Source organism: Bos indicus x Bos taurus, chromosome 8 (genome assembly GCF_003369695.1).
Source record: "Bos indicus x Bos taurus breed Angus x Brahman F1 hybrid chromosome 8, Bos_hybrid_MaternalHap_v2.0, whole genome shotgun sequence".
Lineage (NCBI taxonomy): Eukaryota > Metazoa > Chordata > Mammalia > Artiodactyla > Bovidae > Bos > Bos indicus x Bos taurus.
Genome location: NC_040083.1, coordinates 62,121,588 through 62,698,303, shown reverse-complemented (window position 1 = coordinate 62,698,303; position 576,716 = coordinate 62,121,588). Strand labels below are relative to the sequence as shown.

The following is a 576,716-nucleotide window of genomic DNA, read 5'->3' as shown; positions in this document are numbered from 1 at the left end:
AAATATAAGTCAAGTAATGTCACCTCTCTGCTCAAAATCCCCCTATGGCTCTCATTCACCTGGAGTAAAAGCCAAGTCCTTGCACCAGCCCTCCATGCTCTGACTCCCATCTCTGAATCCCTGACTCCTACTTTCCCACCCCAGATTCCTCACAGAGCCTCCAACATGCCTGGCATTTTCCTGCCTTAGGAACTTTGCACTAGCTCTTCCCTCTGCCTGAAACGCTCCTCCCTGTGAATGCTCTCGACCCTTTCTTCAGTTCCTTCATGTATTTGCCCAGATTTCACTTTCAGGGTAAAGCCTTCTCTGATCAGCCTATTTAAACTTATAAACTCTCCCCTTCTTGACTTCCCTTCTGATTCCCTTTGCTTGCTTTATTCTTCCCATACACATGTCACCTTCTAATACAGTGCATGATTGTCTTATTTGTTATGTCTCCTCCTACTAGAAAGTAATCTTAAGGAGGACAGAGAGTTTTGTCTGTTGAGTTTTCTGATGTATCCTCCAGTGCCCAGAACAGTGCCCTCATAGTATGGCACTCAATAAATATTTGTAGAAGGAATGAGCAAATGAGACAGTGACTGATCTCTGATGGCCTTTGAGCCCCATGAACCACTGAGAGCTGTCCCTGGTGCTGCCCTGGCCCAGCCTCTTTCTGCCCTTCCTGCAGTTCTGTGCTGACCTTAATTTGGTCATTCTCAGCTCTTCTGGCCCCATCTGTATTTACTTCCTCAGCTGCTGATCCAGACAGTCAGAGGGCAGAAGAGGAAAATGCAAGACATAAAATGAAGGGTTTGAGACCCTATGAATTCAGTTCCCAAGGACCCTCAGGATCAAGTCCAGACTCCTTGGCATTTGCTCCAAGCCTCCTCCCTCCTTCTTCAGCCCATCGTGTACTGCTTTCTTCTGGTGCCTGCACTCCCAGTTTCTTTTTGTTCCTTGAACTGTGTTCTGTTATGTTCCTTGACCACCTGTGGCTCCGGGTTTCATGTTGTTCCCACTCCTCCTGATCTTGTCTGCCTAACTCTCAGTCAGCCTTCAGATTTTATTGCAAAGACTACTTTCTCCTGAAGGCCTTGTTTGATTCCCAGATAAGGTTCACATTCCCATGAGGCTCTGATCCCCTACTTTGGCAATAGTTGCTATGCTTGTTATTATTCTTCACTGTTTTCCTTCCCAATAGACTGTGAAGCTGTGAGGGAAGGCTCCAGGTCAGTTTTACTCCCAATGTATCTTTGGAGCTTAGCACAATGCCTGGTACATAGAAAGGGTTCAGTAAGCCATTGCTGAATGAAAGACTGAAGAGGAAGAAGGAAGCCATAGAGGGCAATCAAGAAAGAACACAGGCTCTGGAATCCAGATGGCCTGGGTTCCAATCCCAGCCCTGTCACCCTCTGTCCGTGTGACCGTGGATAACTCACCACCCCTCTCTGACCCTCCATTTCCCATCTCTAAAAATATAGCTAATAAGAACATTGTCATTATGGTTGTAGGAAGAATTACATATGATACTGGATAGATACGTGGTACTTTGAAGATGCTGAATAAGTAGCCTTTACGTTAATGATGAAATTATGGACTTTGCCAACAAAGGTCCGTCTAGTCAAGGCTACGGTTTTTCCAGTGGTCATGTATGGATGTGAGAGCTGGACTGTGAAGAAAGCTGAACGCCGAAGAATTGATGCTTTTGAACTGTGGTGTTGGAGAAGACTCTTGAGAGTCCCTTGGACTGCAAGGAGATCCAACCAGTCCATTCTGAAGGAGATCAGCCCTGGGATTTCTTTGGAAGGAATGATGCTAAAGCTGAAACTCCAGTACTATGGCCACCTCATGCGAAGAGTTGACTCATTGGAAAAGACTCTGATGCTGGGAGGGATTGGGGGCAGGAGGAGAAGGGGACGACAGAAGATGAGATGGCTGGATGGCATCACTGACTCAATGGACATGAGTTTGAGTGAACTTCGGGAGATGGTGATGGACAGGGAGGCCTGGTGTGCTGCGATTCATGGGGTCGCAAAGAGTTGGACACGACTGAGCGACTGAACTGAACTGAACTGAAATTATGAAACAGTAGTAATCATCTTCAGTTTCTGTCTGCAAAGTACTTACAAGCTGATTGTTTTGTTTCACTTTTAGATAGCTCTTGGAGGAAGGAAACTGAGATTAAGAGGTTAAGCAACTTGTTCAAGGTCACCCAGCATTGTGGGATTAGGTGGAGACTGAACTAGGCAGCGTGATTCTGGAGTCCCTCTTCTAGGACCCTGCCAGTTTCTGCTGTTTTTTTGTCTACTTGGGCCCAAATCTTGCTAGATTATAAAGAGCAAACATCATGCCCAGTTTACTACAGACTCCCTAGCCCCCTTGTGTAGAGTCTGACAGAAAGCAGGAAGTTGGTGAATATTTGTTGAGTAAGAAAATGCGTGAGTTTATCCATGACTCTCTGCTCACCCAGACCCTTCTGGCTGCTTAGTTCAGGCAGGACCCCTCTCACTACCTCCCTCTGGATTCTTTTGGCAGGGACAAAGGCAGTGTGCCCTCAGAGGAAGCATCCATGGGTGTCACTGGAGCATGTACCTGGCTCCACTGAGAGACAAGTCAAGTGTCCCCTGGAGCCCTGGCCACCTCTTTCCTAGCACCTGCTTGAGTACCCACTCACCTGTGACAACTGGTCAGGGGCAGTGCTAGAGAAGGCATTGTGTGCAGCCAAGTGCCCTGGGGTCCCCACGCTTGGCTCTACCCAGGGACTCCGGGGTTGAATGCCATTCCTGAGCCTCATGGGCAGAAGTGAGGTAGCCAGGCCAGCCCCCTGGGAGACATCTCAGCCTTGGGTCCTTTGGGGTGAGGAAAACCCTGGGCATTAGTGTGGCAGAGTCCTTGCATGCGAAGGGGCAGAGTTTATAGCAGAAAGTGCATTAGACTTGGAGCCTGAGCAGCTGGATGTAGTCTCAGTCCACAGATGACTGTGTGAGCTTGGACAAGTCATTTAGTCACTCACAAACCCCATTTTTCTCATCCGTGGAGGCACTGATGTGCAGTGGTTACATAGTCCCACATATGAAGACTTGGATTATTTGTACAGAGAAAGGACTCCATAAATGTTAGCCATTATCTGTAAGTGGGATGAAAGTTCCCACATGGCCACTGTCATGTGAGGAAAGATTGGATATCAAAGTCCCTGGAAAGGGCCCAGTCCTCTTGCTTATAAATGGCAAAAGATAATTACAATTTACACTGTCCAAGCCTCAACTCTGCTTTAGGAGCAGAAGATTAAGGTGATCTCTGGAGATTTATTGGCAGCAGCTTTTGTGTAGTGAATCATCCATTTATTTCTATCCATGCTGTAAAGGACTATAGGAAATGATGTAGCCCTAGGGCCATACATTGTAATGATAATGGTGATAATAATAATAATAATGAACATTCACTGAGCACTTATCTATGTCAGGGATTGTGCTGGGTATCATACTTGCTCATTTAATTGTCGTATCATCCCTGTGAGGTGGGCACTAACTCGATCCCTATTTCCAGGTAAGGAAGCGGAGGCACAAAAACAGAAACAACTTGCTGTATCAGTCTCAGTAGGAAACAGAATCAGCCGGATGGTTCACAGAGAGACTTCAATAAAAGGGCTGCTTGCAAGGGACCGGTGATAAGGGAATAAATAAGAGATGTTGAGGTACAGAGGCTGGCCACCATGGGGAGGGGCAAAGGGAGGACCTGGAGTTCATCATGCCCAGAGAGGGTTGGGGCTGTAGGGGAAGCTCCTCAGCAAGAGCAGTCAGTGGTCTTGGAGGGCTGCAGCCACTGCTGGACAGAAGGGGCCCAAGCTGTGGGGGGAGCATGACGGGAGTGTGCGTGGGCCCTCTCTCGTCTCATCTTCTGGTCTCCCGCCAGTTCTCCTGTAGCCAGACCCACTTGGAAGACAACCAGTAAGAGAACCTGGGAGACGCAGTCTATGCAGACCCCAGAGCAGGACAAAAAAACTGTAGAAATAGGATTAAGGGATAGGAAATGGTGCAAATAGAAAACAGTCAGTACATTTGCTTGAAGTCACTCTGCTAATAATATGAAAAAAATTCAGTCTAAATGCTCACCTGTTTTCCTGGTGGTCTAGTGGTTAGGATTTGGCATTTTCACTGCTGTGACCCAGGTCCATTCCCATGGTTTGGGAAATGAGGTCCCACAAGCTGCGTGCTGCAGCCAAAATTTTTGTAAAAATCGGATTGTTTAAAAATAGATAAATGCTTACCAGGAACTGGCAGGTCACATAAGGAAGGCAGGAGGTGACAGTAATGGGCAGGTCACCCATGCTTTATCCAAGAAGGCCTGATGCTATTCAGTTCAAGCCATTTTTTTGCCATCTGGAGAGATAGGCCCAGTGTTAAGGATCTTCCTGTTTTTAAGAGAAGCCGAAAATAGGGATTTCAGTTTAATGCCTTCCATTGTTAACTATTGGCAAATAATCCCAGCTGAAAATTATTCTGGTGAATGAATAAAGAAGCCGTGATACATGCATACAATGGAATATTATTCAGCAGTAAAAAGACATGATGGATGAAGCCATGAAAAGATATGGGGGGGGGGGAAGCAATGTATATTGCTAAATGAAAAAAGCCAGTTTTAAAAGGCTACATACTATATGGTTCCAAGCATATGACGTTCTAGAAGAGAGAAAACCACAGAGACAATGAAAAGATCAGCGGTTGCCAGGAGTTTGTGAGGAAAAAGTATGAATAGGTAAAATGTAAGGGATTTTAGGGCAGTGAAACTATTCTTATGCTGCTATAATAGGGAATACATGACATTATATCTGTCACAACCCACAGAACCGTCCAACACAAAGAGTGAACCCTAATATAAATGATGGGCTTTGACAATAATATGTTGACTTATCAGTGGTAACAAATGTACCACATTGATGAAGATGTTGACAATAAAGGAAACTGGTGAACAGAAGATGGGGGTCGAAGAGGGGGCACATGGGAGCTCTCAACTTTCCACTCAATTTTCTGTAAACCTAAAGCTGCTGTAAAAGCAAGGGCTATTAATTAAAAAAAAATACTGAAAGAGCCCCATGGGCCAAGTATAACATGTGCCTGCTGGACCCAGCTACCAGCTTGGATGGCTGACCTAATCCAACACCCTCATTTGACAAATGGGAAAACTGAAGACCAGAGGCGGGAAGGGGGCCTGCCAGTCTGCAAAACACAATGTGAACAAAGATTCCCATCTCAGGATGCTGGGGATCTTCCCAACAAAGAGGGAGAGAGTCCCCCCCGACCCCCTTGGAAAGGTCTGCTGCTTGTGTAAGAAAAGGCAGCTGAGGAGAGAGAGGCCAGTGAAGCGCTCTGGCCAGGTGGTTGGGCTGAAATGCCCCAGCAGGTAGTGAGAGCCTCCAAGAGCCTCATTGCTCTCAGTGTTTGTTTAGCCAGAGACCAGTCTCCCTCCCAGCTTGGCCTGGATCAGACTCACTGAGTTGGATGCAGAAAAGAGTGGACACTTGTGACCCTTGTATGTGCCTTAGAGCAGGATAAGACTCAGGACAGGAGCTGCTATCTACAGGACCCAACCCTGGAGCGCAGTGACTGTGATGTTAAGATTACATCAAACATTTGAGGAGTGCGGGGCGATTTTCCTGAGCCCCTTTGTATGTTTTATCTCCTCTCGTTCTTCCCTCCCTATCAGGGCGATGAAGCAGATAGGCTATTATTTTGGTTTTATAGATGAGTACATAGAGATGAAAGTGATGTTAAGTATGTTCCTCACACTGACACAGTCAATGAGTGGCTGAGATGGGATTTGAATCCACACATTCTTTTTTTTTTTTTTAATTTATTTGGCTGCGCCATGTAGGATCTTTGATCTTTGTTCAACACGTGGGATCTTTTTTAGTTGCAATCTGCAGGATCTTTAGTTGCAGCACATGGGATTTAGTTCCCTGACCAGGGATCGAACCCTGCCCCCACATTAGGAGCTCAGAGTCCTAGCCACCAGGAAGTGCCCTGGGCATGCTTTTAAATATTAAAAATTATGTTTGGGTAAAGACAAAAAGAATAGAAACACTGTACTCTAGTTGTTAAATGTATTTGTCATAGGAATAGAGGTTAGCATTCTGAAGCTACATGTATATGAGAGTTAAATAAGTGAATGAATTGTGGATAATGGGAGCTGGGTTTCTCACGTCAGAGGAAGAAGTCCCCCATGAGCATAGGGGAAAGACTAGAATGAACTCTGTGGGGATAGAGTTAGAAATCTCAGTATGAATTCATGTCTATTTTAATATATGTACAGATAGACACAGGAACAAATGTAGATACGTGTGTATGCATGGGTTAGCATACTTCAGCATTGCCTTGCTCTGGCTGCTGAGAAATAGATAGTGACACCCCAGAAGCGATGAACTCAGACCTTGGTTCCTAAGGGTCATTCTCCAGTGAAAGGAACCAACCGCCCCAAGGAGAAATGGCCAGTTACAGGACTAAGTCAGGGAAAGTACAAGGTAATTCTAATGCCTAAAGTAGTGTCATAAAGTAAGGAAGTGTGTGTGTGTGTATGTATATGTATGTGTGTGTGTGTGTGTGTGTGTGTGTGTATATATATATATATATATATATATATATATATATAAAAGATGGAGTATGAAAAGAGGACATAGAAGTCAGCCTGAAAGAACTTCCAGTGGATTAAGTAAATAAATATAATACTAAGTTATAACCCAGATTATATTAAAGATCCATGAGTCTGTATTGATATAGACAAATAGTTAATAAATAAGGAAGAGGTGCCAAATCTTCACCATAGAAGAATTCCAGGTAATTAATATAGAAGGAATGAGGAAAGTAGAAAATCACTAGTAGACACCACAGTAGTAACTGCAAGAAACACTGAGTATGGTAAAATTGGTAGGCAAAACTTTAAGGAGAAACAGGACATTTGTATTGCCTCAAGGGGCCTTCCCCAAATGTGGTAGCTTTAACATATGTCCACAAATTCTTTGATATTCTTCTCCCAGAAGGTAGAACTTAATTTCTCACCCCTTGAACTGGGTGTGGAGTGTAGGTTGAACTCAGTCTTTCTCATCTCTGAGTAGGATATGGAAAGGGAAAAATTGTAATGTGGAGAAACCTGGCAGATTCCACCTTAACCAAGTGCTCAAGTTTAACATCACCATTTATAACATGTATATCATACCCTGATATGGGGCTTCCCTAACAGCTCAGTGGTAAGAGGACCCGCCTGCAATGCAGGAGACACAGGAGACTCAGGTTTGACTGCGGCTCAGGGAGATTCCTCGGAGGAGGAAACGGCAACCCATGCTAGCATCCTTGCCTGAGACATCCCATGGGCAGAGGAGCCGGGCGGGCTACAGTCCATGGGGTTGCAAAGAGTCGGACACAAAGTGATGCAATGAGAAGAAAGCTTCATCTTTGTGATATTCTTCCTAAAAACTCATTAGCTCTGTTGTATCCTGAGAAAACATCAAATGCTCCCAAATTCATGGCATTCTACAAAACACATGAGTGGTACTCTTCAAAAAATGTCAAGGTCATGAAAGAAAAAAAGAATCTGTCACGGATTGAGGAGACATTATGACTAAATGTGATGTGTCGCCGTGTATTGGATTTTGGAACAAAAAAGGGACACAAGTAGAAAAATTGGTAAAATCTCAATGAAGTCTGTAGTTATCAGTTTGATACTTTTACAGTAGTTACGTAAGATATTAATATCAGGGAAAGATGCAGTTAATGATGAATGGTAACCCTCTGTTCTGTCTTTGGCAACTCTTACATGAAAGCTTTTCCAAAATAAAAACTTACAAAATATATTTGTTGCACAAAGAAGTTCATAGCCACCACCAAGGATATCTCGAAGCCAGTGAGAATGTGGAACAGCTTTATAGTTCTAACACATCCGGTTCTAACACAACAGTGTTCTAACACAATGCTGACAAACGTAAGCCTTCATTTCTTAGATCTAGTTTATATTATTCCATGTTGATCTTTCTAACAGCCGAGAGAGTGAAGTCAGATGGCATAGATGAGGAAACCGAGACACACAAAATAGTTCCCACTTTCTCATTGAACAGATGCGGGGACTCTATCCCAGAAAAAGGGAAGGATTTGTCCCGGTCACAGAGCAGGTTAGAAGGCCAGTCCAGGAGTAAGATTTCTGGCTCCGCTTTCTTAAAACCATCTTGGCTGCTGTTTCAGGGCAGCTGTAGACAAAGCTTAAATGTGGACTCTTTGGGAAGGCAAAGCAGAGTAATTCTCATCTTGCCCCCACCCCCTTCTCACCTTTGAGTTAAGCAATAAAGCTGAAAAGATCCTTCAACAAACAAATCCCTCCTCATTATAGAATCCACAGGCACATCAGCTCTTAGGAAACCTGCAAGGCAAGCTCTTTAGGAGGGAGGGCTGTTCAAACATGCCTGTCTAGGTGCCCTCTTTCCTGTTCACTCTCAAGAAGACAGAATGTCTGTTTCAGGAGCAGCAGTTCAGTGGACATCTGGGCTCCCAAGCCCCTGTGGTGGACCTGGCTGGGGGCGGGGGCGGGGTAGGTGGAAGCAGTAGGCCTGCAAGGCCAGGATGCACCCTGGCCATGGCACAATCTACACTTTTCTATTCCAAAGTTGAATTCTTTCTCAATGTTGGAAAATGCTCCCAACTGTTGTTGATGGAGAAGGGCATTTGTGTAGAGTCAAGACTCACTGGGTGATCAGATAAAGATCATCCCCAGTTCAGAGGATGAGTCTAGAGAAGATGAGCCTCATTTCTTCAAAGCAAAAGTCAAGCCTCACTGTCCCTTTTAAACTCTGAGAAAACTGGATTAATAAGAAACCGTGTTCCTGAAATCGGGGTCAGGAACTCTGGGCAAGGCCTGGCTGCACCAAGAGGTGGAGTTGCTTTAGAGGAGAACAATGTTTGCTTAAGTCACAGAAAGACAGAGAAAAGACCTCAGTTGGGCATCTTATTTGAGAGATGGAGAATGGTTCCTCTATTTGCATAAACAAAATATTAAAGAAACCTATATCTCAGGGGAAAGGAATGCAATCATTCCAGTAATTAACAGTTCTCCCAAGAAGTGTGGTTTGCATCATACATGATCTTCTCATTTCGATCCTCTTGGTTCCTGGAAAACACAGTGTTTCTTCTCCAGGGCCCCATGGAGGAGAGATGGAGTTGACAAGAAGGCTCTGCATACCTATGATGTCAGAGTCCAAAGTTTCAACTCTTGGCTGATCAGCTTTTAAGATTAGAACATACATCGTGGCTCAGTGAAAGATTCTGGGTGTTGCTGTCTCACCAACCTGGGTTTGAATCCCAGTCCTACTTGGTAGCTGTGTGGCTGACCTTCAGAGAATTGGCTAGCCTCCCTGCGTCTTCAGTTTCTCCTCTTTCAATGGGGATAAAAGCTTCTGTTTAATAGTAATGTTGGGAAAGCCCCCTAGAGAGTTGCATCGTGTAGTAGGTGTTCAGGACACACTATCCTTGAGTATGTCTTGACTGTCTTCTCTCTAATTTACTCTTAAGTAGTCTTGTTATCTAGGAATATGGGTTAGTCAATGATTACTTTGTATTTCCCTCAGGTAAATAAGAACTTCTTTCTTCTTCCTTTTTTTAAAAAAATAACTGCCATATGGAACTATGGAAAATTTGATTTTAATGATGGCTTTCAAAACGTTCAGCAGATTAACTGATACTTTCTACTCTGAGCAAGCTAATCACACTCTCTACCTCTCCTTTGTAGCCATTACCATCATTTTAATTGGCTAATTAATTGTGAAATGAATTGTTGAATGATGATCTGTCTTATTAGAATGTCAGTTTTTAAAAAATATTTATTTTAAAATGTATCTGTTTATTTGCTGTGCCAGGTCTTGGTTGCAATATGTGAGATCTTTAGTTTTGGCATATGGAGTCTTAGTTATGGCATGTGGGATCTAGTTCCCTGACCAGGGATTGAACCCGGGCCCCCTGCATTGGGAGCACAGAGTCTTAGCCACTGGACCACCAGGGAAGCCCCAGAATGTAAGGTTTTTGAAGGCAAGGTTAGTAGGGACAATATCTGTCATGTTTATTATATCCCTCATAGCACATGCTGGCTGGTGTGCACGTGCGTGCATATGTGTGTATGTGTATATAATCCAATAAGCATTTGCATGAACAAACGAATGAATAACTTTGGAACAAAAGTAACAAACAAGAGGAAGATATTTCACAGGATATTATGGAAGATGATAATGCATTCGTTTTTACTTAAGTTTTGACTGAATTGTATATTGCATTTTAGCCGTAAGTCATGAGATGACTCTGGGCATACCACTAGAACTGACTGCTTCAAATCCCAATTTTGTCACTTCCTAGCTGTGTGGCTTTAGGCAAATAAGTCCTTTTATACCTCTGAGCCTCCAGTGTTCTAGATGCAAAATGGAAAATAACATTTAGCTCTGGGCTTCGCTGTGAGCATTAATGCAAGTGATGCTTTAACATAGTACCTGGAGCATCTTATATGTATGATAAAGATAGGACCTTCGAGAGGTAGTGGTTTGTGTGTTAGAGTGCTCGGCTGGGTTCAAATCCTGATTCTATTATTTATTGGCTGTGTTACTCTACACAAGTTACTTAACCTCTTCTGTCACATTTTTTCTTGCATACAAAATGGGGATGATAATTATATTGATAAAATACCTACCTTTTATGGTCACTGTGAGATTTAAATATAATTATTATAGGTAAAATTCTTAGGGTGGTGTTTCATGTGTATGTGTAGATGTGTGTGTATATACAAACATATATATTAGGCATACTACAGGTGTTGTTATTCTTTGGTAGAGTGTGTTTACCCTTTGAGGGTACAGTCATTTTCAGAAGCAACCATTTAAGTGATAAAGCTGAGAAACAGAGTTTTGGGTAAAAATTTCTTTAGCCCTAAGTGTCAGGAGCCAGGAAGTCAGGCATGACTTGGACACTGTTTTGACTCTCGATGAGCCTCTGGCCAGGCTGAAGAGACAGACACACACATATCAGCATTTCAAGAAAGGCCAGCCAGGTGCTTGGAGCGGGAGGCAGGAAGCTTAAATTCTAGTTCCAGCTGTGCTTTGAACTTGCTGTGTGGCCCTGGACAAGTGCCTTTCCCTCTCTGGGCCTTTATGTTGGAAAAGTTAAGTTTGGTGTGATCTGCGGAGCTGTCCTGCTTTGTTGGTCCTTGGAACTTATGATTTTTATTCGTAAAGTTGGTGCTGCTTCCAACAGTTTCCATCTCCCGAAGCCTGTGCGGCCTCTGCAGGAAGGTGTGTGAATTCCACCTGCTGAGAGAATTCCAAACTGCAAGCCTCACCTGCCTGCCTTGAGTAAAGGCCTTTCTCGGGAGTCATAGACCTGTTCCCTCCCTCACTGGCTGTGACAAGGGAGAGCCCGGGCCAGTGTATGGTCTTAGAACCCTATGTGTACAGTACAGAGCTGTGCCCAGAGGTCTACGGGGCTCCTTCCTCCACCTGGTGCTCTCAGATTGTTAGGACAGAGCTGCAGTCTTCCAGTGCAGCATTTCCCAAGCTGAGTTTGCATTCTGTGGGATGTGAGTAGGATTCAGTAACATAAAAGGTGATGGTGAGGTTCCAGCCTCAAAGAGGGCGGCAGAATATTTCATTAAATTTAAATAAGGATCCTCAGGTCTTAGTTACATCTGGAATTTCCTCAAGGAGCAGTACAGCAGGTAAGACAAAGGTAGTCTCTCATAATAAGAGCACAGGCTGGGTTTTGGATCCTGGTTCTTCTCTTTCTAGCTTTTGTGACCACGGGAAAGCTCACTAGCCCTTCTGAGCTGCAGTTTCCTCATTTGTGGTTCAGAGGAAATAAAGTGGAGCCTACATTTCAGGATTGTTGTGAGGATAGAATGCAGCATTGTGTGCAAAAGACTCTGCACAGGGCCTGAGACACGAACACTCAGTACATCATTCCTGTTGTCTCGTTCAGGGGGCTCTTTGGTGGAAAAATAGTTCTGAGCGTCTCTCAGGATGTTGGTGTTCCGTGAACACAGTGTGGCAAATGCTGATTGATCTGCTTGTTTTGTGCTGCGCGGCTCTGTCACCCTGATGTGGGAGGACTCCTGTCAACATCTGCCCTACCTCTTCATCCAGTTGCACTGATCACATGATCAGTGGTAGGGACAGAGTCTGGGCACCCTGTACTGGGTTCTGAAAAGTCAGGTGAGCCCAGAGAAGGATGAGTAGGCAGGTGTGGTGGGAGCCAGGGGCATGTGAGAGGGAATCGTAGAGGAAGAAGGTGGAGAGATGGGCTTGAGTGAAGACCTGATGCCGGGATGAGGAATGTGGATGTTGCCCTGGGCAGTGGGAAATTGTGCTGGGGTATTTGAGCACAGCTGCTTGCTCCAGTGTGCCCGGAGCACTGGCATCTGTCATGGCTCCTCTGCCCTGGGGCATCCAGGGTCTGTCTTGGAGGGCAGCAGCAGGAGCAGTGCACTGCATCAGGAGACAGGAGATATGGGGAGAGAGTTAGCCACCACTCAGTGCTGGGGGCTTGGAACCTGTTGCTTTACCTCTCCGTGTCTCAACCTCCATGTCTGTAAAATGGGAGGAACTATCATTCCTGAGCAGCCTAACCCACGGGGCTGCATACTTTCCTTGAGATAAAGTATTTCAACCATCCCACTAAGTGGCGATGCTACTGTATGCCAGGCCCTATGTTCAGGCCTGCAGAGGGTTAGATGAACAGCATTGATCCCTGCCCTTGGGTGCAGGGTGGGGGCTTACAGTGTGCTGGTTACCATGCAGTGAGATGTGACTATGGCCAAGTTAAACCCTCGAAAGGGCCCTTTGCCCAGTGTGGGGATTGGAAGGCTGTGGGAGGAGGAGGCGTTCACCAAGATTCCTCAGAGGAGGTAGCACCCCTAGTAGTCAGCGGGTAAAGAAGGAAGAAATGAACTTCTAGGCAGAGGAAACTGAATGAGCAAAGGTGAGGAGATACGATACGCCACAGTTTGTATGGGCAGACAAGTAGCAAGTGAAAATATCAGCACATTACGTTTAAAGTGTGGAAGGAGATTAATGGACACTGCTGACAGGAACAGTGCTTGCATTTAAACAGATGCATCACCTAAAGCTAAAGAAGTGAAGCTCAAATAGGATAATTTCAGGAATTAACTAGTATAACGCTTTTTTTTTTTTTTTTTTTTTTGGTCTCCCTTGAAATTGTAGCATGGTGCCTTTGGTCTCTATGATAGGTTACATCAGTGGTGGTGGGCAGACTGCAGGTCTTGAATGCCAGGCTGAGGGGTTTGCTCTGCAGTCTGTAGACTAATGGAAGAATTAGCCACAAAAGCCAGGGGATTTAGAATGGAATCCATGGCATTCTCTGCATGTGTAGGGCTGGCTAGGCAAGGAGGTTCCCAGAAGAAAAACAGAGAGACCTTTGCCCTCCTCTTGCACTTAGGCAAAAAAGTAGAATTAGGATAAGGTTGGCTGAGTGATCTGGCTATTGTGCCTGCCCTCTGGGTGTCAGCAGCCAATCTGCCATAGTGCTGGGGGCTTAAGGCTTGCTGCTCAGGAGGCGGGGTGGTGAGCCCCAGCCACTGCCTGGGCTTTGAGGAGCTCCTGCATGCAAATAAGCCTGAGCCAAGGAATTAGTCCTGTTGTTCCCTGGAGGAAAGGGGTTGAAGGTACCTCCCTAGCTGGGGATGCACACTTTCCAGCCTGCTGCCACTGGTGGAGAATCTCTCAGCCCGTTTGTCCAGACTCTTCTGGAGCCTCTGAGCCTGACAGTTGACACCTTCCATTGTGAGGTCCCTGGGGTGGAGAGAAGCAAGGGCTGGGGCCACGGGGCCTGGGCCAGGGCCTGGCTCTGCCTCTAGCCCGTTGTGACACCTTGGGCAAGTCTCTCCACCTCTGTGAGCCTCATTTCTAGGAGGACGAACATCCTCCAAGAGCACATATGAGCATTAAATAATGTGTTTGGAGAGCTTTACCGTGAAAGAGGTGTCATAATTTTATTATAAGAGGCAGAAGGGGAGAGCAGAGAAACATGACAATAGTTAGAAACGTGAACGCTCCCTTATTAATTTTTTTTTTGAACTTATTTATTTATGGCATACTGGGTCTTCGTTGCTTCACAGGCTTTTCTCTAGTTGCAGCCAGTGGGGGCTACTCTCTAGTTACAGTGAGTGGGCTTCTCACTGCAGTGGCTTCTTTTGTTGTGGAGCGTGGGTTCTAGGCTCTTGGGCTTCAGTAGTCTTGGCTCCTGCACTCTAGAGTACAGGCCCAATAGTTATGGCACGTGGGCTTAGTTGCTTTGTGGCATGTGGGATCCTCCCGGATCGGGGATCTAACCTGTGTCTCTTGCATTGGCAGGCAGATGCTTTTACCACTGAGCCACCAGGGAAGCCCACTGAGTGCTCCCTTACCATTTGATAATCTTAAATGGTAAAGTTTTTAGGAATAGTAAGCCTGTTTTCAGCAGGCTTCAACAGTATGTGAACCGTGAACTTCCAGATGTTCAAGCTGGATTTAGAAAAGGCAGAAGAACCAGAGATCAAATTGCCAACATCTGCTGGATCATTGAAAAAGCAAGAGAGTTCCAGAAAAACATCTACTTCTGCTTTATTAACTATTCCAAAGCCTTTGACTGTGTGGATCACCACAAACTTTGGAAAATTCTTGAAGAGATGGAAATACCAGACCATCTTACCTGCCTCCTGAGAAATCTATATGCAGGTCAAGAAGCAACAGTTAGAACTGGACACAGAACAACAGACTGGTTCCAAATCAGGAAAAGAGTAAGTCAAGGCTGTATATTGTCACCTTATTTAACTTATATGCAGAGTACATCATGAGAAATGCCAGGCTAGAAGAAGCACAAGCTGAAATCAATATTGCCGGGAGAAATATCAGTAACCTCAGATACACAGATGACACCACCCTTATAACAGAAAGCGAAGAAGAAAAAGAGCCTTTTGAGGAAAGTGAAAGAGGAGAGTGAAAAAGCTGGCTTAAAACTCCACATTCAGAAAACTGAGATCATGGCATCTGTGCCCGTCACTTCATGGCAAACAGATGGAGAAACAATGGAAACTGAGAGACTTTATTTTTGGGGGTTCCAAAATCACTTCAGATGTTAACTGCAGCCATGAAATTAAAAGACGCTTGCTCCCTGGAAGAAAAGTTATGACCAACCTAGACAGCATATTAAAAAGCAGAGACATTACTTTGCCAACTAAGGTCCATCTAGTCAAAGCTATGGTTTTTCCAGTAGTCATGTATGCTGCTGCTGCTACTGCTAAGTCGCTTCAGTCATGTCCAACTCTGTGCGACCCCACAGACAGCAGCCCACCAGGCTCCGCCATCCCTGGGATTCTCCAGGCAAGAACACTGGAGTGGGTTGCCATTTCCTTCTCCAATGCATCAAAGTGAAAGTGAAGTTGCTCAGTTGTGTCCGACTCTTAGCGACCCCATGGGCTGCAGCCCACCAGGCCCCTCCGTCCATGGGATTTTCCAGGCAAGAGTACTGGAGTGGGTTGCCATTGCCTTCTCCAAGTCATGTATAGATGGACGATAAAGAAAGCTGAGCACTGAAGAATTGATGCTTTTGAACTGTGGTGTTGGAGAAGACTCTTGAGAGTCCCTTGGACTGCAAGGAGATCCAACCAGTCCATCCTAAAGGAAATCAGTCCTGAATATTCATTGGAAGGACTGATGCTGAAACTGAAACTCCAATACTTTGGCTACCTGACTCGAATAACTGACTCATTTGAAAAGACCCTGATGCTGAGAAAGATTGAGGGCAGGAGGAAAAGGGGAACGACAGAGGATGAGATGGTTGGATGGCATCTCCGATTTGATGGACATGAGTTTGAGCAAGCTCCAGGAGTTGGTGATGGACAGGGAAGCCTGGCGTACTGCAGTCCATAGGGTCGCAAAGAGTCAGACAGGACTGAGTGACTGAACTGAACTGAAGTATGTTTTGGTTATGTTTTTTAAATTAACTGTATCACTTAAAGGCCTACACTGAAATGTTTATGGACAAAAATATATGATATTTGAGATATGCTTCAAAATAAGGAAAGGAGAAGACTGAATTGCCAGAGCAATCTTAAGAAAAAAGAATGAAGTTGGAGGAACCATGGTCCCTGACTTTAGACTGTGATCCCACGAAGCTGCAGTAATCCAAACAACATGATACTGGCACAAAACATACACACAGATCACGGAGCAGGATAGAGAGCCTGGAAACAAACTCAAGCACCTACGGTCAAGTGAGCTATGACAGAGGAGGCAACAGTATGTAATGGGGAAAAGACAGTCTCTCAAAATAAGTGGTGCTGGGAAAATTGAACAGCTTCACATAAGAGAAAGAAATCAGAACATTTCTTCACACTGTATGTGAGTGAAAGCCAGACTCTTTGCGACCCCATGAACTATGCAGTCCATGGAATTCTCCAGGCCAGAATACTGGAGTGGGTTGGGTAGCCTTTCCCTTCTCCAGGGGATATTCTCAAGCCAGGGATTGAACCCAGGTCTCTCACATTAAAGGTGGATTCTTTACCAGCTGAGCACAAGGGAAGCCCTGGGGGCTCAGAGGGTAAAGCGTCTGCCTACAATGTGGGAAACCTGGGTTCTATTCCTGGGTTGGGAGGATCCCCTGGAGAAGGAAATGGCAATCCACTCTGGTACTCCTCCCTGGAAAATCCCATGGACGGAGGAGCCTGGTAGGCTATAGTCCACGGGGTCGCAAAGAGTTGGATACGACTGAGCGACTTCACACTGTATACAAAAATAAACTCAATATGGTTTAAAAACCTAAATATAAGAGCTGAAACCACAAAACTAGAAGGGAACATAGGCAGAATACTCTTTGATGTAAATCATAGCAAAATATATTGATCTGTCTCCTAAGGGAAAATAAAAGCAAAAATAAACAGATGGGACCTAATTAGACTTTAAAACTTTTTATTATGGTTTATTGCAGGATATTGGATATAGCTTCCTGTGCTATGTAATTGGACCTTATTCTTTATCCAGCCTATATATAATAGTTTACATCTGGTAGTCCCAAATTCCCGTCTGTCCCTCCCCTGCCCCCTGTCATGGCCATCACTGATCTCTTCTCTCTGTCTGTGAGTCTGTTTCTGTGTCATAAATAAGTTTATTTGTGTCATAGTTGAGATTTTACATATGAATGATATTGTATGGTATTGGTCTTTCTGACTTACGCCACTTAGTATGATAATCTTGAGGTCCATCCATGTAGCTGCAAGTGGCCTTATTTCATTCTTTTTTATGGCTGAGTAATATTCCACTTGGAGAAGGCAATGGCACCCCACTCCAGTACTCTTGCCTGGAAAATCCCATGGACGGAGGAGCCTGGTAGGCTGCAGACCATGGGGTCATGAAGAGTCGGACACGACTGAGCGACTTTACTTTCACTTTTCCCTTTCATGCATTGGAGAAGAAAATGGCAACCCACTCCAGTGTTCTTGCCTGGAGAATCCCAGGACGGGGGAGCCTGGTGGGCTGCAGTCTATGGGGTCCCACAGAGTCGGACACGACTGAAATGACTTAGCAGCAGCAGCAGCAATATTCCACTGTGTGGGTGTGTATACACACACACACATATAGATACATACACCACATCTTTATCCATTCCTCTATCAATGGGCATTTAGGTTGTTTCAACGTCTTACCTATTGTAAATAGACCTGTATGAACATAGGGGTACATATAGCTTTTGAAATTATATTTTTGTCTAGATTTATGCCCAGTAGTAGAATTGCTGGGTCATATGGCAACTCTGGTGGACTTCCTTGGTGGTTCAGACGGTAAAGCGTCTGCCCAATGCGGGAAACCTGGGTTCTATTCCTGGGTCAGGAGGATCCCCTGGAGAAGGAAATGGGGACCCACTCCAGTACTCTTGCCTGGAGAATCCCATGCACAGAGGATCCTGGTAGGCTACAGTCCATGGGGTTGCAAAGAGTCAGACATGACTGAGTGACTTCGCTTTCACTTTTCACTTTCATGGCAACTCTATTTTTAGTTTTATAAGGAATCTCCATACTTTTCTCCATAGTGGCTGCAATAATTCGCATTCCAACAACAGTGTATCAGGGTTCCCTTTTCTCTACACCCTCTCCAGCATTTGTTATTTGCAGACTTTTAAACCATGGCCATTCTGTCCAATGTGAAGTGGTACCTTATTGTAGGGGACCTAGTAAAACTTTTGCAAAGCAAAGGAAACCACTGACAAAATGAAAAGACAGCCTACTGAAAGGGAGAAAATATTTGCAAAGTTATGATTGATAAGGGGTTAATATCCAAAATCTATAAACAGCTCATACAACTTGATATATAATGTCCCAATTAAAAATGAGCAGGAGACCCTGAACAGACATTTTTCCCAAGAGGTTATACAGGTGGCCAACAGGCACATGAAAAACTGCTTAACACTGCTAATCATCAGAGAAGTGCGAATCAAAACACAATGAGATATCATCTTCAGTTCAGTTCAGTCGCTCAGTCGTGTCTGACTCTTTGCGACCCCATGAATTGCAGCACACCAGGCCTACCTGTCCATCACCAACTCCCCAAGTTCACTGAAACTCACGTCCATCGAGTCAGTGATGCCATCCAGGCATCTTATCCTCTGTCGTCCCCTTCTCCTCCTGCCCCCAATCCCTCCCAGCATCAGAGTCTTTCCCAATGAGTCAACTCTTTGCATCAGGTGGCCAAAGTATTGGAATTTCAGCTTTAGCATCAGTCCTTCCAAAGAATACCCAGGACTGATCTCCTTTAGGATGGACTAGTTGGATCTCCTTGCAGTCCAAGGGACTCTCAAGAGTCTTCTCCAACACCACAGTTCAAAAGCATCAATTCTTCAGTGCTCAGCTTTCTTCACAGTCCAACTCTCACATCCATACATGACCACTGGAAAAACCATAGCCTTGAATAGACGGACCTTTGTTGACAAAGTAATGTCTCTGCTTTTGAATATGCTATCTAGATTGGTCATAACTTTCCTTCCAAGGAGTAAGCGTATTTTAATTTCATGGCTGTAATCACCATCTACAGTGATTTTGGAGTCCACAAAAATAAAGTCTGACACTGTTTCCCCATCTATTTCCCATGAAGTGATGGGACCAGATGCCATGATCTTCATTTTCTGAATGTTGAGCTTTAAGCCAACTTTTCCACTCTCCTCTTTCACTTTCGTCAAGAGGCTTTTTAGTTCCTCTTCACTTTCTGCCATAAGCGTGGTGTCATCTGCATATCTGAGGTTATTGATATTTCTCCTGGCAGTCTTGATTCCAGCTTGTGCTTCTTCCAGCCCAGCGTTTCTCATGGTGTACTCTGCATATAAGTTAAATAAGCAGGGTGACAATATACAGCCTTGACGTACTCCTTTACCTATTTGGACAAAGGCTAATAGATTTTTGCCAAGAGAATGCACTGGTCATAGCAAACACCATCTTCCAACAACACAAGAGAAGACTCTACACATGGACATCACCAGATGGTCAACACCGAAATCAGACTGATTATATTCTTTGCAGCCAAAGATGGAGAAGCTCTATGCAGTCAGCAAAAACAAGACTAGGAGCTGACTGTGGCTCAGATCATGAACTCCTTATTGCCAAATTCAGACTTAAATTGAAGAAAGTAGGGAAAACCACTAGGCAATTCAGGTATGACCTAAGTCAAATCTCTTATGATTATACAGTGGAAGTGAGAAATAGATTTAAGGGACTAGATCTGATTGATAGAGTGCCTGATGAACTATGGATGGATGTTTGTGACATTGTACAGGAGACAGGGATCAAGACCATCCCCATGGAAAAGAAATGCAAAAAAGCAAAATGGCTGTCTGGGGAGGCCTTACAAGTAGCTGTGAAAAGAAGAGAAGCAAAAGCAAAGGAGAAAAGGAAAGATATAAGCATCTGAATGCAGAGTTCCAAAGAATAGCAAGGAGAGATAAGAAAGCCTTCCTCAGTGATCAATGCAAAGAAATAGAGGCAAACAACATAATGGGAAAGACTAGAGATCTCTTCAAGAAAATTAGAGATACCAAGGGAACATTTCATGCAAAGATGAGCTCGATGAAGGACAGAAATGGTATGGACCTAACAGAAGCAGAAGATATTAAGAAGAGGTGGCAAGAATACACAGAACTGTACAAAAAAGATCTTCACAACCCAGATAATCATGATGGTGTGATCACTCACCTAGAGCCAGACATCCTGGAATGTGAAGTCAAGTGGGCCTTAGGAAGCATCACTATGAACAAAGCTAGTGGAGGTGATGGAATTCTGGTTGAGCTATTTCAAATCCTGGAAGATGATGCTGTAAAGTGCTGCACTCAATATGCCAGCAAATTTGGAAAACTCAGCAGTGACCACAAGACTGGAAAAGGTCAGTTTTCATTCCAATCCCAAAGAAAGGCAATGCCAAAGAATGCTCAAACTACCGCACAATTGCACGCATCTCACATGCTACTAAAGTAATGCTCAAAATTCTCCAAGCCAGGCTTCAGCAATAGGTGAACTATGAACTACCATATGTTCAAGCTGGTTTTAGAAAAGGCAGAGGAACCAGAGATCAAATTGCTAACATCAGCTGGATCATTGAAAAAGCAACAGAGTTCCAGAAAAAACATCTATTTCTGCTTTATTGACTATGCCAAAGCCTTTGACTGTGTGGATCACAATAAACTGTGGAAAATTCTGAAAGAGATGGGAATACCAGACCACCTGACCTGCCTCTTGAGAGAAACCTATATGCAGGTCAGGAAGCAACAGTTAGAACTGGACACAGAACAACAGACTGGTTCCAAATAGGAAAAGGAGTACGTCAAGGCTGTGTATTGTCACCCTGCTTATTTAACTTATATGCAGAGTACATCATGAGAGATATCATCTTACACCTCTTAAAGTGTCTATCATTAAAAAGTCTAAAAATAACAAACATTGGCAAGGATGTAGAGAGAAGGGAACCATAGTACACTGTTGGTGAGATTGTAAATTGGTGCAGCCATTGTTTAAAACCGTATAGAACAACCGTATTTAGCAATTCCACTGCTGAGTATATATCCAAAGAAAATGAAAACACTAACTTGGAAAGGTATGTGCACCCCAGTGTTTATAGCAGCACTGTTTACAATGATGAGATATGGAAACAACCAAAGTGCCATCCAATGGATAAAGAATGTGTAGTATATATACATAAGAGGGGCCTTCCCAGGCAGCTCAGTGGCAAAGAATTGGCCTGCCAATGCAGAAGATGCAGGAGATGTGGGTTCCACCTCTGGATTGGGAAGATGCTCTGGAGAAGGAAATGACAACCCGCTCCAGTTCTTGCCTGGAAAATCCCATGGACAGTGGAGCCTTGAGGGTTACAGTCCATGAAATTACAGAGAGTCAGGAACAACTGAGCATCTGAGCTTTAGTATACATAATAGAATATTACTCAGCCATTAAAAAGAATGAAATTATGCCACTTGCAACAATGTGGATGGACCAAGAAAGTAGTATACTTAGTGAAATAAGTAAAACAGAGAAATACAAATACTCTGTTGTCACTTATATGTGGAATCTAAAAAAATAAGAGAAGTGAATGTGTATAATAAAACAGAGACAAGCCCACAAATACAGAGAACAAACAAGTGGTTACCAGTAAGGAGAGGGAAGTGGGAGGGGCGAGATAGTAGTTTGTGTCTCTTAAACCCATACCCCTATGTATAATATAAATAAGCAACAAGGGTACATTGTACAGCACAGGGAAATATAGCCATTATTTGGTAGTAACTTTAAAAGGTATATAGTCTATAAAAATTTTCAATCACTATGTCATAAACCTGAAACAAATATTATGAATCAATAAAAAAATAAAAAGGGAGGTAGGAAGAAACAGAGAAGAGGATAGGGATGAGGGAGGTGGAAAGAAAGTGGCTCCAGAGGAATGGGAAGGAGGCTGGAATGTGGTGAAGTACAGGAAGAAGATGAATCGAGGGAAAAAAGAGGCCGCAGAGGGCATGGGGTGGGGAGAAAGTGAGGACGAAGAGCAGAAGCAGTCAGCCCCACTTCTCTTTCTCTTCCTGGTCCCTAAGGGTCAAAATGTCTCCAGACACCTCAGCCGCTGGTTGTGGAAGGTTGGGAGATGGGGAGGCCAAACCCACCTCCCTGGGGTTCCCATCTTTTCCCAGCAACCAGAAGCAGGTCAGCACTGTGGGGTGGACAGCGCCTGACTGGGCGGGGCACTCACTCCTAGATCCCTCTGTGAGGTGCTGGGTTTGAGCCCCCCCAGTCCAATCTTTAACTCCTCCCTTTTTGGCAGCTTTCTCAGCTGGCTTGGGACCTGATCTAAAGGACCAGGCCAGGGTAGGGCTGGGGCATGGTTTCTCATGGGGCAGGGCCTGACACATGGAGGGACATCTTTCAGGACCACCCCAGGTACCAGGGGTTTCCTAAGAACTATGAGAGGAAGACCCTTCTTGCAAAGGCTCAGGGTGCTTGGAAAGATACAACAGATGGACATGAAACCCTTGGAGAACAGTAGGAGGGATGTAGACTAAGCTCCAGCATGCCTGGGGGTCTGTTCTTGGAATCTCACTGAAACGCAGCCCTGCCAGTCACAGCTATGTGACCCTCGGCACTTTCTTCACTTCTCTGGGCCTCAGTTTATACATCTGTAAAATGCACATTATACTCTCTGCCCTTCCTGGGCTCAGGAGCTTTTGAACACAGCTAGGATGGTGGATGTGGAAGCACTCTGTGAACTCTGGCACCCTCTATCCATGTGCACTCACACCCCTGGATTCCAGCCTGCGTGGCCAGGGTGTTGAACTGTGTTTTTCTGTTGGGCTGTAGTTTTTATCCAAGGATTACATGAGAAACCTCCACATGAGGGCAGTCTCTTGACCTTCTTAAGTTACTGTTGACATTTTATCTCTTGTTTTGTTCAGTGTATGAAGACATACTTGCTCTGTTATTTTTAGAATATAATATGAGGGAAACATGTGTTTTTCTTGAAGAACAGATTCCTTTATCAGAAAGTGAAAATTATGTAATCCATCCTTATTTTCTTTTAGTCTCAGCTACTAGGAAGATGAGAGTAAAATTTAAGCTCAGTAACAACAATATGGGGCTTCCTAGGTGGCTCAGTGGTAAAGAATCCACCTACCAATGCAGGAGACACAGGAGACATAAGTTCTATCCCTGGGCGAGGAAGATCCCCTGGAGAAGGAAATAGCAACCCATTCCAGTATTCTTGTCTGGAAAATCCCTTGGGCAGAGGAGCCTAGCAGGCTATAGTCCTTGGGGTTGCCAGTGAGTCAGACATAACTTAGCAACTAAACAGATAACAATATAGGTCATTTTTATACATTTTCTTCCATTTCTTTAAACCTGATTTTAATTTGCTGCTGCTGTTTCAGATTGAGTTGATGCCAAGCTGATCCAAAGATGAGAAGCATGCTAACAAACCAGAAACACTCCATTGCAGTCCTCAAGAGCAACACTGTTGAATAGGGAGATAGAACACATTTCACCATCTTGTATTAGTTTCCTGTGGCTGCTGTAACAAAGTACCACAAACTTGGTGGCTTAAAGCTGTAGAAATTTATTCTTTTATGGTTCTAGAGGCCAGAAGTTTCAAATCAAAGTGTCAGCATGGCTGTGCTTCCTCTGGAGGCCCTAGGAGAGAATTCATTCCTTGCCTCTTCCAGCTTCTGGTTGTTGCCAGCACTCCTTTGCTTGTGACTGCATCACTGCAACCTCTGCCTCTGTCTTCACATCACCTTTCTCTGTGTCTTCTCCTCTTCTGTCTGTATCAAAACTCCCTCTGCCTCTCAGGAGGATACATGTGTTTATGTGTAGGGTCTACATAGATAATCCAGGATTAAGCTCCTCCTCTCAACATCCTTAACTTAATCACATCTTTTGCCATGAAAGGTAGTAGTCATGGGAAATTAGGAAATGGACATATCTTTGGTGCACTCTTGAGCCCACCATTCCATCTGAGAACCCTAGATTCATGGGCTCATCCACTGCCTCTCATTCATTGTGTAACGCATTGGTTAGGAGAAAAAGCTCTGGGTTTTTGGGTTCCCATCATAGCTCTGTCATTGGCTGTGGGACTTTGGGAAAATTCCTTGATCTCTCAGCACCTCAGTTTTCTTGCCTGAAAAATTGTGGATAGTAGCTCTCTTGTAGGGTTTTTATAAGGATTAAACAAAATGCTCTGTAAAAACACACAGCAATAGCACCTGGCCCATGGTAATCACTCAATAAATGTTAACTACTATTACAGTTGATGGTTTTAGGATATGCCAGGGACGGGGGAGCCTGGTGGGCTGCCTTCTGTGGGGTCGCACAGAGTCAGATACGACTGAAGCGACTTAGCAGCAGCAGCAACAACTTCTTTAATATTCCTGCTTTCAAGAGGTGAGGCTTAATTCTCCTCTGGAGTATTGACTGGACCTAGTGCCTCACTGACAATGAAGAGAATAAAGCAGAAATAACAATGTGACTTCAAGATCTAGGTCATAAAAGATGCTGTGGCTTGGCCCTTTCTCCTTCAAATCACTCACTCTGGGGAAGCCAGCTTTTATGTCATAAGAACCTTGTGGGAAGGAACTGAGGTCTCCTGACATCAGCCCACAGTAAGTGATTTCAGAAGAGGATCCTCCAGTCCCAGCCCAGCTTTCAGATGACTGCAGCCCTGGTCCATACCTTGATTGCAATCTCACGAGGGACTCTGAGGCGGACTACCCAGCTCTTGGCTCTCTGACCCACAGAAACTCTGAGATAGCAAATGTTGTTTTAAGCCACTGAGCTTTAGGGTAATTTGTCATACAGCAGCAGCTAACTGATAAATTAGTTATTTATTATTTAATCTTTAAACATTACTTACCTATTGCATGCCAGGCAAGGGAGATTATACGGTTGGCAGAATATCTGCTTTTAAAGAACACTCAGTCTAGTGGGGATTGGAGGGAGGCATGGAATATAAAACAATGTTTGCAATGGAGTGTGAGACAATGCCTGTGTGGTCTGTAGCACAGACAAGGTAGAAAGATGCTTTCTTAAGACAGCATTCTATAGAGGGGGCTGCTGATCTGGTTAGGCCTGGCTGGAATATCAGAATATAGGCTGAAGTTCAGGCAGAATCCAGTCAGTGTAGGGATCTGTATCTAACTACCCGGAGGGACTTTGCGAAGGAAAAAAACCTCAGTAACTTATTAAAATCCCATACTAGAGCTAAATATACACCTATCCCATGATCCATAAATTCTACTCTTGAATATAAATCAAATAGAAATGTAGCTCACCCAAAGATGAGATGACTCATAGCAATGTTATTCATAATATCTGTAAACTGGAGGTGTCCTAGTGTCTATAAACAAATTTCAGTATGTTCACACCATGGAATGTTTCTCAGCAGTGGCAGAGAGCAAACAACTGGTATATACAATAATGTGAATGAATCTCAAAAATATGCTGAACAGAGAAGCCAGGAATATATCGTATTTAGAGGAATGTTGTTCAGTTACTCAGTCATGTCTGACTCTGTGCAACCCCATGGACCGCAGCCCTCCAGGCTTCCCTGTCCATCACCAACTCCCAGAGCTTGCTCAAACTTATGTCCATCGAGTCAGTGACGCCATCCAACCATCTCATTCCTTGTCATCCCCTTTTCCTCCTGCCTTCAATCTTTCCCAGCATCGGTCTTTTCTAATGAGTCTGCTCTTTGCATCAGGTGGCCAAAGTATTGGAGCTTCAGCATCAGTCCTTCCAATGAATTTTCAGGATTGATTTCCTTTAGGATGGACTGGTTTGATCTCCTTGCAGTCCACGGGACTCAAGAGTCTTCTCCAGCATCACAGTTCAAAAGCATCAATTCTTTAGCACTCAGCCTTCTTTATAGTCCAACTCTCACATCCATACATGACTACTGGAAAAACCATAGCTATGACTAGACGGACCTTTGTCGGCAAAGTAATCCCTGCTTTTTAATATGCTGTCTAGGTTGGTCATAGCTTTTCTTCCAAGGAGCAAGCAAGTGTCTTTTAATTTCATGGCTGCAGTCACCATCTACAGTGATTTTGGAGCCCAGGAAAATAAAGTCTCTCACTGTTTCCATTTTTTCCCCATCTATTTGCCATGAAGTGATGGGACCAGATGCCATGATCTTAGTTTTCTGAATGTGGAGTTTTAAGCCAACTTTTTCACTCTCCTCTTTCACTTTCATCAAGAGGCTCTTTAGTTCCTCTTCATTTTCTGCCATAAGGGTGGTGTCATCTGCATATCTGAGGTTATTGATATTTCTCCCGGCAATCTTGATTCCAGCTTGTGCTTCCTCCAGCCCAGCATTTCTCATGATGTACTCTGCATATAAGTTAAATAAGCAGGGTGACAATGTATAGCCTTGACGTACTTCTTTCCCAATTTGGAACCAGTCCATTGTTCCACGTCTGGTTCTAACTGTTGCTTCTTGACCTGCATGCAGGTTTCTCAGGAGGCAGGTAAGGTGGTCTGGTATTCCCATCTCTATAAGAATTTTCCAAAGTTTGTTGTGATTCACACAGTCAAAGGTTTTAGCATAGTCAATGAAGCAGAAGATGTTTCTCTGGAATTCTCTTGCTTTTTCTATGAACAGTTCTATGAAGACTTACATGACCTTCTAGGAAAAAAAGATGTTCTTTTCATCATAGGGGACTGGAATGTAAAAGTAGTTAGTCAAGAGATACCTGGAGTAACAGGCAAGTTTGGCCTTGGAGTACAATGTGGAGCAGGGCAAAGGCTAATAGAGTTTTGCTGAGACCACACTGGTCATAGCAAACACTCTCTTCCAACATTTATAGGAATATATAAGCATATACCAAAATCAAGATAAAAGACATTTGCAGTACTTTATGCATTTAATACCTTAAATAAATGGACTACTGAAAAAGAATGAAGCATATTATTAGGCAAGAATTACATGTATTTTAACATATTTATCATACATAAGAGTATATGCAGTATACTACAAATCGGTGATCTCTGACATAAATTTTCAGCTCCTTGTCAGAGGGTCTCATTGGCTTAACTGTATGGCTAAGACAGCAATTCCTAACTGGTGTACACTGGAGTACCACAAAGGTGTGAACTCAATTTCAGCTACAGTAATTCCAGATGTGGTTGGAATACTGAGCTGGAGAAATTATAGGATCAAGGGTAGCCGGAGTACAGCTCACTGGGAGTAAGAAGTAGGGTCACACACAAGAGCTCTTCTTTGTGGGTATGTAAGGGCTTACGGGGCTTCCTGGGTGGCGCAGTGGTAAAGAATCTGCTTGCCAATGTAGGAGGCACAAGAGATGCAGGTTTGATCCCTGGAGTAGGAAATGGCAACCCACTGCAGTATTTTTGCCTGGAAAATTCCATGGACAGAGGAGCCTGGTGGGCTATAGTCCATGGGGTTGTAAAAGTCAGACATGACTTAGTGACTGAGTGCACGCGCACACAAGGGCATACAGCCTGGTAGCCATCAGTCCTGTTAAACAATGTCATGATGCTGAGAGACCAAAAAGTAAATGCTGCACCCCTGGGATACAGTATAATCCCTCAGCTATGCCTCTAGAAACCCTGTAGTTGAGAGTATGTCCCAGTCTCCAAAGATCAAGAACCACTTAACTATGGGAGGGCCTCCTTTTGAATCCGTTATGGGTCTGCCTTGTTCCACCTATCTTTCTCTGGACTCCTGTGCCACCTGCAAGTGGGGGATGTTTTCTTGTCTCGTGGCCTTATTAATATTTGAAGACCATCTTTAGGCTTATCTTATAAGAGCTTGTGACAAGTGCAAGCCTAGGGCAGTGTTCCTAGGGAAGTGTGTTTCCTCTGTTCATTCTTCAAATCCCGGCACCCTGCTCCATGCCCATATACTGGGTTATGGAATTCCCATTTATCCTGAGGTTTCTGGAGAGCCATGGAAAGAAAGCTTTTGAGCAGTAAAGAGACATGATTAGATTTGTATTCTTAGAAACTATCATGGCTGTCATTAATGGAGTGTTTCCTGTGTTCCAGGTGCTTTAGGTATGCATGGCCACAAGAGTGCTCTGGCTGCGGGGCGGACAGTGGATTGGAGGCAGTCAGGAGGTGCAGGCAGACCAGCCAGAGCTGCTGCTGGGTGAAAGTGGGTGAAAGCCTGAACCAAGGCAGTGGCCCCCCAGTTGGGAGAGGTGTTCAGGAGGCAGGATTGCCTGGGGACTACCTCAGAGGAGTGAGGAAGGAGAGAGAGTCTGGGAAGGACTCTTGAGGGTCTGGCTTAGGTGACTATGGAGAATTTTGGAATGAGTGGCATTGAGGATTCTCAGTATCCTATAAACCCAGTTCCCAAAAGTTGAAGGGGCCCTAGAGACTACCTAGTCTCATTCTATATCACTTATCTCTGATAATTCCCAAGCTGACTGTAGGTAGGCTATGGACATACCATTTCTTATGGTTTGGGAGACTATTTTTATTGTATTAGTAAACACTAGCCTGTGAGACCCATGATTTTATAGGTTTTATTGCTTAGCAAAAGGCTAAAGAAGCTATTTCAATTTAAAAAGTAAGTTTATAAAAGGAAGAATATTGTCAGTAACACCACACTTACAAGGTGGCACCAGTAGTAAAGAACCTGCCTGTCAATGCAGGAGACGTAAGAGACATGAGTTCAATCCCTGGGTTGGGAAGATCCTCTGGAGGAGGCCACAACAATCCACTTCAGTATTCTTGCCTGGAGAATCCCATGGACAGAGGAACCTGGCAGGCTACAGTCCATAGGGTCACACAGAGTTGGACATGCCTGAAGCAACTTAGCACGCACGCACAGAGATATGGCTGAAATTAGGCATGAGTGAAGTTCAGGGTACCTGCCACCACCTGGAGCACTAATCTCCATAGGATGCTATGTAGTGAATGCCCGTATTTCCCTGTGGGACCCACCTGAACGGAGCCTAGCTGTCCAATCAGCTCTGGCCGATCAGCCTAGGGGAACCCACAGAGACATCTCTGAAGTCGCCCTCAAAGGCAGATCCGGCTTCTCCTGGTTAAGGATTTGATGGCTGCTGTAAGAAGGCAGTGACGATGAACATGCTGTTCCCCAGAGGCCTTCAGGAGCCTCTGGCTCAGGGAGGTGAACTTGTCCTTACCCGCCTGCCCTTTGTGCCGGTCTCTGCCTCGTGCTCAGAAAAGACTGCTACACGCAGGCTGGAGCTTCACGTGAGGATGCAGGGACTTTGTCTCAGGAGGCGCTGTAAGGGATGGCACGCGTGGTGCTCCTGGGACCCCCGAACCACTCACTTGCAGGTGGAGGGCGGCCCTGGGCACCCTGGCCATTGGACAGTGCATTCTTGCCTAGATGAGGCCTTCCCTGATGGGCTGGGCCTCCCTTTGTGCCATTCCCCAGCACAATGCATGTAATCCTGCCGACCTGCCCAGCAGAGGCGGGCAGGCAGGAGCAGCTTGGTTTCCTGTCTTGTTGAATGGCTTGAATGGGTGCTGGGCCGACTCTTAATCCCCCAGTGGCTGACTGTGCTGGCAGCGGGGTAGAGGAGGAAGTAGAGGAGGACAGCCGCTCTCTTGTCTTCTTTCCAGGCAGGAGGCTGGCGTAGCCCTGCCCGGCACAGTTCCACCTACGTTTAAAGGCAAGATGTGAGACCAGCCGTCGGGCTGCTTGCCAGAGCCCGTTTAGAGCGCTCTGCCCTTCTCCAGCACTGTCCTTGGCCAGAGCTGGGTGAGCTAGGATTACAAGCAGGGAGCTCAGGGTGGAGGAAAGGAGCTTCAGGACCCTAGCATGTCAGAGCTGGAAGCAGCCTTAGGGATTCCACTCCACCCTCTCTTTTAGAGATGGGGAAACTGAGGCCCATACAGGTCAGGGACATGTTTAAGGTCACACAAGAAAGGGACAGTAGCTGACTTCAGCCGGGTGGCCTTTCCAGTGGACACCAGTTGTTTCCTAGGCTGCTTCTTGGAGCATCTGCAACTACTGGGAGACATTTAGTGCTCCTGACAAAGACTTATATGGTCAGATGTGCTGGGAGATGCTGCCTGGGGACCAAGTACATGGAGGAGTGGAGGGCATGACAGGTCCTGCAGGTCAATGTTAATGCCGCCCTTTCCAAATATACTTGGCAGTGCAGTTCTTTTTTTCAGGTGGCACCTTTTCTCACATAGAAGTAGTACCTATTCTAAAGCACACCATCTGGAAATTCTGCACTAGTCCATGCTACAGACTTTCCAGAAGTGATGATGAAGATGGTGAGGACACTTCTATTTAAACTCTGGAGTTTAACCCATGTGGGAGCCTGTACAATGGGAGGGATCGCCTCTTAGACTGAGACTCACCTGGTGTTGAGCATCTCTTATTAACCAGGTGCCTTCCACCTCCCTTATCTCTGCTGAGCCTCCCAATAACGCCTTTAGAAAGGTAATAGAATCTCGACTTTACGGTTGTGAAAACTGTGACACGTGAAACCAAGTTAGTTGCTTAAGGTCACACAGCCAGCAGTCAGTGAAAGCAGGTTTTAAGCCGAGGTCCGCCTGCCTTCAATTTAGTGCTCCCACTCTTTTGCTGTGCTCCCATCTCCTTTTCCCCTACAGTCTGATAGTGAGAAGCAAATACATCAGACTAAAAAAGAAAGGAAAAATGCCTAGGTTCATACCCTATTCCACTCTTGATGCATTGTGTGACCTTGGACAGACCTTGTCCCCCCACTGCTCCCCCCCCTCAGCCCCTCCCCTTACCAGTCCCTGGGACTCTCTCCTGCTTCGGCATTCCATGACCCATTCCATGACCCATTCCACGACTCTGGTCTCAGGCCCGCAAAGGTCATCCTGTGGGGGACAGTCAGTCCAGGAATGGGTGACATGAGGCTGAATTCATGTGAGTTCAGGCCAGGCCAGCCGCCTGCCTGAGAAGGCGGAGTGTGCCGACTCACTTCTGACAGCTTGTGAGAGCCATGGGAAACTGTCACCCAGGGCTCAGGGATGGAGTCAGCCCTGCATGATGCTGGTTCTCAGGAGCATGACCTGTGGCACTCTCACATGTAATGACCTCCTTAATGGGTGGTGGAGAAACTTGCAGGACTGGTGAGGGTGGGGCCGGGAAAGGGGCAGGCAGGCATTGTGGCATTCTAGACCTGACCTCAGCTCACTTCTTATAGTCTATATTTGTCACCACTTAACCAATTGGTCCACCTTCTTTTATTTTAAACTAAGGCGATTGTCTTAGTTTAGGTTATCTGAGAAGGAGACTCTAAAACAAAGATTTGACTTAGACTTTGTCAAGGCTTTGTCTAAGACTCTAAGGCAAGTGGTTTCTTTGGGATGGGATCCCAGGAAATGCTGCCAGGGAGCCTGAAAGTAACGCAGGGATGGAAATGACATAGTGAATGACATGCTCTCCAGCAAGTGGCCCCTGTGAGCAGCTGGAGCTTGACTGTCCTGCAGGCTCTGGGAATGAGTGTGTATGGCCTCGCGGTTGACCTGTCTGAGGGGCGAGACAGTACCCCCCAACTCGTGTCAGCCACCGATGGAGAACTGCTGCCAGGGAGGGACTGTCAATTCCCCAGCATATCTGGCCTGTGCTGGGAATGGCCAGTAGAGAAGAGCCCCCCGGCAGAGTGGCAGGAGCTGTGGGCACGTGGGCGGGGAACACAAAGGACTGGTAGGCCGAAGCTGTGACTCCTACACCAGAGAAGGGGTCTAAGTGCCTCCAGAGTTTGCTGGGGGGCAGGGGATGGGAGGATGCTGAGTAAGTCAGTTGTCCTCTTGGAGTTTCAGTCTTTTTGTCTAGCAGGTGAGAAGGGAGCCCCTGCCCTGCCTATCACACACAGGGCCAAATCATAAATTGTAAAAAGATGATGCATATTTATTGGCCTTAGCTTCACTTGGCTCAGCAGTAAAGAATCTACCTGCCAGTGCAGGAGACTTGGGTTCCATCCCTGGGTCAGGAACATCCCCTGGAGAAGGGAATGGCAACCCACTCTAGTATTCGTGCCTGAAGAATCCCATGGACAAAGGAGCCGGGTGAGGTATAGTCCATGGGGTCACAAAGAGTCAGACACAACTGAGTGACCAAATACCACCACCATCGTGTATTCACTTTGCTCCCTGTGTTTCTCATCATCTGCCTGTCCCCATTACCGCACACCAGTTCTCAGTCACTTCAACTGGGATTGTGAGCATTTTGGTCATTCCTACCCTTCCTCTCCCTTGGAAAGCATCTATCCTCTTTAGAAAGGGAAAGGACTTTAGATTTAGAAATTAAGATTTTAAGCTCAAGAGGAAGCAGAATAATATGGAATTAGGAGGCCAGAAATATTCCTTTATTGAAGACCTACCATATCCATAGGCTGAGGGTGCTCAATGATGACACAGTTCCCAAAGGAGCTCTGTGTCCATGGTAGAGGGGGCAAGCCCCTTGTCCTCCTGTGGCTTCAGTCTCCCCACCTGTAAAATGGGTCAGGCAGTTCCTGCAGTCCCTTCTAGTGCTATCATTTTTTACTTTAAGTAAAAAACCCCCAGTCTTCTCAAGATCTACAGCTTGGGGTCAGTGGAGGAACCAGAGGCCAGGGCCCCTCTGTGTCTGGAGGTGATGGGTGGAGGCAGGGAAAGATTCACTCTGAGCCCTCCAGGGAGACCGCCATCACGCCTGGGCTCCATCTGCCATGAGCACTGTGTAAGCTCTGCAAACAGCGGCTGAAGATGGTGGATTTGGGCAGCATTAAGCTGTATTAAGTTGAGCTGTTTCTACAAAGAGTACATTTTAGGATAAACATGGCACCAAAGATACGCTAAGAGGATGTAGCACTTGTATTAATAAGCAGTGGCTTCATGCCATGCGCAGCACCTGGTGCAGAGAACTGTTCCCTGACTCCACCCACCCACATGTTGGACTCTCGAAGGAAAAAATTGCACAGCATCTCCTTCCCCTGTTTCTTCTAGGATGAAACACCTCTTGAGGCCCTAGGCACATGATCCAGGCTGAGCCAATCAGAGGACTCCAACCTCCTGGCTACCATGATTGGGTCAGTGATGACCATGTGACCCAAACCAGGCAAATTAGAGTCCTTTTCTTGGAGTTTCTTTTAGCTAGTTGGAAAGAATTCTCTCCTGGTATGATGGAGATGTGAAATTAGAGCTTGTGGAAGCCATATCCTCACTCATGGTGAAGCCTGTCTGTGGCAGGATGGAATGAAGCCAACAGTTAGAGATGAGAAGCTGAGAAGACAGTGTCTTGGTGTCTGAGTCCCTGGTCCCAGACCTCCGAGGCCAGCTCTACCCTTGCCCTTATTGGTTACTTAAAACAATAAAATGCCTTCTCTACCTAAGCCTTCTTTGTTAAGAAACAAAACTTTACTTGAGCTTTATTTCTCTCACCCCTAGGCAAGAGAATCTGAAATGAGACCAGAACCTTCCGTTTATTGAGTTTATTGTGTGCCAGGAGCTTTTCACTGCATCCCCTTAGGTAATCCTGCACACAGCCACGTGGGCCATGATTATAATGCTCATTTCACAGATGAGGAAGCGGCGATGCAGAGGGTTGAGGGACTTACTGAAGGTCAATCAACTGTTAGTAAGTGGCCAAGCATGGATTCAGACCTAGGTCTGGCTAACACCAAAGGCTGTGTGCTTAGCCCTTTTGCCACAAAACTCTTTCACAACCTTAAGCCTCTCTGGTTTTCATCCTCTGGGCAGCCGCCTTCAGAACAGTTTCCTTGACTTGACATTTTGTGTCTTGGTTTGCTGGGTATGACTGAATTGCAAATAAAATTAGCACCGTAAGTAAACTTTTGGTATTGAGGTCTTATGATTGCCCTCGGCAGCTTAGAGTCAGCCTCCATGTTTGATTTCTGCTCACACTTTCACCAAGCTGAGCAAACGCTTTTTAATCAACATCCTTGGGAGTGTGACATTTCTGATCCTAGGAAATCCTAGTCTTAAGAACTGCAACCAGTGTTGTTCTCTCCAGAGGCTTAAAGACATAACTTGCCAAGGTTGCCCAGCTTGTCAGGGCAAAGCAGAAATTGGAGCCCAGTTCTGCATTTAGTTTATTCCTTTTCCAATAAATTTCTGAGTCCTTACAGCCCTCAGGCTTCCCCCTCTGCCACAAGACGCTTGTGTCCAGACCCAGGTGGCAGTGATACTGATGCTATCAGTGGTAGAGGGGGCTGCAGAAAGCCCCACCTCCTTGCTTTTAACCAGCGAGAGCTTGAGTTTCCCGCATTAAAACCTCCCATGGGACCTTAGACAAGCCTGTGGACAGGGAGTTGGGGCAGAGTAGCTGCCTTTCCTTCCAAAAACAGAGGGTTCCCTTGAAGCCAGTGTAGACTGGAGGCGATACAGGAGAGCTCAGGGCTAGCCTTGGCACTGGCAGTGACCTTGAATCTCTAAGTCCATCAAAAATAGCCACTCTTATCAAGCAGCTTTGAATGTGCAGATGTTCACAGCTGTTGAATGAAGTAGGTACTGTAGTCACCCCACCTGACAGTGAATCTGAGGCACAAGGCAATCAATAGCACATCCGAGTCAGTGCGACCCAACTAGCAAGTGACAGACTGCGAGTAGAAGCCAGGAAGTCTTATTCCAGAGTTCATTCTGTTAGCCACCCCACTGTTTCATCTCCCTTTTGAATTGTGAATCAGAGTGTTTGTTTAGTCTCTATGTCACATCTGATTCTTTGTGACCCCATGGGCTGCAGCATGCCAGGCCCCTCTGTCATACTCACCAAACAGTATGATTCTGAGGTTGAAATCACAAATTTTGTATTAAGATAAAACCAGAGTAAATTTATGTAGTCTCCTTCAAAGGAAGCTCGTGTGGCTTCTTTTGTAAGAAAAAGGAAAAAAGTCCCATTCTCTGCTATTCAATGGATGAGCATTATCTCAGCAGGGTCTTTCCCAGCTCATTACAGGTTGCAAAGTTAACTGCAGTATCTCTGAACTCAGAAGGTCCTCTGGCAAGGCAAAGAGAGTTCTCTCCCATTTTACTGATGAGAAAACTGAGACCAGAGTGGGGAAAAATAGTTGTGACATGCATGTGTGTATATATGTGTGTTTGTTCCTGCGTACATGTGTAAGAAGGGCCCTGGGTGCTCCCGCAGCCCTGGACCCCAGCTGTGAGAGGAACTCATAGCTGTGATGCTTGGAGGGAAACGTTCCAGCTCACTGCCCATGTATGGAGTCACTCAGACTTAGCTAAGTACACAGCAGTTAGGAGCCTGCGCTGCAGCAGTTGAAATCAGCGGGCAGGAGAAAAATGTGGGTGTAGCTCCCTTTCCGCTCCTCCCTTCCCCTCTTCTCCCCTACTTCTTTCTCACAGGGTGGAACTGCCTGGAACAGGCCTGGCCCAGCCCATGAGCCTGCACACGCAGCATCCAGGAATGACTGCAGGGAGCTCAGGGGCACATGTGGGAACATGCTTATTTACTTATGTATGTATGTATATATGTATGTATATACATGTGTGTACATACCCACATATGTGTGTACATGCACATGTGTACATACGTGACTTTCTAGAACGAGTACTCAGGAAAGGTCTGGGACTCTGGGTTCTGACTCAGCCTCTGAATCTCTGGTGACCTGTGAGCCTCGTCTCTCCATCTGTATAATGGGCACAATGATGTTTGCCTCCCAGGGCTGTTACAAGGATCTAAAAAAAGAAGGCACGTCTAAGAACTCAACCAGAAGGAGCCTGGGAGGCAATTAGCCTAATGCTCACATTTCAAGACAGAGCTGCTGAAGCCCAGAGAGGGACCTGGAGCAAATTAGACACAGATGGCTAGAACACAGGCCTCCTGACTCACCAAGCACAGCCCTGAAAAGAGCAAAGTGCTGTTTAAGGCGAGTTCTTGCTCTTGCATTTGAGCATCCACGTGGATGTGATTTTGAGACCAGAATGCTTTGTAAACAGCATTTATTAACACAAATTCGCATGTACTGTGCCAAGGTGGGGAGGGTCCTCTTTCTTTGTGAAATATTAGCTCAGATAGACATACAAAAGACTGTGAATCTGTGCTTAACATATTTGATCTGCTTTCTGCCTACAAGTTCGTACTAAGCCCTTGCATATCTGTCAGGCTTTTTATTGACAGTGTATCAATTCAGCTTTCCCTAAAAGATAAACTCCGAAATAGAGGCAAGGCAGCTGGGTTTTAGGGCCACTAGGAGTGTTTGCCTAAGACCCTGACCCTGGGCTTCCCCATTTGTAAACTGCCAGGCTTATGCTCATTGCTCTTCTTGGCTCCCACCTTCCCTGGCCCCTCAGGTCCGCCCCAGCCTCCACTTCCTCCCTCCAACTCTCAGTTTGCCCTCTTCCTGCAGCTTTCCATACACACGCCCAAATGTCTGTCAGCTTGGGTGCCCCTCCCAGCAGGAACCAAAACTCCAGTGCCCCTCACAGGACCCAGCCCGCAGTCACTGCTCAGGAAGTGGGAGGGATCCCAGGTAAACTTGGAGTTGAGGCATGCAGGTCACAGGAGGAAGGAAGATAGTATGTAAAGCCCTGGGAAAGCCAGCATTCCTTTGCCTCTCAGCTCCTGCCACCCAGCCTATGTAGCAGGTGGCAGAGTCTCCTACTAATGATCACACCTGTCTATTTCACATACCATGTGCCAGGCACTTCATATATGTTAATTCTAATAAAGATTGAAGGCAGGAGGAGAAGGGGATAACAGAGGATGAGCTGGTTGGGTTGCACCACCAACTCAATGGACATGACTTTGAGCAAGGTCCGGGAGATGATAAAGGACAGGGAAGCCTGGTGTGCTGCCGTCCATGGGGTCGCAAAGAGTCAGACACGACTGAGTGACTGAACAACAACAATCTTAATCAGCTCTAATCCCATTTTCAAGATGGAGACCTGAAGCTCAGAAACCTCCATTTATTTGCTTCAGGGAGAGGAAGTGGGATTGGACCTCAGGTCTATCTGATTCCCAAGGCCATGCTTATTCTGTGATAAGACAGACGTCTTCCTGATGCTCCCGGGAGACTTGGGACTAGGAGATCACCCTCTGCAGGGATTTTTTCTTATTATAGAGGTAGGGAGGAGAGGCTCTTCCCGGACCCTGCCTCTTCATGGGCTCTCCTTCATCCTCTGACCTCGGTTTTCCTATGAGTACAGTGAGGAAAGGGACCAGATCCACCAAAATTTATCAACAGTTCTGACAGATCATCCACTTTCACCACTCAAACTTTTAGGAGCACAGACAAGGAGGCAGTGGGGCAAAGGGAGGACCCAGTGGTAACAGCTGTCCTCAGAAGGGGACAGGGAAGGACTCAGGCTGCCTGGGATGGTGACAATTCACCTTTTTGGTCCATAGCCCATGGAAACTTGGAACCCAGGAAGGCTTGCACATCTGATGAGCTGCAGAATCACCAGGGATACTTGCTAAAATGCGGATTCCTGGGTTCTGCTCCTGGAGGATTGGGGTGATAGGTTTGGGGCAGGAGGAACAGGATTGTGCATTTTTTTCCTGATCATTTCTGTTTCTTTTTTAAAAAAATTTTATTGAAGTATAGTTATTTACAATATTTGTTAATTTCTGCTATATATGTGTACTCAGTTGTACACATATATATTCTTTTACATATTCTTTTCCATTATAGTTTATCACAGGATATTGAATATAGTTCCCTGTGCTATATATGGTAGGACCTTGTTTGCTGCTGCTGCTGCTAAGTCGCTTCAGTCATGTCCGACTCTGTGCGACCCCATAGACGGCAGCCCACCAGGCTCCCCCGTCCCTGGGATTCTCCAGGCAAGAACACTGGAGTGGGTTGCCATTTCCTTCTCCAATGCAAGAAAGTGAAAAGGGAAAGTGAAGTCACTCAGTCGTGTCCGACCTTCAGCGACCCCATGGACTGCAGCCTACCAGGCTCCTCCATCCAGGGGATTTTCCAGGCAAGAGTACTGGAGTGGGGTGCCATTGCCTTCTCCTAGGACCTTGTTTATCCATCCTATATATGCTAGTTTACATCTGCTAATCCCAAACGCCCAATCCTCCCCTCCCCTACCTCCTTCCCCCTGATAACCATAAGTCTTTTTTCTGTGTCAGTGAGTCTGTTTCTGTTTCATAGATATATTCATTTGTACCATATTTTATTTTTTAAAGTTTTGAAATATTTTTTAACATGGCAGTAAGTTTTTACCACAGAAAGGATACTTGTTTATTTGTTTATTTTTGGCCACACCATGCAGCATGTGGGATCTTAGTTCCCCAACTAGGGATCGAACCCACAGTCCCTGCACTGAAAGCACAGAGTCTTAACCACTAGACCATTAGGGAAGACTCCCATTTATGTCATAGTTTAGATTCCACATATAAGTGATGTCATATGGTGTTTGTCTTTCTCTTTCTGACTTACTTTGCTTTGTATGATAATCTCTAGGCTCATCCAAGTAATTGCAAATGACATTATTTCAGTCTTTTTATGGCTGAGTAGTATTCCATTGTGTGTGTGTGAGGGTGTGCCTCTTCTTTATCCTCTCGTCTGTCAATGGACATTTAGGTTGTTTGCATGTCATGGCTATTGTAAATAGTGCTGCTGTGGACATAGAGGTATATGTGTCTTTTCACATTGTAGTTTTGCCTGGGTATATGCCCAGGAATGAAATTGCTGGATCATATGGCAGCTCTGTTTTTAGTTTTCTGAGGAACCGCCATACGGTTCCATGATGGCTCTAATGTACATTCCTACCAACAGTGTGAAAGTGTTCCCTTTCCTCCACACTCTTTTCATCATTTATTATTTGTAGACTTTACTGATGGCCATTCTGACCAGTGTGAGATGGCACCTCACTGTAGTTTTAATTTGCATTTATCTAATAATTTGTGATAGTGAGCATCTTTTCATGTGTCTAGTGGCCATCTGTATGTCTTCTTTGGAGAAATGTCTGTTTAGGTCTTCTGCCCATGTTTTGATTAGATTGTTTGTTTTTGTTATTGAGTTGTATGAGCCCTTTGCATATTTTGGAAGTTAAGACCTTATTGGTTGCATCATTTGCAAATATTTTCTCCCAGTTTATAGGCTGTCTTTTTATTTTGTTTATGGTTGCTTTTGCTATACAAAAGCTTGTAAGTTTGATTAGGTCCCATTTGTTAATTTTTGCTTTTATTTCTATTGTCTTGTGGGACTTACCTAAGAAAACACTGGTATAAAAAAAACAACATTGGTATGATTTGTCAGAGACGGTTTTGCCTGTGTTCTCTTCTAGGAGTTTTGTGGTGTTATGTCTTATATTTATGTCTTTAAGTCATTTTTAGTTAATTTTTGTGTATGGTGTGATGGGGTAGTCTAGCTTAATTGATTTACATACTGATCCTAAAGCAGCCAGGTAAACCAGGAATTTTACAACAACTCTTTTAGAGAGAATAAAGGCAAATAAAAGAAAACAAGTCAACCCTAGATATATAAATACAAAAGAAAAGATATCAAGAAGCAAAAAGAATCATACATATATATTATATACATATATCATATCTTCTTTATCAATTCATCCGTTAATGGGCCTTTATGCTGCTTCCCTATCTTGGCTGTTGCAAATAATGTTGCTGTGAAATTGAGGTGCATGTATTTTTTCAAGTTAGTGTTTTCGGTTTTTTTGGATATATACCCAGGAGTAGAATTGCCAGATCATATAGTAGTTTTATTTTTAGTATTTGGAACTCTGAGGGGTATTAACTGGAAGGGGGCAAGTAGTCTTCTGTCGTCTAGGTAATAAGGCATAGACACAAGTATATATATTTGTGAAAACTCATCAAGCTGTACGCAAGTAATGCACTTTACTGAGAATGTATTATACATCAATTTTTTTGACATTAAAAAATAGTAAATAGTGGAAATCTCAATGAACTACAGAATGCTGCCATCAAGCAAACTGTATTCACTTACAGAATGCAAAACTAGAATTTTAGTTATTGACAGATAGCTCCTTCTTGCAATTCCATACTGCTGCTGCTGCTGCTAAGTTGCTTCAGTCATGTCCAACTCTGTGTGACCCCATAGACAGCAGCCCACCAGGCTCCCCTGTGCCTGGGATTCTCCAGGCAAGAACACTGGAGTGGGTTGCCATTTCCTTCTCCAATGCATGGAAGTGAAAAGTGAAAGTGAAGTCGCTCAGTCGTTTCCGACCCTCAGCGACCCCATGGACTGCAGCCTACCAGGCTCCTCCATCCATGGGATTTTCCGGGCAAGAGTACTGGAGTGGGTTTACACCTGGAAACAAAAAACCCTTATAAATAACTCTTAAGTTAAAGAGAAATCCAAGTGGAAATTATATTATTTAGAACTGTATGATAGGAGCACCATTTCTTAGTTCCTAGTACATAGAAGGAACTTAAATATTTGTTGAATGATCGGATATCAGATCTGTGAGATGTTGCCAAGGTAATACTCAGAAGGAAATTTATACCATTTACTGTCCTCACTATTAAAAGAGAAAACTTTAAGGAGTGGAATCACCAAACTTTCAATCCAAGAGGCTAGAAAAACAGTAAAATAAACCCAGAGAAGTGTAAGGACGAAACTGATAAAGTTAAAAGGAGAAATTATTGAAAAAGAAACAACTAAATCAAGCCAAAAAACCCAGTACAAATGATCAACAAAACAAAAGCCAGTTCTTTGAAAAGCTGATAAAATAGTTTGGTCTTAGGGATAACTAAGGGGGAAAAAAAACACAAACAACACCAAGAACAAAAATAAGGGCAGGGGTTAAAAGAAGATCTGACTATAGACATAGAAATTGAAAACTGTAGAAAACAAGCAGTGCGGTAACTACGGTTACCGCATAGGTAACTAAGGAACTTAAGGATGGGCATGTCCAGTGAGCTTCCTGGAGTTTCCTGTCTCACTGAGATTCAAAGTAATAATTGCAGGAGAGGGATGGGGGGCCGGGTGAAATAGGTGAAGGGGGTTAAGAGGAAAATTTCCAGTTATAAAATAAACAAGTCTTGGGAATGTAGTATACATAGGGAATTTAGTCAGTAACATTGTATGGTGCCAGAGGATTACTAGACTTACTGTGGCAATCAATTTGTTTTAGATATAAATGCCTAACCACTGTGTTGTACATTTGAAACTGATGTAATTTTGTATGTCAACTATACTTCAGGTATACAAAAACAAAAAGCAAAATACAAACTGGTTTGCATCAGATGAAGTTCCCTTTATCCACCCCCAATATTAAAAAAATCACAACAAAATGGTGGCAGAATCAGGCAAGAAAAGCAGTGCAGTCAGGGGTTACAGTGTGTGTCCTTGAAGGGCAGAAGCACAGGTCCCAGACAGGGTGTGCAGGGCCTCCTGGAGACAGCTCAGCCAGCCAGACCTCCCATCCCTGCACTTGTTTCCTCTTTGACCTAAGAGAGCTGGCACTCTGTGCAGAGATCTCTGGGCTGTCCTCGATCTGGCTGTTTCACCTCTAGGATGCTTTGGATGTGTAAGGTCCCTCTCTCCAGCTGCCCCAGGGCACTTACTCCCGGGGTGGTCGGGCTCACTCAGTGGGAGGTCGGGAGCCGCCACACCCAGGACCTCCTCCTTCCTCCTGGAAACTGTTTGGGCCAGGGACCCAGGCCAGAGGAATCTAGGGTGGTGAGGATTCTGGCCCTCAACTGTTGAGAGAGAGCAGCCACATCATCTCCCACAGTTTCGCTCTACTACAGAACCCATTGAACAATCCCTACTGTATGCCCTTCTCTACCCATGCCCGCCCTGTCTCTTCCTGACTGAGCCTTGCCAGTGGTATGTTAATAAATGTTTAACAAAAACTCTCTTAAAAAAAGATACTGCATAGATATCTGTGCATAAGTTTATATTTTCCCGATATAAAGGATGTATGGCATACAATTTACAAATAATAATATGAAATACTCTTTTTTTGTAAATTCCATGCACCTTAACTTTAGTGCTGCTCTTCCTTGGTGGCTCAGTTGGTAAAGAATCTGCCTGTAGTGTGGGAGACCTGAGTTTGATCCCTGGGTCAGGAAGATCCCCTGGAGAAGGGAATGGCAACCCACTCCAGTGTTCTTACCTGGAGAAGTCCATGACAGAGGAGCCTGACAGGCTGCAGTCTATGGGGTTGCAAAGAGTCAGACACGACTGAATAACTAACACTTTCACTTTCATTCCTTGTGAAATCCACTATTAGTGTGTACAACTCTATGAACAATAATAGTATCACAAAATCACACTATAAACAAATACTTGATTACCATAGGATTCAGCCAAGAAGTCACTCATGTCACAGAGTCAAGTTCTTTCATAAATGTTGGCTGGTATTTTCATTTATATTAATGAGTAAGACAAAAATGAAATAATGAAGAATAATTCATAGAACTCCACTTATTCATCAATGACAAATATTTTGCTGAATCAGATAATAGTTTGAGTATTAGAAGTATTTCCTCATATTTTGGTGCTATTCATAATGTTTAAAAAACCATAGACATGACTGTCTTTAAAGTTAATCTGCATTATTAATTTTTTCTCCATCACTTTTTAAAGTCCAGAGTCTAAACTCTAGAAAGCAACAGAGCGTTACACCAAGTCCTGATTTGGATTACTTGCCCATTTCCGTGGTGTAGACACTCCCACCACTGCCAGTTTCAGGCCGCAGACATGGTGTCGCTACAGCATGGAGTTGGGGGCAAATGTGTGGATGCAGACCATATGGTTAACAACAGATGAGAACAACCTCAGGGACATAGGTCACAGTGAAATAAAGTAAAATAATGTGGAAGTGATTAGTATCGAGTATTACCTTTGTTTCAAATCTTATTTATGAAATTACAGGTTCATATAATTTATTTTTAATAATGGCTATGTTTAGGCACCAACACTCGATATCCCTGAAAATCTAGCAGTCCGCTCTCACGAGCTGGCATGCACTGGCTCTGGCATGCCAGGTGTCCTCACTCTGATTCTGGGTCCAAACGCCACCTCCTCCTTGATGTCTTCCCTGATTAATTCAGGCAGAAGCCTTCTCTTTCTCCCAGTTGCTCTGAGGATGGGCACCAGGTCTGATTTACCTCTGTCCTTCAGGGCTTGGTATTGAGGAAGCATGTGCCAAGGCCACATGTTGAACCAGTCCTCTCCACCCCAGCTCCAGAGGCCTTCTATGACCTGACTCTCCTGGGCATGGTCAGCACTCCTTCACTCTGCCCCTTCAGCTGTCCCTGTAGGCCACATGGAAACTGTAGGGACAGGTTCTCAATGACAGGGCAGCCACTTGGCCTCAGTCTCCCTATATGTAAAGAGGGGATGGAAAGAAGGAAGCGCAGTGATATTCCTTCCAGTCTCTTTTTCTTAGGCATATAGTTATGGGCTGTTATTAATACATTCGGTCTGGGCATGCTATTTTTTTGTGTGTGTCTTATGGTTTCTCAAGTAGTATCATAAGCAATTTTCACATTCCTGTATAGTTTTCAAATTTTTCGCTATTCGTGAATGCATAATATCATATTTAATTAAAATTCACCTTACCTTTCCTTTGAGAAATTTATACAGTTTTTGTTTTCCGTGTAGAACCAGTTTTACCTGATCATCACCAGCATTGAGTGTTTTCATTTCATAAAATACATGCAAATTTAAACATCACAGACTTTATTATTGTTTAATGTGCTTTTGTTTTGGTTTCCAGTGTTGTTGGACATTTTTCTGTCAACTATCCCAGCACCCCTTTTTTGTCTTTTAAATTTTTATACAATTTTTAAGATTACAATCCATTAACAGTTATTGTAAAATCCTGCACTCTTAAATAGCACTGATCACAAAGCAACTTGATTCTTAGTGTCTTGTGTCATTACCAACACCAGGAGCTCTGGAATGTGTAGACTTCAATCCAGAGTGTGATTCTGAGTGAATACAGCTGTCATTTGTACTCTTTTGGACATTTCTCCTGTCAGGCTGTTAAATATTGCTTTTTCCTAGGGTCAGTAGGCCAGCTTCTTGAGTCTTTGTTTGCTTCTACTCTAAAAAGCCAGACACAATAAGGACGCTTGTTAGAACTGCCTAGAAGAGAATACCCTGGGCATTGGAGCCCAGTTGCTTCATTGTGAAGAAGGTGCCTGTCATGTGGTATAGCCGCCCAGAGGCCTTACAGGTTTATATCCTAACTCCTGGCTGGCGTCTGCGAGTCTGACGATGTTGGATCAATGATCCCAAGAAAGAGGAGTGACCGTGTTTGGTTTTGTAAAAAATCACACCGGGAGGACAAATGTGGATAGCAATATGTTTACATGTGCATTCAGCTTGACACTTTATGAAGCCCTTGAAACATGTCATAGATCCTCACAGCACCTGTATGGGGTAGTCATTGCTTTAACCCCTTTATGAACTAGGATGCTCAGGCCTGACGAGATTCTCTGACTTACCCGAGATCCCTCAGCTAGTTTGTGGGGGTTGGCCATGGACCTGGGGCTCCAGACCCTTTCTCCCTACCTAGATGCAAGGTCTGCGTGACTTGAGCTCCTGTGTGTCTGCTCCTTCACATGTTCGCTCATGTTCAGAGTGCAGGATGTGGGGAAATTGCTCTTAAGTATTAATACAACAAGGGAGAACCAAGCAGGTGAGCTCACTAGGTCTTTTGTTTGGGATGGTACCTGTTTATCTAACTGACTCTCCCCAAATCACTAACAATGTCTCTGCAGCCAGGAGACAGGCCACCCTGTACTTGAGACATGGGCGTCTCTTTTTGGAATTCATAAAGTCATGATTCAGTCCATCCTGGTGCCTTGTGTTGGACAAATTCTAGAAGAGAAGGGTTACTATGGGGAAAGAGTCACTAATGGCATCCTGGGACACACATAGTGACTGGGATTTCTGACGGCAGGGTGGTCTGTGAGCTTCTGTGGCACGTGAAGGATTCCCTGTTAAGTAGCCCTCTATAGGAAAGGCATTAGTCCCAGTGTAGTGAGGACACAGCATACAGTAGGGCATGTGGGCTGTGGTCACATCAGAGGGACTTCTCCCAGACAGCCCAAGACTGGAATCTTGCGTGATCACCTGTGTGACCCTGGGCAAGTCTCTCAACCTGTTTTGCCTGCACCCAGGAGACCCGGAAGTGACCAGGAGATTGCCCACCACCCACCTCTCCCCCATAACCAGGGGAAACCAGGGATACAGAGGTGTAAACACTCCAGCTCCTTACCCTTTACTAGGATGGCTCTGGGGTGTGACTTTCACCAGAATTCCCTTGAAGGGTGAGCCAATGATGTTTGATAATTACCTTTGCTGGGCCCCCTTTCCTCTCTGATCCTTCTTCCGCATGTCCTTATCAGTTTGCTCCAGATCTCTTCCTAGTAAATCACTTGCACATGACTTCTCCCACCAAGGTTGCTTTTACAGAACCTGATTTAAGGGGCAGCCGTGGAGATGCTGCTGTCTTGGCTGTAAGATAGAACTCAAGCAGGCTCACAGAGACTCCACTGTTTTTCTGTCACTCACTTTAAAAAGAAATCTGCTAGGGTTTTGAAGGGAGAAGGAATTGGAAAAGGTGTAAGCTTTCAGTTATAAGTAAGTACTAGGAATGTAATATATAGCATGATTAATTAATATTGCTGTGAAAAGAGTAAATCTTGAGTTCTCATCACAAGGAAAATTTTTTTCTTTTATTTTGTTTCTCCATGAGATGTTGAATAGTCACTAAACTGATTGTGGTAATCATTTCATTATATATGTATGTCAAATCATTACGCTGTATACCTTAAATTCATATAGTGCTGTAGATCAATTATATCGCAATAAAGCTGGAAGACAAATACCAAAAAAGGAAACTGCTAAAAGTTTAGCCTTTCAATAAAGCATTAAGCAAACTTTTTTTTTAAAGCTCTTAAAAAATTTACTTTTGTAGTGTTTTAAAGGATTTTTCACACACATGGTTTCATTTGAGCCTCATTACATTGCTGATAGAGGAAGAAATTAGTATATCTCCTTGCTCAGATGAGGAAATTGAGGCCCAAACTGATTAAGTGAATTGCCTGAAGTTACCCAGACATACAGGGCAGAATCAGGTGTAGCAGCCCAAGTTTTCTATGCCCTGGTGTGTGTGCCACAGGGCCTTGTTTTCAAAGAATTGTGGATGAATTGTTTTCACTGATTTTTAATAGAGTTTGTTTGCATACTTATAAATCCTTATGTAATGTTCCCAGAGGTTGGCTCAACCCATTATTTTTAAGAAAAAAACCCTTTTAACAAATTTTCCCATTAAAAACATAGTGTGTTCTCACTACATAAGATCTGGGATATGCAAAAAAAAAAGCAATATGAAAAAACTTTTCATAATCACTATAGAGTGTCTTTTAGTTTTCTAGCATTTTCTTCTATTCCTTTCTTTTTCTATGCATAGTTATTTCTTTATGTGTTAAAAACTTAGAATAATTATTCTTGGTTACTACCATACTTTGCCAATGCACAATCATCTTTATTGATCTGTAAATGCCCCTTTCTCTTTTCCTAATCTCCATGCTTTTTTTCTACAAGATGAGCTTGGTATATCCGGTGCTAGAAAGTAAAGCAGTGCTCAAAAAAAAAAAAAAAAAAAAAAATGATGGGGGGAAGTCAAAAGGACACGGGAATCAGCTTGAAGAGGAGCCCGCCAGCCAATCTGGGATAATTTGAGCATCAAAATAATTAAGAAAATAAGGAACAATAAACCATTGAAAAATAGGATTCTGTGAATCTGTACTGATAATAAATAGATCAATAATAAATGGATGAACAAACAGAGAAGAGGAAAGGGCTCTCGCTTACAGTAAAATGCCAGCCAGTAAATGTGAAGAGAATGTTAGGGTTGGAAGATTTTTGTTTTGCAACCGTCATGGTCAAGCTTGATTGAAATAAGAATCATCATGCTGACACAAGTTCTTCAAGCTTAAATGAAAGGATGCTGCTTAGTAACGTGAAAACAAACGAAAGTATAAAACACACTGGTAGTTCCCAGGAGACCTCCCTATAGTTATCTTCATTCCGGACTTATCTAATCTGTTGTGAGTGAAAACTGATGGACTCTTTTAAATTCTACTGAGTTTAATTATCCATTTATTTCTGGCATCTCTAGCTATAAAATAAGGGAAACAGTGTTGGATCTCTCTAGTTGCTATAGGGTTGGGTGGCCAATCTCCTCTCTGCCCATTCCTGCTAATTCAAATACCACTCCCCTCACCCCCATCAATGTAAACAGCCTTGTTTTCCCAGATAGTATATTCTATTGTTTTATTTTGAATAATAGGTAAAAAGAGAGAACATATTTCATTTTGGATGGTGGTAAACATTTATTAGAAACTTCCCAAGTTATTTTTAAGTTTCATACAATTTGGAAAGAATCAAGTCCAAGTCAGGGAGACAGAGCTTTGAGAGCTGTGTGTGGGTTTAAAGAATGTTTACCCAGCCCAAGTAAGAATTATTTGACACTAAAAGATTCCCAGGAGTGGCCACAGGGTTGGAAAAGGTCAGTTTTCATTCCAATCCCAAAGAAAGGCAATGCCAAAGAATGCTCAAACTACTGCACAATTGCACTCATCTCACACGCTAGTAAAGTAATGCTCAAAATTCTCTAAGCCAGGCTTCAGCAATACGTGAACCATGAACTTCCAGATGTTCAAACTGGATTTAGAAGAGGCAGAGGAACCAGAGATCAAATTGCCAACATCCACTGGATCATTTAAAAAGCAAGAGAGTTCCAGAAAAACATCTATTTCTGCTTTATTGACTATGCCAAAGCCTTTTTCCACAATAAACTGTGGAAAATTCTTTAAGAGATGGGACTACCAGATCACCTGACCTGCCTCTTGAGAAACCTATATGCAGGTCAGGAAGCAACAGTTGGAACTGGACATGGAACAACACACTGGTTCCAAATAGGAAAAGGAGTACATCAAGGCTGTATACTGTCACTCTGCTTATTTAACTTATACGCAGAGTACATCATGAGAAATGCTGGGCTGGAAGAAGCACAAGCTGGAATCAGGATTGCTGGGAGTAATATCAATAACCTCAGATATGCAGATGACACCACCCTTATGGCAGAAAGTGAAGAGGAACTAAAAAGCCTCGTGATGAAAGTGAAAGAGGAGAGTGAAAAAGTTGGCTTAAAGCTCAACATTCAGAAAACTAAGATCATGGCATCCAGTCCCATCACTTCATGTGAAATAGATGGGGAAACAGTGGAAACAGTGACTGACTTTATTTTCTTGGGCTCCAAAATCACTGCAGATGGGGATTGCAGCCATGAAATTAAAAGACGCTTGCTCCTTGGAAGGAAAGTTATGACCAACCTAGACAGCATATTAAAAAGCAGAGATATTACTTTGTCAACAAAGGTCCGTCTAGTCAAGGCTATGGTTTTTCCTGTGGTCATGTATGGATGTGACAGTTAGACTATAAAGAAACTGAGTGCCGAAGAATTGATGCTTTTAAACTATGGTGTTGGAGAAGACTCTTGAGAGTCCCTTGGACAGCAAGGAGATCCAACCAGTCCATCCTAAAGGAGATCAGTCCTGAGTATTCATTGGAAGGACTGATGTTGAAGCTGAAACTCCAGTACTTTGGCTACCTGATGTGAAGAACTGACTCATTTGAAAAGACCCTGATGCTGGGAAAGATTGAGGATAGGAGGAGAAGGGGACGACAGAGGATGAGATGGCTGGATGGCATCACTGACTCAATGAACATGGGTTTGGGTCAACTCCAGGAGTTGATGATGGACAGGGAGGCCTGGCGTGCTGCAGTTTATGGGGTCGCAAAGAGTCGGACACGATTGAGTGACTGAACTGAACTGAAAAGATTCCCTGTGCCCTGTCTGCATCACCATGTCCTGCTGCAGAAGGTCAAGTGGCCTTGCACATAGGCGCATTCCCTGCATTCCTGATCCAGGGGCACACAGGTTGGGGAGTAGCCATTGGGAATTAGGACCAGAGGCTCATGGTTCTTGTCAGGGTAATTCATACTCCTCCTTAAAAGGCTGAAAAGCAGAAGATTGGGGCTTGCATCCATTTTGAATAGAGCTTTAGAAAAAGAAACAGGGAGGCCAAGGTCTAGCCATCCTTAACACCAGTGACCTCAAATGACATTTACATAGTATATGATGGTTTATCACCTATGTCTCATCAGTCTGCTAAAGAGAAAAGGGCTGTCTCTCGAAGGCCGAGTTTCAGCCTCATCTACGGACTCCTTGGGTAAACTTGGGCAAGTAATTTGTCTTTTTTTGGTCCCAATTTCCTCATCTGTAAAAGTAAATGGCGGCCTAGGTAATATCTAAGCTGGTCCCTGGCTCTTCCTTTGTAACCCACCTGACAACTCTAAGTAGATAGGGAAAAGAGCATTATTCCCATTTTATAGATTAAAATGACTGAGGCGCACCGAGTGGAAGCGTCCTGGCCAAAGCTGCAGTGTAAGCGGGTTTGAATTCTCTAACTCTTCTGTTGTTTCTATTATGCCGAAGACCCCAATGCAGAGTTGTGATTGGAATTTTTTGTACTCCTTCACCTGTACTCCTGCAAGTGAAGGAACAGTGTGGGTGAAGGCCCAGAATCCTGTCTGTGTAGCCCAGGCACATCTGCTTACCCCTCATGTTCCTCACTTTCTCTTTATGGTTTTAAGAGTTGGCTTATTGATGTTACATAACCCTGGTTTTCCAGCAACACTGAAAGAAGGGCCCACAGACAGACAGATCGTCAGAAATAACCCTGGAATGACAAGAATGCAGCCATCTCTCAGGCTTGTTGGCAAAAGATGTGCTGACTGATTCTAAGTGCTGAACTCAGAAGCCCCCCAACAGGCCAGGTAAACAGCAGCGACAGTACTTCACAAGATGGGAACTGTGCAGCCACACACCACTCTCTGCTGTGAGCTTCACCCACGTCATCTCATTTGATCCTCATCGCAGTCCTAGTCTCTACTTTACAGAGGAGAAGACAAGGTCTCTTCAAGTTGGGGAGCTTGTCCAGAGAGTCTCTGTATATGGGTTGGAATTGGGGTGGAATCTGAACCAGGTCCATCTGTCTGTCTGCAAGGATAAGGTCTATTTTTGTTACCCCATGACCACATGCTACCTTCCACAGAATATTTGCAAATCTGTAGGTGCACACACACAAGATTTAATGTTCATCTGATGAGGAAAATGGTAACTGGTGGGCATGGAAAAGAGGGAGATTTCCCTTCCAGTATTTATCCTTTACCCTTACAGTGTTGACCCTGTATGCATGCATTACCAATTCAAATGAATTCATTAAATTTAACAAAAAGTGATCTGTGTGTTAGTTTCTTGTGGCTGCTGTAACAAATTACCATTGCCTTGGTGGCTTAAAACAGCAGGAAGTCTGTAGTCAGGTGTTGCAAGGCCACACTCTTTTCTGAAGTTCTCGGGAGAATCCATGGCTTGCCTCTTCCAGCTTCTGGTGGCCCCAGGCCTTCCTTAACTCGTGGTCACATCGCACCAATCTCTGTGGTCACATTGCTTCTTCCTCCTTTTCTCTGTGTGTCTGTCTTATAAGGATGCATGTGATTGCATGTAGGGCTGTCTGAATAATCCAGGATAAATTCCACCTCTCAAGATCCTTAATTTATTCTTGTCTCTTGCTACACAAGAGGCACCAGGGATTAGCATGTGGACATATATTTGGGGGGTCAGCTTTCAATACTTAGGAATTAGGAAGTAAATCTTTAGCCCTTCCTGGCAGAGGTTATTTTCCCCTAGTGTATCCTTTTGGATAGGATGCTGGTGTCTAAACAGTCTAAGCAGTTGTTGATTTGAAGCTTATCTAGCGTGTTTCTGTGGCTTTCCTGGAGAGTTATATGCCCAAGCTTGGGAGTCAGCCTGGGTGGGTTCTGCTACCAGTGCCTCCATTTGCCACCTGGGGGGACCTTTAGGAAAACCACAGGCCCATTTTGCCAGATTCATATTCCTAAAGTACGATTCTGATGACAGTACATCTCTTCCTTCAGGCCTTCAGTGGCTCCTCAATACCTGCCAAATGAACTGCACACCCCTTGCCTTAGCATTCAAGGCCAGATCCCTCCTTCTACCACTCTTTGGCCCTCTGCATCCCTTGACTGTGTATATACCAGGCTTGGCTTTGAATCACAAGCCTCTCCACTGGTCTCATCCACCCCCAGTGAACAGTGGCTCCTTGTGGGTAGGAAACAAGCATCTTCTGCATGATCAAAGCCAGGAACAAGAAATGACCTAGGATAAGGGTTCAATGGTGTGTGTGAAGTTGAATTTATGTAAAAATAATAGAAACTATACTAGAAGGACCCTGAGTGGTTGTGTGTTCAAAGTCCTTCCATGTTATAGACAGGGGAACTAAGACCCAAACTAGGAAATTACATGTTCTAGCCCAGTCTTTCAGGAAAACTTGAAGGATTAGAATAAAAAATGGAAAGGTTCCATTTGGGAAACTATTTATTTGTAATGATGTCAGATGGCAAAGAGCATGCATTTCATGGTCAGGTTTGTCTGTTTTAAAGAAAAATACAAACAATTTGGTTTCTTTCTTACTATTCTCTGGCCATCACCAGCAAATTTCAACCCTAGTCTTATACGTGTCCTGGTTAGACTTTTCTTTATACTTCACTCTAATTTTTTCCTAATGTTTTCTTACTAAATTTAGAGCCTGAACTGGCCCCCTCCCCCTGACTCAAAGTTTTGAAGCTATTTTTTTAAGAGTCCCACTTTCCCAGGGCAAACACAGGCAGGCAAATGAAAGCTGCCCCACAGAGCACATCCTCCTAGCTGGTAACACCTCAGAGTGGTAGACCAGTCTTCACCATCATCCGTGTCATTTGGCAAAGCGTATAAAGGGAGATGCAGCGAGGCAGAGCAGAACACCTGTGGCCATTGTGAAAGCCAAAGCCCCCTTCCAGTTCTGCATGCTTTTTATTCTGAATGTGCAGCATCTGTCAGCCACAGGTGGACACCCAACAACAGAGAGCCCAGCACTGGGGCTCAGACAAGCTGACTGAGGAATTACAAGGATTTTGTAATAAGAACCCATTCATTTTGTCAAGTTGAAAGAAAGAAAGAAAAGAAAGAAAGTGAAGTCGCTCAGTCGTGTCCAACTCTTTGTGACCCCATGGACTGTAGACTACCAGGCTCCTCCGTCCATGGAATTTTCCAGGCAAGGATACTGGAGTGGGTTGCCATTGCCTTCTCCAGGGGATCTTCCTGATCCAGGGATTGAACCCCAGTCTCCCGCGTTACAGGCAGATGCTTTACCACCTGAGCCACCAGTGATTTTTTGTCAGGTTGAAATATCTTCTAATGGCACACAGGCAAAGACAGCTGTACTTTGGTTTAACAATTTTTTTTAATGTGGGCCATTTTCTTAAGGTCTTTATTGCCTTTGTTACAACATTGTTTCTGTTTTATGTTTTGGTTCTTTTGGCCATGAGGCATGTGGGATCTTAGTTCCCAGACCAGGGGTTGAACCTGCACCCCCTGCACTGGATTGCCAGCGAAATCCCTGGTGTAGCATTTTATATGGCATTTATGCCTGCCTGAAAGCAGGGTGCAGGTCTGCACGGCGAGGGGCAGGGCCAGAGATTAGGATGCCAGAGTCCAGGGCTGGGATTCTGAGCTCTCACTTACCAACTTTAACTTTGGGGCCCACAAAGCAGAGTTCATCCCTCTCTGTTGTCATAGAGCTTCTATCTGAAGCTCAGGTGCATGTCACAATAGACCCCTGAATGTGTCATGTCCCCCAGGTCCCACATCGGGTTGAGTCTCATTCTGTCATTCCCTTGTGGAAGCTGGGCGCTGAGAAGACACCAGAAGACCAGAAGGGACTTGTGAGCTTCATCACATGTTACGTGCTTTGACGTCCTTTGTAAAACGGCTCAGGAATGACATGCACTTCTGAAACTCACCCCTCCCATCCCCCAACACACATACGCACACCCTTTGCTGGCATGCGAAGCGTGCTTAGAAAGGGGAAGAAAAACCCAAACCACAAAACTCCACATTCCTTTTGAGGGCTGTATGTGTACACACCCTAGACCTCTGACCCTCTTTGCCTGCTGAACGGGGGTTTTTGAGGCTTTAAGTCAGGAGTCCTGGACTGTTAAGATCCCACTTTACCAGGTCCCAGGCTTATGGTTTCAGCATTTCCCCTCTTGGGGGTTCTGTTTCTTCATCTGTGAAATGGGGCTAATAAACCCTGGTCCTGTCTAACCTCCCAGGATTGTAATAAGGATAAAACAGAATAAAAATGGGGTGAAAATTTGGAAGTATGAGGCTTCATTACACTGTTTCAAGTGGAAATAGTCTACTTTCTGTTTCTGAGGTGGTGGGTAGAATTAGGAAAAAACAGAGGACAGGCTGGAAAACCAACTGAATGTTCCCCAGAGACTCCCACCCTCCTCTTAGCCCTTGCTAATCCCTTCAGCACTCATCCAAACAACCTTTGTCTTCCTACCGAGCACAGGGTTTCCCTTCACTCTAAAGATGACGAAAGCAGGAAAAGACAGGACACACAAAATCAAGTGTGTCTAGAACACCATCCACATCCTTTTCTCCTCAGTTCTGATAAAATGTTTATACCGCTGAGAAATGCATTCAGATGAGCACTTTAAAAATCCTATGTCAGAAAGAAAAAAGACATATGGCTAGAATTATCTGAAACAACCATAAAAAAAAAAAAGAAAAGAGTCTAGTAACAATTCACCATACCTCCAAATCTGAGGGAAATTGCTGTTAATTATAAGGCAGACAGAACTGGATGAAGAAATCTATTAAAAAAAACAAAGAGTCTATTAAAAATGGCAGAGAGAGTAGGAAGGCCTGGCATTGTATAATGTAGATTCCAAGTGGTTGTTTAAAGTTTCTATTTACAAAAAGGAGAAACACAGAAGTACTAAAAGAATGAGTGTGTGTGAGTGTATAGGAGGCTATTTCTATAATTTTGGAATGGTGAAAGTCTTTCTAAGAATAACTCAAAGGCAAAAGCATAAAAGAAAACATAGATTTGACTTATTTTTCTATGTAAAATTAAAAATTTTAATTTATTAAAAAACCATAACATCTCATACATGGCTGGTGGAATTTTTAAATGATGTGGCCATTTTGGAAAATAGTCTAGCAGTTTTTAAATGTAGAATTATCATATGACCCAGAAATTACATTCCTAGGTATATACCCAAGATAAATGAAAATACACATCCCCACAAAAACTTGCTACTTGAATGTTCATAGCAGCATTATTCATAATAGCTAAAAAATGGAAACAACCCACTTGACTATCAACTGATATAAATCTGATCTGCCATACCATAGAAGGGGGTATTATTCTTCCATAAAAGGAATAAAATAGTGATACCTGGTACGACATGGATAAGCCCTGAAAACATGCTGATGTATACTAAACGCCACCAAAGTCTCTACTTTAAAAAGGGTGAATTTTATGGTATATGAATTTTCCTCAATAAAGCTATTATTTAAAAACAAACATAATGGCAAAGCTAATGACAAATAAAAAATTGTAACGTTTCACAGAGATGGGTAATATCTATAACACATGAGTGCTTACATACAAATTTGAAAATAAAAAGGCCATTAAAATTGGCAAGAACTAAGATATGCATTTCATAGGAGAAGCAACACTAAAGGCCAATAAGCATTTTAATATTTATGCTCATTTTGGAATTTTGATGTTACTGTGATTATTAGACCTGCTGCTAGATGTTATCATTTAGCATGTTAATAGTAAAGTCATATTTTACTATGTCATATTCGGAGAAGGGCTCCTCAAGCTTTGTCAGAACATCAGTGTGTCTATGGCCCAAAAAGAGTTAGGAATCCCTGTACTACAGGAAACAGGTAAAAGAAAGTATGGCATATTTGTATAAAATAGAAATGCTATATGGCCATTAAAACTGAGTTTGTAGGTGGAATGTAGAGGAGTTGGAACTCTCAGAAGTCAGGAGAGAGTTTAAATTGGGGTGACCATTTTGGAGACTTTTTTTCTTCAAATGCTGAATATGTGCATATCTATGACCTAGCAGTTACACTCCTAGCCATGTATGCATCAGAAATGCACACATATATTCACCAAAAGACATCTACAGAATGTTCATGAACAGCTACAACAGCCAAAACCTGAAAACATCCCCTGTGTCCATCAACAGCTGAATGGATAGATAAATTGTGATGTATTTATACAAAGGAATATTCTATGACAGTAAGTGTGAATGAAATGTTGCTGTATGCACTGACATGAATTAATCTCATTCATATACTGTGGAGTGAAAGAATACAGACCTAAGAATAAACACTGTGTAATTCTATTATTAGTATATAAATAACGTGTAAAGATTAAAAAAAAAAACAGGCAAAACTCACTAGAAATTAGAAGTCAGGATCACAGCTTCTTTTGCAGGAGAGGAGAGAGCGTTTAGGAGACACTGGGAGACAGTGAAAGGTTTTTGGAGTGCTGGTAGTGACCTGTTGCTTTATATTCAGTTCAGTTCAGTGGCTCAGTCATGTCCGATTTGTTGTGACCCCATGGACTGCAGTATGCCAGGCTTCCCTATCCGTCACCAACTCCTGGAGCTTGCTCAAACTCATGTCCATCAAGTCAGTGATGCCATCCAACCATCTCATCCAACCATCTCATCCTGTTGTCCCCTTCGCCTCCTGCTCTCAATCATTCCCACTATCAGGGTCTTTTCTAAGGAGTCAGTTCTTCACATCAGGTGGCCAAAGTATTGGAGCTCCAGCTTCAGCATCAGTCCTGCCAATGAATATTCAGGACTTATTTCCTTTAGGATGGATTGGTTTGATCTCCATGCAGTCCAAGGGACTCTGAAGAGTCTTCTCCAACACCACAGTTCCAAAGTATCAGTTCTTCAGTGCATAGCTTTCTTTATGGTCTAACTCTCACATCCATACATGACTACTGGAAAAATCATAGCTTTGACTAGATGGACCTTTGTCGGCAAAGTAATGTCTCTGCTTTTTAATATGCTATCTAGGTTGGTCATAGCTTTCCTCCAAGAAGCAAGTGTCTTTTAATTTCATGGCTGCAGTCACCATCTACAGTGATTTTGGAGCCCAGGAAAATAAAGTCTCTCACTGTGTCTATTGTTTCCCCATCTATTTGCCATGATGTGATGGGACCAGGTGCCATGATCTTAGCTTTCTGAATGTTGAGTTTTAAGCCAGCTTTTTCACTCTCTTCTTTCACTTTCATCAAGAGGCTCTTTAGTTCCTCTTCGCTTTCTGTCATAGGGTGGTGTCATCTGTATATCTGAGGTTATTGATATTAATCCCTGCAATCTTGATTCCAGCCTGTGCTTCATCCAGCCTGGCATTTTGCATGATGTACTCTGCATATAAGTTAAATAAGCAAGATGACAATATACAGACTTGACGTACTCCTTTCCCAATTTGGAACCAGTCTGTTGTTCCATGTCCAGTTCTAACTGTCGCTTCTTGACCTGCATACAGATTTCTCAGGAGGCAGGTATGGTGGTCTGGTATTCCCATCTCTTGAAGAATGTACAGTTTGTTGTGATCCACACAGTCAAAGGCTTTGGTGTAGTCAATAAAGCAGAAGTAGATGTTTTTCTGGAATTCTCTTGCTTTTTCTATGATCCAGTGGATGTTGGCAATTTGATCTCTGGTTCCTCTGCCTTTTCTAAATCCAGCTTGAACATCTGAAAATTCTTGGTTCATTGGTACTGGATATAAAAGTAGATTCAATATATGGAAACACTTTGAACTTTACACTTATAATTTTTGCATATTTTAGATTTTTATGTTCTACTTGAATCAAAAGTTGCTTAAAAATGACACTGTAGAAAATTTCAATAACATGGAAAGATATTCATGGGATATTATATTAAAATATAGATTAATACAGGTGAAAATTATATGTAGAGTATGCTACCATCTTTCCCTTCATGATCATCTCACATATATTTTTGTAAAAGCATAACATATCTCCAGGAGGATATACAAGTGAATGATGGGAGTAATTGCTTCTAGAGAGGAGACTGGGAAAGATTTATTTTTTACTTTATGCCCTTTTGTAATTATGTGCCTATGTTGGCTATTTAATGCAGAAATAAATTAATGATAATGCAGATTATTATTTCATTTCTGTGATAATAAAGGTCTGGCACTAGCCTTATCGAAATGATAACCATGTTTACCTCTGCGTGATGGGATTATGGATGGTTTATCTTTATTTTTTTTTTAAACATATCTGTATTTTCTCAGTCTTCTAATGTGAACATAGTTTTTTGGTTTTTTTTTTGGCTGTGCTGTGCATCTTGTATCTCAGTTCCCCTACAATGAAAGCCTGGAATCCTAACCACTAGGTCACCAGAGAACTCTCAACATGTATTTATTTTGATAATAAGAAAGTCATTAAACTTGTTTTTGTTTGTATTTTAACTGGACCATGTGGCTTGTGGGATCTTAGTTCCCCGATCAGGAATTGAACCCAGGCCCATAGCAGTAAAAAATGCTGAGTTGTAATCACTGGACTGCCAGGGAAGTCCCTAAACTTGTTTTTGCAGTTCAGTTTTTTAATCAGTGTTATTGAAATATAATTTGCAGACAATCAAACACAGTGATTTTATGTAAACAGTTCAGTTTTACAAAGGTGCACCTCCTCATCATCACTCAATTAAGACATAGAGTTTCCACCTCCTTGAAAGTGTCTCTCTGTCCCTTTGCAGTCAGCTTCTCCCCCTCTTAAGGAATCAGTCATTAATCTAATTTCTTGTACCATATAGCCAAGTTTTATCTTCTCTAGAAGGTCACAGAAATGGAATTATACAGTATGTAATCTTTTGTGTCTGGCTTCTTTCACTCTGTTTGAGGTTTGAGATTAATCCATGTTTTGTGTGTATCAATAATTCATTATAATTTTTTTAAATGAACAGTAATGTGCTAAGCACTTACTGCTTTCTGACCTGTAGAGTACAACCCCATCTACACAGGAAATAATCCTCCACAGCCTCTCCAGGCAGGGCTACTGCATGCCAGCTGCTGGCTTACACCCTCCACGTCCTGGAGCAGAGACAGCAGTAACCCCCCTTCCCCAGCCCCTCGGCAGCGCCAGTCTCAGGTGAGAGCCACCCTGCTCCTTGCTATTGTTTTGCAAGTGACAGCCTCCGGGGCAAATGGAAAACCATCAACCTGAAGGCTGTCAAGTGCAGACAAGAATTCCTTTCTTTGTCAGGCTGGGTGGTCTCTGTGGCTTCATCATCAGCCTGCACAAAAGATGATAAGCATCATGTGTGCTTGTAGAAAAACTTCGCCACCACCCAGCGACTCTAACCGCACTCCTTTGTGAGGCTAGGATTAGCCCGTGTGAGGCTTCCCGTGACTGTGTACAAATGTCAAATTGCAGCCGCAGGAGGGCATTCAGAGGTCGTTCAGTCCATTTCTCCCCATCGCAATCCCGACCACCTGCATGCTTCGTGAAATATATGTCCCAAAATCTTAGTCATAGACATCTAGAAGGTCCCTTAGAGATCAACTGGTTCAACCCTCTTGGGCTTCAAAAAAGGGTCCAGACTTTCCCAGGGCCACAGAGCACAGGACAAGAACCCCTGTCCTAGGATGGGTTTCCCTTCCTTCTGGGGTGCTCTTTCCATTACCCCAAGCTGCTTTTGTTAATAAATGAACCCCCTGCCCACCCTGCCCAATAGTACCATGTAAAGTGTAATTTCTAACTTTTCAACGAAGATGTGCATGAGTGTGTGTGTGTGTGTGTGTGCGCGTGTGTGTGTGTCTGTGTGTGTCCCACTGGCTTTGCATAGGTAAAGGCTTGCACCTGTGGTGAGTATGGCAGGCCAACCGCCAACCTCATTTACGGAGTAGTTTGGTGCCCTCTACTGGTTACCAGTTACACCACCACCAACAGCTTACCCTTTCCGGGGCGCTTACTGTGCAGGACATTCAGTGTGTGGCATTACTGCTAATTTCAAATTCAAAAAACAGGCCTCCACTAGGCAGTTCTATGCTTATTTTATAGATGAGGAAATAGAGGCTCTTAGAAGTCAGATATTCTGCCCAAAGTGTCTGAACCTGGATTCAAACCTAGCCTTGTGGGATCCCAAGTTCCTTCCATGCCTCTGTGTCAATACCATTTGTCGCAATCCTGACACTGTGTGTAGCACATTCCCATTAAAACAACCTGTATATCCCTCAAAATCTGCCAGGATGTGGATGTTAATGCCTGTTTACACAGTGGGGAGGCCTGGGCTGCAACATCAATGACATGTCCAGGGTTCATGTCCAGTAGACCCCGTAAACTCACTGCCAGGCTGCTGCCCAGGAGAAGCACACACAGGGTCCACAAGGGAACTTCTTCCCGGGGCAATCTTCATACAGGAGAGGGGTTGGGAGACCGTGTTTCCACCCAGGGAACCTATCTGTATTCCAGGCCCCAAGGGACTCAAAGGTAGAGAAAGCACATATTCAACTTGTGGGGAACCCTATCCACTGGATTCCAGAGCCCCTGGTGTGGTGTGTGTGTGTGTGTGTGTGTCTGTCTGTCTGTCTAGTGAGTGAATGGATAGACGGAGTGGCTGAGTGGCAGAGGCTATGCAGGTCAGGGGTGGTCAGGCCGGTGTATTGAACACTATAAAGAGATTGATTTCAGTTTAGTTTGAAGAATCTGTTCCTATCAGTTGCAGCAGTCTGCATACAGAGATGGCTAAATTCGTAGGCTTGGGGTCCAGTTCCCAGATATGCAAGCAGAAGAGTTAAGATGACCCCAGCAGAGATGTTGTAGGGATTTCCAGCCCCTGTATGATATTTTCTTTTTTAAATTAAAAACTATATATTTTAAAATTTACTTTTTAATTGAAGGATAATTGCTTTACAGAATTTTGTTGTTTTCTGTTAAACATCAACATGAATCAGCCATAGGTGTACATATGTCCCCTCCATCAGCATCAAGATTTAGAAATTGGATGATTTCACATAAAAATCCCAATTTTTAGCTCCTCTTTAACAGAGTGGGAGGCCTGGCTTCACTGGCCCTGCTGCACTCCTTTCACGGCTGTCCCCTCATTTCCCTGTTGTCACCCCAGAAATGAGGATGACTGGGATGCCATTTCTCATTGTACATTGCTGTTTTTTTAATTATAAAAATAAAACATTTTTTTTTAGTTCTTTCTGAAAAAAAGGAAAAATAAAAGACCAAGTCAGCCAGTCCAGGTTCGATGCAGGATACTGGATGCTTGGGGCTGGTGCACTGGGACAACCCAGAGGGATGGTATGAGGAGGGAGGAGGGAGGAGGGTTCAGGATGGGGAACACATGTATACCTGTGGTGGATCCATTTCGATATTTGGCAAAACTAATACAATATTGTAAAGTTTAAAAATAAAATAAAAAATTTTAAAAATGGAGCCCAATATATTTATCTGTGAAAGTGAAGAAACTTGTATACATTTAAAAGGCAGGTGTTCATTTTAAAGGTTTACATTTAAAAGGTTGGTTTTCCTTGCCAGCCTGGACCCCAGGACAATTTGTATTTGCTGCCCTAGAGTGTCTTTGGCGTCTCCTTGTTCCTGCTCTGTGGACCTCAGGTCAGATTCTCACCTGATTGCCATTTGGGTCTTCAGCTTCCAAGATGAGGGGCCATTGGAATTGCCATGAGTGTATTCCTGGGTCTCATGGTATATGGTAAGAAGAAATCCTGCCCAGTGAGCTGCTGTGAATTTCCAGTTAAGTGAGATGATAAAGGCCTGGCAGACCACATTGATGCCTCTGCCCAGGGAAACCCTCCAGAGATGTAGTGGCTTCATCACGACTTTTCTGAAGTGGCCATCCTCCCAGCACTTTCCTCCTAGCCCTTCCCTCCCCAACCCAGCCACATAGATGGTGCTCTGGTTCCTGGAGTGTTGTTCAGAAGTGGGAACATGCTTCGGGTCTGGTCTGAGCAGCTCAATCAGCAGGACAAACCTCTCCCTCAGTTCAGACACGCTGCTTTGATTCTTGTCATCTCAGATCACATCCACTCTTTTCATCAGTCACATCACATGCTGATCCCCACTGAGTCTGTGAGACACCAAGACTTTCAGATTGCTTTTTCATGAACCTTTGTCAAGAGAATTCTACCCCTACCTTAACTGAAAATCAAAGACAGTGAAGGTTGAGCCTGCAGGATATCATCTAATTTCAGCTCCCACTTATGCAGAAAAAGATCACTTCATCAAACATCCTGAGAAAATTGTTGAAATGAGGAAGTTCACACTAACACACTGAGTATTTTACCCATAGTTCTGCTCCTCCAAGAATGGATCTTGATTTTGTAAAACAAAAAACCCCAAGTACATTAACATTCTTCCTAATTTAATATCATTCATAAGTTTGATTAGTATGATTTCTACATTTTCATGCAGGTTAGTATCACATTTTAGATATTCTGCTTATTAGAGTCACTCATCATTGTAGAAAACTTAGAAAATACAAAAGCATAAGGGAAACAATTAGAAAACTGGGATATCTATGATATAAAAACTTACAATTCAATAATAAAAAGACAAATAATTCAACTTTAAAATGGGCAAAGATCTTGAATAGACATTTCTCCCAATAAGATATGCAAATAGCCAATATGCACATGAAAAGATACTCCACATAATTAATCTTTAAGGAAATGGAAATCAGTTTCTTGAGAGGAGCATCATTAATTTGTTGCTGTATTCCTGGTCCTCAGCATAAGACCTCGCTTGGAGCATGGGGTCTTAAATTTGCTGATTGAATGTATGAACAAATGCAAGAATGAGTGAGTGTATGAACAAAAGAATTGCAGGGAGGGAAATAGTCCAGAGGCAAGAGGAATGCAGGACCAGCCTAGAAGATAGGAAGACAGAGCATAAAGTTCAGTGAAAATTCATGGAGGGTGAGTACCCCCAAAGGCAGCTGGAACAGGTGATGGGGATTAACTGCAGGCTTGGTGTCAGATGCTGCAGTCCATGGAGTTGCAAAGAGTCAGACATGACTGAGCAGCTGAACTGAACTGGGGTCAAATGATTTTTGAGCAAACGGTTAAAGATGTACTCTTTTCTTGGGGAAGTGCCACACTGTGCAGCTTGTGGGGTCTTAGTTGCCTGACCAGGGATTGAACCCAGGCCCTTAGCAGTGAAAGCATATGGAGTCCTAAGCACTGGACCACCAGGAAATTCCCTAAAGCTGTACTTTAGAAAAATGAAACTGTAAGACCAAGTATAAGATGGGTCAGAAGGAGAGACTGGGAGACCAGCCTGGACGCTGTTCAGGCAAAAGGCAATGGGAGCTGAACTAGGCCTGCAGTCGGACCAGAGAAAGGATGGAAGCCAGAGACACTCATCCAATTTCCAAACATTATAAAAACTGTAAAAACAAGTGTGTCTCGTGACAAATAGTTCACTGTTCAGTGGGACTCCAACTATTAGAGGAAGTACTTGCCAATAAAATTTAAGTGGTTTGTGGTCTGAAGTTGCAACCACACTTTTTATAAAGGTAATTGAAAGGAAAACAAAAACTCCAATTGAGGGTAGTAAGAAAACAGGGAACCACAAGACTATCACCCTATTATGTGGATTGGAGTTCATCCACACAATGAAGGAGCCCTGGGTCACATTCATCCTCCTTTGGCCCTATTTAAGACTGGCAACAATAACTCTCAAACCAGGCTTCAAACAGAGACAGCCCTGTCTGTTTCAAGCCATGAAGGGCATTGCAGGGACTATGTATTAGGGTATTAGCCATGTAGAGTATTGCAAGGACCTGGTTTCTGATCCCAGCTGTGAATGAGTACTAGTGGAGAAGAGGAAGACATTGTGTTAATAATGTTGAGACTTAGAGTTTAGTGGTTGAGATTATTGATATCAGGGCTGGGCTGTGCCTGGTTGAACTCAGCTCTGTCACTAGATTATGACCTTGAATAAATTATTTAACATCTCTGTACCTTATAATCTCATCTATAAACTGGGATTAGTGAACACAATCATTGAGTAGCTACAAAAATTAATAAATTTTATTTTTTATTTTTTATTTTTTTTATTTTTTCTTTTTTTATTATTTTTTAATTTTTTTTTTACATACAAAAAGTAAGCCTTGAAGCTTAAAATTGTAATTATGTTTTTTGCTTTTTATCTATAAAGAATTTCTTTTTTTTTTTCTTTTTTTTTTTTTGTCTTTATTTTTATTTATTTATTTATTTATTTTTAAAGATTTTATTCAGATATACACATGCTCCCCATCCTGAACCCTCCTCCCTCCCCCCTCCCCATACCATCCACCTGGGCCTTCCCAGCGCACCAGCCCCAAGCATCCAGCATCGTGCACTGAACCTGGACTGGCATCTCGTTTCATACATGACATTTCACATGTTTCAATGCCATTCTCCCAAATCTTCCCACCCTCTCCCACAGAGTCCATAAGACTGTTCTATACATCAGTGTCTCTTTTGCTGTCTCATATACAGGGTTATCGTTACCATCTTTCTAAATTCCATATATATGCGTTAGTATACTGTATTTATGTTTTTCCTTCTGGCTTACTTCACTCTGTATGATAGGCTCCAGTTTCATCCACCTCATTAGAACTGATTCAAATGTATTCTTTTTAATGGCTGAGTAATACTCCATTGTGTATATGTACCACAGCTTTCTTATCCATTCATCTGCTGATGGACATCTAGGTTGCTTCCATGTCCTGGCTATTATAAACAGTGCTGCGATGAACATTGGGGTACATGTGTCTCTTTCCCTTCTGGTTTCCTCAGTGTGTATGCCCAGCAGTGGGATTGCTGGATCATAAGGCAGTTCTATTTCCAGTTTTTTAAGGAATCTCCACACTGTTCTCCATAGTGGCTGTACTAGTTTGCATTCCCACCAACAGTGTAAGAGAGTTCCCTTTTCTCCACACCCTCTCCAGCATTTATTATTTGTAGACTTTTGGATCGCAGCCATTCTGACTGGTGTGAAATGGTACCTCATAGTGGTTTTGATTTGCATTTCTCTGATAAAGAGTGATGTTGAGCATCTTTTCAAGTGTTTGTTAGCCATCTGTATGTCTTCTTTGGAGAAATGTCTATTTAGATCTTTGGCCCATTTTTTGATTGGGTCATTTATTTTTCTGGAATTGAGCTGTAGGAGTTGCTTGTATATTTTTGAGATTAGTTGTTTGTCGGTTGCTTCATTTGCTATTATTTTCTCCCATTCTGAAGGCTGTCTTTTCACCTTGCTAATAGTTTCCTTTGATGTGCAGAAGCTTTTAAGTTTAATTAGGTCCCATTTGTTTATTTTTTCTTTTATTTCCAATATTCTGGGAGGTGGGTCATAGAGGATCCTGCTGTGATGTATGTCGGAGAGTGTTTTGCCTATGTTCTCCTCTAGGAGTTTTATAGTTTCTGGTCTTATGTTGAGATCTTTAATCCATTTTGAGTTTATTTTTGTATATGGTGTTAGAAAGTGTTCTAATTTCATTCTTTTACAAGTGGTTGACCAGATTTCCCAGCACCACTTGTTAAAGAGATTGTCTTTAATCCACTGTATATTCTTGCCTCCTTTGTCAAAGATAAGGTGTCCATATGTGCGTGGATTTATCTCTGGGCTTTCTATTTTGTTCCATTGATCTATATTTCTGTCTTTGTGCCAGTACCATACTGTCTTGATAACTGTGGCTTTGTAGTAGAGCCTGAAGTCAGGTAGGTTGATTCCTCCAGTTCCATTTTTCTTTCTCAAGATCGCTTTGGCTATTCGAGGTTTTTTGTATTTCCATACAAATTGTGAAATTATTTGTTCTAGCTCTGTGAAGAATACTGTTGGTAGCTTGATAGGGATTGCATTGAATCTATAAATTGCTTTGGGTAGTATACTCATTTTCACTATATTGATTCTGCCAATCCATGAACATGGTATATTTCTCCATCTATTAGTGTCCTCTTTGATTTCTTTCACCAGTGTTTTATAGTTTTCTATATATAGGTCTTTAGTTTCTTTAGGTAGATATATTCCTAAGTATTTTATTCTTTTCGTTGCAATGGTGAATGGAATTGTTTCCTTAATTTCTCTTTCTGTTTTCTCATTATTAGTGTATAGGAATGCAAGGGATTTCTGTGTGTTGATTTTATATCCTGCAACTTTACTATAATCATTGATTAGTTCTAGTAATTTTCTGGTGGAGTCTTTAGGGTTTTCTATGTAGAGGATCATGTCATCTGCAAATAGTGAGAGTTTTACTTCTTCTTTTCCAATTTGGATTCCTTTTATTTCTTTTTCTGCTCTGATTGCTGTAGCCAAAACTTCCAAAACTATGTTGAATAGTAATGGTGAAAGTGGGCACCCTTGTCTTGTTCCTGACTTTAGAGGAAATGCTTTCAATTTTTCACCATTGAGGATAATGTTTGCTGTGGGTTTGTCATATATAGCTTTTATTATGTTGAGGTATGTTCCTTCTATTCCTGCTTTCTGGAGAGTTTTTATCATAAATGGGTGTTGAATTTTGTCAAAGGCTTTCTCTGCATCTATTGAGATAATCATATGGTTTTTGTTTTTCAATTTGTTGATGTGGTGTATTACATTGATTGATTTGCGGATATTGAAGAATCCTTGCATCCCTGGGATAAAGCCCACTTGGTCATGGTGTATGATCTTTTTAATGTGTTGTTGGATTCTGATTGCTAGAATTTTGTTTAGGATTTTTGCATCTATGTTCATCAGTGATATTGGCCTATAGTTTTCTTTTTTTGTGGCATCTTTGTCAGGTTTTGGTATTAGGGTGATGGTGGCCTCATAGAATGAGTTTGGAAGTTTACCTTCCTCTGCAATTTTCTGGAAGAGTTTGAGCAGGATAGGTGTTAGCTCTTCTCTAAATTTTTGGTAGAATTCAGCTGTGAAGCCGTCTGGACCTGGGCTTTTGTTTGCTGGAAGATTTTTGATTACAGTTTCAATTTCCGTGCTTGTGATGGGTCTGTTAAGGTTTTCTATTTCTTCCTGGTCGAGTTTTGGAAAGTTGTACTTTTCTAAGAATTTGTCCATTTCTTCCTCGTTGTCCATTTTATTGGCATATAATTGTTGATAATAGTCTCTTATGATCCTTTGTATTTCTATGTTGTCTGTTGTGATCTCTCCACTGTCATTTCTAATTTTATTGATTTGATTTTTCTCCCTTTGTTTCTTGATGAGTCTGGCTAATGGTTTGTCAATTTTATTTATCCTTTCAAAGAACCAGCTTTTGGCTTTGTTGATTTTTGCTATGGTCTCTTTTGTTTCTTTTGCATTTATTTCTGCTCTAATTTTTAAGATTTCTTTCCTTCTACTAACCCTGGGGTTCTTCATTTCTTCCTTTTCTAGTTGCTTTAGGTGTAGAGTTAGGTTATTTATTTGACTTTTTTCTTGTTTCTTGAGGTGTGCCTGTATTGCTATGAACTTTCCCCTTAGGACTGCTTTTACTGTGTCCCACAGGTTTTGGGTTGTTGTGTTTTCATTTTCATTCGTTTCTATGCAAATTTTGATTTCTTTTTTGATTTATTCTGTGATTTGTTGGTTATTCAGCAGCGTGTTGTTTAGCCTCCATATGTTGGAATTTTTAATAGTTTTTCTCCTGTAATTGAGATCTAATCTTACTGCATTGTGGTCAGAAAAGATGCTTGGAATGATTTCTATTTTTTTGAATTTACCAAGGCTAGCTTTATGGCCCAGGATGTGATCTATCCTGGAGAAGGTTCCATGTGCGCTTGAGAAAAAGGTGAAATTCATTGTTTTGGGATGAAATGTCCTATAGATATCAATTAGGTCTAACTGGTCTATTGTATCGTTTAAAGTTTGTGTTTCCTTGTTAATTTTCTGTTTAGTTGATCTATCCATAGGTGTGAGTGGGGTATTAAAGTCTCCCACTATTATTGTGTTATTGTTAATTTCTCCTTTCATACTTGTTAGCATTTGTCTTACATACTGCGGTGCTCCCGTGTTGGGTGCATATATATTTATAATTGTTATATCTTCTTCTTGGATTGATCCTTTGATCATTATGTAGTGACCTTCTTTGTCTCTTTTCACAGCCTTTGTTTTAAAGTCTATTGTATCTGATATGAGTATTGCTACTCCTGCTTTCTTTTGGTCCCTATTTGCATGGAAAATCTTTTTCCAGCCCTTCACTTTCAGTCTGTATGTGTCCCCTGTTTTGAGGTGGGTCTCCTGTAGACAACATATGTAGGGGTCTTGTTTTTGTATCCATTCAGCCAGTCTTTGTCTTTTGGTTGGGGCATTCAACCCATTTACGTTTAAGGTAATTACTAATAAGTATGATCCCGTTGCCATTTACTTTATTGTTTGGGGTTCGAATTTATACACCATTTTTGTGTTTCCTGTCTAGAGAATATCCTTTAGTATTTGTTGTAGAGCTGGTTTGGTGGTGCAGAATTCTCTCAGCTTTTGCTTGTCTGAGAAGCTTTTGATTTCTCCTTCATACTTGAATGAAATCCTTGCTGGGTACAATAATCTGGGCTGTAGGTTATTTTCTTTCATCATTTTAAGTATGTCTTGCCATTCCCTCCTGGCTTGAAGAGTTTCTATTGAAAGATCAGCTGTTATCCTTATGGGAATTCCCTTGTGTGTTATTTGTTGTTTTTCCCTTGCTGCTTTGAATATTTGTTCTTTGTGTTTGATCTTTGTTAATTTGATTAATATGTGTCTTGGGGTGTTTCGCCTTGGGTTTATCCTGTTTGGGATTCTCTGGGTTTCTTGGACTTGGGTGATTATTTCCTTCCCCAGTTTAGGGAAGTTTTCAACTATTATCTCCTCAAGTATTTTCTCATGGTCTTTCTTTTTGTCTTCTTCTTCTGGAACCCCTATGATTCGAATGTTGTAGTGTTTAATATTGTCCTGGAGGTCTCTGAGATTGTCCTCATTTCTTTTAATTCGTTTTTCTTTTATTCTCTCTGATTCATTTATTTCTACCATTCTATCTTCTAATTCACTAATCCTATCTTCTGCCTCTGTTATTCTATTATTTGTTGCCTCCAGAGTGTTTTTAATTTCATTTATTGCATTATTCATTGTATATTGACTCTTTTTTATTTCTTCTAGGTCCTTGTTAAACCTTTCTTGCATCTTCTCAATCCTTGTCTCCAAGCTATTTATCTGTGATTCCATTTTAATTTCAAGATTTTGGATCAATTTCACTATCATTATTCGGAATTCTTTATCAGGTAGATTCCCTATCTCTTCCTCTTTTGTTTGGTTTGGTGGGCATTTATCCTGTTCCTTTATCTGCTGGCTATTCCTCTGTCTCTTCATCTTGTTTAAATTGCTGAGTTTGGGGTGTCCTTTCTGTATTCTGGCAGTTTGTGGAGTTCTCTTTATTGTGGCTATTCCTCGCTGTGTGTGGGTTTGTACAGGTGGCTTGTCAAGGTTTCCTGGTTAGGGAAGCTTGTGTCAGTGTTCTGATGGGTGGAACTGTATTTCTTCTCTTTGTTCAGTCGCGCTGTGGGGAGGGAGGGAGGGATGCTGCAAGCAACTAACACTGGCGTGCGCTCGCAGTACCTCAGCCACACTGGGTCTGCCCCCGCTCACTGCGCGTGTAGCCTCTCTGCCCACACTGCTCGGGCTCTAGGTTGTTCCGCCGGGAACAATCCGAAGCTGGCCCTGGGTTGCATGTACCTCCCAGGTCCAAGCCGCTCAGGTTCAGGCACTCGGGTAGTCCTCAGAGGCGCAGACTCAGTTGGGCCTGAGTATTGTGCTCTTCCCAGGTCCGAGCAGCTCAAGTGATGAGGTGTTTGGCGAGCGCCAATGCTGCGACTTATCGCCTCCCCGCCACTCGGTTATCTGGGCACAAAACCGGCGCACCTTCTTAGGCAGATGTTAACCGTCCAGACCCCCAAGAAGTTTTAGTTAGCAAAGAAGCCTGCCTACAGTTTTATAGATAATGTCTCTCTGGGGCTGCGATTGCCCCCTTCCGGCTCTGGCTGCCTGTCACCGGAGGGGGAAGGTCTGCAGCAGGCTATCTCTGTTCAATTCTTTGTTCTGTGCGCGGGCCTGGCGGTGTCTTAGGTTGGGGCTGGCTTTTCGCGTGGTAGATATCCCACAGTCTGGTTTGTTAGCCCAAATTATTTCGCTCAGATAGTACTCAGGGTATTCAGGCCAGATTCTTACTCTAAGCGATGCAGCCCGCGCTGCGCCTCCCTGCCCAGCCCCCGCTTGTTAATCAATTAATAAATTTTAAATGCTTAGAAACACCTACTATATACTAAGCACCATAGAAGTGTTTACTGTTATTATTATTATTGCAAAAAATAATGGCCAAAACCAGGCAACAGTGGAGTGGGCTGTTCTGAAGTGGAGTGTTTCCTGTTTCCACAGGTGTATAAACACCAGGGCTGAGTTGGTTGTTGGGTTCTGCTTTGGACATTGAGTTTTCAGTGCTGGTGAGGTGAATAAACCTCTGAGTAGGTTTATTCAGCATTATTCATTCTGTTTATTTAATTCCACAAACATTTAATGAGCAGCTACTCTGCAGATGCTGTGCTGGCGATACTGGGATGAACCAGAGGGTCCCAATTCTCAAGGACCTGATAATTTAGTTAAGGAGGCAGGTAGGTATCACTTCTTATGTGGAGAAGCCACAATACCAGCACACATGAGGTTGACAGGAGCCCAAGGAAGGAGACAGGGCAAGTTTCCTGGAAAAGGCAGTAAGAAGCAAGGTCCCTTGGCCCACATTCAGGACCTGGGGAATGCAGAGTGGGAAAAGATCTGCCCTTGCTGGTCAGTGGGTGACTAGATTTTGGCTTTCAGCACTGATAATCATCTTTCCTAGTTCCTGTCTTTAGTTGAATTGTTTGGACCCTTCTACTTCTTATTGCTTCTGGAAAGAATATTGTTGTTAGTCTTTAAGATGTTTTCTAAATCCCTTTGCATATACATTTTATTGATCAAGGTTTCAATATGATGGTTTTGCCTCAATCGCTTTATCTTTTGGTTCAGGGAGGTTGAAATCTTAAGTTTTTCCAGAAGGGTGTCAGTTACAGACAAAGGAGACCGCGTTTCCTGGGTTACTAAAGCAATACAGCTTAGGTCTGTAGGATCAGGCTAATTTCTGTGTTCCTGTGTGCTCATCCCAGACAGTTACCCAACTTGGTGTGCTCCTTACCACGGATGTTCTACGATTATAAATTTATGCCAGTGATGTTCAAAGTGACCACATTAAGAGGTAAAGCCCAGCAATCAGGGGTAAAAATGCAAGTAAGAAAGAAAGCCACACACATGTACTATTTACTAGATGATACTGACAAATATGTTCACATCCTGTCCTCTCAGGCATGAATAACCCCAGTACTGCTCTCAGAGAGGAGGTCTACCAGGAAGTGCTGCCAAGGTTTTCATCCCCCTTGCTGGCTTCCATTCTTACCTGCCTGCTCCTTATCAAGCTCTGTTAGGGCTTTCAGTTCTTCCTGTGCTTTGTTCATAACTCCTCTTTCAGCCAGGATCACAGTTGGTCTGGGAGGTGAGAGGCACAAGCAGGAATACAGATGTAGTCATAGATTTCTCCTGACACTGAATGGGGTGAGGCAAGAACATATTTACTCTATTCTCCTGCTTGCTTTCCTTTTGTGCCCCCACCAAGATGACTCACGCTGTTGTGCTCTGGGCAGGCCCTGCAGCCTTTGTCACTGTGTGGGATGTGCAGATTGGGGCATGTACTCCTCTTTTCTCTTAAGGAGGAGCCTTGGTTTAGCTTGGTTGAGGCTTCAGCTAACAATTCAGACCCAGTTACACTAAACTTGCTAACAAAGGTCAGGAAGCCCAAGGAGAGGGAGCTACCAGTAAAAGGAAACCCAAAAGGTTGTCAAGAGTTAACGAAATACCAGGACTGGTACGGCATCTGAGCTATGGTCCATGTCTTTCAGCATTCAAGCTTGGAGTGCTTTCTTGGGGAGGAGGCTCTAGGGGCTAATTCTTCTCAAAAGGTTACCTTGGGAGAGAACAGTTATCTTGTCCCACACAGAAATATCGCAGTCTCAAAAGCTCTTTGTCTTTTTTGTTCAGTCGCTCAGTTGTGTCTGACTCTTTGCGACCCCATGGACTGCACCTCGCCAGGCTTCCCTGTCCTTTACCGTCTCCCGGAGTTTGCTCAAACTCATGTCTACTGAGGCTCTTACAGCTGCATAGTCTGCTGCTGCTGCTGCTAAGTCATTTTAGTCGTGTCTGACTCTGTGTAACCCCATAGACGGCAGCCCACCAGGCTCCCCCGTCCCTGGGATTCTCCAGGCAAGAACACTGGAGTGGGTTGCCATTTCCTTCTCCAGTGCATGAAAGTGAAAAGTGAAAGGGAAGTCGCTCAGTCATGTCCGACTCTTCGCGACCCCATGGACTGCAGCCCACTAGGCTCCTCCATCCATGGGATTTTCCAGGCAAGAGTACTGGAGTGGGGTGCCATTGCCTTCTCTGGCATAGAGTCTAGGGGGGGTCATTAGGGTGCTGACTCTCAAAATGTGCTGCCCATTAGAATCATAGGGGTGGGGGAGAGGGTGCTTTATAAAATCCTAATACCCAGATCCCACTCTTGACCAATGACATCAGACTGTGTTTTTCAAATTCCCCAGGTGCTTCCAGGGTGCAGCCAAGTTTGAAAACCTGTGGACCTGACCCTTACTATTAGACCTATGGTTGGTGGAGCTGCAACTCAATTAGGGAGCTCATTAGAAATGCATAGCTCGAGTCCCACCATGGATCTACTGAATCAGAATCCGCATTTTAAGTGGATCACCAGGTGACTTGTATGTGCTTTACAATTTGAGAAGCAGTTACCTCTCTTCAAACATTGGGCAGTTGGCAATAAGGGGCCCAAATTCTGTCTACTCACTGGAGCTACGCAGTAGCTTTTCCCTTAGGGGGCCCTCACATTCCACTTTACAGAGTGTGACACCTGGATGGATTCATTAACTTCATGACCTGCCTGGGCCCAGTCAGAATTTGAATTTTTAAAAAACTTGTTATGAAATTTACCATTAGTAACATGTAGTACATTCACAATGTTGTGAAACTGTCACAACAGAACATTTTCATTACCTCCAAAGGAAACCCCACACTACTTAAGCAGTCACTTCTCATCTCCTCCCCTCAGTCCCTGCCAACCACTAATGCTTTTTATGTTACTATGGGTTTGCTTATTCCAAATGTTTCATATAAAAGAAATGCATAATATTTTCAAGGTTCATTCGTGTTGTAGCATGTGTCAGTACTTCCTTTCTATGGCCGAATTATTTTCCTTGTATAGATATGCCACGTTTTGTTTATCTGTTTATCATTTTACGGACATTTGGGTAGTTTCAGTCTTTTGGTATTGTGAATAGTGCTGCTATGAGCACTTGTTTGCAAGATTTTGTGTAACACCTGTTTTCAGTCTTTGAGGACTTCAGTTCTTTCTATCCAGGAGTGAAATTGCTGACTTACGTGGTAATTCTCTGTGTTTAACTTTTTGAAGGATAGCCAAACCCTTTGCCACCAGCAACATTGTTTTACATTCCCACTAGGACAATGCCAATTTTTCTACATCCTTGCTAACACTTGTTATTTTGTTTTCTTTTTTCTCTTAATTCTAGTCATGTAATTGATGTGAAATGGTCTCTCACTTCACTTTTGACCTGATGCTTTTCCGTTTCCATTTCACTAATAATATCTTTTCATTGTGCTTGTTTGGCCATTTGTAGAAAAATATCTACTTAAGTCCTTTGCTCATTTACAAACCATTGTCTTTTTGTTACTTAGTTGTAAGAATTCCCTTTTTAGATACAGGTATATCACTTGCTTTTCAAGTTTGCTTTATGTCATTTTGCACTTATGAAAGACCTTCACTAGTACCCATTTTTGCATTAAAAAAATTAACTTGTATTTGAGTATAATTGCTTTACAATGTTAGTTTCTGCAAAATGAATCAGCTATCCATATACATATATCCCATCTTTTTTGGGTTTCCTTCCCATTTAGGTCACAGCAGGCATAGAGTGGAGTTCCCTGTACTGTACAGTAGCTCGTTAGTTATCGTAAGTTATCTATTTTACACACAGTAGTCTATATTTGTCAATAGCAATCTCCCGGTTCATCCCTCCCTCTCCCCCCTTGGTATCCATTCCTTTGTTCTCTACATGTGTCATGTTTGGTTTGCAACGAGCCATTATAGAGGCAGCACACTTTGAGAGAGTGACACCAAGCAGCTCCTTCCCCTGGATCTACCCTGAGCACCTTGGCATCCAGTCACCGTAGCTGTGAACTGTCTCTGCGCATATGTGCTTTATCTTCACTTATTTTGTGCATACGCATTCATTAGCAAGATATGTTCTAAGCTAATTGCTTCTTTGCTTTGTGGCATTTTGGTTTACAACAGATTTCTTAGGAATGCTCTACTTTTGGATAGGGGACATGGAAACCTGTATATGATTTTCCAAGTATCTTCTCCCATTCTGTGAGTTGTCTTTTCACTTTCTTGACAGTGTCCTCTGATGAACAAAGATTTTTAATTTTGATGAAGTTAAATTTAACTGATTTTTCTTTTGCTGTTCATGCTTTTGGTGTCAAATAGAATTTGAGATTTTATCACCTGGACAAAATCAATGGCTAGGGAACAATCTGAGGGAAAGGCAGTAGTGATGGCTTGAGGTTTCTGTCTCCAGTTCAACCAGAAAATCTCAGCATTTATATGCTTTATATAAGGTCTTTCAGCTTGAATATACATATAATTGATAGAACCACTAACTTAACATTTCTCAAACTTTAATCATTGAATATTAAGGGAAACTGCAGTGTGCCAGCTTGCTCTAAAACCTAGTCCCAAATGGTATAGATAGTATTTAGAACTTAATGTTTGCTGGCTTTAGTTAAGTTTTATTTGTAATAAAGAAAGAGCATACATTTTAAGAAAATCATGCAATGTTTCTTTTGCTAAATTTTCCACACATTTGGGAAGTTAGGATTTGGCTCAAATTCCAAACCCTCTGTCTGCTTGGTGGCGGCTCATCCACACTGAAGAAATATTCTAGGAAAAGATAGCCGAGCTCATGCTTACCAGCGTTGGGTACCTGGTGATCTGCATGACGTCATACAGCAAGTGAAAACCCAGGTGTTCTTGGCTGTTTAAACCAAAATCTAAAAAGACCCCGTTCCCCTAGGCCAGGCATTTAATGTATTCAGACCAATCATCTATTGATCTCTCTTGAATTGGCACTACTGTTACTACTAGCTGCCATCATTTTGGAAACTTTCTGTGTGCCAGGGATTGTGCTAAAAGGCTACATCTAATCCTCCCAACAACCGTGGAAGTGGTTCTGTAATTATCCTCATTTTACTACTGGAGAAACTGAATTCAGGTTAAATAACTTGCTGAAGTTACGCTGACGGCAAGTGTCAGGGATAGGGTTTAACCCAAGTCTGACTCCAGTTCCAAAGAAAGGCAATGCCAAAGAATGTTCAAACTACAGCGAAATTGCACTCATCTCACACGCTAGCAAAGTAATGCCCAAAATTCTCCAAGCCAGACTCCAACAGTACGTGAACTGAGAACTTACAGATGTTCAAGCTGGATTTAGAAAAGGCAGAGGAACCAGAGATCAAATTGCCAACATCCACTGTATCATAGAAAAAGCAAGAGAGTTCCAGAAAAACATCTACTTCTATTTTATCGATTATGCTAAAGCCTTTGTGTGGATCACAACAAACTGTGGAACATTCATAAAAAGATGGGAACACCAGACCACCTGACCTGCCTCCTGAGAAATCTGTATGCAGGTCAAGGAGCAATAGTTAGAACCGGGCATGGAACAGTGGGCTGGTTCCAAATCGGGAAAGGATTATGTCAAGGCTGTATATTGTCACCTTGCTTATTTAACTTATATGCAGAGTGCATCATGCAAAATGCTGGGCTTGATGAAGCACAGACTGGAATCAAGATTGCAGGGATTAATATCAATAACCTCAGATACACAGATGACACCACCCTTATGGCAGAAAGCAAAGAGGAACTAAAGAGTTTCTTGATGAAAGTGAAAGAGGAGAGTGAAAAAGCTGGCTTAAAACTCAACATTCAGAAGACTAAGATCATGGCATCTGGTCCCATCACATCATGGCAAATAGATGGGGGAAACAATGGAAACAGTGACAGACTCTATTTTCTTGGGCTCCAAAATCACTGCAAATGGTGACTGCAGCCATGAAATCAAAAGACTCTTGTCTTGCTGCTTGGAAGAAAAGCTATGACCAACCTAGATAGCATATTAAAAAGCAGAGACATTATTTTGCCAACAAAGTCCGTCTAGTCAAAGCTATGGTTTTTCCAGTAGTCATGTATGGATATGAGAGTTGGACTATAAACAAAGCTGAGTGCCGAAGAATTGATGCTTTTGAACTGTGGTGTTGGAGAAGACTCTTGAGAGTCCCTTGGACTGCAAGGAGATCAAACAAGTCGATGCTGAAGGAAATCAGTCCCGAATATCATTGGAAGGACTGATGCTGAAATTGAAACTCCAATACTTTGGTGATCTAATGCGAAGAACCGACTCATCGGAAAAGACCCTGATGCTGGGAAATATTGAAAGCAGGAGGAGAAGGGAACGACAGAGGATGAGATGGTTGGATGGCATCACCGACTCGATGGACATGAGTTTGAGCAAGCTCTGGGAGTTGGTGATGGACAGGGAGGCCTGGAGTGCTGCAGTCCATGGGGTCACAAAGAGCCGGACACGACTGAGCGACTGAACTGAACTGACTGAACTACCAAGGGAAACTATTATTTTAGAGATGACCAGGTTCTGATCATTGATGTCTCACTGGCTCTTGCGCTGTATTATAAACCAGCAGGTAGCTTCCGCGCCAACGCGTGCGCAGACTTCACCCTCCGCCCTTTCCTTCCCCACTTCCTTCTCTAATTGCGCAGGTGCGCTCCCGATAGGAGGCGGTGCTGGCGACTCCGCGAAGGGGAGCCTTGGGCACGCTTTGGGCCAGCAGTGCGCGTGCGCGGGGCTAGAGCCACCGACCGTCACCGGCGGAGATGGCCGCCGCCGGGGAAGCTTCGTCGGAGCCGGCGGCTTCAGAACAACCAACGGAGCTGTCTGCCTCAGTGCGGGCGAGCATCGAGCGGAAGCGGCAGCGGGCGCTGATGCTGCGCCAGGCCCGGCTGGCGGCCCGGCCTTACCCGGCAACGGCAGCTGCAACTACTGGAGGTTTGGGCCCTTGGCGGCGCCTGCCTCTTCTCTTTTCTGGGGGACCGGGGGCCGCATCCTGGATGGGGCGTCCCTCTCGCGTCTGAGTGCGGACGCTTGTGCAGTCCCGGGTAGGGGCGGGTGGAGGGGGTAGCGGAGGGGGTAGGGAATCCGCTTGTCGGAGATTGTCACTGCGGACTGCCCAAGACCACAAGGCGACCCTGACTCCCAGCCCTGGCCTTTCCTCCCTGCCTTGGGTGGTCCAGCTACCGTCCTTAGTTTGGGGATACAGCCTCCCTCGCCGTCTGGAGGTGCCAGCCAGTGTCTTAGCTCTCCCTCTCTGCTCTCTTCCTGCAATTGCCACGGGTCCCAGGGGGTGGTCTTTGTGTAGAGCTTTTAGACCTTATAGCACATTTGAGTAGTAGTCCTGCACCAGCTCCTTCGTGCCTCCGTATAACACGGGCTGATACTCAGTGCTTGCTACGTGCTGGGGGCAGACAGACACTAGCTCCTGCCTTCCTGGGGGGAACAGAGTGGCACCTGTTGTGCTTCACGTTTTTCAGCTTGGCTAATTTGATTCAAACAGCTAACCTGGAATTATTTAGGGCAGGGCTTGTTATCCGTATTGTACTGAGATGATAATTGAGGATCAGTAAAGGAAAGGGGGTTTGCTCAGGTTCATCCCAGTAAGTGCAAAGGCTAATCAGGACTAGAACTCGGGTCTAATCTGACCCTGGATTCAGGGCCTTTCCTTGCTCACTAGTTGCCTCTGCTATACTAGGCATTTCTCTCACTCTTAGGATGAAGGGCTGTTATTCTTGCTTGGATTTCATCTTTTTTCTTAGAGCAGCACTTGGCTGCCTATTTCTTTGCCTATCATGTAATTCTCCAGTGGGGGTCAACTAATCATTTTCCCCAGAGAAATACAGTTTGGTTGACATGTGGTTCTTCAGCACTGCCTCTGTAATGTGAAGCACCTGTGTTCGTAAACCTGTGTCTAAACCTACTTGAGCAGTTGAGCTCGGTCAGAAGTGTGTCATCTACTCCCCCTTCTCATCAGCCAGAAGAAAGGCAGAGTGAAAACAGCTAGCTGCATGTCTATATTCATTCATACTGACACTGAATCTGCACATTTTGACCACTTTTAAGCATTCTAGGGTCAGGACAAAATGTTCTTCATCTGCATGGATTAATTCATGTTCATGATTCCATATAGATTTCTAAAATGTGTAAAATGGCTATGGAACAGGGGTGCAAAGTAGAGCATAAAGTGGTATTAAATGTCTGATAATGGAAAGCAAGGCAGCATGAATATCTTGTAAGATGTCTTGGGCATTTACCAAAGAACTGAATTGTGTTGTTGCATTGTAGACAACCTGTGCTTCGAGTTAGTTAGGTGCTGAGATTTTTGTTCTTTGTAATACTTTTATTTCCATATGTATAGTTTTCATACTCTGTGTGTGCTATGACATATGCCTTGAAAAAGACCGAGAACTTGCTTAGAATGTGTTGCTAAGAGTAGTGCTAAGGTCCTGGGGAAATACAGGGCATAGCAGTAGAGATAAATGGGGCTTTGTTTTTGGCATGATTTAGTATCGCTCAGGATCCTGCTCTAATTATAGTCTTAATAACTACAGCTTCCCTTCTTCTTATAACATTCATGAAATCAAAATCATATTCTGGTACATTTTCTATCCAGTCAGTAAATATTCATGGAATGCTAAACTATTTTTCAGAATGACAGAGATAAAAGTGCTCAGGCTGATGCAGGGATATAAGGAGATAAATGGGCAATATAGTAAAGTATGAAAATTGCTGTTAACTGTAGAAACAGGCTTATTATACTCTAATCCCTTTATATAATAGAAAAAGAAATTGAGGCCAGGGAAGGTGCGTGATTTAAGCAAAATAATACCTCTTTGTCGTAAAGAATTAGTTACACCATACATTAATGTAAAATGCACTTATCTGAATTTTACCTATGTGAGTGCTCATGTCTAATACCACGGCATCAGTGTAGTGTACTGACACTTCCAGAACCTTAGGCGTTTCCCCACTGTCACTTCCTAGTCAGTTACTCACCCTCAGAAGTGACTACTCTTCTGACGATTTGATTAGTACCATCTGTTTTTGAACATTATATAAATGGAACCATACAGTATCTGGCTTCTTTTGCTCAAAGTAACACCTGAGAGCTTCATCCCTGCTGTTGCATGTGTTGGTAGTTTGTTCATTTGTATGTTCTATAGTACTCTTTTATGTTGTTACATTGTAGTTTTCCACTTCCTTTTGATGGAAATTTGGGTTCTTTCCAGTTTGGAGCTATTAAAAGGAAAACATTTGTGAGCATTTTGGTATATGTTTTATGGTGGACATATGCACACATTTCTATTGCGTATATACCTAGAAATGTAATCCTGGCTTCTAGGGGAAATGTATATTTAGCTTTAGTATATGCAGAATATATCATGAGAAACGCTGAGCTGGAAGAAGTACAAGCTGGAATCAAGATTGCCGGGAGAAATATCAATAACCTCAGATATGCAGATGACACCACCCTTATGGCAGAAGGTGAAGAAGAACTAAAGAGCCTCTTGATGAAAGTGAAAGAGGAAAGTAAAAAAGTTGGCTTAAAGCTCAACATTCAGAAAATTAAGATCATGGCATCCGGTCCCATGACTTTGTGGCAAATAGATGGGGAAACAGTGGAAACAGTGGCTGACTTTATTTTTTGGGGCTCCAAAATCACTGCAGATGGTGATTGCAGCCATGAAATTAAAAGACGCTTACTCCTTGGAAGGAAAGTTATGGCCAACCTAGGCAGTATATTAAAAAGCAGAGACATTACTTTGTCAACAAAGGTCTGTCTAGTCAAGGCTGTGGTTTTTCCAGTAGTCATGTATGGATGTGAGAGTTGGACTGTAAAGAAAGCTGAGCATTGAAGAATTGATGCTTTTGAACTGTAGTGTTGGAGAAGACTCTTGAGAGTCCCTTGGACTGCAAGGAGATCCAACCAGTCCATCCTAAAGGAGATCAGTCCTGGGTGTTCATTGGAAGGACTGATGTTGAAGCTGAAACTCCAACACTTTGGTCACCTGATGCGAAGAGCTGACTCATTTGAAAAGACCCTGATGCTGGGAAAGATTGAGGGCAGGAGGAGAAGGGGATGACAGAGGATGAGATGGTTGGATGGCATCACCGACTCAATGGACATGAGTTTGGGTAAACTCTGGGAGTTGGTGACGGACAGGGAGTACTGGCGTGCTGCAATCATGGGGTCGCAAAGAGTTGGACACGACTGAGGAACTGAACTGAACTGAGGCATTGTCAAACACTCATTATATCAATTTAGAATCTTACCAGCAATGTATGACAGTCTCAATACCACATCTTCATTTGGTATTGTCAGTCTTTTTCATTTTGAGTATTCTGGTGGGAGTGGTGGTATTTCATTATGGTTTTAATTTGTATTTTCCTAATTTCTAATGATAGACATTTTTCTTGTGGTTACTGGATATTTGCATGTTTTCATTTGTGAAGTTTCTCTTCAGGTCTTTTGCCTCTTTTTAAGGCTCTGTTTTTCTTTTACTGAAGTGAAAGTGTTAGTTGCTCAGTTGTGTCCAGCTCTTTGCGATCCCTTAACAGTCTGTCAGGCTTCTCTGTCCATGGGATTCTCTAGGCAAGAATACTGGAGTGGGTTGCCATTCCTCTTCTCCAGGGCATCTTCCTGACCCAGGGATCAAACCTGGGTCTCCTGCATTGCAGGAGGATTCTTTACCATCTGAGCCACCAGGAAAGCCTGTTTATAGGATTTCACTGTATATTCTGGATATGAGTCTTTTGTCAGATATACATATTGCAAATAGCTTCTGCCAATTTTCATCTTGTCTTTTTACTCTCATAATGGTGTCTTTTGATGAATAGAGGTTCTAATAGTTTTTTTTTCTTTATATATTTTATTGAAGTATAGTTGACTTACAATGAATGTTTCAGGTGTACAGTGAGGTGGTTCAGTTATACATATACCCGTGTGTTATTTTTCAAGTTATTTCCATCATAGGTTATTACAAGGTATTGAGTATAGTTCTCTGTGCTGTACGGTAAACCTTTGTTGCTTGTTGAATATCTATTTTTTTTAAAATTAGAAATCTAGCATTCTGTTCATACTAAGACAAGCAAGTGGATTCAAACTGTCATAAACTTTTTAGTTAGGCAAAATTCATGTTTTCTAAAATTATTATACATACTGTTTATATATTTGTATATAAAAGCTTTTCTACTACACTTGATAAAGGCTTGAAAAAGAACATAAAAAAAAGATGGAGAAATTGGAAAATTAAATGAAATGGGAGCACCGAATATGAAATAGAAGTGTGAAACAAACTTGATAAAAGTAAAAGATCATCATTAGTCCAGTTGTTTTTAAACATGGCTGCTCATTAGAAACATATCTGGAGCTCTGGCAAAGAATAGCAATACCTGGGCATTTGTATTTTTCAAGAAATTCCAAGATAATTCTGATATATATCTGGATTTCAAAAAGTGATTACAGGTTTTTCTATTAAATGGTAGTTAGGGTGATATATGGAGAAGGCAATGGCAACCCGCTCCATTACTCTTGCCTGGAAAGTCCCATGGACAGAGGAGTCTGGTAGGCTGCAGTCCATGGGGTCACGAAGAGTCGGCCACGACTAAGTGACTTCACTTTCACTTTTCACTTTCATGCATTGGAGAAGGAAATGGCAACCCACTCCAGTGTTCTTGCCTGGAGAATCCCAGGGATGGGGTCTATGGGGTCACACAGAGTTGGACATGACTGAAGTGACTTAGCAGCAGCAGCAGGGTGATATAGAATTCTATTATTTTTCTGTTGCCCAATCATGATACAACAGTATTGAGTAATAGTTACATAATCACAGTAGTAAGAGATGTTTGTCAGTTTTCACAGTCAATAGCCAGACAAAAAATAAAAAATAGTTACAGTTGCAAGCCATAATGGGAACAAGATTAACTTAACAATATAATTACATACAACTTGGGAGGTCAAGCAGAGTGATGTGGTAAGTGGAAGTGTGTACATGAACATTTTCATCTGCCTAACCAGTCTGTCTTTTGCTTGATGCATTTAATCCATTTACATTTAAGGGAATTATCAATATACATGATCCTATTACCATTTTCTTAATTGTTTTGGGTTTATCTTCTGTAGGTGTTTTCCTTCTCTTGTGTTTCCTGCCTAGAAAAGTTTTTTTAGCATTTGTTGTAAAGCTGGTTTGGTGGTGCTGATTTCTCTTAACTTTTGCTTGTTTGGAAAGCTTTTGATTTCTCCATCAAATTTGAATGAGAATCTTGGTGGGTAGAGTATTCTTGGTTGTAGGTTCTCCCCTTTCAACACTTGAAGTATATCGTGCGGTTCCCTCTAGTTTGTAGAGTTTCTGTTGAGAAATCAGCTGATAACCAGATGGGAGTTCCCTTGTATGTTACTGGTCACTTTTCCCTTGTTCCTTTTAATATTTTATCTTTGTCTTTCATTTTTGACATTTTGATTACTATGTGTCTTGGTGTGTTCCTCCTTGGGTTTATCCCGCCGAGGACTCTGTTTCCTGGACTTGGTTGACTATTTCGTTTCCTATGTTAGGGAAGTTTTCAACTATTATCTCTTCAGATAGTTTCTCTGGTCCTTTCTCTCTCTCTCTCTTCTCCTTCTGGGACCCCTATAATGCGGATGTTGGTGTGTTTAATGTCCCAGAGGTCTCTTAGGCTGTCTTCATTTTTTTTTTTTTTTTTTTTCCGTTCTGTTTTCTATATTCTGTTCTGCACCAGTGATTTCCACTATTCTGTCTTCCAGGTCACTTACCCATTCGTCTGTCTCAGTTATTCTGCTGTTGATTCCTTCTAGTGTATCGTTCATCTGTGTTCATTTATTTTTAGTACTTCTGACTCTTTGGTAAACCTTCCTTGCGTCTTCTCCATTCTTTTTCTGAGATCCTGGATCATCTTCACTATCATTCTGAATGCTTTTTCAGAAAGCTTGCCTGTCTCCACTTCATTTAGTTGTTTTTCAGGGGTTTTATATTGTCCCTTCACCTGGGACATAACTCTTTTTCATCCTGATTAACTTTTTGTCATGTGATTTTTGTTCTAGCCGCTGTGGGATTGTGGTTCTTCTTCTTCTGATGGTCTTATACATGTGTTCCCTGGAGAAGGAAATAGCAACCCACTCCAGAATTCTTGCCTAGAGAATTCAATGAACAGAGGAGCCTGGCAGGCTACAGTCCACGGGATTGCAAAGAGTCAGACATGACTGATTGATACTTTCACTTTCTGGTGAATGAGGCTAAGAGGCTTCTGTAAACGTCCGTCTCCTTGTGGCTTCTTTGTCTTTGGACATGTATTTTTTTTTGGTGGGTTCTAGTGTTCTCCTGTCCTAGTTGTTCAACAGCTAGTTGAGATTTCGGTGCTTTTGCAGGAGGAGATGAGTACACATCCTTCTACTCCACCATCTTGTTAAAATTTGAAGTTATAATAATTTTCAGTCAAGTTCAATTAAACAGTTTTTCTCTTATGGTTGATACGTGTATGTCATGTGTAAGAAGTTTTTGGCTACCTCAAGTTCATAAAGTTATTTTATGTTTTCTTCTAGAAGCTTTATTTTACCTTTTATGTTCAAGATTGTGATCCATTTCAAAATTGTTCTGTGTCTATTGTATGTGATAGAATCAAAGTTCATTTATTGGAATGACCATCTTTTCCTCACTGTTTTGTAGAAGTGCCTTAGTCATAAATTCTAGCATCATTTATTGAAAATACTATCTTTTTCTCACTGAATTGCCTTGGAGCCTTTGCTGTAAATACGTGTAGACCTATTACAGGACTCTATTATACTGGTCTCTTTGTCTTTGTTTCAGTACTACGCTGTCATAATTACTGAAGCTTTGTAGTAAATCTTTAAATCTGGGTAGTGTAAATGCTCTAGTTTTGTTCAGGATTATCTTGGCTATTCTGTGTTCTTTGTATTTACATATAAGCATTAGATCAGCTTGTCAGCTCCCATTATTCCTCCCCACCCACAACACACACATGCAAGCACCTACTAGGGTTTTGAGTGGGATCACATTGAATCTTTAGGTGAATCTGGGGAGAAGTGACTTTGATTTCTGTTAGTGGTGTTTTTGACGTTTTACACGTCTATTCCTAGGTATTATTTCTTGACTAATTGCAGATTCCTGTGGATGTCCTCTATTACACAATCACATCATCTGTGAGTAAATGCGGATTTACCCTTTCAGCCTTTACGCTTGTCTTGTTCTCTTGCCATATTACGGTGACTGGGGCCTCAGTATAACGTTGAATAGAAGTGATAATAGTGGACATCCTCGTCTTGTTTGATATATATTACATTTTTGAAAGTTCCTGTTTATACACAAGGGAGCATATGGGCTTACCTGGTTCATTTCTTGACCACTTCTTAACTTTTATAGGCATGGCTAATGTAAAAGCAGCCCCAAAGATAATTGACACAGGAGGAGGCTTCATCCTGGAAGAGGAGGAGGAGGAAGAACATACAGTTGGAAAAGTTGTTCATCAACCAGGTAAAGTGGGTTTTCAAAAAACAGATATCTAGATTGGTCATTTTGAATAACATGCGTGATTTTTTGCAAACTGATGTTAAAAAATGACACATTTAGTCAGTGAGCAAGTTGACTTTATAAGAATGATGAAATTTGGCAGTTTTGCTAGTAGATTAAAAATTAAACAAATTTGGCAGATTCATTTAAAAATGTGGTTTATATGCTTAGAGTTGATGCTCTCGGTCTTATAATAGACAAGTTGATAGAATAAATACTTAAAATTATCTTGATAGGTTGAAATGGGGGTCTTGAATGCAAGAGATAAAATTTAGCACATTCTTTCTTATGTTTAGAGGAAAAGTGGTTTCCCCATTTCTCAAATATTCTTTCAGGGCTTTCTTTTTAACGGCTACATAGTATTCCATTTGATGGCTGTACCATGGTTCATTGAAATGCAGCTCTTTTGTTTCTTTTCTCTATTCTAATAATTATTACTGCAGTGAATATATTTGGAGATAAACTTTTGTCCAACTCTCTGATTCACAGCAGTAGGGTAACTGACCCAAAAGTATGTATACTTCCAGTAAAGTTTACATATTTAAAAAAAAGTTAACATGTATAGAAGCAGTAAACAACCTAAAAGCAAATAAACAAATGGATGTATTTTTCCAAATGAATTAACACATATTGAAGAGGGGGAGGACAGAAGGAGCTAGTCCAAATGATTTATGAGCATAGCATTTGACAGTGTATCCTCAGTTTGAGATAGGTGGGGTAAGGGGAAAAACTACAACATTCCTGAACTCCTAGAGTGATATGAGGGAAGCAATTTTGAAATTATTTTAGACGTATTATTGGCTCAAATAGACGAATGTATTTCTTGATGTTGGGAGCCAGGGTTCTCATTGTGGAAGAAAGGACATACAAACGTAGAATGGGAGAAGGCAAGAAAGAACCCTATGGAAATGGATCAAAATTAGATAGATTAAAATCATGGGTATGAACTCACGATTTCTGAAACATGTATATCTGTATGTATAAACTAATAAATGTACTCAGTAAAGTTTCAGGAAACAAAATCAATACACTGAAATCTGTTGCATTTCTGTACATTACTAGTGAACTATCAGAAAGAGAAATTAGGAAAACAGTCCTATTTACAACTGCCTATTTATCAGAAATAATAAAATACCTAGGAATAAATTTAACCAAGGAGGTGAAATACTTGTACACTGAAAACTGTAAGACAAAAATGAAAGAAATGGAAGAAGACACAACTAAATTGAAAGACATTCTATACTCTTGGGTTGGAAGAGTTACTAATCTTAAAATGTCCATAGTACCTAAAGCAATGTACAGAATCAGTGCAGGCCCAGCCAAAATTCCAATAGCATTTTCCCACAGAAATAGAAAAAATTTTAAATTCATATGAATAATGAAAGACCCTGAATGGCCATTGAATCTTGAAAAAGAAGGACAGAACTGGAGACCTCATGCTCCCTGATTTCAAATTATATTTCAAAGCCATCATAATGACAATAAGTATGATATTGGCATAAAAACAGACACATAGATCAGTGGAACAGAAGAGAGAGCCCAGAAAAAACCTACACGGATGGTCAGTTAATTTATGATAAAGGAGCCAAGAATATACAATAGAGAAAGGACATTAATAAATGGAGTTGGGAAAACTGGACATTCACATGGAAAAGAATGAAACTAGGCCACTGTCTTACATCATACAGTATAACTCAAAATGGATTAAAGATTTAGATGTAAGACAGACCGTAAAACTCCTAGAAGAAAACATGAAAAGCCCCTTGACATTGCTCTTGCTAATGATATTTTTGGATATGACACCAAAAGCAGAGGTGATAAAGGCAGAACCTTCATAATTGAAAATCTTTAAATAAATTATAGCTGATATATTTTTAAAAAATTAAGGAAAAAACCCAGAACTGTTAAACAAGTGGGACTGCATCAAATTAAAAAGCTTCTACATAGCAAAGGAAACCTTCGAAAAGACCACCTACTGAAGGAGGGAAAATATTTGCAAATCATACATCTGATAACTTGGATTTTGTTAGGGTTTGGAGATTAGTGAGATTAAGAAGTGCTAGAATATTAATTGACCTTCTTGTATTGGAAGTAGGTAAGGAGAGGCAGTGATAGGAATATGTTGAATGAATTATGAACAAATGACAACTCCATTTTTCTTCCCACTGGGGTTAGTGGTAGTTCTCAGAGTTGGGGCTTGGCAGTGGCAGTCATCCTAAAGACTTATTAGTAAAACTTTCATATTTGCTGATAAAAAGAAAACAGTTCTATAGGATAAAGATCCTTAGCTAGGTATTTGAAATCTTTTAAAAAAATTCTGCTTTACTTTACCTGGAGTAGTTTCTGTAGTGGGTGTTGAGGTTGTATAGCTAAGTACAATCTCTACCCTTTAGAGATTTTCAATCTAGTAGTGGAGACAGATGAAGAGGAAGCCATTTACCCTGTTGGTAGGAGGTGGAATGGAGTTTCCCACTTGAAAGTGAATTCTGTATTGTCTCTCTTTTACTCTTGTTTTGCTCTTTACTGTTCTTTTCTGTGTTGTATGTTATGTCCCTTATGTGTAAGCAGCTCCCCCATCTTGCTTCCGCCTTGGGACTAATCTCTGTACTCTCAGCAGTACTGTGGTGGGCTGCATAATGGCCCCCAGCAATGTCCACATTCTAATCACCCTGGAATCTGTGAATTTACTACCTTACAGAGTGAAAGGCACTTTGCAGATAAAATTAAGGTTAAAGACCTTGAGGTGAGGAGCTTATTCTGGGTTATCCAGCTGTAATCACAAGCATCCTTAAAAGTAGGAGAGAGGCAGGAGAGAGTCTGGGGTGGTGTGATTATGGAAGAAGTCATAGTGATATAAGAAGCTACAGTTGCTGGCTTTGAAGATGGAGGAAGGGAGCCGTGAGTCAAGGAATGCAGGTGGCCTCTAACTGGAAATGGCAGGGTGGTAGATTGTCCCTCCAAAACCTCCAGAAAGGAGTGCAACTCTGCCAACAACTTGCCTCTAGCCCACTGAGACCTGTGTCAAATGTATAAACTACAGACTGGGATAAAATAAGTTTGTGTTATTTTAGCCACTAAATTTGTAGTAATTTGTTATAGCAGCAATACAGAAGTATTAATAATACAAGTACTTTACATGTGGTTTGTGTTCAACAATACTGAATGAGTTGATAATTTTTTCCTTTATATTATTTCCTTTCTCATTTCTTTTTTCCTTCAAAATTTTTTTTAATAAATGGGAGATTACTTAAAGTTTTATGTTGTCTTATGTAAATATTTGTATCAGTCATAAAATACATTTGTAAGCTAATACAAATAAAGGGAAATGTATTCTAATTACACAAAAAAAGGAAACTTAAGAATGAATTTTCCATTCTTTAGGACCTGTTATGGAATTTGATTATGTTATATGTGAAGAATGTGGTAAAGAGTTCATGGATTCTTACCTTATGAACCACTTTGATTTGGCAACTTGTGATAATTGCAGGTACTTATTTTTATTTCAGAGCATGTTCTAAATTACTAAAGTTTAACATTTGCATGTAGGTTTAGGGCAAAATAATGATTTGCTCCATTTGGATTCAGCATTTTCATAATAATTTTGTTTTTCGTTTTGGAAGTTTCCTAAAATTTCTGTGTTTTTCATTTTGCCAAAAAAATACAGGAAGCCTATGCTTAGCAGTCATGCCATATCAATAGGAAGGATGGCCCTGGGTCTGCCGTGGATACGTCCTTTTGCTTTTTTCTTTAACCATCTCCTAGTAGCAGGTTCCTAATCCTTCTCTTACCCCACCCCTAAGGATCCATTTGTTTTTTTCTTTCTTTGACCACCGTGTAACCACCTTGGTCAGAGGACTGGCACCTTCATTGAGAGGAGGAAAGTATAACCACTCTCCTGGTACGTAGAACACCTCTTTCCGTTCATTTTCTGTTCTTCTGAATTGGCAGGGAAGAGAATAGATGAGGAAAAATCAGATTCCTCTGTCATTCCCTTTTTTCTCCTAGCCTTTATTTCTTTTTTTATATCACCACAGATTATCCCTCACTACTCTACATGGTTCTGTCCCTACTGCTTACCTCCACAAGTCCTGCGTTGGTGTCTTTCACACCTGAAGATCCCACCTTGGATTCTCACTCAGCCTCTTATCTGCTCCCTGTGCCCACTTATATGTTCTGCCCCAGATCAGCTGCTCACATGCCTGGTGGACCTGCCCTTTCAGAGTCCCTGCTGCAGACATTGAGAGCTGGCACCATTGACTTGTTGCCAAGTAGAATCCTTAGAAGATAGAATGAGAGCTATTTCTGATCTCATGATCAGTGATGGGAAATGTTCTGGTATCCCTTGGAATTATGAATCATAAACTCTGTTCCCAGTGTTTATGCATAACAATGTCATCGATGCATACAGTGGTTAAGGTCCACAGTATTATCTCTTTAAAGTAGATAGCATTCAGGAACTAGGAAGAAAGTGAAATGAAGTCACTCAGTCCTGTCCAACTCTTTGTGACCCCATGGACTGCAGCCCACCAGGCTCCTCCGTCCATGGGATTCTCCAGGCAAGAGTACTGGAGTGGGTTGCCGTTTCCTTCTCCAGGGGATCTTCCCAACCCAGGGATCGAACTCGGGTCTCCTGCATTCCAGGCAGACGCTTTAACCTCTGAGCCACCAGGGAGTTACCACATATAACCTTTTTCCATGAGAAAGTGGAAGCCAGTGATTATCAACTGAAAGTTATGTAGTAGTCTGCTGGAGCAGGAAACGGCAACCCACTCCAGTATTCTTGCCTGGAAAATTCCACGGACAGAGGAGCTTGGTGTGTTCCATGGGGTTGCAAAGGGTTGGATATGACTGAGTGACTGAGCACAGCACATGTAGTAGTCTGGAAAAATATTTGAAAAGGTTAAACATAATTAGGGATATAGCCATCCATTCTGTTTTTTTCCAACATCTTTGACAATTATAGAATTCATACAATGATAGTTTTCCTTCCTTTGGTTTATACTTCCAAACTGTTTGGTCATCTTAAAGTTATTCTTGATTATTAACTGTCCTCCCCCTCCCCTCTCCTGTCCTATACCTGCCTCTTCAGGATTCACTGTTGCAGTAAAGGGCAGCTTCACTCATTGGTTGTTTCTGTATTCCATGTTTAATTCCAGATCTATTTGTTTCTGTATTTAAGGTCTTAAACCATATCCTGAATCTGTTCATTTCTCATTCTCTGTACAGTTATGCCTTAGACTGGTCCCCTACCAGCTCTTACCTGGATCACCGCAGTGGTAGTCTTCTAACTGGCCTCTTCTCCCACTTTTGCACCATTAGTCTCTTCTCCTATAGCCTTTTACTCAAGGCTTTTTAACAGTTTCTAATTCATTCAGATTCAACAGTACATGAATCGTGAACTTGCAGATGTTCAAGCTGGATTTAGAAAAAGCAGAGGAATCTGTATGCAGGTCAAGAAGCAAGTTAGAACTAGACATGGAACAACAGACTGGTTCCAAATCGGGAAAGGAGTATGGCAAGGCTGTATATTGTGATCTTGCTTATTTAACTTATATGCAGAGTACATCATGCGAAATGCTGGGCTGGATGAAGCACAAGCTGGAATCAGGATTGCTGGGAGAAATATCAATAACCTCAGATATGCAGATGACACCACCCTTATGGCAGAAAGTGAAGAACTAAAGAGCCTCTTGATGAAAGTGAAAGAGGAGAGTGAGAAAGTTGGCTTAAAACTCAACATTCAGAAAGCTAAGAGCATGGCATCTGGTCCCATCATTTCATGGCAAACAGATGGGGAATCAATGGAAACAGTGACAGACTTTATTTTGGGGGGCTCCAAAATCACTGCAGATGGTGACTGCAGCCATGAAATCAAAAGACGCTTGCTCCTTGGAAGAAAAGCTATGACCAACCTAGACAGCATATTAAAAAGCAGAGAGATTACTTTGCCAGCAAAGGTCCATCTAGTCAAAGCTATGGTTTTTCCAGTGGTCATGTATGGCTATGAGAGTTGGACTATAAAGAAAGCTGAGCATTGAAGAATTGATGCTTTTGAACTGTGGTGTTGGAGAAGACTCTTGAGAGTCCCTTGGACTCAAGGAGATCCAACCAGTCCATCCTAAAGGAGATCAGTCCTGGATATTCATTGGAAGGCCTGATGCTGAAGCTGAAATTCCAATACTTTGGTCCCCTGATGCGAAGAGCTGACTCATTTGAAAAGACCCTGATGCTGGGAAATATTGAAGGCAGAAGGAGAAGGGGATGATAGGGGATGAGATGGTTGGATGGCGTCACTGACTCGATGGACATGAGTTTGAGCAAGCTCTGGGAGTTGGTGATGGACAGGGAAGCCTGGCGTGCTGCAGTCCATGGGTCACAAAGAGTCAGACATGACTGAGTGACTGAACTGAACTGCACTGAATCCATTCAGAATAAAATTGTCTTCACCATCGCTCACGAGACCCTTGCCTATCTCTGACTTTATCTCCCATCACTCCTCACCATCACTGAACTTCAAGCATTCTGATCACACTAGCCCTCTTGCTGTGAACTCTATTTGCAAAACATACTCCTATCCTAGAGCTTTTGCATTTACTCTTCTCTCTGCTAGAAATATTTTTTCTCTAGCTATTCGGAATGTTCTCTGACTTCTTAAAGGCCCTGCTCAAATGTTCCCTCACCAATGGCCTTCTCTGATTACCCAGTCTCTGGAAATTTCTATTCCTTTACCGTGCTTTGTGTTATAGTACTTTTATCTGTCGTCATGTTTGCTTATTGATTGTCTTTTCCTAAATAGAATGTAAGTTTCATGAAAACAAGGTTTTTTATTTCCTTTATTCTGAGTGCCTTAAACAGTACCCAGCATATAGATGGAGAACAAATGAATGTGAAGAGCTGTGTAATTGTCTGTGTCCCCATTTTCCCTGGGCTTTCAGAAAGAGCCAACTGGAAACTCATCTGTGCTTGGTGCAGTTGGACCTTGTGTCCTTGTGGAAAAGAGAAACTTAAGTAAAAAGAAATTCTTAAAAGGTTAAATAACATGGATCTGTTGCTGACACAGCTTCTCAGAATTAATATTTTCCTGTTGGAATTCTTATGCTGCTAATTTGACCATGAGAGTTTTAGGAAAAAGCATTTATATGTTTCTTTTGGCATGTATGCCCCTAGGTTTTGGGGCTACTTGAAAATTTATTTACTTTATGTAATGGATTTAATCTGTTTTCAGAGATGCTGATGATAAACACAAGCTTATAACTAAAACAGAAGCAAAACAAGAATACCTTCTGAAAGATTGTGATTTAGAAAAAAGAGAACCAGCGCTTAAATTTATTGTGAAGAAGAATCCTCATCATTCACAGTGGGGTGATATGAAACTCTACTTAAGATTGCAGGTCTCTAATAAGTTATATTCAGTCATTTAAAATCTTGGTTTAGGTGATGTTTTAACAACGAACTAGCTATTATTAGTTTAGTTTTTACTTACCGACTTAAAAAGATCCTGTTGTTTTATTGTTTTGCGTGAGTCATAGTCATACATAATGACATTAAATAACATGTTTACTTATTATGTTTTTTGATGTAGCACTTTGGAGCAAATATATTACTTTTGGGTCATGTTAGAAGTACAGTTTGGAAACTACAGAAAGCTTGAAGTAGAGATGTCAGCCCGTGTTTCCCTTGCCCACCCACCCCTCAAATAAAATCATAAAAAAAAAATTCAGGAATTTCCCAAATGCCTAGAATCTAACTCCAGTTTTCTTCATCTATCTCAGAATGGCACAGATACCATAATCCTCTTTTTCATGCCGTTATGTGAAAAATACCGGGAGGCATTGCTTTAGAGCATGGTTTGATTGGAATATACTAGAACATCCTGTGTGTTCTAATAACGAAGCCACGTGTAAAACCAAATGTATACTGAATTTTCACTAAGTATTAGACACTGTTGATTAAAAGATTCACTGTTATGTACCACTGAAAATGAAAAAAAAATACTGGTATTTAGACAAACCCAGTGGAGAAGGAAATGGCAACCCACCCCAGTGTTCTTGCCTGGAGAATCCCAGGGACGGGGGAGCCTGGTGGGCTGTCATCTCTGGGGTCGCACAGAGTCGGACACGACTGAAGTGACTTAGCAGCAGTCCCTCTCTTATCACTTGGTGCTTTTATTTTACTGAACTAATGTCATTAGACTTACTGTAGTTTTTTTTTTTCCCCTTTTGCTATAAGTCATGCTTGTGTGTACTTAAAAAGGAAAATGCAGCTACCACAGATTTATTAAGGTATTCCTAAACTTCCTTACATTCAGAGTCCAATTCTTCTGAACCACTTTTTGACTCAGTTGTTAAAATACCATTAAGTACATTAGTGATGCAGCATTTTCAGGGATGTTAAATTGTGGAAAATGTGATATTAGAATTTATGAAATAACAGTATATATCACTTTGTGTTAAGAAATTTCAGTTTGGCTTTATTGATGGACATTTTGGTCCCCTTAACATATTGAGAGAGATACCTTGAGCAAGTTCTCAGTGTGTATATTATTTCCCTAAATGTAAATAAATGTTTGCAAGGAGTATTTCTATGTATATACTCTTTATAATATTTAATATATTATGTATTATAGATATATAAAATTCAAAGGTTTTAAACTAGAATAAAGACTTTTTAGATCATTCAGCTACAAAAGTTTAAAAAAATTCATATTTTGAAGATCAAAAATTAGTTGAATGGATGTAAACTGTTATTGATTCAGAAGTAGAGTAGCATTGATTGATTTCCTATGATGGGAGATTTTTAGAGATGACCTCATATTTAGATCTGCTATGGCTAATTGGTTAGCAATTGTTTTTTTTGGTGATCCTGCCAAAATTCATCAAATTTTTGATTCATGTGAATACAAAAAAGCAATTGCACTCAGAGGGCAGCTTTATTTATATATACACAGGCATCCCTGGTTCTATTGTGCTTCACAAATACGTAATCTGATTCATCATTTATTTACTGAGGGTTTGATAAGTTTAGATATAGATATTATTAGAGTTTTTTTCTTATCAGTATTTAAGATCTTTTAAATTTCAAATAAATATTTATAAAGTTTCACTTGATTATTCTTTGAGACCTATGGATTTAATAATTATAACTATTTTACAGCAATGAATCACAACTAATTTAAATATGGATTCTGTATTTCAGATTGTGAAGAGGTCTCTTGAAGTTTGGGGTAGTCAGGAAGCATTAGAAGAAGCGAAAGAAGTTCGACAGAAAAATCGAGAAAAAATGAAACAGAAGAAGTTTGATAAAAAAGTAAAAGGTAAGTGGCTGCATTTACATCATGAAGGACTGTGCTCTACTGCTTTGCAAAAAGCCTTTAGCTAAGTTCTTCCAGTTTAAAGATATAATTGAATTTTATTTTTTTCCCCATAAATTTAAGAACAAAAGGCTTAAAGTTTGGGTAGGTTGGTGTTTGAGAGTCTTAAGTCCAAATTTCACAATACTGCGATTCTAAAAAAGCATGTAAGCCCTCATCTTAAAGTGAATCATAGTTTTGTATAGGAATGGTAGTAGGGTCAGGGATGTGCCTCTGGTTAAAGATTTGGCATTAGTTCAGTCTTGAATATGACCCGCAGGGTTATCCAAAGTGAGATTTCTACCAGGAAACCTCTCTAATTGCTTAACGTGAAGGAGCAATGTCTTTAAGTCTTAGTCATCTAACTTCACAACTAGAAGGTGCCTTCTAATGTCAGATAGTCTGTCTAATCATTTTTATTTTTATATGAAAAAAAGTTCTGGAAAGGTAGAGTGACTTGTTACATAGTTTCTGGAAAGTTGGGACTGGAGCCAAGATGTCATGACTGAGAGTCTGCATTCATTCCTCTGACCATACATCTGTCTATCTGTGTTACTCTCCATTCCTTTGTCCATCTGCCTCTGTATTTATTTGTCCATCCATCCATGCATATGTGCAGAAGTCTGTCTATCCATCTGTCCGCCAGTGTATCCAACAGTTACTATGTCCCAAGCACTGTGCTGATACAAATGCTGAAATCACAGGTTATCAGAGGAGAAAAACTGGTAAAGTCGTCATCATGTGGTAAATACTGTGACAGTGATGAGCATAAGCTGTTAGAGGAGCGCAAAGAGCACTTGTTGCTGTGGCACAGAAGCCCCAAAGAGAGTCTTAAGTAAGTAGGCATAAATGTTCTTCAGTAACCAGAGTCCCACTCTGGTGTCTAGTTTATATAGATAGCATGTATTCTGTGTATATACAGGGTTATACATATACTAAATCGATCCATTTAAAATGAGTATTTTAGCCATCATAAGTAATTTTGCTTATTTTTTAGGATTTAGAAGAGGTTTTGGAGGGTGAATGAAGATAGCTGAGATGTCTTAAAAACAAAAGAGCCAAAAAAAAATTGAATGTCAGCCTACTTTGTTTCTTCTTATTGTGAGGGACTGCTTTCCACCTTTTCAGTATAAGAGTAATTCATGTGCAGTACAGAGAAGTTAGAAAACTACAAAGAACTTATAGCCCATAATTATACTACCCAGAGACAGTCATCAGTAACAGTTTAATGTCTGTTTTTCCAGTTCTTTTTTATGCATAGGCCCTTACATTTTTTTTTTATAAAAATGGAAGCACCATTGGACATTTATGAAATTCATAAAGTTTATCGATCCTTTATCTCTGTATCTCAGTTTCTTCAACTATAAAAATGACGATAATACCACCCACCATATAAAAGTTTTTGTAAGGAATCAATGAGACATTATATGTAAGTTGCTTAGACAAGAACTAGGGCAGAGTGATATCCCGTAGGTAATATTACTGTGCGATATTATACCTGTTATAAGAACGTGGCAGCTCTGCATGTGCTGCTTTAGAAGAGCACTCTTTAGAGAAAAGTTTCATTTTTTCCCCCATAGATACGATATAATGGAGGCAGGTAAAAAATTCACTTATATATCCTTGGACTTGTTCATATATTTATCAGTTATTACTTTATTCTTTGATTATGGGATGGGAAGAAGAGTTAGGTGTGTTTCAGGTTTCCAATTTGACATTCTTAATTTTGATTACAAATGAAAATTTTGATATATAAATTGATTGACTTAACAGTGAAGAATAAAAATCAAAGTTGAATTTAAAAGAAGTTAAGACATAATCTCATGATAAATACATCTTTATATAAATTATAGTTACTTAACATACTTCCTAAATCAGAGAGTAAGCACATTTTTCTTTCTTTGTAGAGAGCTTTCCTATAGCATACTGTGCCATGTAAGAGGATTTCATTGAAGGATCATCCCCACATTGGCCACTGCTGTACCACCATCTTCCAAAATACCTGTGGGGCCAATTGAGAGGATTTGGAAAGGCTTCTTTTGAATTTGGTCCTTTTCTTTAATCTCTTCCATGTTTTACCCCAAGCCTTCCTCTCTTCCAGCATCAGGGAATCCCTTGATGGGAGGGGTAAGGTAACAGAAGGTACCTTAAGGGGTGTGAAAGAGGAGGGCATATTTATAGACTAATGATATATCAGCCTAAGGCTTTTGTTAACTCCAGCTCCTTGAATCTTTTCAGCTCTTCCCTTTCAGCTGCCTCTTTAAACCACTTCCCCATGGTCTTTTGGCATAGACAATAATATACAGATAAAGGAATTAGGAACTTGTACCTTCAGAGTAAAATACTTTTTGAAAAGGGTCTGTCTGTAATTTTACTTAGATACTGTTTCTGTAGTTTGGTCAAGATGTCCACTAAAGGCGGCTGAATTCTGATAATTTGACAACAAAAGGCATCTGTTTAATTTCTTTATTTTTTTAATAAAACAGTTCTATTAAGATATTCACACCTACTAAATACCATGATTAGAACATTTCTTTCAAGATTTACACAATTAGCCTAGATAATTTTTTTTAAAAGTATAAACTCAAATATAATTGGCTATATTTCTCACTATGTTAAATTTCTGCTATTAACCACCAGATGAAGTACTATGCATTTTCCTCATCCTTGAAGAGTTTGGATTTTCCCTGAAGTTTTTCCTGGAGCTCTTAAGACTGGTTTCTTTAGTTTATTCCTTGTTTGGATGAAGCATGTTTTTTGAGGAAATTTTTCCAAGTGGTTACTAGAGGGGTATATTTTCCAAGACCCTGTTAACAAATCTAAGAATGTTTTTCTGTTTCTCTTGCATTTGAAAACCTGAGTTCCCTCTGAGTTGTATAAGCATTGTTCCATTGTCTTCTGGTGTTTAATGTGCAGAGGTCAATGCCGTGCCTTCTTTAATTATGGCTTCTTCTTGTTGATTTGCTTTAGAAGTTGGTGGATATGTTCCTGTCCTCCTGACTAGGCCACAGAGGGCTGAGAGTGGAGTAGACACTGTAGAGATTAGACACAAGGAGCTTACTATGCAGTTTGCTCAGAAGGCTCAGGACAGAGAGGAATAAAAGCAAGTCTAAAAGTTTTCTTAGTTGAAAGAATTGGAACCTGGTTCCTCTTGATCTTCTGATTTTGATCCACAAAGAAGCTGACACAAAGTTTACTTCTTTATAGAAAGGTAAGAGATTACATTTACCTGCTTTAGAATATGGTCTTCTACTTTAGCAATTTGAGAAAGAATTGATCTTAACTAGAGAAGAAAATTATAGATGGTATATAAGGGGGGTGTGTGTGTGTGTGTGTGTCTGTATAAATTTAGATAAAGTGAAAGAGAATTTTCTCGTTGGCAAATTCAAATTGTTCAAATTCGCATTGACTCTCTTAGATCTGAGAAGGCAGAAGTAGAAATGATGGCATTACTGGTGCTTAGTTTAACTAGATTTTTATAAAGGCAATGTGTGTTGGCCTTGATATTGGATGGAAACTTTGGTGCAAATACACAGAACATTCTGGGTTTGGATGGCTCCTTTCCACAGATAAGGTGGCTGTAAAGTTTTTCTTTAAAGTTATACTCAGCTTTCTCTTAATACTGGTAGAGGTTCAGTTCAGTTCAGTTCAGTCGCTCAGTCGTGTCCGACTCTTTGCAATCCCATGAATTGCAGCACGCCAGGCTTCCCTGTCTATCACCAACTCCCGGAGTTCACTCAGACTCAGGTCCATTGAGTCTTCTTAAAAAAAAAAAAAAAAAAAAAGGATTAATTTTCATTGTTTGTTAGTGTGCACTTTTTTTCCCCAAAAGAAGTGGGTAAGAAAATCCCATGTGGGGCTCCTTCTCAGTTTGTGAAAAATACCTGGTGGCTCAGACGGTAAAGCGTCTGCCTGCAATGCGGGAGACCAGGGTTCGATCCCTGGGTCGGGAAGATCCCCCGGAGGAGGAAATGGCATCCCACTCCAGTACTTTTGCCTGGAAAATCTCATGGACAGAGGAGCCTGGTGGGCTCCAGTCCATGGGGTCGCAAAGAGTCGGACACGACTGAGCGACTTCACTTCCACTTTTTTCACTTTCTCACTTTCTCAGTTTGTGAACATTTTACGTTCTGGGCCTGTGGTTATATTTATGGATATTTTGGGGCTTCTCGGAAGAGTTTGAAAGACAGAGTTTCCTATCCTTGGTTTCTGGAGGACAAAGATCAAAGCTTCTTAAGTTTTGTTATTTCTTGGCGATTTTTCCCCCTCTAGTTACTGGTGGGCACCCTGTGTCAAAACTTCCTGCCCTCCCATCAGGTATTTAGCTGTACGTGGTCTCCCTCCACTAATTATTTTATTGTAAGTCTACCTCCTAAGCAGCTCTGGGCTTCTTTGAATACAGGCTGCCTCTTTTGCAAAATTAAGATATTAAGCTGGATGAAATACAAATTTTAGAGTGGTATAAAATATATTTTTCACTGAAACAAGCATTTAGGGGAAAATGCCTTTGGGTAAAAAATAGAAGCGGTCTCTGAAGCTAATCAGTAGTAGCAAGACTGATGGTTACCATGAACATTTTTGTAACCTTCCAAGAGAAGTAGTCCACAGTTTGCTGTGTTGTGAAATTCTAGGCCAGCAGGACCAGGAGGTGGCAACATGGCAAACTGCTGTTCTGTTCGCCAGTCTCAGGCTTTCAGGCCTGCTTGGCACATCCCTTTCCACCCCCAGGGTTTCCCTAGCTCTCCTGAGGCCTAGCAGACCTTTTCTCACTCTTCTGAAGTCTCTGACCTTACTACCCTCTTTTCAATCTCAGCAGTAGTAGTTGACCTCTACTTTCCAAAGTTTTAAGTTGCTTAAATGAAGTAATGTGAAAAGCTATTACTAATCTGTAATCAAACAAATGTTTTATTTCACCAGATGTTGACATTTTTCCACTTGCTTTTTTCTCTTTCGTTCACACACATATTTTGCTGAACCATTTAAGAGTTATTTGGAGACATTGTGATTCTTAATACTTCAGCATTTATCTACTATAAATGAGGACATTTTTCTACTGACTAGAAAATACCACACTCAAACTGTACATTAATACAACACTGTTACCCAGTATATAATCTACATTGTCTTTCCCCAAGTGTTCCAATGTCCTTTATAGCTTTTCAGTTGTTGGATCCAGGGGCCTGTCAAGGATGATGCATATCCAGAGTCTCTTTTTTTCCTCAGCCTTTTTCTTTTACAATTTTTGAAGAGTCCAGGCTACCCATTTTCCGAAATGTCCCTCCATTTTATTAGCAGCTTGTTTCCTCGTGATTATATTTGGATCAGTCACCTCAGGAGATGCGTGGTATCACTGCAGTATCTGCCAGATTTCCCCATTATAAAGGTACCCTTTCCCCTTTATAATTAATAGGAAATCTGTGGGGTGACTCTTAACACTATGTGAATTTCTCATTCCTTAAGTTTCATTCAGTGGTTTTAGCACACAGGTTGAATCTTGTCTGAGTCAGTTATTATTAGGGTAAATATAAATGGTGACTTTCTATTTCTGTTATTTCTACAGTTCTTATTTGGTTTCTTTTGGAAAGAAGAGCTTTTTTTAGTAGCAGTTGGAACCAGGATTCTTATTCTCAAGTCAGTGGTACAGTGTATCCACTCCTTGTTGTTTAGTCACTTAAGTTGTGTCTGACTGCAACATCAGGGACCGCAGCACGCCAGGCTCCTCTGTCCTCCACGATCTCCAGGAGTTTGCTCAAGTTCGTGTCCATTCAGCCAGTGATGCTATCTAACCATCTTATCCTCTGCCAGCCCCTTCTCCTTTTGCCTTCAGTCTTTCCCAGTATTAGGGTCTTTTGCAATGAGCTGGCTCTTCATGTCGGGTGGCCAAAGTATTGCAGCTTCAGCAGTAATCCTTCCAGTGAATATTCAGGGTTGATATCCTTTAGGATTGATTGATTTGATCTCTTTACCATCCAAGGGACTCTCAAGAGTCTTCTCCAGCACCACAATTTGAAAGCATCAGTTCTTTGGTGCTCAGCCTTCTTTATGGTTCACTCTCACACCTGTACACAATTACTGAAAAAACCATGGCTTTGACTATACGAACCTTTGTTGGCAAAATGATGTCGCTGCTTTTTAATATGCTGTATAGGTTTGTCTCCACCCACAGTGATTTTGGAACCCAAGAAACAAAATCTGTCATTTCTTCCACTGTTCTCCCTTCTGTTTGCCAAGAACTGATGGGACTGGATGCCATGATCTTTGTTTAACGTGTTTCAAGCCAGCTTTTTCACTCTTTCACCCTCAAGAGGCTGTTTAGTTCCTCTTCACATTCTGCAATTAGAGTGGTATCATCTGCCTATCTGAGGTTGTTATTTCTCCTGGCAATCTTGATTCCAGCTTGTGATTCATCCAGCCTGGCATTTCACATGATGTACTCTGCGTATAAATTAAACAAGCAGGGTGACAGTATATGGCCTTGTTGTACTCCTTTCCATTATTCATCTTAATGCCCAAATTTGGCCAGTGGACGTCCCTTCAATGTAGCTCCTGTCTTTTAAAAAATGTTTTTATTTGGAAATGATTTCAAACTTACATAAAATTGCAAGGATAAGAATGGTACAAGGGACACCCATATATTCTTCACCTAGATTTACCTATTATTGACACTTCATGCCATTTGCATTCTCTCTGCACATTTCTTTTTCTGAACCGTTTAAGAGTAGGTTGTGTACATTGCCAGCCTTTTTTATCCCTAAATACTACAAATGCGAATTTCCTAAGAATAGAAAGATTGTCTTATGAAAGTATAGTATCTATATTTTTACTTAGTCATCCAATTATGTCCTGTGTAGTTTAATCAGTTTAGTATAAAATCTAGGCTAGGACCAGGTATTGGCTTTAGGTACCAAGTCTTTCTAAATTTCTTTATTCTGGAGTATTTTCATAGCCTTATCGTTTATGACACTGGCATTTTTGAAGAAGTCTTTCCCCTTCCTCTATCTTTTTTACAGTAGTATTTTCCATGTGGGGTTTTTCTGATGTTTCCTGATGGTCAGATTCAGGTTATTCATTTCAGGTTGGATAGTACACAACTGATGTGACTTTTCCAGGGTATCATGTCTGGAGGCATGTGATATCCATCTGCCCTTAGTGGTGATGTATTTATTTTTTATTAGATAGGCAAAAGTCCTGTAAGACCATGTAAGTGCCTGCTTCTGTTCAACACTCCCCTTAAGTTTAGCATCCATCCATGGGTGGTTCTTGCCTGAACCTAGGATGATGGTTGCAAAAACTGTTTTCTAACTTCAGCACTCATTCCACATTTAACAAGTTGGAAGTCAGCCCTGATAGCATCCTCTCCCCTACTTATTTTTTACTGGTATGGATTCATTAATTCCTGTTCTTCTCAGTGGCTTTTGGTTAATTTCTGTCCTCAATTATTTTGGTGGTCAAATTGCCTCAGATTTGGGCCAACAGAAATATCTCCAGACTAGCTTTTGTGTCCTTTTGGCATGTCTTCATCATTCTTTGAGCACATCTTTCTAGCTCAAAATACACATATATGTATCAGTTCAGTTGAGTCACTCCGTTGTGTCTGAGTCTTTGCAGTGTCCATCGAGTCAGTTATGCCATCCAACCATCTCATCCTCTGTCATCCCCTTTTCCTCCTGCCTTCAATCTTTCCCTCCTGCCTTCAATCTTTCCCAGCATCAGGGTCTTCTCCAATGAATCAGCTCTTCACATCAGGTGGCCAATATATATACATTATATATCTATAATGTATGAGTTCACACCCAGTTCTAATCCAAAATTTAGGGTTTATTCTGGTTTTCTCCCTTTCCTTATTTGTAACTCCTTTCTCTGACAGTCAGAATCCTGATTTCCCTTATCCTTTATAATATGTGTAGTTCTTTGATTGGTGCTCCTGAATGTAACTAATTCCCCTTCATGTCTGCCTCCTCTCTAGGAGACCCTCCTTATTTGGCTTGGGCTCTGCCCACCCTACCACAGATGCTCACTTTACCTGTTACTCCTCATGGCTTTAGGTCTAGATTTTTCAGGTGGAGAAAGAAGTGGCAAAAAAGGAGACAGCAGGTTTTTATTAAATTTTTTTATTACTTCCTTTCTAGCACAAGTCTTTTCAGGACTGTCTAGTGAGTATTAAAGACAGGCTTTGTTCCTGTCGTTATAGACCTTGAGAGGTTAGTTGAAGAATGGGAAGAAAAGCCATAAAGTCAGAGTAAAACATTATGTTCAGTTGTGACAATTATGGACAGTAAGGTAGATTTTTGTTAAGTATTCTTTTAGTGTTAAGAAAACAATTTTCTTCTCTCTCAATTTCACAGAATGCTCAAATGGGGCAGAGGTTAGCTTAGTGATTGGCATGCAGTCACATTTTGAGGGATTTTCTTCATTGGGTAGTAAAGGAAAAGTGGCTGGAATACATCAGAACGAAGTTGAAAAGTAGGTATTGGAACTTGAACAGAAACATCTTCTTGTCATTATTTGAAACCATGAGGCATCTGTGCAGTTCTGGTTAGCATACTATTTTAAAAATATCCCACTTTTAAAATAAAATAAGGTTCTTCAGAATATGGGAGGATACAGGAATAAAGATTAGAGTTTAGACCATGATAAACTATCATGAAGTGTACGCACTGAAGCTTGAAAGCAGCCTGAAGTAGAGCGCTTTTCATACCGGAAGTGTATGAAAAGGCAGCGCATCTTAGTGGTGAAGAACATGGACTGAGCTGGACTGTGCCTCTGCCTGTTTGACCTTAGGCACAACTTATGTAACCTCTCTGTGCGCTAGTTTTCTCATCTGTAAAATTGGGAAGATAGTTGTACTTATTACAAAGTGTTGTGAGGATTGAATGTGTTTAAATAAAGTACTTAGAACAGTGCCTGATACACAGCCTTATTTGTTTGCTTATCCGTATGATCTAGTAAAGGCTAAACATAAAAAGATTCAAGTGGTATTTTGATACTACTTGCAGTAAAATGGATTAAAGAAAATGTGTGATTACTTGGTGTACTTTGATTTTTAAGGTTGAGATTATAGAAGGTAATGATCATACTCTCCCTTAGGTAGGGCAGCCATCAAAGACAATGCTGGATCATTGGTCAGAGTAGAAAAAATTTGCTTTTTTTATTCATTAAACCAGAAACTGAGATGTTATTAGCTTATTTTCTAATTAACACAAAGCATTTGGTAACATGCAGTGTGAACTTTAGAATGTCCTGGTTGCTTTTCAGAGCATCCAACACAATTCAATTCTTTGTGAAAATGCTGTTTTGTATGATGTAGTAGGAAAAGTTCTCAACAATTGAAATACATGACCTGGGTTCCCCTGCTATTCATTGTTCAGTTTTCCTACTTGCAAAATAAAATGAAGTAAAACAACTCTATAGTTCTTTCCAGCTCTTAGTAGCCAGTGATTCTTTTCTTTGTTGTACTTTGTAACAATTACTGTAACAATTACAATTTGTCTCCTAAAATACTGCTGTCATTCCATAAAATAAAGAATTCAGTAGATATAAGGTCAGTTGCAGAAGCAGCTTTTCTAAGATGAAACATCAGCAGAGTGGCTGGGTTCTTGGCTTTCTAGTTTTCTTGCAGTTTGACTTGCCTCTTAGAGAAGTGGCTCCTGACTATGAGGAACTTAAATCCTTATCCTCAGTTGTCCCAGCTGATTCCCCTCTCATTCTTTGGCATCCTGTTTTCCATAGTCAGCTGCTTAAACTATTCTTTGCCTGTCTTCTGAATCTAGTTTCTTGCTGTTCTTCTAATCCACATAACTCCATTTCTGAACCTCCTGTTTCAAACTAAAACCAACAGTGACTTGAAAGATTCCACAGACCAAACTAGTGAGCTAGGAAAGTAGGCTTGCCAAAACTGTATCATTAGTTTTGACTTGTTATAAAATTAAGGCATAAACCATATTCGGTTAAACACAGCTGAAAAGCAATGGATTTTTAATTCAGCTGAATAGCACCACTGAACAATTGGCTTTTATTTTTTCCTTAGAATTACGGCGAGCAGTAAGAAGCAGTGTATGGAAAAAGGAAACAGCTGCTCATCAACATGAGTATGGGGCTGAAGAAAAGCTAGAGGATGACATGTACCGGAAGACTTGTACTGTGTGTGGCCATGAACTGACATATGAGAAAATGTGATGTTAAGTGATCTGTTCTACAGTGTGGAAATTTAGATTGGTCCTGTTCAAAATTCACCAAAATGTAAAGTCTTCACAAATGAATGAAACACTTGTATAAATAATGCTCCAATAATTATGTATGTTATGGCTTAACAGCAAGTTTCAGTTAAGGTCCAGCAGGTCTGGTGGGCAATACACTGAGTGTGTGACCATTTTTTCTATAATAAGGCTGGGAGCTGAGCAATAGAATGGGTTTAAAAGTGTTAGCTTAGAGCTAAAACTGAGAAATAACGACCAAGGCAAACCCTCGATTGAGGTTAAGAGGAAGAGCTTTTAGCAGTAAAGGCAAAAGCTGGCCGAGCTGGATTCATATCCCAGGAACCAGCAGGGATGGTGGTAGACCACTGCACCCCAGACCCTGGGCCAGGTCTTCTAGACCATGTCTGTCTCTAAGTCAGGGTGCGAGGGAGCTTTGCTGGGACAAGTTTTCTGTATCCTTAGGGTTTATGATAGATCTTAATATCAGTGTCTGGATATCCCTTTTCAAATCTGGGTAAAATAGAAAAACATCTAAACTGTTTGTTGATCAAAGGTAATGATAACTTGTTAACATTTACTGAGCATGTTCCATGTGTCATGCAAACAAACACTATGCAAAGTGCCTTACAGGTATTCTCATGTAACCCTGGGAGGGAAGACCGCTTGCTTCTATGTTTATGTAGCACTTCTAAAGGAATGGTAACCTACAACCTGACATCACCCCAGACATTTGGATCAAGTTTCAATAGTCGAATATTACCCTATCTTGTCAAATGGGTTACAGGGTAGTTACCTGGTAAGAGCAATTGATCCCAAGTGCTTGATTAACGGGTGTATGCATTTTTTTTTTTTTTATAAAAACAAATTCAAGATAGATAATTTCAAGTTGTTCTTTGACAGGACTTTTTATCTTACTGCTACAAATAGGAAGTTTTTATACATTTTCATGTTTTTCTTCAGATCAGCTCTTGGAGATTATGCTTGAAGAAGGGCAAAAGTCAAAACAAGTCAAAGCCAAAGACTTGAAACTGTAATTACTAATTGTTCCTCTATAAGTATTCAATACAGAAATGTCTAATATGTTTTTCGAATGTTGATTTTTTTCATGTGCTATGCTGAATATTACAGCTCAGTAAAAACCAATTCTGAATGGGCAGCAAGACCTTCTTTGGACTAAACAAAAAGCTTCCAGCAAGTAATTAGGGGTTCAGGCTGCTGACCACTGCACTGGGAGATAAGGAACCCTTGAACCACCACATGGACATAGTTTCAGATTCCATTTACTAGCTGTGGACCTTGGGTAAGTTATTCAGTGGGCCTGTTTTTATCTGTCATATAGGCATAATAATCTAATGACTGTCATGATGATTAAATATGGCAAATCTATAGCAAATGACACGTAAGTTATTAATGAGCATGTATTATCGAGACCAGTATAGCTAAGACTTGTCTCCTTGAGGTGGGCTTCCAGTCAGTCGCTCTTTACCTTCATCAATTTAAGACAGTCCTGGTGTCCAGATATCATTGACAGCCAGATATGCTCTACTCAGGTCGCCAAGTTCTGTCCTCATCATTCATTTTCGGATATAACTGTAGATTATTAGTAAGTTATAGAAATCACTGCTAAGTACTTTTCAGGAAAAGCAAGCAAACTTTATCTTCATTTGAAGTGCTGAGTAATTCCTGTGAGATTTAGAGTCAAGGAAAACAAAAATTATGTTTACTTGGACAAAAGCATGTTAAATGGCATCAGTGTAGTTTAATATTGATTTATTGCAAGGTGCGATGTACAGTGTGACGTGCCATTCTTTTGTCTCTGGGAGCTTCATTTTTGGGGAGAGCAATTGTTGAATGTTTGTTTCTTCAGAATTCAATCTCTGGTTTGGTTTTTCCATACACCTAGTTTGCCAGACTGGATCAGAGCAGGGTCACATCAGTGAGCAGTTGTTAGAAGCAACCATTACATGTGAAGAGAGGGTCTAAGAGAAAGGAGGTGGATCAAGTAAAAGTGTAAATAGCCACACTTTGCAATACATTATGAAAGGATCACAAAGCAGCTTCAGGGTCAAAGTTACCAAAGCCTTAAATGGTTATCCTTTAGCTTCTTGAGGACAGGAGCTGTTTCTAACTCATTACATAGTTTGTGGGAAGGAGGAACAGGATAAACAAAAGAACATTAGCTAAGCGCTTGGCTTTTAGTTCCTGCCAGTAACTTGCCGTGCACCTGTAATCTTGTGATTATTTGTCTTAAATGGTATGGTGTTTTAAAATCCTAGGAATTTCCATCTACTGAGTAGACTATATTCTGTAGCCATTAAGTATATGGTAAACCAAAGAGACCCCATATATTATGCACCATAAACTTATGATGTACAAAGTTTAAAAAAAACACCTATATTGTATAAATGAACAAAGCTACTTCAGTTGTGGGATTATTGCTAAATTTTTTCAAAGGTTCAATTAAATAAAAACTAAAAATGCTAGAAATGTGGAATGTCAGATAACCCCTTGTTATTTTACAATGTACTTTTCTTATCTTAGTTAAGCCTCAACACCATATAGGAAACAGGTTTAGGAATTAGTAGTTACTTGGACCAGATTCCACAGAAATAAAATCCAAACCTACATCTAACACTAGGCATTAGTCAGTCTAGCTACTTCTAAGTCACAATTTAACACGAAATTCACTATATGAGCTGGGATAGATCTGTCTCAGATTTGAGATCACCAGATATTCTAAGATGATAATTCCAAACTTGTCTGCATATTGCAATTACCTGGGAGCCTTAAGAACTACCAGATATGTCTGTGTTTGAAAGACTGTGGTTTAATTATTAATTTAAAAATAACTTTAGAGAGCCCCAGGTGATATATGTTCAGATTTAGGAATTGCTACTCTGGTAACTTTTTAAATAGTATCTTAAAAATACTACAGTAATTAAAAGTATTTTGAAAAGAAAATTTCAGATGGAGGTATTTTACAAAGAAACCACTAAAGTAGACTGAGATGATAAATCATGAAATACCAAAGTTTAAAAAACATTTTTAGTTTTATTTCAGCCATGTTAGGTTATTACCCATGAGCTGTGAAAAGCTATGCTACTTGATAATAAATTCATCAGTTCTATATACTACTTGGTAAATAAGCTTGACCCTCTAGTGTTTCACATACCTCATATTAGTTATCTTTTGTGCCTTAAGGAGAAAAAAAAATCAGAGAAAAGTTGTATTTGTCACATATATGATACATCCTATGTATTATCACATTATTGTCATTAGGGAATATCTGCTTTTTAGGGGAAACTAAGGGTAATCAATACCATATTTCTTCACTGTCCTCCTCTCTCTGTTTCTTTCAGAAAGTGACAGGATGCTACAAGAAAGCAAGCATTCAAACAATCAAAAATAAGACAGATTATTTTGAGATCTTTTAAAAAAATCTTGAAAGGGAAAAAAAAAATGACCCTTAGGCCTGCAGGGCACAGAACTGCTGGAACACAGCCAGGATGTGAGGGTCTAATTCAGCAGTGAAGAGCAGGTTCTCCAGGGTCACCATGTACTGCTGGATTATTTGGTGATGCTGTAGACACAGAAAAGGGCGTAAATGTTTAGGTTAGGAAAATAGCACATAAGCAATCTCAGAGAAGATTCCCCTAAAGCCCACCCACATTGTGGAGTGATGCAAAAGAGCAGAGAAAAAAGTGGTTTAACTGGTAGGAATAACAACCCTGGAAAACCCGAATATTGAGAAAATGTAGGGGGAAACGAAAAAGAAAAAAATGATGGTCAATAATTTAAAAATTCAGTTCTGGTCTGTTTCTATGCAACTCATAATTCAAAGCAGTGGCAGCAGCACCTGCTACTATTCTAGATGACTTCAGCTGGTTCTTTGCCCTAATTGAAAGTGAAGTCGCTCAGTCGTGTCTGACTCTTTGTGACCCCATGGACTGTAGTCTACCAGGCTCCTCAGTCCATGGAATTTTCCAGGCAAGAGTACTGGAGTGGGTTGCCATTTCCTTCTCCAGGGGATCTTCCCAACCCAGGGATCAAACCTGGGTCTCCTGCACTGCAGGCAGATACTTTACCATCTGAGCTACTAGGGAAGCCCTTCCCCTAATTAGGACAGACTATATAGTATGACTTTTTTAAAGTTGCCCAGACAAGGAATGAACTATGAAAAAGAAATTTTGGAAATCATTTCCTTTTTTGGTTAGGGCATTAAGCAAAGAGATGTGTTAAGAAAAAAATATTTAACCTATTTATATTTCAGAATTACCCAGTGATCTGTTAAGTATTCCACAAAACAGGAAACCCAAAACTCACTGTTTTTTTTATCTTTTAAAATAGAGGTCATCTGTTTTACTGAAAATCAGTGACTTATTGAGCCTAACTGGAAAAAATTGTCAGAAAAATCAAAGTTTCTTCTACATGTACATATATAAACTTTAATATACTCAGATTCCTATAGGATCAGGCTTTACTCTAGATTTTTCAAGGAACTTTTTTCCCCCTTTAAGCCTTCTGCTTTAATCACTCTTGTCTGGGACAGATAAGGACTTGCTTGGGGTGTTGGTGTCTGAGGATACCACTCTACTTCAAATCTTTAACTTAAATCTAACAGAGGATGTGTTGCAGTCTGCTTTCTGTAAGAACCTCAGGGAACTATTAATAGCGCCTCCAGAAGCACTGTTACCATTTGAACTTTGGATTTATAGAGGTTCTTAAAATCTTATTACTCTTCCCTTAGCATTTTTCTATTTTATGTTACAGCCAGGCTCTCCAACAAAGAGAATGGCAATTAGGAGTCTGAGTGATATAGAGCCGATTTTAAGCCTAAATATTCTGATGAGCAATGGTAGGAACAAATGGACACTAACTAAAGGGCTTTACAGGTACTATATAACCTAACAAACTTTATGCTTTTTTTTAAAACGGAGGATCCCTGTGGCTGAGAATGTGCTGTGTTTAGTGGCTCAGTCATGTCCAACTCTTTGCAACCCCACCAGGCCCCTCTGTCCATGGGATTTCTCAGGCAAGAATACTGGAGTGGGTTGCTATTTCCTTCTCCAGGGATCAAACCTGGGTCTCCTGCAATGCAGGCAGATTCTTTACCGACTGAGCAACCACTGCTTAAGTCATGTCATTTTGAAGCTCTATTATTTACAGATTGCATTCTAACTGAGCTAGGAGAGAATTCCCATGGCTGAGATTAGTGATGTTTATTATTCCTAATCAAAGTTTTCCACAAACCTGTAGGAAGATCTGTTGGAGCCTCTCTATACAGTTCTTATACCATGGTGTTAACACACTGGTCCCGTCAGTTTCACAGCGTACTAAGTGCTCAGTCAGGATCATGATAAAACGCTGGAAATAGGGTACAAAGTTCCAGAGGTGTTAGTAAAAAGTCTTATACTTCAGAAACAATCACACTTTTGACCAAGAGACCTCAAAGGTATTGCTTGTTTCACCCTGTCTTTGTGGTGTGTATCCCTCTCATGATTCAGTAAATACTGAAGTGTAGAAAGGCAGACCAGTGGTAACATGAGTTGTTTAGTCTTTAGTCCCTAAGTTGTTTTTGACTTTTTGCAACCTCATGGACTGTAGCCCACCAGACTCCTTTGTCAACGGGATTCCTGGGTAAGAATACTGCAGTGGGTTGCCCTTTTCTTCTCCAGGGGATCTTCCCTTTCCAAGGGGTCAAACCCACATCTCCTGCATTGGCAGGAAGACTTCTTTACCACCGAGACACCTGGGAAGCCTGATGAGGTGAGCAGCACATCATTTTGGCAATACAAAAGTAATCTAACCGTTAATATTTAGATTACTAATGCTAGTAATTCTTCTTAGAATCTGTTTTAAGGACATAATCAGAAATGTTAACAGGAATGTATACACAAAAATCTTCAGGACGGAAAGCAATCATCTAAACGGATCTACAAGTACTTAATAATAGCATCCCCCATTTTTTTTTAAGCAAGAAGAAATATACATGCTAATAACAGAATTACCTCCAATTAGTGAACTTTTATTTCCTGTATAAATTTTTATACATTTAAGACCTTACAGATAAGCATGTATTACTTCTAATGATTAAAAACATTTTTTAAAATTAAAGAAATATACTGGTTTTTTTGAACCTATCAATGTCCCAAGTCACGATACCTGAAATATGACAAGGAAGAGATTCTTTTGTTCACTCTGAGCAGATTCCACTTTTTCCTGCAGTCTTTCTATTTGTTCTTCAAGAGCCCCATCTTTCCTGTCACTGCTTCTGTCATCATCATCACTTCGCTACAGAATGCAAAGGAACAAAAAGAAACGACCATTTAGAATTCCAGTGTATTAAAACCCCAACAAGCAGACCTGAGGATTTTACTGTGCATGATCAAATACTATCTGAAGACTTGCATTCCACAAGAAAAGAACCAAACATACAGGCAAACATCCAACATCTTGTAAGTGCTTATCTAGGCCAGGGAAATTCAATGGCACTTGTCCTGGGTAATGGCATTGGGTTTCCTATATAGCAGAATGAATTATGCCTTTTACAGGATAGTCCACTCAAGGAGGAAATGTATGTCACAGTCTTCATTCAAAATGAAAACAGCTTTGGAAAATGTACAGTTGATTCTTGTTATTCACGATGGTTGTTTTATGAAATTGCTGTGAACTCTGAACAGTGAACTGTTGCTCCTAGGAGAAATATAGGGCTAGGGTCTTGGGAACCTCTCATCACAAAACTTTTTTGTTAACATAAATCTGCACTGCCCTCACAATAGCCACACGTGACTACTGAGCACTTAAAATGTGGTTAGTGTGACTAAGGAACTGAATTTTACATTGTATTCAAATTTTATTAAAGTTACATGTGGCTAGTGGTTATTACATGGACACCACATATCTAGAGAACAGGGTGGCGTGAAGTCAAGTCTCTGGAGTAGGTACACGTATAAAATGGGGATGATGCCATTTACCTTAACAGTGTCTTAGGTTTGTGTAAGTCATTAAACTTGCTTTTACCTTTTTCTGGTAAATGTGCGTACCACTGGAAAACTGTCATGAAGAACACCAGTACTATCTGCTAAATCTCAGGATACCTCCAGCTCACTGCTTCTGCCCCACATGACTACAACACTAAACATACTAATAATACGAGGAGTATTTTATGGGTCCGGGAAAGACTGTCTCCTCTTGCCCTGCTCCCTCCCCACCCCTGTACCAGGGAAGGGGTGAACACCATCAGTCTTCTCTCTCTTTCCCTCTTGCATCACAAACTTTTATAGAAACACAAGTGTCCTCCTTCCTTCTCCTTCGGGAAGGCAATAGGATGGTAAAGTATGGAAAAAGCAAGCTTTGTGGCTTGCTAAACAGGTTCACCATGCAGGAAAACGAGAGCAGCAGACACCAGTCCTTCCCTTTCCTCCATTTCTACAAACAGCTCTGCATGATTTGGTCTCAAAAAAAAAGCTCCCATCAAGGCAGTAATATTCTCAATGATTTCTTATTTTCTTTGACCATTTACAGTCGACACAAGACTTACCCGTTTGTGTTGTCTTGCGAGTTTTTCTTTAGCCTCTTCTAGCTCTTTCTGGATCTTCAGAACGTGTTTGTTCATCTTGCGAATTGTGGAGTGCAAGATTTCCCAAACAAACAATCTTAAAGTAATAAGGCATTTGGTTACTGTATGTTAAACCATAAAGAAAATAAGACCTCTCAACTTTTGTAATCTACACATACTTAAGGTCTGATATAGCCTTCTATTCTTTAGGCAGAATAAGGTATATTTCTCCAGCAAGATAATTTTTCCTGTACTATCAATCATGCACACAATCTAGCTCTACCCATTAGATTCAGATGAGCTTCCTGAAGGCAATACTGGGTCCTTGTCATTTTTCTTACGTTCTATACTTCCATCCCCTACTAGACACACATAGAACATATGTGTACACAGTCAATGAAATGGCAAACCAGAAAAAACACCGTAGAAACAAAAATACATTTTTCTCTCTTTTGAGTGTAAACACTATGTATTGTGGTTTTTTTGAAATGGAAACCTAATCTGAGGCTCATTCACATGCTTTATACTAGCACAAACTCAGCCAATTCTCTTGGAACGTGTAAGAACCTCATTAGTTGATAATAGCTATCAACTGCTGGGCCTTTAGGAATGAGATACTTAGGTCAATTTTTCAAACTACTCAAGTACCAGGATCACCTGTAGGTGCTTTAAATGTTTATTGCATAAATATGAGTGTGTTTTAAGTAGCTTCTTAACTCCTTTTTATGTCTACAACATTATGTCTCCTAACTCCAGGATATACAGCACAGAAGAGTACTTCCTTCTACAAGTTTTAATCTGGATGATGACAGTTTAAGTGGAATATAATAAAACAAGGTCTAGAATGTTAGCAAACAGGGTAAAGGAGCAGAGTACTTTAACTCTGCATCAGTCAGCTGGTCAGGAAAGGCTTTGCAGAATTAGAGTTGCAGACTAACTGTTTACAACTAACTAGTTGTAAACCACTAAAGATGATGGCTAACACATACTTGAGTGGTCAGTTTTCTGGGATGCCACACATCTGAGAATATCCTTCTGTTGCTCTCATTTCTGAGTGCCAACTTGGCTGGTATGATAATCTTAGACCACACTCCTTCACCCTAAAGATTCAGCTGAGTCCTAAGCCAATAACAAATACAGTGAAGAGGATAAAGGTTGTGATGGATATTTATGTCTTTGCAAGTAATGGGTTTCCTATTTTGTGTCATCTCCTGTTGTCCTAGTCCTGATCAGGTATAAACCCTGTGGACCCTGCTTCATGTATAAGAACCAAACTTAATGAAAGTCTCTTTCCTTTAGGAGGAATGAGTCAAGAGAGAATTTTCTGTGTATTACATCTAGGATTTTTATGACTGAGACCTCCTTCCCCCAGTGGCATTCAGGTGCCCACAGGCTTTCCTCAATCCCTCATAATGTGCACTTAACCTACAATGGACTGATTCCTGCCAGTTCCTAATGTGAGCTCCTGCCATACAGCCTGATCTCCCCACCCACAGTCTGGATCCTCTGTAAGCATTTCCACTTCTAAGTCCTACTTCACCTTGTGTGCGTCCCTGAGAGACGCTGCAGCCAGACTGGTGTGTGTGTTTCCACTGTGCAGGACTCTCTGCCACGTCCAGACTGCACCACTGTGATACGAGTATTAACCTGGTCTGAACCAGAACTTGGAGCTCATGTATAAGAATTCTTAGAGAATAGGAACTTTGTAAAATTACCCATTTTACCTAGTAAAGTCACGAGATAATTCTGAAGAGAAGATCCAATTTGCTACTGCAGCACAGTCAACAATCTGTGTACGAATCATCTTATCTACTAGTACAGCAATCATCTACAGTCAGAGGAAAGAAGTTATTCAGGTAAGTCACAGTTATATGTAGGCCACAATAATCCCACTGCTACAAAAGTTAAAATAGGATCGCTGTGAACATTCAGTAGCTATGGAACTGAACAATTTGACCATTAGGTCTCAAGATTTGTTTTCCCTTCTGCTTGGCTCTGGTACTTTTTGTAAGAATACAATAACACAAAGACTGAGCAAAAAGAAACTGTGAATGTTAACACTTAAGACATACTGACCAGATATTTAGTAATACATCTTTTGTTACCTGGATGTTATTGACTGTAGATGTTTCAGTATTCATTTATATAATAAACTGCTGGCCACAAGCATTAGTTAGTGCAAAAATATCCTGGTTAATAATGTGTCAAAGTTAACCCTAAAGTTTTATCGTGAAAAATGTCTTAAATATACTCCAAAGTTTATTTTAATGCCTCTTTATAACACATGGTATTAAAATAGTACACTGAGATTTGAGAAATCTGGGGCCTGTTTAAAAATAAAACTGGATATAAAGAACTATTTCCTACCCAATTGGAGAACCTTCCAAGAAATAAGCATTCTTACTTAAAATGTGTTGAGATATTATAATATCAAACCAAATCGTAACACTTGCTCTTTAAAGAATGACTCAAACATCATTACTTTCACAGCACTAAAATTATAGATTTAAAAACTGTTTGAAGGGCACAGTCAAATTTCGTGTTCTACAACTAAAACAATGATATCAAGTGCCTTCTTTTTATAGCTAAACAATCAGCATCTCAACATGTCTAATTAGTTTTTACCTGTGGATGGTTCCGCCAGACCTCAAACATGACTCTTAGAACATGTAATTTTCCTTCATCACTTTCAGCTAGGGTTTTGAAGACTTCATGAAACCTGTTCATGGTTGGCGGGGGTGGGGGCAGAAACAGCACATATAAACTTATTGAGCATCTTAATATTTTCAAAGCTTTACAACGTTACTCAACTTCCAGTGCAGTATATAGATACAAAATAACCAAACATCGTTAACCGTTAAAGAATATAAAAGGTATGATTAGGAATTCAATTTGAATGGCATTTGTCTCAAAATCTTAGGAGAATTACAAAATACTATCATTAGCCAAGGACTCTAGTTTACTGTGTATTTAAGGATAGATGAGGGCTAAGGAATAATCTCCTAACACAAGTATAGTATTTTGCCTGCATCTGTGGTAGCCCTGCAAGTCTCATAGACTTGGAAGTTGAGACGGGGTGAGGAGTCTAGTTTCTCTGCCTGATTGGGAAGAATATATGTTCCTTCTTCATTTAGACTGTATGATGAGTTAAAAAGTTCTGTCTTTAGATGCCAACCTTTGGGTGGCTCCCAAAAATGCAGCTGGCTTTCAATTCTGCTCACCCTCTTTTTAAGAAGATCCTTGGACAAGCTGCGTTTGACTGTCCTATGGACCCAGGTTTTTGTTTCTCTAAAGGTTTATGTGAAAAAATGTACACTTTATATATACATGCAAACCACAGACAGGAGCCATAGGATGGGAATTTTAGCTACCACAAACCAAAACCCATTGTATCAAATGATATGATACTATTAAGATCTTTATATTCAATAATCTTAAGGTAAAAACTACTACACCGCTGGTATTCATCCAGCAAAGTTTTAAACCCTCAAGAGAGCATGTGTGTTCTGGTTGTACTTACTTCGCAAGAGCACTGAAGGAGTGGCTGAATGACTTGGCTGCTAAGTGTAGCAGAGTCTGTACAAAGACTTCTATTTTCAGTGGGTTAAAGCTGAATCCTTCATCTGAACAACAGTCCACAGTAAAGAGAGTTAAGAAGATTAAGTATAGCAATTCTTTGGCCCCTAACCTGTATTGCTAAACAGATGGCACACTCATATCCAAATACTAAGTCCCACGTTCAAGCAATGTCTCAGAGAACTAACAGACAATAAAAGACCATCACTGATTAATCGCATATCCTCAAAATATAAAACTAAGCATGACCTTAATTCTGAAGTTTTGGGGGATTGTTTCCCAAATTCTTCTATATGATCCATTTCTTTTTACAAATACCACATAGATTTCTTTGTTCTTATCTCTCTACATGGTGGCAAGATAATATAGTAAAAGAAAAAAATACAGTAAGCCCTTTACACTGTAGGTCCATGTCCTAAGATGTCTGACAATGTCTAGATTTTAACACTCTGAATTATACTTTCTAAATATATTCTAACAATACAAATTTCTTAGAAAAATATAAACAAAATCTGAGTAATACTCTAAACACCATTAATATTTTAAGTCATTTTTCTCTGCACCTCATTATGTACAGATCTAACAAAATTTCCCTCCTAAATGGTTACACCATTGTCCCAGTAGACTTTATCGGTTTCACTAATTTGTCTTTTTTTGTTTGAGTTATTGTAGTTTCCAAGATGTTTTAATAGATGACAAAGCAAGTCCCTCTCATGGCTTTTTGTCTTATATTTTGTTGATGATAAACTTATAGTTCAATTTGGAGATAACATCCAACTTTATAATACACCAAGTCTTCCTGTGCAGGAACCTCTCTAAAGTGAAAGCAGGCAATGTTTAAGGGAACAGATACCTGTGTTCTGGGGAATAACTGACAGGCTGTCAGGCTAAACAAATATCCTGTATGAGAATTATGTTTCTACTTAAACCTAGCCCATACATAGTTCCATTCAACAAATATTTAACTCCCTTACCATCATCATCATCCTGATTAGGATTAGGGACGTCTTTCAGAATGCTGAAGATTTCATCATTGGTTGCTTTACTTTTAAAGGCAACAGCTAAACAGAGGGCAACTGAATGTCCAGGAAGAGAGTCTAAGCACAGAATGCAAAGAGTTAAATAACTGAAAAAAAAAAATCACTTTCTTTTAAAACAGAGTACTCTCTATCCTAAGGTCAATATTTACTCTGTGTAAAGATAACCACATATGAAAGTTTCATTCAATATGTCAATGGCTTTTCACCTAAAATAAGGCGTAATAGGTTTCTTGCCTCAATATTTCCTTAAGAACATGGAGCTAAGTGAAATTCAGAGTGTGAGGCAGGTATGGATCTTCCTCAGGAAACACAGCTGCAACTCTCCTTTGATGGTCTCAAATCCCTAGGCCTCTGTAAGCTGAAAGGCTGAGAATCAATGTATTTCTCTTTCATTTTGGTCAATGCGCCTCCTTTTCCCTAATACAGTGGAAACTAAGTTTAGGTTTGAACAAGGTGAAGGCTGCCAACTTAAGACAGACTCTTTGCTTTTCTCTTTTGCTGAATCCACATACATGAATCTACAAAAGCCAGATGCTCGTGTGCTGTGACTCCATGTTTACTGTTGGTTAGTATCTGTCAGGTCCTTACTGTCTACTATCTGTGCTAATACATATTGTATGGCATCACCAGAGCAACTGGAAATCTACTTTTAATGTAAGATAGACAAAGAGATAGCAAAAAAGGCAGTTCTGACACAGAATATGAGTTACTAAGCACTTGGAATGAATAAAGTCAGTTCCAACAATTCATATGTACTCTACTTTTCTTGAAAGTGGGAGAGAAAGGGAAGAAAATTCCTCCACCATCGACAAGTCTACATTCTAGGTAAGGAACCAAGATACTCACATAAAAAGTAGCCAGAGAGTAACATGAAACTGGCTTGCTAAAGGTTAAGAAAATATTTACAAGAGTGGAGCTTGGGCTAGATCCTGGAGAGAGAACAGGAATCTGAGAACAGAAAGGGATAATGGTACAAACAAAGGTAAAACCAAGAATGAGAAGCATGGAAAAAACAAAGGAAGTGGGCTTGGCTGGAGTGGAGATTCATTTGAGAAGAAGTGACAAATCATAAAGTAGAAACAACAGTTAGGTGGGCCTTAAATGCTAGGCTGAAGGCTGAGTTATTTCTGTGGGGAAAAAAGAAAGCTCAGTGTTCAACAGAAGTCTGAACTCTTTGATATCAAAGATGTATCTTATGGTTCTCTGAGCCAGCACAAAGCAGAAATCAAAACGTGGCACTTGTAACTACATCAAGCTTTGCTCTTTGCAGAAAACACAGTGATCAAGAACAAGGCTGCTCAGTATTTAAGTCTGGGCTTTACCTCTTTGAAGCCATCCCCTCATTGTAAACTGGTGTTAAAAACATACCTATTTCTCAAGACTTGTTTTAAGGAATAAGTGACACAGTAACACAGGAAATGGAATACTCAGCACTGGAACCGAGTTTTGTTTCAAGGAAAACAGGTGTAGTCTGAAGTGCAGGTGGAGAAGCAGGGATGCAACATGACAAAGCAAGGGAGAGGAGTGAGTTTTAAGATACAAAGAACTGCTACACAACATGAAGTGGAAGGCTCACAGAGGAGCTGAGTTCAGTGCCATGTAAAAAGACTAACTTGGTAACTCCACACCTACCTCTCTACCACTGCTCACCGGCACACAACCTTCCCTCCAGGAAGTGTAAAGCACAATATGGCGTATCAAATTAAACAGTCCCTTTGATTTACAGTCCAAATCTCAGAAGTGACGTGACCAAAAAGAAAAGTATGTTTAAGAATTTACTTCTAGACTAGGGGCACACTGCAGGTAAAACACAGTCTCTATGTGCGCCTATGTTCCACACCTGTACTGTTAGCAGACGATAAATCAATGCATGTAATCAAAATTGCCATGACAAACACATACGTTCATTTTCGTAAGTTCTGGCTATAAATTCATCTTGCTATACTTAAAAACACTTAAAATGTCATGAATAAAACATTATGAACAATATTAAAAACAGTTACAAGACAGTAATAACTAAGTAAATCACAGTAAATGTTTAACATTATGACAGGGCAAATAAAACAAGAGGCTGGTGAGAGATCACCTTGCAAACAGAGAAAATATAAACCCAAGAAGAGAAATAATTCACTTTCTCCACCTTAGATAACTGACTTAATACTTGCATTAGTACCTTTGAAAAACAGGATTCATTACTTACTGCTACTTTCATCTCCATATTTGTAAATGCAGGTTGGGTTTGCAGGACATAGAGCTGAGAAGGTAGGAGGGACAAAATCTAATATACGCTGATGGTAAGACAACCTACAACACAAATAAAAGCCTCAGAAAATACCATTCACCAGTTTCATTCTTTGGTAATAACCAACTTTACTCAGAAGATAACACCCTGCACTCAGTTGACAACCAAGAAGTAAAGGGGCAACAAGTCGTTTTAACTCCTGTCTGGCCAGCACACCAGAACTCACGTCTTCTTCAGAACTTTCTGGTTTGTACCGAGATGTGGGCCAGTGGGTCCACAAGCCGGGTGGCCAAGGATGTGAGGTGGTAATGGTAGGGTGGGATGAGGTGAAGGAAACAGTTTTGTATGGTTGGGAGATTGGTTATATTGTAATAGATAAATACTTACCAAGACTGTGGGAGACAAGTTTCTTAATGTCTGCCAAGGTATTTAGAAATCATGGCAAAGGGGAAGGCAAGGAAGAAAAATGATATGGTGGGTTGGAACTGGAAAGATACACACATCTAGGTGGATATAAAAACAGATGTATGTATGTATGAGTATATGTGTGCATAAATATATTCACTATGCTTGTCCATCTAGAGGGCAGAAACCCAGTAACACCCAATAGCAATAAACACATCAAGTGTCCAGACCTTGCTACTTAAATACCACGCTCCACTAAAAGAAACTCCGCCTCTTTGAATGAGTAGATGATTCCAGGAAAGGGGCAAGGAAACGTAAGAAGAGCCTGGAACGTCTGTGCCAGAAATAAGGAAATGCTCAATGAATGGAGGGGGAACATTAAAGAAAGGAAAAAAAGACACAGAAGGCACAAAGGACTCCCAGTGGACAGATCAGGGGCAATCTGAGCATCAAATTAGTAATGACAGCAATGAACTATAATCCACTGAATGAAATAGTCTCTACTGACATAAACACAGGAATTAATAAACAGGTGAAAAAGGAAAGCTCGCTCTTACAGTAGAAAGCAAACTAATGAATGTAGAAAGAATAGTGGAAAAAGGGAATCATCTGAGGATCATCATAGTGGTGGCAAATAAAAGTACGAGTTGCAGTGGAGATCTGATGTAAGACGGGAGTGTTACCTCAGGATATTTCCCACAAAATATTAATCAACTACAAAGGGAAAAATGGGGAGCTTGAGGTTGAGAAGCCTGACATGGCCATATAATCAAGATTAACATCTTTAGTGCTGGACAATGCGAGACTTGAGTCCTGAGGATGCACCAAGGCAACACAACGAAGTAAGGGCTGCATTCTTTAAAACTGACAATGACGTGAACGAGAAAGAATAATAGCAGTTCAAGGTGAAGGAATCAGAAGAAAATGACAATTAAATGCTATACATGCTCCTGGATAGAATTCTGGACCAGAAAGGAAAAAAATATTGTTGGGGTGGTTGGCAACATTTCAGCAGCATCTGTGGACTGCACACTGGTGTGACTGTGTCAGCTCACATCCTCATCTGGAGAGCTGTGTGCTGGTCATGGAGAGGTGTTTTTTTGTTTGGGGGAAATATACAACCAACTATTAAAGGGTGATCAGACATCATATCTACAACTTGTTTTCAAGAAGTTCAGAAAAAGACCAATATAAACGGTAGATATTATACAGAGGGAAAAAGGACTAGGCATTAGAACAAATGTAGTAAAATGTTAACTAGGGGATCTAGACGAAAATGATACAGAGTTCTATTTTGGCAACTTTCCTAAAATTTTAAATTATTTCAAAGTATATTTGACAAAAATAAACTTTTTGACTTAATTCACATAGAATCCAGATGGCACGGCTGCCCTAATTTTTCAGCCTAAATCTGAAAGGGAAGAAAGACAGGTACTTGGATTTTAATCTGGACATACATTCAGATAAGGGAAACCTCCCCCACAGAAATGAGACAACCTAAGCTAAGGAGAAAACACAAAGAACTTACCTCATACATTTTTCTAGAACTTCTCTTACAAACTTTGGTTTGGGACTTTCTGGATCTTGAGTAAGACAATCTGACCTAATGACAAAATACAGTTTTACAAGTTCTTACAAATAATCCGCATCTATATCTACCTTGTATTTAGCTGCAAATAGTTCCCTTCTACCTAGATTATTTCATTTATATATATATAAAACTAAATCTTTCAGATCACAAAAAAGATTGCTTTTATATTATAGTTTTAAATATTACTTTTTAAAATGGTAAACTGTAGAGAAAAGACAGATATAACACTACTTACCAATCTTCCCAGCTCCAACGGAATTGGAAGTTACTTAGATGATGGGAAAACCAATTAATAAACCTACACAAAGAAGGGGGGGAGGTGGAAAAGGATGAATGGTTGCAGTTTATAATAGGAATTCACATAATTCTTCAGACAAATAAGACCCTATTTTCACCCTACCTATAGCTGTTACTTTCTCCTGCCACCTACCCTTCTCTGTGCAAATCCTGCAACTCATCATCTACTTCAAAAAAGTAACAGTCCCCATCTCACTCCTCCTAACAGTGCTATCCTTTTCAAGAGAATAACAGATACGACTCAAGTGCCTGTTTTATATCAAGAACCTTATATATGTTTATATTATATAATTTAATTCTCACAGTAACTGCTGAGGGATATATTATTCCATTTAATTGACAATGAAACCGAGCTGTGAGGTGCAAAAAAAGATTAAAAACATTTTATAAATGCAAGAGCCAAAGCACAGTCTTTCATTATCATACCATGCCCTTTTTACCACAAACAACAAAACATACCATCAAAGGCCCTTTTTCTCTTAAAGACACCCCTGATCTAACTAGATAAGGATCACTTTAGTATACTATATAATGCTGTGAAATTTGTAAGAGCCCAGTAAATACTTGCTGAATGAATGGCATAGTTGGAATGCCCAGAGCAACTGGTAGTTTATTAATTAGACTGGATAAAACCTCAGCAGACACCTTAAAGCATATCCCTATGTCCCTATAATTTCAATCATTAAAACTACTCAAGATAATAGGTCAACACTCAGGGTAGCCTTTTCTGATAGTTTTCAAATACTGCATTTGAACAATGGACATGACAGATTATGGAAAATATGCACTATCTGTTCTGAGCTAATTTGGGAAAGTGACAGAGTAAGAGAGCATATTAGCTAACAGAGGCAGTAAGATCTCACCCAAAAGACAACAGTGGGCATGCCAATTAACACGGCTGTAAAAATCCAATATGGTCTTTTGTATAAACCAAGTCTTGAAGTTGTAGTCATAGAGAAGTTAATTATTTTAGAAACAGACACTATCTATAAACAAATACATAATATATAAACATAATAAATATACAGGATTAGACTCTGCTTCTACATATGAATTAGCATAAAGTCTATTTTAAAAGCTTACCTACCTAATACAAAGGGAAAGTGTAACCATACCAAAGCACCAAACAAATAAGCAATGAAATTAAAGAAAACTTCAGCAAGGGTATCATTTCATATTGAAAATTAAGACTAGAAAGTGAAATGCTATATTACAACAAGTATGAGCTTTATTATATATAGGATTATTTGGAGGAGGCAAGAAAGAAAAACCAACTTGGAAATTCTTAAAAGGGCAAATATTTTTCTGATCAAATACTTTTATAAAGTATAGGGAGTAGAAGCTGCTAACACTCTATAGAAATAAGGCAGGGACTTCCCTGGTAATACAGTGGCTGAGACTCCACGCTCCCAATTTAGGGGACGTGGGTTCGATTCTTGGTCAGGGAACTGGATCTCACATGCAGCAGCTAAAACCCTCCGCAGCCAAATACTAAAAAAAAAAGGCGGGGGGGGGGGGGGCAATACTATACCTGTCTACACATGTAGTATTCATTGTGTCCAAACGCATATATAACATTTCAGTTGCCTGTGCAAGCTGTGAATTTCAGGATAAGGAAACCATACCCTCTTTGAAAATAAATCTGTGATAGAAAAAACGAGTAACATTTCCTAGAAGTCTATGAAATGACTAGTAATTCTTTTCAAGTAACTGATCTTTGAGGTATCAATGATATACAGTAACACCTGACCTTATACACCTACGAAATCAAGATAATAAACATTTACATCACCTCCAAAATTGCCACATTCTTCTTATAATCCATCCTCCCTTCTTCCCATTTATGCCCCCAAGCAAATATTGGTCTGTTGTCATTACATTATTTGCATTTTCTAGGATTCTGTGTAAATGGTATCATATACTATAAATTCATATTTGTTTAGCATCTTTTATTCAACATATATTTTGCAATTCACTCATGTTGATGCCTGCATTGAAAATCTGTTTTTTTTTTAACCTGAGTAGTATTCCATTGTATAATTGTAACAAAATTTGCTTATCCATTCATGTATTGATGGATATTTGGACGGTTTCCAGTTTGGGGTTGTTACACATAAAGTTATAAACATTAATATTCTTAGGCCAACAGTCAAAGAGTAGAGTGGCTGACTATATGGTATATGTGATCTTTAACTTTTAAAGAAATGCCAAACTGTTTTCATGAAGTGATTTAAACCTACCAGCAGAAATATTTAATAATCTTGTAAAGCCAGGCCAAATAGAGTATGTTTAAAAACAAAGGAAAGGATACAACTTGGGGTAGAGAGCCAGGCTGAAGTTTGCACAGTTCAATGAGAAGTGTCGTGTACATCACATCGATATGAGGCGGTGCCGGAAGTTGAAACAGCTCTGCAAAGATCACCTAAAAGGGAATCACAAGTCAGCACTCAATTCGACAGCTATCCATGCATTTCTACTATTTAGAAAGACCTCAGTGTTCTAAATTTTGTGATATTCATAATTTTAAAAAGTAACTTTCTAACCTTAAAAACTATGCTCTCTAAAACACAAAGACCTATGATTGAATACCATAATGAAGATTCCTTATCTCTGTAACTCAATCAATAAGAATATGCAAAAATTAATGCTTAGCTGATATTTCCAGAGAATTAAATTTCAACTGTGAAAGTATCAGAGTTAGTTCAGGGAGGTAGTTTACTAAGGACTCATAGAACCATCAGAATTTCAGCTCTATAAGAAATAAAAGCCTTCTGTAGACTCTGAGGATGGGATCAGGAGATAGTTAAGTCATTCTGCACAGTTAGTACCTTTTTGGTAGTCCCAGACATTTTGGCCATGCTCTTGTTCAGAAACTTGTTTTCATCCTCCATATATAATTTGTGGGCCACATACCTAGACTTCTAAAGCCTAGTTCGCATTCCTCCTCCTCACTCCCATCTCCCACACTTTTGTATGAATTTCTATACATTTTGCAGATTTTAAAATGTGACTTACGTTTTGCACTTCAATTGACATGTCAGTGAGTGAAACCCATTAGCCTAAGCATGCTCTCAAGTTTTGTAAAGACAGAGCAGATGCACTGTCTGTCTACAGTGCCCAGATGCACTACACCACTGTTCACATGGGTGGAGTATGAATAAAAAGTGAAGTAAAGAATACACTGTAATTATGTTCACGCTGAGCATTTTAACATAAAGGAATAATATAATTGACAGTTTGACTCATGTATCAAGTGAAAATACTGTTTTTTGGGAAATAAATTTCTATAAGGTGTTCAACTGTACTAATATCCTCCTCTATATGAGTTAATATGAAATCAAAAGCATTATCTATTCTTTTCACTTCCAAAACAATTGGCTCTTTTGATTTCTAAGAATAAATAAGGATTCGTATTTCCCTACCCTTGTGATACAGGAAATAATATACTAGTCCAGACTACGATAGTAGTAAGAAACCAGGTAAATACAGTTAAAAAATGGGTTATCTGCCTAAAGAATATTATAAAGTATTTAAGCCGCTTATACATATGTTCCCTGGAAAAGGAAATAGTAACCCACTCTAGTATTCTTGCTTGGAAAATTTCACGCACAGAGGCGGCCTGGAAGGCTACAGTCCATGGGGTCACTAAGAGTTGGACAAAGCTGAGAACAGACATGTGCACACACACACACACATCTGTTAAGTGGACAATGTACTGCTAGAGTTACAGGTAACTTACATTATCCATGATAACTATCCTTGAATGAAGACATACTATATAAATAAATTATATGCAACTCAAAATTTTGTTTGGTTACTGGGCTTAACCTCCTCTTTTCTCTTGACTAACATGGTTAACAGAGCTCCAAAACTGAAAGCAATTTCCTCTTTTCTCTGTTAATTTTCATTGTCTGACAAGCAGCAAGAACAATAACAAAAGGCTAAAAGTAGATTACACTTTACAGTCAACAGAAAGATTCTGAGACTTTGAAACAAGCTCCATCTTGGAATGCATACCTCAACTATGTGGTAATTCAAGGGGATCTTGTTCTTCCCAGGATAACTCACTAGCTGTGCAGCACTGTAAAAAGTGTAATTTAAGTTTAGTGAGTATACACAGATATATGAAAAACTAAATAAGCAGTTTCAAAAACAGAGTGTGTAGATATAAAGGAAATATTTTCTGAAATGTTCTAGATTTCAGTTACTTCACCTAACTACAGCACAAATTATTTTTTCTACCCTAAGGGAAACTCTTTAATGTATATCCAAAACTCCTTGAAAGATCAGAAAGAATGTAAATAATAGTAAGAAGTACATTCAGGTCTACGAACTTAAAAAGTTTTATATGGTAGACTATCCCCAAAATGCTATATTCCTTTCCGTCTTAAAATCCAAACTGAAACTTTCCAAGGTTTTAGAAAACATTAAAAATAAACTTTTCCAAAGCTTGATGTCTAACTGCTATGAAACAGAGCAAAACCATTAGTATTCATTTATTCCTGCAACATTCATCCCCAAAATAGCTTGTCACTCAAATTAATTTATCCAGAACATATGGCAAATATCCACATAAAAAGAGCAGGCATCATATGCATAACACTGTAAAGCACTACAGTACTACTCAGCATCCAGAAAGTACTATTTGAAGGTGAAGTGCCGCCAGAAAGCAAGTCAAGTGTTTTCGAAATTGGTCTTAGTGAGACGGAAACCAAGAAGAGGAAGACTTTCTTACTCTTAACATACATTTTGCTCCTTGAAAATCATCAAGATTGCTACTTTTTCGCCACACTAGTAAAAGTACCACGAAAAGCATCTTACCAAGTCTTCCTTTCCTTCCAATGGGACTTAATGATGCAGTGAAGATTCTCTTCTATTACAAATCTTTCCACTGAATGACTCCCTGGCATTACAGGACCCTGGAACCAAAACAACAGCTATATACTACAGACCCAGACAAATATTTTTCATTTAACAAAATATATAAGAGCTTATTATGTTCCAGATACTTTTTATATTGGATGCTGAGGATAAAAGTTCACAAACATGAAAGCTCTGTATTTCAACAAATTTTATTTGTGTTCACCTACCTACAAGAGAACTAGAATATCAGTTATAGTTTTTCTTCTACCTGACACTACTATCTCTGCCCACCTCAAGTCTTAAATGATTAACTAAATCATTAACTTAAATGCAAACTAAATAATTTTTTGTATATTATTGGCCATTGATTTATTTTTTTACACAATGTGACTGGATTACTTCCATAAAAAACATGGAGAGGGTGCTTCCATGGTGGTTTGGTGGTAAAGAATCCACCTGCTAACGCATGGGACATGCATTTGAGCCCTGATTCGGGAAGATCCCACGTGCTGCAGAGCAACTACGACCGCAACTACTGTTGTGCACCACCACTACTGAGCCCAAGCTCTAGAGCCCAGGAGCGGCAACTACTGAGTCTATGTGCTGACTACTGAACCCTGCATGCCCTAGAATCTGTGTTCCGCAACCAGAGAAGCCACTGCAATGAGAAGCCCGAGCACTGCAACACAGAGGAGCCCCCACTTACAGCAACTAGAGAAAAGCTTGCACAGCAACAAGATCAAGCACAGCCAAAATAAAATAAATTAAAAAATAAAACTGGAAAAAAAAACCAAACACATGGAGAGGGGGAGATTTTATTTAAAACACTGTGTAGACATAAAAAATCACATATATGTTGAAAGATATCCACACTGTGTTGTTTTTGAAAAGGTTAAAGAACATTATCTATGTATTGTTTAATTTTTAAAAATATGCATAGCAAACAGGTTCAATGCATTTATTTTTATTTACTTTTTTAGTCACCACTGTAGACTCTTAATGGTGACTTTTACTTTATAATTTCTAATTAAAAAAGAAAAACAAACTTTTTTTGAAAGACCAGAACTAAACAACCAAATCCTCTTAAGATATCTTGTATATTTATGCTCTTCTGGCAAAGCATGATGGGCACATCACAGAGGCAATACCAATTCCAAACAGTACAGGAGAGGCAGATTTTGAGGTCCTATTCTAATGTTCCCTTTGCACAAATAAATGCCTAATCACAAAGATTCTAATAGTCTTATTGTAAAGTAGACTTCCAATTACATATACCTAATTAGACCATTACATAAAGTTGACTAAAAGCATTTTATTATATATGGAATACTGCAAGTGGGTAGCAAGTTGATAATTCTGTATTTATAACCAATTACCCTGGGTCGGGAAGATCCCCTGGAAATGGCAACCCACTCCAGTATTCTTGCCTGAAGAATTCCATGGACAGGTGAGCCTGGCAGGGCTACAGTCCATGAGTCAGACATGACTTGAGCAACTAACACTAACTAACCCATTACCCAACAACTATTTAATCTAAGATAGGGTACACATATACTAAAATTTCACTGATCAAAAGCAACTTTCCATAGAATAGAAGAGAGAAGGCGGGGGAAGAAAACTCAAACTTGACCTTAGGTGGTAATACGGGTTCTTATGCCAGTGGTTCTCAACCAGGGGCAATTTTGCCCCTAAGGGAACATCTGGCAACCTCGGGAGACATTTTTGGTTGTCACAACTGACATGCTACTGGCACCTAGAAGGTAGAGGCCAGGGAGAATTTTAGGCATCCTACAATTCATAAGACAGCCTCATAACTAAGGATTCCCCAGCCCAAAACATCAATTGTGCTGAGGTTGAGGAACTCTGCTCCATGCTGACTGGAACGTACAAGCAACAGGTGTGACAGAGAGCCTTGTGGGCTACAGTCCACGAGGTTATGAAGAGTCAGGCACGACTACACCACCACTATAACATGGCACTTTAGTTAGGCGAGTTTCTATTCAGCACCAATCCAGTGACCACTATGCTTGCTGCTTGGGTATTAAGGTTAATACAATTATTTGCATAAATGGGATCGCTAAGAGTCAGACACGACTGAGCGACTTCACTTTTACTTTTCACTTTAATGCATTGGAGAAGGAAATGGCAGCTCACTCCGGTGTTCTTGCCTGGAGAATCCCAGGGATGGGGGAGCCTGGTGGGCTGCCGTCTATGGGGTCACACAGAGTCGGACACAACTGAAGTGACTTAGCATAGCCTAGCATAGCAAAATATAAAGGCTATCAACAACTTGATCTCATAATAAAAAATATATATATTTAAGAACTATAAAGTCAGCTTATACACATCTTTGGGATTTTTAAACACTACTGAGCACTTACCATGTGTCATATATCATTCTGTATACCTTATGTGTGTATATTAATAATTTAATCCTCATTACAACTTTGTGACCTATATACTAATTATTATTCTATTTAGGAAACTAAGGTAAATAACTCACTCAAGAACGCACAGCTGGGATATGCCTAAATCGGGATTAAAACCCAAACCAACCTGGCTCTTGAACCTATACTTTTCAATTGTACACCATGCTGTCTCTTCATTTATACAAGCTAAATACGATTTCTCACATAATGAGGTGATTCCATTCACTGAATTAGACGTTAACCTCACTGCCACTGACCCTCTGAGACAATGAACGACTCAAAATTGAAATGTCCTGCAGGCATAATTCCAACAAGATGAAACCGTAAGTACAACATAACCCAGGCCCTTTGAAAGAAACCTTTGCTGACCATGCACGTACCTCAGGATCATCTGTGTAATCAAACATTCTGAAGATGACCCTCGGCATCGGGTACACCGAGTCTTCAGTGTGAGGCGGCGGTGTGAATGGAGGCAGGTTGTGCTGCAGGGCTTCACACAGGATGCTGTCAAAGGCAAGATAAGGTCTTAGGATGTGCCGCTCCTGCCAGCGATCCTTTTTCAATTTCTGAATCTGGGCCCAGAGGCAATCTAAATACTAAAGACAGATTAATGTTTAACAATTAATAGATATTTGGAGGCTAGGTGAAATAACATTTTGACCAGACAAAACCAAAAATCTACTACCTTCTAAAATACAGGATACAAAAGTAAGCTAACTTATTAAACACAATACAAAAGAATAGTGCTATGTTTCTGCACACGTTTTAATTACTTTACAGAGTCTGTCTGGGGCTGTTCTATCTTATTTTTTCAAGTTGGGCATTTAAGTAAAAAATACATCAATTCTATGATATCTGGAATCCCACAGAATAGGTAACGTTCTAAGGACATTCTAATATTTATTAAAAATACACTATATGCCTAGGGCTATAAGGAGCTGAACCCCTGATATGAAGTGTGAAAACACAGCTATAGTATACAAATGTGATGACTGAGTATGTCAGAGATTAAGAACCTACTCTGACTGTGCTTGTATCTATCACAAGAGACTGAAGTCAATTTACCTCTTCTTGCGGATGTGGTTTCTCTGCAGTCCATACTTGTAACATGGGCACATGAGTCTTTTGGCGTCTTCTAGAAGTTAGAATGAAAATCTACATTTAGGTTTTTAAAAACATGAAAAGATGTTCAGTTGCTTTCATAATTAAGAAAATGCAAATTATGGGAGTAAAACATTTTAACCTGTCAAATTATCAGATATCAGAATTGTTGATAATGTATTGCCAAAATGTAGGCAAATACACAGTTTTGAAAACACTGCTGGGAGAAGGCTAACTGATAAATAATCACTTTAGAAGAGATGTGCAAGAGTAAAATCTCTTTCAAAGGCAATCTGACTAAACAATCTATCAAAATTAAAACTGTTAAAAGACACTTCAACCTAGTAATGCCATTTCTAAAAATTCACATAACCCACAAACACATTTGCACATGTACACAAAGACATACGTACAAAGATATTCACTGAAACGCAATTTAAAATAGCCAAAGACTTGCAATAGGCTCAATGTCTACCAACAGGAAACGAATTAAAGAAATTATGGTACATTCAAAGAGTTGAATACCATACAGCTGTTAAAAGAATGACGTAGAGCTAAATATTTTACACAACAAATCCAAACTATATTAAGGGGGGAAAAGAAGTGTGTATAGAAGAACAATCCGTATACTGGACCATCACTTGTATAAAGGAGAGAAGGATATATTCAAATGTTAGAACATTCACACTCTTATTTTCATTTTTCTTTTGCAAACATGTATATATTATTAAATATAAAACTACAACTTTTGAAAAATATAAAACATTTAAAAATATTGAAGGTAGCTTAGTATAATGAGAAAGCAAATTTTTATCTTTAGACTTCTTCAGCTTTATTTGTAACTATGTAGATATTAACAATATCCAAAGAGGTACCTACTAATAGAAAACCAAACTTAAAACAGAATTCCCTGGCAAAACCTTAAGGGGACACAAAACCATTACCATGCTGCTGTGCCCTTACTTAAGATAGTTTTCAGTGCTGGCAAAGATTCGGTCCATCTCTGCATCTTTCTTTTCATACAATTCCTTTCCAACCCAGGGCAAGGACGACAGAAACGCATACACGTACCAATCCCGCCGCACCTGAGGAAGTTTTTAAAAGGTGCCTTTAAGATAGGTGCTAGTGAAGTTTCATTCACGTCATATTTATTCCTGAATGAAATCCTATGGACACTATTTAATAGGGCTAATGAAGACGGCTCATTCAGAGCATTTTCAGATATATTAGTTTTAATCTTATTAGGCAGAATCATTTAACTAATATACATATGTCATGAGGATCGACCATTATGCCAGTTGGCTTAACTTTCAGGTATTAAAAATTCATAATGTAATATCTATTAATCTGTTTTTGTTTTTTGCTAAAGGGCTATTAGTGAAAAATCCCTCATAGCATATGAATGAAATTCAGCACAAGGGGTTTTCTTACCTGAGGCACATCTTCTTCCTGAGTTACACTTACAAAATTTTCAAACATAGCAACCATTGATGGGGCAGCAATGACATGACAATTCACAAGATCAGATAGAAAACGGACCTATTGGGGAAAGCAATTTCTATTAAATCTAAATGTCCTTTATAATATTTATAACACAAGCATTTTGCCCAAGGACCAAATCTAGACCACTACCTGTTTTTTAAGGAACCTGTAAATTAAGAATGGTGTTTTAGATATTTAAAGGCTTGGAATAAACCAAAGTAATATTTTGATTCCTACAAATTATATGAAATTAAATTTCAGTGTCCACAAATCAATTGTTACAGAGCCACACTCATTTGTTTACATGTAGTCTTCGGCTGCTTTTGCGCTCTAACAGCAGAGCTGAGAAGTTGTTAAAAGAGACTATATGAAGGACAGGAATCCACATGTACAGCTTTACATTTATACTAGCCTAGGAAGTCAAAGTGAAAGTCGCTCAGTTGTGTCTGACTCTTTGCAACCCCATGGACTATACACAGTCCGTGGAATTCTTTAGGCCAGAATACTGGAGTGGGTAGCCTTTCCCTTCTCCAGGGGATCTTCCCAACCCAGGGATTGAACTCAGGTCTCCCGCATCGCAGGCAGAGTCTTTACCAGCTGAGCTACAAGGGAAGTCCACTAGACTAGGAACCTAAACTGTAATATTCTAGCTACTACAACCAATAATTTTTTTTGTTTGGTTGTGAAAATTCTTCACTGGACCACAGAAATGGAAACGAACAAAAATTTATTGGGTGTACTCTGTGTGCCACTGCTAAGTACTATTAAAGTCTCTGTCAAATGGGAGCTCACAGACTAGTGGGACGTGCAAATCTTGACCCAAAAGGATGACTCGTATACTAGAAGATAAAGAAAAGAGTGCTCTAGAAACAGGGATAAAGGGAGTAGGGGAAAACATCATAAAGCAAGTAACAATCAAACTAGGTCATGAAAAATCAGTAAAGTATCCTCAACTGGAGAGGCTTCTAAACAGAGAGGTTCAAACACAAGGTGTGTTCAGGGACCCACAAGCAATTCTGATAGAGCTGGGAATATATGGAAGGCAAAGAGAAACAGACAGGGGCAACCATGACAGGTCAAGCTTAATGAAGTTTGAACTTAATCTTATAGTCTAATCAGTGTCCAACTCTTTTGATTGTATATTCAGTAGAAAAGAATTTGATCACGTACCTTCAACATGCACATATATTTATTACTAATATACTGAGGCCCACTGTCTATACATATTAATAAGGCTGTCAGTCTATATGTTACATATTAATAAAGCTTAATTCCATATCCATTTAGGAAGGCATGAACTACACTAGAGGCCCTGGAGACAGAGGAGAAGGGACAGACTGGAGAGAAATTTATGAGGTAGAACCGACAGGGCTTGGGGACTGCTTAGAGTATGACAGGGCAAAGGGAAGACAAAAATCAATGCTCAGGTTTTTGGGCAGCTATCCAGTAAATACCAGCCACTTGTGTGGGTTGGGGTGAGGACTGAGAAAAGGAGGTATGAATAATGTATTAATTTAGGGATTAACTTTCAGGCAAGATACCTTAGGGCTATCTAGGAAGTATCTGGAACATAGGTCTGGAGCTCAGGGGAAATGTTGAAGCAGGAGTTAAAACTATAGTGGGGAGGGGGCGGTCATCAAAATAAATAGTTTACAAACCTATGAGAGAGAATGGGAATGCTTTAAAAGAGAATATTTGAAAGAAAGTGAAGTGAGGACAGAATTCTGAGAAACACAGAAATTTAAAAGGGGCAGAGGAAGCTGACCCAGAAAAAGGAGCCTGAGAAATAAAACACAGGTGGCAGCAGGAGGTCCTGAAAAAAGTGGTGCAGCAGCAACCAAGAGCTAAGAAGTGTAAAGCATCGTTTATTATAAGGAGGTCAACCTGGATTTAGAGTTAAAAGAAGCTGTATCACTGGATTGGTAATGAGCTCTGTATCTTTAAGAAGACTGGTTTCAAAAGGGCAGCTGTTATGGGTGAGTGGAGAACTGTATTTCAAGAGAAAAGATAAATTATTTGGTTGTAGCTTACCTCTCTACTCCATTCCAACACTAAGTTCATAACATACCAAAAACTTCTCAAAAGTCAAAAAGCCAAAAACTTACCAAATATACAGCTTCATTATAATTGTTTGATTTCAATGATTCTTTCAGTTGGCGAATCATGGCTTCTACAAATTCTCCACCAAAGTTGTAATTCCTGGCATTCAGTAGTCCAACTAATGTTGTATAAATGGTCAACTTCTCAGGTAACAGACGTGCACTGATTTCAGAAGCCAGTACGACAATAAGATCCAAACACAACATTAAGTTGCTGAATTTTATACAATTTTTTTAATCATTTTATTAACTTTAGAAAAGCAATACATTTAACTATTATTTTAAAACTACTTCGAAAAAGGCATAAATATTGAAAAGAGTTGTAGACAGAGCTACCTCAATTTTTTCACTTTGATTCTATCAGTTAATCCTAGAGTTAACAAAATAAAACACTCTAACTGTGAAGTCATCAAACTAAAATAGACAAAACTCTAGACTAGCTTTTCTTCCAATATGCTTAGTAGAATCAAATGGCAGATTTACAGAAAATGGTTTCTGTGGTAAAATACCTGAGAATTGTTGAATGAAACAAGTTTTTTTAATACAGAATCATTAAAGGGGAGACAGAGCAATCAACATTTCTAAACTCAGCTGACCAAATGTCATGGGATCAGAATTCCACTTTGAGAAACACTATTCTAGTTTCTTATAAAAAGTTCAGAACTAATGCCAGGTCCTATTAAACTGCTGAATTTTTAACACAGTACTCTAATATAGTAAAATTTCTTTACATCTCAATTTGCTTACTCAAGTGTGTTAGTTTTCATTAAAATTATTTGAAAAGTAGAGGATCACAGTAATAAATTTTGAAAAAAAGCAAATGTTGATCCCTAATTTAGGCAGCCTTTAACAATTAGCTAAAAAAGAAAAGCAAATGGGAACTCATGATCATTCAGATTCTCTTAACATTTTTTGCATTTTCCCAAGGTTCCTAGCAGTGTTAGGGACAATTCAGTCTTAAAAAAATACTTGCACTGATAGTAACCATTCTCCTCAACCCATCCTCACCTCAAAGTCATGGCTTCCAGAGTTTAAACATGAATCTACTCCATTCCAATAAATGCTTTCAGAACTGAAAGAATCTATGGATAACTATAGCCAAGTTAGTTTTCTTAGTAGTTTCCTAGTGTGAGGACATGTCTTCCTGAATATTAATTGGATTCCTTCAAAAAACTGTATCTGAATTTATTTATACTTTATGAGAAGTTAAAAATCGACCTATAGTTTCAATCTGTGTGTATATTTGTAAATTTAAAAACTGAGTTGTAGGCAATTTAAGACAAAAACAATGTTTTAAAATAACTGAAATAACAATGAAGTCACTTTCATAATGAAGACTCTTTTATCCAGAAACCATAGCTACTTCTCTGCAAAGCAGACAGTTTAGAGTAACCACTGTCTACTTGAGTGATAAGAAGTCTGGATTGCTAATTCCACTGTTGCGAGAGACTGTTTCATGATCTCACATGAGACTTTCCCACACTAATGGCCTTACAAATTAAGTACTGAAACTCATTCTAGCTAACCTAACTCAGAGAAAGATTATGCCTATTATGTCACAGCTCCAAAAGCATCTTCAGCCTTCTAGAAGGGCTATTACTTGAGTGACTGACTAGTTCTCAAATTTGTTTGATATTACTGATTAAAAATATAAATTAAACTCTATCATATACATTTAATTGTATGTGCTTAAAAGAAGATTGCTAAACGTGAAGTTGTCTGCTTTCTCACTTAAAAGCAGTCAACTCAAATGAGTCTAAGGATCCAAGAAACAAAAAAAAATGCTCAATTTTCATGCTATTTATCTCTCAGAGTTCACCAAAGGGCCAAAGTTCATTTAATTTGACAAATTCCCCATGGAATGAAACTAGATGACATATGGAACATAAACACATCTTCTGAACATTCCCAAGCATTTAAGAGTAGATAATACATTATCACCTGGATTCATAAATCTTTTGTATACATACACTGTACAAAGAAGCCTTAAGATCTTGCTCTTGTAGTTAGGAAGATCAGCTTCCAAAACACCAGCCAAGCCTTCTAGGTTGCTCTCCAAAGAGCAGGCACTCTGTAGAGGATAGGATAGCATATTAAATACCTGTCAGGTAACCAGCAATTAGTGCATTAAAATTTTCCAGGTGATGATAAAAAAGTTACACACAAGGCACTCTGACAGTTTAGTATAAATAAATTCTGGTTGTTATTATTCTTTAGAAAACCCCATAAAGAAAACAAATGAAATTTAAAAAGCAGCGTAGCAAGTGTTAGATGTGGGAGAACATCCCAGGCTCTGTCTACTGATACTTTTCTAATGAATTCACTCATTATATGACTGGGCAAACTACCTCAAGTATCCAGAACTTACTTGGTCTTCATTTGCAAATTGAGCAGACTGGTTTCTAAGGTCTCCTCTAAGACTTAAATTCTATGAAAATTACTAAAAACATGTAACTCTCAACTATCTGCATTCCAAAGCTTTTAATATGCCTCTACTTTGGGATGTAGATGCATGGCCATACAAACTTTGACCATAAGTTAGAACATCAAGTTTTCAGATGCAGAAATTAATCAAGCACAGTCAATTAACACTCTAAGCCCATCACAATCTGTACCTATTTTGATCATACCTTTTCTCCTACTTTGCATATTAAAGATTCCAAGTGATCTTCAGTTTCATTTGCATCAGAGGTCTTTCTCCTTTTGTGAGGTTGTCCCCCTGTTTCAAGAATGTAAAAAAGTGAACATTACAGGATGACTCTGTTACCAAAAACTTTAACTTTTTAATGCTATAATCTCTTTTCTACCTGAAGCCCTACTGTTTATGCACAGCAGAAGCGCTTAGTAACTCAGACAAGGCTAGATACAACCAATAAACAAGGCTAGACACAACCAACAGTCTCCATACCCTGGGGCATCATAACTCCGAGAGGCATTAAGTTTTGTGAGAAAAGTGTCCCCACAGAACTATGCAATGCAGCAGCCCTGTCCATTTCTTGGATAGGTAGCAAAGGTGCCCGTATCATGCTAGTCACTAGCAGTGAGAAAACTCCCTATAACACGCATCAATGGCTATTCCCATTCATTAAGGGCTTAACTTGAGTTGTTTAATCACCCTCAGTTGCTCGTTCCTAAAACCTGTCAGTGTTAGTAGTACTCATTATTCTAATAATGAAAATTATGTAAACTGATGAAATATGGGTATAAAAACCAAGTTGAACATTTTGCAAAGATCTGATGAGGGGGTAAGCTTTTGTTTAAAAACAAAAGACGAGGAAACTTCAAATGATGGGAAAGGAAGCATAAAACACTAGGACTAGTTTTACAAAAGTTTCAGAGCTCTTAAGTCGTCAATTAATAGTTTTGGTTCTATAGACCATAGAGGCACTAGGGTCTGGTTTATCCCAAACAATGAGAATTACAATCAGCAGACATACTCAAAGAAATGTCCTGAGCATGATATCAAACAATTGGTGGGGAAGAAAGTACACGATTATCATCCTTAAGTACCGGACGATCTATCATTTAGTCTTGGTGTTAGCAATCTCTTACCATTTTGTCTAAAACCTCAATACTCCTACCTCACATTCTTTTACAGAATATCATAAGGCTGAAAAAATTTCAAATACTAGTGTTAAATACGGAGAAGGCAATGGCACCCCACTCCAGTACTCTTGCCTGGAAAATCCCATGGACTGGTAGGCTGCAGTCCATGGGGTCACTAAGAGTCAGATGCAACTGAGCGATTTCACTTTCACTTTTCACTTTCATGCATTGGAGAAGGCAATGGCAACCCACTCCAGCGTTCTTGCCTGGAGAATCCCAGGGACAGGGGGAGCCCGGTGGGCTGCCGTCTATGGGGTCGCACAGAGTCAGACACGACTGAAGCGACTGAGCAGCAGCAGCAGCAGCAGTGGTAAATACGAAAGATGATGCTGTTGCTACACACAGTGTGGGCCACTCTCCCAATATAATTCAATTTTTCACTTCCACCAATTAAATTATTAGGACAGCAAGCAGACAAGCAAGCAATAATCTGTAACTCTACCAGGGATCAGTATTAATAATGAAAATCTGCAGATACAGGGTCACCCAGAGCGACTTCACTTTCACTTTTCACTTTCATGCGTTGGAGAAGGAAACGGCAACCCACTCCAGTGTTCTTGCCTGGAGAATCCCAGGGACGGCGGGGCCTGGTGGGCTGCCGTCTATGGGATCACACAGAGTCGGACACGACTGAAGCGACTTAGCAGCAGCAGGACCAAGTTATATTTTTAATCTCCAGACTTGTACAGCCAGAGGAACTGAACCATTTTTAGAGTTCCCAACTACTTACTTACCACTGGAACATCTAACAGTGAAAAAAAACCCAATGATTTCCATAAAACACAGCACCTGGCTATTATAACATGGGATGTTAAAAGCTTTTCCAATGTCCGACATGATCTTCAGGTACCTACCACCCGAACACAAGCTGAATAAAAGAACCAAAACGCAAAGGAGAAAAAGAAAGATATATCTGTCCGAATGCAGTGTTCCAAAGAATATCAAGTAGAGAGAAGAAAGCCTTCCAAAGTGATCAATGCAAAGAAACAGAGGAAAACAATAGAATGGGAAAGACTAGAGATCTCTTCAAGAAAATTAGAGATGCCAAGGGAACATTTCATGCAAAGATGGGCACAATAAAGGACAGAAACGGTATGAACGTAACAGAAGCAGAAGATATTAAGAAGAGGTGGCAAGAATACATAGAAGAACTATACAAAAAAGATCTTAATGGCTCAGATAACCACCATAGTGGAAGTGATGAAATTCCAGCTGAGCTATTTCAAATCCTAAAAGATGATGCTGTGAAAGTGCTGCACTCAATATGCCAGCAAATTCTGAAAACTCAGCAGTGGCCACAGGACCGGAAAAGGTCAGTTTTCATTCCAATCCCAAAGAAAGGCAATGCCAAAGAATGCTCAAACTATTGCACAATTGCACTCATCTCATACGCTAGCAAAATAATGCTCAAAATTCTTCAAGCTAGTCTTCAACAGTATGTGAACCAAGAATTTCCAGAAGCTCAAGCTAGATTTAGAAAAGGCAGAGGAACCAGAGATCAAATTGCCAACATTCGTTGGATCATAGAAAAAGCAAGGGAATTCTAGAAAAACATCTACTTCTGCTTTATTGACTTTGTGTGGATCACAACAAACTGTGGAAAATTCTTAAAGAGATGGGAATACCAGACCACCTTACCTGTCTCCTGAGAAATCTGTATGCAGGTCAAGAAGCAACAGTTAGAACTGGACTGGAACAACAAAATGGTTCCAAATCGGGAAAAGAGTATGTCAAGGCTGTATATTGTCACCCTGCTTACTTAACTTATATGCAGAGTACATCATGCAAAATGCCAGGCTGAATGAAGCACAAGCTGGAATCAATATTGCCAGGATTAATATCAATAATTTCCGATACACAGATGATACCACCCTTATGCCAGAAAGCAAAGAAGAACTAAAGAGCCTCCTGATGAAAGTCAAAGAGGAGACTGAAAAAGCTGGCTTAAAACTCAACATTCAGAAAACTAAGATCATGGCATCCGGTCTCATCACTTCATGGCAAATACATGGGGAAACAATGGAAACAGTGAGAGACTTTATTTTCTTGGGCTCCAAAATCACTGCAGATGATGACTACAGCCATGAAATCAAAAGACACTTGCTCCTTGGAAGAAAAGCTATGACAAACCTAGACAGAATATTAAAAAGCAGAGACATTACTTTGCCAACGAAGGTCCATCTAGTCAAAGATATGGTTTTTCCAGTAGTCATGTCTGGATGTGAGAGCTGGACTATAAAGCTGAGCACCGAAGAATTGATGCTTTTGAACTGTGGTGTTGGAGAAGACTCTTGAGAGTCCCTTGGACTGCAAGGAGATCCAACCAGTCCATCCTAATGGAAATCAGTCCTGAATATTCGTTGGAAGATTGATGTTGAAGCTGAAACCTCAGTATTTTGGCCACCTGATGTAAAGAACTGACTCACTGGAAAAGACCCTGATGCTGGGAAAGATTGAAGGCAGGAGGAAAAGGGCACGACAGAGGATGAGATGGTTGGATGGCATCACTGACTCAATGGATATGAGTCTGAGCAAGCTCTGAGAGTTGGTAATGGACAGGGAAGCCTGGCATGCTGTGTTCCATGGGGTCACAAAGAGTCAGACAGGACTGAGTGACTGAACTGATTACCACCTAGATAGAATCAGTGTTATAAAAGGCCACAGGGCAAAACACTGTGTGCTTTGACTGCCCAACCCCTCAGTGATCATTGCTGCTGCTAAGTCGCTTCAGTCGTGTCCGTCTCTGTGCGACCCCATAGGCGGCAGCCCTCCAGGCTCCCCCGTCCCTGGGATTCTCCAGGCAAGAACACTGGAATGGGTTGTCATTTCCTTCTCCAATGCATGAAAGTGAAAAGTGAAAGTGAGGTCGTTCAGTCGTGTCTGACTCTTAGCGACCCCATGGACTGCAGCCTACCTGGCTCCTCCATCCATGGGAGTTTCCAGGCAAGAGTACTGGAGTGGGTGCCAAGTAATCACTGAATATAGTTTAGAAGAGATAATGTCAAAAAAAAAAAAATACAACAAGCATGCAACACAACTGTTGCAACATATTCCTGAAGACACCTGTCCATATAAAGATGTGGACATGTGCAGTATCATGGTATCAGTGACCCTGAGTCTCTAGTATACATCAAGCTGAAGGCACAGAATCTGCATAAAGGTTCCACCACCCAAAGAGCCAAACCCGACATAAAAGGACTTCTATTTTCAGAATTCATTCACTGAAAAAAATTGCATATCTGAAGGAACATTTACATAAGCTATCAGCCAGGACATTAAAATAGCCGTATCCAAGAGCAATGGTTCTCAACTAGGTTGGATTTTGTCCCCCAGGAGCCACTTGGCAATCTCTGGAGACATTTTTAGCTGTCACACGGGGGAAGTGCTACTGGCCTCCAGTGGGCAGAGGCCAGGGATTCTACTAAACATACCACAGTGCAGAGAACAACTCCCACCAACAAAGAATAATCCAGCGCAAAATGGCAGCAGTGCTCATGATGAGTAACTGTTCTAGGAAGCAGAATATACTCAATGTTCTTCAGAATCAGACTCCAGTAAGGTTAGGAGAATGCAGATGCTACAAAACGACTGAATCAGAACAGTGTTTTTTTTCCTTTTAAACCTTAACCATTGTCCATTTCTTTCTGGCCCATCTACTTTGCTAACTCACATCCCACCTCCAAGCCATCTCTAAATTAACCATCCAGCTGGCCTGTTTTCAAGTCAGTTTAGAATCATACCCCAGACTTTAAAGCAGCCTCCTAGGCACTCTTGTAAGACTGGACAGAAGAAAATACTGACGTGGGGAGAGAAGGCAGGATTTTTGAAGAAAAACTAGAAAATACAAGTATTCAGTCCTATCTCTGAACTGCAACCCTTCTTTCCTCTCTTCTTCCTACTTTTAGTATGTTTGAAGGATAAGAGGCACAAAGTGTTAAGAAGTAGAAGATGCCCGACTCTCAGCTGACACTGGAGAGACTGTAAGGGGGAGGGGGACTTAACAGACACCAGGTGAACTCACACGGTAACAGGATACTGAGCTCAAGAGAGCGTGGGCAAGATCACAGGCAGGGAGAATAAAAACTTTAAGAATAAAATCTGTGCAATCAGCTGAATATTTTCACCTATCCTCAAGAAAATATACCTAAGGTAGTTCACAAAAGAAGAACAGATTTTATATTAACAAGTACCTAAGTAGAAGTTTTACAGTGGAAATTAAAGTTACACATTAGCACTTCATTCTGACACCCTTGGTTAGTATAGAAGAGAGAAGGAAGTCTCTATTAAAACCCATCAGAAAAAATCTTAACAAGCTGAGTAATTTCCGCCCCCCCCCCCCCCCCGTAAGGTGATCCTAATTCTATATGGATACATTATACTACGTATTTTATATCCTTATTTAGAATTTACACGCATTACAAAAAATTTTAGACCCACAAAGTGGAAACAAAAACCAACTAATGTGAAAGAGAAAGTAAAAAAAACCAACAAGAGAAAAGGGAAAAGTAAAGTACCTTGATCCTGCAGATTTAAAACAGAGGTATAATAGTCACTTCTGAAACAAACTATACTCTTCCTCAGAGTAACAAATCCCTGCACTTCTATTTATTTTTTTCTATAGTTAAGTATCAATTTTAAGGAAGAGTCACATTCTAAAAGGTAAGGATCTAATACTAAGTAGCTTAAAAGGGACTAACATGGGGTTTGGGGCCAAGGTTATGGACAATATAAATACTTTCTTACAAGAATAAAACAATACACTGAACAGCTACTGTATGCATATCCAAAATAATTGAAAAGCTTCAGATATTCTTAAAAAGAGTCTAAGAAAGGAGTTAGTTTTAGCACTGAACCAGTATCCACACACATTTATTTCCATTTTCATTGTCTATAAATCCACCTCCAGGTGAACTTCATTGGTATAGCCTTGGATCCTGGACTCTGAAGTCTCAACAGATACAGTTTTAAGTTGTATCTGTGAGCTGATCCTCCCTTACCTCTCTGACCTCATCTCCTACAACTCTCCCCCTTTCTCACTCTACTACAGCAACACTGACCTTCTGGCTGTTTAAAGATGACAGGACTATTCTAGCCTTAAGGCCTTGGAACTCAAAGTTCCCTTTGCTTAGACTACTGCCTTCCCCCACTTTTAAATTAATCAAATGTAAATATACCCTCATCTTCTGCAGGTTTTTGATCAGATGCCATTCTCAGTGAGGCCTTCACTGACAAACCAATACAAAACAGCAACTCCTCCCCAACAAGAGCCTTACCCTCTTTAACTGGTTTTATTTTTCTCCACAGTACTTAACACCATATGATACACTATATTTACTTGATTGTTCTCTGCCTGTAAAAGGGAGACTGCACCTTTTATCATCCACTGCTGTACTGCCAGGAGTTAGAACTGTGCCTGGCACTGTTAAATATTTGTTGAATGAATTACTGTGTCTAGTCAAACACGTGGAGAGTCATGGCAGTTAGGGACTGGTAAGAGCTGACAATAATCCAGAAATGCTTAGGTGCATCTATTTAACACAACAATAATTTGGCCTATTTTAAAATAGCCTTCTATAATACTTAAGTTTTCAAAATTTCTGGTTTAAAAAAAATTTAGTAGGCATTTAACCAAAAGAAAGTTTTCTAAAATATTTGACTCAGATCACCGTTTAGAATAAACCCTAGCTGATGATTACCCAAATTGTGGCAATTTACGAAAGCTCCAGACTTGGTGTAGTATCTAAGAGGGGTTATAAACTGCCCTTCAACTACTAAGTTATTTATAGTAAACGCTGCTTAATTAACTCCTTATTTTATTTTGTTTTGTCTTTATTTATTCTGAGATTCCTGCAGCAAGACCCAAATGGACAGTGATTTAGCTGCCAGAAACTAACTCCTAAGAACGTTATACCAGCATCCCAATAACCAAAGCAAAAGTTGTTTTTCTACAAATTTACATCCAATTCTCCAGGATGCCCCTTGGAAAGATTTTCTCTCCCTTTAGGGACACCCTAGAAAGGAGAAGATGAAAGAATAGAGAAAGCATGAGAAGAACAAAGACAATGGGAAGAAGTTTAAAAGACCTAAGTTCTCCAAATCCCAAGTGATGACTTCTAGGAGATTAAGTTAACTAATCAGATACAAGGCACATGAAAACTATTTTCTGTGCCCTGTATGTACATTATGTTGTGTTTAATAAAAATCAAAAATACAGCATAGTAAGACCTGTGTAATGTAACTCTCGACTTGCTTTCACTGGTATCTGGGCACTGCTAATGCTGTCTCCATGCTAATTACACTAAAACTGTAGACCTCAGGTGTGAGGTGATAAGGCTGGGGTAGAATATCCTCCCAAGCCAAGCTCCAGGAGAAATCTGATACACTATTAAAACTAAGTGGGGGACATCCTTGGTGGACCAGTGATTAAGACTGCAGGCTTCCACTGCAGGGGGCACAGGTTCAATCCCTAACCCTAACTAAGATCCTTATACCACGGCCAAAAGAAAAAAAAGAAACAAAACCCAAACCAACAAACCAAACAAAAAACCTTAAATTAGTGGGATTCTGCTCCTACCCCTAAGTTACCCCAACATTCAAGGAGAGAAAAATGTCAGTGGAAAAAATTAATTCAATTTTTTTTGTTCTGTACGTTTTCTTCGAGTCACCATCTGCCAATGTTTATCAGCTCTTAAGCATTATCAGGTGATAAAATACACATCTTCATGAGCAATTAGTTACACGTGTTATCTCTCACAAAGCCGAAATGTCTGTATCATTATTTCTAAGTTACAGACTAAGGTTTAAAGAGGTAATATAACCCAGGCAAGATCACAAAGTAAACAGCAGGGTCTGGCTTTGAAAAGTCCTCTGATTCCAAAGTCTGGCCTCTTAACCACCAAACTACACTCTACTCGAAGAACAATACCCTAAACTATTAATAACAATAACTGTTAGGTTTTCAGTTTGTTGGATGTGTGTTCTTGACTGATTTTTGCAAGATAAACATCTTTTCTATTTTTAACTAGCAAAATTATTCTTGGTTTTTATTACGATGGCAACTCCATGATCCCCATGAGCGCAACCATCCAAACGGTTGATCAAAATCTCTAGGAGCTCTCCAGTTAGTCTTCCGACACTCTTTATTACACAAGGGAAATATGCTTACGGTCAGCTCAAAATGTAACACAACAATCTACGTACATCTCTTTCTTAAGAGACCTCTTGGGTGTGGATAAGACACCGATTTCTTTCCCTATCGCTTGGAAGAAGGCAAGATGACGAATGACGGGTACAGGAGAAAGCTCAGATCGGGATTCAGCAGATCTCTCATCTTCTGAGTCCTTTTTAAGTGCAATTTGAGGGTCAAAACGAGACACTGGGTAGAGTGGGTCCCTAAGAAGCGGAGGCACAGACACAGACACTCTTAGCATTCCCTGCTCGGAGATGCTAAGAGCCAAATTTTGAAGAGTTCCTAGGGACCGGGGTCCACCAGGCCTCCCCGTGGCCAACGACTGAGGAACTGGGACCGGGGGAAGCAGGGGACTTTCCCAAAGTTGCCCGGCCGCACTCCCACCGTGCCACCCCTTCTCTACGCGGCTCCCCGAACGCCCCTGGAGGAAGAAGGGCTTCCCGTCCCTTCTCTCGAGACCCGAAAACCAGGGAAGCCAAACCTCGGCCCACCTGAGGGCGGCCTCGGCGGCCGGGCTCAGGGCACTCACCATCGTTCTCGTCGCTGTGCCGCCGCCGCGACATGCCGCACGCAGGTGCTCCGCGGAGCTGAGACACCGGTCACGAAGCGCGGCAGGAACCGTCAGGCCGCCGGCCGGTGGGCGGACAGCGGCGAGGCGCGCGGAGTGGCCGGCGCGCAGGCGCTTTCGGTCGCGGCGGCTCCCGGAAGCACAAGGCAGGATGGCTGGATGGCTCCGCGAGCTCGGATCCAGGAGAGCCGGTTTTGGAAGCTCACCAGGCCGGTAGCTTCTGCCCCGCACGCAGCGACCCTCTCAGGTTACCTCCGCCTCTTGGCTGCTTCCTTCGCCCGCCTTCGCTGAAAGCCCTTCCGGGGCCACGCGGAGAGCACCGCCTCTTCCGCCAGGCCGAACCCCGCAGGTCGCGAGCCACGCCCGGAGGCGGGTTGTCTAAGAGGGACCCTCTAGTCCCCACCTCCACTTCAGTCCCTCTCTCGGGGCCTCCCGGGGGTTTTCCCGGCGGCCCTTTCACCAACTGCCTAACTTCCGGAGCGAGGTGCGGTACGGCGTTCCTTCCTAAATACAGGAGGGGGCTGGGAGTGCGAGGGCTGCGAGCGGTGGCAATTTCTAGGCGGAGACTGCTCGGTGAAGAGAGATCTGAGAAAGGATCAGGACGGGCGGGTACGTGCTCATCTTTCTCCCACTTCCCGGCCTTTGACGGCTGGGGAAATCTGGGCGGAGAGATTAGGCCAAGACCGGTGCGCGGGTAGAGGCCGGGGTGCGAGGTGGCTCCAGCGACCCGGGGACAGAAGGACCCTCCGAAGCGTGAGCCAGCTACTCCAGGGTTACTCTCTGGCCGTCATCTGATCTCTCGCTCCTCTGACCTGTGGTTTAGGAAAGAACGCGTGATTGCTTTAGTAACGTTTTCAATAGTTATCGGGTACCTTCATACGTGTATTTGAATATCCCTCGCTCTGACATCTCTGGTGAGCGCTGATACTGCTGCTGCTGCTAAGTCACTTCAGTCGTGTCCGACTCTGTGTGACCCCATAGACGGCAGCCCACCAGGCTCCCCCGTCCCTGGGATTCTCCAGGCAAGAACACCGGAGTGAGCTGCCATTTCCTTCTCCAATGCATGAAAGTGAAGTCGCTCAGTCATGTCCGACCCTCAGCGACCCCATGGACTGCAGCCTACCAGGCTCCTCCGTCCATGGGATTTTCCAGACAAGAGTACTGGAGTGGGGTGCCATTGCCTTCTCCGCTGGTGAGTGCTACAGCTGCGTATCTAACTGCCTGGTCTTTCAGATCAGATCAGTCGCTCAGTCGTGTCCGACTCTTTGCGACCCCATGAATCGGAGCACGCCAGGCCTCCCTGTCCATCACCAACTCCCGGAGTTCACCCAGACTCACGTCCATCGAGTCAGTGATACCATCCAGCCATCTCATCCTCTGTCGTCCCCTTCTCCTCTTGCCCCCAATCCCTCCCAGCATCAGTCTTTTCCAGTGAGTCAACTCCGCATGAGGTGGCCAAAGTACTGGAGTTTCAGCTTCAGCATCATTCCTTCCAAAGAAATCCCAGGGCTGATCTCCTTCAGAATGGGCTGGTTGAATCTCCTTGCAGTCCAAGGGACTCTCAAGAGTCTTCTCCAACACCACAGTTCAAAAGCATCAATTCTTCGGCGATCAGCCTTCTTCACAGTCCAACTCTCACATCCATACATGACCACAGGAAAAACCATAGCCTTGACTAGATGAACCTTTGTTGGCAAAGTAATGTCTCTGCTTTTGAATATGCTTTCTAGGTTAGTCATAACTTTCCTTCCAAGGAGTAAGCGTCTTTTAATTTCATGGCTGCAGTCACCATCTGTAGTGATTTTGGAGCCCAGAAAAATAAAGTCTGACACTGTTTCCACTGTTTCCCCATCTATTTCCCATGAAGTGATGGGACCAGATGCCATGAACTTCATCTTCTGAATGTTGAGCTTTAAGCCAACTTTTTCACTCTCCACTTTCACTTTCATCAAAAGGCTTTTTAGTTCCTCTTCACTTTCTGCCATAAGGGTGGTGTCATCTGCATATCTGATGTTATTGATATTTCTCCTGGCAATCTTGATTCCAGCTTGTGTTTCTTCCAGTCCAGTGTTTCTCATGATGTACTCTGCATATAAGTTAAATAAACAGGGTGACAATATACAGCCTTGACGAACTCCTTTTCCTATTTGGAACCAGTCTGTTGTTCCGTGTCCAGTTCTAACTGTTGCTTCCTGACCTGCATACAAATTTCTCAAGAGGCAGGTCAGGTGGTCTGGTATTCCCATCTCTTTCAGAAGTTTCCACAGTTTATTGTGATCCACACACAGTCAAAGGCTTTGGCATAGTCAATAAAGCAGAAGTAGATGTTTTTTCTGTAACTCTTTTGCTTTTTTGATGATCCAGCGGATGTTTGCAATTTGATCTCTAGTTCCTCTGCCTTTTCTAAAACCAGCTTGAACATCTGGAAGTTCACGGTTCACATACTGCTGAAGCCTGGCTTGGAGAATTTTGAGCATTACTTTACTAGCGTGTGAGATGAGTGCAATTGTGCGGTAGTTTGAGCATTCTTTGGCATTGCCTTTCTTTGGGATTGGAATGAAAACTGATCTTTTCCAGTCCTGTGGCCACTGCTGAGTTTTCCAAATTTGCTGGCATATTGAGTGCAGCACTTTCACATCATCATCTTCCAGGATTTGAAATAGCTCAACTGGAATTCCATCACCTCCACTAGCTTTGTTCGTAATGATCCTTTATAAGGCCCACTTGACTTCACATTCCAGATGTCTGGCTCTAGGTGAGTGATCACACCATCATGATTGGGTTGTGAAGCTCTTTTTTGTACAATTCTTCTGTGTATTCTTGCCACCTCTTCTTAATATCTCCTGCTTCTGTTACCATATCATTTCTATCCTTTATCGAGCCCATCTTTGCATGAAATGTTCCCTTGGTATCTCTAATTTTCTTGAAGAGATCTCTAGTCTTTCCCATTCTGTTGTTTTCCTCTATTTCTTTGCATTGATCACTGAGGAAGGCTTTCTTATCTCTCCTCACTATTCTTTGGAACTCTGCATTCAGATGTTTGTATCTTTCCTTCTCTCCTTTGCTTTTCGCTTCTCTTCTTTTCACAGCTATTTGTAAGGCCTCCTCAGACAGCCATTTTGCTTTTTTGCATTTCTTTTCCATGGGGATGGTCTTCATCTCTGTCTCCTGTACAATGTCACAAACCTCCATCCATAGTTCATCAGGCACTCTATCAGATCTAGTCCATTAAATCTGTTTCTCACTTCCACTGTATAATCATAAAGGATTTAAGTCACCTGAATGTTCTTCCTTCAGTCTTACCCATTTCACTAAATGGCACCATCCAGTCTACTGCTTAATCCAAAAAGTGGATAGGAGTCATTCTTAGGTCCTTTTCCTTCACTTCCTAAAGAACAATCTACCTGGAAACCCTGCCAGCTCTACCTTCAGAACAGATCTGAATCAGATCACGTTACTCCTTTGTTTACAGCTCTCCAAAGACTTTCTATTGTAAACTCCATAACCTCTTCTACAGGGTTTTACTCTCATCACTGTATTCCAACCACTCTGACTTCCTGCACCTGCAGTAAGTCAAGCTGTTTACCACCTGAGGAATTCATACTATTTCCTTTGCCTGAAGATCTCTGCTCCTAAGTCTGCATGGATGGCTCCTTGTCTCAGTTCAAACATCAGGCCCTTAGTGAAGTCTTTCCTGGCCACCCAATCACTCTTACTTCATTCGACAAATATCTTGTATATGTCATGTGCCAGGCAGTTTTCTGGATGCAGAGGTGAACAAAAGAAAACTCCTGCTTTCTTAGTGATGATGACTCATTCAGGAACCAGCAAACAATGCAATCAGGTAGTGAGTAAAAGTGGGAGAAGATGAGATTAGGGAGGTGGTAGATGGGGCTTTGTAAGGACTTTATCCTGGTACATTTAGAAGCTTTTGGAGGGCGATTGGACTGTTTTTAATCGTTACCTCTGAGACTTCCCTGGTGATCCAGTGGTTAAGAATCCACCTGCCACTGAGGGGACACGGGTTCCATCCCTGGTCCGGGAAGATCTCAATGCCGCGTGGGGCAACTTAATCCTGCTTAAGTTTACTGAGCTCTTGAGATCTAGATCCAGCAAGCCACAACTACTGCAGCCTGGGGGCTTAGAGCCTGCGCTCCACAACAAGAGAAGGCACCACGAGGAGAAGCCCCTGCACCACAACCAGAGGGGGTCTGCGTGCAGCAGCAGAGGCCTAGCACAGCTAAAAGGAAGATAAATAAAAGTTTTAAAAGTTACCTCTGTGGCTTCTACAGGAACAGGGCAGTTGGGCAACTGTAGTCATTCAGTCAAATGATGGCTTGAAGGAGGCTGGTAGTGAAGGTGGTGCATTGTGGTTGATGTGATTGTATTTCAGAAGCAGAGTTGATAAGCTTTTCAATCATCTGAAAAAATAAGGAAATGAGAATCCCAAAGTTTTTGTCTGAGTAACAGGAAGAATAGAATTGTTGTTTACTGAGGTAAGGAAGACTGAGGAGCAAGAATTTGGTTTTAACAGTTGCATTTGAACAGCTTCCTAGCTCTCACCACAGTCCTGCAGGGTAGATACTGTCATCCCCATTTTATGCTTTTGGGAACTAGAATTCAGAGAAGGTAAATATCCTGCCCAGGTTCACTTACTTGCACCCAGCTGCACCATAATCCAAAGCCCATACTTTCCCTAGTCTTTCTTGTTATTCTTCACATTTATCACTTGTAACATTTGCTTTACAAAAGAATGCATCATGTTGGTGTACTGTGTTCCTTTTGACAAGATTTGGCCATGGTAGCAGTTTGTGTATTTCTTTTGGCTCATTTCTTGAGCTTCCCTGGTAGCCCAGCTGGTAAAGAATCCGCCTGCAATGTGGGAGACCTGGGTTGGGAAGATCCCCTGAAGAAGGGAACGGCTACCCACTCCAGTATTCTGGCCTGGAGAATTCCATGGACTGTATGGTCCATGGGGTCGCAGAGTCAGACATGACTGAGCGATACAAAGTGTCAGTTTGACTCATTAAAATGAGGCTCTCTAGATAGTTATTTTTTCTAAGGAAGGGAATTTGACCAGCTCAAAAATTAGAGGACAAAAGAGAAAAGTATTTATAATTAAAGGTATTGCTGCTGCTAAGTTGCTTCAGTCGTGTCTGACTCTGTGCGACCCTTCAGACGGCAGCCCACCAGGCTCTGCCGTCCCTGGGATTCTCCAGGCAAGAACACTGGAGTGGGTTGCCATTTCCTTCTCCAGTGCATGAAAGTGAAAAGTGAAAGTGAAGTCGCTCAGTCGTGTCCAACTCTTAGCGACTCCATGGACTGCAGCCTACCAGGCTCCTCCGTCCACGGGATTTTCCAGGCAAGAGTACTGGAGTGGGGTGCCATTGCCTTCTCTGAATTAAAGGTACTAACACACAGCTGATGTTGAGGGAATGGGGGCAGGAGGAGAAGGGGACAACAGAGGATGAGATGGTTGGATGGCATCACTGACTCGATGGACGCGAGTCTGATTGAACTCTGGGAGTTAGTGATGGACAGGGAGGCCTGGCGCGCTGCGATTCATGGGGTCGCAAAGAGTCTGACACAACTGAGCGACTGAACTGAACTGAACACGCAGCTTGGTTGATTTTGGTTGTACCTCGTACTTTTTTTTGGTGTGTTTTCCCCTAAATGTTGGCACGGCTTACCCTCTGATTCAGGTTTCTGCTGAAATGCTTCTGCCTCAAAAAGACCTGAACTACCCTCTGAGTTCTAAAGAGTCCTTCCATCACTCTTGTCTCCTTACCTTGTTTATTTGTCTTCATAGCCCTTTCTACCATCTGACTTTAAAAAAAAAAAAAAAGCAGTTTAATTCATTTGTTTACCTCCTCTCTCTCCCCACTGGAAAGTAAGCTCTAAGAAAGAAGAAACTTTCTCTGTTTCTTTCACTACTACATCTTCAGGGCTTAGAACAGTGCAGGGCATAGAGCTGGTGCTAAATAAATATTTCTTAGATGAACAAGTGAATGAATGGATAGTTTGGGCTACTGGGCCATGCTCATTTGCATGACTGATTTACTTCAAGTAGTAATCAAAGACTTGGACGTTGTTGTTTTTCCCTTGCTTACTTCCTAGGTGATAGTTAGCAGAAAGGAACCTACCCCACGGCTGGAGCCAAACCAGATGCCTTCTTCCACTTCACCAGACCAAGGAGATGATGACCTGGAGGCCTGTGTTTTAAGGTTTTCAGACCTGGATTTGAAAGACACGAGTCTTATGAATCCCAGTAGCAGTCTCAAAGCAGAGTTAGATGTCAGTGCAAAGAAGAAATACTCATTTGCAAAGAAAAAGGTAAAATTGCCGTTGATGTTTCAGGATCATGTAGGTACAGTTAATGCAGATATGTCCAGAAGTAACTCATCAAGGTTGTCCTCCAGGGAGTGGAGCACTGGTGAGACACCAGGCTGCTGCCACGCTCACGGTAAGTTCTAGTCAGGTCTGGTCACATTTGTCACTTGTAACATTTGCTTTACAAAAGAAAGACTGCATCATGTTGGGTACTGTGTCCAGTGATTAACCAGTTCTTAGTTAATCTTAGTTCAGTGCCAAGCAAAGGAGGATCATAGGAAACACCTAATTTACAGTGGAGTACTTGACAGATTCTTGATAGATGGGCTCGATTCTTTTTCCCACCTGGGGTTATGGGAAGAGTCCCAGGAGCCTCAGTTATAGGAGAACAGACAGGTGTCAGGGCAGCTGCTGCCTAAGACCCCAGGTCCGGCCTAGCTTGCAGGGCTCGGTTGGCTGGGAGAAGGAACAGAGTGGCTTGGAATGCTGCAGGCCACTGAGAACTGGCTCACAGTGTGGTAGATGGATGCTGCCCTTCTGGGCCTTTGATGCTTTTCTCAGGGATCACTGACTAAACCCTTCTGCTGAAGCTCAAAGGAAAATGACTTGACTGAAGAAATACAGTTGAGACTTAGTTTTCTTACCTCCGGGCTTTTGTTCCTCTTGCAAAATCATCTTATATTGGCTCCACGTCAATGAAGAATAGATGTCTCTTCTTATAGCTTCTATACTCCACCCTTCTGCCTGTATCCCACACAGATTTCCTTGAAAATGAAACCCAAAGGATACAGACATTTTGTTGTTGTTGTTATTTTGCAATAATTTCACACCTACAGAAAAGCTGCCAGAATTCTACGGAGGATCCCCTTTGCCCAGCAGCTCCATTCATGTTTCTTCAGTTGTCTCAAATGGCTTTTATAGATCCACTCTAAGGTCACATGTTTAGTTGTTATATCTCAAAGGTCTTCAGTCTGGACCACTTTTTCATTTTTTTCCCCTGAAATCATGACCGTGACTTTTTAGAAGGAGATAGTTATGTGTAGGACGTCTCTCATGATTTTTCACTCATGTTTCCTTGTGATTAGATTCAAGTTGTGGATTTTGTTAACAAGACTGCCCCACAGGAGACACTGTGTTCATCCAGCTGCATTCAGTCAGGCAGTCACAGTGCCAATTTGTCCTGCTACTGGTGATGTTAACTTCGGGTACCCAATTAAGGAAGTGCCTTGTCAGATTTCTTTGCTTTAAAATTATTCTTTTTTCCCTTTAGTTATTCAATATTTGAGGGAAAATAGTTTGAGACTATGTAAATAGCCAAAGAATTAATACTTTTGAACTGTGGTGTTGGAGAAGACTCTTGAGGGTCCCCTGGACTGCAAGCAGATCCAACCAGTCCATTCTAAAGGAGATCAATCCTGGGTGTTCATTGCAAGGACTGATGCTAAAGCTGAAACCCCAATACTATGGCCACTTCATGTGAAGAGTTGACTCTTTGGGAAAGACCCTGATGCTGGGAAGGATTGGGGGCAGGAGGAGAAGGGGATGATAGAGGATGAGATGGCTGGATGGCATCACCGACTCAATGGGACATGAGTTTGAGTAAGCTCCGGGAGTTGGTGATGGACAGGGAGGCCTGGCATGCTGCAATTCATGGGGTCGTGAAGGGTCAGACGCAACTGAGCGACTGAACTGAACTGAAATAGCCTATTTCACAATGAACTTTCATCTACTAGTTTTAGATCCATTGGTGTTTCTTTGCTTCAGTTGACTATTACTGTGATGATTTCTAAATGGTGACTTTCTAATTGCTTCATTCCTTCTATATTTCTTACTTGGCAGTCTTCTGTAAGGAAGAGCTTTCTTTGTTCCTAGTTTATTTGTATCAGTGTGTATTCAAGAATGCCATTTTATTCAGTGGGCGATAATCCATTATCATAATTTTTTAATTTTGATTCTCAGATCATCTCAGGTTTGGCTGGGATTCCAGCTAGTATCTATGTCTTTTTGACTTACCCCATCATTCTTTGAGCATTTCCTTACTTTCTGATTTAACAAGATGTTTCAGGGTCATGTTCTTTCTCTCTCTCATTCTTGGAGTCAAACATTTCTTCAAGGAACACTGGTTCTTATGGAGGTGGAAAACCAAAACCAAGGGGCTAGATAAACTCATTTCTACTAAGGTGCTGCTTCTTTCAGGACATCTGGTGGACAGAGCTGAGAATAGATGGTGGATAGAGCTAATATCTCGGAGAAGGCAATGGTAACCCACTCCAGTACTCTTGCCTGGAAAATCCCATGGACGGAGGAGCCTGGTAGGCTGTAGTCCATGGGGTCACAAAGAGTCCGACACTTAATGAGCGACTTCACTTTCACTTTCATGCATTGGAGAAGGAAGTGGCAACCCACTCCAGTGTTCTTGCCTGGAGAATCCCAGGGACGGCGGAGCCTGGTGGGCTGCCGTCTGTGGGGTCGCACAGAGTCGGACACGACTGAAGCGACTTAGCAGCAGCAGCAGCAGCAGAGCTAATATCTATATAGATGAAAAACACATACATTTCTATATATCATACTTTTATATTTACTTTCATATCAGTATAAACCAGATGAGTTCATACTCATGGAACCTTTAGTTCTGTTGCCATATCACAGGTTTATTCTCTCCCCTTATATTTATAACTTCCCTGTATGATGATGTTTGATAGCAAACCCAGCTCTCTTCAGTCCCAGTGTGTATACTTAATTGCTTATTCCCCTGTATGCAGTCAGTCTCCCCACTCTTTCAAGCTGCCTCTTCCATCAGGGCCTGCCTTCCCCACACAGGCCTCACCTGCTCTTAGCTACCTTCCTAGCTCTGGCCTGCCTATCTCTCCGGAGCGGACCCCACATGGGCCCTGACTGCTGCTGGATCCTCAATGCCTTGTTCAGAAGGCCCTAAGAGACCAGTGGCAGGCCACATTCACACTGGGCTTCCCACCTCACTCAGGCCTGCCTGAGGACTTTTGATGAAGGAAAAAGGGAGGAAAGAAGGAAAAAAAATTCAGATTATATACTGCATTTTTTTAATGATCATGACTTCTTGAGGCCTCGATGCTAATGAGGCCTTGGATGCAATGCCTTACATTTATATATAAACTAATAGTCATAGTAATTATTGATGTACAATAATTGTCAACTGAAATAATTGTGTAATGCTTTTTACAAGCCTGTTCCTTGTAAAAAGTGTTCTTCTTTCCTTCTAAGTGTTTCCTTCTTAGTAGCCTCAATTAGAGAACAAGATTTGAAGTTCTAAGTATAATACAAAGAAGCACTCAAGTTGACATACTGCTCTTTTTATTGGCCTATACAGAATGATCAACTGCATGAGAGGCTAAAAAGTGCCCTCCAGTGTAATTTCAGACTACCCTATCCTGCTTCAGTCTGGGACAATCCAGATATGGTTGTGTACAGATTGAGGAAGATCTAAAAATGATGCTCCATATTTATAATTATTATTCTTCAGAGTGCCCTATTTTGGATGCTTTACAGTAGTCTTCAGATGTATTAAGAAAATTGTTTAAATGTTACATTAATATAAATTGTTATTTATATATTTTGAACAATTTTAAACTATATATAAGTATTGTGTGTATGTGTGTATATATATATATATATAATGTAAAAATATTAATACCGTTCTTTCTAGAAACCAAGAGGGAAAATATCTTGAAAGACTGATAATCATAGATGCCATAAACTGTACCATAATGTATAAACTTCAATTTTGACATCAAAAAAACACCATAAACAAAGTTGAAAAACAAATGACAAGTAGAGAAACAAATTTGAATAACTATGATCAATGAAAGGTCACTAAAACTACTTACAAATCAATAAGATAAATGCCACAGTAGAAAAATAGGCAACAGGTATGAAGAGGCAAACTAGAACATAGAATCAATATGAAAAAATATTCAACCTTACTGCTAATCAAAGATTGGAAAATAAAAACAGAGTATTTGCTTTTTATTTGGGTCAAAATTGAAAATACTGACTACAAAAATTTTAATACTGATAAAATGCTGTGAATAAAATGGAATCCTCATGCATTGCTGCTGAATGCATAAATTGGTAATGATTTTTCAGGTAGTCACTACTTAATCACAGTTTAATATTTATGCTTCTTCACCTCCAAAATTTTCTTCTAAATATTTATTCTAAAAAAAAATAAAAAAAAATATTTATTCTATGTAGATGGTTAAAGAAGTATACAAAGATATGCTGACATGCTCCTTCACCACTGCTTATAATTGCAAATATTGGAAACCAAAAAAGCTCATTCATTTAGAATTGGTTAAAAGAATTATGGTACATCTATAATTTTCTATTGTGTTTAATTTTTTTAACAATTTGCCTAAATCCTCTTTATAATAACAATAAAGTTATCTTCCAAAAACCAAATCAAAACATTTGGTACATTTCTTCCCATGCTTTTCAATATACTTTAAAAAATTTATTTATTTGGCTGCATTGGGTCTTAGTTGGGACACGCGGGATTTTCACTGTGGCTTGTGGCTCTAGAGCACACAGGCTCAGTGGGCTCAGTTATCCCATCACCCATGGGACCTTAGTACCTGGACCAAGGATCAGACCAGGGTTCCCTACACTGGAAGGTGGATTCTCAATCACTGGATCACCAGGAAGTCCCTCAATGTACTTTTTTATGTAATTGAGATTACATGATATAAGGACATTTTATTCAATTTTTTCCATTTAACATTATACCATAAATATTTTCCCATGTAGTTTGAAACTAGCTACTTAATATTCCGTAGTAAGTATATTCCATAATTTCTTTGACCATTTCCTTTTTGGAGGAAGTTCAGTCTCAAGAAGTTCTGCAGAATTGTAGGACCTAAAACTAGAAACCCCTATGGAAAAAATTTCACTGAGACTTTCATTCTAACCTAAAACCTAAGGTTATTTACTAGTGACATATTTGAAATGTAATTGCAGGCATTTTCCCTTTTCGTTAAAACTAAAGAAGTTCCAGCACCTCCTTGTGAATGTAAAGAAAAATGGTGGAAATGCTGTCAGCAACTATTTACAGACCCAACCAGCATACACAGACACGTGGCAACACAACATGCTAATGAGATTTGCCATGAGACCGCTTCTGTTTTAAAGCAGCTGGCTGTGACATCGAGCACCTCCAAGAGTCTTGAGTCTACAGACAAAAGGAACCCTTTCAAAGAGGACTTTACCCGTAACCAAGAAGTGTCTACTTGGCTCCCTGATATAAGCTGCTTTAACCCTGATGAGCTGATAAGGTAAGGATTTCATTCTGTACCTTTTGTTTCATTGAAAAATGTTTTTCCAGTTGGAATGAAATACCACCTATCCACTAAAATGGCAGATCCTTAAGGCACAGAATTTCTCTACTGCCTAAGCTAGGCCGATAAACGTGTGTGTAATAGAAGACCACAGCCTATGCAGTAGTGTATACCCATGCAGCTGGCAGTGCACTCTAGGTATCTTGGAAGGCATCCCATGTCTTTACTTCTCTCGGGAGAGGTAAAGAACAGAAAATGTTATTTCCAAAGAGAAGCCTGAAGGCCCAGAGATGTTCATGATTCCTCAACCCTGAAGTGTCAGCTTAGAAAGGGGTTTTTATTACCAGATGTGTTTTTCGGAGCTGAATATGCTTTAGAAAGTAAGTTAACTTTTAGAACTAATGCATAGGGTTAGAAGTTTAGATCTGCCTTTGAAAACCTCACCGCATCATAATATTATGTTAATTGTAGAGGACAGATTTAAGGAATCTTTAAGGAATTCCTAAACTACTCAGTGAACAGAAGATGCCCACATTTGATACACTTTTGTCACTGGTCTTAATACCAGTTCCTTTTGCTTATCAGAAAGAAGAGAAAGAGAACTACACTTAGAGTTAGACTTGAGCCAGTCACTAAATTCTTCATACCTTTACATCCTTACCTCTAAAACTGGTAATAATGCCTGCTCTGACTACCTCACAGAATTGCTCTAAGAATTACATAAAATGATGATGGTAAGAGCTCACGTGAACTGTAAAGTGATACAAATGTGATCTCTTCATTTCTGTATGGACCTGCTTTTTAGTTAGAAAAACAAAGAAAAAGGATACACAAAACATTTAGCAGATGGTGTAAGACAAACTATGCAATTATCACTTAAAATTGTGTGGCTCAGACGATAATTTGTTATAGGAATTTAGAGAGAGGAAAACAGATACACTAATAGACAAGCAGGTGTTAGAAGAGACTAGGCCCTGCAATAAGAGGGCATTGATGAGAGAGTCAGAGAGTTCAGAGCTGGATGGGACCTGAATTACCATCTATGACAGCATTCTCTAAAATATCTCTATAGCACTAGCTCTGGAGGGTGCTCTCAGGTATTGAAAAGAGGTGCTAAAGACAATTAAATTGGGGAGACATTAGGTTAAAATGTTCTTTTTTTGCAGAGCTTCCCAGAGCCTTCAATATATGATGGGCTTTCACTGTGACTTTCAAAGAGGGAGATACTGTCTGCAGGATTTCTCAGGTGATTTCATGGAACAGCTTCAGAGCACACTTTGAGAAAGGCAGTTTATGTCAGTCCTCTAGTTTTACAGTTGAGGAAATCAAGGCTCAGGGATAAGACACCCACCCAGGGCCCATGACTAGTTAAAGTCAGCATAGTGCAGTGGGAAGAGTATGGATTCTAGTGTCAGAAGACTGGTGTTCCAGTCCTGACTGTCACTTTGCGTCTATTTCATGCCGGATGAACTGGGCTCAGTTCACTGAGCTATAAAATGGTGATGATAATAACCTGTCTCATGGGTAAGAGGATTATATGAAAAAATGAAAGTGAAACCTTTTTGTACAGAGAGAGATTCAAAACAGATACTGCCTTTTCGTAGAGGATAAGCCAGAATGGACTCAAATTTAAAAAGGGGTTATTAATATCTGTTTCATGGATATGATGATTAAACAAGGAAATCAAAGTAAGCTCACTTCTTAGAAAGGAAGGAGTTTGGTGCAGGTATTGTCTTCTTTAGAGCAAATACAGACCAGAGTTGCTTCTCAATACAGGAGGAGAATGATAGTTAGGAACCAGGGCAGGCATGAGTAGCTCCATTAGGCCTTCCCTCTTGACTCTGCCTGAATCTACTTTCTGAATTGTAGCCTCTTCATGCCAGTGACTCATTTGCTCTTTTCCCATGGTTTTCTTTTTATAGTGGCCAGGGCAACGATGAAGGGGAGGTGCTACTTTATTACTGCTACTGTGACCTGAAGGATCCCGACTGGGTCTGTGCCTGGCAAACAGCTCTGTGTCAGCACCTGCACCTCACGGGCAAGGTAACACTTTCTCCCTTATCACTTATCCTTCACAGGGCTTATCTTGCCTCCACCTTGGTTTGCTTGTTACAAAAAGGATTCACCAGTTGGGTTCTCAGAAATTAGCGAAATCCTGCTAAGCATTTAAATAGAATACTAAATAGCTATTAACATGATGTTTTCTGTTGGTGGGAATGTAAGTTGGTACAGCCACTGTGGAAAACAGTGTGGAAAGTCTTCATAAAACTAAAAATAGAATTACCATATGATCTAGCAGTCCCATTCCTTACAATAATATATATCCAGACAAAACTAATCCAAAAAGATACATGCACCCTTGCAATCACAGCAGCACTATTCACAATAGCCATGAACAGATGAATGGATAAAGACGTGGTACATATACATATACTGAGATATTACTCAGACATTAAAAAAGGAATGAAATAATGCTATTTGCAGCAACATGGATACAACTAGAAATTATTACAGTCAGTGAAGTCAGACAAATACTGTGTGATATCACTTACATGTGGAATATAAAATATGATATAAATGAACCTATCTATGAAACAGACTCATGGACATAGAGAACCTCTTCCCAAGGGGGAAGAGATTGGGGGGGGGGATGGAGTGAGAGGTTGGGGTTAGCAGATGTAAGCTATTACACATGGAATGGATAAATAACCGAGTCCTACAGTATAGCACAGAGAACTACAACCAGTATCCTATGATAAACCATAATGGAAAAGAATATTAAATATATATATAACTGAATCACTCTGCTGTACAGTAGAAATAAGTGCAACATTGTAAATCAACTACACTTCAGTTAAAAAGAAAAGTGTTTTATAAGACTATATAAAGGCATAGACCAAGGATTAGCAAACTTCAGAGCCACATAGCAAATATTTCAGACTTTGCACAAAACAACTCAACCTTGGCATTTTAATATGAAAACAACCATAGACAATATGTAAAAGAATGGGTATGGTCAGGGGTTTCCCTGGTGACTCAGTAAAGAATCTGCCTACAATGTGGGAGACCTGGGTTCAATCTCTGGATTGGGAAGATAACTGGAGAAGGAAATGGCAACCCACTCCAGCATTCTTGCCTAGAGAATCCCAGGGACAGAAGAGCCTGGTGGCCTATAGTCCATGGGGTAACAGAGTCAGACACGACTGAGTGACTGAGCACAGCACATGTTCCAGTAAAACTGTAAAAGTAGGCATTATATTCTGATTCTTTGCCTGATAGCTCAATTCGTAAAGAATCTGCCTGCAATGCAGGAGACCCTGGTTCGATTCCTGGGTTGGGAAGATCCCCTGGAAAAGGGAAAGGCTACCCACTCCAGTATTCTGGCCTGAAGAATTCCATGGACTGTATAGTCCATGGGGTCCCAAGGAGTCGGACACGACTGAGCGACTTTCACTTCACTTCAACTGGAAAAATGTTTTATAGAACTGTACATACAGGTGTGATACCAAGATACTTCTTAATTTTACTAGAACATGTCAGTCCTTTGGAGAAGGCAATGGCACGCCACTCCAGTACTCTTGCTTGGAAAATCCCATGGACAGAGGAGCCTGATGGGCTGAAGTCCATGGGGTCACGAAGAGTCAGACACGACTGAGCGACTTCGATTTCACTTTTCACTTTCATGCAATGGAGAAGGAAATGGCAACCCACTCCAGTGTTCTTGCCTGGAGAATCCCGGGGACGGGGGAGCCCGGTGGGCTGCCATCTCTGGGGTCGCACAGAGTCAGACACGGCTGAAGTGACTTAGCGGCGGTCAGTCCTTTACCGTTTTATGGTTTTGTTTCCTTTCTCTCTTGAATTCAAGAGGACAGGAACTTCGTCTTAACTGATTGATGTACTGTCAGTGCTAGAATGGGGCCTCGAATATAGCAGACAGTAAATATTTGGAGAGAGTTGAATAAGAAATAAATGTTTGTAACAAAACCACAAGCATGTGTGTAAAAAGATAACAAGTAGTAAATATCAAAATGTTAGTCATGATTATCTCTACATGATAGGATAATTGATAATTGCATAATTTGCATAATTACATATATATATATATATATATATATATATATTCCTTCTGGTTATGACACTAACCTTTCCTACACTTGTCCCAGGTTTTTATTCCCTGAGGCAATCACTTGATCAGTGATATTTTTCACACCCATGTTTTCTTGCAGATAGTGACTGAAAGTTGCATTTACCTCATCAGTTCATCACCAAGTCCTGACATTTCTGCCTCTAACATATCCTTTGATCCTCCATTTCCACCTCCTTAGACCTAGCCCCACCCTCTCTTACCTCATTCATTTCAGTAGCTTCCAGACTACTCTCCATTCTTCCATCTTTGCCCCCATTAAATCATTTTCTACACAGCAGCCAGAATGATTTTAAAAAGTAAATGAAATCCTCTCCCTCCCTCTTCACAATCTTTCAGCGTCTATGCAATGTATTTAGAGTAAAACCCAGATCCTTAATGTGGCCTTAAGTTTCCTGCATACTTTGGCTACTTCCACCTTTTCTACTTATCTGATGCCATTCTTTAGTCATTGCTGCTGCTGCTGCTAAGTTGCTTCAGTCGTATCTGACTCTGTGCGACCCCATAGACAGCAGCCGACCAGGCTCCTCCGTCGCTGGGATTCTCCAGGCAAGAACACTGGAATGGATTGCCATTTCCTTCTCCAACGCATGCATGCATGCTAAGTCGCTTCAGTCGTGTCCGACTCTGCGACCCTATGGACAGCAGCCCACCAGGCTCCTCTGTCCACAGGATTCTCCAGGCAAGAATACTGGAGTGGGTTGCCATTTCCTTCTCCCTTTACTCATTATACTCCAGCAAAAGAGCCTTTCAGTTTCTTGGAGCCCACAAATTTTATTTGGTGCCTTTGGGCCTTTTTACAAGAATACTTTCTTCAAGGAACTTTCCCACACCCACTCATTTCTCCTAATTTTTACTCAGTCTCCACTTCTCAGTTTTAATGATACTTCATCAAAGACATCTTTCCAGACCTTTAATCTAAATTCAGTTTTCCAGATATACTATTTCACTGCATCTTGTAGTTATTTTTCATAGCACTTGTCAGTTAGTGACTTTTATCTTAATATCTGTGACCTTCCTTAGTTTGTAAGTTCCCAAAGGGCAAAACTATGTATTTTTTAATCACTATGTCTGCAATTCCTGGCAAAATTGCTGATGCATTGTGGAAAAAAAAGAACATTTGTGGCTTATATACATATATCATCATCTGTATTTAGAGAACACCTTGAAAGATGGAACGGAAACCTGAGTGCACAAACAGGCAATCAATCTCGCTGTAGTTTGGGGCAAGGTGAACTGGCAGTGAGGGTCTCTGCCCACAAGGTGGCAGCACCTGCCTGGTTCTTAGGTTTAAATTCTAAGGCTTCAGGGATACATGCTAAGTTCTCAAGTTTCGTGTTGGTAGGAGATTTGGAAGAATGTTGGCATTTGTAGGGAAAGGGGAGAACTTGAAAATTCTAGAATTATGGAAAGAAGCTTCTGACCCCTTGCTATATACTTCTTACTGCCTCAAGAAATTTGAGCAGATGCATTAGAGGCTTTAGAAAGGAAAATTATAAAAGGTGGACCCCAAAAGATCTGGTATTGAATCCCAGATCTACCACCCCCAACTCTGTGCCCTTGGGTAAATTACTTGATTTCTCTTAAATTACTTGATTTCTCTAAGCTTCTGTTTCCTTTTCTGTCAAGTGGGAATTATGATATCTACCTTTCAGGATTATAATATAAAGACAGGAACTTTATAATATAAAGGTGCTCATTAAATGTTAACTGTTGCTCTTCATCTGTGAGGTATAAGGCTTTCCTCACCTAGCAGCTACTTTGAAGGGTTCAGTTGAGGAATCCTTCAACAGGAGTTGAAAGTCTAATGCATGGGTTTTAGAGGTTGCCCACCTCAGTATTCAGGGAGTGCACATACTTATATTTTATTTGGGTTCTGGGATTAAAATAACATAGGAAAGAGTCTTCTGGCTTACCCAAAAGACAGTTACACAGAAGCCTGTACCTCTTCCTCATACTTGCCCCTGTCAGAGACAGTGTTAGGGTAGATTTTTGGTTAATGCTGGCTCAGCTCTATTTTTCTATGTTGTCCCTTAAAAAAATGAGTTGGTAACAGGTGCAGTAGCCTGTACAGCAGAGATGGCATATGCTTCCTGCTTCCCTCTGTCAGCCCAGATCAGGCGGAGCCTGGATGTGACTCAGAATCATGGAACTCTGGAGAGCTACTGCTAATGAGTAGGCCCTGGCTTGTGAAATGAATCCCATTTCTATCCATGCTCTAAAGAATTGAGCCAAGTGAGGCAACAAACAAGTACCTCCTCTAGGCCCTAATAAAAGGGGAGCCTTTAAAAGTTTTCAAATTCTAATGCACTGGTAGGTATCATTGTTGTAATTGTTATATAAGTAACAATGTAATAACACAGAACTTTGCTCTAAGCTACTTCTCTTTCCAGAGAATACCATGATACACAGTGTTGCACTTTCGAAGTTTAGAAAGCTAGCTCTTCTAAAGATGATCCATCTTAAACTTACTGTAAGGGTTTTGTGGTACCAGAACAAGTAACTTTGCAGGCCCCCCAGAGCATTGCCTCTTAGGGTAGGGGCCTTAATCCAGGCTTTAATGTCCCCCAACCAGTGAAGCATTTCAAAGAGAACAGAGGGTTTGAGAAGCCAGAAAGCCTCAGGTTTGGATTCTCACTCATTTGCTCAGCAAATACATATCAGATGTCTACTGTGGGCAGGTACTACTCTAGACACCGAGTATGCAACCAAGAACAAAACAGACACAAGCTCCTCCCAGTGGGTGGGTTTGCCGTGGTGGGCTTACCTGCCCCCGCCCCCCACCCCACCAACCATGCAGAGGGTGCTCGTGTGCATTCCCGGCCCTCAGATGAGCTCTGTGCTTTAGGACTTGAGGAATATCTCCTCTGCAGCTTTTCATTATTGCTTCTTTTTCATCTCTCTTATCAAGATGAAGAAATTGAGGTTCAGAAAAGAGAATTTTCTCAGGGCCACTTGGCAAGTTAAGTGGCAAAGGTGCATCCTGATTCTGGATCTGCTGCCCTGAATTTAGGTTAAGCTTTGGCCACCGGACAGCTGGAACATCATAGCAAATGGGGCTTTCCAGTTGTTTTATCCATTTTATTCTCTGGTTCAGCATATGTTAACTGAGCACCTCAGCTGAGCTATGGGCAGTGCCATTTCAGAAAACTACAGGCATCTTTGTGTGGCAACACTCTGGTGTTCATAGCAGAGTTTCTGCTTTTCCTGTTAAGTTCACCAATACACATGAACCTGTTCTGCCCTGCAAAAATCCAAACTGAGCTACAAATATGGGCTTCCCCGTGGCTCAGTGGTAAATAGTCTGCCTACCAACGCAGGAGACTCAGGTTCGGTCCCAGGGTTGGGACGATCCCTTGGAGGAGGGCTTGGCAGCCCACTCCAGTATTCTTGCCTGGGAAATCCATGGACGGAGGAGCCTGGCAGGTCACGGGGTCACAAAGAGTCAGACACAACTTGCCAACCAAAACAAAGAGAAACTTGGACGGCTGCATTCCCTTTTTCACTGTTTTATGTCTCAGGTTCGAATTGCTACGGAAGGAATCAATGGGACTGTTGGTGGAAGCAGACTGGCCACCAGACTCTATGTCAGTGTCATGCTTTCCTGCCCACTGCTTAAGGATTACCTGTGTAAGGATGATTTTAAGGTAAGAGAGATTGAAAATAAAATGGATTGAGAGCCATTTGCTTCTGCTTCAGTGCCTCTTCTCACTCCAGGCTATGGAGATCACCATAAAGAAGTAAGCCGTGCTGGACAGAATACCACTTCCCCTCTAGGTCTTGAGGCAGCTCAGTAGAAAGAGTATGCTCCTTCCAATCCATCTTCCAAGCTGCCACCATGTGATCATGGGCCTTTTTATATAGACTAAGGACATTGCAGCTTACACACACTAAACTCAAACTTAGCCATAATTGCTCACCTGAGAGACCACCTGTTTCAGGGGATCTCTGCGTGTTTAGTAAACCTGGTGGGATCAGATCAGCACTCATACCACAGCGGGACTGAAGCTCTTGCTCTCTGAAGGAGACTTTATGTCAGAGTGACTTTATGCTTTCGTGTCATGGGTTACAGAGGTGGTGGGAAATACCTTGCTAGTAAGTGTTAGTGTTGGTGATGATGATATGAAAAGAAAAGGTTGTGACTCCTGAACAAAAGCTTGGATGCAATCTTACATATAGAAATTGCTTGGTGGTGTTTCAGTTTTATAGTTAAATGCTTATTGCTATAGAAACACCTTTTCAATTTGACATTTCTACACATGGTAGATACGCAATAAAGAAGTGCCAAATATAAGATTACATCTGTTGTGTAATAATAGGGTAGCTGAAGTATTAAGAAACCTCAAATTAGGAACAGCTCTTTCAGTGGGAGAAGGAACTTAGAGCATAGAATGTTCCAGATAATTCAACTTAATAAATATCTTATACCTGGAGATGGGCAAGAAAGACTATATTCTGTTTTGTTTCTCATTGGCTAGACCAGCAAAGGAGGAGCTTGCTGTTTTCCAGAATTGCGTGTTGGTGTGTTTGAAGAAATTGTGCCCATGGGGATCAGTCCCAATAAGATCTCCTATAAGAAGCCTGGTATGCTTGCTTTAAGAAGAAACATTTTCCTTTTCTTCATAGGGACAAATTTTAATATAGAGACAAATGTGAAAGCTAGACATTCTGATCAGCGAGGGCTGTGATGAATTCTCTCTTCAGAATAGCCGTGGGGTGGCGGACACTCGTGTTACCTGGAGCTCACATTGGCTCTTCTCTTTGGTGCTCTGGTGATGGGAGACTCGCTGCTTAGAATGACCCGGCTTAGTTATTCTTCTTGGTGATGGTTTGGAAAGAAGTTGTTTTCTCTTTCCAAAGATAGCAATTTGGGAAGAGTATAATTATTACTTGTAAATAGTTCATCAAATGGATAAGACATACAGACTTTTCGCTACAGAAAGCAAGCAGCTTTCAATACGAAAGCAGTCTGTTTGCAAGTGCTCTAGAATGTTCTTTTCCCCCTCACTCATGGGTATCATAGGTGGTTGAAAGACATTTGTTTGGCTGGGGTTTTTGGTTTTGTTTTACTTTTTACTATGAAAAATTTCACACATTTTAAAAAGTAGAAAAAATATTATAGTGAACGCCCGTGTTCCTATCCTGCAGCTTCAACAATTACAGATTCAAGGCCAACTTTGATTAATCCCCACTCCCTTCCCCCAACCTAAATTACTTAGAAAACAATCCTGCTGTCATGTCATTTCATTCCTATTTTAGTAGATATTGCTAAAAAATAAAGGATTTTTAAAAAATAAATAATTATAAAACCGTCATATCCAAAACATTTTAATAGTAATTACTTAATATTATTGAATATTCAGCCAGGGCTTAAAATTCCCAGTTATCTCATAATTTTTAAAGTTTGTTTATATCTGGATTCAAGTAAGGTCTACTCGTTGTGACTGAGCCTTTTAAGTGCTTTTTAACCTAGAGCCTCCATCTTTTATTTTCCCATGCAGTTTATTTTTTGAAGGAATTAGAAAATTTTGCTTGTACTATTTCCCACAGTCAGGATAATGCTGACTGCATCTCCGTGTAATGTTCCTCTGTCTTTCCTGTGAATTCTAGTCACATTTATGGTAGTGCTGTCTAGCAGGAATATTATGTGTGCCACGATGGAATTTTACATTTCCAGTAGCCACATTTTAAAAAGTAAAAGGAAACAAGTGAAATTAATTTCACTAATACCATTTATTTAATGCAGTGTAGCCAAAATATTATTTCAGCTTGTATTCAATGTAAAAAATTATTAATAAGATATTTTAGGGGCTTCCCTGGTAGCTTAGTGGTAACGAATCCGCCTTGCCAACGCAGGAGATACGAGCGTCCCACCTGGCTGCAGAGCAGCTAAGCACAACTACTGAGCCTGTGCTCTACAGCCAGGGAACTGCAACTACTGAGCCCACGTGCCGCAACTGCTGAGGCCGGCGTGCCCTAGAGCCTGCGCTCTGCAGCAACAGAAACCACCACGCGAAGCCTGACACCGCAGCTAGAGAGCAGCCACTGCTCACCACAACTAGAGCAAAGCCCACGCGGCAACACAGACCAGTACTGCCAAAAATAAATACTAATTATAACAACAACAACAAAGAGAGATGTTACTTTTTTTTTTTTGTATACTAAATCCTTGAAATTCCACGTGTCACCCTTATTACAGCACATCTCAAACCACATTTCCAGTGCCCGTTAGCCACGCTGGCTAGTGGCTGCCATATTAGACAGCTCACATCTCGAGACCTGATCAGATTCAGGTTTGATTACCATTTTTCTTTTCTTTCCTTTTTTCCCCCAAGTCTACTTCATAGGTAGTACTGTCTCCTTTCATCAGGAAACAGAAAGGTCTGGCTGGCTCTATGTTCATTTTTTAATATGTAAATATTTAAAAGGGATAAGAGTTAAACCAGAGGGAAATGGGAGTAAGATACAAGCATCTGGGGAAGGAGACTCATGTATGAGAACAGAAGGCCCCAAAGGGCCGTGTCTGCTTAGTGTCCTTACCTTGGCAGGAGACCTCGTCGGCATTACAGGACCTCGCCGTGGAGGTGAGGGGAGAATGGGCTCCATGTAGTGCTGTGCTGCCTTCATTTGAGCTGCATTGTTTGAAGGCACTTCTTCTAAGCAGGTCTATGTGAGTCACTGTCTGATCAGGCCTCCACAGGGCCAGGAGAGCAGCCACAGTAATAGCAGCAGCCGGAACAGGTTGGGTTCCCTGCAGCTCCCTGTAAGGGGAAGGCTCAGCAGATTTCCATGCTTGTCATCACAGTTTTGAACCTCCCTTTCCACCCCACTGTTTTGGTGACTGTGTAATTATGTGACATCACATATAAAATCCAGCCCTGTTACATTCTCCATGCAGTCCTCAGATGGGCAGGCAGGAATCTAGATTCTTTGGTCATGCTCTGGGTCTCTAACCCCATCTGGTACCCAGCAGCTTCAGGGGGCTGTTGGGATCCATCACTGCGTGGTGCTGTCAGGATCGATCATGAGTGGTAACTGACGCACCAGAGCCCCCACCTATGAGGTGTGGTTGCTCCCCTGTCAGATTCACCAAAAGTTCTTCACAAGCTACTGAGATGTCTGGACCCCTAAAGATATAGGAATATTTCTCCCCTGGAGAGTAGAGAAGGCAAAAGGCCCCAGCAGACAGGTTCTTTCCTTTTAGTCTCCTTGTATTTTACTTCATGTCCTTTCTCTCCTTCTTCTGGCCTTTCATCTTTTCTCTCTTGCTTCTTTCTCGTATTTCATTCCTGCTGTCAACCCCTTTTCTCTTTTACTCACACACACAAACTTAGACACATTCTTCTCTGCTATATTTTTTAAAGACTTATTCAAACTTTGTTCCATAACCATATGCTCACACTTGGACTTGATGTTGGTATAGAACAGTTTCTAAAGCCTATAGTCAAGCATATACATGTCCAGGCCCCTCCACATACAGAACAATTGAACACCGGCCATAACATGGACCAGCAAACCCACGTGGCAGTTTACATCTCTACAGTCTGGCTTTTATCACTGGGTTAGGCCAAGTATGAGGATGCAGAATTCTTTGATTAATTATTTCTAAACTGCCAGGTCTCTACAGCACTCATCTTAGGAGGGAGAGTGACGACATAGATTTACTAAATTCTGTCATTATGCTGATCAGATAGCATTATTTTCAGACATAATTGTAACTATGAAGAGGAAACGTTTAGGTGGGGAAGAACAAATGGAAATCATTGGGCTGGGCCCTGTGTGATTTGGTTTTGTTTTTAACCAATTTTTTGTTTGGTTTTAGGAATCCATTTATCCCCAGGTGAATTTCATAAAGAAGTAGAAAAGTTTCTGTCTCAGGCAAATCAGGAAGAAAGTGATACTATCCTATTGGACTGCAGAAACTTCTATGAAAGCAAAATAGTAAGTAAGAAAACCACAACCGAGTTCCCACAGCACAGCGTGTTTATGAAGGGGACACTGTGCCCACTGTGGCCCAGTCAGTGGCTCTCCTCCCGCTGCTAGCAGAGAAAACCCAAGCCTTTGAACACAGAATCTGGTGAGAAAGGCTAAGAAAATAGGGATTAAAGACATCTTGCACAAAATGAACTGTCTCCCATATGCCTACCCCTAGACACATGCCAGGATCTTGTCAAGTTTGCCTTGGGCAACCTCTCCAGTTCCCCAAGGTCTCTGAGAGGGTAACCGACAGCCCACCTAGCCTTGTTTCTAAGTTTTAGCTCTTGAAGTTTGAAAGGTCAGAGTATGGGATGAAAATGGCAGTGAGCCATTTTCTTGGCATTTCCTTGCCAAGGCAGGGCTGGGGAGTGGTGGTTGACGCAGAAAGAATCTTTGTTCTTACCAGGTATGTTTTTCTGATTAATTTTATTTCTGCTGCTTCTATATTGTAGGGACGATTCCAGGGCTGCTTAGCCCCAGACATCAGGAAATTCAGTTATTTCCCTAGCTACGTTGATGAAAATCTAGAACTTTTCAAAGAGAAGAGGGTGCTGATGTATTGCACTGGGGGCATCCGTTGTGAGCGGGGTTCAGCCTACCTGAAAACCAAGGTGAGTTCCCAACCTCAGGGCACTGCAGGCTTGGAGGCGAAGGAAGCTCCCACCCCCAGCCAGCAGGATTTATTGTCCCCTTGTATGGTTCCAGCATAGAGTTTCTAAGTATAAAGTCTGAAGTTCTTAAATCTCAAGATGTGAAAAGCACTCATCAGTCTTAGAGACTCATCAAGTACAAAAGGGAAAGATTAGTTGACATCTCCCTTTTCCTAATCCTTTTGCTTGATCCTGAGAAGAGCAAATTCAGTAACATTACATGTCCCAACAGGTGTCTACCTATATTTAGGGAGCCACAAAAATAGTTGGGCTTCCCAGGATCTCGAGAGTGAAGGCCCTGACTGCTGTCCTCAGCCATCCCCCTAGCGGGCAAGGTCTGGCCAGTTGGTTCCTCGCCCCCCTTGGTCAGCAGTTCTTCAGTGTCCCACAAGGGAACCAGGGGCCCCATTTTGGCATTCCTACCACATGTCGCTTCTCTGTGGAGCTTCCTACTGGCCTCTGCTAGTCTCCTCAAATTTCCTGTTGTGTTTCCATACACAGGGAGTGTGCAAGGAAGTGTTCCAGCTCAAGGGTGGCATCCACAAGTACCTGGAGGAGTTTCCTGATGGTTTTTACAAAGGGAAGTTGTTTGTTTTCGATGAGCGTTATGCCTTATCCTTCAACAATGACATAGTGTCGGGTAGGTCAGCACTGGCTCAGAACCGCAACTCCTGAGCAGGCACATCCTCTGTATTAACCTTCTGGAAGGCAGGCCAGTACTGATTGCTTGACGAATAAAGGGGAAAGGACTGCACAGGACCACCATTTCCCACCAGAGCTGGGGATGCAGTGCTGGGGCAGACAGAACCCTGACCATTAGGAGCCCTGGGTTGGGATCTGACTCTATTGTTTACTAGTTAGACAAGTCCTTTAAAATGGGAATAACCGCACTCACTCTGTCCACCTGCTAAGAGTTGAACTAATAGGCTAAATCTAGGGTCTTAACCTGGAGTCGGTAATATTGTACTAAAGGGGCCTGTGAATTTGGACTGGAAAATAATTTCATCTTTGGTTTCATAACCCTTCACTAAATATAGCACTTCAATTATGAATGTAAGAAGCAAATCAGGTGTATTGGATGTACTTGTGACTTTGTCATCAATAGAATCACAGTATTTTCATTATTACAGCTGCTATGAATATTTCAAAATAGCTTTTATGTGCATCATTGCTTCAAAATGGAAAGTTATTAGGCTCATCACTAAATCTTTTTGTGTGTTAAATACCATACTGTATCCCAGACTTTGAAGAATACTGTTATTTTGTATTTCTGTATAGTTGGTTTCCTTTGTGATCCTATGTATTTTATTTTCTGCATTTTAAAAACATTTTTCCAAGAATAGTCTTCACTAGGCTGTAGATTCATGGCACAAATAAAAGAGCCCCTAGTTAGATGGTGTGTGGACACATGTGTTATGCATGTTTAGAGTGGTGGGTGGGGCATTCCAGGGTGGGAGCTGACCCCAGGGCCAGAGGCAGAGTGGCTACAGGAAGCCTGTGGTGAGACTGTAGTCCCGAGTCCACAATAACACGTGGTACCAGACGAAAACAGTCAGGAGGAGGAAGATTAAATTAATCTTTAAGAAAATGGATCTTCCTCCTGGAGGCCACTGTTCCTGAATGGGAAAGGTCATAAGCAGACAACCCTAGTGACTGTCAGAATTTTTTAGAACTTCTTTGAGCAGGGACCGAGATTGAATTAACACCTGGATAATAAATAAGATGGGAGTCTGATTTCTTCTCCCCTTTCTTCTTGATCTTTTTATTCATTTTAATGGTCTTATTTTGTCTCTTATTGGAAGCAACTTCAGATCTCTAATGGCGCTAGAGGGAGAAAAAAGTGGGGAGAGAGGGCCCAAAGGTAGCTTAGATAAGCTGGGTAAGGGGACTTGAAGAATGATGTTATCAGTGGTAATAGGAAGTCAGCAGGCAAAAGGGGCTGAGAAAGTAGATACATGAGCTTTAGGACTTGTGTGGCTGAGTGTACCCTGGCAACAGCAGATCCATAGGCCTGGGGAGACAGGTGTGGACTGCAGAGTTTCGATGTGCAGTCACCTGTATTCAGGCGTGTTGTGTCTCAGTGCAAAAGGGAATGGTGTTAAGGAAAAAAGCCAACAAAGGGTGTTGGCCAGCTTGGGACTAGTTAATGAAACAGAAAAACGTTACTACCTGTTTTCTAAATGGGGAAAAGAAAAATGGGTCCATGAATGCTAGAATCAAAAGACAAATCCCAGAAGCAACCTAACCCGAAAAAGTGGGGATGGGTGGGGGAGCCTTGTTGGTTAGAAACCTTCCCCAGGCCCGAAAGGATACATTAGATGCTGATGAGCAAAGGGCTAGGTTTAGGAACTGGAGAAGTGCCTGTCTACGTGGTGTGTGCACACACATGTGTGCTTGTGTTTTTATAACAAGGCTTTTCTTTCTTCCCAGAATGTTCCTACTGTGGCGTCCCCTGGGACCACTATAACCTCTGCTCCACTCCCCAGTGCCGCCAGCTCGTCCTGACCTGCCCTGCCTGCCAAGAACGAGGATTCACAGCCTGTTGTGTCACGTGTCAAGACAAAGGGAACAGACAGGCTGCAAGCCCCGCTCAGAGCAGCTTTAAAGAAGAATGCGAGTGTACAGCCCGACGGCCACGTGTACCGAGGGAGCTCTCACGGCGGGGGCCTCTCACAGCAGGCGCCTCTCCCCTCAAGCCTGGGGCCCAGGCTGGATGTTGATGGGAGCAGCCCCCTCTGTTCCCCCAGGCCTTCACACAGCTAGGTCTGGGGCCGCCATGTATTGGGGAACGTTAGGGCTGCACTAACAGAGAAATGGGGAACTTCAGAGCTGCCAGAGCCACCATGGTCAGCTGGTCACGTTAGCACCTGTCCTCCACAAGAGAAGGGAAGAGGAACTTGGGCGCTCACCTCTTACCACAGACATTCTGGCTCAGAAGGTGCTAGAGCACAGAAAAAGGCGGGCTTTGTGTGATCCCAGAGTTCCTAAGAGAGAGCCTTGAACCTGGTGACCTGCCCTGCCCCTTCTGCACCATGCAGCAGGGCTGGCAGTACTCATTTTTCTTATCAGCAAACCTGTCTGTCCTGATGGCAAAAATGAAAGCTGTGTGGCCCTAGAAGTGGGCTTCTCAGAACTGGGCCTCTTAGGTCAATCTACCATCCACCCCTACCTTCCTCTTTTCCCTGCTAGCCTCAGAGCACTGGACCAGGATCTGCCAACTACAGCGTATGGCCCACCTCTTTCTGTAAATAAAGTTTCACTGGACTAGCCACAGCCATTCACTTACAATGATCTTTGACAGAATTAAGCATTTACAAGAAAGACATTATGGCCTGCAAAGCCTACAGTATTTACATGTGTACCTCGGAGATGCAGATTCAGTTCCAAACCACATCAAAATGAGTTACACGAACTTTTTAGTTTCTTAGTATATGTAAAAGGTATGCTTACATTATGCTGTAGGCTATTAATTGTACAATAGCATTGTGTCTAAAGAAACAATGTATATCACCTAATTAAAATTTTGTATTGCTAAAAAATGCTATCATCTGACAACGTGGGGTTGTCAAAAACCTTTAATTTGTAAAAACCGAAATATCTGTGAAGCACAGTAAAGCAAGGTATGCCTGAACTATCTGGCCCTTTACAGACAAAAAAAAAAAAAAACCTTGCCACCTCTAGTCTAGATGAACAGCTCATCTGGTGGAGGAGATAGTCTTAAAGATGTGGCTGTCTTCACTTTTTATGGATTTCTTTTCTGAGAGATTTCCCTGTAATAGTTTCTGCTTCCCTCAACACCCACCCTACTAGCTCTGAAGCGTCTTTGAGAGAACCACATTATGAGCTTGAAGACCCTGACATCTGGGTAGTAGTTTTTAGGTAAACACCTCAGAACACAAGACAGCCTGCGTCAGGTTACTGAGCACTGCTGTGGTGGTTTCCCAGCCTCTGGCCAACACATCAGGCGCAAGTCCCAAGAAACACATGAACAGCCATCCATAGACCAACAGATTTAATATTACATTGCAGTTTCCAGTGATGCAGAATACAGCTGCAATTGTGTTTCAAGGAGAAGCCGAATGGGGCTGGCTGTCCCTGCAGCACAGAGCCACTCCTGCAGCCTCAGTAGACACTCCTCCATGGCGGTGAGGCCCTGGCTCCATCTCTGGTTACCCTGTACTGTCCACATCGTTACAGTTCAGTATGCAAGACTTTTTTCATCAAAAGCCTCTCTGCTCAGTGCTCCGCAGCTTAGTCTATGTTCGTCTGGTCTTTGGCCTGTCCTTTGTTCTAAGATTTGCTGAATCGCTCATGAAAATAACTCCCCAAGCAACAGAAATACTAGTTTAACTGGCACTGTGGTATATTAAAAGGCACAAGGGCAGTGTGGCTTAACATTTTTGCTGGATCCCAGGAGATGCACGTGATGTTAAAAAGGGATCTGGCAGAGATGCCAAAATTACATTTTCAGAATTCACCATCTTGGGTGGTTTGGCCAGGTTTCCTAATTCTTAAATATCTAGATTTTCTTCACCATTGCCCTTGAGAGGCTTCATTTACAGGCGAGATCAGTGGTGACTTTTCTAATAAGTGATGTGACAGGGTGACTGAAGTCTGTAAGCATAAGCCATGATGGACTGGAAATTCATCTCAACAGTGATTTACCTCACATAAGGCATTGGCCCACTACTGACTGTGCAATTATGAGTGTTTTCAAGTATTTGGCCATAGGTTTTCACATCCATTGTAAGGTTGGCATCCGGTAAGGAAACAATTCTGACTCCAGTACTGTAAATAAATCCCAGATGTTGATAAAGAACACCCAGGAAAATGCTTGTTGCCTGGAACTGGTTTTTGTTTTTTTTTAAAAAGGATGGTTTTTAAAATTTGAATTTTCATTATTGGCTTTTTCTATCATTCCCTGGTAACCAGCAAAAGGACTGTTCTTTGATTGCTGGCAAAGCTCTGTGGGCTTGTCTTTAAGTAAAAAAAAAAAAAAACTGTTCTTGATCCAGAAATCAATTTAGCAACTTTAATCTTGAGGTTCTTAAAATTTAAAGGAGGATTAAGAATGATGATTTGTTTGTTAAAGAGCTAAGATCAAATTTGTAATAAAATATTTTATAATGTTTTTCAACCATGTGGAAGAGGGTGCTGTTTGTTCCTGTTACACATTTTAAATATACCTGAAACACCACATACCAAGGTCACTGAAACTGGACTTCTGGGGTTAAGTCACTGCTGCACTAACATCGTCTTCACTAAGATCTGCCGGTTCAGGGGCTTCTTAGTTTTTAAATAATAAACAGACTGAATTTCTGTGACTAAAGAAAAACTTCACATTAACCATAGTTTATAAAATTCTCAGCTACAACCACTAGCTAACCTAAAACCTTAGTGCATGAAGAACTGAACCACAACGGGGTTTGTGCTGGCATTCTGCCTTCTGGTTCCCACCGCAGAGCACAGCTTATCAGTAGAACACGTCCAGTTCAAAGGCGTGGTCGGCACCCGCACACACTAGACGCCGCTCCGGCACTTGGGGATGATGGGCCCGGTCAAGTCTGCCAGCCTCCTCTTCCTCACTGGAAAGGAATGGAGATGAGACGTGAGCAGCTGTCCCTGGGCCCCAGAACTACCACCGTGGCTTGGAAAGCACCAGGAAGCTTCTTGACAACTTTGCTGAGCACACTCTGAAGTCTGTTGTTTTTAAAGGACAGCTTGTGAGCCTTCACTGAGAGGAGGGCCTGTAGTGGTGTAGATTCGTTCAAAAAGTACTTGTGAAGCACTGGCCACACAGGTGTAAAGCCCGCTTTATCCAACTCTACTGTCATCCTTCATGTACAGAGGCCCCATGGTTGAAGATCCTTACTCCAGGTCAGATCGAGGTTAAGTTCAGTCCATCTTAATGAAATTTTAACCTGCTGGTAAGGTTTCCCTCGGCCCTTCCTCAGAGTTCTCGGCCTGCCTGTGTCAACAACAGCATCTGCCCTGATGATTACTCTGCATTATCTGTATCCCCTTATGGTTAACCTTGACATTTTCCCAGAGGCAAGACAATATCAAGTCCAAACACTGTTCACATAGCAAGGGAGTTAAATGTCGCCAAGAGGAAAGCATTAGCCAGGGGGTTGCAGGCGCAGTCATTAGCTTATGAGATGGCGGCGATGGTGGGGGGCAGGGGGAAGGGTCCCCTTTGTTGTAATAAGGGAGAGTGTTTGAAACAAAACAGTGTCTGCAGATGAAAACCAAGCAGCAAGTCACATCAGCTATGAGAGAAAGGCAGGTCAAAGGCTGTAGAGCCAGTGGGCGGCAGTCAAGGGGGCTGCAGGTGTGGCAGACAGGATGCTATTGTGAGAGGGAAAAAGTCTGTCTACACTTAGACACCTTCCGGTTCCTGAGCTAAACAAATTTAGATCTCAGATGGATGCTTACAAGCTGTACCAAGAACCGAATCGGCCTGTGTATGACACTGAGCGTATAAAGCAGAACCACCCAGGAAGGTGTGTTACTCTGGTTATGGCTAGGAGCTGGTGGGGAGACACAAAGTTTGCCCCATCTGGGGCCTAGAGTTTAGCCTTTGCCTGGGCTGCTCCTCTCCCCTGCACCTCCCTGGAAAGAGCAATGAACGCAAATCAGCGGGCTGTCTCCTGGAGAGAAGACAGTGTGTCTGGCCAGACTCCTGGAGACCATCAGAATGTGTAACAGCTTGGGGGGAGATGTGGGGGGAACCACCACCAAAGCCCAAAAAGCAGAAGAGGTTTGCCCAGAGTGATGAGAGGGTTTACACAAACCAGGCTTGGCAGCATCTCCATGTTAGCTGAGTAAGCATTACACCCCATTTACACTCAACCCCTCACTGGAGCCCCTCCAACAATTCCAGAGTGTCAGCGTAGTCACCACTGCCATGTCATGGATGAGGGAAGTACGGCAGGGAACAAAGCAACAGAGCTGGTACCAGACGGAACCGAGGCTGTGACTCATCTTGAGCCTCAGTCCAGCGCCTCCCTCGGTACAATCAGGCCCTGTCTATGCAGGCTGTACACATACACGTCTCATCTGGGTCTCACAAGGGGACAGCTCCTTTCCCCTGGAGAAGACAAGGGAGCCAGGGTTCCTGAGGGCGAGGCAGCAGAGCCAGGACTGGTTCCTGAGGCCCCAGTCCGTGGCTTGAGGTAAGAAAGGGACCCCGTGGGGTCTCCCGCAACTTGCCCTCAGTAAGTATGCTGGGCTGCATCTGCACACGGTTCCCCAGGCACTGGCTTCTACAGGAACTGGATGGAAGAAAAGAAAGGCACCACTTTGGTATTATTTCCCCCATTTTAATAATGAAGAAAATTGAGGTCAAGAGAGGAAAAGTATCTTGCCTCAAGTCACAGTGAATAAGAGACACAACTGGGAGCAGATGCCAGGTCTTCCAGGTTCCTTCAAATCAACCTGCTTTTTACTTCCATTAAAGCAGACTCCTCTACATGGCTCATCATTACAACTGCCAGAGACTCTTTCACTGTCAGAGCCTTCCAGCATCTCAAGCCATCTGGACCAACCCCCATCAGCATCTTACGCTCCCTCCACCACTTGCCAGGCTTTATACCTCCATCATGCCTTTGAGGCATGTCTTATATACATTTATATGCAGCAGCATTGACTGAGTGCTGTGATGTGTCAAGCACAAGGGTAAGAAATAAAGATTAACAGGGGACTAAGATAAACCTATAAGAAATTAGATAAAACATCACAAGTATGCTGGTAGATCTCATCAAGTATGAGAGGCCCAGTGAACAAAGTAGTCAGATCTTCCAAGGATGGTGGGTAAGTTGTCCACTGAATCTCAAACGATAAAGGGGTAGATGGTGGGAACGTGCAGGGAGCATTAGGAGTAATAGTTTCTGAAAGGGCAGCTTTTGCCTAGGTCACTGGGAGACACTCAGCCTTCCTGGACTGGTTGATACCAATATGGCAAGGCAATGGCTTGTTGGGGTGTCGAGAGATGAATCTGGCAGGGCCTCAACTGGAGGCGGACAGCACAGGTGCTGGGGCCAGAATGACTACCAGATCCAGTCCCACTTCCGCCCACTGACAGCAGGTAACTTGACTACTTCTCTAGGTCCCATCTCCTTACCGTAGGATGGGGATGACAACAGTATCTGCCTCACCTGGTTTTGGGAATGTTACATGAGTTAGTAAGATTGAAGTGTTTAGGGCAGTGCCTGGCACACAGTAATGGCCATGTAAGTATCAGCTGTGATTGCGAAGGGACTTGTAAGCCATGTCAAGGAGTTTAACCTGAGAGCAGTGGGAACACGAAAAGGGTTCTAAGCAGAGTGGTGGGATATGCTGTGGGATGAGCACTGTGAGATGCCGGCCCTAGAGGAGCTGCAGGGGCACGAGGACACTGCAGAATGCTGGGTAAGGGTGATGAGGGCTGGACCAGGGCCCAGGGGACATGGATAGTGAGGAGGTGGCTGGCCAGGTTGGGGAAGCACAGACAGAGGTGGCGATTTCTGGCTTGAAATGGTGAGGAAAGTAGTATTCTTTCTGAAGATGATGAAAGTGATTTGGGGGGTACATGTGTGTGCTGTGTCTTGGGTGCCTGTTAGGTCTACCTTGAGAAAACAGTAAAGGAGTGACTTTCCCAGAAACGAATGTTTTCTGCTTTTAAACATGTTACTCTCTCCCCACCCCACCCCCCCAAAAAACATATAACTGTCTTAACCTGGAGGCTGCAATTCAGATTTCATTAAGGGACGAGAGCATCAGTGGCAGCGTTACAGGACCCTGAGCAGCAGCCTGGCTGTCAGCTATAAACAGTGTGGAGACAAGAGTCACCTGAGGTACCACCTTGGGAAAGTAGGGATCCCCTACTTTCTCCATCTCATCCCCTTTGAGATGGGGATCCTCGGCTCCTTCCTGATGCCTTGCTCTCTCCCATGGAACACTGCTAAGAGCCCAGGGCGGGAAGGACCAAAGACACGCCAGTCAGGATGGGTCCTGGGCAGGCTGCCTGTCTGCAGAGCCACTGGCTGACCCATGGCCTTGGAGACTACATGTCTCCCGAGGAGCCCACCTGCCTTGCAGGCAAGCAAAGCCTAGGCCCTGCAGACCTGGCCCATGGCCAGGAGCCAGCTCAGAGGTTGGTCGGAGAGAGAAGGAAGCTGGAGAGGCCTGTTCCCTTCCATCTAGAGCTTGCCCCCTGCCGCTGGACTGCAGCATCAGATGAGTCACAACTGCCGTGGCTGGGCTCTAATGACAAATGGGTTCAGCTGGGAAATGCGGAAGCCTGTCGGCTTCATCAGAGCATCAGGAGCAGGATGAAAAAACCATGTTGGAAAGAAAGTCAGAATTTCTTTTAAAGGAGGACACTGATGCACCATCAAAATTGGAAGTGTTTCTTTCACAAAAAGTTAGAAAACAGGCACAATTTGCTTTTAAAGCTAAAAATCCTACTTCACCAACTGGTACTCTGTTGTGTGCAGTCACTTAGATCACTCTGCTCTAATTCCTTCTGTGGGAAAACCCAAGGGAACCGCTGAACAGGTCTCGGGGGGAACCCCGTTTTAATACCCTGTCATTCCCGCCTAGAAAACTGCCACTGTCCCACTACCCACCTGTTTTCCTCACCAAAGTCCTGAGCTCAGCATTAAAGGCCTTTGGCTCATAGCGTCCCATACCTACCCCCTCACCCCCATTCCCATGAACACCCCATGTGCCTGGTCATCATCCCTGCCTTTGCCCATGCTGTTCCCTCTGCTTGCAATGCCCTTCCCTCCCTTCTCTGTGGGCTCCTGCTTCTCCTACCATGTGTAACTTCCTATAACAGTTCCTCCTTCCTTTCAGAACTTCCTGTCTCTCCTATCTGGCATACTGGGTCCTATCACCCTGCCTTTGCCAGCAACCCCACCAGGAACTCCTGCCGACCTCCTGCACAACCTCTCTCTTCTTCACAAGGCTGACCCAGGCCCACCCCCACCAGGAGGCATGGCTTAACTGGCCTCTGTCCTCACAAATTATTTGCTTGTTTCGTCTGCATACAGTTTGTAGGCCTTCCTGAATCTAGGGGTCTGACTTTGAGTCTTTTTCTCCCCTAAGGGGTTGTAAAGGTTTCTGAGTCACGGACTTGGCTTTCTGCTACTGCTTATGTCACCTCGCATAGCCCTGGGCACACAAAAGATGCTCGCAAAGTACTCACAGTAACTAAGGTGTGACACTGTAACTAACAAAGGTGTGACTTGACCAAACCACTGCCCAGAAGTGCAGTCCCTCCCAGGCCTCAGTTCCTCCAGAAGAGAACGGAAGGAGGAGCCTGAAGTCCCGTCCAGCAATGGCATGCGAGGCTCCTGCCATGACCTCACCAAGTCCCTGGTGATAGGAACTGGACCTGCATTTTAGAACACAGACTCTCAGGACAGTGTCCTCAAGGGCCATTTCCTCTAGCCTCCAGCACTCCTGACTCATCTGGAAACTTCTAACCCTAGGAAGAAGCCCTCCAAGCCATCTTGCCACTGGAAGACCAAAGCTCAATTAGCCCTGAGACAGGCACTGAGGGACACATAAGATGTTTAATCTGAGATTTAAAAAAAAAAAAGTGAGGTTACTGCATATCAGAATACAACTCAAGGCTTTTTAGTGCTGGGTCTGCAGCCAGATCACAACTGAGCCAACAGAGTCCAGGTTATGGGCCATCCTCAACAATTCAGTGTAGCTATCACTGAGAAGGGGGTGACAGAGGATGAGATAGTTGAATCAACTCAGTGGACATGAGTTTGAGCAAACTCCAGGAGATAGTGAAGGACATGGAAGCCTGGCACGCTGCAGTCCATGGGGTCGCAAAGGGTCAGACACAACTAAGTGATTTAACAACAATAACCTCTGTTACACCGTGATAATTATAATTCTTAGTGGTTTGTGTTTGCTCATGTTTTATTTCAAATAAGGACACTTCACAAACCAGGACACCTGGTGTGCGTTTTTGTTTGATGGACTTTTCTAGATCTGCAGCTCTAGAAAAAAGTAACAGCTGGGGTAAGGCTATGGTTTTTCCTGTGGTCATGTATGGATGTGAGAGTTGGACTGTGAAGAAGGCTGAGCGCCGAAGAATTGATGCTTTTGAACTGTGGTGTTGGAGACGACTCTTGAGAGTCCCTTGGACTGCAAGGAGATCCAACCAGTCCATTCTGAAGGAGACTAGCCCTGGGATTTCTTTGGAAGGAATGATGCTAAAGCTGAAACTCCAGTACTTTGGCCACCTCATGCGAAGAAGACTCTGGACACCTCATGGAAAAGACTCTGATGCTGGGAGGGTTGGGGGCAGGAGGAGAAGGGGACGACGAGAGATGAGATGGCTGGATGGCATCACTGACTCGATGGACGTGAGTCTGAGTGAACTCCGGGAGTTGGTGATGGACAGGGAGGCCTGGCGTGCTGCGATTCATGGGGTCACAAAGAGTCGGACACGACTGAGCAACTGAACTGAAGAAATGAATAAATAGCTTCTTAAGAACATGAACCTATACCTTCAACATCCAGTGCACTATAGGTCTTTGACAAATGTTTGTTGAATTGAGTAGCTCTGTGGCTCTCTAGGGAGAAGGCAATGGCACCCCACTCCAGTACTCTTGCCTGGAAAATTCCATGGACGCAGGAGCCTGGTAGGCTGCAGTTCATGGAGTCGCTAAAAGTCGGACACGACTGAGCGACTTCACTTTCACTTTCCACTTTCATGCATTGGAGAAGGAAATGGCAACCCACTCCAGTGTTCTTGTCTGGAGAATCCCATGGACGGAGAAGCCTGGTAGGCTGCAGTCCATGGGGTCGCACAGAGTCGGACACGACTGAAGTGACTTGGCAGCAGCAGTGGCTCTGTGAGTACCTGCCTCGTGCATACACACCTACACACTCACCCCCATTCTTCTAGGCCTTCCGTGTATTAACCTAGCTTCGGATTCATCACCAGGAAGTGACACACCTGAACTCTGAGATGTGCTTTAGCGTTAAGCTCCTTGCATTTTACTGAGTGTCAGAAACAAAAACTAAGCAAAAAGAAACACATTTAGAGCAGGTTCAAATTTTATGAAAAACTCACTGAACACATCATCCTTTAAAAACACAGTTAGCTCATAATTCAATCTCAGAAAGAAGCTTTCTTCTTTTTAAAAAATGCATTGTTTTCTTCTAAGAATAGTATAACTTGCTTTGTCTTCCTTCTGCCTTTGAGTCTAGGTAACTCACAGTTGAATATAATGATCAATTAAGTTAACAGGCCCACTCCTTTTCTTGTTTTGTCCCCCCCCCCCCCTTCTTATTTTCCTATAGCCTCATCAAACATACTCCTCTTTGGACACTATCAAGTTCTTCAAGCAGGCAGCAGGAAAACACAGGAGAAACAACTACCCACACAGCTTGAGAACAATTAGCATCTGGAACTAAGTCGGTGATTGGTCTCTCTTTTTGTTCAACTGACTTGTATTTCTATTCAGTATTTTCTAAGAAAGATTGTGACCTTTTCTTTTTTATTTTTTTAGGAAAAAATACAAACTATGCCTGTAACTGAGATTAAATGAATGTAACCTGTTATACTTTACTATGAAGTCAACATTTTCAACCTTTACTTTAAAAGCAGTATCAAATCCCCCAGGCTTCAGGTGTGGGTAGTAAGGCTGATTGATGGCTTTGGGATCTGGGGCTTGGGCCAGACTGTATGATTTGGAGAGGATTCTGGGCTCGGACACGACTGAGCAACTGAACTGAACTGAACTGGGCTCCAAAAAAGGTATTCAGAAGAGGAAGAGACTCAGTGTTGGCTTTGTGCCTCCTACGTTTCACTCACTAGGCTAACAGGCTGAGGGTGCGCTCTGGGCCCACTCCTGTGCTGAGTTGAGCTACCTTTGGGGAGGAGGGCCTGGCCTCGGCGGCGTCTGCAGGCAGGGCTCTGGCAGTCTGGGGAAGGTTCCGGGGGGAAGCAAGACGCAAACAGGGAAAACAAGAGTATGGGATTAGGATGAAAACCGACAGTCAGGCCCAGGAAGAGGCCTGCCTTGGGCAAAGCAGCAGTGGAGTTTTCCCTGCCATATCTCCTCCGACAGGTACGAAGAATGACAGGCGGCGGCTAGGGGGCTTAGGTCCACTCACCAAGGTCGTTGTTGTTCATCATGGCGTTGGACGCTCGCAGCCGGGGTCCCTGCTGGGTGAAGTGGTAGCCGAATTTGAGGAGCGTAGCGTTTTTTTCCAACATGCTCACAATCTCCATTTCCACTTTGTTGCCCAGAGGCTGGCTCTTTGATTTAAAAAAGAAAGAAAAAACAAACAGTCACTTCTTGCTCACTCGTGCGGCACCTAGATCTTCTCTACTCGACGAAACCCCGAGAGCTGGGCTGGGATTTTAGTACTTCCCTGCCCCCGCCCACTCCAAGAGCAGGGCAACCGGAAGCCGGAAGTGTGGAGAAGTTGAAAGGTCAGGCAGCCAGGAGTCAATGAGCTGGGATTCAAACCTAGGGTTGCTGAACGCCAAGAAGAAATTTTTCCGCTGCCCGACAGCAGCCTTCTTGGACTATCTAAGCAGGAAGGACCTTCATATCGTTTAGTCTCAGGGAGATTTAAAAATCCCACAACCCAGGCTATCCCTCATACTAATTAAATCATTGGCTGCGGTACTCGGGTGTGCACGGTTTTTAAAACTCCCCAGGTGATTTCAGTACTTTGGCCACCTCATGCGAAGAGTTGACTCATTGGAAAAGACTGATGCTGGGAGGGATTGGGGGCAGGAGGAGAAGGGGACGACAGAGGATGAGATGGCTGGATGGCATCTTTTAGACTAGAGATTTGTAAATCTCTTCAATTTACAAATGAAGAAACAGGCCCAGGGAGGGAAGAGGATTTGTCTAAGGTCACACAGAAAGTTGGGACAGCCAGAGTTAGCTTCCTAAAGCCTCACTCTGATTATGCTAGTTCTCTACCCCCAGATCCATAGTGATGATCTGACAAAGATGAAAAGGAAAGGAAAACATGACAATACATAGTGTTGGGAAGGATATGATGTGGATATTCATCCTTCTAGTTTATAATAGTGGGAATAAAAGGGAAACAAACATTCATCAAGAGGCAGTTTCTCAAATGAAAGATGGTTAAGCTTTACAGTAGAACATGGGCAGCTGTACAATAACAGTGTGACTCTTTGGGCCCAAGCCTGGAAAGATTCTGTGACACAATATTGAATAGATGAAGCCTAGTGACATGGCAACCCACGCCAGTATTCTTGCCTGGAGAATCCCAGGGACGGGGGAGCCTGGTGGGCTGCCGTCTATGAGGTTGCACAGAGTCGGACACGACTGAAGGGACTTAGCAGCAGCAGCAGCGACAAGATGGGTTGTACTTGTTACGTAAAGTCAACTGTATTTCCCACACACATACATATGCAAATGTATGGTGATGAGCTTGGGAAGTTTTTGTTTTCTTTTTGTATTGGGTTTTCTGTTACCATGTATAATAAGATATTAAAGAGTAAACATAATCTTAAAAAGGTTTAAAAAGACACAGAAGGAAAGCTAACATGGTATTTAATGATTAAAGACATTCCCCCTCATAACAAGAACAAACCAAAAAATGTCCACTTTCACCAACATTGTCTGAAGGACAATTAAGTAAGAAAAAGAAAGAAAAGTCACCATATAGAGAAGGAAAAAGCAAAACTATTTCTATTTGCAGGTGACACAGTATTGTATCTAGAAAACCCTAAGGAATCCACAAAAAGCAATTATTAGAGCTGATCACCACATCAGCAAGCTTGCAGGGTGTTTAAGATCAGTATTCAAAACCCATCTGTGTTTCTACATACCAGCAATGAACCACCACCTCAAAGTGAAATTAAGGCAATCATTTCATTTACAATAACATTAAAACACTTAGGAATAAATTCAATAAAGAAACAAAGACTTGCATGCTGAAAACTATAAAACAGCATTGTACATTAAAGAGGACCTGAATAAATGTAAAAACATCCTATATTCATGGATCAGAAGACTTAATACTGCTAAGAGGGCAATACTCCCAAATTGATCTAGAGAAGCAGCAAACAAACACAGAAGCACCACTAATGACTCCCCACGGCTGATAACTGCTGCCATTTATTGAGAGATTACTATGTTCCCCATGCCCTGTGCCCAACATATAGGGTCTCAGTTCATTCAATAACCATACAGGATAAGCCCTGCCTTCTCTGCAGGCTGGCACTTAGGCCCTGCACAGTTCTGTCCTCGCCTTCCTTTCCTCTCTCAATCTTTCCTCAGGCTGGTTACCCCAGGGGTGGAGAGTCTGGTACCCGATGCCTGATGCAGGCAGAGGTCCATTCTAAAGGTTCACGTGTCCTCTTGCCTCCATGTGGAATGCTCCTACCCTCCCTCACCCTCCTGTTGACGTGTCCGTAATGCTTTAATTTGTTGTTGTTCAGTCGCTCATTTGTGTCCGACTCTGCAACCCCATAGACTGCAGCACACCAGGCTTCCCTGTCCTTCACCATCTCCCAGAGTTTGCTCAAACTCATTTCTATTGAGTCGGTGATGCCATCCAACTATCTCATCTTCTGTCATCCCCTTCTCCTCCTGCCTTCTTCTTTCCCAGCATCAATGTTTTAATAGCTACCGGAGATGCCCCCTCCCTGACGAGGCCTTCCTGATCTTTACCTCTGGAAACCATCTTTCCCTACTTGACACTCAAGCATTGTTATGTCCCTCTCTACTCCCAGCCCAGTCAATCTGCATTATTGGGTCACCTGTCTCTGTAACTGTCTCTCCCACTAGACCTGTGTTGTTCAGTAGAGCAGTCACCAGCTGCACTGGGCTCTTTAAATCTTTTTTAATGATATAACATTAGTTTCAGACATACAGTATAATGATCTGATATTTATATACACTGTGAAGTGATGACTACACTAAGTCTAGTTAACATCCATCCCCATACACAGTTACCTACATAGTTTCTTATTATGAGAACTTTTAAGATTTAGTCTTGGGAGTTCCCTGGTGGCCCAGTGTTTAGGATTCCGGATTTTCACTGCTGTGGTCCAGGTTCAGTCCCTGATCAGGGAACTGAGATCCCACAAGCCACACAACCAAAAAAAAAAAAAAAAGTACTCGCCTAGAAACTTTAAAATATGCAATATAGTATTATTAACTATAATCATCATGCTGTACATTACACCTCCATGTGTTACTTTTTTTCTTTTTTTTAAATTAATTAATTTATTTTACTTTACAATATTGTATTGGTTTTGCCATACATTGACTTGAATCTGTCATGGGTGTACATGTGTTCCCCATCCTGAACCCCCCTCCCACCTTATTAATAGAAGTTTGTACCTTTTGACATCTTTCACCCATTTCACCCACCCCTTACCCGCTGCCTCTAGCAACCACCAATCTGTTCTCTCTTTTTTTTCTTAGATTCCACAGATGAGAGGATATCGTATCTATATTTCTCTGAATTCACTTCACACAATATCCTCTAGATCCATCCACACTGTCACTAATGGCAAAAATTAATTCTTTTTATGACTGAATAATATCCCATTGGACATACCACATTTACTTTATCTATTCACCCAGCAACAAACACTTTGGTTGTTTCCATGTTTTGGCTATTGTAAATACTGGTGTAATGAATAGGGACACATATCTTTTCAAATTAGTGTTTTCATTTTCTTTGGATAAACACCCAGAAGTGAAATTGCTGGATCGTATGATAGTCCTACTTTTAATTTTTTGAAGAACAGCCATACTATTTTCCATAGTGGCTGCACCAATTGTAATTCCCATCAATGGTGCCCAATGGTTCCCTTTCTCCATATGCTTGCCAACACTTGTTAATTCTTATCTTTTTGATAACAGCCATTCTAACAGGTGTGAGGTGATAGCTCATTGTGGTTTGGTTTGTATTTCCCTGATGATTAGTGATTTTGTGCAACTTTTTATGTACCTCTTGGTCATCTGCATGTCTTCTATGGGAAACTATTCAGATTCTCTGCCCATATTTGATTGATTTTTTAAAAAATTTAACTAAATAAAATGTATATGGAATCTAAAAAAATACAAATGAATATATATAGTAAAAATAGAAACAGGTTCACAGATATAGAAAACAAACTATTGGTTACCAGCAGGGATAGAGAAGTGGGGAGTGGCAGTATACAGATAGGGGATTAAGAGCTACAAACCACCACATATAAAATAGATAAGCAACAAGGACATCTTGTAGAGCATAAGGAATTATAGACATTATCTTGTAATAACTTATAATGGAGTATAATCTATAAAAATACTGAATCACAGTACATCTGAAACTATAATATTGTAAAGCAACTATACTTCAATTAAAAGTTAAGTAAAATTTAAAATTCAGTTCCTCAGTTGCATTCAAGTGTGCAAGAGCCAGTGGCTAGAGGTTTCCATATTGGTGCAGATACAGAACACTTCCATCAACACAAAATTCTGTTGGATGGTTGCTAACCTAGACCGTGAGCCCTTAGGGAGCACATAATACCCTATCTCTAGGGCAAGGTCAAGGCATTGAACTGAATGGAAAAAATAGGAATATGATCAGTGCACAGCAACTTGGGGAGGCTGAGAAGATACATCAGCCCAATATCCAAAAGGACAAGTGTGGAACTGCAGTTGAGACTCTCGATAAAGAACTCCTTCCAGGTATCCTGAGTTCACCGGAGCTTGTGTGGGTTCAGACAGAGCCGGAACTGCTGACTAGGGCAGGCAGAGGGAGGATGGTAAGATTCCACCAGCCCATCTGGCAAGGCTTCTGATAGTGCTGGGAAGAGCTCAGGCCTGTCCTCGAAGGACCCAGCACAGTCCTGGGCTCTGGCCAGCTTGGTCTGGCAGATGATACAGACTGCGACCCCAGTAAGGAACTGGCATGTCCCCCGCCCACCCCACTAAGCAGGAAGCCTGGTCCCTCCTTGCTGTCACTTGTCAGGCAAGCTCTGCTAGAAAGCAAGATGGACTAGTCTTAAAAGCACCAGTGTCCCGAGTGGAGGGACTGCCAATGACTGCAGGGGCCGCTTCGCAAAGCTGACACATCGTGCCGCCTGGTCTAGAGCACAAAGCACTCAGATGCAAGCTGCCCCATTCGACTGCCCTCCTTCCCTGGGAGGTCGGCAGCCCTGGACTTGGGGATGAGTAAACTGAGCCCGTGTGTATATGGAAGCCAGGCTGTGCTTCCTCTGCTTAAATGAGAGCCAAGGCTAGAGCTGAAGCTGGAGCTGGAAGGACTTCAGAGGATGCTCCAGCACCACCTTCTCCGACAGCCCTGGAATACATGCAGACATGTCAGGTGTGTGCCAGACGGAACATTAGATAATCACAGCCTGTCTGCCTGGAGTGTTAATCTCTGACCCAAACTACATTTTTACATTAAAATAGAAAATGTGCATACATCGTAAGAAGCTTCCTACTTACTACCTTCTCAAGCCCTTCCTTTCTCCAGGGACTCTGAGACTAGAAGAACGGCAATCACTTCATAGATGAGAGAGGGGGCCTTGCAGACAGAGTCAGGACTAAAACTCTGGTCTCTTATTATCTAGTGATCATTGTGTCCTAGGCATGGCATAAGCACTTTACATAAGCTAAGTCAATTTCTCTTCCCTATAAACCAATGGAATATGTAGTATTCTTAAAACTTTCATCTTATAAACAAGAGACATGATAAGCAGATATTAAGAAATTTCCCTCCGATCACAGAGCTAGTCAGTTGCAGAAAGGACTTGCACAGTGTACTCCAGAGCCTGAGCTAGTTCCCACTTCAGTCGAGTGCCTCTGAAAGAGCTCAGAAGGGAGACTTGGCTCGGCGTGCAGATTGCCATCAACAGTGGCTGGCGAGGTAGTGGACTGCTCATCCCTGGAGGTGTGTGAAGAGATGGCAGACTGCATCCTGTAAGGGTCTCCTAGATGTTGCTGGGGGAGGCTTAGGCTCCGTGACCTTTAAGGCCTCCAGAGCCTGCATTGAGTCTATCACTAGCTTGCTTGGGATGGCATAACAAATTAAGACGTGACCTTGACAGTGTGTATAAGACACTTAGGAGCCTCTTGTGGGGAGACTGAAGTGGAGCAGCAGACTCTGGCAGTAGGGCCAGGGAGAGGAGGTCGGGAAGAACTTTTGCCCCACTTCAGACATGCTTGAAAACTAAATCACTTGTGAGTAAATATTATCTCATTATTAACAATTCTAATAATGATACTAAAGCAGATGGAGTAAATTAAAAGTCTCCCTTCACATCATTTATCGTCCTACCCGCTTTCCACAGAAGAAACCACCATGGCCAACAGGATGTGTTCCTATGGATTTTTTTTTTTCTATGCAATATGTAACAAAAATAGACAGATTTTTCTTATTTTTCATTTTTTCCCTTAATGGATTCATACTGTACTTATTGTTCTGTAACTTATCTTTTTCATTTAATGTTTTCTGGAATCTTTCCAGGTCAGCACATGGAGAACTACCTCATTCCTTCTAACTGCTTCATGGGATGCCCTAGTCGAGACAGATAATTTCATTTGCTTCCAGTTTTCCGTGTCATACACAATGCAGGAGTGGGCTTTGCTGGAGAGGTAGGAGTATTCTTCAGGCTGGATGTGGAGATATAGTATTGGTGGGTTAAAATGACAGGCATATTTTGAATTAAATGTGTGACTGCCCTCCCCAAAGGACACGAACACTGATGTGCCCTTCAGGAGTGTATGACACCTCTTGCTCCCTCAGCCTTTACTCTGACCATGTATTATCAATCTGAGGAGAAGATGATCAGATTCACTACTTAATGAAACCATCCAACAACTCAGGTGCAACTGAGCTGTGACCTGGAGCTGGACAGAGGTGCCATGGACACCGAGAAGCTCACTTGATACATGTCATGGGGCCAGTTTTGGCCTTTTCTTTAATCCAGAAAATATGGACAACTGAGAACACTTGAAAAAACAACAGAAAGGAGCCTTGGGAATTATCTAATCCAACTTCAGAGTCCCAAATCCTGGCTGATATTAACATTTCCTCCTTTATTACAGCTGCCAGATTGTTCTGTTCCACTTACACACTCCCCTGGGGATGGGAATACACCATTCTGAGTTGCCTGCTCTATCCTTGGCTTGCTCTGCTGGTTAGAAAGGCCTTTCTGGTCAAACAGCAGCAATGAAAAAGGATAGAAATGATTCTCACTCTGCTGATTAAAACATGCCTGCAGGACTGGCCCAGTGGTCCAGTGGTTAAGAATTAGCCCGCCAATGCAGGGGACATGGGTTTGATCCCTGGTCTGTGAAGATCCCACATGCTGCAGAGCAACAAAGCCCATGCACTGCAACTACTGAGCCAGGGCTCTCTACAGCCCGTGCTCCACAATAAGACAAGACACTGCTATGAGAAGCCCACACAGCACAGTAAAGAGAAGCCCGAGTGCAGCAACAAAGACCCAATGCAGCCAAAAAAAAAAAAAGCCTGCAATTCTTTGACACTCCTCCCTTCAAAAGGTAGAGCCTAATTCCTCTCCCCTTGAGGGTGGCTTTGCTTAGTGACTCATTTCTAACAGACAGAACATGGCAGAAGTGACTGTGTAACTTCCAAGGTTGGCTCATAAAAGGCATTTTTGGCTTGGCTTCCTTCTTTCTCTGCCTTGGATCACTAGCTCAGGGAGAAGTTAGCTGCCATACCATGAGGACACTCAAGCAGCCCTATGGAGAGGTCCACATGGCAAGTAGCTGAGGCTTCCTGCCAACAGCCATGGAAGAAGCCACTTGGAAGCAGTTCCTCTAGCATTGGTCAACCCTTCAGACTTGGTCAAGCCTTGACTGTAATCTCATTAGAGATTGGGCTAGATCTATGCAGTCAAATTGCTTCTGGATTCCTGACTCAGAAACTGTGAACTAAATGCATGTTCATGTTGTTTTAAGTGGCTGAGTTTTTTGGGGGAAGGGAGCATACTTTGTTACACAGCTGGAGATAACTGATAGACTCACAGACAGTGTTGACCAAAAAAAGCCAGACACAGAAAGATTCCATTTATATAAAGTTTAAGAACAGGCAAAACTCGTCTCTGATGGCAGGAATTAAAATATTCATGCATTTGCGGGGTGCTGATTGGCAAAGGGGCCTGAGGGAGCCTGCTGGGGTGCTGAAGTGTTCCACATCTTGAACTTGGTGGTGATCACACAGCTACACATAAATTCGTAAATCCACTGAGTCGTCTACTCAAGATGCATTTGCTTCACTATGTATAAGTTAACTTCAATAAAAAATAAACTCAAGTAGGAAAGGAAGAGAGGGAATAAGAGAGGAAAAGAAAGTGGTTAAAAGTTGTTCCTTGCATAAGCTAGAATCTCTTGGATGTCGGTCCTCCCCATCCCACCCTTCCACCACTGACTGGGCCTAATTAACAATAGAAACATCTCCCCCCTTGATTGAGAAAAGACTATATGTCAGATATATGAGGCATACCCCTATTAGGCGAGTATGAGTATTATTCCCGTTTTACACATAAAGAAACAGAGGCACGGATACAAGAAGTGACTTCCCCCCATTACACAGAAAGAACATGACACAGCTGGGGCATAGCCAGGACTCCATCCCTTGTTTGACTTCAAATGTCAGAGATTTGAAGCCAGGGAGCCCCTGGGTCAGTCTGTCTCCTGCCTAGCTTCTCCAAACACAGCCTGCAGTGGGGACCTGACATGGTGTGAGATCGTCACTGTCACAAATCTTTATTCTTGTTTATTCTGATCTGCATAGGAAAAGGATTTTCTCTATTATTTCCACTGACTTCATTTCATCTTTCCCTTAGAGTGAGGTAAGTAAAAGAACATAATTGACATTTAGAGGAAGGGACAGTGACACATGCCTGTCCTCTCAAGGAGGCTGAATACTTCCAGACTGAATTACTTCAATGCAAAATGAGACTACAGACTCGAAAACTATGCACAGACGGAGAGCTGCTGCTTAGAAGCTAAAACTATAAGGAACAAAACAAAACACAGTTGGTCTTGCTCTCGTGGTTTTCAAGAGTGTGTTTTCCTTATATCTTGCAAAACCAAAAGTTATATTCAGCCTCATTTAAAAAGCTGCCCTGAGTGTGGAATCTAAAATTAATGGGTATCACCATGTGTGAAAACCTTCAGGATCCTATTCTAGCATAGCTTTTGTTTTCTAAATTTATTTCCACTAGGAAAACAATCCAATCTGGAAAAACAAGAAAACATGATCCACTTCCTTTAGCTTCTTTTCAAAATATTAAGCACATTCTCGCTGTCAAATATTGGAATGAAATGCGAGACACCCAGTGAAATCCCCCTAGACTTTGCACATGTCTTCATGTGGAGAGGGAGCCTATTTTCAGGCCTCGTCTCTGCTGAGGGGCAGGGAGAGTGTCCCATGCCCCAAGTGTCCTGGGAAGGGCCTGCTGGAGGGAGCTCTGTGGGAGAGGAGAGTGGCTCAAGAGCGGCGAAGAGCCGCTGCTTGGGACACGGTTGGCTTGGGATGGATGGGCCTGCAGGCACCCCATGTGTCCTGCCTGCCTCCTGGGTGCTGGGAGGGTCTCTCCTGTCTGTTCATTAACACAGCCTGTTTGGAAGCTGGGTGCTTCAGTTCCAGCCCAGTTCTGAGCCTAACTTGATTCGTGACATTGGGCATGTCCCATCCCTTCTCAAATCCTTGGTTTCCCCATCTGCAAAAGGGGGGCTGGACTAGGCATGTCCCAGCGCTCTCAGCGGCAGTCAGCCCCCTGCCCCTCCCCCCATGCTCAGGCTCACTACTGTCCCAGGGTGACTCCAGGCAGCAAGAGCATGGAAGTAAAAGAGAGCCTGGCTGAGTCAACAAGCAGCCTCAGAGTCCTATCCTGAGTCCGTGTCCTGAACCAGCCTGTGAGGCTCTGTGTCACCCTGGGCAGAACTCCCCGAGTCCGTCTCCTTGGCCGAATAAGGAGAAGGGAGGACTCTGACACAGGTTACGGGCGCAGGGCTGAGGAGAAAGCTGTGGCCTCTGGGGACCTCGGTGACTAACAAGAACGAGGAATAAATCCAGCGCCACTCATCACCTCCTCTTGGCCACATGCCCCCAGAGCCCATGCCTCCCGGGGCACTGAGAGAGGTATGGATGGCCTTCCCCTAGCCTGAGCCAGCAGAGCCCCCTCCTCGAGTCCTGTTTCAGCCCCCCACCTCCCCCACCAGGTCTCAGTCCAGTCTCTAGACTCAGGCTCCCAGGAGTACCTCCTCACAGGCACCCTGAATGTAGGTAGTCAAAGCCCCCTCTGGTCTCCAAGCCCTGATGCCCTCTTCCTGCCCCCAACCCTCTCCCATCCAGCCGGGAACCATCTTATGACAGCCCACAGGCCACTTCCCTTCGAACTACTCACTCCCAGCCCTTTGGGCTCCCCTCAGCTCCCTTTCTGGCTTTCCTCAGGCGGTCCCATTAGTTGATTCTGAATTGACTCTACAGCTGTCCTCTCTCCTTCTCTTTGTTCATGTGGTTCCCTACACCGGGGATGCCATGGCCTCCACTTAACCCTCTGACATACTTCCACCCTAGAGTTTATCTCAAATTCCGCCTCCTCCAAGAAGCCCTCCTTGATGCCTGCTCCTGACTGAAAATTTTCCCCACAGTACCCCACTGTGTGTGGCTTGCTAGAGCACCTGGCTGAATGATCAACTATACACATGTCAGTCATCTCATCCAGTGTGGAATCTCAAGAGGACAGAGCCAGTATTCACACACAGAGCCCCGTACAGCTCTGGGTACAGCAGGCACTTACTAAACCCTGAGATAAAACAAAGGGAGACACTCCTAGGATGAGGTGGGAGCAGGTGGTGACCAGTGCTCTGGCCTGGCACCAAGGGAAAGGGACAGCTGAGAAGAACTAAGACCTGCACAAAACTACAGTAGATTCAAGAACCCAGACAGGCACAGTTCATGGACTTTAGCGTCACATAGACCTGGATTCTAACCTTGCCTCTCTTACTTCCTGTATGACCTCAGGCAGGTTACATAGCCTGCCTGGGCCTCAGTTTCCTCATCCACAATACTAGGATAGGCTGTGACATCCATCCAGCGAGTCTTTGCCAGCCTTAAATGAGATAATGGATACATGGTACCTGCTCAGTACATTAACTCTTAGAATAATGTGTGAACTCCCTAGGTCACCTTCAGAGTAAATATAAAAGTGAACAACTTCATAGTATTCATCTCTTAGCTCCTTAGAAGTAGAGATTCTCATTATCCCCATTTTACAAATGAGGAAACTGAGGCTCAGGGAAGTGGATAGCCTTGCATGGATGTTTAGCCGGGCTGAGGGTGATGGTCAGCATGGGCTCTGTCTTTGGGGGGAAGCACTGGGAGGGGAAGTGGGCAGCTTGCTCCCTGTAAGCTGCCACCAGAATGACCTGAAGCCAGTGCTCTGGGTCATCTTTGGCCGACATTCTGTCCCAGGAATCAGGTTTCAGCTGAGACTCCCTGCCCGGGTAGGCCTGGTATCACATGAGTAGCCAATCCCAGGGCTTGGCCTAAGGCAACTGCCAGGCATGTTACATGCCTTTGTTCCATCTCATCTGCCCCCTCTGCCTGCAACAAAGCAGGGTCAGCAATGGAAGAAAGGATGGAAGCAATGGGGGCTGGGAATGGGTGCTACAGCAGCAGGCTACTGGCATGTGAGAGATGGAAAGAATTTAATGCAGCAAGTTCACATGACACGGCTGCTGCAGGCTCATATGGCCTCTCTTTATGAATTAGAGAAAAGTGCCTTCTCTGGATGAATCAAGTCCTGTATGAAGTTTTAAAGAGTAGATTATGAGTTGGGTTTTGTCCCCTGTCTCCTCATTGTACAGTGGACAACATATACAACCATCCAGCGCAGCCCTGTTTATCAAGTGCCACTGCGGGACCAAGTTCTGAACTGCGTATTGGGATATGGAGATGACTTAGACACAGCCCCCACTTCTGAGAAGTTCAGAGGGAAGCCAAGGTGCTAGGAGAACCAGGGAAGGAGCTCTTAAACTCTCTCTGCGGGGAGGCTCAGAGGCCCTGTGGCAGGCTGAAGGGAGAAAGCAGTTATATGCTGGCTCTTGTGGGGGGGAAATAAAGGTTGGATTTGTAGTGTTTGCCAACATCCACAGTGTTAATACTCTCACTAGGAGTAACTACCAGTGTGCCATCACTCAAGTGGAGTTGGGAAGGGATATATGTACAGTTAGCTCCAGCAAGGTGGTTCAGGCTGGCTCTAGAACCACTGGGAGGAGAGACTACAACCAAATCCAGAAGGAAGAGGAGGATTTCTCTAGGCAGAGAAGGGGTCAGGGCAGGGGAGGACGTTCCTGGGGAGAGAAAAGAATAGCTCTAAGTCATGGAGCCGTAAGAGTAAGTAGGGAGCAAACTGTGAAGAGTTGTGAAGGTTTAAGATTGGGAGAAGTGTTAGTCTCTCAGTCATGTCCGATTCTTTTTGACGCCATGAACTATATAGTTCACCAGGCTCCTCTGTCCATGGAATTCTCCAGGCTAGAATACTGGAATGGGTAGCCATTCTCTTCACCAGGGGATCTGCCCAACCCAGGGATCGAACCTGGGTATCCCACATTGCAGGCAGATTCTTTATCATCTGAGCCACCAGGGAAGGGACCGCCAAAGTCTTCTGGAAGCTGGTGATGCTTAACCTCTTGACACAGGTTACCTGCCTATATGAGTCATTAAGCTGTGGATTTAACTTCTATGCACTTTTCTATATATTTGTATAATTTTTTTAATGAGGATAAAAAGTAGAGATAATCTCATTCAGGGACAACCACTGTACACAATTTTGTTCTATTTCATCCAATCTTTTTCCTATACACACATTTATATGACCATTCAGCAAACATTTTCATGTAGGGAAAAAAAGCAAGTTCTCTATCAAACCATAAAGAATAAAGCATTTTAGCACTAGAAGCGACATGGTATACTGGAAAAGAGTGGGTTTCAGAGTCAGAGACCTGCATTCAAATCCTGCTTCTGAAAGTTCTCAGGGCTGCTTGGCAGCCCTGAGAAAGCTGCTAGCCTTCAGCTTCTCTGAGCCGTTTTGTTTTCTGAAAACTGAGACCGATAACACTCACATCCTGCAGGGCAGTTGGGAAGATCAGAGATGATGTGTATAAGGTACACAGCACATAGCCTGGCCCACAGGGAACCCTCAACATGTGCAACAGACATGATACTGTTATTAGTATCATCTTAGAAAGTTAGAACTGAAATGGTTGCCCTGAAGATAAATGACTGAACTACGGAAGTTATAGAGAAATGATAACCCTGTAAGGAAAAAGGCAAACTAGAATTTGCCCAGGGAATAACCTTGATGGTATTCAAAAGCCCACTGAGTGGTGTAGGGGGGTGATGGATAAAAATGGTGTTGTTTTGCCTAATGAGGAAGGCTCCAGTGGTTTATAAGATCTGTGCATCAGATATACCCTGTATGCAGCAGAGAACAGAATTAAACTCAACAAACAGGACTTATAGGGAGCTGACTTCTACTGGATATAAGGAAGGATATTCTCACTAAAAATGAAAGGGGTGATCTCAATAAAAAGTGAGCCTCCCATCATTAGGGGTCCCCAAGCAGAAGCTGGTGGAGCACTTGGTGGGAATGATGAAGAAGGAACTGTGAGCATGTAGAGGGTATGGACTGGATGACCTTGGAGGTCTCTTTAAAGCTGGGCTCTGGAGCTTTCATAAGCAGCAGCATCTGCTCTGTCCAGTCCATACAGCAGCAAATGAACAAGTGCAGAAGTGCAAGCATCAGGTGAAGGACACAAGGAGGCCCTTGCCCATCTCACCTGGTTATCGATCTTCAGTTCCACCAGAGAAGTGTTGTACGGAAGTGCTTCCACTAAGCGCAGGATCCCGGCTCCGGATATGAAGTTCGATTCCACGTTCAGTGTCTTCAACACCTTGTTCACCTTGAGCATCTCGGCAAGGGCCTTGGACCATAGGAGAAAAGGTAGGGTACCGTGAATTACCTGATCAAGGCTGGAACCCCTGTGGGTAGAACCTAAAATACTGAGGGAGCCTTGCTGGGAGTGAGAGTCCCTCAGACACAGTCAGGGACCAGGAAGAAGATCTCCTCAACTTCCTTCACCAAGCACCATTCTGTGTCTCTCCTCCCCTCTGGCTTGCTGTGGCTCCAAACCCCAGCTGGAGAGTTTCAGCTCCTTAACCTGCATCCAAATCTTCTATTACCTGGTTCCCTTGCCCTGATCAGCCTCAACTCCAGCTACCCTCTTGTTGGTGCTACTCTCAGTTCCCCCCGGCACCCAGCGCTCTCCCTCTGCTCTGCCTTTCCTCATCCTTCCCTACCACCTGGAATGCCCTTCCTTTCTGCTTCACTCATTGAAACCCTGTCCATCCTTCCAGGCCATTCTAATGCCCCTTTCTCTAAGAGTCTTTCCCCCTAGCTTGCTGTGCCTGCCTTCTTGAACCTCACAGACTTTATCCATAACCTCCCTCATGGAACTTGTGTTCCTGTGTTTAGAGTTGTTTTTATAGAGGTTTTGTCTCCTCCATTAGCCTATATACTCTTGGTGGGCTGTTGGTGCACCTCGTTCACCCCAAGGGAACCTCCCACCCATACAGTGCTCAGCACATAGTAGGTCCTCAGTCACTGGTCACTGGACTACTGGAGTTCCAAGTTCCCTATATACTTTCAACTTGTCTTTTCTGTGTCCCTGTTGGAATTCCATGGAGTTGTCATTCTCTTTGAACAGCAGAGAGGGGAGCCTGGGAAGCCATCCCACTGGGCAAGTGACCAGGGCAAATCGGAAGACAGGAGCTCGGATGGCCCCAGCATGTTGGAGGACTTCAGCCAGGGGGTGTAGATGACAATCAGAGCCTCTGGAGGAAATGAAGTAATTAGCAGGTGGTGGAAACGATGTGTCATGGTGGAAAGGAGACACCAGCAGCTGATGAGCCAGGATGTAAGATCAGTGGGTCCTGGTTGTCTGAAATGACGATCTGGTCCAGGAATGCCCGTCCCACTGGCCCTGCCTGCTGAAGCCTTCGCAAGGCTCAGCTCCTCGGATGCCTTCAGAGCCCAAATCCTCAGCTCCCCTGCTTTCGTGTGCCCCGGGATGACATGTCAGCTTCCTCTCCAACCCTGCGTAGGCTGGACCCTCCTGAGGGGATGGACCCAATCTGTGCCCACCCACAGCATCCCTCTTGCTCCCCAGGAAAGGTGTGGCCTGATAATCAAAATACTTGACAGCCAGTATGTAAGTATAGCAGGCTGATCCAAGTCGACATACTAGTGACTGAGCTGGTCCTATAGGCAGTGTCATACCAGGTGTCAACTCTGTCTGCTGGACCAGAGTAAAGAAATGGGCAGGAGAAGAGCTGTGGCAGGCAGTGCGGACGCTAATGGAGCTCCGGTAGCTTGTTACCAATTGTCCCAGAAGTATTTTCATCTTCAACAATGGGTATCCTGGTGTGAAGGGTATGACATCAGCTGTTGACCTGGCACAGAGTCAATTCCCCGTAAATATTTGTGGAGCTGAGCTGACTGCCAGCACAGATGGGCTTGGTTTCTGATCCAGTGACAGCAGTGGACACAGCATGTGACTGCCAGCTGTGCTGGAGACATCCTGAGGTCAGAGAACATCTAACCAGAGGTTCTCCACTGGCAGCAGTGAGAGACTATGAGCTATTTCTATCGTTTCGAAAACAACCAAGGAAATGTCCTATGTATTTTAAAAATGAGAAAATAATTGATTGCTATGAATGGACCTCAAAGTAAGGAAATTTATCAGGATAAAGAAGGATAGTATGGGGTCAATTATCCAAGAAGACATACCATTCTTAATGAGAATGTGCCTAATAACAGAGCATCAAACTATATGAGGCAAAAACTAATAGAATTGCAAAGAGAGAGAGAGATGAATCCACTATCATAGCTGCAGACTTCCATACACCTCTATGGATATGGACAGCTCTAGCAGGTCAAAGACCAGGAAAGACATAACTGAACACAACACCACCATCAGTCAGCTAGATATAATTGACATCTATAGACTATTTCATCCAGCAAAAGCAGAATACACATTCTTCTCACGCACATTGGAACATTCACCAAAATAGACCGCATTCTGGGCCACAAAACACACTATAACAAATTTAAAGGAACAGAAATCATACAATGTCTGTTCTCAGACCATAATGGAATCAAACTAGAAATTCAATAACAAAAAGATAAGTAGAAAACTCCCCTAATACATGGAGATTAAGCAACACACTTCTAAATAACACATGGATCAAATAAGAAATCTCAACATAAAGTATTTTGAATTATGACTAAGTGGGATATTCCATCACATCAACAAGCTAAAAGAGAAAAACCAGTCATTTCAATAGATGCAAAACAAGCATTTGACAAAATCCAACATCCATGCATGATAAAAAGTCTCAGTAAACTAGGAACAGAGAGCAATTTCCTCAAATTTATAAAGATTATCTACCAAAAAACAAAAAACCCTACAGTTAACTTCATATTTAGTGGTAAGAAATTTGAAACTATTTCTAAGATTAGGTACAAGGCAAAGATGCCCCCTTTCAACCCTCTTTTCAATACTGTAACAGAAGTTCTGTCCAATGCACTAAGGCAAGAAAAGGAAATAAAAAGCATATAAATTGGGAAGGTGAAATAAAACTGTCTTTGTTTGCAAAGATGAGATGGTTGGATGGCATCACCAATTCGATGGACCTGAGTTTGAGCAGGCTCCAGGAGTTGGTGATGGATGGGGAAGCCTGGCATGCTGTAGTCCATGGGGTTGCAAAGAGTCCGACACAATTCAGTGACTGAACTGCACTTGTTTGCAAATGACATTATTGGTTACACAGAAAATACAAAATAACTAACAAAGAAAACTCCTGGACCTAATAAGCAATTATAGCAAGGTTGTAGGATATGGTTAATAAAGAAAAGTCAGCTGCTTTCCCATAGATAGCAATGAACAAGTGGAATGTAAAATTTAAAGTACAATACCATTTACATTAGCAAACAATTTCATTTCAAACAATGAAATACTTAGGTATAAAGCTAACAAAATATGTATACGATCTATAGGAGCTAAACTATAAAACCCTGTTGTATTAAATCAAAGAAGAACTAAATAAATGGAGATATATTCCCTATTCATGTACAAGAAAACTCAATATTATCAAGATACCAGTTCTTCCCATTTTGATATAGATTCAATGCAATCCCAGTTGAAATCCCAGCAAGTTATTTTGTGGCTATCAACAAAACTTATTGCTACTAAATGGTTAATTGCCATGGCTGGTAGGCTAATTCATGTACCTTTTAACCTGCTATTAGTATTGTAGTAATCATACTGTACTGTTATTCTTTATCTGTCTACATGAACCATTACATTCATGAAAGTGGGAGCTGTGACTATCTTGGTCACAGTTGTATTCTCAGAGCCTAATTCAGTGCTGGACATAAACACTCCATAAATATGCATTGAATATTTTAAGAAAAGGAGTTGATGGCTACTTTATAATAAATACAATTTAATCTAATCAGAGATCAAATTTCCAATATCCGTTGGATCTTAGAAAAAGCAACATAATTCCAGAAAAACATCTACTTCTGCATTACTGATTACGCTAAAGGCCTTTGACTGTATGGATCACAACAAACTGTGGAAAATTCTGAAAGAGATGGGAATACCAGACCACCTGACCTGCCTCTTGAGAAACCTATATGCAGGTCAGGAAGCAACAGTTAGAACTCGACATGGAACAACAGACTGGATCCAAATAGGAAAAGGAGTACGTCAAGGCTGTATATTGTCACCCTGCTTATTTGACTTATATGCAGAGTACATCATGAGAAATGCTGGGCTGAATGAAGCACAAACTGGAACCAAGATTACAGGGAGAAATATCAATAACCTCAGATACGCAAATGACACCACTCTTATGGCAGAAAGTGAAGAGAAACTAAAGAGCTCTTGATGAAAGTGAAAGAGGAGAGTGAAAAAGCTGGCTTAAAAACTCAACATTCAGAAAACGAAGATCATGGCATCCAGTCCCATCAGTTCAGTTCAGTTCAGTCGCTCAGTCATGTCCGACTCTTTGCAACCGCATGAACTTCAGCACACCGGGCCTCCCTGTCCATCATCAACTCCCAGAGTTCACCCAAACCCATGTCCATTGAGTCGGTGATGCCATCCAACCATCTCATCCTTTGTCGTCCCCTTCTCCTCCTGCCCTCAATCTTTCCCAGCATCAGGGTCTTTTCCAGTGAGTCAGCTCTTCACATCAGGTGGCCAAAGTACTGGAGTTTCAGCTTCAGCATCAGTCCTTCCAATGAACACCCAGGACTGATCTCCTTTAGGATGGACTGGTTGGCCTTCCTGGAGTCCAAGGGACTCTCAAGAGTCTTCTCCAACACCACAGTTCAAAAGCATCAATTCTTTGGCACTCAGCTTTCTTTATAGTCCAACTCCTACATCCATACATGACTGCTAGAAAAACCATAGCCTTGACTAGATGGACCTTTGTCAGCAAAGTAATGTCTCTGCTTTTTAATATGCTGTCTAGGTTGGTCATAACTTTCCTTCCAAGGAGGAAGCGTCTTTTAATTTTATGGCTGCAGTCACCATCTGTAGTGATTTTGGAGCCCCAAAAAATAAAGTCAGCCACTGTTTCCACTGTTTCCAGTCCCATCACGTCATGGCAAATAGACAGGGAAACAGTGGAAACAGTGACAGGCTTTATTTTTAGGGGCTCCAAAATCACTTCAGATAGTGACTGCAACCATGAAATTAAAAGACGCTTGCTCCTTGGAAGAAAAGCTATGACCAACCTAGACAGCATATTAAAAAGCAGAGATATTACTTTGCTGACAAAGGCCCATCTAGTCAAAGCTATGGTTTCTCCAGTGGACATGTATGGATGTGAGAGTTGGACTATAAAGAAAGCTGAGCGCCAAAGAATTGCTGCTTTTGAACTGTGGTGTTGGAGAAGACTCTTGAGAGTCCCTTGGACAGCAAGGAGATCAAACCAGTCAATCCTAAAGGGAATCAGTCCTGAATATTTTTTGGAAAGACTGATGCTGAAGTTGAAACTCCAATACGTTGGCCATCTGATACGAAGAACTGACTGATCGGAAAAGACCCTGATGCTGGGGAAGATTGAAGGCAGGAAGAGAAGGGGACGACAGAGGATGAGATGGTTGGATGGCATCACTGACTCAATGGATATGAGTTTGAGCAGGCTCTGGGAGTTGGTGATGAACAGGGAAGCCTGGCGTGCTGCAGTCCAAGGGGTCACAAAGAGTCAGGCATGACTGAGTGACTGAACTGAATGAACTGAATCTAATCAGAATTATTTTTAAGACACAGGAAAGATCAAATAAAATTGATCACTGGGAACCACCAATGAAGACAATAATTTTAGATATGGAGAAACTGAGGACCAGGGAGGGGCAGGCCCTTGTCTACACAAGAGTGGAGACAGAGATCCAACTTTAAGGTCCACGTGACTTGCATTTAAATCTCAACTCCACTTCTCACTTGCTGTGAAACTTTGGACAAAGCAAGTTGTCTGAGCTCCCTCTACCCCACGTTCTTCATCTGTAAAGTGGGGAGCCCTGCACCTCTGGGATCTGGGATGATTGTGGAGATTAACTAGGATAATGTACAGATGGTGCCTGGCTAATGGCTGTTCTGTCCACATTCCCTCCTGGCTCCTAGCCCTGTGTCTTTCACCACATCACACCTCACCACACAGGGTTCTTCATCGGTGGCACATGGCCAGTCCTGAGGCCACAAATGTCAACTTTCCTGTTTCTATGCCTCCCACTCTCAAGGCAACAGAACAGAAAGGTACATACAAATGCCACAGGGTCATTGCTCCGTGTTCCCACGATGCTGAACTTCTTCACATACGAGTTCTCTTTGAGGGCTTCTGCATACGCCTTCAGAGTGGGTATGGGGATATTCTGCAGAGAGAAAGTCAAGCAGTGATCAGTAGCCCTGCTAGGGGCAGGCAGGGCAGAGAGATGGGACAGTACTTCTCTCACCACCTGATGCAACCTGATGTCCAGCATGTCTCTGACCAAAGAGCTGAATGGGCAGAGGGTTCCTGCTTTGCCCCAGATGGCTGAGATTTGGGGAGAACTTTCTGGTAAACAGATTGAGAAAGTCCTCCCTGAACATTGCAGGTAGCACCTGTAGTTTTCTCTTTGTACATGCAGAGACCGAAGGAGCAGGAAAACATCAAGGCAAAGGTGCAGGAGAGTGTTGTGCCGAGAGCTCAGGCCTGTGGGTGTGTGCAGCAGGCAATGTTTCTGACTTGCTGTGTGACTCTGGGGGAGTCTGCCCCTCTCTGAGTTTGTTTCCGTAAACTAAGGTGGGGCATTGCCCTAGACAATCTTTAAGAGACATCTGTCCCAGAAAGTCTCAGCCCTACCACACATCGGAGGTGCTAGGGAACTTTCATAAAATGCTGATGCTCAGGCCTGCCCTGCACCAATAAAATCAGAATCTCTGTGGGGAGAGGGACTGGGCATTGGCATTTATTATTTTTTTAATCTCAAGTGAATACCACTGACCTAGTCCAACTGCCTCACATGCAGAGGGGAAATGGGCCTGAAAAGGGCGAGCCCTTGCCTGAGGCCCCACAGTGGGCCCTGAGGCCCACTTCTGAGGCCCCTGAGGCTCCAGAAGGCACAGGGCCGTGGCCAGGTCCCCCCATCCCACGCTTCTCTGAGCCCATAGACGTTGCCAGGGTGCACAGTTCTGAATTGTGCCAGTGTCTCCCACGGCGCACACGGCAGATAGCGGAGGCACCCGAATGGATCTCGCATTTCAGAGCGTCACTTTATCCCCCATGGGAGCAAAGCTCAGGGAGGCCAGGTGGAGGAGACACTGCAGGCGCAGGTTTCCAATCTGATTATGCCACGAGGCTGGCAGCCACTTAAAAGAAAGCGGAGAAGAAAGGAAAAGCGAGCTGGGAAGTGAGGGGCCCACTTCTTAGCTTACATCCACACCCCCTGAGAACTAATCTCTCTGGCTCCCGGGCTGAGCAGGTGAGCAGGCAGCTGGGCCTGCTCCTGCATTCCTCCCACAGCCTGTCCACCCGTCTCCGCTCTGCCTGGTGGTCACACAGGAAGGGTCCAAAGAGATGTAGGCCAACAGCCTAGAGTATGGCTTTGGACACTGGGCCAATGGTTCCCATCTAGGGTTGCAGAATGAGGCTGAATACGTGCAGGAGACACAGGTTCAGGGTTAGGCCCCTCCCCAGGCTTGGGTTACCCCACGAACGTGGTGGGCACCAGGCTTTTCCAGCCTTCAGATCCCGTGTAGCCATATGTGTCTGACTCATGATTTATCTCTGAGAAGCTCTCAGTGTTGTGGATAAGGTGGTGGGTTTCCAGAGTCGAACCTGGGTTGGCTGTGGTGAACATCTGGGTCTGATGTCAGGCCCCGAAGGAAACCAAGATGATGGGCTGTCCTGGTTTATACTGTCCTCCTACCCCAAAATTTTGCCTCTATTCCTGATCCAGAAGGACCCAGAGTCCAAGCAGGACACTGGTGTCTGTGTGCAGTCTGGTCTGGGCTGTCTGGGTCTGAGTGGACTCGGCTTCCCCCACACTCCCACAACAGGGGAAGTGGAGTGAAGGGGGCCTCACCCGGATGTTGTTGAGGTTGACCTCTTCAAGTTTTGGGTCATTGTTCTTTATCCTCTCCAGTGTTTCTTCCACGTCTGTGGCATTTGGTTCTTCGTCAGGCACAGGCTTGTACTGTGTAGGTTTGATCACACCTAGAGTGACCGACAACAGGGAGATGGCTCACAGAGATGGGGCGTCATTTCCCCTCGACACAAGGACATCAGAAGGAAGTGGCGGTGGAGCTCAGGGACATGGAAGGCTGGGCCTCTTGGGGGTTACTGAGGGGACGGGTTGGAGGAGGATGGCGATGGATGGGGCCTGGAGTCTGGGCCCTGCTTGGACAATGCATCTGCCAACCTGCAAGAACCAGGTGAATTCACTAAACTGCCTGAAGCTCGGTGTCCTCACAGTAGGGTGTGAACAGTCGTTCTACCCAGTGGGTTCCTGTGAGGATAAAACGAAGACTGGGTGGGAAAGAAACGTGTAGGCCTTCCAGAGGAAAGGGTAATTGTGCTGTGGGTGCCTTCATTTCTCTTTGGGGCCAAATTACCAGCTTGAAACAACACAGTGGAGAAATTCAGACAATGTAATGTTGGCACAGGAAAGGACAAGGAGACTTGTGGAGCAGGAGGGGCGCCCAGAGACAGACCCGTGTGGACACATGGACATTTATGATCCGGGTGGAGCCCCAAACCAGAGGTGAGAGGATGGACTTTGCGAGGAGTGGTGCTGGGACAATGGAATATTGATATAAGAAAATGAAAGCTTGATCTCATTTCACACCACACACAAACATGAACCCCAGGAGGATTAAGAAGTGGAGAATAAGAAGTAAATCTCTAAAACTTACAGAAGAAAATAAAGGAGGATGTTCTGATAATATTGGGATGGGGAAGGCCTTTGTAATCAAGTCACAAGGATCCCAGGAGAGTAAAAAGAAGAGGTGAGCAGTTTTAGCTAGTAGAATTTGAAATCTTCTGCAATGAGATTGCAGAGAGTGGGCGGAGGTAGCGAGACTCTGGAGGATTCCTCACTTCCGAGATGCCCTCGCAGTGGGCAGGGAGCGGGGCCGGTACTCACTGTTGAGTCCCTCCTTGTTCACGATGGAGCTGCTGCCCAAGGCCTGGTAGTACTGCTGGTTGCTCATGAGCGTGTGCATGCCGAGGATAGCTGCAGGGACACAAGGGCCCGTGACGCGCCTCTCAGACAGACAGCTTCCCAGGCACAGACATTCCACGCCCCAGGAAGTTTTGCTCACAGAAATGGCAAGAAACACTTTGGTTTTTACCCTTGCCTCTATTGATGTGGCTGTCCAATCTCTGTCCCCAGCCTAGGTGTCTCTAGTCCCTGGCCTCAGATTCCTAGGTGTCCCCCTGACATGTCCAACCCAACTTGACCAAAACAGAACTCCTGTTTCTCATCTCATCCTGCCTGTCCCCTGGGGTAGAACCTCAGTCACATGGCACCCTTCCCCCCAAATCCTCACCCTCCTGTACCGGGTCTCTCACTTGTCCCATCTCCCACTCCATCAGCTCTGTCCTGGTCAGGGCCCTATCAGTTCTCGCCAGTGATTCCAGCTGCGGAATCACTGGTATGCTGGCTTCGGTCTCTTTCGACCCTCCCCCAGCAGCATACAGCACAGAGCAGTCAGAAAGACCTCTCTGGAAATGCAAACCTGACTGTATCCCTCTCCTGATCAGTCATTCTTTCATCCATTCATTTGTTTGGCATCTACTGAGTGCCAGCATCACGTGTCCAGCTCTGGGTTGGGGTGGGGGTGGGGTGGGGATAGCGAGGAATAAGAGATACAGGGCCTCTGCCATGCAGCCTACAATCTGCAGGGAACTAGAGACTAAGCAAGTCACAACTGAAAATGTAAGTGCAGAGTATGCTGAGTGTTGTAAAGAGAAAGTTCAATGTGTTCTGGGAGAAGAGGACAGAGGGATGGGAGCGATGAGATGTTGGCCAAGTGAAAAGAAAGAAGGTAGAATATTCTGGACAGAGGGATGGTGGGTAGGAAGCCACCGGCCAGGGAGAGAGGGGGAAACTGAAGACAGACGGAGCTGAAGCTGGACACGTGGCAGAGGGCACCACACCCTCACCGGCTGCTTCTGTGGGGCTAGAGAGCACACGGTCCAGCAGTGACCCTCAATCACTGTGCACCCGAATCACTGGGAATCTTTTGAAACTCCTGATGCCCAGACTACCCCAGACCAAGGAAACCACAATCCCCAGGGCTGGGGCCAAGCATCTGCCTTTTTAAAAGCTCTGCATAATAACACAGCATTGTAAATCAATCAAAACTATACTCCAATAAAAATGTAAAAAGCTCTCCAGGTGGTTTCAGTGGGCAGCCAAGGTTGAGAACACTGCCTGACATCATCCCCCTGAATCTTTACAACAATGCTTTGGAGTAGATTTGATTCAAATAGGCCAGGTCACACCGTACAGGGCCTTCTAGGTCGAGATAAGAGGTTCAGATATCTTTTTCTAGGTGTGGCCTGAGCAGGGAGTGAGATGGTCTGACTCAGGTTCCTGCTACTCAGGCTGAATGCGGAGCGTTGACCACAGAGGGGAGGGACAGGCTTGTGGGACTGTGAGGCTGGTGCAATGTTCACTTGGGAGGACGATGCCTTGTGACCCCAAAGCCTGGCTTCAGCCACCATCCCTGGGCCGGCCCTGCTTCAGTAGCCTTGTTCCTCGCACAGGCCCTTTCTGCTCTGGCAACACCAATGGTCACTGCTCAGTGGCTGCTCCTGCTTCTGCCAATGCCACCCATTTGCTGGTGAGCCTCTTTCCATCTACACTACCCACTGCTGAAATGCAGCCCACCCCACCACCAGAGAGTTTTGAGATTTAGCAAATAAAATTATAGGATACCCAGTTAAGCTGTAATTTCAGATAAACAATTAATAATGTTCTGATATGAGTGTGCCCCATTCAGAATTTGAGAACTTTTTCCATGAGAAACTTATTGTTTATCTGAAATTCAAATCCAACTGAACATCCAGTATCTGATCCAACAACTCTACATCCCCATCCTTTAAGTCTAGAATAATGCTTCCTTCCCAGAAGTCCTCCTGGATTCCACCTTCCCTCTAGCTCTCTCACAGCATCTGGTGTCCCTTTCACAGTCATAGTCAACTGTGTTACAGCTATCTGGGTATATGTGTGTCTCCCCTACTGGATTGTGGGCTTCCAGAGATCAGGGAAGAGTATTCTCTGTCTTGGACCTCTTTCAGAAGATGATTTGGTAAACATTTGTTAATTAAAAAGAAAAAAAAAATTCCCCTGGCCATTTCATTAGATGCAATTTCTAGTTAGAGAGATAACATGGGAAGCTTTAGTGAAGAGTCAAGAGACCCAAGTTCCAGTCCTGACTCTGCCTTTGATGCTGCTGTGTCCTTGGATAAGTCCACTCCCCTTTCTGGGTTTCAGCTTCTTCTGTACAACGAGGGGTAAGACTAGACCACTGGTTCTCAATCATGGCTACACATACAAATGACCCAGGAACTTTACAATACCAGTGGTCCTCCTGGACAAACTGATCTAATCTCTGGAGATGTATTTTTAATCTCTTTGGATGATTTCTGATGCTCAGTGGGAGCTAAGAACCACAAGACAAGATGATCTGAAAGTCCCTTCTGTTTCTCACATTCTATGAGTCTTCTCTGCTAAAATTAGACCTGCCTGCTCATCGTTAAGAACTGGTAAGGAGAGAGGCTTCTGCACTGTTTTGAGCTCTTTGGGCCTTAATTTAGGCTGCATCTCCGTGGGCAGAGGGAGCTGAGGCTTGAGTCAGCAGCAGGTGCATCAGATCACCTGGAGTCACCTTCTGGGGTGGGCTCTTCCAGCCCCACCCAGACAGCGGCTCTGATGGTGGTTCTGGGCTGCTGCTGGGTTTTAGGGTTGGAAAAACAGTTTGTAAAGGTTGCTGGGAATCATAGGAAAGATGTAACCTCAGATGGCTTCTCTGGCTTAGAGTGTATAGAGTGGTGGGAAAATGGAAAATGCATTTTGTGCTTGAATGATAGCTTTCCATAATGGTCCAGAAAGAGGGGGCCGAGGCAGGAAGGTTACAAGGAAGTGCTGGGGGATGGAGGAAGGAGACCTGGACTCTGGGTGAGCCTCGGTACTAATTTACTGAGTAACCCTGTCCAGATGACTTCCACTTTTTGCGCCTCAGTCTATTCACCTCTAAAATGGATCATGTTTGAGGGATGATCTCTTACCTTCTCATGGGCCTTAATAGCCACATGACAATTTCTCACCGTCTTATAGTGTTTGATTTTTACGAGTAGCATCCAGGACAGGTACTGTCAACCCCCATTTTTCTGGCAGGCTCAAGAGGGTCAGATCAGATCAGTCGCTCAGTCATGTCCGACTCTTTGTGACCCCATGAATCGCAGCACGCCAGGCCTCCCTGTCCATCACCAACTCCCAGAGTTCACTCAGACTCACGTCCATCGAGTCAGTGATGCCATCCAGCCATCTCATCCTCTGTTGTCCCCTTCTCCTCCTGCCCCCAATCCCTCCCAGCATCAGAGTCTTTTCCAATGAGTCAACTCAAGAGGGTAATGGTTGGTCAAAGACGATTTGGTGAAGACCCTCCTGGCTTCTAAGTTAATGTTCTCACCCACACCTCCACATACTAGGTCACCAACTGGTCTAAAGTTCTAACATTTCCCCTCGACCTCAGAATTCTAAAGACAGACGACATATATTCTAGGAGGTAATGTATATCAATAGCAGTCATAAGAAGAAATAAAACAACTTTGCAATTCAGAGGAGATTAAAGTTCAAAGAGAAGGAAATGGCAACCCACTCCAGTATTCTTCAAATCCCATGGATGGAGGAGCCTGGTAGGCTACAGTCCACGGGGTCGCAAAGAGTTGGACACGACTGAGCAACTTTACTTTCACTTTTCAAAGTTCTAAGAAGGTGAGAGGGAGGACGATTGGACGGGGAGGGGCCAAGTAAAATCTCCACCACTGAGCAGACTGCCCGGTGGCTCCGAAGCCAGTATTCCCTTCTCCTGACCCAAGGACCAAACCATGACTTTCTCCTTGCTTGGTTTTGCACACTCCGTGTCACCAGGAATGAGTGACAGAAACACAGCACATCAACATTGCCTGCTGCTCCATTCTTTGTAGATACTGGCAGGGCTGAATTTAGCACAGGGGAATGTGATTTCTTACAAAAAAAAAAGTCTAGATCTTCCTCAAAACTTAAAAAGGCCTATTTTTGAACTCTGAAAAAGAACATCGAGTTCTCTTTCCTCACTCTGCCTTGGCAGGGTTCACTCAGTTGGTGATTTGACTTAGGACACAGAGAGACAGCAGCACACATCCTTGGCTCCCCCAGCTGCCAAGTGCTCGGGCTGACTCAGGCAGATGGCCAGAAGGTATTTCCTGCATCCTAGGAGCAGGTGAGAGAAGCTGGCTCTAGCCCAGGACCTCAGAGCAGTTGAACCAGCTACTCCTGAATAAGCCATACCCTGTCCCTTGTAGTGTCGGGGGAGAAGAGGTGTCTAAGGACATCAAGTACAGCAGAAGCTGGGTGGTCTGATTAAGACTGCTTCTGATCATCACAGGAGCTGGGGGTACCAACTACCCTGGGGTGGCCTTGGGGTTCTGAAGGGTAAGTATCCCTACCCTCAATTCCTTCTTGGGTACTGCCCTGCCTGAAAGTTCCCCAAAGGTGAGTCAAGGTCATACCCCTGACTGGGGAGGGGAGGCAGTGATCACGCACTTGCTTGCAGCTGACTCCCAGTGGCCTCAGAGCTACAACTCAAGGCCACGTGCCAAGGAGTTAGCACAGTCGGGGGCCAGCACATTGCTCATCACCTATGGTGACACTGCATGTTGATATTTGTATGTCTCTGTTCTGTCCTCTTCATCACATCCTGGGGCCCCCAGGTCAGGGACTGGATCTGATTCATCCCAGCAGTATACGCTGACTCGTGAGTGAATGCACAGATGAGAAAACAGTGAGTGAGTGAGAGTTCACAGGTCTGGCTCATTTGACACACCTACTGGGTGTCCCCCTACACAACCGCATCACAGCCAGGTATCAAGCCTGCCGCACGTGCACCTGTAAAGCAGCGGCTCAGAGGGGCTGCCTCATCCCCAGCTCAGAGCCTCCTTCCCACTGGGACCCATCTCCGGGCCTAGCTCACCTCTACTCTTTCTCCTTTCGGTTCAGCTTTGGTCCCCACCTCATCTTACGGCCCCACCACTTGACGAGTCCTCTTCTGCACTCGGCCCTTTCTCCCTAGGACACTTGCTTCCACCTGTCCCTGCATGTTGGCCTCGGGGATTGTTTAACCTCAGTTCTGCACGGGCAGGAACCAGGCTGCTTTCTTATGGTTAGTCCAGCGCAATTGGAAGCTTAATTAACAGAAATGCTCTGCCCGAGAATCGAGTTGCAGGACGCAGAGAGGACCTGCAGAGCCTTGTGCCCAGCACGCCCTCCTCTTTGTTCCCTAATGCATCACCCACTCGGGGCTCCAGCTACCACCAGCAACAGCCCTAGCACTCCAGCAAGATGTCCCACCTCCAGCGACTTCATCTCTTAAATTGACTCCTGGCTGGGCAGCTCTCCTCAGTCCTTGAAGGCACCCAGCTCTGTTTTCGGGAGCCTCAGGCCAAAAGCCCACACTCATCATCTCAGCCATCTTGTCCTCTGATCCAGCTCTAGGAGGAGCTGGTCTTTCAGAAACACATCTTAGACACAGGCCACCTTGGCCCTTGGCCTCACCTGGGGCCTGTCCCCTCCATCCCCTCATCCTCCCAACACCACCACCACTCTACCCAAACCCCTGCTTTCATCTGGCCTCTCCCAACACTCCCCAGCCCAGGCCTCAATGCTTTAGTGTGACATCTAGAGCCTTTCCTAATTCCTATCCTCACCCTGGCTGACTCTGAGATTCAGCCATGCACCCATCTCCCTACTCTGTGTTCACTTCCCAGGGTGTACTGGGTGGTGATGTTGTGAGCAGACCCTAGAACCAAGCTGCCGGAGTGCAAACCCATGGGCAAGGATAACCTCACTATGCCGACTTTCTCTGTCTGTAAAATGGGGACTTCAATAAAACTCACTTCATAGGATCGCTGTGGTCAATAAATGCAGCAAGGTGTGGAAAGCAATGCCCACAGCAGCGAGGACATAGTTGGTGGTCAACAAATGTTCCACACCTTCTTCCATGGCCACCTTTCAAAAATAGCTGACACACAACAGTAGGCATCCAAGGCTAGCCAGTTAACGCTGGTGTCCTCCCACAGCTCCCGCTCTCCTTTCTGGGCGTTGGAAGTGTATGGTATCATGAATAGATACTAGTAATTAGCCATGCCAACGAAAATAAAGAGGAATAGTTTCAAGAAATCTAGACAGAAACTTAGCATGATATTGCAGTTCTATTTTGGCATAGGAACTGGCGGTTCTGACAGTGGAGTCATTTGATGATCCCTCTGAACTGCCTAACGAGGAGCGTGACGTCACGAGGGTGATCAGAGGAGAAGGACCAGGACAAAAACAGTCGCTGGGGTGAGCCAGTGTGGAGATGCTGGACGACTGTGCCCCCCACCCACTGCCCAGGTCCACAGATGAACCGGAACGCAAGCAAACTCTGAGTCGGGAAGACAGTCCCAGGAGCCTAACGTGGGATCTAATGTGACAGGTGTGGGTTTTGATGAGCAAAGCAGTTGAGTATCCTGACCTAAGTGCTGCATTTCCAGGGTCACACCCTCACTGCTGTGTACTTCATAGTGAAAGAGAACACCTTTCTCTCTCAGCCCTGACACCCTTCAAGCCACCGCCCTTTGTCTTTTCCCAAATGTTCCGCCTCCCCAGGAAAGGCTATCTGGGTTAAGGGTCTACACATTGGCTCCCCTTGTTCACTCCTCAGGTTGCTGCAACCTGGCTCTGGTTCCCGGTCCCCCTCTCCCCTAAGAATGTCATCATACTGGTACATGACACGCACAAAACAGCTGGAGAATGCGAAAAGCATGACACTGCAGCCACCTGAGTCCCCTGGCAACAGCAGCCTCACTGGCCTCTGGCCTCGCCTCTGAGTCTCCCGGCAGGCCCTCAGTGCCAGAGACAGAACCCTCATACTGTCTCTCTAGCTCTTGCATTAGGCTCTGCCCATCTTGATTCGGCCTTGGGTTCCCAACCCATTCGTGGTATCCACGGTGGTTACCTTCATCCTATTTCCACTCTTCTCCCAAAGACTTCTACCCCAGCCAGGGCCCTAGGCTCCAGAGCCCCAGACCCCACTCCCACCAGACCCTAGAGCTTGACAATACTGATGACACCTACCTCCCTATCTCCAGTGGGGACCCTGGAAGAACTCAAGGGCTTTCATATACACCTGCCCGCTGTGGGTGGCCATTGGCCTTATTTTCCCTACACTTGTCCCTCCCTCACTGTTATGGCTGAATTTTGTCCCTCCAAAATTGTTGATTGTGTCCTGCTTTGTCCCTCTACTATATTGAATACGGTGATTTCTAGCCCCTTAGAATTTGTAACTGTTTTCAGAGATAAGGTCTCTAAAGAAGTGATTAAATGCCAATGAGGCTGTTAAGGTGGGTCCTAATGCAATCTGCCTGGTGTACTTACAAGGAGATTAGGACACGCAAAGGGACCCCGGGGGACACACGCACAGGGTGACAGAGAGATATGGTCATGTGCAAGCACGGGAGAGAGGGCTCAGAGGGAACCAACCCTGCGGACACCTTGATCTTGGACAGCTAACCTCCAGAACTATTGAGAAAACACGGTTTTGTTGTTTAAGTCACCAGCCTGTGGTATCTCGTTAGGGCAGGCTGGGCAGACTAGTGCACCCACCTTCACTAATGACACCAACTTAGACTCCGGAGAACTGGACTCCTCCCCTGACCTCACAGTTGACCCCGTCTTTCCTCTCCCCTTCCCACTTGCCTTGAGTCTCTCCCTATCCCATCCACCCGCCTGTCATCATCTGGGTGAGGGTTAGCAGCCCCCCAAGATTGCTGAATAAAAAGACCAGCTACTGCACTGGGCCAGGGAGCACAGCATGATGGTGGGCACGCTGCAGCCAGAGCCTGACCCCCGGCAACAAAGGGATACCAACAAGTGGGGCAGGGACCAGACAGTAATGAGGCGACAAGAGCAGGTGGTGAAGGGCTCTGGATGCCAGGCCACCTTCTGGAGTTTTCGGGGCTGTTTGTGGAGATCACATGGAAACACACAGGAAGATGGAGGGTGCTGTATGAACATGAGATGTGGGGTGATCAGCTCCAAGCCCAGCTCTCTTAACTGCGCAAAGTGCTAAAATCAGATGACCTGTTCCAGGCCTCTGTGAGCCCCCTTGACTGAGATGCCGGCAGCCCTCTGTCTCCTCCCCTCTCCTCTTTCTTCCCAGGAGGCCTGGGCAGGGTTTGATGCAACGGCTGGTGAAGGGCTTAGGCTGCCTCCCACATTCCTCTAGGATGGGCTCCGAGGTGGAAAGGGTTTGGGTGTTTTTATCTCTATTTCACTCATTTCAGTTCTTGGTAATAGGTTTCCATCTCCTCTAGTCCTTTTCAGAAACAGAGAGGGTATTTATGTTGAAATAAATCACTCAAGGCTCCCCTGCTGATGCAGGTCAAATGCTTTAGAGGACGTGGGGAAGCGTCAGGAGTGCCTCCTACCTGCGATGTCACAGAGTTCCGCATCCGAGGCATTCGCCAGGGCCTCCTCCAGCTCTGGCTCCAGTGTCACACTTTCCAGCACGGGGTCCATCGGCTTCTGCTTGGGGACCCAGACCTTTCCTGAAAACACATGAGATGCTTGTTACACAGAGCACCACTGCACTGGGGCAGCCTCTGGCGATGACCCCAGGTGGACCGTCCAGAGTCCTGTGGATCCCTCCATGCCAAGATGCCCTTAAAGCTTCTCTCTCTGGGGACCCAGTGCCAAACTGGCTCAGAGAAAGGGAATCAGAGATCTCCAACAAAGCACCCCTTATGTTTAAAAAGAAGAACTTTAGAACTTGGTCAGAGGAGACTGCTCACTATTGAAAACGCTGGTCATTAATTTTAACAATCAGTAAGTAGAAAAAAATGCAAAAGAAAAATATAATCGAATGCCAGGGTCTGGAATGCTCTAAACAAGGGTTTTGGTATGAGAGAAAAACTTAGAAACATTTCTAAAACAAATACATACACTCAGATTAGTAAAAGACGCATAGGGAGAAACTTGGGACACTATATTTTTAAAGTGTCAGACTCATAACTGAATGAGAGAGCAAAGAGGCACACACGGGGATGGTTGGCGGCTACAGAGTGCACCAAGATGGCCTTTTGAAGAAATTATGGGGCATCCACACAATGGCGATCCTGCAAAAGGATGATGGAGAGCTCTACTCACTAAGGAAGGAAAATGCCCAAGACAACATGTGTGAAAAAGTGAGAGGTTAACAGGCAGGAAGGCCAGGGGTCTCCAAATGGAGGAAATAGGCTGCAAGTGTCTCTTAAAATTCTGTGTTGCTATGATGACACCTGGTTCCACCTGAACTTAACTTTTTTCAAACCTTGAGCTAACCAATGCGTTTTTCTTCTGGAAATGTTTTCCTTAAGCTATGTTAATGAAAACTATGTATTTGCCTTTCTTCAAAATGGTTCCACCTAAGACTAACTTTTGGCCGACAATAGCTCAAAAAACCTGTACTCATATCAATTGTTTTATGGCTGGGGGATGACACACCACGTGCCATCCTATCTCAAATCTGCACATTGTGGGACAGGGGCCTGGTGAAACTCCGTCAGCCTTGAGGTGTCTTTCTTATCTGATTAATAACTTTCTAACAGACATAAAACAGCTTGCTAACACTAGCAAGGGGGGCACTCTCCGTCCCCCTTCTGATGTCTATGTCAGAAGCTTTCTCTGTCCCTTTTCATACTTTAATAAAACTCTGCTACACAAAAGTTCTTGAGTGATCAAGCCTGGTCCCTGGTCCCGAAGCTAAATCTTCTTCTTCAGAGATCAATAATCCAACACCGTTCACTGTAAGCTATCAAAAGCAAGCTTACAGAATAGCATAAATTATTTCATTCCGGTTATGAAAAATTCCATGCATGCATGCCAAATTGCTCAGTTGTGTCTGACTCTGTGTGACCCTATGTACCCAGCAGGCTCCTCTGTCCATGGGATTCTGCACGCAAGAATACTGGAGTGGGTTGCCATGCAAGCCTCAAGAAGATCTTCCCGACCCAGGGATTGAACCTGCAGCTCTTATGTCTCCTGCATTGGCAGGCAGGTTCTTTACCACTAGTGCGACCTGGGAAGCCTGAAAAATTGCATACACACACACACACACACACACACATCTTTATTCATGCAACATGTTTATTGAGTTGCAATCAACCCTGAATATTTATTGGAAGGACTGATGCTGAAGCTGAAGCTCCAATACTTTGGCCACCAGATGTGAAGAGCTGACTCAGTGGAAAAACTCTGATGCTGGGAAAGACTGAGGGCAAGAGGAGAAGGGGGAGACAGAGGATGAGATGGTTGGATGGCATCACTGACTCAATGGACATGAGTTTGAGCAAACTCCGGGAGATAGTGAAAGACAGGGAAGCCTTGCATGCTGCAGTTCATGGGGTTGCAAAAAGTCGGACACAACTTAGCGACTGAACAACAATTAACAATTTATTGAGTCCTTCCTATGTTCTAGGTACTTTTCTTGGCACTAGGTGGACAGCAGGGAATAGTTTACAGTTTAGTGAAAGAAGACAGGTAACAAGCAAACGTGTAAAGATATCAGACAGTACTAAGCATCACAAAGGAAAATAAAGCCAAGCAAAAGATTAGGAAGTTCCAGGCTGGGGTGTGGGTGAGGTGGACTCTGCTCTTCGGGGTAGGGTGGTCAGGGAAGATGATCTGTGAGCTGGAATCTAACAGAGTGGGGAAATGAGACCCTCAGATCAGTGGCAAGGCGAGGATGCCCACTCTCACTGCTCCTACCCGACTGTGTACATAGAGTTCTAGTCAGAGTGAATGGACAAGAAATAAATGGTATCCAGACTGGAAAGGAAAAAGTAAAATTATCTCTGTTCTCAGATGATATGATCTTATATGTAGAAAACCCTAAAGATTCCACACACACAAAAAAAACAGGGTACAAGATTAACATAGAAATCTAAGTGGTATTTCTATACACCGGCAATGAAAAATCTTAAAGGAAAATTAGAAAAATAATTTCATCTACAATAGCATCCTAAAGAACAAAATACTTAGGAATAAATTTAACCAAGGAGGTGAAGGATTTGTACAATCTCCTGCATTGGCAGGCAGATTCTTTTACTGAGCTACTCAGAAAGCCCAGAAAACACTGCTGAAAAAAATTAAAGAAGACCTAAACAAGCAAAAAGGAATCCCAATTTCAAAGATTGGAAGGCAATATTAAAATGGTAATACTGCCCCAAACAACCCACAGATTCAAAGTCATCCTTACATCTTTTTTTTTTTTTCAGAAATAGAAAAGCCAAACCTCAAATTCATGTGATTGTAAGGGACTCTAGTCAAAAATCTTGATAAAAACAAAGTTGGAGGTTTCAGACTTCCTGATTTGAAAACTTACTATAAGATTAAGCAATGTGGCACTAACATAAGTATAGACATACAACACAATGAGGTAGAATTGAGACTCCAGAAATAAACCCATACATCTTAAGCAAACTGACTTTTGATGAACTTGTCAAATCCATTGAATGGGGAAAAATAGTGTCTTCAAGAAATGGTGCTGGGACAACATCAATAGGCAAAAAGATAAAGCTGGATCTCTCTCTCACACCATATACAAAAAACCAACTGGAAACAGACCAATGACTTAAGTATAATAGTTAAAACTATAAAATTCTTAGAAGAACACATAAACATAAATCTTCATGACCTTAGATCTGGCAAAGTATTCCTAGATATGACAAAAAAGAATAAGCAACTAGAGAAAAATTGATCAATTGAATTTAAAATTTAAAACCTTTGTGCATCAAAGGACATCATCAAGAAAGTAGAAAGACAACATATGGAAGAAGAAAAAATATTCAAAAATCATATATTTTTATAGGGTCTAGTATTCGGAATATATAAAGAACTTTAACAACTCAACTACCAAAAGAAAAACAACCTATTTAAAAATAAGCAAAGGGCTTATAGACATTTCTCCAAAGAGGATATACAATTGCCTCTTGGTATCTAAGGGGGATTGGGTGCTCAAGTCACTTATATAAAATGGCATAATATTTGCATATAACCTACACACATCCTCCTGTATACTTTAAATTGTCTCTAGATTATGTATACCTACTACAATGTAAATACTATGTAAATAGTTGCCAGTGTGAGACAAATTCAAGTTTTGCTTTTTTAAAATTTGTGGAATTTAAAAACATATTTCTGATTCATGGTTGGTTGAATCCATGAATACAGAACCTACAGATACGGAGGGTCAGTTGTACAGATGGGCAACAAGCACATGATAAGATGCTCAACAACACTGGTCATTAGGGAAATGCAAATCAGAATCAGAACGAGAGACCTCTTCACAATCGTGATAATGACTATAACAAAAACCAAAAGTTAAAATGGAAACTAACAAGCGTTGGCAAGGATGTGGAGAAACTGACCCTCATATATTGCTGGTGGGAATGTGAAACGGTGCAGTTGCTTTGGAAAATAGTTTGGTAGTTCTTCAAAAAATTAAATGTAGAATTACATATGATCTAGCAATTTCACTCCTATATACCCCAAAGAACGGAAAACAGTTACCCAAGCAAATACTTATACAGGAATGCTCATAGCAGCACTAATCACAATAGCCAAAAACTACCAAAATGTTTATCAATGGATAAATGGACAGACTGTGGAATATCATTCAGGAATAAAAGGGAATGAATGAGTCTTGAAAACAATATTCTAAGTGAAAGAAGCCAGACACACAAAGTCACATATTATATGATATAATTTAGAGGAGATATCCAGAATAGGTAAATCTATAGAAACAGATTGGTGATAGCCAGGGGTGGGGGACAGGGGGGCATGGAGAGTAACTGCTTATTGGGTACAGGGTTTTATTTTGGATGAAAATGTTTTAGATCTAGATAGAGATGGTAGTCACACAACATTGTGTATATACTAAATGCTACTGAATTGTTCACTTTAAAATAGTTAATGTTATGTGAATTTAATTTAAAAAAACAAAACAAAACTGCTCACTTTGGCTATTGATTGAGAATAACCTGAAATGGGGCCAGGATGGAAGCCAAGAGATGGTTGATGGTTAAGAGTCTCCTGCAAAAGTCTGGATGACAGATGATAGTGACTTGGACCACAGATGAAGAGGGATGGGAAGTGCAAAGAGAAATGTCCACAAGGATATTCACTAACATAGGACCAGGGGGCCATCTCTCAGTGGAAAGAATTACTTTATTACTTAAAATGTTTACAGCAAAGATCAGTTACCTATATAAGCAGAACAGGCAAGAAATCATCTGGGAGAAAATGTATAATAACTTTCACCAGAGGTGGATCTGGAAAAGGGCAAAAATGGCGGAAAAGAAAACAAACTGTGAAAGTGGCTAATGCAGTAACTAGGATGAACATTCAGTAAATATTTAAGACATAGTTTACTATACTACTGTAGCAGGTGTCTCCATAGAGGTGGTGACTCAGATATTACAAGACTCAGACTTCTTCCCTTCCTTCATCTTACTAGTTGGGATATGGCTATGATGACTGGAGCTTCAGCAGCAAAAAGAACCATGAGGACAAAGATGTATTGCAAGGATGGAAAAATGAAAAACTGGAAAAGCTCTTGATTCCTAACCCCAAGAAAGATGTCTTACCAACCTTGGAATGCCTAACCCTGCAGCTCTACTAAGTAAAAGAAAACTAAATTCTCATCTTAAGTCTCTTTCATTTTACTTGTTTCTTTAGCACATGCAGCCAAACCTGCGCAATGAAAATACCCTGCTTGGAACTTTGTTCTGATTCCCCCACTTGAATGAGAGTGAAGGAAAATCCAAATTCCTCAAGATTTTGCACCAGTTTATGGCCCCTACTACATCCTGCCAGATCTTGTAGTGACTGATATGCTTTTTCCCCTCAGCCCAGGCTCCCTCTAGGCCCAGTGTGGGGCAGGTGCTCAGCAGGGCTGGGCTGAATGGCCCTGAGTCTGCCTTTTACAGCTGGAATGTCTCCTTCCACACTCTCTCTGTTGAGACCTGTGCTTATTCATTATACATGGACTCCAACAATCATCATGTAAATATTTTATGATGATGCTGATGCTGGTGGTGATGATGTTAGTGATGATAAACCTTTTAGGCTTGTCATCGTTGTGAAAATAGAATAAATTATAGCTACCCTCCTTGGGTCAGCCTGGCCTTTGATGAAGGCACTCAGGCTCTGGGAGTCTGGAGAGCTGTTCCTGGCTCAAGGCCAGGTCAGCATTCTGCGAAGGGGCAGCAAGATTGGTTGGTGTGCCGCCCAGATTCCCTCCCCATCCCCCATCTCATCTCCAGCTCCTCCCCTGGGAGGGGGAGGGCTACACAAGGGAGCAGATGGCAGTAATGACTCACCAACTGTCCACCCAGACCTGCTCTTGACTCTCACAGCCTTGCTTTCCCCAGTTTTTAGATGTGTAGATGGGCTAGGGGGAGTTTTAAGACCTCTCGAAATCCAGAGATTTTTTAAAATCTTTACCTGCTGCACCTGAAATCACTCCTCAAGGCACAAGCACCTTGCTTAAAATCAGCTTGCACCTATACTCTCAGCCGGGCACACCTAGGCTTTATGGTACAGGCTCCCTTCCCCTGCCTCCCACTCCAGGATGCCTCAGATCACACAATTTTTCCAAAGCTTTGTGTTCCAGATATCTCCTGGGCTTCCCTGACCTTCCAGGTTTTTGGTAAAATCTGGACAGCTCCAACTGCAAGCGCTGGATGGCTTGACATCCTCCCTGCAATGTCCACCCCTCCCTGCCCTTTCATTTTATTATTTATCAGGCAGTTACTCTGTGTACTGGATTTGCTAACACAACAGGGCATGCCTGCTCAGTTGACATAGGGACAAAGCCACAAACAGGGACCCTTGGCGCACCATGCTGACATCCTTGGGGGGATGAGAACGGAAGAGGCAGAAAATAAAGAATTACCCAATTAATTAATTAGAATGAATGCTTTCATTCAACAACTATTTACTGGGTGCCTACAATGTGCTAGGGCTGATGAGGTACAGGAATATAATAATGAACTAGACAGATGTGGTACTAGTACCCATCAAGCTTATATTCTAAGGAAAAAGTCTACAAGATCCATTATGCATGTAATCAATTTGAACGTATTACTTTTCACTTTCATGCATTGGAGAAGGAAATGGCAACCCACTCCAGTGTTCTTGCCTGGAGAATCCCAGGACGGGGGAGCCTGGTGGGCTGCCGTCTATGGGGTTGCACAGAGTCGGACACGACTGAAGTGACTTAGCAGCAGCAGCAGCATTCATTCAACACGTCTCTCTTGAGCCCTGCTGGGTGCTGCGGGAACTGTGTGAGCAAAAGTGTCTGAGTGCCTACCTCATGGAGCTTACAGGCCAGTGTGAATAAATTGTTCTGAAGAACACACAAAGGCTTCTGAGATGGAGACTAACCGAGGGGGAGTTGAATGGATGGAATGTGCTAACCAGTGGGGACAGGAAAGGCTTTCCTGAAAAAGGAGACAGTACAGTTGAGACCAAGAGGGTAATAATAGCTGATACTGATATTGCATTCATGATGGGCCAGGTGCTGTGCTAAGTGCTATATATATATATATATATAAACTCGATCTTCAGAACACCCTCAGGAGGCTGGTAATAATATTCTTTTCATCACCCCCATTTCACAAATGAGGAAATGGAGGCACAGCAGGTTTAAAAATGTACTTGAGGGAATTCCCTGGCAGTCCAGTGGTTAAGACTCTGAGCTTCCACCACAGGGGGTGCGGGTTCCATCCCTGGTCAGGGACTAATAAGATACCACAAGGCTTGCAGTGCGGCCAACAAACAAATGTACTCAAGTTCACACAGCTAGTAAGGGGTAGTGCCAAGATTGCAGCCAGAGTAGATGCAGCTCCAATCTGTGCTTCTAACCATCACATCTCTTACAGAAGAGGGGAGCCAGCCCTGAAGACAGCATGGAGCCAGACAGAGGACCTGCATTCCAGGCGGAAGGCATCTGGCAAGGGTCCTAAGGTGGAAAAGAGCTGGGAGTGTCTGGGGAACAGAAAGAGGCCTGAGGGGGCGGCAGGGCAGTGAGCAAGGATGAGCACAATCCCAGAGGACAGGAGGAGGGTTTGGAGTGTAAGGGAAGTTCTGGAAGGGTTGGGTAGTCGGGGTGCCTCTCTGTTCCCCGATTCTAGATGGTGTGCCTTAGGCTGGGGCAGAGAGTCATGAGGGGACAGATGAAGGAAGGGAAGCTGCAGCTGCCAGAGAGAGGGGCTGTGGGAAAAGAGCAGGGACAGTTAGGGTAGGGAGAGGGTATCTCTTGTTTCTGGTTGGAGGGCACAGGCTTTGCCTGGGCCTCATGTCCTGATATCATTTTAATAGTTCCTTCTTTCCCTTTCAACTGTATTAGGTTTGGATGAAGAGTAATCAGGACACCCTAGTTAGAGGGGACTTAAGGGGAAGTGTTGCAGGCCTGGTTGAGCCCCAAACTTCACTAAATCTACCTCACACATTGATGCTTTTGGAGCTGGGCTGTAACTCTGGGCCAGGCAGGGATGAAGGCAAGGCTGCCCGGTCACATCTGGCCCGACACGGGGCCTGGCTGACAGCTGGCACTCAGTGATGCATGGAGGGGTGACGTACTCAAAAGCACAACATCGTCCAGTACCTCGCTTCTCCCCTGTGTAGGGGACCAGATCTTCTCGGTCCTTAAACTCCTTTGCTTGCTTTTCCAAGTGATCCAAGAGCTCCTCCCTTCTAAAGGGGCCTGTGGGCGCCTTGGTGGTCTGATCCTTCTGCCTCAGGCCCGCGGGCAGCAGTGCATTCTACAGTGGTGGTTGCGGGGCAGGTGCACAGAGAGAGAGAGAGAGGGAGAGAAAGAGAGAGAGCAGTCAGCTGCCGAAGACTCGCATTTCTCCAGAAACTCCTCACTGAACCACGGGAGCTCCATCTAAGTTGTTCATTCACAGGTAAAGAAACTAACACCCTGGGAGGGGCAGGGACTCGCCGAGGTCACGGAGAGACACATGAGGTCACAGCAGACAGGGGCGAGCTCGGCTTGGACTCAGGTCTCTTAACCAAACCCGTTCCCAGTCTGGAACATTCTATAAAGGCATGAGGGTGAGGGTCAGCTGACCAGGAGCCAGGCACAGCAGGGGGCTGCCAGAGCATCTGCTGGGGGGGAAATAGGATATTAGGGTTTGGATGCATGAGGGTATTTCCAGTCGCTGTGTGGAAAGTAGCTGGGGAGAGAAGCAGCCTGGAGGGACAGACTGAGTTAGGGCCTTGGATGCAGAATCAGGCAGGAAGAGGCAGGCCCTCAAAAACAAGCAGAGAAAGCTGGGCAGGATGGCGGAAGGGCCAGGCAGGCTGTCGGCTGCAGGCCCCAGCTGGCCCTACCCGCTGCTTCCTACCCCCCTGACCGTTGTGCTCATACACGCTGGCTGTTAAATATTTTGAACGTTGCCCTTGGAGATGGGTCTCTCAAGAAAGATATCGTCAACCAATCCCCGTGATTTCTTCTTCAAACATGGGCAGGCTTCTAGGTGTGGACTCACTACAAAAGCAGGCTCCTAATCAGGGTGGATTTGAATCACACGGGTTTCACTTTAACTCAGTAACGCAGAGATTCAGACACTCATGGTTGGAAAGGATGCTCAGAGATCAGCCAGTGCACACGCACTCCCTTCAGGAGGAAACTGAGGCCAAGGGCAGAGAAAGACTTGCGCAAATCTAGAACTCAAATCAGGCTCCTTCTTCAGACTTGAGGGAAGAGGGAAATCTTCTGGTCAGATCAGTGCTCTCCCCCACCCCCTTTCATTCAGGGCGGTTGGGAGGATCCCAGGAAGGGTGATGTGAGCAGTCTCACCTCACTTCCTGCTGCACTCCCACACTGGACAAATCAGAGAGCCATTCAATCTCCCATCTATGTACCATTCAATAAGAACATGCATCTCTTCAGTCACCCACTCACACTCCAGATCCTTTCCTAAATGCCCTCTCTGAGAGGAGAATGCTGTCAGGTACATGAAGAGAGCTCTGGGCCTGGCACGTGGAGGGATAAAGCTTGGGAGGGAAATACTACTGTTTGGCTGCAGTTTGATATTTTTTTTTACAGGATAGTTTACCACTGTGCCGTTTCCATAAGAGCACAGTGGGTGCGAGATCAGGACACTGAGTGTGAGCCCAACTCTGGGAGAATCGAGGTGAGCAGGGCCTGGCGCAGACATCAGTATCAGTATATACCAGGGCTCAGAGAGTGGGGCTGGTGTCCACACAAATGGACTTAGGCCACAAGTCAGGAGGGACATCTGGGAATTGGAGAGGACATTATGAAAGAGTGGCCAGTAGGTAGAAAACTGAGCCTTGATTGGTTTGTGGGTGACCGCCAAGAACGTAAGTGGTGGCACAGATACCCCAGCTTTCCCTAAGCAGCAGTCCTCAGACACTTTCCATGTGATGATGGTCCATGGATGAGCCATGTCCCAGGTGAGACGAGACTTCCTGTGGCTACCTGTGTGTGTCCACTCAGAGTAACGACATCTACTATAGCTCAGCTGAGTGAGGGGACAGGCTACCTGTCCTGCAAATGTCCATCTGCGATTACCCGTGATGAGCAATCAAATTCTTTGTGACATGCTGGCACCTCACAGTTGACCCCATCCCAGGCTTAATTCCTTACTCACTTGGAGTAACCATATCTCCAGCACTGTGATCTTGGGCAAGTCAGCTAACCTCATTGTTCCTCCATTTCCACAGTTGTAAAACATGAATAATAACAGTCACTCTCTCAAAACTGTTGAGAACACTCAATCAGATAAAGCAGAAGTGCTTAGCACACAGTGCCTGACACAGTGAGCGCACAAATTATTGCTCATTATTGTTGCTGCTCTATGATCAGATAAAACACATTTTGCCAGGAGGTAGGCTACCCAAATATGTAGGTTGGACAGGGGATGTGTTATCCAAATATGTCTTAGAATATATTAGAATATATTCAAAAAATGAATGTATACAAATATAAAATGAATTAAGCATGTAAAGCAAGTGGTTCCCAATGATCCCCACAAGGGAAGACCTGACAGATTCTCATTACCATAAAGGATTTTGATGGTGGTAAGGTGCTGGGGTGCATTCTAGCCTCCGAAAGGATCAGTATTGTGGTGCTAAAAACCCACGAGGTTGTAACTGAGGGGAAAGGGGTTTGCAAACTTACATCTCTTTTTGAATATATCTGATAGAGGCCAGTGATTTGAAGTAGAGTTTTTTCAAAATTTTGTTTTTTGGTATCTACATGAGATAATGGATGTTCACTAAACTTGTGGTCTGGAGAAGGCGATGGCACCCCACTCCAGTACTCTTGCCTGGAAAATCCCATGGATGGGGGAGCCTGGTTGGCTGTGGTCCATGGGGTCGAGAAGAGTTGGACACGACTGAGTGACTTCACTTTGACTTTTCACTTTCATGCACTGGAGAAGGAAATGGCAACCCACTCCAGTGTTCTTGCCTGGAGAATCCCAGGGACGGAGGAGCCTAGTGGGCTGCCATCTATGGGGTCACACAGAGTTGGACACGACTAAAGTGACTTAGCAGCAGCAAACTTGTGGTCATCATTTCATGATGTATGTAAGTCAAGTCATTATGCTGTACACCTTAAACTTCTATACTGCTGTATGTCAATTATATCTCAATAAAACTGGGATGGGGAAAGTAGGGTTTTCAACCTCGGCACAAGAGAGATTTGGGGCTGGATGGTTCCTTGTCATGGGAGCTGTTATATGCATTCTTGGCTGCTTAGCAGCATCTCTGTCCTCTGCCTAACAGATGCCACCAGCACTTCTCCGGGTTGTGACAACCAAAATATCTCCAAACATCCCCAGATGTCTCCTGGGGGGGCAAAATCACCCCTGAGTAAGAACCACTGTGTTAAAACTGAAACCCATATCATTATAATACGGGAGTAAAGATGTTTTTCATGTGTTTTAAAAATATTACGTATGTGGCATGTTAAAATGTAGTTTTATTTATCTTCATTGAAAGCAGCTGATTTTTAAAAAACAAAAACATGACAGTCTTTTTCTAATGATTCTCTGCTTACTGAATCTTTAAAGTAAGTACTGAGAGTATTAGCCTTGTTAGGAGTTTATTTTCATTCCATTAAATGGTATGTTTAGTGAAATATAACATGATTTTCAACTAAAACCATAGCCAGTTGCATATTTTAAACTCTTGATTATTTATCATTTTAACTTGTTTTCAAAAACAGCATATGATAGAAAAAACAGCATATGAACTCACCTGATATACAAAAATTAACTCAAAATAAATCAAAGACCTAAATGTAAGAGCTAAAACTATAAAACTTTTGAAAGAAAACAGGCATAAATCTCTGTGACCTGGATTAAGCAGTGGTTTCTTAGATATGATTCTGAAACAATAAGCAACAAAAGAAAAAATAAATTTGACTTCACCAAAATTGAACATGTTTGTGCTTCTAAGGAAACTAAGAAGTAAAAAGACAATCCACAGTTTGGTAGAAAGTTATTACAAGTCATATATCTGAGAATGATCTAGTATGCAGAATACATAAAGACCTCTTAACTTAAAATATAAGACAAATAACAGAATTTAAAAGTGGGCCACAGATCTGAATAGACATTTCTTCAAAGAAGATATAAAAAATTAACACATGAAAACCTTCTCAACATCATTAACTAACAAGAAAACACAAATCAAACCCAGAATGAGCTATTACACTTCACACCCTTTTACCCATAAAAAAGACGGGTAAAAACAAATGTTGGTGAGACTGTGAAGACATTGAAACATCCATACACTGTGGTTCAGTTCAGTTCAGTCGCTCAGTCGTGTCCGACTCTTTGCGACCCCATGAATCGCAGCACGCCAGGCCTCCTTGTCCATCACCAACTCCCAGAGTTCATTCAAACTCATGTCCATCGAGTCAGTGATGCCATCCAGCCATCTCATCCTCTGTCGTCCCCTTCTCCTCCTGCCCCCAATCCCTCCCAGCATCAGTCTTTTCCAATGAGTCAACTCTTCGCATGAGGTGGCCAAAGTACTGGAGTTTCAGCTTTAGCATCATTCCTTCCAACGAAGGGAAATGTAAAAAGTGCATCCCCTTTGGAAAACAGTCTGGCAGTTTCTCAACAGATTAAAAACAGAGTTATCGTATGAGATAGCAGTTCCACTTCTAGGTAAACCCAAGAGAAATAAAAGAATATGTTCATACAAAAACTTATACATGAATGTTCATAGTAACCTCAGTTATAGTAGCCCCAAAGTAGAAACAAGTCAAATCTCTATCAATGATGAGTGGATAAAGAAATGTGGTATATCCCTACAACAGAATACTGTTTTGCAATAAAGAGAAACGAAGTGCTGGTGCATGCTACATCATAGGTGAAACCTTGAAAACGTCATACTTAGTGAAAGAAGCCAGTAGTAACAAAGGACTACATAGTGTCTGATTCCACTTATATGCAGTGTCCAGAGCATCAAATCTATAGAGACAGAAAGTAGATTAATGGTTGCCTAGAGATGAGGAAGTGAAGTGAATGTTGTTCAGTCATGTCCAACTCTTTGCAACCCTATGAACTATACAGTCCATAGTATTCTCCAGGCTAGAATACTAGAGTGGGTAGCCTTTCCCTTCTCCAGGGATGGAACCCAGGTCTCCCACATTGCAGGCGGATTCTTTACCAGCTGAGCCACAAGAGAAGCTCAAGAATACCGGAGTGGGTAGCATATCCCTTCTCTAGCAGATCTCCCCGATCCAGGAACCGAACCTGCATTGCAAGCGGATTCTTTACCACCTGAGCTATCAAGGAAGCCCCAGAGCTGAGGAGGATGGTGAGAAATGCAAAATGACAGCTATCAGGAACAGGATTCTTTTTGAAATGAAAATGTTCTAAAATTGACTATGGTGATTGTTGTATATTTCTGTGAATATACTAAGAAACACTGAATTGTATACTTTAAATGAGTGAATTTTATGGCATGAGAATTATTATCTCAAAAAAAGGTGTTTTTTTTAATGTTATTGAGGGAAAAATTACAAAAATGGCCAATGAAATACATTAAGTGCCCATAGAATGCTAAGAACACAGGCTCTTTGTGTGTCAGTGGCCAAAAATGATGCTGAGACTGGGCAGGCTAGAGCTGGCCAGATTTAATGTGGCGTTTTGTTTTAAAGAGTGAGGAGCCATATTATGTAAACTGGTCATGGAGGCATTACATGGGTTAGAAAATATTGCCTTAGATCTCTTATAACTATCAGAACCTAAAACTGAGTCTCAGACCTAGCTATCCGATTGGTAAAGAAAGAGTTTCCACAACATTTTGTCATCACCTTTGACCAGGAGAATATTTGCTGAACATGTTCGTGTGGAAATGTATCTTTTCTTAAATTCCTTACTCATTTTACAAACACTTACAGGGTGAGTATTATAAAGCCAGGTAGTATGCTAAAACCCAGGGCCAGGACCCGACCAAGGACTCCGTAATCTGGAGTAACTGAGGAGACAGAAGGTAAACGGGGAAAGCAGGGTAAAAGGAGAGAAAAGTCTCAATTACAGCATGTATGCAAAACAATCAATTATTTTAGCTTTTAAGGTTAATCAGGATGCTAAAGTGGGGTCCACTTTACTGAATAGCAAAGAATAGTTGATAACTAGCCTCTACATTGCTGTAAAAGTCATAGCGTCCATGGTGCCTGCGGGTTAGTGGAAGCATCTCACCTTTAAGGCCCTTAAGTCTCGTTTCCCTATCTCACCGTCTGCACAGTGTAAATTTGCTGTGCATGTGCTTTCTTTACAGTTAGTTCAAAGGGAGGCAGCAGCCTGCTTCTCCAGGACGGATGTCACTTCTGCATGAGGGACTCCGTATCTGCATGCACACATCACATGTACACACATCTTCACTCCAAGACCAGTGGGTTAGGGTGAGATTTGCTTTGGGAGATAGCTTAGGGGTATACGACTCTGAGCATGCCTTCAAGGTCCTTACTTACAATTAGAAGTTTACTCATGTGAGGAGGGCAGTGGCTAATGTATGGGTGATCTCTTTGTTATCTCCAAACAGGAAAGTTGGTGGTGTTGTTTTGTTTTTGTTTTTTTTTTTTAAATTTGGCCAAGCCATGTGGCATGTGGGATCTTAGCTCCCGGACCAAGGGTCAAACCTGCATCCCTTGAATTGAAAGCAGAGCATCTTAACCACTGGACTGCCAGGGCAGTCCCTAGTGTTGGTTTTAAGGAGGAAGAATTTCTAGGTACTCTTTGATCTTAGCCAAAATAGAAAATTATAGCTGTTATACACTTGGGAGCGAGGAGGACTGTGGCACACTGGAGATTTCAATGCCTCCACACTACCCAGCTCTAGCTAAGAACTGCCGTGGGTGGTGTTATTAGATCTGCTGATCTTTATGTGAGAGCTCTTGATTTTTAAATATTGACACATGATCCAAATATTTTAAAAACAATGTTCAGACCAAATAAAACACAGCTGCAGGCCAGTCTCAGCCCAGAGGCTGCCATTTTGCCACCTCTGATCTGAGTTCCTATCAGACTAAAATTCCAGATAGAGAAAGCCAAGACATTCATTTATCCCTCAAATGTTTACTGAATATCTTGCTTGTTTCAGGCTCTGGGCTAGAGGAAGAAAGAGGTAGATACATGTTTTTATTTTTTTAATGCAGAGGTTTAAAAAATTGTTTTTAATAATCATAAGAGGTAAAACTAAGCAATCGCTTCCTATAGTTTCCTAGTTGTAGTTTTTTAAATGGCGATTTTCTTTTAAATGTTGTAAAATTTAAAAGTTGGATGTACGGCGTGATAGGTTAGCATCTTTGTTTAGTTTTCTCACCCACGCTCTGGAATCCAGCTGCCCAAAGGATGATGGAAACTTTGACAAATCCTCAACTGTGCTGTTAGGAGCTCTAACACCCTGTGAACAGGTGCAGTAAAGGCCAAATATTAAGTATCTGCACAATTATCACTGCTATAGATAGTTGGGGCTACATGAGGAGCTATCTCGGCTAGAACCACTGCAGATTGGTTAGCAGAGTGCATGTGGACAATGCACACACACACAGGCAACACATATGCGTGTGCATGCACACACATGCGCACACACAGGCACAATGTATTAAAAGGATCTCAGGTTGGCAGCTCAGAGCTGCAACGCCTGGAAGAGAGCCCCTGAGCCAACTCTCTCATCTTCAGTTGGGGAAACTGAGGCATGGGAAACTGAAGTCACTTGCCCAAAGTCACACACCTCGTTAGTCACACAGCCAGGAAGGCTGAGCTGATATATAGGTGACAGTGTACATAACTAGCATCTCAAGGATCCGTATGGCTGTCTTCAGACTGGTGGTTCAGCATATATACAATGTCTTTTAACCTGATTCTTCACAGCATGTCTCATGACACAAGGCAGGGCAAACCTGTCTCTCCTGGGCTTCTCCTTATCCTCCTTTTCTGCCTCACATTCAAGGAAGATGTTCCATTTCCCTGCTGTTGGGGGACACTGGGCATCCTGAGACAATGAATGAGTGATCACATCCCACAAGGGCTCTCAGATGGGGAGACACACACAAGTGTGAGCAGCTTCCTTCACCTGGGGCTTCTGCAGGAGGTGGTTCCTGAGCTGAATGAGTCCCAGGGCACAGGCAGGAAACAGCCAGGTGAAGAGGAGAGAGAAGAGGGTTACAGGGGGACAGAAAGCACAGCACAGAGGCTTGGCAGAATGAGAGTGCCTGATTTGTCAGGGGAAGGAGCCTGAGGCTACAGGGTTTAGAATCATCTCTGTCCCACAGGCACCAGCCTAGTTCAAGCCATGGTGTTTACTGCTGAGAGCATCAGGGGAGCCTCAGGCTGGCTCGTGTACCTGACCAGGCTGGCTCGTGTACCTGACCAGGCTGGCTCGTGTACCTGACCAGGCTGGCTTGTGTACCGCACCCACTTGTGTACCTGACCAGGTCACTCCCCAACACAGTCACAGATACTCAGCACCTCCACTAACCCACAGAATCATTATCAAATTCATCAGCCTGGCATGGAGAGCTTTTTCCTGATTTGACCTCAACGAACTCCAGCCTCCCCATCTTCTCGGTTTAAGTATTCCATGTTCCAGCCACTCCAGGCTGCTCCACATTCCGCAGCCTCGCCCCACACCATCACCCTGCCGGGGCATCACTCAAGCTATGCCCTCTGCCTGGAATTCTACCCCTCCTCCCCCACTGCATTCATCCTTCAAAGCCCTTCTCTCGGACACCCTGTCCAGCCTTTGCAGTGCTCCCCACACCGATCTGGTAATTTTCTTTCCAAACACCCGGAGGCATCTTGCCAGGTCTTATATAATGCTCCTTCTAATTTGTCTTGGAGCACATTTATGCCATATCCCTCTCCCCAGAGAGACTGAGTGTCCCTCAAAGGCCAGCTGAGATGTATCCTAGTCTTCTCTGAATCCCCAGTCCCAAGTAATAGGTGCTAACATCTTTTGAATTGTCCAGAATCACACAGCACTGATGCTCCAGCAGGGAAAAGATGGTATTTCTTAGACGCCCTTCAGGTCAGCATCACACCTGCTACCCTGAGATGTTTGCTGGTCTACCCAGCTGCTGCCCCATGCAGGTCTGGGGAAGGGGAAACATTATGAAAGGTGCTAGAGTGGGGCTGCAGAATTTACTGATGGAGATTTTAGGAAATGCCAAACTAGAGAGTAAGACCTTTGTAATGTTTCCTTCAGGGATCTGGATTTGGTTAAATTCCTATAAACTGCTCTCACTTCCCCTCAGAACTTTCGGCAGAGCAGAACATCAGGCCATAAAACTGGCAAACTCACAGTGACAGACTTCAGATAGTCCCCAATATCATCTCTCCCCCTCTCCAGTAATAAAAGCACTCTACACGTAGCTGCGCAATGGCCACTATGGTAAAAGACTACATTTCCCAGGCTCCCCTGTGGCTAGGTTGGGTCACAGTATGAGAAATGTCCAGTGGCAATTTCCAGTAACTTTCCTTAAAAGATACTTGAAAAATGGCTTTTTTTCCTTTTCTCCCCACTTCCCACCCTTTCCCTCTATTCTAATGTCTGGACTGCAGTGATTATGGCCACCACTTTGGACCATGAGAATGGGGGCTACACCTTAGCGATGGAAGGAAGATGAGCTGAATGCTCCCTGGGACTCTAGGAAGTTTGGGGAGCTAAGCTCCGTACCTGCCCTAGACTTCCCACCTCTGGACTTACTTGAGAGATGAACAGAACACTGCTTGGTGGTGGTTTAGTCTCTTAAGTCGTGTCCAACTCTTGCGAGCCCATGGGTTGTAGCCTACCAGGCTCCTCTGTCCATAGGATTTTCCAGGCAAGAATACTGGAGTGGGTTGCCATTTCCTTCTCCAGGGGATATTCCAGACCCAGGGATCAAATCCAGGTCTCCTGCAATGCAAGCAAATTCTTTACTGACTGAGCTACCACTGCTTCAGTTATGTTATTTTGAATCTCTATTACTTATAGACAAACTGCATTCTAACTGACAACCTGGGTTCTCATCCCAGGGCTCTGAGGCCACACACAGGGCACTGGCGCTCTTGGACCTTGAATCCCCTTTCTGTAAAATGGTCAAATCATCTTTGGAAACTTCAGAATAAAGGTTTGAACTCTATATTAGAAGCAGATTATAGCAGTCAGTTTTGTCCCCACAGGGCATAACTGTTCACTTCCATTCAACTGAAAAGACAGCGCATTATGGGGGAGCCCTGTGAGCGCAGCAGCATCTGACTGTGCAGACTGGGTGCTGCACAGCTCCAGGGGCACGTGTGTTCTCTGGCTTATACGAGCAGTGGTTCCTGGAGCTACGCAGTGCACAACTTGCACAAGTGTACGTGGCTGCCCTGTATCTGTGGTGGTACAATGTGGCTCTAAATTGCAACAACCCTAGATTCCAGTGGGCAAGTCATATATGCATGTTCAATAAACATGTATGAAGCACCCATTATGTTCCAGACACTGGGCTAGGTACTTGTCCATCTGTCTGTTTATCTAAAAATCTGTCCTGTGAACAGTCAAAATCGGAAACTGGGAGGTCTAAAGTCCAATCAAATGCCAAAACTTGGTTGCTTTTGTCTGTATATTTGAATGAGCTGGCCAACACTTTCAGACAGGAAACTTGCGCATAAAAATTCAGATTTCCAGCCTTTCTTGCAAACTCAGATGATGGGACAGTGCTGGAGAGCACCTGGTGGAGTGGAATAGCAGGTGCCCTCTGGTCAAACACAAACTCTCCCGTCCGCCTCAGTCCCCACCACTTCCCACTGTCTCTGACACAGAGGTCAACGAATGGTTAACAATCATTGGCTCTGTTGTTGCTTCTATTCCCTGAGGGTGAAGTGGTAAATGAAAACTTCCTTACGTCCATATCTCTTTTTAAGAGCAGAAAAGTAAGAAACGACCCAAGATGGCCATGTGCCTCAAGAAAACTGGCCCAGCTTCCTTCCTTCATTATATTACCTACTTGATGTTGTGGGGGCTTGTCTGCTGCCTTTTGAGTAGAAAGTGAGGGAGTGAGAGAGATGGGGAAGGAACTGGGGGAGGTGGGAAGGCAGGGTTGAAACTTTACCATGACTTTTCTTTAAAGGTGATCTGAATCAAATAAAGCAACATTTTTACATTTGTTAAATTTGGATAATGGGAACATAGGTGTATTCTGTACCCTACTATATGTTTAACGTATTTCCTATGAAAAACATAAAAATCAAAAGGGAAACGGCTCACTGGGGCCCTCTTTGGTGGGGCAGGTGCTTCACTGGGAGCTTAGAGGGGAAGGGTCAGGAAGGGTTCCCAAGGGAAGGGTGGAGAGGTTGGGCCTCTTGAGAAATGGGAGGATTCTATCTTGAGAATAAAGGGCTCCAGATCCAAGAGGTCACCCAGAAGCAGAAGTGGGGAGGGGGGGGGTTTGGGGAGGCTGGAGGCCTGCCTGGGGGAAGGTAGTGGGGTGCAGAGCCGGGTGGGGAGGTGGTCAGGGTGCCAGAAGACGGAGGGTGGGCTGGGGACATGCCGACACCTGGCCTCACTCGCCCTCACCCCACCAGGCCCACCCTTGGCTCCGTGCACGGCTGGCCATGTTTCTAAGGATGTGTGCCTATTTTTAGAGCAGAGATTTATTTCTTTCCATTTCAACTGTTTACTTCTGTCCTGGGCTTGTGAATCTGCCGGCTTGTGTTACAAGGGAGAACCACAGCCCTGTGAACAGACATGGCTGCTTCCTGCATGGCCAAGAGTGTCTTCTGGTCTATAGGATAGGATGTGGGCCACGAATAGGGAGGGTTTATGATTTTGTGGACTGTGGTTGGAAGTCATGTAGTGTGATCAGAAGTCCCAGGATTCTGGTGTGTCCTGGTGCAGTGGCTGATTTGCAGTGTGACCCTGAACAAGTCCCTTCCTTTCCCTGGATTTCAGGCTGCTGTTGTTATATTGATTTCTCATCACCAAAGTGGCGATAATACTCCTAACCTCAGGAGTAATGATTCGATGAGATACAGAAAGCACCAGGTGAATGACATGTGTGCAGGAAAAACTCTGTAAACCAGGGTTTCTTTTACCTGCGCTGTGTTCATACAGGCAGGGATTGGGGTGGGGCTTAGATCATCTCTAAGGGTCCCTCTAATTCGGAGATCCTACAGTTCCAGAGGTTTTCTCCTCCATCATTTCTCCCTGCAATTCATGGTCCCAGAATTCTTAACACATTATGGGCTGGGGGAGGCAGGTCTGTCACCTACCGGCTGTGTGATTTCGGGCATCCATTTCCTTTTCTTAGAGTGGTTTTAACCCCAACCTGCAAGGATCAATTTCACAGAATCCTCGTGGAGATTTTATGAGACAAGGCCCATAAAACACAGGACAGCACCTGGCACGTAAGATGACCTCAACAGAGAATAGTTGTAGTTTTAAAATGATTGTTGCTGGCAGGGGCCTGTTGTTTTCTACTGTTGTTTTTATAATGTGTCACAGATTCCCAACTGCAGACTTCAGAATCAACTTGAAGGATCCAATTTCTTTATAAGTCTGGGATTATCTCTGCCTTCTTTCATGCAAATATTTTGATCCTTTTACTGAGACACTAAAAAATATTACTCCTTTTCCTCAAAGCCTCATTAACAAGTAAGATGTATAGTTAAATTCTTTAGGCTGGTAGTTTTTTTGTTTTGTTTTGTTTTGTTTTAAGATTTGTATTTATGTGAAAATAATGTAACAACTTCAAAAGACACTGAATTAGAAAAAAAAATTTGCTGGTAATTCCGAACTTTGTTCTCCAAGTTCCCTTCCAGGCTCATCCCACATACCCTCACTGGAGGTGGTAGTTAACAGCACAGGCTACTGGGTCTGACTGTCTGGGCTGGAGTCCCAACTCCTGGGCAAGCTACTTCATCTCTCTAAGCCTCAGTTTCCCCATCTTTAAAATGGGTGTGTGTGTGTGTTAGTCATTCAGTTGTGTCCAACTCTTTGCGACCCCATGGACGGTAGCCCGTCAGGCTCCTCTGTCCATGGAATTTCCCAGCAAGAATACTGGAGTGAGTTGCCATTTCCTCCTCCAGGGGATCTTCCTGACCCCGGGATTGAACCTGGGTCTCCTACATTGCAGGCAGTTTCTTTACTGTGTGAGTCACCAGGAAAATGGGGCTGATAACCAAAACTTGTGGAGGACTAAAGAAGAGAATCCATGCAGGGCTCTGTCGCAGCAAATGCCGACTATCTATCGTTGCTCTAAGAACTCATACACTGTACCCTGCTTGAGTCACGGTGTGACCTGTCATCCTCAAACATGGCTATACATTACCCATTTTCCCCGCCGTCTGGTTCAGCCGAGCAGCTGGCTCAGCTTCAGAGCGGCATCCACTTAACTCCACAGAGACAAGAAAGGGCAGGTCCTCTTGGGGAATCAGTCAACAGCGGATACTTTTAGCACATGGAGCATTCCTCTCCCGTGGGAGTCCAAGTGCAACAATCTCATGATAAGCTCGAGTTTTTCCAGGCCGCAGACTAAGAAAGTTTTGAGGACTTCTTTTTTTTTTTTTTTTTACTGTGCACAAGTTTGGAATCTTCTGCTGCAAACAAAGCAGCTTTCCAATTCTGCGTACTCTACTGTGTCACATGACACTGAGGCTTAACAGTTGCATCACTGCAAACATAACCCCCTGCAACACTACCTGTTAACTGAATTCAGGTCATAAGACTGTGAAGAACTGCGCATAAAATCGAGATGCTTAGAGCTGGAGGGGGTGTCAGAGGGCATCTAGGCCAACTGTGTCCATTTTGCAGACTGGGAAACTGAGATCCAGAGAGGGAAAAGCACTTGCCTAAACTGGGAGCAGAGCCAGGATTGAGTAAGGATCTCTGCATCTCAGGTTGTTTCTAGGAGGAAAAGGGGACAATCTTTCATACAGTACCCTCCCCAACTATAAAGCCAGAGCACAGGCATGGCTCACACTATCTTCCTGAGGACTCCAGTGAAGCCTTTTAGTGTCAGGGCTAAGAGTGAACTCAGAGCTGCATCATGGTTCTGCCACCGCCTCAGTTCAGTTTCTTGGACAAGTTACTTCACCTCTCGGTTTTCTCATCTGCAAAATGGGATGACAACAATGTCTGTACCACAGGATTAGGATGACAGTTGAATAAATGAATATTTTCAAAATGCAAGAACAGTGTCTGCACATAAAAAGTGCCATCTAAGCGCTTGTTAAACTAGACTTAAAACAGGTGGGGTAGAGCATGTAAGAGAGAGGACAGTGGGCCCAGGACCTGGGCTGGTTCTCCTCAGACGTGTGACCAATGCAAGTCCCCTCCTCTCTCTGGGCTCGGGTTCTGCTCTGTGAGTTGGAGGGCTGGACACCCCCTGGTCTCTGTGTCCCCTCCAGGCCAGTGGCCCGGAGGCCTCTTGTGGTCTGCATACCTTTGGCCTCTCCCTGCGCTGTGATTTCAGAACATGGGTGGAGGTCAGGTGAAACTCAAGCTGGAATGTTTGTGCTCTCAGCAAGAATGGAGCCCCACTAGATCTTTTCAAAGCTCCCATCCTGACTTGCAAATCAGGTAATAGAGGCACCTCAGTGAAGGGCCAATTGTGAGGTGGAGACAAAAACCCCACTGGTCTCGGTTATCTCCTATCCTTGCTCTGATTTCTCTCCTCTTTTTCTTGAACTTAGAGAGAAAGCGGTCTTTGAAAATGTCCACTTGAAACCACAATGGTATGAGGATCACAGGTCTCAGGTTGCCAACTCTACTCCAAAATTCAAGTGTACTTGTACCTTCCTCCTGCCAGAGGGGGAGGTGGCACACTTTGGAGCCTGCTTGAAACCTGAGTCTCCGCACCCTGGTCCTGTGATGCATGGCAAGACAGTCAGCTCTCTGTGCCCCAGGCTCTCCATCCCGCCTGTGTTCAGGCATACCTTCTTGTTAACCACCTGCGAGGAGGGCTCAGGTGTGTAAGGGCACAGAGGCCCTGGGAATTTGCTTCTGGGGCCAGATATCAGGAGTGGGGCCATTTGCCAGTTTGGAAAATGGAGCTCCCAGCTGAGGCTCAAACAGGTCTCAGGGGCTCTACTCTTAGAGGGTTCCTCTATCTGCCTACTCCAACATCTGATGTCTGGCTCTGAACCTTGTCATTATGCATCCAATTTGCAGCCACAGCCTAATCCTAACTCATCTCTGTCCAGGGACTCAGGACAACTCCAACAGCCTGGAAAGCCAGAGGCAGAAGGCTTTGGGGGCTTCTTGGGGAGTCTGTGCTTCACCCTGGGAGCAGTAAAGATTCTGCAAGATGATGGAAGGGTTGCAGAGAAGGGCAGGGCCCTTGCTTATCTTCAGGGAAGATCTCTGTCAGCAAACCCACCCACTCTCTGTCCTCAGAACTCCCTGAGTTGCTGAGAGAAGTCCACAGCTTTTAGTCTGCCTTACACCCCCCTCTCCCCCCATGTCTAGCCCCCTTCCAGGCTCAGCTAGCCCTCCACCGGAACCCCACCTACACTCCCCGCTACGACTGCTCTCTGTGCCTGAGCCTCTACTTGTAGCCTTCACTCAACATAGAATTCTTTGTTTTTATTCATGGCTTAGAAAAATCCAGGGCCCAGTTTCAGTATCACCTGCTCTGTAAAGCCTCCTACCGAAAGAATTCATCCTCTCCCTGAGCTCCCTGTGTGCTCCCACTTGGGGTGTGGTTTATTGTGCCCGCTCCCCTCTGGACTGAGCACCTGAAGGTCAACTCCAGTGGCCTCGCCTCGGGGACCATCTCCTCCTGATTGGGTGTAGGTGTGGGCAAGGGGTTGTGAATAGCAGGCAGAGGATACATTCCTGGAGGGGTTTGTCACTCTGTGGGGCCTAAAACCTAGGACCCCTAGACAAGGATTCTGGGTTATCTAAAAGAAGACATTTAATCAAATCTGGAGGTAGGACCAGTTTATAAGCTCATGGAAACTTAGCCCTGAATGGAGCCAATGAGGCTCCATCATTCCATGGACTGGGACAATAAGGTCTGAAGGACAGCAACTGGCTCAAGGTGATGTGAATGAAAGAGAGACAGCCAGGGTTGCCCCTAGAACATCTAACCTCTTGTCTTGCATCTTCTCTGCTAACCTACACTCCCTGTACACGAGCTGTGGTTACTAGAGGGTTAGTGAAATGGTACAGTAGTATTTACTGTATGGATCACTATTAAACTAGGTTTGAAGAGTGACAGCTTTTTTAAAAAAGACATGAAATACCCCATTTTTAATAAAAATATATCAAATGGAAAATTTCCTTAATTCAGTAATATTCATTCTGTACCTTCTCTGGACTGGTCCTAGGCCAGGGTACCAAGGATATACAGATACAATGATAGTATAGCAGGCCACCTTGGAGTCCCTCCCTTGGTTCTGTCACAGCTCTGTGGTGACTGGCCAAACCACATATGTGACCAGTGAGCTTCCTGTCTTGTGATGCCATAACCTGGCTGCAGAGGCAAATTCTGAGCTTAAACACATTTATATGTACTACTTATGAAATGCAAAGATAAAGACATCAAACCAGTGGAAGTAGATCTTTGTACATTAGTTGTTTAGTTATGTCTGACTCTTTGCGACCCCATGGACTACAACCCACCAGGCTCCTCTATCCATGGAATACTCCAGGCAAGAATATCAGAGTGGGTTGCCATTCCCTCTCCAGGTTATCTTCCCAAACCAGGGACTGAAGCCATGTCTCCCACACTGCATGCAGATTCTTAACCATCTGAGCCACCAGGGAAGCCCTTTACTTCTCAGTTAAGTCATTCCATGGCAGACATTCCCTACCGTCCTGAAGCAGCTGGCTTGATGGAATGGTGGACAGGGCTTCTGAAAACTCAGTTACAGTGCGACCAGGTGGTAAAACCCTGCAGGGCTAAGGGTCGCTATGAGTCTGTACATGCTCTGATTCAGTGTCCAGTATGTGGTGCTGCTTCTCCCATGACCAGGACTCACGGGTCTAGGAGTCAAGGGTCGGCACAGGGATCCAGAAATTGCCAACATCCTCTGGATCATAGAAAAAGCAAGAGAATTCCAGAAAAACACCTACTTCTGCTTCACTGACTACACCAAAGACTTTGACTTTGTGGATCACAACAAATTGTGAAAAATTCTTAGAGATAGGAATACCAGACCACTTTACCTGCCTCCTAAGAAACCTGTATGCAGGTCAAGAAGCAACAGTTACAACCAGACATGGAACAATGGACTGGTTCCAAACTGGGAAAGGAGTACATCAAGGCTGTATATTGTCACCCTGTTTATTTAACTTCTATGCAGAGTACATCATGCGAAATGCCAAGCTGGATGAAACACAAGCTGGGAGAAATATCAATAACCTCAGATATGCAGATGACACCACCCTTATGGCAGAAAGTGAAGAAGAACTAAAGAGCCTCTTGATGAAAGTGAAAGAGAAGAGTGAAAAAGCTGGCTTAAAACTCAACATTCAAAAAATGAAGATCATGGCATCTGGTCCCATCACTTCATGGCAAATAGATGAGGAAACAATGGAAACAGTGACAGACTTTATTTTCTTGGGCTCCAAAATCACTGCAGATGGTGACTGCAGCCATAAAATTAAAAGATGCTTGTTCCTTGGAAGAAAAACTATGACAAACCTAGACAGCGTATTAAAAAGCAGAGACATTTTGCCAACAAAGGTCCGTCTAGTTAAAGCTATGATTTTTCCAGTAGTCATGTATGGATGTGAGAGTTGGACCATAAAGAAGGCTGAGCGCTGAAGAATTGGTGCTTTTTAACCGTGGTGTTGGAGAAGACTCTTGAGAGTCCCTTGGACTGCAAGAAGATCATCCTGATGATTCACTAGAAGGACTGATGCTGAAGCTGAAGCTCCAATACTTTGGCCACCTCATGCGGAGAGTTGACTCATTTGAAAAGACACTGATGCTGGGAAAGATTGAAGGCAGAAGGAGAAGGGGATGACAGAGGATGAGATGGTTGGATGGCATCATTGACTCAATGGATGTACGTTTGAGCAAGCTCCAGGAGATGGTGAAGCACAGGGAAGCCTGGCATGCTGTAGTTCACGGGGTCGCACAGATTCATACATGACTGAGACTAAAAACAACAACCCACTATCAACACTGGTACCCCTAGTGACCCACTGGCAAAAGTTTTGCTTCCTGTTCCTATGACCTTGTGCTCTGCTGGCCTCAGTCTTAGTTCCAAAGGGAGGAATACTTCTACCAGGAGACATAGCAATGATTCCATTGGACTGGAAGTTAAAACTGCCACTTTGGGGGCTCCTTATGCCTCTGAATGAATAGGCAGAAAGGGAATTTCTGTACTGGCTGAGGTGATGTGTGTTGATTACTGAGGGGAAAATTAGGCTGCTGCTCCAGAAGGGTGGTAAAGAAGGGCATCCCCCTGAAATACAAAGGATTCCTTGTATTTCTATAGGGCTTTCTCAGTATTACAAGGCCCAGGGATTAAAGTCGATGGAAAACTATAATAACTCAATCCAGGCAGGACTACTAATGGTCTAGGCCCTTCAGGAGTAGATCACTCCATCAGGCAAAGACTCACAGCCAGCTGAGGTGCTTGCTGAAGGCAAAGGGAGCAGAGAATGGGTAGTAGAAGAATGCAGTTATAAATGCCAGCTATGACCATGTGACCAGTTAGACAAATGAGGACAATATTGTTATGAGTATTTCCTCTGTATTTTTTATGAACATGTTTGTGTATGTGTGAGTCTATGTATGTGTGTATGCATTAAGTAAATATTTTTGTTTTCTTCCCTCTATTATTCTCTTAATATGTAACAAAGAATGTACTGATTTTATCTGGTGGCATTTAAGTATTGTTAATTTTATATCATAGTATTAAGTTTCAGGCTGTCAAGGAGAAAATAAACATTACTCAAGGACTTTACTTCTTCTTCTGGCAGGTACCCAGGATAGTTGTATCACATGAGGCAGAATTATGGCCTTATTATTGTCCTATATGGAGGTAAGTATGGTTTAAAAAGATGTGTATGGGTGCCAAGTTGACGGCAAGTGGACATGTGATGATTAATTTTATGCATCAACTTGACAGGGTCACAGGCTGCCCAAACATTTAGCTAAGCATTATTCTGAATGTGTCTGTGAGGGTCTTTCTAGATGACATTAACATTTGAATTGGTAGACTGAGTAAAGCAGATGGCGCTCCCTAAGGTGGGTGGGCCCCATCCAATCAGTTGAAGGTCTGAATACATGTATAACAAAAAGGCTGAAACTCCTACCAGTAAGAGGGAATTTCTTTCTGCCTGACCTTTTTGAGCTGGGTAATTGCTTTCGTTTTGTTTTCTTCCTTTGGACTTGATCTGAAACACTGGCTCTTCCTGGTTCTTGAGCCTGCTAGCTATTGGACTGAAACTATACCATCAGCTCTCCTGGTTCTCAGGCCTTTGGACTCAGGCTAGAACAACACTTTCAGATGTCCTGGGTCTCCAGGTTGCGAACTGCAGATCCTGGAACTTGTCAGCCTCAATCATCATGGAAGCCAATTACTCATGACAATAAATTTCTTTATATCTAAATCTATATATCTATATATATATCCTATTTGCTCTATTACTTTAGAGAATCATGACTAGCACACATCCCCCCACAAAGGCAAGATTACTCTAAGGCTATTGCCATGGAAGGAAAGGCGAAATGGTACCCCAGGCAGTCAGCCCGCCCCTCCCCCAGCCGCTAAGAGTCACCGTCCTGCGTGTGTGACAATGTGTCCCCTTTAGTGCCTACTCACATCAGGGTCCAGCTCATCCAGCTCATTTTCCAGGGTCCTTAGCTCCTCTTCTGTTAGGCCTCCAAGGATTTCATCTTCATCCAGGTCACGGTATTTCTCTAGTTCTCGTCTGTACGACATTGTGAAAGAACTTTCTGAGCTGACCTACTGGAAAGAGAAAAATCTTAGAAAGATCCTTCTTGGATTCATTCTCAGAGCAAGCAGATGCTTGTCACTCACAAGGAGGCCTGGGCATGTTTTATGAATTGTCAGGATAATAATTACTATAATGGAATCCTGAATTAAGTTGGATTAATTCTCTAATAAACTGTGCAAGGTGAAAGTCCTGAGGGCATGCGGCTTAACAAAATGTAGTTGTTGTAATTGGCAAGGCCATTCTCCAAGGCATGAAAGTGAAAAGTGAAAGTGAAGTCGCTCAGTCGTGTTGGACTCCCAACGACCCCAGGGACTGCAGCCCACCAGGCTCCTCCGTCCATGGGATTCTCCAGGCAAGAGTACTGGAGTGGGGTGCCATTGTCTTCTCCGTTACGAGTAATAGATGATTATAAATGGCCTATGAGTCCCTGAAAACTGTTTCATTCTTCAAGTAGTTCAAATATTTTCTGTACAACTCTCCACACTATATACCCTTACGGAAAACATGAATGCTGGACATTCTGCCAAGGCCTATCTTAAAAGCAGGGTGAACATCAGTGGTTCATCGAGCACCTGCTGTATGCAGGCTCTTCCTCTATAACATCTCATTCAATCCTCAAGAAGAACAGCTGACGCTAATAGCTACCTTATACTACCATACACCAAGCTGTGATTAAGTAATTCCCAAGGACATCCTATTAATAATTTAACCTCTGCGGCAGGCATTCATTCCCATCTTGCAGATGAGGATGTTGAGTTTAGAGAGGTTGAGGGACTCACAAATCACACTACCGAGAGGCAGAAGAATCACCATTTGAACCAGATCTGCTGTGTTCCAAGCCCGCACTGTTCTAGCCACTGCATCCGCACCTTTTCACAGAATCCCCTAACTTCATGGCCAGAAGGAGACCTCCTCGTCCAGACCTTTCATTTCACCTCTGAGGGAGCTGGCTCAGAGAGGAAGTGACGAATGGGAGGGAGGGAGTCTGGGAAAAGGGGTCCAGGTCTGCCACTTCCCAGCTGTTCTCCTTGCTAGAGACGCCTACTGCTCATTCCCTATGGCACAGAGGTACCTGACACCCGTGTCTGGAGCCCATCTCTGCTACTTCCATAACTAGGACACTTTCACGCTTGAGAATTCATTCAATCCTGGGGCCACACCCTGTAAATTGAGTCTTTTAACTAAAACCATTTTGTCAACAAAGAAACTGAGGGATGGCTCAGTTAGGCCTGACTCAGAATCCCTGTCACCGGACCCCAGTGCTTCCATGGCACCACACAGCCTCTCGCCTAACGTTGAACTGTGTCCCCTCCAAATTCTTATGCTGAAATACTAACCTCCCCACCCCACCTCAGTAACCCAATACCATGATCCAAGTAAGAATGTGACAGTACTTGGAAAGAGGGGTGTTGCAGATGTAATTAAAGTTCAGTGAGGTCATGCCAGAGAAGGGTGGGCCCCTAACTCAATAGGACTGGTGTCCTTATGAAAAAGGGAAATGTAAACAGGCACACAGGAAGATCATCACGTGAAGATGAAGGCAGAAACGGAGGTGATGCTTCTACAAGCCGAGGAATACCAAAGATTCCAGCAAGCCACCAGAACCTGGGGAGAAGCCTGGAACAGACCCTCAGCCCTTGGAAGGAGCCAATCCTGCCAACACCTTGATCTTGGACGTCTGGCCTCTGGAACTTTAAGACAATAAATCTCTGCTTTTTAAATCAGTGTGTGGTACTTTATTATGGCAACCATAGCAACTAATACAATCAGCATCACCTTTCTTACAGCAGCTTGTGGTTTCAGACCCCAGCGCAAACAAATACAAACAAAACCGTGGCTCATCTGTGAAATGACTGATGGAATTTTCCAGAGTAGAGAAAAACAAAAACCTAGGAAAAGAACCAACTTATCAATCAAAAAGCTGGGAGTAATTGTTAATCTAAAACAAAGTAATTAAAAATAAACAAAAACCAAAGTTGACTCAGCTACCAGAAGAAGCCTCCATTTCAGGAAGAAGCAGAGATCCATGCTATTAGTGCAAGCCCGTGCCTGTGTGGGCCTATTTGTAGGAGAAGCCCGTGTGTGTGACAGCTGGCTTGATAAGAAAGGATTTGCTTCCCAAATACAGAAAAGGCCAGTGCTATCCCTTTTTCTAAGCATGGCTCAGCTTGAGCTGATGTCTCCCTCTGATCAGACCCCAAGATTGCAGCGTTCAGGCCATAAATGCCGCCCCCCCCCACCGCCACCCCTTGACTCATTTCTTGACTTGACTATTTGTTTCCAAAGAAAGCACAAGCAACTGACAATGCTCTGGTATAGATGAAAAAGAAAAACAACCCTTCCTGAAGGCTCTCAGAGAATAACCTAATTTGGATTTTCCTGAGTAGGGAGCCAGGAAAGGCCCTGTGATTTCCATCTCGGGGCCAAGAGGACCCTAGTGAAGGGCTCAGATGCTTCCTGACCATCACAGAGACATCTCCAAACTGGCATCTCTCAGGTGGGCTGCAAAACACATTTCTGGTGCTCAGACAGATCCTGGGTTGTACACAGTTGCACAGGACTCTGGACTCCCCCTGACTTCTCAAAACTGTCGGTGTGCTTGCTACGACAGAGGTCCATCACCACGATGGTGAGGGTGAGCAGAGCAACCCTGACCTCTGGGCCAGGAAACTACATCTCTGAGAAACCTCTCCTGGAATCGGAACTTCATGGAACAAAGTTTGGGAAACACAGCCTTGGCTTCACCTCTGGGTCACATGAGGGACAAGAAGGGACTGGGGGAGAGGACCAGCTGAGACAGGTTTGGGACCCTGGGAGCTGCCCATGCTTGACTCCTTAGCCAGTTGACTCATTTTCCTAGATGGTTGGCACTAACATCCTTAGAAAAAGTCATGGACGGACCCTGGAGAAGGGACAAACTGGGAAAGGGAACAGACAAGGGAGAGAGGAATCCACGTCAAAACAGTCGGGGGAGAAAGGAGCTGGGAAGAGGCGAGAAGACATGTAGGTGGCAACGAGGGGCCTGCTAAAGGAGGCGTGGGGCTGGCTGGCAGGCACCTTCCGAGATGCCCTCCTGAGGGCTGCAATCATTAAAGTTCCTGGAGAAGGCTCCATCTTAGTGCACACAGGAAAGTTACTGTTCCACTTACACACTCCGAGGTGCCAATGAATTTAAAAATCATATTTCAAAGGATTTAAAAGGCCCTTTCTAATGTCAAATGTCCTGTGAACAGAGTGACAAGGCATTTCATTAAATAAGCTGAGAGGAACAGAGAACTCCTAAGGTAAACTATGAAGCTGTCGGCTTCAAGCCACACTCATCCACTTGGCTCCCAGGGGTGGTTTCTCTAAAGTGAGATTCTTCTCCTGTGTTCAGTGACGTGTGGCTGGAGGTCAGAGAGAGACAGGGCTGGAGGGAGGTGAAAACACCGTGTTAACAAGAGCCCACTGAAAGCTCGGCTTTAAATGATGGCTTGGAAGAGAAGGTATTTTATAGCTGTTAGTAAAAGCCTCTGTTTCCTAGTAAAAGAGGTGTCACAGATGGACAGCCTGAGATTCACAGGACTTTGGCCAGAGTGCTAGCTGAGGTGGTAACTCGCTGGGGTGACCCTCGATAAACCCCTCCCCTCCCCTGGGCCTCTGTTCGCTCATCTGTAAAATGAGTATAAATGGACCAGGAAGTTCTGCTTGTAACCTAGCCCCCAGGGGTGGTGTTTGCCCTGTGCTCAGGAGAGACCTCAGGTTCCAAGAAGTTTCTCCAGACCCCTGCAAGGGGGTTAAGTGGGAGAAGCTAAGCAAGGGTGCTTCCCCAGTACTGCCTGATTTATTGGGGGTTCCATAGAAGATTGCTCTTGACAAAAAGATTCACCTACTAAAATAAAAGGTTGATATCCACTGGACTGAGTTTCTTCATCTGCACAGTGAGGGGATCACAGTACTCAGGCTCTGAGTCAGGGCAGCCCCTGGAGTACCCACAGGTGCTATGATGATGAGCCTGCAGCAAGCAGGTAAGGGGCAAAAGCCTGGGGCTGGGGCGTGGTTAGCATGGGCACCGCACCTATCAGACACATTATTATGAGGCTCCCATGGCTACTGCCACTGCTGGGGCTGCTCCCTTCCCCCCTGCATCCCCTACACGCTCATCAGACTGCCATGCCCCCAGGTAAGGAGCTGTGTCTTATCCTTATGGTCCTGGTGCCTAGCCCTGCACCTGGGGATGGTGTTGGTTGGGCACGAGTACATCTGGGCTTTGATCTAGTGTCTTGGGAACTTGGGGCAAGTCCCTCTCTTCTCGGGTCCTCTACTTCCCCATCTTTAAAGTGGAAAGATCTCGGAGGGCTGGGAACCCAAGAGGGGAGGGATGGGCAGGAAGGGGTGATGCTGCTGCCTGCCTTACAGATGGGCTCCTGAGCGAGAGCTGGTGAGAAAAAGAAAAGGACAGTTCGACCAATTTAAAACACATTTAAAAACGTTAGTCTTCCAAGCCCTGTGTATTTTTACATGAGTGGCATGTCTGGCCTCCCAGCTTCTCAATGGCAGGAACCTTAAGTGCTGCTAAATATGCAAAAAAGAGAATTTACCACCTGTGCCAGGGAGTAAAAGTAGGCAGGGTGGACAGTAAAAATGAGTGGGTCAAGCACTGAGGCCATCCCTCAGGAAGCTTCAGGAATGGAAGCTCTGGAAGCGGTCCCTGGAGTACCAACAGATCTTTCCCAGGAGGTGGGCAGTCACATCTGCTGATGGCTCCTCCAGCATCTGCCCCAGGGGACACTTGGGCAGCAGGTGCTGGAGCCACATCTTGATTTATAGACCACACTTCCCCGAGGTCGGGAAGAGCTGAGTCACAAATTCAAATGAATGTTTTCCAGTTATACCATCTTGTTATCTCAGCCACAGAAAAGGGAGGTGGATTTACAAAACAAAGCTGACTTCTCACAGCCTCTCTCCTCTGTCTCTTCTTCTCTTTGGGAAGACATTTTGGCCACACGGGATTTAAGCCCGTGATCCCTGCGCCTCTCCCTTCCACTGGGTCCCCTGCCCCTCCTTCGAGAGCAGTCTCCCCACTGCCCTCCTCCCCAGGGCACCTCTGGGGGCAGCAATGCTTTATACCACATGACCCCTGACCTCCCCTGATGACTGGACAGAGTAGATGCTGGGTTCAAGGACAGCCGATCCATTGGCTAGTCAATGACCTATGTGGTGGCTTGGATTAAAAAAAAAAGAGTTGGATGAATGAGCTCCTTCATTTCCTGGCATTTTGTACTGGTTCCTGAGACTGCCCCCAACAAATGGAGGGGCCTCAACAGAAGAAATTCACTGTTTCTCAGCTTAGGAGCTGGAAGTCCAGAATCTAGGTGTGGTGGGGTTGGTTCCTTCTGGAGGCTCTGAGGGAGAATCTAGATAGCGAGTTGAGAGATGGGCAACATGGTGTCCCCAGAAGAGCCCCATCCCTGCTCCTTGGGCCTGGATGGCTGCCGCTCATGCTGGATTCCCATCAGACCCTTGTCCCGCCACCATCCATACAAGGCCCAGCCCCTCCTCACGCTCCCTCGATGCACTCAGGCTGAGTCCCTGTTCCTTGCAGCCTAACAAGTATGTGACTGTCTCCATCTGCCTCCTTCCTTTCTCCCCACTCCTTCTCAGGCTCCCTGATGACAGGTTCTTCTTGGCCTGCCTGTTCTCCTGGCTACTGTCCTCTGCTTACATCTCACACCCTCCCTGGGGGCTATCTCCGAGGTGGGGGGTCAGTGTCCAGTGATAAGCTGATGACCTTCCCATGGTCTCTCCAGCCAGGGCTCTGCTGGGCACATCTCCTGGAGCCCCTCTGGCTCCATGAGCCCAGCCCTGAGTGTGGCCAGCTTGCCACCACCACCACCTCACCCTGCTGCCATCAGCCACCCAGGCCAGACACCCTCCCCTTGCCTCCCCCAACTCTGGTAGGTCCCCACACCTGTCAATCCTCTCGCTCATTTATTCTTTTGAATGTTACAGTTTTTGTTGTTGCTGTCATTTGATTGTGGTAAAATGCACAATACAAAATTAATTTAACAATTTTAAGCGTACAGTTAGTTCTATAGGATTAAGTACATTCACGCTGTTGTACAACCGTCACCACCACCCATCTCCAGAACGTTTTCATCTTCCCCAGTGGAAACTCTGTCCCCCTTGAAGCCCTAAGCCCCGCTCCCCTCCCCCAGCCTCTGAAGCCGTTTTGCTTTCAGCCTCTACCAATCCGACTACTCTAAGAGACTCTCCGTGCGGAATCACGTGCTACTGTCCTTTAGTGGCCGGACTCCCGTCTCTCCATCCTTCTGCGTGTCTGTCCCTCCTCTCCCTCGTCATGGCGATTGCCTATTTTGGATCTGTGTTATCACAGCCGGCTCCCTGCCTCAGTTCTCCTACCTTCTGTCCACATGTCCCTCAGCCTCCAAACGATGCTTGTGAAAGTCAGTTCTGATGCTGCTCCTGGGTTGAAGCTGTCTTGAACAGTCCCCGTTATGACAGATGGAAGGCCAACTCCCCAGCCTGGGGCCTGAGGCATTCGGAGACCCGGTGGGCTCTGTGCCGCCCCAGCTTCCAATCCCCACAAGGCCCTCCCCTTCCAGCTGTACCCACCTCCCCTCCCTGAGCACCCTGACATCCTGGGTCCCCTCAGCATGGATGCCCTCTCTCCACCTCCGTACTGGAGAGCCGAGGCCTCTCTGCTGTGCTTCCATGCCCAGTGGAGGAGACCTTGGCCCCCACACCCTCCAGCCTGCAGGCTGGACTGGGCGGGCGTGGCGCCCCACCTGACCAGCATCTTGTGCACAGCTCAGACTGCAGACGCCGTTATTGCAGGTCAGTCGGGGATACAGACACCTGGAGCTGGGGGGACACCTGAATTCTAGCCCAGGCCAGTGACTGCAAAGGGAAGAAAGTCAACTGTCCCTTGACTGGACAGGGCGGGGTAGGCTGTGGAAGATGTAGACAAGTGGGTATTGGAAGGCTGCGGCAGGGCTTGCCTTCCTCAATGTCTACATTTTGGAACAGCATCATAAAACATGAGGCAACAATTACAGCAAAACAATTCCAAAGTGCAGATTAACTTTGCAGATCAACACAACCAAACCAAAACACCACTCCCATGCCTGCAGTTTCATGTCCCCTTGCAAGGCAAGACACGAGTACCTCGGTGTGGTGTCACCTGTGATTGGGTCCAGAGAGACAGGAGAAGGAGAGCGCTAGACCGAGAGAGCCAAGTCTCCTGTGTGACAGCCTGAGTGCTCACCTCGCCCTGAGGAGGGACTCTCCCAGCCAGGCCTGGCTACAGAATCCACTGAGTCCAGCGCAAAACAGGACTGCGGCATCCTGAGTTCAAACAGGAAAAAACTGCCATTAAAAGTACCAAGACATAAAGTTTTCCCTTTCTCTCATGGTCTCTGTCCTGATCCGTCACACTGTCCTTAACATTTATGATTGAGTATCGTGATGTACACAGGCGCCTGGGTGCGGTGACTCTGTGCATGCAGGCCAAGCCCTCTGGCTGCCAACTTCCCTCCCCTGGCCCAGGTGGGACACACACACACTGCCCTGGTAGGGCACCTGCCAGTTGGGCCAGGTATCTCCCCTTCCAGTGGGGCCATTGTCCAATACCCAGAGATGGGTGATCCCCATGGTACCCCAACTTCTGCACCAGGACACCAAATGCCTGGATCCAGGGATGACGAGAGGCTGTCTTACAGAGCTGCCAGCTGAATGCACTGGGGGCAAGAGCCCCGGTAGCAGCTGGGTAGGGGTGGGAAGGAGGAGGCTGTTTGGATCTGGGGGTGTCAGGAGGCCAGGCAGCTGGAGTCTAAGAACCCGTCCCCAGGAAGCAGATAGGCAGCAGGAGACGGGACCTCATGTGAGCTCAGACTCAAAGCCCCAGTGTGTGCTCCATTGTCCACAGGACTTCACTTAAAAATATACATCCAAAAGTAAAATAAAGAATTTCAAGAAAATGACTGCTGAGCACAGGGTACTTCTGAGAGCAGGGGTCCATACAGCTGTACAAACTGCAACCCATTCCCGTTCCCAGCCCTCTTCCCAGGACACCTCCCTCCCCCAAGGCCCCAGGGCTAGACTCAGTCTTGGCTCACCTAGGAGGGTCCTTTCCTTCCCTAGTATCTTCCAACCCATTGGAATCTCCAGTCCCTGGAGTCTACAGGAAGTTAGAGACATTGCACAGTGGCAGAGGGCCACTGGAATAGGAGTCAGGGGCCTTGACTACCAGTCCTGACTGTGGCTGCGGGCTTGCTGTGTGGCCTCAAGCACGTTGCTCTACCTCTCTGGATCTGTTTCCACAACCTAATTTGCTGAGTGTTTACTGAGCACCCACTTTGTGCAGGGCACAGAGGGCCTGCTTGGGAGAGACAGAAGTTAACAGGAGAGTCCCGATCCTCAGGAAGCTTACAGTTAAGTCGGGAGGATAAGACCCACATAGAAATTCCTGAAGTGGTGTCACACACATCCTCTCTTCACCCACCACCCTCAGGGGGAGGCTGAGCTGATGACAGGTGAAAGCATGGACTAGGGGTCACGCAGTCCTGGGCTGCCCTGCCTCTAACTGGCTGGGCAGACTCGGGCATGGTGCTCAGTACCTCTGAGCTTCATGGATTCGTTTGTATGGTGAGGGCACAAACTGATTTCTTTCTTCTTTCTCAGTCCCACAGAGCTCCAGCCCAGTAAGCCTACCCAACAAGTGTTAGAAGGATGGTCATGGCTGGGCAACCATGAGGAAGGTTTGGGGGTTCTCCAGAGACTGTCCATTCAACATAAATCAATGTGGGCCAGAGCCACGGTGTGACCTCAGTTGCATTAATAAAGTTACGGTGGACAAAGTAAGCACCTAATGGTTTTGCTCAGCCTCAGGTTGGAGCTCAGCTCTGGGCCCCAACTCTTGCACTGGGAGTGTGTGACTTTTTTCTTCTTTTTTAATAAGGCATTGGCTATATACAGTCAAGTGGGTAAGTCTTAGGAGCACAGCTCACTGAATCTTCCCATATGCATACAACTATGCCAACACCACTCAGATGAAGATACAGACCATTTCTAGCCCAACAGAAGGCTTTCTCATCCCCATCCCAGTTCATCACCCTCAACGGTAACTAGCATTTGAACTTTTAACACCATCTAATAAACTGGCTTTGACTATTTTTGAACATCATATAAATGGACACATACATTGGTTATGTTCTTGTGTCTGGCTCCTTTCACTCAACATTATATCCGTGAGCTTCATTCATGCTGTGTGTTAGAGTGGCAGGTCATTCTTTTTCATTGATGCATAGTATTCCATTACCTGACTCATATAATTTATTTACTGTCAACGGACATTTAAGTTATTTCCAGTATTTGGTAATTATAAGTAGTGCTATGAATGTCTTTTGGTAGAAATAGTCACTTATTTCTAAATATGTACCTGGAGTAGAATTTCTGGATCATAGAATAGGCATATGCTTAGTTTCAGAAGATACTGTCAAACAGTTTCCCAAAGTAATTGTATAATTTTACATCCCCACCAGCAGTGTTTGAGCAACCCCATTGTTCCGCATCCTTGGCAACTCTTGGTATTGTCAGTAAGTTTCCATTTTAGCCATTACAGCAGTGGGTGTATTTCCCACTGCTGTAATGTGTCTCATTGTGCATTTCCCCGATGATGAAGCATGTCAGCTGAGCACATTTCATATGATTATTAGCCACATGGGTGACCACTCCTGTGAAGTGGGCCTTTTCTCTTGAGTATTTCTAGCTAAGTCCAGAGAAGGGGGCAGGGTGTCATATGAAGAACAGCTGAAGGACAGAGGGAACATGGTCACACTCAGCAAACTTCTAATGGACTGACCTGGGGAGGAAGGAACAAAAATGGTCTATGGATCGCAGCACTCAGAAGACACAGATTTAAAACTGAGGTGACCAGGGCGTGGATTTCTGATCAGCACAAGAAATTGTCTAAAAATAAAAAATGCCCGAGGAGGAGCTGGGCTGATTCAAGAGGTGGTGGGCCCTTGTTATGCCAGGCATGTGAGCAGAAAGCCGAGAGCCCTAAATGAGGTTTTCCAGGGAGGGCTGACGTCTTGACTGATGGCAGGTTTGGGGAATTGACAAGATGAGATTATAAGTCCCCTCAAGACCTGGTTCTATTATGAAAGATATGTTTGGGGCCATTGAGTAGAGAACATGGAGACTCAGAGATGATCAGTTCTCTTTGAAAGACTTGTTTTCTGGTTTGTTTGCTTTATTCTTCCTGCTGATCTCATTCTTTTACTCACAAGGGGCCTTCTGAAAAAAGCAGGGCAACAAAACACAGCGTTTGACTCCATCACTCTCTGCAGTGGCTATGAGCCAGATCCCAGTTCACATGTAGCCTCAAAGGTCCAAACGTCTAAATGGTCAACAGGTTTAAATTAGAAAAGTGCGCGTATGTGTGTGTGCACCAGTGTGTGTTTTAATTCTGCACCTCCTAAGGCCATCACTGTGTCTGAGTCACTACATGAGTCATTGTAAGCAACAGTGTTTCAGGAAAAGATGCTGAACCCACTGCCCTGTCCCAGCTGGCCGGTCCAGCTGCCCTGCAAGTCCTGCCATACTCCACACTATAGTTCCTTCTTCCTACCTCTCTGAAACTGCCCTGACTCAGGCCACCACAATCTCTCACCAGCCTCTTGCCCTAACTCTAGCCCATGACATCTTTCTCCACACCAGCTGAAAAGGGTACTAGCAAGCTAAATAGCTAACACTAAGGGAAGGGGCCATCCGAGTTCTGCCATCAGAAGCATCATGTTATTGTACCCCATCTACCTCAAGCCTGAAAGCTTCTTGAAGAAACATCCTTGTCTCCCACGGTCCATCATAGAGTCCTGCCTCTCTCAGGGGCTGAAATCAGGTTTGTTGAATAAGTGAATGAATGAATGCCTGGCATTATTACTGGCATTGACAGCCACAGAACAAAAGCCTTGGTGGAATTAAAAGGTGGCTTGTAGAAAAGCTTGCGAACTCACTCCTATTCTCACTCTCCATTTCACACCTGTGAACTTTGTCACCTTGCCTTACAGCAGCAGTTAACATACGTACAGCTTTATGAAGCACATTTTTGTATTTTCTAAAAAGTCAAGATGAAAAAGTAGCATGGGCAATGCCAAAAGGCAAGCTGTGGGGGGAAATATGTGTTGTACATTGAATAAGGGCTAACTTTTTTTAATAGACAAGAGTTCCTAAAATGAAAAAAAAAGAAGAGCCCAGCAAAAATATGGGAAGAGGGAAAAAACAGGCAGTTCACATAAAAAGAAACAGAAATGGCTAATAAACCTATGAGCACAGAATTAAATCCACCCATAAGAGAAAAAAGTAAATCAAGAAATGAGACATCAGTTCTCTTCTATCAGATCAACAAAGATAAGAAGTGCCATCAATGTTGGGTGTTGGGTGGATGGATGAAGGAAAGAATGGAGAGAGGGGAGGAAAGAGAAAGGGGAGATTGGAGAAAGGGAGGGATGGACACACAGATGCATTCCCTTAGATGACTCCAAGGGAAACAGGGAAGGAAGACATAAATTCTGGTTGAAAGTAAGACAAATAAGGAAGACTTCATAATTTGGGACCATCTGAGTTATAGCTAAAGGACGAGTTAGATTTAGTGAGAATGTGGAGATCAACATTCTCACACAGAATAGAAGGATGCTTTGGTACACTGTCTCTCAGGACAGATTAAGCCACATCTACCCAAATGCACACATGCTTTAACACAGCAATTCCACTTCTAGGAATTTATTCTTCTAGTTTAATCACTGAATTGTACAAAGATATACATACAAATTATCTGGTTATTGTCTGAAAGTGAAAGTGTCAGTCACTCAGTTGTGTCTGACTCTGCAACCTCATGGACTGTAGCCTGCCAACCTTCTCTGTCCATGGGGATTCTCCAGGCAAGAATACTGGAGTGGGTTGCCTTTCACTTCTCCAGAGGATCTTCCTGACCCAGAGACTGAACCCGGGTCTCCTGTATTGCAGGCCAGTTCTTCACCATGTGAGCCAGAGAAGAATCAGAATAACCAGAGAATCTGGTTATTATCTATATTATCCCAAAATTGTAAACCACACAAAAATTCATCAATAGGGCAAATGAATTATAGTGCAGATGTACAATAGGATGCTACTAACACCATCCTTGAGGCTACCATTGCCTGTTATGCCAACGTACCTTCTAATTACAAGCATTATTCTATATGTACCGCAAGCTTGGCACAGTGCCAAACCCTTTATGTGGATTATCTCATGCAATCCTAATACGTCTGTGAAGTAGGTACTTTTTAACTCCCATTTTAGTTGAAGAAATGGAAAAGCAGTAATCTGACTGCAGCAGTTTCCTGGGGCTGCCGTAACAAATAACCACAAACTGGATGAATTTGAACTCCAGAAATTCACCCTGCTGCAGTGCAGAAGGCCAGAAACTGGAAATTGAGACATGGGCAGGGTTGGCTGTCTCCATGCTCCTCTAGCGTCCAGTGACGACCAGCAACCTTAGGCATTTCCTGGCTTGTACCTGCATCCCTCCAGTTTCTGCCTCCGTGGTCACAGAGCCTTCTTCCCTGGGTCAGTCCACTCTATGTCTCATAAAGACCCCAGTCATTGCATTTAGGGCCCTCCCCAACCCAGCATGACCTCATCTTAATTCATTACATATGCAAAGGCTCTATTTCCGAAGAAGGTCACCTTCTGAGGTTCTGGGTGGACATGACTTTTCAGGGGACACTATTTAACCTACTACAGTGGCCTAGGTAACAAGGCTCATAAATAGCAGAGCCGGGACTTGAATCCAGACAGGCAACCTGTACTCATCACCGCTGCTCCACGCTGCCTTCTCATAATAGCACACACTTTTCTAATATGAATAATGTTCCAGATGCTGGCTTAAGCATTTTACCTATAATAACTGAGTCCTCACAACAACCCCACTTCATATATGTGTGAACTGAGATCCCCACAGTAACCCTACATTATAGATAGGGAAACTGAGGCACACGGGGTTAACAGTTACCCAAGTTTACACAGCCAGTAACTGACAGAACTTAGATTTGAATCCAGGAAGGTATGTTTATAACCACTATGCAAAACTATCTCCCAAGACTCTGAGAACCAGGACTAAGAAAACATTTCTTTCTCCTGAAGGACTGGTGTTTTTCAATCAGACATGACGTGGCCTCTAATTCATCTCTTCTCCCTTTCCCCTTTGGCCATCATGATTTATCTCAGAGCTGACTGGAATGTCCATCTTCAGCTAGGACATGAAATAACTCCTCTCCTTATTCTGTGTTGTGCATTTTGAAAGGCCTTCAGAGTGACCCATGCAGCCACAGAAATGACATGCAAACTGTTGTGTGCATGGGTGTATTCATTTTCCTGGAGCAAGGGTCCACGACTCCCACCAGATTCTCAGAGTTTCATGATCCTCATTTTCAAGTTTTCTGCCATCTCTCCCTCCTCTCTTCCTTTCTTCTGTTTTTACCAATTATGTGGCTGGTGTGGGTTTATTTTAAGCAATCTCATAGCCTTTTAATGGTGTAAGTGAAATGCAATCAGTTCAGTTCAGTTCAGTTGCTCAGTCGTGTCCAACTCTTTGTGACCCCATGAATCACAGCACACCAGGCCTCCCTGTCCATCACCAACTCCCGGAGTTCACTCAGACTCACGTCCATCGAGTCAGTGATGCCATCCAGCCATCTCATCCTCTGTCGTCCCCTTCTCCTCCTGCCCCCAATCCCTCCCAGCATCAGAGTCTTTTCCAATGAGTCAACTCTTCGCGTGAGGTGGCCAAAGTACTGGAGTTTCAGCTTTAGCATCAGTCCTTCCAAAGAAATCCCAGGGCTGATCTCCTTCAGAATGGACTGGTTGGATCTCCTTGCAGTCCAAGGACTCTCAAGAGTCTTCTTCAACACCACAGTTCAAAAGCATCAATTCTTTGGCACTCAGTTTTCTTCACAGTCCAACTCTCACATCCACACATGACCACTGGAAAAACCATAGCCTTGACTAGATGGACTAGTCTAATTTCTGCTTTACTGACTATGCCGAAGCCTTTGACTGTGTGGATCACAGTAAACTGTGGAAAATTCTGAAAGAGATGGGAATACCAGACCACCTGACCTGCCTCTTGAGAAATCTGTATGCAGGTCAGGAAGCAACAGTTAGAACTGGACATGGAACAATAGACTGGTTCCAAATAGGAAAAGGAGTACGTCAAGGCTGTATATTGTCACCCTGCTTATTTAACTTATATGCAGAGTACATCACGAGAAACGCTAGGCTGGATGAAGCACAAGCTGGAATCAAGATTGCTGGGAGAAATATCAATAACCTCAGATATGCAGATGACACCACCCTTATGGCAGAAAGTGAAGAGGAACTAAAAAGCCTTTTGATGAAAGTGAAAGTGGAGAGTGAAAAAGTTGGCTTAAAGCTCAACATTCAGAAGACAAAGATCATGGCATCTGGTCCCATCACTTCATGGGAAATAGATGGGGAAACAGTGGAAACAGTGTCAGACTTTATTTTTTTGGGCTCCAAAATCACTGCAGATGGTGACTGAAGCCATGAAATTAAAAGACGCTTACTCCTTGGAAGAAAAGTTATGACCAACCTAGATAGCATATTGAAAAGCAGAGATATTACTTTGCCAACAAAGGTCTGTCTAATGAAATGCAATAGAAAAATAATAAACAAATGCGCCCAATGCTGCCATTCAGTCTGACTTTTTAAGTCTTCCTGGATTTGTGAGGAGGAAGTCCGCCTTCCTGGTTCCCCTCTTTCTTATCTTTTAAGGGTTCTGAGGCAGGAGTCGGGTTCCCACCCCTGCACGGGCCAGGTGCTCACTCTGGGTTCAGAGAGCCAACGTGTAAGCGATGTGCACTGAAAAAACTCAATCAGACACAGGAACCTGGAGTTCTGGCACTCAGTGGGGATTCTAGGCTGACCAGGAACTAGGCAGCTTGACATAAAAGCCATTTCTGGATCTAAATTTCTCTGAAGAGGAAAGGAGAAGGCAGGAAGGTAGAAGGTGGAAATAACCCACAGCTGCAAGCCTGAGCCTTCCAGCAGCCTGCCATTCCTGGGCTTTCTCCCTGCCAGTGTGCTCAGGACACATGACCCCAGCCACCTGGCCGCAAGGCCCTTCCCCAGTCCCCTGCCCCTTGCTAGTCTCCGCCCCCTGCACATCGAATTAGCCGGGCTTCCCACATGCTCCGCTGCACACCACACGCCCTGGCCTTGTCATGCCGCTCACGCCCCCTTTGTGACAAAAACAAAACCAACCAACCAAACAAAACAGAAAGAACCCTGGATTTGTGATTTGGAGTCAAGGCTTAAATTAATTCATTTGTAGATTTTAATAAAACACTATCTTAATGCAATGGCCCATCAAGTTGGACCATACAGAAAGCTGATGCCTTTGACCCAAGAATGGATGCCTTTGAATTGTGGTGTTGGAGAAGATGCTTGAGAGTCCCTTGGACAGCAAGGAGGTCAAACCAGTCAATCCTAAAGGAAATCAGTCCTGAATATTCATTGGAAGGACTGATGCTGAAGCGCCAGTACTTTAGCCACAGGATGCAAAGGGCTGACTCATTGGAAAAGACCCTGATGCTGAGAAAGATTGAGGGCAGGAGGAGAAGAGGGCATCAGAGAATGAGATGGTTGAATAGTATCACCGAATCAATGGACAAGAGTTTGAACGAACTCTGGAAGATTGTGATAGACAGGGAGGTCTGGCATGTTGCAGTCCATGAGGTTGCAAAGAGTCAGACACAACTTAGCAACCGAACAACAAAAAAATGCAATCACCAAGGGAAAACTGAGAGAAGTCATGGGCAGCTTGGTGCCCAAGGTTTGGTGGTCAGAGTATGCAGGATGACCCTCACATTATGAGATGTGCATTAGCCCTTATTAGGAATCATTAAGCTTATTATTTAAGAAGCTTATTAGAAATTCGGAGTCTCAGGCCCCCTCCTGGGCCTACTGAGGCAGAATCTGCATTAACAACATCTTAAGAGATTCTATTGCTAGAGACTCACTAGTGCAGAACACAAGGACTCTGATTTCTCAAGTTTACTAAACCCTAGAGAGCACTTGGGTTTTTCTCCAGGGAGAGCACACGTGCACTGGATGGCCTGGAATGATTCCTGTTGGGGTTCACTGGGCTGTCTACAAAAAGGGGTCATTATACCAGCCCTTCCTCCCTTTACAGGATTACTGTGAGCTTCCAGTGAGATCAGGGGTTCATTCCGTTTATTGTGAGAAGGCTGAAAGAGGCTGCAGTGTTGGTGGGGAGCAGAACAGGTGTGGTTTCTGCCCTCAGGGAGCCGACATGGTGGTGGGATGGGAAAACACGTAGCTGTTGTTGTGTAATTGTCACGGTTAAGGGCTTTCATTTGCTTATTCTTTTACATATTCATTCATTCAGTGATCTGTTATCGATTAAAACATGAAACAGTTGCACTCTGCCCAGGGTTGAGCTCTGAGTTCAACAGTGGGGAAGCAGAAATAAATGAGCCATGAACTCTTGCCTTCAGGGACCTATCAATCTAGTCAGAGATAAGGATGACAATAGCTGATTACACTTAGAACTCACCATAGCTGGGGCTGTGGGAGCACAGGTGAAGCAACGAGGAGCTCTACTTTAATGGAGGATTACAAGTTTGCTGGGAAAGATTGTGGGCAAGAGGAGAAGGGGGCGACAGAGGGTGAAATGGCTGAATGGCATCACCGACTCAATGGACATGAGTTTGAGCAAACTCTGGGAGATGGTGAAGAACAGGGAAACCTAGCATGCTGGAGTTCATGGGATGGCAAAGAGTCAGAAGCGACTTAGCGAATGAACAGCCCAAGTTTGCCATGTAGATAAGGAAGAGGACAGCATTCCATGCAGAAGGGACAGCATGGGCAAAGGCAGCAAGGCATCAAGTCACATATGTTTGCACCATGACCAGAAGGTACAGAGAACTGGGAGGAGTGTCCAGAGATGGCTTTGGAGTAGCAGCTTGGGGTCAGATCTTTGATGGTCCTGGTGATCAATGCCAAGGAATCTGGCAGGAAGTGGGGAGTCCCTAAATGGAGAGGAATAACACTGTCTAAGCTACGTTTTATTAATACAAAGATCTTTTCACAACAGCATGAGAAGAAAACACTGCGGCAGAAAGATTCTTAAGAGGCTCTGACGTTAGCTCAGGGGAGAGATGGCAAAGTATTCAACAGGGGTAGTGACTATGGGGACAGACATGAAAAGAAGAGATACTAAGTAAGGTAGACTGACAGGACTGTTGACCAAATGAATGGGGTGGTGAAAGGTAGGGAGGCTTCTGGCTCGGAGCCTGGGTGATATTACTATTAACCAAGAGGTGGGGACACAGGAAGAAGACGGTACTGAGCCTGAGTCAGCCCTGTTGGGTGTGCAGTGCGTTTGGGACACCCTCTGGCTTTGTTCAATAGGCTGGAGTCATAGGTGCCTAGAGCCGTGAAGAATGGTCCAGGCTGGGCACATGAATTTGGGAGTTTGAGTGTCGAGTGGGTGGTAGGAGCCCTGGGAGTGAATAGGACAGGAGGAGGGTGTGGGGTGAAAAGGAACAGGGTTGAGAGTGGCACTGAGATTCAAGAGATGGCAGAGATGAGTCCAGGAAGGCTGAGTGAGGCTCAAGGCCCTTCTGCTCATCACCCACTAGAAGCATCTCCCAGAAATGGACCTCTCTAGAAGCCCCAGAGTGAGTGGGGGCCAGGGCTGGGGCCCTCAGAAGAACCGAAACAGAGACAGATCTGTTTTTCTCCAAGAGGAAAACAAAAGGATGTAAGAAAAGGAGAAACAAAAGAAATGCTTGAGCTTGTTTAGTATCTCAGATGAGAAGTGATCTGGATCCAGCACATCCTAACATTGAAGAAAAACTCCCAGGCTGTCCTAGGTTGACTTCAGTGAGCTCACTCTTTCCTATTGTTAAAAGCAGAGAGTCTGGTCTTATCGTGATTAATCAAAGGAGGATTTTACACAACAAAACAAGAAATAGGAAATGGTCCCCCAATCCTGCCATGTGATTCATGTTATTCCATACAGACCATTTGTGGCTTTAAACTGGTAATAGCTCCTAGTGGCCAAATAATTGATCACTTGCTGTTCTGGCTTTAAGTGAAAAGTGAAATGGCCTCTTTAGAAATGTTGGCAGCCTGGCTGGCCCATTAGTACGACCGAAAAATCAAAACATTGCCTGGAAAAGGCCATTATGACTGGGCTCAGCAGGAGTCATCAATAGATGATGTCATCTCAGAAATAAGCCAGCCAAGGTCACAAGGCCTCTGGCAGCATCAAACGACCCTGCATGGCCCATCACTACCCCCCTTCACAGATACTAAAGTCTCCCAAGGGGACACCAGGTTCTGCGTCAGGACTGGCTTCATTTTACCCTTTCTTCGCTCAGCCTGAATCTAGAGGACTGTGATGTTTGAGAGCCTGTGACATTCAGCAGGTGGTGAAGGAAGGCCCTCAGCCTCCCATGCACAGTCCCTCAGACCCACGCCTCTCCCTCTTCCCCTCTCCGGGGTCTGTGGTCTGGCTCAGCCTCTTCTCACACTCCTCAGCCTGGAAACCCCTCCTGTCAGCTCCTACTCCCTTCTCCTCCAAGCTTTTAGAAGATCTGTGGGCTCTGTCTCCACATCCTCAGCTCCCATTAGCTTCTGCCTCCTCTTGCCAGCATTAACAGCATCGCAGGTACCAAGCACAGGACCAGGGGCTTTCCCTGCATCATCCCCCCCCCACCCCCCCCCGACACCAATCCCCACAGAAACCCATGTGAAATGGGTGCTCTTATTATCCCATTGTATGGAGGAGGAAATGGGCTCAGACAGGTTGGGCCACTGGCTTCAGTAAAGCAGTGGCAGATCCCGTTTTTGAACCCTCTGCAATGCCCTGGCCAAAGTCACCCACGATGCCTGCCAATCATGGTGGCCCTTTCCCAGCCCTCATCCTCTGTCTCTCTGCACCAACTGGCACTGCCAATCTCTCTCCTCCCTTGGCTCTTGGGAGCCAGCTTCCCCTTGCTCTTTCCTTCCTCTTCACAGGGTGGGTTCCCCTGAATTTTATCCCTGGCACTTCACTTTTCTCATGATAGAAAATCTTCCAAGGGAAACTTTGAATGCAGTGGAGACATCATGCCCACTTGCTCAAGGTCACTCTAAGTCAGTGGCAGGCAGGGTGTCCTAACATCCAGGTCGGCCTGTTACTCATAGCTGCCACTACCTACTCCTAGTTATGCTTTTTGCTGAGGAGCAGGAAGCAGCCCAACCCCAGAGGAGGGAGAAAGTGTGGGACCCTGATAAGGTGGGGCCAAGGCTATTTTTAGACAACACAGGCTTTCCACTTAAACTCAGGAGTCAACATCTTCTAAATCGTGGATCTGCAAGGCTGGTTCATTAAATAGAACTAACACATCAGAGTGACAGCACTCTTTGCTCTCACTCTCTGCCTACTTGATGTGTCGCTGCAAGTGAGGAGAACCTCACTATTTGTCTCCATTTCTTCTTCATTCTATCTGTGAGGCTTTAAAATGGCTTTAGGAAAAAAAAAAAAGATCCAAAGTAAAGGAGAAACAAAAACGAAACTTCCAGATGAGGGTGCTGTTATCTGAGTAAGAGAAAGTCCTAGACAATAGCAGACCAAAGAAGGGGGGCGCATTGGTGGGGTGCTCGTGGATCCCCAAGACCTGCCTGAGCAGCAAGTGTAACAAAAAAGTGAGAAAGGCTGGTGGAGACTGTCTGGCACGCCCGGTAGTGTGTGACCTTGAGCAGGGGGCTCTGAGTCCCTTCCCCAGAAACAAAATTGTTGTCACCACTGGGGGGAAAACGGGAAGTTTCCGGGTGCCCCTGCGGAGTGCCTAGAACCTGTGTTAGGGTCTGTTTTTGTGATTCAGACAGGGAAAAGCTTAGGCCAGGTCATCTTCAAGGGTCTGAGAGGGCCAAGGTCAAGGCCAGAAGAGATGGGGAGGAGGAGGAGGTGTGTCTAGGGCTCTGAGGCAGCATCATAGGCATCATACAGATGTGAAAACAGAGGGCAGAGAGCAGAGGGACTGGAGCCTCTAGCCCTGCCCAGTTCACTGGGTCTATAGCTGTTTGACTCACAAGCTTCTTTGCGAAGGTGATGGCTGCCACCCAGCAGAGATGCCCATAATTACCGTGGAGCGTGCTTCCTGGGTGTATATGGCCCAGGCTTTCCGAGGGTCCTACTAGGTCTAGTGTAAGATCCGAGTCAGAGGGAGCGGCAAAGTCGCCAGTCTCCGCAGCCCCTCCGGATTTGCGCGTCTATGCCCCCCAGGGTCCCAGGCCTGGAACTGGTGAACAGGTAGGGGAGAACCGGCGGTCAAGAGCGCGCCCTACTGCTTTCGGCCCAGCCACCAGCTCCAGCGCGGAACCAAACCCTGCCCCCACAAATGGGGAAATCGAGGCCCAGAGAGGGAGGAGGCTTATCAAGTCCACCCAGTGGGTTGACGATACCCGGGGCGGGGTGTGGGGGGACTTCTGCCTTCAGGCTCTCCCCCTCTTCTTTCCGCCTCCGAGCGAAAGGCGAGTTACCGTGGGGCTTTAAACCTTGTCTCTTCCCGCAGTTTGGGAAACTTTTCCTGCCGCAACCAGGAGCAGCGCGAGCCCCAAGTATCAAGTCCACCTGAGCGCGTAGGCGCCCCACTCCCCCCTGCACAGCCTCGGTAGCCGGACCCAGGCTGCGCCTGAGTGCCGGCTCGGCTGCACCTGTACCGCTGAGCGCCCGGGGCGCCTGGCCCTGCCGCGCGCTGGCCCCGCCATGACCCCAGTCCTCCGGAGCTCCCAGGTCCTTCTCCCATTTACAGATGCGGCGCCAGGGTCCAGAGAGAAGGGCGCCCTGGCCGGGGCCACGCGCGCCGAGTGGTGGGGACGCGAGCGCCCAGCTCCGGACCCAGACACCCGGCTCCCCAGCCCCAGAGGCAACCCCAGGCGGCGGCTATTTATAGAGGGAGCCACGCTCAGTCCCTCTTGGCGGCTGCGGCAGCGACAGCTGAATATTTTGCCCAGATATGGCTGGGGCCCCGGCGCGGGGGCAGGGAACCCCGCGAGCACGAGGGGGACCCCTGGCCAGTAGGACGCTTACCGAGCCGTGGAGCCGCGGGGGCCGGCGGACGGGCGCGGGCGGCGGTTGGGCGAGCGCAGGCGGCCGGCGGACGGGCGCGGGCGAGCGGAGCGCGGGGCTGGACGAGCTCCCGGGCGGCCGCGAGCGGGCGGGCGCTGTGGGCTCCGGGGGTAGGAGCCAGGGGCGGGCCCGGCTCTGCGTTGTCACCGCGCCCCGCCCCACCCGCCCGGCTCTCCCTCCTTACCTCTCCCTCCACTCGGGGGCGCCGGGGCGCAGCGCACAGTCCCCCGCCGGGTAGGGACGTCCGCTGGTGAAGCGCGGGGCAAGGGCTCCAGCCGCCCGGAAGATGGGCTTCTTGACCAAGTGGGTGCACGTCACCTCCTGTCTTCGTCTCGGTTTCCCCACCAGGTAGTTGTCTAGAAAAAGGTGGGCGGATTTCATTCCTGCTGGGTCTAAGACCTAAGAATCGGTAGGTCCTCGGATGGAGCAAAGCCAGCCAAGCGGTTGCCACAACTTTACCTGCTTTAATTGAAGCAACGACCCATCCCGTCTCATCAGCAACCCAGCTGAGTCTTGTTTGAGCCCAAGCTTTAGTCACGAACAATTTGTGAACACGTAGTTCCAACAGAGGTACATGGTTAAAATAACAACCACCCAAAAAAAGCCCCACCTGTTCTTTCTTCCAGTTTTTTTGAGATATAATTGACATACAGCACTGTATGTTTAAGGTGTACAGCATAATGGTTTGATTTATAAACATAATAAATTTATTATTACAAGTTTAGTGAACATCCATCATCTCACATAGATACAAAAGAAAAACATTTTTCTTGTAATGAGAAATCAGGATTTACTCTTAAAAACTTTCATGTGTTAAGTATATTTATCCTGTACATTTTATCCTTAGTACTTACTTATCTTACAACTGGAAGTTTGTACCTTTTGACTGCTCATCCAACCCCCACTCCCAAAACAAAAAATGTTATCTTTTTTTCCTAGAGTTTATTTTTGATGTATAATTGACCTACATGTTAATTCCTTTTGCACAGCATAGTGGTTAGATATTTCTATATATTTCAAACTGATCACAAGTCCAGTGATAATGTCACCATACAAAGACATTACAGAGTTACTGACTAAATGCCCCACGTTGTACATTTCATACTTTGCTCACTTATTTTGCAGCTGGAAGCTTGTGCTTCTTAATCTTCCTCATCTATTTCTCTCCTCCCTCTATCCTGCTCCTCTCTGGCAACCACCTGTTTGTTCTCTGTCTATAACTCTGTTCCTGTTTTATATTTGTTCATTTGTTTTGCTTTTTTAGATTTCACATATAAGTGATATCAATAAAGTATTTGTCTCAGTTATTTTGCTTAGCACAATACCCTCTAAATCCATTCATGTTGTTGCAAATGGTAAGATTTCATTCTTTTTAATGGCTGAGTAATGTTCTATTGTGTATATGTGTGTGTGTGTGTGTGTATATATATATATATATATATGTATACCACATCTTCTTTATCCATTCATCTATTGATGGACACTTAGGTTGCTTCTGTATCTTGGCTAGGGGTGCATGTATCTTTTCAAATTAGTGTTTTTGTTTTCTTTGTATAAATCCTGAGGGAATTTGCTGGATTGTATGGTAGTTCTTTTAATTCTTTTGAGGAACCTCTCAAAACTTCCATAGTAGTTGCACCAATTTACATTGCTACTCACAGTTTACTAGGCTTCCCTTTTCTCCACATCCTCAACAACACTTATTTCTTGTCTTTTTGATAGTAACCATTCTGACACGTGTAAGAGCTCATTGAGGTTTTGATTTGTATTTTGCTGATTAGTAATGTTGAACATCTTTTCATATGCTTATTGGTCATCTCTGTGTCTTCCTTGGAAAAACACCTGTTCAGATTTTCTGCCCATTTTTTAAAATTGGATTTTTTTTTTTTTAATGTTAGTTGTACGAGTTCTTTGTATATTTTGGGTTCAGTTCAGTTCAGTCGCTCAGTCATGTCTGATTCTTTGCGACCCCATGAACCTCAGCACACCAGGCCTCCCTGTCCATCACCAGTTCCCAGAGTTTATCCAAACTCAAGTCCGTTGAGTCGGTGATGCCATCTAACCATCACATCCTCTGTCATCCCCTTCTCCTCCTGCCTTCAATCTTTCCCAACATCAGGGTCTTTTCAAATGAGTCAGCTCTTTGCATCAGATGGCCAAAATATTGGCATGTCAGCTTAAACATCAGTCCTTCCAATGAACACCCAGGACTGATTTCTTTTAGGATGGATTGGTTGGATCTCCTTGCAGTCCAAGGGACTCTCAAGAGTCTTCTCCAACACCACAGTTGAAAAGCATCAATTCTTTGGCACTCAGCTTTCTTTATAGTCCAACTCTCACATCCATACATGACTACTGGAAAAACCATAGTCTTGACTAGACGGACCTTTGTTGGCAAAGTAATGAATGTCTCTGCTTTTTAATATGCTATCTAGGTTGGTCATAACTTTCCTTCCAAGGAGTAAGCATCTTTTAATTTCATGGCTGCAATCGCCATCTGCAGTGATTTTAGAGCTCAAAAAAATAAAGTCTGACACTGTTTCCCCATCTATTTGCCATAAAGTGATGGGACTGGATGCCATGATCTTAGTTTTCTGAATGTTGAGCTTTAAGCCAACTTTTTCACTCTCTTCTTTCACTTTCATCAAGAGGCTCTTTAGTTCTTCTTCACTTTCTGCCATAAGGGTGGTGTCATCTGCATATCTGAAGTTATTGATATTTCTCCCGGCAATCTTGATTCCAGCTTGTGCTTCATTCATCCCAGAGTTTCTCATGATGTACTCTGCATGTAAGTTAAATAAGCAGGGTAACAATATACAGCCTTGACGTACTCCTTTTCCTATTTGGAACCAGTCTGTTGTTCCATGTCCAGTTCGAACTGTTGCTTCCTGACCTGCATATAGGTTTCTCAAGAGGCAGGTCAGGTGGTCTGGTATGCCCATCTCTTTCAGAATTTTCCACAGATTATTGTGATCCACACAGTCAAAGGCTTTGGCATAGTCAATAAAGCAGAAATAGATGTTTTTCTGGAACTCTCTTGCTTTTTCCATGATCCAGCGAATGTTGGCAATTTGATCTCTGGTTCCTCTGCCTTTTCTAAAACCAGCTTGAACATCTGCAAGTTCACAGTTCACGTATTGCTGAAGCCTGGCTTGGAGAATTTTGAGCATTACTTTACTAGCATGTGAGATGAGTGCAACTGTGCGGTAGTTTGAGCATTCTTTGGCATTGCCTTTCTTTGGGATTGGAATGAAAACTGACCTTTTCCAGTCCTATAGCTACTGCTGCGTTTTCCAAATTTGCTGGCATATTGAGTGCAGCACTTTCACAGCATCATCTTTCAGGATTTGAAATGCTCAACTGGAATTCCATCCCCTCTACTAGCTTTGTTCATAGTGATGCTTCCTAAGACTCACTTGACTTCACATTCCAGGATGTCTGGCTCTAGGTGAGTGATCACACCATCGTGATTATCTGGGTCATGAAGATCTTTTTTGTATAGTTCTTGTGTGTATTCTTGCCACCTCGTCTTAATATCTTCTGCTTTTGTTAGGTCCATACCATTTCTGTCCTTTATTGAGCCCATTTTTGCATGAAATGTTCCCTTGATATCTCTAATTTTCTTAAAGAGATCTCTAGTCTTTCCTATTCTATTGCTTTCCTCTATTTCTTTGCACTGATTGCTGAGGAAGGCTTTCTTATCTCGCCTTGCTATTCTTTGGAACTCTGCATTCAGATGCTTATATCTTTCCTTTCCCCTTTGCTTTTCGCTTCGCTTTTTTTTCACAGCTATTTGTAAGGCCTCCTCAACCCATAATTGCATGTATCATTTGTAAATATTTTCTCCCATTCAGTAAGTGGCCTTTTTGTTTTGTTGATGAATTTCCTTTACTGGGCAAAAGCTTTTTAGATTGATGTAGTCCCATTTGTTTGTTTTTACTTTTGTGTTCAAAAGCCTTACCTTCTTAAAAGCCAAATGTGTTTTCCAGAGCAAACCACTTAAACAGAAACTTAAAGTGTTTTAATTTTAAACATGGCTCATAAAAAGGAGTTTGTGTAGATGAAATGTATCTTTGGATTATCATAGGAAAGTTTCTGGTGGGGTAGAGCCTGTTAATATAAACTTTTTAATATTGGTGTACAGATCACTAATAAGAAACACCTTTGACAACTCATGCTTCCACGAAATGTATTCCTACATTGCAAAACCCTCAAGGCTATAAGAAAATTCTCTTGTCAAGGGGCACGTACCCTATATTTTTAAACAATGCAGTGCTTTAATATTTCAGATTTAAAATTTTAAATCTTTTTGGTGGAATCGAACATTTGAGAAAAGGGCATACAATGTAAGTGTGCTGGTTCAAATTTTTCTTTTTCTTGGCTGCACTGGGTCTTTGTTGCTTCACGCAGGCTTTCTCTGGTTGCAGTGAGCAGGGGCAACTCTAGTTGGGGTGTGTGGGCTTCTCCTTGTGTGGTTTCTCTTGTTAAGGTGCACGGGCTCTACAGTGGGCAGGCTTCAGTAGTTGCGGCACACAGGTTTAGTTGCCCCGTGGCATGTGGGATCTTTCCAGACCAGGGATCACACCCATTTCCCCTGCATTGGCAGGTGGATTCTTAACCACAGACCACCAAGAAAGTCCAAAATTTTTATCATTCAAACACCTGTTGCAGGCAACACTGGCAGCAAAAGTCAACCTGTGCTCTTCTGGGTCACCACGCCCTCCTAAATTTCCCACTTTCTTTACTCGTATGGTAATCACTTCCTTACTTGCCTCTTTCCCCCACAGTTTATATTCATTTGCTCAACTCTGCGTTTTAACATTAATCCATGTTGGTTCACATGACTGTAGTTTGTTTACTCTCATTGCTGCAGAGGTTTCCATTGAATGAATGTTATCAGTTTTTAAAAAGATCCATTTTACTATTAATGGACACGTAGGTTATTTCTGGGTTTTAGATATTACAGATGTTTAGCTGTGAACTTTCTTTACCAGCATCTCCCTGCACAAGTGCACACATCTTCAACACACTTGGAATTAACGGAAATAGAAACATTTCCCCCATTCTGGCACTTGAGCAGTGGTATCTCATTGAGGTTTGAATTTGCATTTCCCTGTGTCCTATGGGTTGAGCATCTTTCATGTTTACGGCCCAGCTGGAGTTCCTCTTTTGAGAAGTGTTTGTTCAGATGTATTGCCCATTTTGCTTTTGGATAATTTACTGAATACACGTGATCTATTTTTCATGTGTGTGTGTGTATGTACATATCCTCCAATCTGTGCTTTGCCTTTTCACCTTCATAATAATGTGTTCAATGCACAGATGTTCATTTTAATGTTGTCTAGTACAGGTGACCCTTGAACAACACAGGTTTGACTGTGCAAGCCCATATACAGATGGACTTTCTTCAACAGAAAATACTATAGTACTGCACCATCTCTGGACAGGTGAACCTGAAGATGTGGAACCACAGACACGGAGGAACCACATATATGAGGACGTCCAACCGTGAAGTCACACAGGAATTCCCCACAGCAGGGAGGGTTGGCACCACTAAACGCCCTCCCCTCACCATGTTCAAGGGTCAGTCTTTTCCTTTGTTAGCAACCTGTGCATCCAGTCTAAGGCGTCCTTCCTGCCCCTGGATTATAAAGGTGTCATCTTCCTATGGTAGCCTTTCACTCTCAGGCTTTCAGTCTACCTGGAATGGACTTTTGAATATGCTATGAGGTATGGGGCACGTCTCATTTGTCTGTCAAACTGTTTCAGCACTAGGTTAACTTTTCCGTTATATCAACAATTGTTTTATTTTAAAAAGTAACAGAAACATTCCTAAAGTTAGTGAAGTAGTAGAAACCACCTTTTTCTTATCTGTAGACAATTTGAAGATATTTGTGGGTTTTTCTTTGGTTGTTGTTAGGGAAAGAAACCATTATTTAAAAAAAAGTTTATACTGCTTTATTTTACTTAAATATTTATGTATTGGAATGTTTTTGTTTTATCATAAATGATTATTTAAATCACTGGGATAATCATTTCTGAATTTTGAATCACTTTAATTATAAATACTAAATGTAAATTTTAAAAAGCTAGAAAGATAATTTCAACACATTTTACTTGAAAAATTTAAAACATCTGGTACTTTCTTTCTGTTCTTACCTTTCCTAGATGTTCACAAATAAAAATAAGCAAATGACTTTAAGAATTTTTATCTCTGGCCCTGAAATCCACTCAATATTTCTAATTATTTAAGCATATCTTCACACAGAGGTCAACTAGCCTAAACTTAGTATATGTTCAAAATCATAATTTTAAGCTTCCCAGTCAAACTGAGCTCACCATCCTAGAATTCATAAGAGCCACTTGGGTGCATCTTTTTCCAACTCACATTGTTACCTGGAACTCAACAACAGTAGGAATATTTATAACACGGGGGTCATCAGATACTACAAATCAAGGCTCACTGCCCCCATCCCCACACATACCCAGCAGAACCAGTTGTCAAATATTTACCAGGATATGACTGGACAGATGGCTAAGATACCTCCTTCCCTCCCTCCCTCCCTCAAGGTGCTCACAATCTATTTGGAGTGATTGGTGCAGACAACTATTGATATGGTAGGAAGCTCAGTGAGGTCTGGGCACTATGAGAGGCGGAGTTGGAAGTACAATGCAGTAGGAGGGGAATCGGGGAGTGGAACCAGATAAGCCTGGGAAGTCAGGGAGGATACCGACAGACAAGAATGGTGGAGACAAAATGAGCTGCAGGCTGAGGGAAGACAGCAAGAGTGGTCTGGAGGGGAGGAAGACTTGCTTTAGAACATCAGCAGTTCTGGATGAGCACGCATGGGGTTTGGGAACCAGATGAAGGTTCAGTGTGACTGGTGCAGGGAGAAGCAGTGGACAGTGCGGTTGGGCAGGGAGATGGTTCTCAGTCCACACTCTCTGGGCAATGAGAAGTTACTCGAGATTTGGGGTGATCTGGGGTGAGGGATGTGCTGGTTTGCCTGGGCTGTTCCTCCAGCAGCACCACCAGTAGTAATGCTGATGTGCTGAAGACTTGGGAGAGACTTCACATGGTGTGGTGACCACCTGCTTTGGGACCCACCACTAGACTAAGGCAGGGTTAAATCATGAAATTCTCAAGCTAACTTGAGAAGAACTGAGCACAACAAGGAAGAAAACATGAACAGGAAAGGGAAAGGGGTCTTTAAGATCATAAAGCCGAGAAATTATAAGATAATCAGTTTTTGTATTGATAAACATTTTAATTCTAATATTATAGTAGTAATTCAAGTGCAATTCTCTTTGAAAGTCAACTCTGTTAAGACAAAACTTGTTAAATATCTTTCATCAAACATAAGCTTAAAAAAAAAAAATAAGCATATTCTTTTCAACTTCCCACAGCAGTCAAAGCCATGTAGCAGAGGTAATTTTTTTTTAAAAGCCTACTACATTTTTGTTATTGCTAAAAAATCTGAATTAGTTGTCAAGGTCTCAGAATCAGTGATTAATTGACCTTTGAAAGCTCTACCAGATACTCTGACATAAAATCATGAATCCAGATATCTGTGTCTGGCAACGATGTGTCCACTAAATAGACCACTACTTTCCGGTCCCAAGGGTTAGTGTTTTCTATAACTGTCTGCACCAGTGCCACCAGAGGTTTCTTCTCCACATGATTTCGAAACACCATCGAAGCCTCCTCAGACCACTGGTTACACTTCACTCCTAAGAGAAAGACAAGGATTCAAAGATCAATGAAGGGTCAAATGAGCCTTTCTTTGATCTGTTGTAATGGAAAACTATTTAGTCAGTTGCAAAGTAGCTTAAGCATACCAGGTTAGACTTGCCCAACTGAAAACAGAGATGCCAAGCAATCTCCAAATAGTCTTGCTTACAGTTTTTCTATTCTGAATGGGGTTACTCCTGTAAACCTTCAATTACAGACACAAATTTCATTCGAATGTTATAAAATGAAGTTATAATAAAGGCTGCCCATTTTCCTAAAGTATATGTAGATAACAGACTGATGATGAGAAAAATATCAATATCAATGACATTTCTCTTAGTCACATATTTTTTTCTGATGAACCAGATAGAGTAAAAAAAAAAAAAAGAAGAAGAAGAATCAATACACTTCCAGTGTTTAAAGTCACATACATCATCATGGTAAAAGCACTGGAATCAAAGTCTAGAAATTCAGTTACTATTCCCAGCCCTTCCTCTATGAAATGGTATGATCTTGGGGAAACCAGGTAATCCTTCAGGCCTCAGTTTACTTCTCACAAAATAAAGTGGTTGGACCAGATGAATTTAAAATCTCATGCATATCTATTAATAAATCCTCATAACTTTTAAACTTGAGAGCTCAAGTTAGAGAATTCTGAATTAGGTTTTAAAACAAAACTGAGACAAGAATTATGTATTTTTCAAGAAATACTATTAAGCTAATAAAAATTAAGTTCACTTATACTAGATTAGATAAACTATAAATTATGCCCCATAGTGATGAAGGTATGGGAGTTTCATATATAATTTTAAAGACCTATCAATGAGTGGGCTAAACTCTTGGATTATTAAGAACTTCTGATGAGGGAAGCCTAGAATAGTCTGTAAACTATTGCTTCAGTGATGGTAACAGAGCCTAAACCTCCCAGCATGGTTCGAATTCAGCTACAAGAAGTGGCTGTAAAGTCCCCTGCACAAGGAACACCAGTGACTGTGACCATGAAGCCAGGGGTGGGGATGATGGCGCCGTGCACCCCTCACTCACAGGGACACCTTCACTGGGAGGTTTGACTGTCATGTTTAACAACAGGGGTTGACAGCAAAACCTGAACATTAAAAAGGGAAAATGAAAAATGTAACCATTCATTATTTAGAACTTTGAGTTCAGAGCAGATCAATGGTAGCCATGCCATGCATAAGATGCCAGTTTTGGTTCACATCTGCCTACCATGAGAGTTTCCTTTGAAGTCTAGGAGGAGACAAAGAAACTGGCAAATAAGAACATCTCTATCTATCTATCCCTATCTCTTTAATAAAAGCTGTCAATAAGAATTTATACACACAATTGCTCTCATTTCTGAGATCAAGTTAGTTCTGCCACTACTAAGTATATGGGGTGAGTGAGGGGCAAAGAATGACGGTGGCACATGTGGTCATAACTCCCCCATATCCCAGCACAGCAGGACACACAGCCCAGATGCTTGGAGATGTCAGCACCCCTCAGCCCTCTGGATCTCCACACCCTCTGCTAATGCTGCCAGCTGTCTGGGTAGAGCTTCAGCTAAGCACCCATGTTAACTAGGTAGAGGGCACATGGAGGGGCCACCGACACTTGCACTGCTTTCACAGAAGATAAAAAGAAGCACCACTCTATGCCTATTAGTTTAGCTCCTCAGATTTTATGACAGTCAAGGGGCTGGTGTGAGCGTGCTAAAATCACACACTTCTGTGCTGTTAGTTGCAATGCAAATGTTGGCCATGAAAATGGTCATATTCTACAAGCCAGGAATGTTTCATAATTGTGAAAGTCCACTTTGTAAATGCATTATAATTTATGCAATAAATTATGAAATATTAATCATGCAATGTTCTCCTCCTGTTGGTTGTTTCATTGTTTCCATTTGTTTACTTTGGCTAGTATATGTAGCTGTGGGCTTTTTCTTAACACTACGATAAAAGCATAAACAACCCAAATGTTCAACAATACACTGGAAAACAATGACATTCAGACTCCCCAGAACTTACCTGCTAATTGAGCAGTGACCGCTTGGAACGGCAGCTTGCGGAACATGTCCGCCAGGGGCTGCACTTTTCTCATGTTGACTAATTCATGCTTGCCATAGTCCAGCTCGTACACGGACACCAGGCCATTGGTCAGGATTCCTTTTAAAAGCACCCTGTGCCACCTAGATGTGCATTGGATTAAAAGAGAAGAAAAACAAAGTCAACACTTGCTTTAACCGCAACATTTTTTTTTATAAAAAGAAAAATTAATATAAATGTCATTCATCAAAATATAAAACTGTATTGTTATAGAAGAAGAGGAAAGCAAGCCAGCTGGCTGAGGACATGCAAGAGAAACAAACAAACAAACAAACACAGAAGACTGTGTGGGGCAGGGTGGAGCAGTGAGGTGGCTACTGTGCAGCTGGAAAGTAGAGTGTGGAGGGATGGAAGAGACAGTCAGACTGGGAAGCCAGGCTGGGAAAAGAGGACAAGAAGTTTTGAACACTGATTGATTGTTTTAATTTTGCCAAGTAAGGAATTACAAACCTGAGATAACATGAAACACAAAGTTTAATCCACCACCTAAAATAAAGAACCTATAAAGGACAGGAGAGCACAGCGTGTGTGGGGGTGGGGGGAGAGAGGAAGAAGAGTATGATTTCAGACCTCAAGTTCAAGATGTGAGAAAGAAATTCACATGAATATATGCTCCTCCTCTGGACCTACATCATCTCAATCAAAATGAGAAAAACCTAGACTTCAAAGTTTAGGTATGAAGGACCATTTTAAAGTCCTATATCTTGATCACATGATTAAAGAGTATTATTATACTAAGAAAAGGATGACTGTCGATAATGCCTAAAATGAAAGTGTCTCTGCTCCCGAAAGGTGTGGGTCAGACTCTGCCTTGGGCAGCAGACCCAGCCACCCCCTGAAACAAGATCATCAGCCACAAGCCCAGTGGAACAGCAGCCTCATCACTGCACCGCACGCTGGGCTGGGGCTGGCTGGAGCAGCCGATTCTCCAGCCAGGGCACACTGGGCAAAAACAGGTACAGGAACCCACACAGAGATGCTGTAGCACCAACGCCAGTAAGAAAGCTAGAGACTGACTTCAAACATTCTATGTGATTGAGTTTCTGGGACGAACTCCAGAAGCCTTCAGATCAGCCCAAAGTGCAGCAAGCAATAATCCGTGAACCACAGAGACCACAGGGACACAAAAAGGTATCATAAAAAGTACATGAGCTTTGGGGGCCAAACAGACCTGAGCTGGTGTCCCATCTGGGCCATTTTCCCATCATGTCACTCTGGGCTCTTCATTTAACCTCTCTGTGCCTCAGTCACCTCATGCGTAATGTTTAGTTTTAATTTACTTGCAGAAATAATACATTTTAAGTACCTAAGACATTCACTTGGCATATAACAGGCACTTGGCAAATGGTAGCTATTATCATAAGTATTATTCAAATGAAGATAAGCTGTGCAAATAAGACTTAGATTAATCTGAAGAGAGATTTCCATTTGTGGAAATGCCAGTTTGGTGCAGGCTGCTAATTTGTGTAAGTATAAAAGGAGATGAAATCATTTGGCTTCCACCAATATCACTGTCTTTAAACCGTACCAGGGAAATGACTGACAGTGGTCTGTGCTTTCAGTCTATAAAAAAGAGGTACAGAGCAGTGAGGAGAGACCATCAGAAAACCCTACATGTTGCTTTTCTATTTAGCTTTCAACTTTTAAAACTAACAGCTTAAATAAGGCTTCAGTTTTGACTACATTACCAATTTTAGTACAAGACTGCAAGTGGATCACCTGGAGAGTTTACTTAAAACAGATTCTGGGGTTCCACTGTCAGAGATTCTGACTCAGCAGTCCAGGGGTGAGGAAGGGGAGCCTGCACTTTAATAAGTTGCCTAGGTTATTCCTCTATTGTGGTAACTGTGGAAACCACTGTAATCAAAAGTATACGTGAAATTCCTAAGTCTTAACTTGCCAGACCTGAGAGCAAAGTTTAGTAAATAGTCCTGGGTTGTAAGCAAGATACAAGCTCTAAGCACTTTAAATGGATTCAGTTTATAAAGTTTCAAAAAATATTAGACAATCTCTTCCTATAGATAAGGCATCCCTTGGTTATCTAAGACAAGTTAACTGATCTAACCCAAGAGTCCTGACTCAGAAGAGCTGTCAGACCCATGGAGGTGTCGGGGTGGAGTCTGAAGTCCTGAATACAGTCTCCAGTGTTTGGGTTCTCTTCACAGGACCCTTCCCTCCAATGGGACCTACCCACCGCTAGTCACCATTAATCTGCTCCTCAGATAACAGTGAGCATCAATTTGGCTTTAACTGTGATTAAATTATCCAACAGCAATTCTGAAGGGTAAATTTATACTATGTTCCTGTATTGAAACCCATTTATGCTTATGACTGTAAATAACATGACATAGTAAAAATATTTTTTTAAAGATGAAAAGCTGTGACATATAACTTGAATGCTTTTCAGAATGAGACTATTATACTTTTCACTTTTGAGTTAAAAAATTTTTTTCCTCCCACAAAAATAACAAAATTCTATAAATGCCTATGGTTAAGGTATTTATTGTAAGAATGAATGAAAGTACTTTCTAGAAAAAATAAGTAGTTGATCTTTTAAACTGAGTTTAGGGGTATGTGCCTGTGTGTATGCTGGGTCAGGAAGGGTAGGGAGAGAGACAGTTCTTTGTGTGGATCCAAAAGTGCAAACATGAGAAAACAGACTGAAAGTGTTAAACAAAGCCTCACTGTCCAATGGCTAAGAAAGAAAGTGAAGTTGCTCAGTCGTGTCCGACTCTTTGGGACCCCATGGACTGCAGCCTACCAGGCTCCTCCGTCCATGGGATTTTCCAGGCAAGGATACTGGGATGGGTTCCCATTTCCTTCTCCAGGAGATCTTTCTGACCCAGGGACTGAACCCGGGTCTCCCACTTTGTAGGTAGACCCTTTACCGTCTGAGCCACCAGGGAAATACAACAGCTAAAGAGCAGTGAAGTATGCATTGTTGTACCTTATAAACGGAGAAGGCACTGGCACCCCACTCCAGTACTCTTGCCTGGAAAATCCCATGGACGGAGGAGTCTAGTAGGCTGCAGTCTATGGGGTCGCTAAGAGTCGTGTCACTTTCCCTTTTCCCTTTCATGCATTGGAGTAGGAAATGGCAACCCACTCCAGTGTTCTTGCCTGGAGAATCCCAGGGACGGAGGAGCCTGGTGGGCTGCCGTCTGTGGGGTCGCACAGAGTCGGATACGACTGAATCGACTTAGCAGCAGCAGCAGCAGCAGCAGTACCTTATAAAGGTGGCAAAAGCTCTCTAGGAAGCAAACAACTGCCTATATCAGAAATCCTGTAATCTTTAAACAAGTGATTTCTCTTCTAGGAATCTATCCCATAAATAATCAGAGAGTTGAAGATTTCAGTTCAACATTATTTACAACAGTGAAAAGTCTGGGAGGAAAAAAAAACCTATAAAAAAGAAAATGGTACGTAAATTGTGATTTCTCTTTATGATAGAATATTTAGCCATTAAAAATGTTTATGAAGAAATGATATCACATGAAAAACGGTTCACAGAATTATATTAAAGTGAAAAAAGTAGGTATGAAATTACATATGCTGCTAAGTCGCTTCAGTCGTGTCCGACTCTGAGCGACCCCATAGACGGCAGCCCACCAGGCTCCCCCGTCCCTGGGATTCTCCAGGCAAGAACACTGGAGTGGGTTGCCATTTCCTTCTCCAATGCCTGAAAGTGAAAAGTGAAAGTGAAGTCGCTCAGTCCTGTCTGACTCTTCACGACCCCATGGACTGCAGCCTACTAGGCTCCTCCATCCATGGGATTTCCCAGGCAAGAGTACTGGAGTGGGGTGCCATTGCCTTCTCCGAAATTATATATAGTAACATACTAATTGTAGAAATATGTATACGAGAAAAACCTAGAAGAAATACATAAGTAGTTTAACGGGTTATGTTGGTTGGCTGACCTTGTTTTCTTATACTTTTTTGGATTTTCTAAATTTTCTCCAGTAAGTATCTTATTTTTAAGATTTAAAAGTCATCCATAAAAAACATTATTTCCTAAATAATAAATATGAATACTAAATATTTTTTCTCACAGTAAAGTAGAAAAAATGTTTAAACCTTCACTTCTGATATAATTAGGCTTTAACAGGAATATGGTTATTAGATTTTCAGCTAAACGACATCATTTTAAATATTAGAAAATCACATAATTCACTGGTCTCATTTCACATTCAGAATTCCCATTTGTGTAGTTCCAAATGGCACTCCAGTATCCTTGTCTGGAAAATCCCATGGAGTGAGGAGCCTGGTGGGCTGCAGTCCACGGGATCCCAAAGAGTCAGGCACGAATGGGAGACTAACACAAGTCCCCCTGCAGGGATTAAGGACTCTTGGTATTATTCTACAGATTTTTCTTAGGAGGAGAATAAAAGGCTCTAAGGACCTACTTATTTTCCACTTTGGCAGCATACACTTGGTCTTTCTCCACTGCCACATGGCGCTCCTCAGACACACTGTAATACAGAATCATCTCTTCCATCAGAACTTCCAGCTTGTGTATCTCCTGCCATGGCTGGATGACAAAGTAGCCAGGGTGACAGGCCACAGGCACGTACACATCCATGTGTTCCCCTGGCTTGGATAAGTGGACAGGAGGTGGCAGTTCCTTTGTAAAGAAAGAGCTGGGGTGGTTGACCACAGACTTCTTGAGGACATCTGTGAGGCTCTTTCTGAAAGTCTCTCCAGTGTTGCCCAAAATGGGGGTGTTCGCACTTTTGGTGTTGGGGGAGCTGGCTCCACTGGATATGGCACTCAGAAACACATCCTTCTGATGTTTCCATAAGTCTGCGTTTGTAATCTGGCGATTGATACTTCGGTGAGGATCGGGGAAGTTCTTGGGGGTGAATAAATAAATATGTGCAATACCTCTGGTTTCATCCACTTTTGTAACCTTTGGAAAACACAAAACACCAATTTAAGAAATCCAAGTTCATGCTGGATTCCTAGAGGTCATTATGTTAACTTTAAATATTAAAAAACAGTATTCTGCAAAAAACCCAACTTGCTAAAAATCAGTTTATTTAAGGTCAGATGAGTTGTCTACCACAGATGGAGCAAAGAATAAGCTCGTAGGTCCAAGCAGTCTAGAAACCAGTAACACCTTGTAGAAATGGAAAATTTACTAACCTCTAAAAACTGAAAATACCTATGACTTGCTAAAGGTTTGAGTCTGATTACCATGACTAATTTTTTTAAAATTAATGATACGTTAAAACACTCCAAGTAGAAGGAATATCATGATGAATCCCCATGTGCTCATCATCCAACTTCAACAATAAAAACAATAAAAATAGCAAAACATCCTATAAGCACTCTGCTTAGTGCTGGTGCACCTCAGACAGGAAGGGGAAGGAAAAAGCTTTGCCTTTCACCATATCTTTTGGGACCCTGGGTCCAAATTCCTTATTTGGTCCTAATATCTGTTCTCACCCCTCTTCTTCTTCCCTAGTTACATAAGAGGAGAGGGGCCTTGGGAGAAAAAGAGGAAGAAAGCTCCATTGAATAGGCCAAAATTAGTCACCATTTTGCACCTTTTGCCCAGGAGACCTCCGACGACCTGTCTACATTCTTCTGTTGGCAGTGGGAGAGTCTGTACAGAAGCCCCACATGCTGGTACCTGGGACTAGGCTGCTGGGTGCCCCCAAGGGCTGGGTGTCTGTTAATTCTTCTCACCAGCTCCTCTGGTTTATCTTAGGAACAACAAAAATGAGATACTTCTATCTTTTATCAAACTGGGCTAAGAAATTTAAGGCAGGAACACAAACGTGAAGACAAGGAAACACCAACATGGCAATCCTTCTAAAGTCATTTACTTTAAAAGTTTTCCTCGTAGCAAGAGGAGTCAGTTTAAATTCATCCTTTTGAGGGTTTATGAAGTACTGACTGTTAATTCATTTTGATATTAGTGGTACAGAAACACTATTTCAAACATCAACCTCTAAAAATGTTTTTATTGACCAATACCCTGGCTTTAGGAGCTGAAAATTTAGCTGAGAAAACAATATTTGTGTGGCAACTGAAGAATACAAAATGGTACATAACTGTGTGACTGTACATGATAAGCCCTAGAGGAGAATGAAGACAGGAAAATCAGTGTGGGCTAGAATAACTGAGAGATCTTCATGAAGAAATTTCTCAAGGACATTTCACTGTTAACTGTTACATGCTTATATAAAATTATAACACTATTTACATTAGTTAAAATAGAGAAATACTATCTTACATTTCTTTTTTTTAATGTTACATTTCTATTCTTGGAAATATGAGCAGTGTTTTTGATATACAGACTGAAGAGTGTGAAAAAGAAACACAATAGTGAAAGAAAGAAAGCAGTTTATATAAGTTTTAGGAAAAGAGACAGAAAACCAAGATTATAAGCAAAATTTGTTTATAATTCATTTTACTTTAGGGAAAAAAAGACATACAGGACTTACTTAAATGGGCTTTAGAAACATTTATCAAGAAATATATGGTCCAGGGCTTCCCTGGTGGTCCGATTAAGAACCCACCTTGCAATGCAAGGGACATCAGTTCGATCCCTGGTCTGGGAAGACCCCACATGCTGTGGAGCAACTAAGTTCACGTGCCACAACTCCTGCGCCAGCACACTAGAGTGCTTGCTCCACAACAAGGAAGTAGCCCCTGCTCTCCTCCACTACAGAAAAGCTCGTGCGGCACGAAGATGCAACACAGCCAAAAAAATAAACACAAATAAATAAATCTTAAAGAAAAAAAAAGAGAGAGATATGTGGTCCTTTGTTGGGTACTTAATTCCTTATCATGGAGCAAATTAAGAGCTGAAAACTATCTGCTACTTTATTAATAATCAAAAAATTATATAAAAGGTTTAAACATAATACTGCAGATACAGGATAAATTCTTAAATAAAAATTAAACCATGAAATGTGTCAGAGCTACACATGTAATCAATCTCCTAACTACAAAAGTGTGTCAGATGTGAAAGCATCAGTTTACAGAAAGATAAAATTCTTTCACAAAAACCAAATGAGTCCTTTTGGCTGACAAGCTCCCGTTTATCAAGACCATTAAGATAACTAACCTTAATGCTACAGTCTGAGCAATTCAAAACAGAATCTCTTAGCCAAAGCACAGCATCAGGGGTCCACATGCCAATAGATTGTGGAAGATCTGCTAAACAGCACTTGATAGCCTGAAAATAAAACACAATGGAAAAGAGGGCACACCATCTTAAAATAGGTACTTAAGAGTAACGTCAATATTATTTTCATACAAGTCAAATGTTTCCAAGATAGAAAGCAAGCAACAGCTAATAGTGACAATCACAGCTCTTGGGCTGGAGTGTCTGTGTTCCTATTTATATTACTACCATTATCTTTATTCCTATGAGCCAGGGTTATAAAGGCATGGTACGGACTTCTCACCCTACAATACAATACTACAATACTGGCAGGCTAGTGTTGCCATCTGATTTTACAGACGGTGAAACAGACTGACATACTAACCTGTGTAAGTAAGGTCACAAAGTCATGAAGACAAGATTAGGACTTACATTGAAGTCTTCCCTCTAAGTCCAACTTAAAAAAAAAAATGAAGTGTCATTTGGAGGAAACCTGACTCACTGTAGAACTCTTTGTGGAGATTTACTGTTGAATGAAGCATTTCTAGAGTACCCCAGGCACTTGTGCTCACTTTTTTGAAAGAGGGCTTCCCTTGTGGCTCAGCTGGTAAAGAATCCACCTGCAATGTGGGAGACCTAGGTTCTATCCCTGGGTTGGGAAGATTCCCCTGGAGAAGGGAAAAGCTACCCACTTCAGTATTCTGGCCTGGAGAATTCCACGGACCCATAGGGACACAAAGAGTCAGACACGACTGAGCCACTTTCACTTTTGAAGGAGGTTGTTATGAGAATTAAGCAGGCTAAGAAAAACTGAAACCCACTGATACCTAAAAGCCTCATTTTCCCTGATGCTTTCTACCTCCCACCATCACTGCACAAGCTTCTGGAGAATGTCTACCTCAGGGAGGAAAAGATAACCCCAGGGACTCCCTCCAGTCTCATGGGAGCCTTTGAATTGATGGAGGCCATTTTGTGAAGAATACTTCCAGGATTCTTACATTCCTCCTTTCCTCTCTGAGCCCCACCCTCACTGTCACACCTCTCTTCACCCTTGAGGGCCCCCAGTCTCCCACTGTGCCCCTTGGATGAGGCTCCTTTCTGCGTGGGAAGGTCACTGAGAGCAGATGCTACCTGGTGGGCATGGGGGAGTGAGGCAGGCCGGCTGAGGCCTGGGCACTGGAGAGCTCACTCTCTCCCCTACAGAGAATGGCACTCCCAAGCTCCCTTAGAGAGCTGTCCTATAAAAGGGAGTGCTCAGTAGAGTCACATTTTCTAGATTCAGAAGATAGAAGCAAACGACTAACTCACATTTTAAAACACTATACGAGCCAACAGCTCAGATCCAATATTCATGGGTCAGCCGTGGCCAAAGGCCATCTGTTTGCTACTCTCAACCTCTTAGGGAGATGCTGTTAGCCAGAGGCTTGGCCTAGCTGGTTATAAGGGTTCTCCCAACTTCACAATTATCAAATAACAAATCCCGTAAGGTTAATAGAACAAATTATAGTGGCTTTTACCAAGAAGGTACACTTTGTATAACCTTCAGACACTCAGAAGCAGTAGGACAGACCCCCTTCCCCTCCAGCCCCGGGAACCTTTTCTAGGTAAGGCTGGCCCTGGATGGGTGTTCTAACAAGGGGTACAGAGGCCAAAGGTGTTCAAACTTCTTATCATCTGGATTTCTATCAAAAGAGGAATGATAGACTACGGTTAATCTTTTCACTGAAACCTATGGAAGTGAACTGAAGGAAGCTCAGTAATGTCCGACTCTTTGTGACCCTGTGGACTATACAGTTCATGGAATTCTCCAGGCCAGAATACTTCTCCAGGGAATCTTCCCAACCCAGTGATAAAACCCAGGTCTCCTGCATTGCAGGCGGATTCTTTCCCAGTAGAGCCACAAGGGAAACCCAAGAATACTGGAGTGAGTAGCCTATCCCTTTTCCAGTGGATCTTCCCAACCCAGGAATCAAACCAGGGTCTCCTGCATTGCAGGTGGATTCTTTATCAACTGAGCTATCAGGCAAGCCCTCTAAATCTATGCAGGAAAGATTAAATATAAACATATCCAAGACAGATTACTTAATTAAGAACTCTGGAAGTAAATATTGACATATAATATCCTGAAACTGTAGAAGCCAGCACAGTCATCTAATTATTAAAATAGAATCTCTAACTGGACAATATAGCCTGATGACTCGACATGCTTGAAAAAACATTTATCAAACAACATTCTCTAAGTCTGACTGCCCTTCCTGTTTAAGCAAAATTTTACATCTGAAACCCAGTCAGCCACTCCACATTTGGATCATTTCCAGTTTTGCTGTAAGCTCAATCATTATCAAAACCTGAGAGAGCATCTCACAATGTGATTATGAATGCGTTCAAATTCCCTCCAGTTAGTCTCCCAGGCTGGACATACAGTACCTGAGGTGGCACTGAGATCATTTCTTGGAGAAACCGTGGGGGGATTTCCCTGAGCTCGGACACTTTCACAGACGTCACAGTGCCAGCATCCAGGAACTGAACGTCAAGGGCCCGGCTGCTGTGCACATTTGTGATCTGTGAAGAGACAAGTGTTGGCTGATTTATTAGCATATCCAACAGGCCAAAATAGTTCTGTTCAATTTCATTCCATACAACTCTAAAATGCATTATAATAAACAACAAAGACTATATGCTGGTTAAATTTTCTCTTATTTTAAAATGTACTTGTTTCCCAAATAGATATTCTTTTACAGTAGAATTGACATCTTGCTGTTAATTCATAAATATAGTAATAATTACCATGTTTGCAACTCTAGGACACTACTGATTATAAAACAATTTGGTGTGTATCATTATATGTTGTTGAGTATAAGATTCAGTTCTCCAAAATATTAGCAAATGAGGGAGAGAAAAACTATTGTGTCTCAGTAATCAGGAAATTAATAGAATTCAGAGACAGAATTTCACTTGTAGTAAGTAAATACTATATATTTTTAAAACATATTTTGCTATTTTGTTGCCTAGTCAGAAAGCCCAATGATAATGTGTATCATTTGGCCTAACTAAAAATTGGAACTAAGAAAGTCAGGTCTCCCACGTTGCAGGTGGATTCTTTACCATCTAGCCACTAGGGAAGTCCCAGAATACTGCAGTGGGTAGCCTATCCTTTCTCCAGGGGATCTTCCCCACCCAGGAATTGAACCGAGGTCTCCTGCATTGCAGATGGGTTCTTTACCAGCTGAGCTACCAGGGAAGCCCAAGAATACTAGAGTGGGTTGCCATGCCCTCCTCCAGGGGATCTTCCTAACTCAGGGATCAAACCCAGGTCTCCCTCATTGCAGGCGGATTCTTTACCATCTGAGACACCAGGGAAGCCCAAGAATACTGAATAGTTACCTACCTGTGGTCAAATGGCAACATTACAATATAAGATTCTGGATGTATCTTTAAATGCCCAGTTTCCCCTAAAGTGAAGTCGCTCAGTCGTGTCCGACTCTTTGTGACCCCATGGACTGTAGCCTACCAGGCTTGTCCATCCATGGGATTTTCCAGGCAAGAATACTGGAGTGGGGTTGCCATTTCCTTCTCCAGGAGATCTTCCCAATCCAGGGATTGAACCTGGGTCTCCCGTATTGTAGGCACACACTTTACTATCTGAGCCACCAGGGAAGTCCAGTTTTCCCTAATACGCCCCTAAAATACCACTGTGGTATTTACCACTGTTAAATATTTGTGTGTGTTTGTGCTTAGTTGCTCAGCTGTCCAACTCTTCATGATTCTTGGGACTGGAGCCTGCCAGGCTCCTCAGTCCATGGGATTCTCTAGACAAGAATACTGGAGTAGGTTGTCATGCCCACCTCCAGGGGATCTTCCTGAACCAGGGATTGAATCTGTGTCTGCTGTGTCTCTTGCATTGCAGGTGGATTCTTTACCTGCTGAAAGGCTTTCTCTTCACCACCAGAAAAGCCTGTTAAATATTTACACTGGCCAAATACAACCCCACTGGGGTGGTTATCTGGACTAAGATTTCACATCTACAACTGCACCAACTGCTACCTAAGCATGGTGGTGGTGCTTTCAATACGATGACTGTCAAGAACTGGGTCACTCTCAGCCTGAAGTCATATTCACCAAAAGTGAAGCCTTTTTCTACCGCCCCAGGTAATGCCTGATTAATAGCATAAATTTCTAAACCTCTTAAGACATGATAAACACAAACAGTCCCATGGAACAATATTTTAAAATCTATTCATTTATTCATGCACACATACCGAATATATACATTGGTATGGATGCTTGCCATATCCAGGCATAACTGGGCTACAGAGATATACCACCCCTTTTCAAAGAGCTCCTAGTGCTGTGAGAGAGGAGACAAATACATGCCATACTATACTGTAGTAAGGGTGATAATGAAGATATGCGTGGGGTATGATGAGAACACACAGGGTGGTTAACTGACCCAGCAGGAGGCAGGTGTTAGAGCTAGCTTTCAGGAGGAAGGAAAGCCTAGAATTGGTACTTTTTTTCCCAAAATTTACTTTTCTTATTTCAGTAAAATGCCTACACTACAGAACATTTAGATACTTAAAAAGAATGATATAAAAATTACTCTTCATCTACTATAGGTTACAGTTATCTGTCTAGTCTTTTATCTATGACTCACAAAAAATTAGATTTACAAAAATTACAACATGTTTGTAGATACTATTTCATAGTTCACTGCTTTCCACACAATGTCTCATAAAAATATTTCATGTCATTTGTTTTCTATGTAATTTTACCTATGTCTATCCATTGTGACTTATCTAACAAATCACTTTGGATAATTTAAGTTGTGTAAATTTTTGTCACTTAAAGAAATAATCATATTTATTAGTCACGTGTATTTCCTTTTTCACAAACTGGTTTCGTATATTTCACAAATTTATGTCCTTTCAGAGCTGGACCTTAAATGATGAATGGGAGTAAACCAGATTGATTGGTAGGAGTCTAGTTAGAGGCTAACTGCGACATTTCAAATAGAGGGGAGAGGATAGGCAAAGGCACACACATATTTCTCACATGTGGTGACTACAAGCATTGTGGTTACATTAGAGCATCAAGTGAGAGACCAGCCAAGGCAAGAGGTGAGGCTGGGAGACAGGCAAAGGGAAGGTCAGCAGAGCCAGACATGTCTTCAAGAACTGAGACTTCACCCTGCAGATTAGAAGCCAATGTCAAGCCTTAAGTAGAAGAATGAGGTGGTCAACTTTATAAAATTGCTAACCAGGGCTTTGGGATCTGATAGATTTTGTTTTGGGCTTCCCTGGTGGCTCAGACAGTTACATGTCAATTACCCTACTTATTAGCTGAGTTACTTTCCTCATCAGTACAAACAGGGATAATAGGGTTTTGCAAACATTAAATGAGATCAGTTTACCAAACAAGTAGTGCTGTGGAAACAGTAAATCTCATCATAAGCTGGATGTGTTACTATTTGCATTTTGGGTTGCTCACTCTTAGTGGTACAGAGCTTGACTTGAGGAAGACAACGGTGAAGGCAGAGGAAACGGTGTGGTACTGCAGTGATCTGGGCAAGAATTGACAAAGATGTAAAATCAGCAGCATTTGGTGATAAGTTACATTGCAGGGCTGAGGAAGATGTAGGATTCAAAGATAACTCTTAAGAAACAGCCTGAATGGCTGCACAAAGGGAGGTGCCACTAAAACAGAGACATGGGAGAAAGGTAAGGATTCAGACACACAGAACTTAGTTTGTGAAATGAACAACTGGGCTGGCTTTTTGCTTAAATCTACAGTTCACCAGGGGCTGGAAATTAATTTGGAAGTCATTTGGGCTGAAATGGTACCTGAAACTATGAGATAGGATTACCCAGAAGGATAAAGAGGCCAAGAAGACTGATAAGCCAAGACAGGACTTGGGGACACTGACACTGACATTTCAGAAGTGGGGATGGAGGGAGGTTTTGGGTGAAAAATAAGAGAAAGAATCATTAGACTATCACAAGGAAGATTAGCATTTGATAATATGGTACTTTAGTGAGAAGAGAATTTCAAGTTTCACCACTATTTGATGCAGAGGTTTGGAAAGACAAGACCTGGAAGATACTAATTTGACTGCATAATAAAGATGCTTTCACAAGAACAGGCTCTCTGATGGAGTGTGGGCAGAAGTCAAGTGTCAGTTCTGAAAATTGACTGGAAGATGGTACAGAGTGAAGGCTGATCACTTCTACAGGGAAATGGAGAGCAATGGCCTCTGCATTGAATAAAGTTGGCTGGATGTATGGAATAAGTTCAGAATATGTATGTGCTAAAGTTAAACAAGTTAAAATGTCAAGAGCAAATACATCACTTAAACACAGGATCTGCTTTTCACTAATCATTTTTCTTTCCCTTTCCATGCATCATTAAGAGAATGAATACCTCTGCTACCCTAAAGGTAGATAATCACAATTTGATAGCAATAAAAGTAATACTAGATATTTATCTAAAGTATTTGAGCATGCAATGAGAAAGTATTTGCCAAAAAGGTATAACCTGATTATCAGTTCAGTTCAGTTCAGCTGCTCAGTTGCGTCCGACTCTTTGAGACCCCATGAATCACAGCACGCTAGGCCTCCCTGTCCATCACCAACTCCTGGAGTTTACTCAAACTCATGTCCATTGAGTCGGTGATCCCATTCAGCCATCTCATCCTCTGTCGTCCCCTTCTCCTCCTGCCCCCAATTCCTCCCAGCATCAGAGTCTTTTCCAATGAGTCAACTCTTCTCATGAGGTGGCCAAAGTACTGGAGTTTCAGCTTTAGCCTCGGTCCTTCCAATGAACACCCAGGACTGATCTCCTTTAGAATGGACTGGTTGGATCTCCTTGCAGCCCAAGGGACTCTCAAGAGTCTTCTCCAACACCACAGTTCAAAAGCATCAATTCTTTGGCACTCAGCTTTCTTCACAGTCCAACTCTCACATCCATACATGACCACTGGAAAAACCACAGCCTTGACTAGACGGACCTTTGTTGGCAAAGTAATGTCTCTGCTTTTGAATATGCTATCTAGGTTGGTCATAACACTCCTTCCAAGGAGTAAGCATCTTTTAATTTCATGGCTGCAATTACTATCTGCAGTGATTTTGGAGCCCCCCAAAATAAAATCTGACACTGTTTCCACTGTTTCCCCATCTATTTTCCATGAAGTGAAGGACCAGATGCCATGATCTTAGTTTTCTGAACTCTGAGCTTTAAGCCAACTTTTTCACTCTCCTCTTTCACTTTCATCAAGAGGCTTTTTAGTTCCTCTTCACTTTCTGCCATAAGGGTGGTGTCATCTGCATATCTGAGGTTACTGATATTTCTCCCAGCAATCTTGATTCCAGCTTGTGCTTCTTCCAGCCCAGCGTTTCTTATGATGTACTCTGCATATAAGTTAAATAAGCAGGGTGACAGTATATAGCCTTGACGTACTCCTTTTCCTATTTGGAACCAGTCTGTTGTTCCATGTCCAGTTCTAACGGACACAGAGAAACTAAAGTTGAGAGATACTCTACAAAATATTGCTATTCTTCAAAAGGCCACAAACGACAAGGACTGAGCAACTGTCAGGTTAGAGGAAACTAAGATAGGACAACTAAATACAACTTGGAGGACCAGAAAAAGGACATTTGGAAGACAATCTGGGAACGTCAGTATGTTCTGCAGATTAGTTAATAATGTTGTACCAGTGTTAATTTCCTGGTTTTGATAATGGTTATACAAGATGTTATCAATTGGCGATGGTGGGTAAAAGGAAAAGGTATATGGGAACTCTTTGAAATATTTTTGCAACTTTTTAAAAGTCTAAAATTATTTCAAAATAAAAGGCTTAAAAATTAAGCATTTATGCATTTATATATTATACACTAGACAGCACAGAGCTTTAAAATTCAAATAATGTTGTGTTCTTTTTAACAAGTCACGCTTTAAAGTTTATAGCTAAGCACATAACTTTTAGTCATATACCCAGATCTCAACTTTCTAAGACACATTCACATTAATGACAATAATTATTTCAAAACTGATGCTTTTATTGAAGTGGTCATGATTAAGATTTACTAAAAGGGAAAATCAGTACAATTAAGTTATCAAAATGTTGCTATGTTGTATTAAAATTCGATAAAGCAATGATTCTTACCTTCTTAGGGTTGGCTTCTTTCAGAATCTTATGAAAATTATGAATACTTTCCCTCCAAAATACATCATACACACATACACATACACACGCACAATATGCATATGATTATGGTAGATGGGTTCAGGCACTCCCTGTAAGTAAAGGTCTTTGGACCTAGGTTCAGTTCAATTCACTCAGTCGTGTCCGACTCTTTGCAACCCCATGAACTGCAGCACGCCAGGCCTCCCCATCCATCACCAACTCCCAGAGTTCACTCAAACCCATGTCCATCAAGTCGATGATGCCATCCAACCATCTCATCCTCTGTGTTCCCCTTCTCCTCCTGCCCTCAATCCCTCCCAGCATTAGGGGCTTTTCCAATGAGTCAGCTCTTCGTATCAGGTGGCCAAAGTATTGGGAGTTTCAGCTTCAACATCAGTTCTTCCAATGGATACCTAGGACTGATCTCCTTTAGGACAGACTGGTTGGATCTCCTTGCAGTCCAAGGGACTCTCAAGCATCTTCCCCAACACCACAGTTCAAAAGCCTCAATTCTTTGGTGCTCAGCTTTCTTCACAGTCCAACTCTCACATCCATACATGACCACTGGAAAAACCACAGCCTTGACTAGATGGACCTTTGTTGGCAAAGTAATGTCTGCTTTTCAATATGCTATCTAGGTTGGTCATAACTTTCCTTCCAAGGAGTAAGCGTCTTTTAATTTCATGGCTGCAGTCACCATCTGCAGTGATTTTTGAGCCCCCCAAAATAAAGTGTGTCACTGTTTCCACTGTTTCCTCATCTATTTGCCATGAAGTGATGGGACCGGATGCCATGATCTTCGTCTTCTGAATGTTGAACTTTAAGCCAACTTTTTCACTCTCCACTTTCACTTTCATCAAGAGGCTCTTTAGTTCTTCTTAACTTTCTGCCATAAGGGTGGTGTCATCCGCATATCTGAGGTTATTGATATTTCTCCCGGCAATCTTGATTCCAGCTTGTGCTTCTTCCAGCCCAGCGTTTCTCATGATGTACTCTGCATATAAGTTAAGTAAGCAGGGAGACAATATACAGCCTTGACGAACTCCTTTTCCTATTTGGAACCAGTCTGTTGTTCCATGTCCAGTTCGAACTGTTGCTTCCTGACCTGCATATAGGTTTCTCAAGAGGCAGGTCAGGTGGTCTGGTATTCCCATCTCTTTCAGAATTTTCCACAGTTTACTGTGATCCACACAGTCAAAGGCTTTGGCATAGTCAATAAAGCAGATATAGATGTTTTTCTGGAACTCTCTTGCTTTTTCCATGATCCAGCGGATGTTGGCAATTCGATCTCTGGTTCCTCTGCCTTTTCTAAAACCAGCTTGAACATCTGGAAGTTCATGGTTCACATACTGCGGAAGCTTGGCTTGGAGAATTTTGAGCATTACTTTCCTAGCATGTGAGATGAGTGCAATTGTGTGGTAGTTTGAGCATTCTTTGGCATTACCTTCTTTGGGATTGGAATGAAAAACTGACCTTTTCCAGTCCTGTGGCTACTGCTGCGTTTTCCATATTTGCTGGCATATTGAGTGCAGTACTTTCACAGCATCATCTTTCAGGATTTGAAATAGCTCAACTAGAATTCCATCACCTCCACTAGCTTTGTTTGTAGTGATGCCTCCTAAGGCCCACTTGACTTCACATTCCAGGATGTCTGGCTCTAGGTGAGTGATCACACCATCGTGATTATCTGGGTCATGAAGGTCTTTTTTGTACATTTCTTCTATGTATTCTTACCACCTCTTCTTAATATCTTCTGCTTCTGTTAGGTCCATACCATTTCTGTCCTTTATTGAACCCATCTTTGCATGAAATGTTTCCTTGGTATATCTAATTTTCTTGAAGAGATCTCTAGTCTTTCCCATTCTATTGTTTTCCTCTATTTCTTTGCATTGATCACCAAGGAAGGCTTTCTTATTCCTCCTTGCTATTCTTTGGAACTCTGCATTCAAATGGGTATGTCTTTCCTTTTCTCCTTTGCTTTTCACTTCTCTTCTTTTCACAGCTATTTGTAAGGCCTCCTCAGACAGCCATTTCGCTTTTTTGCATTTCTTTTGTTTTTCGTAAAATACATTTTACGATTTATATAAATTTTTAAAACATTCATTCAGTTATACTTTATTCACGTTTTTAAGTATTTATGTTTTTACTGTAAGTATTACTGTAAGTATGAGGGCGTCAGAGGATGAGATGGCTGGATGGCATCACTGATGCAATGGACATGAACTTGGGCAAACTTGGGAGATAGTGAGGGTCAGGGAGGCTGGCATGCTGCAGTCCATGGGTTTACAAGGAGTCAGATATGACTGGGCAACTGAACAACGTTATACATACTATTCATTTCTGTATTTTGATTATTTCTATTTTGAAATACACAGATAGTAAAAGTGTGTTTGTATAGACACAAATATAGTAAAAGTATAAAGCAGTGAAGAGGAATGAGAAACACCACACTCAGCTGGTATGCCCAGGGGAGGAAGTAAAAACAAGGGCTGCCGACAGGCAGGGTCAACTGTAATAGTTATGTTTCATTTCTTAAACTGGTGATTTTTTTTTAAACAACAACAAAAAAATCTTGTTTGTACATCTGAAATAGTTCATCTTAAATTTAAAAAACAGTCAAGTGACTAATTTTACCTCTACTCGTAGCCATTTTCCTTTGCAGTGGAAGAGGCAGACTTTCCCACAGAAGGGTAATGAAACGAAGTACTCAGAAGTCATGTGCTGCAAAACACAAACACATGACACACTTATTACTCACAGCAACGTTGCCACACCACTGCTGTGGTGCAGGTCGACTGCCTCCCTGTCCACGGTCAGACTTCCAGTGAGGCCTGCACTGCAGCGGACACAGCATGTGTACTGGCTTGTAGGGCTCCGGCCTTTTTCCTCCTGTGCTTGTTGGTGGCAGCCGTCTACTCTTTCCTTTACAGTGAATGTTTCTACTCTCCTTCCTTGCACATGGATCATAAATCAGCCCTGTTAACACGTCTAAAAATGATAGCATGGAGGTCAGGATGATTCATCCAGGCTCTGGCACCATCAGTTAAACACAAAGGAGGAGGATGAATCTGATAAAAAGAACAGCCTGGATGAGAGGGAGGTGGTTAGATTAGCTGTCCATTAGGCCTCCTCTTCTCTTCTGTTAACATTCAGATACAAAGAAAAGATTTAATTCCAAAACAAAAGAAATGTTATCAACACAAATGTGGATATCAGTGCCAGTTCAGTATCTTCATCCTCCTCCTCTCTGTAGCTTGAAGCTGGGGACCTGCCATTGGTTCTTTCCTTCAGGGTAAATGTTTCTACTCTCCCCAAAGGCAATGTCTCCCTCCACTTGAGTTCCCAGGGCACTAAGAACTATCAAGGGTGCTTTTCATCACTATAGATAATAAGCACACGCATGTAAATGAATAACTACAGTCCACCTTCTGGGTGTCTCAGATTTCTCCAGGATAGATTAGCAAATCAAACTTAAGTAATGCTCCTGGGATACCTATAAGACATCTGCAATGGAGAAAGAGGTAAAGTTACAGATCTAATGTCTTGATTCTAGGCTGTAGTCTGAACACAAGTTTATTCCAATTCAGAAAATATTTTGGAATACTGATTTTATGTAAGACACTAGATAACATACTACAGTACCTAAATGAATTAGGTACTTACCAGAACCTGGGGAGGTTCAGTCTCTGCCCTCAGGAAGCCTACACTCTAGTAAAGCAAATAAACGTCCAAACAGCTGAAACAATGCTGCGTACAAGTGCTGTGAGGCCCTTGGGGTGCTCTGTAGGTTAGAGAGAAGCGTTCACTTCCAGGGTAAGGGGGTCAGAGTTGAAAGGGCACAGGAGTTTAGTCATTTGGAAACCACAGCATATTGTGGATTACGACTACAATGTCCTAATGGAGGTAAGGAAATCCCTTTAGGAACTTAAAAGAAAACCTCTATAGATCTTGATTCAGAGAAAATGATACTAGAATTAAAGGGCAATCTAACAGTGAAAGTGAAAGTGGCTCAGGCATGTCCGACTCTTTGCGACCCCATGGACTATACAGTCCACGGAATTCTCTAGGCCAGAATACGGGAGTGGGTAGCCTTTCCCTTCTCCAGGGGATCTTCCCAACCCAGGGATCGAACCCAAGTCTCCTGCATTACAGGCGGTAAGAGATTATTAATAAGTATAACTGTAGAACCACATTTACCAGGGTACAGGTTCTCTCAGGGACCATAAAGAGCTTGGGGAATGAGTCCTTGTAAGTTTTATTCTCCTTGTAAATTCCATGGTTCTGTCTTTGTTCAGGCAGAGGAGCCAGCTGCACAAGACGACAGTCACAGGCAGCTGCACTGTAGGCTCCTCAACTGCACCTCGACCCGTCATTGAGCACTTTCTATGAGCCAGGCCCTGTGGATACTCACTCTTATTATCCTCATTCTACCCTGCAGAAACCAGGGAGGGGTTCTGTTTCAAATTCTGAAGTCTGGGGATCTTACCCTCTATTTTAGAGATTCTACCTTAAACTGTTCAAAACTTACTACAAGAATACAATTTAGTGACTCCTCTTGTTTGCAACGCTAGGACTCATCTTGGAAACAGATGCTGCTCAGCCATACCTTACAGTGGAAGTATTCCTCTATCTTATGCAGAAGGTCGTTGAGCTTGTTCAGACCCTTACAAGGCACCTGGCAGTAGAGTGTGCCATCGGAGCAAATGTTAGTCACTCTGACATTAGTGTACATGGCATCAACCTGGAACAAAGGACACACCAAGCATGCTTGAGAACAGAGTGCAGCTCTTACCTACCGAAGGGGTAGTTCACTGAAAGTCTCTGCATTTTACAATTTTCAAAGCAAGCAGGAGGACAGATAGGATAGAATGAAATTCATAATGCAAATGGGAAAAACTAGTTTGGCTATCTCTCTTTCAAAAGGAGTATCTGCTCTCAGTTGTATCAGGCACAGAGTAGACATTTTGTATATATTATATTATTACCACTTTCCCCTAATAGGCTAAGAATATCTTTAACTCTGGTTTATCTTCTCCCCATTAATTTTGTTGTTGTTCAGCTGCTAAGTCGTATCTGACTCTTTGTGACCCCATGCACTGCAGCATGCTAAGCTTCCCTGTCCTTCACCATCTCCTGGAGTTTGCTCAAACTCATGTCCATTGAGTTAATGATGCCATCCAACTATCTCATCCCCTGTAATCCCCTTCTCCTCCTGCCCACAATCTTTCCCAGCATCAGGGTCTTTTCTAATGAGTCAGCTCTTTGCAGCAGGTGGCCAAAGTATTGGAGTTTCATCAGTCCTTCCAGTGAATATTCAGAGTTGATTTCCTTTATGATTGATTGGTCTGAACTCCTTACTGTCCAACGGACTCTTGAAAGTCCTCTCTGGCACCACAATTCAAAAGCATCAATACTTTGGCACTCAGCCTTCTTTGGGCTTCCCTTGTGGCTCAGCTGGTAAAGAATCTGCCTGCAATGTGGGAGACCTGGGTTTGATCTCTAAGTTGGGAAGATCCCCTGGAGAAGGGAAAGGCTACCCACTCCAGTATTCTGGCCTAGAGAAATCCATGGACTGTATAGTCCATGGGGTTGCAAAGAGTCAGACACGACTGAGCGATTTTCACTTTCAGTTTCAGCCTTCTTTATGGTCCAACTCTCACATCTGTACATGATTACTGAAAAATACCACAGCTTTGACTATACAGAGCTTTGTCAGCAAAGCGATGTCTGTTTTTCAACACGCTGTCTAGATTTGAGACTACCCTGGTGGCTCAGACAGTAAAGTATCTAGCTGCAATGAGGGAGACCCAGGTTCAATCTCTGGGTCAGGAAGATCCCCTGGAGAAGGGAATGGCAACCCACTCCAGTATTCTTGCCTGGAGAATCCCATGGACAGAGAAGCATGGTGGGCTATAGTCCTTGAGGTCGCAAAGAGTCAGACATGACTGAGCAACTAACACTAGCTTTGTCACGGCTTTTCTTCCGTGGAGCAAGCGTCTTTAATTTTGTGGCTGCGGTTGCCATTTGCAGTGATTTTGGAGCTCAAGAAAATAATGTCTGTCACTGTTTTCACTTTTTCCCCATCTATTTGCCATGGAAGGGACCAGATGCTAAGATCTTAGTCCCATTAATTTAGAAAAAGAATTATTATATAAATATTTTTGCAATATTAACAGAAATGAAAATAAACAACTCTCAAAAGATCAATCCCATTATTAGTCTACTTTCTAATCCTTGCCAATGGCCCACGTAAATTTCAGTAACTTTAAACAAACAGAAAAGGTTTAATTTTAGCCACTTTTAGTCAAATCATAATATGAAGTATGAAGGAAATTCACTGTTGTTCTATTCATAATTAAAACAATACTTTACCAATGTTTTTATGAAGTTTCTAAAATAATCATTTTTAACACCTAATCCTATTCTTTAGAGTGGCTGCTCCATAATTTATTTAAAGGTGTCCTTTCCTGCAGAAATTTATGTTCTTCACATTTTAAAAATGCTAAAGCTAGCAATTCAATGAACATCTTCACTGATCTAATTTTCCCTTCTTTTGAATTATCTTCCCTTATATTTGCAAAATAATTTCATATAAAATTAATATATGCTCTTTGTAGGAACTCAGAAATAAAATAAAAATCCAATTCTTAACAATACTCTTTATGGTTTGGCATTTCCCCCTGCTTTTAACTCCCCTCTATCTTTTTTTCTCAATACATATGTATTCTGTCTGTATCTAATGTTAGCCTAAAATGTACCACATTCTATTCTAGTGAATTTCTTTCCTGTGATATGTGTGAACAGACAGCAGGGGTCATGGCGGTACCTGAAGGTGAACCTCTAGTGACTTGTCACATATGGCCTTTAAGCAGGTGGCATTGATGTTGATGTCATCTTCTCCTGAGGTATCATACAGAACAACCAGTGGAATGTCCGTTTTTTCAAGTATTTCCACTGCAAAGATCTTCCCACAAGTTAAAGATTCCACCACTTTCACTAAGTCAGGATCATCACTTAGAACTTCCAACCCTGCAAAATATTGAATATTTAAATTTCTATTTAATTAGAAGAAACATTTTAAGAAACACTGATTGAATTCATTCTGTCTACTTACTACAATTATGAATCTACTACAAAATTCTTAAACTTTATAGGGAAGCTTTGTTTTACAAACTTCTTTGTAGTATCCAGCCTTAGGTTTAAAAATATTCACTATAATGTGAAAGTCTTTTTGAATGATTACACTAGCTGCAGGCAATCTTACAGCACGAAGAGAAGTTGATGATCAATCTGAATTTCTACCTTAGGAGAAATAGCCTTCACTTTATTTACAAGCACACATTTAAAACAAAGAGACTAATGCATATAAAAAATTAGCAACCAATTATGTCTTATAGTCATGGATTTATAACATTCTTCCTAAAAGTATAACCTTGGTGTTTTTTTTTTCAGTTTCTAAGTAAGTATACACAATTATTTCTTTCACAAACATGCATTTATTGAAAATTTAGATAGCCTCCCCTCTCCCTTTCTTTTCAAGTACACCATGATGGCACTGAGAATACCAAAGGACTTTTTGATTTATGAAAGAAAGATTAAATATTGTTTAATGTAATATGGGTATTAGGTGAATTTTATCATAGTCTAATTATTCTTTATTCTTAGAAAATTGTAATTTCATAGATCATATATCAGATCAGATCAGATCCGTCGCTCAGTCGTGTCCAACTCTTTGCGACCCCATGAATCGAAGCACGCCAGGTCTCCCTGTCCATCACCAACTCCCGGTGTTCACTGAGACTCACGTCCATCGAGTCAGTGATGCCATGCAGCCATCTCATCCTCTGTCGTCCCCTTCTCCTCCTGCCCCCAATCCCTCCCAGCATCAGAGTCTTTTCCAATGAGTCAACTCTTCGCATGAGGTGGCCAAAGTTCTGGAGTTTAAGTTAATCTATTAAAAAACTAATTAAACTAGGGCATCACTTCTCCAATGGTACTACAGTGTCTATTTCTATGTTTTCCCCCTTTAAATCCATAAGCAAAAGTTCACAGATTGCTTATGACATACCTTTCTCTTGTTCTTATCCTGTTTTCCATAGCTGCTGCTGCTGCTGCTAAGTCGCTTCAGTCGTGTCTGACTCTGTGCGACCCCATAGACGACAGCCCACTAGGCTCCCCCGTCCCCAGGATTCTCCAGGCAAGAACAATGGAGTGGGTTGCCATTTCCTTCTCCAATGTGTGACAGTGAAAAGTGAAAGTGAAGTCGCTCAGTTGTGTCACTCTTAGTGTCACTCTTAGTGACCCCATGGACTTCAGGCTATCAGGCTCCTCTGTCCATAGGATTTTCCAGGCAAGAGTACTGGAGTGGGGTGCCACTGCCTTCTCCATAGTTAAGCTTCTATTAAACCTTTCATTTCAGCATCCCAAATCTTTACCTGTACTCCTGGTATGTTCTTTTCAAAACCAACTTCCACAAGTTTGTCACAAGATTTTAAAGTTACTCAGGATATATCTCACAGACAGAGCTGAATCTAGCTCCTCTAACGCAGAGACTTAGCCCTGCTGGGAGGAGGTATTTCTTCACAGGTCTAATTTTCATGAAAACAATTTATATCATTTTCTGAATCTAAATCCAGCTATCCTGCATGATGCACACATATTTCCATGCCTTTCCACAACATTAACATTTGTCTCTCAGACTTTTAGGCCATCCCGACACGTTATCCTCACACACATGCATTTCTCTATGCCTCCTCGAGGAGGAAAAAAGAAAAAACAGTAATACTTGACAGTGCCAGAGACTGACCGTGACCTACAGCCAGGCTTGTGCTTGAGTGCATGAGAGGGTGCTCCATGGTAATAAGCAGTACCTACAGAGTCTTTCTGCATATTTGAGGTTATTGATATTTCTCCCAGCAATCTTGACTCCAGCTTGTGCTTCTTCCAGACCAGTGTTTCTCATGATGTACTCTGCATATAAGTTAAGTAAGCAGGGTGACAATATACAGCCTTGACGTACTCCTTTTCCTATTTGGAACCAGTCTGTTGTTCCATGTCCAGTTCGAACTGTTGCTTCCTGACCTGCACATAGGTTTCTCAAGAGGCAGGTCAGGTGGTCTGGTATGCCCATCTCTTTCAGAATTTTCCACAGATTATTGTGATCCACACAGTCAAAGGCTTTGGCATAGTCAATAAAGCAGAAATAGATGTTTTTCTGGAACTCTCTTGCTTTTTCCATGATCCAACGGATGTTGGCAATTTGATCTCTGGTTCCTCTGCCTTTTCTAAAACCAGCTTGAACATCCAGAAGTTCATGGTTCACGTATTGCTGAAGCCTGGCTTGGAGAATTTTGAGCATTACTTTCCTAGCGTGTGAGATGAGTGCAATTGTGCGGTAGTTTGAGCATTCTTTGGCATTGCCTTTCTTTGGGATTGGAATGAAAACTGACCTTTTCCAGTCTTGAGAGTCCCTTGGACTGCAAGGAGATCCAACCAGTCCATTCTAAAGGAGATCGGTCCTTGGTGTTCTTTGGAAGGAATGATGCTAAAGCTCAAACTCCACTACTTTGGCCACCTCATGTGAAGAGTTGACTCACTGGAAAAGACTCTGATGCTGGGAGGGATTGGGGGCAGGAGGAGAAGGGGACGACAGAGGATGAGATGGCTGGATGGCATCACTGATTCGATGGACGTGTCTGAGTGAACTCTGGGAGTTGGTGATAGACAGGGAGGCTTGGCATGCTGCGATTCATGGGGTCGCAAAGAGTCGGACACGACTGAGTGACTGAACTGAACTGAACTGAACAGAGTCTATCTCAGTAGGAAAGCTGGGAGTCACTTCACAGCAGGTTGAATGACACAATTTAAACTGACCAAATCCCACAATACAGGGCCTCGAGTAGCTGCTGCTAGGGCAGTTAGGGCAACAACCACCAAACCCTCTCAGATGTCCAGTAGATTTCCGAATAATAACACTAAATATGCTATCTGTTATGTATGGTGGTGGTCTGAATGGTGGTTTAGTCGATAAGTCATGTCCGACCCTTTGTGACCCCATGGACTATAGCCTGCCAGGCTCCTCTGTCCATGGGATTCTCTGGGCAAGAATACTGGAGTGGGTTGCCACTTCCTTCTCCAGGGGATCTTCCCAACCCAGGAATTGAACCCGGGTCTCCTTCATTGCAGGCAGATTCTTTACCAACTGAGCTACAAAGGAAGCCCGTATGTTATGTATAATGCAACAAAAATATATAAAAACATTATAACATTTTTATAATGATCATATCCTATGGAGAGAACATTAAACATGAATTTACTTATACCTTTCAAGAAATAACACATTTAACACCTGGAAATACTTAGTATGCTTTAGGATTTAACTACCCCAAAGTACAATGATAATACACACCAAAGTGGAAAGCTTTTTAAAAAAGTTTCTTTTTACCTGCAAGCTTACACTTTGTAGCTTGGAACGAGAGTGAACAGAACTTCGGGTTCAATCTGTATGCTTTGCTCTTTTCAACATTTTCACTAAAACCATAGTCAACATAGCATACCTAATGATAACAGAAACAATGTTTAGGTTCAAATAAAATTCTTTATCCTTACTTCTTAAAAAAAAAACTCACGATGCATTTAATTGGCTTCAGTTTACTCCTTTACCAACAGGGAGCAGAGGGAAGACTGTGGAGCTCCGATGCCTTCTGTTAGCTTGTCAGCAGCACACATATCTGATCTGCCATCCCTGGCTGCTCCACTCTTGCCCTACTATCATAATGCCTACATCACTTCCTTCTTTTCTGATTTACACCCCTCCATTATTTGTTTCTAGAGGAGGCACACACTGGGGTATTTGTCAGATTCTATACCCTCAAAGCAGCACTTACGATGGCCTGCTCTCAGCTGTCATGTTTCCAGGGACTGAGACTGTGTCTATGACAGCAATTATGTTGCAGCTGGATAACATGAAATCCTACACTGTAAAAGTAGATAATTCCGTTTTTTCTCAGGGCTGGGAAGCTGGGTTAGGCTTTCATCCAGCTCAGGAAAAGATTCCAAGTCTGCTGGACAGAGTTCTGTGTTTACAGAAACCTGCATGATGCTTTCTCATCACCAACACAGATCACTGAGAGCCTGGAAAGTATGTTTAGTGTATTAATAAAACTTTATTTGAAAAGGACTATATAACCAAAGCCTTTTTCCTTTTGGAGAAAAATAAAATCTAGAGACCTTAAGCTTTGATTTAGAATGACACCTAGGAATAGGAGGGAAAGTGCTGAAAATTTAGCATGCTTCTCTAATTAAAGCAGATGATAGTTATTACAAAAACAAGAGAAAACAAAGCAGGGCAAAGGCATGGCAAAGAAATACCAAAGAGTTTTACTTTCTGCAGTAAAATAAAGTCCACAGCTTCTGAGTACTGAGATTCTGGTATTAAGTATACAAAACAAAAACTCTCCCCCATCAGAGAATCTAAGGAAGAAAAGCACAGAGAGACAACTAGTCTTTCCCTGGCCACCTGATCACTGGGGCTGTGGGGCTTGTGTATTCCAGGTTGAAAAGGATCATCTGTTAGAGCTCACATCTTGACTCAGTGCTCCCTGAGGCCTCAATCCCTGGCAGAGTCCCCACACTGCAGCCAGCAATTTCTTCAACCCCAAATTAGCACCTGCATTTCCTTCCCCAAAACCTCAGGATCCACACAGCTTTTGTTTCCTTTAATAGTAATCACCACCCACAACTTGGATTCTGCTCTTCCTAGGCCTAAAATGGAGACAACATGTTCTGAGAATAGAACATAATATGTGAAATCATGATTCCCGGGCAATTCAGAATGTAATCCCAGCAGCAAGAGACAAAAGAATACTGTTCTAAATCTTCAAAGGGTTTCTATAACTCTGAAGCTTTTCTTTTCTTTCTTTATTCTTTGGAATCACGATACCATGTGTTCGCACGTCAGCTGCAGTTCATAAAACGTTTGCCTGTGGATGTCCGGCTAGACTCTCACAGCCTTCTGCCCTCCAGCCCCGGGATTAGCACACGCAGGCTCCCTAGCCTCGCGCTGGGCCCCAGTGCATTCCCGGCTCTCTGGCTCCCTCAAGTGGCCACAGGTCTCACAGTGCCTTCTGAGTAATAACCAGCAGACACCTCTGGGACGTGGGTCTGGACCAGGTAAAACTGGCACCAACCTGAGGAGTGATCGCCAGCTCCTGTTTCTCATGTTCACCAAAATCTGTGGAAATCAAGGAGGGGATGGATACTTGCTGTCAGGGATAGCAAAATTCAAGAGAAACAAGACTTGTCGAGTAGCTAGTGTTTCTCCTGCTGCTGCTGCTAAGTCGCTTCAGTGGTGTCCGACTCTGTGCGACCCCATAGACGGCAGCCCATGAGGCTCCTCTGTCCCTGGGATTCTCCAGGCAAGAGTACTGCAGTGGGTTGCCATTTCCTTCTCCTAGTAAGGGGTAAAATTCATCTCTGTCTGGTTCACGGGGATATGGGAACAAGATAAGGCCAGGATTGCCACAACTATTGCTGTCTTAAAGAGCTTACTATCTACAACACACCAAGCTACTCCTTTTATTCCTAACACCAGCCCACAGCTCTCAGAAGCAATGACACAGCCGGTTGCTTCCTGTTCTGTCTTCCAAGAGGCACTTTCCTGTTCTGGTTCCCATGACATGGTCGTCTTGGTTTTCCTCATTCTTTGGCCATTCTCACAGTCTCCTTTGCTCCTCTCATGCCCTCCATCTAAATGCTGAGGTGTTTCAGAGCCTGGTTCTGGGTACTCTTCTCTGCTCTATGAGTGATTCTTCCTCTAGGTGACCTGACCCAGTCCCAGGGCTTCAAGTGGCACTTACATGCCGATGTCCCCACCCCTGGTCCTGACTTCTCCCTGAGCTCCAGGCTCATCCAGGAAATCAGACAGCTATTCTCAAACCTAATGCTGCTGCTGCTGCTAAGTCGCTTCAGTCGTGTCCGACTCTGTGCAACCCCATAGACGGCAGCCCACCAGGCTCTCCCGTCCCTGGGATTCTCCAGGCAAGAACACTGGAGTGGGTTGCCATTTCCTTCTCCAATGCATGAATAGTCCTACAAAATTCTTTATTTTCCTATATATTGATTCTTTTCAATAAATGGCATGACCATCCACCCAGCTGCTCAAGCCTTGAATTCATCAGCCATCCTGAACCTTCTCCTTTCTTCTCTTCCACATCCAATGAATTAGTGTCCTGTCAGTTCCACCTCCAAACACATCCTGAGTCTGTCTTGTTACCTCTGTCTCCACTGTTTCCACCCTAATTCAGGTTGCAACTGCTGGTTACTACAACAGCCAACTAACTGGTCTTACTTTTGATCTTTGCCCTGCACTACAACCTATGCCCCACATAGGCACTGGAACAACCTTTGAAACAAATAAACCAGATAACATCTCCCTGCTATCCCTTCTTTCAGTTATTTTCTATTGCAGCACTCTGGTTATTTCCTTCACTGCTTTCCCCTGCCTTTTCATTTACTGTATACTTGTTCATTATCTGTCTTCTTTTACTGGCATAAAAGCTTCTCGAGGACAAGCCTTGTCAGTCTTGTCTCTTTCCCTAAGACAATGGAAAACAATGAATGATAAGTATAACAGGCAGATACCAGCATGATGATAGTGTCTGATTTTATAGGTAAGGAATCAGAGAAGTCCCAAGGTCACACAGCTAGAAGTGGCAGAGTTGGGACTCAAACTCAGGTCTAACTGACTCCAGAGTTTAAATTCCCAAAGCAGAGGTAAGGAAGGAAGGGAGGCCCAAGCGATTTTTGCCCTATAGATCTCAGACTGGGGGATGTCCTTGTGGAGGGTTCGCAGTGTTTACTATAAACCCTAACACACTAAACATATCATCAGGGTTTGTACGGTTCTTCTCTTCATAAGCAATCCCTGTGCATTCAAGCAGCTAAGTTTTGAACTTCCTAAGGGCAGGGAAACAGTCAGGAAGTGGACTGAGGCTGAGCTAACATGTAGGACAGTTATTCCCCATCATCCAGAGATCACTCAGGTTTCTCACTGAACACACACTAGTAACCGGGCTACATACTGACTGGGGTCCTAATCATCTGGACTGCCCACCCCCTGCAGTGCTACGCGTTCTGAGATGTGCTAACCCTGATTTTCAAAGTTTAGACAAAACTGTGCCTTGATGAGCAAGTTCTCATTCTGGGTCTATAAGGTGAAGGAAGGAAAAGGCAGCAGGGCAGGGGCTGGTCACCATGAATGTGGCCAAGTCTGGAAGTACTGGAGCCTCTGATGGAAGAGACTAGTGAGAGAGCCCTCTGACCTTTCCGAGATGACCATGAGGGCAAGACTTGGGGCATGGTCAAGTCTTATTTGGGGTTCCCCTCAGCTGGCTGTGCAAGACAGGAGAGAATGTCATCTCTTCCAATCTGTATGATTTCCCTCATTTCCAAGTATTGACCTTGATAAGAAGCCCCCAGAGCTCTGATCAGTATTCATTAGGTAACCCTGAGGAATAGGAATACAGGTTTGTTTTTTTTCCTGATTAATTATATCATGGGTTATGGTATTCCAATGGAGGAGAATTTTTTTCTTTGTTTAAACTAAAACTCTAAGATAATGTAACTATCACTGACTTAAAAGCTGACAGGGATAATTATTATTATTTTTGACATATACATATATTATCTTTTTAACTACCAGAGGAAGCTAAATACAGTTAGAGGATACCATATTAGAAGCAATATTTTCATTTGACAAAAAATGTGTTTGTCTTCATAATACTTGCCTTTATCTTGCCCTCTTCCATTGAAATGACCTGTGCTCGTAACCAAGCATCCTCTTCAGCATTTACAGCCAGCAGCTGGCCAATCTGCACAGTCTGGACTGGGGTGACCTTAGAATTCTTACTGTAGTACTCCTTCATCTCATCTTCCATTAATTCTTGAGCAGCAGAGTAGTCTTTGCCCACGTACCTGAATTAAAGGAAAAGAACACAGATAAAGCAAACTGGAAGAAGGAAAGCTACAGGAATTCACTAATATTACTCTGTTTTTCTACTGTTATCTTTGGGGCCAGGCTCAGATTTGCTTACATCAACAGGGAGGAGAATGTGGATTTAGTAAACATTTATATCTTGAAAAAGGAGAATGCAATACTGCGGCTCATAAAACAAGACCAAAGTCCAACACATCACAAAGCAGAGCAAATGTTCAACAACAACACAGTGACCTCGTGGATGTAACAGTGAACAGTCAAGGAGTTTTAGAGGAGGTCTAGGCTGAGAGAAGACTCAAGGTAAGGGAAGAGAGAAAGTAGAAAGGAAGACACCAGAGGAGGCCAGATGAGTAGGAATCAACCTGAGATTCTGACTCGGGCTGCTGGAGATCTGTGTGGATTACTTAGAAGAGAATCTAGTTAATAGTTCTGCCTTAACTAAGGTGCATATGGACCTCAAGCTCTGAAAAACCAATGAAACTTAACTTCTCCAAGAGAAAAACAAACCCTAGAAAATAAACAAAATCATGTGACAACCCCTCCCTCCAACTTACTAACAAATCACAACAAAATGCTGAGTTCTGATACCCTTAAAGAGATGACATGTTTTAGATAAATGTCTCTTTAAATTGTACGCTTGCTAAAGAAAAATTTTTTTCAGGATACTCTTCTACCTCCTTCTATAATTTTCCGCTGTTGACAACTGCAATCACCTTGTTCCAGTTCACTATTTTCCTTTCTGCCATAAATAGGCTGTTGTTTCCTTGGCTTTAAGTCCTCAGAGACAATTCCAACAAAGGCCTCCTTCCAGAATGGAAAACCTGGCAAATCAAGTGTGGCTCCTATAACAGGAGCTATCTCAGCCATGGGATGAAGCCTTTTGAGTCTTAAGCTATGCTGTACCAGCACTAGAGTCACCTGGCCAGGGAGACGGGGGATATGCCACAAGAACAGGGCTTTCTGAACTGTTCCAGCTTCTACTTGGGGCCCAAACAGTCCTACTAGAGCTTTAACAAACTATTCCTTTAGGAGTGTCTTCCTATATTCTTGGTAACTACTAGCAGGGCAGAAAACACCAGAGTCAACCTATTTGTTACTAGCAGAAAAGAAGCTTTTAAAAGCCCCACACAGAATGGGAATAATGCCTCTTTTGAAGGCAAAGGCTGTTTTAAACCCATATATGACATGCGTATTATTCACTCCACACTCTATCATTTGTTTATTGAGCTCTACAAATATTAAGGTACTGGCTGCACTCTTGGCTCTGGGGTCTCCTAGGACATCTTCATCTCTGCCTGAGTGCCCAATTCCTGGGACTTGGAGTCTCATGGGGACTCCTGGTAGCAATGGAGTCCTGGATGCTCCACTGGCAGAGGCCTAGGCTCCAGCGGTAGTTTGGTAGTTTGCCTAGCATGGGATCCTGCCAGGAAGGAGGAAGGTGGTGAGAAGCAGCATGAGCTCCATAGGCAGCTTTTGCTCTCTGCAGCCACCAGCAGAGAATGATGCTAGGTACATGCCTTGGGCGGGGTAGGGAGGTAATGTTACAGCTGGTTTAATAGTGGGTGGTGGCAAGAATGAGGTCATTACCCCAGATTACGTAGGCCAACTTAGGTGGGCCACAAATATAGGTTATACAAAGTTAATTTCTGAGCTTGGTGACAACAGATTCCCATACTTGACCTAAGGGTCCCGCCACAGCACGTCTGTGTAACTTTGAGAGTTATAAGCCTACCAGTTTCCAGAGTCTATTGCCTGCCTGGGCAAAGCTATGGGTACAGAAGAAGGCTCAGCCTGCTGGATCTGCTAAGTCTTCAGGGTAGCTGGGGGATACCAATAACCGAGGGTAGATATCACCTACCATGCTTGCTGGTTGCCTGCCACCCTGCTGAACACACAGAATGCTGACACTGGGATTCTAATTCATACTGAAAAAGCAGATTCAGGTAACCAGAGGACCCTGGACCTAATCATCCTGGAATAGACTGGAACCCTCCTACTGAAGTCTTGGAACTGATCCAGATTCCTGCCAACTCTTGGGAAGAATGTAAGAAATCACATGATTGATCCAGTCCAGAGCTGGGTGACTGGTCTCTGAAAGTAGCCCCAATGACTACTGGTAACACAAACCTAAGGATCCTTCCAAGGAAGCAGATTTAGACTTTTTCCTTTATAATGTTACATGGTAAATGTTAGCAATATGCTCCTCAACATCCTTCCTTTACCTCAATTTATCACTGACCCACAGTGGGAAGCCAAACCCTCAGCAAGCTCTTTCTATCCTCAGGCCATACTTCACCTTTCAAATAAAAGCTCCATACATTTACCACCCCTATATAAAACAGACCTCAACAAAGCTTCAGCATGTTTGAGTTTTAACATTCAAAGATACTTGATTCTCACTTCTTTATCAGACTTTGTTTGTTCAGATAGAAGAGCTTTAATAGTTTTGCTGCAATATTTTATTAAAGAACTTGCCACAATTCTTTGTGGCCTTTCTTTGGGTCTTCCCAGCTCAGCTATGACCCTGAGGAGGAGTGAGAGCCCACACCATAAGGGACATTTTGGCTGAAGGAGCCTGGACCCTGTTCTGCTTCAGCCTTTGCCCAGTCTGTCTATCCACAGCCACACCTTGGGCTGTTCCTTCTGGAGATCCAGCTCTACTGGTTCCTATTGTTTATCCCAAGTCAGAAAGGGAAAATTACTGTCTTTCATTTCCTATATAGTATACATTTTCTCCGAAAGTCCACATCAAGTGCCTGGAGCTGGACTGTTTTTTTTATAATTTCAGTAATCATTTGCCACTTAGGCAATAATTCCTTCTCCAAGGCAATGATATCAAAAGGCTCAAGGAACATAGAGAATGATCTCTGTTCATTTCCAAGGTAAATCATTCAATATCACAGTATTCCAAGTCTATGCCCCAATCAGTAATGCTGAAGAAGTTGAACAGTTCTATGAAGACCTACAAGACCTGCTAGAACTAACACCAAAAAAAGATGTCCTTTTCATGATAGAGGACTAGAATGCAAAAGTAGGAGGTCAAGAGTCACCTGGAGTAACAAGCAAACTTGGCCTTGGAGAACAAAATGAAGCAGGGCAAAGGCTAACAGCATTTTTCTAAGAGAACGCACTGGTCATAGCACACAACCTCTTCCAACAACACAAGAGACAATTCTACACATGGACATCACCACATGGTCAATACCAAAATCAGACTGATTATATTCTTTGCAGCTGGATTGAGAAGCTCTGTACAGTCATAAAAAACAAGACCAGAATCTGACTGTGGCTCAGATCATAAACTCCTTATTGCAAAATTCAGACTTAAATTGAACAAAGTAGGGAAAACCACTAGACCATTCAGGTACGACTTAAATCAAATCTCTTATGATTATACAGTGGAAGTGACAAATAGATTCAAGGGATTAGATCTAACAGATATAATGCCTAAAGAGCCAGGGACTGAGATTCATAACATTATAGAGGAGGCGGTGATCAAAACCATCCCCAAGAAGAAGAAATGCAAAAAGGCAAAATGGTTGCCTGAGGAGGCCTTGCAAATAGCAGAGAAAAGAAGAGAAGAAAAAGGCAAAGTAGAAGAGATATATACATCTGAATGCAGAGTTCCAAAGAACAGCAAGGAAAGATAAGAAAGCCTCCCTAGGTGATCAATGCAAAGAAATAGAGGAAAACAATAGAATGGTAAAGCTTAGAAATCTTTCAAGAAAATTAGAGATACCAAGGGAACATTTCAAGCAAAGATGGGCACAATAAAGGACAGAAATGGTATGGATTTAAAATAAGCAGAAGATATTAAAAAGAGGTGGCAAGAATACCCAGAAGGACTATACAAAAAAGATCTTCATGACCTAGATAACCACGATGGTGTGATCACTCACCTAGAGCCAGACATCCTTGAGTGCAAAGTCAACTGGGCCTTAGGAAGCATCACTACGAACAAAGTTAGTGGAGGTGATGGAATTCCAGCTAAGCTATTTCAAATCCTAAAAGAGGACACTGTGAAAGTGTTCCACTCGATATGCCAGCAAATTTGGAAAACTCAACAGTGGCCATAGGACTGGAAAAGGTCAGTTTTCATTCCAATCCCAAAGAAAGGCAATGCCAAAAAACATCCAAACTACTGCACAATTGCACTCGTCTCAAACACAAGCAAAGTAATGCTCAAAATTCTCCAAGCTAGGTTTCAACAGTACACGAACCGTGAACTTCCAGATGCTCAAGCTGGATTTAGAAAAGGTAGAGGAACCAGAGATCAAATTGCCAACATCCACTGGATCACGGAAAAAAGCAGATTTCCAGAAGAACATCCATTTCTGCTTCATTGACTACACTAAAGCCTTTGACTGTGTAGATCACAACAAACTGTGGAAAATTGTTAAAGAGATTGGAATACCAGACCACCTCACCTGCCTCCTGATAAAATTGTATGCAGGTCAAGAAGCAACAGTTAGAATCAGACATGGAACAATGGACTGTTCCAAATTGGGAATGGAGTACATCAAAGCTGTATGCTGTCACCTTGCTTATTTAACTTATATGCAGAGTACATCATGCGAAATGCTGGGCTGGATAAAAAAGTGAAAGTCGCTCAGTCATGTCCGACTCTTTGCAACCCCATGGACTACACAGTCTGTGGAATTCTCCAGGCCAGAATACTGGAGTGGGTAGCCTTTCCCTTCTCCAACAGATCTTCCCAACCCAGGGATCAAACCAGGATCTCTCCTGCATTGCAGGCAGATTCTTTACCAACTGAGCTATGAACATAAGTTGAAATCAAGATTGCAGGGAGAAATATCGATAACCTCAGATATGCAGGTGACACTATCCTTATGGCACAAAGCGAAGAGGAACTGAAGAGCCTCTTGATGAAAGTGAAAGAAGAGAGTGAAAAAGCTGGCTTAAAACTCAACATTCAAAACGGAAGATCATGGCATCCAGACCCATCCCTTCATGGCAAATAGATGGAGAAACAATGGAAACAGTGACAGACTTTATCTTCTTGGACTCCAAAATCACTGCAGATGGTGACTGAAGCCATGAAATCAAAAGACGCTTGGCTCCTTGGAAGAAAAGTTATAACCAACCTAGACAGCATATTAAAAAGCAGAGACATTACTTTGCCAACAAAGGTCCATCTAGTCAAAGCTATGATTTTTCCAGTAGTCATGTATGGACTTGAGAGTTGGACTATAAAGAAAGCTGAGCACTGAAGAATTGATGCTTTTGAACTGTGGTGTTGGAGAAGACTCTTGAGAGTCCCTTGGATAGCAAGGGAATCCAACCAGTCCATCCTAAAGGAGATCAGTCCTGAATACTCATTGGAAGGACTGATGCTGAAGCTGAAACTCCAATACTTTGGCCACCTGATGTGAAGAACTGACTCACTGGAAAAGACCCTGATGCTGGGAAAGATTGAAGGTGGGAGGAGAAGGATGAGACGGTTGGTTCATATTTTTCACCGACTCAATGGATATGAGTTTGAGCAAGCTCTGGAGTTGGTGATGGACAGGGAACCCTGGCGTGCTGCATTCCATGGGGTTGCAAGGAGTCAGATACAACTGAGCAACTGAACTGAACTGAGTCTACATTTTCTCCAAAGTCCACATCAAGTACTTGGAACTGGACTGTTTATAATTTCAATAATCATTAGCCACTTAAGCAATAATTCCTTCTCCCAGGCAATACAAAAGGCTCAAGAAACCAGAGGGCTAATCTGATATTACACTAGGAAGGTGGTGATTGGCTATTCTGACTTTTCATAAATGCTACATAATTCCAGATTAAACAGTATTTCCTACATAGTGGGTGGTTGCTTTTACTATGGATAGGTATTGCTTTTGACATATTAATATATAGTTACTGTTAAGCTTTTGACATAGATTTTTTTTTTCAGGTTCAGACCATATCATCATTCCAATTTTTAAAACTATTAGAAATCTTTTCTTCCAAAATAGTTATTTTGAACATTTAACAAATATTAAGAATCATTATAACTATTTATAACTAAAATATATTATTTTTCCTCAACCAGCACCCATGTGAAGAAAAGCCAAGTAGCAAGAGTAGTGACAGTGAAAGTGTTAGCTGCTCAGCCGTGTCTGCCTCTTTGCAACCCCATGAACTGTAGCCTGCCAGGCTCCTCTGTCCATGGAATTCTCCAAAGCAAGAATACTGGAGTGAGTTGCTATTTCCTTCTCCTGGAGATCTTTACCAGGATTCTAAAGAATTAGAAAATAAACTTGCCTGATAACCACTTCATTTGTGTTGCTCAGTTCAACCACCAAGACTGATGGTGATGTCTCAGTTGGAATGATTAACGGAGGAATTGTCACAGTCTCCATAAAGGTGTCCGTACTTTCAGCAATGTTTTCTTCTATCTGCAAATATTCTTGTTCAACCGTAGACTTGATATCATAATTGCCATGTGCTTGCTCTGCATCCTTTAGGATTTTGTCAGCGGGCGATGGAAGTTTAGCATAGAGAATGGCCTTCTGGGGATTTCCAGAAATGTAGTCTACGGTGCATACGTCAGAAAGCAAGTCAAGATTTTTTAAGGCATCCTCGGGTAATTTCACTTTGTACATGTCCTCAAATGTTTTCGGGAGTGCACTGGCCCAAAGACCACTTGAGTATTTCACCAACAGCTCTGCAACTTTCTCTTTAAAGTCTCCTGGCATAACTGCTGGACACCCTTTGAGTGGTGGTATTTGTTTTGGAGCAGGTAGTGGGGATGGAGGCACTTTTTCAGCGTTCAGTTCACCTCTCAAAAGCTGCTTTCTCTTAGCTGGATACAGAAGTAAATCCTGACCACCACTGCAAGGTTTTTCCACCTGAAATTTTTAAATAAAGCAAATTACAGATATTTTAATGGCTATAAACAATGTGAAAACACATGAATGCATTTTAACTTTGAGAAAAACACTTTTCAAATTAATGAAGAGAACACAAAAGTGTACATTTTACTCTTCTCAATCACTGCCTTTACTTGTGAACATGATTGTCCACCGCATTTCAGAAAGAGGCAAGGAAATTAAATAATATGGATCTCCCTGTGAAGCACCTGACTTCCAACAACCCTAGGAAACCACAGGTGCTTCTGCCTTGTACACCACATCTCACCTCATTCCCTCTGACAAATCCAAAGCAACAGCTTAGAAAATTGACAGAATATGAGGAGGAATGAAACCATGGAAAGATATCAGGACTGTCAGGAATAAACCACTGGGAAGAAAGCTGGAAATATTCAGGCAAAAATGAAGTGCTAGCTCTCTCCTTCCTGCAATATCCTGAGAAAACCCTCAGCTTTTTATTTTGTAGAAAAAGGTCACTCTAGAGGTAAGGAATACTTTTTCCAACCACCACACTAGAAAGAACTACAAGTATTGCCCCTCTAATGAACAAGACTTAAAAATGCCCAGCATTTGTATCTAATATTCTTTTTGCAACATTCCAGAGAGGCATGGCATGATGGCATCTCCTAATGTAAGAGAAGGAGGAGAAGAAAAACATGCATGGTACCATTTCCCCAAGTTCTAAGCCTGTCTACTTCTAGACCAGGGGTCACACACTATAGGCTACAGCCCAATGCCTCAAGCCACCTGTTCTTGCCTAGTCTGTGACCTAAGAATGCCTTTTCTACTTTTTAAAAGGTGTTTCTTTTATTTATTTATTTATTTTGGCCTCACTGTATGGCATGTGGGATCTTAGTTCCCCAACCAGGGATCGAACCCACACCCCCTGCAGTGGAAGCACAGAGTCGTAACCACTGGACTGCTAGGGAAGTCCCTCCATTTTTAAATTGCTGGAAAAAATGAAAAGAATTACTTTGTGACATGAAAGTGAAATTCAGTGTACATCAACAAAGTTTTATTGGCACCCAGCCAGGCTCTATGTAGTGCACATAGCTGCTCTTGCACTCCAATGGCAGAGTCAAATAGTTGTGCCAGACTGTGGGTGACAGTCACATAGCTCATGGCCTGCAAAACCTAAAATACTTACGACTTGGTCCTTAACAGAAAGTTTCTCAACTTCTGATTACACAGAAATTAGTATGCACAGCCCTTTGAAAATTTTCTATTTTGTCAGATCCTATTTACCTATTCCTTAGCTGAAATTTAAGCCCTTAGGAGGCTACCCAGACCACTAAGGTGATAATGGAAGCTTATGAGAAATACCCTCTTCTCCCAAAAGAACAGACTATTAAAGTATGCTGGGTAGGTAGCTTGTCAGTAAATAACATTGACTTCATTTACTAATTTTCTATATAATACTTAGGAAGAGAGACCATAAATACAGTTTGCCCCTGAATAACACAGGTTTGAACTTCACAGGTCCACTTACATGCAGATTTCTTTCACTAAATATGCATTAGAGTACTACACAATCCATAGCAATCGTGTAGATCTAGCACAGCCAAAGATAAATAAATAAAATAAATTTAAATGCATTCGATGGTGTGTGAATGGCATCTCCACTGTGAAAATTCAGGGGCAAACGCTGCCTAATACATGTGGCAAGTGTGGATATGGAGGGATGTAAGGCTATAAAAGGGTTTTCAACTGTACATAAGGTTGGTGCCCCTAACCCCCATGTTGTTCAAGGGTCAATTGTATGTATGCATAAAGAAGGTATCTTCTTATTACCAGAGAAGAGTTTTAGTAAGTCAAAAGACATAAGTCAATTTAATATTAAATTAGATTCCTTTTAATCTTGCTATATTCTAGATAACACCTAAGAGGAGATCTTAAGAATGCTAATATACATGTAAAATGTTAGGTTTTCCTCCTCATTCTTCTGCCCATGTGTGCTTAAGATGTGGGAAAGATACATGCCTGACAAACTTGAAACATCAACGAAAGCAGAAGTAATATAGTCTGTGTTCAGCATCTGTAGGCATTCCCTGTCATCACTGGTGGACTCCTGCTGACACTATGAGACACTCGAGATGGTACTCTAGACACTCTAGATGTGTCCCTAATGTTAAGGCCAGAAACACAAATATCTGGGACACTCCTCATCTTGCTCTCAATGGTTAGCCCACCTCTCTAGAGACTCATGTTTTAACATATGGTACCTTAAAATGCCAATCTTCGTTGTGCTTTAAGACACTTAAGATACATGAACACAGATCGGGTATCCAGAGAAAGTTTGAAAAACATACTTTTTGAGAAAAGGCAAAAAATAAACCAGAATTCTATTTTTATATGAGTTATTCACTTATCATGCAGAATCCCAGTTTGTATAATTTTAGAGTTAGACATGGCAATCCTCCATTATCCAAGTCACTTGAGCCTTCTGGGTCCATCTTAAAACCCTTCTCCAGTCTTCACCTAGCAGCATCTTCTCAACTCTCTGCAACAACTTCACTAAAATGGATCAGTTCAGTTCAGCCACTTAGTCGTGTCTGACTCTTCGGGACCCCATGGAATGCAGCATGCCAGGCCTCCCTGTCCATCACCAACTCCCAGAGTTTACTCAAACTCGTGTCCATTGAGTTGGTGATGCCATCCAACCACCTCATCCTCTGTCATCCCCTTCTCCTTGTGCCTTCAATCTTTCCCAGCATCAGGGTTTTTTCAAATGAGTCAGTTCTTCGCATCAGGTGGCCAAAGTATTGGAGTTTCAGCTTCAACATGAGTCCTTACAGTGAGTATTCAGGACTGATCTCCTTTAGGATGGACTGATTGGATCTCCTTGCAGTGACAGACTTTATTTTCTTGGACTCCAAAATCACTGCAGATGGTAACTGAACCCATGAAATCAAAAGACACTTGCTCCTTGGAAGAAAAGTTATGACCAACCTAGACAGCTTATTAAAAATAGAAGCATTACTTTGCCAACAAAGGTCCGTCTAGTCAACGCTATGGTTTTTCCTGTGGTCATGTATGGATGTGACAGTTGGACTGTGAAGAAGGCTGAGTACTGAAGAATTGATGCTTTTGAACTGTGGTGCTGGAGAAGACTCTTGAGAGTCCTTGGACTGCAAGGAGATCCAACCAGTCCATTCTGAAGGAGATCAGTCCTGGGATTTCTTTGGAAGGAATGATGCTAAAGCTGAAACTCCAGTACTTTGGCCACCTCATGCGAAGAGCTGACTCATTGGAAAAGACTCTGATGCTGGGAGGGATTGGGGGCAGGAGGAGAAGGGGACAACAGAGGATGAGATGGCTGCATGGCATCACTGACTCGATGGACGTGAGTCTGGATGAACTCTGGGAGTTGGTGATGGACAGGGAGGCCTGGAGTGCTGCGATTCATGGGGTCGCACAGTCAGACACGACTGAGCGACTGAACTGAACTGATGGGACTGGATGCCATGATCTTCATTTTCTGAATGTTGAGTTTTAAGCCAGCTTTTTCACTCTTCTCTTTCACTTCCATTAAGAGGCTCTACAGTTCCTCTTTGCTTTCTGCCATAAGGGTGGTGTCATCTGCATATCTGAGGTTATTGATACTTCTCCCAGCAATCTTGATTCCAGCTTGTGCTTCATCCAGTCCAGCATTTCTCATGATGTATTCTGCATATAAGTTAAATAAGCAGGGTGACATATACAGCCTTGACGTACTCCTTTCCTGATTTGGAACCAGTCTGTTGTTCCATGTCCAGTTCTAACTGTTGCTTCTTGATCTGCATACAGATTTCCCAGGAGGCAGGTCAGGTGGTCTGGTATTCTCTTGAAGAATTTTCCACAGTTTGTTGTGATCCACACAGTCAAAGGCTTTGATGTAGTCAATAAAGCATAAGTAGATATTTTTCTGGAACTCTCTCGCCAGATGGAGAGGCTAATTTCAGTGGAATATAGCCCATCTTACATTTCTAAAATAATTCTCACTAGCCCCATGACCAACTGTTGATATAGCTTCTTCTGATCCAAATGAGGATAATAGGTCTTTAGCTTTATGATCCTTTTGTTTCCAATGAGTTAACTGGGAATATGAGTTACTTCAATGTTTGTTTACTAGCCTTCCTCACTCTTGGTCCCAAAGCTTCCATTCCCATCTGTGCTCCAGATGTAATCAGAACCAATTACCTAACAATGTACTTTGTCAAAGCTCTAAGCATGACCTCTAAACATGACCAATACACTGAGTTCTTCCAACTAGGGCTTACTGTCTTAACAGAAGTTATGAATATTTGGTCCACTTGATGTGAATTTGTTCAGGGCAAGAGGAGAAGTCACATTTTTCTGGTCTTTATTCAAGACTAATGTTTAAAAATCACCTTTAAGTAGGAAGCTTCCAGGGCTCCATCTGGAGCATTTATATTAAGCTTTGCCAGTCAGCCCATCAAAGAGATTTTTGACCAATAAGCCTGAGTTTATCCAAAATACAAATAGCCAAAGAATCATCTAATCTAGAAGGTATACTTGTTTCCTCAGCAGTTTTATTTTCATTGTTTAAGGTAGATACTCTATCCCACCACTGCCAATCCCCAAAATTACTAGTTCCTTGAATTGCAGGCACTTTCCAGTTCTTACTGACTTCTTTTTGATCTCTACAAGGTTGGTTATATGCCTAAATCCACTTTGTTGGCTAGTGACTTGGCCTCCCTAAATTCAAATTAGCATTTACTAAGGTTAAACATAGGCCTGACTTTAGGAACTGAACCTGACACTTAACTGGAGTTGATTCAGAGGTCCTTCAACACGTTAGACAAATATTCATGGATAATTTAGTGACATGGAAAATATTCCCTGTCCACATACTTCATTAGCCAATCTTTGGGGAATGGCTGAAAGATCACTCAAAGGAAAAAAATCATGAAACTCATATTTTTAAAAATATATGTAATTTAAGACAAATATAATTTTTCCAACTTAAAGTCTTAAATTTTTTATAGAAGTGAAAATTTGTTTTTCTCAGGAATTCCAATGTGATCACCATCTGTCCTCCAAAGCATGTGTCTTTTTTTAATTTGCTAGTCAACTGCCTTAGAAAATACACCTATTACCTGTCCCCAGCCTATGAGAATCTCTCCAAAGGCAAGAAATTGTGGGAATGTGGTTACAGTATGGTGTCCACTCTTCACTGTGCTTGGGTACATCTTACCAGATTTACATGTTCTATTGTAAACAAATAGAATAGCTGTCTTCTGGCCTTCACAAATGACCAAGGTAAGTCAACTGCTACTTGAAACACGGCTGTTATTATTTCCTTAGTGTGATAACCAGCTGCTAAACATTCCCACTGGATCTCTCAAGAGGGTGCTTTTACAACTTCTAGTTCCTTTAGTCTACTTGATTCAGGTACATACCTGAGGAGGGGCTCAAAATGCCTCCTGTTCTAAATACTCAGGACCATAATCCTGCCATTCTCCTCTACATTTTCTTTGTTTTGGGCCCTACATTCTTTCTTTGGTTTTGGATATCCACTCCAAATATCACGAGTCCCATTACTGGGAACTGACATGATCTCCTCTGGTGATCATTAGAATATTCTAGAATCTAACATGTCTTAAACATTCTGTTTCCACAAGTCCATTGTATTTATTTGATTTCTGTCTCATTTGGAATCACAACTTGAATGAGATACTTCTCTCACATCCCTGAGTTTCTGTAAGTTTGGAGTTGACAGATTAGGTTTGGTAGGTATGAGACCCAAGGATTTAAAACTTCAACTTCTTCAGAAGCTCTGCACATTCAAAACACAAAAGCTTTCATCCTATATGCCTAGAAATTATCTCTTAATACTAAGAAGTCTTCACTTCTTCCTAATTTACCTGTGCTGTAAAGTTCTTGAAGCCAAACTCCTTTGAGTCTATGAAGATTCACCTGCTAACTCTGCAGCATGGGTTGCTAAGGTAAATTTACTGTTTCAAATGGAATTAGAATTTTCTTTGGGATTCTGTAACAGAGTTGGTACTGTTCACTTAAATCAAAGTTTTCAAAGCAGTTGTATGGGTCTTATTCAACCACAGCTTTGTTTCCATTGGGTAGTGGTTTCTTTGTGTTGAAGATTTTAAATTATGTTCTAAATTTCACTTTATATGGGTACCACTCAATACAAACCTGAGACAGTATGATAAATCACTATCCAATAAATAGGAAAAAGGAGCTATTTCAAATCCTAAAAGATGATGCTGTTAAAGTGCTGCACTCAATATGCCAGCAAATTTGGAAAACTCAACAGTGGCCACTGGACTGGAAAAGGTCAGTTTTCATTCCAATCCCAAAGAAAGGCAATGCCAAAGAATGTTCTAACTACCACACAACTGCACTCATCTCACAGGCTAGCAAAGTAATGCTCAAAATTCTCCCAATACAATATTGTAAAGTAAGTAACCTCCAATTAAAATAAATAAATTTATATATTAAAAAAAATTCTCCAAGCCAGGCTTCAACAGTGTGTGAACTGAGAACTTCCAGATGTTCAAGCTGGGTTTAGAAAAGGCAGGGGAACCAGAGATCAAATTGCCAACATCCTTTGGATCACAGAAAAAGCAAGAAGTTCCAGAAAAACATCTACTTCTGCTTTACTGACTACGCCAAAGCCTTTGACTGTGTGGATCATCACAAACTGTGGAAAATTCTTAAAGAGACAGGAACACCAGACCAACTTACCTGCCTCCTGAGAAATCTGTATGCACGTCAAGAAGCAACAGTTAGAACTGGACATGGAACAACAGACTGGTTCCAAATAGGGAAAGGAGTACATCAAGGCTGGATATTGTCACCTTGCTTATTATATGCAGAGAACATCATGTGAAATGCCAGGCTGGATGAAGCATAAGCTGGAATCAAGATTTCTGGGAGAAATACTAATAACCTCAGATATGCAGATGACACCACTCTTACGGCAGAAAACGAAGAGGAACTAAACAGCCTCTTGATGAAAGTGAAAGAGGAGAGTAAAAAAGTTGGCTTAAAACTCAACATTCAGAAAACTAAGATCATGGCATCAAGTCCCACCACTTCATGGCAAATAGATGGAGAAAAAATGGAAACAGTGACATACTTTTTTTGGGTGGGAGGCGAGGCTCCAAAATCACTGCAGATGGTGACTGAAGCCATGAAATCAAAAGGCACTTACTTGCTCCTTGGAAGAAAAGCTGTGACCAACCCAGACAGCATACTAAAAAGCAGAGACATTACTTTGCCAACAAAGGTCCATCTAGTCAAAGCTATGGTTTTTCCAGTAGTCATGTATGGATATGAGAGTTGGACTATAAACAAAGCTGAGTGCCGAAGAATTGATGCTTTTGAACTGTGGTGTTGGAGAAGACTCTTGAGAGTCCCTTGAACTGCAAGGAGATCAAACCAGTCAATTCTAAAGGAAATCAGTCCTGAATACTCATTGGAAGGACTGATGCTGAAGCTGAAACTCCAGTACTTTGGCCATCTGATGCGAAGAACTGACTCACTGGAAGAGACCCTGATTCTGGGAAAGATTGAAGGCAGGAGGAGAAGGGGATGACAGAGGATGAGATGGTTGGATGGCATCACCGACTCAATGGTTATGAGTTTGAGCAAGCTCTGGGAGTTGGTGATGGACAGGGAAGCCCGGCGTGCTGCATTCCATGGGGTCGCAAAGAGTCAGACATGACTGAGCGACTGAACTCAACTGATGATAAATCACATTCACCTGGAGACCTGCCTTCCAGCATCCCAAGTATTAGCAATGGCTTGTAATTCAAAAGCAAACCAATTAAAAAATTCAATTTCAGCAGGGAGTAAAGACCCCTGGGTACCTAGCAATAACTAAAACATCAAAGAGTCCTTGACAAGAAGCCTGCACCTACGATTAGCCAGTTCACAGAAAGACAGACTGGTTGATGACCTCCTACAGAGCTCAGGCTTTTTGTGTTAAAGCTGAGAAGTTCTGGAAAGGTTGGCCAATTGAGAAAGAGATGAGGAAATGGTCCCCAGTGAAGAAAAAACTGATAGGTTAAGATCTGAAGCCTCTAAGGGCAGTGGGTGGGGCTTATACTTCACACTGTATAATACACGGAGATGAGTTAATACCCAACTTACCATTCCAGACCACCTACCCCTGTAGAGGCTCTACAGGGGTAGAGCCTACCCCTACCATTCTGCCACCCTCCCCTGTAGAGGCTCACACTCTGCCCAGGATAGTTCAGAAAATGTTAATTTTTAGTCACTTCTGTTTAAGAAAGTACAGGTGTTTGTGGTATATTCCACAGAGTTAATCAAAGGGAAAGGTAAAAGGTAAAAGACTGCCCTATCTGTTCACAGACCATCTACCCAGAAAAACTCTTTTTCCACCACCTAGGGTGAGTAGTTTTATAGACATTATATATTTCAAGGTCAATACTCTTTCACTCTCACCCCTTTCCTACTAAGGACTTCACACTGATGTTGACTACAATCATTTGTATTTGGATCAATTTCAAGCTGTTTTCCTTTAGCATGGCCCGAGGCTCAGCACTTGTTCACAGGTCTCCCCAGGAAAATATTATCCTGGTTAAATGTGTGCAGATCTTTGGGGGATGATCTTGGGTGGCAGCTCTGGCTTTCACTGTGTATTCTAAGCCAAGCAGGTACTAGATATGCTTCTCATTAACTCTAGGGGGAGCAGGATCTGGAGCAGGAAGCAGGATCCTAAAGGATCCCCCTTCCTTTAGGAAGGGAGAAATTCACTTCATCTAAGAATGTCATTTTCTTTATCCACTGCTCCTAATTTTTCAATTTAAGCTTTGTTCTGTCCTTTTTCTTGTTACCTCTGTTTTCATTGACAGAAGCTCCTTTGTAGTATTTTCTGGTAATGCCTCTGCTTTACCAGTGGGTTTTAACCTGCTTTCATTTAAGCTGGGCACAGAGTTGGATACGACTGAAGCAACTTAGCAGCAGCAGCCCCTGGAAAAAGAACATCTGTCTTTTCCTATATACCTGCTATGTTTCTATACTGTACTGGCAGCTGCTCTTTTATAATAAAGTTTGTGTAATTTAATTCTAACAACTCTAAGAGATGGAAGAACAGTCATATTTTAGAGCAGACTGAGGCCCTGATCTGTACGCTGAAAGTAATACCACTAAGAAATGGTCAAGGCAAAAACCAAACTCCAAAGACCAAACTCTATTGTATTATTGGGCCTATGGGTAGTTTTCTGTTTCAAGTTCTGGAACAGCAACATCACATTACTCCCCAAGTGTCCTATTCTGATTTCACTGCAGTGCAATTTTATCTTTCTCCTACTCAGATGGTCACTGAATTTAAATTTTAAAACTGTTCCAATGTCTCCATTGTGTGTTTCTTTTTACTGATGAAAAGTCAGAAAAGATACTGGATTCCAATTCGCTATTATGGCTGTACTTTCAAGTCCTGGCTTTACTTCTCAGTGCTGCTTCTGCTGGAATGGCCATATAGATTGTATCAATACTGTTAAAGCTGAGGATACATCACTGCTGTTTCATTTATGTTCACTTCCTTAGAATTCAAGGTATTTTTTACACAGACATATCCAGGCTTTTAAAAAAGAGGCAATTCATTTTGCATGGGCTGACGGGTGCTTTATTTTATGTAATTAATTATCATAATTAAAGTTGAGACAAATTCCTGAACGTACAGAAGTATGTAAGTGGCACAACTGCTGTTGCCACCTTTGATATTACAGAAATTGCAATCCAGAACTTCAGAAATTTTTAAGTCTGAGGTATTAGAAGGACTAAATGACTTAAAGCTCAGTGATTTCTAACAAACAAAAAATGACATATAAAATACAGACTAACAGTAAAACCTTTTTGTAAAAGCATGAATAATTAGCATCATTAGGTATTTTTCTCATTCATATCATGTTATTATTCACTAATGTTATGTTCTGTGATCAAGGCTTGATGTGCTTCTAGCTGAACTCAGAATGCTTCCCACTATCTTGAAGCTACCCCCAGTGCTCCTCTGATAGGCCTTTGAAGAACCAGCAGAGTCTTCTCAGCTAAATGCATCTGTTCCTGTCTGGCTCTAAAGCAGTCCCCACCCACCCCCTAGCTCTCCACATAGCTTCAGGCAAGGCACTGAAGACAGATACTCCATGTCATGCAGGAATGGAGAGGTTTCTCTTGCCACCCATGTTTCAGAAAATGTAGGATTTCAACAAAATCTCTGGTATTCAACAATCATTGTCAAAAGATTTGAAATTTTTGTGTAACAGCTACCTCCTCTGGGAAGCTTTTCTTGACTTGGCTGACAATGCCGCACCCTCCTGTTTACATGTTTCCTTAGCACCCTACATTTCTCCTTCATAACAGTTGCAGGCTTACCCTTATTTGCTCATTGCTTATTTTCCCTGTTGGGCAGGGAAAAGTTCCTTAAGTTCCAGAAGGGCAAAGCTCAGGTGTGTCTGGTTTATTGTTAGTATTGGACCCAATATTTATTTATTTCTTTTATAACTTTATTTTTCACTACTTTTATATGGAATATTTTATATGACTGGGAGAGAAAGCACTTTTAAAAAAAAGAAAGAAATACAGTGCACTCAGATTTCTTCTTCAGTTACACAACAAGCCATATGAAGATACATATCACTAAGTCTTTCTCACCCTAAAATTTCTGCACTGTAGTGTGTTCTAACCTGTCTGACCTATTTGCAGTAGAATCAGCCATGGGCATTCTATCAGTGTTCTTGCTTTCCAGCAAGGTGAAAAGCAAGAAGTCAGAAGAAAGGGAAAATAATCATGGTGTAGCTATTTAAAACTGTCTAAAACTGACCATGGTATAACATTCTCAAACTATTTACCAGCAGTCTGTTAAAAAAAAATCAGGCTACTAAAAAGACCATTTTGAAAAGTACTGATAGGTCTCATTAAAACTGGCAGTTTTGTCATTCTTGACACAATTCACTAATCAATTTCTCACACCTGACAACTGATAGTGATTACATCTAAACAGTCCTATTAAAATTGAGAGAAGCAGCATGGAGATAAGAAAGATAAAATTTTATTTCTGCTTCATGTTCCACCCTCATTGCCTAGACAGAAATAATCATGCAACAAAGATGCATTTGAGCAACCAAAAAATTAAAAATTATTTTAGCACCTGAAATTTAGTAGGAAACCACCTATTTTAGGTAAAGTTTTAACATCAAAGAGACAGGTATTCTGTCACCTGCAATCCTGGCAAAAGAAATTTTGAGGGTCTGTAGACTTTTGGGAAGATCCTCTGGAGAAGGGGATGGCAACCCACTCCAGTGTTTTTGTCTGGGAAATCCCATGGACAGAGGAACCTGGTGGGCTCCAGTCCATGGGGGTTGCAAGGAGTAGTACACTATTGAGCAACTAACACTTTCTTCACTTTTTTGATTAGTTTGTTTTAAACTGCATGATACTAACTAGTATTTGTGTAGCTAAATTTATGGCTTTGGGAGAGAAATTCTCATCCTTACTACTTTATATGTCTGCTGCTGCTAAGTCGCTTCAGTCGTCTCCGACTCTGTGCGACCCCATAGACGGCAGCCCACCAGGCTCCCCGTCCCTGGGATTCTCCAGGCAAGAACATGGAGTGGGTTGCCATTTCCTTCTCCAATGCATGAAAGTGAAAAGTGAAAGTGAAGTTGCTCAGTCGTGCCCGACTCTTAGCGACCCCATGGACTGTAGTCTACCAGGTTCCTCTGTCCATGGGATTTCCCAGACAAAAACACTGGAGTGGGTTGCCATCCCCTTCTCCAGAGGATCTTCCCAACCCAGGGATCAAACCCCGGGTCTCCTGCACTGCAGGCAGACTCTTTGCTGTCTGAGCTACTAGGGAACCATCAACCAGAAATATACTACATTAAGAAGAATCTGTGAAGTTAGTTTAAAGTTCTTTTACTCCAAAGATAACTTCTTTTCGGAAACTTAATAGTGAGTTATACGTGTATCTTCACAATAAGAGGACTTAAAGTTCACTGAAAACATAAGTTCATGAATATCTATGGATTTAAAAAATAAAAGAACCATATGCATTTCAAGAAGAAGCTCCAGGCCCTGAACCTTCAGATGGAGCAGCCTGGTAAATCCTCAAAAGTCTCCTTTAGATTATGGAAACCTGAGAGGTTCCTCAATGCTGCTCAGCCTTCATCCAGTAAGAATATTTTTCCCAGAAAAGAATAAAAATGGAATAAATTGAATAGCGACCTTAGAAATTCCTACTACAAGAACAAACCCCATATTCAACATAAATCAAGGATAACATTCTTATGATCATTCTTGACTTTATAGGGAGGGAAATAGCCATATTTCCAGAGTTTGGTATTTCTTGTTTTCTCACTTTACACTGTGTATTCATCAGCATATTACATTGCCCTAAGGTGGTCTCAGTACCTAAGGCACTGCCTGGTACCTGCAGGTGTAGAGTGAATGATGTAAGAACAAACAAGATGGATAGATGGATGGATGGATGGATGGACACATAACCCTTGTCTGGAAAGCCCACGGGACCGGAGCAGGTGTTAGTGCCCTAGAGGAAGCAGTGGTTATAAAAATACATGCTGTCTTTAGGCCAGGTGCTTATAAGAGGGAGTGGCCCATACTGCACCCAGCGTTGGGAACCAAAATATGTATTAAGTTAAAGAAATGAAAGCCCTGTGTCAAATAATAATTGTCATGCATATTTAATTCTATAAGCTTGGAAGCACCAAGTAAAGCTAATGCTACTATTTAGAAGTTATTTTGTTGAATATAGTCTATGTAAATAGCATTAAGAAACATCGAGGGACTTCTTTGGTGGTCTAGTGTTTGGGAATTTGCCTGTCAATACTGGGGACGTGGGTTTGATCCCTGCCCTGGGAAGATTCCACTGCTGTGGGGTAAGCACATGTACCACAACTACTGAGCCCAGGTGCCTAAAGCCTGTGCTCCCAACAAGAGAAGCCATAGCAATGAGAAGCCTGTGCACTGCAACTAGAGGGCAGACCCCAATCGCCACAACCAGAGAAAAGCCTGCGAGCAGCAACGAAGACCCAGTGCAGCCAAAAATAAATAATTATATTAAAAAAGAGAAATATCTAAAGATTAGTTATTTACCTTTAGGAAGCTAGTTTTCTCTCTCTCTGGCTGAACTAAGATTTCTGATAAACTACTCTGATCCATCATTTTATTATAATAGACTCTCAAGTAGGAACAGGCATGAAAATTGATGTTAGTTCACTTTTCAATTTTTTCTTCAAAGGAGCTTTTAAAAATTTAAAATCTGAATTCTACATTAATTTTTTAAAGGTATTCTATAAATAATTAGCCAAAATAACTAAAATCTGTTCAGCTGAATGTCTTTAAAAATGCTCAGGAACAAGCATATAAAATTTGAGGCCAACAAAAAATGTTCTATTAGCAGTTAAGTTCAAATTATTAAAATGACAAAGCCATCAGTATCTACTGGTAACAGTTCAATACTAAACGGTGTGTATATATATTTATGTGTGTATATATATATGATCATATATTAAATACACAGCAATAACAACACACACACAGCTCTCAACCTAGATGTATTTCTCATATAAATAAGAACTCATATGTGTTAATCTTAGTGATAAAAGATTAATGAAGCAATATTATGTAAAGTACTTCGTGCTCCCCAAATAAAAGATGATATGACTAATAACTTAAAATCTGAAAGTGGGGCAGGGAGGAGGCATCAAGAGGGAAGAATAAGAAGAAACGTACCGTGCAAATATGAGGCCAGTGTTCAAATTGTTGTAAAATTCCTTGATTTAGTTCTTCTTTATATAATTCTTTGTAAAAATGTGGAAGCTTAGATATCCAAATGCCATTGCTATGCTTGTTTAGTATTTCCTTTATGCGGTTTTGAACCTCATCCATTTTATAAGTGTAAGAGGCAGGAGGCGTGACATTTGGTTTTTCAACAGCCTGATTTAAATTATCTTTAAATTAAAAAAATGATAGAATTAACCAGAATGCTTAACATTTCAGATTATCCCTATTATCTAGTATTTGTGTCTTTAGGCTTTGTTGTACTTCAGGCTTGTGGGGGTTAAGGGACTTCAAAGGGAACAGGATTAGGAGAGCAGGACCATAACAACTTCATTCTGAGTTTTAATCCTGAAATAATCAGGAAGGTCAGTGGCCACTCAGAGAGGGAACCTAGCCCCTTTATTTAGCAAGGATATGTCACAGTTTAATTTAAACATCAGGATGATGTTTGCTCCATAATGAATAATGAAATTATTTAACCAATTATTTTCCAATTGCAACCAAGAAAGGTTAAACTTTAGACAATAATAGTATATCAGTTGAGTTCAGTTCAGTCGCTCAGTCGTGTAATGCTAAATTTAAAGCTGTATTTTACAAAGTGTAAGGATAATGCCTTAATAGTAAGATCAAAGAAACACTTTATAAAAAATAAACAACTCTCCAGGTTTTAAGACATGATGAATATGTCCTTTATTAATAAGAAAAAATAATTCAGCACTAAGCAAAAGTTCAAAAATTGATGCATGTGTAATAAACATCCTAGCCTCAGTTTACGAACATAAATAGAACATCTGGTGCCCACAGATAACTATTAATGATTTGCTTTTATTTCCCCAAAACAAGTCATTTATTTTACGTAAGTGAATATTACAGAGCTTTGGCTAGCTCTCTTACATTTATTTTTTATTTAAAACTTAGAATACCTGAGTTAATATCTTAATTTAAGTGTCCACAATAGCTGACATTTCTGGAAGAACTACGAAATTCATTCCACACCTTTTTAAAATTTTACTGGGATACAGACCAGAGTATATAAAAAATTACCATCTATAAACAAAATATGTTCATATCTTAATCATACAGTATTTCTGGTGGGATTCAATTTTTACTTTTTTACTTTATCTTATTTTAAAAACTGGCTTGTAGAGACACTTAGGCTGGTTTGGGGATGCTGGCCTCTGAGGATGCTAGGAAACAGAAGAGAGAGAGATTCCTTGAGGATGGCTGGATGCTGACTCTGCCTTACCCACCTGGCATGAGAACTGCCCTTTGCTGAGACTTAGCTTGGCTCAGCCAATAGAAGGTCCAGGATTTCCACATGTTTCCTATCAAAGGCACAGTTAATTTATAAAGTTCTTCCCAAATAATGTATATAAAAGAACCAGGAAGAAGGAAAAGATGAGTTTCTTGGAACTGGCCAGTCCCTCCCTTAAAGAGAGAGTCAGCAGTTGGCACGTAGTTGGAGTCTGCAAATGCACCTGCTCCATGGGGCTACTGGAGTTATTTATAAGTTTCTGTGCCTTTTGTTCAACAAATCAAGGAAGTAATCTAGGCTGCCAGCAATTAGAAGAGGTTATGTGTATGAGGTTATTCAACGAGCCCCTGGGTGAATCGTAATCCTCCTGAAACAAGTCCTCTTGGTTCTGCAGAAAAAGCTTATTCTAATTTAAAAGGATTTACAACCTCTAAAGGGTATGTGGCTTTACCAAGTGGTCATTTTTCAGAAAATGCATATGTAAATATAATTGATAAAGAAAAAAATCAAACTGTTCCATCAATTTTCATGAGAAATACTGGAGATACATTCCTATGGAAAAAATGATTTCAACTCAGTAAGAATCACATGTAAAGCAGCAAATCATTTAAAACTACATGAATTTCATGCAGTATAAGTACTAATTCTGAAAACCATGTATTCCTCCGGTGGGTCTAACAGCAAGGGATTTACACTTTAGTTGGAGATGACAAGTGTGTGCACTTCTGATCTTCAGATTCTTCAACTTTATTCTGTCTTTTATTGTCCTTTTGGATTGTATATATTCATATTTAGATGCTTACGGTCACTGCACACAGTTTATGAGCCCAGTTTTCACTTAGTGTTAAGTATGTGAAAGTATTTTATGAGTAACTGAAACTATTTTTTCAGTTAAGTCCCCTATTTATGTGCTTTAAATCTTACTCTCTAATGAGTGAGAGTGACAAGGGACACAAGGATCTCTGTAGGTAACAAGCGGAAGTGACAGAACAGGTCTGGTACGAGGAAAGCCTCAAGTAAGAACAATAATGATACCCTTGGAGGTATTACTTTGTCTTTAGATCACTACAATTCATAACTTAAAGAAATCAGAAAAGAGAGGAGGAGAGATATATTACAAGTGGGAGAAGGTGAGAACCAATGTCAAAAGCCACCACTAGACACTCTTCTTAGGGTTCTGAGGCTCCAGAAGCCATAATGTATCATAAAAATAATGTTTAGAAAACATACCACTCATTTCCTTAGTACAGGTTCTTGACAGATGCATCTGAAAACGTGGCGGAAGGGATGCCTTTGGGCTAAACCTAAGGTATAAAACAAAGGTAAATTAAAATTCAAAGGGCAAAGTCAGTACCAAGTTTCAAACGCTATACTTTCCATTTAAAGTTTCTGTGGCATTGAGCAGCAAAATAAGTCACTAAAGTATTTCAAAAGGGGAAAATTAAAATGATACCTTGTATCAGCTTTCATATTCACTGAAGGAAAGTATATTAAAGGTTGAATTTAAACTAGTAATTTAAAAAAAACTTGGAAGTCACATTTCCCCAATGGCTCAGTGGGTAAAGAATCCACCTGCAATGCAGGAGATGCAGGAGACTCAGGTTCAATCCCTGGGTCCGGAAGATAACCTGGAGAAGGAAATGACAACCTACTGCTGTATTCTTGCCTGGAAAATTGCACAGAGGAGCCTGGTGGGCTACAGTTCATGGGGTTGCAAAGAGTCAGACACAACTGAGCACACAGACGCATTAAGAAACTAGCAATACAAAACAAAGAAAGCTATGTGAAGAATAAACAGTTGAACATAAAGAATATTTTTGAATGTAACTAAAAAATGGAAGACTTACATTACCAGGTACCGAAATGTGTTATACAGGTACAACACAGTTGGACAAGATAAGTAAAGTAGTAGAGTGCTTATAAATACTCAATTTACATTATATTAATATCTCAGCACAAGATAAAAGTGGTATTTCAAACCAGAGAGGGGATGCTCCATTCATGACTTAGGAAAGAAAGGTAGATTTCCCACCTCATACCCTCACCAAAATAATTTTTGTGTGAATTGTATTGGAAATATGTAGAAAATTTTTCTAAACATAAGGACAAAGAAATACCACCCCCCACCCACAAACAGAAATAATTTGTGTTCATGTCTGCCTGTCTCACTAGACTCCAAATGTCTATTACCTGAGTTTCTACTGCCTAGGGCACTAATTATTTGTGTTTCTAGCTTCTAATTACTTGTGTTTCTAGTACCTAAGGCAGTGCTTGGTACATGCAAGGAGGAGTGAATGCAGTAAGAAGGAATAGGATGATTGAATAAATCAAAGACTTCCCAGCAGTGGGTATGGGAGTAGAGGTGATTGTGACACAGTACACCTATTTCACAACTTTTCAACAATATGCAATATTCTAAAAATTAGATCAATTCTCTGAAATGAAGCACATCGGAGGCGGTCCCAAGATGGTGGAGGAACAGGATGGGGAGACCACTTTCTCCCCCACAAATTCATCAAAAGATCATTTGAATGTTGAGCAACTTCCACAAAACAACTTCTCAACACTGGCAGAGGACGCCAGGCACCCAAAAAGGAAGCCCAATCTCTTTAAAGTAGGTAGGACAAAATATGGAGAAGGTAATGGCACCCCACTCCAGTACTCTTGCCTGGAAAATCCCATGGACGGAGGAGCCTGGTGGGCTGCAGTCCATGGGGTCGCTAAGAGTCGGACACGACTGAGCTACTTCACTTTCACTTTTCACTTTCATGCATTGGAGAAGGAAATGGCAACCCACTCCAGTGTTCTTGCCTGGAGAATCCCAGGGACGGGGAGCCTGGTGGGCTGCCGTCTATGGGGTCGCACAGAGTCGGACACGACTGAAGGGCTTAGCAGTAGCAGCAGCAGCAGGACAAAATATAAAAGACAAAAGCAGAGACAAAAGATTTAGGGATGGAGACCCGCCCGGGGAAGGAGTCATGAAAGAGGAGAGGTTTCCACAAGGCGGGTTTGTGGGGAGTTTTGGAATCTCAGGGGACAACATAACTGGGAGGAAAAAAAAAAAGAAATGAAGCACATCTCTTATATTCTAAAAGAAATGATTAGACTGTAGGCTACAAGCAAACGCTTATTTAGTATATGATACTCTGCAATTATAAGAGCATCACATTCGTGTATTAATGCATCTGGATAATACAGAAGATGCCAAAAACATATCCAATTCCTACTTATGCAGAACTGGCAGGGAGACAGCCATCCTTTCCCTTGATTCAGAACCCTAAGAAATATAAACTGTAATCTTCGCCTGCTTTGAGTCAGCAGTGAGGACTTGAGCAGGAAGCAGGGGGTTATGAACAAAGAATGAAAGAAAGCACAGCAAGGATATGGTAGGGGCTGCTTTGGTTCAAGCCTTGGTGGGTCTAATGCACAGGAAAGAAAACAGTTAACACAGCAAAAGAAAAATAGTCAAGGAAAACCACAGGGGCCCATGAAAAACAAACACAATAAGATAACAGAGGTCCAACCAGTTCTATAACAGTAAGTATAAAAGACTTATTACTTTGTTTCTTAAAAGACAAATATTTAGGCTGTCCCCTCCCCAAAAAAGCCACATTTAAACATACGCCATTTATTAGAGACACACTATTATCCCACTAATATTTAAGGACCTACTATTACGTGCCAGGCACTGTGTCAGAGCGTAATGATCAATGATACACAAGAGAAAGATACCATTAGTCTCATGGACTACACATACAGCTGAGAAAACTATGGCAAGCAGCTAGTAAATGGCCTCCCAATGCTTCCTGCCTCTGGTACCACAGCCTTGTGTAATCCCCTCCCTTTGAGTAACTTGCTTCTAATCAATAGGATACTTTAAGGTTGAGGGGATTATACATAATTAGACTACAGAAGATTCTAATTTCCACTTTGCTAGCATAATCTCTCTTTGCTAGCTCTGATGAGGTGAATGGCCGCGTTAGGGAGGCCTACATAGCACGAAATTGAAGTTGGTCTTTGGCCAGCCAGATGAATCTAAGGCAAAACTCAAAAGGAATAGATTGTACCAACAACCATGTAAGTGAGCCTGGAAGGGGATTCGTCTCAGCTGACCCCATCCACAGCTGACAGTGTGATTGCAGTTGCATGAGAAACTCTGAAACAGGAAACCTAGCTGAGTGGTTCTTAGATTCCTAATCCACAGAAGCTATGGGATAATAAGCATGTGCTGTAAACTGCTAAATTTGTGGTCATCTGTTACATAATAGATAATTAATGCATTGACTGAATATATATATATAAGAACAAAGTCTACTAAGTGCTGTAATAGGGGGAGTAGGTGTAATAAAAGCACATGACAAAAGCAACAAACCAAATTAGGAGGTACAGAGAGGAGCAAGTAGAAAGTAAAGGTTATGAACACTTATTACAAATTTATAATAACCTGAGTAGTTTGGCACTGTGAAAGAAGAGATAGGTATAGTCAATGATTCTAAACGGAAAGCCCAGAAATTGAATCATATAACAATTTAGTATTGGTAGAGACAGCATTTCAAACCATCAGGAAAAGAAAGTATTATGTCATAACTGATATTAGGACATCATAACAGGAAAGATTCCTACTCTCACACAATTTCAATGTGCATGCTCAGTTGCTCAGTTGTGTCTGGTTCTTTGTAACCCCATGACTGTAGCCCCCTAGGCTCCTCTGTCCATGGGATTTTTCAGGCAAGAATACTGGAGTAGGTTGCCATTTCCTCCTCCAGGGGATCTTCTCAACCCAGGGATCGAACCGGCGTCTCCTGCATTTCAGGTGGATTCTTTACCCACTGAGTCATCTCTCACACTACACAATAAAATAAATTCTAGGTGAATTAAAGGTTTAAATGGAAAAAATAAAACCATCAAAATTCTAAAAGTAAACAGAAGACATACTACATAAATTGGGGGTAGAAATGCTTTTTCAGGCATAACACCTAAAGGCAAAAGCCATAAAGGAAGAGATTAATAGATGTAACTAGAAAATTTTAAAGTTTTTGTATACCCAAAATATCATAATTAAATAAACAAGGGAGGGGCTTTCCTGATGGCTCTCAGTAGTAAACAGTTCGCCTGCCAATGCAGAAGACACAGGTTCAATCCCTGATCCGGGAAGATTCCACACACTGTGGAGCAAGTAAGTTTGTGTGCCACAACTACTGAGCCTGTGTTCTAGAGCCTGGGAGCTGCAACCACTGAGCCTATGTGCCGTAATTACTGAACTCACATGCTACAACTACTGAAGCATGAGTGCCCTAGAGCCAAGAGAAGCCACTGCAACGAGAAACCTGTGCACTGCAACTAGAGTAGCTCCACTCTTGAAACTAGAAAAAAGCCTGCACAGCAATGAAGACCCAGCACAGCCTTAATAAATAAATAAATAAAATGAAAGAAAGAAACTGAGGAAACATTGCCAACATATTACAGGATGAAAAGGTCAACATCGTAATTTATAAATCACTTTTATAAATTAGAAAGAAAAACCAACAAATGACAAAATATGTAAGTTATAAAAGATCCCCAAATGGGCTAATAAACATATAAAAACATAACCTCCTTAAGAATCAAAATCAAAAACATAGAAATTAAAGCACAGGAACATTTTTTTCTACATTTTAGAACACCAAATAAAAAACTGATGCCCAGTGTTGGCAAGTGCCCAGGTAAACTATCATTCCCATGTGTTTCTAGCAAACTCTATCTGGTATCATTGTTTAGAGTACAAATTAATAAAGCATTAGTGTGTATACCCTCTTACCCAGAGAGTCTACTTCCACTAATTTATTCTAAATAACTAGTTGTGAATACAGGCAAGGATTATTCTACATATATGTTCATTGTAGAATTGCTTGCAATAGTGAAAATCATTTATATATAACAATAAATGTCTAGACTATGAACTAGCCTGACACTAAAAATGATACTGTAGATGTGTATTTAACAACAGAAAATGTTAGTATATTGTCTTTTAAAACAGGTTAAAAAACAGTAATATACATCATGACCCAATTTGTATTTTTAAAACTTTTATAAATAATATAGAAAGATATTTTTTAATGTTTACATTTATGTTTAGATTAGAGGTGATTTTTTTCTCTTTTACTTGCTTATACTTTGCAAATTTTCCATACAATACACATTAATACTTCTGTAATCACAACAATAAATGTATTTTAGAAAATGTTGCCTATAATTATTTAGTATGTGACTTTTAAAGCCTACAAGATCTCAGAAACATACATTCATTTACTTTAGCTTAATACTTGCAAGATACCTTTACAATCATGGTTCCCATTGGCTAATGCCAAACAGTCCTTTATTTATATTCAAAGTCCATGATCTTACTATGATATACATACAGTGATTTCTTGTCTCATTCTAGGCCTAATGAAACCCTGATCTTCAGCACCATATTCACCTACGTTTCATGCATACATATATTTAAACATCCCATTTTAATAATCATCATTTTAACAAAATACAATGGTTGTGAATTATATTTCTTTAGTAATAAACATTTCCCAGAGAAACCACAAATCAATCATATGTCCTCACTTTTGACTCCTCTTTCTATTTCACTGTTCAGTTCAGTTCAGTCGCTCAGTCGTGTCCGACTCTTTGCAACCCCATGAATCGCAGCACGCCAGGCCTCCCTGTCCATCACCAACTCCCGGAGTTCACTCAGGCTCACGTCCATCGAGTCAGTGATGCCATCCAGCCATCTCATCCTCTGTCGTCCCCTTCTCCTCCTGCCCCCAATTCCTCCCAGCATCAGAATCTTTTCCAATGAGTCAACTCTTCGCATGAGGTGGCCAAAGTACTGGAGTTTCAGCTTTAGCATCATTCCTTCCAAAGAAATCCCAGGGCTGATCTCCTTCAGAATGGACTGGTTGGATCTCCTTGCAGTCCAAGGGACTCTCAAGAGTCTTCTCCAACACCACAGTTCAAAAGCATCAATTCTTCGGTGCTCAGCCTTCTTCACAGTCCAACTGTCACATCCATACATGACCACAGGAAAAACCATAGCCTCGACTACATGGACCTTTGTTGGCAAAGTAATGTCTCTGCTTTTGAATATGCTATCTAGGTTGGTCATAACTTTCCTTCCAAGGAGTAAGCGTCTTTTAATTTCATGGCTGCAGTCACCATCTGCAGTGATTTTGGACCATAGTAAATTTAGATTGATACCTACAGTGCTAGAGAATATCAGTTACATTATTTTTCTAGAATCTTCCAGTTTGTTAACTGGCAGATATGAGTTCTTTAAGCATAATTTTTGAGAATGGGCTTCTGGGGTCCATATATTTCCTGCATTAGTAGACGAACATGCATGCATATGTGTACCAATTAATTTTTCTGGGAAGATCACATAGCTTTCATTAGCTTCTCAAAAGATATGGTGACTTTAAAAAGTTTAAACTCATAATAGTTTATACTACTTAAGATTACTCCTTAATATTTCATAAGTTTAGAAATAAAATCTTTTGCTATTATTCTATTTTGGTAAGAGCACCTTCTTTGATTTTATAGTTTGAAAGGCAGCCCATACCCTCTGCCACCAGATGGTATTTAGATTTCTCTTAGGTAACTTTCAATTTGTATTATATTCTTTTAAAAAAGGTTTGATGAAGATGTTTTACAACAACTTTAATAGCTTTAATTAAAATAGTCTGAAATACATCCATGCAAAGACAGACAACTGAGGGCAGGTATGCAGTTCTAGAAATCACTGTACAAGAATGAAGACATTCTGTGCATGCACGCTCAGTCGCTTCAGTCATGTTTGCCTTTGTGCAACACTATGGACTGCAGCCCACCAGGCTCCTGTGACCCTGGGATTCTCCAGGCAAGAACACTGGAGTGGGCTGCCATGGCCTCCTCCAGGAGATCCTCCTGGAGATCCTCCCAACACAGGGATCAAACCAGTGTCTCCTGCACTGCAGGTAGATTCTTCACCCACTGAGCCACCTGGGAAGCCCAGAAGACATTCTACACTATATGGAATTCAAAATTCTTACAGTGAAACGTAAAAAACAAAAGCATATACTATATTAATTCTCAAAACTAAAACTATATAGAAAGCTTTTGCTATCAATTTTAATCTTTTGTTTTGAAATATGGCAAAACCAATACAATATTGTAAAGTTAAAAAAATTAAATTAAATTAAAAAACAAACAAACAAACAAAAAGAAATATTTATAAATTCATGGGAATCTTCAAAAAAATGTATATAGAAGCCTCATGTACCCTTCACCCAATTTCCCCCAATGGCAATACCTTGCATAGTACAATATCAAAACCAAGCAGCTGACACTGGTATAATCCAGAGCATACTCAACTTTCACTTACATGTATGTGTGTATAATTCTACCACACACACAGGTGCATGTAGCCAGCACTACAATCAACATGCAGAACTACCCCATCACTACAAGGCTCCCTCTTGCATTGCCACATCCTTCCCCTTTCTCCAACCCTTGATCTTGGCAATCACTTCTCTGTTCTCTATCTCTAAAATTTTGTCATTTCAAGGATGTTGTATAGAGTCATACAGTATGTAACTTTTTGAGATTGCCTTCAACTCAGTACAATTCCCTTGAGATCCACTGATGTTGCGTATGTCCATAGTTCATCCCTTTATACCGTTGAGAAGTATATTCTGTAGTGTGGATGTATTAAGTTTGTTGAATCTTTCAACTTCTCAAGGACACCTGGGTTGTTTCTAGTTTGGGTCTATTATGAATAAAGTTACTAAGGACACCTGTGTACAGGTTTTTGTGTAAACTAAAGTTTTCATATCTCTGGGATAAATGTCTAGGAGTGGAATTTCTGTTTAGCTTTTTTTTTTTTTTTTTAAGGATTTCTAACTTATCCTCTATCTAACTTCTAACTTCTCCTCAACTATCTTCTAACATGGCTGTACAATTTTACATTCCCAAAAACAATGCTATGAGTGATCCATTTTCTCTGTATGCTTGCCAGATTCAGTGTTATATTTTTAAATTGAAGTATATTTGATTTGTAACTGTATTACTTTCAGAATGGTGATTTGATATTTTTGCAGATAATACTCCATTGTAAGTTATTACAAGATAATGGCTAATAAGATAATTCCCTGTGCTATAAGATAATTCCCTGTGCTATACAATGTTTTTCTAGGACTTTTATAGTTTCAGGTCTTAACATTTAGGTCTTTAAACCATTTTGAGTTTACTTTTGTACACAGTGTGAGAGAATGCTCTAATATCTTATTTTACATGTAGTTGTCCAGTTTTCCCAGTAACAACTTGTTAAAGAGCCAATCTTTTCTCCATTGTATATAGTTGCCTCCTCTGTCATAGGTTAACTGATCATAGGGGTGTGGGTTTATTTCTGGGCTCTCTATTCTGTTACATTGATCTGTGTCTGTTTTTGTGCCAGTAGCATGCTGCTTTCATTACTGTAGCTTTGTAGGATTGTCTGAAGTCTAGGAGGGTTATACTCCAGCTTTGCTCTTTTTTTCTCAAGATTGCTTCAGCAATTCAAAGTCTTTTATGGTTCAATATGAATTTTAGGATTATTTGTTCTAGTTCTGTGAAAAATGTTCTGGGTATTTTGATAAGGATTGCATTAAATCTGTAGATTGCTTTGGGCAGTACGGCTAGTTTAACAATATTAATTCTTCAAATCTAAGAGCACTTTGTCCATCTTTGTATCATCTTCAACTTTCATCATCAATGTTTTACAGTTTTCAGAGTATAGATATTTCACTTCCTTAGCTAGGTTTATTCCTAGTTATTTTAATTTTTGATGTCATTATAAATGCTATTGCTTTCTCATTCTCTGAAATTCCATTATTAGCATATAGAAATATAACAGATTTCTGTCTATTAATTTTGTACGCTGCAACCTTGCTGAATTCATTTATTATTTCTAGTAATTTTGGGGTGGAGACTTTTGGGTTTTCTCTATAAAGTATCATGTTATCTGCAAGAAGTGACAGTTTTACTTCCTCCCTTCCAATTTGGATACCTTCTACTTCTTTTTCTTTTCTGCAGTGGCTAAGACTTCCAATATTATGTTAAACAGAAGTGGAAAGAGTGGGCAGGCATTCTTGTCTTGTTCTTCAATTTAGTGGGAAGGGTTTTACCACTGAGTATGATTTGGGCTGTGGATTTGTCATAAACAGTCTTTATTATGCTGAGATAAGTTCCCTCTACACCCACTTTGATGACAGCTTTTAATCCTGAGTAGATACAGAATTTTATCAAATGTTTTTTCTGGGTCTATTGTGATGATCATGTAATTCTGAGCCTTCCGTTTGTTAATGTGGTGTATCACATTGATCTGCAAATGTTGAACCATCCCTATGACTCTGGAATAAATCCAACTTGATCATGGTATATGACCCTTTTTATATAGTCAGATTTGGTTTGCTAATATTTTGTTGTAGATTTTTGCATCTATATTCATCAAAGATATTGGTCTGTGATTTTCTTTCTCTCTGGCATCCCTGTCTGGTTTGGGTATTGAGATAATGGTAGCCCATGGAATGAATGTGGGAATGATCCCTCCTATTCAATTTTTTGGAATAGCTTGAGTAGAACAGATATTAGTTCTTATTTGGTAGGACTCCCCTTTGAAGCCATCTAGTCCTGGACTTTACTTCTAGCTTTTCTATTACAAATTCAATTTCACTTCTAGTAACCAGCCTGTTCAAACTGTCTTTTCTGCTTGTTTGTTTCAGTCTTGGCTGTTTGTATGTTTCTAGAAATTTGTCCATCTCTTCTGGTTTAGTTGCTAAGTGGCATCTGACTTTTGTGACCCCATGGACTGTAGCCTGCCAGGCTGCTCTGTCCATGGGATTCTCCAGGCAAGAATACCAGAGTGGGCTGCCATTTCCTTCTCCAGGGGATATTCCCAACCCAGGAATTGAACCCAGGTCTCCTGCACTGCAGGATGATTCTTTATTACTCAGCTATGGACTTCCCTCATAAGGGAAGTCCATCTCTTCTAGATTGTCCAATTCATGGGCACATAACTGTTCATAATATTCTCTATGATTGTTTTGTATCTCTGCAGTATCAGTTGTTATTTCTCCTCTTCAATTCTTACTTGGGTCCTCTTTTCTTCTTGGTGAGCCTGGCTAAAAGTTTATCAATTTTTAAATCTTTTTTAAAAACCAGCTCTTGGTCTCATTGATCTTTTCTATTGTTTTTATGATCTCTATTTTATTTCCTCTCTGATCTTTATTATTTCATTTTTCTGCTGACTTTGGACTTTGTTTGCTCTTCTTTTTCTAATTCTTTTAGGCAATAGGTTAGGTTTTTGAGGTTTTCTTTAATTGTTTCTTGTGAGAAGTCTCACTTCAGTTCAGTCATTCAGTCAGGTCCAACTCTTTGTGAACCCATGGACTGCAGCATGCCAGTCTTCCCTGTCCATCACCAACTCCCAGAGTTTACTCAAACTCATGTCCATTGAGTTGGTGATATATCAATATAGACATCAAGTCTATATCACTATAAACTTCCCTCTCAGAACAGTTTTTGACTCATCCCAACTTTGGAAAGTTATATGTCCATTTTCATTTGTCTCGAGATATTTTCTGATTTCCTCTGATTTCACTGTTGACCATTTTTTTTAAGTAGCATGCTGTTTACTCGCCACTGTTTGTTCTTTTCCCATTTTTCTTTCTGTAGTTGATTTCTAGTTTCATACCACTGTGCTCAGAAAAAATGCTTGATATAAATTCTTCCTCTTAAATTTGTTGAAGTTTGTTTTGTGACCTAGTATATGATCTATCCTGGAGAATGTCCTATGTGCACTTGAAAAGAATGTGTATTCTGCTGCTTTGGGATTAATGTCCTATAGATATCTATTAAATGAAAAGATGCTTGCCCTTCGGAAGGAAAACTATGACAAACCTAGATGGCATATTAAAAAGGAGAGACATCACTTTGCCAACAAAGGTCCACACAGTCAAAGCTATGGTTTTTCCAGTTGTTGTGTATGTGAGATTGGACCATAAAGAAGGCTAAGCACTGAAGAATCGATGGTTTCAAATTGTGGTGCTAGAGAAAATTCTTGAGAGTCCCTTGGAGAGCAAGGAGATCAAATCAGTCTATCCTAAAGAAAATCAACCCTGAATATTCACTGGCAGGCCTGTTGTTGAAGTTGAAGATCCAATACTTTGGCCACCTGATGTAAACAGCTGACTCACTGGAAAAGACCCTGATGCTGCAGAAGACTGAAGGCAAAAGGAGAAAAGGGCAGCAGAGGATGAGATGGTTAGATAGCATCACTAACTCAATAGACATGAATCTGAGCAAACTCTGGGAGACAGTGGAGGAGAGAGAAGCCTGGCGTGCTACAGTCCATGGGATTGCAAAAAGGTGGACAGAACTTAGCAACTGAACAAGATATCTATTAGGCTCATTTGGTCTGCTGTGTTAAGACCTCTGTTACCTTACTGATTTTGTCTGGATGACCTGTCCACTGATGTCAATGGGTATTAAGGTCCCCTATTATTACTGTATCACTATTTTTTATTTCAGCCATTCTGATAGGTGTGTCTCAATATAGGGTTTTTTTGACACATTATCTTATTACTATCTTATTATCTCATCTGCAATTAACAGCCTGTTCACACATAATCCAAGAACACTCAAATAATAAAGCAAATATAATCATATATTAAAGATTGGTCTTCAAACATCATAGCCAATGATGTCACAGTTGCCTACAATCTCACCAACATAAAACCACATCCACATCTCAGTGGTCACCACACCATTCAGTAGAGTTTCCTTAATTGGGAGCTGTTTGAAGCTACTTGTTTGAGCACTACTGATATTTTTTCCCCCGCTCTGAATAGCTGTAAGGATCTCAGCAGAGTTGGAGGAACCAGATCAACATTGGCATAGTGCCAAAAGGTGGCCAATCGAGGCTTTGAGTAAGCCACAGCAGTACTGGGACCTTCTCTATGAGGTTATGGACAAACTGGGTCATGGTTCTAGGATGGAAATCCCATGGCCCCAGCTGGCCAGCTGAATCTCAATGCAGCTTTAATTTACACTTTCCTAATAGCTAATGAAGCTGAACATATTTTTATGTGTTTTTATATTTAAAGTAATTACTGTTATATTAGGGCTTATGCCTGTACTTTCTGAAATTTCAAACCATTTTAGATTATTTCTGTTCTGTTGAGACAACTTCCTTTAGTCCCTCTTTAGGAGTAAGTCAGCTAATGACAAATTCTCCTAGTTTTATTTCATCTGAGAATATCTTCTTCATTTCCTTTTCATTTCTGGAGGATATAGAATTTTGATTGACAGGTTTTTTCCTTCACCACTAAAAATGTGCCATTTCTTTCCTTCATGATTTCTCCATGACTGTGAATGAAAAACCACTGTCATTAAAACTGGTATTCACCTATGGGTGATGTATCATTTCTCTCTGGCTATTTATAAGATATTTTCTTTGTCTTTAGTTTTCATAAGTTTCATTATTGGTGTGGGATTCTTTGAATTCATCCTCTCTGGGATTTCCTAAGCATCCTGAACCTGCAGATTTATGTCCTTAGCCAAATTTGAGAAGTTTCAGCTATTATGCCTTCAAATACACCTTCAATCTCACTCTTTGTTTTAAGGATCAAATACTAGATCTCTTCTTATTCTCCCTACAGGTCCCTAAGACTCTGCTAGATTGTTTTTTCCCCCCACAGAACTCTCAGTCTCAACTAGTTATTTTGTTTTCTTTTGTTTAAGTCTATTTACTCTGTTGTCCAGATTGGGTAATTTCTACGTTCTAGCTTCAAGTTCTTTGATTCTGTTCTCTGTCATATTCATTCTGCCATTGAGCTCATATACTGAATTTTTATTTTGGTCATTCCATTTGGTTCTTTTTTTCCCCTCTTTTTTATTTTTAAATTATGAAAGTATGATAACACATTTACAGGAGATTTGGAAAATACAGAACAAAGTTATATATAATTCCACTATATATTACTATTATTTTTAAGTAGATAAATTAAGATTTTTAGTTGGAGTTTCAATATCAAACTCTCAAAAATTAATAGAAGGAATATGCAGAAAAGTAGGGGCTTCCCTTGTGGCTCAATGGGAAAAGAATCTGCCTGCCAAAGCAAAAGACACAGATTTCCTTCTCTGTTCTGGGAAGATTCCACGTGCCACGGAACAACTAAGCCCGTGTGCCACAACTACTGAATCTGTGCTCTAGCTCCCATGAGCAGCAACTACTGAGTCCATGTACTGCAACTAAGGAAGCCTGTAAGTCCTAGAGCCCATGCTCCACAAGAGAAGTTTCTACAATGAAAAGCCCGCAAACCACAACTAGAGAGTAGCCCCTGTTCTCTGCAACTAGAGAAAAAGCCTGCATAGCAATGAAGACCCTGCACAGCCAAAAATAAACAAATAAAATTATTTTTTAAAATATACAGAAAAGTAAGATATAGTAGACTTGAAAAGCACCATGAATATTTGGTTCTTTTTTGTATGTTCTCTTTCTTTGGTGAATTTTCTGTTGTTTTTTTTTTCCAAAAAGATTTGCAATTGCAAATTAAAGCATTTTTACAACAGCTGCTTTAAAATCATTGTCAGATAATTCCATCCTCTGATTCAAGATAATGCTGATGTCTGTTGATTGTTTTTTTCTCATTCAAGTTGTCATTTCCCTGGTTCTTTGTATAATGATTGATTTTTTTCATTGTAACCTGGATATCTGAACACATATTAGGAGACTCTGGATCCTATTTAAATGTCTGATTTTAGCAGGTAGTTATTCTGTTTAGGTTCATCATATACCTCCTGGCCCACTTTTGTAGGCTGTGGTTCCAATAAAAATTTAGTTTTCAGAGCCCTTATGGTACCATTCTGGTCTGGTACACTCACCTGTTGCTGATGGAGCTCCTGTTTACTGCTGGAGTTCCTGTTTGATTTCTGTAGGTGCTGCCCATAGAAGAGGAACACACTTCCCTAGGCCTAGTGCTGCTAGGTGGGAGGGTGGGAAAATGATATGCAGCAGGTCAGACAGCACTAACTTGGGCCCTCTGTAAGGGCTGCTTGGTGTGGCAAGGTCCTCTACTCAATCACTGCTGGTGCTACCTGCAGGAATGGAAGGCTTTTATCTAGGCCACACAGTGCCACTAGATGAGAAGTAGGATACCAGACCATGGGGTAGAGAGTGCTCCTCTGGGCCCACAATCCAGGATGCCTGGTTTTGCTGTCATCTTATAAATTCAATTCAAAATCTTGAAATTTAGGCCTAGAACCAGCAGAGACAATGGTACCTCAGTCACCAAAGTCACCAACCGTGCTTTGGGTCAAGATTCAAGTCAATTTTCTAGACTTTATAACAAAATTTATAATAACTAATCATAAACACATTAAATATATACCATTATGAAAAATATTTAAAGGTTGCTTTATTAAAAAATACTAAAATATAAAAAACTAGTACCCTTTTGCCTACTTAAAAATATTCTTTCTTTCTAAATATTCTACTGTGGGGGAGAGAACTTAGCGGGAGGGGAACTATCTTTTATACAAAATGGAATCTTTGAGCATTGATTTAAAGAAAAATGATACAAAAAAATTTGTTTTGTACAGGTACAAATAAGATGGAAGAATGTGACACTGACTCATCTACACCAGGAGATGGCAAGCTTTTGATGTGACGGGTCTAACAGTATATATTTTAGGCTTTGCAGGCCATACTGTCTATGCACAACTACTCAACTCTGCAGTTGTATAAAAGCAACCACAGAGACTATATAAACATAGGAATGTAGCTGTGTTCCAATAAAACTTGATTTATAAAAACAGTCAATGGGCCAGATTTGGTCCATATATTGTAGTTTGCTCACCTGAATTACCTCATGAAACCACAAAATTCAGACCCAGAAAAGAACTTTGAGATCACCGAGTTAACATTTTTATTGGGCAAATGAGGATACCACAGCCCCAGTAGATGAAATAATTTCAGTTATTTCACCTGGCCAATGAATGGCAGCATCCAAACAAAAACTTTAAGGCTGTGGTATTATTTCCAGTTCAGTATTGTGATGCATGGATGTGTAATGTTACTGTATTATGGATATGATTATTGGAACACAGTAGAGCATACAAATCAATGAGATTTTATTTAAAACTTACAAAATTAATTGGAAGAAAGATCTTCAGCCAAACTAAGTTATGCTGAAGTAGCATCTCAGAACAATTTGTGAGATCTTCTAAAATGAACGTTACAAGCAGAGACTACTAATGACGCACAACAAATACAAAATGGAGATATTCAGAAAATGATGTTTAGGCAGCCAAGAAAAGTGGAGTAACTAGTAATGAGGCATTTCTCTACTCATCTCTGTGTACGTTACACAGAACAAAGTATTTCCTTCTTCACCTGTACACACATGTTTAAGACTTATTATCCTAGGTTCACTACCCTTCTCCTTTTAGCTAGACAAAGCCCAAATACCTGTTGTTGGTAGACATGGTCATATGACTCTGCACCGGAACATCTTTGAATACTTCATTTCCAATAGTTGTTTGTAATGTGTAAGGCAGCACTTCAGCATCAGATTTAACTCCAAGAGAGATTCCTTTGTTTCTTAATAGTGTTGAATTAGGTTTTTTGCTGACAGAAAAATCTGAAGAAAATCCTGGTTGTCTGAGGGTTGCTTTTGGTTTTCCTATGAAGTCAGGCATACATAATGCAATCAATTAGCTTTCTAAAACCCTGGTTTCATAATGTCACTCCCTTGCCCAGATGTTTTCTGTTGGTCTCTATGCTCAGAACAGTTTGTAAGAGTATGAGGAGGTGGCCATTAGAGGGTCGGTCAGCAGGGGAAGAGCAGATTGGTGTATATTTAGCAGATGAGCTTCTCGAAATGTGGCTTCATCTGCTAGGCAAGCTTGTTACTTTTCCTCCACTCACCAACTAACTTGGTGGCAGTCACCTCACATTCTTACAAATGCAGCACACTCAGCGGTATCTTAGTCCTCCCATTGCTTCTCCACCAATTTGAATTCTTCCAATAGTTAGGGGTCTGGTTTCAAGTCTCCCCCTTGCCATGAAGCTCTCCACTGCCATTCTCAACAAGGATTGAGCTTTTGCCTAAAATGCTCATTGTGGTATTCAGCATCTACTCTTTTATACTATCATTAAACTATTTCTTGAGAATTTAATTTTAGAAATGATTATTTTATAAGCTCCTTGAGATAAATGATCAGTAAATACAGGCTGAGTTCCCTACATCTTTATGTACTATATAATTCATGTTTTTCTGAAAACAGAGGATTTATAGTAAAAGATATGATTTCCTAAATAAGACATTAACTCAGTTGGTTCATCCAACATTCTATATGAGGCTTTCCCCTCAAAAAAGAGCAAAACCACAATTTGCCATAGGAAATTATGCTGAGTTACTTCACTTAATAAGTCATGCTTATCATGTTCACTTAAATTCAAATGGACTAGCTTCAGGATTTCTCCCTTGACATATGAATGTTAACAAACATACGTGTTTATCATAAATACAAGCAATATTTTCATATGACGATGTATTCATAAACAGGCTTTACAATTTTAGCATGTGAAAAGATCTTACCTTCTAGAAAAAATGGCATGGTTTTCTTTACTCTCATCTGACAATTAACTTGCCGACCAGTTTTCCTTTTAGAACTCCTCTGTCGAGCCACAAGCTGAGCAATTCTTGCAGTTTCTGTGCAGGCCACGGCATAGCAGGTTACCTAATTATGAGAGGTAAGGGAGAGGAGAAACATTTCTCAGATTCACTGGTAACCAGAGGCTGACTTTTCAAAGTGTATCTTTGTGAGTTTACATGTCCCAAATCAAGCTGTATGCAAATATTCATGTCTCTCTCTTTCATAATGTTAGAGCTAAATTATATTTTCTGCAAGAGAAACCAAGCATAGTCCAGCACACTGAATAATCATTTTTCCTTAAACTGAAAAGTTCACTTATTTCTTAAACATGTTTTTATTAAGCATCAAAAATGTGCTAGGTATATAGGCTTAACAAATGAACCAAAAGAAACCTGTGATTTGTATATATTATCTCATATACTCTGTGAGATTTATTTTATTCCCATTTTATACATGGGAAAACAGGATCAGGAAAGTTAAGCAAACTTCTCAAGCCATGCAGCGAGGCTATCTCTCTGAATTCAAAGTACATACTTGTAACTGCTATTTGTACTACCTCCAAGAGACCACTAAATTCTAGTCTTGCCAATGAAATGGATTACCTGAGTGACTTAGGGCAAATCAGTTTACTTCAAAAACCCCAGTACTATCAGTTACAAAACAGGGAATAGCTTAGATCTGAGGTTTTCAAACTGTTCAGTGGAGTCATAGGATTCCATGGAGGTGCCTCAGGGGTGTGAGGGCAAGACAGGGCAAGCAAAGGCCCTGGAGCCTCTGGCATCTACTTAAAATACAGTAGCTCAGCTTTTTATATTAAAAAAAGAGATAGGATATACAGGATATTTGAAAAAGGATTTGAAAACAGAATGTAGACTGCTAAGGTTAGATGATCTCTAGAGCCCCATCTAGTGGGGCTTTAATTTTAAATTGAAATTAAGACAGGAAAGCAATGAGGCCTTACTCCACAGCCAAAACATGCTCGTAATCTTTGGTCCGGTATTTCTATTCCTGAAAATATAAGAATACAATTCAAAAGAAGAAAAATTACCTACCTAAATATGTGCATTAGGGGTTACTGTAATAGTCAAAACCTGGAAACATTAAAAATGTCCCAAAAAGAAGAATAAAGAGTTGAGTAATTTATAGCACAGTAACTATATGAAACACTATTAAATTACTAATTCATTCAGACATTTGATCATTTATACATTCAACACATATTTATTAAGCACCAAAAGTCAGGGCCAACAAAATAAAACAAAACAAAAAACCAATCCCTTATCCATAAGAAACTTATGAAGGAAAGAGAGGCAAAGAGACTAAACAGAAAACATTATGTCAAGCGTTATACTGAATGTATTATAAGAGGCCAAGCAGACAGAAAGGAGGGCTTAAATCTTTCTGGGATAACCAGGGACACTGAAGAAAGTTTTACTATTAATGTAATATTTGATAATTTATACCTTTTCCTTATATAAACTGTATTACAGATTAGGTAAACCTTTGCTGTGTGCTGTGCTGTGTTTGGTCGCTTCAGTCATGTCCAACTCTTTGTGACCCCATGGGCTGTAGCCTCCCAAGCTCCTCGGTCCATGGGATTCTCCAGGAAACAATACTAGGGTGGGTTGCCGTGCCTTCCTCCAGGGGATCCCCCTAATCCAGGGATCAAATCCAGGTCTCCTGCATTGCAGGTTGATTCTTTACTGTCTGAGCCACCAAGGAAGGCAGCTCTCCTAACCCTGGGCCCCTTTTCTCCTCTACCCAATGCCTCTCTGACCCACCCCCTCACCAGAGGAACAACTATTCTAATTTTTTGTGAGAAATACCCCAGACTTGTCCTACATATTTACATATGAAACATACCCCCAGAATATACTGATTTTGGTGGGGTGGACACCTTTCTGTCTTGGGTGGTAGTTTGTCCAATCTTTCATACTGTATATTGGGCAGACAACAAGAAGCAAAACTACTGAGTCATAGGGGATATGTAATAAAAAAATTTTACTTGCTACCACTCAATTGCCCATGTTACATATAAAACATGATTCCAGAGGAACTAGAAGATTTAAAATTGTAGGATAATCACTATTACTAAAGTAAAGGTGAGAACAGGCTAGGGACAGAAGGGACTAAAGACAGGGAGAACAGTAGGGAAAGCCCTGTAATAACCAAAAGTGCTGAATGATCAAGTAGAGGCTTGACTAGGATCAAGACAGTAGGAACAGATAGGGGTCAGGTCAGATGATCAGAGGTTTAAAGTATCTATTGGATTCAGTAATCAGGAGGTCACTAGTAACCTAGGCCAAACAGCTGTGGCAGGCCTATAATGAGTGGTATGATATTTAGGCAGTTAAGGTCTCTAATACAGTTATTTTGTGTGGACACTGAGACTGAGTAAACTTGAAAATTTTTAACTTAATATGGTTAAAATCCTATTTTTATAACAAAGAATTTGAGGGTAAAATAAAAGACATGAGAATCTAGGCTGTGCTTTGGATGCAATTCTTTATCACTACTAACCTTGGCTTCCCTGATAGCTCAGTTGGTAAAGAATTCGCCTGCAATGCAGGAGATCCCGGTTCAATTCCTGGGTTGGGAAGATCTGCTGGGGAAGGGATAGGCTACCCACTCCAGTATTCTGGCCTAGAGAATTCTATGGACTGTATAGTCCATGGGGGTCGCAAAGAATTGGACATGAGTCTTTCACGTCACTTCACTTCTTCACTAATCTTGGCTAGTGCTTTTCACTTTGACTTCCATCCTAACTAAGAGACTGGAAGTACCAGACAGGCAATTAAGAATTGGCTTGCCTCTTTTGAAACACAGTTACCTTCTTACCTCTCCAGACCTACTAGTCTCTATCCTGACAACTGCTGGCACACTTCTCAGATAGGCTTCTAGTGTAGGATAGCCCAATTGCTTGAAAGGGATCCAGTCTCCAGTTAGGGATCTGTACTCTCCTTGGAGCCGGGGTAATGCTATTCCATTCTTATGAGACTGCAGAACAGCCCGTAGCATTTTTGAAACCAGATCTGCTTCCAGCATCTTCACCTATGAGAACATGGTAAAAGGTTACTATAATGATGCATTAGGCTGTGAATTCAAATGTATTTTCAGAGTTTTCACTTGTTTGTATATTTCATAAACTGCTACTGAATACTTTATGTACTATTACAATACAGGGAAATAACTGTTATGATACAGAAAAGCATGGAATACTATGAGAAAACAAGGGAAGTCAGAAAGGCATAAAGACTAGCCTGGGGAAAGGAAGATATCAAGGAATGTCTCCCAGATGAGAGGAGGTCTGATGGAGTTCTAAAGGACAAGGTGCAATCAGCCAGGCAAGGAAGAAAAGGATGTGTGGAGGCTGGGGTCAGGGATGGGGAAAGGTATCACCCCCAAGTAGAGGGAAGAGAAAATTTAAAAGGCACAGAGGTGAGAGAAGTACATGGTTGGTTCTGAGAACTCTAGGCAGTTGAGTGGTGGGACATGAATGAATAAAGACTCTAAGCTAAGGATTGAAAGACGGAAATGCGAGAAGTGAGAAGAGGCAGACCCAGAAGAGACTACTTACTATATTATGCTAGCATGTTTGCATTTTTGCCAAAATTAACGTGAGACCCTTGGAGGGATTTTAAATAGCAGAATAAAATGATCAACTTTGCATTTTAAGATCACTCTTTAGTATCAAGGAAAATAAACTAGAAGGCGAAAGATAAGTGAGTTGTAAGAATTGAAGATATGGAAGATCTGAAAATAGGGCCTTGGAATGCTGATAGAAAAAATCAGTATCAGAGCTAATCAGGAAGTGGGATTAACAGGAACTGATTAACTGAATTATAAGGGAAGCCTCCAAATTTCTAGCTTAGAAGCATGGTGGATAGTAATGGGAAGAGACAAGTCTGCAGGAGAGGAAGGGAGTGAAATAATTTTGGACATATAGAAGTTGGGATGCCTTTAGGGCAGCCATGTAGCTATATTCACTAGAAACTCAGGTTACAAGTCTGAGCTGCTTATAGATTTGTTGGTCTTCAGCATATATGTGGTATTTGGTGTTCAAGGAGTCAAAAATAAGGTTAAGGATGGACTCCTGTGGAAGGCTGTCATTTAAGAGATGGGCAGAGAAGGAAGTATCCATAAAAGGCCTTGAGAGGGGGCAGTCCCAAGATGGCAGAGGAAGAGGATGGGGAGACCATTTTCTCCCCCACAAATTCATCAAAAGATCACCTGAATGCTGAGAAACTTCCACAAAACAACTTCTGAACGCTGGTGGAGGACACCAGGCACCCAGAAAGGCAGCCTGTTCTCTTTGAAAGGAGGTAGGACAAAATATAAAAGATAAAAAGAGAGACAAAAGAGTTAGGGACCGAGACCTGTCCTGGGGAGAGAGTCATGAAGGAGAGAAGTTTCCAAACAGCAGGAAACCAGCAGGTCTGTGAGGAGTTTTGGAATCTCAGAGGGCAACATAACTGGGAGGGAAAAAAAAAAAAACCCACAGAATACACACCTAACCACAACTCCCAGAGGAGAAGTAGCCCAGATGCTCACGTCTGTGCTGGACAGGGAGGCATGGGCTGCATGCTTAGGGTAAGGACAGGGCCTGAATGCCCTGAGAATAATCTGAAGGAGCTAACCTGAGATAGCAACTCAAACTGTGGGATAGCCAGAGAGAGAAACAAAAAGAGAACTTTCCCACGAAAGGCTCTAACCTAACCCGCAGCTTGGCCCGCTCACAGAACAAAGGATTGAGCCAACACCAAAGGAGAGCTAGCTGGCTGCGTACAGGCCCCACCCCACCACCAGAGGCAGAGAGGCAGGTGTGTGACAGCCAGAGCTGGAAGACAAGGGACAATCTCGGCCCCAGAGACAGGCATCCTCCACCGAACTGTGAGCAGGCTCCCAGCTGCTAACCACATCTTCCTGGGATCCTAAACGGTTGACATCTGCCAGGAGGGTCACAGCCTGAGATCGGCTCCCCAGAGGAGACACATAGCACACCTGACACAATGTTCTCGCGGCTCACCTGGGAAACCGAGCGGTCAACTGAGCGGCCAGGACCAGGGTGGTGACTAAGACACACGGCCCACCTAGGACAGTGCACTCGCCAAGCACCTGGTCACCTGAGCTGCTTGGACCTGGAAAGGGCACAAAACGCATGCCCAACCAAGTCTGTGCCCTTGCGGAGTACCCGAGAACCTGAACCTGAGCAGCTGACACCTGGGAAGTGCATGAAATGCAGGGCCCGCATTGGACAGTACCCTGCAGAGCAACCTGGGATCTGAGCAGTGTAGACCCAGAAAGCACACGCTGCCCTGAGCTGGGGCAAACCCAGTGTGGTCCATACACTGCGAGCACTCCCCACACACGCCACTGATATCTGTTTGCAGTGTTCCTCCCTCCCCACAACACAACTGAACAAGTGAGCCTAAGTAAGTGACCACCTTCACCCCCTTGTGTCAGGGGGGAAATGAGATACTGAAGAGACCTGCAAGCAGAGGAAGCCACAATAAACTAAGAAGATGGAAAAGCTCTGGGAGTGACAGGTGCAACAGATTAAAACCCTGTAGTTAACACTGACTAAGCACTGGAAGAGGCCTATAGATCTTGAGAAGAAGTACTAGCTGGAACAAGGAACTATCTGAAACTGAACTGACCCCACACTGCCCACAAAAGCTCCAGAGAAATTCCTAAATATATTTTTACTATTATCATTTTTTTAATATTTTTAAGTTCTTTATTACTCCTTTTATTTTCATTTTAATAACCTACTATTACCTTGCAAAAAAAAGACCCTGTTTTTAAAACAAATTTCATACATATTTTTTATAATTTTTGATTTTGTTTTGTATTTCTAATATTGTATTTTTGAGAGTCTAACCTCTACTCTAGATTGTTAAACTTTGCTTTTTTGTATTTGTTATCAATTTTGTACCTTTAAGAATCTAATGTTTAGTATCTATTTTCACTTATGGGTGTGCTTACTGGCTAGATTGCTCTTTCCCCTTTTGACTCTCAGTTTTCTTCCCCAGGACACCTCTATCTCCTCCCTCCTCTCTGGGTGTACCAGGCTGTGGAGAACACTGAGGGAAATGATTACTGACTAGATTGGTCTCTCCTCTTCTGACTCTCCCTCTTCTCCTCCTGGTTACGCTCCCTCTCTCCTCCTTCGTCTCTTCTCCATGTAACTCTGTGAACCTCTTTGGGTGTCCCTTACTGTGGAGAATTTTTTCACCGTTAACCTAGATGTTTTCTCATCTGTGCTGTATGGATGGACAAGTTTTGAGGTTCCTGTAAGAATAAGACCAAAAGCCAGAGGCGGGAGGCTTAAATCCAAAACTTGAGAACACCAGAGAACTCCTCATTCCAGAGAACATTAATAGACAAGAACTCATCCAAAAGCCTTCCTACCTACACTGAAACCAAGCTCCACCCAAGAGCCAACAAATTCCAGAGCAAGACATACCACGTTAATTCTCCAGCAATGCAGGAACACAAGCCTGAGAGTTAAAATACAGGCTTCCCAAAGCCATGCTAAACCCACAGACACCCAAAAACTCATTACTGGACACTTCATTGCACTTCAGAGAAAAGAGATCCAGCTCCACCCACCAGAAAACAGACGCAAGCTCCCCTAACCAGGAAACCTTGACAAGCCATTAGTCCAACCCCACCCACAGGGAGCAAGCTCCATAATAAACAGGAACCACAAACTTCCAGCCTACAGATATGCCACCCCAAACACAGCAATTTAAACAAAATGAAAAGGCAGAGAAATGCTCAGCAGGTAAGGGAACATGATAAATGCCCACCAAACCAAACAAAAGAGGAAGAGATAGGGAGTCTACCTGACAAAGAATTCACAATAACGATAGTAAAGATGATCCCAAATCTTGAAAAGAAAATGGAGTTACAGATAAACAGACTAGAGACAAGGATTGAGAAGATGCAAGGAATGTTTAACAAGGACCAGAAGAAATTATTGCCAAATTCAGACTTAAACTGAAGAAAGTAGGGAAAACCACTAGACCATTCAGGTATGACCTGAATCAAATTCCTTATGATTATACAGTGGAATTGAGAAATAGATTTAAGGGACTAGATCTGATAAGAGTGCCTGATGAACTATGGACGGAGGTTCATGACACTGTACAGGAGACAGGGATCAAGACCATGCCCATGGAAAAGAAATGCAAAAAAGCAAAATGGCTGTCTGAGAAGGCCTTACAAATAGCTGTGAAAAGAAGAGAAGTGAAAAGCAAAGGAGAAAAGGAAAGATATAAGCATCTGAATGCAGAGTTCCAAAGAATAGCAAGGAGATAAGAAAGCCTTCCTCAGCAATCAAGGCAAAGAAATAGAGGAAAACAACAGACTGGGAAAGACTAGAGATCTCTTCAAGAAAATTAGAGATACCAAGGCAACATTTCATGCAAAGATGGGCTTGATAAAGGACAGAAATGGTATGGACCTAACAGAAGCAGAAGATATGAAGAAGAGGTGGCAAGAATATACAGAAGAACTGTACAAAAAAGATCTTCAGGACCCAGATAATCACGATGGTGTGATCATTCACCTAGAGCCAGACAACCTGGAATGTGAAGTCAAGAGGGCCTTAGAAAGCATCAGTAAAAAAAGCAAAAAGTCTAGTGTCAACTGGTGTTTTCCCTCGTGATGTTTACAGATCGCTGTCTGCTGCCCGGCCAGAACCCACTCAGTGACAAACGAACAGAGCCGGGTTCTTGCCACTCAAGTCCCAGGGGCGCGGAGCGAGCTCACAGCCCTCCTATGCCCGGCATCCAGCGGCCTCTCCATCAACCACTCTGCCTTGGTTTTTTTGTTTGTTTGATTTTCCCCCCCATTTTTCTGGCTTGATTTTGCACTTTTCTCCCCTGGGGACCCCGATATCTTGACTTTGTTGCCAAAAACAAGCCCATCAGGACCTTCTCCCCCTTCTTCCCATTTCTCCTTCCCACTTCCCTCCTGGTTCTGGTCAGTTCAGAGGATTTAACAATCACAAGTGTCCTGCAAAAATGCCTGAACGTTTTTCCTAGACCCCTGTGTATTTTCTTTTCTTTTTTCCAAAAAACTTAGACAAACAAAAGACTAAAAGGATGTGTACAGCTGCCCCTGTTTTCAGGTATTCTGTTTGAGAACATTTTAGCTGTTGATGTTCACGCGTGACATCAGTTCCGGCAAGATAGGTTTCTGTATTTATATATTAAAATCCAAAACAAAAAAAAAAAACCTTATAAAATGTTTAAAAAAATGTTCAAAGCTGGGGGAAAAGGCTTTCTTCATTAGTCAAGGTGTTTTGATATGGTATTAAAATAATGTCTAATAAAAAAAAAAAAAAGAAAGCATCACTATGAACAAAGCTAGTGGAGGTGATGGAATTCCAGCTATTTCAAATCCTGAAAGATGATGCTGTGCAAGTGCTACACTCAATATGCCAGCAAATTTGGAAAACTCAGCAGTGGCCACAGGACTGGAAAAGGTCAGTTTTCATTCCAATCCCAAAGAAAGGCAATGCCAAAGAATGCTCAAACTACCGCACAGTTGCACTCATCTCACACGCTTGTAAAGTAATGCTCAAAATTCTCCAAGCCAGGCTTCAGCAATACGTGAACCATGAACTTCTGGATGTTCAAGCTGGTTTTAGAAAAGGCAGAGGAACCAGAGATCAAATTGCCAACATCCGCTGGATCATGGAAAAAGCAAGAGAGTTCCAGAAAAACATCTATTTCTGCTTTATTGACTATGCCAAAGCCTTTGACTGTGTGGATCACAATAAACTGTGGAAAATTCTGAAAGAGATGGGAATACCAGACCACCTGACCTGCCTCTTGAGAAACCTGTATGCAGGTCAGGAAGCAACAGTTAGAACTGGACATGAAACAACAGACTGGTTCCAAATAGGAAAAGGAGTATGTCAAGGCTGTATATTGTCACCCTGCTTATTTAACTTATATGCAGAGTACATCATGAGAAACGCTGGGCTGGAAGAAGCACAAGCTGGAATCAAGATTGCTGGGAGAAATATCATTAACCTCAGATATGTAACACCACCCTTATGGCAGAAAGTGAAGAGGAACTAAAGAGCCTCTTGATGAAAGTGAAAGAGAGTGAAAAAGTTGGCTTAAAGCTCAACATTCAGAGAACTAAGATCATGGCATCTTGTCCCATCACTTCATGGGAAATAGATGGGGAAACAGTGGAAACAGTGACAGACTTTATTTTTGGGGGCTCCAAAATCACTGCAGATGGTGACTGCAGCCATGAAATTAAAAGACGCTTACTCCTTGGAAGGAAAGTTATGACCAACCTAGATACCATATTGAAAAGCAGATACATTACTTTGCCAACAAAGGTCCGTCTAGTCAAGGCTATGGTTTTTCCAGTGGTCATGTATGGATGTGAGAGCTGGACTGTGAAGAAAGCTGAGTGCCGAAGAATTGAGGCTTTTGAACTGTGGTGTTGGAGAAGACTCTTGAGAGTCCCTTGGACTGCAAGGAGATCCAACCAGTCCATTCTAAAGGAGATCAGTCCTGGGTGTTTATTGGAAGGACTGATGCTAAAGCTGAAACTCCAATACTCTGGCCACCTCATGCGAAGAGCTGACTCACTGGAAAAGACTCTGATGCTGGAAGGGATTGGGGGCAGGAGGAGAAGGGGATGACAGAGGATGAGATGGCTGGATGGCATCACCAACTCGATGGACATGAGTTGAGTGAACTCTGGGAGTTGGTGATGGACAAAGAGGCATGGCGTGCTGTGATTCATGGGGTTGCAAAGAGTAGGACGTGACTGAGCGACTGAACTGAACTGAGAAGAAATAAAATAGTCAATCAATAATGAATAATGCAATAACTGATCAAAAGTACTCTGGAGGGAACCAACAGGTGAATAACTTAGGTAAAAGATAGGATAAGTGAGGTGGAAGACAGAACGGTGGAAATGAATGAAGCAGAGAGGAAAAAAGAATTAAAAGAAATGCGGACAACCTCAGAGAGCTCTGGGACAATGTTAAATGCCCTAACATTTGAATCATAGGAGTCCCAGAAGAAGAAGACAAAAAGAAAGGGCATGATAAAATACTTGAGATAACAGCTGAAAACTTCCCTAAAATGGGGAAGGAAATAGCCACCTAAGTCCAAGATACCCAGAGAGTCCCAAACAGTATAAACCCAAGGCGAAATACTCCAAGACACATATTAATCAAATTAATGAAGATCAAACATAAAAAGCAAATATTAAAAGCAGCAAGGGAAAAGCAACAAATAACACACAAGGGGATCTCCATAAGGATAACAGCTGATCTTTCAATAGAAACTCTTCAGGCCAGAAGGGAATGGCAGGACATACTTAAAGTGATGAAAGAGAAAACCTACAACCCAGATTACTATACCCAGCAAGGATCTCATTCAAATATTAAGGAGAAATTAAAAGCTTTACAGACAAGCAAAAGCTGAGAGAATTCAGCACCACCAAACCAGCTCTTCAACAAATGCTAAAGGATCTTCTCTAGACAGGAAACACACAAAAGGTTTATAAACTTGAACCCAAAACAACAAAGTAAGTGGGAACAGGATCATACTTAACAATAATTACCTTAAATGTAAATGGGCTGAATGCCATAACCAGAGGACAAAGGCTTTCTGAATGGATAAAAAAACAAGACCCCTATATATGCTGTCTACAAGAGACCCACCTCAAACCAAGGAACACATACAGACTGAAAGTGAAGGGCTGGAAAAAGATATTTCATGCAAACGGGGACCAAAAGAAAGCCGGAGTAGCAATACTCATATCAGATAAAATAGACTTTGAAATAAAGGCCGTGAAAAGAGACAAAGAAGGACACTACATAATGATCAAAGGATCAATCCAAGAAGAAGATATAACAATTATAAATATACATGCACCCAACATAGGAGCAGCACAACATGTAAGGCAAATGCTGACAAGTATGAAAGGGGAAATTAACAGAAACACAATAATAGTGGGAAACTTTAATACCCCACTCACACCTATGGATAGATCAACCAAACAGAAAATTAGCAAGGAATCACAAACTTTAAATGATACAATGGACCAGTTAGACCTAATTGATATCTACAGGACATTTCACCCCAAAACAATGAATTTCACCTTTTTCTCAGGTGCACACGGAACATTCTCCAGGATAGATCACATCCTGGGCCATAACTCTAGCCTTGGTAAATTCAAAAAAATTAAAATCATTTCAAGCATCTTTTCTGATCACAATGTGGTAAGATTAGATATCAACTACAGGAAAAAAAGCTATTAAAAATATAAACACATGGAGGCTAAACAGCACACTTCTGAATAACCAACAAATCACAGAATAAAAAAAGAAATCAAAATATGCATAGAAACAAATGAAAACACAACAATACAAAACCTATGGGATTCAGTAAAAGCAGTGCTAAGGGGAAGGTTCATAGCAATATAAGCTTACCTCAAGAATAAGAGAAAAATCAAATAAATAACCTAACTTTATACATAAAGCAACTAGAAAAAGAAGAAATGAAGAACCCCAGGGTTAGTAGAAGGAAAGAAATAATAAAAATTAGGGCAGAAATAAATGAAGAAGAAACAAAGGAAACTATAGCAAAAATCAACAAAACTAAAAGCTGGTTCTTTGAGAAGATAAATAAAACAGACAAACTACTAGCCAGACTCATCAAGAAACAAAGGGAGAAGAATCAAATCAACAAAATTTGAAATGAAAATGCAGAAATCACAACAGACAACATAGAAATACAAAGGATTATAAGAGACTACTATCAGCAACTATATGACAATAAAATGGACAACTTGGAAGAAACAGACAAATTGTTAGAAAATTATAACCTTCCAAAACTGAACCAGGAAGAAACAGAAAATCTTAACAAACCTATCACAAGCACGGAAACCGAAACTGTAATCAAAAATATTCCAACAAACAAAAGCCCAGGACCAGATGGCTTCATAGGTGAATTCCACCAAAAATTTAGAGAAGAGCTAACATGTATCCTACTCAAACTCTTCCAGAAAATTGCAGAGGAAGGTAAACCGCCAAACTCATTCTATGAGGCCACCATCACCTTAATACCAAAACCAGACAAAGATGCCACACAAAAAGAAAACTACAGGCCAATATACCAATACCAATACCACTGATGAACACAGATGCAAAAATCCTCAACAAAATTCTAGCAAACAGAATCCAACAACATTTTAAAAAGATCATACATCATGACCAAGTGAGCTTTATACCAGGGATGCAAGGATTCTTCAATATTCACAAGTCAATCAATGTGATATACCACATTAACAAATTAAAAGATAAAAACCATATGATTATCTAAATAGATGCAGAGAAAGCCTTTGACAAAATTCAATATCTATTTATGATAAAAAAAAAAAACCCTCTAGAAAGCAGACATGGAAGGAACATACATCAACATAATAAAAGCCATATATGATAAACCCACAGCAAACATTTTCCTCAATGGTGAAAAATTGAAAGCATTTCCGCTAAAGTCAGGAACAAGACAAGGGTGCCCACTCTCACCACTACTATTCAACACAGTTTGAATAGTAGTTTGGAAGTTCTGGCCACAGCAATCAGAGCAGAAAAAGAAATAAAAGGAATCCAGATTGGAAAAGAAGAAGTAAAACTCTCACTGTTTGCAGATAACATAATCCTCTACGAAGAAAACCCTAAAGACTCCACCAGAAAATTACTAGAGCTAATCAATGAATAAAGTTGCAGGATATAAAATTAACATACAGAAATCCCTTGCATTCCTATACACTAACCATGAGAAAACAGAAAGAGAAATTAAGGAAACAATTCCATTCACCATTGTGATGAAAAGAATAAAATACTTAGGAATAAGTCTACCTAAAGAAACAAAAGACCTATATATAGAAAACTAAAAAACACTGATGAAAGAAATAAAAAATGACACAAATAGATGGAGAAATATACCATGTTCATGGATCAGAATAATCAATATAGTGAAAATGAGTATACTACCCAAAGCAATCTATAGATTTAATGCAATCCCAATCAAGCTACCAATGGTGTTTTTCAGAGAACTAGAACAAATAATTTCAAAATTTGTATGGAAATACAAAAAACCTCAAATAGCCAAAGCAATCTTGAGAAAGAATAATGGAACTGGAGGAATCAACCTGCCTGATTTCAGACTATACTACAAAGCTACAGTCATCAAGACAGTATGGTAGGGACACAAAGACAGAAATATAGATCAATGGAACAAAATAGAAAGCCCAGAGATAAATCCACGCACCTATGGAACCTTATCTTTGACAAAGGAGGCAAGAATATACAATGGAGAAAAGGCAATCTCTTTAACAAGTGGTGCTGGGAAAACTGGTCAACCACCTGTAAAAGAATAAAACTAGAACACTTACTAACATTGTACACAAAAATAAACTCAAAATGGATAAAAGATCTAAATGTAAGATCAGAAACTACAACCAGAGGAAAGCACAGGCAAAACACTCTCTAACATAAATCACAGTAGGATCCTCTATGACCCACCTCCCAGAGTAATGGAAATAAAAGCAAAAATAAACAAATGGGACCTAATTAAACTTAAAAGCTTTTGTGCAATGAAGGAAACTCTAAGCAAGGTGAAAAGACAGCCTTCAGAATTGGAGAAAATAATAGCAAACAAAGCAATTGACAAAAGAATTCATCTCAAAAATATGCAAGCAGCTCATGCAGCTCAATACCAGAAAAATAAATGACCCAATCAAAAAATGGACCAAAGAACTAAACAGATATTTCTCCAAAGAAAATATACAGAAATTCAAATCAAAAATTTCTCTGATTGGTTCTCTGGTGGTTCGGCGCGGGGGCCATTGGCTCCAGACAAATAAACATGGAGTCCATCTTCCACGAAAAACAAGAAGGCTCACTTTGTGCTCAACATTGCTTGAATAACCTACTGCAAGGAGAATACTTCATCCCTGTGGAATTATCTTCAATTGCCCATCAGCTAGATGAGGAAGAGAGGATGAGAATGGCAGAAGGAGGAGTTACTAGTGAAGACTATCGCACATTTTTGCAGCAGCCTTCTGGAAATATGGATGACAGTGGCTTTTTCTCTATTCAAGTTACAAGCAATGCCTTGAAAGTTTGGGGTTTAGAACTAATCCTGTTTAACAGTCCAGAGTACCAGAGGCTCAGGATTAATCCCATAAATGAAAGATCATTTATATGCAACTATAAAGAACACTGGTTTACAGTTAGAAAATTAGGAAAACAGTGGTTCAACTTGAATTCTCTTTTGACGGGTCCAGAATTAATATAAGACACATACCTTGCACTTTTCTTGGCTCAGTTACAATAGGAAGGTTACTCTGTATTTGTTGTTAAGGGTGATCTGCCAGATTGCAAAGCTAACCAACTTCTACAGATGATCAGGGTCCAACAGATGCATCGACCAAAACTTACTGGAGAAGAATTAGCACAACTTAAAGAACAGAGAGTCCAGAAAACAGATCTAGAACGCGTCTTAGAAGTAAATGATGGGACAGGAATGTTAGATGAGGATGAGGAGGAATTGCAGAGGGCTCTGGCACTAAGTCGCCTAGAAACTGACATGGAAAATGAAGAAGCCGATCTCCGCAGGGCCATTCAGCTCAGTATGCAAGGTACTTCCAGAAATAAATGTCAAGATATCCCACAGACATTGGGTTCACATCCTACTTCAGAAGAGCTACAGAAGAGAAGAGAAGCCTACTTTGAAAGGTAAAGTAGTTGGTACCATATTAAAACTGCAGAGAAATTCAAATCAAAACCACAATTAGGTACTATCTCATGCTGGTCAGAATGGCTGCTATCAAAAAGTCTACGAACAATAAATGCTGGAGAGGGTGTGGAGAAAAAGGAACCCTCTTACACTGTTGGTGGGAATGCAAACTAGTACAGCCACTATGGAGAACAGTGTGAAAATTCCTTAAAAAACTGTAAATAGAACTGCCATATGACCCAGCAATCCCACTGCTGGGCATACACACCAAGGAAACCAGAATTTAAAGAGATACGTGTACCCCAATGTTCATCACAGCACTGTTTACAATAACTAGGACATGGAGGCAACCTAGATGTCCATCGGCAGATGAATGGATAAGAAAGCTGTAGTACATATACACAATGGAATATTACTCAGCTATTAAAAAGAATGCATTTGAATCAGTTCTAATGCGGTGGATGAAACTGGAGCATATTATAACAGAGTGAAGCAAGTCAGAAAGAAAAACACCAATACAATAAATTAACGCATATATATGGAATTTAGAAAGATGGTAATGATGACCCTATATGCAAGACAGCAAAAGAGACACAGATATAAAGAACAGACTTTTGGACTCTGTGGGAGAAGGCAAGAGTGGGATAATTTGAGAGAACAGCATTGAAACATGTATATTACCATATGTGAAATATATTGATCACCAATCCAAGTTTGATGCATGAAACTGGGCACTCAAAGCCAATGCACTGGGACAACCCTGAGGCATGGGATGGGGATGGAGGTGGGAAGGGGGTTTGGGATGGGGGACACATGTACACCCATAGCTGATTCATGTCAATGTATGGCAAAAACCACTCTAATATTGTAAAGTAATGAGCCTCCAATTAAAATAAATAAATTAATTAAAAAAATTAAAAGGCCTTGAGAAAAAAGAGAACAAATTATACCAAAAGAAAGTAGATACAAGGAATTAATAAAGATGAGAGCAAAATCAACACTGACACATGAGTAATGAAATAGAAAAAAAGAGTAAAGAAAAAAAATCATGAAGCCAAAACTAGTTTTTGAAAATATCAATAAAGCTGGTAAACTTCCAGGTAGATTAATCAAGGGGATAAAAAAAGAAGACACAAATTACAAATAATATGATCAAAGAGGGGGCCATAAATGCAGATTTAAAAAATAGACATAAAAAAGTTGTTCATATCATGAACAACTTATGCCAATAAATCCAGTAACTAAGATGAAACAGATGAATTTCACTGAAAACATAATTTCCAAAGTTTACTCAAGAAGAAACAGACAACCTTAATATCCTTATGTCTATTAGAGAATTTTAAATTTGTAGTTAGAAGCCTTCACACAAGGAAAACTCAAACCCAGATGGCTTTACTAGCAAACTCTAACAAACACTTGAGAAGGAATTAATACCACTTCTATACAAACTTTTCCAAAATGGAACACTTCTGAATTCATTTTATGAGGCCAACATTATACTGATACCAAAACCAAGGACATAACAAGAAAAGGCACAAACAGATCAATATCCCTCATGAAACAAAGTGCAAAAAATCGTAACAAAATATTAATAAATCAAATATAAAAATATGTATGAGAAATAAGACATCATGATTAATTATGGTTTTACTCTAGGAATGCAAGGTTGATTCAACATTTGTAAGTCAATCAATGTAAGTGACTATATAAATGCAGTAAAGGCAAAAGGAGAAGGTGCACCAGAGGTGGAGGTGGTTAGGTGGAATCACCGACTCAAATGACGTGAATCTGAGAAAACTCCAGGAGACAGTGGAGGACAGAGGAGCCTGGCATGCTGCAGCCCATGAGGTCTCAGAGTCAGACACCAGTTAGTGACTGGACAATAACAACAAAGGAGAAAAATCACAATATCAATAGATGAAGAAAAGACTTTTGATAAAGTTCAAAATCATTTATGTAAATAACTCTCAGAAAATAAGAATAGACAGGAACCTCCTTAACCTGATAAAGAATACCTGTGAAAAACCTTCAGCTAACATCATACGTAATAGTGAAATGAATACTTTCTGCTCAAGAATGGGAACAAGGCAAGAATGTCTATTCTCTTCACTCCTATCCATTACCATACTAGAGGTCCTAGCTGGTGCAGTCAGGCTGATTTCAACACTTACCATAAAAGCATATTAGTTGAAATAGTGGGGTACTACTAAAGAACAGTCACATCAATGGAACAGAATGGACCCACACATAAATGGTCAACTGACTTTTGACAAAAGATAGCAAGGAAATTCAATGGAGGAAGTTCAATGAACAGTGCTAGAACACTATTCATCCACATACAAAAAAAATGAACCTCATAACAAAATTCAATCAAAGTGAATCATTAGGTCCTACATGACAAGGTTAATACTATAAAATTTCTAGAGAAAACAGGAATAAGTCATTGTGACTGCGGGATAGATAAAGAATTTTTAGAGCCATGAGGACAAAAACTGACAAATTGGATCTTATTAAAATTTTAAGTTTCTGCCCTTCTAAAGGCCATTAAGAAAATGAAAAGACAAGCCACAAACTAAGAGAAAAGATTTTCATAACACACCTGGTAAAGGTCTCTTAACTAGCACATTTAAACAATATACAAAAATTCAGTAATAAAAAAAAAGAATACAAAAATGTGCAAAACATCTGAATACATACTTCACAAGAGTACAGATATAGACAGCCAAAAACATATTAAAAGATGCTCAACAGCATTACTCATTAGGAAAATGCAAATTCAATCCACAATGAGGTATTAGTATACATCCATTACAATAGCATAAAATTTATTAAAACTAACAATATGAAGTGCTGATGAGAATACAGAGCCATCTCATACATTTCTGGGGGGCGGGCATGCAAAACAGTACTTTGAAAAATAGTTTGGCAATTTCTTATGAAGTAAAGCATACAATTATCATATAATCAAGCAAACCCACTCTTAGGTCAAAACCTGTACTTCAATGTCATAGTAGCATTAGTCATAATTATCCCAAACTTTAAACAATCCAATTGTCTATCAACAGGTGAAGAGATAAGTAAATATACTTTGAGACAATGGAATAATACCCAACAATAAAAAGAAGACTGTTGATACATAAAACCATATGAATGACTCTCACAAGCATGCTAAGTGAAAAAATCCAGATAAAAAGGCTATACATTGTATCATTCTATTAATTTAACATTTTGGAAAGGCACAATCACAGGCACAGAAAAATTTCATCAATGGTTGCCAAGGGCTTGGGGTTGCTAGGGCACAAGGCAATTTTGGGGGTGATGGAGATATTCTGCATCTTGACTGTGGTATTAGTTATACCAAGATAATGCTCAAAATCCTTCAAGCTAGGCTTCAACAGTATGAGAACCAAGAACTTCCAGATGTACAAGCTGGATTTAGAAAAAGCAGTGGAACAAGAGATCAAATTGCCAACATCCATCCATTGGATCATAGAAAAAGCAAGAGAATTTCAGGAAAACATCTACTTCTGCTTCACTGACTACACTGAAGCCTTTGTGTGAATCACAACAAAATGTGGAAAACTCTTAAAGAAATGAGACTACCAGACCACCATACCTGCCTCCGGAGAAACCTGTATCTAGGTCAAGAAGCAACAGTCAGAACCGAACATGGAACAATGGACTGGTTCCAAACTAGGAAAGGATTATGTCAAGGCTGTATACTGTCACCCTGCTTATTTAACTTATATGCAGAGTACATCATTTGAAACGCCAGGCTGGATGAATTATAAGCTGGAATCAAGACTGCTGGGAAAAATATCAGTGACCTCAGATATCCAGATGACACCACCCTTATGGCAGAAAGTGAAGAACTAAAGAGACTCTTGATGAAAGTGAAAGAGGAGAGTGAAAAAGCAGGCTTAAAACTCAACATTCGAAAAACTAAGATCATGGCATCTGGTCCTATCACTTCATGGCATATAGATGGGGAAACAACGGAAACAATGACAGACTTTATTTTCTTGGGCTCCAAAATCACTGACGATGGTGACTGCAGCCATGAAATTAAAAGACACTTGTTCCTTGTAAGAAAAGCTATGACAAACTGAGTCAGCATATTAAAAAGCAGAGAAACTACTTTGCCAACAAAGGTCCGTCTAGTCAAAGCTATGGTTTTTCCAGTAGTCATGTATGGATGTGAGAGTTGGATCATAAAGAAGGCTGAGCACAGAAGAAATGATGCTTTCAAACTGTGGTGTTGGAGAAGACTCTTGAGAGTCCCTTGGACTGCAAAGAGATCAAACCAGTCAATCCTAAAGGAAATCAACCATGAATATTCATTGGAAGGACTGATGTTGAAGCTGAAACTCCAATACTTTGGCCACCTGATACGAAGAGCTGACTCACTGGAAAAGACCCTGATGCTGGGAAAGACTAAGGGAAGGAGAAGGGGATGACAGAGGATGAGATGGTTGCACAGCATCACTGACTGAATGGACATGAGTTTGAGCAAACTCCAGGAGATAGTGAAGGACAGGGAAACCTGGCATGCTGTAGTCCACCAGATCACAAAGAGTCAGACATTGACTGAGCGACTGAACACCACCACCACCTGTAGACCTATAAACCAAAAGTGGTGACTTTTACTTTACATACAGTAGATCTCAATAAACCCCCCAAAAAGTTCCTTCAAGCTGTGCCCTTTTGCAGTCAACTTTCTCCCCATCACACATATACTGTCCTGGCTCCAATCTGTCCAGTGATCTGCTGTCAGTACAGATTAGGACTGACTAGTGTTCTTGAGTATCATCCATGTTACTACAGTTACCAGGAGTTTGTTGCTTTTTATTGATGAGTAGTATTCCACTGTATGGATATACCACAATTTGTTCATCCATTCAAATGTTGATAGACATGTGGGTTTTTCCCAATTTTGGAGTATTAAAAGTTCAGCTGCTTGCACTGTCTACAATAGCTAGGACATGGAAGCAACCTAGATGTCCATCGGCAGACGAATGGATAAGAAAGCTGCGGTACATATACACAATGGAATATCACTCAGCCATTAAAAAGAACACATTTGAATCAGTTCTAATGAGGTCGAGGAAACTGGAGCCTATTATACAGAGTGAAGTAAGTCAGAAAGAAAAACACCAATACAGTATATTAATGCATATATATGGAATTTAGAAAGATAGTAATGATGACCCTATATGCCAGATAGCAAAAGAGACACAGATATAAAGAACAGACTTTTGGACTCTGTGGGAGAAGGCGAGGGTGGGATGATTTGAGAGAATAGAACTGAAACATATATATTACCATATGTGAAACAGACCACCAATCCAAGTTTGATGCATGAAACTGGGCACTCAAAGCCAATGCACTGGGACAACCCTGAGGGATAGGATGGGGAGGGAGGTGGGAGGGGGTTTTGGGATGGGGGACACATGTACACCCATGGCTGATTCAAGTCAGTCTATGGCAAAAACCACTCTAATATTGTAAAGTAATGAGCCTCCAATAAAAATAAATAAATAATATTTTTAAAAAGGTCAGGTGCTTTCCACTATGCAAAACAGTACAGAGTTTCTTCAGAAAACTAAAAATAGAGTTATCATATGATCCAGCAATCCCATTCCTGGGCATATATTGGGACAAACTATAATTCAAAAAGATACTTACACCCTATGTTCAGAGCAGCATTATTCACAATAGCCAAGACATGGAAATAACCTTAATATCCATAGACAGATGAACAGATAAAGAAGATGTAGTATGTATATATTACAGAATACTGCTCAGCCACAAAAACGAATGAAATAATGCCATTTGCAGCAATATGGATACAAGTAGAAATTATCATACTAAGTGAAGTAACTCAGAAAGAGAAAGACAAGTATCATATGATACCACTTATATGTGGAATCTAAAATATAGCACAAATGAACAAATCTATGAGACAGAAACAGACTCACAGACATACAGAACAGACTTACGGTTACCAAGGGGGAGAAGTGGTGAGAGAGGAATGAACTGGGAGTTTGGGGTTAGCATTAATAGATGCAAACTATTACGTTTAGAATGTATAAACAATAAGGTCCTGCTGTATAACACAGGGAACTATATGCAATCTCCTCAGATAAACAGTAATGAAAAAGAATATATAAAAAAGAATGTATATATGTGTATAACTGAGTCACTTTGCTGTACAGCAAAACAACATAGAACAACATTGTAAATCAGCTACAGTTCAGTAAAAGAGTAAATAAAGCTGCTCTGCAAAGCTATTTTTCTTTCTCTTGTGTAAATTCAATTTTCTGAAAATTTAATATCCATAATAACTACACAAGGAAAGTATCCTCATTCTGCAGATGAGAAAACCAAATTCAGAGATATTAAGTAATCAAGATATTACAGGATATATGGAAGCCAGGATTTTAGTCCTGGTCTGTTTGATGCCAAAGCCCAAATTCTTTCTATCGTTTTACCCTGACTGGTACTGAAAAACAGAACTTACGCTTGACAAGGGGGAGAAGGTGGGACTACACTAAAGCCTTTGCCTATGTGGATCATAACAAACCTATCTTCTGAGAAACGGGTCAAGAAGCAACAGTTAGAATCCTGTATGCAACAACTGACTGGTTCAGGATTGAGAAAGGAGTATGACAGGGCTGTTGTTTGTCACCCTGTTTATTTAACTTTTACGCAGAACACATCATGTGAAATACTGGGCTGAATGAGTTACAAATTGGAATCAAGATTGCCAGGATAAATATCAACAACCTCAGATATTCAGATGATACCACTCTAATGGCAAAAAAAGATCTTCATGACCCAGATAATCACAATGGTGTGATCACTCACCTAGAGCCAGACATCCTGGAATGTGCAGTCAAGTGGACCTTAGGAAACATCACTACGAACAAAGCTAGTGAAGGTGATGGAATTCCAGCTGAGCTATTTCAAATCCCGAAAGATGATGCTGTGAAAGTGATGCACTCAATATGCCAGCAAATTTGGAAAACTCAGCAGTGGCCACAGCAATGGAAAAGGTCAGTTTTCATTCCAATCTCAAAGACAGGCAATGCCAAAGAATGCTCAAACTACCGCACAGTTGCACTCATTTCACAAGCTAGTGAAGTAATGCTCAAAATTCTCCAAGCCAGGCTTCAGCAATACGTGAACTGTGAACTTCCTGATGTTCAAGCTGGTTTTAGAAAAGGCAGAGGAACCAGAGATCAAATTGCCAACATCTGCTGGATCATGGAAAAAGCAAGAGAGTTCCAGAAAAACATCTATTTCTGCTTTATTGACTATGCCAAAGCCTTTGACTGTGTGGATCACAATAAACTGTGGAAAATTCTGAAAGAGATGGGAATACCAGACCACCTGACCTGCCTCTTGAGAAACCTGTATGCAGGTCAGGAAGCAGCAGTTAGAACTGGACATGGAACAACAGACTGGTTCCAAATAGGAAAAGGAGTATGTCAAGGCTGTATATTGTCACCCTGCTTATTTAACTTATATGCAGAGTACATCATGAGAAACGCTGGGCTGGAAGAAGCACAAGCTGGAATCAAGATTGCCGGGAGAAATATCAATAACCTCAGATATGCAGATGACACCATCCTTAGGGCAGAAAGTGAAGAGCCTCTTAATGAAAGTTACAGAAGAGAGTGAAAAAGTTGGCTTAAAGCTCAACATTCAAAAAACGAAGATCATGGCATTTAGCCCCATCACTTCATGGCAAATAGATGGGTAAATATTAGAAACAGTGGCTGACTTTATGACTAGACTCTGTCTAGTTAAGGCTATGGTTTTTCCAGTGGTCATGTATGGATGTGAGAGTTGGACTATAAAGAAAGCTGAGCGCCAAAGAATTGATGCTTTTGAACTGTGGTGTTGGAGAAGACTCTTGAGAGTCCCTTGGACTGCAAGGAGATTCAACCAGTCCATCCTAAAGGAAATCAGTCCTGGGTGTTCACTGGAAGAACTGATAGTGAAGCTGAAACTCCAATATTTTCGCCACCTGATGTGAAGAGCTGACTCATTTGAAAAGACCCTGATGTTGGGAAAGATTGAAGGCAAGAGGAGAAGGGGACAACAGAGGATGAGATGGTTGGATGGCATCACTGACTCAAAAGACATGAGTTTGGGTAAACTCCGGGAGTTGGTGATGGACAGGGAGGCCTGGCATGCTGCGGTTCATGGGGTCGCAAAGAGTCAGACATGACTGAGCAACTGAACTGCATGGCAAAAAGTGAAGAGGAACTAAAAGACTCTTGAGAGGGTAAAGGAGGAGAGTGAAAAAGCCAGTCCCATCACTGCATGCAAATAAAAAGGGAAAAGGTGGAATAAGTGGCAGATTTCCTCTTCCTGGGCTCTAAATCCACTGTGGATGGTAACTGCAGCCATTAAATTAGAAGACGATTGCTTCTTGGCAGGAAAGTTATGACAAACCTAGACAGTGTGTTAAAAACCAAAGACACCACTTTGTGGACCAAGGTCCATATAGTCAAATGTATGGTCTTTCCAGTAGTCATGTACGGATATGGCAGCTAGACAATAAAGAAGTGTTAAGTGTTCGTTGTTCAGTTGTGTCTGACTCTTTGCAATCCCATGGACTGTAGCCTGTCAGGTTCCCCTGTCCATGGAATTTTCCAGGCAAGAATACTGGAGTGGGTTAGCATTTCCTTCTCCAAAGAATTGACGCTTTTGAACTATGGTACTGGATTAGACATTTGAGAGACCCCCGGAAAGCAAGATCAAACCAGTCAATCTTAAACGAAATCAACACTGAAAACTCTTTGGAAGGATTGATACTGAAGCTGAAGCTCCAATACTTTGGCAACCTAATGTGAACAGCTGACTCATTGGAAAAGACCCCGATGCTGGGAAAGACTGAGGAAAGGAAGAGAAGGGGATGACAGAGGATGAGATGGTTGGATGACATCACCAATTCAATGGACATGAACTTGGGCAAACTTCAGGAGATGGTGAGGGACAGGGAAGACTGGCATGCTGCAGTCCATGGTGGGTGAAGAGTTGGACATGATTTGGGGACTGAATAACAACTTCCTGACTTGAATGTAAGCTCATGGAAGCAGGGATTTGGATGGGTTTTGTTCACTGCTGAATCCCTAGTGCCTAGCCCACAACCGGAGCTCAGTAAATCCTGAGTGAATGAATGAAAAATTCTCCATCTAGCTAACACCATTCCTTTTCTCTCCTACTCACTAAAATAATAGCATAGTGTATGTGGGCAATTAAAGGAATAATCCTCAATTTAATTAAAAAATTATTTTCAAATTTTAATGGCTGTTGTAAACTGATTGAGACAGTTAATTATGTCAAGCTGTGATTGAGATCCATTACATAGATTATTTCTGGGCCTTTCCACTCTGAGTCCAAGTTCTCAGTGAGCAGGCTCAGGTCTGAGCCATAGAGTTACTGCAAGAAGTTCACACACCTTGATGTGTAAGCATGCATTGCTTGAACACTGGTAAATGTCTCATACTAACATGTATTCCTATTCCTCAAACAATATGCAGATATGGTTGAGATTCAAAAACACAACTTTGTGAATGAATTGAAAATTCATTTGTTTCAATTCATTCAGTTCAAAAGCTATGAATTTTCAGTAGCTTTTGGTAGTTATATATTTTGTCAACCAATGGATATTAGAAGTACAACTACTTATGTGTGAAGTTTCACGAAGTTTTTTTTTTTAATTAAAAAAAGTGCCTGACACTTGAGGAGACTGGGAAGCAATACTTGAGCACATGACTAAAATCGAAAGCATTTCTCTCCCTCCCCTTTTTTAGGCATGCTGTTTTCTGGAATACTATAATTCTCTATTAGTAAACAATTTTTTGGAGGGAAGGGCAGTCCATTGGACTATACGACTGAGGATTTCAAAGCTGGTGAGAAGTGTAATAAAAGCTGGAAGGTGAATGTGGTTGTGCATCTTGTTTGGATGGATGTCTTACTCTCAGGTCTCTGTTCTCAGGACTCATGTCTGTCCAGTTTGCAATTCCTACATTAGCAGTATCAGTTCAGGCGCTGAACAAAAACAATGTTACAACTAAAGCTCAAAAAACCGTAATGTTACTCTCTAACCTACTATACTGCTGTAGAATGCTCTAAATTTTGGTAATTCCTTGGTTATCATGGCATTTTCTCAGCTTTCCTGAAGATGGCAGTTATTCTCAAGAACTTTTATAAAAAGTATACACAGAAGAGACTTTCCTCTAACTATAAAAATCAAGTTTATTATCTTGGATGTCATCCATTAAAAGCGTAGAAGAAAGCTTACCATGGGAATTTCAACTCAGTGCAGAGCCTCAACAGCAATCCCTCCAAAGTGGTTCCCAGACTGCTTAAGCTGCCATTTTGTTCTTTCAATCTTCCTCCTTATTTCTACTCTCTAAAAGTGTTGTGATAAATATAATTTACAGTTTAAGAGAATTCAATTTATTTTGAGAATGTTATGCAAGCCCTGATGATGGTAAGTTAGGCTAGGCTGGGAGAAATAAGGTTGGTCATCTTTTAAAATTCAGGTTAGAATTCTTAAGGGTTTCCCTAGATAATAAAGGGGCTGCTTGAGCTGGGTAAGAATCCCCTGCTTAAGCAGAGTAAAGTAGAGGTGAATCTGGGGAATTATTTAATCAGAATACTTTAATCTCAAAAACTGACCAAGGTCAGCTAGCAAAGACCTCAGTCAAGGAGGAAGAAACCAGCCACAATGATCACAACAGACTGCACTTGACTTTCATGGCCTTCCTCTCACCCTTTCTCCTCCTTTCCTTGCCTCTCTTTCTGAATGATAAGTGTCAAAAATAGAGTTATATGTGCTTAGCACAATACTTGGCATTCGGTGGTTATATTTTCCTAGAAGCCTGGTATGGATGGGAAACTACCTATGAATATATGCATTACATGGCTAAGAGTGCACAGATACAGGCGTTGGCATACTGGAGACATTTTAATACAGCATCAAATCTGAAACATTGTAAGTTTCCCAGTTTTTCTTACTTGCCTCATTAACACACTTGACCTGGCAAGCTTAGTAAAACCACCAGATCTCCTCTAAGATTTCTCACCTAATTCGTACACAAAAGTCACTTGACTGCTCTGTCAATACAATGTCCCTGAACCATTGTATGGCAGCACAAGGTGGTGGCCTGACCTCAGAGTTGGGAGCTGAGAGAAGCATGGAATGCTTGAGGGCACCTTCTCACCATCTCCAAACTGCTTAGTTTAAAAATGAGGAAACTGAGGTACCAGGTGATTATTCCAGGACTCACATATTTTTATGGCCAGAACCACAACAAGAAACCAGGTCTGGCTCCCAAACTTAGGGCCTGCTTTCAGACAGCTGCTCCAAATGTACAGCATTGGCTTCTGAAAGTAAATTTGACTTGGAGAACATGGAGAGCAACCCTGAGACGTATTTAGTGACTAGCTGTTAAAGTGGCATGAAATGGGGATCTGTCACATTCTGATTTAAGAGTGTGGCACTCAAATCCAAAATACTTTTCAACTGCTGTAAAAATTGAATCCTTTTACATCATTCCTTTTCTATTTTGCTACATAATTAATCATGAGTACACTGAAATGCTAACAATGTGCACCAAGTAGAGCAGGGAGTAGGCGAAAGTAATGACAATCTTTTGGAAAGCAAGGTTTAAACAATGTAAACAGCCTAAAATAACTTTCACTTTCAATATTATATTTTGTAAATTCACAGTTTTTCTAATACACCTGAAAATGGTCCCTGGAGAGTCTAATTCTGAAGAAGCAGGTTTTGGTGTCCTCTGGATACCTGCCTTTACCATTAGCTGGCCCTCCCTGGCTCAGTCATTTCACATCTGATCTGCTTTCCGTAGCTTCAGTTTCCTCACTCCTGCTGCCCAAAGACCTTTGGCCAAGCTGGTCATGCTCCCATCTATGCTTTCTCCTCTCAGTTTCTCTTTTCTCAACTATTTCCAACTATACAATTTGATTCATTTACCTTGTTGCATTTTTTGGTGTCATAAATTTGAGTAGAAGAGTGGCACTCAACCCTTAAATAAATCTAAAGAATTATTAGGGTAAACTGAAATCACCAAACAATCTCTCTTATCTTCTTTAGTCAGCTACTCAATTTTTAGTGTCTTCTTAGGGCACATTCTTCTGGTAAATGGCTGCCCTTCTCCATGAAGATACTACTTTAGCAATGAGTCAGGCCCCTAAAATCCAGAATGTGTGTGCTGAAAAGACTTTAGGCATCATCTAGTCTATCCCAAACCCCTCATTATGCATCAATAAACTGAGCCTAAAAGAAGGAAGGTTTTTGTCTAAGACTCTTTGGAGGCAATTTCTCATCCAGTAACAGTTTACATGTTATCTTTTATTTCCAATTACATTCTATTTGTTACCACCTGAGTTACTCCTTTACCAACTCTTTTTTTTTTGAAGATAGTAATTAATGCCCTCAGGTGGTGATATACTTCCTTCAGAGAGCAGTTTTCTTTTTTATTACTGTAATTTCAACCTCCAAATTATACATGCATTACTAATTACACAGTATGAATAAATAACAGCTCTCCATAAATCTACATACTGGAGAAAAAGCTCTGAGATCATAAGTGGCTTAGTTAGGAGTTTGGGCCTTAATCCCAGTTCTGCTTCTAATTAGCTATGACCCTTTGAGGAAGTCACTTCAGGTTGTTTTTTTCATAAGAAACCTAAGGAGGATGGGCAAGATCCATGGTTCTCAACCTTCCCTGGAGTCCTTCAAGTGCTGAAATAGGGTCCAAAGATCTAATGAAAATGGGTTTGCTTCCTCTGGACAAAGCTAAAATACTGAGTTTGCTTTGGAGTCACATTGAAAAGCTCTAACTGACATATATCCTAACACACACCTTTAGCTAAAAATGACAATTACTTTTAAATAGTTTATTTGAAAGACAAATTTTTTTTTAAAATTGGCCCAATGAGGAAAGAGTGAAAAGACCAAAGCTTTTCAAAGCACAAAGGTGGGAACAGGAGGAGAAAGTTGGTTTTGCATAAAGAAAGAAAAATCAGTTCATATAAATATGAAATTAGACTGCACTCCAAGCACCAAGGAACTGTCCTTTCTGTATTTATGTGCTGACCCTGAAAGTGTCCAGAAGCAAAGTGCTCACTCTACGTCAAATCTTAGACCTTACAAACAGCAACTGATCAAACACAGAGTAGGCACTTAAGACTTAAAATACTATAAACTGTTTTTTTCTTACATTCATATTAAGTCCCCAACTAGATTATACTGCACAGAGAATTTAAAGAGAGAGAATTTAAAGAGAGGTCCTTCAAGGAGTTTAAATCTCTTGGTACAAAATACAATAGTTCATTCAGTTATGTTCAACCAATACACTTAAAAGGGCATTAGCAGGGATTACATTTCATTTCCAATCTACAGGGTCTGAAATTCAAAGGCACCACCAACTGCTGTTTCAGAGTCTCACTGTGTTGAACTAGCAGACAGGCTGTAGGCCGGCAAAGGGCCCTGCACAAAAGATGTGGGTTCTAATCCAACTGGCCCCAGAGCAATTTCCTTCCCCCAGCTGGTACTGTGCATGTAACTGACGCTCCATGAAGGTTAGTTGAGTGGAACTGCAAAAATCTCTACTATGGGCCATTTTATATTATATAGAGAACTTAAAAATGTGTCCCTGCATGCAAGAAAACTGAAATCCAATTATGTAAAATATAGGAAGTTTGGTGGAAGGAAAAGAGTTAACACTTCTTGGCTGTTATTCTGAGGCAAATGAGTTGCAGTAGTTATCTAAGAAAAGTCTTGCAGGGTAAGTTAAATATTTCCAATTGATTAAAAGAGAAAGTCGGGCTCAAAACAGGCGTGTGATTTGTTCAAGAGCATACAATTTGTACGTGGAGAAACCCAGATTCCAACGTGAATCTGCAAAGTCCATGCTATTTGCAGTATGCAACACCTCCACATCAAAGCAGCCAGGAGTTGGTCTGTTTCACTTCTGTCATTAAGTTGTTGTATATCACTTAGGCAGGGCACTTTTCTGCAGTCTTTCCACCTGCACGAAAGGGGTGGCGGGTAGGGAGGGAGGGATGACCCAGGTCAGTGGTGTTATTGTTTCTGTTTTGTAGGTTGGCTTTCAGAATTCGGCCAAGGCTGTTTCGAATAAAGGTATTTCCCTTTCTGGTTCTTTGAAATTGTTTGGGAGGGAGTGGTCTCTTTGGTTATGTATGGCAATGTACCTACCCCCTCAAGGAAATGGGAGCAGAACAGTTGTGTGGGCTTCAAGTTCCTTCCCATTAAATGAAGACTGAGAACCTGATCCTGTTGGGGGATTTGGTGAAAGTTAAGAGATATTCACTATGGAGTCATATTTCCCTCCTAACTTGAAGCTCTGTACCCACCCAGGGTTCAGGGTGCTCACGGTTTAAGAGAAACGGATAGTGTTTGTGTCCTGCATTGCTTAAGTGGCCTGCAGAGGCTAGTCTTAAGTTCCTCTAAGAGGAACTTAAAGTGGACGGTGTAAAATACGCGAGCTCCAACAGCCAGGGGCTCGGATATCCCTTGCTCCCGGCGGGCAGCTGAGGCCGGTCGCCCCGGTGCAGGGAACCACTTCCTGGTCAGCACCATCCGCCCCTTGTCCACACCCACCGCGCCGTATTTCCCTCTCTGCACTGAGCTTCCCAAGCGGCAGAGTCCGCCGGCTCCGGGGTGAACAGCCAGACGGTCCCGTCAGAGATTTAAAACACAACGCTCTGGAACTCCAACTCCCCTGGCGCCCAGCTTGCTTTGCTGAAGTGGGGACCGGGGCATCCTCTGCGGCTACAGGGAAGAGGCCCCAGCCCGCTGGAGTCCCCTTCGGGGTACTGTCCCGCTAAGAACACAGGTGTGCCGCGCCCCCCCGCCCCCCCCAAACCTCGTCAGACCTCGCCTGGCACCTGTCGTTCCCGCAGCCAGCAGGACCTGCGCTCACCTCGTCCTGAGGGCCCACGGCCCGTCCCAGTGCCTCTGGGCCCGGCTCCCGCCGCCCTCTTCTTCACGGCCACAGCCGCAGCAGCCGCCCACTTTCGGTTTCCCCGCACCGCCTGAGGCGCTGCCGCGGCTTGGGAAATCACCTCAAGACCCCGCCCCGCCCCGCCCTGCTCGGCCCCGCCCCGCTCCGCCCCTCCCCGAGTGCCGCCGGCCTCGGCTCTGCGCACGCGCGGGCGCCGTGACCGCGTCAGCCCACGCCGGCGTCCGCGCGTGGGAAGGGAAACCGACGCCGTCTAGCGGTTTTTGCGCGTGCCCACGCACTGGCCGACGGAGAAAGGAGACGGCGGAGGTGGGGGGGCATTCCTCGTGGACCATGCAAGGACTGACTGGCCGGGAGGGCCTTGGACCCAGCCAATCTTATTAGCATTTACGCGCTCCGGCTATTGCATTCACTCGTTATAAGTTTCATTTAAGTATTGCTCATTCTTTTCTTCAATTCTAGAGCAGTTACTTTTTATTCTCCTAGACACCCACCTGGCTCATTCATTTCTTTTAGATCTTTTCTCAGGCGTCATCCTGGGAGAAGGGTGGCCACACTCTCAAAAATGTCAGTCTCCTTCTCTAAGAGTCCTGGTGGCCCTTCTCAGCTTTTTCTCTCCTTGGCACTGTCTAGCGCACTAATGTGTGTTTTTTTACTCTCCTCTTCAAAACAAAGCTCTGAGCTCTGGGATCTTTGTTTTGTTCCCTAATCCCTGGCACACAATAGGCTGATTTAAACATTTGTCAAATTCATTCATTCGTTATAAAATTATTAAACACCTACTATTTATTCACTTGTTTCTTCTATATATTAATTCTACCAACGATTATTGAGCATATTGGTTTGTGTCCCTTAAACCAACATTGCACATTTCTCCACATTCATTCTATATGCATTTACAGAGGGCCTGCTCTTTATTCAAACAGTATTTTTCACAGCTTTATTGAGGAATAATTGACATAAACTGCACTTGTTTAAAAATATATGGCATGTTTTGATATATGTATACAGCTGTGATACTATCACTCCATAACAATAATGAACATATCCATGACCCCAAAAGAGTTTCCCCATGTATTTTTATCACTGTCAACCTATGTGCCTCACTGTCCTTTGCCCTCCCAGCTGCTGGTTTGCTTTCTGTTGCTATAGATTAGTTTGCTTTTGCTAGAATTTTATGTGAATGGACTCATACAGTCTGTGTGTGGGGGTCTTTTTCAGAGGGTGGAGTGGGGCAGTATCCAGCTTCTTTCACTCAGCATAAGCTTGTTAAGATTCATCCATGTTGTGTGCACCAATAGTTCATGTCTTTTTATTCCCTTGTGTGGATCTACTAAACATAACAGAGTGTTAGTGTTACTCATTCAGTTGTGTCTTGACTCTTTGTAATCCCATGGACAGTTAACCCACCAGGCTCCTCTGTCCATGGAATTCTCCAGACAAAAATACTGGAGTGGGTTGCCATTCCCTTCTCTAGGGGATCTTCCTTTCGACCCAGGGATCAAAACCAGGTCTCCTGCATTGCAGGCAGATTCTTCACCAACTGAGCCAGTATGACCCAGCAATTCCATTCCCAGGGTTTATCTGAGGAAAATGAAAGCATATGTTCACACAATGACTTGGACAAGAATATTCATAACATACATACATAACATACAAACATATTCTTTTTGTAATAGCCAAAAAAGAAAACAATACAAATGTCCATCAGTAGGTGAATGGACATTTGTACATATCTATAATACAACCAGTTTATACTGAACAACTGCTGTTAAGTAATAAGTGCTTATGGAGGACTACTTGTTGTAAGGCACAGGCCTGTGCTTGAGGAGCTTCTGCTTTAGTGAAAATGGTTAGTGGGCAATGAAGAGGGAGATAGAAAGTAGATTATGGAAGGCCGGATAGCCTATGATCAGGAGTTTGGGCTTCTTCTCAAAGGCAACGAGGAACTGTTCAAAGTCCCCTCTGAACAATGCTTGCTCTCTTTTATACTCCTACATCTAGTCCCGGACAAAGTCTGCTGAAATGTCTCTCCCTGGCACCTGTTTCTATCCCTGCTGCTGTATTTCAGTCTATTTCAGCTCTCTCTCTCTTCCTTCTCTCCCCTTCAGTCAGCTCCAAACACTGCAGTGGATTTAATAGATGTAATATACAACCAGACACAATTTGGACTCTGCAGTGCTCATAACACCTTCTGGCTCTACCCTGAAGATGGGAAAGATGAAAACAGCAGCTCCCAATTGAAAGAGTGCCAGTTGGAGTAGGAAATTAGGACAAACTCCAGAGTCCAATATGTAAAATAAATCATAAAATGATGTGCATTGACCCCAAGTCTGAGATCCTTTATCCTTGCAAAAAAGAATTCCCATGTTTGAACTGTCCTATATATAAAGTAAATGCTCAGCAGCTAGTTTAAAAAAAAAAACTCATCAGCCATGTTGATGAATAGTTTACATATAATAAATACTTTAAATTAGTTTGATGAATTTTGACAAATATATTTCATCATGTGTCTACCACCACAATCATTTATCAAACAAGTTCATCATTCCAAAAAAATTCCTTGTGGCCCCTTTACAGTTAATTTCTTTCTCCTACCTCCAGGCCCTGGCAGCCACTGATAATGATTTCTCTCACTACAGCTTTGCCTTTTCTAGAATGTCATATAAACAGAATCACAATTTGTAGTCCTTTTGGCTTCTTTCCCTTGGCATAATGCTTTTGAGAATCACCAGGTTGTAATATATCTCAGTAGTCTTTTCCTTTTTATGTTGTCAAATGTATAGATGTGTCATAGTGTTTTTATCTATTTACATTTGATATACAATTGTGTTCTTTCCAGTATGTGGCTGCTGTAAATAAAACTGCTGTACCAATTACATGCAGATCTTTGTGTGATCATGTACTTTTCCTGCATAAAGACTTGGGAATAGAATTGCTAGTTGTAGGATAAGTGTATGTCTGACTTTTTAAGAACTGTCAAATTGTTTTCTAAAGTAACTATATCATTTTGGGCTCCCCTTCTTCTAACTTTGAATGAGAATTCCAGTTATTCCAAATCCTCTCCAATACTTGGAATTGTCAGTTTTTTTAATTTTAGCCGTTTCAGTGGATGTATAAAGATATCACATTGAGATTTTAATTTGCATTTTCCCATAACTAATGATGGGGCTTCCCAGGTGGTGCTAGTGGTAAAAAAAATCTGCCCACCATTGCAGGAGACATGAGAGACGCCAGTTCAATTCCTGGGTCAGTCAGGAAGATCCCTTGGAGATAGGCAGGGCAACCCACTCCAGTATTCCTGCCTGGAGAATCCCATGGACAGAGAAGCCTGACAGGCTACAGTCCATAGGGTCGCAAAGAGTTGGACATGACTGAAGCAATTTAGCACGCTTGCATATCTAATGACACTGAGTATCTTTTCATCTGCTTATTGCCCCTTTAGATATGTTTTTGGGTGAAGTGTCCATTCTACAGATTTTTGGCTGACACATATCAGGAGGTTTTCAGAAGTCCTTGGATAGCTGGCAGAGCAAGGGCAGACTAGGAAGCTGTGTTTTTGTTTTCTTTTAATTTTCTTTGGGACTGGTCCAAGGTCCAGGGAATTTAAACATTAACCTCCATGCCCTGAATATAATTGGATTTCAGGGGAATTAAGGGACATCAGAGATAACACAAATTGATTACTCTTTAAACAAAGTTTCTTACCATTTTGTGAGGGGTGGGGTCACAATATGTGAAAGCAACATACAGACACAAAATTTGACATATGATTTTAGAGGTTTCAGAGTTCTTGAAGCCCTACTATGAACTTGTGTTAAAAACTTCCTTAGATGAAAGCCTATGTTATGCGGCTGTGAAGCAGAATTTTCAGAATGGACAAGACTCAGGCATCCATTTTCTGCCTCTTGCAAAGGCACTCTCTCAGCAAAAGCTCAAGCTCAAGCTTGGAAGACAGGAGCTGGGGGCAGGAACATCTGGGTCACTCTTTCAGGAAAGGCAGACACACTTCCCAAGGGCTGTCAAGAGGTCCTTAGTGATCTGCTCAGGTGGCTTTCAAGGGTAGGCAAGATGGATAGTAGGAGGATCAAAAGCAGCTGGCCAAGAAACTATAAAACTCCTAGAGGAGAACATAGGCAAAACACTTTCCGACATAAATCACAGCAGGATCCTCTATGACCCACCTCCCAGAATATTGGAAATAAAAGCAAAAATAAACAAATGGGACCTAATTAAAATTAAAAGCTTCTGCACAACAAAGGAAACTATAAGCAAAGTGAAAAGTCAGCCTTCAGAATGGGAGAAAATAATAGCAAATGAAGCAACTGACAAAGAATTAATCTCAAAAATATACAAGCAACTCCTGCAGCTCAATTCCAGAAAAATAAACGACCCAATCAAAAAATGGGCCAAAGAACTAAACAGATATTTCTCCAAAGAAGACATACAGATGGCTAACGAACACATGAAAAGATGCTCAACATCACTTATTATCAGAGAAATGCAAATCAAAACCACAGTGAGGTACCGTTTCACGCCAGTCAGAATTGCTGCTATCCAAAAGTCTATAAGCAATAAATGCTGGAGAGGGTGTGGAGAAAAGGGAACCCTCTTACACTGTTGGTGGGAATGCAAACTAGTACAGCCACTATGGAGAACAGTGTGGAGATTCCTTAAAAAACTGGAAATAGAACTGCCATAGGACCCAGCAATCCCACTGCTGGGCATACACACTGAGGAAACCAGAATTGAAAGAGACACATGTACCCCAATGTACATTGCAGCACTGTTTATTATAGCCAGGACATGGAGGCAACCTAGATGTCCATCAGCAGACAAATGGATAAGAAAGCTGTGGCACATATACACAATGGAGTATTACTCAGCCTTTAAAATAATACATTTGAATCAGTTCTAATGAGGTGGATGAAACTGGAGCCTATTATACAGAGTGAAGCAAGTCAGAAAGAAAAACATCAATACAGTATACTAATGCATATATATGGAATTTAGAAAGATGGTAACGATAACCCTGTATGCGAGACAGCAAAAGAGACACAGATGCATAGAACAATCTTTTGGACTCTGTGGAAGAGGGCGAGGGTGGGATGATTTGGGAGAATGGCATTGAACCATGTATAAGATCATATGTGAAACGAATCGCCAGTTCAGGTTCGATGCATGATACAGGATGCTCGGGGCTGGTGAACTGGGATGACCCAGAGGGATGGTATGGGGAGGGAGGTGGGAGGGGGGTTCAGGATGGGGAACATGTGTACACCCGTGGTGGATTCATCTTGATCTATAGCAAAACCAATACAATATTGTAAAGTAATTAGCCTTCAATTAAAATAAATAAATTTATATTAAAAAAAAAAAAAAAAAAACAGCTGGACAGTAGGCAGCAGCCTGACAGGCTCATCCAGATATTTTTCAAGAGAGATTATCATGGAAAGGGTATGCCCAGGTGAGAGGCCCAAGGATGAGGAAGGAAGATGGATTTGTTGCCAGTTTATCCTGGGCTGAGAAAGGTGGAAATATCTCAAGTGTGAAACCTTCATCTAAACCCCTTCAAGCATTTTTATCTCTATTTGGGGAGCCTATTCATTTGGAAAGAGCCACCACATTGAACACAAACACCAAAATACCTGTAAAAAACAGAAAAAGACAGAACTAAAGCTGTCGGTTGAGTTGAATCTCTTCCTTTTCTCAGTTCAGCAAGCACCCTTGCTGAATTGACAGTGACAGTGACAATGTTCCAAGAATACACCAATAGCTCACCTTGTTTTTATTTCACCTGATGGATGTTTTGGTGTTTGCAATACAGCCCAAAATTGAGAGTGGTGACTTCAGATACCCCTGGTTGCCCTCATCTCACTTCTCGTCTGAACTTACCTGGTTCTCCTCTATACTGTCTCCAAAAAGAAGACCAAAACCAAAACTCTCTTTTCTATTACTTTGTTGTTGAGTTGCCCAGTTGTGTTGGACTCTTTGCAACCCCATGGACTGCAGCATGCCAGGCCTCTCTTCCTTCATCATCTCCTGGAGTTTGCCCAAGTTCATGTTCATTGCATCAATGATGCCATTCAGCCATCTCATCCTCTGGGGCCCTCTTCTCCCTCTGCCCTCAATCTTTCCCAGAATCAGAGACTTTTCCAATGAGTCATCTGTTCGCATCAGGTGACTAAAATACTGGAGCTTCAGCTTCAGCATCAGTCCTTCCAGTGAATATTCAGGGTTGATCTCCCTTAAGATTGACTGGTTTGATGTCCTTGCTGTCCAAGGGACTTTCAGGAGTCTTTTCCAGCACCACAGTTTGAAGATATCAATTCTTTGGTGTTCTGCCTTCTTTACAGTCCCGCTCTCACAACTGTACATGACCACTGGGAAGACCACAGCCTTGACTAGATGGACCTTTTTCAGGAGAGTAATGTCTCTGATTTTCAGCACAGTGTCTAGGTTTGTCATCACTTTCCTGCCAGGAAGCAACTGTCTTCTGATTTCATGGCTGCAGTTACTGTCCACAGTGATTTTGGAGCCCAAGAAGAGGAAATATGTCACTGCTTCCACCTTTTCCCCTTCTATTTGCCATGCAGTAAACTCCGGGAGTTGGTGATGGACAGGGAGGCCTGGCGTGCTGTGGTTCATTGGGTCCCAAAGAGTCCGACACGACTGTGCGACTGAACTGAAACTAACTAATGGGGTTGGATGCTGTGATCTTAGTTTTTTTTTTTTTAATATTTAGTCTTAAGCCACCTCTTTGACTCCCCTCCTTCACCCTCATCAAGAGGCTCTTGAATTCCTCTTTGTTTTCTGCCAATAAAGTGCTATCCACATATCTGAGGTTGTTGATGTTTCTCCCACTTATCTTGCTTATAACTTATCCAGCCTGACCTTTCTCATGAAGTGCTCTGCGTATAGGTTAAACAAACAGGGTGATAACAGACAGCCCTGTCATACTCCTTCCTTAATCTTGAACCAATCAGTTGTTCCATACAGGGTTCTAACTGTTGCTTCTTGACCCTCATACAGGTTTCTCAGGAGACAGGTAAGATGGTCTGGTATTCCCATCTCTCTAAGAGCTTTCCACAGTTTGTCATGATCCCCACAGTCAAAAGCTTTAGCGTAGTTGATGAAACAGAGAGAGGTGTTTTTCTGAAATTCCCTTCCTTTCTTTATAACCTGGTGAATGTTGGCAATTTGATCTCTAGTTCCTCTTCTTTTTATAAACCCAGCATGGACATCTGGAGGTTCTTGGTTCACATAATGCTGAAGCCTATGTATCTATCACTTTATGTACCACGAAATGAGCCCCAGGGACTTGACTGTGACATTATTCAGTGTCTTATGTAATTACTCTCCCAGGAAATCTTCCTTGAGGCCCCAATCTGAAAATGATGCCTCCTGTGGCTGAGCTCTTGGAGCCCCTTATTTATCCCTCAAACCTGCTCACTGTGGAGGAGGATGTAGGAAGTGATTCCATGTTTCATCTCCCTTACAAACAACTTGAAAAGACTTTAGATTTTATTCATCTTTCCCCCCTGAGTTATTTAACTGCAAATAATCTTTAGTAATAACAATTTTAACTCCTTCTTGAAACTAGACAACAACGTGTTCAAAGGTATGTATATGGATGAAACCCAATCTCCTGGGTACTTTTTGCTTTCATAAAAGGTCAGGAAAAATAGATCCATGACAAAAGGAATCTTTAGACAGATCTATTTTTGGTTAATCATTAACATTATGATCATTCCCTCTCCCATCAGGTATTGCTTCATGAACAAATGCAGAGAAATTTCTAGACAACTGCATTCATTTTAACTGAGTAAGGAGAAACAAAACAAAACAAAAAATAAAAGGGACAGATTCCAGGAACTCTGCTAAAATCCCGGCTCTGGTAAAGCTAAGGATGTGCTGATCAAGCAAAACTCCCTAATCTGCCCACAAAGGCCTCCAAGGTGAGTCAGCTGAAAGAGGCTAATCCCTAGAAGAGACTGATAGCTAAAGCTGTAGAGGCCACACAGGCACCGAATACCGAATACTGGAAAACAGGGGATAATGAAAGCTGTAAGCCATACTGTATAGAGAAAGTTCATAGACCAACAGGGGAGAGTCATGGCTCTCTAAGAGGTTGCCTCTATCCCTTCTCAAGCTGTGGGTCGTTTACACAGCTTGGCCTTGGACAAGGCCCATATGTAAAGATGATTCCAAGGATGAAACCTCTATGAGGGTCAAGAAGCAACAGTTAGAATTCTGTATGAGTTAGCAAAAGGTTAAGGGCCCAGTTGTGGGGTAGGGCACGAAGGCAGGGTAACAAATACTGTAAGCAAGGCAGTTAACTACGACATTACTGACTCTGTAACAGTCCATAAACCAGTTGGTACAAAGATTATACTGTATTAGGTGCTAGGGAGGAAGAAGAGAGGAAGCAGGGAGAAGAAACCACATAGGAGGTGCTCAAGTACAAGTTAGCTGACCCTGAAATCAAAGAAGCAGACAGTATTCACAAAGTGTGGCTTCAGATTAAAAGTATACTATTCAGTGAGGACCTTTGTCCCTGTGCTATCTGACTTTGGATAAATCATCTGGGGCTTGATCTTTTGTTAAATCAGGAGCCCTTTGGTCTTGTTCTAGCCGCAGATTCCCTTAAGTGGCCAAGTTAACCCAATAAATAGCAAAAGAGCTTCTCTTGGGGCTGTTTGGTCAATTCCCATTCATCAGTGGTTCTCCATGGGAGCAACTTCTCCCTTCAGGGGCACTTTGGATTTTCACAGGGTTATTTTTGGTTGTCACAATGATCAGGGGCATTTAGTGGGCCAGCTGGATGCTAATTGTCCTGCTGTGTACAAAAGAGTCCCCCACATCAGAAAAGTTTTCTCTAGCCTTGTCTTTGTCCTAGTCAACATGTGAATGTCTTGCCAGTCACTCCTGTAGAGGAGAAAAGCTCTGCTTTACATATAAACACAAGTAGCTTTTTTACAGTTTCACTACACAACTGATTTTCTAGGTTATTTTATCTGTGAATTTCATTTCAGGGGAGTAGAAGAGGGCAATTACAAAATATTTGTTTTAAAAGAGTCATGTAGGGTTGGGTTCTGCTTTTAGAAACTCCCCAGCAGCCAATCCCACCCAAAGAGAAGCTGAACAAGACATTTTTATTTACTCCACAGACACAGGGATGGACACATGTATTGCTTAAGATTATGCATGTCCCCACTACAAAATCACCTGACATTCCCTACCACTCACCATCAGTTGAGGAAGTTAAAACCACTCTTAGAGGAGTTCTTCCTGGAGTTCACTCTGCACTAAGTCGTATCTCCCCACTCTAAGTACAGGAGGTGGTCTCCTGCCCAACTGTCTTCTCATCCCCTCACACTTAAGTCTTTTTCGTTTAAAACTGGGGTCCTCACTCTCAGCAGCAACTTCCTTAAAATAGGATGTTTTATATTTGCAATTAGAAGTTTATAGTCCTGGGGACCAGCTATCGGCTAAGAAAGGAGCTAGCAAACTGCTGGCTAGAGTAAACCCCCAAAGGAGATTTCCTCTAGGAAAGTTGTACTTAATCTGAGAGCAGTGCAATATAATATATTAGCATTAACATGGCATTTCCCACCCTTTGTGCAGTACATGTTGCTGAAAATGCGTTTGAAGGTTGATCTATAAGCCACTTGTAAATAGCACTGTAATTATGGGAGCTCTATTTACAAAGCATATATATATATACACACCTAGTCATAGTGACCACAGTGTTCCAGTACTTGGCATGTATCTGCTTGTAATAAATATTTACTCAACAAATGTCAAGTCTATCCTCCTACAATGCCATGCCACCTATTTGTATACCTGGTGAATTAAATAAGGGATTTAAGAAGCAAATGAAAGAAATTGTATAAAAAGCATAAAGACAGAGTAAAAAGCTTTTTCCCCTATCAAAACCTCTAAAAGGAGCCATAGATCTGTATAATATAGGTTAGCAAATAGCTTGCACCAAATCCAGAAACCAATTTCTGGGCTGAAAATTGTTCAGAAAGAGCCTTGAGTTTTACTTTGTTACTCTTTATCCACAGAATATCTCTTTTCAGATAGAGTTCAGAAAGTTTCCAACCCACTCTTTTGATTTTCTTCTCTGCACCCTTTCCTTCCTAGGGAAGTTAGATAGGCTCTCTGTTCACCTCCAGGCCTGGTGGGTCTTGGGTGGTACAATGGAGAACAGGCTGGAGAACTGAGACCTACTTTTTCTCCAGACTCCTGTTGACATCAACATGTCAATCAACTGCGAGCCCTTCTTGGCTAGTTCCAATATGTCACACCTCTGTATGGACCACCTCTGTGTCCGTGGGGAACCTCCCCTTGTGTGTAAGCCCTGTCCTAATTGGGCAGGCAGTTCTGAAGGTTAAAATGCTATGTTGATCTCACAGACCCCTCTCTAGTGTGTCTACCCATGGGCCCTAATTCCACCTACTGGCTAAAGAGTAGAATCCTCCCTAAGGAACAGGGCTTGTCTGATATTTGGAGAATGCTGTCACAACTTTCCTATGTCTTATCTTGGCTATGTGTCACACTTTCCTCTTCTAAGCAAGCTTTAATCAATCAAATGATGTCTTTCTTGAACATAGCACCCAGACAAAATTTTAAATTCCAGTTGGTCATTTCCTTGCAAATAAACAAGACCCATTAAAAAGATATTTGTAACTTAGTCAGACAGTGGCTGGATGTTTTAAATAGCAGAATTAGCAACTACTTGGTCAAGATCTTTCCTTGGAGTTATTTGGAACCATAATGCTAAAGCTGAGAAAAGCGTGGCTCTGGATGAGTTCAAGTCATCATCCTCTCTCAGTCCTGATCTTACAATGTATCTGAGAAGGTTAATTGGTCTTTTTATTGTTCAAGGTGGAAAATAAGGCAAGTTGTAATGACAGTAACTCAAACGATGGCTCGCTAAGATCAAAATCAAGTTAGGCCAACAATAAGTGAAAATGCAGACAGTTTACTTGCTTTGTCGGGATTTTTGTTTGTTTGTTTAAACAAACTATTACCCCTGTAGTTCAATTTTCTGGCTCAACCTCAGCTCTGTGAGGATCATCGTATCTACACACATCTAGTAAATCTCTGGCCCATTTTCCATGTTGTTTTTCACGGGCATATTATCATCTAAAGTTACCTGTTTACTGATTCTCCCATTCCTCCTCCCCCACCCCCAATACAAATCAGGAGAGGGAAGAAACTTGTCTATTTCTTATACAACACTGAATCCCTGGGACACAGAACACATCATAAATAATAAGTACTTGTTGAATTAAGTAATAAATTTACTTTGTAAACTTATTTTGCTTTTCAGGGTTGTATAAGGGACATAAGGACATGCTGTCTATATCCATTTAAGTAGTAGGATAAATGTAATACGGTAGCTTGAAGCCACGCATGCATGCATGCTAAGTCGCTTCAGTCGTGTCTGACTCTGTGTGACCCCATGGACAGCAGCCCACCAGGCTCCCCGTCCACAGGATTCTCCAGGCAAGAATACTGGAGTGGGTTGCCATTTCCTTCTCCCGCTTGAAGCCATATGGGAAAATAAAGATCGCCAGTAAAGGTAATTACATAGGTTAATATAAAAGGCAGTATTTTTGTACTTTTGGTTTGTAAATCTTTTTTCTTACATAATTTAAAATACAAACACAAGAAATAATTATAAATCTATGTTACTGGGCACATAATATAAAAGGCAAAATTTGTGACAACAGCATAAAGGAGAGGGGGGAGAGAAGGAGCTATATAAGGAGCAGAGTTTTGTATACTATTGAAGCTATGTGAGTCTCAATTCAAACTAGATTGTTATAAATTTAGAATGCCTAGCACTTACAGTATCTCCAGGCTCTACTGGCAATACCAACTTGATTGCCAACATGATCACCATGCCACACTGGCTCACCTCTGAGGCAGTCTGCAGATAGAGGTCGATGTAGTCACTCAGGGACTTTCACAACCCAGCCCTGCATACCTCTTCCTGCAGTCCCTCCTCTAACCTCCTCATCCAAAGTCCACGTAGTCCCATGTCTGAGAACATTTGCTTATGTTTTTTCTTCTGCCTGGCAGGACTATCTTTATTCCTGTTGACCTCCTACTCACTGTGCCATGCCCAGTTCAAATATCAACTCCTCTGGCAAACTTTCATGCTCTGCCCTGGGTGTGGATAATCACTTCCTCCTCTAGGTTACTACTGCCTTTGACATAGTAACTGTTGGCTCAGGACAGGTAATGATGACAACTTATGCAAGTGGTATTTTTTTCTTCCATGATGAAGGTTTCTCAAGGGTGGTGGCTAGAGACACTTCTGCCTCAACTTTACTCTACCTACTCATAGCTAGGACGCTGCAGGTGCCCAAGAAGTGTGTGTTGAATTGAGTGGGTCAAGAAATAGCACTAACCACACAGTATATGCTATTAGCCAGGCAGAGTACCTTGCTGTGGCCATCTAAGACTTACAAAGAAAAAAGAGAGTTAAGAAATACATATAAGATAGTTTTGAGGAGAACCACAACTCGTGAACTTCCAGATGTTCAAGCTGGATTTAGAAAAGGCAGAGGAACCAGAGATCAAATTGCCAACATCTGTTGGCTCATTGAAAAACAAGAGAGTTCCAGAAAGACATCTATTTCTGCTTTATTGACTATGCCAAAGCCTTTGACTCCGTGAATCACAACAAACTGTGGAAAATTCTTAAAGAGATGGGAATACCCATCTGACCCACCTGACCTGCCTCTTGAGAATCTGTATGCATGTCAGGAAGCAACAGTTAGAACTGGACATGGAACAACAGACTGGTTCCAAATAGGAAAAGGAGTATGTCAAGGCTGTATATTGTCACCCTGCTTATTTAACTTATATGCAGAGTACATCATGAGAAACGCTGGGCTGGATGAAGCACAAGCTGGAATCAAGATTGCTGGGAGAAATATCAATAACCTCAGATATGCAGATGACACCACCCTTATGGCAGAAAGTGAAGAGGAACTGAAAAGCCTCTTGATGAAAGTAAAAGAGGAGAGTGAAAAAGTTGGCTTAAAGCTCAACATTCAGAAACTAAGATCATGGCATCCAGTCCCATCACTTCATGGGAAATAGATGGGGAAACAGTGTCAGACTTTATTTTGGGGGGCTCCAAAATCACTGCAGATGGTGACTGCAGCCATGAAATTAAAAGACGCTTACTCCTTGGAAGAAAAGTTATGACCAACCTAGATAGCATATTCAAAAGCAGAGACATTACTTTGCCAACAAAGGTCCATCTAGTCAAAGCTAAGGTTTTTCCAGTAGTCATGTATGGATGTGAGAGTTGGACTATAAAGAAAGCTGAGCACTGAAGAATTGATGCTTTTGAACTGTGGTGTCGGAGAAGACTCTTGAGAGTCCCTTGGCCTGCTAGGGACTGCAACCAGTCCATCCTAAAGGAAATCAGTCCTGAATATTCATTGGAAGGACTGATGCTGAAGCTGAAACTCCAATACTTTGGCCGCCTGAAGCAAAGAACTGACTCCTTGGAAAAGACTCTGATGCTGGGAAAGATTGAAGGCAGGAGGAGAAGGGGACAACAGAGGATGAGATGGTTGGATGGCATCACCAGCTCAATGGACATGAGTTTGAGTAAACTCTGGGAGTTGGTGATGGACAGGGAGGCCTGGCATGCTGCAGTCCATGGGGTTGCAAAGAGTTGGACATGACTGAGCGACTAAACTGAACAACTCTGATGAAAGAAACCAAAGAAGAGCTAAATAAGTGAAGCAGACGAGCCAATAGTGTGATTTTGATAACCTTTCTGGGAACTAAAAGCAAGAGTCCCACTCATATATCCTGGTTAGGAACCAAGACTTTTTGTTCTGTCTGTGAATGAAAACCACCAAGACAAGACAGGCTGTGGTAGGTGAACAAATGCTCAGTGCCTCCGAAAGTAACCCATCTCCTACTCTTCATCTTGGAGTTCTGTGTAGGGAGAGAGCGCTGGTTGTTTCCATAGTTTTCATTCTCCCCTTGCTTAAAAACAGAGACAGTTTGATTATAGGCAGCAATTCACCAAATTAAAAGACTAGAGTTCCCATTCTCTCTTGCAGCTAAGAGTGACCAAAGTTTAGGCCAATGACATGTGAGCAGAAGTGTGGGACTCTGGGGAGGTCAGGTGGTCAGATGGAGCTGCCAGGGGTGAGCCAGTCCCCTTTGCCTTCATGCCTTCGCCCTCCTGTATCTGAAATGCAGCAATGGTGGCGGGTTCAGGCTGGAGCCCCAGCAGCCACTTTAGACCATTTTGATGATAGAAAGTAGAATCTTGGTTCCCCAATCAGGGATTGAACCGGGTCTACAGCAGTGAAATCCTGGAATCCTAACCACTAGGCCACCAGGGAACTCCCAACGTTTTAATATACAACCAAAAATCTTAGGAAGCCACCTCCCTTGGTGACTGAGATGGTAAAGAATCTGCCTGGAATGCAGGAGACCTGGGTTTGATCCCTGGGTGGTAAAGATCCCCTGGAGAAGGGAATGGCTACCCACTCAGGTATTCTTGCCTGGAGAATTCCATGAACAGAGAAACCTTGGGGGCTACAGTCCGTGGGGTCGAAAAAGAGTCAAACATGACTGAGCAACTAAACCACAACACACACACACAACTCTTAGGCAAGTCTATGATTAACCAGAAAAAATTTTTTACAATCACATACTGAGGTACTGGAGCAGGACAGATCACCCATCACCTTCCATGAAGAGCAGCCCAGGATGAATACGGACTGCCTGCCTCTAGGGTTCTCTTAGATGAGAAAGATATAAATCTCTGTCCCTTGTTTATGCCATTGTTTTGGGTTTGCTGCTGTATGTAGCCAAATCTAATCCTGGCTGAAGTATGAGCTTTGCCATTGGATCGCTGTGTGACCTTGGACAAGACAGGTCTCTCCTCTGGCATATATCCCCTTGTCATAAAGGCACAGGCACCACAAACCAAGTCCAGTGTCCAGGGACAGGACTAGTCTTTCTTGGACCCTCGGGGCTCTCACTTGGAAAGAGGGCGGGCCTCATCCTGGCCCAATCGAGGATGTCTCATGCGTGAAGAGGACACATGGGATAGACAGAGAGGGTGGCTAGTGAGGCTCCCAAGGTCCCTGGTGCTTCCCTTGGGGCCTGAAGGTCCTGCTTCTTTGCTCATCTGGGACTCAAGAGCCATTGCCTTGAAAGTTCACACAAGTTAAGTATGCTTGTTTGGTTTTATGTTCTTTCCTAGGGCTGCAGTTCTGGTTCTGGACACCAGGGGTCAGGCAGCCTCCTATGTCTGAGGTGCCCAATGAGCTTTTTCGGGGAGCAACTGGGGCAGAAAGAGTTATGCATAGGTCCTTCTAGCTGTCCCTCAGCCTCAGAGCTAACTTGATCTCCTGTGACTAGCATTCGCCTCCAGACCCAGCTGGTCAAAATCAAGAAAGGGTTTCCCCCCACTTCATCACCGAGCAGTCACTCACCTTGCTCCAGGTGCCCTGTAGGTCGGGTATGATGCTGAAGATGACTGAGTGGTCTCTGCCTGCCAGGAGCTCAGTCTGGAGGGATATGGACAAAAGCATGAAACCAAGGACATGTGAAAGGAGAGTGCCTTTCAAGTGCCTGGATTGAAGCTGTGAGGAAGGAGTCACTTGGTAGGAGAGTCTGAGAGACCTCCCTGGGGTGAAATTGGTAGGGACCAGATGGAGCTTCCCTGATAGCTCAGTTGGTAAAGAATCTGCCTGCAATGCAGGAGACCCCAGTTCAATTCCTGGGTCGGGAAGATCTGCTGGAGAAGGGGTAGGCTACCCACTCCAGTATTCTGGCCTGGAGAATTCCATGGATTGTATAGTCCATGGGGTCGCAAGGAGTCAGACATGACTGAGCGACTCACTTCACAGATGACAATAGGGAAAAGGCACCACTAGGGCAGAGAATGGCAGGCAGAGGTGAGTACGGCCAGAGGGGTAGGAAGGTAGTTGGGACAGCTGGAGTGAGCCCAGGGAGGAGGAGGAGGTCACGGGGAGGAGGGTGGGACTGGATCCTGGAGCCTGTAGACTGTGTTAGCTGTCGGTTCCTCATTGCTCCAAAATTTAACACCTTACAACTACAAATATTTAATATCTAACCCAGTGTGGTCTGGGTATCTGTTCATGGCTTAGCTAGGTTGCTCTGCTTCTGGGTGTCTCACAGGCAGGTGCTGTGGCTTCAGTTCAGCTCAACTTGGGGAGGATTTGCTCCCAAGTTCATCCACAGGCTGCAGGACTGTGTTTGGACTGAGAGTCTGAGTTCCTGTCTGTTGACCTGAGTGCTCCCTTGGTTCTCTCCTTGTGACAGCTACTCAGGGCAGCTCGTAACATGGGTGCCTACTTCCCCAGATCCAAAGATAGAACAGAGAGAGAGAGAGAGAAGTGGGAAGGGAGGCAGTGAGCAGGAAGGAGGGTCGGAGAGGGAACCCAGGAGAGAGCAGGTAAGAGGGAAGGGACAGATTTTTTGTCATTACATTTTGGAAGTGACCTCTCATCATTCTTGCTGTATCTTGTGGGTCAAAAGCCAGTCACTAACCACTTAGCAGTTGCACTGAAGAGGAAAAGTTAAAATTTTACATAACTTCTGCCTCTGTAACTCAGCTTGCTCCTTGCAAAGTCCGGATCACGTAGGTCACGTAGTCTCAGAAAGCGGGGACTTACAATGCTAGAAACTGGAGCTTATCTCACTCACCCTTGTCCTGCTCTTTGCAATCGCCCAGCCCCTGCAAACCCGCAAACCCACTTAATCATGCCTGTCCGTGTATAAAAACTCTGTAACCCCTTTGTTTGGGGCTCAGAGCTTGGAGTGTTAACTCCTCTGGGCCCACCGATGTAATAAACCTGAGTTCTCCAACTCTCCGAGTGTGGTGCTTGGTTTCTCGATTACTGGTTTCTGCAACAGCACAAGGAGTGGAGCTTCTTAGCTGGACATGGAACATGAACTGTGCCCCCTGGAGATGCCCAGGTGGTCGTGTTCAGGAGGCTCACCCCAGGACTGGGAAAAGTGGCCACATTTTGGAAATGACTCGGTGATGAAAAGTGTACCTTCACTCATCATTAGAAAAGTAAAAATAAGACTATGAATTAGATGTCATTCGTCATCTGCTGAGTCAGCCAAAAAAGAAAAAAGAAAAAGATTTTCCCCAAAGCTGCTGTAACTACAATGCTTGGTGTGGACGAGGGAAGCAGGCACTGAGTCATCAGTGGTGGGAGGGACCCCAAGTCTTCTCCTGGAGGGTGATTTGTGCCGGGTCCCCAGATGCCCTCCCCTTTGACTCAGGGAGTCAGCTTCCAGAAGCCAGAGGCAAGGGCTAGAGATGTGCACAGAGTCCATGTGGGTGGATGGATGCCTTGTATCTAAGAGCCTCACAATGGACACCCCACCTTGTCCGGGAGGGGACCTGGTTCCTCTGGCAGTGGGACACTGCAGACAAGACCCCTTAGTGGGCCATGAACTGAGTTAGTGGATTATGTTAGGGTCCAGAAAAAACAAAACTATTGGAGAGCAGTCTCCCCTGTAAGGATGGGTGTTGCTTCCTGACTCGGTCTCAGCTATGGGGGTGTGAGGACACTGACACACGTGAGGCCCACTCCACATGGTGGGTAGAGGCAGAGAGTATGAAAACCAGGGTGTAAGTGGCTACTCAAAGATACGGCGACCGTGTACCCAGCTGAAATCTGAAAACCAATTTATACAACAGAACTCACTTTATGATTCCATTTGGCAAATATCACACACACACACACACATGAAAAATGGTGTAGGAAACAGCTATCTCTGGATGCCAGGGTTTTTATAGTCTTCTTTTTTCTCCTTTGGTCTTTTATTTCCTATAACGAATGTCTTTTCCTTTCGGAATCATAAGGAAAACAATGAAAGGCGGCACACTAGGTAGGGAATAAGAAGTGGAATGGGCATGGCTTTTGCCTTGACCCCTCAGCTTTGTGGCCTCAGGTCCCAAAGGCTGGCCCAGCTAGGCAAGCTGGGTCTCACTGGGTGCAGTGGGCTGGAAGAGTGGAGCCTGTGTCCCCATTGGAGAGGTGAGCAAACTGGACTCAGAGGGGCACACAGCGCTGAGGGGTCGGCCCAGGCCTCCCAGTTCTGCACCCCTTCTGCTCCCTGGCTCCGCCACTGTTTGCAGGCTCTGTCTGGGCTGTGGTGGGCCCCCAATACCCGCCCTAGTCCTCGTGTCCCCCTCCCAGTACTCCTGCCACAGCAGGCGTACTTCCTCGAGCCTTCTCTGCCAACTGGGACCTCACCAACATGAAAGTGGAGAGTGACTGACCACAGGCTGTCCTGTACCCACACCTACACCCTGTTCTCCATGCACGCTGCCCTGTGGCTGGCAGGAGGGGGTGGTGGTGCAGAGACTCCAAGGCTGGCAGACGGGAGAGGGAGCACCCCTCATTTTTCTGGGTCCTTTCTTACTTACAAAGCACCCAGGTGTATTCACTCCTGGCTGAGTTTCAGGGACAGCCAGAGCCAGGCTGGAACACTGGAGATATATTCTTTTCTCCAAGTTTCAGCTTCTTTATTTACAAAATAGGGGTTACATGGTGACTGCCACCCTGTCCATGGTAGGACTGAATTAGAACATGTACCTGCAGAGCATGCCACAAGCTGGAAGGGGCTGTGCAGACATCATTTGCTACTTTGAGGAGAGAGGGTGCCATGGCAGAGTGGTGCATAGGGGCCTGGCTTCAGGTTTGGAAAACCGGAGGCGGTGATGCTGCACTCACATCCCCTTGGCTTACCTGAGTCTATCTGCAGCTGGGGAGCTTGCTCCAGCCAATATAACCCAAGACTCCCCTGCCTGAGGACTCTTTCTGGTACCACAGGAGATTCCTGTCCTGCAAGCTGGCATGAGGGCAGTGCTAATGCCCGGGCAACTCTCCACCCACATGGACAGAGTCAGGTCAGGTGGGAGGTTGTTTTCCAGGGAGACAGAGCCTAGTCACCCACAGCAGGGGCCACTCCTGAAAGCCCCTTCCAGTGACTTTTCTGCTTTCAGGCTCCTTTTTCCCATGTCCTCACTCATGCTTCTTGGAATCATCCCCAAAACAATGTGCCTCAAAGTCCTTGGCTTTGACCTTCTGGACTTGAGTCTCCACAACTGTAAATGCAGGCGATGCTTATCTCATCAAGTCGAGACAAAGCGCGTGGAACCTCAAACTGAAGCACCAACAACATACAAACCATACTGGCACAGCAGGAGCTCAGGAAGTAGAGGAAGGACCATGAGCCGCCTGCCCACAAGGCGCAGACAGCTGCTGACAACTGCCACTGGTCATAGTGAGGCTGCGGGGCAATCAAGGAAGAGAAAGGCGACAAGGAAGATGGTGGGAAGCAAACTTCCAAAGACAGTGATCTGAGTGTCACAGGACTAAAGAGACTGTTAGTCAAGTTAAGGAGGCCTAGAAGACTTCTGCCAAAAGGTTATCATTGGTCATACAAATAACCAGATACCCAGTCAACAGCAGATGAAGTCTTTGTTGTGTCTAGGAATCAGTGCACAGTTGCAATTAAAACTCGCATTTTGTTAAATGTGCAATATACTCTTTCCTGTAAGTTTTAAGTTTCAATTGTTTCATTTTCCAAGATGAAGTGCCCATCATGCCTTGTGGAAGTTATTTCCCCTCAACTATGGGTCTCTATTTAAGTTAGCCATCCCTGTTATCTACCATCCTAGCTGACCAGGTGGAATACCCCCTTTCACCTGTCTTCCTCATTGGAAGTAATCTCCATGTGGGCAGGAACCATGCCATATCCTCATCTGTGAGGCTACAGCACTGGGCAGAGACAGATGGATGGAAGGGTGGGTAGAGGGATGAAGGAATTCTACACAAAATAAGCCGTTTATTTAGGGAGGGTTGAGAGTGTCACAAGTACAGGCCCTGGATGATGTTCACGGAGTGTTTCCAGCTGTCCTTCCAGCGCTGAGCCTCTTTCACCTGCAGTGCGGTGTGCTCCTGGACCTTCTTCAGCTCCTCTTCAAATGATGCCAAATATTTCTGGGAGCAAGCAGCAGGAAGAGGCCACATGAGGAAGGACTTCTGGACTGTGCCCCCTAGAGGACACTCAGTGCTCTAGAGGGATGCTGCAACCTGCTGGCGGGTGGCTTGGAACCCATTCCAGGCACTGCCAAGAGTTCCACAAGTCATTTCTCATGTACTATGTCCAATAAAGCTCAGGCAGGCCTTGCTGTTTTCCACATTTTATGGATTGGAAAACTGAGGCTCACAGCCTTGCCTGAGGTTATTTAATTGAGAAGAGACTGAGCAGTGACTAGGCTCCTGGTCCACCTGATTCTGGACTCTGCCCTCCTTCCTAACCACCACACTATAGTCTCCTTGAAGCTCAGGGGTCCTGGCTTCCTCGAGAGGCTGAGCCCACTAGGCCTTAAGTCCTCACTGAACTCAGCAGTGGAATTGTGCCCACTGTCTGGGGCTTAGCTTGGTGGCTGGGGAAGGGCCTGCCTAGGCACTAAGGGGTCTCCAAATACCAGGGTCAGCATATCTCTGGGCAGTACAAGGTTCCTCTCTGGGGCACCAGAACCATAGGTCCAGACATCCTTGGAGTTGCAAGGTCCAGCAGGCACCCTCGGGTGCAGCTTCCTCTTTGGGCAGCCCCACGGGTCTAATAGGCCTGGGTCCAATCCTGGCTGTCATTCTTGGTGGCATAGAGGGGACACACTTCTTTATGACTCGGTATCTTCTGCAGTAACGTTGGGACCATTCTACCTTCCTCGTGGGCTTGCTACAAGGATCCAGTGGAAGCCCTGTGTTGAGAACAGAAGCTGCAGCAGCTGCTCAGTAATTATTCCACCCATCATCACTCACTGCTCCCATGGCCTCCAAGCCTCTGACTACTCTGTCCCCTCACACTGTCTTGACTGTTCACTGGAGAGCCTTCCTTTGCCCTCCAGTCTGGGCTCCTGTGGCTCTGGGGCTCACGCCATGAGACCTGAGCTACTGCTGGAACTGGACAGGAGCTGTGGCCTGTGTCCTGGTGCCTGAGAATGTTGGCTGTCACCAGTGCTGTGCCCTGGGGTACTCTGATGCGTGTCACCTGCTCCATCTGACCAGATGCCAGGGTGCCTGGTGACGACAAGCTCCCCCCTCCTTCCCAAGGCAGCACTCCCCGGGGTGCACCCCCTCCACCTCGTCTCGTCACTCACCAGGTAGACAGCATCTCGGGCTTCCACGGATGCCAGGTGGCCCAGTGTTGTTTTGGTGGTTGTGATACATGGTGTTTTCCGGAGGAGAATCTTGTTTTGGATGGTGACTTCAGTAGGTTTGATTCCTGGCCACTTTCTACAAATAAACATGCATGAAAAGTCCTGAAGGCTTAGCTTCGTCATTTACTGTGCACCCTCCATCTCTGGTGGAAATGGTTAACATTTCTTAAAAAAAAATTATCATACTTTAAATGCCTTAATTAAAAGAAAAACTCTTGAGCATTTAAGATTAAGCTTCTTCAAGTTCTTTTCGGCATTTTCATACAGCTTATATCCATGTGTATAGACAGTTGGGTTCTGCATGGGGAAGGGGAATCCCATGCCTCTAGGGCTTTCCCTTTTCTGGATCTCGGTTTCCTTATCACTCGCCCAGCCAGGTGCCAGTCACCAGTTCCTGGCTTGCTTTTCCTACCATGATAAAAAACCACTGCTGACAATTTAGCTGGGTAAATCACTGCCTTACTTCTTTGAGTCACATTCCTGGGGTACAGGGGATAAGCACTTCTATAGCTCTTGTCATACATGACAGACAGCTGTAGTGAATCCCAGTACTGACTGCAATCTGAGAAGGTACCCCACACTAGGACAGGCCTCTCTTTATTTCGGGGTCCCCTCATGGGTCCTTATCACACAAACTAACAGCTGCTGAGCTCTTAGTAGGTGCCACGGGCACTTCAAGCACAATCTCATTGAGCTTTCTCTTGATAATATCATGTAAGGGAGGCTGCTATGCCCATTTCACAGATAAGGAAATTGAGGCTTAGGACACAAAGCCTTTCCAAAGTCATCAGGTCTGTCCGACTTCAGAGCTCGTGCCCCTCACCATTCCACCACACCACCCCCAGCAAACACAGCCATGTGTGGTATTCACCCCTGCTCTCAGCTCTTACCTGCTCCCCCGTTCAATCAGGGGCTTCTCACTCTCTTCCTCCAGGGACAGCCCGGTGAGTTTCCTCCGTATTAGGATTGAGGTTTTCTGTTTGGGGGGCTCCATCTCTGGCAAGCAAGAGATGGGTTACTGATGGGGGCCTCATCCACAGCCTGATATTAAGGGGACCCCCGACCTTACATTTACAGAAATGAAACCTTGCTCCCCTCTTCCACACTTAAAGAGTCTCAGGCAGGAGAGTTAAAGCTGGAATATGTGAGATGTGGTTTGGATGTGCATCCCAGCTCCAAAATCCTACGTATGATGCTCTGACCTTCTCGCAGCTTCTATGAGCTCCTGAATATGCTCTTTGGAGACTTCTTTGGCTTATACTAGCTCAAAGGGGTCCTAAACTAAGAATTTCTCCTGGAATGAACACATTCAAGGTTGTCTCTCTCATGTCTGGCTCACTGACCTGCCGTTTGACATGGAGAGAAAGGGGCTCTGTTCCTGGAGTGAGACCAGCAGGCCAGAGCAGCTCTCTGCACCCTGGTCTGCAGGCATGGTGGGGCCAGGCCACTTGGCTCAGAAGCCCTATTTACAGAGCAGGTGAGGACCCCATGGGCCTGATGCAGGGGGTCTTCCTGGCCCAGGGGTTCCCCTCCAAGGTGCCGAGGCTGCCTCCCTGCTGGCTCCACTGCCTGTTCCTTCTCTAGTCTGAACTCTGGTATCTCTGCAGGCTCCACTTTCCCAAACCAGGCTCACACTTGCCAAAGAGGCCTCCACTACTAGACAGTGGCCAGCACCCCAGCATGCACATACATTTTGACCTAGAAAATCCACTTCTAGGAAGTTGTTGCCCCCAAATAGAGAAATATCGATGCAGATGTTCCTTCCAGTACAATTAGAGGAGTGAAAAGCTAGACATGGCCCGTATGCACCAGCAGGGGATTAACTAATAAAATAAGATGCACAGCAACTGGAAGTGCTCACGGAAATGGTGACTGGCTTAGCCTTGCATCCGCCCAAGGGGAAATTAGGTTACAAAGGAGCACACACCTGTGATCTACCCTCCCATCTCCCCACTGATATACACACAGGCCTGTGACCAAAGGGAAATGACCAGGAGGAGGACAGCCAATGTTACCAGCACCTATTTCTGGGAGGAAGGACCATATTCTTCTCTTTCTTTGTAACTCATATTGCATTTCTTATTTTACTATAAAAATAGTCATTGTCTTTGCAATCCAAACTTAAAAAATAAAAATAATATATTTTAATTACTTAATAGATGAGAGATAAATGGACAATATTTAATATATGATTTGAGTCTTTGCATAGTTATAAAAAGCAATTCACATAGTATAAAAAATTTAAACATCATCTAATGGGGAAAAAGACTTTAGAAATCTCTCACAATGCCACTCACCAGAGGTGGTCATCAACAGTCGGGTACCTGTTTCTCAGGCTCTGCTTTTCTCATTTTGTCCCTCTTTGCCTCTGTTTCTCTCTCACACAGATTCATTTATATACAAGTGAGGGTGCATGTTTATGTCACCTATGTGTTTTTTAAAATAGTATTACAGGTAAGTATAATTGTCACCTTGCTTTTTCCTGTGACAGTATTCCTTCAGGTGTTTCCAGCTGGCACATAGAGACCTACCACACCCACCTGAACAGCTGCATAGAATTCCCTCCTATATCTGGACCATAATTTATCCAATCCTTTATACGTGGATATTAACACTGTTTCCAATTCTTTGCAATTTCAAGCATTGCTGTGAAGAATATGCTTGAAAATGTATCTTTGGAAAAGCATGCAAGTATTTCTGCCAGATAAGTTCCCAGGGTTAGAACGGCTAGGTCAAAGCACACACGTTCAGGACTTTGAAGTCACCGACAGAGGGTTCTCCAAGAGAAGGGGTGGAGGTACACTTTTCCGAGGGGCTCTGTGGTGCTGGGGCTTCCTGCCTCACCAGTGCTGAATTTAAAAGCTTTGCCAGGCTCTTGGTGAGAAATGGTATCTTAACAATGTTTATATTTGCACTTTTCATCATTGGTGAAGTCAAGCATCTTTCAACATTTATTGACCTTTTGAATTGCATGTGTTTGCCCTGTTTACAAACTAGACCTGTTAAGAATTCTTCATACCACAGGAATATCAGGCCATTCTCTGACCTATTAGTTATTAGAAATATTTTTCCAGTTTGTGGTTTGTCCTTCCATCTTTTGACATTTTCCCTTACTTTTGTTTTGGCCACAGGGAGGTACACACCATTCCTTTACAGCTTCTAGCTCTCAAACTTAGGAAAGTTGTCCTTACCCCAAGATTATGAAAATATTTAGTATTAGGATTTCATTTTTTATATGTAATCTGACTCATTGGGGATTTGCTTTTTTAGTTACAAAAAGATAATTTTAATTAAAAAAAGAAACAAAAAATTCATCAGTCCCCTCAATAGAGTATCTATTTTCATACTGGTAGAGTTGGGGGAAAGCAGACTCCTCCAGATCCATGACCTATGTCACCAACCCCCTGGGGCCAGGGCACAAAGGCCAGTGGGGCGCATACTTGCAACCTGGACATCGTCAATGGTGACCACCTCATCCAACTGCAGCAGGAACTTCTCGGTGAAGGTGGCCAAGGTGGCTATGAAAAACCGGGCGTACTTCCTTATGCATTCCTGGAGGAAACACAGGGAGCATGGTGCTATGAGAGGGCCCTGTCTCCAAAGGCAGGCTGAAGATGGGTTTGGAGAGCAGTGCGTGAGACAAAACCAGGGCCATGAGTCAACTGTGTCAAAGTTAACAGGCATCTGGTCTTTCTCCAGGAGGCTTCTCCTAAGAGTGACTTGAAGATAGGAAATGATTCTGCAATGGCCAGGGGACACACACAGACAATTTACCAAAGAGGAAAGAAAACTTGACATGGATCTTGGGAGAAAAAATTTCTCATTACTAATTAATTTAGAAAATTTTAAATGCAAGTTAAAACAGCCAATAAAGAGCATCTCCACCTATAAAACCTGCCCACTTTCATGCCCTGCTTTGGCCAGGGTGCCAGCATAGGGCCGGGCTCAGTGCTGCTGGTGGGCTGTCAGCTGGGGTGACCTCGGGGAGGGCAGGGCAGCCCTCAGCACCTAGACATGGGAGTAGAAGGCACTACTGACCTCCAGCTTCTCCTTGGTTACCACAATCAAGGCGTCCAAATCTCCCTGCCTCTTCTCTTCCACTTGACATAGAGACTCCATATCTTGGAGCTGTGCAGGGTGTCCGAGATTTGGGTGGAGCTTCTGGGCATTTTCATCCTTCAGACAATCCAGAAATCAGTGGGTTTTTTGACCTGGTCTTGAGGTCAGGACTAAGAAGTCACTGGCCTATGTCCTCTGCCAATTATGGCCATGAGGTGTGCGTTGACCTGGGTGTGTGTGAAGGGCTGTGGATATGCAGAGGAGTGGCAGGTACACAAGACTGAAGCATGGCTGGAGCCAACTCCAAGGGTTAGCAAGTGGGAGAGCTGAGCATCTTCCCCGGGACAATCAGGGATTCAGTCCAATACAATCAATACCATGAACGTCCCCTGGTTCCAAGGACCAAGTGGACAATCATTGTTGATCTCAAGGTCCACAGCCCCACAGAACCAGCCAACCTACCTGTTATATCCAACAAGGAACGTGCTGAATCCTTTCCATAAAGGAGCTGTTGGCTCGGCTCTTATCCCTCCAGGGCCTATTGTCCCTCACCCCCACCCAATAATCCCAGGCCTGGCCCAACTCCTTCCTGGGACTCAGTTCTGCTGATGCCCCACCTCTATGTCTGAACTCCCAGGGTGATCCCGGGGGCCCCACCTTCCTTTTCTCCAGCTCTTCCTGGTAATTCAAGAACTGTTCTCTGATCTCTTTGGTGGAAGCACAACATTTTTTCCAGTGGTGCTCCTTGAAATTCTCCATCACCAGCCAACACACCTGGGGCAGAAGCTCCTCAAATCTCCTCATCTGGGCCCGTAATTCTGTAGGAATTGGGGGTGGGGGCCAGGGGAGAGGACTGAGCAGAGCCAAGTTACTGGGGCCATCTCTCCAACAAAGGCTCAATGCAGTTTCCCACAGAGAAAGGCTTGGTCTACAGTGCGGCAATAGCTATTCCATCAAAAGGGGTCCTGTGGGCAAACCGGTATTAAAGATACTGGATTAAGCAAGTTCAAAGGACTTCTCACATTGCAGGACTTGCCAGCACTTTATAAACTGCACTGCACCTTTCAGCAGTTCTATTTCATCCATTCTCTCTTCAAATATTACCTTGACCCAAGTCTCCTCCTCCCCTCTGGACCTCTAAGTAGCTGCATGCCAGACCTACTCTTTCCTTCATCTCTCTTCACCTCTTTCCTTTATTTCTAGTCCTTTGTTTTTCTGTGTTACATTTTTGGTTATTTTCTTTGGCACTAAAGCCATTCATAATTTTAAAATGTCAATGATTTATTTTTCCAATATACATAAGCTTTATTTGGTTCTCTTTATTTGGTTCTCTTTACTTGGTGGACTTCCTTGGTGGCTCAGACGGTAAAGTGTCTGCCTACAATGTGTAAGACCCGGGTTCAATCCCTGGGTCGGGAAGGTCCTCTGGAGAAGGAAATGGCAACCTACTCCAGTATTCTTGCCTGAAAAATCCCATGGATAGAGGAGCCTGGTAGGCTACAGTCCATGGGGTCACAAAGGGTCAGGCACGACTGAGCGACTTCACTTTACTTGGTTCATATTTACTTGCTCATTTTAATAGGCTTTTGCTCCTTACTCATATTTCTAATTTCCTCTTTTATTTAACTAGAAATAATTATTTATTTTATATTCTGTGTCTTGATACATTCAATATGTGAAGTCCTTACTGATCTCATTCTGTTGCCTCATGCTGAAGGTACTTTTTGCTGTGGGGTGTGTGTGTGTGTGTGTGTGTGTGTGTTTTGTTTTACAGTGAGCTCTTATTTGGGGCATTTTATGTGTGGGAATCCCTGGAGGCCTGAATTGAAAGTAGGCTTCTCTGGAGAGGATCTGTAGTATCTCTACTAAAGAAGCATCCGGGCATGACACACTCAAAATCACTTTAAGCTATCATCTAGAAATCTTTCAGATGACCTACAAACACAAAGTTGAATTCAGGTTTATCTAAGTGCAACTTCAGTTTAAACACCACAAAAGAGCTGACTTATAGTTATAGATTCTCATTAGAATTTTTCCCCTTTGTCCAGTGCCATGGTTTATAACAAGACACTTTCCTTCTAGTCAGTGGGGGAGGAGGTTTTGGTTTCTGTCTCATTCCCTTGACTCTGCAGATGGAGCCCTGTGGAGTCCCAGTTTTCTGTGGCTTGTGCCCTTTCAGGCTGCACACCTTGGGTGGTCTGGGGCTTGGTCTCTGTTCCCAGCGACCTGGAGGCCATGAAAACAGAGGCTCAAGTGGACCTGAGAGTCAGCCAAGCCCTCAAGGCAATAGCCAGAGTTACTGCTCAGTTTATCTGTGTTCCTATTCTCACTTAATCTTGAGGCCTTAAGTATTTCTTACTTTACAGCTAGCTCATCCATGCATTTAAAAGTTTATCACAAAACAGTTATATCCAGTATTTTTACATGTTTTCAGTGGGAGAGTTGCTCAGGATACTTGACTCCCTGTAGGAAATGGAAGTCTTCATTTCATGTGAACTGTCAGCCTTCCTGGGAGGGACATGATCTGCAGCATTTCCCAAACCCATGTGACCATGGAACCTTTCTTTTGAGGAAGATCACATAGGATGGAACCCCACAGAGTTTAAGTGGGGAAGCTCTGAGCTAGAGAAACCAAATGCTGCCTGTGGTTTCAATTCCAGTCATTCTACAACTACAGGAATGAGAGCCATTGTTGATTTCCCCTGTATACAGCAAGGCTGTGAGAGGTTTAGTCCTCAAAAAAGCCTTGCATGGTGGATGTTATCCTTGTCTCCATTTACAGGCAAGGGGAGGTGACTTGGTCAATGTCATACATCTGGGGAATGGCAGTTCTGGGTCTTGATCTCAGGTCTGGCTACGCCCTAATCCTCTCCCTCTTCTACCCCTGCTGCCCCTCAACCCATAGCAGGCCTGTAATGGGCCCTTAGGTTTCCTGCCTTACAAGTAGAGATAATTAGGACTTAACCACTGCAAAAACACAAGTGGCTGTGGACGTGGAGAATTGGGCAAGGAGATGGGCAGCTATGGGTGTGTTTTCACAGCTCCTTTTATGTTGTTACAATCAACATAAATGGCAAGATACATCCTGCCTGCCTGTTTTCATGTCCCTGCTCTCTAGGAGGCTGTGTCTATCAAGTTCATCTCAGCCCACGCACACAGTAGACACGGTGCAAGGATTCTTCAAACGATTAAACACAGAGGCACCGTATGACCCAGCAATTCTACTCCTAGTTATACACCCAAGAGAAATGAAATCATACATCCACACACAACATGCATGTGAATGTTTAGAGCAGCGCCATGCATAACTGCCAAACGCTGGACACAGCCAAATGTCTATCACTGAACAAATAAACAAACTATGGTATATGCACACTATGGAATATGATTCAGCCATAAAAAGGCTACATGACACTTACTAACACTGGATGAACAGAGAGGAGGTCAGTGGCTGCTGAGGGCTGGGAACATGATAGAGGGACAGAGGTTCTGCAATTCACAGTGGCGATGGTTGCACAACTCTGTGAATATATTAGAATCCACTGAATTGCAGAGTATCTTCCCACTAGCTATCTTACTTACATTTGTGTGCGTGTTCAGTTGCTTGGTCATGTCCGATTCTTTGCGACCCTTTAAATTGTAGCCTGAATTGTAGCAGGCTTCTCTGTCCACAGGATTTCCCAGGCAAGAACACTGGAGTGGGTTGTCATTTCTTCCTCCAGGGGATCTCCCTGACCCAGGGACTGAACCCGCATCTCCTGCACTGCAGGCAGATTCTCACATGGTAGTGTATATATGTCAATCCTAATCTCCCAGTTCATCCCACCCTCCCTTTCCTCCCTATTTCGTTGAGTGAATATCTCAATAAAGCTGTAAAAAATTTTCAAAGAGTGAAACATTTTTAGTGATACAAATCACTATATTTCTCAAGAAAAATCGACTTTTGGCGGGGAGGGCATTGTTTTTTCCCCAGTTAAATCTGATCAAGGTTTTTACCTAATTCTAAGATGTCAGTTTTTCACAGGGAGGCTCTTCTGCCTCATGTGACCTCCAGGTCAGGAGGGCATCATTCTGGCTGTGAGTGGCCACCCCCTTTCTGTAGCCCCACCTGCCACCTGCCTATGGTGATCACCTGGCCACACCTACCTATGAGGCAGGAGTTGTAGTAATCGTCTGTCTGGCTGTGGTACTCCAGGATCTTTTTGCAGATGTTCTCCGCACACTGGTCGAAGGTTTCGTACATGCAGTCGGGCCTGGTGACTGAGCGTTTCTCTTTGCGGTAAAACTCCTACGGGAGAGGGTTGACAGTGTGGGTACCAGACCCCTCTCCAGGGGCTCTGGCCCAAGATCCTGGCATCCTCCTCTGTGCTCTCCTCACCCCTTGGTCTTCTCAACTGCTGTCCCTCACACTGGGGTCTCTCCTCCTCCCTGTCTGTCCTTGTCACCACTGTCAGTGTCCTAGGGCTACGCGAGGCACAAGCAAGTCAATGGTAAAAGTCTATGCATCCTTCACGACTAAGATGGGTCTTCCACCCATGAGACCAAGAACTTTCTATGGAGTGCCAAGCTGGGCCACTAACACAGATGACCCAGAGCTCTGCTCCAAAGACTCACACCCAGGGGTGCCATCACATGTCATTCTTGGCTGGGTGCTGGCCACTCAGGGACAGAGACCAGGCTTGTCCCTGGTATTGGGTACGCTAAATATCTGACACACAGGACCCAAGAAAGGTTTGGTGGCTGAATACATGGGTAATGGATGAGCTTTAATTCTAGGATGGAAAACACCACACAAGGTGACAGAAGCTGGGTAGCTATGGTCACGGGGGCTGTAGTCCCCTTTATTCAGTTTCACCCAAAGGTCATTACTGGCAGAAGAGGGGGGAGAGCCCACTGGGGGCATGTGGCCAGCAGATGGCAGAAGGGCAGGCAGGGCCCTCACCTCTGCGACCGCCAGCAGGTGCTCGTTGCTCTCCCAGAGCAGGCTCAGGACGATGCCTTTAAAATCCCTGCAACACACAGGAGGCAGATCCCTGAGAGGGCTTGTCTAATCACACTAAATGGTGTGGACAAGACCATACGGACACAACATTCCGAGTACTCAGCAGCCCAGCCAGAACTGGACTTGGACAACTTGGGATGCCCAAGCATGCTCCCACCTCGTATTTCTACTTGTCTAGTTGAATGCCTCTTGCTTGCGCCAAGCTGTGTTTGGCCCCTTCCAAGTGTCTCTGTTCTCTTTTGTTCCTCATTACTCCTTGGAATTACTCACTCTTGCCACAGGGCCACTGCTCACACTGATTCCTCTCCAGGGAACACAAATAACTTTCCTCTTGGTTACATTTGCTTTTCCTCTGGCCCTGGCTCAGTGGCAATCCCTGACTGCCTCGTTCTAATGCCCTGAGCAGCTCTCAGCTTTATAGCCTCCCCACTGGGGCTCTGGGGATTGACATGTGTGACTGGCTGATTGATTAACCCCATCTCTCCTACAGTGTGTCTGTTTTCGTTCACCACAGAATCCCCTGTCCAGTGCCTGCACCTGTCAGTGTCTCTGTCTTGGTTGAGAGAAGAAAGAATGATTTCTTATAAATATTAATCAAATGAGCAGGACTGCCTGTAGGACCAAACATCCTCTTTCTGATACATCTGGCCTTTAGGCTGACTGTGCACACCAGGTGCTTTACTGAACAAAACTGCCCAGATCTAGCGAATATTCCTGTCAGTAAGGTCAACTGTCTCAATACCAAGAGTGAAATAAGGGACTGATGTGTTAGAACCGCACATACCTGGAGGACAACTATTTTTTCAAAATTTCTGTAAAGTGATGCAGTGACTGTTTTACACACACATCATTTTTGACCAGTTTCTAAAATATATGTATATATATTTTTAAATTCCCTCAAATAAAAAAAAAATGGAGAAGAAAATGGCAACCCCCTCCAGTATTCTTGCCTGGAGAATCCCATGGACAGAGGAGCCTGGCAGGCTACAGTCCATGGGCTTGCAAAGAGTCAGACACAACTTAGAGACTAAACCACCACCAAACTAAAAAAAGGGACTTCTCTGGTGGTCCAGTGGTTAAGACCCTGTTCTTCCACTGCAGGAGGCACAGGTCCAATTCCCTGTTGGGGAACTAAGATCCTGCATGCCTCTTGGCCAAAAAACATGTGTGTGTGTGTGTGTGTGTGTGTGTGTGTGATGTGCTCTTTCATTTACAAATTCACTCATCATAATTAAAGAAAATCAGAAATAAGCTGAAAAGCAAGATGGAAAAATTAATGCTAACATTTACTGTATTTCCTTCTGCTGATGTTTAAATTGGTTTGGAATTAGGTTCTTGTGCTTTTTACATTCCGCGCCCTTTAAAGTGTTCCCCCTACATTATGCTATCATTTTAAATGGCTGTGTAACACCACTGGGTATGTATGTACTGTGTTTACAATCCCCTACTTTTGGACTTTAGGTTCCCCCCCATTTTTAGCTAGGATAAAAAGCATTGCATGGTACATCTTCATGCAAATGTTTCCTTCCTGAGAGATGGTTTCTTTGGGAGAGGGACCCATGGAGCTGCACAAAAGGTATAATTCATGGCTTTCACCACTACTTTTCCCAACCCTTTCTAGGAAGAGAGTTTGCTCTCTGTTGACTTTGACAAAAGTTATCAAAGAACCTGAGAAGAATATCAGGTTCTTCTATATGCGTTCACTATACTTTTCCCAATTTCTGTTGCATGACTCATGCTTCTGGCATGGCTTTATTAAGGATAATGTGGAACTTTATTGGCTTCTTGGGAAAACAAGATCTCCCTAAACTGGCTCCTCTAAGACCTCTCCCTCCCCGCCCGCACCCCCCCACCCCGCCATCAACACCTCTGCTCTTTCTTCCCCATTTTGCCACCTCCCACCTTCCCTTCAGTTGCCTGGTTTCCTCTGATATGTCCCCCTCTAAAGCGCTACCTCCTCCATCTCTCTGTTCTTCCTGTCAGACCTCTCCCTTCCCACTCCAGCCCTCAACTCCCTACAGCTGCCTGAACTAACTTTAGGCCCCTGACCCTATCAAGGCTCTCAAGGGACTGAGGCACTCCTGAAAGCAACTGCCTGAGGCTAAAGGGGAAAACAGGCTAGTGAGAAGCATGCAGGACATTTCACCCACTCATATGTGCTCTAGAATTCAAAAACTCTTAAAATTATTTATGTGAGTTCAACAAAAAATTGTCCTTCTTGCGATGGGACATAATTGGAAACACTGATAGATAAAAGAGGCTTTGACTGAAATGTCATATGGACAGCAATGTATAAGATCGGACATGATCAAACATTTTAAAGAAACTAAGGTTGACTTGATGGGGACGATGCTTTTAAGTCCTCTTTGGAAAATCAACCTGGCACCTGGTTTATGGGGTTCCCAACTTCATAGGTGGGTAAGGAAAACCTTACAGTATGGTGGGGACCTTAAGAAGAGAGGATTTCATCCAAATCTATAGGTACTCTGGGTGAAATCTGACTTGTCTTCCTAGTCTCAAGAGGCTTTTAAGAGTCTAATCTGAGATTCTTTATGAAAAGTTCCAGCAATGCAAACATAAAAGTTTTGGCGATCAGTTACCACTCTTGCTGCATTTATGTAAATAATCAGGCCAAATCTAAAGAGACCAGACTTGTTTCATAAACAAGAATCAAAAATAAGGGCAACAGAAATTTTACATTTCAATAACTATAGCACTCTCTCGTGATTAGTAAATCCTAACCCTATTTGTTAGCTTTGAGGATTCATGACTTCCCTGGAAACTGGACCAGATCTTGCCATCACGCATATTTTGTCAATTCTTATCAAATCTCAACTCTTCTGCTGTTGTTTAGTCACTGAGTCACGTCTGAGTCTTTTGTGACCTCATTTGAGGACTGTAGCCCACCAGGCATCTCTGTCCACGGGATTTCTCAGGCAAGAATATTGGAGTGGGCTGCCATTCCCTTCTCCAGGCTCAATTCTTCTAGCCTCCTTTATATCTGGCTACAACTCCTCATATTAATATTTCTAATTTTTCTCCCACCCTCCTGACTTTATGTCACTGAGAACTGAACCCTAAATGTCTAGGTCCCTGTTGGGACTTGCAATTGTTCTATAGCTGGCTTTTCCTCCAGGATCCAAAGAAGCCCTGCCAGGTGGAACTGGGTGATGGGCAACTGGAATGCCAGGAGCTGCTCCCAAGTGGGCCACTCTGGGGCTTCAGGCCCCATGTCTATAAAGCTCCTTGACTGGCTGCCCTACGACCAAGCCGCAAGAGATGGAGCAGGTGCCCTTTAATAAACAAAAGGTGACTGAACAGAAATAAACAGATTGTTCAAAGGAAAGAAGAATGTCTTCTTGATGAATGCCTAAATTTGGTGAAAATGTCTCTCAATAAATTTATGTGAAATAGGCTGAGACAAACAGACCTTGGCCCTTACCAGTCCCCTCGCAGACCTGCTTTGTCCCTCTCCAGCTTATTTTCCCCTCAGTGGAGTCAGATTTAGCTGCCAAGTGACAAAGATGACAGGTTAAAATGGAGTTAAAGGAAATGGCATTGACACTTACTCCGCTGGAGGAGGCTTGTCACCGAGCACCTGGTACTTTCTATCCAGTCGGTTGGGCTTGGTGTACCGCGTGACGCTGTGGGGCAAAGGTGGGTTAATGCTCTGCAAGCTGGAGACAGACACAAGCAGATCTGAGTCTGTGGGAGCCCTACCCAGACCTGCCTGTGCAGCCCAGCCCTTCAAGCTGCTGCCCCACCCCTTGACAGCTCTGCACGCAGCCTTATAGTAGGGATGGAGCCCTACCCGCTGAAACCCACACAAGGCCGGGGGGAGGGACAGAGGGGCTCCAGCCTCGAAAGTAGAATCCTTGCTTCCCTGTGGTGAGGACCCAAAGAAACACAGGTTGAGAGGTGCAGGTAGGGATGCCAAATTTTCAAATAAAAGCACATATTAAATTTGAATTTCTTAACACATTATAAACCAACTATACTTCAATAACATAAATTTTTAAATAAACTTGAATTTCATATAAGCAATAAGCAATTTTTCACATACACACCATGTATTATTTGGGACATACTCATATTAAAAAATGTGTTGTTTTTCTGAAACTCAAATGTAACTGGACATCCTGAATTTTCATCTGGCAGCCTTAGCAGCATGTATATTTCACTGGCAACCACTGAGAGATTGATTATACAAATGGAAAATGGCTATACCATATATAAATAGAGAACCCTGGCTGATAAGCTGTAACAACCGGCCTAGGACACCAAGCCCTTAGCTACAATAAACAATTCAGGAAGCCCGCCTGCTGGAAGTCAGACTTGCAGGAAGACAACTGTTATCTTTAGTAACAATCCAGGAAGCCAATAATACCCCCTGTAACAATCAACCCCACAGGGCCAGGACCTGCTCAGTACCTGACAGCTCCCTTAGATTCTGTCCCTGCCTCCGATTCAGAACGAACAAGTCAAATACATACCCCTAACCATCACACAGGATGCCGACTGCTCTTGGGCCTCCTCCAGCCTTCCCAGGGCAGCCACCACCAACAGGGCACATCTGAAGCCTTCCCTTTTCTCCACTACACCCCTTTCCCACTCCCTTGCCTGCCTTTGTGTCTCTGCTAAAACGGAAGTGAGAGTGGCTGATTCCCTGGTTGTAGCAAGCTCTGCATAGTCTTTGCTTTTCCGATTTGGTTGGTCTTTATTTCCACACTGCAGATGGCAGGCCTGTTCAAAAAGACTTTCTGGATGTACGCAAAGCAGGAATCTCTTCAGTGTCACTTCTTCAAAACCAATAATTAAACTAGGTCAATAATGGCTCATCAAAGACTCAGAAAGTCAGGTCAGCCCTGTGGCTTCTGTCATCCACCTTCTATAAAATCGGTGTCAGGGGCCATCCAGGGCCCATGCTCACTGAGCCATGAGTCTAACGACCCTGACAGGGCATAGTGGGCAGAACACATGGCCAGGATGCAGAGACCCAGAGCTCCCAAGACTCCGTGATGTCATCCAAGGAATGCCACCTCCAAGGTCATGCCCTCTGACAGACACAGTGTGTATGGGATGTAGCTGTCACTGTGGCTAACCACCCAACGCCCTACAGGTTCTTAGGGTGGAGGGCTGTGAGAGTCAAGCCACTGGGCAGGGATGAGAATAGACCTGTCTAAAGCTGGCTTTGGATTTGGCCCCTTGCAGGGTCCCAACTTGGAAGGTCCCTATTTGGAGAGTCTGTGAGCACAGGAGACACATTCTGAGGACATGGGCTGGCAAAGGGTAGCCTCTGGCCTCCATCTGGGGGTCGGGGTTGAGTCTGGGGAGGGGAGACTGCAGGCAGCCTGGCCTCTCTACCTTGCTACCGAGGTGGCACTGGCGATGGACAAGTCCTTCTTCAAGGAGTGCTCTGCTCGGTTCCGGAGTCGCCTCAAGGCTTTGGGTGATGGGTACCCAGGAGAACAACAGAGGATCCAAGGTGAGGAGGGACCAGGTGGCACCCCCAGCTACCCCACTGTCAGCACCTGAATCCACAGGCCTGTCTGCCCCTACCTGTCTGGGACCGTTCTTTGTCACACTGAAGGGTTGAGGACTTTGAGTCAGGAAACCTGAAACCAAAGGAAAGGATGTGAGCTTTTCCCCAATGACCAAGAGGATGGCTCAGGCCAGGCACTGGGCACCATCCTGGTTAACCCACAATGCCACATGAATCTGCCCAATCGTGAGCTCCACTTCAGAGGAGGAAGCTGAGGCTCTGAGGGGAGAAAGAAGCCCCTGCACAAGGTCACAGCTGTTAGGGTGGGCTCACATGGGGACTGGCCCCTGAAGGCTTGGGCCCCACTGTTCACACCCGGGCCACTCACTGCAGGATCCTCTTGACCACCTCCACAGCTGGGTCTTCAATCATGGACTTCCCCATGCGGCTTGGCTGGGCAAAGGACTCAGGGGTGACCATGTCTACCTTAGCCTCTTCTTCATAGACTTCTGAAGATAACAAGATGTCACTATCTACCTCCAGGTCAGTCAAGACGTTGTCCTGCAGGCCAAAGAGCAGGGCCTGAGTGTGGGTGTCAGGGAGGCAGGCAGGCTGGGTTCCCATCCCAGGTGCTGCAGGCTGACCACGTTGAGCCTCTCTCGCCCCTTCTGTGAAGCAGCAGGGATCATATATACCTTAGACGGCCATTCATTCATTCATTCATGTGTGCATGCCGAGACCTTCAGAAGTATTTCTTGAGTGCCTGCTTTCTGCAAGGCTCTCCCTGGGCCTGGGACACAGGGTAAAGGGGCCACATGTGACTCTTATCCTCATGGAGCTTACAGTCTGGTCAGAGAGACAAGACATTTAATATGGACTTCTACAAATAAATGGTCAAGTTGGGGCTAGTGCAATGAAAACAAAGTTACAGCATCTTCCCTGAGGCTGAGAGTCATGAACTGGGCTACTCACCGATGTGCCCCGGTGGTGTTTTTGAGCAAAGGACAAGTAAACAAATGAGTGCATGGATAAGTGCGTGGCCACCCCCACCTTGAGTTGGAGAAACAGTGAGTGAGGGACCCACCATGAGCCCCACCATGAGCACTTAGTTGAGCTATGCCCTGTTTTATTTTGTGTCTTGGCTGCACTGTAAACCCTAGAGGGAAGGACCCCAGCAGGACTCCTGAGTTCCGTCTCGTGGGGCTCAGTACTGTTGGTGTGATGAAAGCTTAGTGCTGGCAGCACAGCAGGAAGATCCTCCCCACAGAAGGAAGGGCTGGTCCAAAGCATGGCAGTGAGAGGCGGGGCCTGAGGGTGGTCAGAGCACAACTCGAGGGGCATCCACTTATGCTGCCATCGGCTCTATGACAGGTCCTCCTGGAAGCTGGTTGAGACCTCTCGTGAAAGCTTGGTGAGAGAGGTTGAGTGTGGGGTGAGGGTGACAGGCTCTGTCCTCTTGGAGCACACAGTCTAGGGGAGACAGCTCCTAAAAGGGGGACCTCACTGAATGGTCTATGGGTTCACGAAGAAGTAGAACATGCCACAGGGGTCAGGAGATGCTGGCCCAAACTAGTGGGTGAGTGAAGGCCTGGGGGCAAGTGAGCTCGTAGGGGGACCAGAGAAATGAAGGGGTCAAGGAAGGCCTGGTAACGATCTGGATCTTATCCTGAGGACAGGAGAGGGACACGGGCAGACTGGCCTTCTCCAAGAGGCCTGGCTGCAGCTCAGGGAACGGATCATAGGGGGAAGTAAGAGGATCAGGACAGGATCAGGATCTTTTGCACAGATGGGGGGCTTGGACAAGGTAGTGGGGGTGGAATGGGGAGAAGCCGGTGGCTGCTAATAGGAGCGGGTGGGAAGGAAGAGGCTGAGAGGTGAGACTTCCCTGAGAGCTGAGGGCCCTGATGGGGTGGGGAGGTGCTGCCAGGAGGTGATGGATCTCCGAAGGGACCAGTGCAGGGAAGTGGCCCATCTGGGATGTGAACCCAGATCTGACTCCACAGTCTGTGGCCTTTCTAAGGCATCCCTGCAGGCCTGATGTCCAGCAGGGGCCTGGGAGGTCTCTCCCTGGGATCTGCTGAACCCTGTGGGATACCTGTGAGCCCAGCCCCCCAGCTCAGATGCTCTTCACCATGGCTGCCCCATCCCATTCCTTACAGGAAAGGCCAGGTGAGTCATGGATAACATGTCCAGCTTGCAGTTGAGATACTCAATCCTTTGGCTCAGTTTTTCTTTCCAAGTTCGAATAAGGCCAAGGAGGTCTTCTGTGCTCACTACCTAGTGAGAAAATGGAGGGAAAAAGCCACAGGAAGCAGGCTGCAGGTGGGCAGGCTGACTCCATGTGGACTGCGGGAACCGGCTGGCTGGTGAGGACACCTCTTGGATCCAGGGAGGCCCCCCTCTTGCAGGGAGGGCCCTGGAGGAATGAGGAGCCCTGGGCCAGCTCTCTTGGGTGACTCTACTGGGCCGCGGGTCCTTCCTCGATGGGGCATCAGGAGTACTATTCCTGGTTCTATGGGTTTGTTCTGAGCCAATGGTTTAAACTTACTTGACTTCCTTGGTGGCTCAGAGTATAGGTAAAGAATCTGCCTGCAGTGCAGGAGACCCGGGTTTCGTCCCTGGGTCAGGAAGATCCCCTGGGGAAGGGCAGGGCAACCCACTCCAATTTTCTTGCCTGGAGAATTCCATGGACAGAGGAGCCATGGCCTCAGAGGCCATGAGGTTGCAAAAGAGTCGGACACAACTGAGCAACTGAACAACAACAAACAATGATAAAACTTCAACTCGGTTACTGAAACAAAAGAGAAAAGATCTTCTGGCCAGGACACCAGGTTTACAAGTGCCTGGCTGGGCTGGGGAGAAAAGTACTCAGGGTGGCCAGGACACGCTGGCCACAGGGGTGTCACGGGGGACAGAGACATGCACTAGAGGCAGGAGAACAAGCAAGTCAACGAGGTAAACATGCAGAGACCTGCTTGGCTGATCAGGGCCTGGCAGGCACTTAGAACCTCACTTCTCTCAGACTTCATTCCAATTTGGACTTATTACCATTTATATATAGAAAATGGAAGTAACCAGTTTATGCACACTGGTCAAAACAAAGGGAAAATCAAACAAAAGATGGTTGTTCAGAGGGCAGAGTCCTGCTTCCGTTACTCATCCAGGGCTGCATTCTAATTATAAGGAGGGAGGCCTTGCGACATCAGAGTGGGAGGGAGGCCAGACTCAAGCCCCCATGCTCACTGGCCTCAACATGCCTGCCAGGGAGGTGCTGGGGGCCAGGGGCAATGGCTGGTTTCTCTTCTCTTCCTTAATTTCATTCAATAAAACAGAGATGAAGTAGGAAGACTCAGAGGCCCTGCTGGTGGTAGAGAAATCTAGACCACAGATGTGAGTTTATTCCAGTTAACAATTCTAGCATGCATCTTTACTATCCACAGCTTAGCATCTACTGAACACTTACTTGTTTATTCCTTTTTAAGCTTCGGCACATTTCTACCTTGCTTTGAAGCTGTTCTAGAGAAGAATTTAATCCCTCTGTCTGCAAATTGGATTTTGCCACCTAGAAAAACCAGAGGTTCAGAGATTTACTTCCAGAATACTTATTTAGATCAAGAAAAAGCTTAGCAAATCATTATCTCAGAGATGGATTAAATATGAGAAAAATGAAATCGGAGGGAAAATACAAAGCTGTATTAGAAACTAGTCCAATGCAAATTTAAAGGATTTTTTTTTCCTGCCAAATAAATAAGTTTCAAAAATAAAACTGGTGATCCCCATTACTGGTTGAGGGTGTTGGGAGGACACACTCAGGCCCTGTTGATGAGGGGGTATCTGTACAAGCTACCTGGAAAGCACAAAGAGCCTGAAAACACTCCTGCTCTAGCCCAGGAATTCTAGCTCTGGGAGGCACCCTATGGACATCATCAGGGCTTCCAGTGAAGGCATGTCTATCGCACCACTGCGTGTAATAACGTGAAACCCACTAAGAATTCCTCCAAAAAGGAATGGTTAAATAAAAATGGCAACACATTTGGGAGAGAGAAGCCATCAAAGTGATGTTTTTGAAGAAACTTTTCAGCTTAAACAAAGTTTTTACTGCAGCTTAAAAAACTGTAATCAATAGCACCCTTATCCCCACTGCCCTGACCCTCACTCCAGTGCCACCGAGCCCAGCTCATGGGACCCTGCTGAACCAGCCACGGCTCCAGCCTCATTGCACCCCCGCGTTTTCTTCTTTGAGCTCTCTCTCTCTCCTTGGCTCCACCTCCCCCAGGATTTTTTTGATGATGTCTCCAGGACACTGCTCCACACCCTCCTGCCTGGCTGGCTCCTCCTTCTCCATCAAGCCTTGGGAAGCACTACTTCCCCAGTCCAGAGGAAATCCTCTCCTCTATGTCCCCACGCACCTTATGCGGCCCTCTTGTCCTCTGTAGCCCAAATGGCCTGGCACTGCCTGAATTTCCGGTGTCACAGACATGGGTTCACATTTTGGCCCCACAATTTAGGAACATTGTGTTCTTAATGTCTCTCTGCCTCAATTTCTTTGTTTCTAAAACGGGCTAAGAACAGCTCTTGTGAGGACTCATATAATTCATCAAAATAAGCCCACTAAGATGCGTGCTGCATGATAACTCAGTGGATGTTAGAAGCTATTATGGTTTAATCTCTGACTTCCTGGCCGGAGTGCAAGTCCCAGAGGGGCAGAGACCACACTGGTATCCCCAGCATCTGGGACAGTGCCTGGGGTGCAAGTGTGTGATAAACATCCAGCAGATGAAGAACGTATCTGTCCTACCTCGCACTTGAGGTTTACTTGCAAATTTGTCAGCAAGCGCTGGATTTTCTCTATGAAAATAAGGTCCACAGACAGGTTATGGAATTTACTTTCAAACTTGCTGATGAACTCATTAGCCTTAAAGAAAGAGAAAAAAGTAAAGGAATGGGGCTTAATTTGGAACTTTTGGACTGTGGAAGCAGAGGGGGACAGGCCCACCTAATGGGTGGAAAGGGGGCTTGACCGGCCTATTAGGCAGTGAGCAAGGCAACTATGTAACCAGGTGTCACAGGAGTCTGGCTAGAGGTCAGAGTGTGGCCTACTCACCTGGTCCAGGTAATCACTCTCCATCTTTTCCATGTTGATCATGATTAAATTTTCAACAAACTCTATCCGGGCAGCTTCCTTCTCTAGTCGATGACACAGTGAGTCAATTTCTTCAGAAGAGAAGTTGCCTCCCTCTGAAAACAATCTGAAAATAATTTGGGAGAAATAAAAGCCATTGATCAGCCCATTCCACCCATCCCAACTACTGTGGTAGACAAGGCTTTAGATTAAAAGTACAAGATCATGGAAGAAGTTCAAGGACACAAGCAGGGAAACAACCCAAATGTCCATCAAGGGATGAATGGATAAACGCATCCTACACAATGGAATATTACTGAGCTTTAAGAAGGAATGAAATTCTGACCCACGGATAAGCACTGAAGACATTCTGCTAAGCGAAAAAGTCAAGCACACAGAACAAATGTGCTGTGATTTCACTTCTATGAGGCCCCTAGAGTAGTCAAATTCATAGAGACTGAAAATACTAATAGCATAGTGGTTCCCAGTGGCTGAAGAAAGGCTAAACAGGCAGTTAGTGTTTAGAGCTCCAGTTGTGAGGGTGAAAATGTTCTGGAGATGAATGGTGGTGATGGTTGTACAATAACATGAACATACTTAATGCCACTGAACTACACATACAATGGTTAAAATGGACAGATTTACGTTTTGGATATTTTGTCATAATTGAAAAATGAAGAGGCAAACAAGACCACCTCTCAACAGAGAGAGCCCAGAGGCCCACAGGGGGCCCGGATGCTGGCTCCCACCTGCAGTGCTTGATGAACTCAATGTTGGTGTAGCGCAGCTTGCCCATGCTCTCCTCTAGGTACTGGCGGAAGCTGCGCAGGGACACCTGGATGACGTCGACGTAGCTGAGCAGCTCCCGCTGCAGAGTGCTGCTGAGAGTCGCCAGCCTGGGGGACACAGGAGGGCAGGGTGGTGACCTGGGCACGGGAGGGCAGCCTGGGAGATGACTTGAGCACCGTGCCCAGCTGTGCAGTCACCAGAACCATGCCTCTCTTCACTGGGTAGACAAAGAGGCCTTAGAAGGAGGTTCAGAATGCCAGTGTGTGCAGACACAGTGCGGGACTCTCAGTGAGCCGGGTCAGAGGGCACCTCTCTTCAGTCTGGCTCCCGCCACCAAATTGCTAAGAGAATCCCCAGGTCCTCCCCTTAGCACCACCCCCTCTTAACTCCCAGAAATGTGGCTCCTGTGCCCTGGGACTTCCGGAAAGAGCAGCCTGCGGGTTTCCTCTTTACATCCCAGTCTACCCTAACCAGCTGCCTCTTGGGTACCTGACCACTGTACAGACGCCTGTGAAGTTTCCTTACCTGTGACCAGATGGAGGCCTTCCGGGGCCTCACCTCAAACCCCTGAATGGCCTTCCAGGAAACCCTGGTTCTACCCTGAGCACATCCCCACCTGGAGCTGGGCCAGTGCTCCTCTCTGGTGGGAGAATTCTGCCTCCTCCTCACCTCCCTCCATTCCATGCACTAGGGCCTCCTGCAGGAAGCTCGTCCTGATTTCCCTGGGTCTTTCCCACCATGGATATGTCAGGGCCCATCATTTGCATCCCTGCACTCTGACATTTGCACCCTTTTCTCTCTCTGGCTGCTCCCCCACCCCCAGAACCAAGCCCCTGGCCAGATGCGTCACCGTAGCTGGACTCCTACTCTCAGGAAGAGATGAAAATCCTTCTGGAAACCCCGACTCTTCTGCTGTCCACAGCAGATGGGAGGACTGCTTCTCTGAGCACAAGCATCTGGCCAGGGTTCTAGGACTGCCAGGCCATGACTGAGTCCCCAAGACCCTTACTTCTGGCTCTTGGTGGCGTTCAAGAAGATGTGCTCCATGTCAGAAATCTTGCGGCGGAAGTGTTTGCTCTTCAAGTTTTGCTCTTCTTGGAACTGGCAGAACATCATCCTCTCCTTCCTCAGTGTCTCCATCACCCCTGCACAGTGGCTGTTCAGCCGTTCTTGATGAAGCAAGAGCTCAGCTGAAAGAGGACACAGGGGTGGGAGGGCTGAGGTCCTCTGGGACCCTGGGTCAGCTCAGGACAGTGTTCTCCTGGATAGTGACATGCCTTTCCCAGGCTAGCTACAGAGAAGGGACTTTTTAGGCCAAGGCCCAGTCCCCCCCTGCCCTCCCTAGGGCTCAGCCTGGGAGTGGACTCAGATCTCAGGGGAACCAATCTGAGACAGTCCCAGTGTCCTTAATTGGAAAGGAGGCTCTGGTTGGCTGTGAGTGGTAGAAATACCCTGCCTGTAGCAGAAGGGAACAAGGCCTGGGAGCTAGGAGAGCATCTCCCACCCTGGGAGCAGGTGGGATGTTGGGGAGGGCAGGGATTTTGGTGAGAGAGTCTGGGAGCAAAAGGCCAACACAAAGTTTGGCAGTTGGCATCTGACCCTTTATATCAGTGGTTACTCATTTCCAATAAGCCTGGATTATGGCAGACTTTAAGAGCTCCATCATAGGCCTTAAGAGCCAGCAGAGAGCCTTGGGTTACCTCATCTGACCTCCTACTGCGTGGAAGTGGAGGATGTGCTGTGGGCTCAGCTCTGCCAAAAACAAATGGCGGGACTCCGGGGCTTCGCTTCTCTGGCCTCCATTTTCACATTGTACATTGCGCCAGGAGCCAGGGAAGAGGAAGGAAACCAGACTTCAGGGAGCATCTTTGTTTATATTTATATTTAATGCACACATTTCCAAGATGAGGACAACGAGGTCCCAAAAAGTCAAGCAGGTCTCCTAAGGTGACAGGAAGCTCTGAGGATCTATGATGAAGTTTAAAGTATGACCCAAGTGAAAACCTGATGGGCACCATTGAAGCTTTCAAATAAAAGTGCCCTCCCCCCAAATGATGGAGCCTTCTGCCTTAGAAATGGCATGTCTTTTTAAGAATTAAGAATTATAAGCTGAAAATAATGGCTACCACTTTTGGAGACTCTGGCTTATACCAGTTGTTCATGATTCCGCACTGTACCACTTCAAGGAGAGTTAATTACAACCACCAAAATGCCCTCAGGAGGTTAGGAACAGATCAGAGAGGTCACGTAACCTGCTCAGAGTCATAAAGCTAGAGAGGTTGAACCTATTAGCTCCGATTCCTGAGCTACAGGCCTGCCTCTAGGGCATCCGTCATGAAAGTGTGAGTGACAGTTATGGGAATGTATCTGGGACCCTTAAAGCTCAAATAAGACAATACTCTTCATCTCAGCATCTAACACCCTCTTTAAAAAGTCTTAGATGAGGATTCAGGGTACAACCTTCTCCGCCAGCCTGGGAGGTGTGAACCCTCACACACATCTTCCAGTGTGTGATGACAACACGCTAAGCACTGCTTGTTGCACACCAGGGCTGCCTAACAAATGCAGAGCCGCAGTACCTGCTCTGACATTGTGGATGTCCTTCTCAACGTGCTGGGCTCTTGGCTGGTGCAGGTGCAGACGCAGCTCCAGTTCTGAATCCAGCTCATCAATCTTGCTGGCCACGATGACCCGAGCATTGAGGGCACATTGGTCAAACCATTTCTCCAAGTGCTCAAAAAAGCCAGTTCGAAGCCTGAGGGAGAGACCAGAGAGGGTCAGCAACTGTGACCAGGGAGTGATCTCTCCAGGTTGATATATAAAGTGCTTCCCTCTTCCACTCCTTCTTTCTTATTTAATTTCCCACTTCATTGTATTTCTTTGTCTGGACGGACCATCATTCATTTAGCCAGATCCCCTGGCTGGTGGTGGACATAGCGTGGTTTCCATTCATTTGTTCTTACCAAGAAGACTGTAACGTGTAACCTCATACATATGTCAAGTGCAGAATAATTTCTATAGGATAAATTCCCTGAAAGGGAATTGTTGAATCAAAACCTGAAATACATTTGTGGATCTGGTAGATATTGCCAAACTGCTTCTGTTGCAAGACAATGAATAAAAGTTCCTATTTCTCCATTTCTCACTATGGACGGTGACTGCAGCAATGAAAATAAAAGATGCCTGCTCCTTGGAAGAAAATCTATGACAAACTCAGACAGTGTATTAAAAAGCAGAGATATCACTGGGCTGACAAAGGTCCGTATAGTCAAAGATTTTTCCAGTAGTCATGTACAGGTGTGAGTTGGACCATAAATAAGGCTGGGTGCTAAAGAATTGATGCTTTCAAATTATGGTGCTGGAAAAGACTCTTAAGAGTCCCTTGGACAGCAAGGAGATCAAACCAGTCAATCCTAAAGGAAATCAACCCTGAATACTCATTGGAAGGACTGGTGCTGAAGCTGAAGCTCCAATACTTTGGCCCCCTGGTGCAAATAGCAACTCATCAAAAAGACCCGATGCTGGGAAAGACTGAAGGTAAAAGAAGGGGAGGAAGAGGCTGAGATGGTTAGATAGCATCACTGACTCACTGGACATGAATTTTAGTAGATTCTGGGAGATAGTGGAGGACAGAGGAGCCTGGCATGCTGCAGTCCATGGGTTAGTAGTCAGACACGATATAGTGACTGAACAACAATTTCTCCATAGCTTCAGATTGTATTGTCAAACTCTTGAATCTGACAATTTTGTCATATTATGACTGAGATTGAGCATATTTTTATGAATTCAAGACTATTAAATTTATTTTCCTGTCTACCATCCACTAATATTTTTGCCCATCATTCTAGTATGTAGTTGCACTTTTTCTTATTAATTTCTGGGAGCACTTTATATATTGGGAACACAAGGTCCTCTGACTGAGATGTGAACTGCAAATATTTTTGCCAGTTGATTATTTCATCCTGTTAGAAATGCAGCATGATTTTCTTGGCCATGTATTGTCAAGATGTTGGTTCTCTCCAAATGTATCTATAGATTCAATACAATAACAATTAAAAACTCAGCAGATGTTTTCTTACAGAAACTGATGAGTTGATTTCAAATTTATACAGAAATACAAAGGGCCAAGGATAGTCAAGACAATTCTGGAGAAATCAAGTCTGGAGGACTTACACAACCAGATAATAAGACTTAGTATTAAGCTATGGTAATCAGTTGGGGTCCTTGCATCAGCAAGATCCTCTGGAGTAGGAAATGGCAACCCACTCCCAGGCAAATATTCTTGCCTCGAAAATTCCATGAACAGAGAAGCCTGGTGGGCTACAGTCCATGAGGCAGCAGAGAGTTGGACATGACTGAGTACATGGCACACACACACCATCAGTCAGGGGAAGCCTAGCAGAGCAGTGGAGAGAGAAGAGTCTTCTCAAATGGCCCGGCCTTAACTGGCTATTCATACAGGATAGAAATGAATTTGACTAATACCACACACATAAGCAAAAATCAATTTCAGTTGAATTGTACATCTAACTATGAAAGTTTATAACATTAGATAACACAGGAGAGTATTTTCACGACCTTGGGGCAAGCAAAGATTTCTTAGAAAAGACAGAAATCACACTAACCCTAGTGGAAAAATTGATGTGTAAGACCTTACTAAAAAAGATATCTTTTCACCAAAAGATATCTTTACAAGAGTAAAAAAAGAAAAGCACAGAGAGGGTATGAACATTCACCACATATTTAACTAACAAAAGAACTTCAGTCTAAGGTAGACAACTAACTCACATAAATTAGTTAAGAAAAAAGATAGGTAATCTACAACAAAATAAATCAGCAAAGAATTTGATAAGTCATTTCACAGAAAGATGATTAAATGGCCAGTAAGTATATAACAAGGTGTACAACATTGTTACTCATCAGGAAAATGCTAATTAAAACCACAATGAGGCACTACTACACACACACACCAGAATGGCTAAAATAAAAACCACTGACAATACCAAGTGAGGATATGGAGCAACTGGAATTCTCAAATACTGCTGCAAACTGTTAAACCACTTTTGAAAACTCTTTGGTAGTATCTTTTGGTCATATCTCCTCAAGATGGACACACATATAAGCCAATTTCCCAATAACCCACTCTTAGTTATATATCGAACAGAAATATATATACACATGTTCACCAGGAGAAGCTGGATATAAAAGAATACACTCTATGTGATTCCATTTAAATAAAATTCACAAACAAGCAAAACTAATTCAGAAGTTAGAATGCTTGCTACCCCCTGAAGATAGGTACATCAGTACTGTCTTTCTAGATTTCATATATATGTGTTAGCATATGGTATTTGCTTTCTTTTCCATCTGAAGCTAGTCCAATCTTTCGTTATTATATTTCACCTTGTTAATAAAACTTGAAGAGAATGAGAATAAAAGGGATTTTCACTCACTGTTTCTTAATCTCTAAAACTAGTCTGGATGGAATGATCACTTCTTCTAAGACCCTGGCACTGGAAATGTCCTTGAAGAGAGTGGCAGGAAGGTTGGAGTGGGGTGTCTTGCTGTTCTCTTCTTGTTTCAGGGGTAGGAAAACAAAGTAAGTGTTCCCACTGGAGGTTGTGAAGAACTCCATCTCCTCCTGGGAGATCTCCCCTAGACTCTCCTCCTGGGCTTTGACCTAAGCAGAAAACAAGACTTTAAACTTGACATCATTGAACAGACTTGGTAATCCTTACCATAGGTCCTTTGACATCAGAGGTTGTAAACCTGTGGGATGAAACTTGTCTATGGTTATATTTTGCCTATATAATGCTTTTAAAATAGGGAAATGCCACCTAAAAATCTGGATTTCTGATTTCTCTTAAATCAGAAAACCTGGCAATTCTGAGTCTACATTCCCATATGGCATCATTGGCTGGAACGAAATAATGGCTGCATGGTTGCCATACATTGAATGTTGGTGTCTCTCCAGAATTCATATCCCCGTTGTGTTGGTATTTGGAGGCAGACTTTGGGAGGTTATTAGGGCAAGTAGGCAGAGCCCTCCCTCATGAATGGGGGTAGTGCCCTTGAAAACAAAGTATCAGAGAGCTTGCCCCTTCCACCATGTAAGGACACAGAAAAAAAATAGAGCTGTTTATTGCCAAGAAGTAGGCCCTCATCACAGAGAAGGCAATGGCACCCCACTCTGGTACTTTTGCCTGGAAAATCCCATGGACGGAGGAGCCTGGTAGGCTGCAGTCCACGGGGTCATTAGAGTCGGACATGACTGAGCGACTTCACTTCCACTTTTCACTTTCATGCATTGGAGAAGGAAATGGCAACCCACTCCAGCGTTCTTGCCTGGAGAATCCCAGGGATGAGGAAGCCTGGTGGGCTGCCATCTATGGGGTCGCACAGAGTCGGACACGACTGAAGCAACTTAGCAGCAGCAGCAGCAGGCCCTCATCAGACACCGAAGCTGCCAGTGCCTGGATCTTGAATTCCCAGCCTCCAGAACTGTGAGAAATAAATCTCCGGTGTTTATAGGCCACCCAGTCTATGGTATTCCATTACAGCAGCCTGAACAGACTAAGACAGTAGTTTTTACCACGTCACTATTTTATACTTGGTGTCCAGCCATCTTTTCAATTACCTGCCTGTGGTCCCTGTTCAGAGGTCTCATATGCCAATTCTTCCATAGCACTATAGGAAAAGAGTCTTTGCAATTTCATGATTATGGAATCCCAAATCACTGTTCTGTGACTCTGAATGTGTTTTGAGGATGAGATTTATTCATATGAGAGTCATTTCCCTGCACTCTAAGGAGAGCTGTCTGCCAACTTGGATATGGATCTTTGTTCTTACACAATCAGACAATGGGAAGAGAGAAGGAATGGAGCAGCTAAGTTGGTCTCTACAATAAAGAGGAGCTGGGAGAAGAGAGAGGACCTGGGAGGGACAAGGAAGAGTCAAGGGGGCACTACAGAGGTTGCAAGATGGGATGTGAGGACAGAAAGGTGAGGTTTAAAAAGTATTGCTGGGACATGAGAACGGGATCTCTGTTGACAGCAATGAAAAATGTACATACATTTGTTACTCTTTAGACATAGCCTAATAGAGACTGTGCCACTGGGGACCCTGGCTTGTGCTAGGGACACAGAGAGTGAACACAGCACATTTTCCAAACCTAAGAGTGAGCCTTTTGCTGGCCTACCTCATCCACAGACGAGCTCCTCCGCTCCTCCTCCTCTTCCTCCTTCTCCTCCTCCTCTTCCTCCTCCTCCTCTTCCTCCTCCTCCTCCTCCCTCTCCTCCTCCACCTTTTCCTTCTTCTCCTCCTCTTCTTCTTCGTGAACTATCACACTGGCCTGGTTTGGGGGTGATCTCAAGGAGCTGTCTCTTTCAACCTGTATTTCTTCCAGTCCTGAAACAGAGTCCTCCCTGGACTCATCCATCTCTTCACTCAGTACGGACTTCTCCTGTGGGCTCACGGCCACCTCTTGTGTGGTGGAGGACTCGGCCTCTTGATCTTCTTCTTCTTCTATCTCTTCAGCTGGCTTGAGGGAACTCGTCCTCCCACTGTTGCTTTCGTCACCTTTGCGGGCGTTTGCTTTGGACCTTCGTTTTCCTCTGGGTCTTCTCATTCTCTTCTGGAACTGCTTTTCATGTGGCTCTGTTGATGATTAGCCCCAAAGCACAGGAAGAGACAGGTTACCAGTGCAGCCTGATTGGGCCTCCCTAGCCCCCAGATACACAAGCGTGAAGTTGGGGAGACTCAGACTTGAATTGTAAAAATGTTACCTGGTTCCCTCAATTGGAAAATGACTTCTCCCTCCAAGTTCTACGAGGCAAAAACATAGACACTGAATACATAGTGCTGCCTTCCTCCATGTGCCACTTCTGAGGGCGTCTCTTTTCTTTAAGGAAAAGCCCCCTCCTCCCTGCCTTCTACATCTGATGCAGGCCCTGACCACTTATTTCACAGGGGTGAGCAGGGTGTTCCTGATCATCTTTCCTTAATCCCAAGCACATTAGCAAAGTTTTTTATCATACAATGAAATCGCAGAATAAACCCTCTTTCTGACATGGTTGGTAGTGATCTGGAGCAAAGAACAAGAAAGCAAATAGGGAGAGATGCATCCAAGGGGCAGGAATCTGCTGCACCCGTTGCTGGATGTAAACATACTCAACGATCAGGATGTACGTGACCTGGGAGCCCCCTCTTCACTCTACACATTCCCCGTTTCATTGGCTGTGGCTGAAGTTGTGGAAATAGTGTGTCACTGATAGCAGTGGATTGGAACTCTAGCTCCTCACAAGCTGGGTGCCCTTGGACAAGCCCCTTAAACCCTGAAGACCCAGGTCCTTCCTGTGTTACTGTCACCACAGTGGCACCTCCATTTTAACCCAGGGAGCCAGGCTGATCTCAAAGCTCCACCTCTGGACAGCTTGAGTTTCACTTTAACCCAGGTGCCACACAATGCATTTACGAGCAACTGGGACAGGGATCTCTGCTGAGAGGAGGCTTCTCTGAGGAGTCGGGAACCCCACATCTGTTGGAAACCCAAGCCCGGTTCAGCGTCCACCACAAGTACCTTCCGCCCTGGCCGTGCAGAACTCTGGGTGCATGTGTGCGGGAAAGAGCCACCTCTGGGAGTCAGACCAGGACACTCCAGGTGTTCCTGCATTTACCAGGAAGCACTCGGTACGTCTGAATTATGTGCAGGACACTGTGCTGAGGGCAATCAAAGCTGGACGAAAGACAGGAGGCCACACCTGCCTCACAGGAAACACCTTCCAGCAGGATGCCCTTCACTCCTGCATCTGACAACAACCAACATACAAGCACATGCAGAGAGGGGAGGAGGCGGGGCAAAGAAGGGGACGGAAGGTCAGATTGGGTGGGTGGGGTCTTGTCACTGGTGGTGGCTGGAGGTCTGTGGGGGTTTGGGGTGTGTAGAGACGGAGGAATCCCAGCAGAGGAGCAGGGTGAGGAAAGGGCAGGGGGCAGTGGCACATAAAGGAAGGGTGAGGAGTTCACTGAAGCAGGGGGAGTCAGGGCGGGAGTCAGATGCGGGGGCCTCCATGGTCATCCAGGGACTGTGGGCTGGGTTTGGTTGGGGCTGCAGACTGGGTGAGGGTTTTCTGAGCAGGAGAATGGGTAGGTCAGAGCCGGACTTTAGGATGGTTATGTGGCATGGTGAGTTGGATGACTAGTACTCGGAGTCCTATAAAATCAGCCTTTTAATTATAATTCCATTCAAGACCTGAGGCCTAGATTCTGAGCCTTTGACCTCTTTGAGTCTGAGAAAAACATAGTCTCTTTAGGAGATGCTTTTAGTTTCTCACTCCTTGATATCCTGGCATAGACTCTAACGTCCCCTGGGTTATTGAGGCAAATATGAACTAGAAGTCATCCTCTCCTCTTCGCTTCTTGGTGAGCAGCTGGGATTTTTTTTATCCCTTTCCATACCTGTTCAAAGATTTCACGAACACAGAAGTGTCGGCTGAGGTGGGAGCTGTAGGAGTTGAGTTCCTTCAGTATGATGACTGGGTACTCCATCACTTCCTTTGTCAGGAGGCCATGAAAAGCCTCATACCTGGAAGGAAGGGAGATGAAAGTGCTGTCAGTGGGAGGGGTCAGCTGGGTGTGAGGGACCCCAGCCAAAACCCATGCCTCGGGCCTCATGGAGGTAGGCTAGTACCTGGCCTCGAGTTCTGTGCAGAGCTGCTGCGGAGGTTTCCTTTTATACTAACAGTCCTTGATTTGTTTTGCTGTTTTTCTGATCATACAAAGAGTACATACTCTTTGTAGAACATTTAGAAAACACAGACAGAGAGCGTTCTTTGCATATGGTAACATGGGTTCCCACTTTCTGTCTACTGTCCTAAGCCCGTCCTAGGACTTTACCTACATCATCCCATCAAACACTCCAAAACCAAGGCCCCAGATTTCATCTGTCCCTGAGGTAAGAAGACCAAGGTTCAGGGGGTTATTTATTTGCCTTAAAATGTACTTCTGAATCTAAGTACTGCAATCAACTGGCAGTGCAATCCCATTTCTGTGAATAGCCCTTGTAATATTAGTTGTACTAGGGCACAAAGACACAAGAGAGTTCACAGGGAACTGTCTTTAATATGGAGAAACTGGCACCAGTCTTAAAAAGCTTATCAATCAGAGAATGGTTAAGTCATTATGAAGCATCCATATTAATCAATGGATGGTCATTTAAAAATGAAACAAAGTTATAAAACGATTCTTATTTTAAAGACACTTTACATGTGTATATATACCAACATTTATAAATGTCTATGTCCACAAAATGGATGAGTTGGGCAGAAATGAGGGGAATTTCCTTTATGTTTGTACTGGTTAATTTTTTTTCTTTAACAAAGCATGTATGTTTTAAAATTTAAGCAGGGGAGGACTCATGCTCTTGAACTTGAAACTACTTGACCCAGAAACAACCCCCCATAAATTTTTCTGATCAAAATTCTCCTTGAAAGCTTTTGTGTTGACCGAGGGCAGAGCTGCAAAGCACCACAGTGCTCTCTAAAGCTGGAGGCAACCTGAGGCTGGGCTCCTAGGCAGCCAGCCTCTGACCTTGAATATGAATTCTAGCCCATCCTCTTCCAGAGTCTGGTCTGCCTACCTGCATTGCATATTCTTCAGAAAATCCTTGGCCTTTTCCAGGTGTGACTTCAGGTTATTCTCATAGCTTTGCTGCCTCAGTTGGTCCAAGAGCTTGTCAAGATGAGCCTCCTGGGCCTGGCAGCCACACCAGGAACAGAAGGAAGCAGATGTGAGTCACCAGAGCTCCAAGAGAGGGTGTGACATGCAGAGGCCCTGCCCCTGGAGACGAGGTCCAGGTGCCCCAGGCAGGCTTTTCTACATAAGAAGCACGTTCTTACTCTCACTGCTCTGGGCCTATGGGCTCTTCTCCCTGCCTGGAATGTTCTTCTCAATTTTAAATCCCTGATGACCCTACTTAGATGGGATTCCTCAGGGACATGTCCCTTACCCTCACGTCTGGGCCGGCCCCCTTACACCTTCCAGAGACACCTACTCCTCACTCTCCTTCTCAGCGCTGTGCTTGATGTCAGATGCTGAGGGCGTCCCTTCCACCCCTAGACTATGTGAAGGCAGGTGGGTGGGGGCCAGCTCATGTCCTGGGGGTCAGGATGACTGCCAGAGGAAGATGTTCCATGCCCCCCAGTCTGTCTCTCAGGTAAGCCCCATCACAGACATGTCTGGATCCGGGACTCACTGCACAGTCCAGACCTAATTCCAGCAGAACTTTACTGCCACCCAGCCCCCATGACCAAGGTGAGCCTCAGCTTCTCATCTCAAGTTTTATAGCTTGAGGTTTTACGTTTGAGTCTAAGATACACTGGGGATTTATTTTTACATAAAAATAAAATATGGTGTGAAGTAGGTATTGAATTTCTTTTTCTTTCTTTTTTTTTTTTTTGCATCTGAATGCTAGCTGAATTCATGGGCCCCCAGGCAGAGCCATGGGCAGCTGACAATCTGGGTGTGGCCCTTCGCTCCTCTCCTGTTGGGGTTACCTGGATGCCAGGGCCACACCTGGTTCTCCCGCCTGTGCTTCTGCCGCTGCTGCTCCATCCTCTTCTCGAGCTCCATCTCCTGCATTAATAGCACACTCTGATGTGTCTCCCATAGGTTCACGGCCTCCTGGAAGTAGCTGAAGAGGTCTGAGCTCTGCTGCTCTGTCTGCTTTGCCACGGTCTCAAAGGATTTCTGTGGGGGCAAAACCCAGAGGAGGGGCCTTTAAGTGTCAACCGGCCCCCGGAGTAAGGAGAAGTTGAGAGGGGCTCCCTCACCAGCCCGTGGAGGCCCAGATCTCCAGGGACTGGTGTCTGGACACCATCCCTCAAGGTTGTCTTCACATCCGGCCTTCCCTTCTCTGGGACAGCATTTCTGGTCTGTCCATGGCCACACCCTCAGACTGGCTGACATGCAGTCCCATCTCTAGACCTGTACCCCTGTCCACTGAAGAAGGAGTTCGGGGCCTGGAAGGAGAAAGGCACCACTCTGGCATCAAGTGGGCCATGCCCATCTTGACCTGGGCATCTCTCCTTCCTTGGAGCTCCCTGACACAGCACTTGAGCCAAACACCAGAGCCTACTGTTTCATATGTGTCTCTTATACTCTCAAAGGGTCTGGGGTTGGCAAACTATGGCCCATGAGCTACATGTAGCCCTCTGTCTTTTTTGTTTAACCTTGGGAGCTAAGCACAGATTTTACATTTTTTAATGGCTAGGAAAAAAACAAAAACAAAAACAACCTAAAGAAGATAATCAATCATGTAATAATTGGGTGAAATTCAAACTTCAGGGTCCAGAAAAGAAGTTTTATTGAAACATAGCCATACCCATTTATTTCTGGGTTGCCTGGGGCTGCTTCTATGTGATAAGAGCAGAGTGAGAATTTGAGTCAGAAACCTGACACCCCACAGGGCTTAAAATATTTACCACAGGAAGCATTTGCTGAATCTTGCTCTAGACTCTAGGCATCTGGGACTTGGGCTAATTGCTCCTTGTGATCTCTAGCACCCAGACTTGACAAGGGCCTGGGGGGGTACTCTGCCGGAGAATGTTTGACTGGAGTCTGGGGGTGGCTGGGGAGCCAGGGGTGAGCCCGGAGTGCCTGGCGGTGCAGGGGAATTGCTCCAGAGGGGCTGGCCATGACAAGGCGGAGGCACTCACCAGCGACAAAGTTGTAAGCCCCTGGACTCCCACTCCTCTCACAGCCCAGCATCCTGGGCGACCACCCTGCTCCCCAGCAGCACAGGTCCCCAGTTACGCACGTCCAAGACCTCCAGCTCCTCCTCCACCTTGCTCTGGAGACATCCCACCATCTGGAAGAAGGATGGGCTCACCAGGCTCTCTGCCTCCTCCTCAGTGAAGGCCTTCCAGTCCAGCAGCTGCTTCTGGAAGGGGGCGAGGCAGAGCCTGGCTTAGGCTGATGGGGGCTTCACCTCGGGACTGGTCCTGCCCCGAGACCAACCTCCCACCCATCTCCATGAACCTTGGCAGAAACCCCCACAGTGGCCCAGTCAGGCCAGCTTCATCTGACCACTGTGTCCAGGTGCTGAGTACCGCCCCTGGTCACTGACTCTGCCAGAGGTGTTCTCATTAGCCCCTCTTGGCAGATAAGGAAACTAAAGCTTGGGGAGAAGTGAAGGGACTTGCAGGAGTGCACACACCTGGCAAGTGGTGGGCCTGGGATCTGAACTCTCCTACTTCCGACCCTACAGGCATAAACTGCCATCCTACACACCCTCAGCATTGCTGTAAGCCAGACAGGGCTCCCATTTCCTGTCTGGAGTTATGCCAACTGGAAAGCCAGTTCTCTATATTAATAGACTTGATTTATGCACAAAATCTAGAATAAATCAACCTCCCCCAATTATTATAAAACATGAAATGTGTCTCCAGTTGAACACTTCCAATGCTGCTGCCCAGGAACACCAGGCGCCATCTGTCAGGCTCAAAGTGCTCCTAGGGTCCGTGGTGACCTCAGCACTCACACCCTGCATATGCCCAGCAGAGGGCCGTGAGCAGGGGCACAAGGAACTGACGCTAGGGCCACAGGGCTGTGGAATCCCAGGGGCAGGGGTGAGTGAGGAGGTGTGTGCTGGGGGCGTGGTCTTGGGGAGGCTCTCTAGAGCACAAGGCTTCCCTCCAGGCTTTACTCTTAAGGTCCGATGTCCCTAAAGGGCTGACTAGGAGGCATGTGATGGCCCCTAAGGCCCCCGAGCAAGCAGGCAGAGCCCTGTGGGCTGGGACAGCCCCTGGATCTTTTGCAAACTGGTCTTCTCATCTTCAGATGGGGCCAGCGACACCCACTCTGTAGGACCTTGGAGGATCTGATGAGAGTGGTGCAAGAGAGTGGCACAGCCCCCAGGGACCACAGCACCCACAGTGCCCTGGAAAGCCCTCTGCTCCCCTGAACTCTGTTCAGAGTCCTGATGGCAGAGCCAAAACTTGACAGACACACATGTGAGGCAGCAGGAGCGTCTTGGGGCCTACAGGCAAGACCGTCATGGCCTGGGGACTCCTACAGCCACAGCCAGCATGTTAGACCATATTCAAAATGATTAGGTGTGGGGGATTTTCATCTGAACAGTCTTACAAAGGAGGCGGGGAAGGGGCCTTTTGACATAATATGTCCTCATACCTCAGGAAACCACACCTTGTCATTGAAGGGGGTTGTGGGAGGTCTCACGGTCTCACACTCTAACAGAGGTGGGTGGGTGAAGAACAGAGGCTGGCGGGTAGAGAGTAAAGTTGGCTGTGACAGCAGTGGCAGCACTGTTTATAAAAGGGAACTGGTGGAATAACGTCCATGACATAATCTCCACTGAATAAATAAAGTCAAGTGATACAGAGGGTCAAGTGAAGGGTGAGGTGATCAGAGTGCTAAATTTTGTCTGTGGGGTCAAGGAAGGCTCCCTGGAGGTGGTCAGGTTGGGGGCCACGGAGGGGTAGGTGGGAACAGCTGGGGACGAGGGAGTCCAGGCTGAGGGAACAGCTTCAGAATGCCCAGAAACCAACGCGGAGGGAAAGCGGGGTCTGCAGGGTGGAGGGGCAGGGCTGGGAGGGACACCCACCCTGCACTTCTGCACTTGGGCTAGGCACTCCTGCCAGATCTTCTCGTACTGCAAGCGGATCCGCATCATGCAGTCCATGTGGTAGGCATCTCCATGGGTGGGTAAAAAGAACACATCAGCAGCTCTTCCAGAAGAGGGAAGGTCGGGAGGAGGGCTTTCCCATTTCTCAGGAAGTAGCTTCTCCCCAGCAAAGTGCCTCCAGAGCAGGGATCATTTACATCAGGGGGTGCTGTCTCCCTCACCTCAAAGTCCTCAATACCCCAAGATAGGGACCTCAAACGAGGAACCACATTTTTCTGTTCTGATTCTGACCCCTGACTCAGTTTCAAGGCTGATGAAACTCTTTCAGGGTAGTTGTCCTGAGCGACAGAACAGTAACAAGGTGCAAATTAAGAGCATTTACAGATCATGTCTGGGATGAATCCCTCAAGAAGTGATTGGACCAGAACATTCGGAATGTGACCGACTGATCTTTCTCCTCTTCTTCCTCCCTACTGTTTCTGGTTTATAATCACCTCAGTGTGACTCTTGGTTTCTAAGATAAGGAACTGAAGTTTAATGCTCCTGTCAGTTCCAGAAACTGAAAGATGACCCAGAGATGGTGTGGTGGCTGTTCCTTGACAAGGGCTGGGGAGGAGGGAGCTTAGGGGGCAGTGAGGACACTGGGGAGGGTGGATGTGCAGTGGAACTGGTGACGAGATGCTGTAAAGCTGGTTTCTGCCATCTCCAGGGCCACCGTCTAGGCCAGCACATCCCCACCCCTCCTAGGAAATCAGTGTGATGAAGACCCCCTCTCCAGGGTTTCTGGGCTTCTGTTTCTGTTCCCTTCTGATCTGCCCCCTACCAACCTTATCACTCCCAGCTCGGAACCTTCCACTGGGTTCCCACTGCCTTCAGGATGAAGTTCAGCCTCTCACACGCGGCCATGTGGCCAGCACAGCCTGGCCCTCTGGCCTCTTCTCTTTTTCCCCAAAGGTCCCAGTTCTGTTTGGCCTCTCAGCCTCCCCACATACTAGTCTTCTGGCTTGGAAAGCTACCCTGACCCCTGGACGTATCTAACTCGTACTCGCCTTGCAGGTTTCAACTGGATGGTCACTTCCTTGGCAAGGTCTTACATAACCCTCAACCAGGCTATGCCCCAAATCTAAATTAAAGTAGCTGGTCACTTGTTCACTCCCTGCTGTAACATCCTGCGTGGTCTGGACTGGAGGCACCCGAGAGAGATCTACTCCACTGGTTACCAGGGCCCAGCCCCTTGCTTACTCCTAGGCGGTGCCCAGTGAATGGCAGCCATTGCTATTATTTAGGGTCTCAGGGCTCTTACCTTTGGTGTTATAATACAATTATAATATCTTTAGAATTATAACCCTGAGAGTCCCGGGAGCAGTGGTGGGTACTGCTAACCAAAGCAGTCAGGTCAAATCCAGCTGTGACATTTCCTTAGCTGTGTGACCCTGAGCAGGATGCTTCACCTCTCTGTGCTTCTGAATCTTTCTCCATCATAGGGGGCAATGATACCACTGACTTCACTGGGTTATCTCAAAGGAGATGAAAGTATTATGTATATTCTACAGTAAGACTTGGCAAACTCTGCTAGATAGTAAATATTTCCAGCTTTGAGAGCCAAACAGTCTCTGCCGCAACCACTCATTTCTGCTGTTACAGAGCAGAAGCAACCAGAGACAGCATGTAAACAAATGAGCAGAGCTGTGTCCCAGTGAAACTTATTTACTGATGATGGGTTGGAGTTTGAGGACCCTGGTTATAGAGAATTTCTAAATATTACCATTTATTCTTGAGCGCCAAATAAGCCAGGCACTAAACTACAACTGGACCACAGGACTGTATGTGTTTCTTATGTTGACCTCACAAGGTAGGTATCTTTATTACTCCTGAGATCCCTACTTTATTGAAGAGGAATGTGAGACTGAGGGAGGCCATGACTTCCCCTAGGTCACATGGCAGGGACAGCACACCTCACACACGCAGGATCTGGCCTTGGAGTCACCCCTCTAGCTCATGCTGTGGTCAGGGGTCAGAGCGTGGGGCTGCCATGGCTGTGGGCTGGGCAGGGATGTGGGAGGTAGTGGGAGGAGGGGGACTCTTCCAGGTAAGAACTTGGGATCCAATATGGACCCCCAGAGCTTACTCTTCCCTCCACTCCCCCGCCACCCATCTTCCCCAGGAGTGACCTGCCACCTATTTCTGAGTTTGTAATAGACCCTGACATAAACAATTGGCCGACAGACTGAAACGGCTACAAAGCTACTGCTTGAACAGAGCTCTGGAGGGACCTGAGTGGGATCCCACAGACCTCACTCACCGATGTGCTTGTTCAACGAGTCGAGAGAAGAACGCCATTCCATCAGCTGAGCTTTGCTGTAATTGGGGGGCAGGAGGTCACTGGGGAAGGAAGGTGTGACACGTAAGCCATGCTTGAGTAAAACACTCACTGACCAAGACTGGTAGCATCTTCAAGGAACAATGGTCCAGGGGAGTATCTACACAGATGCTGAAGAAATACATGACTCGTTGGGGATTTTCTGGTGCCAAACATATGTCATGAAAAGGTCTATTAATATCAGTGAGCTTGTTACTTAGAATAAAACTGAATTTTCCTAATGGGGAAAAAAATGGTTTATATCACACAACCCAGGAATCCACTTCAAGGAACCCAATCAAAGACAATATAAAACATATACAAAGTTTATGCATTAAGACAGTTGCTTAACAGTTCTGTTTATAAACACTCAAAAAATAAAAAACAACATTCATATCTAACAATAGGGAATTTCTTAAATAAAATACATGATTCTTTACTGTAGTAACTAAAAAGGATGTGGCGGATTGAAAAATTGTCAATATTGTTAGGTCCTCCCACCGGGAGGTCGAGTTTATTTCCCCATCCCAGGTTCCAGGCTTGGCCATGAGATTTGCTTTGGCCAATGAGACACTAGTAAATATGTCTCAGCATATTTACCAGTCTCAGGAGAGGCTTGAGACTTCTACTTGCCCTCTCTTGTTGCAGGGAGCTCTTTTCCCAGCACCAGCACCACCACCATGCCTACAAGCCTGGATTAGCCTCCTGGAGGGCGAGAGAGCAAGTGGAGAGAGGCCCCAGCTGTCCCACCCAAGGCTCCAGACACATGAGGAAGGCCATCCTGGACCATCTAGCCCCAGCCAAGGGAAACTGCCCAGCTGGCTCACAGAATCATGAGAAGCAAAAAATGATTGTTGGCTGCTTTAAGTCACTAAGTTTCAGGTGGTGTTTAGTGGTGTGGAAAAATGAATATGACATATTATTTATTGTCCACATTAGGATATTTTGACAGTGAAAGGGGGATGCTAAGAACAATTATGCCAAGATAAGACATGTAGCCCAAGATGGTCTTGGGCAGCCTACTTAGAGTGGGATAGTAAAGAGCAAAAAACGAAGAACATGGCATCTGGTCCCATCTGGTCCCATCACTTCATGGCAAATAGATGGGGAAACAATGGAAACAGTGACAGACTTTATTTTCCTGGGCTCCAAAATCACGGCAGATGGTAACTGCAGCCATGAAATTAAAAGACACTTGCTCCTTGGAAGAAAAGCTATGACAAACCTAGATAGAGTATTAAAAATCAGAGACATTACTTTGCCAACAAAGGTTCATCTAGTCAAAGATATGGTTTTTCTAGTAGTCATGTATGGATGTGAGAACTGGACTATAAAGAAAGCTGAGTACCGAAGAACTGATGCTTTTGAACTGTGGTGTTGGAAGACTCTTGAAAGTCCCTTGGACTGCAAGGAGATCAAACCAGTCCATCCTAAAGGAATCAGTCCTGAATATTCATTAGAAGGATTGATGCTGAAGTTGAAGCTCCAATACTTTGGCCACCTGATGTGAAGAGCTGACTCATTGGAAAAGACCCTGATGCTGGGAAAGATTGAAGGCAGGAGGAGAAGGGGACGACAGAGGATAAGATGGTTGGATGGCATCACTAACTCGATGGACATGAGTTTGGGTGAACTCCGGGAGGTGGTGATGGACAGGGAAGCCTGGAGTGCTGCAGTCCTTGGGGCTGCAAAGAGTTGGGCACGACTGAGTGACTGAACTGAACTGAAAGAGCAAAAGGGAAATACAAGAGTGTGCAGGGCATGATCTCAAGTCTAAACATTGTACTAAATGCAAAGTGGTGTCCTAGACTGGGTCTTGGAACAGAAAAAGGATATTAATGGAAAAATTGGTGAAATTCAAAAAAGTATAGTTAATGAAAATGCATCAAAGTTAATTTTAGTGTTGACAAGCATCCAGAGGAAGGGTAAGATGACAACACGAGGGAAACTGGATTAGGAATATATAGGAATTCTGTGTGTTATCTTTGTAACTTTTCCATAAATCTAACATTAATCCAAAATGAAAATTTCATTTTAAAAAATTATATGCACATGTATTTATTGGGTCCAAGAAAATCCATGGGAATTCTCCTGGGAGAGACCCTGGGAATCTTAATAAAACTCCCAACCCCTCTGCCATCACTACCCACAAGCCTACAGAGGGCCTGGCACAAGTCAGAACAAAGGTTCTTACCGGGTGTCTGGGACTCTGGGATTTCCAGAGGAAGGCCTGTAGCCATGGGTTGGGATGGGACGTGGGGCCTGCATGAGGGCCCACATGAGGTAGTTAGTTCCCTGGACAGCTCCTCAGGCTTGATTAGAAGGCTCCCTAGATGCTGATAGGCCAAGGAGAAATAAGTGGGGTCTACATGGTGTGCTTCATGGGAGCTGTCCAGACCTACTTGCACAAACACCACAAACCCAAACCTTCGCTTGACACTCACTGGATTTCTGGGATCAAGGTTTTGCAACTTTACCTTTAAGTTGTATGTGTTTGCAATGCTTCCAGACACTGGAATTATGTCCTGACTTCACCTTTTTATATATCCCCACTGCTGGGTCCTATGTCCTATAAATGTGCTCTTGCTTCTGATATCTTAGAACTGCCCACGACTTCCTCCAAGCCAGGTCCTATCACACACCCAGTTCCATACGCTGCCTGAAGACACTGCCACTATACAATATGTCCCAGCTGTGGCCAGAAGCATCAAAGGACGCATTTTTCTCCATGTGCTTGGCCCCAACTTTCCACTCCACTTGGGCAGCAGCCAGATCCACATTCATAGCCTGTATGAAGGATGTGCTGGGGCAGAAAAGACATCAGCCTAGAACTCTTTCTGCATTTGGTTTACAAAAGTCTAAGTGCTTAGGGGAGTTGAGAGCATTGGTGAGGACCAGGCATTTGAGGGACTGGGCAGAGAGCCCTGGGGAGGAAGAGGATGCTATGGACCAGGACTCTCTCTTCACCCAATAGAAAGGGGCTTGGGAAGGGGTGGACAGAGCAGGGTGGTGGGTGCCTGGCAGTGCCAGCAGGTGGGTCCTGCTTCCTGGTGGCACTGCTGGAGCAACTACAAGACCCAGGTCTCTGGAAAGAAATGGCTGCCTGGATGGGAGAACTCAGGGGCTCAGAGCAGTCTCCTCAAGATTCCTGCATCCAGCTGTGTGGAGGCAGCAGCAGTTGCCAGTAGCATGTGTGATGCTTTTGAACTGTGGCATTGAAGAAGACTCTTGAGAGTCCCTTGAACTGCAAGGAGATCAAACCAGTCAATCCTAAAGGAAATCAACCCTGAATATTCATTGGAAAGACTGATGCTGAAGTTGAAGCTCCAACACTTTGGCCACCTGATGTGAAGAGCCAGTTCATTGGAAAAGACCCTGATGCTGGGAAAGATTGAGGGCAGGAGGAGAAGGGGACGACAGAGGATGAGATGGTTGAATGGCATCACTGATTCAATGGACATGAGTTTGAGCAAACTCCAGGAGATAATGAAAGACAGGGAAGCCTGAAGTGCTGCAGTCCATGGGGTCACAACGAGTTAGACACAACTGAGTGACTCAACAACAACGTGTGTGGACCAAACACTGATGACCAGACTCCCCAGGCTTGGCTCTGGGTGGGCTTCCTTGGCTTTCTGTTGATGGGCAAGATCCCCAAGAAAGACTAAGTTTTTCCCACCTTTATGAACAGGGACTCAATGTCAGAAATAAGTGAAGTCATGTGTGTGTGTGCTAATTTGCTTCAGTTGTGTCCAACTCTTTGTGACCCCATGGACTATAGCCTGCCAGCCTCCTCTGTCCATGGGATTCTCCAGGCAAGAATACTGGAGTGTGTTACCACACCCTCTTCCAGGGGATCTTCCTGACCAATGAATCAAACCTGCGTTTCTTATGGCTCCTGCATTGGCAGGAGGGTTCTTTATCACTAGCGTCACCTGGGGAAGCCCAAGTGGAGTCATAGAAAACAACAAAAGCACTTTTCCTTGTGTTGAGATTTTTATCCACCTTGTCAATTTCATGCTTGCATGAAGATATGGCTGCACCTGGGGCAGGAGATGCCCATCCTGGTAGAGTCTCTCTGGCTCGAGTTGTGTAGAGTCCTAACAGTCATTAACATCCTAGGAGAACTTGGGCCCTGTGGTGAGGTGATAGGAAAAACCTGTATCTCAGAGTGACCAGAATGAAAGGGACCAGTGAGGTGCATGGCTTCCAGCACATGAAATGTCTCTGCCTCGCAGGACCATGCAGGCTCCATCCTGCTGCTGAGGGTAGACGCTACAGACTCCCAGGGCTGTGGGATTCCAGATCTAGAACATTCAGCATGCCCCCATCAAGCAGCTTATCATGGGATCAGAGCTGGTGAACACAAATCTAAGCAAAGCATCTGTCCACAGCCTCTCACAGGTCCCTTGTCTGATGACAGCAGCCTCCTTATCAACCTCTGGGCCTTCAGCTTCATATCCCTCCATCCACGCTCCAAACTGCAGAGCTGATGGACCCACTCCATTCCTCACTGCCCTCAGGAAAAAGTCCACCCCCTGACCTGGCTCCCCCCCGACTCCCCCACTCTCCTCTGACCTCACCCATCGCCACTGCCTCCTTCCAAGCTCTTTGGCAGAGTCACACTAAACTTCTTTCTGCAGCAAATGTGTCACATTCCCTGTTGCCACTGGGGCTGGGACACCCCAGAACGTAGAACCAGGTGACCAGCCCAGGGCCAGAGAACTGGGAGATGGCCTGGTCTGGAGGATAACACCTCAAGAGAAAAGTCAGCAGTAAGGACTCTGCCTGCCTCCCCCATGGACCCCCAAAGGTGCCCTCCCCAGAGGGCCCTCCCCTCCTGCTGTACCAGATGGTGCACAGATGGTCCAGTCGCTTTTGCTGCAGGCTGCTCTGGTTCTTCATCATGGTCTCAAGCTCTTTCTTCACAGCCGGAGGAGTCTGGATTCTCTCACTGGCCATGAACTCACTGGGTGTCCAGACACATTGGACCATGGACAGAAGAGGAGGGGCAGGGTGGGTGGGAGAGAAGGCATGAGACTCACGGTAAGAACATTCAGCACCCTGACACCACTCCCAACCCCTTCCCCACATCCAGGCCCCAGGGATACAGGAAAGGAGGGAAGAGAGGGAGGGAGGGTGAGGGAGGGAAGAACAGAGGGGTCGGCAGGCACAGCTCAGGTGTGGATCCTGACTGCTGCCTCCAGCTCTGTGACCTTGGACAAGTCGCCCCTTCCCTGAAACTTGGTTTCCTCTTCTGTCAAGGTAATGACAATACCTTCCTCAAGTGGTACTTGTGAGGACCCTACCAGATAATGCGAGCAAAACCATTAGCACCATGCCTCACTCCTGGGAAATGCCCAGTAAATGTCACCTCTTCCCATCACTGTCCATGATGGTTACTGATGTCTGAACCTCCCAGATCCAAGCCCAGGCCTGGACCAGGTACTTTCCATAGAGCATCTTGTTGATCATCACCGAAACCGTCACCAGTCCATCATAGTATCTGCAGACAAAGCCTGCGAATGTTTAAGCCCTTGACCAAGGTCACAAAGAAAATACAGGGGCAGTCAGACCTCGATACACTTCTCCATCCGTCCTAGAGTCAGACTCCGGTGGTCTCCATTTAGAAATGTGGGTGGACAGCGGGCCTCCTGCCACCACACCTACAGCACAGACAGATACTCTCTGGTGACTTTAGACATCTTGGTTCCAAGTGTCCCTTTCTTAGCAAAAGAAAGCCTTCTTTGCTGGCCAAAACCTCCATGGCCTTTGTGTCAGTATTAACAAGAGTGCCACCTGATGGGGGAAGCTTGGAGATGGGCCCTCTCTTCACCCTCCCTCCCAGGAGTGAAACTTGCTCCCACAGGGTGGGAAGTGGCCCAAGCCTGAGGGATGGCCATTCTCCTTGGCCCAGTAACAGTAAAGAGTGGACAGTGGGCAGGTAATCAGGCTAACATTTTCAAACCACTTGTACAGTGGGCTTCAGCTAGTAAAGAATCCACCTGCTGTGCGGGAAACCTGGGTTTGATCTCTGGATTGGGAAGATCCCCTGGAGAAGGGTAAGGCTACCCACTCCAGTATTCTGGCCTGAAGAATTCCATGGACTGTATAGTCAATGGGGTCACAAAGAGTTGGACACGACTGAGCAAATTTCACTTTCCTTTTTGGGCTTCCCTTGTGGCTCAGATGGTAAAGAATCTACCTGTAATGCAGGAGACCCAGGTTTGATCCCCAGGTCGGGAAGACCCCAGAGAAGGCAATGACAACTCACTCCAGTATTCCTGCCTAGAGAATCCCATGGACAGAGGAGCCCAGTGGGCTATATACTCCACGGAGTCACAAAGAGTCAGACACGATTGAGTGAATAGCACTTTCATTTTCAAGAAGATGCGTATGAGAAAATGTGTATGAAGAAAATAAGATACAAATCTACACACGCAGTATGGGTCTAAAAAAGCCTGGAAGAAAATACCAAAATATCAGCTGTGCTTCTCACTGTGATGAGAAATTAATGGTGACTTTAAATTTTTCCTTATACTTGTATCTATTTTGACTCTAAGGGAAAAAAAAAGCACCTATTACTTTTCCCATCAGAAAAAGCAACCGCATTTTAAAGTAATGACAAAGGAAGGGAGACCGCACTCTGCTCACTGACCCACGCTGGTGGGGGCACAGGGTGGGGTGGGGGGGGAGAGCCTCTGCGGTGTGGGCAGCCACTGACCTGAAATCCTGCACCAGATACTCCTTCTTGAGAGCCTTCCAGGCATCCATCAGGCCCTGCCAGCGGCGGTGGCTATCAAGCTCCTGCTGCAGCCTGGCTTCCATCAGGTTGACGAACAGCTTGGCGAGAGCCCTCCGGTTGCCCAGCAGGGCGTGGTTTATGATCTGCGGTCACAGGTGGGCAGGTTCTAGATGGAGCGGGGGCTCTCCAAGGTCAGAACAAGGCTCAGTAGGAGAGGGGTGGTGGGCAGCTGGAGAGGGGCCGGGTGAGCTGTGGGCTGAGTGCCGAGCAGGGTGGTGGGAGCATCTGAGGAGTACTGGGGAGGGGAGGTCACTGGGCACTCAAGGAAGCTGCCCGGGGCTCAGCAGCTACAGACAGTGACAAGGGTCTATCCTGAAGGCTTAACGGTGAATCCTGGTCAGGTGAGTTTCAACCCAGCTCCAAGGCCATCTCAGACTGTTTAAAAAGGTGATTCTAAATTCATTAGAGTTAAGCACTTCAGTGGGCTCTCAGTGTCTAGCTGTTCTTTTTATAAATTTGCTCCAACAACAGAATGCTCATGTTACCAGGGACCAGTCACACATGGTTGTGACGAGAACCAGTACCCAATGACCAAATAAGGTCAGAGCTAGAACACTCTTTAGCAGTCCTCCCAGCAGTCCTCACGAGGGCATGGCAGTGAAGATGATTCTTCACTGGGTGGTACTCATCTGCCATCCAGCCTCCACAGTCCCTCCAATGAGACTAGCCTCTCCCATGTCCCCAAGGACTGGAACAGCCAAAAATGTTCCATACATGTCCCAGAGCCCTCTGTGCACTGCCCTGGAGCAGGGCTGAGAACTGCTATACACAGCGGGCAGAAATTCCAGCACTGAAATTCCACTGGGAGCTGAGGTTTGATGCCAGCTGTTCCTAGCTGGGGGGCGTTGGCAAGTATTTCCTGAACCTCCATATCTGTAGCCATAATGTGAAGATGATGCTCTTCACAGCACAGGGTACTGCTGGAGTTAAAAGACATAGATGCACACAGAGCAAGGAGAAAGCACCGGTTGTTCCGTGGACGATAAGCCTAGTGAAGTCAAACGCTGAAATGTAACTGGGAGACTGCTAACTCTGACACACCTAGTCGAGCAAGTGGTTAATTCAAAGTGAGGAACTCTTGCATGTCTCAAATGAAAGCCACTGCTGAGCCCTCTCATGTAGCCCTCCCAACAAGCACTATCTTGTGATACTCAGATGCCTGAGTATCACTGTCCTCATTTTACGGACATGGAGTTCCAGGTGCAGCAATTTTGGGAGCATTCATGACTGGACTGTGGAGGAGGGGGCCTGTGCTTACTCCCTGTCCACGCTTTGTCCAGGACCCCAAGGCACACCCCTGGGCTGGCACCCATCTGTGTTTCTGAACACTGTGCTGCTTCTACTCTGCGTGCTGCCAGGAGGGCCGTTACCTGACAAGCCCAGCTTTCTGCACCAGACCCAGAAACCCACATAAGAAAATGTGCCTCTGAGTAGCCAGAAGAAGTGTCCTGTCATAAATAACATTGATTTTCTTGTTTGTTTTCTTTTTTAATCCCAAAGGAAGCATTTGGGGGAGGCTGGGGTGTGGACAGTGAAGCAGTGGGAACAGAGCCAGAGGGGCAAGCATGGTTCAGCAACAGGCACTGACAGACAGCAGGAGGACAGAGAAGAACCACTGGAAAGACTGGACATACAGAGCATCCTGAGGTCACTCATGAGTGCACACACCACCCTGAGTCCACAACAGCTGTGAGACCATGCTTCTGTCACACACTGCACTGCACATGGCAGCTGAGACACAGCCCCGAAGGTGCTCGCAGAATCAGCGTCAGTCAAACTGCTGACACTGCATTAGGTTCACTGGGATGAACATGGCAGGGAAGTACAAAATGTACTGCAGGGATTTCCATTGGAAGTACTTAACAAAGACTCTGGTTCTGAACTCAAGTGGCCAACCTGAGTTACTTGGAAATGTTACATATGAGAAGCCCATCATTGCTGAGACCCAGGATCTAGGGCATCCTGTGGTCCTGCTCTTGCAGGCTGATCCCGTTCACGTGAAAACCACTCACCATGGCTTCTTTATTGATCAGCCTATACACGTCGGGCTGCATGAGGTAGGAAGTTTTCTCTATGATTTCCACATATTTCTTCAACACGCTTTTTAGCTAGAAATGACAAGGCACCACAGTGAGTGACTCTCTTCTCCTAGAGGACTGAAAACAGGTGATGCCCCATAAATTGCACAAGCGACAGTCACCCAGAGCCCATCTGGAGGCAAGCTCACTTTATCTACCCGGGAGAACTCAAGTGAGTGCAGTGTCTCATCCAGCTCCTTGATCTCCTGCTTCTGCAGCAGGAACTTCTCGGCCACCTGATCCCTCAGCTCCAACAGGGTCTGTGCAGAGAAGTTTGGGTTGGACTCTCAGAATGGGTGGGACACAGGGAAGGAGGAGCAGGAGCGGACACAAGCGGGGCAGGCCCCACCATGAGGGAGACGCCTACTTGGATGGTGTAGTCTTTGAGGTTGCTGTCGTTTTCCACCTTTTTGAAGAGATTGTTCACATCCTCATCAGACTCAGCCAGCTTTTTTAAAAGAAGTGCTCCTGGTTCCAAGATGAGAGGTTCCATTTCCTAAAAGAGGCCAGGGAGGGCGAGGGCTATGGTATCAACACCTCTGGGACAGGAAGGACTCCTCCCCAACCCTATAGTAGGGAAGCGCCAGCTGTGGTCCCCTCTCAAAAACAGTAACTCGTAACTAGACCTAAAGAGTTAAGGTTTACTCATTGTTCCCAGCCATAGCACAAGGGCAGCACCATTTGGGACACATATCACGTGTGAGCCCTTGTCCTCAGACTCACTTGGTCCTCATCACAGCCTGTGAAGTAGGTGCTGACCTTATGCCTGGCCTGTGGTTGGTGCTCAACAAGTATTCATTAAAGAAGTGGCCAAAGAAATAATTCCAAGAGTACTTCAGATGAGGGAACTGAGGCTCAGTTAGGTTGTGTGACCACAGGCACAGAGCTCATGGTGAGAGCAGAGCTCACGTCCAGTTGGGATTTATTAGAAAAGTGATGAGCAGGCTGGAAGAATGCCTTCTTGGTGCTTTGGGTCTACAGCCATCTCCCAGGATCCAGGGAATTCACACAGAAAGTGGAGAGTGTGATTTAGGGCCTAGAGATATGGACCCAAAAGGGCAAAAAAGGTCTCTTTAGGGAATATTCCAGGGATCAGTCTGGTTACAGACAAGGTCTCTGGAAAGGAATGGGGAGCCAAGTAAGGGCACTGCCTAAGGGCAGGACGTTTGGCCCATTGTTAGCAGGACTGAGCAGGGTGATCCAAGACTTGGCTTAAGCATCAGACCCAGAGTCCAATTCCCACTTGGCCCTTATGTGCCAAATCAGGCAGGACTTTCTGGGCCTTACCTGTAAAATGGGGGTTGTAACAGTACCTGATATATAGGGCTGTGCTCACCATCAGCACTTGCCATGAGCCATCCAAACATGACTCCTGCAATTCTGTCTACACCATTCCGTCTACACTGTGGTGAGCCACTGAGGACCTGGGGGGAGGGGCAGTGGGTGCTGTACAGAGCCCACCCTCCCGTTGGAGGCGCCCAGGAACAGAAGGGGAGTGAGAGGGAAAATTCTCACCATCCCAATCTGAGCGATCTCCTCCTTAAAGCTCGCCAGGGCACTCTCGTAGCCCCTCCTCTTGGAATCTCCTTGCTTTTGAAAGGTGGTGCTGCTGATCCTCTCAGGAACTAGAGAACAACAGAGGTGATGAGGTTGCCCTCAGAGCGTCAAGGTGAGGTCAGAGCACCCAGGGGAAGACGGCAAGTGCCTGGGTTCAGGAGATGCCCATCCCCAAAGCAGGCCAGCAGTATCAGAGTCTTAAGGAGAAAGAAGGTGATCCTTAAGTGCTATAGGGAATTAAGTCTTGCACATACAACTGAATGCTGGAAAAATGTTCCAAATGGTATGTATAGAATAGGGCCATCTAGGTTTTAATTAAAAGTTTTATAGAAGAAAATACATACACAGATAAGAATTACTGACACTTAACAGCACTTACCACTCGCTAGGTCTTGTTCTAAGTCAATTACTCCTCGGGATGAAGCCGAGAGGCAGGTTCTATTTCCCTGTGCCCTGCTGTCCCCTGAATACCTGTGGGACCCTGGACACTATGTGGTCTCTTGGGCAGTGGACACTCTTGGGAAGAGAATGCGTGCTACTGTGAAGGTGGACTTTTCACTTTCTGCTTTATCTCTTTCCTTTGTTTTTCTATATTGAGCAAGTACTACTTTTTTAATCACAAGGAAAAAGAGCTTCCATATCGGGATAAAGTCAAACTAGGGTAATGTGGTATGAAGGAAAAGAAAGAAAGAAAGTGAAGTCACTCAGTCATTTCTGACTCTTTGTAACCGCATGCACTGTAGCCCACTAGGCTCCTCTGTCCATGGAATATTCCAGGTAAGAGTACTGGAGTGGATTGCCATTTCCTTCTCCAGGGGATCTTCCTGACCCAGGGATCAAACCTGGGTCCCCTGCATTGCAGGCAGACGCTTTACCATCTGAGCCACCAGGGAAGTACAATGTGTGTGTGAAGGTGTGAAGGAAGGCAATGTCAACTGAAAGATCCTTCCCTGAAATCACAGAAAATCGAGCTACAGTACACCCTTTACCAACTGGTCTCATCAGTCAGTGCTCCCTGTGCAGGCGGCCCCCTTCCTCCCCCAGCTCCCTGCACTGAGGAGAAGGTCCAGGGGAAAGGGTGACAAGGGTTCAAGGGACAAGGGTTCAGGGGACAAGGCTGAGGAGAGGAGGTTCAGGGGAAAGACCCAGAGGACAAGGCTGAGGGGAAGAGGTTCAGGGGACAGGCTGAGGAGAGGAGGTTCAGGGGAAAGACCCAGAGGACAAGGCTGAGGGGAAGAGGTTCAGGGGACAAGGCTGAGGGGAGGAGGTTCAGGGGAAAGACCCAGAGGACAAGGCTGAGGGGAAGAGGTTCAGGGGACAAGGCTGAGGAGAGGAGGTTCAGGGGAAAGACCCAGAGGACAAGGCTGAGGGGAAGAGGTTCAGGGGACAGGCTGAGGAGAGGAGGTTCAGGGGAAAGACCCAGAGGACAAGGCTGAGGGGAAGAGGTTCAGGGGACAAGGCTGAGGAGAGGAGGCTCAGGGGAAAGACCCAGAGGACAAGGCTGAGGGGAAGAGGTTCAGGGGACAAGGCTGAGGGGAGGAGGTTCAGGGGACAATGCTGAGGAGAGGAGGTTCAGGGGAAAGACCCAGAGGACAAGGCTGAGGGGAAGAGGTTCAGGGGACAAGGCTGAGGAGAGGAGGCTCAGGGGAAAGACCCAGAGGACAAGGCTGAGGGGAAGAGGTTCAGGGGACAAGGCTGAGGGGAGGAGGTTCAGGGGACAATGCTGAGGAGAGGAGGTTCAGGGGAAAGACCCAGAGGACAAGGCTGAGGGGAAGAGGTTCAGGGGACAAGGCTGAGGAGAGGAGGCTCAGGGGAAAGACCCAGAGGACAAGGCTGAGGGGAAGAGGTTCAGGGGACAAGGCTGAGGGGAGGAGGTTCAGGGGACAATGCTGAGGAGAGGAGGTTCAGGGGAAAGACCCAGAGGACAAGGCTGAGGGGAGGAGGTTCAGGGGAAAGACCCAGAGGACAAGGCTGAGGAGAGGAGGTTCAGGGGACAAGGCTGAGGGGAGGAGGTTCAGGGGACAATGCTGAGGAGAGGAGGTTCAGGGGAAAGACCCAGAGGACAAGGCTGAGGGGAAGAGGTTCAGGGGACAAGGCTGAGGGGAGGAGGTTCAGGGGAAAGACCCAGAGGACAAGGCTGAGGGGAAGAGGTTCAGGGGACAAGGCTGAGGAGAGGAGGTTCAGGGGAAAGACCCAGAGGACAAGGCTGAGGGGAAGAGGTTCAGGGGACAGGCTGAGGAGAGGAGGTTCAGGGGAAAGACCCAGAGGACAAGGCTGAGGGGAAGAGGTTCAGGGGACAAGGCTGAGGAGAGGAGGCTCAGGGGAAAGACCCAGAGGACAAGGCTGAGGGGAAGAGGTTCAGGGGACAAGGCTGAGGGGAGGAGGTTCAGGGGACAATGCTGAGGAGAGGAGGTTCAGGGGAAAGACCCAGAGGACAAGGCTGAGGGGAAGAGGTTCAGGGGACAAGGCTGAGGAGAGGAGGCTCAGGGGAAAGACCCAGAGGACAAGGCTGAGGGGAAGAGGTTCAGGGGACAAGGCTGAGGGGAGGAGGTTCAGGGGACAATGCTGAGGAGAGGAGGTTCAGGGGAAAGACCCAGAGGACAAGGCTGAGGGGAAGAGGTTCAGGGGACAAGGCTGAGGAGAGGAGGCTCAGGGGAAAGACCCAGAGGACAAGGCTGAGGGGAAGAGGTTCAGGGGACAAGGCTGAGGGGAGGAGGTTCAGGGGACAATGCTGAGGAGAGGAGGTTCAGGGGAAAGACCCAGAGGACAAGGCTGAGGGGAGGAGGTTCAGGGGAAAGACCCAGAGGACAAGGCTGAGGAGAGGAGGTTCAGGGGACAAGGCTGAGGGGAGGAGGTTCAGGGGACAATGCTGAGGAGAGGAGGTTCAGGGGAAAGACCCAGAGGACAAGGCTGAGGGGAAGAGGTTCAGGGGACAAGGCTGAGGGGAGGAGGTTCAGGGGACAATGCTGAGGAGAGGAGGTTCAGGGGAAAGACCCAGAGGACAAGGCTGAGGGGAAGAGGTTCAGGGGACAAGGCTGAGGGGAGGAGGTTCAGGGGAAAGACCCAGAGGACAAGGCTGAGGGGAAGAGGTTCAGGGGACAAGGCTGAGGCGAAGAGGTTCAGAAACAAGGCTGAGGGGAGGAAGTTCAGGGGACAGGCTGAGGGGAGGAGGTGCGGGGAAAGATCCAGAGGAGAGGGTCCAGAGGGATGGCCTCCTATGAGGCTGAGCAGAGGAACAGTGGGACCTGCAGGTGCTTCTACATTAGAGTTCCCAGGAGCTCCCCACGGAGCACTCTCTGCCCTCACAGCTGAACACAGGCTCACCAATGGTGTCCGTGAGGCCCCGGACTTCTCTGGCGTCGATGGCGTTCTCACTCTCTTGAGCTTTTTCCTTTTTGGCTATTTGCTTTTCCCTGAGACACAAGCAGAGGAAAACACTGACCCCCACAGGCCCCTTACCACCCGCTTCAGGGTAGCTCTCAGTGTCCACAGAGACCCTGGGAATTGGCAATATCCTGGGGTTATTATTGGTGTAAAAACACCCAATTCCAGAATGCCCCGAGGACGTGCCCCCAGCAAACACTGCCAGGGTATCTGCTGCCAGCAGACACACCACAGTCCTCAGATGAGAAGAGGGGCCTGCCTCAGGGAGCTTGCTCCATTCTGGCTGCACACCGAGTGTGGGTGGTGGGCATGAGCCATCTTCCACATGTGGAAACTGAGGGCCACTGGGGGGTTGGTCAGCCTGGGAATGCTGGACCGAGGCTCAGCGTTCAGCAGGCCCTCATCTGCTTCTTCAGCAACCCATTAGATGAGGCACCTGGGGTGACCCCATTGTCCAGGGTGGGGGATGCAGGAGGGAAGTCCCTGGACAAACTGGCCCTGGGATTCCCAGATCCCTGCCTGTGATGCCCAGGTCCATGATCCACAGAGTTTGGGTGAGGGAGCAGAAAGCTGGGACCCCAGAACAAACTGTCTCAGCAGGGAGGACCAGGATGGGTGAGCACAACCTCAGCTTTGGAATGAAAATCCTGGAATGTGCTGTCCACAGGATAAGTGCCCCAGAAATGCAGTTCTCAGCAACACCTGCTGTGAACCACTTTTCAGACATTGTCTGATGCAGTCCTCATGTACACCTACCACCAAGGGAGACTGCAGGGCGGCAGCTGATGGGGCCCAGGCTGACCCTCCAGAGGCAAATCTCTCAACTTTGTCAACCAAATGCCTCTGGACCAAGGCAGCTGCACTGTAGCCAGGGTACCCCGACTATGGGAGCTGCTTATGGCTCTGGCTTCTCGGTCACTTAATCCGTCAACCTGGGGACCTGGTTTATGCTAGTGGTGATCTACCCGTACCCCGAGTTCCTCTTCTACTCACCCAGATGTCCTGTCCTGGGTGAATGAATGCACAAGTTGACTGGTTTAGCTAGCTGAATTTTCAAGAAGGGGACAAGGCCCTCAGAGAGGTGCTGATGCTGAGTTAGTGACCTCAGTCACTTTGAGGGTAGCAGGGCCTGGTTGGTTATAAACACATCTCTCTTCCTGGGCAGGGACTTGTGCTCTGGATTCACATCCACAGCAGAGTGGACCTAGTCGGCACCAGGAAGCTGGCACAATGTCAGCACCCTCCATGAGAAGTACCTTTCCCCAAATACTGTCCTGTGGGTGCAAAGAGCTCCTAACTGATGTCATATCCAGTTATGGGGATGATGGGTGGTTCAAGCCTAAACTAGGGGAAAAGGGGACCTTCGGGAAGCACAGGGAGACTTCAGAAGACCCTGGGCCTAATAGAGAAGAGGTCAGCGGAGAGGAGCCTGTCCTTTAAAGGATCCAGAGTTATAATCAGGCTGCAAGACTGTCACCCTGGGAGATGGGGGGATCATGGTCAGGTCCCAGTTGTCTGTGCCTCTGGATCCTTGCATTGGGCATCAGGGACATGGGCTGGAGAGTGCTGACCTCCTGTCTGTGCCTGGGCGGCTAATGGGTCTGCCCAACAGTTCAGGGTGCTGAGTCTCAGAAGCTGTAGGGGAACTTTGCCTGGAGAGACTCGAAGGGCAGGGCAGGGGAGAGACCTTCACCCAGCAGTGGGTCAATCCCTGCTCCAACAAGGTTAAAGGGAACACAAAGGCAGATAGAGCTGGACTGACTCCCTGTCCCAAAGTCCCACACCTGAGAAGCATTTATGGTTGGTGCAGAGATGAAAGAACCTAGGGGCAGCTCAGCTCCTGCTACATTCTCCAAAGTGCCCCCCACCGAGGAAAATGCAACCCCTCCTTTTCCTTTCTTCCTACTTGAGGAGTGTGAGCTCAGGGAGCTGAAATAGCATGTTTGGGAATCTCAAGTTCAGCTCCCTGCTTCCACCCCACTGGCTCCCATCTCAGGGAATGGCTGTCCATCCAAGGACTCAGGCCAGAGACCTAGGACTCTCAGGAACCCTCTTCTCCCACCCAATCTGTCACCTGGTGCCCTGGGTTCTGCCTCCAAAATAAACCCAAAGTGCCCTGCTGACCCTCTCACAGCCCTACAGAGCTGACATGGACTACCTTGGCCTCCTCCCTGGCCTCTCTGCCTCTGCTTGCAGCCCCCCACATTCTGCACACCACTGCTTGAAAATCTTTAAAAAAAAACAACCCTGAGGGAAAGGGTAGGGAGAGAGGTGGGAAAGGGGTTCAAGAATGAGGGGACACATGTAAACCTGTGGTTGATTCATGTTGATATATGAATAAACTATCACAATATTGTAATTATGTTCCAATTAAAATAAATTAATTAAAAAAGAATAAAAGAAATCCTGTACCCATTAAAAAAAAATGCAAATCACTGCTCACTAGTCACTCCAGTGAAGTTCGAAATACTGACTGTGGCCAGCAAGCCTCTCCTGGCCTCATCTCCCACTCCTCTCCCCAGGCCCGCTGATTTCTTCTGGAGAAGATCAAACTGGTACTGCCTCAGAGCCTCGCCCTGTGCTTCCCTGCCCTCATCCTCTGGTTTCAGTGGAAGTTTCCTGACTCCTGTCCCCCACCACCCTGACCTCGATGTCAGAACCTTTCCATCTTCGGGGAGACCTGCTTATTTATTTACTGCTGAGTTCAAGTTCCAGGAGTTTGGGATCTGCATACCTGGTGCCTGTCAAAGGGAGAGGGAGGGAGAGAAGGAAAAGCAAACAGCCCTGCAAAGTAGACATTATTATTATTTCCATCTCTCAGAGGAGGTACCTGGGATTTCATTCCCATCTGGTACTCATCTTGTGGGAGCTCTTCTTGAGTTTTTGAAAATCCTGACCACCCCTGGTGTGTGGGGTTGTGGCCTGGAAAGCAGGACCTACCTGTAAAGAACAGGGTTTTCTGTGGTCCAGTCATTGGGTAGGCTGCGCATCCACTTCCGCTGCCGAGGAGACATCATCTCGCCTTCACGGACATCCACCTTCTTCACCAAGGGCTTCCTGCTGTCCTTTGGGATCATGGAACGCTCCACAGCTCGCTTCCTAGAGGATGCCAGGGAGCGGACCAGCTGCACCTGAATCCATGCAAGAACCCGGTGAAGGCAGCTGGAACTGTAGACTCCCTAGCACCCAGGCTGCCTGCGCTACCTTAGAAGCTCAAGTGCGAGCCTGCCAGCAAGAAGGCACTTTGAGGGAGGCCCTCAACCCCAGGGAATACCCATGAAGGAGGGCTCTCTACTCCCCATGTTGGTCATTCAGACATTTTTGGGAGGGCATCTTTTAAGAAATTTTAATGAGAACCAAGATGTGCATTCCATCATTTTTTATAATCACAAAGAACTGAAAAAATGGAACTGTCCAACAATAGGGGATTGGTTAAGTAAACCCAGTATCTCCATTCAATGCAATGTTAGGAATTTATTAAAAATGAGACTTACAAAGGATTTTTTATGACATGAGGAAATGCTTATGATATGATATACAACAAAACCTAGTAATTAAGAGCATAAAAGAAAATTATGATGAAAATTATATATTGTGATTTCAAAATTTTAAACCCATGGAGAAACAATGAGGAGAAAATATGCCAAAGGTTAAGAATGGTTGCTTCCAGGGAGCAGGATCATGTGAGTAATCTCTACAGTCTCTTTATACTAATATAATTTCCAAGCCCTCCACAAAGAGCATTACTTAGGACTCAAAGTAGGAATAAAAATCCCCTTTAAACAAGCAGTACAGAACTTCAAAAGAAGGGTTTGAGTATGTTTTTCTTTTAAGATGTCATCTGTGCAGTTTTTTAGACATGACAAGGCAATGCCAACTGCTTATATAATTATCAAGAGGGCATTACTTTAATAAATTACAGGAAGTCCTATATCAAAAACTAGGCAGCCACTAAACATTGTGAAGTACATGACTTTGCACTGACACAGAAAGCTCTCTGAGATATTGCAAACAGGGAAAAAGGAGGTTTTAATGCACTGCTATAGAATCACACCCACTTTTTAAACAGAAAAATCAGAGATGCTTTCATGCATAGAAAAAAGATTCAGGACACCCAAAGGTTAATTTTGGCTATTTCTGAGTAATTTAAATTTTAATATAGATTTTGCAATTTTCAGGAACAGACATTCTAATTTTGTATTCCTACATTTTAGGAAACAATAAGAATTATTTTTCATCAACACAATTTCAAAGCCCTTATTTCATCAGGTTCCCAGGCAAGGAAGTCTTCTAAGGGAGGGAAGCTTCCGGGAAGCTGAGGGAAGCAGGGGACCAGGAAAAGGGGAAATAAAAGGACAGGCCTACCTCAGCCTCGAAGATCTGCTGGTAGACCTTCCCGCTGGGAATCTGGGTCACCTTCCCCACGGAAGACATCTTGGCGTCGAGCTGGACACCCCTGCAGGGAAGCCGTTGTCTACGGGTTGGTCTCAGACCAGGCGGATACTGAAAAGCCTCTCCACCCGCCTCCAAGGAAAAGTCCTCCCTGGAGGACAAGTGTCTCCAGGCAGACAGGCTGGGCGAGCCCACCGGGAATGAGGCACCCCAGCTCTAGCAGAAAGCATCAGAGCCCCTCTCAGGCCTCGGAGTTTATACTTTAAAAGAAGAATCGGAGGTGGGGGCGGGCGGAGGGGTGCGAAGAAGCAAAAAGGAAACAAACCTCAGGCACGAACCTAACTGGAACTCACGAAGGCTGGTCTCCCAGCCACGCGCCAGGTGCAAATTCGAGATTGACTCTGAGGGCAAAGTATGACGGTTACTGTTTTGTACTTGACTCTTTCAAACTCTTCCGGGAAAAGTCAACGTACCCAAAAGGTGTCAGCGCAGATCTCACCCTGGCCTTGAACTCCTGACTGGCGCTGAAAGCTGTTCGAGGACCTCCCCCGCCGCACCCACCTCCCCAAAATGGACACTCGGGTAGGAGGAGGAGGAGGAGGGAGCTGTCTGATTCTGGCCAGTTCCGTACCTACTGATTGCTGGGAAGCACAACCCCCTCCTCTCACGCCTGCTCCCCAAGCCCACCAAGGAGCGGCTGCGGTCTCAGGACAGGCCCTCTAAGCCCCACGAAGTGGAGCGAGGCCCTGTGTTCAGGGGCCCGGCTGCGGCCACACCTGCAGAAAGTACCACTCAAGCCAGCCAGGGCGAGTCCAACCTCAACTGCAACAAAACACATTTGGTCTCCAAGGCAACACAGAGGGGCGGGAGCTCCGCTGGCCCCGCCCTCACTTCCTTTCCAGGGAGGGGACTTGGTTGCCCTTAGGGACCTGAGCCCCCACATGGAGTAGTGAAATTCCGGCCAGTTTATCTGGCAGAGGGATACCTCAGGGCTGGCAAGAGCATCCAGAGCAGCATACTGAATGTTCTGAAAACTAATAGGAGACAGGAGACGCAGCTCTGAGCCGCTGTGGTCAAGAAAAACCTCCCTATCTTCTTTGTCTTGGTTAAAACCAATCTCTGCTGGAAAGTAGCATAGAGTGGTGCTTGGCTACAAATAAGAACTGGAAAGCATCTCTAAAAGAGACCATCTCTTTCTCATAAGGGCTTAGAATCCAGGCCTCAAGAGTTGAATGGAATTATAATGAAAAGGCTAATTTATAAGACCCTCGGAGAAGGCAATGGCACCCCACTCCAGTACTCTTGCCTGGAAAATCCCATGGATGGAGGGGCCTTGGTGGGCTGCAGTCCATGGGGTCACTAGGAGTCGGACACGACTGAGCGACTTCACTTTCACTTTTCACTTTCATGCATTGGAGAAGGAAATGGCAACCCACTCCAGTGTTCTTGCCTGGAGAATCCCAGGGATGGGGGAGCCTGGTGGGCTGCCATCTATGGGGTCGCACAGAGTCGGACACGACTGAAGCGACTTAGCAGCAGCAGAGGACCCTGAGTTCCATTCACCCAACTCACCATGCCACGTAACTCTCCTTAAATACAGATCTCACCTATTCACTCTTCCTCTCAAAAGGCCCTCACTGCGGCCCCCACCAAACCCAGCCACAGTCCCTAGATGACCATGGAGGCCCCCGCATCTGGCTCCCACCCTGAGTCTCCTACTTCAGCAAACTCCTCACCCTTCCTCACCCTGCTCCTCTGCTGGGATCCCTCTGTCTTTACACACCCCAACCCCCCACATACTTTCAGCCACTAACAGTGACAACATCCCATCCACCCAATCTGACCTCCTCTCCCCTTCTTCACCTCACCCCCTCTCCTCTGAATGTGCTCATACATTCAGTTCAGTTCAGTCGCTCAGTCGTGACTGACTTTTGCAACCCCATGGACAGCAGCATGCCAGGCCTCCCTGTCCATCACCAACTCCCAGAGATTACTCAAACTCATGTCCAGGGAGTAGGTGATGCCACCCAACCATCTTATCCTCTGTCATCCCCTTCTCCTCCTGCCTTTAATCTTTCCCAGCATCAGGGTCTTTTCAAATGAGTCAGTTCTTCGCATAAAGTGGCCGAAGTATTGGAATCTCACCTTCAGCATCAGTCCTTCCAATGAATATTCAGGACTGATTTCCTTTAGGATGGACTGGTTTAATCTCCTTGCAGTCCAAGGACTTCTCAAGAGTCTTATCCAACACCACAGTTCAAAAGCGTCAATTCTTCAGTGCTCAGCTTTCTTTATAGTCCAACTCTCACATCCATACATGACTACTGGAAAAACCATAGCTTTGACTAGACAGAACTTTGTTGGCAAAGTAATGTCTCTGCTTTTTAATATGCTGTCTAGGTTGGTCATAACTCTTCTTCCAAGGAGTAAGCGTCTTTTAATTTCATGGCTGCAGTAACCATCTGCAGTGATTTTGGAGTCTAAGAAAATAGTCTGTCACTGTTTCCACTGTTTCCCCATCTATTTGCCATGAAGTGATGGGGCCAGATGCCATGATCTTAGTTTTCTGAATGTTGAGTTTTAAGCCAACATTTTCACTCTCTTTCACTTTCATCAAGAGACTCTTTAGTTCTTCTTCGCTTTCTGCCATAAGGGTGGTGTCATATGCATATCTGAGATTATTGATTTTCTCCCAGCAATCTTGATTCAAGCTTGTGCTTAATCCAGCCCAGCGCTTCTCATGATGTACTCTGCATATAAGTTAAATAAGCAGGGTGACAATATCCAGCCTTGATGTACTCCTCTCCCTATTTGGAAACAGTCTGTTGTTTCATGTCCAGTTCTAACTGTTGCTTCCTGACCTGCGTACAGATTTCTCAAGAAGCAGGTCAGGTGGTCTGGTATTCCCATCTCTTTCAGAATTTTCCATAGTTTGTTGTGGTCCACACAATCAAAGGCTTCAGAATAGTCAATAAAGCAGATGTTTTTCTTGGAGAAGGCAATGGCACCCCACTCTAGTACTCTTGCCTGGAAAATCCCATGGACGGAGGAGCCTGGTAGGCTGCAGTCCTTGGGGTCATTAAGAGTCAGACACAACTGAGTGACTTCACTTTCACTTTCCACTTTCATGCATTAGAGAAGGAAATGGCAACCCACTCCAGTGTTCTTGCCTTGAGAATCCCAAGGACGGGGGAGCCTGGTGGGCTGTTGTCTATGGGGTCGCACAGAGTCGGACACGACTGAAGCGACTTAGCAGCAGCAGCAGCAGATGTTTTTCTGGAACTCTCTTGCTTTTTCCATGATCCAGAGTTGGTAATCTCTGATCTCTGGTTTCTCTGCCTTTTCTAAATCCGGCTTGAACATCTGGAAGTTCACGGTTCACATACTCTTGAAGCCTGGCTTGAAGAATTTTGAGCACTACTTTACTAGTGTGTGCAATGAGTGTAAATGCAGTAGTTTGACCATTCTTTGGCATTGCCTTTCTTTGGGATTGGAATGAAAACTGACCTTTTCCAGTCCTGTGGCCACTGCTGCATTTTCCAAATTTGCTGGCATATTGAGTGCAGCACTTTCACAGCATCATCTTTTAGGATTTGAAATAGCTCAGCTGGAATTCCATCACCTCCACTAGCTTTGTTCATAGTGATGTTTCCTAAGGCACATATGACTTCTCATTCCAGAATGTCTGGCTCTAGGTTGGTGATCACACCATCATGATTATCTGGGTCATGAAGATCTTTTTGTATAGTTCTTGTGTGTATTCTTGCCACCTTTTCTTAATATCCTCTGCTTCTGTTAGGTCCATACCATTTCTGTCCTTTATTGTGCCCATCTTTGCATGAAATGTTCTCTTGGTATCTCTAACTTTCTTGCAGAGATCTCTAGTCTTTCCCATTCTATTGTTTTCCTCTATTTCTTTGCATTGATCGCTTGTACATTGGTTGTTGTCAGATGCAGGAGTTAAGGGCATCCTATTGGAGAGTGTTTCCTGTGAGGAAGGCATGGCCTCCTATCTTTCATCCAGCTTTGATTGCCCTCAGCACAGTGTCCTGCACATAATTCAGACACACTGAATGCTTCCTGCTAAATGCAGGAACACCTGGAGTGTCCTGGCCTGACTTTCAGAGGTGGCTCTTTCCCACACACGCACCCAGAGTTCTGCATGGCCAGGGCGGAAGGTACTGTGGTGGATGCTGAACCCAGCACAGATTTCCTACAGACCTGGGGTTTCCTGACTCCTCTCAGAGGGATCCCTGTCCCAATTGCTCATAAATGCTACCTATGACAACTTCCTTAAACAAGTGGTCATTCTGTCCAGACTACTTTCAGAACTTAAGAAACAGTGAGAAGAAAGCCCTTTTATTCCCGTTCTTTGGTCCCAGGTTTTATTAACAAGGTGAAATATAACAAGTGACTGGACTCATTTTAGCTGGAAACAGAGAAAGTATGTTTACCTGAGGTTATGGATGAAAAACATGGTAAAAAATCGGAAATGTTCAGGAATTATTTGCAGTTAGCAAGATCTCTGTTTTGTCGAGGAGGTCCTGCTGGCTTGGCACTTGTACATCAGAAGCCATATTTTCCCTGCCCAGATGCTTTCTGGCACATCCATAATGTGGGGGTTTTTAATTTTTTAATGTATAGATACAAATATGTAGGCATGGATATATCAGGTATGACGTTTTGTTCAGAGTAAGCAACACACATTGTTTAAAATAGAAAAAAAAAATTGAATGGAGAAAATAAAAATAACCCATAATATCACTGCTGAGAATTTGCCTTCCTTAATTCCCAGATTTCTGGGCCTTTGTGTTTGGGTTTGGATCAAACATGAAAATTTGTGTTTGGCTTTTGGATGGCATTTGCATTACCCCTCTAACTCAAAAGTGTTATAGTTGGAAAGAATAACCAGTTGGGGATCACCTGGTGAGCCTACCTCCTGTGTTAGAGAGGCACAGGAGGTGAGAGACAGGGAATGAAGGAGTGAAGCCAAGCCTTTGGACTCTCTTTTCCTGCACCTTAACATCATATCTTCCCCCATTTGAAAATGTCTCTTGACTTGAACCTCATCCTTTTCCTTCCTCTTCCATAGGCCATCATCCATCTTCTCTATAGTCCATAGAAAGAAGACCAAGAAGCACCACTCAAAGAGCTAATATTTATTGAGAGGGTTTAATAGTCTCAATAACTATGAGAGGGGGTACCACAATTAACCCATATTACAGATGAAGAAACTGAAGCTCAGAGAGTTGGTAACTTGGCCAAGATCTCTGAGATAGGAAATGGTTAAATCCAGGATATGAATCTAGACCATGTAATTCAGAGTCTTGAACCCAACACTATACCATCTGACTTTGGGATTTGCCAGAAAAAAAGTTCTGGATCCAATTGATAGGATTTTTGCGTTGAATCATAGTACATGTACTGAAAAGTATGGAAATCATAAGTGTATAGTTTAATAAATTATCCAGGGGGAAACACACCAGGTAACCAGTACCATAAGAAGTAGAACATTACCAGCTCTCCAGGAGCCCCCCATGTGTACCCATCCCAAGTCACTGCCCTTTCCTCCCCAAGGGTAGCAGATACTCTAACTCCTGAATTAGTTTTGCTTGTTTTTGAACTTCAGTGGAATCATACAGAATGTTGGACTTTTATGTTGGACTACTTTCATTATATTTCTAAGTTCCAAATATCTTTTTTAATGTGGCTGTAGTTCACTTTTATTTCTGTATAGCATTCCATTACAAAAATATATAACCCACTGCATAATATTTATCCTTTTTATTATTGATGTACATTCCAGTTTAGAGAATTACCAAATAATGCTGTTCTGAACATTCTTTTGCATGGTGAACATATGTAGGCATTTCTATTCTATTTCTATTCATATTTTCATATATTTAAGGCTATTTTCATTTCCTTTTGTGTGAACTCTGGGTTCATGTCTTTTGCCAGTTTTTCTACTGTGTGTTTGTTCTTTTTCTTATCAGTTTCTAGGAGCTGTTTGCATTTTTGGCATGTGAGCCCCTTTTTAATATGATTTGCAAATATTCACAGTTTATAATTTCTTCCTTTTTATTATGAAGGTTGGTTTGGGTTTTTTTGTGTGTGTTTTTGTTCATTTGTTTTGCTATGTATTGTTAAGATGTTGCTAAGTCGCTTCAGTCGTGTCCGACTTTGTGAGACCCCATGGACTGCAGCCCACCAGGCTCCCCCATCCCTGGGATTCTCCAGGCAACAGTACTGGAGTGGGGTGCCATTGTTAAGATGTTACTTCTCCACAAATTGACCCATAGATTTATATAATCACAATAAAGTATCTAAGCAGATATCTAGTGAAAGTGAAAGTCACTCCGACTCTTTGCCAGCCCATGACTACACAGTCCATGGAATTCTCCAGGCCAGAATATGGGAGTGGGTAGTCTTTCCCCTCTCCAGAGAATCTTCCCAATCCAGGGATTGAACCCAGGTCTCCCACATTGCAGGCAAATCTTTACCAGCTGAACCACAAGGGAAGCACAAGAATATTGGAGTGGGTAGCCTATCCCTTCTCCATATCCCGACCTAGGTATTGAACTGGGGTCTCCTCCATTGCAGGTGGATTCTTTACAAATTGAGCTATCAGGGAAGCCCATATTTGTCCAGATATCTGGTGAACACTGACTATTCAATTTCAAATTTTCCATAGAAATGCCAATTACCAAGAATAGTCAAGACAAGCTCAAAGAAGAATAAACTTGGATGGCTTACACAACCGGATATTAAGCCTTTGTATAAAGCTACAGTCAACAGGGTAAAATGCCGTAGTAGTACAAGGAAAAACACCAGGAGAAACAGAGTCCAGCCCAGACCCACATATGTGAACATTTATGTCATATATACTAAAGTGACCCAGCAGAGCAATGGGGAGAAGATAGTTTCAATAAATAGCCCAGGGTCACTGGTTATTCATATGGGAAAGAAATTAATCTTGACTTCCATTTCACACCATAGACAAAAATCAATTCCAGGTGGATTTTAAATCTAAATGGGGACATTTAAAATAATAGCAATTGTAGTAGATATCATAGGAGAATATTTTCAGGACCTTGGAGCATAAAGACAAAAATTAATAAACTTGACCTTATTAAAATTAAGAACTTCACTTCATCAAAAAGCACCCTCAAGAGAGTAAGAAAGCAAGAACAGAATGAGAATAAACATGTGTCATAAGGAAAAAGCCTCATAAAGGATATGTAACTGATTTCCATGAATTAATAAGATGAAAGAGACAATATACCTGAAAAAAAATGGGCAAAAGATTTGACTAGGTATTTCATAGAAAGATAACCAACAGGACATGAAAAGCTGTACAACATCATTATTCATCAGGAAAATGCAAATGAAAACCACAATGAAACACCACTACACCTATACCAGAATGACTGAAAAATGCTGACAATACCAATTGTTGGTGAAGATCTGAGCAACTGGAATGCTCATACACCGCTGTGTGTATAAACTCCTACAACCACTTTTGAAAATTCTTTGGTAGTATTTCCTAAAAATGAACTTACACATACTCAATGACCCAAAAATTCCACTCTTGGGTAAATACTTCAGCTCAGTAAGAATATGACAAAATTATGAAATTTTAAAGTGTGACAATACATTTTAAAGTTGAGGGAGAAATACAAATGTGATACCGCCTCTCCAGACTTTCCAGACTCACCAGATCCAGCACCGCATAGACTCCCTGCCAAGTGCTTTGGGGCGCCTGCGCAGCTCCAGAGACTTGGGGTACTCAGAGGTGGCATATGGTGGTGGTGGGTGGGGGAGAGGATGGCAAAGAACACACATCCTGAGTGGAGCTGCTGGTTCAGTGAGCAGTGTGCTCAGTAAGGCTCAGCGGGAGCAAGCTGGGCTAGAGCTCCCCACCTCATAGCTCACTCTCTTACCGTCCCCAGGAGTGCCAAACCTCAGGAACTTCTCCTCAGTGCATGACGTCCTTTCTTCTGGGCAGAGCACCTCCAAGTACCATCTAAAGAAGACATGGGGAAAAGTTTCCAGGTGTAGGCCTCTCTCCCTAGGAGTATCAGGTGGATGAGGAATCTCCCTTAGGGCTGGCACTGCCCTCTCTTTCAATAATCCAGACCTCCTGGGAGGCAGCAAACCCTGGGGACAGGGACTGGGCTGCTGGTGGAATCTCTAAGCCTCCCTAGGACCTTAGGCCACCAGTCCTGCTTCAAAACTCAGTTTCCTTAAATGTCAGAGCCTGGGTGGAGCCAAATTGGAGGTTCCCAAATGCTTCATTGATAGCAACAAACTCTATGTTCATTTGAAACTGCTCAGAAGAAACTGGAGTGGAGGCCCAAGGTGACTGACACAAGGGCTTCCTCTGAGGCCCACAGAGCCTTCTGAGCTCAGAGGAACCCGCTGGCATCTGGACGGTTTGGATCATTTGAGTTCTCCAATAGAAGGGATTTGCTCTCATACTGCTCCCATTATTCACAAATTTCTCCTTCCTTTTTTCCCCCTCCCTTGAGGAAGAGTTCCCTAAATTTTCAAAAGCTGGTTGCAAAGACGACTCACAAAGCCAGGAGCTGCTCATCAGGGCTGAGTGGAGGCTGGAGGTCTAGAAAGAGAGGAGGGGGTGGGGCCAGAGGGAAAGGGGCACCAGATGGGGCGCAGTTAGTTTCTCACTTAAAGTCTGAAAAATTCCAGTCTTGTCTAGATAAACAGGAGGAGGGGTGTGTTTGGTCTGTGGGCAGGAAGGGGACAGTTTGAGGGTAGGAGGCCCCGGTAAGGGGATAAAAAGGTGGCAGCTGGCCATTCCAGGAGGGGATGCCGAGCTGGCAGAATCAACAGCTCTCTGGCTTTCGTGCTGGTCCATCCTGCCGGCACTTAGCTTCCTCCAGGTGTCGGGCTGGGTGGAGGTTCCTTTCTTCACTAAACCAGCCGGTCTCTCCTCAAGAAGTCAGGCCTCGGCTCTTCTCCTGTCTTCATTCCATACTCCAGGGGAGGGCATCCTGCCTGCACCACGAATGGGCACTGCTGGGGACTCTCATGGGCCAGGTGAACAAATGAACAGACTGCCAAGCCTTGGGTCTAAAGGGCAGGACCAGGGACATAAGACACCCAGCCCTGTTTCCTGGCTGGCAAAGCAGCAGAGCTGCTGGACTGCAAAGCTGCAGGAGGTTTTGGTCTGAAGCTGGAGTCAGTCTCCCCCTCAGATGGTACCACGGAGGAGAAAGAGATCTGCTGCTGCTAAGTCGCTTCAGTCGTGTCCGACTCTGTGCGACCCCATAGACGGCAGCCCACCAGGCTCCCCCGTCCCTGGGATTCTCCAGGCAAGAACACTGGAGTGGGTTGCCATTTCCTTCTCCAAGAAAGAGATCTAGGTTCCTTCAAGTCCCTTTCTGCCTGAGTTTCAGCTCCCTTGTCTGCCACCCATGTCCTGCATTGAGGCCCCGCCCAGGTCCACGTCCTGTTTTGTGGTTGTGCACTGCCCCCTCGAGGTCACCTGTGGTAGTGCAACATGAGGGAGGGTGGTTGGGGATCCTAGAGATGGGCTAGAGGACTCTTTCTGAAGAACACTGGCTGTCTTCCTCCTAGGGGAATCAGATCAACCTCCAAAAAAAGGAATATTCCTCTATGAAAAGAATAAGGTGAACAGTTGTGGCACTCACTGGTGGGGAGTGGTAGCGGAGTGGAAATCAGAGACCCTCTGGGCAGGATACTCTCTGCTCTGTCCTCTGCGTCTTACACTTACTAGAAGAGTTTGGTAACAAAAGTGGGAGACCCGTTGACTCGACATACGGGGGAAGGGGGCTGGCATCAAGGACACCTTCCCGGAGCAGGCGCTATTTACACCCATCTCTGAGAACAGGTAGGACCTGGACGGAACGAAGACGGAGGGGTCCCTGGGGTGCCTGTTAAATGTTTCACCTGAATGACTGAAACCTACGACATTTTCAAAGGTGTGTGTGTTTTTAGTCACTCAGTCATGTCTGACTCTTTGTGGCTCCATGGACTGTAGCCTGCCAGGCTCCTCTGCCCAAAGAATTTTCCAGGCAAGGATACCAGAGTGGGGTGCCATTTCCTATTTCAGGGAATCTTCCCGACCCAGGGATGGAGCCCGCATCTCTTGCATCTCCTGTGTTGGCAGGCAGATTCTTTAGCGCTAGTGCTACCATATCCTCTAAAGTCAGCTAATTATAGATGTGTTTGATTAAATAACCAGGAACTATAATCTCACCAACCTGACATGTGGGACCATCACAAGTTGTAATAATTCTTTTGTACATATTGTAAATATAAGATGCTAAGCTGGTCTAATATTTTCTTCCATTCCTTGAGTTATCTTTCACTTTCCTGATAGTGTCGTCTGATGCACAAGTTTATCATATTTGCTGCTGCTAAGTCACTTCAGTCGTGTCTGACTCTGTGTGACCCCATAGACAGCAGCCCACCAGGCTCCCCCGTCCCTGGGATTCTCCAGGCAAGTACACTGGAGTGGGTTGCCATTTCCTTCTCCAATGCGTGAAAGTGAAAAGTGAAAATGAAGACACTCAGTTGTGTCCGACCCTTAGCGACCCCATGGACTGCAGCCTACCAGGCTCCTCCATCCATGGGATTTTCCAGGCAAGAGTACTGGAGTGGGGTGCCATTGCCTTCTCCATCATATTTACTAAGTCTTAATAGATTGTCTTATAACTTACATATTCTTTTTCTTTTTTTGCTTGTGCTTTGGATGTTGTATCTAAGAATCCTTTCAGTTTAGTTCAGTCTACTGTTGCTACTTGGCTGTTCTTCACATGGGTGCTGGTTGAAGAAGAATAATATATTAGTTCTAAATAGAGTTATAATGATTCTTAATATTTGTAAATGTTCAAAATAACTATTTTGGAATAAAAAATTTCTAACAGTTTTAAAAACTGGAATGATGATATGATCTGAACATGAAAAAAATCTATGTCACAAGGATAATGGTAATTATATATTAATATGTCAAAAGCCATACCTAGTCCATAGTCAAAGCAGCCATCTACTATGTAGGAAATACTGTTTAATCTGGAGTTATGTAGTGTTTATGAAAAGTCAGAATAGCCAATCACCACCTTCCCAGTGTAATACATCAGATTAGTCCTCTGGTTTCTTGAGCCTTTTGATATTATTGCCTGGGAGAAGGAATTATTGCCTAAGTGGCTAATGAGTACTGAAATTATAAACAAACAGTCCAGCTCCAGGTACTTGATGTGGACTTTTGGAGAAAATGTAGACTCAGTTCAGTTCAGTTGCTCAGTCGTGTCTGACTTTGTGACCCCATGGACTGCAGCACACCAGGCTTCCCCGTACATCACCAACTCCAGGAGCTTGCTCAAACTCATGTCCACTGAGTTGGTAATGCCACCTAACCATCTCATGTTCTGTCGACCCCTTTTCCTCCTGCCTTCAATTTTTCCCAGCATCAGGGTCTTCTCAAATGAGTCAGTTCTTCGCATTATGTGGCCACAGTATTGGAGCTTCAGCTTCAGCTTCTGTCCTTCTGATGAATATTCAGGACTGGTTTCCTTTAGGATGGACTGGTTTGATCTCCTTGCAGTCCAAGGGACTCTCAAGAGTCTTCTCCAACACCACACAGTTCAGAAGCATCAATTCTTCAGCACTCACCCTTCTTTATGGTCCAACTCTCACTTCCATACATGACTACTGGAAAAAACCATAGCTTTGACTATACAGACCTTTGTCGATAAATTAATGTCTCTGCTTTTTAATATGTTGTTTAGGTTGGTCATAGTTTTTCTTCCAAGGAGCAAGCGTCTTTTGATTTCATGGCTGCAGTCACCATCTGCAGTGATTTTGGAGTCCAAGAAAATAAAGTCTGTCACTGTTTCCATTGTTTCCCCATCTATTTGCCATGAAGTGATGGGTCTGGATACCATGATCTTCTTTTTTGAATGTTGAGTTTTAAGCCAGCTTTTTTACCCTCCTCTTTCACCTTCATCAAGAGGCTCTTTAGTTCCTCTTCACTTTCTACCATAAGGATGGTGTCATCTGCATATCTGAGGTTATCGATACTTCTCCTGGCAATCTTGATTTCAGCTTATGCTTTATCTGGTCCAGCATTTCACATGATGTACTCTGCATATAAATTAAATAAGCAGGGTGACAATATACAGCTTTGACATACTCCTTTCCCAATTTGAAACAGTCCATTGTTTCATGTCTGGTTCTAACTCTTGCTTCTTGACCTGCATACAAGTTTCTCAGAAGGCAGGTAAGGTAGTCTGGTATTCCCATCTCTTTAAGAATTTTCCACAGTTTGTTGTGATCTACACAATCAAAAGCTTTAGCATAGTCAATGAAGCAGAAGTAGATGTTCTTTGGGAATTCTCTTGCTTTTTCTATGATCCAACAGATGTTGGCAATTTGATCTCTGGTTCCTCTGCCTTTTCTAAATCCAGCTTGAACATCTGGAAGTTCACAGTTCATGTACTGTTGAAGCCTAGCTTGGAGAATTTTGAGCATTACTTGGCTAGTATGTGAGATGAGTGCAATTGTGTGGTAGTTTGAGCATTCTTTGGCATTGCCTTTCTTTGGGATTGGAATGAAAACCGACCTTTACCAGTCTTATGACCACTGTTGAGTTTTCTAAATTTGCGGACATATTGAGTGCAGCACTTTCACAGCATCATCTTTTAGTATTTGAAATAGCTCAACTGGAATTCTATCACCTCCACTAGCTTTGTTCATACTGATGCTTCCTAAGGCCCACTTGACTTCACATTCCAGGATGTCTGGCTCTAGGTGAGTGATCACACCATCATGATTATCTGGGTCATGAAGATCTTTTTTGTGTAGTTCTTCTGTGTATTCTTGCCACCTCTTCTTAATATCTTCTGCTTCTGTTAGGTCCATACCATTTCCATCCTTTATTGAGCCCATCTTTGCATGAAAAGTTCCCTCGGTATCTCTAATTTTCTTGAAAGATCTCTAGTGTTTCCCATTCTATTGTTTACCTCTATTTCTTTGTATTGATCACTTAAGGAGGCTTTCTTATCTCTCCTTGCTATTCTTTGGAACTCTGCATTCAGATGGGTTATCTTTTCTCCTTTGCCTTTTTCTTCTCCTCTTTTCTCAGCTATTTGTAAGGCCTCCCCAGACAACCATTTTGCCTTTTTGTATTTCTTTTTCTTGAGTCCTCCAAGAATCCTTTACCAAATCCAAATCGTGATATTTACCCCTTTAAGAACTTTATAGTTCTAGCTCTTAAATTTAGGTTTGCTCCATTTTGAATTAAGTTTTGTATATGATGTAAGGTAAGGATCTAAACTGGTTCTTCTGCATGTGGATATTTTATTTTCCTCGAACCATTTGCTAAAAACAGTTTTCCACATTCCAGGTTCCCTTTGTTGAACTTCAACATCTGTTGACAATCATATGACCATAGATATATGGTTCATTTCTGGACTCTCAGTCTATTTCATGGTCTGTATGTCTATCTTTATGCCAATGATGTGTTGTTTGATTACCACTGCTTTGTTGTAAAACTAAAAATCAGGCAGTGTGTCTCCTAACTTTGTTCACTCTATCCAATATTGTTTTGGCTATTAGTTGCAACTCCAAATGAATTTTAGGATCAGCTTTTCCATTTCTGCAACAAAGATTTATTGCAATTTTATAAGAACTGAATTGGATATATAGAGTGCTGTATTTTATCATAAGTCCTCTAATCCATAAATATGGGATATCTTTTCATTTATTTATAATTTCTTTAGCCTTTATTTCAAGAAATATTTTGTTTTTTTTCAGAGTATGAGTCTAGTGTATCTCCTGATTAAATATATTTTAAAGTATTTTATTATTTTTAATGCTCTTGCAAACAGAATAATTTTCCTCAGGTGGCTCATTTCTATAGACTTTTAACAATTTTTCATTTCTATAGTTGTACTGAATGGCAGTTGATACATGAATGTTAATCTGCTTATAGACTTATAACAATTTTTCATTTCTATAGTTGTACTGAATGGCAGTTGATATATGAATGTTAATCTGTATCCTGTAACATTGCTGAACTCATTTATTAGCTTTACAGTTCCTTTTTGCTTCTGTTTTTTATTCCTTCAGAATTTATGCATATGAAATCACGACATCTACAAGGAGAAATGCTTTTACTTTAGCTAGTACAATCTTGAAGATTTTCACATCTGTTTTCATAAGAGATATTTGTCTGTAGTTCTTCTATTTGCTTCGGAAGTTTTCGGCTGCTTGCCTATCAACATTAAGCCGACCTCACAGAACGAGACAGAAAACATTTCCTTCTCTTCCATTTTTTAGGGAGAATTTGAAAAGAATGTGTTTTCATACTTGAAAACGTGTTGCAGAATTCAGTCATGAAGCCATCTGGTTTGGGGCTTGTCTGTTGCAATTTTGTGTTTGTTTTCAAAGGATTCAATTTCTTTGCTGGTTATAGGTCTATCAGTAATTCCTGCTTCTTGAGTCAACTTTGTTTGTGTCTTTGTAGGAATTTATCCATTTCGTGTAGGTTATCCAGTTTGTTGGAGTACAGATATTCACAACATACTTTTATAATCATTTTTATTCCTGTAGAGTTAGTAGTATTATTCAACTTTCATTTCTATTTTCAATAATTTGGTCTATTCTCTTTTTCTCTTAGTAATTCCAGCTTAAAAGTTTGTCAGTTTTGTTGATCTCACAGAACCCATTTTTGGGCTGGTTCACTTTCTCTATTGTTTTCCTGTTCTTTATTTTGTGTCTCTATGATCTTATGTTTATTCATATTATTACCTTGTTGTTCAGGTTTAGTTTGCTCTTCATTTTCTAGTCCTCAAGGTGTAAAGTTGGGTTATTGTTCGGGGCTCTTTCTTCTCTTTAATGTAGACATTTACAGCTATAAATTTTTCTGTGAGCATTGTTTTTTCTGCATGTCCTAAGTTTTGGTGTGTTCATATTCATTTTCATTTGATTCAAGATATTTTCAGTATCCCTTGTTTTCAACTTTTACCCACTGGGCGTTTAATGGTGTATTGTTTAATTTCCACATATTTGTTATCCTCCCCCAGTTTCCTCCTGTTGTTGATATCTAGTTTGATTCTGTTGTGGTCAAAAATGACAATTTTCATGATTTTAATTTTTAAAAATTTACTAAGACAAAGGTCCATCTAGTCAAAGCTATGGTTTTTCCAGTAGTCATGTATGGATGTGAGAATTGGACTATAAAGAAAGCTGAATGCCGAAGAATTGATGCTTTTGAACTGTGGTGTTGGAGAAGACTCTTGAGAGTCCCTTGGACTGCAAGGAGATCCAACCAGTCAGTCCTAAAGGAAATCAGTCCTGAATGTTCATTGGAAGGACTGATGCTGAAGCTGAGACTCCAATACTTTGGCCACCTGATGGGAAGAATTGACTTATTTGAAAAGACCCTCGTGCTGGGAAAGATTGAGGGCAGGAGGACAAGGGGATGATAGAGGATGAGATGGCTGGATGGCATCACTGACTCAATGGACATAAGTTTGAGTAAGCTCCAGGAGTTGGTGATGGACAGGGAGGCCTAGCGTGCTGTGGTCCATGGGGTCACAAAGAGTCAGACGTGCTCAGCCTTATTTATGGTCCAACTCTCAGAAACATACACAATTACTGGAAAAACTATAGCTTTGACTAGACAGATCTTTGTTGGCAAAGTAATGTCTCTGCTTCTTAATATGCTGTCTAAGTTTGTCATAGCTTTTCTTCCAAGGAGCTAGCCCTTGAGGAGCTCACAAACCATTCCAGGGTAGAGGCTGGGAGACAGTTGTAGCAAGAGCTGCGGGAGAGGCCTGGGCCACATGCTGGCAAGACTTTGCCTTCTTAGGTGTGCTGGGTCCCTGGAGTGGTGACTACACATAGCAAGTACTTGGTCAGCACCAGCTGGGTGCACATCAGGAGCACTGGCTGTGAGGGCAGCATGAACTCTCATTTAGGAAAAATGAGACTCATGCTAGAGGCAGAGCTGGGACCAAAACCCCCTGCTCCTGACCTTCTGTTTAGTGGCCACTTGACCATGATGCCAGGGTTGATTTCAGTATCGAATTCATGGCTGTAAGATTCATTCATCATGGCCTCACTACTTAAGTCAAGATCCTACAGTGTTACAGTAGGTACTTGGTAATGGTGAATGAAACCTGAGGCCTCTTTCCTTGTGGAGCAGAGTATAATGAGAGGTAGGCAGACATTAACCATATCACCACAAAGTGTAACATCACCAACAACAATGACTGATATTTTTTTGAGTTTAGGATGTGTCAGGCACTAGCTTAGGAGTGTTTGTATATATAAACTCATTTTATCCTCAAAGTAATTTTTGGTGTTATGGGTATTACTCCCTTTTTATACGTAAAGAAAGCACAGAATGGTGAGATAATTTAGTCAATGTCACACAGCTAGAAAGTGATGTGGGGATCCCAATACTCTTGAGCTCCAGTTTTCTTAGTTTCAAAAAGCAAAATGACAAAACTTGGTTGCAGAGAGTAAGTTAAAAGAGATAAATCTGGAAGATACATTGAGCAACAGGACTGGGTTCACAGTACATGCTCAATAATGAAGACTGAGTTTCAAAGGCTCACTCTGTGGGTGAATCCTCCTGGCACTTGCACAGGCTTCGTAGAGTGACAGTTCCCAGGTTAGCAGAGACTTTATGATTGGCATGAAGAATCTGGGTAAGTATTCAGCCCTCCGCACAAAGAGAAATGTCCTGGCATCTGGGCTTTCTTGGATGGCCTAACCAGCCCCCAACACCATGCGCTGCATACACTGGAGGGCTCACCTTCCTCAAAGCTGCCCAGGGCTTTCTTGTTCCCACATCTTTGCTTTTGTTGGCCCCAGTTTAAATGCCTTGGGGCTTCTCTGATGGCTCAGTGGTAAAGAATCCACCTGCCAATGCAAGAGATGCAAGAGTTACAGGTTCGATCCCTGGGTCAGGAAGATCCCCTGGAGGAGGAAATGGCAACCCACTCCAGTATTTTTGCCCAGGAAATCTCATGGACAGAGGAGCCTGGCAGGCTACAGTCCATGGGATAGCAAAGAGTCAGACCCAACTAAATGATTAAACAACGACAACAAACTTAAATGCAGATCTCATCTCTGCCTCTTCAGACGGGTGGCTTTCTCAGGGGATCCCCTGTGTGTCAGAGAGAATCTACACAACTTATTTGTGACCAGGGCACATGTCAGTTCTGATCTGTTCCCCACCTGAGTGGCTGTGGGAGAGAGCTCAGTGTGTACCTGCTCACCCACCAGACTGGAGGCTGGGGTCAAGGGCTCCTTGTCTCCCACCACCATACAATCTAGAAAGGAGGAAACAACAAGGACCCTGTTGGATTAAGGCCATACTTCGTCCCAGAGAAGAAAGGCATCAAACAGTTAAACTCTCCTGATACAAACTTTTATACCACCTTTGTCAGTGACATGAAGTTCTGCCCAGTGCGTCTCAACATAGAACTCCCCAAGGCTGCCTTCTAACCAGGGATAGTGGACATCATTATTGGGTAAAGTTTGTTCAACAGAAATTCTCTTTTGTTGTTGATCTTTTTCCCAAGGGAGTGAATTAGACCTGAGACATCACTGTTCAGCCCCAAGTGCCACCCCACGAATGGCCGGTGTGCAATGGACAGTGGCCATGCAGCCTATTCCACTGCAGGGGACAGCTGCTGAGTAGCCTGGGCCTTCTCGGGGGAAGTTGTCCTGGAACAACCTTGCAGCAGTGTGGAAGGTCAGTGTCAGCTCTCCGAGCACGTCAACAGAATCTGGGTAAACTCCTGGGAGCCAAGACCTGGCCTGGATTTTCTGAGTCTGACCAGTTCGGGGTTGTTGATCAGGGTCTGCAGCAGGAGCCACCTTGTCCTGGACCTCGCTGAGAGACGGGGACCTAGAACAGAATCAGAGCCGGTACACTGGAGGAGAGGGCAGCTTGTCTCTGTCCTGCTCAGAGGCCACAGGGAAAGCTGCCCAGAAGGAGTGAGGTGTGGGGGAAGGAGCCGGACCAGGATTCCTGGGGACGTGAGGGTGGCTGGAGGGATAAGAGTTTGCTCCACAGATCTGGATATCTGCAATGTTGGGATCAGCAATGAAAACAGTCCAGATCAGTGCTGAGTGTCCACAGGCAGAATATGGCTAACTGGAGGGCTTCCCAGGGGAAGGCAGAGCAGAATGATACAGGTGGCAGCCAAGAGAGAGCTTGTGGTAAGGAATGGGATAGTTTAAGCAAAACTGCGCACCATATTGGAGGGCATCTGGCTTGCAGCGTGAGTTATGGAGGAGTCTCAGACAAATGGCTGATTGAAGGACTTAGGTAGCAAAGTTCATTTCCAGAAACAATGGAGAAGCTGAATTAGCAGGAACAAGGCCTCGGAGTCCCACAGCCAGACTGACTGGGGTGAAGACTTCTAACCTCCTGGGTAGAAGGGCTCCCAGGGCACAGAAAGTGGAGGAAGAGGGTCAGAGAAGGAGGAACATGGGACATCTCAGGGATCCCAGGGAAGACTGAAGGCACTTGTTTCCTGGTGTGCAACCCCAGTGTAGATTCAAACAGGAGACTTACCTGCTGACTGATTTAGGTACCAGTATTTGATGGTCTGCTGTAGCCTCCTCTCCCTGTGGCTGGTGATCAGGATATGGCAGAAGCTGACGAGCACGGGGTTGGTGTGATAATGATCTACGTAGAGCATGCCAATCCATGCACTGAACCCTGAAATCCAGAAGGGAAGTCAGACCATGCAAGTATATTCCTGGATGACTAGGTTTTGCTTCTTATGACATAACTGCAGCAACACTTTGTTCCCAAATGGTGTCTGTGTCTTTGCTGTGAATCCAGAAAATGAGGTATAAAGAGCTGGAAAGGTTCTTAGAGATCATACCCTAACCTGTTCATTTTATGGAAATTTGAAGTTCACAGTGATGGGAGCCTCTATGGCTTATACGGAGAAGCCAGCTGCCATTGCACGAATCAATGAGTGAATGAAAAGACACAGTCCAGAAATAGGACAAAAACTGCTTTTTCTCCGCAAAAAATGGTTTCATTTTAGAGCAAAATGAACAGACCATTTTTTTAACTAAGAAAGCTTGCAACTAACACCACAAGTAATTCTGAGATATGTTTTCTCAAAAATTTCAGAGCCATGCATTCACAAATTACCTTGTAAGTGTTTTGATAGAATTGCACTATCCCTTACTGCTCTTCATTATACCTCAAAGATCTGTTAAATATGCAGTCTGACCATTGGGCTGAAAAGTTTTGTTTTGTTTTTTTTCTATTCAGCGTTATAGCCCCCATGGGAAGATAAGCTCTAAGTACAAGAGAAGAGAATGCCTTATGATCCAGCAATCCCACTGCTGGGCATACACACTGAGGAAACCAGAATTGAAAGAGACACATGTACCCCAATGTTCATTGCAGCACTGTTTATAATAGCTAGGACATGGAAGCAACCTAGATGTCCATCAGCAGATGAATGGATAAGAAAGCTATGGTACATATACACAATGGAGTATTACTCAGCCATTAAAAAGAATACATTTGAATCAGTTCTAATGAGCTGGATGAAACTGGAGCCTAATATACAGAGTGAAGTAAGCCAGAAAGAAAAACATCAATGCAGTATACTAACGCATATATATGGAATTTAGAAAGATGGTAACAATAATCCTGTATAACAGACAGCAAAAGAGACACTGATGTATAGAACAGTCTTATGGACTCTGTGGGAGAGGGAGAGGGTGGGATGATTTGGGAGAATGGCATTGAAATACGTATAATATCATATATGAAACGAGTCGCCAGTCCAGGTTTGATGCATGATACTGGATGCTTGGGGCTGGTGCACTGGGACGACCCAGAGGGATGGTATGGGGAGGGAGGAGGGAGGAGGGTTCAGGATGGGGAACACGTGTATACCTGTGGCAGATTCATTTCGATATTTGGCAAAACCAATACAATATTGTAAAGTTTAAAAATAAAATAAAATTAAAAAAGAGAGAAGAGAATGAACTGCGGGCCTCTGGTACCCGACTTGCAGGCAGCTTCCACAAAGGTGCAAGAGCAGCGCTCCCCAGACGCACGGCTACATACCCATGTCTGCTCTCTCGTAGCCACTCTGCAGGATGGTCCTGTCGATGCGGGCGATCAGCCACGTGCCCAGGACACAGCTGATGAAAAGCCTGGAGAGGCAGGCACCCAGGCCCAGCAGCACGTTGTAGAAGAACAGAAAGTAGTTGAAGTTGTGGAACGCTCTCCTGCGGAGGGAAGCAGGCAGAGGGGAAGCACCCTTCAGTATGAGAAGGTGGCTAGGCAGGTGGGCTCAGGGGCCCTCCCAGACCTGTGGTCAAATCCTATCTCTCCCACCTCCTAGCTGTGCAACCTCATGCTGTTAGTGGAGGAAGCTGACTGTCCCCACTTCACAGCTGGTGTGAAGACCGGCTCAGAAACAGTGGCGAGGACGTTGAGCACCAGGCAGGCTGAATGTGAGTGGGGACTGTAAACCCCACGTGGCTACCCCTGGGTCCATGGTTACAGCAGAGGGTGTGGCTTTCTCATATCTGTTGCAACAGTGACCTGTCCCCAGCTAGAACTGCTCCAAGTCCTCCAGATAAAATTTTTCAAGTTAATCACATGGTTCCTGTTGCCTATGGGATGAAGCCCAAATATTGCATATGAATTTTGAGGTTCTCTCTGAGAGGGACTTTTCTGGTATTGCCACTTTGTGCTCGCTTCCTGTCCTTCACCATCCAGCATATTGGATTTTCACTCTTCTCCCAACACATCCTGCCCTTTCATGGCTTCCTGCCTGCATCCGCACAGTGGGGGCTGCAACCACACCATCTGCTCATCTCTGCCTGTAGGAATCCTACCATCCTACCTCCTTTAGCTCAAACATCCCACCTGCAGCTGAAAGAACGCCCCTGCCTCTCCGCCCCTCCCTTCCTCTCCTCTTTGCTTTCTCTTGTAATGCTTTCACACCATCTGGACTCTACTGTCCCTAAATGTCTGTGTCTGTCAACTCCAGTGGACCATGAGCAGATCACAGGCAGATCGTGAGGAGTATTTCATTATCCTCAGTGCCCATGTTGCTTCCTCCATGATGAACAGCTTTGAATGAATGAACTAGAAAGGATTACCATGGGACAGGCACTACTGCTCTAAGTTCATATTTTAATACCTTTCATCCTTGGAACACCTCTCTGAGATATGCAAACTTATTTGTAAAGTGAGGAAGTAGAGGTTCATAGATGTTCAGTAAGGTCACATAGCTCATGAGGGGTGGAGCCAAGATTTGGCTCCAGGCAGTCTGGTTCCTGGCAGTTTGGTCCCAGTTCTAAACCACTGCCCCTCGCCCTCTCAGAATGTATAGTGCACCCAGGAACCTGCCAAGGGTGAAGAGAAAGGAGCGAGACTGCTGAGGCCAGAGCCCTACGATGCCCCACTACTTTCTCTGCTCTCACCTGTTGTTGAGAGCCAGGGGCTTCTGCTTGTCATCTGTCCCCATCTTTGGTTGCAGGAAGAAGCTGGTGGCAATCCATACCTGCAGGACCATGAGACCCAGGACGATGGATACGGTGAGGCTAAAACACAAGGCGAGACCATGCTGAGGTGGCCTTGACCACTCTTCCCAAACTCTTTTGGAATGCCCAGTGATACAGAGGAAAGACATGTTGACTGCCTGCCAGACCAACAGTAGCTTGAACTCTGTCCTTTATGCCTACAGAGAATTTTGTCTACTATGCAGATGAGAAAAATGAGGCTTACAAAGGGGAGATGACTTTCTCAAAGCTGCGTCATCAGGCCTTCTGGCTCCAGACCAGAACTCCAGGACTAAATCAGGTCCTTCTGTTGAGGGGTAGCAGTGGGCTGAGTGGTTTAGCAGCATAGGAAATCAAAGAAAGGAATGGGATTTTCAGAAGAGCTCATGAAGGCCATGGAAGAGTGGACAGGGCAGGCTCTGCCCCAGATTCGTAGGAGGCTCTAGGTGAGCCTGGAACCAAGGAGTTCAGAGCAGCAAGGCCCCCCAAGGGCACACACCCTGTTTGCATCTCTCCCCAGCACCAGCATGGGGTGATGGTTGAATGAGGTTTTGGTTTCAGATTGTCCAGCTCCCCATCCTGCCTCCTCCCCTCCTGGGACAAATTGCTCAGCCTCTCTGTGCCTCTGTTCCTCATCTGAAAAAGGGAGCTAATGTAAGTCCCAACCTCAGAAGGTCCTCAAGAGAAAAGTTGCAAAGTGAATTTTCAGTAATGTCAGCATTTGCTTACTTTCCATATGGGTAAACTAAGGCTTGGAGAGGCAGTTTACAAGTCACACAGTTGATCTAAAGCCTAAACTCAGATTCCCTCTCTCTTTCCACTATACTGTCCTTTCTCTCACTTCATCTGCCTGAACCTCAGTCTTCCCAGCAATACAATGGACACACATATACCTCCCACAGACACAATTGTGAGGACCCAGCTGAACAGTGCAAGTGGAAACATTTTATAAACTGTGAGTCTCCCATCACAGTGACAGCATGGGTTCAGGGACTGGTGAGAGCCCAGCAGGGAAGGGGCATTTCGAACAGCAGCTCGGAGGGCCCAGCAGCTCCCAGGCCCTGGGCAATGTCAGGAAGCCCACCCAGCACTTACATCCCGATGCCTAGGCCTCGGAGCATCTCCAGCGCCTGATGGTGGATGACAGGAAGCACCAGGCTGTACATGATCGCCAGGCCACACAGGCTCTGCATCACATGGATGATGAGGTAGCCTGTGGGCCAAGGGAGCCGGTGGTCACTAACGGCCCTTCAGCATCCAGTCACACAAGTCCCTCCCTCCAGCCCCGCCCCCAGCCTCCTCCCTCCAAAGGTCCTGGCGCTCTTGCTTATGCTGTTTCTCCTGCCTGGCACGACCACCAACCTTCTGCTCACTCTGCCAGGTCAGTTCAAATGTCAACTCCATTAGGAAGGCTTGGCACCCTGGCCTAGGTGTGGATAGTCACTTCCTCCTCTGGGTCACCACCACCCTTAGCGTACACACCCCATGGGCACAGGACAGGTGGTAATGATGACCAATATGAATGTGTGCTTCTCACTCCTTCCTGACCTTCCTGTAGGTCCCTTGAGGAAGAGCTGGGGCTGCTTCTGCCCCATGTCCCTCCTCCCTGACCACAGCTGGGACTCTGCAGGTGCTCAGGGAAAGTGTGTCAAATTGAATGGGTCATGTGATGGCACTTACCCCACAGAATATAGGCTATCTGCCAGCCAGAGTACCTTGCAATGGCCACCTGAGATTTAGATAGAACAAAAGATCTGAGAGGGGAGACACCTTGATGACCTCTAACACATATCCAGCATCCCTGTCTCATTTGAGGGTCACCCACCAAGCTACCAAGGCAGGTGTCATGATTGTCCTCATTTTACACATGAGGCCAGATGGGGACAGTGGCTGTCCCAAGTCACCCAGCAGCAGAACATACTAAAATTGAGGGCTCTGGACCCCCGCCCCCTGCCCCAGCCCAGGGCTCTTCCTTCCCCAGCACGCCAACCCTGTCTGAGGTGCAGGACAGCAGGCTGTGGCCTGGGAGCAGAGAGAGACTGCTGTGGACTTACCACACTCTCAGATGAGGAAGGATTATGAAACTTCAGAGGAAGAAAGTGTTTATCCCCTGCCCACAACCTCTTGATGTGCTTTCTAGAGAGAGAGAGAGGGAAATTAGTAATGCTTATGACCCGGCCTCCTTACGCACTTAGAGCTCAACAGATGTAAACAGAAAGGCCTATGGAGGGAGATGGCAGGCAGCTCAGCTCCCCTGTATTGACCATAGCTCTTGAGATGATTCTAATCAGTCTTGAAATCTTTTTAAAATACTTTTTAAAAGTTAAGATACAGTTGACTATAACATGACATCTTTTATCTTTTAGGTGTACAATATAATTGATATTTGTACATATTATGAAATGATGATAATGTCTTGTTAACATCTGTCACTGCACACAGTTACAAAAAGTTTTTCCTTGTGATGAGAACTTTTAATCTACTCTTTCAGCAACTTTCAAATATTCACTGTTTGTAAACTATAGTCAAAGGTTCAAGGCAGGCCTTGGATGGAGAGCTGGGGCCTCTTTGTGCCAGGAGAGTCTTCACTTAGATGCCATCTGCAAGAGACTCACCCTTTGGGCAGCCAGATGGGGAGGATGTAAAGACAGGATGCTCTGGAGGGGTAAGAATTGGCCCTGGGCTTCCAGTGAGTGAGTGGGTGACTGTGAATTAGAGACTGAGACAGACAGTGAGAGAGAGAGGCAGAGACAAAGGCAGAGAAATGGAGAGAAAGAGAAGCAATAGATACCCAAATTCAACTTCTATCAGCATGCAAATGCTGACTCCATACTAAAGGCCATCCCCTCCTCCTGCACTGCTATTCTTGAGACTGATGCACCTGGTCCCCTTGACCCAACCTCCTGTGGGGTCCCCTTGAGCCAAATTCACCTGCTGGGAACCCACTGTGGTTAGTCCTGGAGAGCAGGGCAGGTCTGACACCCAGCAGAGACACGAAGTGTACAAGAAATGATAAGGTTAGAAGAGGCCAGAAGACATGGTCATATGCTAACAGACTGGCCAAAGAACTGCGGTGCTGGAGAAGACTTTTGAGAGTCCCTTGGACAGCAAAGAAATCAAACCAGTCAATCCTAAAGGAAATCAACCCTGAATATTCATTGGAAGAACTGATGCTGAAGCTGAAGCTCCAGTACTTTGGCCACCTGATGCAAAGAGCTGACTCACTGGAAAAGACACTGATGCTGGGAAAGATTGAGGGAAGGAGGAGAAGGGGCCAACAGAGGATGAGATGGTTGGATAGCATCACCGACTCAATGGACATAAATTTGAGCAAACTCCAGGAGATGGTAATGGACAGGGAAGCCTGGCGAGCTGCAGTCCTTGGAGTTGCAAAGGGTTGGACACGACTTTGCAACTAAATAACAACAAAGTTTTTTGTTGAGTCTTGCCTGCTCAGCAGTGAACATGGCAATGAAAGTATTGCTTAGGGTTTTGCTGAAGACCAAAAGAAAACTCTAATCACAATGTCAAATTGATAGAGGAAGCTCAAATCAAATGCTATTTTGTTTGTTTTTGTTTTTTACCAATAGATGTGGTTGTCCCCAAACCCTGTATACACTGCAGTTCCCAATTTGGGAATGACTGACACTGCTTGGGAATTCTGAGAAAAAAAATCTGTCAGCCGATTTCCTGCTTGAAGACACACAAATGCCTCCCAGAACCCCCTTACCTGTAACAAGCCAAGATGTGGAACAGGTAGCTCACACATGTGAGGGAGGCAGGCAAAATGGTCACCACCCAGACTTCTGAAATAGAAAAAGTGACACAAGCAACCTCAGAAGATGAACCAGAAATAATTTTTAAAATGCAGAAAGTCACAACAGAAAAGTTTGGGCAAAATATATTGTATTTCCTTTAATATACCTCTTGGGCAAATAAAGTTCTGCTTATTTCTGTTTCATTTTAGCTATATGCCTTCAATATCCTTTATTTCCTGTGTGTTTATAAACTTTTCCTTTGGTATTAATATTTTCTGTCTGCAATGCATAATAGAAGCAGAAAATTATAGAATGTACGCATAGTAGGTAGCCTCCAGCCTTGTAAAACATCATTTATACCTGACCTTCTAATAACCACTTTTGGGGGAGGGGGTTATCCACCCCCAGTTCACAGCCACCATGTGCAATGGTAACTGGAATGAAGGTCTTGACTATTCCATTCATCCACCTTTTAGTAAGTTTCTAATATTTCGTATCCAACTTGCTTTCAGAATGACTCTGGGTGCTTGTGAGAGAGGGATGGAGAAAGACAGAAGGAAGTAAAAGCTTCTGTACAAGTGGATTCTCAGTAGCTGCAGAAAAAGCATTTGAAAGAATCCAATACCTCTTTATAATTAAAATCACTGAATGAACTAGAAATGGAAGGGCATTTCCTCAATTGGATAAAAAGCATCTGTAAAACCCCCCACAGCTGACATCATACTTAATTGGTGAAAAACTGCTTTCCCCTTAGGTTCAAGAATGAGAAAATCAGTGTCTGCTCTTGCCAATTATATCCAACGTTGTACTGAAGGGTCTAGTCAGGGCAATTAGGCGAGAAAATGCAGCTAGACTGCAAAAGAAGAAATAAAACTATCTCTATTCACCAATGACATGTTCTTAGGTATAGAAAATCCTAGGCAAGAAGCAAACAAAAGTAAAATGATTAATAAATGAGCTTGTAAGTTTGTAAGACATAAGACCAGTATATAAAAATCAATTCATCGCTGTACCTAGCAATGTGTAATCTGAAAATGAAGTAAGAATTGCATTTGAAATAGTATCACAAAGAATAAAATACTTAAGAATAAATTTAATAAAAGAAGTGTACAACCTGTACACTGAAAACTACAAAAGATTATTGAAATTAAAGACCTAAATTAATGGAAAAACATATCACTTTTATGTATAGGATATTCTATGTGAACATGGCAATACTCCTAAATTGACCGACAAATTCAAACCAACCGCCCAAAACTTCCAAAGCGATTTCTATTTAAATTGACAAGCTAATCCTAAAATTCATATTAAAAAAAGGGGACCCAGAATAGGCCATACAGCCTTGAAAAAGAAGAACAAAATTGCATGACTCATATTTCTTGATTTCAATCTTACTATAAATCTACAGTAGTAAGACTGTGGTATTTCTGTAAAGATAGACAAATAGATGAATGGAATAAACAGAATCCGTAAGTAAATCCCCATTGTCAATAAATTTTCAACAGGTATGAAAAGCATTAATTGTCTTGACAGTTTAATGGGGAAGAAATATGCCTTCAATAAATATGTGTCCCTCCACCCAAAAGGATTCATGTGTTGAAACTCTAACCCACATGTGATGGTATTTGGAGATGGAGTCTTTGGGAGGTGATTAGATTGTGAGGGTGGAACCCTCATGATGGAATTAGTGCCCTTAAAAGAAGAGACATGAGGGAGTTTGCTTCCTCTCCCTATTCTCCATCCAGTATGTGAGTACACAAAGAGAAGGTGGCCATCTGCAAGTCAGGAAGCAGCTCTCCCAAGACACCAGATCTGCTAGCACCTTCGACTTTCCAGTCTCCAGAACTGTGAGAAATAAATGTTGGTTGTTTATACCACATAGTCGATGGTAACTTGTTACAGTAACCGGAACTAAGCAGAAATTAAATTTGAATGATATGAGTAAACTTTTCATAAAATAATAAGGTCAAAACTTACTATTTTATCTTTTCCAAAGTGAAAAATATATGATGATTTTAGTTGTTTCCACTGACACCAAAAAAAGATAAGCTATTTAAGATGAGAACATTCTCAAGGCATGGTCAATGCAGCCCCAAGTAAGTTGTAATAAAATGGCCTGTGTCTGGACCCCTTTCTCCTTCAAGTCAATCCAGGGAGGCATACAGTAAGTGAAACACAGATAATATGAAGACTAGCAGCAGTAGTTACTGTAGGTGTGCACCCACCACCAGTCACAAGTCCCTCCCCGTTCCATATAGAAGTGGCAGGAACAAAGGTGGAATATGGTTTTACCTTTGGTGATGTTAATCAGCTCTTTCACCTGCAGGAGGACTGGGCTCCCTGTCTGGTTCATGGAGGTGATGTAGCTCTCCAATTCACCTTCAAACACATCCAGCTCATCTCTCACATACACGAACACGCAGAACTCAATGACAATGAACTGAGGACAGAGAGTAAGTGTTTCAAGGTCTCACCTGAGTCCTGCTCATAGGGGGTCATTCTTTGGTTTTGAGGTCAAAAGTCTTTGAAGCTCAAAACTCAACTGAAATAGACTCTGCACACTTGCTTTACTGATGTGAATGGGATTGTGACTCCTTTGGAGACAGGATTCAGCCCAAACTCTGTTCTTCACAAAATAGCATTCAAGAGTAAATCCCAAAAGGGCTCAAGAAACTCTTCAGACATTAATTCAATCAGAGTGACATGAATGCCTAACTTTGAATAAAGGGTGACTTTATGGACAATTCCAGACATTTCTCACTGTTCTCCTCCTTGCATTTTGGCAATGATCAAATTGGAGGACGTGCTGTTTCCTGTATGCATGTCATGCTTGCTCCTCTCCTATCATCTTGTCATCCTGCCTTCAATGCCCCTGATCATCATGCCATTGCTTCTGGAGTTCCTGATGCCATTTTACTTCATCAACTGAATCTTGTTTATCTCTGAATATGGAGCTCAAATGCTACTATTGTCAGGCAGCTTCTCTATCCAGAGTAATTCACTAAACTTCCAGAACACTTTCACCTTTTCTTTTCCTCTGTTTAGATGGCAGTACTGCATATCATATCTTCTTCTCTTAGACCATGGGCTACTCCCAGGCCAAGAGCTGCTGAATCAGCCCTCTTCTCTCTTCCAGGTCTTAACAAGGCACTTGGTATGGAGTAGACAACTAATAAAGATTTAACGAACACAAAAACATCAAGTGATTTACTCACTGCTGCAGAGAACTCTAGTTAGTGGTCCATTAAAATCCATTCTTCCCTTCTTTGGGCACAAGGCTGGACTACATTTCCCAGCCTCCCTTAGTTAGATATGGCCACGTGACAAGGACCTCACCAATGGGAAAAGAGTGGAAGGAACGTGTGCTGGGTCCACATGGCCTTTGAAGCCTCCCATATGCATTTCTCTATACTTTCTCCTTCTGCTGACTAGATGCAGGGGGTGAGGATTCTCAGGGATGATGAAGGTACACAATGGAGAAACTAGTTATGGGACAACATAAAAGACTGCTGCCTCCCAAACCTGAACACCCAGTCAACATTGTTAAGTGGGAAAAAAAGAAAAAAAAAGCATATATATATATATATATATATATATATATATATATACACAGTGTTTTCAAATGAAGTTTGGGGGTTTATGCAGTACCTTATCATAACCTGATGCTGCTAAGTCGCTTCAGTCATGTCCGACTCTGTGTGACCCCATAGACAGCAGCCCACCAGGCTCCCCCATCCCTGGGATTCTCCAGGCAATAACACTGGAGTGGGTTGCCATTTCCTTCTCCAATGCATGAACGTGAAAAGTGAAAGTGAAGTCGTTCAGTCGTGTCCAATTCTTTGCAACCCCATGGATTGCAGCCTACCAGGCTCCTCCATCCATGGGATTTTCCAGGCAAGAGTACTGGAGTGGGGTGCCAGTGCCTTCTCTGTATCATAACCTAATCCATTCACCTAAAAGTTATCACAAGACTAGTTTATATAAGTATCATCCTCATACATTTAAAATGAACAGAAGACAATTTGGCCATTTTCATCTCTCCACTTTGACCCTGCTTTTGACTTGGACATTTTACCTCACTTAGCTCTGACCACATGACGTGCTTTGATTTTGTACTTTATTGATTTCTTGTTTTTAGTTTCTGCTCTACTTTTTATTATAACACATCTATTTTTCTGCTTACTTTGCATTTTAATTTGCTCTTTTTTGTTTGTTTCCTAATGTGAAAGCTTAGATGATTGATTTTAGATCTTTCTTCATTCAATGCTACAAATTTCTTTTTAACCACTGCTTTTGCTGGGCTTCCCTGGTGGCTCAGCAATAAAGAATCCACTGGCTAATGCAGGAGACCTGTGTTCAGTCCCTGCGTTGGGAAGATCCCCTGGAGAAGGAAATAGCAACTCACTCCAGTATTGTCTGAGAAATCCCATGGACAGAGGAGCCTCGCAGGCTACAGTCCTCGAGTCACAAGCGTCGGACACGACTGAGCAACTTAACAACAATAACAACAACAACTGCTTTTACCACCTGCCACAAAGTTTGAGAACTTGTGTTCTCCTTTTTAAAAATATTTCTAACTTGCCTTGATTTTTTTCTTTGGCTCATATGTTATTTAGAAGTGTGTTGTTTCGATATCTACTCCTGGGGGATTTTCCAGTTATCTTTCTGTTATTGGTTTTTAATTTAATTCCATTTTGATTTGAGAGCAGAAATCATGTGATTTTATTCTTTTACATGTATTAAGTGTGTTTGATGGTTCAAGATATAGTCTATCTTGTTGAATTTTCCATTTATTCTTGAGAAGAATATGCATTCTGCTGTTGTTGATGACGTAGTGTTTGGATTTCCAAAATATCCAGTTGATTGATGGCATCAACTACAATTCAGATTTTCTTACCTTGGCGCTGGTTGCCATGGGGTTTCTGCTCCATTCTGCCAGGATCTTGTCTGTCTCTTCAATTTTAGGGGCAAACTTTGCCCCATGACCTCCCTGCTCTTAGGGATCTATGAAGAGTTGTTGATTCTTCAGTTTGTTCAGATTTGTACTTGTTTTTAAGACAGAGTGGCATTTTTCAAGCTCTTTACAAGTGGAATTGGCAACCAGAAGTCTCCATAAATACTTCAATTATATTTATTACTAATATTCACTACATGAGTAAAAGTGTCCTTAGAGTCAAAATGGTGGGGTCAAAGAACTGTACTTCTTTGATTTACATATACCCAGTTTTGACCCAGCTTTTAAAGAACAACCCTATCCTATCCCCACCCCATTTATAAAATACAAAAGGATTTGCTTAGCTCTACTTACAAGGTACAGGCAGATGAAAGCCAACACAATGGTTCCAATCATCCTGCTTGGGAACTGAAAGTAGGGGTCCCACTCATATATCCTGGTTTGGAACCAAGACTTCTTTCTTTCTCTGTGAATGAATAAACATCAAGAGAAGATAGGTTGTGATTGGTAAACAAATGCCTGATTCTTCTGAAAATAATGTCATTTCCTCTTGATCTTAGAGTTTAGTGAAGAGAAAGAGCACTGGAAGATTCCACTATTGTCATCCTCCCCTTACTCTTCAGAACAGGAACTCAGTTTTATTTAGTACAACAATTTACTAGATAAAAGGCTATAGTTCTTGACCTTTCTTACAGCTAAGAGTGACCAAGACTAAACAGGCCAATGAGACATGAACAGAGGTGTGGGGTGGGACTTGAAGAGGCTGGCCAGATGGAAGTGACACAGCTGGGAGGGCTTCCTTTGTCATTACTCATTTCTCATGCCTGCCATTTGAAGGGCAGACGTGGTGGCTGGTCCAGGTTAGCACTCCAGCATCTATTCTGGATCAGCCTTCGTGATAGCAACCCACTAAGTTATCGGAGGAAAAAGACAGATGATGGGTAAACTGCCATGATGGGCAGTCCAGGGTTAAGTATAGACTTCCTGCTTCCAGAATTCTTTTATATGAGAAAGAAATAAATCTCTCTGTTGTTTGTGCCATGATTATTTTGCATTTTCTGCTACATGTTGCCAACTATATTTCTAGCCAGAGAATTAGCTTTGCAACTGTGTGACCTTGGATTAGACATACACCTTCTCTGGGAAATATCGCCTTGTATACAGCGGCACTGGTAGGGGTAGGTAACCTGAATAATCACTGAAGATAGGGGCTTTTTCCTGGCCAAGAGCTATGTCATCTTTTATTGGTAACAGCACCTTGGTTCTTCCCTGGGTCTGTATTCTTCCCTACCATCAGTCCTGGTGGCTAAGTGAGGCTGAACCACTTCTTAGGTCCAGTGGTGAACATGTGACCCCGGTTTGCATGCATGCATGCTAAGTCACTTCAGCCAAATCCAACTCTGGAACCCCATGGACTGTAGCCCACCAGGCTCCCCTGTCCATGGGATTCTCCCGGCAAGAATACTGGAGTGGGTTGCTGGGCCCTCCTTCAGGGGATCTTCCTAGCCCAGGGATTGAACCTGGGTCTTTTATGTCTCCTACATTTGCAGGCAGGCTCCTTACCACTGGTGCTACCTGGGAAGCTCCTGACTCAGATTTAACAATCAGTTTACTCCAAACACCTACGCATAGTAATTGTTTCTGGTATGGCATGTGGTTCAACTTGATCCAAAGAAACACATTCATGGGAATTTTGTTAGAATTACTTAGAAGAAAACACGCTTTTCTGTGAGCTTAAGCCAGAAAGGTAAAAGCTTAGAGATTCTGGTCTCTTGATTAAAGTGAAAGAGAAGAGTGAAAACTTAAAACCGGCTTAAAACTCAACATTCAAAAAATGAAGATCAAGTCCCATCATTCCATCTATTTCCCAGACATGGCAAAATAGATGGGGAAAAAGTGGAAACAGTGGCAGATTTTATTTTCTTGGGCTCCAAAATCACTGCAGATGGTGACTGCAGCCATGAAATTAAAAGACACTTCCTCCTTGAAATAAAAGCTTTGACAAACCAAAACAGTGTATTAAAAAGCAAAGATATCATTTTGCCAACAAAGGACCGTATAGCCAAGCTATGGTTTTTCTAGTAGTCGTGTGTGGATGTGAGAGTTGGACCATAAAGAAGGCTGAGCACTGAAGAATTCATGCTTTTGAACTGTGGTGCTGGAGAAGACTCTTGAGAGTCCCTTGGACTGCAAGGAGATCAAACCAGTCAATCCTAAAGGAAATCAGTCCCGAACATTCACTGGAAGGACTAATGCTGAAGTTGAAGCTCCAACATTTTGGCCACCTGATGTGAAGAGCCAACTCACTGGAAAAGACCCTGATGCTGGGAAAAATTGAGGGCAGGAGGAGAAGGGGATGACAGAGGATGAGATGGTTGGATGGCATCAACAGCTCAACAGACATGAGTTTGAGTAAGCTCCTGAAGATAGTAAAGGACAGGGAAGCCTGGCGTGCTGCAGTCCATGGGGTCACAAAGAGTCAGACACGACTCAATGACTGAACAACAAAAGCAGAGAGATGAGGCAGAGACCTAGTTCTGATGACATCAATCAAGCCCCTGGATCCATCTGTGTCTGAAACTGATGACTTGTAGAGTTTTTAATTATGTAAGGCCATAACTTTTCTTTTTCTCTTTACACCCGTTTGAATTGAGTTTCTATTAACAAACAAGCGGGCCCTAAAATAGTGCCCTTCCAGTCATCACCAGGTCTCTGACATGTCAGAACTCATCAATATATGTGCAAACACAGAAGGGCAAAGAGAACTGTGCTTACTGAAGGGGGCACTTCCTCAGGAGCCGCTTGACATGCTCTGCCTGGTGAACTTCCAGGAAAGGTTTTTCTTCCTGTGAGAAAAGAAAGAGGTTGATGCTTTGGCTCAGAAAGTCTTATTAGAAAGTGGTCCAGTTTCATTCTTTTACAAGTGGTTGACCAGATTTCCCAGCACCACTTGTTAAAGAGATTGTCTTTAATCCATTGTATATTCTTGCCTCCTTTGTCGAAGATAAGGTGTCCATATGTGCGTGGATTTATCTCTGGGCTTTCTATTTTATTCCATTGATCAATATTTCTGTCTTTGTGCCAGTACCATACTGTCTTGATAACTGTGGCTTTGTAGTAGAGCCTGACGTCAGGTAGGTTGATTCCTCCAGTTCCATTCTTCTTTCTCAAGATCGCTTTGGCTATTCGAGGTTTTTTGTATTTCCATACAAATTGTGAAATTATTTTTTCTAGCTCTGTGAAGAATACTGTTGGTAGCTTGATAGGGATTGCATTGAATCTATAAATTGCTTTGGGTAGTATACTCATTTTCACTATATTGATTCTTCCAATCCACTGTTGGTGGGAATGCAAACTAGTACAGCCACTATGGAGAACAGTGTGGAGATTCCTTAAAAAACCGGAAATAGAACTGCCTTATGATCCAGCAACCCCACTGCTGGGCATACACACTGAGGAAACCAGAAGGGAAAGAGACACGTGTACCCCAATGTTCATCGCAGCACTGTTTATAATAGCCAAGACATGGAAGCAACCTAGATGTCCATCAGCAGATGAATGGATAAGAAAGCTGTGGTACATATACACAATGGAGTATTACTCAGCCATTAAAAAGAATACATTTGAATCAGTTCTAATGAGGTGGATGAAACTGGAGCCTATTATACAGAGTGAAGTAAGCCAGAAGGAAAAACATAAATACAGTATTCTAACGCATATATATGGAATTTAGAAAGATGGTAACAATAACCCTGTGTATGAGACAGCAAAAGAGACACTGATGTATAGAACAGTCTTATGGACTCTGTGGGAGAGGGAGAGGGTGGGAAGATTTGGGAGAATGACATTGTAACATGTAAAATATCATGTAAGAAACGAGTTGCCAGTCCAGGTTCGATGCACGATACTGGATGCTTGGGGCTGGTGCACTGGGACGACCCAGAGGGATGGTATGGGGAGGGAGGAGGGAGGAGGGTTCAGGATGGGGAACACATGTATACCTGTGGTGGATTCATTTTGATGTTTGGCAAAACTAATACAATTATGTAAAGTTTAAAAATAAAATAAAATTAAAACCAAAAAAAAAAAAAAAAAGAAAGTCTTATTAGAGTTTTGGTCTCTCTGAAGGACTATTGCCACGAAGGCCAGGATTTTGGGTAAAACTTGGCTATTTTCAACTGAACCATTCCCAGACACCTGTCATTTATTGAAGAGACAATAGCGTCCCATTTCCTGTTTACCTAGTACTTGCTTTCAAGAAATGCTAGAGGCCTGACCTTCCCTGACTCTTCTGTTTCCTGTTTATAGCAGCTTTTGTTTTGCGAAGTTGATTTCCTTCTGAGATTTGGTGATTTCTCATCAGAGTTCAAAATACTATTTCAGGAATGAAACGCTCCACATCCCAGCGTTTTTATTTTTTATGAAAAGAAATTTCTCTTGCTTATTTCAGCAACACAATAATAGTAAGGGACTTCTATACCACACTTTCAACAATAGATAGATTAGATAGATAGATAGATAGATCTATAATAGATAGATAATCCAGTTAGAAAATCAATAAGGTAACAACTGACTTGAACAACACTATAGACCAAATGGATCACGCAGACACTTACAGAACATTCCATATAACACCAACAGAATACATATTCTTTTCACAAACATTTTCTAGGATAGAGCACATGTCTGGCCACAAACAAGACTTAAATTTAAGAAGATTGTAATCATACCAGGCATAATTTCTGACCACAAAAAGTTAGACAATAATAATAGGAGGAAAATTCACAAACAGTACATTCTCGAGCAACCAATGGGTCAAATAAAAAAGTCAAAAGGGAAATAAAAAGTTACCTTGAAGCAAGTGAAAATAGAAATGCAACATATAAAAACTTATGGGATGCAGCAAAAGCAGTTCTAAGAGGAAGTATATAGCAGTAAATACCAATATGAAGAAAAGAAGAAAGATCTCATATAAGCAACCTAACTTTTTACCTCAAGGAACTAGAAGAAGAAGCACAAGGGGTAAGACAGCCTCAATGACCAAACTCTCTGGGTTCCAGTTCTGTCTCTGCTACAGACTAGCTATGGACCTTGGGCAATGCAACTGATGTCTCCAGGTCCAAGTTTCCTAATACAGACAGGGAAAAGTAATAACAGCACCTACCTCACAGGGCTGTTAGGAAAACAGCCTGTCAGGGCACACGTGGTATTTTTACTTACTACTCACCATCTGGAGCTCCCAGCCCAGGTGGACCCTCAGAGATTTGACAAATATGTGCAGGAAGCGGCCCAGCAGGAAGGCTAGGCAGAGCAGCGAGGGCCAGTAGAACATGACAGTCTCGTAATTCCCCACGAACTGCAACAGAAGCAGACCGGGGGCATGGGCTCTAGGGAGGGCTGGGATAGGCCACTGGGGAGGTTGTGCACAGGAGTCTGCCTGTCCCAGCCTGCTCCCATCAGGGCCCACTCTCTCAGAGCTTGGAGGTCAGCTGCCAATCCCTTCCCCACCCCACCCCGACCCCGCAACCCCGCTTCATCAGAACAAACAGTAGATTTGGAGTCCAGCAGCCCTGAACTTGAGTCTTAGGCCCCCATTTAATTTTCTACAAAGGGTTTTCATGGGTTTTTTCCCGATTGCATATCTTTTTGGTGGCACGGCATAGCTTGCAGGATCTTAGTTCCCCAAAGGGATTAAACTTGTGCCCCCTACAGTGCAAGCACAGAGCCCTAACCACAGGACTGCCAGGGAATTCCCCTGATTCTGTATTAAATGTTCCTTTTGGAAAACACACACTAGAGAGAGGAAGGATGAGAGAGAGGGGAAAAGAGACAAAGACAGAAAGATAAAGGGGAGGAAGAGGGAGGGGGCGTGGAGCAGAAGAGGGAGTGGGAGAAGAAGAAAAGGAAGGAAAGAAGGGAGGAAGGGCCTGTGAGTGTCATCATGCTGGGAGCATCACAAGCTCCCAAAAGTAAGAGGTCTCTCAGAATGGTGCTCATAGTTTTTAAGTTATTAGCTTCATTTTGATAAAAACATTTTTTTCACTCTTTTAAGATAAATAATATTGTTATTTATCTTTGATAATTTACAAGTTAGTTTCCTTTTTTTATGTTTTCAGAGTATTCTTCCCTCCCTTGGGAAATCAGAATTTTGATGCAGGGATGTTAGGGTGGGGTTAGACACATTCTGAGATGCAAGGGCTGATGTCTTCTCTTCCAATGTATGCTTATATCTGAGACATAGTCATTGTAGTATTAATATTTCAGTGTCTTTTTTATTATCTATATCCATATAGCTATATCTGGGCTTCCCTGGTGGCTCAGATGGTAAAGAATCTGCCTGCAATGCAGGAGACCCAGGTTCAATCCCCGGGTTGGGAAGATCCCCAGTGGCTACCCACTCCAGTATTCTGGCCCAGAGAATTCCATGGACAGAGGAGCCTGGTGAGCTACAGTCCATGGGATCACAGAGTCAGACACGACTGAAGTGACTTAGCACATGGCACACAAATTTTATCTAAATTTCCCCTTAGAATTTGACATTTTAGACCCTTTCCAATGTCTCATTTTTATAAACAATGTTTCCATTAATACATTTGAAAACATGAGAACAGGTCTTCATTACTTCCTTAGTCTGGATTTCAGTCCCATGATTGTTAATTATTAAGTCATGTCAGCCCCTGAGCCTTACTTTCCTATCAACGAACCGGGTGTGAATGGCACTAACACACTGGCTGCCTAGTATCCTGAGAATTCTCCAGTTAGTGATTGGGACTGAGGCATAGCAGTTCTTGCTGTTAGAGATTCTGAGCACAGAAGTAAGACCCTGCTGTCTCCTCCAATTAACCATGAATATTTTGAATTACAAGAGAACTTCCAGAAGACTGAAAGTTCTCCAAGACTCCAAAGAAAATACCTGTGCTCTGGAACCTCAGGCACTGTGAGCAATGGGAAGAAGGGCTTCTTTTGGGACAGAGATCCACCATAATGCCCTCAATCCTGGTGCAGAGATGCAGAGGGAAGGTCTGACCTACACACCTCATTGTCTAATCTGGTTCCCCGAAGACTCTCTTTATCACACCCCTTAATCCTCTATAGTTACTGAAGCCCAGGAAAGGCTTTGGCAAGGCTCCCATGGGCTCCTGGCCCAGGTGGCCTCCTTGAACTCCTCTCACCCGCCTAGTAAGCCTTCTGGGTGCAACATGATACCTCTCTTTCATCTTGCTTACTTTCCTGGGTATAGGGCTGAACAGATAAACCAGCTTCCTATAATTCTGCGGTAGACAATGCACGGCAAAGCAACAAAGGGTACATTGAGTCCACTTGTCCCATTTTATAGACCAGAGAAACTGAGGCTACAAACAGGAACAGAGAAAAAGGAGCTTTGAAGTCAGCCAGACTTGGTCTTAACTCCCAGATCTATTGCTTCTCAAGAGTTACATAATATACTTGTGCCTCAGTTTCCTCACCTATAAAATGGGTTTGCTGAGAGCTTCCCTCCCTTGAGGAACCTCTATGGGCATCACCTGTGAGGACATCTCCCGTGAATGACACCTGATCAACACAGGATGCTCTGCAAATGGAGGCATCATGAATGGCTCCAACTCCCTTTGTGTCCACATGAGGAAGCTGGGGCCCAGAGTGGCAAAGCCTTGTTCCAGGTCACATAGAGAGTTGGCCATAGTGATAGGACTGAGCTACTTAAGTACAGTTCAGTGGGGACTCACCTGCCCATGTGGACACTGTATGATGTAAAGGGTGGTGACCACAAACCTGCAGGACAGAAACAGGGTTGGAGTCCTGGGGTCCTTCCCGCACAGCCTCTGTGAAAACAGCTCAGATTCCACCTGCCTGGAGTCCTCTCCCCATCCTTCTGGGAGGACTGGTTCCCAGGATTCTGTGTGCATCTCACCCAGATCAGGCACCTAGCTCGTGCCTAGGTACATGCCCGCAACATTCATTTAACATGTCCTCACACAGTCCTGGAATCCACAATAGCAGAGCACAGAGACTCAGAGGGTTCTCGTCCTCTCTCCCTTCATCACTCAGGGAGACTGAAGCCCAGAGAGGGAAAAGGATTCATCTAGAGTCGTACTCAGAGCCAAGACCAAGTCTCCCAACCCTGGGGCTGAGGCTTTTGCTGCCTGGCCTTGTCTGTAAACACTCCTCTGAGGAATAAGCCTCAAGGGTTTCCCCCAACTGGTCATGTTCAATCTTGGTGCCCATACTCCTATGGTACACAAGCTGCTAAATGCTTCTGGCCACCATTTCCTCACCAGCTCAGAGTCTGCCAGAAGCTGTTAAGATGATATTACTCCATGTCTAACCCTTAATACCCTGTCTTCTAATTTTTTTAAATCAAGCCACTAATTAGCAAGCCATTTAACAAACTCTGGAGTTGTAGCTATCAGGGTATCATTTGCTTGAGAGTTCCCTCCATTTGTTTACATACTAGGTCTGGGACCCCTGCTCCACAGAAAATGCTGTGGGGGAAACAAGCCCAGTAAGGGGGTTGCGGGCAATGAAATGAGCTTGAGGGCTGGAGAGTAGAAGTGTTCATGGGATTACTCAGCCAGAAATATTCTCCAGGCCAGCTCTGTGCTGGTTCGGCATCAGAGCTGAGGGCAGAGAGCTCAAGAGGAGGATGAGAAAGCTCCCACATCTAGGGGTGATGATGAATAAAGGATGAGCATGTGCCCATCACCGGGCCAAGGGGGGAAGACACTCCACACAGGGAAGAGCAACATGCAGACAAAGAGGCCAGAATGCACAATCCATGACGGTCTGTTTTGTCTTCCAGTGTATTCCCTGGATCACAGTGATATATTTGCTGAATGAAGAAGTGGATGGATGAAGGAATAAATTCAGGAGCCTTGCATGACTGGAGGTGTGTTCTAGAGACCGTCAGGCATGGAGAGACGGGGATAGGCCAGATTGCGATGGCCCCAAATACCCCGTTAAGGCCCCTGCACTTTCTCCTGGGCTCCCAGGGAAGTGACAACAGCAAGAAGTCACATCCAAATGGAACTCCTGCTTCTACCTGTGGGTCTACCTGACGGCAGTTGACAGAAGTGAGTTTTTCTACAACCCTGACTTCTGGGAATATTCTAATCATGGACAGGCTCTTGTGGAGCTGACAGAATGCAGATTGACCTTCTGAAGCCTCAAGTGCAGTCCCAAGGAGGGGCCACGGTGGGCCTGGGACCAGTCATTCCACCCACCCACCCTGAGCCTCAGTTCTGGGCAAGGTGCCCTCCAAGAGAGTTCTCAGGTCACCTCCAGCACTTTGCCCAGAGTTTAGCCATGGCCAAACAAACTGTTGGAGGGGAAGCAGGCAGAGTCCATCTTACCAGACAAGAGAGTAGCTGAAGCCCAGGACGGAGCTGACCAGCCCGAACTCCGATGAGAGGCAGGCGAAAAAGGGGAAGTGAGACAGGCCAACTTCGATGCCTCCGATCAGAAGCACAAAGGCTGGGAGAGAAGGGCCAGAGACTATGTGAGTTCCTCTTCTCACAAGCTCAGGGGAGACTCAGGGCAGCTATGGGGCTTCATGTGCCTTGCAGTCACAGGTCTCAGGACTCAGGGAGATGAGTGAATAAGTCCTAGATTAGTCCAGGGAGGAATGCAGGGATGTCTGTCATGTATTCCTGTTACAGAGCCTTCCTGGTACCTCTTCCATGCCAGGCACTGGGCTAACTATTGAGATGAAGAAGACTTGGTCCCTGTCCTTGATTAGCTCACAGTATGATGGGCAGAAACAGACAACATAAATGAACAAACAATCACTACAAGTAAAGCACCATAATGTATACCATAGCAACGCAGAGAGCAGGTATGTCCTGTGTTTTAAAACCTCTTGTAAAGTATTATATTTATACACTGTACCCTTAAGGCAATGATAGTATTAATGCTGTCACTGCCTAGTTCTGAGATAGTCTAACAAATCCAGTAAAATGTAATTGGGCAGGGTGTCCTTTCTAAGTGTCTGCTTTGGGCTGGGGCACAGAACAGGCATCAAGGACACAGGAGGAATGAACAAAGTTCTTGCTTTGAGATACTTACAATACAATAGGGAAGACAAAGAGGAAAGTAAATGATGTGATATGTATGAAAGTAGAGGCATATTCAGAGTGCTATGAGGGCAAGAAGAGAAAGTCATGGACCTCACCTAGGGTCTGAGTATGAGGGAAGGCATCCTGGAGGTGATGACATTTAGCAAGGCCATGAAATATAAGAAGGACAGGACAAGCCCAGGGTGACAGAGAAACTGTTGGCAGTAGGAATTCAAAATGAAAAGGATAAGAACATTAGGAGCTGGGAACTAGTGAGTCCAGACAAAAGTGGAGGGAAGAAGTCAACTTAGAGAATGTGCGGTTATAATGAGGATACATATATAAAATCACTTTGTGAAAACAGAAGAGGGAACCCTTGAGCCATGAAGCAAGAAACAATGTTCTGGCCCAGCCAGATGCTCAACATATTCGTTTTCAAGGAAACACAGGTCAAGACAACAGTCAGATAGTACTTCATACCTACTCAAATGCCTATATCTTTTTAAAATGAAAATAGCAAGTGTTGGATAGGATGTGGAAAAATTGGAAACTTCACACCTTGCAGGTCAATGGAACTAAATGGAGAGCCCAGAAATAGACCCATACACATGTGTAGTCAATCAGTTTTCAATAAAGGTGCAAAGGCAGTTTAGTAGGCAAAGAATAGATTTTTGCAACAAGTAGTGTTGCAAATAAATGGATAGTCAAAGGCAAAAAAAAAAGAGAGAGAATTCATTCCACACCTTACACTATAAGCAAAAAATTAATATGCATCATAGACCTAAATGCAAACACCATAAGACTAAAACCTCTAGAAAGAACAAATAAGAAAATTTAAGTGATCTTAGATTAGGCAAAGATTTCTTATATGATACCATAAAAATAAAAATGAAAATATTAGACTTCCTCAAAATTGTAAATGGCAGCTCTTCAAAAGACACTGTCGATAGAATGAAAACACAAGTCACAGATTGGGTGAAAATACTTGTGATTCATACATCTGATAAAATACTTATATATAGATTATATTAAAAAGAAAACTCTCAAAACTCAACAATAAGAAAACAAAAAACAACCCAATTTTTTAAAGTAGGCAAATGATTGAAAAGACAATTCATCAAAGAAGGTAGAGGGATAGCAAATAAGCATGAAAATATGCTCAACATCATTAGTCATTACAAAAGCGCAAATTAAAACCACAATAAGATACCACTACATGCTTCTTGCTGCTGCTGCTGCTGCTAAGTCGCTTCAGTCATGTCCGACTCTGTGCGACCCCATAGATGGCAGCCCACCAGGCTCCCCCGTCCCTGGGATTCTCCAGGCAATAACACTGGAGTGGGTTGCCATTTCCTTTTCCAATGCAAGAAAGTGAAAAGTGAAAGTGAAGTCGCTCAGTCGTGTCCGACTCTTAGCGACCCCATGGACTGCAGCCTACCAGGCTCCTCCATCCATGGGATTTTCCAGGCAAGAGTACTGGAGTGGGGTGCCATTGCCTTCTCCGTCATGCTTCTTAGAAAGGCTGAAATTAAAAAGACTGACCATGTGTTGTCAAGAACAAGAGAAACTGAAACTCTCATACACTGAGGAAGGTAATCAAAACTGGAAAAAAATCACTTTGAAAAATAGTCTGACAGTTTCTTTTAAAATATAATCTACTTCATGGTCTTAATAATCCAGACATCCACTCATAGGTATTTACCCAAGAAAAATGGAAACATACAAGGACTTGTAATCCTTTTAGCAGCTCTATTTGTAATAGCCAAAAACTGAAAATAAATCAAATGTCTGTCAACTGGTGAATGGGTAAACTGTGGTCTCTCCATATAGTGGAACACTACTCAGAAATGAAAAAGGAATTATTTCTGATACATGCTAAACATGTATGGATCTCAAAATAATGATGCTGGTGAGTGAAAGAAGACAAATAATTCCCCCAAGGTCGGGGGAGGGGGGCGGGAAGTGCATTACCTGTGATTCCATTTATATAATTGCCTGAGGCTAGGGGTGATGACCAGATACAGGTGGGAAGAAGAGAGTACAAAGGGGAAAAAGTTAACTCTGGGGTTCATCATGATGATTGTGGTAATGATTTCATAGATGTAAACATTTGCCATGGGCTTTCCAGGTGGCTGAGTGGTAAAGAATCCGCCTGCCAACACAGGAGACGCAGGTTCAGTCTCTGGATTGGGAAGATCCTCTGGAGAAGGAAATGGCAACCCCCTCCAGTATTCTTGCCTGAGAAATCCCATTGATAAAGGAGCCTGGTGGGCTGGAGTCCATGGGATTGCAAAAGACATGACTGAGTGACTAAACAACAAGAAACATTTGCCAAATCTTAACTTATATACTTCTAAGAGATATATCATTTGGTTTTAATTTTCATCAAAAACTCTTAAAAACTAGAGAGATATTGTAGGCGTTTGCTCATAGAGGACTGGAACTCAGGAGAGAGAACTGAACTGGACAGGAGAGGTTTGGGAGTCATCAGATTAGGGATGATTGAACTGTAGGAGAGCCCAGGGCATGGGGAACAAAGAGGCCTCAGATCAATGGCCAGAGAAGTAAGCACAGTTATTTGAGGAAGCATCTGAATGCTTACTGATAGCAAGAAGGCAGTCATAGCTATCACTCAGGAGAGATGTTTAGTGCAGGTGACAGAGAAGCTACCTTCTGAGCCTTCATTCTACTATGTCGAAAGAACCCCTGAATCTAACTAGGAGAAAACGCCGGCAAATGAGCTTTGAAACTCTGTGGGCTCAACATTGACCTTGGGTAAGTAATAAGCTGAAAAGAATGCTGACAGTCCACAAAGTGTGTCCCCTGACCCCAGAGAACCCCTGCCATGCCGTCTCTGAGCAAGAATGTCCGTGGTGAAATTCCCAGCAGGTGTGAGGCAGTGCGTGTACCTTGGGCCCACTGCGGGACCAGCAGGGGCTGGTAACCTTCCGAGAACAAGAACATGACCTTATTGGCTGTGGCCCCAAAGGCGACTCCGTAGGACCATCGGTTACTGAAAGTGCCCACGAAGTCCAGAGGTCTGTGAATAAGAGAAACAAGTCATGAAGCCAGAAGTGACTCACTCCCACAGTTCACCTCCAAAGTTAACTACCCTGTGCTGGGGAGGAATTATTGATTAGTGAACTATTCATTTCCTTGGTGGCTCAGCAGTAAAGAATCCGCCTGCAATGCAGGAGATGTGTGTTCAATCCTGGGTCTGGAAGATCCCCTGGAGAAGGAAATGGCAACCGACTCCAGTATTTTGGCCTGGGAAATCCCATGGACAGAAGAGCCTTGGTGGGCTACAGTCCATGGGGTTGTAAAAGAGTTGGACACGACTTAGAGACGAAACAACAACATATCCTGAGGCTCTCTGTGCCGATCTTTGGGCTAAATGTGGATTCAGGGTACTGAAGCGAGGGAGACAAAATCTTGCCCTGGAGAAGTTCCAAGTCTGCGGAACAAAAGCAAGGACACCAGCAGCCATGACAACAAGCAAAATGGGCAAGTGACTCACTTCTCTGAGCCTGAGCTTATTCATCCATCACATGAGGATAACAATCTCTACCTTGTTGGGGTTCATCAGAGTAATGTAGTTAAAGCGGATGGGTCAGTGCCTGGGTCACAGTCAGTGTGCAATAAATGCTAACTGTATCATCAACATTATTATTAATTACAGAGTGATGAGGCAGAGATGTGAAAATTAGAACTCAAGGAAAAATGTGGTAAGGGGAGCAGAGATTCAGAATGGCAGAGCCAGAAAGGCCCTGAAATCTGCCTGGACCACCCAGCTCTCCTGGGACATGACTCATGCTTGCTGCCCCCAGTGATGGGGAACTCTCTCCCCTCTGCTTTCTGGAGTAGCCATGGTGCTGAGCGTGGGAGGGCCCTTCCCACAGTGAGCTGAGCCTCCTTGAGATGTCTTAAGCATAGCTGGGCAGCCCTGGGTGCTGAGGGCACAATGGCTTGGAACTGCATTCTGAATTCTCTGGGCATTGGGTGGGTTGGGGAAGGGAGGGGCAGGGCTATTCTTGGTGGGGAGGTAACTAGGAGTTAGCCTGGCCTTACAAATGGTGTTGGTCCCAAACACAGAGTACCCCAAGCTGTGGTTATGAACCTTGGCTCAACTCACACGATCATTCCGAAGCGGTTCCGCAGAAGGTAAGTGTCATCTCTCTCTCTCTGTTGCTCTCTTCTTTGCAGAAAGGACAAGACCAAAATGATGAAAAACTATAGGAAGAGAAGATGAGTTTGCCATCAGGGAATGTTCATCCTCAGACCTTCTGTGCCCTTACTGAAGGAGAGTGTGTGGGTGACCAGAGCACTCAGAATGTCTAGGACTCAAACTCCAGACTCAGGGAGCTGGCTATGTGCACCCTTAAGTTTCCAGAATGTTTTGTACTGAGCTTCCTTTTGTGTTGGCCTAAATGAACATGGGTTCAAATCTTTCTTTCCCACTCACTGGCTTGAAGGGAGACTTAACTTCTCTGAATCTCAGTGTCCTCTTCTGTTAAAACAAACAAACACACAAACAAACAGATAATTGTTAGGTGGCAAATCCTTCTTTGCTTTTTATTCCTGTGGATTCAGTCATCCCTCCGATACTTGATGCCCCTTTCCTGTTTTCCTTTTACTAGAAGTATCCCAAGAATTATCAACACTTGGCATCTCCATTTCCTGACCTCTCACTTGCTCTTCGACCCCCTAACCTGGCTTCTACCACCATCACTCCATGGAAGCAGTGCTGGTCAAAGTCGCTAATTACCACCTTGTTGCTCAACCCAAATGTAAACATTAAGCCAGGTCTGCTTGACCTTTCAGCAGCATTCACTGTTGACCTTTTCCTCCTCTTTGAAATACTCTCTTCTCTATGCTTCTGTCAGCCACACTTCTGGTTTTCTTCCAGTACTTCTCAGTCTCCTTTGCTGGATCATTCTTTACCCAGCTGCTAGATGTGGAGGTCCCCATGGTTCACTCCAAGGACCGCTCCTCTTACTCCTCGACTCTCTCTTCCTCAGTGATCCTACCCATGTCCATGCTTTCCATGGCCACAAACACATAGAAGACTCACAAACTTAAATTTCCATCCCAGACTTGGTCCAGAATTGTATGTCCAACTACACAGTTAGTATTTCTTTTTGATGTGTTGAATGCTTTTTAAATTCAGTATGTCTTAAATGGAACTCATGAGTTTCCTCCCTGTCTTGTTCCTTTACCCGCACCAAACTTGGATCTCTTCTAATTTTCCTTAACAAGGGAATGGCAAATACCACCATCCTTCCAACTGTGCAAATCAGAAACTGAAGAGTCATTCTCTCCCTTACCTCTGTAACCAACCTGTTAGTAGGTCCTACTGATTTTACCTTCTGAACATCTCAAGTTGACCACCATCATCTATGATGATGTAAAATTACCTCACCTGGACCTCTGCAACCATCTCCTCATTGGTCTTCCCTCCTCTCTTGCCTGCCTCCAACCTGATCCCTACTTGCAGCCAGAGTGATCGTTTCAACACTGATCTGATCCCACCATACTCATGCCAGAAATCCTCCAATTACTACCCATTGTATTTAGAACAAAGACAAATCTCCTTTACACAGGGTCTGGCCCTGAGCCACCTCCCCAGACACTTCTACCTCATTCTCCACTCCAGCCCCACTTGCCTTCTCAGCTCCTCACAGTCTCCATGTTCCCTGCCCCCATGGAGCCTTTGCACAAGCTCTTCTCTTTGCTTGAAATGTTCTTTACTACATCTTCCAACAGACCTTAGCTCCAGCATTGCTTCCTCAGAAAAACCTATTTGGACTTCCCTACAAGTCAGTGTTCCTGACTCTTGGGACCTTCAAAGCCTTCTTCTGCCTGTGTTTTTGGTGCATAATGTAAGTCAGCAAGTCTCTGCTGACCTATTCAGACCCCTGTGGAAGCCTGTGTATGGGCGGGGGGGTCGGCTCCCCTTCTCTCCCCTCACTGACCCTCCTCTGCCTTCACTTACTGATGGGATGAGGGAGTAATGGAGGAAGAGCTCCATGTCCACTGAGATGTCACAAGTGCCATTTAGCTGCCTGGTCCTGAAAAACAACCAAAATACCCATTCACATCATCAGTCACTGTTGTGGTCATTGACCCTTCAGCCTTGAGCATCACTGTCAGGAATTTGACTTGTAGCCCACTGAGATCACCTGATCTTTTTTAACGTCACTTTCTGAGTCAGTGCCGCTCACCTGTGATGTGTCTTCCCTAAGTGGATTAGTCTTCTTTAACTCTTTCCCCAGCTTAATTATTTATACAGCTGTCCTACTAACTGGCTCTAACTCCTTCTTTTCTTGGTGACATAGTCCAGGACAGATTCAGGTTTCCTTGGAGCCCAAAGCTTATTATTTGGATGTCCTTTTCAAATAAAACTACAAAAATATCTTACCTGCTCATATTTTAAAGAAAACACATCACCATGTAAACAGTTAACCAAGGTGCCTCCCACCCTCCCAGAGCCTTGGTGGGGTCCTGCAAGTGAGAAGTCCTGAGACTTAAGCTCCAGAAACTTCACAGGAAAGCAGTCTTTCGACATGGTTTTTTGTAATCAGAGGTCAAGAAGCATCTGCTCACTCTGATTCACTGCTGGGCTACTGGGGCAGGACAGCAGTCATCTGGACGGCAGGCTGTGGACTTTGTCCTCTCCAGACCTCACAGCCTGCAGAACAGGGCTGCTGGGGTCTCCTGTCTGAAACACATGCCAGCAGGCTTGTGGCCTCTTTGAGAGGGACCTGCTCCTCTTTGGGGTCCCAGCACAGTTTTTCTCGCCACTCTGACTTGCACTGCACCACCTCAGCACATGCTCACCCTCCAGATCCTTGCTCACTCTGTGCCCCACTCCTGCAGCATCCATCTGGCCATTCCCCAGACTTCCCTCCTGGCCAGCTTTCCCCTCAGAAGTCTCAGGGAAGAGCACTTCTCAGGGGAACCCATGAACATAACATGTGTGTGTGGGTGCTAAGTCACTTCAGTCGTGTCCGACTCTTTGCAACCCCATAGACCGTATACAGCCTGACAGCCTCCTCTGTCCATGGGATTCTCCGGGCAAGAATACTGGAGCAGGTTGTCATGCACTCCTCTGGGGAATCTTCTCCACCTAGAGATCAAACCCGCATCTCTTGTCTCCTGCGTTGGCAAGCAGGTTCTTTACAACTACTGCCACCTGGGAAGCCAGAGCATAACATATTCCCTTGAAATCCTTTGCAATTCCAGTACTCCATGGTGATGTCTAAACCATAGGACTGAATATTCTAGAAGTGGTGGGGTAGTGGTGGTGGGGACTCATGCTGTTAGAAATGTGACAGAACTGTAAAAATCAGAACTCCAGTTTTTGGAAGGTAAATTAAGCACATACATCAGTCTCCCCATCCTATACAAAAGCCTCAAATTTTAAAAGAAAGGAAAAAATAGCCATATTTGAAAGCAGGAAAGAAGTCTATCAGGTACACAGAAACTATTAGAAGATGCTCAATGATGGAGTGCAATTAGGACAAGATCAAAGAGAAAAAGCATTAGCCAGCATGGCTGCAGACTGTGACCACGAAAAAAGTGCTCTGCATCCACATGCAAGAGGCTGACACAGGTGGGGGCTGCTGACAGACCACAAAATGAAGAGTTGGGGGGCCACAGACCCAACGGTCCTCTCATCATGCTGATCAGCCAGGGGCAAGGAGTTTATCTCTCTGGGAATAGTATACATGCGTCAGAGAGAAAAGGCAGTGCCCCAGATCACAGGTGGCACCTGGGAGGGACCAGGCTCTTTGGATGAAGATCGGCTGCTGAGGTACCCCATCTATCGGCACATCCCACCTCTACCCTGCTGCACGGAAAGCACACTTTAGTATTAGCTGCTGCAGCAGCTGCCATCCCAAATAAATATCCCAGTGGAAAGCTCTATCACAAAGATAAGCACCCAGTCTAGAACCATCAAACATGAGGAAAGATTACACTATGAAAGGGAGCCAAAAATTCGATGGACAGAGGTGGTATCTTGAGGAAATAAAGCTAATACAGAACTTCTTTTAGACACAGTGTAGAGGAAATGGTTCACAAGAAGAATGAACCTAGGAGGAAGATATTGTTGCCGTTTAGTCACTAAGCCATGTCCAACTCTTGGCAACTCCATGGGCCGTAGCCCGCCAGACTCTTCTGTCCATTGGATTTCCCAGGCAAGAATACTGGAGTGGGTTGTCATTTCCTTCTCCAGGGGATTTTCTTGACCCAGGGATCGGACCTGCATCTCCTGCACTGCAGGCAGATTCTTTACCACTGAGCCACCAGGGAAGCCCCCTAGGAAGAAGTAGAGGGATGCAAAAAGTCACAATAAGCAAAGAAATTAGCAAAACTTCCCATTATTCCCGAGCACAGAATTTTAAACACACACACATATATATTAACACACACATTGTTAGAAACACAAGGACTCAAAAAGACCTGTTCTAAAAGAAATACTGGAGAAAATTCTCAATTAAGAAGAAAAACGAATCTAGGAGGAAGGGGAAGGATTTAAAAGCAACAACAAATGGAGGAATTAGGGGGGAAATAGCTAGATAAGTAATTATTGTGAAATAAAATGTTTGAAATGTCAATTTGGAGTTGAAATACCAGATGATACCTCACATGGAAGGGTAGGAACACACGTGGATATAAAGGGAAGTGAAATGATGACCAAGTTCTTGTCATGTTTAGGAGGATGGTATAGAAATCTGTTTTATTTTTCTGGGATTTATAAGTAAAATATAATTCTAAGTAGGTATGTTAAAAGTCCACAGTTAGCTACCAGAGGGATATAAATGGAAAGCAAATCAATGTACTAAAAAGTGAATAAGAAATAAAAATTCAATCACTCCAACAAATCACAGGAAAAGAAAAAAATTAAATAAAGACCCAAATTGAAACACCACAAGAACAAAACTGTCCAAAGAATAGTAAGCCACCAGCAAGGGAAGAAATACCAACATTCAATAAATTCTTAAAATTTCAACCAGTAATAAAAGGAGAAATTAAGATGAAATGCTGCCTTATCTATTTTTACTGTTTATCTATTTGCATGGCTGCACGGGGTCTTAGCTGCAATGTGCAGGGTCTTCAGTCTTTGTTGCAGTATGTGGGATCTTCAGTTGCAGCATGTCAACTCTAAGTTGGGACATGGAGGATTTTGTTCCCTGACCAGGGATTAAACCTGGGTCCCCTGCATTGGGAGCATGGAATATTAGCCACCGGACTGTTGCCCTAATGGTCTGGGAGTGAGCGACGAGAATGAAGACAGAACAGGAAATCTGGTGCAATGGGTCAGGGGACCTGGCCGCTATTGGACTGAGGGAGTAATTTTGATTAATGGTTCCTATGGAATTGTATGGGACTGGTCCCCTAAGGGGTATGTAGTCTCTAATCGCTCTCATAAAAATCGGTCCTACAGTCCTCACAAAAGGCTGCACTGGCAGATGCATAAAGTCTTTGACCATACTAATATTACCACTCATTCAGACCATCCAATTACATGGCATGCTAGTGGCATGCCATCCCCCTTCCCACAACCGGATAAAGGAAGAGGGCAAGGAGAGATTTGGAGATTGGCTTTAAGTCTTAAAAAATTCCAAATTTGGGATGGACATTATTCTGATAAAACTCATTATTTACTGATATTTAATACCAGTACAAACTGGACATTTTATATTCCGTCTTGTGTGAGAGATTCTTACGTGCTCTTGAAAGGAACAGTTTCTATCAATGGAAGCGTACAAGAACTTTCTTGCCAGGACTGCAAATTATACACTTGCTTAAATTCTTCACTTTATAATTCTAATCACTCATTTGTTACATTAAGAAGGAGATTGGGAATATGGCTTCCAGTAAATCAAACCAGACCTTGGGAAGGTTCTCCTGAAACACATGCCCTTTTAAAGGTTATAAAGAAAGTACTACAACGTTTCAAAAGTTTATTGGACTCCTTATAGCAGCTATTGTGGGAATTATCACTATAGCCCTGACCGCAGCAGTAGCTGGAGTGGCATTGCATCAGACTATACAAGCGACTACATTTGTACAGCAGTGGCACCAAGATGCAAGTTCTGCCTGGGGAAGTCAAACCCACATAGACCAAGAAATTAATGAACGATTGATTGATTTAGAAAATGCAGTTCTCCTACTAGGGGACGAAGTACAAAATTTTAAATCGCAACTTCATCTTAAGTGTGATTGGAATATCTCTTCATTTTGTGTCACACCTCACAAATATAACCAAAGTGAATATACTTGGGATCAATCATTTAAACATTTGAGAAGACATGTTCGTAATAATTTATCCTCAGATATTTCCCAATTATGGCTACTATTTCTAGTATGCAGAATGCTCACTTACAATTACTCCCAGAAACTGATTTATTTGAAGAAATTGAGGAAAGCTTACATAAACTTAACCCCATGATGTGGATTAGAACTTTAGGAGGAGGCTTGCTTGGTACTATAATATCAGGATGTATGTCTTTAACTGTTTTGTGTCTAGTCCTCAGATGCACAAGAATTGATGAAGAAAAAGATTTGGACTATGCTCAGACGGTGTATCTACTCCTGAAAAAACAGAAGGGGGGAAGATGTACTGGGAATTCCTAACAATGTACTTTCACAGCCTTGAGAAATTCCACAGAAATAGCACCTGGAAAAACAGCATATATTAAGAAATTGTAAATATATATATATATATATATACACACACACACACACACACACACATATATATATATATATATATATATAAAAGAAATTGTGTTAATGATAATCTGTCATGGTTTTCTTAAGAATCATCTCCTTGTTACAACCCCCCAAGGCCAGACCCAGAAGGGAGTATGACTGGGATGATGAAAGAATGGACCTTGTAACTTCGGGTCAGCATCAGGCATGAACGTTGCCTATGCACTCGCTAATTGTTTCCGAGACTAGCCCAAAAGTGAGAGGCCTGGGGTAAAAACAAGGGGATCTGGACTGTCAGTGTAGTGTCTTGGGAAAGATAAGATAAAAAAAGTCTTGTAGTCTGCAATTCGGAATAAAAGCTGGACTCAGAGTGGACTCTGCACCTCAGTCCAATAGAGGCTGCAGGTCCCCTGACCCATTGCACCAGATTTTGTGTTCTGTCTTCATTCTGGTCACTCGCTTCCGGACTATTAGGACAACACTGGACCTCCAGAGAAGACCCTGTCTTATCTATTAAAGTGGGAGTTATTGACAATACTACTCAGAATTACTGAAGGTCAAGACAAGTTGGTATTCATTTACTGGTAATCAAAGTGCAAGGAGATATAGCCATTCTGTGGATTAATTTTGCAGTATATACCGAGAGCTGTTAAAATACAGCAATTCCACTTCTAGGAATTCTAATTCTAAAAAATATACACTAAGGAAATAATCAGAGAGATGACTGGGGACATGTATTAGAATGCTAAAAATTTCATTCTTCCTCCCTCCCTCCCTCCTATGTATTCTTAACATTTTAAACGTAATATACGCTTATCGTAAAATATTCAGAATATTTACAAATGTAAAAAGTACTAATACAAGCCCTTTTCCCTTCCATAATTATGTTTTTTTAACCTGTAGTTTCAAGCAAAAATGGGACCAGACTAAAGTTGTCTTATTTGATTGATTTCTTCATTTAATCAATAAAAGAAAGGAAAAGATTTTTATTAAAGAAGGGCAATTTCTCATGTCAGAATACACAGACCCACAGATCTCTTTCTGTGGGGTGACTCTGCCTGCACATATTCACTGCTGGACCTGTCTCCTGCTTGGAGGGCTGAGACGAGAGTTAGTCTGGCAGTGGCTAGAAGCAGGTGAGCTCAGAGACAGTAGAGAGTGGAGCTCTCTAAATAAGGGCTCTATCTATGCCTCCCCTCCAGCATGAACAGGTGACCTTGACTTGGGGTCAACCCAAGTTAGAAGGCCACTGAGACCCCCTTCTTGGTCTCTGAGACTCACACTATTTCCTAATGGGTCCAGGGCTGTTGGGGCAGATCTGTTGAGGGGTGAGCCACAAAACAGCACCCCCAAGTGTAGAAAATCTAATTTCCACAGATGACAGCTTGGAACTGTGTTTGTGATATATTGTTAAGGGAAACATATTATAAAACAACATGATCCCAAGTTGTGAAGAGTGGTTATCTCTGTGTAGTGGGATTTGAGTCCATTCTACTTTTTAAAAGTGATTTTCCTGAATTTTCCAAGGGTACTGCATAGACGTAGTGTTGGCAACTGCTTAGAACAGTGCTTAATACAAAGTAGACAGCAATGAACATACGCTAAATGAATGACTGGGTTTTGTAATCAGGGAAAAGACTGGAGGTTTTTTGCTCAGGTCCCAGAGCAATAGAACACCATTCTGAAGGGAAGTTGCCCAAGAATCAACATAAAGTGAAAATATGCAAGATTTGTTCTATGATGGGGTATTAATTATAAATCTTTCATTAATTAAAAAGATAGAAAATTTAAAAATTGTTTAATAAATAAAAAATAAAGATTGAAAATTAAAAGTAATGAAGATGAGTCCAAGCAATGACACAGACCTGGTACATCTAGCGCACAGGTCATCTGCATTCCTAACTTCTTTCTCTGACGCTCCTGTGCTGATCGCCTGCTGGGGGCAGTACGGTGTCTCTGTGCCCCACAGTCCTGCTTCCTTTGGTCCTAATGTTATCACTCTATGGTCATCAAACATATGACAATAGCTTTTATCGATTGATGTCACTTTATTGTGTATCACTATCTCCTTAGGAATTCTGCTATTTTATGTTATCTTATGTAGTCTTTACAAGTCAGATCAGATCAGTTGCTCAGTCGTGTCCGACTCTTTGCAACCCCATGAATCGAAGCACGCCAGGCCTCCCTGTCCATCACCAACTCCCAGAGTTCACTCAGACTCACGTCCATCAAGTCAGTGATGCCATCCAGCCATCTCATCCTCTGTCGTCCCCTTCTCCTCTTGCCCCCAATCCCTCCCAGCATCAGAGTCTTTTCCAATGAGTCAACTCTTCACATGAGGTGGCCAAAGTACTGGAGTTTCAACTTTAGCATCATTCCTTCCAAAGAAATCCCAGGGCTGATCTCCTTCAGAATGGACTGGTTGGATCTCCTTGCAGTCCAAGGGACTCTCAAGAGTTTTCTCCAACACCACAGTTCAAAAGCATCAATTCTTTGGCACTCAGCCTTCTTCACAGTCCAACTCTCACATCCATACATGACCACTGGAAAAACCATAGCCTTGACTAGACGGACCTTTGTTGGCAAAGTAATGTCTCTGCTTTTGAATATGCTATCTAGGTTGGTCATAACTTTCCTTCCAAGGAGTAAGCGTCTTTTAATTTCATGGCTGCAGTCACCATCTGCAGTGATTTTGGAGCCCCCAAAAATAAAGTCTGACACTGTTTCCACTATTTCCCCATCTATTTTCCATGAAGTGATGGGACCAGATGCCATGATCTTCATTTTCTGAATGTTGAGCTTTAAGCCAACTTTTTCACTCTCCACTTTCACTTTCATCAAGAGGCTTTTGAGTTCCTCTTCACTTTCTGCCATAAAGGTGGTGTCATCTGCATATCTGAGGTTATTGATATTTCTCCCAGCAGTCTTGATTCCAGTTTGTGTTTCTTCCAGCCCAGCATTTCTCATGATGTACTCTGCATGTAAGTTAAATAAACAGGGTGACAATATACAGTCTTGATGAACTCCTTTTCCTATTTGGAACCAGTCTGTTGTTCCATGTCCAGTTCAAACTGTTGCTTCCTGACCTGCATACAAATTTCTCAAGAGGCAGGTCAGGTGGTCTGGTATTCCCATCTCTTTCAGAATTTTCCACAGTTTATTGTGATCCACACAGTCAAAGGCTTTGGCATAGTCAAGAAAGCAGAAATAGATGCTTTTCTGGAACTCTCTTGCTTTTTCGATGATCCAGCGGATGTTGGCAATTTGATCTCTGGTTCCTCTGCCTTTTCTAAAACCAGCTTGAACATCCAGAAGTTCATGGTTCACGTATTGCTGAAGCCTGGCTTGGAGAATTTTGAGCATTACGTTACTAGCGTGTGAGATAAGTGCAATTGTGCGGTAGTTTGAGCATTCTTTGGAATTGCCTTTCTTTGGGATTGGAATGAAAACTGACCTTTTCCAGTCCTGTGGCCACTGCTGAGTTTTCCAAATTTGCTGGCATATTGAGTGCAGCACTTTCACAGCATCATCTTTCAGGATTTGGAATAGCTCCACTGGAATTCCATCACCTCCACTAGCTTTGTTCGTAGTGATGCTTTCTAAGACCTGCGGGGAGCTGCCTGTGAGAACGGGGTCCTTTGTCTGAAGGACACAGCTCTGGGAGCTGCCTCAGTCCTTGAGGGTTTGCTTGCAAACATAGCTCTCTGTCCCGCCACCCCAGAGATTAGGCGCTTATTTACTGCAGGCACCTGGAGCTCTGTGCAAACTTCTCACGCACAGAGAAATGTTATCTGGTGTAAGAAATAATAACAGGGAGCCATTCCCATGCTCTCAAGATTTCTTGTGACTGTAAGATGTATAGGCCAACCAAGAAAAAATGTCAACTGTCTTGTCTTTCTCGCGCTTTTCTGTATAAATATGAGATGTTGAATAAAGTTGGTGTCAGACTGCGTCCCTTCGTGGTGACGTGTCTGAACCTCTCGACCCCATCTTTGTAGTCTCTTGCTTTAGTTTCTTTCTTAGCCCCGCCGTGCACGTTCTCGGGACCTGATCAACTTTGCCAGCTGGCTCCGGCAAAGGCCCACTTGACTTCACATTCCAGGATGTCTGGCTCTAGGTGAGTGATCACACCATCGTGATTATCTGGGTCATGAAGATCTTTTTTGTACAGTTCTTCTGTGTATTCTTGCCATCTCTTCATAATATCTTCTCCTTCTGTTAGGTCCATACCATTAAGCAGATTGTAATAACTCCTTTTCAAAATGAGGAACTGGAGCCAGGAGAGGTTTCCTAACTGGCCCAGGAGGAGGCGAGGCTGGGAGCCAGGCACCGCTGTATGACACCATCCTCCCAGCCCCCGCTGCTAGCTCACGTGGCTCCTCAGAGCTCCGAGAGTTCGCTGACCTTCTGGGCTGCGGCTGACTCATCTCTGATCCTAAATCCAGCCCAGCACCTGGCACAGACAGGATTAGGGCATGTTTGTTAAATTCCATGGGAACTTCCCTCAGGAAGTTGAGGCCCAAAGAAGGCCAGTGAGCAGAAAACGTCACAAAGCCCAGGTTATTTCGAGTCCAGCTCAAGGTGCTCTGTGAGTGTGGCACCAGTCATCCTGGGGGCAGAAAAAAGGGAACTGGTTCCCACTGCTGAGAGCAGAGAAGGGTTGAGAAGGAGGAAGAGGTGTGTGCAGTGTGTTTGTGTTTGTGTGTGCATGTGTGTGCATGAGCATGCCTGTCCATGTGATGCCTCCAGCAATGAGGTGGCCTGTGTGCCAGGGTCTCTGGGGTCAGTCCAGCCCCACCTCTGTGAATCCCTTCAATCCCCTAACACACAGTCTCCTCCTAGTCCTGCCTGGAGCTGGAGGCAGATGTGATAGTATGCTCAAGCTGGCTTGTATCAGCTTAGGACTGTCACATTATCAGGAATTTTGCAAGCTAGTTTGTAAACACCACCATTGGCAAAAATTAAAATATACAAATACATAATTAAATAAATTATTAAAAAGGAAAGTAGTAAAGCCTGAAAACCCATCACTTCCTAATTACTTTGCTACCTTTTGCTGTGATTTATCTCTGGAGGTTATCTACATCTGTTATATGTGCAGGATGAAAACTCTATGTTATGGATTGTGCTACTCCCGTGCCTCCCTTCACACCTCCATTCAGCGACATCACATCATTAGCTTGAAATCAGCCAGGCTGGGAGTACTTACACCAGGGAGATGGGGGAGCACTACAAATCAGGCTCTGATTTATGTTCTGAGACTGTCTAGAAAGTGACAGAGAAAATGTTAACAAGGCAGATTAACTTTAAACATGTTTGTAGCCATTACATTATGAACAGCAAAAAAAAAAAAAGGAAATATTCTTCTAGAATTTAAAATTCTTATCTCATTCATCCAAAAAAGAGTTTCTGGAAAATGAAATTCTGACTCACACCTTGTTTCCACTGTTGCACGTTTGTCTTACTCATTAATGTCAATAAATATATCAACCAACACTCATGTCGGAAATAAACTCATGGGTCAATGGCAGGTTGACTACATATACAAGAGTTCTGGCAAAAATCAATGAAAGCATTCTGTGAGATTTAATTGGGTCTGTGCAGTTTGCAAGAAAGATCATTGTATATTTGTTATTTGTAAATTGTGTGTGATAATCTATTCTATCAGTACAATTCCTTGCTTTTGGACCAAAGAAAAGTTTTCTTTCTTGGGTTGGAGAGGGACTCTCACTGGCTGTTTCTACCTCCTCATATGCCAGACCCCATCTGCTCCTCTGTCCTCAGAGCATCTGGGGTCAGCCCTCTCCAGACTGAGTGCCCCCTCAGCTCCAATCCATGGGCAGCTGACCTGGCGTCCCTGGCCTCCTGCTAGGTGAGGGAGTGTCTGGAACTCCCCCGCCCTGGGTTCCTGATCACACAGTGGACTGAAGTCCTTCACCTGGTTAACCAGTAGCCTGAGTGCTCTGCACACCTGGCCCCGTGATCAATGTCCCGCTCCATGCTACAGGTTGTGGGGAGCAGGGCGGGAAGAACACAGCAATCTTGCCCAGAATGGCCCCTCTGTCCTCCAGAGCTGCCAGCCTCCTCTGAGGCCCTCATGCAAAGGCACCTGGCCAGGAAATACCACTTTAAGCCCACCCAGCCCTGCTGCTAAAAGTGCCGTGGCTTCCTAGTCTCAGATGAGCCCAGGGTCTCAGTTTGGTTACTTGTGAACTGAGATAGTTGGACTGCGTGGGACTCAGTCCACAATCACAGCAGGGAGCCCACTTTGTGGAAAAGTCTTCATACATCTGTGTCCCCCACTAGAGGAGGTGCTCCCTAGGGGCAAGGACCTTCCTCATTATTCTCATGTGCTCAGCTCCTGACCTGGCATGTGGCAACGACAGGTGCCCACTATTCTTAGTCATTCAGTCGTGTCCAACTCTTTTCAACCTCATGGACTGTAGCCCACCAGGCTCCTCTTTCCATGGGATTCTCCAGGCAAGAATACTGGAATGGGTTGCCATACCTTCCTCCAGGGGATCCTCCCAGTCAAGGGATAGAACCCAGGTCCCCCAAGTTGCAGGCAGATTCTTTACTATCTCAGCCACCAGGGAAACCCTGGTGCCCACTAATGCTTCCTAAATGGATAGATGGAAAGTTAACCTTTCTCAAGGGCCTACAGTATGTCAAGCTATTCCTCAAGGATATGCTTTTATTAACTAATTTAAGCTTCATGATAGCCCTGTGAGAGGTACTATCATCACCCCCATTTCACCTATGAGAAAACGGAAGCAGCAGAAGGTAAGGAAACACATCCAGGCTTCCCAGCTAGTGAGCGGCAGAGTCTGCATCCCCCTCAGGCTTGCCTCTGACAGCTTCCCCAGAAAGTCAGTCCCATGTGCCCTTCTGTCTGTTTCTCTCTCCATTGCTTGCTGCTCTGTCCCTGTCTGTTGCTCTCAGTGACTCTCTGAGAATCAGGAGAAGTTCTACAATGAGAGCCACACTGATATCCTGTTTTGATTCCATTTCTTCCCCAGGGCCGCTGTCTGTCTTCTCTGTGTGTCCAAATCAGTTTTTTTCTCCTTTGCCATGACTACTCCCTGGACTACTCATCTGGACCTTGCTGTACAGCTAGGATGAGGCTTCCCAGGTGACTTAGTAGGTAAAGAATGCCTGCAATGCAGGAGATGCAAGAGATTCGGCTTCGATTCCTGGCTCAGGAATCTCCCTTGGAGGAGGGCATGGCAACCCACTCCTGTCTTCTTGCCTAGAGAGTCCCATGGACAGAGGAGCCTGACGGGCTACAGTCCACGGGGTAGCAAATAGTGAGACACAACTGAAGTGACTGAACACTCATGCATGTACAGCTGGGGACGATCAGCTCTGGTTGGTAACCTCCATCAGAGGGTGACTATGGGCTGTTTTCATGCACTTGTGAGTCCTCAGATCTACCCAGAGGAAAAGCCTGGGATTTGGAGTTATAAACCTCGTGAGCTGGGGTGAATCATTTCTCCTGCTGAATCCTTGGTTGCTTTATCTGTAGAATGGATGGGATGCCAGCACTTTCCTAGATCCTTAGAGAACCGATAGGAATGGTGATTTGTTAACTGAGAAGTACCATGCTTGCTAGGCCTCAGGCCTGCTTCCACCTTCCCTACGAATACCTGCCACAGATGCTGTTTCATGAGGTGGGAGTGGAGTATTCCAGGCAGCAGCCTGGCCCCCAGCAGACCCTGGGGTCCCTCCTGGATGTGGGGTCTGACATTATCAAGAGACACAGGAGCCACAGAACCAAGGAGCTGGACTCCTGGCTGGGTGTCTTGGCTCCACTGTTTAACCAGCTGGTCAACTGACTCAGAGAGACAGAATCGGCTCAGCCAAGTTGGGAACAGAGCTCTTTCCCAGGGCAGAAGGACTGCAAGAATTTTCCTGTCTTGAGCAGGGCACTGTAGTAAATAACAGAGCTTTACAGTTTATAAAGAACCCTCATCACCAAGGTCTCACTGGATCCTCAGAGAACACCAGTCAGAGGGAGACTATCACTTGTTCTTGGTGGGACTCAAACACACGTGATAACTTTAAGATGAGCTATTGACTGGCCTTTCGTCTCTGGCCTGGTTCTTTGTTCCATCTCCTCCCAGGGCCTCCCTGTTTCCTCCTCTGGGTGTCCAGATCTCTGTTTACTCTCCTTTGCCTTGACCTTACCCCTTCAATTGGAGCTTACTGTTCAGAGAAGAATGGTCTGCATCTGGTAGCTACCCCCTTTTTGGGGAGAGTGTATGGAAGTGTTTTCACCCATGTTTGGCAAATTCAAGCAGAGTTACCATGCGAAAACTGGGTGATTGAAGAAGACAAAGGCCCCCCCCCTTTTTTTTTTGCTCCCTTCCATTCCTAACTGTCCTAAAAAGCACCGTTCATTTTTATTTCTTTCATAACCTTACCCTTGTTTACTGTGCTTTTCCTAATAACTGACTCCTCACCCTAATATCTTTTTTTGTCTTTAGCTGAAGATGGTATTTAGGGTGACAATTTCAGTCATTTGGGAGAGTTAACTCAGTTTTCCTAGGTATCTCCCACGTATTCAGGAGGTATACACGTGCACGTGTGCTAAGTTGCTCCAGTCGTGTCCAACTCTGTGCGACTCCAGGGACTCTAGCCTGCCGGGCTCCTCTGTCCATGGGATTCTCCAGGCAAGAATCCTGGAGTGGGTTACCATGCCCTCCTCCAGGAGATCTTCCCAACCCAGTAATCAAACTTGTGCCTTTTACATCTGCATCGGCTGGCAGGTTCTTTACAACTAGCACCACCTGGGGAGCCCATACAGAAGGTATACATGTTATTAAATTTTTGTTTATCTCCTGTTAATCTTTTTTTATTATAGGAGTATCTTTGTCAAGAACCTAGAAGAATAGAGGAAATATTATTTTTTCCTTCCCCACAATAACATCTTGAAACAATCTAAACGGAGAATCCCCTGATACCAGGAAGCAATGGTTCTACTTTCTGAGTAGTCTTTTTAGTTTTAGAATCATTTAAGATGAAATGTTTGATGCTTTTGAACTATGGTGTTGGAGAAGACTCTTGAGAGTCCCTTGGACTGCAAGAAGATCAAACCAGTCCATTCTAAAGGAGCTCAGTCCTGGGTGTTCTTTGGAAGAAATGATGCTAAAGCTGAAACTCCAGTACTTTGGCCACCTCATGCGAAGAGATGACTCATTGGAAAAGACCCTGATGCTGGGAGGGATTGGGGGCAGGAGGAGAAGGGGACGACAGAGGATGAGATGGCTGGATGGCATCACTGACTCGATGGACGTGAGTTTGGGTGAACTCCGGGAGTTGGTAATGGACAGGGAGGCCTGTCGTGCTGCAATTCATGAGGTCGCAAAGAGTCGGACACGACTGAGAGACTGAACTGAACTGAAGATGAAATGTTTAAGTTTAAATGTTTGAGTGAGAATTCTTAATTCATGACGTCTAGACATGACTTTACAGCTCTCAAATGCCTTTCAAATTATTTTCTCATATGATCTTCACAAAGCTGTGGGTTAGGACAGGGGTTAATAAGTGAGGAAACTGATTAATAGATGAGGAAACTGAGGCTTTAAGATCTACTAGAAACTACAGAGCCAGGTTCCAAACCCAGATCCTCTGGGATCTTCCCATTCTGTAACTTCAGAATGAAGACAAACTGAAATCTGTTCACTGACCCAAGAACCTACCTGTGGTTCTCTGCTCAGTGCCCCCTGCCAAATTACATAAACCATGCCTTCTTCCCGGTTCCATGAATCACCAATAACAAAGACAGTCACCAGGTTTCTCAAAAAACTAAAAATAGACTACCATATGACCTAGCAATTTCACTTTTGGCTACATATCTGAAAACAACAAACACACTAAGTTGAAAAGATACACGCACCACAACGTTTGTAGCAGTGCTATTCACAACAGCCAAGACATGGAAGCAACTCAAGTGTGCATCATGAGATGAATGGATAAAGAAGATATCCTGTTGAGCCACAAAAAGGACAAAATGTTTGCCATTTGCAACAATATGGATGGACTTGGAAGTTATGCTAAGTGAAATAAGTCAGACAGAGAAAGACAAATATCAGTTGATATCCTGTATACGTAGAATCTAAAAAATACAACAAACTAGTTAATATAACAACAACAGCAACAAAAAGCCAGACCCATAGATATAGAGAACAAATTAGTGGTTACCAGTGGTGAGAGGGAGGGCTTCACAGGTGGCACCAGTCATAAAGAACCTGTCTGCCAATGCAGGAGACATAAAAGATGTGGCTTTGATCCTGGGTGGAGGAGATCCCCTGGAGAAGGGCGTGGCAACCCACTCTGGTATTCTTCCCTAGAGAATCCCATGGACAGAGGAGCCTAGCTGGCTATGGTCCATAGGGTTGCAAAGAGTCGGACACGACTGAAATGACTTGACGCCTGCATGCACGCAGTGGCGAGAAGGAAGGGGAGAGAGGCAAAACAGGGGTAGGAAATTAAGAGATACAAACTATTATGCATAAAATAAACTACAAGGATATATTGTACAATATAGGGAATATAGGGCTTCCCTACTAGCTCAGACAGTAAAGCGTCTGCCTGCAATGCAGGAGACCTGGGTTCGAGCCCTGGGTCAGGAAGATCCCCCGGAGAAGGCGATGGCACCCCACTCCAGTACCCTTGCCTGGAAAAGCCCATGGATGGAGGAGCCTGGTAGGTTACAGTCCATGGGGTCACAAAGAGTCGGATACGACTGAGCGACTTCACTTTCACATGGAATATAGTCTATATTCTATAACTATAAATAGAGTATAACCTTTAAAAATTATAAATCACTACACTGTGCAACTATAACTAATGTTGTACATCAACTGTACTTCAACTGTACAAAAGTAAAAAATTACTTTTTTAATTAAAAAAGAAGACAGTTGCCAGGAAAACGCTATTGTCCAGCATGACTTGTCTCAAGCTGGGCCCTGATAACTCACCTTGCATTTGGAGGAAACATCTTGGTGGAAAAGCACTGCTTGCCACCCTGGTGAGCAGTCTGCTTCTCTGAATTGTTCTTTGGGCTTCTCTGGCCTCTTGTTGAGTGCTTCTGATATTCTGATGTTCTGCCTAGTTTATGTCACATCATCCAAAATTCCTCAGAGAAAAACAAACATATAGTCAAATATTTACTAGAGAAATGACAGTATGTGGTGGCCTCCTTCCTTGTTTGGGAACACTACTGGCTATTCTTTGGCTCTTCCACCCTTCCCATGCTTTCTCATTCAAAATCAGGAACTTCCTTCCTATTTTCTCTTTCTGAGACTCCTGCAATCTTTTTTAGTACCTGCTGGCTGTGGGCACTGGATCCTTGAGATACTGAAGCTTTGTTCAGCAGCTGAGGCCTCTTTAGCTAGCTGTAAAAATTATTACAGGCAATAAAGTAGGACTCTGCCTACTCTGCCTCAAGGCAATAAACTAGGAAATTAGGACCACTGCCTTCAAGATTCTCTCTGGAAACAAGACCATTTGCTGGGAGGAGGGGCTAGAGACAAATTCAAAACAGAACCCTACTCCTGTAGCAGAACCAGGGCTAGCTGTCCACCAGGAATTCCTACTCCCTTGCCATAAAGTGAAGCTGCTGCTGGCAAGGACCTTCCCAACCCAGGGGCATATTTCCCAGCCCACCCAGCATCTAGGAACAAACACGGGACCAAGGCTACCAGTGGACTGTGAGAAGTGATGTGCATTACTTCTGGGCTAAGACAGTTAAGAAGCAAGTGTGTCTTTCTACCCTCTCCTTCCCCATCTGCTGGTTTAGGATTCAAAGGCCTGAAAGGAATGGGAGGGAAGGAGCCTAGGTCCCTGAATCACCATGTAGAGGAAACTGTCCTCTATACCAGGGGTCCCCAACGCCTGAGTCACAGACCGGTACTGGGCCATGGCCTGTTAGGACCCCGGCCACACAGCAGGAGGTGAGCACCAGGCCAGCAAGCAAAGCTTCACCTGTATTTACAGGCACTCCCCATCACCGGCATTACTGCCTGAGCTCCATCTCCTGTCAGATGAGCAGTGGCATCTGATTCTCATAGTAGTGCAAACCCTACTGTGAACTGGACATGTGAGGGATCTAGGTTGTGCACTCCTTGTGAGACCTGAATACCTAGTGATCTGAGGTGGAGCTGAGGTGGTAATGCTAGCACTAGGGAGTGGCTGCAAATACAGATTATCATTAGACAGGCTTGACTGCACAGAGACCATAATAAATCAATTGCTTGCAGACTCATATCAAAACTTATCAGACAGTGGCAATAATCCAATTTATTTTAGTTTGTGCATGGCCCACTCATTATTCTATTTACCACTCCCATCCATGCCTCTTTCCTGCACTGAACACTTGTCTCAGTCACAGTTTTGGTAAGCCTGCAAGCTGCTGCTGCTAAGTCGCTTCAGTCGTGTCCGACTCTGTGAGACCCCATAGACGGGAGCTCACCAGGCTCCCCATCCCCGGGATTCTCCAGGCAAGAACACTGGAGTGGGTTGCCATTTCCTTCTCCAATGCATGAAAGTGAAAAGTGAAAGTGAAGCCGCTCAGTCGTGTCCGACTGTTCATGACCCCATGGACTGCAACCTACCAGGCTCCTCCGTCCATGGGATTTTCCAGGCAAGAGTACTGGAGTGGGTTTCAATTGCCTTCTCCGAAGCCTGCAAGCTAACCCTAGCCAAAATGAGGAAAAAACAAATGTTGCTAGAGAGCTTGGGGGAAAAACCCAATGATGAGACAGCAGAAGCCTCTAAGACTGCAAACAAAAAGAAAACTGTATTTAATAGAAAATACCGAGTCCAACTTAAATTATGGGTTTGTTGCAACAGGTGATTCACATTCTCCAACCCTGCTTTGTATAATATGTGGTGACTGGCTACACAACAAAGCCCTGAAACCTTCAAAACTATTCCACATGGAGACCAAGCACCCTGCATTAAAAGACAAGACTTTGGAGTCTTTTAAAAGAAAAAAAAAACCATGAACATGAAGAACAGAAACAATTATTGAAGGCGATCACTTCGTCCAATGTGTCTGCACTGAGAGCATCATTCTTAGTGGCTAACCTCATTGGTAAAGCTAAGAAGCACTTTACTTTTGCTAAAAAGTTCATCATGCCTGCTGCTAAGGACATTTGTCATGAACTTTTAGGAGAGGCTTCAGTTCAAATGTTGGCACATGTTCCTCTTTCACAACTGGCACCATAACTAGATGAATTGATGAAATAGCAGGGGATGTTGAGGCTCAATTGTTAGAAAGGATTAATGAGTTACTGTGGCATACAGTACTGACACTGACGAGTCTACCAATGTTGACATCAAGGCAACAGTGCTTGTTTTGAGGGTGTGCTTGAGGCTATATTATGTGCACTTCTGTTGCTGACCAACACCACAGCTGCAGAACTATTCAAGTCTTTGAGTGATTCAGTTCAGTTCAGTTACTCAGTCATGTCTGACTCTTTGCAATCCCATGGACTGCAGCACGCCAGACCTCCCTGTCCATCACCAACTGCTGGAGTTTACTCAGACTCATGTCCATTGAGTCCGTGATGCCATCCAACCATCTCATCCTCTGTCGTCCCCTTCTCCTCCCACCTTCAATCTTTCCCAGGATCAGAGTCTTTCCCAATGAGTCAGTACTTCACATCAGGTGGCCAAAGTATTGGAGTTTCAGCTTCAGCATGAGTCCTTCCAATGAATATTCAGGACTGATTTCCTTTAGGATTGACTGGTTGGATCACCTTGCAGTCCAAAGGACTCTCAAGAGTCTTCTCCAACACCGCAGTTCAAAAGCATCAATTCTTCAGCACTGAGGTTTCCTTATAGTCCAACTCTCACATCCATACATGACTACTGGAAAAACCATAGCCTTGACTAGATGCACCTTTGTCAGCAAAGTAATGTCTCTGCTTTTTAATATGCTGTCTAGGTTGGTCATAACTTTTCTTCCAAGGAACAAGTGTCTTTTAATTTTATGGTGGCAGTCACCATCTGCAGTGATTTTGGAGCCCCCAAAACTAAAGTCTGTCACTGTTTTCACTATTTCTCCATCTATTTGCCATGAGGTGATGGGACCAGATGCCATGATCTTAGTTTTCTTAATGTTGAGCTTTAAGCCAACCTTTTCACTCTCCTCTTTCACTTTCATCAAGAGGCTCTTTAGTACTTCTTCGCTTTCTGCCATAAGGGGGTGTCATCTACATATCTGAGGTTATTGATATTTCTCCCAGCAATCATCCAGCCCAGCGTTTCTCATGATATACTCTGCATATAAGTTAAATAAGCAGGGTGACAATATACAGCCTTGACATACTCCTTTTCCTATTTGGAAACAGTCTGTTGTTCCATGTCCAGTTCTAATGGTTGCTTCCTGATCTGCATACAGATTTCTCAAGAGGCAGGTCAGGTGGTCTGGTATTCCCATCTTTTTCACAGTTTGTGGTGATCCACACAGTCAAAGGCTTTGGCATAGTCAATAAAGCATAAGTAGATGTTTTTCTGGAACTCTCTTGCTTTTTTGATGATCCAACGGAAGCTGACAATTTGATCTCTGGTTCTTCTGTCTTTTCTAAAACCAGCTTGAACATCTGGAAGTTCACGGTTCATGTGCTGTTGAAGCCTGGCTTGGAGAATTTTGAGCATTATTTGGATGATTACATATCAGGAAAACTGGATTGGTTATTTTGTGTTGTTATATGCACAGATGAAGTAGCTGCCATGACCAGATGACTTTCTGGTTTCACGTCTCAGGTCAATTCTGAATATGAATCTATGCACTGTGTCATCCATAGAGAAATACTGGCTAGCTGAAAAAAGTCACCTGAATTTAACAATGCTTTGCAGGATGTGATTAAAATTATCAACTACATTAAAGTCAGTCAGTTCAGTCAGTTCAGTCGCTCAGTCGTGTCCAACTTTTTGAGACCCCATGAATCGCAGCACGCCAGGCTTCCCTGTCCATCACCAACTCCCGGAGTGCACTCAGACTCATGTCCATCGAGTCAGTGATGCCATCCAGCCATCTCATCCTCTGTCGTCCCCTTCTCCTCCTGCCCCCAATCCATCCCAGCATCAGAGTCTTTTCCAATGAGTCAACTCTTCGCATGAGGTGGCCAAAGTATTGGAGTTTCAGCTTCAACATCAGTCCTTCCAATGAACACCCAGGACTGATCTCCTTTAGGATGGACTGGTTGGCTCTCCTTGCGATCCATGGGACTCTCAAGAGTCTTCTCCAACACCACAGTTCTAAAACATCAATTCTTCGGCGCTCAGCTTTCTTTATAGTCCAACTCTCACATCCATACATGACCACTGGAAAAACCATAGCCTTGCCTAGATGGACCTTTGTTGACAAAGTAATGTCTCTGCTTTTTAATACGCTATCTAGGTTGGTCCAAGGTTACTTCCAAGGAGTAAGTGTCTTTTAATTTCATGGCTGCAATCACCAACTGCAGTGATTTTGGAGCCCCAAAAAATAAAGCCTGACACTGTTTCCATTGTTTCCCCATCTATTTGCCATAAAGTGATGGGACCAGATGCCATGATCTTTGTTTTCTGAATGTTGACTTTTAAGCCAGGTTTTTCACTCTCCTCTTTCACTTTCATCAAGAGGCTCTTTAGTTCCTCTTCACTTTCTGCCATAAGGGTGGTGTCATCTGCATATCTGAGGTTATTGATATTTCTCCCGGCAATCTTGATTCCAGCTTTGCTTCTTCCAGCCCAGCGTTTCTCATGATATACTCTGCATATAAGTTAAATAAGCAGGGTGACAATATACAGCTTTGACATACTTCTTTTCCTATTTGGAACCAGTCTGTTGTTCCATGTCCAGTTCAAACTGTTGCTTCCTGACCTGCATACAAATTTCTCAAGAGGCAGGTCAGGTGGTCTGGTATTCCCATCTCTTTCAGAATTTTCCATAGTTTATTGTGATCCACACAGTCAAAGGCTTTGGCATAGTCAATAAAGTAGAAATAGATGTTTTTCTGGAACTCTCTTGCTTTTTCGATTACATGCCCTTAACTCAGGTCTCTTCATGCAGCTCTATGAGGAGATGGACGCAAAGCATCCATTTGAACTCAAAGCATCTCATCTCATAAGAGAAGGCTTATGTGGAGAGATGAGATGACTTTCTAAAGGTAGGTTGCTGGCCAGAGTTTTTGAGTTATGAGAGCAGTTCTAGAGATTTCTTTTAGAAAAACAGTCACCATTGGCAGCATATTTCAGTGACACAGAATGAGTCGATAAACCTGTTCAACCTGTTTGAGGAACTCAGTCCATCATCTCAGGAGAGAAAAACAACTGTGTTCAGCTGGCAGATAAAGTAGCTACATTGAAAGCCAAATTGGAATTATGAGGGTGATGAGTGAACATCAGGATTGTTGACATGTTTCAACCATTAGCAGAGATTTTGAAAGAGACTGAGCCAGGGTCTTCTTTCTCCAAGCTGATGCATGATCACCTATCTCAACATTCAAAAGAATTTAAACATTACTTCCCAACCACAAAAGCCCCCCAAACTGGGAAGGAATGGATCCATGACCCATTTGTGAATAAGCCAGCTGAATAGACCTTGTTTATGCTATAAGAGGATCAATGGCTTGAGACGGCAAATGACAGTGGCCTTAAAAGTATGTTTGAGACAACTTGAAATCTCCATCTATTGTGGATTAAAGTCGAGGAGGAATGTCCTGAGATTGCTGCAAAAGCACCGGAGAGCCTGCTTCCATTTTCAATACCTCATCTTTGTGAAGCAGGCTTTTCTGCAGTGACAGCAATGAAAATGAGATTATGGAGTAGACTGGACATAAATATCACACTTCGGGTGTCACTGTCTCCCATCACCCCCAGATAGAACCATATAGTTGCAGAAAAACAAGCTCAGGGCTCCCACGGATTCTGCATTATAATGAGTTGTATAATTATTTCATTATATATCACCAAATAATAATAGAAATAAGGTACACAATAAATGTAATGGGTTTGAATCACCCCAACACCATCCCCTTCCACGGTCCATGGAAAAATTGTCTCCCATGAAACTAGTCCCTGGTACAAAAAAGGCTGGGGACTATTGCTCTACACCTGTCCGTGAGCAGGAAATAAAGGTCTATTATAATAAATCAGTTGAGAGCTGGCCTATTTGTTACAGCAGCTAGTGTTGCCCTAGCTAACACAGCACAGAATGTGGAGGACTTGTAAACATCATGTGATCCAAGTTCTTGATTTTAAGGATAAGAAGACATGGGCTTAAGGAAGGGAAGTACGCTAACAGGACTGGCCAAGCCTCAGTAAGTCTGCTGTGCCCACAGAGCTGTGCCAAGGGTGTGAGCATTCATGCTGGTGCTGTGAGATTCTGTGCCCCAGAGCACTGCTCATTGAACCAAGGCTGAGCACCTGACCCAACAACAGCCAGTCATAAACCACATCAATGTCATCTATGATGGGCATTCTGTCCAGCAGGTCATCACTTTCAGGAGTCTGACCTTGAGACACAAAACAAGAGCCCAGCACTGGTCAGTGGGACCAAGAACCAAATGACACCCAGAGAGATGCAGGAAGCCAAGGAGTGAGCATATTCTGATCACGGCAGATCATGGCTCTTGCTCCTAAGAAGTATTAAGATCTCCCAGCATGGCCTATAGATTTTAAATGGCCACCCTGTTTCCATGATGACCTTCCAGAGCCAAATGGGAACTAGACCAGAGGTGTCCTTGTTGTCCACTCACTGCATCTGTTGGCTCCCAGGCCAGTTAATGGCACCTTCACACTCTCATCACCCACAAATTGTGGCTCCTCCCCTTCTCTCACCTCACTCATTCTGCCTCCTGGCTCTTATCCATCCCTTCACTTTTGTCAGAGGGCTCATTCCTCTTTTCCCTTCTGCCAGCTTGGAGATCCACTCGAGTTGCCTTTAATTAAAGGGGTTTCCAGTTACTCCCCTGAAAGAGGTAGGGCCCAACCAGGGAAGATGATGGAAACTGAAGTACTCTTGGGCAAGGTTCCTTCCCTTCCTGCCAAGTGGTCTCTCTTGATCGTGTCTCTCTCCTTTCTGGCCTTTTCTTTAATCTTTCTTCTCTCCGGCTTAGTCCCTTTTGCTTCTTAGGGTTTCTTGGGGGCTCTCTTGGGGCTTCAACTCACCACCATCCTGATTCTAGTTCCTGGTATCCTTTCAACCTCTATCTCCGGCTCCTTCCCCAGACCTGCTAAGAGAAAAGCTCTTCTGTTTATCTTCCGCTCAGTGCATCACAGCCAGTCTATGCCCTCCTGTCTTCGGCTCAATCCTACACCCCTTGTATCAGTTTCCTCAGTTCAGTTCAGTTCAGTCACTCAGTCGTGTCCGACTCTTTGTGACCCCATGAATCACAGCACTCCAGGCCTCCCTGTCCATCACCAACTCCCGGAGTTCACTCAGACTCACGTCCATCAAGTCAGTGATGCCATCCAGCCATCTCATCCTCTGTCGTCCCCTTCTCCTCCTGCCCCCAATCCCTCCCAGCATTAGAGTCTTTTCCAATGAGTCAACTCTTCGCATGAGGTGGCCAAAGTACTGGAGTTTCAGCTTTAGCATCATTCCTTCCAAAGATCACCCAGGGCTGATCTCCTTCAGAATGGACTGGTTGGATCTCCTTGCAGTCCAAGGGACTCTCAAGAGTCTTCTCCAACACCACAGTTCTAAAACATCAATTCTTCGGCGCTCAGCCTTCTTCACAGTCCAACTCTCACATCCATACATGACCACTGGAAAAACCATAGCCTTGACTAGATGGACCTTTGTTGGCAAAGTAATGTCTCTGCTTTTGAATATGCTATCTAGGTTGGTCATAACTTTCCTTCCAAGGAGTAAGTGTCTTTTAATTTCATGGCTGCAGTCATCATCTGCAGTGATTTTGGAGCCCCCCAAAATAAAGTCTGACACTGTTTCCACTGTTTCCCCATCTATTTCCCATGAAGTGATGGGACCAGATGCCATGATCTTCATTTTCTGAATGTTGAGCTTTAAGCCAACTTTTTCACTCTCCTCTTTCACTTTCATCAAGAGGCTTTTGAGTTCCTCTTCACTTTCTGCCATAAAGGCGGTATCATCAGTTTCCTAGGGCCCCCCAAAACAAAATCCAAAAACCAGAACTCTTATTTTCTCACAGTTGCAGAAGGCGGAAATCCAAGATCAAAGTTTCAGCAGCTGTGCTTTCTCCTGAGGTCTCTCCTTGGCTTGCAGAGAGCTGCCCTCTCCCTCTGTCCTCACGTGTCCTTTCCTCTGTGCGCCTGCATCCTAGCGTCTCTATGTCTTTAGCTCCTTTTCTAAAGGAGACACCAGTCAGATTGCATCAGGCCCACCTCTTACATGTCCCATCTCCCAATAAAGTCACATTCTACAAAGCTGGATGCTAGGGCTTCAACATATGAACTTGGGGCAGGGGGACAATTCAGTCCATAAACAGCCCTGGTCTAATCAGTTCTGATGGAGCAGAAGGGGGTCCTGGAAGCACTGAATAGGCATCCTAACTGACAATTCAGACCACCTGTGTTTACCCACTTGCTCCCTCTACTCAAGCCTAGAATGACACCTCTGACCTCTGCTTATCACCATTGCTTGTTTATCAAGTCCTACCTTAAGCATGAGCTTCCCAAGTGGCTCAGTGGTAAAGAATCTGCCTTCAATGCAGGAGATGTAAGCTCGATCCCTGGGTCAGGAAGATCTTCTGGAGAAGGAAATGGCAACCCACTCCAGTATTCTTGCTCGGAGAATTCCATGGACAGAGGAGCCTGGTGGGCTACAGTAAATGGGGTCACTCAAGAGTTGGACATGACTGAGTGATGAAACCTCAAACATAATATCTGGCATAATATTCTGATGACTGTGGCATAATCTTGTTTCTCTTGGCTTGGTCGACGTCTCTTTTATGGCATGTATTTATGTCTTCTTTATTTGTCCATTTAGCACATATTTATGGAGAAGCAACCTGAGGCAGTGGTTCAGAGTGTGGACTTTGAGGACAACTCAACAATTCATCAGCTGTAATTTTGGCCACGTTACATTGTAATCCCCTCTGATCCCCAGTATTATCTGAGACAAGCTGCCCCTACTCTATGACAGATGAGGTTGAAGTGAACTAACAAAATGCTCAGGAGGGTGCCTGACATGCAACAAGCCCTCAATGAACATGAGTGATTAGAGGCTGTGCCCAGACTGGGATGTGGAGCATATGGTCATGTCCAAGATCTCAGATCCTCAGTTAGATCACAGTGGCTTGGAAGCTATGACTTGATCCAATTCAACATGACATCTGGGATATAGGGGAGGCCTCATAAAGGCTTGTTTCCTGAAATTGGGTCATTTGTAGTCATATGGATGGAACTAGAGTCTGTCATACAGAGTGAAATAAGTCAGGAAGAGAAAAACAAGTATCATATGTTAATACTCTTATGTGAAAAATGGTACAGATGGACCTATTTGCAGGACGGAATAGAGACCCAGACATAAAGAGAGACATGTGGACACGGGGAGAAAGGGGGTGGGGTGGGTGGGACAAATTGGGAGAGTAGCATTGACATATGTACATTACTGTATATAAAATAGATAACTAGTGGGAAGCTGCTGTATAGCACAGGGAGCTCAGCTCAGTGTTTTGTGATGACCTACAGCGGTGGAGAAGGCAATGGCACCCTACTCCAGTACTCTTGCCTGGGAAATCCCATGGACGGAGGAGCCTGGTAGGCTACAGTCCATGGGGTCACTAAGAGTTGGACACGACTGAGGGACTTCACTTTCACTTTTCACTTTCATGTGCTGGAGAAGGCAATGGCAACGCACTCCAGTGTTCTTGCCTGGAGAATCCCAGGGACGGGAGCCTGGTGGGCTGCCATCTATGGGGTCACACAGAGTTGGACACAACTGTCGTGACTTAGCAGCAGCAGCAGCAGAGGGGTGAGGTGGGGGGATGGGAGGGAGGTCCAAGAGGGACATATAGCTGATATACTTTGTTTTATAGCAGAAACTAACACAACATCATAAAGCAATTGTGTGCATGTCAAGTCGCTTTTAGTTGTGTCCAACTCTGTGTGATCCTATGAACTGTAGCCCACCAGGCTCCTCTGTCCATGGGATTCTCCAGGCAAGAATACTGGAGTGGGTTGCCAAGTCCTCCTCTAGGGGATCTTCCTGACCGAGGGATCAAACCAGTGTCTCTTATGTCTCCTGCATTGGCAGGCGGGTTCTTTACCACTAGCGCCACATGCTAACATATTTCCCTTTATCAAATTTATATGAGGATATATTTTCCAAAAATAATGGATCTTTCCGATCCAGGGATCAAACCTCTTGTCTCTTAAGTCTCCTTCATTGGCAGCTGGGTTCTTTATTATTGGCGCCACCTGGGAAGCCCTGTAAAGCAATTACACTCCAATTAAAAAAAAAAAAGGAATATCCTCCGTTAGAAAATCCAATAAATAAATAAATGTTTGTTCTCAAAATTTTAAATGATAAAAGAAAAATAAAAAGACAGAAACACAAGGATCAGTAAAATGTAACTCTCTTACTGGACACCTGGAAACAAAGAAACCTTGTAAATGTGTTTCCTCTGAAACCAGGCCCTCTCTTTCCCAGAAGAAGCAGTGCATCCATGCCATACCGTTCAGAGAAAGGAATTGCAAAGCTCTTTATCAGGCACATGCAGATGCTGTCTCTTCTGGGAGTGCCACCTGCTAGGTGCTTCCTGGCTCCATTGCCCAGGCTTCAGATGGATATTTACATTCTTGGATTCGCATGGTGGTATCCCTCACAATTCTATAACTGCTCTCTCCACAGCATCAAGGAAGAGTCACTACTGAATTGCCACCAACTGTCCTGGGGATTTGGGAATGCAACCACAATAAAGTGGGAGGAAGGCTTCAGCATAATTTCATCCTCAGTAATAAGGACCCATTTCTAAGCAACCACCATGCTCTAGACATGGCCCCTTTGAACCTGGAGATAACCCTGTGTGATATATGTTTCACTCCCCCCACCTCCATACTTTCTCATTTTAGTATTGAATCTAAATGGAGAACTCAACATATATCTGTGGAACATTTCAACATTTGATTTACCTCTACCATTCTAACCTCTGCAAGACTTTGGAAGATTGCTTCTTTAAAAAAAAAATTATTTATTTGGCTGCACTGGTCTCAATTGTGACACATGGGACCTTTGATGTTCAGTTGAGGCACGTGGCATCTTTCAGTTGCGGCATGTGTGATCTGGTTCCCTGAGTAGGGATAGAATCCAGGTCCCTGCATTGGGAGCATGGAGTCTTAGCCACTGGACCACCAGGGAAGTCCCTGAACATTGCTCAGTCTATCCAATGTACACAAATTTCTTTTTGAAACTGTGGAGCATTTGAATACTTTTGATGAGTTCATCCAGGTTATTGACAAAAAACATTGAATAGAACAGAGCCCCCCCACTACAGACCTCTTTCCAGGAGCTATGTTTAACAGCGCTGCAGTTGGCAGAATGTGAGAAAAGAAATGACCAACTACACCAGAACCCAGGAGAGGAAGACACACTTTGCTTGAGGCCTGTGTTTGGGAGGGTCCAGAGTTCTGGAGGCACAACAGAAGGAAACTCAGCAGGGCACCACAAAAGCCATGCTTGTTTCCAGAGTGTTGGAAGGTTATTACAGGACAGCATTTATTTATAAACATATGACTTAATTATTTAATTAAAAAACAAAGAATATAAAGATATCTGGAAGACCTAGTGCAATTTCTTCCTCAAGCAATATTGATGGCTTTCTGGAACGGGTATGACCCTTGACTAGGGACAATATTTCTTAAAACTTTGGAGAATGAAACTATTTTATACTCTGGTCCTATCCCTTCTCTGGCTCCCCCTGCTGGCAGAAGAAAGACAAACTCCTTCAGTTCAGTTCAGTTCAGTCACTCAGTCGTGTCCGACTTTTTGTGACCCCATGAATCACAGCACGCCAGGCCTCCCTGTCCATCACCAACTCCCGGAGTTCACTCAGACTCATGTCCATCAAGTCAGTGATGCCATCCAGCCATCTCATCCTCTGGCGTCCCCTTCTCCTCTTGCCCCCAATCCCTCCCAGCATCAGAGTCTTTTCCAATGAGTCAACACTTCGCATGAGGTGGCCAAAGTACTGGAGTTTCAGCTTTAGCCTCATTCCTTCCAAAGATCACCCAGGGCTGATCTCCTTCAGAATGGACTGGTTGGATCTCCTTGCAGTCCAAGGGACTCTCAAGAGTCTTCTCCAACACCACAGTTCAAAAGCCTCAATTCTTCGGCGCTCAGCCTTCTTCACAGTCCAACTCTCACATCCGTACATGACCACTGGAAAAACCATAGCCTTGACTAGACAGACCTTTGTTGGCAAAGTAATGTCTCTGCTTTTGAATATGCTATCTAGGTTGGTCATAACTTTCCTTCCAAGGAGTAAGCGTCTTTTAATTTCATGGCTGCAGTCACCATCTGCAGTGATCTTGGAGCCCCCAAAAATAAAGTCTGACACTGTTTCCACTGTTTCCCCATCTATTTCCCATGAAGTGATGGGACCAGATGCCATGATCTTCGTTTTCTGAATGTTGAGTTTTAAGCCAACTTTCTCACTCTCCTCTTTCACCTTCATCAAGAGGCTTTTTAGTTCCTCTTCACTTTCTGCCATAAGGGTGGTGTCATCTGCATATCTGAGGTTATTGATATTTCTCCCGGCAATCTTGATTCCAGTTTGTGTTTCTTCCAGCCCAGCGTTTCTCATGATATACTCTGCATATAAGTTAAATAAGCAGGGTGACAATATACAGCCTTGACATACTCCTTTTCCTATTTGGAACCAGTCTGTTGTTCCATGTCTAGTTCTAACTGTTGCTTCCTGACCTGCATACAAATTTCTCAAGAGGCAGGTCAGGTGACCTGGCTCTAATTTATATTCTCAGACTAGACTCAACTCTGGAAAAGTCCACAAGACAGGACTGATCTCTCCAGTGCCACCCGACCCCTCTCCTTACCCATCTATCCAGGTTACAGAATGTACAAAGTAGCCTGTGTACTAGGAAGTATGGTGGTCCCTGATGGTAGATGCCCTGGAGATGCACTCTGCCCTCTTCCCAGGTTAGCCAAGATCCTGGCCTAAGGACAGGGGAGGGTAAACCCTGGGGAGGGTTTCAGTGCTTTGCTGTTGATCACAGGTGGAGTGCAGACAAAGAGGGAAGCGATTGCTGCGGCAGGAGGCAGGCTGGACAAACTGCTGGGATGGGACTGCCCAAGCACAGGGAGGAGCAGCAGATTAGACCCCAGAGTGGGGGGCTCATTTTAATCGTAGGCCAATCATGCCCAGGCAAGGGGGACCTGGCCTGAAACACCCACCTGAAAGATTCTGTGACTTTGAGCAAGTCCTTTCCTACTCTGGGTTGCAGTCACCCTCTCTGTAAAGTGAGGATATTAGAGGTGGTCTCTTGTTTCCTACCTGACCTAGCTCAGGTGTCACCTCTGTGACACTTTCTCTGATCAACTCACTGACCCTACTGCTTCAGGCATACTCGCATACTGGAGCACTTGGTGATCATCTGTATTTATTTCTATTCTCCCCTCCAAACCAAAGGTGCCTTATCCCAGCATTCTGACTCATTTGAATTATTGCTAAGTTACGCTAAGTTGCTTCAGTCATATCCGACTCTGTGAGACACCACAGACGGCAGCCCACCAGGCTTCCCCATCCCTGGGATTCTCCAGGCAAGAACACTGGAGTTGGTTGCCATTTCCTTCTCCAATGCCTGAAAGTAAAAAGTGAAAGTGAAGTCGCTCAGTCGTGTCCGACTCTTAGCGACCCCATGGACTGCAGCCTACCAGGCTCCTCCGTCCATGGATTTTCCAGGCAAGAGTACTGGAGTGGGGTGCCATTGCCGAACTAAAGAATGAGGAACATTTCTAGGTCTGTAATCCCTGAATTGAACACAAGGTGGCAGTTTGCACAGGTGGCTGCTATACAAACCTTGCATGTTGAAGGAAAAACAGAGAGCAGGGAAGAGGACTCTCCTACAAGACTTATCCTCTGGCTCCTCAGTAGGTATATGCTGTGCTCTCCCCTCCACCTTTAAAGTATCCATCTCAGTCAGCCATGCAGGGTTGAGGTACAGGGGCCAAGCCTGGATTTCACGTTTCCAGGCTTCTCAGCTGGCTGGGCAAGGCTGGTGATCCGGCCCTCACCGCCCTCTCCAGCCTCCTCCGTCAGCAACTGCACCCCTCCTCCACCCCACTCAGCTCTGCAAACTGCGTGAGCTCTCTTCTGCTCCTGACTCTGCCTTGTTCTCTCTGATCTTCATGCCTCAGACACACTGTGCCTTCTCTTCGCTGTCCTCCCAGGCAGCACCTACCGGTTCTTCCAGACCCAGATGGCTGTTGGTGAGGATTGGACAAAAGGAAACCCTTATGCACTGTTGGTGAGAGTGTAACTTGGTGCGGCCACTGTGGAAAACAATATGGAGCTTCCTCAAAAAACGAAAAACAGAACTACAATATGACCTAGCAATTCCACTCCTGGGAATATATCAAAACCCCAAAAACACTAATTCAAAAAGCCACCCCAAAGTTCAGAGCAGCACTGTTTACAATTGCCAAGACGAGGAAGCAACTTGTGTCCATCAACAGATAAATGGATATGGAAGAAGCAGTATAACGATGTGTGTGTACGTAATATATAGAAGTATATATATATATATAGGCTTCCCAGGTGGCACTAGCAGTAAAGAACCCACCTGCCAATGCAGGAGACTTAAAGATTCAGGTTCCATCCCTGGGTTGGGAAGATTCCCTGGAGGAGGGCATGGCAATCCACTCTAGTATTCTTGCCTGGAGAATCCTATGGACGGAGGAGTCTGATGGGCTACAGTCCATTGGGTTCCAAATAGTTGGACATGACTGAAATGACTTGGCACACATGCACACATATACATACATGTATGTGTGTGTGTGTGATAGAATATTATGCAGCCATAAAAAGGACAAAATTTTGCCATTTGCAACAACATGGATGAACTTGGAGAGCATTATGCTAAGTGAAATAAGTCAGGCATAGAAAGACAAATACCATATGATATCACTTATATGTGGAATCTGAAAAAGACAACAAATTAGTGGATATAACAAAAAAGAAGCAGACAGACATAGGAAACAAACTAGTGGTTACAGTGGGGAGAAGGAAGGGAGCAGGGGCAAAACAGATGGGGGACAGAGACACAAACCATTAAGTATAAAATAAGCTGCAGAGATATATTGTACAGCATAGGGAATATGGCCAACATTTTGTAATAATTGTAAATGGAGTATGACCTTTAAAAATTGTATATATATTTTTTAAAGACCCAGTTCACAAAGCACCTTTTCCAGAAAGCCTCCTTGATTCCTTTTCCCTCAAGTTTGTTTCTGTAATGGCATTTATCACACTGAAATTGCTTCCTCTCTGCCTGCCTTCTTAAGCACCAGCTTGCTCATCTATCCCCCAGCCCCTCCGTGTCCTGCATGGGCCTGGCGGGCAGGGCTAGGTCCTCTGAGAGCTTGCTGAATGAACAATGAAGCAATGAATCTATGAATTAGGGATGTGCTGTAGCGAGATGAATAGAGAAACTCCTTCTTCCCAAAGGGGGATTCATTTAAGAGAAAAATCTTATTTTTCTGCTGACCCTCGTTCAGGAAGGGACCAAGTGCTCCTTAGCACAATAAAGGCACATTATTACTTTGAAAGGAGCAGGGCCAAAGGCTTGTTAAAAGAAGCCAATACTTGCCTCATGTGAGACTATGTCATCTTCTAAAAATGAATTTTTTTTAGTCTCCCTTTGGCAAGGTGACTTCTCTTTCAATTATTTATAAGGAAACTGAGGGAGCCAGTTTACTCTCCTGGCAGAAAAGGAAAGTTCCAGGGGCTTCCAACCTCTAACAGCAGCACTTATTCTGCATTCACAGAACTGATGCTGGGGTTCTTCTGCCAGTTGCCAAGTGTGCCTAGTGGTTTGGGACCTGGAGAAGTAACCACAGGTGGGTTCACTGTGATTGGAACATGGGCCCTGATGGCCATAAGCCCCCACTTTGACTGGGCAACAGTGGGCCACTCTAGTAAGTGATCACAGGTTCCTCTGGAAGGGCTTAGACGAAGATTTATAGAATTTCCTCACAATCCTTCAAGAGGGCATGGCCTCCTCTTCCAACCAGCAGCTCCACAGCTAGATGAAATCTGAATCTGGATAACAGACCATGGCTTACAGTGATTCAGATTGGCTTTTGAACACAAGATCCACAGTTTTTCCTACTGTAATCGAGTGAGTCACCTTTTAGTAGGATTCCTAGAGACAATGAGGGTTAGGGGGTGAAGGCATGAAAAGCCACTAGTAAAGCCTGGTCAGGAAGTCCTTCCTTCCATCCAGCATCTTCATGTGGCTACATACAACAAACTCTAGCAATCAAGACTCTCTTGGGTCTCTTGTTTGGCACCCCTGCCAGGACTGGGCCATGGACATGGTGCAGAGTCTGACTCTAAGGAAGCGCAGGGCCACAGGAATAACAGTATAGCTGACTGAAAGAACCTGTTCCGCTGCATCTTTCCAACACACATACCCACTAAGCCACAGATACGTTGACACGTGCTCCAGGACATCAAAGCATTATTTGTAGTTAACAAAAGTACTGAAAACAACTGGTTAAATAACTACAGTTTTCTGCATTTAAACACTCTGCAAAGTTGAAAAGTCCAAGGACAATCCAAAATGTATCACCATCTGATCACCATCAAAGTCACTGTTGACTGTGAGATGCACCATGACTTTATGCAGCCTGCCTGCTCAATCTTTGGGACCCCATCGCCTGTAGCCCACCAGGCTCCTCTGTCCACAGAATTTTCCAGACAAGAATACTGGAAGGGGTTGTCCTTTCCTCCTCCAGGGGATCTGCCGCACCCAGGGACTGAACCTCTGTCTCTTGCATCTCCTGCATTAGCAGGTGGATTCTTTACCACTGCGCCACCTGGGAAGCCCTTATGCAGCATCAAGGGGGAAATGAGCCAATAAAACTCCACTCCATTGATTGTACAAGAGGTTGATTTCAGAGAAGGTAAGAGGCGGGGGAACTATGGGAAATACTGTGAGTAGAAAACCCAAGCACAAAGTAATGTGTAGGGCATTCGTGTGTGTCTGTGTGTGTATTTAAAGGGAGGGGCTATGCAATCATACGTACTTTTATAAAGATAAAAATTCCTAGAAAGATACCCAAGAACCTGATAACAGGTGTGCCCTCTTGACACTTGGTTGGGGCATTGGGATATCAGGTGGAAGGGAGGTCCTCTTTTCATAGTTACATTCATTTGTTAACTTTGACATTTTAAGCCATGTATTCCTTTTTTAAAAATAAAATTTGGGAAACTACTAGATGCAAAGTAAAATAAAAGAGAGCATCCTTCTGGATTAAGGGGCACAGTACTTAGAGCCAGCCTTGGATCCGGAGATTGTATATTCAATCCTTGCTCTACTAGAGCGACCTTGGGCAAGTTCCCGCCCCTACGGGATCTCCAAGAGCCCAATGGTTGTCGAAGAGCGGATCTCAGAACACTCCTCCATCTCAGAGCCCAGGCCAGGCCATCAGCCCACCCGCTGCGCTAGTCTCAGCCGGGCAGCCGACTGCTGGCGCCCGGCGGTGCAGGCCCGGCCAATCAGCGGTCGCGGGGCGGGCGGGGTGGCGGCGCAGCGCGCGCAGAGAGAAGCACGAAGCAGAGGCACCAGTGCCGTCCGGGAGCGGACCATGCCACGCTCACCCGGGCTCTTCCTGCTGCTGCTTGTGCTGCAGCCGCTGCCAGCCCTGGGCCTCGGGCTCCGCAGCGCAGGCGGACGAAACCCGGAGTGCGGTCCGTGCCGACCGGAGCGCTGTCCCGAGCCCGTGCGCTGCCCGGTGCCTGGCATCGTGGCGCGCGACGAGTGCGGCTGCTGCGCGCTCTGCCTGGGCGCCGAAGGCGCGAGCTGCGGGGGCCGGGCCGGCGCGCGTTGTGGCCCAGGGCTCGTGTGTGCGAGCCGCGCCGCGGGGGCCGCGCCCGAGGGCACCGGGCTCTGCGTGTGCGCGCAGCGCGGCTCGGTCTGCGGCTCGGACGGCCGGTCGTACCCCAGCGTTTGTGCGCTGCGCCTGCGCGCCCGCCAGGCGCCCCGCGCGCTCCCTGGCCACCTGCACAAGGCGCGCGACGGCCCCTGCGAATTTGGTGAGTCTAGCTTCTGCCCCGCGGTGCTGGGGCGGGTGAAAAAGAGGGACCCTGACCCTCTGGGGAGTGGGGTGAAGGATCTTTTGTTGCACAGCGATGGACAGCTCTGCCCAGGCCTCAGTTTTCCCTATGGGGTCAGTTTTCTCACCTGGACAGTTACTCAAGGAGACGGGGGTGAGGGGTGTGTCTGCGGGGGTGGGGGTGGGGGGGGCGCTCAGGAATCCACATCCTGAACCCTCTCTTACCAAGCCCTTGGAGTCACCAGTCACAGAGCTGGTCGTAATTTTGGTGAGCCTGCTGTCCCTTTTGGTACTTAAATACTTACTGATACAATTGTTTGCAGGTCTGGCATATTTGCCTCCGAAAGACTGAGAGTGTGGGAAGCAGGGTGTTCCCGCTGGGTCCAGCTCCCTGGGGTCCCACCTTGGACCTGACGGGGGTGGGTTGTGTGAATGAAGAGGGAGAGCAGATGGAGATGCTGGAGGAGGAGGAGGAGGAGGAGCTGGAGCTGCAGATTGAGACTCTTGGAGTCCGGGGGATTAGGGCACCGGGGTTCAGTGAGTGTGGAGTCCTGCCCTGCGGGGAATCTTGAGGAAGATCTCGCCCAGGACAGGTAAAACCTTGGGAGACCTAAGCTCTGAAGAGATTGTGGTGCCATCAGAAGCAGACCCCAGGTTTTATAAGACTGAAGTTTATAGAATTTGGAGGGTCCCACTTTAAGTAAGTTGTTCCACTTTAAGTAAGGGCTTCCCTGGTGGCTTAGAGGGTAAAGACTCTGCCTGCAAAATGGAAGACCTGGGTTCGATCCCTGGGGTGGGAAGATCCCCTGGAGAAGGCAATGGCTACCCACTCCAGTATTCTTGCCTGGAGAATCCCATGTACTGTATAGTCCCTGGGGCTGCAGAGTCAGACACTACTGAGAGACTTTCACTTTCACTTCAAGTAAAGTAATAGAAAATGATTAATTGCTTGGGACCTAAAAACACAAGCTTCATTAACATCACAATAAAGCCATTTATGCGTTCGTATTTGCTCACTTTCTACATGTAATGTTTCAAAACCAAACAGAAACAAACCAAAATATTAGTATAGGGATGCCCAGTCAAGCACCCTGCTGGGCCATTAGATTTTGGAGAAATGCCCCTTGTCTAGGCGGCCTGGAGGGGGAAGTGGAGAGTATAGGTGAGCTTGTGCCAGAGGAGTCGCAAGGAGGCCCAACTTTGGGGTTCTGGCCTGGGACTGGAGACCCAAGAGCAGACCTAAATGCTTCATTCAGTGTCATGACTTCAGCTGCAACAAGGAAGCCTTGGGGGTGGGGGACGGCCTTTGGAATTTCTAGTAAGTATTATCTTTCACCAAGAATCCCATTTAGATGCCCTCAAGTCCAGGAGACCCAGTGGCTTGTTGGAGATGAGGCAAGAAGGCCCCTGTCTCTGGAAACTTGGAAATAATGTGCTGCCCACTGTGGAGTCTGAGGCAGCCCGGAGAGCACAGGCAAGTCACTGCTGGCTGTTCCTCACTGGGGCTCCCGGTGGAGGAGAGAGCTGGCTGTTGCTTCCCTGGTGCGGCTTTGGGCTGGGACCTTCCAGGGGCTGTGTCAGCCCCTGTGGAGTTACTGTTGAGCTCCCTCCACTTCGAACCTTTGTTTATGCCCTGTGGCATTTAAACAGCCCTGTCTCCTTCCTTCTTCTTTCTATCATCTGTTTTTACAATCTACTTTCCTCAGCAGTTAATTCTGCTGAGGCAAGTCTCTTTGTTTCCAGACAGATAACACTTTCACTCCACACGCAGGAGACATGAGAAATGCTGACCAGGTCTCCAGACTAACCGGTGCTGATGCTCTCAAATGATTCCTCCCTGGACTGGCACTCTGTTTCTAAGAGAGAGCTGCCGTGAAGGCATTTAGACCCAATCTACTGTTATACGGAGGAGACCGAGACCCTTGGGGCAGGGCACTCATCCAGGGTGACCAGGGTGACCAGTAAAACCTGACTGGCTTCCAGGTCCCCAGCACCCTGTTCAGCACTGTTTCAGGACAGGACTTGATAGTATTAAGTCGGGCAGGTGGCGGTTGCCATGGTTACCACAGTGTGGGCAGATGGAGGTCCCGTACCCCTAATTCATTGAAAATTACCAAATGACAAGTAAATGTGACAGCCCCTTCACTCTGATCTGTGGGCTCTGAGCCCACCACAGGCACAGGCCCCGGGAGTAAAGATGTTTATGGAGCCAAACACAAGTAATTCAGAAGCTGCTTTTAACGATCCCAGGAGTGACAGGCGTCAGGCCTCCCCACAATTTAGCTTTCCTTCCCTACCAGCGACTGTGTCGTTGGCCACTACCCAGACCCCAGCACTATCATCCCATTGCGTTCTGTCCTGAAGTGTTTGTGCGGCCCCTGCTCTTGGGCCCTGGTGAAGCAGGAAGGTGTGAACCAGGGATCTTTTCAGCTAGGGAAAATGGCACCTCATTCTGTGCTGCCCTCGAGCCAGCCTTTATTCAGACAACATGGCAGGAGCACTTTTTAACGATGTCCCTGGGGACCTCGCTGCTTGACGGGAAACAGATCGAGTCAGAGCAGCAGCTGTTCTGCTTCAATATTGGCAATAAAGTCACCCCTCCCCTGTCCTCTCCTGTGCCTTCAGTAAACCAGCACCTGACTTTAAGGGAATGAAGCCTCCAGAAATATTAGGTTTCGCAGTGTGGGAAGTGTTCGTACCCAAATACCTCTGGTGTGATTTCAGGCTTAAATTCTGACCTTTCCTCCTATGCTCTGAAATGCCCCAAAATTCGAATTATGAGAGTAATCCTGTGATCAACACACATGCATTGAAGACTCACTGGGTTCCAACATAAAAATAATTTTTGGCTATTGGAAATCACTTTTGCATTCCATCTTCTTTCTTGATTTTTTACAACTACCCTGGCCAGGTCTCACTCCCACTTCATAGAAGGACAAACTAAGGCTGGTAGAAGAGAGTTTCCTGGAGTCACATGACTGGTTGCTGGCCAAGGTGGGGCTCCAGTTCCTGACTCTTTTCAGATGGAGTCATGTATCTATAACCTGCTGGCAACTTGATGAGGAAGGTGCTGCAAACTGGCTACCTTTGAATCTTTAGTTTCTCAGTCTGAATCCACCTTCCTTTTCCCCTCCAAGGCTCGCTGCTGGTACCTCGTTTCAGCACCTGGTGATGGCTCCTCAGAGGAACAGGGATAGCTTCACACAAGGGGAAGCAGCTGAGTGGAGCTTGAAAGATGGGTAGAAAATTCCTGGGCTGAGAAGCGGGGGCAGAGAGGCACCGCATAAACCAAGGCAAGGAGGTAGGAGCTCCTGGGGCGAGTGTGAACAGTGGACCCATAGGCAATACCCAGTGGGCTGGTTGGCGGAGGAGATGAGACCCAGAGTCATCTGGGGCAGGCTCGTTGCGGAACTGGCGTGCCGTTCTGTGGGGTGAACCTTCATTCTGTACTGAGGTATTGGTTCCGTTTCTCAACAGTAAGGTGGTGGTGATGTTAGTGTTTTGTTATCATTACTTTAAAAAGCTGCTTTGTTCCATGTACCCTGATCGTTTGCTAGCACTGGGAGGAGGTTGGGGTCCTGCAGACAGCAGGTTGAGGTCGTGTTTTGAGTGCTGCATTAGATAGGAATGGGGTACCATGCCAACCAAGCCGCTGAAGCATCAGTGAGCTATTGAGATCCTAAATCTTAGAAAATTCGCCTTGGTTGAAATTCCATCTCCACTTAGAAATCTCAGTCTGTGCAAGGCCTGTGTTACCAGGTAACCAGGAGATGCAGCAAATGCCACTTTGTGAGAGGGACAAAGAAGGGGGCCTCATGCTCAAAAGCCTTTCATACTGAGGGAGGGGGCTTGAGGCGCACACTGCAGGGAGTCGGATTAAGCTGTTTCTGGTTCCACATGTAATGCGACTATTAGCATAAATTATCAGGGCTGTTCAGTGCACTGATTATTAAACCCTTTGGTTGTGTGCTTTTCCATATGAGCAGATGGGTTCCTGGGAGATGACTTTTGATATTCTTTCTTTCCCAAGCACCATTAACTTTAGACAAATCTTGGAGGCATTAGGAAAGATCTTTTATTCCAGCCATCAAGGACATACTCAGTCCATGGGGTGGGGGGACAGCTCCCCACACACTATAGTAATAATATCGATCCCTTTCATTTCTATAGATCCACAAGGTTAATAACACAGTCACATCCATTCTTTCCCTTTACCCCGGAGGATGTGGGGCTATGGTCATTATTGTCATTTGCAGATAAGGAGAAAATTGTTAGCAACTTGCCCGGTGGTTGGCGGCCAGACCCCCGGGGCATTTGGGTTTCCTTTGGTAGTGTTTGAGCTTCTCAGGTGGCTCGGTGGGTAAAGAATCCACCTACAATGCAGGAAACGCAGGCAGATCCAAGTTCGGGTCCCAGTTCGGGAAGATCCCCGGAGGAGGGCATGGCAACCTACTCCAGTATTCTTGCCTGGAGAATCCCATGGACAGAGGAGCCTGGTGGGCTGCAGTTCACAGGGTCACAAAGACTCAGACACGACTCAAGCGACCGAGCACACACGCACAGTACTGTTTGCCCACCCTCTGTGCTGCCTCCGAGGGTGTACACCTGGGTGACTAGTCTGTTCCCTGATGGGTGAGTTTGTACCATCCCAGCATTTCCAGGGCAGTAGCTGACATGAGCAGAAGGAAGCAAGTGTTTAGCAAGGAAGAGCTAGGGAGACAAAACCAGCAGATTCCCAGGCGGGGCTGACCAGGCACCATCCTCACTCCTGAAAGCCACGTGACTCTTGCCAAAGGCCGGTGGAGAGGAGAGCCCTGGCTCTTCCAGAAGGGTGGCAGCTCAGGCGGCAGTGGGCTGGGCTCTCTAAAGAGAGGGCTGCGGACCACGGCCTTGGGAGCCTCCGGGGAAGGGCCCACCGATAGCCCACTCCCCAAAGGCCAGTAGAGAGTCTCAGCATCATCACAGACTACCCTTGGGGTAGCACACCCTGTGGAATCTGCAGGTCCTTCTGTGCAAGCTGGAATTCTTGTGATTGTCCTCACAGGAGCCCATGCAGAGGGCAGCGCGGGGAGAAGGGACTCCTGTGCCCATTTTAAAGAAGAAGAAACTGGGGTGTGGGCGAGACAGGACAGAGCCTGAGTTCCCAGGGCAGTCACGAGTTGCAGGGCCTCAGTGCCACACTTCAGTGAGCCCTTGGGAGCAGTAAGACTGGGAGCATCCTGCCAGGATTACGGACACACCACCCATTTAATGGTATCTTCACAAGAGCTGCTCTCTGGGGTGATGTTGGGAGGGTTTCATTTCTGTGCAGAAAAGAGTAAATGTGGACACACCACCCATTTAATGGTATCTTCACAAGAGCTGCTCCCTGGGGTGATGTTGGGAGGGTCTCATTTCTGTGCAGAAGAGTAAATGTGGCGGGCCTGAGACTGTTATCCTTGGAAAGGCCCACTGAGAATTTGGATGTGTGGAGGCATCCCACCATCTCCAGAATTGAGAAGAGTCACTCACTGCATGCGAACTGTACAATCAGCATGGTTTATGCTGCACACCTGCTTTCCTTTTGGGAGTCTGGAGTTTTGGTATGTAGTAGGCAGAGGGTGCGGAGAAGGCAATGGCACCCCACTCCAGTACTCTTGCCTGGAAAATCCCACGGACGGAGGAGCCTGATAGGCTGCAGTCCATGGGGTCACTAAGAGTTGGACACGACTGAGCGACTTCACTTTCACTTTTCACTTTCATGCACTGGAGAAGGAAATGGCAGCCCACTCCAGTGTTCTTGCCTGGAGAACCCCAGGGACGGGGCAGCCTGGTGGGCTGCCGTCTCTGGGGTCGCACAGAGTCGGACACGACTGAAGCAAATTAGCAGCAGCAGCAGCAGCAGCAGCAGGCAGAGGGTGCCTAGGGGACTGGCTCCCAGTAAAAACCCTAGGCACTGAGTGTCTAGTGAGCCTCCTTGGTAGAGGCCTGTCATATGTGTTGTCACAGGTTGTGCTGGAGAATTAAGTGCCTCATCCTCTGTGACTCCACTGGGAGAGGCTTCTGAAAGCATGCTCCTGGTTTCCTGAGCCTTTGTGCCATGAATCTCTTTTCCCTTTGCTGTTTTGCTTTGTCTCCTTTGTTGTAATAAATCCCACTATGAATAAACTGTGCCAAGTCCCATGAGTCCTCGTAGCAAGTCATTGATCCTGGGACTTGTCTTGGGGGCCCCCAACACAATACCTTAGGAACTCATTCTTATTCTGGGATATAGTGCATACGGCTAACATATGTTTCACCCTTAAAATTCATGTGGAATTAATGGAATCAGAGTGCCTAGGTTTGCATCCTTGCTCCCCCAGGTGCTTCACCTTTCTGAGCTTTGGATTTCTTATCTGTTAAGTGGGGCTAAAAGCACCTACTTCCCATGACTGGTGTGAAGATGAGAGGGTGCTGGACATGGAAGTGTCATCTCAGGAGAAGGCAGGAAGTTATGGGACTGAGCCCCCTGGGCTCATAGTCTCACCCTGCTGTGTAAGGCTGGGTAACCCTGGCTAGCTCCCTCAGATGGCAGCTGGGGAGACTGCTGGAAGGATCAAATGGCTTACCGCTGTAAGCAGAAGGGTGGCATTATTACTATCATGATGGGATTCCCAGGTGGCTCAGTGGTAAAGAATTCTCCTGCAGTGCAGGAGACACAGGCTCGATCCCTGGGTTGTGAATATCCCCTGGAGCAGGAAATGGCAACCCACTTCAGTATTCTTGCCAGGAAAATCCCATGGGCAGAGGAGCCTGGTGGGTTACAGCATGGGGTCACAAAGAGCTGGCCACGACTGAGCGCACACACACACACACACACACACACACACACACACACACTATCGTGATAATGATGGCTGATTTTAAAGAGCCATTATGGATAAAAAAAATCTCTAAATTTAAAATCAGATATGTTTAAATTAAAACTAGATTAAGCTACAGGAGGAAATTTTTTGAAATAACTGAACACTGCTATATCTTGAGTTATGGTAGTGGTTACACGGTGTATGCATTTGTCAAAACTTAGAACTGTACACTAGAAAGAATGAATGTACTGTGTATACATTTAAAAATAAATCAAAGCTTGAATGTCGCTTTATTGCCAAAAGCAGTGGGCTCTTTTGGAAAAGAAATGCTATTTTCTGGCTTGAAACTATTGGCAAAGGCAGTATTTCCAAGACGGTCTTTAACTGTAGTTATGGAAAAAGAGGGAAATGCAAGGAGAGAGAGAGATGAAATGTGATTTACTGGCTTATTCATTTAGGCTTGAAAGGGACTGATGAAATCTCATTTAAAATTTATGGCTCTACATGAACGGAAGTAAAACATGTTGATTGAGTGTCCCTTTGGAATCTATTGAGGGCTTTAGAATAAGATGCAGTTCTGATTGTTCCCACAGCGAGCCATTTGAGGACTGGTTTGGGCTCCGGGGGAGGCGATGCTGGCAGGAGGATGTGAATAAATTAGACTGTCTTTGTTGCCCATTGCAGATGGGTCTCTGCCATAGAGCAGGGGTGCTGTGGTTCTTTGTGGTGGTTGGCAGGTGGCTGGGGCGTGTCGGGTGATGTTAGAAGCCTGGAACCTTGGTTTATTCGGGGGACTGGCTACACTCGGGGTTGTGGGTAGAGGTGTGGTGCTTAGAGGGGTTGGTCACAGCTGAAGGAGTGAGCTGATCGGCCTGAGGGGGAAGAAAACAGCCTGGGGTGAGGAGAGCAGCATTTGTATTCAACTTACTGGAGGCTACTTGAGGTAACCAGGGCTCCATAGGGCTCCTGGCAGCCCTGGGATTGATAGGTGGGAGTTACAGGACGCAGGTTTTAACTCCAGGTGAGGACAACCTTTCTTACTAGAAGAGTCAAGGATGGAAGGGCCTGGCTTTATAAGTAGTGAGCTCTCCATCACTGGGGGCATGCAAGTGGAGGCTAGATGAGTCCATCACAGACCGTCAGGCACATGCTTTGGGGAGTTGGGCCTCTCCAGTTTGAAATAAGAAGCTCGAAGACAATTTCCCAGAGATCTTTTGGCATCAGTTCGACAGGGTCTGCTTCCTAGTCTGTCTAGAGGGTCCAGACCTGTCTCATTTCTGCACCCTTTCATTCCTTCCCTCCATGCTCTCCATCCAGCCTTCTGTCTCTCTCCCTTTGTTCTCCTTTTTCACTGCAGCCTCACCTCGGCTGGCAAAGGCCCTTTCCTTCTCCAAGGCTGGCCTGTGGAGGGCAGAGGGCATGTCCATCAGTCACCAGGCAAAGTGCCAAGAGCCGTGGACTCTGCAATTTGATGCCCAGGGATGAATGTGTTTACTCTTTTGTTTGTCACATGTTTCTTTGCGGAGTCATCTGTTTGACAGGCCTACCCTGCCCCGCACTTGCACACTGTGCTACCTTAAACCCTCACTTTCACACTCAACATGTACTAAAATCAGCTCAACAGTCCTGTGACACAGGGGGTATTATCCTCATCTCAGAAAGATCCCCTGGAGGAGGGCATGGGAACCCACTCCAGTGTTCTTCCCTGGAGAATCCCACGGACAGAGAAGCCTGGCAGGCTACAGTCCATAGTATTGCAGAGTCGGACACAACTGAAGTGACTTAGCGCACACGCATCCCCATCTTACAGACAGCAAACCTGAGCAGAGAGTGTTCTCTTGGCCAGGCCTCCACATTGCACCTCCCCAAGACCACACTGGCCTCAGCTGTGAGGGTAGGCTGGTGAGACCAGATGAAGCATCTGCACTGTGAGGCAGGCTGAGATTCAGCAGGTCAAAGTGGGCAGATCCCTGGTACTGGACTAGGACACACCCCCAGGCCCTCAGGATGGGCAGCTGCGGTGCATCCCAAACAGAGGACAGGCAGGGCAGGGCAGGCAAGCATGCTGAGGCCCAGATGGAGGGCCTGAAGGCCAAGGCAGCTGGGCTTAATTCTTTTAGGCCCAGTGTAAGCAGAGTAGGGGCTGGCCACAGGAAGAAGGACAAACGAGTGTGGAGTATCAGCTAAGAACATCTAACTCAGGACTTCCCTGGTGGTCCAGTGACTTTCCCAATGCAGGGTGCTGGGGGTTTGATCCCTGTTCAGGGAACTGATCCCACGTGCCGCAACTAAAGATCCAGTGCCACAACTAAGACCCAAATAAATGAGAAAATAAGCATTTAAAAAAGAATGTCTAACTCAAATGCCATATGCTTTCCCGTCCCACCTGGCAAGCCCACGCCCTCCATCTTTTCTGTAAAGTCCTGGCAGCCTAGCACCACATTGCCCAATTCCCTGATTTACTTTTCTCTGGCAGCAGCGAAGCTCAGCATCCGTGCCTGCAGTTTTGCCCTTGAGGATGGGGATGGGGATGGGGAGGTTGGTGGAGCCTGTGATATGCAAATGAGCATCTTGAACCGCAGGGGGTCTCAGCAGGGGGTGAGGGCAGCTGTGGTTTGTGGCATTATTCTTTGAACGCCCTCGATGCAGAAGGAAAAAAGCCCATCTGTTAGAAGACTCTGCCTCGCCTGTGTTAGAAGACAGCAGCCCCTCCCAGAGCCTGCCACCCTGTCGTGTAGTTGAGCTGTAAGCAGATGGCAGCTGGGAGGGATCCTGGGAGGGGTCCTGGGAGGGAGTCTGATGAGACCACAGACAGAAGTCGTCTTTCCTCTCTGGATCCCTGTTTTCCTGTTGGTAGAACAGAGGCAATGAAGGAGGAAATGAAGGCATCCTTTCAGGTCTAAGGAGAACTCCCTTCTAGGATTCCTTGCCTCTGAGTGTGTCCTTTCCGTGTAGGGAGATCTCACCTGCCCCAAGATGCTATGTGCAGGCAGGGGATCTTAGAGGTGAAGGGCTTGGCCAGGGTCAAGGTTGTCTTCCCTTGTCTTTTTCTCCCAGCTCCTGTGGTCATCACCCCACCCCAGAGTGTTCACAATGTCACCGGGGCACAGGTGTACCTGTCCTGTGAGGTGAGAGCTGTGCCCACCCCAGTTGTCACATGGAGGAAGGTATTTATATCCAAGAACTTCTCTGCATGTGTGTGTGTGTGTGTGTGTGTGTGTGTGTGGCTGGGGGAAGGTATAAATGTTTTTAAGAGTGTGTGTGTGTGTTTATCTCTTATGTGAGTTGGAGGATTACAAAAAATATGTTTCATTCCTCTGCCTCCAGATTTACAATTTAAAACTTTTACCCCAAAGCTCTCCCCAGAGAAGGGGTGTGGCTGTTTGCTCCCTTTGCCACTCAGCTGTCCAGGAAGTTCTGCTGTTTATCTAGCCTGGGTCAGCTGAGATGAAGTTAGAGCCTCCTCTACGGGATCTGGGTTTTAGAAAGACTTTGTTGGTGGAAGGTGACCCGATCCTATCCTAAAACTAGATCTTCCTGCAGCTCAGTTTTTGAGAGATGGAGATGAGCACAGCCTATGTTGTTTCCTTATCTCAACAGCCCTGAAAAGGGCCATGAAATTCTGGTGGTGGTGATGTCTGTATCTCTGCTGTCCAGCAGGGGGTGCTGTCTGTACATATATTCAGGCTTAAGAAGAAACTAATGTTTGATAGGAATGAGATACTAGGGTCTCAGCCTTCAAGTCAGCCAGGAGGTGAAGACAGTGAGGATGTCTGTGGGGTGGTCCTTATTCAGAAACGATTTTTATAAATCACTCCTGCTTTTTCTGCCTTCTGTAGGTCACACGGTCTCCTGAGGGCACCCAGGTAATGGAGGAGCTGCCTGGGGACCACACCAACATAGCTGTCCAGGTGCAAGGGGGCCCTTCTGACCATGAGGCCACGGCCTGGGTTTTGGTGAGTATCTCATTTGTTGATACTCATGGGCTTCCCTGGGAGCTCAGCTAGTAAAGAATCCACTTGCAATGCAGGAGACCCCGGTTCAATTCCCGGATCAGGAAGATCTGCTGGAGCAGGGATAGGTTACCAACTACAGTGTCCTTGGGCTTCCCTGGTGGCTCAGTTGGTAAAGAATCTGCCTGTAATTCGGGAGACCTGGGTTCGATCCCTGGGTTGGGAAGATCCCCTGGAGAAGGGAAAGGCTACCCACTCCAGTATTCTGGCTTGGAGAATTCCATGGACTGTATAGTCCTTGGCGTCACAAAGAGCTGGACACGACTGAGTAACTTTCACTTCACTGGCTGTTATTGACTGGCCCTTATAAAGCACCTTTTATATTCCTGTGTCACGTTACAACTTTCAAATGTTCTTATCCATTTCTCCCTGGGCTCTGCAGTAACTGTGAGGAAAGCAGGGCAGGTAGTATTAATGCCTGAGAGCAGAAGTGATCTCACTGGTAGGCAGAATATGGCCTCAGAAAGATGTCCATGTCCTAATCCCTGGAACTGGTGGATATGTTATATGGCAAGAGGGGAATAAGGTTGCAGATGGAATTAAGGTTATTAATCACTGACTTTAATAAAGTTATCCTGAGCTATCTGGGTGGGCCTGATACAATCACAGGAGTCTTTTAAATGTAGAAAAGAGAGGCAGAGGAGAGAGCCAGAGATGGCAGTATCAGAAGACATGAACTACTGTTGCTGGCTTTGAGGATGCAGGAAGGAGCCACAGGCTAAGGAATACAGGCAGCCTCTAGAATGCTTCTCATAGGGCATCTGGAAAGAAGGCAACCCTGCTGATACCTTGACCTTAGCCCACTGAGACCCATTTGGACGTCTGACTTCAAGAGGTGTACATAGTAAATTTGTGTTGTCTTAAGCCTTTAAGCATGTGGTCATGTGTAACAGAGCCATAGAAAACAAATACACTTGACTAAGACCACACGGCTGATAAAGGGAGTAGTAAGGGTTGGGGGCCGGGTGGGTGTGGACAGCACATTCCCATCCTCCTCCAGGGCTCTCCCATGCCACATGCAGCGGTGTGGCTGAGAAGAGGGAATGTCCTGTGTTTGAAAGGGTGATGGAGAAAGGAGATAAGGGCCCACGTGGGGCTAGTCACTCTACCTCCCTGAGCTTCAGTGTCCACAGCCATAAAAAGGGGGCTTTGGACTGGATCATGTCTGGTGAACCTAACATCTGTGACTTACTGGTGAGTCTCCTGTAATGTGAGGATAATGATGCTCCCCTTCAGCCATGATGGGATCAAAATGAGACAGGGTGCATAAACCCTCTCAGGTCTGTAGGGACTCACAGTTGAGAGACGCTGTTCTGATGAGAGAAAGCAAGAAAAGAGGGCGCTGCTGTGGATCTGCTCTGCAGGGGTGTGAGATGGGCTCTCCAGAGTGCCCTTCTGATTCCCTTCCCATCTCTGCCAGGTTTGGCAACTTCTCCACCCAGCTCAGAGGCTCAGGATGCAACTGGGTCCATGGCTTTTTCAAATGTAACATACTCCCCTGCTTTGTTAAAAGGAGAGGCAGGGGAAAGGTGTTATTTTGTCCATGGGGTCACAAAGAGTCAGACATGACCGAGCGACTGAGCACACACACATTTTCCTTAGAATCTATACCTATCACCTTCAATAAAAGGACCAGGTTGCTCTCAGTAAAAGGCAGGCTGCAGGAAACATTAAAATGAGAGCCAGGATACAGAGGGTACTGAGAAGGAAGTTTAACTCTGTCTCAGCAGCCAAGACAAGAAGAGAAATAAGAGGGTGAACTCTGTCTTTTTCCCAAAAGCTATAAGTGTTCAGGATCATTATGAACTAAGTAAGTGATTTTGCTGTGTCGTGTATGACTATACAAACTTGCCTGTTTAACTTCTAGATCAACCCTCTGAGGAAGGAAGACGAGGGGGTGTACCAGTGCCATTCAGCCAACGCAGTCGGGGAGGCCCAGTCGCATGGCACGGTGACCGTGGTGGATCGGAGTCAGTACAGAGCACCCCGCTTCCCAGCTCCAGATGACCGCCTGTGATGGGGGCACGTGTGTGTTTCGAGTCATCTGAGTTTGTACACCTCTGTCACAAGAGGTTGAGATGAGTTATAAGATGCATAATAAATAAAAAGAAAAATACTGAATCGAGGGAAACAGAGGAATGCAAACCAAGAGCAGAACATATTACAGTTGGCAGGTAGACTCTGGTGTGGTCTACACACATATCATGCTGGGCTTCCCACTAGCATGCCAAGTCAAGAGCTATGAACATTAGGGGTGTCCAGGTGAAAGAGACCACTAATTTTCTTTTTTTTCTGTTTCTGAGGCTGAATGGAATATTTCCTCCAAGTCTGCCCTGTGAGGGTGCTGAGAGGGCAGACATGGTCACTGTGATGGTGCCCGGGTGAAAACACGCACAAAGGAGACAGTCTGAGCTTCCTGGTTCTGTTCCCTTATGTGTAGCTCTGCAAGTAGTTAGCAGAGAAGGCAGTGGCACCCCACTCCAGTGTTCTTGCCTGGAGAATCCCAGGGACGGGGGAGCCTCATGGGCTGCAGTCCATGGGGTCTCGAAGAGTCGGACACGACTGAGCGACTTCACCTTCACTTTTCACTTTCATGCGTTGGAGAAGGAAATGGCAACCCACTCCAGTGTTCTTGCCTGGAGAATCCCAGGGACGGGGGAGCCTCATGGGCTGCTGGCTATGGGGTCGCACAGAGTCGGACACGACTGAAGCGACTTAGCAGCAGCAGCAGCAAGTAGTTAGAGCTTCTAGAAACAGGGAGGAAAGTGTAATGTGTAAAATCATCAAACAGAAATTCAGTTAGGAGATGGCTCTTACAGTTGCCCTCCTGATACTTCTAGTTTTTTATATATGTGTATTGTTATATATACAGCTTAGTGGTAAGGAATCTGCCTACCGAAGCAGGAGATGCAGATTTGATCCCTGAGTCAGAAAGATCCCCTGGAGAAAGAAATGGCAACCCACTCCAGTATTCTTGCCTGGGAAATCCCATGGACAGAGGAGCCTGGTGGGTACAGTCCATGGGGGTCACAGAGTTGGATAAGACTGAGTGACTAAACAACAACAACAAATAGAAACATATATGTATCAAAAAGTCAGGTATCAGGATTTTTTTCCCTATATGTATACTTATGTATATACACGTGTGTATATATATACATATATATATATAGGTTTCATATTTTAAATAAGTGTATATTTATATTTTAAAAACAGAAATGATACCAGGCTATGAATATAGTCTATTATAGTTGAGTTTTCAAAAGAAGTCACAAAGAGTCATGGAATTTTAAGCCATTGCCACTGCCTAGCTCTTGAGTTTTCTCTGCAGCCTGCAGAATAGGCCGGATCTTGCTTGCATAACTCTGGGGACACAGAGCTCTGTACGACCAAAAAACCATCTGTGGATTTTTCCAGTAATTGAAAGTTCTTCCTCATATTATGCAGGAATCTGCCTCTGAAATGCCCACCCATAGGTCTTAGTAATTCTGGGATCCCCCTAGGCACCTCTGCTCCCACCAGCACCCCTCCTGGTTGGGGAGAGATTTAAAGTTAGGGTCATTACCCCCACCTTCCGTCTAACATGTAGTTGACTATGACAGAGCAGGCTTCTTTTCTCTAATTTTTTTTTTTTCCCTCTTTTCTTCTAGGGTCTTAGAAACTTGATCACGGGATGACGGAAAAGTCAAGTCATGGATCATTTCACTTTGTGAAGAATTAGAAAAACTGTGTTTATAGATGACCCCTTTTGTATGTTTTTAAACATTAGATGCAAACTAGATTCGTATGCAGATGTAGTTTTTAGCAGGGCAAACAAACCTTGGGAAAACAGACTGCATGTAGCCTTTTTATACTTTTGAAATGAACAGCTCTGTGAGAATTCTTTTTTAGCTTCTCCCTCCAAGGGAAGGTCACATTTAAGTCCATGTAATTCTACAGGGCTGGGCAAAGTGTGTGTCAGCTGTGACTCTGCCTCATTTGTCCATGGTTGATTAGTGGGGCTCTGTGACAGACAGTGTGTGTTTTAGGAGGGGGAAGGTCTTGCTGTCCTCTGCCTGACCTCTAACTTGCTGTGTGATCTGGCTAGGTCCCTCCCTCTCTGGGCCTTGGTCTCTTCAGCTGTGAATGTGCTATTTGGACTGTATGTAACCTTTGTCCTTTCAAACACTGCCATCCTGGAGTAAGATGGTCCTACAGAAAAAATATGAGAAGTGTAGTCTTAGCATTCTTTTAAAAATATTCCCTCAAAAACAAACGCATTGCTTCACATGAGGGTGTGGAGAGCTGGCTATAGCTTATCTATTCCTGCTATTTTCCCATTTTAAAGAGATTTAGTCCTAGATGGAACACTTAACCAGGTTCAGAGGCTGAGTATTTGGGGACTAAGATATCCACTTATTAACAAGCCCAGCATTCTCTAACCAAGCAGGCAGTGGAGACCTGGCTTTTGGACATCAGATTGTAAAAAAAGGAGTCAACTGCTCTCTCTGGGCTGTAGATTAGATTATGCTGCTACTAAGTCACTTCAGTCGTGTCCGACTCTGTGCGACCCCATAGACAGCAGCCCACCAGGCTCCCCTGTCCCTGGGATTCTCCAGGCAAGAACGCTGGAGTGGGTTGCCATTTCCTTCTCCAGTGTATAAAAGTGAAAAGTGAAAGTGAAGTCACTCAGTCGTGTCCGACTCTTTGCAACCCCACGGATTGTAGCCCACCAGGCTCCTCCGCCCATGGGATTTTCCAGGCAAGAGTACTGGAGTGGGGTGCCATTGCCTTCTCCAGATTAGAGTATAGTAAAGTATATTTTACTTAGAGATGTTCTGAGGTCACCCAGAAACAAAACTTGCTTGCTTTTTTGTTAAGAAAGACGGAGAGTAATATCTGGCTAAAGAAATAGATCCCCTGGGTGACAAGTAAAATTCTTTAAAATCAAAATTGAGATCTCACATGTGGATAGCTGTTAAATTTCATGAAACACTTCTCTGTCTGGGGTTACTTCCCATCTCTGGGATGGCAGGTAGGATGCGCATTAATGTCCCTCCCCCTTTACAGGTGAAGAAACCAAGCTCTGAGTGTACAGTGCTTGCCTGAGGTCTGAAAGCCTCTGAGAAGGACTGGAGCTGAGGGCGCCTGGTCCACTTTGGCACCCTTTCCACTCCATGGTGCTACCTCTCAGAACAGTTTGTATCCATGAGAAGGAAGATGCTGCCAGTTCCACGGGTTTCAGGGATTCTCCTCAGGGTCTGTCTCAACTTTTAAACCAACACCCTCATGACGCTCACTTTGAGCATTGCATTTTGGAGTCTTTTTGGAATTGCATTTTCTTCCTTTAAGCCTGGCTATTCCACATCTGAAATGTTGGGGTGGCATCACCCTAACGAACACAGCAGAGGACTGTCCCAGGACTCCAGAAACATGAGGTTCATTTGGGAATGCATCCCTATCTTTCTGGGTGACCCTGAGCAAGTCCCCTTCACTTTCTGGACCTCAGTTTCCTCATGTGAATGAGAAGGGAATGAAACTAGATCAGTGGTTTTCAAACTTTAAAACATTGGAACCCCTTCTTTGAATAAAGTCAGAACTGAAACTGATCACAAGTGGGAAGCTGCGCTTGTCTGTTGGAGGCTGGGCCTTCTAGGGGACCGGCTCACATCCCCTTCCTACACAGCACACCGCCCCACCCCAATGAGTGACTTTCTGTGTCCAAGTCTGTGGTTAATTCCTCTGTGATTTGAGTGATTGGGAGATGGCTTGGGAAGACATTTAGTGAAACTATGTCAGAGGAAAAGGGAACTGTGGCTGGGGAGAACAGCATCATGCATTTGCTGATAAGCACATTCAGCAAAATCGGTTGAATCACCCCAGATTTGCCCGGTGAGAGCTGGATGTGGACTTAGAGAGCAGGATGGATGGAGCTCTTGGGTGACAGGGCTGAGCCTCAAGGCTGCAGGAGGCTGGGTTCAGCATTGTAATGATGTACAAAAAGTAATAATGTTACACTGTGTAAAGTTTCCACCAAAACCAAAAAGGTAGATTAATATGATTGTTCCTACCTAGTCACTTTTCCACTGTGAGAGCCCAGGACTTCTCTGAGGCTAGATATGTGCTCTGAGTTACCACTCAGAAATAGGACTCCCTTGGAGCCTGAGTTTTCTCCCCTATTTTGATACATGTGATGATGTCACATAACCCCTGCACTCCAAAAATAACTGTTTTTAGGGACAGTCTTTGTGGTCTCTGTGCTTGGAACTGCTGTAGGTGGGTCCAGGCCCCACTGATACTTCTCCATCAGTCCTTATGTATCATGCCCCCTCTTTTTTTTTCCTGCTTGCCCACATCAGCTGCTTTCATCAGAATCCTCCTTACCTCTCACATCTGGGCTGTGGTTACAGTCCTGCCCGGTCATCTTGCTTGCAATTCTTAACAAGCCCTAACTAATCATCTACTGCCAGACCGAACTTTCTCGCTGCCTCTGAAATGGTGTCTCCCACTGTATAAGGCTCAGATGGTAAAGAATCTGCCTGCAATGTGGGAGAGCCAGGTTCAATCGCTGGATTGGGAAGATCCCCTGGAGGGATGGCAACACACTCCACTGTGGAGAATTCTATAGACGGAAGAGCCTAGCGGGCTACAGTCCGTGGGATTGCAGAGTTGGACACAGCTGCTACTAACACTTTCACTTTTCACTGTTTAACTCATTCACTTAGATTTGCTTTCTGTTACCTCCCACATGCACCCAGCATAGCATTCTCCAGAGAACAGAAGAGTGCAAACACTGGCAGCATGAAGGTGTGTGCGACCTGGGCCTTGCACTCAGGTGAGACTGAAGTGGGGATGCGTGGGACAAGGTTGCCATCCTGCCACACAGCACAGGGTGTCTGCTCTGTGATCAAAGTAGGGGGAGATCAAGGAAGACTTCCTGGAAGAGGTGCCATCTGAGCGGGGGATTGAAGTGAGTGTGGGAGACTCCAGGCTCAGCAAGGAGCACACAAAAGGAAGAGGGGTGGAGAAGTGCGATGTAGTTTGTGCACGGGGACTAGCGACCAGTGGTGGCTGAGAGCTCTTGTGGCAGGTGGGCTTTTGGCCACACCCCTAAGTGTCATCAGAAGAGGTTGGAATTATGCTATAAGAAGTGGGCCTGAATCTCAGTCTGCTGTTGTCGGCTGGGTTATAACTGGGCTTGAGGAAGAAGTCAAAAAGCTACTGTTCAATCCCAAAGGTATTCACTTTCCATCTTAAACAAAAAAGGGTGGTTTTCTTTTTTAACTCAAAATGATTTTTTTTCTTCAAGTTTTAGGGTGAAATGAATCCTATCTTTAAAAAATTGCCTTCCCCTCTGCCCTAGAGATGCATGATGCAAAAAAATTAATGAGTGAGCAAATCAGTTGACAGTGAACAGTCTCCCTCTAATGAATTTCCTCATCCCCAGCCTTCACCAGAGCCTCTTGAACATTAAATCAGAGAATCATTATTATATTTTAATTAATTAAGGGAAATGAAAGTGCCATGGCGTCTGCAGCTGAATACTGAATTCAGAACTGAATACACTTGCCCACTCTCACCTCAAGTCAACACCTCTCTCCTGGGGCGTGAATGTTTCTACAGTCAGGACTGCCTCTGAGTTCAGCCTTGACTGTGCCTGTGTCTCCTTTCATTGTGGCTGCCTCTTCCTTAACCTAATCTCCCCCATGATATTAGGGAATGGTTGGATGTTGGGGGAAAGAGTAAAAATCATTAGTATCAATACTAGGGAGTGGGGTGGGGGTGGGGAACAGAGGCCTCTCTCATCTCCCTTGGTAAATCCACCCACCACACACATCTGCAGAGGACCAGCTGGGACCCAGGCCCTGCTTGGTGCTGAGGGATCTACTGTTGCTCACACCCCCAGAGTCACAGCCCTGGCTCAGAGAGGGCTTCTGAAGAGAAGAGAGGGCTCCTGTCTCTTGCTTGTGAAGGTGCCCCACTCATTCCTCAGGAAGAACGGGCATTAGCTTTGAAGTTGAAAGACCCAGAACCAAGGTCAAACCCTGCCATGGTCTGTGGGTCTCGGGCACTTCCCTCTACTCTAGGAGTCTTCATCTCCTCATCAGCTCAGGGAGGTCAGCATCACTGCCCTGTGCTGCAGCCCTGAAAGTCCCATGTGGGAATGGATGGGCACCGTCCACTCTGTAGGGGCTACTGAGGGCTGTGTGCCTGGTGGCAAGGATGCAGGGAGAGAGGTCAGACATGCTGGAGGTCTATGGGAGACGTGATGGGACAGAAAATCAGAACCATTTCATTATATACACACTAACAAACAGCTACCACAAGGCAAGACTAAAGGTATGATGGGTGCTATGAGTTCAAAGAGGCCAGAGATGGCTTGATTGAGATGGTCAGAGAAAGCATCCTGGAGGAGGAGGGTACCTCCAGGATGGTCCCCCAGCAGGTGGGTCCCCAGCAGGGCTCCGAGACAACGGGCTGACTTTAGGAGAGGGAGGAAGGAGAAACAGCATAAGCAAGGTTGGAAGGTAGGCGTGAACAGCGCCAAAGAGGATTAAACTCTAAAAGCATCTTTATAAGAAACACTCTATCCACTGTGCATGCCTGCACGGATGTGCTGTGTGTGGTGTGCCAGAGTGAGCTGTCCTCTGTCTGAAACCTGAGGACAACATGAAGTGTTCCCATAATTAAGTAGCCTTCAAATTAATTAACAAAGTAGCCACCAGAGGTCAGTCTCACACCCATAATACAACCAACCCAAACTGAAGTTCTTAAATGGCCTGGAATCTGTCTGGGTGATGGAGCAGCAGCCCCGATGGCTCCAGCAAAGAAGCTGGGTGTTTGGGATTGTTGGCATGGCTGTGGGCTCTACAGACTTTGGCGTTTCATTAGATGTACTCTTGGTGTGCCTCCCTTGCCCCTATCTCCTGGACCCAATGCTAACGTGTGTGTTACTCAGAAGGGGGGTTACCCCCACCAACAAGCAATTCTCAGACACCAGCAGGGAGTAGAATTCAACTCAGTTCTGACACTATCTACCCAGAGATGGGGACAGATCCCTTTCAAAGGTCAGGGCCACTGGATGTCTCCCCACCCTACACACCCCAAACTTCAGATGCCAGTCACAAGTCCAGGTTGTCACCTGTACTTCTGACGGACAAGCTTGGACTGGAGATTCCCATGAACCCCTCTATCCTTGGGTTCAATTAATTTGCTAGAGCATGGACTTCAGGAATCATTTTACTTACTAGAGCTCCAGTTTATTTATAAGAGAATGTAACTCAGGAAGTCAGCCAGACAAGATGCACAGGGACAAGGCATGGAGCTCCCACGTTCTCTCCAAGCTCCCCTCTCTCCCTGGAGTCTCCACATGTTCACCCAGGCTCCCTGAAGTCAGTCCTTTGGGGTTTTATGGAGGCTTGGGACAGACATGATTGATTAAATCATTGGCCATCGGCAATTGATTCAACCTCCAGCCCTTCTCCCCTCCTGAGAGGTCAGAGGGGTGGGACTGAAAGCTCCAGACCTCTGATTGCAAGGTTGGTTCTCCTGGTAATCAGCCCTCATGCTTACGGCCCAGGAGTCACTTCATTAACATAACAAAAGATGCCAGCAATCCCACTCCTGGGCATATACCCTGAAGTGAAGTGAACTTGCTCAGTCGTGTCCAACTCTTTGCGACCCCATGGACTGTAGCCTGCCAGGTTCCTCTGTCCATGGGATTCTCCAGGCAAGAATACCCTGCTGCTGCTGCTAAGTCGCTTCAGTCGTGTCCAACTCTGTGCGACCCCATAGATGGCAGCCCACCAGGCTCCCCCGTCCCTGGGATTTTCCAGGCAAGAACACTGAAGTGGGTTGCCATTTCCTTCTCCAATGCATGAAAGTGAAAAGTGAAAGTGAAGTCACTCAGGTGTGTCCAACTCTTTGGGACCCCATGGACAGTGGAGCCTACCAGGCTCCGCCGTCCATGGGATTTTCCAGGCAATAATACTGGAGTGGGCTGCCATTTCCTTCTCCAGGGGATCTTCCTAACCCAGGGATTGAACCCGGGTCTCCTGCATTGCAGACAGACGCTTTACCATCTGAGCCACCAGGGAAGCCCCTTAATTGACCTAAGGGTAGAGTAAAAACCAGACAGACTCAGAGCCAGAGCCGTTCTCTGAGAGAGGGCTTGCTTCACTTTACTTCTGTGCCTGTTTCCTCACAATGTGAAATGCCTCATGGGGCTACACTGAACGGCGTTGTGCGTATAAAAAGCCTGGCACAACCACCTAGGTCATCAGAGCTTGGCACCCTCAGAAACCAGCCCAGCTCAGCCCTTCAGGCACTGCTTCAGCTTTCCCAGGAGTGCAGTGAGTCCGGCAGCTGGAAAGAAGGCTCTGTTTACTTTGGCCTACAACTCTGAAAACAATGTAGACTTTATTAAAATGATACCTATAAAATTTAAGGGCTTCCCAGGAGGCTCTAGAGGTAAAGAACCCTCCTGCCAATACAGGAGACATAAGAGACTAGGGTTCGATCCCTGGGTCCAGAAGATTCCCCTGGAGGAGAACATGGCAACCAATTCCAGTAATGTTGCCAGGAGAATCCCATGGATAGAGGAGCCTGGCAGGCTACAGTCCATAGGGTCGCAAAGAACTGGACACGACAGAAGCAACAACCTAACACACATACACACACACAACATTTACGTCTATAAAATTTATTCAATGAAATTTAAATAGTATATAAATTTCCTAGATTCGCTGAAGCAGTTACTCTCCAGCTGGGACATCAATCCCTCCACTTTTGCTGGCTCACTTAAGCCTCACTTCACCAGCTCCCAAAATGAATTGCACCTGCCCTACCCCAGCACCCCCCACTCTCTGCCACTGGGGAGGGAGATGAGGAAAGAACTCATCCAGGAAAACAAAGCTCCAAACAGATCCCTGTGAAAGTCGCTCAGTCGTGTCTGACTCTTTACAACCCCATGGACTATACAGACCATGGAATTCTCCAGGTCAGAATACTGGACTGGGTAGCCGTTCCCTTCTCCAGGGGATCTTCCCAACTCAGGGATTGAACCCAGGTCTCCCGCATTGCTGGCAGATTCTTTACCAACTGAGCCAGATCCCTGGCCCCACACAAACCAATGCTGCCCAGGAAGCCATCCCTTGGAAAGACACTGAGCCAGCAGACGTCAGGGGTGGATGCAGGTTCACTCAGGACTCTGCCCCATGCTGGGACAGAAGCATCCTTGGGTCCAGCAGGCCTGTGTCTATAGAGGGAGGAGTCCCAGGGGAGGTCAAGATAAAGGGAATGGGAGGTCACCAAGAGGGAGGGGTGTTCACAGACTAAGGCTGGCGTGTCTGCTTTCCTGTCCAGCCAAGGCTGCTACTACTCTAGAGGCCCATGTGGGGTGTGCACTGGTGCCGCCACCTCCGTACGGAAAGAGGACAGCTCACAGCACACCAAGCTTTACAGTTTGCTGGCCCATCTTCTCAACAGTCAACTCCCCAAGTGGCCAACAGCCCTGAAGGGATTTGGGCATTTGATAACCTCCGTTCTGGAAGAACGTTAGGGATCAGAGGTTCTGGGATTCACTGGAGACACAGGGCAAATAAGAACAGGAGTCTCAGCTTGGATCCCACAGCCCTAGTTTTGTGTTTCCTCCCTACTATGGACAGTTTCTCACAGTTGCCTGTATTAGTGACCCCTGCCAAGGACCGGACCTTTTGGGTCATCCAGGACCAGGTGGCTCCCACTTTACCCCTTATGCGGGGAGGGTGTGTGTGTCCTGGCCACTCGATAAAGTCAGGGGCTCTCTGCTGGAGTAGGCCGGGTGGACAGACGCTATGAGGTCCAGCTACCCGGAAGGTTTCGAGGGTGTGAGTCTCCAGGCCAGATGAAGCGCCAACCAGGAACCCGGGTGCGGGAGGAGCGGTGGGAAACGTGAAGAGGTTCCTACAGTGCACGCTGGGGGCAGAAAGGCCGGCCCCCTACATGGGGAAGCCGAGACCCGAAGAGGAAGATTCCACTCTGCAGGGATGGGAGCTGCGGCCTTCCCCGGGGGCCTGGGGGCGGGGAGGGTGCCAGTTACCTGTGGCAGACTGGGGCTCGCGCTCGCGTGCCTGTTCGGACTCTCCCAGGTCTAGCCAGGCCTCCTCCGGGGTGCTCGTCGCAAGCCCCGCCTCCGCGCGGTCCTCAGCCAATGAGGCTCCGCCTACGCCTGGGGCGCCGCCGACCTCGCGCCTCGCGGCCAATGCTCCTCCCTTCGGGCGCCAGCGGGCGGGGCCTTCTGGGACTGGGAGCGGGAGGTCGGGTAGCGCTGTACCTTCCGCGAGTCCCAGCGTCACCCCTCCACGCCTACCCCTAGCTCCGGTTGTATCCCACACCACGCAAGCTGTCTCCTCTCGAGTCGAGACGCTGAGTGGGCCGGACTTCCCAGGGCACAGGAAAGTGGGAGACTGGACTCCGATTGTATTTTTCCTTTCTCCCTCGCACACGATGCGCCTTGTTAGGTTGCCATCATTTGAACCGCTCCTTAACCTCTTCTGTCTCTCCCAGCTCTCTCATTTTTTTCCCTTGACTTCGTTTGTCTTCCACTCTCATTTCTCTTTCTCCCAGTTGATTTTATATTTGAATTTTTAAAAGCTTCATTTTTCTTACGGATATAAAGAAGATATGCACAATGTAGAAAGCTTGGAAAACGCAGAAAGGTACACAAGAAGAAAACATACTACCTTCAATCCTTCACTCAAAATTTGCCACTCACCTTGCTGATATTTTTCCCCCTGCATTTTTCAAAAATTCTTTTAAAAACAGTGCCCAATATGAATTATATGATGACCTCTATTTAGCTACCTTTTTAAAAAAATTGTTTTAAAAAATGAACTTTTCCTCATGTCACTAATTAAGGCAAGAATACTGGAGTGGGTTGCCATTCCTTCTCCAGGGGATCTTCCTGACCCAGGGATCAAACCTGCATCTCCTGTGTCTCCTGCATTGCAGACATTCTTTACCACTAAGCCACCAAGGGAAAATTAATTAAAAACAACATCATCCTCTCCAGTGTAGTGTAGATTTCCACAGCAGGGTGGATTGTTGATGGACATTTAAATTTTGTCTCCATCTTGTTGTTGCTGTAAAGGATGCCTTGCATGTTAAGTCACTTCAGTTGTTTTCAACTCTTTGCGACCCCATGGACTGTAGACCACCAGGCTCCTTTGTACATGGGATTCTCCAGGCAAAGATACTGTAGTGGATTGCCATGCCCTCCTCCAGGGGATTTTCTGGACTGGGGGATCAAACCTTCGTTTCCTGTGGCTCCTGCATTGCAGGTGAATTCTTTACCTCTGAGTCACTGGGGAAGCCCCATAAAGGATGCTAAATCCTGAACTTGTGCCTGTCAATCACTTCATCTCCACTACACCCTCTTGCTTGTTGGAGAGGTTGGAAAGCTAGGAGGTTGTTTAGTAACAAGGCTGGTAGGCCATATCCATCTCATTCTGGCAGTCAGTCCTGAAAGTCAAGTACTCCCTGATTCTCCCTCCCTCCAGCCAGTTCAGCAATTTTTGCCAGCACCCAATATCTGTATTAAATCTCAATCTCTCCACATATTGAGAGTCTTCACATTTCCTGTTTGAACCTAATTCACATAAGTCTTCCCTTAAGCTACATCTCTGTGAAATCTCTTTTTACCATGTCATCCTTAGGATGTTCACAGTCCTTGCTGCAAAATTTGGTTCTTCACTAAAAGCATTATATCTTGTGTCTTGCCACATCTGTGTTCATGTTTTTCCAACAACCATGTGGCCCCTTGCAAAAACCCTTCTGCCTCCCCTTATAGGTTTGGCCAGCCTAGCACCCCTTGGGTACTTGACATGGCACTCACTCCATGGTGGATTGACTCAAGGATTATTTGGTCAATTATTAACAGCTTCATTGATAGAGGCAGTGAGTCCATGACAAAGCAAGTATCAGTCTTCATGTGGTCAGACTGCTTGGAAAGCTGTGGTGTAGCAAAGAAGAAGTGGCCCCCTGGGGAGAGGTTGAAGGCTGTGTCCTGTGAGAAGCAGCTGAAGGAACTGGGAGTGTCCACCCCTTAAAGCTCAAGGAACAGGACTGCACCCTCCAAATCTCCAAAGGGCAAAAGCAGACATAGTCTGAGGGGTCCTAGAAGATGGAGCCAGACCTGTGAGGGTAAGTTACCTGGGGCAGAGGAAGAACCTCATGACAAAGCAGAGCTGGCCAAGGTTGGGTGGGAGGGGCTGCCTTGAAAGGTAGTGAGCCCCTCATCACTGGAGAAGAAAAAAACAGTAATAAAACTGCTTGGCAAAATTCTGTAGAGGAGAATACCAAATAAGGACTGAACTAGACAGGTGGTTCCCAAACTTAGTTGTGCATCAGAATTGCCTGGGGACCATAATAAAAAAATAACAACAGAAAACTTTATAATCTCCCTGGGTTTACCTTTAAGAGATTCTAAATTATTCGATGTTGGCTGCAACCCAGGAATTTTTTAAGTTTCCCATATGCTTCTGATGCACAACTATATTTAGGAAGCATCAGCCTAAGTGGTCTTTGGGATTCTATGACTCCATCATGGATGGTTTTCATAAAGAGACTTATTGAGGGAACGTTTTATCTGCATCTAGATTCCATTCAGCAGGTCCACCCCTGACATTTCATAAGCTGTGGCTTGCATTGGAAGTCACCAAAGTAGTCAGTCCTGCTGAAAGGCATTTGTAAAAACATGCAAAAATTAAAAAAACAAAAAAATTTCCACAATGCTTGACATTTATGATATGGAGAGAAGGATGAATGTGCAATAACTCAGGGTAAAATGCACAGAGAACTTTTGCAGAAGGAATATTTTAGATTCAGCTTTTTAATTAACAAAAAAATCCAGGCCTCTTAGATGAATATTGAGCCTGGAGCTCCTGCAAGTGTTTGGACTAAAAGAATTGAAGGGAGATGGTGAGATAACACAAACCACAGTCAGGTCATTGTCAGCAAGGAATGTCATCCAGGGATGTGTTTACACTGATGCTGGGAGGGATTGGGGGCAGGAGGAGAAGGGGACGACAGAGGATGAGATGGCTGGATGGTATCACTGACTCGATGGTCGTGAGTCTGAGTGAACTCCGGGAGTTGGTGATGGACAGGGAGGCCTGGTGTGCTGCGATTCATGGGGTCGCAAAGAGTCGGACTGAGCGACTGAACTGAACTGAACTGAATGGGGGAAGAGAAGCTGTTTCTTTCCTTCAAGGTTTTGAAGCCTTGGATCCCTAGGAAGTTACTGGAGAAGATTCCAGGCTTAGAGATAATGAACAGATTTCAAACAAAAAGACATGTAAGCTGCCCTGAACACTGATTCTACACTGAACATAGCAGGTTCCTCTGTTCTCAGCATTTGAACTGAAGATGGAAGACCCAGTCAAGACCCCGAGAGAGTTGTGGGGAATGGAAGTTTAAAAATAAAGGTGCGTGTAAAAGCAAACCAAAATATACCCCACTTTTTCTCCTAAGTGATCCTCAGTATAAATTTATACTCTGTGTACATGAACTAAATCTGAAATGTTGCCAAACCAAGCCAGTCCTAAGTCTTTACCACAAACTCAGTTTCCCTTTCACCTGCCTGGCTTCCTTGCTCATCCCTCCCACACAAGCATGCAACCAACAATGGGATGGAAGATATGGCAGCACTGGGCATCTGCAGCTAAGAATCCTGAGGTAGGGAGGATAGTCAAAGCTATGGTTTTTCTGCTGCTGCTGCTGCTGCTGCTAAGTCGCTTCAGTCGTGTCCAACTCTGTGCAACCCCATAGACGGGCAGCCCACCAGGCTATCCTCCGTCCATGGGATTCTGCAGGCAAGAACACTGGAGTGGGTTGCCATTTCCTTCTCCAATGCATGAAAGTGATTTTGCACAGTGATACTCATTTCAGACTTCTGAGTCCCCAGAACAGTAAGATAAAGTTTGTGTTGCTTTTAAGACACTAAATTTGTAATAATTTGTTACAGCTAACAAATGGAAAACTAATACATTGATTTACTCATTGATAGTCCTTGTTAGCATTTGGGTTTATGGACGCTGGCCTAGCTGGAGCAGGTCAGGTGGCCGACAGTATTCTGTTGTGTAGACACACCATAATTATGGTGGACAGCATTTCTTTTGCCTGCTCAGCATTCCTTTCTTTTAAAAACAGCACCCCCTCTCCTGCCTCTCCTGTGAAGAACTAAAGAGCCTCTTGATGAAAGTGAAAGAGGAGAGTGAAAAAGTTGGCTTAAAGCTCAACGTTCAGAAAACTAAGATCATGGCATCCAGTCCAGTCACTTCATGGCAAATAGATGGGGAAACAATGGAAACAGTGAGAGACTATTTTCTTGGGCTATAAAATTAAAAGATGCTTGCTTCTTGGAAGAAAAGTTAGGACCAACCTAGACAGTATATTAAAAAGCAGAGACATTACTTTGCCAACAAAGGTCCGTCTAGTCAAGGCTATGGTTTTTCCAGTAGTCATGTATGGATGTGAGAGTTGAACTATGAAGAAAGCTGAGTGCTGAAGAATTGATGCTTTGAATTGTGTTGGAGAAGACTCTTGAGAGTCCCTTGGACTGCAAGGAGATCCAACCAGTCCATCCTAAAGGAAATCAGTTCTGAATATTCATTGGAAGGACTGATGTTGAGGCTGAAGCTTCAATACTTTGGCCACCTGATGTGAAGTACTGATGCTGGAAACGGTTGAAGGCGGGAGGAGAAGGGTTCGACAGAGGATGAGGTGATTGGGTGCATCACCGACTCAACGGACATGAGTATGAGTAAACTCCGGGAGTTGGTGATGGACAGGAAGGCCTGGCGTGCTGCAGTCCATGGGGTCACAAAGAGTCACACGTGACTGAGTGACTGAAGTGAACTGAACTGAACTGAGCTCTCCTGCCTTCACCAACAATATTTTTGAGTCAGAACTACCCATCATAGCATTCTGCAAATAAGAGAGATCTTGTTACACCTTGTTAACTATAAATGCCTTCTTTTCTGTGTGTCTAACAAGCCACCCAGTGATGCCAATGCTGCTAGTGCCAAGCCCATGCTCTGTGTAGTGCGAGTGGAGAATGAGGTCTGAAAGATTAGTAGAGCCCCACTGAATGAAGAGGCAAGTTCAAGTTGCAGGTAATAGGGATAGGCATGTGCTCACTCCTGGAGGTGAGAGGGGTCAGAGTGTATTCAAAGAACTGGAAGAAGACAAGTGGGACAGAAGCAAGAAGCGCAAAGGGATGGATGGTTCTGGAAGAGGCTGGAGGCATGGACAGGGACCAGACCACATAGAATTTTGGAGGCCTGGGTAAGAACCCTGACTCCTGGGCCAGATTCATTGGATAAATCTAACACGTTCCCACCTGGAGGAGCTGAGAAGACAGCAGAGAGACTGACCTAAACAAAATGAACCCAATAAATTGTCATATACCTCTAACAGGTATTAGCATCTGGTTCTGTGGAAGCACAAGGGGGCTTCCCAGGTACACAGTGGTAAAGAATTTGCCTGCCAAGCAGGAGACGCAAGTTTGATTCCTGAGTCAGGAAGATCCGCTGGAGAAGGAAATGGCAACTCACTCCAGTATTGTTGCCTGGGAAATCACATGGACAGAGCAGCCTGGCGGGCTCCAGTCCATGGGACTGCAAAGAGTCGGACACGAATTCATGACTAAACCACCACCACCACCAGTGGGTGTGAAGTGATATCTCACTGAAGTCTGTGGAAGCACAAGGAGAGAGCCCAGGTTCCCTCCTCCTGCAACTTCTTGGGAGAAGATGACCTTTCAGCTGAGCCATGTATTAGTTAGAATCAGTTCAGACACATGTGATTAAACAGAGGTGCTCCGCTGTGGCTGTGTGTCAGCATCGCCTGGAAAGCTTTCTGGAGCACTTCTGCCTGAGAAGCACTCCAGACCGAGTGCTTGTTGTCTGGTTTTTGCTGTTGTTTCATTTTGTTTTGAAGTTCCTCTATTGATTCTAATATGTAGCCACACTCAAGAACTACTAACTTAAGAGAAAATTCAAAATAAAAGTGGCTTAAAGGAAGAGAAGTATATCTTTCCCTCACTTAAAAAAGTCTGGAAACAGACTGTCTAGAGTAGGGCAAGGGGCCCTAGCTCTGTCTTCCTTTCAACAGTAGAGAGTCTTACTAGACTTTTGAGGAAAAGGAGTCCAGTTAACATGATCCCAATCCCAACTGCAATTTGAAAAGATCATACTGGTTGAAGCATGTGTCTCCTCTAGTTTCCTGGGGAAAAGTTATGTTACCAAGAACAGCAGGTGTTGATAATTATTAAGCTGGCTGCTGATGGGCACAGGGGATTCATTATACTCTTTCTCTCTGTGTATGTATTTAAACTTGCTGATAATAAAAAGTTAAAAAAAATTAAGAAAAGGTTATGTTACCACATCAATAGGATGTGTTCTCCTGGTTCAAAGCCTCTGTAATGGATCTGTCCCTTCGTGACCCTTATGAATGGCCCCAAGGGGTCCATGTTTTTCTAAATCCACAGTTAATTATTGGACAGCAATCACAGAACCAGACAGGAGTTGTGCAAAGGGCATGGGGGCTGGACTGTGAGCCTGGCTCCTGGTCCCCACACCAGCCTCTCTATGTGACCTTGGGCAACTTCCTCTCTCTTGGTCTTGACCTTCTCCACTATAAAAGGAGGGGCTATGAGATGGACAAAAGAGCTATTAGGTGATCAGGGCCCCAGAAAGTTCTAGTAAAGCTGCTAATTGTTAGCAGGGTCCTTGGACCACAAAGTTTGGACTCCAAATACATGCTTTCTTATGAAACCCGGTCAGCTGACTTTCCCGTCCAGTTGTCTTCGCTGGATCTGGGCCTTGATGAGGCAATGGCTGAAGCACAGAGAGTTGGCAGGGACCAAATGTACCCTCACACACTTGCTTGTTGGGTGAACCTGGTGCGCTGCCCCACTGTTAATGACACACAGTGCGGTTTGCCAACAGACTCACCGGGGCCTCTTGGATATCCAGCAGCATCCAACTCCTAGGCGACCAGAGGAGGACAGCAGGGATGAAGAGCTGCTCAGGAGGCCCTTGACTTTCACCTCTGTCTCCAGTCAGTTCTCTCTGCTTCAAAGACTATTTCCTCAGCACAGCCCTCACCAGGCCCAGCAGTTCCCACACTCACGAGCATCCAGCATCCATTATCCCTCATTCACTCAGCTTCTGTTACTGACAACCCTGTCACAGAGGCCCTGGCCATGCAGAGATGAACCAGCCACCATCCCCATCCTCAGGTCACTCACAGGCTGGGGAGGCAGAAAGACACAGAAACTGGCATGCTTCTCTCACGTGGCAGAACACAAAGAAACAAGAGATGGAGCAAAACAAATCTGGGAAAGTCTGGGGAGGCTTCCTGGAAGAGGTGATACTTGGGCTGAGTCTTGAAACTTGAAAAGGGATGGGGGAGAGAATGCCATTTCTGGAAGACAAAGTTGCATGTGCTAAAGGCCAGAGATGAATGGCAGCTTGGTGGCTCAGGGAGCCGTGAGTAGCTCCTGCTGCCTGGTACCTGTAGTGTGATGGGCAGGGAGGGGAGCAGTGAGAGAGCCAAGGCTGGAGCACTTAGAGGGAACAGATCACAAAGGGCCTAAAGTGTCATGCTGAAGGTCTCAATGTCATTCTGAGGAGGCACGGAAGGACTTTAAGGCAGGAGGGTTAGAGAGAGAACCTTTTAATTTCATCAGATCCCATGGCAGTGAGTGAAGATTAGGTTTAGCTCTGAGTGACAGAAACTCTAATAACAGTGGCAGGAGTTGATTTCTCTAAATAAGTAAAAGAATCCCAGAGGTAAGCAGTCTAGGAAGGTGATAAATGATCCTCAAGGATACTTGCCCCTTCTGATTCATCATTTGGTCACCCTTGGCAGTGAGCATTATCTTCGTGGTTCAAGAAGGCAGCTACCGCATCCGTACTTCAGGTGGCAGAAAGGAGGGAGGAAGGGAAAACGAAAAGGCAAAGAATGCATGCCAGCTGCTTTTAAACAAGGGTCTCTGTGGAGAAATGAACTGACAAGATGGCATCAGTCAGGAACTCCTGCCCCACTCTCTCATGGCCTCTTAGGCTCTGTAAACAATGATATTGCTGGCCTTGGTAGCACTGTGCCTGTGCGCCCACTTGGCCATGAGTCACTTTTGTCCTGTCTTAGTATATCAGTAGTCTTTGAAGACTCCGAGCTGCTGCTGCCCAGAGAGAATATACATGTCTACAGTCCCCACTGTAGTGGGGGCAGTAGAAGTCCTCCAGCCTTCTTCCAGCTTTCCTGGTCATGCCTTAACTACCCTGGGTTCAGTGAAGCATGTGGTCAGCAAGATAGTCTCCAAAGCTGCCCTGAAACACGTATACTTTCATCCTATTGGCGAGAACTTAGTCACATGGTACAGCTAGCTGCAGTGGAGGCTGGGAAAGTAGTCTTCATTTTGGGTGGTCCTTTTGAGGGCTTCCATTTCTGTGACTGTGGAAAGACAGACATGGGGGATAACTAGGAGTCTACAGACCCTTCTGCTGTGAAGACAAGTGTTAGCAATTTCACTGACAAATGAGGACACTGAGGCTCAGAGAGAGAAAATGACTGGCTAGAAATGGGACATCTGGAATTACAAAGCTTGACTGGGAATGCCACACTCTTAAGTACCAGGCAAGCGACTGTAGGTGACTGGCCCAGGCTGAGTCTCTCCTCTCCAAATCTGGTTCCTAAGATCCTGCCAGGCATCTGCCTCTGTGTGTCATCCAACAGCAGCAGCCCCTACCAGAGAGGATTCCCAGGACGGCTAATCCTGCCCCCGGCCTCACAGAATCAGGGGCAGATCAGGGAACAAGGGGACTGTTAGAGCTTCAGGTCCAACCTCACCATTGTACAGATGGGGAGACTGAGGCCCAGAGGGGCAGAAGGATTTCTCCAGGTCCTACGGGGAATCCATGGGGAGGAGCCGGTTGGACGAGCATCTGTAATAAGGACCCACAGGTGGCACACACAGTCTTATCTATTGTTCAGCTGGTGCCAGGTGTGATATTTAAACAACCTTTCAGATAGGCTGCATCCTAATTAAGGCATCAGCTGCAGGTTGGTGAAATTGCCTCAGGGTTGGAATAAGAAAGGTGTTTCCCGCTGCACATCTGTTCATATGGATTCTGTATGGGTCATGGAATAGTCCTTCCCCAGAACAGAGTGATGTGTCTCCACAATGAGGACAATGGAACCACAGAGGAGAGAGGACATGAGTGTAGTGGGCAGAGCCCCAGGCTGGGGGGGCCAGAGGCCTGGATCCCAGGCTGCCTGCCTCACTGTGCTCGCTGGATCTAACTGTCCATGGAGTGAGAGGATTAGGCTAGATCACTGACCCAAATGAAATCTTACTCAGAAGGCCAATGTCAAGCCAGGTAAAAAGAAGCAGCTTGGCAGACCCCACCCCTGGTGACCCCGAGACAGTTCCAGGAGCCTGTGGCTCCATGGTCCTTCCCAGCTATGCCCCTGGGCTGAAGAGGTCTAAGAATATTCATGAGGAAGGGACAGCGTAAAGTGACGGGGGGCAGGAGCCAGGGAGTGTGGCCTCCACCTGTCCTGGTGAGAGTCCTCCTTGGGGTTGCAGGACAGTTGGTCTGTCCTCATAGGGCTGAACTTTTGGACCAGATGACCTGCTAGAAAGGAGAGTCAGGAGACAGATCAGGGGTCCCTGGCTGGGCCTCATTCCCAGCTGCACACTGAGTGCTCCCACAAGCTGGGCCCTGCTCTGGGGTATAAAGTTTGGAGAGGCTCCTCAGAGAGCCAGTATCAAGACTAAGAAGTACTTGAACCCATGGAAGAGCCTAAGCACACTGTTCAAAACACTGACTGACATAATATCCAGCACTGACACCATACATGAGCCTGGCTCCAATTCTTCTATGGCTTGTTCTTATGTCCCCCTCGCTTGGCCAGGCATTGCTCCTCTGGATGCTGAATCATGGGAAGCTTTGTTGAGGGGGCGGGGTCCTAGGGCAGGGATTTGGAGGCTAGAGTGGAGGTGAGCTACTGAGGGCTTAGATATCAGCTGCTTACAAACTGGTAAGTGATCATTTCATTTTAAAGCACCTATATGGCAGTACTGGGGCTTCCCGGGTGGTGCTAGTGGTAAAGAACCCACCTGCCAATGCAGGAGACATGAGAGATGAGGGTTCAGTCCCTGGATTGGGAAGATCCCCTGGAGGAGGGTATGGCAACCCACTCCAGTATTCTTGCCTGGAGAATCCCATGGACAGAGGAGCCTGGTGGGCTACAGTCCATGGGGTCACACAGAGTCGGACACGACTGAAGTGACTCCGCACGCACACACGTGGCAGTGCTAGTCCTTTTCAGCTGAAAATGAGTCCTGCCTTTTCATTCAGGGCTTGAGTCAAAGGGGTTCATCACTGGGATGGGATGACTGTGAATTCATAGTATTGTCACCCTGACTATCCAGGACCGGAGACTGGATCACCTCAAGCCAGGCAAAGCGACACTAGCAGGCCAGGCAATACATGGCAGAGTCGGACAAAGAGGCAGTCTCCACGTCCAGAAGCCACTGCATCTGTGGCCTTGGACTGGCAATTAACTGCCTGCTGGGGACAGATCAGCACCTTTAATAGGCATGTTTATTTAACAGGCTTCCTGACTCGAAATACCCAGAGGGAAAAAGGATAATTCAATCTTGTTTTCAAGCAAAAACAAAACAAAGGGGGGAGGCCGGGTAATGAGGGGCCGAATCATCCTCCTGCTACAAGGCCGAGGCTGGAATCTCAGACCTCAAGCAGGGACAAAGCAACGGCTGTATTGAGGCCGGTGGTTTATTCACCAAGTAACCGTTGCAAACCTGTTTCATCATTATCTCTTCATAATCACCACCATCATCTTCTGCTTCCCAGACCAGCGGTTGTGGCAGAGAGTACCCCATCCCACCCCTAAGGTACAGGCTTCGGGCCCTGCAAAACCTAGGTCTGCTCCTGCTTGTCTTCTGATTCCTGCTCCCAGGGCTTGCAGCCCCTGGGTTCCCTTCCCAAAGCTCTCTCCAGCTGGGAAACAGTTTCCTCCCTCTGCCTGAAGAGCATTGAGGAGCACAGAAGAGGAAAGGCAATTATTTTCGAAAACTCGAGGTCACCCCTTCAAGGCAGCCCTTGAGTCCATAGTAAATCAAGCTCTTGGTCTTAAAACCGGAAGGATTTTTAGAAATTCTGATCTGCCTGCCAGACAGGCCCTTTCCTTCTGGAATATGTATAAATGGGTCATTTCTTGCAACCTTAAGGCAATGCTAGGAGCAAGACACTTGCTTAGTGACACTTCCCTCTGCTTTGAGTGTGGCACTGGATCCTCACAAAGCCAGAGAGACCTCTGGTTACACCTCATCTGCTTAGACCCAGAGTGTGAAGGCTTGTGTACCTGAAAACGTCACCGTGTCATTGATTAACTGAGCCTTCCTATTTTTCCTCAAAAATTTGAAAGGGGATAGAAGGGAACACTGAAAGATGGTAATAATCTAAGATGATCCATCTGCCTAGATTGAAATAATAATTAATATTTACTGAGGGCTTACTGTGTGCTGAGTACTTTACGTGGATTACCTGATTTTGGGCTCCTTACACTCATGTGATGGATACCTAACTACAATTTCTATCTCAGAGGAGGAACAGATTTAGAGAGGGGTTGCTCCACCTGGCTGCCAGTTAGAATCACCAGTGGGCTTATAAAAATACTCATGCCCAGACCCTACCCTAGACGACCTAAATCAGAGTCTAAACAATGGGACTGGCCACAAGTATGATTTTAAGTACTCCAGGTGATTCTAATGTGTATCAGAGTCAGAAGAAAAGAGGGAACTATTAATTTGCTCAAAGTCACCCAACTACTGACTGGTAGATTCTAACCCAGGATGTCCAACTCACCCGGCCTCACTTAAACATGCTGGAAATCAGGGTTGGTAAATGCTCTCCCAGAGGAACTGGGGGTTTGAGGTTCCTTCTCACCTTAAAAACAAAGGTATATGTGAGCCTGAAACCTCCAGCACTTACAGCTCTAAACTTTTCTCCTCTAAACTTTTCTGATGGTTTACACAATGGATATGACACTGTGTCTTATTTGCTATTGCTGCTGTAACAAATTACCACCAACTTGTGGTTGGAAATAATAACACATTCGCTCTCTTATGACTCTGGAAGACAGAAGCCTGAATCCGTTTCACTGACCAAAATCAAGTTCTTTAGGGCCATACTCCTTCCTGAGTATGGGGAGGCTCTAGGAGAGAATTCATTTCCTTCTCCTTTTCAGTTTCTAGAGCTACTTTTCTTGCATTCCTTGGCTCATGGTCCCTTCCTCCATCTTCAAAGCCAGCAGCATATTATCTGCTTTCTTTTTATAAGCACACCAATGGTTGCATTTAGGTCTTACCTGGATAATCCAAGATAATCTCCTTATTTTAAGATCTTTAATCACATCTACAAAGACCCTCTTCCCATCTAAGACCTGCTCACTTGAAATCCTGGGCATGGGGGTTGATCTGGGAGTCTGCCTCTACCATAAGCACCTCTGAGGTGTCTCATGAATACCCTAACCCCTGCTTCAGGCCCACTCGCCTTCTCTGTTGAAGCTGTCTCTCACTTTGCTTGGGCTGCCATAACAAAACACCACAGACTGGATGGCTAAATTAATAGAAATTTATTTTCTCACATTTCTGGAAATTAGAGGCCAAGAGTTAGTTTCTGGTGAGAACACTCTTCCTGGCTTCTACAGCCACTTCCTTGCTCTGACTACGTGATGGGGAGAGAAAGAGAGAGAAAGCTCTCTTATAAGGACACTAACCCTAGTGGATCAAGATCCCACCCTTATGACCTTGAAAGTGAAAGTGAAAATTGTTCAGTCTTCTCCGACTCTTTGTGAACCCCTGGACTGTAGCCCACCAGGCTTCTCTGTCCACAGAATTCCCCAGGCAAATACTGGAGTGGGTTGCCGTTCCCTTCTCCAGGGGATCTTCTAGACCCAGGGATGGAACCTGGGTCTCCTGCTTTGCAGGCAGATTCTTTACAGTCTGAGCCACCAGGGAAGCCCCTTTTATGACTTTATTTAACCTTATTTTAACCACCTGTAGGCCCTATCTCCAAACACAGTCTTACTGGGAATTAGGGCTTGAACACATGCATTTTAGGTGGACACAATTCAGTGCATAGCAAGGGGACTGCAGGACAAAAGTACTAAGGTTTAGAGGACAGAGCTGCTAATCTCCAGGGAGTTCTCCTTCTAAACTGAGCTGGACTTTGGGAAGATGAGAAGGATTTAACTTCTAATGTTTATTTTTTGCTTCTGGTGATAGGGAAAAAATTGATGTTCATTGTAAAAAAAAATTGATCGAGGACTGCCTTGGTGGTCCAGTGATTAAGAATCTACCTCCCAGTGTAGGGGACACAAGTTCAGTCTTTAGTCTGGGAAGATTCCACATGCTGAGGGCAACTAAGCCCATGCCCTAGAGCCCTTGCTCTGCAGCAAGACCAGCCACTACAAGAAGAAGCCTGGGCAGTGCAACTGGAGAGTAACCTCTGCTCCTTACAACCAGAGAAAGCCCATGGCCAACAAAAAATAAATAAAAAATTTAAAAAATTGATTGAAAATATTGGAGTGAAAAGGATAAAAATCACCCAGTGATAACCACTATTCCCATTTTTTGATGTTTCCATCCAGTTTTGTTTTCTATAAATATACATGAGATCCTATGACTTTCACATGAAAAGCAGGATGGTGAAGTATATTCGAAAGAACATTGAACTTGAAGCCTGAAGACCTGGGATCTCAGTTTCACTTCCCCACATAATATGTTGTGCTCCTAAAAGTTTTAAACATCTTCTGTTCCTAAGCCTCAGTTTTCTTGCCTGTCGATTAGAAATAGCCGTATTCAATCTGCAGGGCCATTGTGAGGACTGAGAGAGCCACGACTGTGGAGGGTGACCAGCACACCAAAGGCACAACCAGGTCCAGCATGTGTTGGTCGGCGACCCATCAGAGCATCAGAAGAGAGATGGGGGAACAGCCCAAGGACCATTAGGACCAAAGGCCTGGAGGTGGGAAGAGCATGGAGGGGAGGAAGTGTTCAGGAACAGTTGGCAAGAGCTCAGAGCGCATGAGGGAGCAGAAGTTTGGGTCAATAAACTTGTGATGGACTCTGCCATCTATTCATATGCCCACTTAGCTCCTCCAGCCTGTGCCCCACATCCACTGCCCTGTGCCCGGTGCACTCAGCCTCCCTCCTGGCATTCATTCTCTGCCCTGAAGAGAGGCACTGACCTCCTTGGATTCCCCTCTGTGCCATTCCTCTTTTTACCACCAAAGTTTACCCCTCCTTTGTCTCTTTGCCATTTCCCTCTTCTCTCTGCTAGGGTCAGGCTGGATGAAAACATCCCCAGGGACCAGTTAGGGCTTGGATGTCTGGTCAGGGAGCTATATATCTCACAATGTTTCCTTGGGTATGTTTCTTCTCCTCTTTGGACATCTGCTATTTACCTGCAAAGCCTGAGAGCTAGACTAGACCAGTGATTCCCGGTCAAAGGCCTTTCAGAGTTAAAACACTCCAGAGAATATTATCTCTTGGAAATACATCCTCTTAGGTGAGTTCACTCCCCTGGAGAGGTAGACACAGTAGATCCCAGCAAAGAGCCAGGGGGGCTGATAATGACAGGGGTCTCTGGGGACTAAAAGGCTGAGGACTTCTGGCTAGGACGCCCCCCAAGTCCCACCCAGGCATCACAGTCTGAGACTCTCAGATCACATCAGCTTGAGAAAGCACTTTCCAACCAGAACTGCTGCACGATGAAAAGCACTTCCTTGATAGGGAATGAGTTCTTCATCATCAGGGTGTGCAAACAGAGGCCAGACACTGGCAGGGATACTGCAGAGCAAGGGATGTAAACTGAGAGGCATCCAGAGGCCAGGCAGATGACCTGCCAAGACGGAAGTGGGTTTGCATATTAAACATGTAAAGGGCCAAACAAGAATTGTCTGTTCCATTTTTTTCTGGGATCACATGGCCCTCTTGGTTTTTGTTGTTGTTGTTGTTGTTCTACTTTGGTAAATTGACCATTCAAAGACTTCTCTACTTTAAAAAAAATAATGCTGCAACTGGGTTGATAAACAATAACTAGTCCTTGGCCTCAGTCACAGGGGGCAAGAATGATGAGGACTGTGGTCGGTGGACATCTCACGCCCTCTCAATGGGACAGCCAGGCTGGATCACTGGCCAGACGTGGCCACAGGCCAGAGTGGTCAGAGCGTCCTACTTTCCAGAGAGGCAGAAATCTGAGTAGTTATAAAGAAACTCCCTCTCTCTCTCTTTCCCTTTTTCTTTAGTTGTACTGCCTTTTTTGTTTGTTTTGGTTACACCATATGACTTGCTGGATCTGAGATTCCTGACCAAGGATGGAACCTGGGCCATGGCAGTGGAAGTACGGAGTCTTAACCACCAGGTCACCAGGGAATTCCCCAAAACAAATTTATACTGAAGGATAATGCATACACAGAAAAGTGCATTAAGTGTATCACAAGTGTACAGCTTGAGGAATTTTCACAAAATGAATGTACCTGTGAGAGAAGCATCAAAATCAAGAAACAAAACACCGTGAGTGCCCAGAACTCCCCATCCCAGTGCTCCTTCCGGTGACCTTCCTTAATAATGGTAACCATTGTCCTGACTTCTGATATAAAACAGTTTAGCCTGTTTCTGAACTTTATACACATGGACTCATAGGACACTGCATCTGGTTTCTGTCCCTTAATGTCATGACAGATTCATTCGTGTAGCTGTGATTTCATCCTCATTGCTGCATAATATTCTTTGGGTGAGTCTTCCACAATTTATTCATTTACTCCACTGTTGGTGGGCTTTTGGTTTGTTTCCAGCATGGGTCAATTACACACTGTGCTGCTTTGCACATTTTATACGTGCCTTTTGGTGTCCTGATGCAACTGGGGGAGGAATTACTGGGCCACTGGGCATGTAGGTAGGTATTCAGCTCTTAGCAGATAATGACAAACAATTTTCCAAAGAGGTTGTTTACACTTAGTAGTGCTGTGCATGAGAGTTCCAGTCGTCCCACTTCGCCCTGTTTTAAAATACTAACTACAAACTGTTAACATCCTTTGCAGGCCAACAAATACGGATTTGTCTGGTGGCACCTGTTTTCATCCTTTTTGATGGAGAGAATTCGAGCAACAGGGCAGCCGAGGGTCATGACAGGAGGATTTTCTGTCTTTTGCTGAGGAGTCCAGGATTAGCTCTAACAAATGGTCCAAATCTTTCTAAATTGTCTGCTCCCACCCAATACCCACCTCTAAAGTTTGCGCAATAGGTATCACTGCCCCCATTACCCTCCCCAGATTACCATGAGGATGTATTGATAAACATCTGCAGATCATGCAGGGAAGAGAGCTGTAAATATACAGTAATCATGGCATGGATCAGCATTATACCCAAGGCCATGATTCCTATGTCAGCCTTTGGCACAACACAAATCCTCTGCCATCCAGGAGTTCTAACTTCAGCCCAGAGCTCCTCCCTGTACCCATGAGGCCCCCCAGACTTTCCAAGGGTCACCCTCTGCTCCTGACCATAGTCTTGGCTCTGGCCCAATTCCCCCCACTGCCTCCAGTCCTCACCAGCTCCTCCCCTTGCAGCTGCCTTGATGAGTCAGGCATTCCCCCAGCCCCTCCCAGCACCCCAGTTTTGTGCCGTCTTAAATCTGTCACAGGCTCACAAGCCTGTCTGGAACCCACCATGCTTACCATCTGCCTCACCACTCCTCTAAGGTCCTCCAGGATGACTGAAGTCAGAGAGACCTGACTGCATCCTGACTGCCTCTTACTAGATGAATAACCTGAGGCATATCACTTAACCTCTCTGTGCCCTGATTTCCACATCAGTGAAAGGGGAATGTCATGAATTCTTACCACTTGAGGTAGGGATAAGGAGTAAATGAAATAAAGCATTTAGAAACTGTTAATCTGACTACCAGATGGGAGATTTAAGGCCCAGAGAAGTGAAGACACCAGTCCATGGTCACACAGCATGTCTGTAGAAGAGGTGGGAACTGAATTAGTGTTTCCTGGGTCCCAGGCCTGGCCTCCACACACTGCCTGGGAGGGGTTTCTGCTGGGTTGTGCAGACCAGTAAGATATCTGAAGTCAGGCCCCAGGAGGAATTAGAGAGGACCAAGTGAGACGTCCATTTCTAGCCCTAACAAAAGGTAGCAGTTCTCTTTTTAATGACAGCCAATCATATACTAGGGGTGTGTATGTGTGTGTGTTTAGTCGCCAATCCTGCCCAACTCTTTTGCGACCCCGTGGACTGTAGCCTGCCAGACTCCTCTGTCCATGAATTTCCCAGGCAAGAATATTGGACTCCGTTGCCATTTCCTTCTCCAGGGGATCTTCCTAGCCCAGGGATTGAACTCACATCCTCAGCACTGCAGGCAGGAAGATTTTCTACCACAGAGACACCAGGGAAGCCCCATGCTAGGGTTACTATATGCTTTATAGTCATGAACTCTTCCCTCAAAAGGAAACAGTCATTTTACAGGAGAGGACACCGAGGCTCAGAGGGATCCACAAGCCTTGTGAGTGGTGGAGCAGAGCTCCAGGTAGATAGATGCTAGGCTATTGCCTGCTATGGGGTTAGGTTCCTTGCACCTTCTTAAACCAGTGTCTAAGTAGGTGGGTGCTGGTGGGGTGGGGGTGGCTGGGCCTCCTTTTCTAGGACAGGCAACTGTATCCCAGTGGCCCCTTTCAGAAAAACCCTCTCTCTCTGAAAACCTCCATCTTTCCTTCCACACCCTTCCCTTACCTTCTCCTTTGCTTTTCCTTCACCTCTACCAGGGAGCTTTGCTAGGAAGAGCTCGCCCTGGCATTGGGAATCTCCTTTCCTATTCCTGAACTGGGGTCTCACTCTATCTGCTTTCCTAACCTGGCTTTGGGCATTTCTCTTCTTTGCTTTTGACCTCAGTTTCCTGATCTGCACATGGATTACAGTGAAGGTTGTTAAGTGACCCTATCTCTCTTTTCCTAGCATTTCCTTCTGCTCCATGCAAGGGAGACTCAGCTGGGGGTAGAATCAAAAGGAATGCAAATGAACACAACATTGTAAATCAACTTCAATAAAATAACAATTTTAAAAGAGGAAAGCAAATGGATTGGAGTAATTCACCAGGGATTGAATGGCTAATAGCTGTACCTCTGCCCCTCATTACTTATATTAGCCTTAAAAACAAAACCAAAACAAACAAGGAGGTGAATCATCCTGGTGGCATTTCATCTGGACTGAAGAGAAAAGGGAATTACTCTGGCACTGAGGAAGACGAGAGAGTTTGGGACCAGAAACCTCTTCTCCACAGCCTGAGGCAAGACTTCAGGCTCTGGAATCAGACTGAGCTGAGGTTCTATCCGCTCTGCCGCAGAAGGGACTTTGCGGCTTTGGCAAGTTAGTAACCTCTCTGAGCCTCCTTTTCCACATCTGCAAAAGGCAGTGACAGCCCCTGCCTCTGACTGGTAATGAGCTGCGAACTACTAGCCTAGGTGGGGTACCCAGCACCTAGCAGAGCTCCCAGTGGGTGCCCAGGTGTAGGCTCTCCTATCTTCTTTTCTTCTTTCCACTCCTGAATATAGAGCTCCTCCCCTTTTTCTACCCCCAGGACCTGGGTGTGTTGGCTGGGAGTGGGGTAGACTAGGGGAAAAGAGGCAGTCTGCCCTGGCCGTACAGGATAGGAAGATGGTAGGGGACCTCCCTTGCAGAAGCCCCTAGCCCCACATTCTCTGACTGGGTGCAGATATTGGAAGCTGAGGGTTGGCAGTGGGACAGGCCTGGCTGCGGGCTCTGGGGTGGCAGGCGGGGTGGAGGGGGAAGCAGCTTGCCTCTAGGAAAATTGGCTTAGCTCACTGCTTTGTTTAGCTTCAAACATTCAACTTTTTGCTTCTATTTGAAAACCTGCGTCTGATATGATGGCCTGGCAGCTGGTGAGAAATGGAAGCTGCATCTGGGCCTCTAGAAGACTTGGCTGTGTGTGTGTGTGTGTGACAGCCCAGTCTTCTCTGTGCCTGGGACCTCATTCATTCACCCACTCACTCACTCATCCATCAAACATCTTTGCTAAATGATGACATCCAGCTGGTAAGCTAGAGCCACATGGTCCCTGCTCTCAGAGTATAGGTTCTTATAGGGGAGGGACTCTTGATAGGTCTTTAGTCAAACCCCTGGTATAAAGGTCGAGGTCGTTTAGTGTTCTCAAGGTGTGGAATATGCTACCATCAAGGTGGGCGACAGGCCTTAACCAGATGGAAGGGGCTGTGAATTTAAAGTGTTTCTGTTAGTCCATTCATCCAACAACTATTTACATTTACTCTGTGTCAGTATGTACTACTCAGTGGAACTGTCACCCTGCTTGCCAAGAACTCCTTGAGGGCTGTGTGGACGTATTAATATGATTATCCTTCTCTGGACCCTCCTGGCTGGTTGTAGAATAGGAACTCAGATACTGAGACTGGAATGGGAAACCATGCAGAAAAGCAGAGTACCCTTCTTGACTGAATAGGAGTTTGGGGAAGGAGGGTCTCAGATCACGACTAACATTACTACAAACACTGGGAAAGTGAAGCAATCAAGTTCCAGTTCTGGTTCTGCTACTCAAGAGCTGTGTGACTTTAGGCAAGCCCTCTCCCTCTCTGGTCTGCAGTTTCGCCTACTGTATAAGACAGGGGTTGGAGGAGCTCAACTCCATGGTCCAAGCCACAGAGTCCAAGACAACAGCTAGTCCAGAGCAGGTGCCTGGGAACAACTATGTCATTTGTCATCGGGGGCCAGATACAACCAGGATTGGAGATGTGAAGAGGGCTCATGACAAACAGCACTAATTAGTTCCACTAACACGCCCATCCTACCTTTTCATCAGATCAGATCAGATCAGTCACTCAGTCATGTCCGACTCTTTGCAACCCCATGAATTGCAGCACGCCAGGCCTCCCTGTCCATCACCAACTCCCGGAGTTCACTGAGACTCATGTCCATCGAGTCAGTGATACCATCCAGCCCTCTCATCCTCTGTCGTCCCCTTCTCCTCCTGCCCCCAATCCCTCCCAGCATCAGAGTCTTTTTCAATGAGTCAGGGTTATTTTGTAATCTGAATAACACAGCATAGCATGTTTATAGTAATTCTCAGATATTGGGTCTCCACTTAACAATTATAACATGGCGATAGGTTCTGGGACCCATGAGATAAAATTCTAGATCCTAGCTTTGCTTCCAAAGAATAAAGCATAGAAAGGAAAAGAAATAGTACCTCTCCAGTGGAAACTCCTAGCAAACGCCGCCTCAACCAAGCGATCAAGGAGAACCTTACCAGTGACGTCGTGTCACCTGGAATGATGAGATGAGAAAGGCACTTCACCTCTGTGCCAGTCTTTCCATCAACCTGTAATCCCAATCTAAGCATTAGAAGAACATTAGCTAAACCAGAGTGGGGAACATTCTATAGGATACCCAGGATTTGAGATTATCAAGCTCATGAAAAACAAACAAACAAACAAACAAAAGCTGTCACAGACCAGAGCAGACCATGAGGAGACACAATAGCTCAATGTATCATGATGCCTGGCATTTGATCATGGAGTAGAGAGAGGACATTAATGGAAAACCAATGAAATCCAAATGAAATCCGGAGTTTACTTAATAATCATGTACCAATGTCAAATTTCTTTGCTTTGACACATAACAAAAAGTGCTATTTGTGGAGGAAAGTCTCTCTTATCTACACAACTTTAAATCTAAGTTTATTCCAAAATTAAAAGTTTACTTTAAAAGAAAACAGAAACATTTTAGCACTAAAAGAAAGGCAAAAAAGAAGGCAACAATGATTAATAGATAAAATACCTTCTGTCTTAGAAAATGCCATAGAATAATTTGTTTTGTTCTGGTTGATGGGGTTAGGCGTTTTGATAGTTACCAAATTCCTAAGGAACATTTTGAAACTAAACTAAGCTGTGACGATTTATATAAGGTGCTGCCTATAGTCTCCTGCTTTGGCTCTGTGCTAACACCAAGTGCAATAAAAGCACTGTGGAAGGGTTGCAGAAGCCTTCCTAGAGGAGGGGCATTTTCTATAGGATCTTGAGGGATGTATTCAAGTTATCAAGCTCATGGGAAAGATTAAAGCTAGGAGTTGCTAGATTTATATTTAATAAATATTTATTTGTTACCCACTAAGACTCTTGAGAGTCCCTTGGACTGCAAGGAGATCCAACCAGTCCATTCTAAAGGAGATCAGTCCTGGGTGATCTTTGGAAGGAATGATGTTAAAGCTGAAACTCCAGTACTTTGGCCACCTCATGCGAAGAGTTGATTCATTGGAAAAGACTCTAATGCTGGGAGGGATTGGGGGCAGGAGGAGAAGGGGACGACAGAGGATGAGATGGCTGGATGGCATCACCGATTCAATGGATGTGAGTTTGAGTGAACTCCGGGAGTTGGTGATGGACAGGGAGGCCTGGCGTGCTGCGATTCATGGGGTCGCAGAGAGTCGGACACAACTGAGTGAACTGAACTGAACTAAAGTTCTAGGTTCTGAGGATATAGCTGTAAATAAAACTAATATATGCATTTTAAAAAATCTGCTGCTATTGCTATTGCTAAGTCACTTCAGTCATGTCCGACTCTGTGCGACCCCATAGATGGCAGCCCACCAGGCTTCCCTGTCCCTGGGATTTTCTAGGCAAGAACACTGGAGTGGGTTGCCATTTCCTTCTCCAACGCATGAAAGTGAAAAGTGAAAGTGAAGTCGCTCAGCCGTGTCCGACCCTCAGCGACCCCATGGACTGCAGCCTCCAGGCTCCTCCATCCATGGGATTTTCCAGGCAAGTGTACTGGAGTGGGGTGCCATTGCCCTCTCCATTAATAAATGTTAAATAGCAAATTTCGAGGAAACAAAAAAGAAGAAGAAGAAAAAAGGACCCCATAGACTCAAAGGGCTTCCCTCATAGCTCAGTTGGTAAAGAATCCACCTGCAATGCAGGAGACCCTGGTTAGATTCCTGGGTTGGGAAGATCTGCTGGGGAAGGGATAGGCTACCCACTCCAGTATTCTTGGGCTTCCCTTGTGGTTCAACTGGTAAAGAACCTACCCGAAATATGGGAGACCTGGATTCGATCCCTGGGTTGGGAAGATCCCCTGGAGAAGGGAAAGGCTACCCACTCCAGTATTCTGGCCTGGAGGATTCCATGGACTGTATAGTCCATGGGATCGAAAAGAGTCAGACACGACTGGGTGACTTTCACTTTCATAGACTCAAAACTTCAACAAATAACTATTAACATTTTGGTTACATGATTTAAATGACATATGCATTCTATCAAGTGAATATACTCTACAAACTTTCTTTGGCGTTTATGTGGTTTCCAGTTTTTTGATAAGACTTTGCTTTACATCTTTGTGCATAATTGTACTTTTTAATACACTGACTTGTTTCAAAAGAGCATTATGTTTTCCATAAATTTCAGATTATTTCCTAACCCAGAATTTCTGTTCTTTGTTTGCTGTGGTCTCCTTAGGTGACTCATTCACTTCTGTGTTTGGTTATTTCAGCACTTTCTCCCCAGATTTATAATAATAAATTTAATAACTCAGATGAAATGGAAAAATATCTTGGAAGACACCAACTACCAAAGCTTCACTCAGGAAGAAATAGATAACAAGAATAGCCCAGTATCTGTTAAACAAATTGAATTCATAATTGAAAACCTTCCAACAAGGGAAACTCCAGGCTCAGATGGCTTCACTGGTGAATTCTAATACCAAGTCATTTAAGGAAGAAATAATACCAATTCTACACAAACTCTTAGAGAAACTAAAGAAGAGGAAACACTTCCCAATTATTTTATAAGGCCAGAACTTCCCTGGTCCTAAAAGCAGACAAAGACATCCACCTAAAAGAAAAAAAGCTATAGTTCAATATTCCTTATGAATATAAATACAAACAGTGTCAGTGAAATATTATCAAAGCAAATCCAGCAGAAACTACAAAGGAAAATTCGTAACCACCACATTGGGAAAAAACCTAAATATCTTTCAACTGGTGAAAGTATAAACAAAGAGTTACCTTCATACAATGGAATACTGATCAGCAATGAGAAGGAATGAACTGCTGATGTGGATAAATCTCAGATGCATTATCGCTAGTGAAAGAAGAAATACTCAGTGGCTACATACTGTATGATTCTATTCATATGCCATTCTGGAAAAGACAAAATTATGGGAACAGAAAATAGATCACTGACTGTGAGGGTGTGGAGGAAAGAGGACCACAGAAGTACAGCCCAGGGGGATCTCGGGGTGTGATAGAGCTGTTCTGTGTCTTGACTTGTGGCATTGGTTACATGTCTATGGGCATTTTTGTTGCAACTCTGTAGTAGAACTCTATGCCCAGAAACATACATTTTACAACATGTAAATAATATCCCAGTAAAAAAGAGAATTAAAAAGTCATCTATGACATCCTGGAAAAGGCAAATACCAAAGGAACATAAAAATATGTCAGTGGTTGGAGGGGCTGGGATTGAAGGAGGGGTTTGACTATATATGCTATTTCTTGATTGTGATAGTGGTTATAAAACCACATACACTTGTCAAAATTCATAGAGCTGTACAGCAAAAAGTGGGCAAATTTTACTGTATGTTAATTATACCTTAATACATCTGTCTTTAAAACAATTTTTATGCCCTGAATCGCCCATGACTGCTTGGTATAGCAGTTCCTAAAATGACAGATGTTTACATTTCTCTTAAGGCATTGATTGATGTCAAATTACTATCAAATGCCCTACCTCTGGGTTTCAGTTTTCTCATCTATAAAATGGAAGTTTGCCCCTTGTGATATCTTTTAATGGTGAGGAATATGGTTTTGAAGTTGAAAACTTCTGGATTCAAAATATGTCCCCACAACTTCCAGCTGTGTGACTTTGGGCAAATTATTTAGCCATGCTGAGTCCCAATTTAACTGTAACAATAGTGCTTATCTCATAAACGTGTTGAAAGGATTCAGTGAGACAGTCCATTAAGACTTTAGTGCAATGTCAGACGTAGGGTAAGCATCCCACAAATGAATCTAGGTGCTCAAGTCCTGTCTGTCTGGACCTATACAGAATTGCACAGGGAGATGAGGGACTCTGGAGATGAGTATCTGAAGTAGGCTGAGCAATGGGTCCCCGAAGTTACCCACATCCTGATACCCAGAACCTGAGAACGATATTTCATGTAGTAAGAGACTTTGGAGATGTGATTCAGGATCTTGAGATGGGAAGAGTATTCTGTAATATCCAGGTGGGTCCAATGTAATTACAAGGGTCCAAGAAAGAGGGAGGCAAGAGAGTTGGAATTAAAAGACAGAGATATGAAACAGAAACAGGTGTCAGAGTGATGCGGGGCCAGGAGCCAAGGGTGGCAGTTAGCCTCCAGAAGCTGGAAAAGGCAAGGAAACAGATTCTCCTTGAGAGCCCCCAGGAGGTACGAAATCCTGCCCACTCAGACTTCTGACCTCTCGAACTCTAAAATACTACATTTGGGTTGCTTTAAGCCACTAAGTTTGTAGTAATTTGTTACAGCAGCAAGAGGAAATTTATACAGCATCCCAGGTGAAGAGATCCTATTTCCTGGGACATGGAAGTTGGTACATTGGTACATAAAGGGCTTGGAGCTGAACATGTCCTTATAATTGGGCCTGAGTCGGACAGTGGAGAAGGCAGGGCCCCACCAAATATGGAAGCTCTGAGTAAAGCTCCTCTGTGCTTTGGTCTTATGGTGTGCAGGTCCCCTTCCTCCTGGCCCAGTGACTCACCAGGTTCAGTGACCTAGCCTCTCTATCAGAGCATGAGTCCTTTCTCCCCACACTATGAAGCAGCTGCCAGTGGGATGGACCCTGCAGGGAGTTCCCTGTTAAGTGGGAGCCTTACCTTCCCCTGCCTCTCAAGGACCATCCTAGAAAATTTGCCCTGCAGTTAACAATGGACTAGTGGGAAACTGGAGGTCACATCCTACCTTTTTTGCCGGGTTTGGGGATGCTTTCTTTTGATGTCCACTAGAGGGTACTGTGTACATGTAGATAGGAGATTGCACACTAATCTGAACATTTCCATCCTGCAAACACTCAAGCAGAAAAACACGGACAAAGACATCCCCACACAAGTGCCCTAATCAGACACATGGATGTATAAACCCCAAATCATCACAACCACAGCACCCATTTACTCACATGGATAGATGTATATATATATACAAGCCAGCACATGTGCATGAAAACATCTACTCATGAACATAGTCACATGGCCATAAGACACACAATGCACATACATTCAAATTCACAGATTCACACACACACACCACCACCACCAACACCCACCACCTAGACACACACACGGCCAATTACACCTTGGCAGACAAATATAATCTCATGCATCATAAATACACATTTAGACACAGATACAAGCATGGAAACCCAGACACACATTCGTGTCTAAATACCAACACATGTGCGCAGAAAACACACCTACCCTGGGCCTTTGTCACTTTACTTTTGTAAAAATGAAGTCCCTTGAGGGATGATTAACATCACGGTGTTTTCTAAGGAAAACAATGGAAATGTCAACTTCCACCTCCCAGTGGAACGCTTTTATTCGTTAAATGTTAATGAAAGGCAGGTCA

The 576,716-nt window shown here is 43.8% G+C and overlaps 8 protein-coding genes and 2 pseudogenes across 22 annotated transcripts; 4 read left to right on the top strand and 6 right to left on the bottom strand.

The window, feature by feature from the left end:
* Positions 1-75,947: 75,947 nt before the first annotated feature.
* XPA (XPA, DNA damage recognition and repair factor) lies at positions 75,948-104,416 on the top strand. Of its 2 annotated transcripts, XR_003512297.1 has the most exons (7): positions 75,948-76,179; positions 83,640-83,750; positions 87,168-87,273; positions 91,012-91,177; positions 92,982-93,099; positions 96,106-96,346; positions 103,163-104,416. XR_003512297.1 is itself a non-coding variant. In XM_027549724.1 (6 exons), the coding sequence occupies exons 1-6, from the start codon at positions 76,008-76,010 to the stop codon at positions 103,309-103,311; spliced, it is 822 nt and encodes a 273-aa protein (XP_027405525.1). In that variant the 5' UTR covers positions 75,956-76,007; the 3' UTR covers positions 103,312-104,416. The 2 variants fall into 2 exon arrangements, 1 of the variants encoding a protein (XP_027405525.1); XM_027549724.1 differs by lacking the exon at positions 96,106-96,346 and having other exon boundaries at positions 75,956-76,179.
* Positions 104,417-105,070: 654 nt separating this feature from the next.
* On the bottom strand, positions 105,071-143,673 carry NCBP1 (nuclear cap binding protein subunit 1). Of its 3 annotated transcripts, none has more exons than XM_027549712.1 (23): positions 143,339-143,673; positions 134,645-134,733; positions 133,985-134,085; positions 132,021-132,177; positions 129,865-129,972; positions 129,397-129,518; positions 128,398-128,467; positions 127,713-127,928; positions 124,862-124,959; positions 124,058-124,121; positions 122,352-122,462; positions 121,572-121,636; positions 119,979-120,041; positions 119,681-119,755; positions 117,706-117,809; positions 115,440-115,562; positions 114,410-114,512; positions 113,515-113,608; positions 112,614-112,717; positions 110,872-110,986; positions 109,494-109,622; positions 108,582-108,695; positions 105,071-106,911 (listed from the first exon to the last, which is right to left on the bottom strand). In XM_027549712.1, exons 1-23 carry the CDS (start codon positions 143,370-143,372, stop codon positions 106,798-106,800), a joined length of 2,373 nt encoding a protein of 790 aa, XP_027405513.1. In that variant the 5' UTR covers positions 143,373-143,673; the 3' UTR covers positions 105,071-106,797. The 3 variants fall into 3 exon arrangements, with proteins under 3 accessions (XP_027405513.1, XP_027405516.1, XP_027405515.1); XM_027549715.1 differs by having other exon boundaries at positions 106,363-106,911; positions 127,713-127,836; positions 143,339-143,630; XM_027549714.1 differs by lacking the exons at positions 134,645-134,733; positions 143,339-143,673 and having other exon boundaries at positions 106,363-106,911; positions 133,956-134,014.
* A 32-nt stretch (positions 143,674-143,705) lies between these two features.
* TSTD2 (thiosulfate sulfurtransferase like domain containing 2) lies at positions 143,706-172,788 on the top strand. Of its 6 annotated transcripts, XM_027549720.1 has the most exons (11): positions 143,751-143,986; positions 149,495-149,710; positions 149,797-149,840; positions 154,728-155,013; positions 156,939-157,059; positions 162,682-162,807; positions 163,639-163,744; positions 166,983-167,101; positions 167,590-167,748; positions 168,289-168,427; positions 170,218-172,787. In XM_027549720.1, exons 2-11 carry the CDS (start codon positions 149,670-149,672, stop codon positions 170,505-170,507), a joined length of 1,431 nt encoding a protein of 476 aa, XP_027405521.1. In that variant the 5' UTR covers positions 143,751-143,986; positions 149,495-149,669; the 3' UTR covers positions 170,508-172,787. The 6 variants fall into 6 exon arrangements, with proteins under 6 accessions (XP_027405517.1, XP_027405518.1, XP_027405521.1 ...); XM_027549716.1 differs by lacking the exon at positions 149,797-149,840 and having other exon boundaries at positions 143,706-143,986; positions 154,700-155,013; positions 170,218-172,788; XM_027549717.1 differs by lacking the exon at positions 149,797-149,840 and having other exon boundaries at positions 143,730-143,861; positions 154,700-155,013.
* Positions 171,783-261,387, bottom strand: TMOD1 (tropomodulin 1). Of its 2 annotated transcripts, none has more exons than XM_027549723.1 (10): positions 261,279-261,387; positions 239,977-240,120; positions 220,341-220,497; positions 212,122-212,241; positions 203,531-203,620; positions 202,472-202,602; positions 200,672-200,779; positions 194,616-194,759; positions 180,916-181,060; positions 171,783-173,372 (listed from the first exon to the last, which is right to left on the bottom strand). In XM_027549723.1, exons 2-10 carry the CDS (start codon positions 240,094-240,096, stop codon positions 173,308-173,310), a joined length of 1,080 nt encoding a protein of 359 aa, XP_027405524.1. In that variant the 5' UTR covers positions 240,097-240,120; positions 261,279-261,387; the 3' UTR covers positions 171,783-173,307. The 2 variants fall into 2 exon arrangements, with proteins under 2 accessions (XP_027405524.1, XP_027405523.1); XM_027549722.1 differs by having other exon boundaries at positions 239,977-240,123; positions 261,279-261,348.
* Positions 261,388-267,354: 5,967 nt separating this feature from the next.
* On the bottom strand, positions 267,355-370,978 carry TDRD7 (tudor domain containing 7). Of its 3 annotated transcripts, XM_027549709.1 has the most exons (17): positions 370,840-370,978; positions 343,896-344,108; positions 341,000-341,141; positions 339,868-340,081; positions 324,585-324,658; positions 322,052-322,269; positions 307,704-308,290; positions 301,231-301,417; positions 296,889-297,000; positions 293,271-293,473; positions 291,051-291,185; positions 289,079-289,165; positions 280,693-280,827; positions 278,227-278,337; positions 275,555-276,057; positions 271,074-271,234; positions 268,565-269,048 (listed from the first exon to the last, which is right to left on the bottom strand). In XM_027549709.1, the coding sequence occupies exons 2-17, from the start codon at positions 344,100-344,102 to the stop codon at positions 268,828-268,830; spliced, it is 3,297 nt and encodes a 1,098-aa protein (XP_027405510.1). In that variant the 5' UTR covers positions 344,103-344,108; positions 370,840-370,978; the 3' UTR covers positions 268,565-268,827. The 3 variants fall into 3 exon arrangements, with proteins under 3 accessions (XP_027405511.1, XP_027405512.1, XP_027405510.1); XM_027549710.1 differs by lacking the exon at positions 291,051-291,185 and having other exon boundaries at positions 267,355-269,048; XM_027549711.1 differs by lacking the exon at positions 343,896-344,108 and having other exon boundaries at positions 267,355-269,048; positions 370,840-370,977.
* On the bottom strand, positions 335,729-337,313 carry LOC113897222 (annotated as a pseudogene).
* Positions 354,873-355,886, top strand: LOC113897221 (annotated as a pseudogene).
* A 19,771-nt stretch (positions 370,979-390,749) lies between the features above and the next one.
* CCDC180 (coiled-coil domain containing 180) lies at positions 390,750-457,779 on the bottom strand. Its single transcript, XM_027550214.1, has 43 exons — positions 457,775-457,779; positions 457,627-457,703; positions 456,400-456,442; positions 455,758-455,848; positions 448,457-448,544; positions 448,151-448,226; positions 447,799-447,889; positions 446,374-446,564; positions 443,374-443,462; positions 440,008-440,117; positions 438,860-438,988; positions 438,642-438,752; positions 438,427-438,522; positions 436,334-436,497; positions 434,459-434,578; positions 429,556-429,635; positions 427,233-427,321; positions 425,427-425,549; positions 424,184-424,357; positions 423,249-423,364; positions 422,069-422,195; positions 420,397-420,436; positions 419,811-420,268; positions 418,066-418,292; positions 415,192-415,367; positions 413,622-413,802; positions 412,573-412,719; positions 411,806-411,950; positions 411,500-411,616; positions 410,165-410,263; positions 408,859-408,978; positions 407,090-407,262; positions 406,779-406,834; positions 406,584-406,662; positions 404,789-404,863; positions 401,160-401,226; positions 400,364-400,505; positions 396,875-397,035; positions 396,197-396,334; positions 395,599-395,710; positions 393,049-393,154; positions 392,099-392,234; positions 390,750-390,932 (listed from the first exon to the last, which is right to left on the bottom strand). The coding sequence occupies exons 1-43, from the start codon at positions 457,777-457,779 to the stop codon at positions 390,801-390,803; spliced, it is 5,277 nt and encodes a 1,758-aa protein (XP_027406015.1). The 3' UTR covers positions 390,750-390,800.
* A 7,449-nt stretch (positions 457,780-465,228) lies between these two features.
* On the bottom strand, positions 465,229-509,980 carry LOC113897218 (stimulated by retinoic acid gene 6 protein-like). The gene is made up of 18 exons (XM_027549708.1): positions 509,843-509,980; positions 494,134-494,209; positions 492,274-492,371; positions 491,051-491,181; positions 487,440-487,560; positions 485,817-485,862; positions 483,320-483,448; positions 480,868-480,938; positions 478,447-478,558; positions 475,431-475,578; positions 473,111-473,186; positions 471,435-471,516; positions 471,061-471,109; positions 470,476-470,593; positions 469,303-469,422; positions 467,933-468,096; positions 466,406-466,552; positions 465,229-465,733 (listed from the first exon to the last, which is right to left on the bottom strand). Exons 1-18 carry the CDS (start codon positions 509,860-509,862, stop codon positions 465,585-465,587), a joined length of 1,857 nt encoding a protein of 618 aa, XP_027405509.1. The 5' UTR covers positions 509,863-509,980; the 3' UTR covers positions 465,229-465,584.
* A 17,549-nt stretch (positions 509,981-527,529) lies between these two features.
* IGFBPL1 (insulin like growth factor binding protein like 1) lies at positions 527,530-544,566 on the top strand. Of its 4 annotated transcripts, none has more exons than XR_003512295.1 (5): positions 527,530-528,115; positions 538,017-538,126; positions 538,799-538,915; positions 540,840-541,044; positions 542,623-543,555. XR_003512295.1 is itself a non-coding variant. In XM_027549707.1 (5 exons), the coding sequence occupies exons 1-4, from the start codon at positions 527,668-527,670 to the stop codon at positions 540,987-540,989; spliced, it is 825 nt and encodes a 274-aa protein (XP_027405508.1). In that variant the 5' UTR covers positions 527,530-527,667; the 3' UTR covers positions 540,990-540,998; positions 542,623-544,566. The 4 variants fall into 4 exon arrangements, 3 of the variants coding, with proteins under 3 accessions (XP_027405508.1, XP_027405507.1, XP_027405506.1); XM_027549707.1 differs by having other exon boundaries at positions 540,840-540,998; positions 542,623-544,566; XM_027549706.1 differs by having other exon boundaries at positions 540,840-540,994.
* Positions 544,567-576,716: the final 32,150 nt, after the last annotated feature.

Excerpts from the sequence above, each read along its gene's own strand:
- TMOD1 (XM_027549723.1), bottom strand. The coding sequence starts at position 240,096 with ATGTCGTACAGACGAGAACTAGAGAAATACCGTGACCTGGATGAAGAT. Across the intron at positions 194,760-200,671 it reads GCAATGACCCTGTGGCATTT|GCCCTTGCCGAGATGCTCAA; the intron begins GTATGTACCTTT and ends CTATGGTCCAAG. Across the intron at positions 173,373-180,915 it reads GATGAACAACAACGACCTTG|TGAGGAAGAGGAGGCTGGCA; the intron begins GTGAGTGGACCT and ends ATTCCTTTCCAG.
- XPA (XM_027549724.1), top strand. The coding sequence starts at position 76,008 with ATGGCCGCCGCCGGGGAAGCTTCGTCGGAGCCGGCGGCTTCAGAACAA. Across the intron at positions 87,274-91,011 it reads GCAACTTGTGATAATTGCAG|AGATGCTGATGATAAACACA; the intron begins GTACTTATTTTT and ends ATCTGTTTTCAG. Across the intron at positions 91,178-92,981 it reads AACTCTACTTAAGATTGCAG|ATTGTGAAGAGGTCTCTTGA; the intron begins GTCTCTAATAAG and ends TCTGTATTTCAG.
- TDRD7 (XM_027549709.1), bottom strand. The coding sequence starts at position 344,102 with ATGCTGGAAGCAGATCTGGTTTCAAAAATGCTACGGGCTGTTCTGCAG. Across the intron at positions 322,270-324,584 it reads CTGTACTAAGGAAATGAGTG|ATAATTTAAATCAGGCTGTT; the intron begins GTATGTTTTCTA and ends TTTAATTTAAAG. Across the intron at positions 276,058-278,226 it reads GCTCAGACTGTAGCATTAAG|GTTACAAAAGTGGATGAAAC; the intron begins GTTAGTTATCTT and ends TGTTTTCCAAAG.
- LOC113897218 (XM_027549708.1), bottom strand. The coding sequence starts at position 509,862 with ATGTTTCCTCCAAATGCAAG. Across the intron at positions 478,559-480,867 it reads CTGAGGAAGTGCCCCCTTCA|AGAAAGAAAGAAGTCTTGGT; the intron begins GTAAGCACAGTT and ends ATTCATTCACAG. Across the intron at positions 466,553-467,932 it reads CTACGAGAGAGCAGACATGG|GGTTCAGTGCATGGATTGGC; the intron begins GTATGTAGCCGT and ends TCTGGATTTCAG.
- CCDC180 (XM_027550214.1), bottom strand. Across the intron at positions 438,523-438,641 it reads AGTTCTCCCGGGTAGATAAA|CTAAAAAGCGTGTTGAAGAA; the intron begins GTGAGCTTGCCT and ends TGTCATTTCTAG. Across the intron at positions 411,617-411,805 it reads AGAGTGATTACCTGGACCAG|GCTAATGAGTTCATCAGCAA; the intron begins GTGAGTAGGCCA and ends TCTTTCTTTAAG.
- TSTD2 (XM_027549716.1), top strand. The coding sequence starts at position 149,543 with ATGCCTTCTTCCACTTCACCAGACCAAGGAGATGATGACCTGGAGGCC. Across the intron at positions 149,711-154,699 it reads ACTCATTTGCAAAGAAAAAG|GCATTTTCCCTTTTCGTTAA; the intron begins GTAAAATTGCCG and ends ATGTAATTGCAG. Across the intron at positions 157,060-162,681 it reads ACCTGCACCTCACGGGCAAG|GTTCGAATTGCTACGGAAGG; the intron begins GTAACACTTTCT and ends TTTATGTCTCAG.
- NCBP1 (XM_027549712.1), bottom strand. The coding sequence starts at position 143,372 with ATGTCGCGGCGGCGGCACAGCGACGAGAACGATG. Across the intron at positions 134,734-143,338 it reads GCACAGCGACGAGAACGATG|GGGGACAACCTCACAAAAGG; the intron begins GTGAGTGCCCTG and ends TTCTTGAAACAG. Across the intron at positions 129,519-129,864 it reads AGGAAGAAGATGTGCCTCAG|GTGCGGCGGGATTGGTACGT; the intron begins GTAAGAAAACCC and ends AAACTTCCTCAG.
- IGFBPL1 (XM_027549707.1), top strand. The coding sequence starts at position 527,668 with ATGCCACGCTCACCCGGGCTCTTCCTGCTGCTGCTTGTGCTGCAGCCG. Across the intron at positions 528,116-538,016 it reads CGACGGCCCCTGCGAATTTG|CTCCTGTGGTCATCACCCCA; the intron begins GTGAGTCTAGCT and ends TTTTTCTCCCAG. Across the intron at positions 538,916-540,839 it reads AGGCCACGGCCTGGGTTTTG|ATCAACCCTCTGAGGAAGGA; the intron begins GTGAGTATCTCA and ends TTTAACTTCTAG.